This window comes from Cydia pomonella, chromosome 8, assembly GCF_033807575.1.
Source record: "Cydia pomonella isolate Wapato2018A chromosome 8, ilCydPomo1, whole genome shotgun sequence".
NCBI lineage: Eukaryota > Metazoa > Arthropoda > Insecta > Lepidoptera > Tortricidae > Cydia > Cydia pomonella.
This window is the reverse complement of record NC_084710.1, coordinates 9,923,019-10,448,447: the sequence shown is the minus strand read 5'-3', so window position 1 is coordinate 10,448,447 and position 525,429 is coordinate 9,923,019. Positions and strand designations below refer to the sequence as shown.

General features: G+C 37.1%; 19 protein-coding genes and 2 long non-coding RNA genes across 25 annotated transcripts; 10 read left to right on the top strand and 11 right to left on the bottom strand.

Moving 5' to 3' along the window:
• Positions 1 to 29,173: 29,173 nt before the first annotated feature.
• Positions 29,174 to 37,829, top strand: LOC133520540 (uncharacterized). Its single transcript, XM_061855019.1, has 3 exons — positions 29,174 to 31,848; positions 32,513 to 32,691; positions 34,090 to 37,829. Exons 1-3 carry the CDS (start codon positions 31,716 to 31,718, stop codon positions 34,348 to 34,350), a joined length of 573 nt encoding a protein of 190 aa, XP_061711003.1. The 5' UTR covers positions 29,174 to 31,715; the 3' UTR covers positions 34,351 to 37,829.
• A 3,813-nt stretch (positions 37,830 to 41,642) lies between these two features.
• Positions 41,643 to 42,934, bottom strand: LOC133520541 (peptidyl-prolyl cis-trans isomerase-like). The gene is made up of 2 exons (XM_061855020.1): positions 42,762 to 42,934; positions 41,643 to 42,296 (listed from the first exon to the last, which is right to left on the bottom strand). The coding sequence occupies exons 1-2, from the start codon at positions 42,828 to 42,830 to the stop codon at positions 41,868 to 41,870; spliced, it is 498 nt and encodes a 165-aa protein (XP_061711004.1). The 5' UTR covers positions 42,831 to 42,934; the 3' UTR covers positions 41,643 to 41,867.
• A 590-nt stretch (positions 42,935 to 43,524) lies between these two features.
• Positions 43,525 to 49,349, top strand: LOC133520539 (methylthioribose-1-phosphate isomerase). 4 transcript variants are annotated; one of them, XM_061855018.1, is made up of 8 exons: positions 43,525 to 43,633; positions 43,923 to 44,073; positions 44,558 to 44,656; positions 45,320 to 45,456; positions 46,716 to 46,924; positions 47,512 to 47,675; positions 48,034 to 48,235; positions 48,941 to 49,349. In XM_061855018.1, exons 2-8 carry the CDS (start codon positions 43,942 to 43,944, stop codon positions 49,048 to 49,050), a joined length of 1,053 nt encoding a protein of 350 aa, XP_061711002.1. In that variant the 5' UTR covers positions 43,525 to 43,633; positions 43,923 to 43,941; the 3' UTR covers positions 49,051 to 49,349. The 4 variants fall into 4 exon arrangements, with proteins under 4 accessions (XP_061711002.1, XP_061710999.1, XP_061711000.1 ...); XM_061855015.1 differs by having other exon boundaries at positions 43,531 to 43,763; XM_061855016.1 differs by having other exon boundaries at positions 43,539 to 43,646.
• A 2,038-nt stretch (positions 49,350 to 51,387) lies between these two features.
• On the top strand, positions 51,388 to 134,128 carry LOC133520533 (disintegrin and metalloproteinase domain-containing protein 10). The gene is made up of 16 exons (XM_061855005.1): positions 51,388 to 51,924; positions 92,713 to 92,912; positions 93,403 to 93,469; positions 104,334 to 104,528; positions 114,956 to 115,136; positions 115,976 to 116,135; positions 117,135 to 117,299; positions 119,788 to 119,956; positions 121,825 to 122,036; positions 123,956 to 124,190; positions 124,751 to 124,868; positions 125,247 to 125,416; positions 125,867 to 126,129; positions 127,599 to 127,831; positions 128,178 to 128,344; positions 130,935 to 134,128. The coding sequence occupies exons 1-16, from the start codon at positions 51,864 to 51,866 to the stop codon at positions 131,030 to 131,032; spliced, it is 2,694 nt and encodes an 897-aa protein (XP_061710989.1). The 5' UTR covers positions 51,388 to 51,863; the 3' UTR covers positions 131,033 to 134,128.
• Positions 134,129 to 134,183: 55 nt separating this feature from the next.
• Positions 134,184 to 144,219, bottom strand: LOC133520532 (membrane-associated protein Hem). Its single transcript, XM_061855004.1, has 2 exons — positions 144,066 to 144,219; positions 134,184 to 140,729 (listed from the first exon to the last, which is right to left on the bottom strand). Exon 2 carries the CDS (start codon positions 140,722 to 140,724, stop codon positions 137,347 to 137,349), a length of 3,378 nt encoding a protein of 1,125 aa, XP_061710988.1. The 5' UTR covers positions 140,725 to 140,729; positions 144,066 to 144,219; the 3' UTR covers positions 134,184 to 137,346.
• An 856-nt stretch (positions 144,220 to 145,075) lies between these two features.
• On the top strand, positions 145,076 to 157,804 carry LOC133520543 (uncharacterized). Its single transcript, XM_061855022.1, has 10 exons — positions 145,076 to 145,295; positions 145,601 to 145,791; positions 145,892 to 146,053; positions 146,374 to 146,634; positions 149,457 to 149,628; positions 150,208 to 150,355; positions 150,824 to 150,980; positions 152,802 to 153,015; positions 153,631 to 154,326; positions 156,101 to 157,804. The coding sequence occupies exons 1-10, from the start codon at positions 145,265 to 145,267 to the stop codon at positions 157,663 to 157,665; spliced, it is 3,597 nt and encodes a 1,198-aa protein (XP_061711006.1). The 5' UTR covers positions 145,076 to 145,264; the 3' UTR covers positions 157,666 to 157,804.
• Positions 157,805 to 160,343: 2,539 nt separating this feature from the next.
• On the bottom strand, positions 160,344 to 162,052 carry LOC133520536 (ATP synthase subunit beta, mitochondrial-like). The gene has a single exon (XM_061855010.1). It carries the CDS (start codon positions 161,955 to 161,957, stop codon positions 160,407 to 160,409), a length of 1,551 nt encoding a protein of 516 aa, XP_061710994.1. The 5' UTR covers positions 161,958 to 162,052; the 3' UTR covers positions 160,344 to 160,406.
• Positions 162,053 to 162,347: 295 nt separating this feature from the next.
• Positions 162,348 to 164,870, top strand: LOC133520526 (ubiquinol-cytochrome-c reductase complex assembly factor 1). Its single transcript, XM_061854997.1, has 5 exons — positions 162,348 to 162,480; positions 162,562 to 162,729; positions 162,855 to 163,133; positions 163,825 to 164,019; positions 164,712 to 164,870. The coding sequence occupies exons 1-5, from the start codon at positions 162,454 to 162,456 to the stop codon at positions 164,790 to 164,792; spliced, it is 750 nt and encodes a 249-aa protein (XP_061710981.1). The 5' UTR covers positions 162,348 to 162,453; the 3' UTR covers positions 164,793 to 164,870.
• Positions 164,871 to 166,209: 1,339 nt separating this feature from the next.
• Positions 166,210 to 180,514, bottom strand: LOC133520535 (sphingomyelin phosphodiesterase 1-like). The gene is made up of 11 exons (XM_061855009.1): positions 180,005 to 180,514; positions 179,458 to 179,603; positions 177,761 to 177,922; positions 175,069 to 175,227; positions 174,263 to 174,501; positions 173,895 to 174,036; positions 172,056 to 172,231; positions 171,545 to 171,739; positions 170,832 to 171,002; positions 167,206 to 167,380; positions 166,210 to 166,585 (listed from the first exon to the last, which is right to left on the bottom strand). The coding sequence occupies exons 1-11, from the start codon at positions 180,072 to 180,074 to the stop codon at positions 166,253 to 166,255; spliced, it is 1,968 nt and encodes a 655-aa protein (XP_061710993.1). The 5' UTR covers positions 180,075 to 180,514; the 3' UTR covers positions 166,210 to 166,252.
• A 48-nt stretch (positions 180,515 to 180,562) lies between these two features.
• Positions 180,563 to 191,352, bottom strand: LOC133520534 (sphingomyelin phosphodiesterase 1-like). 2 transcript variants are annotated; one of them, XM_061855006.1, is made up of 10 exons: positions 191,046 to 191,352; positions 190,634 to 190,779; positions 189,402 to 189,563; positions 188,744 to 188,908; positions 186,024 to 186,395; positions 185,478 to 185,653; positions 184,627 to 184,821; positions 184,171 to 184,341; positions 181,225 to 181,399; positions 180,563 to 180,926 (listed from the first exon to the last, which is right to left on the bottom strand). In XM_061855006.1, the coding sequence occupies exons 1-10, from the start codon at positions 191,143 to 191,145 to the stop codon at positions 180,591 to 180,593; spliced, it is 1,998 nt and encodes a 665-aa protein (XP_061710990.1). In that variant the 5' UTR covers positions 191,146 to 191,352; the 3' UTR covers positions 180,563 to 180,590. The 2 variants fall into 2 exon arrangements, with proteins under 2 accessions (XP_061710990.1, XP_061710991.1); XM_061855007.1 differs by having other exon boundaries at positions 191,143 to 191,249.
• Positions 191,353 to 191,906: 554 nt separating this feature from the next.
• Positions 191,907 to 203,386, bottom strand: LOC133520538 (60S ribosomal export protein NMD3). The gene is made up of 9 exons (XM_061855013.1): positions 203,195 to 203,386; positions 202,903 to 203,037; positions 202,388 to 202,538; positions 201,514 to 201,757; positions 200,350 to 200,643; positions 199,919 to 200,028; positions 199,503 to 199,660; positions 193,228 to 193,410; positions 191,907 to 192,558 (listed from the first exon to the last, which is right to left on the bottom strand). Exons 1-9 carry the CDS (start codon positions 203,242 to 203,244, stop codon positions 192,375 to 192,377), a joined length of 1,509 nt encoding a protein of 502 aa, XP_061710997.1. The 5' UTR covers positions 203,245 to 203,386; the 3' UTR covers positions 191,907 to 192,374.
• Positions 203,387 to 203,709: 323 nt separating this feature from the next.
• LOC133520537 (ATP synthase subunit beta, mitochondrial) lies at positions 203,710 to 205,639 on the top strand. The gene has a single exon (XM_061855011.1). It carries the CDS (start codon positions 203,827 to 203,829, stop codon positions 205,369 to 205,371), a length of 1,545 nt encoding a protein of 514 aa, XP_061710995.1. The 5' UTR covers positions 203,710 to 203,826; the 3' UTR covers positions 205,372 to 205,639.
• Positions 205,640 to 208,120: 2,481 nt separating this feature from the next.
• Positions 208,121 to 211,959, bottom strand: LOC133520542 (large ribosomal subunit protein eL24). Its single transcript, XM_061855021.1, has 5 exons — positions 211,886 to 211,959; positions 211,685 to 211,760; positions 211,311 to 211,396; positions 209,857 to 210,018; positions 208,121 to 208,287 (listed from the first exon to the last, which is right to left on the bottom strand). The coding sequence occupies exons 1-5, from the start codon at positions 211,888 to 211,890 to the stop codon at positions 208,149 to 208,151; spliced, it is 468 nt and encodes a 155-aa protein (XP_061711005.1). The 5' UTR covers positions 211,891 to 211,959; the 3' UTR covers positions 208,121 to 208,148.
• Positions 211,960 to 214,721: 2,762 nt separating this feature from the next.
• Positions 214,722 to 216,902, top strand: LOC133520531 (protein MIX23). Its single transcript, XM_061855003.1, has 3 exons — positions 214,722 to 214,882; positions 215,147 to 215,419; positions 216,729 to 216,902. The coding sequence occupies exons 1-3, from the start codon at positions 214,853 to 214,855 to the stop codon at positions 216,834 to 216,836; spliced, it is 411 nt and encodes a 136-aa protein (XP_061710987.1). The 5' UTR covers positions 214,722 to 214,852; the 3' UTR covers positions 216,837 to 216,902.
• Positions 216,655 to 217,795, bottom strand: LOC133520530 (UPF0389 protein CG9231). Its single transcript, XM_061855002.1, has 2 exons — positions 217,425 to 217,795; positions 216,655 to 217,190 (listed from the first exon to the last, which is right to left on the bottom strand). Exons 1-2 carry the CDS (start codon positions 217,625 to 217,627, stop codon positions 216,980 to 216,982), a joined length of 414 nt encoding a protein of 137 aa, XP_061710986.1. The 5' UTR covers positions 217,628 to 217,795; the 3' UTR covers positions 216,655 to 216,979.
• Positions 217,796 to 218,087: 292 nt separating this feature from the next.
• On the top strand, positions 218,088 to 238,952 carry LOC133520529 (importin subunit alpha-7). The gene is made up of 11 exons (XM_061855001.1): positions 218,088 to 218,295; positions 227,365 to 227,538; positions 228,366 to 228,578; positions 229,302 to 229,525; positions 229,858 to 229,967; positions 230,411 to 230,564; positions 234,084 to 234,288; positions 235,682 to 235,809; positions 236,136 to 236,302; positions 237,045 to 237,280; positions 238,574 to 238,952. The coding sequence occupies exons 2-10, from the start codon at positions 227,365 to 227,367 to the stop codon at positions 237,230 to 237,232; spliced, it is 1,563 nt and encodes a 520-aa protein (XP_061710985.1). The 5' UTR covers positions 218,088 to 218,295; the 3' UTR covers positions 237,233 to 237,280; positions 238,574 to 238,952.
• A 2,792-nt stretch (positions 238,953 to 241,744) lies between these two features.
• On the bottom strand, positions 241,745 to 246,321 carry LOC133520528 (juvenile hormone esterase-like). Its single transcript, XM_061854999.1, has 4 exons — positions 245,836 to 246,321; positions 245,283 to 245,457; positions 243,478 to 244,775; positions 241,745 to 242,032 (listed from the first exon to the last, which is right to left on the bottom strand). Exons 2-4 carry the CDS (start codon positions 245,445 to 245,447, stop codon positions 241,819 to 241,821), a joined length of 1,677 nt encoding a protein of 558 aa, XP_061710983.1. The 5' UTR covers positions 245,448 to 245,457; positions 245,836 to 246,321; the 3' UTR covers positions 241,745 to 241,818.
• Positions 246,322 to 253,060: 6,739 nt separating this feature from the next.
• LOC133520527 (uncharacterized) lies at positions 253,061 to 262,315 on the bottom strand. The gene is made up of 3 exons (XM_061854998.1): positions 261,366 to 262,315; positions 258,776 to 258,868; positions 253,061 to 253,352 (listed from the first exon to the last, which is right to left on the bottom strand). The coding sequence occupies exons 1-3, from the start codon at positions 261,461 to 261,463 to the stop codon at positions 253,094 to 253,096; spliced, it is 450 nt and encodes a 149-aa protein (XP_061710982.1). The 5' UTR covers positions 261,464 to 262,315; the 3' UTR covers positions 253,061 to 253,093.
• A 3,182-nt stretch (positions 262,316 to 265,497) lies between these two features.
• Positions 265,498 to 311,875, top strand: LOC133520525 (uncharacterized). The gene is made up of 2 exons (XR_009799771.1): positions 265,498 to 265,974; positions 308,769 to 311,875. It is a non-coding gene; the product is annotated as an uncharacterized LOC133520525 (long non-coding RNA).
• Positions 301,121 to 311,875, top strand: LOC133520524 (toll-like receptor 13). The gene is made up of 2 exons (XM_061854996.1): positions 301,121 to 305,443; positions 306,178 to 311,875. Exon 1 carries the CDS (start codon positions 302,863 to 302,865, stop codon positions 305,380 to 305,382), a length of 2,520 nt encoding a protein of 839 aa, XP_061710980.1. The 5' UTR covers positions 301,121 to 302,862; the 3' UTR covers positions 305,383 to 305,443; positions 306,178 to 311,875.
• An 82,815-nt stretch (positions 311,876 to 394,690) lies between these two features.
• LOC133520523 (uncharacterized) lies at positions 394,691 to 397,049 on the bottom strand. The gene is made up of 2 exons (XR_009799770.1): positions 395,414 to 397,049; positions 394,691 to 395,323 (listed from the first exon to the last, which is right to left on the bottom strand). It is a non-coding gene; the product is annotated as an uncharacterized LOC133520523 (long non-coding RNA).
• Positions 397,050 to 525,429: the final 128,380 nt, after the last annotated feature.

The following is a 525,429-nucleotide window of genomic DNA, read 5'->3' as shown; positions in this document are numbered from 1 at the left end:
GGTAGATCCTTGTTAGACTGTCCCCAAAATATATATTTTTTATTTTTTACCATACGCAGATTGATTTATTACGATCTGAGAATATGATCAGATGAGTCTAATGCCCAAAGCTGAGAGCTGTAGAGAGTAGCAATGATGTCTTAAGAACGTGGTAAGTTGCAAATATCGTGCTTAATACCTGCTTGCGTGAAGAGCAATTCAAATACAAATACAAAATTTCTTTATTAACAAGGTAGAGTTGATTAGAAGCAGGGTTGACAAAAGTAGGTAATTATAAATAGTATATACATTGCGGTTAGATTTAAAGTAGCCCTCACACTAGGTCAAGCCTGTGTCATGAGGACTTTGGTGAGACAGTAACAGCAAAACGAATTAACAACTAGGTGGTACTATATAATACATGAGAAATTAAAAAAATACTGTTTGTACGTGTGTGTATGTGCGCGCGCGCGGTGTGTGTGTGTGTGTGTGTGTGTGAGTGTGTGTGTGTGTGTGTGTGTGTGTGTGTGTGTGTGTGTGTGTGTGTGTGTGTGTGTGTGTGTGTGTGTGTGTGTTTGTTTGCGTGTGTGTGTTTGTGCGTGCGTGCATGCGTGCGTGCATGCAACTGCGTGCAACTTGATTGCCACAATCGATATTGAAAAAAATATACAATGTATCTACAAAGTATTCAATGTAACTGATAATACTTAACTAAAGACCATTAAACGACGATAACGTGCCCCAAAACTGAATCACATGCGTAAAGTACAAACATCGATCGATAAAGTCAGGCGTATCTCGCCCATAAATCTCATTCCAGTCAAACGTGACATTACAATGTAGAGGGCGTTTAATGAGTTCATATTAGAAATACTTGGGCTCTTCCAACGTTCGTCATTACACTTGGCTGGCGTCGTAATAATAGTCTCCGGCGGCCCTTCTGTACCAAGAGTATATCTGTCTTAAAGATATTTTTACTTTTTTCAAGCAATTTAAACAAGTAATTGTTTTATCATCTGATCCGTTCTATAAAGTTAACCCAGTATACAAACGTCTAAGTATTGATTTATTAAACTATTTTGCTTGTGTAGCTAGCAAAAAAAATTACACAAGTATTTTTAATATCATATATTATACACCTTTGTCCAAATTAAGCATGACATAAAAGGCGAAAATCCAATTCATTCCTCTTTTTGCCAAATTTCCGATTACGTATGATCATCATGTATAAGTTATTATTCTTCGGGTCATATATACTTTTTAACCGACTTCGAATTCCAAAAGCAGGAGATTCTCAATTTTTTTTTTTTACTTATAGATTTATAGTGATTTTTTACTTTCATCACAAATCAAGCATTTATATTAATAAAAAATACATTTGAAGAACTGGAACTGCTGATGAACACCAGGACGGAACTCCTCAAGGACACGGATTTTACGTTTGGTGATTTGTCTTCTTCGTTGTTTATTCAGCGTTAGGTTAGTCTCAAGAGCCTGGTAAGGATTTTACAGCAAAATGTAAAATTTAAATTGTACACCTTTTGTTACGTAATATCTAAATAACAAGTATTGGTTTCTATTAGCACGTCTTCTCATCTTGTCTTAAAATTTTTGTCAGGGCTGAGTTCTGATTATGGGTTCTATTATTTTTTTATATAAGCACCAATGATTTGCATATACACTTACGCCCCGGCCACGACTTAGCGCGGCGGCGGCAGCAGCAAGCGGCGGCCATAAGTGGGAACGAAAGGCCGAATCGCTGTCTCGCTTTCACCAATGGCCGCCGCTCGCCGCTGCCGCCGCCGCGCGGTGTCGTGGCCGGGGCGTTATAGTCCTATTTGGTGAAATAATAAAATACCAGCGAATAGTATTAATTATATTTACAACGACACTAATTGATTTACCGTATTTTATTTTATTATGCAATAGGCCCCTGAATGTAGGGTTGCCATCCGTCCGGATTTCCCCGGATTTGTCCCAGTTTAGAGGGCGTCCGGGGAGCGTCCGGGGGTTGCTTCATTTGTGCCTGGGTTTAAAAATTTAAAGTCTTAGGCCGCCCGCGACACACGCACAATCTGTTTAAAAAAACCTGTTCTGGACTCTAAAATCCGGGGTTTTCACGCGTCTTGTCCTGGTTCCCAAATTTTAAATATGGCAGCCCTACCTGAATGGAACTCTTCCGCGATAAGTATTTTAAGTCTTGGGGCTAATTGTAATTGTTTTGAGATGCACTATGGCGTGGATAATTTTAACCACATTTCAAACTGTTTTGTGAAGTCGTTTTTTATTAAAGATTATTAAGTTTTGTTTATTTTTAACGCTAGCTTCCTATAATAAGCTTTGACATAAGTACATACAGAAACGACTACGTGCCACCTCGTAATAATTCAATTTTTCCTTTCCACCGAGCGAAGTGCCTGGGGCGATATCAATTCCATATTTCAAGCGTAATATTAGTTAGGCAAAGTGCAAAACCCTGATATTAGAGAGGGTTTCAGTTAGTTCACTTTAACGAGCAGTTGCAATATAGCTTCATTCATACTTTGAACTTTTTATTTTATCGGTGTTGCGTTTCCAGTAGGTATCGATATGGTAAGGCATAAATTTACGTGATATTATGATGAGTGGGTTAAAAATTAAGTAAATGTTTTCCGGCCAATCATTGTCTATGGGAATGTACTTTTTAAAAGTATATGTGATAGGCCACCTCTTTGTTTCATATTTGTCTATTGCAAAACTTATCTAGTGACCTATTTTGAAAACGTTTTGATGGAATGGAAAATGTTAACATCCACAGAGGAAAATGAGGACAACATTTGTATGAAAAGGCGAATTCGCGTAGGTCCTCCACTTTCGAGTTAATAGTTACAAACGGTAGGTAGAAAAAAGTCAGGGAAATGCTTTGGGTAGTCAGGCGAGGTGCAATCACCTGGCGCCTATACGCACACTCGTAACGTTTTCTGGTTTATTGTCCAAACATTCAAACCGCTACAAACAACAGTTTAATTTAAGAATGTCGGTCGAGTTGAAGAAACTCGCAGTGTGTGATAAAACAAGCGTGGGAACACTAAAACGTCTACCTATTTTCTGTTCTAGTTTAGTACCCATTACGAGTAGTAGGAATTCCTTGATGTATTTAACATTACAAAAAAAAACTGCATTCGACTACTAACTCCTCCTCCTCCGCTCCGCCTCCAAAACAAGAGCATTCAACTACACGATAACAAATTGCACTCAAATTTAGATTTTTATCTATACGGATTGGAACCTAGTTATAATTTTATAGAGTTAAATTAAACCAAAATTCTATCAACTTTCGTTTAAAATGTATAGGTTTACTAAGCACATCGTGTATACAATTTTCAGGTTGTATTTATTCAAGCAAATGCAATAAACGCGAATTATCAATACGTTTTACATTATATCACAAAATGGCGTTCGTTTGGGCGAACCTTTATTAAATCTTTACTCTCATAACATAATTAATATCAGCACATACTTAATTATATAATTTACGACTCGTTAAATTTGCCAGACTTGTTTCAAAGGATATTCACTCTACCTGTTGTTGCACTGACAGGATACTTTTGGTTTCTACGTCAAAGGAAACAGATGCATCATTGGTATTCGGCAACGACAGGAACAAAACTCTATTTCAAGTGAATACCTAAGGACCCTTTTAGACTCGCTCCGGCAAACGTGATCCCATGCTGTTACTATAGTTTTCCAATCGCACTTATAGCGCAATCGGAATAGAACATACTTCGAAATCTCTGGGACAGTTCTGAAATTCGGTATGTATGTAAATTAAAGGCCCCTTTTTTATGACTACACCATTTGACATTTGGCGACCTCGAGGAATCCCAGCCATCTTGGAAAATGTGTACCATTCCGGAGAAATTCACGTTATATGCTATATCTACGTTATCTCGGAAAATATGGTGTTAGACAACATTAAAGCTTATTAAATTCTACACGAAAAAGTTCTCGATATCTTTGCGGAAAAAATACATCTTGTTATAGAAAATACTTGCTGAATCTAGGTTTAGCGCTTAAACACTTCCGGGGACATTCTCTTAATAGGAAACTCGGAGGAATAGGTATTCCACTTTTACATGATCTACCCAAAACGGAAGCTTATTAAATTCCACACAAAAATTCAGGTCCTAACAGGGTATCATGTACCTACTAAGACTAAAATATAAGATCTTTATGTACTAATGAACATAATAAAACAATGGATTCAATGAATATGAATATGAATATGAATACCTCGAGTGGCTAACGGGCTGTGGCTGAGAATTAACGCGTGTTAGCAGCACATATTAAACACCACAAGTACGCCACGAGCACTATTAATTAGCATCATAAGTAACAGACCAAGAGTACATATTAAAACATTATTTTCAGCGAGTCTATCATGAATACTATTATCTTTTTTTTTTCAATGTTTCGACGCAGGTTACACTTGTCTTGTTCGCGGATAACTGATGTCAAGACTTTCTTAATATGCGTTCAATGCGCGAAAATTACTATATTTAAAAGAATCTATATCAGAAGTGGGCCAAAATAACCATGGTATGGGTGCCGCAATACTGGCGAGGATCGGGTAAGCCCAGACGGAGATGGCGGGACGACCTGGACGCATATCACAACGACTGGCCGGAGATTGCTCAAAAACAAGACGTGTGGAAATCGAGGGGGGAGGGCTTTGCCCAGCAGTGGGACACCGTATAGGCTTATGTAAAGACCATTCTGAATAAGGCCTACAATTACCAGCTGTGTCGACGCTGTTAAGACACGGTATGGACAATTTTTTTAATTTCAGTACCATTTCGTACCTTTTCACAGTGACAATAGTATGAGGTCCTAGCGACTTTCTTACTGATTGTCACTGTGACAAGGTTCGAAATGGTACTGAAGTTAAATTATCAATTCTGTATTGCAAAAGTAATATCACAACTTTATAAAGGAAGTAAAATGTTTTAGTCAACATTTCAGATTACCGCCTCCACTGAAAAGTGTTATTAAAGTCGCTTAACTTATCAACCTCCAGGATTACCTGAATTTCAGATAGAGAGCCTTTAATTTAAACTCCTTGTAATAAGTAAGATTAATTACGGAGTGTGAACTATAGGGCGTACAAGATTGTAGCTTTGCCTAAATGTAATTAACCAGCGAATAACGTGTAGGCACTCGTACTTGTACGTGGACAAATGTACGCGATTTGTGTAATTTTTAACTAATTTGTTCTTATTAATTGATTATTATTTTAGTGTATCATACGAATGGTGGGCTAAAGGACGATTAGCATATTTTTAGAGTTCCGTACCTCAAAAGGAAAAAACAGAGCCCTTATATGATCACTTTGTTGTCCGTCTGTGCGTCCATCTGCCTGTCAAGGCGTGGAGGTATAGAGTGGAAATTAAAACCATACTCAGGTCTACAGTCCCTTGAAGCTATGAAAAAATCAAACTTCTAAGTTAACGGAAGAAAATATATAAGCAATAAACGTATATTTCGACACCCTCAAGGGAATCAAAATTTATAGGGTAATTCCCATTGACCTTGGACTATGAAATTTGGCATGAATGAAATATCGTGTTAAAAATAATTTTATTTTTTAAATTGGACGGTTTTTACTAGTAGTTTCTTTACATATTCGTTTTCCTACCACGTAAATTTGTAATACTCTTTGAAACTGACAGATGATATGAATACATCAGCTACCTATAATACTCAAAAATTCACGAGAGGCTTCCCAACAGTGATCCCCGTATATGTAACTGAAACACTCGCGCATTTGCAAAGCGCCATTTGGTAAAATGGATTAAAGATGGATTAAAATGGATACACATTTGGCATTTCAACTTTTGTAAAATCAGTCGTTTTTTTTTGTTAAAGCTTGGTTTTTGAAATTTAAAAGATTCCGACGAAATAAGAACCTCGTTCTTTTATTGAAGACGGTTTAAAACTTTTCACTGATGTGTAGATATATTAATGACAGTGACCAACAATTAAGCAAGGATAGGTTCAACATCAAGGATTCATTTAATTAGATAGAAGGCTGTTTTCGCTCGTCTGGTTTAATCAACATGCCTCCCATAGGGGTCGTAGCTTCGTAGCGGCCTACGAACTTGCTAGTCGTAGCCGGCGGCTACGGAATACGGTCGAAGACTGAACTGTAGGCGATTTCCATTTTTTATACGCTGTTGTTTGAAAATAATCTTAGTTCATCTTTAGAATATATAAATGCGAGTGAGATATACAAGTATTATGTTATGACTGAAGTGATCATGCTAACGTTCATATAAATAAAGTACTCCGAGTCACACTGAAAAAAAATCGTGTGTAAAATCTAATATAATGTAAAAGTTATGTAACTTCGTGATTAGGGTTTCGTAGCCAAAATGGCAAAAACGGAACCCTTATAGTTTCGTCATGTCTGTTCAATACAATACAATACAAATAACTTTATTTTGCATGAAATATGCTACAAAAGATGGTCAGACAATATTATATAACACATATTCCACCAGCCCGTTCCGGTTCCGTCCGTTCATCTGTCTGTCTGTCTGTTTGTGCGTCCGTCTGTCTGTCAGTGTGTCTTAGCCATTTATCTCAAAAACTATAAGGTATATACACATTTGAGTGATATTAGGTTTATTTTAAAATTATGAAATATATTTTTTAAAGACGGAACTCCATACATCTATTTAAAAGAGGAATAAAATCAGTAAATAACAACTTAAGACACGTTATTTAAAAGGTATTTAAAAATAAGGATAAGGTTGCTAAAAGTTTTTTGATCAAGTGAAAAACCTTTTCATTTTAAAAGTCCAGAACCCTCCACACATTAGACCTGGACCGGGGAATGACCCACGCTAGACCGGGCCGGGGCCGGGCCGGAACCACCGGCGGTTCGTTTTCTATGGTAAGCGCCACGTGATCACCAATCAGCCGTCATAGAAAATGATGTGTTCTACGTCCTCGCACAAGTGAGGTTCTAAATCAAGCACTTTATACGGTCACATTTTGACTGTTTCTTGAGGTCATTTTATTATTATACCGCATAAGTGTCCCATAAAAATCCTCATGTATTCTGCACAGTTTTTCTAATCGTGAAAATATACACAGTTTCATAAATAATTGTTTAATGAAAGTCCGAACAGAAACAAAACATCAGATTACGGAATGTTTGCGGCGCGCTTAGCCACCAGCCGGTGTAATTTAATTAGGACGGGAAAGTGTATTAACCAATTTAAAGGATTGAGCGGTATTCGCTGGAGATTTTAGCTGTTAGTCTAGTCGACTGTTAAAATTTAGTTTGGTACCGAAATAATTTAAAAAAAAGTTAAAAGGAAGGAGAGACAGAAAGTTACGAACTTCTATAAAAAGAGGCACGATAAAATATTAAAGCGTAGAATTACATTTTTCCTTTTTTATTTACTTGAACCCGACAGATACACTGCGATCTGTGCGTGTTTACTGCCATTGAAAAGTATGTGAATATTATGGTGTCCTGTCGTTTGGCCAAAAGATGTTTAGCAAATTGACACTTGGCAACCAACTACTGGCAAAATTATATTTTAGCAAATCATTTTTTTACAACAATATTTTACACAAATAATTCTTATTACCAAATAATTAACTAATAAAATTTCATTTCATAACAGATCTTTTTGACAAATGATTATTTAACAACAAAGTTAACAAATAAATCTATCATTGGTCAAAAAATGTTTGCTATAATGTATTATTTGACATTTCTGTACTAATAAACTGTAAGCGAGCCAGACCTGTCGGGGCAATCCGACTCGGATAGGTTAGGTTAGAAGCCTAAGGCGGGAGCTTTGCTCCCGCCTTAGGCTTCGAGGTTATTTTTTTTTTAACAACGCGAAAAATGTAAGCAACGATTGCTTGCTTGTCTTGCAACTAAGTAACTTACCTCAAAATAATCTGGCCCAAATGAAAATTGCAACCATGCAGAATTATTCCCTCAAAGTTTGGTGAATGTATAAATTTGCTAAACATATTACTAGGTGACATGAAAAATATAAAATTGATACTTTGTATTTTGACATATTGTAATAATGTATTATTTACTAAATGATTATTTGTCAAGTGACTTTTTGTAAAATGATACATTTGCGGAATAACATATTTGCCAAATAATACTTTGGTGAAACGTTTTTTGTAAAATGAAAATTTGCCAACATTGTTTTGGTTAAACATTAGTGAACCGAATATTATATTCCTTACTAACATACTAATTTTAAATTTGAATTAATGACACGCGTTTTTTAAGCACTGAAATGTATTCATATTGCCTGTCCAACTACTTCCGCCCCTATTAAAAAGACAAAAAAATCTATTTTTTTCATACCACGCCGGGAGCAAACAAGTATACGACCTGCTTAATGGTAAGCAGTCACTGTTGCACATAGACGCCTACAACTCCAGGGGCATACGCGTGGCCGACCCTCTAATATAAATTGGTGATGTTTTTGATGCGCGCGGTTGTTTTATGCCATAAACGCTTGTTTTAAGCACATCATGTTACATCAGATAATCTAATTACCAAACATTGTTTTACGTGGTGAACAATGCAGCGTGCGATACAATGCGTCAAAGGCACATAAAAAAACATATCTTCATAGTATGTGTACGGAATACCCTTGTTTATTTTCTGAAACATTCGATGCAAGCGACTAGGGCCTCGCAACACCTATCGACGCAGAGTCGGCAATAGCCGATAGAAAAATATTTCTGTCGGCCTTTGCTGATTCCGCGTCGATAGGTGTGGGGAGGCCCTATATCGCGGTACAGACGCAGCATTGTACGCATAAAACAACGTTGTCCTATGTTGTTCTAACCTTCTAACGTTGTAAAAATTAACCCTTTACCAGGCCCCGAAGAACCAGCGTGTCTTAATACGTACTTTATATGCTGTTGCAACCGTATTGAACGCCTTGTAAAAAATGTATTTATGAAAGTCGGAGATCTTCCTTTAAACCAGAAATAAAAATGTGGGTTACGGTTATCCCATCGCCTGTCTAAGTAATGAACTGTCATACTAGATTTTGTCTTATTATATTCTTGATCAGGCCAAGGGATATATTCCACCCACATCTTATATCGGTTATAATAGTCAAGGTTTAACTCCAAATCTCCTACGAAACATTATATCAATCACTACTTACTTACGTGAGTTTTTATGACATACATACATACATATAATCACGCCTATTTCCCGAAGGGGTAGGCAGAGACCACGGATTTCCACTTGCTACGATCCTGACATACCTCTTTCGCTTCCTTCACTTTCATGACATTCCTCATACATGCTCGTCGGTTTAGGGTGCTCTTGACCTGGCCTTTTTTCAGGATTTCCCCGATTTGATCAGAGAAAGTCCGCCGAGGTCTACCCCTTCCAGCTCCCTCTTCTACTTCTCCCTTATACACTTTTATGACATGACAAGACAATTTACCGGGCCATGGGAAAAATAGCTCCCACACAGTTAAACTCTAATAAGGCCATGGGATAATGTCAACCCACATCCTAATTCTGGTCATACACAATAATGCATGAATATTTAGCAATGTTTACGATTACATTAGCTTTCAACACTCAAAATCTACAAAATATCAAAAAATTGTTCGACCTATGTACTTCTGTTTCATAGAAATTATGGAAAGTGTTCGAATTTCTCCGTAGTTTACTGAAATTAGCGTTCAAGTGAATTTAAACGGCTGCCGAAGATATATTACGCAATTTAGAAGCGTGTTCTGAATGAAGATCATAAAATAATATTTTCAGGGATTGACAAAATATTTTGTAGGTGGTTTGGAGTTAAAACCTGACTACGGTAAACGATATAAGATGTGGGTGGAATATATCCCTTGGCCTGGTAAAGGGTTAAAATGTGCTTGCCGCGGCTTTAACGTAGGCGTTTGCCGCAAAAAACAAAAATATGTTTTCAGGACGCAGACGCGGCAAAAGCATTCCGTTGATCGCATGCGTGTCACGCTGATAAAGTAAATAGCCACAATATAAATAGATATTGCAAGGCAAGATGTTACCGTTAACACGATCGGTGATATGATTATCGTTAACTGCAAAGCCTTCGGCAAAATCCTGCTGGTCGCACCAGGCGCAGTATATCTAAGATTAAATTAACACCCTCTTGGTCAACATACAGTTGTTTATTATAGTAGATATATGTATTTGTTACTTTCATAATTGGGCAGCCCTTTGGATCGAGCTGTAAGTAGAGAAAGCTTAGTATTATTTAATTATTAATATTCATAATATATATTTCTAAAAGCCAGTTTATGACTTAATAGAGTGATTAATTAAATTGACACAAATCAAAATCTAAAATAATTTGAATATATTAATGTATTGTGAATATATTTTTCCACAGTCTCCAATGGCAACAGGCCCAATAGAAGGCCAGCCACAATGACCCCGCATTGACCTTATTATAAATTCATCAAACGTGATATAATTCATTAAAATAGTTTTATTTCATGAGTAAATCAAGGTAATCAAAGAAAATATTAAATATTAAATGAAATTAAAAAATAAGGAGCTAGGCGTACAAGACGATCCCAAACTCACAAGCTGCATTGAGCCTTTAAGTCTAAGGAGAGACTTTGCCTCCTGTGTGTTCTGCCGCTTGTACACTTGGCTGTGCTCTAAAGAATTATTTGACATGATGCCAACGGCCACTTTCTATCACCCACCGCTCGCCGTCGGTAGGGTGCATCCTCACACCCTAGCCTAGAGCCTAAATGGCCGCGCACTTTGCGGTTTCATGATGAGCCATGAGTTTAAGAAACTATCAAAGTAATCAAAGACAATATAACACACACACACACATACATACATTGATAGATAAGTTCTTTTGGCTTTGCCCTAGTTAGTTAGGTAAAACTATATCCATTTTAATTGATTTGCTTTCCAGCGCACACTCTCCATACAAAATAACCCTCGTTGCAATTGAGTTCCTAAACGAAGAATGCGCACGAAGCACAATGGATTGGTTCTCGATTGGTCAGTAATTCTCTTGCACTCACCAAATGCCGCTGCCAATCGAAGCTAGGTTATTCAATGATATTGCGGTGCCGGTCGATGGGCGAACTCTTGCTTTGATTTTGTTACCGTAGGAGCCATAGCTAAAGCAGCTGTCGTAAAGTCTAAGAAAAGAAAAACCTTGCTTTGGATTTGACACATACACTAGATGTCACTATACGACCCTGTACATTATGCGGTAACTCGGGTTGTCAAAAGTTGACCACCAGATACTTAACACAGCACATGGCGTCGTATATCGATTTCTTCTTAGACTATACAACTCTTCTACAAGCAATAATAAATATTATAGTATTTTTCACACAGCTTGGGTGCGGTGACAGCAATCCGTAGAGGAAGCACAGCTATGTGTAGAATTTAATAAGCTTTAATGTTGTCTTACAGTATATTTTCCTATATAACGTATATTTTGAGTAACCCGCAAATTTCTCCAGGATGGTACACATTTTCCAAGATGGTTGCGATTCCTAGAGGTCCCCAAATGTCAAATGGTATGGACATGAATAAGGGGCCATTAATTTACATACATACCAAATTTCAAGACTGTCCAAGAAATTTCGAGGTTTGTTCTATTCCGATTATGCTAATTTACAACCTTTAAACGAATAAATTGTACTGAGATGCCAGCTGTCACCGGGCCTACGCTAAATATTATAGCTATTCCATAGTAGTAAATAATGATAAAATAATTTTGCACAAGAGATGCCATACAAGCTATGTCTAAGAGCGTACTTTTTTGGTTTTACCTGACATAAAATCATAAACTAAAATAAATAAAGGGCTTGGTTACTTTTTGTTTAGTATAGTTAATAATTTCTATATTGAACCTAGTGTGACTCCTTGAAAAACACAATTAAAAATATTTAATAAAAATCATTTGATTTGTTCCCTAGTTGACATAAAATCGTTAGCAATTCTGAAAATATTCTATTTCAAATTATCACGTTTTACTGACGAGCCTGATTGAATCACGCGGGGACTCGCAATTTTCAGGATCGAAGGGGCTAACGATTGCGAGTAAGAATTTTCCGAAAGAGAATTTATGAACTCACAATTGTACAACTAGCTATAATAATTATTATAATATAGTAATATAATTATTGACTAATTTGAATTTATTATATTATCGTTGTAATTTAATCGTGATTATTGTATTAATTTTAAATTAAATATTTATAGTTAAGAGAATGTTATCTTATTGGTAAAGTTTCCATATTAGTTTGTATTATCATTTTTGCATGTCGTTCACCGACTGAATACTTTATCACCTACTGTGCCTTAACAGCCTGTACTATAGTATAGTACCTGTACTATAGTACTTAAAAACAACATTGATATATGTTGTTTTTAAGTATTCTGGCAAATAAAATAATTCTGATTCTGAGAAAGTTTCCTGTACATAGATAATTGAAATTACTAACCTTTTATGGACGGGTATTTATAGATAAGTCGAGATTAAATTATAGATTAGAGAGATAAAATCGAGATAGATTAATTTTTAGATGCCCTTTTAGCCTAGTTGTTATAGTGGCCCTGCCTACAGAACCGGAGTTCGAATCCTGGTAAAGGCATTTATTTGTGTGTCTATTGTCTATCTATTTATATATCATATATATCGTTGTCTAATACCCAGAACACAATCCTTATTGACCTTACTGTATTATTTATATATTTCCATGAATATTAATACCGTTTTAACTAATGGAAATATGCTCGCTGTCGTAATAGTACATTACGATACAAGTGCGAAAAATAGGAAATTAGAAACGAGTGGCGATAAATTAAAACACGACCGAAGGGAGTGTTTTAAATCGACACGAGTTGCGAATTACCTATTCGCACATGTATCGTACAACGTTTTACAGTACATATGACCCTTTAAATGTTCGACACAGTAACGTAATACGCTAATTTTCGCACTAGTGCGGTAAAGTGGCACCATATGTACTGTAAACATACATATAACACGTAAATCAAATTATTGGTCATTGAATCAAAACCTGAAATTGTTAAGTTAAAACCAAAAACTGGTTAAGTTAACAAATCAAAAGTAAAAATTCATTGTAAATGAGACAACGGGGTTTTTTGCATAATATTGGAAGACGATCAAAACGTAACCTGTATACACTGAATCATTGAAAGAAATCGATCGACATAAAATCTAGTAGTTTCCACGCTACGGTCCTACGGTAGAACACACTCAAGAAGTAAATAAACATGCATCCAGCGGGAGCAGCATGGTTGCGTTTTTATCGCCTGTCACTATACCTGTCCCTTTCGCACTTACATACTTGTTAGACTGTGACAGGCATGGTGATACGCGATAAAAATGCGACCGTGTTATCCCCGCAGGGTGATGATAATACGCCGAGGACTGCTAGAACAGTTCACAAACTGTGTATAGTTGAAGAAATATTATTTTCACCTCAGCAGCTCGAACAAAAGTCTACTTTCGTCACTCCAGGGAGTGAGGAAAGTGCGACTTTCGTTACTCCAGGGAGTGAGACAAATTAGCTAATTAATTTAGTGAAAGCCATGAAATACAGGAATATTTCTAGAAGCTTTCGTCATAATGATGATGCCTTTCATTCACAAATGTAAATAAATGTGGTTATCTTTACTTGATGTTCATTATTTTTTAACCTTTAATATGTTCTCACTACTAAGGTGAAAAGTTGTATGTGTCAAAAGAGAGCAAAGTTATTTTACATCTCGTGTTTTTGAGTCCCTCGCTACGCTCAAGATTCTAACTTAGAATCTTTCGCTTACTCGGGACTCAAAATCAACACTCGCAAGAAAAACCACCTTTTCTCTCTTGTTGCACAAATTAGTATTGCATCGATGAATGTTATCGCTAATGGCTCTTACAACAGGGTAATAAAATCATTAACGCCCTGTTTTGCTTAAAGTATACCTGAGCTAAGCAATCTTGATCCCGCTTTCGTTTTCTACATATGATTTTTTCCTGTTTTATCTACTTTTCCATTAACATTCTGTTAAATTAAATTATTTATTTAATCTGAAGACTCATGCGTCAGAATAATCCAGAATGAATGGTTGAAGAAAAGTTTTATTTGCATAATAACATATCTACAGCTACAAACACACAACAAGTAATTTTTTTATGCATGTTCTATAAGACTGAAACAATTGTAAATGTAAAACATTGTACTATTATTACCTCAGTATCGTTATTTACAATTATTTGTGTATCGTATATTTAAATTGTATAAAAACAATATCGAATGATGCCTTTGGAAACTTTTACAGTAAGAAAAAACGCCTCTTCTTTGACAAGCGTTACGGCAGCGATTCCATTCCATTTAGACAACTTATTAAGAACGATTTTTCAATATTCAATATTAAAAAATAAACTTGTTATACTTATAATGATGAAGAGGTAAGTAATAAAATATGTATATTTTTATTATTCTTACATGAACAGTAGGTTTTTATGTTCATTACGACTTTTAAAGGAAACTAATATTAACACTCATCAATAAGTAGTCATGAATTGGAACAAGTATAAATTTAAAAAAATTGGAAAAGTGAAAAGCACTAGTTCGCGAAAACCAACTTTCCGCACGCTAAACAGCTACGTAAAGTAGCACTTTTTGAGCAACTGTATAAAAAGTGACAATAACTATATATACTTTGCCGCTCTTTTGTCACTATGTAAAGATAAAGTTTTATGACTAATCGGTGCAAATTATATTTCGTCAACCATATCCTCATGTGTATTTGTACGTTTTTCAGAAATTTTCAAGGTATTGATCTAAAAATTTCATTTTCTCCCTTGAAACCTTATTCTGAAGATTCCCTAATTCATTACTTATATATAATATTTTTACTTATAGAGGTTTGTATTTTCATAAGAAACCCTGCCTTCAAGTTCGTCTGAAAAGTTTTTAAGAGCCATAAAAGTCCATTACGAATTGATCAGTAAATGTTATTCAGATTGATATTTGAACACGCAAAATCAATCAGTTTATCTCAATTGATCTGTTGCCTCAATGAATTGACGCTCGCTCCATTTTATACAATATCGGAAATGCGATCTAATATTGTACCTCCAATTGTGAATTGAGTTAATCTCATTAAATGTTGTTATAGAATAATTTAAATCTAAAAGTACATTAAGCGAATAAACGGTGAGATTACAAAAATATTTATTAAGTGCATTTTCTACTATTTTATAGATTTCCTGCACTTGAATAAAAAACTAGAAATTAATGAATTAATTCATATGTTAAGAACCACTAAAAGAATTGTACCATTGCTTGTGTGTGAGTAATTTTTTAAAGAAAATTTTATGGTACTTACTTCTAAGATCATGTTTTGGTATGTACCACCGTTTACGAGTTATTTATATATTATGAAAAGGGACCTTTAAACCATACTTATAATTACTCAAACACATAATTGAAAGTTATGTCACAATTTAAGTTATTATAACACATGAAAAATGATTCCATATTAATTACATATTGAAGGTACCCATTAGTAACACGCACGAAGGCAATAAGTTTTATTTTGTGTCCACTGCAAGTCCACTGTAATGGTTGTTCTTTGTAACCCGTCTCCCTAGTATACCGTTCATGAAATCCCAAAAACTAGTTACAAAGTAAGATATATCAAGCGCAAATTATGGTACCAAATGCAATTACATTGGAAGGTTAGGAGTCTCAGTGTTTGATGGCAGCGTTTGTCCTTCTCAGGCCCGCTATTACCATCGCTGACAAGCGCATGCTAGTCCAACGTTTAACTCAACCAGTATGACTATGATCTCGTAAACCGTTACCATCATATCTAGTCAAAAAAGGACTCGGAGAAATCGATTTTCCTTAGCGATTACCTCTGTAAACGTATATAATAACAGACCCCAGCCCTCCACAACGTCCCGTAACGACGTTTGCTTCGGCTCGCCACTGATTGCCTATTAGTCTGCCTAGAATGACAAATCAGAGTGGCTTTTTGCTTCTTAAAGTAAAAGAAATCATCATGAGACCTATATTTCAAGACTGACTCTATAACTTTGTACTAAACCAACAAACTATGTTTTTAAAAGAAAAAATATCATCATTAATTAAACAGAACAGATATTTCATATAAATTTTACTGGGTTCCTATAAAAAATATATCGTTCCAATGTATGTGTGAGGAAGGTTTCTGGGGTTAAGATAACTTTTATCAGTGTGTATTTTGATGGAGTTTTCTATTCTCGGCTAATAGGTACTATATCCTCGACCCTTTTACTTAGTCGGGATTCTTACGGGTCATTACGTTATCTGGAATACCATATCAAGTTCAGTTTTGTCTCTAAAAGTGTAATAAAGAGATACAATATCTCCGAAGGTATAAAATTATACAGGCTTGGTTTTACACTAATAAGAATTCGGTTTAAGTAATATCGAGGTTATTTGACCTCGGCCATCAAGCAATAACAATGTTTGCCCGGGGGCCCGGGTTGGCCGTTGATTTTCTATATTGGGTTGCGAGAAATGCCGATGTGCCCTTTAGTATTTTTAATATTAGTTCTTACAAGTTATGGAGCAAGTTTAATTTATGGCAGGGGTGAAAGTTTGTTAAGTGTAAGGAATGGATCGTCTTAACAAATTTTCCGTGTTTTTCTTGATTTTCTTCTTAGACTATAACTTGAATTTTGAATATTCTTGTAATAAGAAAAACCCTAAAAACACCAATTACAATGCTTAGGTACTAGTTAATGATTTGAAAGTGTTTTTCTAGCTTCCGCACTTGTGTGGAAAACAAATCGGGTCCCTCTTAAACGTGTCATGTTAACAAGTCGATAAATTTCCATTTTACGTAGGATGGGCATGTTTTGGGTTTATACCGAGAAATGTTGATGTAAGCGTCTGAAAAATATTGCACGCTTAAGAGGGAAGAATAGCTTTTCGAATCTAACGAAATAACGGCATTTTTTCTATGAAATTCCATTTCGGGAGAAAACGGTTTCCACCAACTAAATCTTAACAAATCACTTTGATTATGATATCGATCGCTTCAGCATAATATATTCTAGGTTTATAGGTTCGCTTTGAAAAAAAGGAAAACCTATAAACCTAGTATTTCATAGTGTCAATAAAATAATAAAAAATCATGGAGCATGGAAAATATTTAGAAGTGGTAAAACGTTTTCTTTTTTTGTATAAACAATAACGTGGTAATACATCCCTCTTAAAATCGTATGAAAAATTGTAGAACATGTTGTGGTATTCTTGCAGCTGCTCGTGCACCTAAGATGACTGCTATAGTTATTAATCCCTCCATAGTAATTTGGCCGCTCTTCTTAACAAATAAAAAATACAAGGCTATAGAAGTCTTATTGTTAAGAGTGGCCCATTACTACAGAGTGGCCAATAACTACCTATGGCAGTCACCCCACAATGTTATTCGTACCACTCGTTGGAAATAGCTTACATTCTTGTACCACATACAAATAACTATTGTGGTAATATTCATTTAATTCATTCTAAGTAAATAGGTGTACCAAGTTAAATCTAAATACAAAACATTATCTGGCCTGGGTGCTTATACAGGATGTCAATCGCTTACGCTCCGTAGCGAAACGCAACTGTCTCTGTCACACTAATATGGAAATGTGAATCGGAGCGTGAGCATTTGGCATCTTGTCTACACACCTCGTATATAGTAAACGGTAATCGATACTTACATAATGTATGGAAATGATGAAGTGACTTTTCGTTTACATCTGTCATCCCCATACATTTTTGTTTACGAATGGCTTTTGCCGATATACGAGTACGATAGTTATCTTGGATCTGCTTACTTTTAGGGTTCTTTAGGGTTCCGTTAGTTTTGCCATGTCCGTCTGTCTGTCTATCCGTCCGCAGCTTTACTCTGTGATCGTTAATTAATAATTTATATTGTTATTATATTATATTATTATAATTATATTATAATAAAATAAAATAAAAACTAAGTAATAGCGTCGTATTTCTACTTAATCTTAGTTTTTAATGACGGCCTATTATGTATAAGCTTATCACAGAGTAGACCATATTTTTTTTTGCTTTGTGATCAAGATACTGAATAGTAGATTGTTAACCAAGGGACGAAAGGCACTCATTTTTGTCGGGTTTACTACTAGAGTGCGACATACGCTCGTGCGAAGTATTGTTAGTGCGAAGTATAATTAGGCGATGTACGATTGTACGACATGTCATTCGTGGGAAATATTGCTCGTGCGAAACTTTTTTAAACGGTGCACGATTATACACGAGAGCTCAACGAGGGGGGTAAGGGCTTAGGGTCGGCAACGCGCATGTAACTCATCTGAAGTTGCAGGCGTACATAGGCTACGGAGACTGCTTACCATCAGGCGGGCCGTATGCTTGTTTGCCACCGACGTAGTATAAAAAAAATACAACGTGCCATTCGTGCGAACCATCACTAGAACAAAGTATTGACTATTTGACGACCGGTCTGGCCTAGTGGGTAGTGACCCTGCCTACGAAGCCGATGGTCCCGGGTTCAAATCCTGGTAAGGGCATTTATTCGTGTGATGAGCATGGATATTTGTTCCTGAGTCATGGGTGTTTTCTATGTATTTAAGTATTTATAAATATTTATATATTATATATATCGTTGTCTAAGTACCCTCAACACAAGCCTTATTGAGCTTACCGTGGGACTTAGTCAATTTGTGTCATAATGTCCTATAATATTTATTTATAATATTTATTTAAGTATTATTAGTGCGGTACACGACTATACGATATGCCATTTTAGCGAACCATTGCTCGTACGAAATATTATTAGGCGATGCACGACTATACGATGTGCCGTTTGGCGCTCGAACGCAGTAAAAGCGCCAATTAGTCCGAGAATGAAATGATGCCCTTCACCCGAGTAAAACACTCTACTTTTTATTTCGAATACCAGGAAAGTAAAATACATGTGCATTAAAAAAGCCGTAGCCTTAGCCGTGCTAAGTATAAACTTCAGTGGTATTTTTTGAGGGTACTTTTAATTAACAATTTAAGTAAAAATGTCGTTATTTATGGAATGGGGAGTTAATTATCCGAATGGAAATAGTATAATAAATCCATTAAAACCAAAATTTGAATTCTTTATCTTTAAAAAAAAGGAAAAAACGTACGTAGAAAGTACAGTTCTCTAGAGCAGAAACGTATCACATTTTTGCATACTTTGTACTTTTTAGAACAACAACGACCCACTTTCAGGGCATGAGAAATGAAAAAAGACTACCCATACTTTTTGTCATCGTCCTACAATGTATCCATTACAAGTCAGACTCATGTTTCCTATGTTTGATTTGATAATGTAAATAACGTTTTACCTACCTCACGCCTACATAACAACATAATTATGGTACTACGGCCTAGTGCTTAAACGATTAATGCTTATAATTAAAAGCTAACACACAACATGATCACTGCCACTAACACAATGAATACTATAAATTAATCTGTTTGCGTAAACTCTAAATTAAGATAAATAATGCATCAGCCTCTAATCGTCAATTATAAGCAGGACGTATATTTATTGTAACCGTATAACGCTAAGATATTTCTTGTGAAAAGGCACACAAAATAACCCCGTTTTAATAAACCGATCTTGAAGAGAATCGACGAGAAATTATGCGTTTACAAATCTTATTTAGGTTGACAATATAAGCATTTATCATACGCTTTTGTCGTAAATAAGGTAAAGGGAGGCCGTTGCTCAAAAGGAATCAAAGAAAATAAAGAAAATGTGCAGACAATATAGCGAATTGGATTCCCCGGAGCGTAGGTAATGGCACGATTGTGAGGGACCAAATCTAGTTACCGAACGGTTGGCGATGTACGTGCGGCGCCGAAGATCGTCTCTGCGACTTGTGATACCTAAACAAATCTAGTACGTAGGAACTATGACGTGATATAATACAATTGTCATCATTTTACTTAAAAGTATCTCATTTCACATCATTATATCTACCAAATAACGTATGACCATTCAGACCCTCAACAACATACATAATTAGTATTGCCTCTAGCCGCCGCTTAATATTCTCCGTAACTTCTTCACTAGATCGTCGGTTTATTAGTAGGAGGCCTCAGTGGCGGATTAACCGAACAGCAGAAAAAGCATATGCTAAGGGCCCCGCGCCTAGGGGGGGCCCCGCGCACCGACCCTGACCATGCGATTTCGGCATGCGAAACCGACCAAGTGCATGTCGAACTCGCGCTCCGAGGATCCTGTACCATCACAATTTTTTTAGAATGTAATTTTTCGTAAGTCAGTGGCAATTTTGACAAAATTTTCTTTATTACGATACCAAGTTTGTAAGGTTGAGGAATGCACTGAGTTTTAAGGCTTATGCAAAGACCGGGAGCAGAGTTTCACATCCGAAGGTGCAGAGTGTCTCAAAGCTTTTGTGCATGGCTAAGCTGCAGGAAAGAGCAGAGCTCGGAGACGAGCAAAAGAAGTTGTGTTAAAAACAAACTGGTGGAAAGCAAGGAAGGATGATGGCCAGCTTTGCTGCAGTAAGAAGCCAAAGGGCGCGTTCCTCCGGCCGGCTGGGAGCCCAAAATATGCGGAGTTGCTGCAAAGCCGTGATCGTGATCGAACCAAGCTAATTGTCAAAGTGTTAAAAAAAGAAAACAGCGGGGCTCCGCGTAGGCCGAATGTTAAGCCCTACATCCGCCGGGCCGGAATCCCATCCCATCCCATCAGGGCCGGAAAACCAAATGATCCCATGAGTCGTACTTTCGAGCAAGAATGAAGGCCGAGCAGCAGACGAGCCGAGTTCACATTGGTTCCATTCCAAACTCTGTTCTAGAACGCTTCGGGCTTCCGTCTTTATACGGAGCTCGGCCTATAGACTCGCTCACACTAGTGCATCGCTTTTATTCTTGCAGCTTTGCTATCAGTTTCACACGGGAACGTGGCGAAATAGGTGAGACTCAGCTTTTGGGCTCGTTTTTTTGACTCACTTGGCAATTGGTTTCCAGTTCCCACTGCGTGCGTCCCTGATACATCCTACATTCCTACCCAATTCACGTTTCACCTATTTATACAAGCTTTTATTTAACTTATTATTGTTGAATGCTGTTAAACAGTATCCCAACATGCTTGCATTTAACTTGCGGTTTTCGTGAGTTTTAATATTTTGCAAATTATTTTTTTGACCATTTGTCAACATATTTTGTTGTTAAAATTTCGCGTACTAGAGAAAAATCGGTGACAATGCAATGTTATGTTGAGATCGACCCTTCAAGGATCGACCTGATCTGATGATGAAAACCGAAGGTAGTAGTATATATTTTATAAGAAGAAAGTATATATGTTAACGGCACCAATCATGGGGCTTTTAAGAGAAAATTTTGAGTATTTTGATATTTCACCGACACCTGTAAAATTTCTACCGCTTTACGCTTTAAAAGTTGTATGTCCAATTTGGCCTTTATGTTTTCTATGTATTTAATGAATGAATGAATGAATGAATGAAATTTAATCCAAAAAATTGTTTCTATATACATTATACATCATACAATAACATTACATAAAAAATAAAATAAAATTAAATTAAATAGCATCCTAAAATTAAAGCTACTGCAATTATTAAATGAAAGCTACTGCAATTGGTTTCAATATTATTAACCCAAAATTGGTTTTTTGCTTCAGTCATGGATGGGATGTAGGCGCCATTCATTTTCGAACTAATAAATATCAATGAAAAATTAAACTCGGCAGCTCTTTAGCTCTTGCTTAAGGTAAAATGTTGCCAGCGATTAAAAACTAATGGTAAATACTTGTTTTACAGGATTTGTCTATACCATCCCATTACTGGTGCCTGTTCCATTATAGGGGTGAGGAAAGGTACTCTGATAAAATAACGCAACCTCACTAAGATTAGGCTCTTTTAAAGTGCCTAAATGTAAATGAAAAATAGTACAATATTCGGAATTCATTAAAATAAATAAATATGGAAAATATCCCGATTTTAAAAGACGATATACAGATGTTTCGTTTCAAAAAAACTACAATTTTATTTTATATTTATTATTTGTTACAGCTGCAATAGAAATACACACTTGGTGTAAATTTCGACCGTCTACCTGGTATGGGTCATACGACAGAGCACACTGAACGACAGATTTAATGAACACGATTTTTGTATAGAGTACCGGTATTAGAACAAAAACCAAATAATTACGATTTTCATATAGGTAGTAGGTATAACGACAATAGAGATATAAATTTCAAGGTACGAGGCCGCCCCGACCGTCGACTGCCAATCGATTACCAGCGGAGACCCTGCTTGGACTTGGGCGATCAGTTGAGAAGTAGCCTCTCACGATCTTCTGCGAGCCCTATGTCCCTGAGGGATAACAGGATTACATCATCGTTTCGTATTTATCATTTATAACGGTTGAGCTTACTTATGTTTTTTTTGTATATCTACATATTACGGTTATAAAATACACACCTCAAACTTGGTGTGATAATAAAGAAAAATACACTGCATAATTAACATGATAAAAACTAGTTCCAGCACAAGTCGAAAAAAAATTAAACATTGTAAAAATGTTGTGATGGTACTGAATCCTCGGGGTGCGAGCCCGACTCGCAGTTAGCCGTTTCTTTTTTAACCAGGGGGGCCCCGCAAGTGATTGTGCTAAGGACCCCGCGCCTTCTTAATCCGCCCCTGGGAGGCCTACCCTGACCGCTCTTTCAATCACTATAAAACCACTGCGGAAGTTTGTCCAATGATCATCCGTTCTAATAGCGGTGTACCCTAGCTTGTGCTACTCGAGATTGGTTATAGTTCAAGTAATGTCGCACCTTGGTTCTGCTGCAGATTACTTTATTTCATTTGAACATGTGATTAATTTAACGGTTAATAAGTGGACTGCCGAAAAACTGCTTGCCTTAATAAATAGTTAATTGCCTTGAATATGTTTTAATGGTGCGGTGTTAATATCATGTTAAGTACAGAAACAACAGAATCCTCCTGACTGGGTTTTTACATCTAGGCAGTCGTAAAACCCTATGTAAATATGATTTACTCGCAGTATATGAGTGAAAGCATTGGCTAAAGGATTTGGCCCGTGCCGCGTAGAGCGTAACCGGCGGTCTTATTTTCGCCTTTCTTGCCGCTACATGAACATATTTTTCTTCGTTCTTGTCTACATTTTATATCGTTGTTCTTTTGAGCAAAAACTGTCTTGGGATGTACTGCAAAAGGCCGGAAGCATTGCCGAAACCGTATCAAATAAATAGACTCTAGGCGTGATTGTGTTACCATACTCGTTCAGTTTCGGGTCTGATAGAGTATGGACTATTTTCAATAAATTATTAGGTGTATTGTAGACATGTGTAAGTAATGCGCGTAACATCACAAATGAGATATCACTCAAACGCGTAATGTTGCATTACGCATCACTCCGAGAAACCAAGCATTACTTCAAACATCACTCGAGCATATGACTGGCCGAAGCGCGCGTAAACTCGTAAAGCATCAATATAGATTGACGCGCCGGTAGTCGGTACGAAAGGTCCGTTCAAGTAGAATCCGCGTAATGTATAATGAGCAATGAGACGTGATGGTGTGATGTGTGATGTTTGTTTGCCATGCTATCATTACTTTGCTATCCCGCTCGCACCCGCACTCACTGCTCGCTCGCTCTCATTCCGCAATGCTTTCGGAACACTTCGGATCGGTCCGCTCGGCCGGTCGGTAGCAGTCGCATTTGAGTTATTGCAAATTTCATTAAATTGATACGATAACGGATTTTTGCACCTGCAATCGATTTAAAACTGTAATGCGTTACCATAGAGCTTACAATGTTTTTAGTATTTTACCTATAAGGATGCGGCAAAATGATAATTCGCTTGCGAGTTTGAATTTGACGAACAAAAACGTATTTACTGTTTATTATTGTTGTGAAATGTTTGGTTTGGTTGACTTTCGCGGCAAACTAAATTAAGCACGAGTGAAGTTACTTATTTATCTTTAATTTAATAGTGAGCTAGTGTTTACAGTACATTCTCGTATCAGTATCATATCATAATTTTATTGATATACCCAAATAAAAATACTACCTAGTGACTCTCGATGGCGTAATCTCATTAATTAACAGATATTTTCTTTTATTTTTTCTATGATGCATATTTTACGACTATAAAAATAAAAACATTACAAAAACGATCTATCACATGGCGGTGACAAAACGCAATGCGTAATAGATCGACGCGCCGATATGATACGCTCTAGAGTCCTAACTCGCTGCGTAATGTAGTTGGTACTGTGATGAGTGTGACGTTGCCATCACGCGCGCGCCCGCGCGCTGTATTCGTTCGGGTAATGTTTCGTTTCGAGTGATAAGTGATGTGATATCTCAGTGTAACATTACGTTTTCGAAAAAGTGATGTGATATAGCATTACTTTTTGAAGCACTGTTTCGCGCATGTCTAGTGTATTGCTTTGATGTATGCAGAACATCAAGACACAAATTTGAGAAGCGTATCAAGTTTTTTTAACCTTCTGAACCATACTGTAATATGCCTAAGTCAAGAGTCACAAGTAATTACTATTTGTTATAAACTCTCATCATCTTCTGCCTGTACATTAAGCTGTTTATTTTTTAGGTAAATACAGGCAACACACAGCCCAGCCTGCCTGATGACCCTGGCCCTGGGTTCAAATCCCAGTATGGGCATTTATTTGTTGTTGTTGAACACAGATATTTGTTCCAGACATATGGGTGTTTTCTATGCATTTAAGTATAATAAATAAGAAAGATATTGATATGATATGATATGATATTCAATACCTGAGGGACTAACAACTGGGTAGAAAGTATTTACCTTAACGACTTCTACGGAAACGAAATCATAGTTGGAGACTATTCGTGTTATAATACTATTACTTAGTATGTGCTAGTATTATATAAAGAAAAACAGTTATATGTTAAAATAAAAACCGGCCAAGAGCATGTCAGGCCATGCTCAGTGTATGGTTCCGTAGTTACTCTTCCGTCACCATAAGCTAAACTGGAGCCTAAAGTATAATAACTTTAACAACCCATTTTATGTCGTAATAACGTTTAACTGAGTATGTCTCTTTACTATGAAGGGGAAACTTTTAGCAATAACTCAAAAACAGCTAAACTGTGTCCGCTATAGTTTTCATTTAATGTCTTTGTTAAGCTCTACTCCCACGATTATTTTCATATTTTTTGGACCTATGGTTCAGGGAGGGGGAGGGACACATTTTTAGGGTTCCGTAGCCAAATGGCAAAAAACGGAACCCTTATAGATTCGTCATGTCCGTGTGTCTGTCTGATTATGTCACAGCCACTTTTTTCCGAAACTATAAGAGCTATACTGTTCAAACTTGGTAAGTAGATGTATTCTATGAACCGCATTAGGATTTTTACACAAAAATAGAAAAAAAAAACAATACATTTTGGGGGTTCCCCATACTTAGAACTGAAACTCAAAAAATCTTTTTTCATCAAACCCATACGTGTGGGGTATCTATGGATAGGTCTTTAAAAATGATATTGAGGTTTCTAATATCATTTTTTTCTAAACTGAATAGTTTGCGCGAGAGACACTTCCAAAGTGGTAAAATGTGTGTGTCCCCCTCCCCGTAACTTCTAAACTAACAGAATGAAAAATCTAAAAAAAATATATCTATAACTATAACTTCCACCGAAAATTGGTTTGAACGAGATCTAGTAAGTAGTTTTTTTTTAATACGTCATAAAATTTAAAAAAAAATATTCATCAAACCCACACGTGAGGGGTATCTATGAATAGGTCTTCAAAAATGATATTTAGGTTTATAATATCACTTTTTTTCTAAACTGAATAGTTTGCGCGAGAGACACTTCCATAGTGAAAAAAATTGTGTCCCCCCCCCCCCCCCTGTAACTTCTAAAATAACAGAATGATAAATCTAAAAAAAATATATGATATACATTACCATGCAACCTTCCACCGAAAATTGGTTTGAACCAGATCTAGTAAGTAGTTTTTTTCAATACGTCATAAATGGTACGGAACCCTTCATGGGCGAGTCCGACTCGCACTTTGCCGCTTTTTTTTCTTTTGGAGCGATTATCTCCGAATATATTCACTTTTACAAAAAACGATACCCCACACTGTAGGGTTAAATCAAAAAAAAATCACTCCCACATTACGTGTAAATTTTTAGATTTTATTGTACGACTTTGTCGGCTTTATTGATGTCCATGCCAAATTTCATCTTTCTAGCACTAACGACCACGGAGCAACGCCTCGGACAGACAGACAGACGGACATGGCGAAACTATAAGGGTTCCTAGTTGACGACAGAGCCCTAAAAAGATTTGATGTTACGCTAAATACGCTAATGGTATCCCTTATATCTTAATCGTTTCATTTGTCAATTAACGTTTGCTGTCGTAATTAAGTAGATGAATATTTAAACTTTACTAATTATTGGTAAGAGTTCTAAATGCGTCAAATTTAATCAGAAATCGTAAAGTTTGTTCGTTAAGGGTAACTTAAAGCTAGTCCCGGCGACTTATAATCGTCTAGATCAATTAAGTTTGCCCAACTCTCTGGTAATCGAATCTCACGAGTTGTAAGAATTTGTTATCCGCGCATTCGGCAAGCAAGGACGGAATGGCGAAACATAATTCAATTTCTTCCAAATTTTCGCCGACGACCGAGCTGAGATTACGAGCGCTTAAACAATTTGAATTCGGTTATTACAGTTTGTATCGGTTTTAATTGAAACAAAATATTTACTTGCCAGGGGATTGTGGGGTTCTTTTGTTCGCATTGTCTAGCGGCCGTGGATTGTTCTCGGAAAGAACTGGACCGGAGCTCATGTAATTTGAGAAAGCGGTTTAATTGTGCAAGATGCAAACTTCCCCGAGCTTTATTTGCGCTGGTAATAAAGTAGAAAGCAAGCATAAAAAGTAAGTTAGGCACACGCTAGCGAACATGTCAGTGGCAAGCTCGTGGTAAGCGTACAGATGTTTATTGTGTATTATTACTACTTACCTATCAGTGCAGCGCGTCAAATATAATCGTAGGGCAAGCCGGGGCTATTACAGCTTATTATCTTTGAGATATTATCTAGTAGGAAAACAATGTACTCATTGAGTTTCTTATCTTAGGCAAGCTAAATGTAATCGAGTTCTATGAAAGCCCCGCCAATGTCACCTATTTCATCCAAAAATGGAATTCAAAGATTTCAAAGATTGGAAATAAAAAAAATATTAGAATAAAACCTATGTCATGAGTCACATGAGACTGTCATGACACATTAATAAAATATGGAATATTACTAACAGTAATGGGGATCATTTTAACCTGTGTTACTATTTAATAATTGTGAACACATCTACAAAATTCTGACAATTTATATAAGAATTAATACAGCGGTATGACAAAACTAATAGAAATCACAGACTACTGGCTTACTAACGTTGTCCAACTTTCTGACTTCCACGCCTTGTTATAGACGAGTGTGAAGTAAGTTATGGTAACGGCACCAATCACGAGACAGAAAATTGGAGTATTGTTGATATTTCACTGATACCTCCTCTAACATTTCTACCGCTTTGCGCCTTTTTTTTCTCCAGTCATAGGCAGTATGGCTTATTAAATATATGTGATTCTTTTTATGATAAAATGTTGCCAGTATTTAAAAAATTGTGATAAATACCTATTTTACAGGATTTATGTTATACAACCATTACTGGTGCCACGTCCATCAGAGGGATGTTTTGTTCACTATAACAGCTACAAGCGTTTCCTTCAATTTTGTGTTCTCAAATAAACACCCGCCTATATCTCCAGGATCCTGTGTAAACACACGACCTTTCACATCACCTTCCCGTATTTACTAACTTCACGGAATTAACGTAAATGACTTGACCGTTTAATGGATCTAAGGTAAGGTGTAAACATCTACCGAATAACCCGTACGGGGTCCGTACTTTTAATGGAAATTGTACAAACACAGGCAATAACAAATACGAGTAAGTGTCCTTTTTTATACATTATTGTATTGCTGACTGTATCTACCTACTACCAAATCCTCCTCGCGACATTTCTATAGAGTATAGAGCTTAAAACGGTTAAACGTGAACGGTTAATGTGTTTTTTTTGACATCAATAATACAGAAGTATGCCTATGTTTTCTTCAATCAGACGCCAGGTAATACTACAAACTATCTGAAATCAACATAAAAACACTATAAAAATATACGGAGTAGGTACTATGTTACTTACTCCTCTGGTGCAGCGACCCAAAGTGTGTTTTGGCTTCCAATACGACTGATGGCCTCTGATCCCGGTCCTGTGCAGTTTCTTGCCAGTCTTCAACCTGGAGCTCGCACAGATCTGTATCCACCACATCCATCGATATCGATACCTTGGTCGACCGGCCGGGCTCCGTGCTGTCGGTTTTCCCTCAAACGCTCTTATCACGTTCGACCGTTCGAACTTTCTTTTCTGGAGCTATATTAAAGTGTGTTAAAATGTAAGTTTTTGAAATGTACGACGAGACTACTTGTAATACAGGTAGTAGGATAGATACGTGGATATAAGCACTTCATTAAGACACATACTACAATAGTGTGAGACATATGTGCGAACCCACAAAAATGAGTCAGTAGGTAAATATCGTGTTCGTGTTCCGCTATAGCTGTAGGAGGCATATTTTCAATTGACATGAGTGTTTAGTTATTTTTACTCTAAGAGGTGCCAAACCAATGAAATTTATGACTGCAAAACAAAAACTTGTATGAGTTGACAGTTGAATAAATACAGACCGCTAAATGCCATCGCGAAATAAATACCTAAAAACTTGCTTAAGGTTAGGTGAGGTAAGAGAAACTATGGGACAAGAGAAACACTTGTAGGGAAAATAAACAGTTATAGCTAATTGGCTACTTGACAGTTTTTTGTAAATAATGTCAATCGATCTTGATTTACCTGAGGATCAAATGTCTACTCATGTGGACTCATGGCATGTAAGCCAACACAAAGGTCAGAAATTTAAAGTCTGACGCTCGTACTCGACGCTTGAAATGCCTCTAACAAAATGATAATGAAATGTGACGTCACATTACGTAAGTCTGTCCTAAATGTATGGAAGATCAAGGAAACTGCCATTTTGACCCTAAAATATTACGTTTATGTGTATAGTTGTCATACAATTTATTTTTCAATAAAATGTAAGGAATCTAATTTTCTTTTCTGTTTTTGAAAGCCAAAAATATATATTTTTTAACACTTTGGAGCCTTGTATTTTTTTTATAATCTCAATATATGTTTTTAAATAAAAAATCCACTTTTTTATAATGGATGGCTAATTTTTTATGCATTTAACTCAATTTTGTTATAATATTCAACATGTGTCAAGTACCTACCCAATTAAACATTTTAAAAATTAAATTAAATGATAATGCTATAAATAAAGCTAATGCATACATAAAATTAACTTGAAATACTTACATAGAAGGAGTTTTCTCATACGGTTTCTCTGGCAAGGAGAAAAATAAAGTAAGTATATTTCTTTTACCCCACCTGACCTTAATGTTGTTTGTATTTATAGCACTACATTTGGGTCTACAATTTGCAATTTGTTGAGCGATAACTAGTGTCGGAGCAATCTGTTGAAATACGTCGGATAGATCTATTAGACCGGGCGCCGGGCCAGGAGCATATATCGTCAGTAATCGCCTACCGGCTGATACCAATTTTTTTTTTATGTGTTTCGGTGGCTGCCTTTTCTCAACCCAATAACGGAGCGGCAGCTGACGTCCACGAGGGTTCATGATAGGTACCAAATTCATAGCCGTTAACCACTATACGAGTTATCGCCCGAGAAGCGATTAGTCATGGAAATCTGTTCCTGGCTCGTGGTATATATTATTTTCTGGTTTCAACTGTTAAGTTTAGTCTATCGGTTGTATACTCGTAAAGAAGACATATTGTGTGTAATATAACTAATATATTTAGTTTTTTTTTTCTTTTATATTATTCTTATTTTTTTTATTGTTTTTTTTTTCCACTAACATAGTTATTAAGATACTCTGTAACTAACAAGCTATGGATCAACTTGGTCTGAAATAAATGATTTATTTATTTATATTGAAATATCTCTACAATAGTTACAACTTTAGAGAAAAGTTTATTTGACCTAGGTAACCTGCTACCAGTCTGCTACATATTTCCTTACACGCTAAAACCGAGTAGTAGGTACCTCTACCGTTGATTTTTAATTCTGATGTTAAATATAAAATTACAACTGGGAGCGAATTCAATTTTCTTCCGTGCCAAGGGAAATAAATTGGGTTTTAGAATAGGTATTATATCTGAAGAAAAACTAAAACCAGCTTCTGCACTTTTAGGAAAATAAGTTTTAGATACCTAGAGAGAAAAAATAGAGATTTCCGGCTAAGTACGAGTAGTTATGTTATAGGTGGATTAAAGAGGCCATGACACTTCGCATCCTATTATGACAGTTAATTATGACGAACATAACGACAATATTTCCCCGTCGTATCTACTGTACTATATGCTGTAAAGGAGTAAGTAAGTAAGTAAATATTCTTTATTGCACCAACAATTATACATGTAAAACTACAAATGAATTTTAAAGGAAAATAGAACCAGGTAACAACAGGCGGTCTTATCGCTAAAAAGCGATCTCTTCCAGACAACCTTTGACCTTAGGAGATGGCTCTAATGAATCTAAATTTGTTTAGAATTCATGTTCTGTCCACCTTCACCTCTATTATCAATTCATATACTCCATGATAATGTTTCACTTCCGTCCAACATTATAACGAGCCTATTGTGTCCCACTGCTGGGCAAAGGCCTCCCCCCTCTTCTTCCACTCATCCCGATTTTGAGCTACGACCGGCCAGTCCCTCATACATACTGCTCTATATATATTATTAATGTACCTTACCTATGAATTATAAAAAAATAAAGCGATCACCAACTGATGAGGCTAGTCTAGAATCGAACCCGCGCAACCTCTAGCCAACTTACCGCCCATCGAGACGAATTTTACCTTATTTTGTCAGCTTTGAACTTGGGCTACCCAAAAGTCCCACAGCCCGATTGGACGTTAGCAAAATAAGATCTAAAATACTAATAAAAACACTATCTTCGTCCTCCCATAGTCCCGGCATTTTGCCACGGCTCATGGGAGCCTGGGGTCCGCTTGACAACTAATCCCAAGATTTGGTGTAGGCACAAGTTTTTACGAAAGCAACTGCCATTTGACCTTCCAACCCAGAGCCACTTTGTATACTTTTGAAACTTGTCATCGAATTAGTCGAAAGAAAGTCAATATTATTTAATGACACTCTTTAGAATATTCAGGCACTCAAAGCTTATTTTTTTAATTTACAAAGCTCCCCACGTGCCAGTACTTGTAAAGTTAAACATAAGCTTACAAGAGAATAACTTGTTAACTGCTATTTAAAGTACGCACAACATTCAACCTACTCATCTTAACGCATATTAAGACGTTGAAACTTTTTAATTTCCCGAAGAATGCCGAAAGTTTAGATTGTTTTCCCTGATCAAAGTGTTTCGGCCAACCTTGCGAGGGTGGCAGGGGGAATGGGCGGGGCCAGCCGGGATCAGCAACAGGTCCAGCGAGATCGATATCTGCGGGAAGCTGGCGCATGCGCGCCGCGCACTGCATACACCATGCGCTCTCTGGTGATGCTCTGGCTGTCATTACTAACCCCAGGTATGTCAAAACGAATATTTCATACGATAACCTATCCAAATTACCCAATTAGCCCTCCTAACAAGACAGTAACTTTGATTATTAGGTACGTTATAGTGTTCCCTTTAATCACGGATAAAAACAACCTTAGAGACGAACTGTCAAAATGACTTGTCTATGGGTTCTTTGTTGATTTTCAGAAAAATTCGTAAAGTAAGCAAGATGTAGACTTTGGTTGTTGTATTAACGTCGTTAACACATGTTGTCTAATTTTCATAAGAAGATGAATCATAAATGTATTCGCATTATCGCACGTTTTGAAAATAAAATTCCAAAATGAACATTACTCATATTCATGTAGCACTTGGTATTAGGGTGATAATTTTTAATGAAAATAAATGTAAAGATATTTAGCTGCAAGCTGTCTTTTACCCTAGAGACTAACGTATCTTTATTACAGTTGAAGTTTTATAAATTATACTTATTTTTTAATTTAGTTTATTTATGTAACCTGTATTACAGTCAGTTTTGTCAAGTTACCTATATAACTCATGTACATGCATTTCCTTTTCTTCGAATATCAGTTATACCACAAAATGCATACGAAGAAGGAGTCACCGTCGCGTCGTCAACTCAATGAGGCGTGATTGAAATAAAAATAATAAAAAGATGAATGCTTTTCCAGAAGGTGAATGCGACCTCCTCCGTGACAGCGTCCACGTGACATCGGCCGCCGCGAGGCCCAACAACGACCTGTGGTGCTATAAGTGCCTGGCGGAGGTGCCCGAGGACAAGTGCGCCGACCTGCGCCACAACAACTCGGCGCTCATCAGCAAGTGCCACAACGACCGGCCCATGTGCATGGTAATAAAAATTATGGTCACGTAGGATCAGAGACATTTTTATCACAACATGGTTAAGCCAAGCAATAAGGTATAGAGTGAAATGCTTAGAACACAATTTTTGACTTAGTAACTTTTTTGAGCATTCGTTGCCTGACCTAGGTTGCGAAAAGATTTTCTCTAGTGACTTCATAACATAGGTTTAAAACGCACTTTAAAAATTTGTAACAATTTATGCACAAAAGCTGAAAATGAAAATTGCTTCTAAAAATGCGCAATATCAGTTTACATGGTTCCTTTTTTTTCATTATAGTACTAAACTAAAAAAAAACATGATATCAAGCTTCGTTCAGTGAGAGTTAGAGAAGAACGGGGCCGGGGCCTTAAGGAACAGAGGTCCTACCGCGAAACACGTCCGACGTGTTGCCTCTCTATCGTGCTTGTAAATTCGTACGTAAGTGTGACAGGAAGGCAACACGTCGACCGTGGTTCGCGGTAGGCCCTTAGTTGCTATGATCTTTGTAAGGAATGCTCCCGATACTGATTTAGTATAGCGAGAACACGGATACTATTTATGTATAAAAAAAAATGATGATCAATGATGCTACAAATGATTGGTTAACTTACCCGAGGACAAATGCGCCGACACAGCCCGGCGCTCACCGGCAAGTGTCACAACCACTGCCCAATATGTTATCCATCAGTTGCTGACGCTGAATTCCTGAAAAGGCAAAAACACTTGAGAAACTGGGAAAGCCTATTGCGAACTTTGAAAATCTAAATTTATGTAATTACATATTACCGTGTAACTTCGAATGCTTCCTTGATGGATTGGCAAGTAAATATTTGAAGTTACTATCTAGTTACTTGATTAATTAGCTTTTAACTTCCACCTTCCGTCATTTTTCCTCCTCTGTATTTAAAAGTCATCAGGTACTTTATCGAAAAGTTATGCTGACAAGATTTCACATTTTGCTGCTACCATGTCATGTTACGAGAGAAACATTCAAAGCAACGTCATAAAGCACAAATATTCAACAATTTCCAAACAACTAGCACGTGTGCACGCGATTCATTTCAGTTCCACGTAAACACTATTAAGCTTATCCATTCACAGTTCGTGGTAGTACGTAGGTGCCTACCTCATTCGTCACAAGTCTGTGTACGTTAACAGACTTCTTCGAAACACAACCTTATCAGGATGAAATTAATATAAAGGTGAGAGTGAAAAGGATGCTAGGTAGCCCATAGCTAATAAAGTATAAAGTCCACAGTAAACCGATTGTGAATATTTACACATACCCCAAACATCGAGATTGAAAGAAAGTCTGGTTCCATCTAAATTTCTCTTGCTTTAAGATTACCTATAAGTTGTACTGATGTTTTCGTTCTATAAATTAGTAATAAATTTTGCCGGCAGGTCAAGCGCTTCTCCTATACAACATCTAATGAAAACTCCACGACAGATCTCAAGATGTGGGCGCTCGAGCGGAACTGCACCAAGCACTGCGAACCTGGCTGCATCATCATCGGAGAACGAACGAAACTATACGCCTGCACGTCATGCTGCTCTACTTCTCTATGCAACTACGGGTCCAGTGCCAGCAGAGGAACTCTACAACTGAAGCTGCTGTCCGTAACTCTACTCGTCATCGCGGCCATCACCAGACTAACATTATGATCACTCCTTATCTAAATAATTGTTGATGTCATCTGGCAAGCCAACCAAGTCAGTAAGGAATTATGGGATCAAAAGTGTAACTGTGGTAGGTAATATTTTGTTTATTAGTGAGGGAGGCATCATATTTATAAAATATGTACATTAATATGACTTACGTGTTAGCTCACTGCATCGGAGATTGAGACCAAAATATTCACAATCACTTGCTAATAAACAACTATGTACTTACACACAACACGTTATCAACCATCAACCTATCTATACACAATAACGCTTCAATGTTGGGCACTGGTCTATTACCGCGAAAATAGAAATTCGAAAATTGCTGGCATCTTTCTTTTTTACTCCAATTAAGACGTAATTAGAGTGACAGAGAAAGATGCCCGCACTTTGCGAACTTCGGTTTTCGCGGCAGGCCCCCTGGACAGTCCTCCTCTCATAGCCGAGAGGGGTTGGGCGTTAGGTCATGGTTGATGGTTGAACGATAGTCCCCAAGTTCGTCCAGTCCAGGGAGGGAATTGCATTAACACGCTGTGCAAGACAAACTTAATCCGATAGTTTGTTCTATAGAAATGCAGGTGCACGACGATGTGAAAGACAGAACTGTCTATTTCACATTGCCAATTTATTTTCCAAGCACACACAGAAAAGTTCACGGCAAATACTTATGTTATTTATTTTACTTAGTCCCAAAATCAACATGGTATGGCTAGTCTTTGATAAAAATTACTTATATCTAAGTAATCTAAGTATCGCAAAAAAATCTTTTCAAGCACCCATTGACGTGACACTTGACACTGAAAGCAAAACAAACTACAGTAATTTTTACCTTCGAATTTTTTCTTTTGTTTTTTGACATTTTTAATTTTATTTTCGTGACGTCTCTCTCAGTATATCCCATGAATATCATATAACATAACTATAACTTATAGGTAACTAAACTTATCTGAGCAATGCTGCAATGGGTGGGAAGTAGTAGTTCAATGGGAGTAGCAGAGAACGCGTTATTATTGTTTGTCCTTGTCACAGCCTCACATTTTGTTATTCCCCGCTAGTGATTATATGCTCTTTGTTCCCCGCCATGAATTTAGCTAGGTAACAATGAACCCGACCAACTTACGTAGGTTATAAAACGTGTTTTTAATTTCGTCGCATTGCGCGTATGTTATTCCCTCACGGGCTGTGCTCATGCGATCATGGGCGCACGCGTATTGCATATCTCTAGAAAATATACTAAATCAATGGTAGGTATATCCAGCTTTTCCTTGGTTTGCCACGCCTCATACAGTCTTCTAGATCTGGAGCGTCGCGAAACGTCAACGAAATTTCTAACTACCTATATGTATGCCCCACCCCCTTCCCTTGGCCATCGACCACTTATGAACATTATAATAAAAATACTACTTTGCTAATCCGTGAAAAGGTAACAACCTAGTCAATCAGTGCCAACCCGTTATACTTACTTGCGTATTTTTTACATGCAATTAATGACAAACCACCACCAAAAATACAAAACTCAACACGTGTTTCGCCTCTCTACGAGGCTCTCTCGAATGTTGATGGTATGACATGACGTCCACCAATAGTCGGCCATATTTATACCTTGGCCACTATCCCTCGTTATAGGGAGCGTGCATGAACTATAGGAGGCAGCACAGGAGCCGTCAGATTTTTGGCGCGAGGCGTAAATGTGATGTTTATTATTCCAATGTAGCCCACAAGATGGCAGAACCTACTATGCACAAGAAAACACATGACGTGTAAATTTACATGTTTTTTTTTTTTTTTTTTTTTATGGCATCGCGCTCCTGGCGCATTCAGCCAAACGAGTAAAACGGGGAAACGGAATTAAAGGATTACATTATAACGGATATGTCGGAATTTGGACAAGGATCAGGGAATGTTTACATGTTTATTGTTCCGATTCAGGCCAAAAGATGACAGACCCTCCAACGCGCACGGTCCCTATACCTGTAATATATTTGTTTTAATTAGTACGGATTTCCGCAAAGTAACGTCTGATTTTATTTATTATTTAAACGTCGATTTTTAGGGTTCCGTAGCCAAATGGCAAAAAACGGAACCCTTATAGATTCGTCATGTCCGTCTGTCTGTCCGATTCTGTCACAGCCACTTTTCTCCGAAACTATAAGAGCTGTACTGTTCAAACTTAGTAAGTGGATGTATTCTATGAACCGCATTAAGATTTTCACACAAAAATAGAAAAAAAACAGTAAATTTTGGGGGTTCCCCATACTTAGAACTGAAACTCAAAAAATCTTTTTTCATCAAACCCATACGTGTGGGGTATTTATGGATAGGTCTTCAAAAATGATATTGAGGTTTCTAATATCATTTTTTTCTAAAATGAATAGTTTGCGCGAGAGACACTTCCAAAGTGGTAAAATGTGTGTCCCCCCCCCCCCCCCCGTAACTTCTAAAATAACAGAATGAAAAATCTAAAAAAAATATATGATATACATTGCTATGTAAACTTCCACCGAAAATTGGTTTGAACGAGATCTAGTAAGTAGTTTTTTTTTAATACGTCATGAAATTAAAAAAAAAATTTTTTTCATCATACCCATACGTGTGGGGTATCTATGGATAGGTCTTCAAAAATGATATTAAGGTTTCTAATATCATTTTTTTCTAAACTGAATAGTTTGCGCGAGAGAACCTTCCAAAGTGAAAAAAAGTGTGTCCCCCCCCCTGTAACTTCTAAAATAACAGAATGAAAAATCTAAAAAAAATATATGATATACATTACCATGCAAACTTCCACCGAAAATTGGTTTGAACGAGATCTAGTGAGTAGTTTTTTAGGGTTCCGTAGCCAAATGGCAAAAAACGGAACCCTTATAGATTCGTCATGTCCGTCTGTCTGTCCGATTCTGTCACAGCCACTTTTCTCCGAAACTATAAGAGCTGTACTGTTCAAACTTAGTAAGTGGATGTATTCTATGAACCGCATTAAGATTTTCACACAAAAATAGAAAAAAAACAGTAATATTTGGGGGTTCCCCATACTTAGAACTGAAACTCAAAAAATCTTTTTTCATCAAACCCATACGTGTGGGGTATTTATGGATAGGTCTTCAAAAATGATATTGAGGTTTCTAATATCATTTTTTTCTAAAATGAATAGTTTGCGCGAGAGACACTTCCAAAGTGGTAAAATGTGTGTCCCCCCCCCCCCCCGTAACTTCTAAAATAACAGAATGAAAAATCTAAAAAAAATATATGATATACATTGCTATGTAAACTTCCACCGAAAATTGGTTTGAACGAGATCTAGTAAGTAGTTTTTTTTTAATACGTCATGAAATTAAAAAAAAAAAATTTTTTTCATCATACCCATACGTGTGGGGTATCTATGGATAGGTCTTCAAAAATGATATTAAGGTTTCTAATATCATTTTTTTCTAAACTGAATAGTTTGCGCGAGAGAACCTTCCAAAGTGAAAAAAAGTGTGTCCCCCCCCCCTGTAACTTCTAAAATAACAGAATGAAAAATCTAAAAAAAATATATGATATACATTACCATGCAAACTTCCACCGAAAATTGGTTTGAACGAGATCTAGTGAGTAGTTTTTTTTTTTAATACGTCATAAAATTTTAAAAAAAAATTTTTCATCAAACATATACGTGTGGGGTATCTATGGATAGGTCTTCAAAAATGATATTTAGGTTCCTAATATCATTTTTTTCTAAACTGAATAGTTTGCGCGAGAGACACTTCCAAAGTGGTAAAATGTGTGGCCAAAGTGGTAAAATGTTGAACAAGATCTAGTAAGAAGATTTTTTTTTAATACGTCTTAAATTGTACGGAACCCTTCATGCGCGAGTCCGACTCGCACTTGGCCGCTTTTTTTTTTAATACGTCATAAAATTTTAAAAAAAAAAATTTCATCAAACATATACGTGTGGGGTATCTATGGATAGGTCTTCAAAAATGATATTTAGGTTCCTAATATCATTTTTTTCTAAACTGAATAGTTTGCGCGAGAGACACTTCCAAAGTGGTAAAATGTGTGTCCAAAGTGGTAAAATGTTGAACAAGATCTAGTAAGAAGATTTTTTTTTAATACGTCTTAAATTGTACGGAACCCTTCATGCGCGAGTCCGACTCGCACTTGGCCGCTTTTTTTTTATATGGTGACCTTGTTCACAGAAAAAAGGAATACTTAGTACATTGATGCTTTTTCCAGGCTCTACATCGGCAATTTATTATTCGCGCCACGTTAGGCGTGAATTATACACAGACGGCATAAGGTGAAGGCGCGGCACAGGCACAGCACGATGCCGCTTCAAAACGTTTTCATACAAAATGTACGAAGGCGACAAGTGGCGCGGTGCAGGCACTGGCGAGAGTGGCGAGTACCTATAATTCACGACACATCGTTTCCTACATTTTGTATGAAAACGTTTTGAAGCGGTATAATGCCTGCGCTGCGCCCCGCCTGCGGCGCGCCTTCACCTTACATACTGTGTATAATTCACAATTTCACACCTTAGGTACTGACACGATTGGCTAGCCAGCAGATTATTGTATTTAAATTTTATATTTCATTATTGTAGTTACGTTTATTGATCTTGAAAATAATATCGTTAATTCGCTTGTAAATAGTGCTACGAATTTAAAAGGAACCAATATTAGAAGTAGGTACCTATAGTTAACCTAATCAATTTCTAATACCTACTTAATGCCAACTTTTGATGTATAATACGAGCAAGTATGTAGGCTACCTTCATGATTATTACTCATACTTGCTTATTAGCTATTGTGAAATCAGTATCCCAGTTTTTTGGGTTGTTGATTTCACTATCAGGTTTTCCTGATAGTTAGAAATACTATGAACTGCTTAGCTAAGTACTAACTTATTATTATTAGGTTAAGTATTTAGCATATTTGTTCTGGACACCTTACCTACTCTTCGCGTACTAAGTAAATAAGGAAAACGAGTGTATCTAAGGTTGTTTCCCGGTTTCGCATAGTTCTTATCATGGATCCCGAGGCAATGATATTATAACTCCAGATAGGTTATTGGCGTTCCAAATTTGATGAGCTAAAATTGTTCGACAACGCGTGTAACTAAGATGGCATGCGAAAATTAATCAACAAAAACAGATTCATTCGTAGGTAATGAAATAAATATATGGAAATATTTTTTATAACCTAACTATAGTTATAAAATATCATTGTCCCGAGCCCGAGCTCAATTTATTTATACTAGTTCTTCTCAGTCGCGCGCTCCAGAAGCCTCGGCACACTCCGCGATTAGTGTCGATCGATTGATTACACATCGAACAGTATAATAAATTATAGAAAGCTTTCTCCTTTAAGGCCTGGCCTGTGCGTACCGAGGGGCCTACCGCAAACACCGAAAATATAAATTTTGTTATTTGGTTCTCTATCTCTCTTGTAGTGATAGAGATGCAGATAGGCGAACAAACGAAAGAAGTTGTTCGCGGTATGTAGGCCCTCGGGTGCTTATGCGTAGATAGAGTCCATTACGTACGAATATACAAGTGCGACAGAGAGGCAACACGTCGAACGTGATTCGCGGTAGGCCCTCAGAGCGGTTTATTCCAAAAGAGTTAAGCATGTTAAGTCTACTTCACCAGACTGTAACTTTTAGTCGTTGAATTCATCCTTTTCTTCTATAGTTTTTCAATCAATGCGACTACCCCAAATGTTTTGAACTATCTATAAGTAGAACACCCTATTCCTATTTAGAACCTTAAGACTATTCAGATTAGGTATTTATCAAAATGTTAATGGCAATGGCCAACAAACTTCAGTACATAGGTTTGGTTATTGCCAGTTTAGGTACCTATCAAGTAATAAATCAACTAAGTAGTTAGAATAAATTAAATTACTACTTAGGTACGATAATTTTTAGCATTATTTACCTACATCCCGAATTTAGGAAAACCTTATTCAGAACATGTGAAATATGATACCAATTAAATATATCTCAATGTGGGTGCGTCCCACTCGCCTTCTTCACACATTTATATTGAAATTAAAATTGGTAGTAGGTACACTAGGTCCCTTATTTTACGTTTCTAAATAAGCCTCTGATAAATATGGCCATGGTGTATGTTCCTAAGTATTAAGCAGTACACTTGCTGCATCACTACGCAAGGCGATTTTGTAGAAATGGAAAAGGTAAGTGACAACCATCCATGCTAACGTCGCGTTTAGTCATGTTTCTTCATAGCCGCTGAACGGTACAGTATTTAACCATATATATCATATAATTTATATACTCACAAGGACTTGAATCCTTTGATGAAAACGCATGAGGCCAGATGACCATATGGTACTACTATGTTTACTACCTAATTCAATTCAGCCGTGACCATTGAAAATAAAATCACGGTGCCTGAGTTAAATCGTGGGGCAATGTTTATCACACGCAAGTTAAGGTATCCGATTAATAAGCAAATGGATATGATATGATATAGCCTTGACCTTGACTTATAGACGCCATCTGTCATTGCCTAACCGTTTTTTAGCTTATTTTGCTAAAATTACCTACATGAATTCCGGTTTGGAACAACTCTCAACGTAAGGAAAAATACTTTAAGTATTTGTTCTGTTATGGAAGTGTCAAAATGCCGTGAGCTATTTTCAGTACTGCAGTATCCAGCTGAAAATAGGGTGTTGACCCGCCGATGATGTGGGCAAGTTGAATTGCGTCCAGTTCTATTACAGGCTTCATTCCGATGCATTTATACCTACTGATGGCCACGCGGTGCTGTCATACATATATTATGCAGCCGTATGTGTAGAGCCACGCCCTTCCTCGCAGTGGAATATTTCACTAGAGGCTGAGGTGAGATAAGAATTGTTTATCGTGGTTATATGCTGTAATGTTCAGTTGAAGAGTGACGTAATGCGATGATTGAAGCTATAGCTGATCTGGGTGGGTAGACGTGACAGTTGTTAACGCTCCGTAGCAAATACTGTCGTGCTAATATGGAATAGTGATAACAGATGACTACGCTACGCTACGGAGCGTTAGCTATTTGCACGTTGACTAAGCACTGTTACTTCAGCTGACAAATATACAGTTACGGTCATTAAAATCGGTCATTTTTGCTATATGGGAAAAGGTGATGTATATATACAATAGTCATGTTTGTAAACATAACTGTACCTAAAACAAAGAATAGATACAAAGAGCACATGTTGAAAGGATAGAAAGTTAAGGAGATATCAGATTTCAGCCTGTTGGCAAACAATAGTCTCATTTACCTGTGTTTAACGAAACAAAACAAGTTTTTATGTATAAGTTAATTTATTATGAATAGACAATGCACAGAAATAAAGTCGTTGCGACCTAAACACAGCTATAAATTCTTAACGTAATTGGAATGACCCATTAGTTAACTTTATTTCATATTTCTCTTTATGACTGGGAAGGTTTTTATATTTGGGAGGACATTATGTTAAAACTTAAGATATCATATTAAATTTTAATACATAATTGTCTGAGGAGTAAAGTTAGGACAGTTGCCCACAGTCGGAGATGGTGACCTTCTTGGAGGGCTTCCCGGACTGGGAGCCCAGGGCTTCAACTTGCTTGACAACATCCATGCCCTCAACCACGTTTCCAAAGACGACGTGTCTACCGTCCAACCAGGAAGTCTTCACCGTGGTGATGAAAAATTGGGATCCATTAGTGTTGGGACCAGCATTGGCCATGGACATGACACCAGGTCCGGTGTGCTTCAGGACGAAGTTTTCATCAGCGAATTTCTCACCGTAGATGGACTTTCCGCCAGTGCCATTGTGGTTTGTAAAATCGCCTCCTTGCAACATGAAGTTGGGGATGACGCGATGGAAGGTGGAGCCCTTGTAACCGAAGCCCCTCTCGCCGGTGCAAAGGGCTCGGAAGTTTTCACAAGTCTTGGGGGTGACATCTGTCCTCAACTGCAACAATTTAAACAACATTATAATTCGGTTACACTGTAAAATACACAAGTTCTAAAAATATTTAGGTAAACATTAACGAAGCCAAAACTTTCCTATCAAAAATGCCGCATCATTCTCAAACGACCAACATCTATCGAAAGTCTTAATGGAAATCTCAACTTGGAAGGTATCTAACAAAAACGGTATATATGACCTTCACACGATAGAGGTAATGGTCGACAAGGAATTAATTATGATGACTACATACCTATTATGGAGTGCTAAGTAGGTGTAAAAAATGTAACTAATACAATCATGTACTGGTATCAAAGTTTTCATGAATAGATTTCATTAAATAACAAGACAATGTAAGACATGTAACATAGTTTTATAAATTGACACTAAGCTGTAAGCTAAACGGCTTCCAGCTTCCAGAAAAAGCGTGGCCGGTCACGCCGGCCGGAAAAAAAATATTTAACTTACTTCGATAACAATACGTCCCATTGAACTGCCGTCGGCAGCAACATCCAAGAAAACTCGCGGTAGAGACATTTTCTTGTAGTTTAACGCAAACTACCTTAATTTCTCTCTTGGTATAACCACAATGGCGCACGGTACGACTGCGTCCCTCGTCAATGCCGGGCGGAAAAGGAATGCAGCATAGACAAAGTGAAGTGCTTAGCGCAAACGCTCTACACGCTTGTTCCACATATTAGGCTTAAGCTACACTTTCTGCTTTGTTATAAATAAAACAAATGTCTAATAGTTATAAGTTTAGTTACAACAAATCGTGAAAATGCAATGTATTATGCCATTTACTTTGGTTGAGCTTTTTCTTTTTTAAATAAATATTTATAAGTAATATAACTAGAATTTAAATGAAGCGTGGCATGTTAAAAATGAATATACATATACATATATATATATGTATATATATATATATATATATATATATATTTTATTAATCGTGTTTATGTTTTAAAATAATAAAAACCTATGAAAAAAATATGAAACCTGATACTGTACAATTCAAAAATTTTATATGTTGATTTTACCTTTCGTATGCCTTATCCCTTATACGTCTCACATGATTTGAACTTTAAATTACGATTTCAATATTATTCAAATAGCAAAATTTTAACATGGGCATACGAAGAGTTAAGTTTCACCATTAACCAATAAATATGGCCCTGGGCGTAAAAAGAGGTTGTTTCCGGTTTCCTCCATCCTATAACTATCCTATTAAAAAAAAACTACTACTCGGGGCGCGAAACGTGTTTGTATTGCAGTTGATATGCGTCAACCCATGTCAACCTGTCGCTGTGCCTGTCAGGCTGTCACTGTCACATAAGCAAGTAGTTGAACATTGTAAATTTTGTTTATTTTTTGCAATTTAAGCTTAACTCCTGTGCACATTTATAATACATATAATCAATGGTTGTATACATATATTTTAGGCCCTAGTCTTGCCAAGTATTATATCAAGTTAGTATAATTTGTTCTCGATAATTCGAAATCTTAAAAAGGTTATCTTTTTCGTCCTTATCATAATTTGTATGAGATGAATCTCTTATCAGCTTTGTGCCTTAATTGTCACGAGAATCATCGTTCTTGTACTGTAATAGTATTCGTATTTCGTTTCAGATATTATTTTTTTCATAAAATGAGTTTGGAATCTGTTAAATATGAAAGAGGAAAGCTGGAAATTTTGGACCAACTACTATTGCCCCTGCAGGCGAGATATATAAAAGTACAAGGTGTGGAAGATGGATGGAGGGTCATTAATAAAATGCAGGTAATTTGGCTAGAATATTAAACATGGTTGAAATACTAATATTATGTAATATGTATATTAAAATAGTAAAGCAACATTTAAAAAAACTTTGTTGATGTCTTACCTGGATTAACAGATTACATATGTTCTTTTATAGTCTACACATTGATATTACACAGGTCAGTGTTGATCAAATGTTAATTAGATTTGAAAATATTCCAATTTATTATTAATATTTTCAATTTTAATTAATGTTCAGCCAACACTGACACAGATGCTATATTTTATATTAGTCAAAATTTTCTACTAAGGAAATAAAAAAGTGTTATCATTGTTCCACTTGTAAATTCCACTAGGCATGTGATCTTTCAAATTTCGAGATAAGAAAACCTTATAGAGAATTTTCAGGGTTTCATATCCACTTTGTCAAATCCAGCACATGTCAAAATTAACAATTTCAGAGATGTTATGTGGAAGTAGTTAGTTAAAATATTTTAATTTACAGGTGCGTGGTGCACCTGCTATAGCAATTGTGGGTTGTCTATCATTAGCAGTTGAATTATTAAAAGACAACAGTTTGGACAAAAAGATAATGCGACAAGAGGTAATTTAATTTGTTTGTAAGATAGTCATTTATTATCCAAGTCCCATCTATTGAATATTAAACTTCATAGGTACATCAAGTCCTTGTTGTGTGCTCTTTTTTAGAGTTCCGACTGTTCATCTGTCACCATATCTCATGAACCGTGATAGTAAGACAGTTGAAATTTTCACAGATGATTTATTGCTGTTGCCGCTATAACAACAAATACTAAAAAGTACGGAACTCTCAGTAGACGACTCTGACTCGCACTTGTCCGTTTTTTTAACACATTCACTGCCGGGAACCCACCAGGTGGGCGCTCGTGAACTTTGTTCAGATGCCAGACAACCCGCTGGGCGGGTTGTTTTGTACGCAGCTATAGACCACTGGTTTCTGGGGTAGTGCGCCGTTTTTTGTCTGGCAGTGAATGTGTTAACTTTAATATACTTTGATGGAGTCTAATATTTATAGTCAATATTTTGTAGAAGGCAATTGTGACTTATGTGAGATTTTGACTGTATGTACATTCATAGCTGGATTAGTATCTCGTTAAAATAATAAATATAAAAGTACTATTTATAAACCAGCACTTACAGGACTCAACTTTCAGTTACATTTGACAAATTGCCATGTGTACCGGAGATCGTAATTAGTATTTGAAGTTGGCACCATTTCTACTTGCAGATTGAAGGTAAACTGAACTACCTGGTGTCCGCACGACCAACAGCTGTTAATATTAAACTGGCAGCCGATGAGCTTATAAATTTAGCTAATAGTCTGAGTGCCAATGAAGATGTTTCGCCTGAGGAATTTAAAGAGAAGTTGGTATACAAATTAAGTATTATAAAAATGAGTGAAGCTCTTATATTCTTTAATTATTTCTTTGACCACCAAAGACGTCGACTGACGCGCGTGGTTCCAGCCAAATATCAACCTCTATGCATACCGACAAAGTTCACGATGAGGCGCTGCACACGAGAGGCGTGACATTCAGAGGGTGTTTTGTCTAAACATGTTATATAATTGACACGGTAAAATCTCAGTAATCTGGCACTTCGATAGTTCGGTACACCCAGTAATCCAGCACTAAAATAGGGGTACAAGTGACCAAATTAACTGTGTGTGTTCATATTATCACTCTTGAATATATTTATAAATGCCTATAATTCAGATAACAGTATAATTTTCTTTGAATTTAAGACATTAGTTTATTGCTTCAAAATATTAAAAAACACATTCCTATAATAAGATTTACTCAACTACCAGTAATCCGAATTTTTCAGTAATCCGGCTTTCTTGTGTCAGCATTAGTGCTGGAATTGTGAGATTGTACTGTAGTTTCCCTAGTATTTATAAAAAAAAAGTATATTTATTTCAAGAATTTGGCATTACAGGAGAAGAGTACAATGATCCCAATATATGAACATGTTTAATATTTGAACAACTTTATATCAACAAGAAACTTGTCTAATTTTACATGTCGTCGTGATGTGAATTTTTTGTCTTTGAAATGTCATAAAATTTTACAACTTACATTGATCCAATATAGAGGTGATTTTTTATTTCACTCAAATTGTAATATTTTTTACAGTACATAATATGGTGCTACTTTCTGGCACGCGTGAGCAATTTCCGTGCATATGGCGAAACTTTAATGAGCCATATGTCAATTGTAAAACGTTGTATGATTCAGGTCGTGTTTTAATTTATCACCAGTCGTTGCGAATGTTCTATTTTCTGCACTTGTATCGTAAATAACTATTTAAATAATACCAATTTAAATAATTGTTTAAATTGTCTATACGACTTTTTATTTTTTATTATTATTAAAAGTTTTAAACCTTCACATTAATATTTATATGCCCAAGTAGTATTAAGTATCAATATCGCTTATCCCGACATTACTTCACTGTAGGTAATATCACCACACCACACGCTGACTTTGAACAGCAGAGCTCGTAAAGCAATTGTTAAACAATAGATCTACTTTATGTTGTCTTTGTGCCGTTTCAAGTGGAATCCCGCCATGGTATATGAAATGGGCCGTACAATATGCTTAGTATTTTGGTTTAATTTACAGATTCATCTGCAGCATAGAAAGTATGCTTAGCAAAGATATAGAGGACAACAAAGCCATAGGCAAATATGGCTCTGAGGCTATTTTGAAGAATATCGAAGGCGAGGGTTCCGTGCGAGTGCTCACGCATTGCAACACGGGCTCGCTCGCCACGGCGGGGTACGGCACGGCGCTGGGCGTCATACGGTCGCTTCATAAATCCAAAAGATTAGGTGAGGTATAATACAATCCACAGTACATTACTGAATTTACTACAGAGGCCGGATAATTCGTGGACCTAACACCTAACGGAGTTAATGTCGCTAACACAAGACTGTAACTCCAAAACACGCCGATTTATCTCGTATTTACGTGCTCGCGTACACATTCACAATTCAAAGTCCGACCGGTTATTCAAGTAATTATGTGTGCGTGCGAAGTTACAGCTCCGACTTAGCGACATGGTGTTCTTGTACTCTACGTTCACGGCCTCCACGGGGAAATTAAGGATTGGTTGTCAGAATTTGATTTGAGATATGGGGTATATTAATACGCAAAATAAATCCCATAGGTAAATAGTTATGACCCAAATACCAATAACGTAAAATTTTATGCACTCGTTTGGGAGCTACTGGGATGGATCTGCTCAGCGACGATGTCCTACTTGTCCTAGGTGTTGTATTATACAAATAATAGAAAGGTACATACTGGTAGGTTTTTTTAATAGGTACATACTTTTTAGTAATCATGCTCAAAAGTTACTCAGGTCTTTGTTTTTCATCAATTTTCTTAAATAAGTCGACTGAAATATAATTTTCAGAGCGCGTGTACTGCACTGAAACCCGGCCGTACAACCAAGGCGCCCGGCTCACGGCCTACGAGCTGGTGCACGAGAAGATCCCGTCCACCCTCATCGTGGACAGCATGGTGGCCGCGCTGATGCGCTCCAGGAAAATCAATGCGGTCGTTGTTGGGGCTGACAGGGTATGTACCTACACTGTTAACTGAGCATTAGTTCAAAAATGAAACTTCTCTCAAATGTGCAATTTTATGTGATTTATAAATTGTTTCTACTTAGTATAACGAGCTGTTTCGATCATAAAAAATGTCCCAAGTTGCTATTGTGCTACTATATTTCCTTAACTTAGAAATTTCGAATTTATACGAATTTATTTTTCTGTTGGGATGGATTTTATATACCAGCCTCTAAACCACCAAGACCCGGCCGCACCACCAAGGAGCTCAGCTCAGGATCTACATGAGGTTCACCCAAGTCAAGTTTCACTTCCACTTAGCTGATAACAAATTTGATCTACTTTACATTATTTGTTTTTTTTTTCAGGTCGCTGCCAACGGGGACACCGTAAACAAAATCGGCACGTACCAAATAGCGATCCTGGCGAAACACCACGACGTGCCGTTCTACGTCGCGGCGCCGTTCACCTCCGTGGACCTGGCGCTGGCGTCCGGCGAGCGGATCAAGATCGAGGAGCGCCCGGACAGGGAAATGACACATATTGGAGAACATCGGATTGCTGCGCCAGGTTACTATATTTTTATGATATTCTTTATCATAACGAGAAAATGGGCAACTGTTTATCGTGTGGCGTACTAATCATTTTTTGCCATGCTGTCGCAGACTTCTTGCGATACGCGTTCTAATCCTCTCCATAAAATTTGAAAGATAATTTAATTAATGTTCACTAAAACAGTTTTGATGGGTGTATTCATAAACATTATATCTCTATGAACCCATAGTTGCCTGAAAATAAAGATTTTTCATTTCATTTTCATCTCATTTCATATCAATTTCAATGCTTTATTCGTTCATCACAGGTACATAAATAGGTGGTAACTCAGTATTATAAGGAACAGCTATGATATGCCTTTTGGCATAAGAAATAACTTCTTATTATCTAACTATATACATATACAATATTTTATTTATATTATTTACATGGGTAATGAGCTAATGAGATTGGCATATGCAAAAATAATTTAATAAGTCAATTCATATATATATATATTTAATTTATTTAGGAAACAAACAGTCTCCTATTAATATATTTAAGCTTAAGTGATAACACTGATAACAAACAGACCTTTAGTTCCATTGAAAATAAAAGAATACATAGTAAATTACAGATCGAAACAGGGAAGGTGTTAGGCATGTGTCGTTCATTATTTAGGTTTAGGTATTTTTATCTACAATATCTACATCACATTATAACCAACTTGCCTTTTTGCAGGAATCAACTGTTGGAACCCCTCCTTCGACCTCACACCGGCTAACCTTATTACGGGAATTATCACAGAAAAGGGAGTGTTTCCGCCTGACAGAATAAAGGAGTATAAATAAACCGAAATCAGATCCCTAATTCAGTGCCTTCAATTTACCAATTAAGGAAAGTAATTTATACAACATTTATACATAATTATTATATATGTATAACCTTTGTAGCTATTGTGTATTTTACTAGCCATCAGCTGAAGCATGCTATCAATCAACAAATTACATGCTTTTTATGAATAATCTAAAAATATTGTCGTTATAATCAAGCCTATTATTGCTCAAAATATCCAATAATATATTAAAATATTAAGAAACTACTACAGGCGACATTGTTTGATCACTATTTAATAAAGCAATCGTAATTACTGGATTTTCTAATTTGACATCCTTATCCATTCCATGCCATATATGTTCTATACGGCTTTGTTTACCATGTGATGTAATGGTGCTCCCACATCGGCTGTTATAAAATGTTATTGTAACATTATGTGACAGGGACAACATCCACAACATGATAGTACTGATCATACGTACGCCTATCAGTAACAGCTTTTACTACTAAATTAAGTAAGGTTTTGTGAAGCATTTTACAGAAGAGAAAAAACTATATCCATCCCTTTTAAGGGGCGATAATACTAGCACAGCGAAAAAACAGTAAGATTCTCTCTGACTATACACCAATGAGAAAGGATCCTGGCCAAACTATATATTCCATGTTATCCTAATATCCCACAAACATATAACTCATGGTCACCCATATTAGAAAGGGATGCAACGGCCCACTTTGACTTCTCACGTGGATACACTTTTTTTTTTTGGCCAGTGTACACTATCCGGATTATTTTCTGGATCCGTGGTATTGATAGTGTTTGTAAAACGTAGTGATTATATGTTCTTTGAGTGTTTGATTATGCTGTCCTTGTCACACAATGTTGTTTAACATTTTATACCAGAGCACCATAAATATTGTTAAGGGGGATAGTGAACCATCAAACGTTTAAAAGAAAATATGCATTGTGTTGTACCTCCTCCTCTTGGCCCGGTTTTAGCTCCATAAAATAGCACATAGCAACGAATCGTAGTTAGACTTTTAATTAATGATGTACTTTATCGCTGTGTTGCTAAATTCGAGCAAAGGGGCATAGCTATGCTAAATATAAAATAAATGTGTATAAAGGAAGAGGAAATCTATAATCCGAATCTGGCTGTGATTGACATCGGCCTAAATCTTACTCGGCGTAGTTTTCAGGTTTGCAAAGATTGTTTCTTAGGTGTCTAAGAACATTCAACAAGAAAACTCAATACAATAAGTATAAGAATCTGTATTTTCCAGTCATTCCCATCCATCATCCATGTGTCATTAACTCATTATCCGGGAAGAAAAAATTGGACTAATACTTTGTACAGATTAATCGTTGGTCACTATCCTCATAAGAAAAGCGACATCATACGGCTCATTTTTTCATGGAGGTATTTCGATACCTTAATCCGCCCTGTATATATTATTATTATTAAGATTTATTTTATTACATACAAATTTGGTTCCATAGAAGTAGGTACAAATAAAGTTTGGTCACACACTGTTAAGTGTGATATTTTATATTCCTTATGTATTTCGCTCTGTTGATCACTGATAACGTAAACATTTAAGATTTGTTACAAATTGACTTAAAATCATGTTTACCTAAATACGTTTTATCAATTTTTAATAGGTATTAATTAACAAATCGTAAATATTCACTTTAATACTAATTACTTTCTTAAAATGTACTATAAAGGCCTATTTAATCTGAATTTATACAAAATATAACCTGTCAAATAACTTCGTCAGTGGAAAAAGGCGTGAAATTCAAATTTTTTCTAAGATGATAACCCTTCGCGCCTACATTTTTTTAAATTTGGCGCTTTTTTCCTATGACGGAAATGGCTTAGACAAGGGCGGCTACCGGGAAAATCGAAATTCGTCAATTGCGGGCATTTTTCTCTGTCACTCTAATTACGTCTTAGTGAGAGTAAAAGAGAAAGATCCCCGCAATTTGCGAATTTCGGTTATGTTACTAAATTCAGAAAGGTGTAATGTAACAACAACAAGCTTTCAAAGGAAACATACAGTTTCGATTTAAAGCTAAAACTTGCTTTGTGGAGTTTGTTCTTGCCTTGCGTCACTTTCATTTTGCTTGCTATATTGAGACAATCGAATCAAGTAGACCCGCGAACTAATTTCATTTTTGCGTCCACGCCACGCAATTTAATTATATTGTGCGAAAAATTGTTCCGTCTGGATTGGCCATTAAAGAATTCAAGAACATGGATACCAATATAACAGTACGAATGTCTATGACCATCATCCATTCATTCACTCACTTTTATGTCACCGTTCATTCATTCGTCATCGGACTTGACAGTATGAAAAAAAATCAGTGTGTAATCAATCAATTCCGCAGTCAAGCACTGGGATTGGAATTTTATTGTTAACTTTTATAATGTATTATATTGTAGGGCATTGTGTAAGGGTTAAAAAGTGGTAGTTTTAAAATGGAACGATGAAAATAAAAACGTGAAATGTATAATTTGTTGTGCTATAAGTGGTATAACTGTTAAATGTTGGTGGTTTTGGGCTGGTCCGTTTACAGAAACGGAAACAATCTATGTTTCCACTCGCTTTTAGAACCGTTCTGTAAAATATTTAGGTGACAACAGTTTAGTTTCTTGTATAAATTGTACAGAATTTATATTATTGTAATGTAAATAAAAAATATTCTTTGCTGGCGCATGCGTCGGGGCGAGAAACAGACAAAGGTTTTGTGGAGTTTGAAAATCAGCTGTATTATTTTAATGTGCGATGAGTTAGTGTCCGTGGAGTGTTTGAAGAAGTGACAATGATTAGTGAAATTGGATACACAGTGTTTGTGCTCCTGGCCCTGCCTTACATTGAAAGTGGTAAGTCGCTGCTTCTGTCTCGTCGCGTTCATTGTCAGTAATATAAACATAGCTATTTAACTACATCATCCTACTTGTAATAATATTGATATGAACTGGCCACCACAGGCAAACTTCCTTTGAAATCACCATGTGTAGGGGCTAATAGGGAGCCCTTATTGTCTTTCATTTATGTTTGGAGGGCCTTGGCTACAAAATATTGAAAATTGTTACGAAAAAAGTAATGTTCTGCTAAAGAAGATGATAAATTTGTGTGGTGTACTTAATTGCAATGATCATAATTGTACAATTCTGCTTTATTACACTCAATCCTTTATGCTTGTTTGTTTTGTACTGACTAAATAAGAATAATAATTATCTTGATTATATTAAAATCAAAATGCTGATGAAGTATAACCACAATATTTTTTTTTTTTTTACACATATTACTTGAACATCTTTGTTTGACAAACAAAACCTTTGAGACTTGACCTTGGCATCCATCTAGTATTAATTATGGTTCAAGGTTATACAGATCTGACTGCTTGTTATCAACACAGATGTCAGAGATGCAAGGCAAACTGTTAATCAACACGGTGATTGTTTTCTGCAGTTACTGCAAATCATTTTCTTTTATTTGTGCAAATACACACACACCAATTGATTCAAATCTGGTCATCCATGAATCCCTATATTTTATTATCAAAAATTGGTTTATGTTCTCAAATAATCTTGAAATTTCACCAATAACTTTGTTTAAGAAGGAAGGAAATATAAACATGGAATATAGGCACTACTGGTCAAGTCCCACCCAGTAAATTTTTCCACTTTTAATTAGTTTCTAAACTGAATATGTACTTTTGAATAACTTCCTTTTAATATTTTCCTGTTAATTTCAAATTGAATTATCCTGTTTGTATCATAAACAGGAAAATATTCATAGAAACGTATTAAATGCTCGGACTGATTTTGATAACTGTTGATTAGAGAAATGTGAAATAAATATTTTAGGAGTGTAAAATGAAGAATTTGAACATTCTCCTAAAAAAACAGTACTGATAATAAGACAAGAATAGAGAGTAGCCATTCACGCCTGTTGCTAACATTATGTGTATAGGACCTAACTACTACACTACAGTAAACTGCCCATAATTCATTTATTTAGTGCTTTTGTGGGTTTACAATAGGTCTTATAAATAAAACAGTATGTTGACCACAAACCCTGTCAGGGTACTGCACTGTGGATAACTTGCAAACTAAAGTCAACTAAGTAGAACCTTTTAGCAAACATTAATGTTTGTTCATGCATACATATGATACACATGTTTATGTATCATAGATGAGGTATTATATTGTAGGCAGCCAATCATAAAATCTGGCAGATAATTAAATTCCTAGGCATATCGTGAAACCTGAAAATCATTGTCTCATTCCCTAAATTGACAGACGGGGCTCCTATTTCTGAACAATTTGGCATTCGGGCCTCTGAAGCAATCTAACAAACCTATCCTGCCGATTGGTTTAATACATTACACAGGAACTTTATGATCATACTGAACTACACAACAATGAGTTAAGGAACTCAGGAATAAACATCCATGCTCATAACACAAAAAAAACTTAACATATTTTCTATTTTTCTTATTTTTTACAAATTTATAGTATTCCGATTTTTCCCTATACTTGTAATATAAGACGATATTAATTGCCAAATTTTATAGTTTTAGATCAAATGGAAGTGCCCTATACATTTTGAGTCCCTTGAGAGTGTCGAAATATACGTTTTTTTTTTTCAGCAAAAACCGTAGTATCATATTTTTACATAAACTTAAAAGTTCTATTTTTGTTCACAGCTTCAAGGGACTATACACCTAAGCATATAGTATTAATTTCAAATCGATACCTCCACGCATTCCCGAAATAAAGGGTCTTGACAGACAGATGGATGGACGAATGGACAACAAAGTGATCCTATAAGGGTTCCGTTTTTTCCTTTTGAGGTACAGAACCCTAAAAATACCCATATTGGGATTTGAACCCAGGACCACCTGCTTCATAGCCAGTCACTACCATGTCTGTGGTCGAAAGTAGATGCCACCCTCTGACCGGCTATAGCTAGGCGTAAAACTACTACACTGATTGACAGAAAATATATCTATCACAAGTTTCAGCTGGCATAGATTGGTTACATATAGTTCTAAATATATACCTACAGTCAAATAAAAGTGACTAGCTTTATTTAATAATAATAATATAAGCCTTTTATTCAGACAATTTTTACATTTTCAAGTTTAAATTGTACATTTCTTATCGTGTATGTAGTTTGACATAAAATTTACTATTTCAGACAACATCAGTTTGGTCTGTATGCCATTTGGCAAAGGCCTCTGCCTTCCCTTTCCATTTTTTTCTATCTCTCGCCAGTCTGGTCCAGTGCCTCCCTGCGAATTTTACGATTTCGTCTTCCCATCTCATTTTTGGTGGTCCATGTTTTATTTTTCCATCTTTTAGAAACTACCATATAATAGGGTTGTTTCCATCTACAAATCTTAGGGCAAAATTGTATCCCAATAAATTCTTTTGGATTATAAGAACATGTTAAACTACTTTTAGGGAACCTGTAATGACCATATTTTTGTAAATATTGAATTTAAAATATCTTTTGGCACACGTCACGTGACCAAACTCGAAACGTCTTTGAAGATTCTGATGACGTCACAACTCACGGATTGACACTGTTGACAGTTAGGCGATAAACAACATATGACAAATGTCAGTTGACAGTTCATATCTTCTACGTGTGTATGTAGTTATGTGTCAAACAGTAAACTGTGACGTCACACAATTTTCAAAGAGCGTTTAGGGCGCGAAAGCATCTGTCAAAATATATTTTGTTAATTTAACATATTTAAAGTCGTTTTTAGTATAAAAGTTGAATTTTAGGGCAAATTTTAGTTAATATAGAACGTAATACAAGCGTTTCAAAAAATTGGAAACAACCCTATTCTCTTACTCCATTTCTCTTTGCCCCTGATCATATGTCCTGTCCACCTCCATTTGCTTTATTTAATGTTCATTAATATATTAATATATATTTGTGTAATAATGTCCTATAATAATATTTATTTATTTATACCGTAAGATATCAACAGATACCTTAGTATAGCTAAGCACCACACACGCCAACAATACCAAAATATATATTGCTGTCTGTCTAGCACCTACTTTGTGAAAGAGACGAAACATACCAAAATATATCTTATTGTAAGATGCCTTGCTATAAGATATCTTTTGGTATATTAACGCTCTGTCTGTGATGGGGTTTACTGCATTGTAATATGCCTACTTGGAAAATAAACTCTCTTTTCATCACACTTGCTTGAAAAAGATCTTCCCTCGCTCCCTAGGGAGTTATAGTTTTTATTTGATTATGTCACTTATTCATACAAACTAAGTAGCATAAATGAATTTTACTTTTAAATTACTGACGTTTATAATTTAATATTTTTGGGTATGTTAAAAATTATTTAATTTGATTAATTTAACAGCCGTTTATTATTTTTTTACATAATTCTCAATCGCGGCTGAGTACCAAATAGGTCTGTGCCTTCGATGCCTAACCTTTCAAAAAATTATAAAATGGCGGACAAATCTTTGATATGTCACCGTATTTAAGAATTATTACGCTTAAAATTTGGTTTTTCTTCGCAAGTATGATGAAAAACATTGTGTGTAACTCCGGGAGTAAAAATATTGTAAACTCGGGTCTTTAATTCCAATTACCACCCCCGTCTCCGAAATTTCACTTACCCCCCTCGTTGCACAATGTACTATTAACTTTATTGGAACCTTATTACATCCTTATTTCTACAATAGGCGGGTCCACACAGAGCGAGCGAGCGAGCACGTACGTGCGAGGCAATTTCCTCATGCGTTTTCCTCGCCCGAGCGCGCCGCCTCAGCCGAGTCTACACTGGCCGGTTTGTGCGTGAGGAAATTGCCTCGCGCGTATGCTCGCTCTGTGTGGACCCGGCTATTGGTAACAAAGGTGTCTTAGGACATATTTGGCCACTTCGCCATCATTACCTATTTTTGTTTGGTACCTACCTACCTATGGTATCTAACCTTTCCTAAATATGTTAATGTATCAGTCTGTGCTAAACAACCTCACAGTTCAGGTTGTTCAAGTATAGACAAACAACCAACAAGCCCTTTAATCCTGGACATTAACCCCCTTATTCATTAAACTTTACGAGCCTGATTTAGTTAAATTATGTTTTATCCCTTTCTTACAAATACACAAGTCAAAAAGACAAACGATTCATAGCTAATTTGGGCCAGTAACGCGTTTATGAATAACGCCATAAACATTTAAATGTGACAGGCAATAGGTAGGTTACCTATTAGGTTACATGTTATTGTATCTTTTTATGTTTATAAAATATCTCTTGCATAGTCAATTGTCTTCTATCTCCATAATAAAAAATATTATAGGACATCTTTTATACAAATTGACTAAGCACCACAGTAAGCTCAAGGAGGCTTAAGTTAAGGGTACTCAGACAACGATATATATAATATAGTATAAATATTTAAATATATTGAAAACACCCATGACTCAGAAACCAATATCTGTGTTCATCAAATAGATCTGAGATTATCTCATTTACTCCGATACAAATAGACAGTGTGCGCGCTTTAGGTATTGACAGCCTCTTAATAGTTAAGTGAACTAATCGTAAACGCATCCGTTTTGGTCTACTTTCATCTCCCAGTGCGGCAACGTTCGAGTTTCCGGCGCAAAAACCAGTTACGAAAATTCTGAATCATACCCACACTAGGAACCAGTATTACCCCACTTATTGCTCGCCGAGTAGGTAAGAGAGACTTATATTCGATTGTATACATATAATGGACATACGACGTTTTTAATTAGCCGGAACTGTAGGTATGTGTTGAAGACTACACTTCATTGATCTGTCTCTGACTCCACCGGGTTTTACCGTTATCCTAGCCCGATGGTTTTCGCACTGAATAATAATAAAATACTTTATTGTGCACTACAAAGAAAAATACATGTTACAAACAAAGAAAGGGCATAAGTGAGTAGGTAACAACAGGCGGACTTATCGCTAAAAAGCGATCTCTTCCAGACAACCTTCAGATAGCGATTCAGTGGCTAGAAATAAAGTAAAGTAAAAAACCACATAAGTGTAAAGTTTATAAAATAAGTAAATAGAAACTACAGACAATGAGAAATAAACTACATATATTATATAGGAATCAATAATACACTACACAAAATGACAAAAATAAAGACCAGGTAAGAAAAATATAAAGACCAGGTAAGAAAAATATATGAGTGAAAGGACCAAGACTAAGAGAGAGATAAATAGTGTTCTTGGGATTGAGCACATCTTATGTGGGCAAAGCATTCCACATCCTTACAGACTGGAAAGTGAAGGATTTGACGTAGAATTTAGTAGACGACCGAGGAGGAGCAACAAGGAGATTCTGAGAACACCTACCTGTGAATACCTATTTATAAACAGTTTTCTGCTCGTATCCTGGGAACCTGGTATCCTTCGATTCGTAATAAATAACCATGTATAATCTGTGGTCTGTGTTAAGCGGTCGGTATGTTTTGGGAATATTCTCTTTGACTAGTTGGCTAGTTGCTTTGCTTGGATTATACTAACCATGCTAAGTCAGATAACTGCCATTCATCAGTCCAATAGTTGTAGGAATGTGCTAAATCAACAAAATATAAGCAGTGGGTCGCATTTGTTTGATACAATTGAGTGAAAATAAATCTACCTACTCTATTCTCAGTACACATAATTATTATAGCAGTGTTATCATTTCTACCAACTATTGCAGTAAAATATCTATTGGCATGAACCTGGTTAGATGTTTAGTTTCTTGAAACTGCCTCGTTAAACATCTACAAATTACTTCACTTATTAAGTTTGCTCATTTTATTATATATTTAGGATTTTTTTAATGAATCGCCGAAAAAGTTTTTTTACAATAACAACAACAACACATAGTTTTTTTAGCAATCTTGACTTGTCCTTTTTATTGAAAATTATTGATTAACGCGTTTTGATAATTCATTTATATTACGTTGAAAGCAAAATAATGAAAATAATCGTATATGATTTATAATTGTTACAAATTTGCTGTGACTTATTTTGCAAAGGTATTTTTTAATAAAAATACACGTCAAGATAGCTTACTTTAAATTAAACTAATTCTACGGTTTACACTCACGTGTTTTTAGTCACTCGCGTGACATGTTTTGTCGAGTTAGTTTAATGTTAGTATGTCTCACGACAGTTTAAATTCGATTATCGCTTACCTTCTTCCTAATGCTAAAAAAACAAACTATATGTTTTTTCTGGTAAAAACAAGCAAACGGCCTAGAAACGTAGAATAGTTATCGTCGATCAAACAAGGGAACAGTAATCCTCTCATTTACCTCCGAGTCGCTCGGTCAAAGATTCGCAGATATCTGCAAAAAGGTACCTACATCCTCTTAGATACAATCGACAAATGCGATCCAGGAACTAGGACTACGCTACGTTTTAAACAGAAAGAAACTATGGACACTCATTCTTCTACGCTCATACGCCGTTTTATTTCCAGAGTTAACGCTGAAAGGGTCACTAGCAATACGTTAACGAGCAGTGGGGAGGAAATGCCCACTTTGAAATCTATTTGCATCCTTTTTGGGCTACGCTTCCATCTGTCAGCGAGCTATCTAGACTTTTAGCATTACATTGCCGACGCTGCAGTTCGCAATGGGAAGTGGGCTAGATTAGGTAACGGTATTTCGTTATTGGCGCAAATCAGAATTGGTGACGATATTTGAGTGGGAAGGCTACGTGGGAACAGGCAACACGGACTTCACCTCAATTGTCAATATATACTAGCTAGTTACACATTTGCAAAATAGTTCTTATCAGCTGTGGTGGTAATAAAAATTCGTACCGTCATCTTCTTGCTTTCTACAGATATCTTCTTAAATAGGACGCGTGTAAATAAGCGTCATTTTAATGGTAATTTGTGAGAAATATTGAGGAAGAACTTGTTATCTAAAAACATTCAATTAAGATGCCCCAAATTCTCAGTTTCAAATTGCCATAAAAATACTGCTCGTCGCTCTCGCTATACATCGTTTGAACGTGATGATGCAAAAATCGTCAAAGAGCCATCTCATTCCCGCATCCAAATAGTAGCTTTTTATTTGATTGAGAGGTAAGGACTAGACTATTATAACGCCTAATATTGCCTCTAACCTAAGAGTAACGGCAATCATTCTTTATTAGCACAAATCTATGTGGAAACGGGAACTACGTCCCTTCCATTATCTGAAAGAACGTGACCCGTTCGAGTCGTGACCTTTTTTACTGTTCACAAAATCCCCTTTACTGATAATCGAGACTTTGACAAGGGTAACACTGTCAAAAATACAGGACGCGCCGTCGCCTTAATGCGTAGCGTCAGTCGCGAGTGGATATCGCCAGGTGATTTTGATTTATTCCTGCCCTAGTTAGGGGTAAAAACTAGGCTGAAGGCACCGGACTTTGTCATTCGTTCGTAAACAAGAGAGGAATGACCAACTGACTGGGGAGTGACACCGGTGATAATAATGGCGGACAAAAGATCGCTAGAGTCGGCGATGCGAAAAAGCTACCTGTATTTACTAGTATGAATTATGGTTACCTTATTCACGACAGGGTCTTTATAATCGTTCTGTTCTTGTACATCTTGGGTCGAGGTTCGTAACAATGGTAACTGTAGTTGAATATAGGGTTTCCCAGAATCTTACTGTTTATTTGAACTATTTTGGTGTCTTCGAAATAACGAAAGCGAACACTACCAGCTATTAATATGTAAGTTTAATTGGGCAGTTATGGAAATGCAATAAAGTAATTGTAATGATTAATAAGGACAAGCAGCTAATTGTGTTTGTATTGCAATGCCATTGTTCTTGGGCATTGCGTAAATCCGCCGTTTGTTTCTTTTGGTTTTATACTAGACAAGGTGTTTAGATGCGCTAGTATAGTTAGCAAGTAAACGATAATATATGTAGGTAATGCTAACTGCAAAAATCTTGTGTCTTATCCTGCTAATGTCTTGCTAACAATATCCTGATTTCCAGTTGTTAGTCTCAATGCCTAATTTTACGCCCTTGTCCTCAATTCTTGGTTGCTTTCATCAAGCTTTTGCTAACAACCTTGGATAGATCGCTGCTTAACATTGTCTTTATAGGGCTCTCCCATCGGTTCGCTCTTGTCACTGTGGCTTGCTACTCCTATAGACCATGTTGCATGTCGGTAACTCATGTCATGTCACTTGCAATAGCATCGCATTGTCATGCGTGTAACTTGTAGGAGTAGGCAATTTCGTCCATATTTGTTTAGTTCTGTATATATTTGGTTTGCCGCAACTTTAAGCACAAACGGTACAGCCTGGCGCAGCATTTAAAGAATTCATAGTCAACTCGCCTTTCTAATTACCAGAATTCAATGGCACCACAATGAACCTTTATTTCTGACGTGCCAGCTCTAATGAAGGACGTTTTTGCAGATCCAATTTAGATTCAGTCTGACGCTTATGAGTCAGACTTTCGTTTGACACAATGTGAAAACGTATCAACACCTACCACTCTTAATATAGTTTTATTACCTTTTACTTTTCTACAACATGATTTTAAAACTACAAGCGTTTAAGTTCATTGCTCAGTTGTTAACGTACTTGCAAGTTTATTGTAATAAGCAGAAATTGAAAATCAATATTGACAGAGTCGTTTTCATTTCTTTGAGACGAATGTCGTGCGCACACATATTGTTTTAAGTCCTGGGATTAGGAATACCTATTTTTAGAAATTTGAGACATGAGAACTATCCATTCATCCATTGTAAAATTAATACGTACAGTAGGGTTCAAAAATGCATGGACAAGTTATGAATGAAATCATTCATAAATTGTCCATGCAAATTTGAACCTGAGGGTTCCCTACCTCAAAAGGATAAGTACTTTCTGTTGACCTAGAACTATTGAATTTGGCAAGTAATATCGTCTTATACTACAAATACAGGGAAGTAGGAAGTGCAATCTGAAAAATACATTTGTAATTAATTATAATTGTTTGGATCACTCAATCTTTTTGTAGATTTTTTAATACTTTTTATAATAATTATGTACCTACCTACAAATTTGTACGGAACCCTCGGTGGGCGAGTCCGTTTCGCACTTGCCCGATTTCATTTTCGGTCACTGTTGATGATCATTTGATCAACAGCTGGGCTGGACTATGACATCGAAATCAAAAACCACTAAGCGTAATCTGGCTTATTCCAACTTCCAACTCACCTGAGCCGTCTCTAAGCACTTGCAATATAGGAGCCGAGCTGAGCTGACGCATCGCTGTGACTGTGACGGTGACGGTGTCGTTGAACCGGCGAGGTCACGACCAGAGTGACGCGTGCGCTTAACGCGAACGCACTCACTGTTAACTTACTGGCCACTGATGGCGAGGCGACTAATGAGATCCTTAACTTTATTGTTTAACGGCAAATCTAAAACTTAAAAACGATATCGAAGATTCTGTGGACCTGTAGCTTTAGTAACTATTTTGTTATAGTTTATAGTCGGAGTCGGAATAAATTATGAATACTATTTTGACGGTTTCGAACTAACCCTTACACATAGGGAGCTAATTTACATCTCAAAAAACAATTCTTATGTTACTCTCATTATTTATATCTAAATGCCTACTTATTTCAACTTTCAACACACTCTTTCATAGCCACGCTGGTGAGATTCTAAGCTACTACTATTTTTGAACAGTGAATCTAATACGTAATATACACAAATATTGAAAATTTATTACGTATATGGTACATGGTAACAGCTGGGCGGCAGCAGTAGTTTTGTGTGTAGCGCGTCGAATACGGGAATTTGTGGTGGTTACTGGTTAGTCGAATTACTCGCGACATGTAGTTTATAAGGCACATTATAAGCTACATATAAAAAGAAGCATGTGAGTGGGTGTATCAAGATGATCGTACACGCTGATGCAAAAAAAGGTATTTGGGCCAAGTGGCAATATCCTTGTTTGAATGATTGCGTTTTATTTCAAAGTGCTAAATATATACGAGCGATATTTTTATACTCAATATATGCAGTCGAAATTTTATTCTTCATCTTTGACTTTATGTTGTCCGGATACATGATTACCCACATACTCAATATGATATCATTGCAATATCAATAGTGTACCTATTGTATGCGAATGGGTGCGTCTGCGTAACTAATCGGAAAGCAAATGTGCAAGTAAAGCAGGTCCACTGTGATTCAATCTAACGAGCCGTGTTGCGAGGTTCTGCCGTGATGTAATAACAATAACTATTTATATTTATACTCTTTCACTGGGCGTTAATCTTCATTATGATTAACGTTACGCTAGTGAAATAGAAACTTAATTAATTAAATAAGAAACAAACGAGTTGGTATACATTAATTTTCAGTTACCTTTTTTTATTAACTTTCAATATAATAATAAGAACAAGCTATTTTTATGCATCGAACCAAACAGGAAACAATGGTTTCCCAGTGTAGCCCAGCATCTCAAACGCATTTACGAATAACAAATATCCAACATGTAAACATACTAATTGCATTATTTAAAATATTTTTAATGTATTTGTACGTCATGGCGTAGTTCATACAATATTACCGTTACTTTTTATGTAAACTGTATGAGACAGTTTTAGAATAACTATATAGATAATATTAGCTTAACACCGAATGCATGCGTTTTTAACTTTTTATTAGCAAAATGAAGTACAGTACTATTCACAGTGTCATTGTCTGACGCTTACATCATATTTGTAAACAATGTACCTAAATTAACGTGTTCACACACAGTGTGTTGACTGCTAACTATGTTACCTGCATGTTTTGATTAAGGTTTCCCTTTATGTTTTATACACTTTTATTATCAAGGTTTATCATTTGTATCATATTTATATTCTAGATTACCGTATTTTGTAAAATTGAGCTCAATCCATAGTTTGTTGGTTTCATTAAGACAAGATTATAATAAAATTTTCCCTCATGCGGATAAAATGGTAGCTGATTAGGTAGGCTTACATTTTGTATTCAAATTACATCTGCCAACCGCCATTCGTATACCATGCGTACCATGGAACGAAATAACAGTATTCGTGTATTATAAATATGAGCTATTGTACCATGATTAAAACATGATAAAGCTCATTTCTTTCATATGAATTAGTTAGTTTAACTTTCAGGTTTACTTTTCTAAAATACATCAAAGCTCACATTATCCATACATATGAATGTAAAGTTGAATAGCCTTTTATAGCAGACTCACCCAACAATGAGTTAGATTCGTCCGTTCAATTTCGCACAGCAACAGTAAATTACACAGATTTCTCTGAGTAAACTGTAGGTACGTATAATACGTATATTCACTATTCATACAACTACGGGTACTACTTTGCTCTAGTCTACATAGAGATAGTCTTATTTGAATATTGGACTGTTGGAACGGCCAGTAAAGGCGACACAACACTATGTAGAGCCGTTACCGGAATCTTTGTCACTGCAACACCGGATCAAATATCAATAGGGTTACCAGATACAAACTACATGTCCTGACGAATCGCCTAACTTAATAAAATCCTAACATTTTTAATTTTTTACTGCCACGATATGAGAGACAAAGATGAGGCCAACTGACCACCATCCTTATCAGGTTATCATAAGGAATTTGGCTTCTAATGAACACTTGCGTGTCTCTGTTAAGGGGTCATCCATTAATTACATCGCACGTTTATGGGGGAGGGAGGGAGGGGATTAGTAATTGCTGTGTAGTTAAATAATAGGTTTTTGTTTTGATAAATCGTTTTTATTCATGAATTTTAATCGGTTTCAAGGCATAAAATTAATAATATTGCTTTGATAAAAAACAAAAATAATAATAAAAACCGAATTGCTGATTTTGTTATAAACTATATCGTCAAATATGTGACGTCACATTAGGGGAGGGGGGTTGCCAAATGTGACCATCATTCATCATCATAATTAATGATTAGTTAAAATAGTCCGGTTATTTGACGACCGGGATAATTAATGATTAGTTAAAATAGTCCGGGTATTTGACGACCGGTCTGGTCTAGTGGGTTAGTGACCCTGCCTATGAAGCTGATGTTCCCGGGTTCAAATACTGGTAAGGGCATTTACTTCTGTGATGAGCACGGATATTTTTTCCTGAGTCATGGGTGTTTTCTATGTATTTAAGTATTTATAAATATTTATATATTATATATATATCGTTGTCTAAGCACCCACAACACAAGCCTTATTGAGCTTACTGTGGGACTTAGTCAATTTGTGTAATAATGTGCTATAATATTTATTTTTCATTTATTTATTATTCATAGTTAATCACCAACTCATTATCGTAGGATAAATCTCAATGTCCGCTAACCCTAGTGTAATATCTCCGCCAGAACCCCCAGAACCCCCGAAACGGGCACGAATCTCGCCGTTTACAGCCCCGCCCGCGCCACATCGCCGCCAGTAATCCCTGAATAGGTAATGCAGGGAGACGGTGCAATGACATTCCCTCTGCACGTGTTGTTGTTTTGTTGCCCATCCCAACCCTCCCGTTATGCTTGTATTAAAACGCTCGCTCATAGACGACCTCCCATAGTTATCACATTCATGCACCTTTTCCTGGGACGTCGTTTGCACTCGTTAATCGCACTCTCATGGTGCGGCCATTATAAAACATTTAAATAACGGTATTAATATATTTTAATGTAGCCAAAACGCGAAAGTTTAAAATGTTATAATCGACACCCATTTTTATTTTTCACATGGACTGAATTACTTGATGAAATTTACCCTATGAATATGTACATATTTTGAAGTGAAAACTTCTTTAGCGGCGGTGTGCATTTTTTGTGATGGGGAAAAAATGTTAAACTCGTGACAGGTCACGTGACTGACAGATTCGTCAGATTGAAAATTCGCAAGAAGGACACGTGACCTGATCGAAAAACTCCATGATGGTTCTAGTAAGTAGGAAGTTGATTTTTCTGAGAGATAAACTTTTTAATGTTAAATAATTGTAATAGTTCTGAAGTGTTAAATTTTTAATGTAATATAAATTGTCATGTTTGTGTACGATAGCGCAATAAATGAATGTTGTATTTTACCACATAAATGATAGTACTGTTATACTGATAATTAAAGCAATTCGTGCAAAATTATTCCCTAAGCATTCCAAAATATCAAAAATGCACAACGTTAATATTCAAGTTTTCACTTCTGCCGCTTTTTTTATAAATGTTGTTTATCACGCAAAACAGTAGAACAGCTTTTGATGACATTTGGCATCTTATAACCTGTATTAGGTATCATATAGGTTACTTTATATCCCGGAGATCAATCATGGAAATCCAATGCGCCTGAAATTGGTAGTAAAATTTTGTAAAGGAGCGTTAACTGGGTCAGTTTTCCGAATTTTGATCGGCTAGTTCTTTTCCTACTGAATGGTTGTTGCCACCTATGCTTGGTAAGCGTAAGTTGTCATATTATACACTCTGTCTAGTAGGTAAGTGGTCTGTGCCCTTACCCTACGGACAATTAAACGTATCTTGTGTTTAGCCGACCCTCTGCCTACAATATAAATGCAATTAACTATTCAAACTTCTTCCCTACTTTCTGGCCCTATGAGATGTACACTTAAGAATAAACTATTAAAGCATAATTACATAGTATTTGAGATATTATAAAATGTTATAGTTATTTTGAACATCATTCTGGATGGGGGTTTGCAGCTAATATAAGAGAATTATTACATTATACTAAACTGATTTCTACAGAATAATACTTACCATTACCACACATCGGTTTTACCGGCTTTGTGTTTTCAAGGTTTGTTAGCTCAGACACTGGTGAAAAGGCTTATTAGTTATTAGGATTTTTAACATGATCATACTAAAAATAAATAAATTCAAAATGGCGGCCATTTTTTACAACATTGACTACGAATTCATATTAAAGTACTTTCGGATCCTCGGATATAAATTTTCATCATGATTAGAACAAATTTTCCGTCGGACGCACCGTTTACGATCTACAAGCAAAAAACTGAAGAAGAGCAAACATTTATGCACAATCTCCTGGGATTGCGCACACTCAGATTTCAGACACTTAAGACCAAAAAAGGTATTAAAACGATTTCCAGATTACTAGGAATTATTTTTCAAAAAAAAACTTATTTTATTGGCATATATCCTAATAATCTCTAAATTCATAGAGAACGGACAACGAACCTGCCCTACTCCAACATATCGAGCTATTTTATTAGCAGTTAGTTAATCATTTAGGGGAGAAAAACTGCTCTATCACAACAAGTAAGTGCACAAACATCGCCCTAATCCACCCTCTCATAAGCGCACCCTCTTAATTACTACAAAAAGGTACAAAATTATTATTTAACTGATATTGGTTCTTTTTAACATTATTAAAAAAATGTAATTTCGGCTAAATTGGCCTTATTATCGCATTTATTAACTTTCACAAAAGAAAAGTTGCTACGAAAGCGACACGCTTTAAGATTTGAGATTTATCCATGCTTATGAGAATAATATCTATTATTACATAAAAAATACAATACACGTGTTGTATAAAGTTGGCACTGGTAAACTGCGTCGATCATTAGTGCAAGATAATGAGCGGTGTGTATAACTAGTTATTATGAAAATTAATAGCCCAGCGCAAGAAGTAAACCATTTTCCTTTTCAATCAACACGGTGAGTCACTACGATGGATGTGAATAAAAAAAATCGCGGCACAGGGTTGTTATTCCCATTCCTTGCAGAGTTCAGGAGAAGCGGTATAAGCTCGCTTTCTGATTACGTTGGTTGCTAAGGATCTGGAAGTACTTTTATAAATTGGTTTGCATGAGTAGTGTGTCTGAGAGCAATCTGAATATACCGCCAGGAGCTCAGCCGGCGGCAAGCCTCTAAATCGTGTTACAGCCTTGGAGGCCGGCCACGCTCGGCCAAGCATGACGTGGCGGTCCAACGCCAATATCTTTAATCTATTGTACCTACGATCCTATCTCGGCAACGCTAGTAACATGTACCTTCTGAAATACACTTTTTCTCTATCCTTGTTAACGCTACGTCGGAAAATTGTGTCCGACAGGGTGTCTGGGGCTTTGTTAGTCGATGTTTTGTGGCTGTCTGGAGATTATAGGAGTCGTGTGCCTTTCGAACGCAGGCGAATTAAACACTCAAGTGAAAACCAGTGTATCAGTTGCCCCGATATCCTTTAAAAGCTCCGCGTAATCAGAAAACACTTATACTGGCCCGACTGCACGTTAGACTCACCTGTACTCGATAATTAATTAGAATAACACTCCTAAAGTTCCTGTAGGGTCCACTACGGCAGTAACTTTAATCTAGTACACCTATCGTCCGATCTCGGTATCGCACACTCCTCTTGTACTCGTAAATAAACTTTTCCTCGTAAAACCCTGTTTATCGTGACGGGAGATTTTCGATCGGATTTTCCTTGCTTAAAATGTACCTATTGTGGTTTAGCTAGTTGATGTTGATGCCAAAACATAAATAGGTAACGTACCTGAAACAATTTTCCTCGAATCTACGACACCTGCGTTACAGAATCTCGAGTTATTTGAGTATTTCCATAGATAAATAAGAGTACCATCGATAAGTAGTCTTAATAGTGCTCATTCCATATACGTGCTTTCCGATATAAAATTCTTATACACCGTATTTTTATTGAATTCCGTTAACTTCGGGGTATGGTAAGTACGTTTAAGGACACTAAATGGCATAGTTAATTTAAAAAAAAAATATGTTGTATTATTTTTTACAGTTTATTTTTATAAAAAGTAATTAAATGTTGCGTATAGCGTTATTGTAACACGGGCATTAATTTAATTCAACCAAACAATTGAAAACTGTGACATACGAGTATCAATGTCATTTCGAACATCAATCGCCCGAGATAGCACTTACGTTTAGTAGCAAATGTATACACTCGTACTAAACACGAATCAATATCTATACAGGCCCTAAGGCAAGTACATCTCGGTTGACATATTTAATAATTATACGCGATCCAACTTTAAGCGCAAAGTGAGCTTGCTCCTATAATGTTAATTTAATTTTAATTACCTGTATTGTAGCTTAATCTCTTTTGTATTGTTTATTGCTGTGATTTAAGCCGAACTCGATAATCCTATTTTTGTGTTTATGTACATACTAGTAGGATATGATAAATATTGTAATAGTTTAGTATTAATATAAGTAAGGATGTCTGTTTTAAGTTCCGATTACAACGCTGTCGTAAAATTATTGTCGAAACTCCTAGTGGGAATTGTGTTAGGATGTAGACTAAATTTATTATTTGAGAATCTTATCCGTATATATTACTGGCCTGTATCTGTTTTTTTCCCCAATAAAGAAAAAAAAAAAGTATATACGCTCGTAAGGGCCTTATAAGATAAAAATAAATTATTGATTATCTCCGAAATGGAGTTAATTAGAATACCGGTGTTCTTGAGAAAGTTGCTTAATTTAAGCTCAGGAATGCACCCTTGAAATTAACGGATATAAAAAAAACACAGTGTAGAATCGAAATCATCCAATCTGAAACTATACTACTGCGTTTTAACCCGAATTACCACATATTTAATCAGTCTAGCTTTATGTTTACATGCAGTATAGATAGTATAGTATAAGTATAAATGAATAATTATCTAGGGACAATATTATACAAATCAGCCTAGCCCCAAGCCCCATACTAATAAGCAAAGCTTGTACTATGAATAGGTACTAGGCGACGATATACATACTTATATAGACAAATACATACTTAGATATGTGGGAACATACATAAATAAATATACATCGACTGACATCGTGTGTTGTCAAGAAACAAGAACATACAGATACTTAAAAAACATCCATAACTCAGGAACAAATATTCGTGATAAACACACAAATAAATGCCCTGACCCGCATTCGAACCCGGGACCTCCTGCTTCATAATAGGCAGGATCACTACGGACTGGTATCATATGTAAGTAGTTTCCCTGCCCTCATTTTCTTGCTTAAACATACAGAACAAATTCTCTCATAAGTTCATAACACGTTTCAACACGTGTCTCGAATGTGTTGCAGTCGTATTTTTAGATCTGTAGCCTTAGAACTACGACTCGCTAGCGCTACTTCGTTTGGAGTAGAAAAGAAATGACGCTAATTAGGAGAAGTTACACGGAAAACTTTTCTTTATATCTTTACGTCTGCAACAGGCAAACTTCTGAGGAGGGTTGTAGTACTTTAGGCGATCCATATTACTGATACCACGATCTGCCACGGTAAGTGTATTTAAATCGTTCCGCGCACCGAGACGTATCACTAGGACAAGGAATTTTGAAAATCAGTATTTATTATTGATATGTTAACAATCTGTAAGCATACATTGCTAAATCTATCGCTCCGCTCATTGAAGTAGATTATATTGTAACTGTGTGTATCACCTTAGATCCATCGCACACGACGACCCTACTATATTCGCGAAACTTTTGTGTCGATACAGTTGCGATGCAGCTTAGAAAAATCCACGGGGGTATAACGCGAAATCCGTTTTCAGAACATTCAAATTCCAAATGTTTAAACTGCAAAACGTAGTTTGCTGTTTTAGTTATCGCTCCGGCCATCCTCAGTAACTTGTCAATTTAAAGACCAAATTGTATGATGGTATTACGAGAATGACATGATGCAGCATGTGACCAATTGTGTGTAATACCTTCCAAACCACATAGCAGGCATAGCCCTCCATCTACTCTTTCTCTACTTGTTATTATCGCCCGTAACAGCCGCTCGTTTGCATCTGTAGGCTTAGCACAGGAGTCGTGCGATATTATCTCGTCTCTCCTGTGCTAGCCCTGCTGTTGTCTTCAAATCCCTCCGGCCCACGTAGAAGTGCCGACATACATATAAGTACCGAAAAAGAGTGCCTTTGACAAATGTAACACATTTTACATACATCGATTCAGTAGCTCTTTCTCGAAACGCGCAGCTGTATTGTCGCAAAAACTCGCCGTTTGCGATGGCTATTATACTGACAATCCGATATCTGTATTACGCACGTGTGGTGCACTGCTAACAATACAAGAGTCAATTGTCTGTAAGTGGCGCTTGATACTTGCTTGGTTTTTGTTACAGCCGCAGGCAAAAATGGACATGGGCTTTGAAAATTGTGGTTTAGATTCTTATTTTCAAATTGGTTGACTGGTGATTACAAAATGTTTAAATCCGAACTCTGAGTTGTAAATCTTAAATGGCAGGTTGCGATCGGTGACATCCTTATAGAAACGTGCGTTACTCCACAGTAAATAAATGAATTGTATCGAATTCCCTCGACAACTTGTTTCTTTGTTCGAGCCTTAATGGAACCGTCGCAAATTAGCCGCATTGAGTCTCATGAAGAGACGTGTGATTCAACGGAAGTCGGTCAGCAATATCCTTTAATAAGACTGGGTAGCCGATCTGGTACAGACGTGTAATTTTATAAGGTAATAATTACGGGTGATTAGCGTTAATTCGCATATAGGTATATTATGATGTCTTTATCTGAAGTCCAGTAAGGAATATGAATGATTTTTCTCCTTTTGTTGACCTAATCTTCATATGCACTATTTATGACTGTCCTAATCCTAACATCGTATTATTTTTTGTACTAATGTATTATTGCTGTAATTACTTAATAAATAAATAAAATAAATAAATATTATAGGACATTATTACACAAATTGAATAAGTCCCACAGTAAGTTCAATAAGGCTTGTATTGAGGGTACTTAGACAACGATATATATAATATAGAAATATTTATAAATACTTAAATACATAGAAAACACCCATGACTCAGGAACAAATATCCATGCTCATCACACGAATAAATGCCCTTACCAGGATTTGAACCTGGGACCATCAGCTTCGTAGGCAGGGTCACTACCCACTAGGCCAAACCGGTCGGTACTTCATTTAATTAATGTTATTCCCTAACACCAACTTGTCATAAAGATCATTTGTCCTAATATCCATTTGTGTTACCCTGTACCCCGTAACGTAATTTAAGTTTCTGGCAACAGTTCGGTTTCGTGTGGACGCAGTTCTAACCTACTAGTAACTTAACCCACTCTTCTGGCAACAGTATGTTTTCGTCCAATATGTATTCTAATTCTAACCTTACCTAACTCATTTTCTGGAATCAATTAGTTTTTGCGGATATGCCTGCGCAGTTTTGCCTGTACAATTCAACTGCACAGGTAAAGCTGTATAGGAAACTGCACAGTCAAATACCACACACGCTCCGTTTTACCTGTGCAGTTGATAAAACTGCGCAGGCATACACTAGTAGTTTAACCCACTTTTCTGACAATAGTTTCTTTTTGTGGGGGTCACAGGTCTTGCTTAAGGCAAGTTAAAATAGAATGTATATGGCAGTTATAAAAAAATGGTTTTCTGGCAAATTAAATTAGGATTACTAATAGTAATGTCGAAATCGTTTAGGACTAATAAGATTTATGATAATCTTTACTACTGAGCACTATGGCAAGTGATTTTGGGACAAAAGTTATTAGGAATTTCGAATTTGTTTTTTTTGTTGTTGTAATTATAAGAAGAGAATATTAGATCTATTAGCATAGTTAGTGCTGGTAAAATATTCATGTGCTTCTTAGTTACTAAGTCCATCTTGTATACCATATTTTATGCAAAATAAAAGATATTTGATTTGAAGCAAACCCACTAATATTGACCAGTATTGCTTATACTAAGTTTCTTACTTTAATATGAAGACTTTCCTATGCAGATGACGGCATTTAAAGTATCCTCAATTTTATAAGAAATACATTTTCGAGTACTTTGTTTCATTCAATTTTCATTTACTTGTATCATTCAATTTTCATTTACTTGTACCAAGCAGGTGTGCTTTCCCACCAACTTTTAATTGTCAAATAAATATATCGTTGTCCAAGTACCTACAACACAAGCCTTATTAAGCTCACCGTGGGACTTAGTAAAGTGTAATAATGTCCTGTAATATTTACTTACAAGATAGGTCCTTATTCTACTCAATACAGTAAATATAAATCGATTAAATCATTAATATCTTGTTTATATATTTTAGATAGTGTTCCTTAGTCGATTAATGGTGACAATACTTTAATTTACTTATCCATAAATCTACTTCCAAATATTTTTGTCACATTACGTATAGCCTCACTTCCTACCTTGCCAGGACTCATTTCAATTCAGATGTGTAAAATCTAACAGTGTAGAGGTCATCGACCCCGCCTAAGCGAGTAACCGTCCCGCTCCCGGGCGAGCTATTAGGCGCCCAGAACGTAAACAAACTTTTGCATGGATAGATCGCTGACGAATACGGAGCTTTGCTTTGCATTCCGGAGTTGCCCTGAGCTACATAACACTAATCTATTCATACACCGCTTTGTACTTAAATAAATAAATAAATATTATAGGACATTATTACACAAATTGACTAAGTCCCACAGTAAGCTCGATAAGGCTTGTGTTGAGGGTACTTAGACAACGATATATATATATATAATATATAAATATTTATAAATACTTAAATACATAGAAAACACCCATGACTCAGGAACAAATATCCATGCTCATCACACAAATACATGCCCTTGACTTTGAACTTTGACATCCTAGACTGACTGAACTCTAAATTCTTAAGTACCTAACTGTACCTAACTACACAACAATAATGTATTAGTAAAATATATTAATCGCGGATCAGTGGGGCAAAAATGAAACGAAAGAACTGATACAGATTGTCTTGTTCAAAAATATACACCTTGTTTTTTCCGTTACTTTCAATGGTGCATTTCCTGATCTTAAATTAAGTAACTTTCTCAAAGTATTCTAATTAAATCCATTTCGGAGATAATCATTTTTTTATAAGGCCCTTACGAGCATGTACACTTGCCTTAGGGCTTGTTAATGTAATCATTCGTATTTAGTACGAGTTTATACATTTGCAACTAAAGTTAAGTAATATCTCGGACGCTCGATGTTCGAAATGACATTGATATGTCACAGTTTTCAATTGTTTGGTTGAATTAATTGCTATATGCAACATTTAATTACTTTTTATAAAATAAAATATTTTTTTTTATAATAAAGTTTAGTTTCCTTAAACGTACTCACCTATACCCCGGAGTTAACGAAATTCAATAAAAACACGGTGATTACATACATAACATTTTTATTATTGTTTTGTTTTGTCTGTTTTATGTAAAACTGTTTATGTGCATTAAAGTGACATCCATACATTATTTTTAAGCTTACACTGGCAGAGAAGTATTATGATGTAAATACCACTCTGATCTTTAGAAAAAAAATCGAGTGAGGCGATAATGATAAGACATGAATATACAAAACAGATCAAAGATTGTAAGAGATATTGTAAAGTCTATATTGTACGGCAGGGGTCGCCAAATGGCGGACCGCGGTCCGCATCCGGACCGCCGACCCATTTTGTGCGGACCGCGAGAACACAGCAACTTTTGCACTACAGAGTACGTAATTTAAAATAAAAATATATCCCCCGCATTATCTTTGTTGACGTCAATTTAAAAACGGCCGGGCGAAGTCACTAGCTTAGATAGTCCAGATAGTCCGCAACAAAAAATGTCATTTTTCTCATTGATATGTAAAAAAATACCTTTGTTATTTCTGTAATTACATTTGTTTAATAAATATTTTTTCTATAAAATGTCGTGCGGACCGCGATGGTCATTTCATTTCTTAAAACAGACCCCGAGCGAAACTAATTGGTGACCCCTGTTGTACGGTATAACGCAAATTCAACAGTTGCTTCTGTTGCGGAATTTATTTAACATCGTAAATAATGTTGTCTCTATAATTTATAAGGAAACGCTGCTGGTAGCTGGAAACAGCTTCTTATGGATATATTGTATATGCCAATGTGAAGGCGCTAACCGTTCATGCAAGGAGACTCATACGTCATAAAGTACTAGAATAACAATAGAGTAAATAATTTCTAACCTCCTTATTCATAAAAATTAAAAGTCTCAAGTCAACAAGCCAAGTTGCCGGTCAAAAATTAACAACTACTTAAGTCCGAATGATAGACCATTTTTGCCTACAGTCACCGAGGAAGATAGTCGTATAGAAAAAAAAAACAACGGGTTGCACTCCGGGAGTGCCGGTAGAAGTGAAAATTTGAATATTAACCTTGTGCATTTTTGATATTTTGGAATGGTTAGGGAATAATTTTGCACGAATTGCTTTAATTATCAATATAAAAGTACTATCATTTATGAGGTAAAATACAATATTCAAGTTTTCACTTCTGCCGGCACTCCCGGAGTGCAACTCGTTGTACCCGGCGCAGCGTAGGAGAGGAAGTATCCCCCTCTCTTTCTACCGCGGGGCGGTCTACTGGCTTCAATGACATTGTAACAGTTTTTCGATCAGGTCACGTGTCCGTTTTACGAATTTTCAATCTGACGAATCTGTCGGTCGAGTTTTATAAGAATTTCTGCTAGAAAGTAAATAAGCCGGTTTTCATTTAAGTAAAGTTTACAGTTAATATTGAATGAATGTTAATTAATGCAAAAGAATAATGGATGATTGATTTAAAGTTATGGTTTTCCCATAATTCACAATTATATTTCAGTTTTACACGGCGGTACATATAATAAACAAGACTGGAACTGTTTTTTAATCAAAATTACTTTCATAGAGCGACTGAAAACTATTTAGTAAAAGTAATGTCACGAGTTTAATTACAGTTAGTAAGAGCACGAAAACAATTTGGTCCGACTAGATCGCACGGCGCACTCGCCGCCCGACGACGGCAATTAGCGACATGTGACGCCGACTTCTTATGAGAGCGGTCTCCGATTATTAAAAGGGGTCGTAAAGCCAGGAAATTAGAAGGAAACAAAAGATATGGCGAGCTGCGCGAAAGTTGCGGTGGAAGATATGACCGTCGCGCTGGTTTTTTTTACCTTTTATTTCAATTACTTTGAATAAAAAATTACTCTAATCAAGATTCTGCTCGTACGATCTCTCGATTATTTTAACGTAACGATATACAACTGAAATAAATATGATAATTAGACATGTTTTCGTGATTTTATTTTATCGAGTAAAGTTTTACCTTTCAAGGTTTTGGTAGAAGTCTGCCCTTGCAATTAGTCTAGTATCTTAGGAATTATTTTCATGGCATTTGTCATTGGTTAAAAAAAACGTGTAAAGTTCAATATAAAATAGTAAATTACGATACAAGTGCGAAAAATAGGAAATTCGAAACGAGTGGCGATAAATTAAAACACGGCCGAAGGGAGTGTTTTAAATCGACACGAGTTGCGAATTACCTATTCGCACATGTATCGTACAACGTTTTACAGTACATATGGCCCTTTAAATGTTCGACACAGTAACGTAATATGCTACTTCTCGCACTAGTGCTATAAAGTAGGCCCATATGTACTGTAAACTACAATTTTGCGTTAGCCTCCTCTTAAGACCCCGTGTGTTTGGGTTCTGCCCGGGATCGCGGATATTATTTATTATCGTTTTTGAATTGTTATTTTTAGTCAGTTTTAACAAATAAAAAAATCGATGACTTCGATCACAAATACAATTGCGCATTTTTAGAAACAATTTTCATATTTTTAGCTTTAATGCATTAATTGTTAAAAAAAATTAAAGTTGCGTTTTAGACCTATTCTCGTGCATTTTTTCTATTGCCTGAAAGTCAATCGATGACTTCGATCACAAATAAAATTGCGCATTTTTAGAAACAATTTTCATATTTTTAGCTTTAATGCATAAATTGTTTAAAAAAATTAAAGTTGCGTTTCAGACCTATTCTCGTGCATTTTTTCTATCGCCTGAAAGTCAAGAAATCATGTTTTCGGCACCCGTATCATGATCAAAAAAAGGGCTCCGATTTTTCAAAATCTCTGCTGGCTGAACCTGCTGCATCTGAAGGCTTTATCACAATGGCGATTTAGGGCGAGTTGCAGGAGCGGTTGCGGAGCTGATCGCTGAACGTGATCGAAGCTAGCTCACCGTGGTTGCACAGTGAGCTTGCCCCGATACCACAAGTACCACAACGCAATTAAAGACCTATTTAAATAGTGCGAAAACTTGGGGTTCCTTGCAATGCGATATTTGATCGATCGGTTGAATTGGTTGTACCTCAGTAGTGAGCAATGTAACATGCATGCAAGTTCTCACACCGTTTGGCGCTTGATGCTGTATAACTGTGTACAGTATCGAGTTCTTATTTCTATAGAATGTTGCCGTATCCCATACAATGTGACACTGTACTCAGCCTTGCCAATGCCAACACATGCCGCTTTTTAAAATAAGTAAGCTAAAATAAATATAACCTTTGCGCAGAACATTTGTAAACCATATCGCCTTAGCATGCTAAATTAGGCTAGCGTCTCTATTGTAACGTGTTGCTCAAAAATTGTTCTACGCGAGACTAAACTATAATTATGAGTTAAATTTGACAATCGTGTACAGTCGAGTTCATAAATATATATACATTTCTTCACCTTAATCCATTGCAATAAGATGAAAAAATTTAAACACATTTATCTACTATTCCCAAATACACAACGAGGGATCACCTGCTCCATGTGTGAGCAGTTATTTGTAACAGTCATCCTATATATAGAAAATAGAACATGTAATAAATTCACTATGAGTATATAGCTATATACTGCTAGCTGTAGAGCTCTACAGCTGCACATAAATATAGAGGACAAGATGGAGGTGGGATCGTAACCAGTTTAATTGGCGCGGCTAGTTGCTACGGTTCAAATTGACCGCGTACAATTTATCAATTTCGCCATTTCGTAATTGTATTGCATCGCAAACAGCCTAGGAATTTAAAGTCCATCAATGTTTGTAGAGATCGAGTTCTCCTGATAGATTATAAAACAAGTCTACGCTTTTATTTTTGTAACAAGGCAACAATCCTTATGAATGTCTTGAAAAATATTGGAACCATAATGTTAATAGCCTCGAGCCGCAACTTTGTTTACGTAGAATAATGATTTCCGTGATAAACACTATCCTAAGTCCACTCTCGAAACTCAAACCATCTCGAACTCCATACCAAATTTCGTAAAATCGGTTCAGCGGTTTAAGCGTGAAGAGGTGACCGACAGAGAGAGGTTAATGTTAGGGATTGCTTTTAATACTTCCAATAAATGTAGATCTAAACTTGGTGTATGCAGCCAAGGTTTCAGCCTTTTTACTTCGTTTCCTCTCCAAAAAATCAGGCGTCTTTTTAGGGTTCCGTAGCCAAATGGCAAAAAACGATACCCTTATGGATTCGTCATGTCTGTCTGTCTGTCTGTCTGTCCGTATGTCACAGCCACTTTATTCTGAAACTATAAGAACTATACTGTTGAAACTTGGTAAGGAGATGTATTCTGTGAACCGCATTAAGATTTTCAAACAAAAATAGAAAAAAGAAAAGAATAAATTTTGGGGGTTCCCCATACTTAGAACTGAAACTCAAAAAAAAAAATTTAATCAAACCCATACGTGTGGGATATCTATATACACCGTGTTTTTATTGAATTGCGTTAACTCCGGGGTTTCGGTAAGTACGTTTAAGGAAACTAAATGGCATAGTTAGTTTTCAAAAAAAAAAAATTTTTTTGTTTTTTTTTTACTATTTTTATTTTTATAAAAGTAACTAAATGTTGCATATAGCGTTGTTGTAACACGGGCATTACATTTAACTCAACCAAACAATTGAAAACTGTGACATATCAATGTCATTTCGAACGTCGATCGTCCGAGATAGTACTTACGTTTAGTAGCAAATGTATGAACTCGCACTAAACACTAATCAATAAGTAAACAGGCCCTAAGGCAAGTGTACACGCTCGTAAGGGTCTTATAAGATAAAAATTAATGATTGATTATCTCCGAAAGGGAGTTCGTTAGAATATCGGTATCTTTGAGAAAGTTACTTTATTTAAGCTCAGGAATGCACCCTCGAAATTAACGCAAATCAAAAAAAACACGGTGTATAGGTCTTCAAAAATGATATTGAGGTTTTTAATATTTTTAATTTATTTATTTATTTATAATGACGGTAGCAAAGAACCGAACCATTCCCTTCGAACGCGTTTAAATGTGTGGCGATTTAGTAGTATAGGTTCGCACACCAGAACGCGTGGAAAGCGTGTATCGACATAACTGGTCGCTAAGTAATTGCTCCCTCGTCCCTGGGGTACCTACTCGCTCTAGCTCGTTTAGTGCTGTTGGCGAGCACTTTCTGTTCGCTGCTAACTAATAAGATTTCTTTATCCACTTTCCTATCCACTACTTGTTTGTTCTTCGTCTCCAAATCAGTTTCATTCAGCTAATTTATCCTTTCAGAAAGTGGAATAATGGTTAGTTAGTTAGTGCTTCTGGGCATTTTCCGCAAGTCGACAACCATTGTGCCTATTTTGCGTGAAACGACGTAGCACTACTGTAACCACCCCAGCTCCAACACGAAGCCTAGCAATGTTTTCAGGTTGCTAACTGCCTCTTTTAGTGTGCACGGAGTCCCTAGGTATTTGCTCCTGTATACCTGTTTGCAATCTAGGAAAATGTGTTTTGTTGTTTCCTCTTCTTCCATGCATGCTCTGCACATGGGGCACATGGAATAGTGGTCTCCCGGGTTATAAATATCTGCAATTTGCAAGCATTGCTGCATGCGTGAGCATCGCTGGGATGAAATCAGATGTCATTTTTAAAGTAGGTTGCACTCCAAACAGTAATTCCAGTTCTTTTCAGAGTTACGAAAATCAGTCCCTATAGTTGTGGTTGCTGCAAATCGACCAAAAACTCCTCATTCGAAGTGAAATATGTATCAGAGGAACTAACAAGGAGACGGTACGGTACACCTCACACTTCGATTTATAAATTTATTGACACCCATTGACAGCAAACGATGTTTGTCATAATCATAAGACATGGCTTCAGCTATGTTATCAATCAACAGCAACTGTCTGTGACGCTCAATATGTTCCTAATTGGATATCCGTTTACAAGAACGATAACAGTCGTCACAATAAGACCCTGTCTCGAATAAAAGGTGTCTTATATCCCTTCGTTGGCACCACGACGTTGGGACTTATCGAATGAATGGACAAACTCGTTAGCCCCGATACATAAATTGTAATGTTAAGCTCGCAAGCCAAATAATACTAGATACCGACCTGTAATAAACTACTTAGACTAATAAATTCTAATATAATTCATGCACTACCAGAGCAGATTTATTAACCTAGGCTAGAATATTATTAATGACTCCGTCTGCGTTCCCCGTTGGCGGTTAATGGCACAAAAAATAAATTGTGTTTATTTCGTGACTCTACGCTTAATTAATTTTAAATATCTGGTCTACTTGAATGCCAAGCATGTTTTGTAATTAATTAACTATATCAAGTGTAGACGCACCTATATTTCTTTTTTTATATACTCGTGACCCAAGCCTAGAAATAAAGCTATTAACTTGAGAAATTATACTTGGACCATGAAGTAGAAGTAACGCGTCTAAACAACTTGACGCTCCATGTTTTAATGTGATTCACATAAGGTCCGTTTTGCAAACAACTACACAGACTAGGGCTTATCGTCTTTAAAGCAAGATCGAAGTGTGTTTTCTACAACATCCATTACTAGTTCTCACCTTACTGCATTCCTGCAACAAATGAAATCTATTATCACTGAAACTTCCACACCACAGGTTCTTTACCTGTCGTAACAATCGCGAACTCCGTCAAGGAAAGTTATAGTGTTATCTCAGACTTGAATAGGGAAACTTGTTCATTTAACAATGAGTTCGTCGGTGGTGGCGCAAGAATTAGTTCAGTTTCGAACAGTGCCTCATGCAAGACATTAATTTAACAATTACATGGATTTATCTATCTTGTTCTTGAAAATAATGAGTATAGTTTTGACGACCGGTCTGGCCTAGTGGGGGGTAGTGACCCTGCCTATGACACCGATGGTCCTGGGTTCGAATCCCGGTAAGGGTATTTATTTGTGGGATGAGCACAAATATTTGTTCCTGAGTCATGGATGTTTTTTATGTATTTAAGCATTTGTATATTATATATATCGTTGTCTGAGTACCCACAACACAAGTCTTCTTGACTTACCGTGTGACTTAGTCAATTTGTGTAAGAATGTCCCTATACTATTATTTATTTATTTATAGTTTCAAAGTGTAGCCCAGGAAGATAATCTTGCTGATTTTAAGAATTTAGTGACAGCAGTCTGTTCCTGGTATCGTTAAGTAGGTAGAGGGTCATATTATGTCGTTCTAACCGTTATTGATAACCCATTAAGAAACGTTAACAATGTAAGTACTAGAGGAACGTATCTTTCATTACAATAATAGAATTTATTTAGAATTGCAATTTTATTACTTACTTTGTATATAATTAATTTTATCCATTTTTGTGGTGGCCTAATAATGTACAAATTAGAAGCATGTTTATTGCTTAAGTATATTAAGACCAAGGTGTTCGCGTGCGTATAAAGCACCTATTTATAAACATTAAATTCAAGGGTTACGCTGAACTAAGTATCGATTCAACCAATCTTTGGTTAATCTTAGGCTTAATTTCGGCTCGCACAGGCTCGGGATTAAAATAATATCGTTAACTCAAGCTATAAGTCCAGAGGGTAAACTAAATATACAATTACGTAGGTATTTTCTGCGACATTAGGTACACACACCACACATCTCACACATTTCACATTATCTTTGTTTCTTTATAAATATTGATATTTGTAGGCAATTGACAGACATGGTATCATCTGACCATTAAAACAATCGGATTTTTTAAATATTTAAGCAAACAAACCAATCTTAAGAAATTAATCTTGTCAATATGATGAATATCTATTCGCGCAGTGTACTTATTAACTAATAACCATTGACCGTGCTAATAGTAGCCTGGCTTTGTGATTCTATCCCGAGCTCCTGTCCCACTGACCCAGTGACACGCCGCTGGCAAAAACTGCCTGTTCTGTGCTAGGTACTGAACAAATAAACGCGAAAGGTTTAAATATTACAACCACGAATACAACTTGATGCCGTAAAACATGAAGCATCATGTTTTGTGATACAATATGGTCTTGTTTGTAATACGAGTAAGTAAGATACTCTTAGAATATCCGGATAACCGATAACTCTGAAAATCTATATTCAAACACCTATTTCACTCAACGACAAGGATATTATTGTCGCGTCACTCATAGATTGCGTGAAACCCACATTTAAAATTTATTGTTTACAAAATGTACTTTCCGGAATAACCGTATTTATGAAATGACATCCATGCACATAAGTCTTTTAAATGCTGAATACTAAAATATCAAATTGCGGGTAATACCGTTATTGCTATGCCAAATCGTTTTACGTGTAAATGATGTACTAGCTTTAAGTACTAGCAGTTAAATCCAAAATCTATACGGCAATTTTTCCTCTATAATTTCTGTAGAACGACGAGAGCTTTGCATCAGAGGTAAAAAACACCTATACTTTTCTGATACCAGTTTATAGTAATTAAAATGTATTTCTGTTTTGGAAACCGGTTTTGATTTATCGACAAGAGTAAAACCGTTATATTATTCTTTTTTATACCGGTTTCAAACAATGCTTGCAATGTTGAAGTGTTTTATGAATACCATTACCATTTATTACACATATTGTAGCTTAATGGTCTGCTATATGTTAATGATCCGCGCAATAGTGAACATTTTAATGCATAAGCAACTATTTTGAGATGGTCTATGTTTTTAATAACAAAGCATCATGCCGGCAGTATGTGGTTAAATTCGAATGTTCTGGTTAAACTACGAAAGATATAATTTGTACAGCGGCCTTGACACAATTGATTATGATGCAACATTACATGGCACAGATTCAGTGATCTAAATTTTTCTGCAATATTGTTTACCTACGCTTTGTTTTCCGGTACGCGGCACGAGTGTGCTTTAATTAGGTACGAAAGGTCAAATATAAGTAGCACTGAGCCTTGCTGTTAGTATAAATAAATCATAAAGGGTGTTAATTGCGGTCGGTATTTCCTGCTGAACTACTTCTACGAGGGTTGCTACTTATATATCCGGAAACAAAAAAACAAACAAACGTACACGGCTGAAAATGGTTTTATTGTTTTTCAAAGTATTCCCCTTGATGATCTATGCATTTTTGCATTCGTGTGAACCAATTTTTGAAGCACTTCTGCCACTCCGCCTGAGGTACCGCCATAACGTGTTGTTTGAATGCGTCGACAGCATCTTCAGCGGTCGAAAATCGTTGACCGCGTAATTAATTTTTTATATTGGGAAATAAATAAAAATCATTGGGTGCCAAGTCAGGGCTGTACGGCGGTTGACCCGTTAATTCCACATTTTGACCTTCCAAAAATAGAGTTGTTTCGCGTGACGTATGACAGCTGGCATTGTCATGATGAAGAATGATTCTTCGTCGCTGGTTAGTTTTAGTTAGTGGTTAGTTTGTTCAAATTCTTCCGGTAAGCAAATGGTCGTGTACCAATCTAATTAACCGTTTTACGGTGTTCTAGTGGCACTGTAGCTACATGGCCATTAACACCGAAGAAGCAGGCCGCCATTTGTTTCAATGTACTTTTTGCACGAGTAACTTTCGTAGGGTTCGGCTCATTTTGAAACACCCATACCGTTGATTGTTGCTTCGTTTCGGGATCGTATGCATAGATCCAGGATTCGTCACCTGTATAGATGTTATAAACGGCCTTTGAGTCACCACGGTTATATTTTTTTAACATTTTATTGCACCATTCGACGCGAACATCTTTTTGCTCCTTAGTTAAGTTGTGCGGTATCCATCGCGAACAATTTTTTTTTTACAGCTAAATGATCATGTAATATGCTATTAATGCTAGTCATAGAAATACCCAGAGTCGCCTCTATCTCGCGGTACGTAACATGTCGGTCGTCCATTATAAGTTTTCGCACAGCCTCAATATTTTGTGGTACAACGACCGATTTCGGGCGACCTGCCTTAACTTCGTCCGTAAGCATACTACGTCCACGATTGAACTCACTAAACCAGTGATACACAGTAGTTTTAGATGGAGCTTCATCACCAAAAGTTGAAGTTAGTTGATCTATAAAATCATAATAAATCATAGCACGAATATTTTCACGAGTGAGTTCCATTCTTGCAGCGAGATGACATTTAAAACCCATCAAAAACAAAACACTAGCGTTAATAAGAAAGAAAAAATATACCGGCCAGTACTCAAAAAAGTTCATATTTTGGAGGTCAAATATACTATTTAAGAAGATTGTAATCCCGGTTTCCGGATATATAAATAGCAGCCCTCGTACATAGTACAGTCGCCATCAGATATATCGGAGCGGCCAAGTTGCTCGCAAATATCTGAACACGCCTTTATTGTCAAGGCGTTAGAGTGCGCGTTCAGATATTTTAGTGCACCACGGCCGCTCCGATATATCTGATGTCGACTGAAGGTACAGTAATAAATGTAACTAAGATTAACATTTAGAGATACTTAAAGACATTAAAAACAAAATTAAATGATAATTACTAAAACTAAAACATAAATAAAATTAACTTGAAAATAGTTACGTAGAAGGACTTTCCACATACGGAGTTTCTTTTCCCCAAGCAAACTTTACTTGTTAGAATTATTAAATAAACATTTATCAGGTAGTTTAGGTAGCATATAGCTGTCGATAACTTTTGAGCAAAATTTATATAATAAATCATACTACTTATGCTTAATGTTACCAGAAGAAATTCTCCTAATAACACATTTTATACAAAATTGCACAAATACAACGAGGGAGTACTAACAGTCCCTCGAATTCGGAAGCTGAAAATTATACCATCTAACCGTCAAACCTGCTGACACAATAGCCGGACAGTCTGGTAACGCTAGTCGTACTGAAATACTTTTACTATAGGCACAGTCTAGCATATCACACTGATTTAATATTTCACTATTTGTACACATTATTAAATTACCGGTATTGTATCCCGCCACATATTGTTACCTACGTTTTGGATTTGTATTTCAGCTCAGCGAAAGTGCAAAATAACTAGCAAACAAAGCAATTTCCTCAAACAGTATCCTTTAAGAAAACGCCACGCTGGCGTCGCTAGGGTAACATGTTGCGCATTTTATTTGCGTGCCGGCGATAGGGAATCAATTCCAAATGGGACGTTAAATAAATCCACCGTCTCATGCTGCTGCCTCCGGATTGCATTCTGCAGCTGCGCGTAAATAATGTCGCAGCCTGGACTACCATGCATAGAGCCCGCGTTTTGAAGCGTTTTCAAAGACTGTAAAATCGTCAGAATCAGCTTCAAAAGTTTAAAACAGGACAAGTGCGAGTCGGACTCGCCCACCGAGGGTTCCGTACTTTTTAGTATTTATTGTTATAGCGGCAACAGAAATACATCATCTGTGAAAATTTCAACTGTCTAGCTATCACGGTTCATGTGATACAGCCTGGTGACAGACGGACGGACGGACAGCGGAGAATAGGGTCCCGTTTTACCCTTTGGGTACGGAACCCTAAAAATCAGACTACGCATCAAAAGCATCTACACACATCTAATCGCTTAACAAAAAGAGATATGCTTCTAAATGTAGAACAATTAGACTGTAACAGGTACTTTTGAACGTGAATTGGATGAGTATTCCAAGGCGGCAGATACGTTGTTTCATCCGCTACTATTGATGCAGACTGTACAGCGAGCTGGATAATTAAGATAAAAAAACTTTTGCGGCTGGATGTACATAACACCGATGGATGGATGGATGGATGGATGGATGGATGGATGTCTAACGCCGCGTTGCATCGACTTGATAGCGCAACTACTGATATAAACGTCATATATTATCTTCTTAAACATGTTACGTCAATGGTAGCGCTTCTACTCTATCGCTTGTCAAGTCGGGTATAGAGTTTACTTAGATGGATTCTAGTCACTCTACTTGTAAAGTACTACGCCGCACCATTGATTTCTGACCTAAACTATCGTCACGAGACTCTTGAGACAATGTCCACGTGTTAAATTTACGGTTGCTCTCTCCTCATATTAAAGTGCGCTTATAAGCGACGAAATAGAATTATTTATTATGGTTCGTCTAGTAGTCGAGTGATCTGTGTCGCAGCCACCTCAAGCACCCGCTCCGTCTTAACTGCGAGGTCTACTTAAATCTTTGTCTCGCAGATTGTCAGGGTGTCAGGGGTGTGAACGTTGTGCTACATTTAACCTTAACTTAACCCACGTTTCCTGAGCACATTAATATATTCTCTAAACACTACGTTTCTATCAGCTACTACCTACTATACTTCGTTTTTTAAGATAAAGGTAGTTTAATTTTCTACACGTCGACTGTCAATGGTTTAATTAAGATTTCGTATACCAAACTAAAATTGCGTACTTTTCATGTATGGGCTTCCAACTCAACTATAATATTTATTTCGATACGCTGTAGTCATCTATAAGGAATTTGACCAATCACCTGCCACCGTGCTCCCATAGAAAAGCTATAAACGAGCAACTTTCAGCAAGATATTCATTCAACGCATGTTTATGTCTTTTGTACTACATTTTAGTCTACTGAGATACTTATCAATTTTCATTATTAATGTAGGTTTTATAGCAAAAAGTATTATTTTAGATGACTCGTAGAAAAAGTATTGTATACAATAGTGATATAAATCAGCAAGCTTCTTTGCCTAAATACGGTACTCAACTAAAAAGCTCTCTTTTACATCACGATTTTAGAAAATACTATTTTCAAGTAGGCATATTACAATGCGCTTATGAACGTCAATTAAAGCTACCAGCTAAAGAAATCCATAGAAGTAAGCGTGCATAGTTTTTAGTAGTAGTAGTAAACATTTTATTTCACAAAACAAGTACATAACACATAAGAGAATACAGTAAATGTGTACAAGTTTTTATCAGGTTTTTATCTCTTTAATTGTTAAGAATACTTATAATTTACTTCTAAATTTTACCACAAAAAAAAAATACAAAATTATTTATTTGTCCAACATACGTGTAGATAAGATGTTATAGATCAGTCAGTTTCACTATGTGGTGCCTTACGGCATATAAAAAGTGCCTGATTTAGAACCACAAGCTTACTTTTGCAAAGTTTCTTCTAAAAAAACGAAGTACCTATAAATTTAAAATTCATAAAAATTACTAGATCCCATATTGTCCATGTCCATTGCCTTAAACTTTTGTAAACCTTGAGATGTTTTTTGACAAGAATGGTCTAATAACGTAAATATATACTGAATGAGACAAATAAATATCATCAACTCAGCGTACTACACCCACTACGCATTTAGGTAAGGTTATATTAGAACAAATTAAATTATTTTCAGAAAATAATTTAATTCGTTTTTATTTCAAGTAGAAACACTGCTATATAAATTATAAACCGAAAGGCTTACGGCGCCCCCTAGCCATCCCTTAGAAATCAGTAAGAAATGCATATACTTGGGAAAATTCGACCAAAGCCGCCGTGACCCCGGTGGCAAACTGGCTCACTGGGGGCCTGGGCACTGGACGCCTTTTTCTTAGTATATGATATTTATTTCAGTTTATAGAGATGATAATAACATTTTAAACGCGACCGGCTTCACACGAAATTAACCGACTTTACTTGAAGAGAAAATGTAGTCAAAACGTTGTCAGGCTAAAGCCGTTTAAGTGACGTCTCTAACGTGTCTATTCACTATCTTTTATATAACATTATTAACATGCATTCGCAAAGCGAGTCTAGACTAAATATCCATCTGCAGGACTGTATATATCTATGCCTCATGTTATCCCTTAGATTAATCAATATTCACGGGTGTTACTCCTCTTGAAGTTTTCCAGGAAGGCTCCGAGTTCGGGATGCAATTGGCGTTCGCTTCTATGACACTTCGTTGGACCCTTTGGGAATAATAATTTCCCTTCGAGTTACGTCGAGTCGAGGCTAGTTGAGGCTTAAGCGTTGGCGTGTGACGAATATTCCACGCTTATTATTGTATTATTTTAACGCTCTAAAGCCTTCTTGTATCGAAATAATGGACTTTTTAATTGTAGGTATAGTGAAGCAAATCTAAATTACTTATTATTATTAGTACTGTACTAATAACCGTCATATCAACAATCTTTACCGATATTCGGCACTGTTACGTTGATCGGCACTGGATTGCAGTCACACATGCACACACCTAGTATTTATTCATCATCTTTAGGCCTTGTACATCTTTACAGATGATTTAAGCAGCATCTATGATCTAGCGACAGCGGCGCTCGTAGCTATATAAACCGATTGTTGAAGGGCATAATCGTCCACATTTATGGCAAATAAACTGAGGGTCCGCACCGACGCGACCCCCATCGCGCATCTGTTTTAATGCCTGTTTCCGGGCCAAGTCTTCAAACCAGGACCTATCATGGGTTTCGCGACCTCGTAAAAAAGGCTGTTCCTCCACTCAACGCGGTTTGTTGCGAGGTCTTCCCATGAGTCGCAATTGATATTAAACGCAACCATGTCGCGCTTTACGCAGTCCCTAAAGCGGAATAATGGGCGTCCCACGTTGCGTTTGCCGAAAGCAATTTGGCTCAGCATGGTCTGTCTGGGCAAACGAGCACTGTCCATGCGCTGCACATGCCCTAGCCACCGCAAGCGTCTCTGTTTAAGTAGCGCGGTAATGCTAGGAAGCTGAGCAACCCTCAGTACAGTTTCGTTAGTAACCCTGTCTTTCCATGTTATGTTTAGTATACTCCGAAGACAGCGCATGTGGAAGGTGTTAAGTCTGCGTTCCTGATTAGTGTACGACGTCCAGGTTTCGGCCCCGTACAAGAGTATGCTCAAAACACAAGTTTGGTAGACAGTTATCTTGGTCTTTGTCGTAAGGTGTTTGTTATTCACATCACACATATTAGTATCACGATGCCTTGTATTTGGGTCAGCTAAAACTTTTGTCCGTCTCTCCTACTATCCTGACTGCAAACCCTACACTCCAGTCCTATCTACTGGGTGCTCCGGTGTCTCGGGCAGGCTGCGGCTGCCTACGGCGGGTGGCAGGGGTTGTGCGTAATGAGCCGATGTGCGAGCGTTCTTTTTTGACTTTGGGTTTGAGGCCTAGCCAGTGTGATGTGACGCTGACATAATCCACTGACTCACTGCCTCTAGGTTGAGTGAGCAGACTCGTGCGAGCTCACAGTGCTATTTTGTATCAACATCGCCTCCCCCTTGTAGTCCAAATTTGTTTTTCGCTCCTAATTCTTATAATAATTTAAAAAATCAAATAAAGTCAAACTAAGGGTCATAATATATCTACGGTTAATATTCAATCAATTGTGAAAAAATATTTTCCAAAATGCCAATTTTGCCAATATCCAGGGAGGAAAATGGGGACTACTTTTGTATAAAGATGCGGTCGTCTACGATCGTCTTAACATTTCCAACAAAAACAAGTAAATCTAATTGTTAAATTTCCCGTTTCGGAGTTAGTTTCCCATTTCAAGGGCCACGTCGCCCACGTATATGTCGTCTATTGTCTTAGCGGGTGTCATTGAAGTTTCTCCAAAAATGTATTTGAGGAAATAACAACATAACGGAAAAAATCCAGTCAGCTAAATCGAACGGTGCTCAATTGTCGTTTAATCAAACTGCAAGTTGGACAGTTGGACACGCCGGGGTTAAGCGAGTTGCACAGTACCAACTTGATACTTCAAGTCGTAAGTCTCAGTAATTAACATGCACATATGACGTTGTTTGCTAACGCCACGTACGCTACACAAACATTTAAATAGGTCGTAAGTGCTTTGAATATTGCTATAAACATAAGACCCTTGAGTTAGACTGCCCGGGATGTTCGCCCTATTCTTATTCCTACCGCTTACCGAGGCAAGCTTACTTAGACTATAAGTGTAATTCCCGATGTAAATCTCGAGTTCGTTCCTATACTAGTTCGCTCTGAAAGCATTGAGAATATCATTCCACGGCGATAAGCGGCATCTTGCTACTGCGCTGCACCTAAACTCCTTAACTGTATTTAGTCGACGTGCCAAGCCACTGCGTCTGTTTGTCCTCGCTTGCCGAATTTGCAATTCGTCGTCTGACTCAAATTACATTAACGGCGATAAATATTTGGATATCTATTTACGCGTTCAATTCTAACTTCTACAATACCGAACAAATAGGAAATCGGTATTCTTGCTCAGAGGAAATAACAACAAATTGTCTTGTCGCATTATGCTAAGCTAAATAATAATTTGGTTTAATTTTAACCCTCGACGCAAAAGGGGGGCGTTATATGTTTGATGCCAAGGTCTGTCTGTCTGTGCCATCGTAGCTCTCCAACGGATGGACCGATTTCGATGCGGTTTTTTTTTACGTGAAAACGAGTTTCCTTGCAGTGGTTCTTAGACATGCTCTTTTCCAAAATAATGTGAGGCATTTTTGGCAGAATGCGTAGGGGGTTTTAGTTTATTTAATTTCATAAGTTATTCTTAACAAGTGTCTGTTTGTGTGATAGCTACCCGTGTCTGTTGACAATATCTATATTCGTATTACATTATTTATTCATTTGGCAGAAAACAAATGACATAGAGTGCCATATTTGATCAATTATAATGCCTAATGAAATGAAGTACGTACGTAAGTGAAGTAGTGGTGGCCAGGCTTCAAATATCTACGACGCTTTGTTCGCTCGCTTTGCTAAACCCTGAAAGCGACTTTTTAAACGTAATTTTGTAATACACTCTTTAATACTTAATTGCTGACTATAAGTAAAATAGCAATTATTTTACTTATAGTCAGCAAAAAAGTTTGATAACTATCCTTGCATTAGAAATACTTAAGGTCTGAAGAAAATTACTGTATATTGTTTATTATCTGTAATTGTGGCATAAATAATCACATAATTTTCAGAGGGCTTTCGTTACGCTTTCAACTTACAAAATCGGTACCTAACGAAATCGTTATTAGGCAATCTGAGTGGAATGTGAAGCGGGCGGCTCGAATTTAGATTTAGTGGTGCTCAATTGACCCACTTAAATAAAAAAGCGGCCAAGTGCGAGTCGGACTCGCGCATGAAGGGTTCCGTATCATTTAAGACGTATTAAAAAAAAAATCTACTTACTAGATTTTGTTCAACATTTTACCACTTTGGAAGTGTTTCTCGCGCAAACTATTCAGTTTAGAAAAAAATGATATTAGGAACCTAAATATCATTTTTGAAGACCTATCCATAAATACCCCACACGTATGGGTTTGATGAAAAAAAATTTTTTTAATTATATGACGTTTAAAAAAAAAACTACTCACTAGATCTCGTTCAAACCAATTTTCGTTGGAAGTTTGCATGGTAATGTATATCATATATTTTTTTTAGATTTTTCATTCTGTTATTTTAGAAGTTACGGGGGGGGGGGGGGGGGGGACACATTTTTTCACTTTGGAAGTGTCTCTCGCGCAAACTATTCAGTTTAGAAAAAAACGATATTATAAACCTAAATATCATTTTTGAAGACCTATCCATAGATACCCCACACGTATGGGTTTGATGAAAAAAATTTTTTTTTTTAAATTTTATGACGTATTAAAAAAAAACTACTCACTAGATCTCGTTCAAACCAATTTTCGCTGGAAGTTTGCATGGTAATGCATATATTTTTTTTAGATTTTTCATTCTGTTATTTTAGAAGTTACGGGGGCGGGGGGGGCACACATTTTTTCACTTTGGAAGTGTCTCTCGCGCAAACTATTCAGTTTAGAAAAAAATTATATTAGAAACCTAAATATCATTTTTGAAGACCTATCCATAGATACCCCACACGTATGGGTTTGATGAAAAAAATTTTTTTTTTAAATTTTATGACTTATTAAAAAAAAAAACTACTTACTAGATCTCGTTCAAACCAATTTTCGGTGGAAGTTTGCATGACAATGTATATCATATATTTTTTTTAGTTTTTTCATTCTGTTATTTTAGAATTTACGGGGGGGGGGGGCACACATTTTACCACTTCGGAAGTGTCTCTCGCGCAAACTATTCACTTTAGAAAAAAATTATATTAGAAACCTCAATATCATTTTTGAAGACCTATCCATAGATACCCCACACGTATGGGTTTGACGAAAAAAGATTTTTTGAGTTTCAGTTCTAAGTATGGGGAACCCCCAAAATTTATTGTTTTTTTTTCTATTTTTGTGTGAACATCTTAATGCGGTTCATAGAATACATCCACTTACTAAGTTTGAACAGTATAGCTCTTATAGTTTCGGAAAAAAGTGGCTGTGACAGAATCGGACAGACAGACGGACATGACGAATCTATAAGGGTTCCGTTTTTTGCCATTTGGCTACGGAACCCTAAAAATGCGTTCAATATTCAAATCCAGGACTATTTATTGTTCATCTAAATTTAATTGAAACTCGTGTTTTCCCCCAGTATACAACTATGTAACTGAGTCTGAAACTTTTTAAAATCTACTTTGTCTGTGGCATACCTTTTGTTCTACTTCACCCGCCGTACTTTCATTCTTAATTTAGGAAAAGAAAAAAATCTAGTTAAGATTAAAAGCATTCGCGTAGATTTTATCCGCGGGTGGTTTTTGTTTGCTATTATCGTACCTGTTGTTGTCTTACAAATTAAAAACGTGAGCAATGCCTTCCTCGCGTGCTTGCTGAATGTCAACGAAGTCGGTGTTCCAGTTCAGATTGTTTTGCCTCAAGCCTTTCAACTGGGCCTCGTGGACTGCCAGTGACACTTTGCAAGCGAGTTTAGCTTTAGTTTTGCTATTCAAGGGGGATATGTTATTGGAAGTTTGAGTATGCATGTGTGCAAACGAATGGAGGCTCGAAAAAGAAAGACCCTATTGTTAAGTTTATTTCGATGTGTTTTTGCTTTCTCATTATATTTGAAATACGAATCTGAAGGGATCCCTATGTGCCTAATGAACATTAATGACGTTATTTCATCTTTCTATCACAGGCGCTGTAATATTGACGTAACTTTCGTTATAACATTACAAGCAAATATTATTAAAAATTAAAATGGTTTCGCCGTAAAATATTACGAGTATACTCCGTTCTTATATTTATTCTCCCGTCAGTTTCCTCTTTGGGTTATTTAGCAACATTAATCTAGCTAAGCTTGTTTGTTAGTGATATTTAAAGTCACTTACCTAATTCTGATTAAGTAAACTTAAATTAAGTGAAAAAAAATGTACGAACTACAAATAAGAAATACAAATAATAGATATCTCACATTTAATAACAGGATATTTAAAGCTGATATTAATTTAATAATTGAATCTACAAAGTCTACGTAAGTACATAAAGAAAACGACATTCAAATATGCCGTTCAACGTAGATAATAATCAGTTAATCATAAACTAAGATGAGGTGCGAGGTGCTTAAAAATATCTGCAAACAGCTGCATTATTATTAAGAGATGAGAGCGTTGCTGCTACATACACATTTTACGAAGTCATCAAGGCGTCTCGAATTCCTGAAATAGTGGAAGATTAACAAAAACTTTTTATTAATGTTTTTCTCTTTTGTTGCAGCAACCCGTCGCGAACTAAGCGAATACATCACATACTACGAGCCGCTCGACTACGACGCGAACGACTTGCACGAGCAACACACGCGCGCGCGTCGCTCCACAGACGCGCCCGCCGACCTGCGGCTCAAGTTCCGCGCGCACGGCCGGCGGTTCCACCTACGGCTCAGACGCGACCTGTCCGCCTTCCACGAGGACCTGCAGGTTAGTACTTACATCGCATACCACGAGCGATCTGCGCAAGCAGCACGCGCGCACGGCAGGGGGCTGTCGACTTTCCACGAGGACCTACCTGACCGATAGATTAGTTTCAACAATGTAGCACATAAACATCTCATCCGCCGAAAGACGTCCACTACGAAAAACGATTACGACGATTATTGACGTTAATACGATTATATTATAGCATAAGTGCGCTTTGTAGATGATCAATCCACTCACGATTTATTTAATCTAGATTAGCTTTTAGGCCATCGTACGCGACAACTCGTCCTAACGTTTCACCGATTTGCATTTCTTTACAGCTGATACTCTTCAGGAATGTAGATAATGTTATGCTTTACCTACAGGATGTAGGACAGAACAGACCTGGAATACTAAATTGAAAATAGTTTTGGAAATTGTTCCTCCACACGATATAGCGGTCGCTTGGCTGCTACCGTAAATAATTTTAATGAATTTTCCGTTGTTTCAGGTGGAGGGCTCACAGGGGCAAATACACAATGTCGACACGTCGCACATATATCATGGGGAATTGGCTGGTAAGCATAAAATATTCTGTTATAAAGCAATAAAACAAGCAACGTCCTTGGTGAGAGAGAGATTATGTGGAAGGACGCAAATTGATAACTTCACTAGGTACGATATACACCGTGTTTTTATTGAATTCTGTTAACTTCGGTAAGTACGTTTAAAGAAAAACTATTTTTATTTTTATTAAAAGTAATTAAATGTTGCATATAGCGTTGCTGTAACACGGGCATTACATTTAACTCAAGCAAACAATTGAAAACTGTGACATATCAATGTCATTTCGAACATCGATCGTCCGAGATAGTACTAAAGTTAGTAGTTTAGTAGCAAATGTATGAACTCGCACTAAACACTAATCAATATGTAAACAGGCCTTAAGGCAAGTGCACACGCTCGTAAGGGCCTTATAAGATAAAAATGAATGAAAATAATATATTTAGCCGTCCTAACATGTAACCTATCCACAACTCGTATCACCGTAAACTTTATGCGGGAACTATTGTCTCGAAGTACATACAACGCGTATACCCCACTCGTGACAATGAGTACAATTAAAATAACTCGTGCAGTATACCCAGTGCAGATCGTAAGTCTCCGACAAGGAGTCGAAGTTAGTAGGTGGCGTGCGGTGGTCGGGCGCAGCATCCATTGTGAGGAGAACACTGCGAACACCGACGTTATCTAAAGCTCAGATATAACGCCATTGTTTGACTCACCCCCAGAGAAAATTTAATAAGTCCCGCTTGGAGCACGTCGCTCGCGATTGTGTTTCTCTTTAATCAAACTAGGAGTCAAACACCGCTCGCATCGCATCTGCCCGTCCCGTGTATAATTGAGCGGGCCGATCTCTCGTTTTGAACATTAATAATAGCTGGAGAGCACTAAAACATATTTCTTTTTGCAATTACTGTCGGGATGGCGTCAAAGTCCTAGCTAATTGGGAGCTTTCCGAGCTTTCGGCGGCCACTCGACTTTTAATGTCAGCGAACGGATGGACGGAGCCGCGCGGCACAGCTCTCGCTCCACAAGTTTTACTCTGCTACCTACAAACGCTATGTAAATAATTACTTTGTCGGAAAATTTTCCTAACATTGTCATAATTCCGAAACGTAAATCAAATTCTTTAGAGAAATTTAAAACATTTCAAATTTCTGAACGATATTGAAGGTAACGTTTACCGTGTAGGTATCAAATATCTTTTAGAATTATGTACCTAAATATTAACGGTTACACTCGTCCTGTGCAAGGTATGCGAGCCCTACTCGTATAATTAGATATTGATTTGGGCCCCCATCGTGCCAGCGATTGCTGAATGCTCGTCGATAACTTGATAACCGTTGACTGTTGTCACGGTCTCATGGACGTATAATACGTATAGGGGTGATTTGTTTTGTGTGTGCTTGTGTTGTTCATTCGAGCGAAGACGACAACCAAGCGAAATCATAATTTGGTTATCATTTCCCTTGAGTTTGTTTCGTGTAAAGTATAGCTGCGGCATCGCACCGGTGTGGTTATGATCGCGAAAGTTTGAAACAGTGCGAATGGATAAACTTGTGCGGAGGGCGTAGCGGCATCGATCGCAGTTCGTCGCCCTACTTACACCGGCTCTATGCACTTTGCTACCGAGTCGCGATTATGCATACGGGCCCTACGACCAGTCGTTGTTGCTGTAAACGCACATGTGTTCGAATGCTTCCGTTATCAAAGCTACTTGAACGTTTCGGGGCGAGCACAATCTCACATATATTATGTCTACCGACGACGAAGCCGCGAGTCGCAACTCGCAAGCGCAACCCATTAATTATTCCTTTTAACAGGAGCATCTGTTTTGTAGTAACATTTTGAATTATCTGAAGAGATTTTCTTTTATCGTCAATATAGTGCTAGCCAAAAAGCAAAACAAATAACTTACCATTCGATTCCCAATATATACTATTAGATTTAATAGCTATAAAGCAAATGCCTAAATAAAATATGAGGAGACGATTGCTTGCTTCCCGATAAATAATACCTGTTTCTGTTGCTGGGGCCTGAACTCATATTTGGACATTATTGATCGCCTAAGCAGTTTTCAATCAATCAATCAATCTTTACTTGCTAGTCACATTCTGTGACAGTTTTTATAACCCTTGATTGACATAAAATGCATTTAGGATGAAAGGCTGTTTGTTTGTTAGAGTGTTTGGCACAACATTGAATGTTCCCAAATATCTCCAAAACGGTTCGCAGTAAAGACTACGTGACAGCAATGTTTCTTAGATATATGTTACTAACTCACTACATGGCGCTGGCTTATAAAATAAGTCGGGGGTTTTATGGTGTATATTAAATTAGGAGTTATGCTAACCGAAAAAATTGTACTTGGGCCAGTAAATATTTTCAGTAAAACTACAAATTTGTTTTCAGCACGAACAAATAATCTTGACTTTAATTTAAATATACGTCGAATTAAGTTCCTATCGAATATATACGCCTCCATTGATCCATTGAAAAGTATGCACTTTCAACAAATTATTTTAATATCCTCATGGATTAATGGAAGATTATTTTCCAGCAAGTAATAATAAAATACGCCCGCCCTGCAATGTACGGGAATTTTTCTGCCACCACAGCTCTTAAATTCTACTGAAAACATTTTCAGTGCCCTGCGGTTTACGAAAGCATTTCGCATCTCCTCCCTATTTACTTTTCGAGGCTTTGTAATTTTTTCGTGGTTTCAGGCACGCAGGATTTCCAAAACCTATGTTTTTGTTTGTAAAAGGTTTACGAGTTGATACTTTAACACATACATGTGTGACACGAGCCTAAAGCGCTAAACCATAATTTGAGCTGGAGCGAGGCCAGAAGGGTCGCTGAAGATAGGAAGGCGTAGTGCGAGTTTGTGAAGGCCCTTTGCACCTCTGGTATCATGAAGTAAAATTGACAAGACAAGATTTTCTGTTTTTGGTTGATCTGTTTGATGCGAATGCATGCAGTCAAACTAATCATATTGTCAGAGCAAAACAAATGCACCTAGCCACAATGAGCTGCATTGGTTTAGTTGCGTGACTAGGTTCCGCTATGGGGAGAATATTTCACACGGTAACCCTCTGCTCTGGCGTTGATAAACTGGACGCACCACACTGCAATTTCATTCAAGCGCACAAAAACAAAACTGCTTTATCTATCTATTGGGTGGTCAAGGTGGAAAGCTTTTCTCGAAGTATGTCTGAAGATTACCAAATAACATTGACGCTTCGATCTAAGAATTCTATACAAATTTGTCAGGAAATATACCCTTCACCGCTGTTCGAACTTATCAGGATTAGAAAAACTATATAGTACCTAATGTCACTTGATGTCCATTTCCGGATTATTAGATGCTGCGACCGCTGGATTTTTCTATGATTTTTCCAAATAAGTACTGTCAATTAGCCACTACAAAAAAATCAACAATAATCGGTGCTATAACACCTGGTAGGAGAATGTGGGTTAAAGCCACGTAGGTTCGTGTTCTTCTCTCACTCTCATTGAGCATAAACGTGAGCGAACGCTTGGGGCCGCGGATTATCATATTGTTTTATTTTAATTGGTTGTAAGTTTTAACAAAAATAAATTTATCGTTGCGGACCCTGAAACATAAAATTACACATTTTTAGAAGCGATCCTGTGTGCATAAATTTGCGTTTTAGACCTATGTTCGTGATTTTTTTCTCTGGAGCGAAAGTAAAAAAAAAAACAGGATTCGAATCGATGAGAAAATAGCTTTTTGGCAGCCGTATTGCGATCTCCAAAAGCGGTACAAATTTAAACGGCTTTTAAAAACTCCGTTCTTTGAACCTACGGCACCTTAAACTAACATATAATATAGACGCTATCATACCACCACCGTCATATGGAAACTTTTATAGATGTATTAAAATTGCGGAATAAAATATCATAAATGAAAAAAAAAACAACGGGTTGCACTCCGGGAGTGCAGAAGTGAAAATTTGAATATTAACGTTGTGCATTTTTGATATTTTGGAGAAATTGAGTAGCAGTTTTATAAAAAGAGATATTTCTCTATTATACATACGTAAATAAATTTGAGTGTGGAAGATATTTTGAAATGCGAATTTTAATGTTTAGTACATTACTATAGAGGCCGGGAAACGTAGGGTTGCAGGCCAAGTAGATATAGAGTAGGATAGACACACGCGGCCGGCAACTACGTTTCTCGCCGAGATTTGTATAGTGCTTTTCTCAAACTTGCAATTAAAACAAAAAAATTAGTCAATTTGTGTTGTGGCGAACTACTCGGCTCGCCACTCTACTAGCGGTGCCTTACGCGCGTAAGTCTGCGCGCCTGCGCGATGCGTAACCGCCGTTGCTTAGCAACGAATATGCACAACAGATCACCGTACTGTACCGCGTACCTATATTTATTGATGGTTGAATGTCAAGACGTTGTGTCACAATTTGACGTTAAAAAACAATAGAAAGTTGCTTTACAGTCCTAGGTGTGTAAGGCAGTATGAAATTGCTTTACATATCATCTTCACTCATCGCACCTGATATGTAGTATTTCCGGACCTAATTTGACGTAAGTCATGTCATCATTTCATAGCAAGTTTGAGAAAAATATATAACATATACAGAGTAATTCATGAGACGTGAGCAGGACTATAGCCTACACCAGGGGTTCCCAATCTTTTTCAACATGCGGCGCAGTTACAAGTTTAGTATTTTGCAACGGCGCCCTTGTAAATTTAAAATCACGGTCGAAAAAGAGTGACACGGCGCTATATTATTTACCGATGCGAGCGCTCAAATAGGTACCCGCGAATATTTGTGGTTTCGGATAATGATAGAACTCACGGCGCCCCTCTTTACTTTCTACGGCGCTCCAGGGCGCCGCGGCGCACACTTCGGGAACCCCTGGCCTACACAATCAGTAAATGTTAATGGATCGTTCACCATCCTATTAAGTACAACAATCACACTTCTTTTCTGTTATTTAACTTTTTGGTAAGGAAAAATTTGAGTATCCACAATCATGGACACCCAACGACACAAATATACAATACAACACAATTAACAAAGATTAAACCTCTTATGTTATGACAGCACTTTGATTATGGAGAAAATAAAATGTCACTTGATTGAGATAAGATTTTTCAAAAGTAACCAGGCTTCGATGACATTACATTCAATTTGCACGTCACCATGATGTCACGTGTCCGTCTTACGAATTTTCAATCTGACGGTCACGTGACCTGACACTAGTTTAACATTTTTTCCCCATCACAAAAAGTGCACAGCGCCGCTAAAGAAGTTTTCACTTCAAAAAACCGCACATCTTCAAATATACCGATACCCAGCCGTTTCGTCGCGTCGCCTTTATCGGGCGATACACGCAACCATCACCGGCACCGCAGCTACAAAGACAAATGACATCCGTCGCACCTCAACTAGTAACTTTATCTACTTTAGTTACTGAATCTAGTTTACGAGCGCTATCATGTTACGGTGCAATTATAAAACTAGTTACATGAGTAGCGCGGTGAGTCATTTCATTGCATTAGTGACGATAGGGCATGGGCTTGACACGCGTAGGTAGGTACACGTGGACCGTACGCGATTAGGCGTAACGTATAACATATGCGCAGAGTTTGTACCGTACCATTGCCATTACTATTACCATGGCAGGTGGCATAGCTAATTTTTATTTAACGGTACAAACTGGCCGTTGTTTATTTGTTTAACTATTGGTACTGTTACACGTGTAAAAAGTGGTTAACTGGTATATTTACTAGGGCAAGTTTGATGTATTTTCAACGATAGTTGGCTAAATACATTTCAAATTGCGTTTTCCCCTATATTTTCTTAAAAATAAAAATTAAATATAGCAGGCAACTTGTCCTTCCTTGTGTAACAAAAACTTCGCGAAAGGTGACCATAAATGCCTAAGGATAACATGATTTACAATTAAGTTATAATATTATTATAACTTAATTGTTGTGTTGTACTTTGTTATTCTGATTGGTATCATTAATAAGCTTAATGTGGGCCTGTAATGCCTAGATAATTTTTTGTAAGATTGTCCTGTAATATTTATTTATCATTGATGGCGAAAGGGTTACCAGATACAATTTTTTATTACCTGACAATCATTATTAATTTCTAACATCATATTCATTAATGACATCATTAAAATTCCTGCCATGGCCGCACTCCTGACAAACGCCAAAATTCCTGACGTTTGGCAACCCTAATGGCGATTCGAACCTATCTTGTTAAAAACATATGGATGTCAATGTTGACAGCTGACAGATCATATTCATAACCGTTTTATAACAAGATTATAAAGTTCGAATTGCTCACATTGGCTTAACTCTGACATGACAGCACCGGCTTGGCACCCGGCGCAACATGATCTTTTTTCTATAGGTTTCTATTATTATTATAATATGTAGAGTTGTAGACTTATTTCTATTCCATCTATTATTGCTTCTTGCTCAAACTATTAGTTGATTAAGTATGGATTAAGTACTATATCTGAATATGATCGTTAGAAATTAGATTCAGTCATTCAAACGATTTTGTTTTGGCATGCTTCGACTAGGGAATGCAATAACCGGGCGTTTTTCATTACCGGTAATTTACCGACGCGAGGTCCCACTAACCGGTTAACCGGTAAATTACCGGTTATACGTTTATGAAATAAAAAACATTGATTTTGCATTATTATTGATTGTGTCCTTATTTTCGTCAGTAACCTTTAAAAGTAATCAACAGCACTTTATAGAAACATCGACAAACAAAAAATATTGAAAATAAACTATAAACATTAAACAAGATATATTTACTAATCATATTGAATAAAAAATCAAACATGTATCATTTCAAAGCGAAATGAACTTGTACATTAAATAAGCAACATTAAAAAAATTAATTCTTTAAAAATCGCAGTAATCAAAGGGTAACAAAAAAGTGACAGTCGTCATTTAAAATTGCACTTTAAGAGGCCGTTATCGATTTTAGTCGCAAAAACGTCTAACTATTAAAAATAACAAGTACTGGTTTCTATTAGCACGTCTTGTTATCTTTCATTATAATATTTTTTTTTTAAACAGACTCACTTAATTAGTAATGATTTTTTTTTCTGATGGACGTTTAGGTAAACGCGCGAAAAGCAGTGATTTTGTCGATCTAATTTGTAAATTTCGTTAAGTTTGGACTGCTAAAAATGGTAATTTTGTATTACACATATCCTGTACTTCAACTTTAATAAACTACATTTTTGTTACTATAAATTTGAAGTAGTGTAAATGAAAGTTAGACGAAATCAATTTTCTCCAGAAATTACTTCAAAACAAGTGACAATTTCTCTGAAAATTGACTTAATTTCAACGTAATTTTGATACTTAAACAATCTACAACATTTGCTGAAACTGTTCTTATACATCATTTTGTATAATTTACTACCATAATTTATATGAATTTTTAAAAACTATCTCTTCTCGTCACCTATTACCGGGGACGCACGCTTGCGACCTCATTATTAAAAGGCAAGATGAAAAAACGTGCTAATAGAAACCAATACTTGTTATTTAGATATTACGTAACAAAAGGTGTACAATTCCAACGACTAAATCTTTCAATTTAAAATGTTTGCTCTAAAATCGTTACCGGGCTCTTAAGATAGGAGTTGGAATCAAGAACATGTCATCATCAAATCATTCTGTTAATTATATATAAAATATAGAACGTTGCTTAGACATTCGTGAACGATATCTTGAACACAAGTAACCAGCGGTAGAAAATGTTCTTTCGCATTCCACACTTGTCTGACACTACAGACTAAAACAAAGGACACTGAACATAGTAAGGCGGATCGGGTAGGGGTGGCGAGAAGGGAAAGGGCGAGGGATTAGCGACCACTCATTTGTCACAAAACATTGCTTCCTAGTTCCTATTCCGACGAGATCATAAGATGCAGAAAAGTAAGTATTTTAGGTGTCTCTTCGTAATCGTAAACCGTAGTAATTGTTTTTTTTTGTAAGTACGAAGACATAGATGGGCTAATTCAACAGGTTGTTACATTTTTATTTGCCTATACAACGTTCGGTAAATTCCCGGTTACGGCTGGAAATTACCGGTATTTTACCGACTGTAATATTGGTCAAATTACCGGGTAACCGGTTAACCGGTTAGCATTCCCTAGCTTCGACCCCATGGATCTATTTAACGACACTGATTTATTGCTACGTTTGCGAGCATTGCCTAATAGCGCTCGTCTGTGCTTAGCGAAAGTCAACGAACCCGGAGTGACCCCACGATTCCAAGTAAGATTCATAATGACCAATGACAGTATGCGGATAAGGGGTGATTCCTGACAATTTGGCAGTGCATTTTATTGAAACGCCGTTATTTACTGACGTCAGACAATGGAAGTTACATAAATCGACGGGTTAGCGTTACATGTGACGTAGGAATTCGAACTTTTAACACCTCGTAGCAACATATGAAACTGCATAAGATTACAGTACCTACAGATCGATTCACCAGATGCAGAATTGACGGAAATGGAATGAGACATCTATCATAGTCTGACTGATGTTCGCCGTATAAATGTGGGTATTATTTTGACGCACACACGTCTTTTTTTTCCATCGCTTCGATTTTACGCCAGATTTAGTAAATCGACTTCACATTTTACAATGACCTTTTTGAAACCGGCCCCACTTATGATTTTCATTGCTTACAAGAGTGCATTTGGTTACAAGAGTGCTCTATGCACACTCGATGCTGCTAAGATTGCAAATTTCTCAGAGCCCGGCCGTCCAGCCTCGCAACTTGCCCACTAAGGGTCTCCTAAGTTGTCTGGCTATACTTATACGTGTGCTTGTGGTGTTCTTGCGGAAAAGTAGCCTATAACCTACTTAGCTACGTCATTATAAGTAGAATAATATGGCCGACTTATACAAAATACACCAAATCGGAGGAATACCTTATGCAATATTTAATATGCAGAACTATATACACAACTGTATTATTGGATTTGTTGGAATAGAACTTTACATTCCAAACTCTGTTGGGATATTGTGAAAACAGGTATTGCTTCGCTTTTTTATCCGTAATTATAATTATACTGCGAGGGAATCCTTGATGATTAAAATTAAAAGGCTTATAATTGCTTAGATCGTTGATACTCGAAGACAATACAAAATGCAATACGCACCTATTCGTAGGTAGCTTGTTCCCGTCCGGTTAAAAAAGAACATTGCTAAGATAAATTAAAGACAACTGGAATTTATTTAGCGCATATTAATAAAATAAAATACATAACATAATTAATACATACAACAATATAAGGTTCTAACAAATAAAATTAGTTACCAAATATCAATATTTTCACAGCTGATAGTTCTCGGCTTCTGGAGTATGTTTAGTAAGTATGAAACATAAGTTTCATGATGTTTTATTGGAGAAAATTGGAAGACAAATTTGCTACGTAAACTCTCATTAATAGCCTGTTGATGAGATAATTAAATGAGACCTCATTGAACAGTTTCTAGAACATCTTTTACCTAACACTTAACTGGCCACTTCACATTGATAAATTAACATTTTCGACGCCGTGTCAATCACAAAAGCTGTCACTCAGACGCCACGTCACCGAAGTGTCAAAACTGGAATTGAACTTTATGCATAATGCACGCAGGTCTATGTTGCTTTGTGGTATGTGACGGATTAATCCGTCGTTGGCGTTAGACCTGCGGTTCTGATATATCTAGGGTGACCAGATGACTAGTATTTTACGGGTTGTCCCATATTTCAGGCACGAATTTTTCATTGTCCCGTAATTTGGCGAAACCAATACGGGACAGTACATTGTCCCGTAATTTTATGATTCAGTGGTATTTAATGATAAAAATGCCTATTTGAATTATTTCACATGTTACTTTTACACTGTAATATATAAAAAAATTGTTTTGCCATATTTATTATTGTGTTTTAGCTTTTCATTAAGAAATTTAGCAATTGTATAGGAGTTTTAATTGATTATGCCAAATTTTAGTAACAAACTTTATGTTGATATTTAATAAAAAACGGCCTGTCCAGTATTTTAACCTCGTATCCTGTATTTTCGAAGCTGTTGTCCCGTAAACCCAGAATTCAGATCTGGTCACCCTAGATATATCCGTTGTCAAAAGGTTAAATGACACGTTAATTATGACATTTTAAGACAAACAATTGTTGATGACATGACAGAAAGTGATAAACATCTGGTCAATTAAATGCACATGCTGATTATTTTTAGATAAATTAATAATTTATTTTAATGTTCGGTAAATGGAAACAAAAAAATACATGAGAAGTTCTCTTGATTTCTATTTAAAGTTAATAGTTCTAATGTAAAGTACCATCTCTTAAAATATCGTTAGCAAATTTGTTGGCAAGACCGCCTGTTGTTACCTGGTTCTATTTTCCTTTAAAATTTATTTGTAGTTTTACATGTATGTAAAATGTATAATTGTTGGTGCAATAAAGAATATTTACTTACTTACTTAGCACCTTATGTATATATGACACGACCTTTATGTTTGGATTTTTTAATGGTCAATTAAATCTGCAACGGGAAGATAATTAAAATTGACGTACTCGTATGACCTGTGTAAAACGATATTATAATATCGGACATATCGGAGACAATCCGGTCAATGAGTTACGCTAGGTCCTATCGCATAACGTTTAATTTTTCCACAATTTTTATTAAGGTTTTTTCATAATAAATATTATAGGACACTATTACACAAATATATAGTTTAGGCTGTCACTTAGTATTTCTTCCTTCCCGATTATAAACCTAGATTACGTCGTTAACCGTTCACTTTTTCTCAACAGATGATCCCCAATCGACGGTATTCGGTTCGGTGACGGACGGCGTGTTCGAAGGCAAAATCGTCGCCAGCGATGGCGCGTACTACGTCGAGCACGCGCGGCGGTACTTCCCGCCGAACGGCACCCGCTCGCGGGGGCCCCACTCCGTCATCTACCGCGAGGGCGATGTGGTCGACCCGTACGCGCACAGGAGACATGGTCAGTAACGCACTTACACTTTTGGACGAAGAATACAAAGACACCAATTCGCCAAGTAACACGCCGATTTCGCACGCACACATACTGACTTATCTAATTTCCGACAATGACCGCTGTTTTGGTCCTTATAATACTAGAAAAACCGACGTGTTATGGAATCAGTCTTGTCTTAGCGACGTGTAGTCCCTATTATTTTCCTTGGTGGCCTTGTCTTGGGAACACGAGGCGGTACTTCGAGACGAACTGGACAAAGTAACGCGGACCCTAAGTAATGTTAACATGGTGCGATATGGGTATGTCCACTGCATTGGGCTCTCCTTACTCTTTATCCTTTCCCAGTTCCCCCGTCATAGATCTCAAAAATCTTCTGAAGGTAAAGCACAAAAGGTGACCCATTAAAATGTTGACAAATAATCTAGTTAGTTGGTACCCAATTAGGTATCTCCTGCTGGTATTGCACCGTTTTACACATCCATTATTTGCGCTAATTTGTCATTGGTAATTAAGAAATATTTCGTTTTAATACGACGTGTCTGATTCTAATTCCCAAACGTAAATTAGTTATGCACGACTAACGGGGTTGAGTTTAGTATCCTCTGCCATAACTCAATTTAACGTCAAATACTGCCACTGGCCGTTCATAATGAATGGGCCATTGGACGCGGGTATCGCACCAGTTCCGTTTCGCAACATTAGATATGTAGTGCAACTGGATTAGTTGACGCAAGGTCATTTAACAAAGTTAAATCTCATTTGCCCGTGGCGCTGTCGTCGGCTAATTGCGACCGGTGACCTACCGCTGGGGAGTTTTAGAACGTTACCGAACATGAGCGACTTATCCGTTAAATGGCCGTTGTAAACATCTGAAATTCTGATCTGAATGTGTATGAATAATTCAGTTTGGTATATGATCATAGAAGTCTGCCAGATAAAATTACACTGATTTTTAAGAGCTGATAATATGAATTTAAAGATCTAAGATCGGAATTGTTCAGTACTCTGGTAATCAGATCTTAATCTGGCATGATGCAAGTAGAGTGTTATATGTGATTCTTTCAAAATTCTTATTACCTCCCAGCCTCCCACTTTTGTACTGAGAATTTTAGTTGATATAACAACGGTTAAAGCTTCAACTAAACTGTATATTAACAATATCTGTTATGCCTAAGCGTTCGGCTACGCCTCGGTAAATTATTGGAATGATGTCTGTATCGGAAAAGCTACCTGCCCCTCCTGTGCCAGATAAATGTTTACCACTACGCTACGTGAAACTAGCAAACCTAAGACATAATCACCTATGTTGTTATATGAAACCCTGATGGAACCTTACTTAAGTAGTAATATATTTAGGTAGGAATAGGTTCAAGTTCAAGTTGTGATGTAATTTTTTTACAGTGGCCCGTGTGTGTGTGTTTTTCTTAGACAGTATCACGACCATTCACGAGTATCTAGAAGTGCATTGATGGAAGTCGGTTGGTAAATATTATTGTGATTGGACTGCACCTTATAATATCTGCATACACATCTCAAGACATTGTAATGAATGAGAGAGAACCAAATAATTAATTAAATCCTGGCGGGTGTAGATTATTAACAGTTTATTCGCTTACTAACTTTTCCGCTAACTATACCTAGTCGTGGCTACGTCACAGAATAGTGTTCAGCGCAGTTAGGTCGCGTTTAATTACCAGTTGGCACAGCAGCAGAAAAATACACGGGGACTAAATAAACGAAGCCTGACATTGTTTTATACCGGCTATACCGCTGAAAACTAATTCAAATTCGTGTTAAATATTTATCCGGCCGTAGGCTTCCAGAATGGTAATTTCGTGTCAACAGTATTTGCCCCTGCATTTTTGCCGTTTCAATTTTAGCTGTTGCAAATCCATCGCTGCGGCTGCTACCAAGCCAAATGTGCGACTCTTGTGGAATGCAATGCACAAACCTGCTAAGCACCAATTTAAACGTTCCGGAATGAAAGGGATTTTGTTACCAAAATGAAAAATTCACATTTACGAAAATATGACGTTGGTTACCGTGCCGTAAGTGACGCAACACAGTCCCGCAATTCGCTTAATATTACTCGAATTCAGTGCAGGAGTAATGAGTTCGTGAAAGTGGATTTTCACAAAGTTAGTAAATAACATTGTAGGTAGCTGAATTACTGGTAACCCGCGAAAACAAATTGCTATTTGGTAAACAGGAAGGTTCCGTTTTCAGTTACATTTATTTTCATTACGAGTTATTGACTGTTACACCCGATTTTTCCGATATTTTATTTACTTTTCTGATTCGTTTTCGGGTATAACGTCATAAAAGGTATTCAAGATCTACAAGCAGTATGCTTACCGATATTGAAATACATTCATGTTTTCTTAACGCACATTCTATTAGTATTCAATAGCAGTATAACAATTTCCGCCAGTTGACTTAAGTAGGTACCTATGCACACAGGAAAAATCCTGCACTTTTTTAACATAATATACATTCATTCATCAATTACACTTTGGGATGAGCAAAATATATGTCATTACGAGATAACTTTTGCAATCTTGTTAGCTCGACACTTATCCTTTTTATATCGTGTAGGAAACGTTAAACAAAAATCTGTGATGCACACGCACGCGTAGAAAAGACACAACACAAGAACACGTACCAAAATAATTACGGTTTTGACATTGGCAACGCGTGCATTTATGAAACCTGCGGTGCATAAATTTGGTACACCCGGTTGGTATTAAGAGTGCGGAGGAGTGTCGGATTGTGTCGTATGGTCCAATAATTTTAGTAATTCGGTGTCTCATTTACATTTGTATCGCTAAAGCCCAAGTTGGTACAATCCTACATTGGATATAGGTACAATACAAATGTGGCAGAGATTACCTATGGGTAGGGAAATGTCTGTTCTAACAATTCGTGTAAAACATCACCTTTTTCTATAAGACGGTGGAAGATACTATAACATCACCTTTTTCTAAAAGATGGAAACCTCTGAAATACTCATATTTTTATAAATATTGGACATTCTTACACAAATTGACTAAGCTCGACAGTAAGCTCATGAAGGCTTGTGTTGTGGTTACTCAGACAACGATATAGATAATATATGTATAAATACTTATACTGTATATAGAACACACCCATGACTCAGGAACAAATATCTTTCGAATTTTACGGGTTTCGAATCCAGAACCATCGGCTTTATAGGCAGGGTCACTACCCACTAAGTCAGACCCGTCGTCGAACGTAGATTTTCTTTCTTGTCGGTAAGTAAATAAATATTATACAAGAATATTTTTTAATAATTATACAAACAAATTGGAAATGAAAAATTATTTGCTTACATCAAATAATAAACTAGTAACCTATTTACTCGCTCTGGTAATCAACATACCTAATAATCTACGTCGAAGAATAATGTGTGGCTTCATATATATGGATAAAATACGACGCCGCGATTATTGGCTTTGTGCTGCGAAGACAATTACTGAACGCAAAGGCAATCTACTTGATTGCTTTTCATTAATAAAGTAAAGAAATACTATCTCAAAATACTGTGAATCATAAATATAAAATGTACGATTTCTAGATGAAGTTTAGCCCAGCAAAATGATCCAAAAAATGTATGAAAAAACTAATTTTACTGACTTTTACATATAACTAATAAGGATTATTCTTTCATGAATATGTTGTTGTACTTGGATAATTCTCATTTTGTTAGATTTCTTACGAGTCCGAAGATATTTTTTTTTAACTCTTTGGTACGAGCCAGGAATCAAACTACACTGTCATAAAAAATCTAAATGATACTACATATTTATTGAGGATGCCTCCCGGCTAAATTCTATAAATCAAGGTAGCGACAAAATTGATCGCAAATTATGCGAAGGACGGCAGGATACAATCAAATCATGTATTGATCGAAAGGATATTTTCGCGGGTCTTGTGACAAGAAACGTGCTTACATCGCTGATTACCAAAGCCAGTACAGCCTTAAGAAAACATGCCATTTTTACATGACAAATGTGGCTATTGAACTAAGTAAATATTCTACGTTCTTATAAACGGGGACATATTTAACTAAGTTCATAATGACCTGCTCTAACTATTTTTTCTTATATAAACATAGTTCGATAACATTTATTTTATAAATATCCTTAAAAAAATTAGGATTAGCTACTACTAACTCTAGTTTAACTAATACATATATTAGATTAGCCATGACAAAACATGTGGACGAGTCTCTTGCTACCCAATTTTGAACTATTCTGAGGGTGTGTGTCTACTGTATCTAGAATTAGATATGAGAATAGCCGATAAACCACACAGTAACAATATGCTGTCATGGAGGTAATATAAAATGGCATTGTTAGCGGTAGTTTGTTCGACAAGAGTCCCGCTGCGGGACTCGTCCGATAATGCCAGTGTGCTCAGCAAACAAGCACGTAAGTTACTGTCTGGAGTCTGTTCCTATATTGCTATTGCCTACAAAGTCCAACGCTGTGATGTACCAGTTTATCTGACCACGTATGCGTAAATGAGAATGCTCTTATACTGGTTCAAATGAACCAGTGACTTATCTGCGCCTGGTTAGTTATTGGAATAAGCGTGTCATGTATTCCGTTTATTTGCGCGGGCGCGTACGTATCTAGTTTTAAAGGGAACCTGCGTAACATGCCCTCGACATCTTGTAATGGTTCTTCTATGCGTTCGACTCGATAAGATGTTCGAATATCACTCCTGGAGTGTAGACACTCGCCTTCTGGCTTCAGCGCAGCAACGTCGGAAATAAGTATTGGCGTTCTTAACGGCCCGGACTGGTCCATTTCAGTTGTCTTCGATGAAATGTTGTTTTACACGTTTTGTCTGTTTGCAGTGGCATGAATGTGCCTACTGGCTTAAGATGTACTAAAAATCACATTGTAAATAAATACATAGTTTAATCGTACTCCTTACAAAACGACTAAAGCACGTATTTTAAATTTACTTAATTAATAATTTACTCACGACATGCAGGTATCGTAAACACATGAAAATGGTCGACATAATCACGCTAGCAACAGTTCTGAGAACAAATATGGAATGAAACGTATATGTTATATTAACAAATATTGGCGGTTGTTACATAATTTCCTGCCTACTCGAAGATTTCTTGGTGTATTCCCAGTATGCCTTCACCGCAAGATTGAATGATTCCTGGAATATTTCTAAAAGGAATATTTCTCGTGTGTGGTATTAAAAGTTCTACACGGTGCTCACGAGGAACCCGAAAATTTTTGACAGTCCTGATCATATTTAAAGACTAAAATGTCCTTTAAACTTTTATGGAATTCGCCTAGTTTCAGAGTTAATCCAATAAAAACAAAAAAACATCTTTTGATTGTTACTAAAAACGCCTTTTTGATTTCGATGTAGCCACTTCGGGACGTAGTCTAAATATCCTTATTGATAGATATCAAAAAGTGACAACTGACACTTTGCAAAAACTAGGTTTTACGAAAAAAAATGAACATTCACTTTAAGTAACAGTTACCTGCAATTAGTAGTATTTTTTTTTGTACAAATACATTCAAAAAATCTAAAAAAAAAAACAAAACAATTTTTTTGGCGAAATCGACCTAAACTAAACTTTTTCCTTCTTTTGATTTTGACCTCAAAAATGCGTGGTTAAAATCATTCGGTTCATCATAAGCATCGTGTACCTATATGGTTGTATGTGGTCTTACTAGTTTTGGAAGAGGGCTCTTTTTGCATAAAATCTATAAAAATCAGTCTAGTTTCTTTCTTGATTTTTAGGGTTCCATAGCCAAATGGCAAAAAACGGAACCCTTATAGATTCGTCATGTCCGTCTGTCTGTCCGATTCTGTCACAGCCACTTTTTTCCGAAACTATAAAAGCTATACTGTTCAAACTTGGTAAGTAGATGTATTCTATGAACCGCATTATGATGTTTACAATAATAAGTTTACAAAATAGAAAAAAAAACAATAAATTTTGAGGGTTCCCCATACTTAGAACTGAAACTCAAAAAATCTTTTTTCATCAAACCCATACGTGTGGGATATCTATGGATAGGTCTTTAAAAATGATATTGAGGTTTCTAATATAATTTTTTTCTAAACTGAATAGTTTGCGCGAAAGACACTTCCAAAGTGAAAAAATGTGTGTCCCCCCCCCCCCCCCTGTAACTTCTAAAATAACAGAATGAAAAATCTAAAAAAAATATATGATATACATTACCATGCAAACTTCCACCGAAAATTGGTTTGAACCAGATCTAGTAAGTAGTTTTTTTTTAATACGTCATAAATGGTACGGAACCCTTCATGGGCGAGTCCGACTCGCACTTGGCCGCTTTTTTATTTTAGCACATCGTTACTGGTCAATTTCCAATATGACTTGGACCTCCGGTAGCCGTCTAAGAAGTGTAACGTTCTTACGGTAGATGTCGCTAGGGTCCCCTAGACCCATAGGGTGGAAAAATTTGCTGCCTTTGGATGAGGTCTTGGTGGCTCAGATGGCAGATCGCTGGAGTATCGATCTAGAGGCCGTGAGTTCAAGTCTCACCCAAGACAGTAATTTTTCCACTTTTAAATTTATTCTAAGCTATTAAACCGTTCGCAGACGTTTCTGCTTGTTAAAAATTAATTTAATACAGGTATTGTTCCATTTCAATAGTAAGTACTTTTAAACTTGAAGATAATATGTGGGTAATTTAATATTGATCAATTAAAATGAAAAAAAAAAACACGTAAATTAACTTAGGTACTATAAAAAGCCAAGTCATAAGTTTTCCTGACAAGTATATCCAAACATTTTCTCTAGAACTATTCTAACGATTTTATGAACGAGAAATGGTACAGTCCTTCCGAAAATCAAAAGCAAAGTTATTCAAGGTACTAACAAGTTGATAATTAAAGCAATATTTCATAAAGCCCTTGTTAAAACTTGTCGTTCATCGCCCTTTCGTTATGATGTTCACAAATTCATGTTCAGTTAACCCTTCATTTATATCTGGAACTCTGTAATATCTGAAATGATTCATAGTAAATTTAATTGCACATTTACAACTCGTATAGGTACTCATTGTACAGGTACATCCTTATAAAATGGGTTTTTCGCGTTAAAACGTATTTTATGATGATTGGGAAAGGTCTCGAATGGCAATCAAATTGGTTTCGTGTTGCCCTTTCTGTAATCAAGGTATTAACTCCAATAAGGTTTTAATCACCTGAACATTGTATGGATAAAATTATAGAGCTTGCCTGTATAATTCTGTATAAGTATTTATAGTAAGCGGCGGAACAAGTTTTAGGTTACTTTTCATTCATGTTATATAATATGATATTAATACATTCAGTACAATGTCCTTCGCACAAATATACTCGTCTGAGATGACAAGCGCGAAAATGGTCGAGGTAAACTTTTTTTTTTCTTTTAAACATAGCATGTGGGGTACCAAATGAAAGGGCTTTGTGAGATCACAAATATATAACAAACTGTAACATCAATACCAAATATACCCATATCTGAGACGAGATAAGCAAAAATCAATTTCTAGAAGACTTTTCGAGAAAAGGCCAGGCCACTACTATTTACGAGTGTTAATGCGATCCTCAATTTCTTCCTTAAGTATTCAATATCCGCTTAATATTTTGCGGATTAGAAATTTAAGAAAATACCTACTATATTTTTGAATATACTTACTTTTTTTTTTACCACTGAATATATACATATTCTTACTTTCTTTAGATATGAATATTATGTTAATTGGCACTATACTACCTGTGTTTTTGTTGTAATCTGATAAATAAGTATAAACAATTATTACTTCAATACATTATTTACGTTTTCAATACATTATAAGATGAACACTATGTGGTATCTTTCAATGCTCTGCTTTTTAACAAAGTTTTGAAGAATTTACTATTCGATTCTCTAATAAGCTAAGAGTTAGTCAACTAACTTAGAACTCAAACAAAATGTGGTCCTTATGTGGCGGATCATTCAAAGAACTCGATTCCCACCGGCTTGTCTAATTTAAGCCCTTGAGTACTTTCACGATCGGTTCATTGAGAAAAGCAAAGCAAAATTAGCTCCGGGTTCCCTGCGAATATTTGTGACACGCCGCCACTGGTCCTTAAATCAATAGAAACATTGATACCAACGATAACGCTTCTGCGAATGGCCAAAATTTAATGTCCATTGTAGTTGGAGACATTAATGGCTGGGAACTGACGGCAGATCCTCAGATACCCTCAAATATGGGATCTGAATGAAGCGGAGGCATTAGCGTGGCTAGAGATTCGGAAACCAAGATACAATGCCAATGCCATATCAATTCAATATCAATTTCAGTGCATCGCACTTGCACACAAGTAAAGGCCGTAAAGCTCTCAGGAGTAAGCGACAACTCGTTTTGATATCATTTTGATACGTCAAATGCACATTCCAGAATAAGTTCTGAGATGTACGCTCGGTAATTTCCGCCATCCCGCCAGCCTGAAATCATATTCCAATCACTTAGGTAACTCAGGCTATCCAGTATAACCATACTTTCCGATTACGCGTACTTGTTACAGATCCCTAGATCACAGTCACACTGGTTTATCTGAGAATTGGACGAGTTAAGCAATGGGAGTTCACGGCCTGCAGGCTTCGTTAAAATGCAACGCGCCGGATGTAAACGCCAATGCGCGCTTACACGACACACCGACTGAAAAATACCTCCACTACATACCTATTCAACATTTTTAATTTCAAAATCTTGCCAGCCGTTTCGTATTGTGCTTTTTCGTGCCGCCACGAGTCAGTTTTTTTTATACTACGTTGGTGGCAAACAAGCATACGTCCCGCCTGATGGTAAGCAGTCTCCGTAGCATATGGACGCCCACTCCAGAGGAGTTTTATGCGCGTTGCCGACCCCAACACTCCGCACCCTCGTTGAGCTCTGGCAACCTTACTCACTTATTTTTCTGATTTGTTCTAAAAGGACTAGAACTACTTTGAGCTATTTTTTTTCTTAACTGATGAAGATACTTAAGGTTTTTCGTAATCATTTGGAGTTCAAAATCCTAACTACACTTCCTTCCTAGCGTTGTCATAGCTTTTTGCCACGATTCATGGGGTCCGCGTTGGCAACTAATACCAAGTATTGGCATAGGCACGAGTTTTGACGAAAACGATTGCAGTAAATAAAAAAATACGTACGTACGTAACGTGACAGATGAATAATTGAATATTTGAGAATTTAGCGAAAAGTAAACAAGGTGCGATACATGAACAGTAAAGTTTCAGCCATTATAATTTCGAGCGGAAACTTATTTAATAAATCCGAGAAATTTCTCGTATCCGTACAAAAGACTTCCATGTCAGTGTCCCGCTACTTATTTCGCTACGACGCGGTATCCTCTTTATTTTTCTTTCCTCCTAGCTGTGTAACTTTGCCCGCTAACTTGAAATTTGTTATGAATAATTTAAAATCGTCTCGTATAAGATTCGAACCTTGGCCCTATTGGAAATATGTCTTTTAAAAGTTCGACGTATATTTATTACATTTCGAAGTTGTTTACTTATTCAAGAGGTATTAGATATGTAGATTTATGAACCTCGAAGTTTATCCTATACTAATCCACAGGGCTTGAAATATTATTATTCTATGTGTGTACTGTGTATAATGACATTATTCTGACATTCTTTTGCTTTTCGCTATTGATTTAAACGATACAGTATCGAATCCATGAACTTTCAACTAAAACATTACCAAGACCCTCATCAACTGCATGTTTCTTCGTTGCTTTCATTCTAATCTGAATTGAATCGTGAATCCTTTTCATCCATCCATTTGGTCGTGTTCCTCATTAACTGATCACGAATATTCATCTAGTGCCGAACCCGACGGTAACACAGGATGCCATAAGGGTACGCCAGTACGAGTATATCGAGTTCCCAACTACGAGTATATCGCTTCATTGTGTCGCGATCACATACGTGACTGCGTTTATTTGCTATTGTTTAAACCTACACTAAAGAGCACAATGACACTCGGGTATTAATTAACAAGCTTTTGTCAACAACGGCGCACGGCGCATATAAATTTCGATCATTTTATTCATAACTCTTTATAAATACTCAGTTCAATGCGGATTGGTAAAACTACGTCTAGCATGCACAATTCTTTTTTGTTATGAAAATATTTTAATCAGAGTAGAAAAAGTGAGAACTTATTTGTATTCATAACCAAAACTTCAGTTTAATGTTGTCATTATTATGTAGATCTACCTATTTATTCTATGTATAGTATCTAGACTAGGCCCATTGAACAACTATTCAAACGAAGTCTCTTGCTTGGTCTTGGAAGCTTTAATCTCAGAATTTACCGGTTTACTACTTGTACCAGTCATTTATGTTCTGTTATATCGTACAGGTCACGTGGGCGGCTGCGGAATCACAGACGAGGTGGTGCAGTGGATGGAGCGCATCCAAAACTCTGGCGTAGAGGACGATGTCTCACCGTCGCCGCCTGCGCCGTCAGCCAACCCCTATCCGCACCATATACCGTCTTCGCCCCCGCCACATCCTAACAGCTTGAGGGATGATAACCCTAGGTAATGCAAGCCTGGTAATATCAGCAACACGAAACTAATCATTAGTAGACATTTTAGATTATACTCACAAAAGTTTACAATATCGACTTGCTTCGACGTGATGTTTCACAACCTGCGTATAATGCAAAGCCAAACCCGTCAAATCAGAGTAAATAAGCAGAGAAATTTGGTTTACTCCCGTTAAAGCCTACATTAACTGACAGATAGCAGAGCTCAATTCGCCAAGCTCATTTACTTACTAATTATTCATAATTTGCTAATTAGACCGGGAACTAGCTACCCTCGTAGCAACATATTAGTCATCAGGAGGATTATGCTAAACGCAATGAGTTAATTTTATACATCGTTGACTTCGTGTGTAGTCAAGATAAATTCTGTCACACACGCTCTGTAGTGTCTATCATCCACTGAAATTTCACAATAACTGAAGAAGTTCTTTTTGGCTTTTTCTAAGAAGTTAGATACAACTGATTTTAACTATCCAAACTATTGATTAGAAGATTATCTCTATCGACAGTATCGACCTCTCATACAATCCGAATAACCATTTAAAGCGTCTCAAAAAATATGCAAACTACAGAATTACATACACCCGGCTCGAAAACTTAATTTTTATTTTCTGGTTGTGAATATTTTTTAAATTTGCTGACTTGAAAACGCTTCGGACGTCCGATTTGGACTGTGACATTGTCCTCTCACAATAGACAAGTATCGCATTGAATAGTTTGTACTAATAACAACACTCGTTGATGTACTTTGTCTTTGCACTCTTTGCAATATAGTTTATTCTTTATTTCATTGTAGTCATTAATTGCCATTCAACTGATATCCATGTTCAGGTTCTGGGACATGCAGTACCACGACAAGTACTCGCGGGCGGCGAACAGCGGTCACTCGCGGTCGCGGCGGGCGGCCAAGGAGGCGAACCGGACCAGCTGCTCGCTCTATATACAGACGGATCCGCTCATATGGCGGCACGTCAGGGAAGGATTTCCTGATGTAAGTACTGTTATCAATAATTATAGGAATAGGTAAATAAACGACGCTTACACAAAGATTTTCATACATTAATCCGCCTGTTGTTATCTTTATTGCACGTGCCTTAATATATTGTTGTCACGCTGGCAAGTGGCATTGATAGCCGGCATCATGCGCGGGACAGCAATATAATTATGCGCGTGCAATAGAGATAGCAACAGGCGAGTGTACGTTCTCGCGCGAGAACATTCCCCATAGTAAATGGAGAACGTTCTCGAGAACGGCACAACTATAGTGGTAGGTAAGTGTCTTTTCTTTCATGCAATCGATGTTGCACGTTTAGCCAGACAAACCTCTATAAACGGGTGGATCGACTATTTGTTGTTTGTTGTTGTTGTTTGATCTCGTCAGCCAAAGGGCAACAATAGCCCAGTCAGAAGAAATGTTGACATTTGAATCTACTAACATGCTCAGTAGATGGCATATTACGGGAGCAATGTAGGCTAATGCTTTAGACTAGGGTTTCAAAGAGTTGTCAAGTATGAAAAACAATGGAAAACAAATTGGTAACATTGTGACGAGATTTCAAAAATTGCATTTAACCTGTGAAATGTTCAGCAACGGGAAAATATGTGTCTGGGAAAAATGCATTCAAAGTCCAAATATGCGCTTTAATGATTATTTTATTTTTATGTTAAATAAAGCGGAAACCACTGATATGGTATCTTACCTACTGTATGCTTACTGCACAAATTCAAGAAGAATCGTTTTAAACAAACCGTAGTTATCGGATGGTACAAGTCTTTTAATTGCCTTGTCCAGTGTTTTGCACTGAAATCGACGACCGCAAGTGTAAACAAGTAATTTTGCGTAATTTTCCTGTAAATATTTATGTCATGCAGCGATGTCCTGCTCGCACACCAAAGCATATCCGCATCCAATATCATATCCGCCTAATTTCAAGTGCATTTCGCAAGTCGTCATACATTGTTAACATGTAAATTTTCCTTTATTTTATAGCACCGAGACCCCAGCAAGAAAGCTGAAGTGGACATGAAGACGCGCGAGGAGCTGCTCTCGCTGATCGCGCACCACGTGACCGCCGTCAACTACATCTACAAGAGCACGCGCTTCGACGGACATATGGAACACAGGAACATACAGTTTGAAGTGCAGCGAATAAAGGTATATTTTTTTATCCTTTTACGTTTTCCTGTTCTTTATTCCATGCAGCGGTGGATTTAGGGGGTGGCCGGGACAGTCTCCTGAAACGACCTCGCACAACAACTCGCGCAGATTTTTTTTTTCTTGGTAAATAAATAATAATAAAATTAAATTATTTACGGACCAACATAATCCTTAGATGTGTTAGTAGAATGTATCTTAATAACCTAAGGGTCAGTGTACACAAAGAAAAACAATGTAAAAAAAAAGAAAAAATCAAAAAACTAGAATTAAAGACAATAAACAAAAGAACATTAATATACTTACAAAATAATCCGACTTTTAGGGCTACTTGTCCCTCCCTATCGTAAGAGCAACCCAATATTTAATTAGCGGGCTGTCAAGACGCTCGGCCAAACACCTCAGCATGCTGTTGCCACTGCCGCGCACTCGTTTCAGCAATGAGGCTATTCTTTTTCGCCTAATGGCATAAAAGTCGTCCGCCCTAGCATCGGCACACGAGCCAGATGCACTGCAGTGCTTCTGCAGTGCAGTGCTGTAAAAATACAAGGGCCTCGCTAAGATCTGCCACCAGTCTCGCTACAGTTAAGGGCGTCGTAGATTCTATGCAGATCTGCTAATGGCAGTGTTAGACTGATGTTTTGGGAACACGTCAAGATAGTGACGGCACTACTTCATTTACTTCATGTCGTTACTTCATCATCTTCATTTACCCGTGTATCGCAGTGTCCTGTCAGTGAATTTCTCGACATTCAGTAAATGTGGCGTCGGCTATTTTGCTTTTGGCACGCTATTCCTTATAATATTATAAACGCGAATCACGAATGTAGCTCTTGTCCACCTGTTACCTCTTCACACATAAATTGGCATGGAGGTATAATTTATATTCCCTAAAAAGTACACAATTTTTATCACGAAATCCATTACGCATATGAAGTCGGGAGTGGTAGCGAATATGCTACATTTTGGGACAGAATATGAATATGATGCGTTAACGTATTTAAAAGAATCGTTATCTATTTATATTAATGTTAATATGTGATCTTTCGTGTGTGATACGGCTGCCAAAGTTGTCATGTGCTTCCACAAACCAGTAGATATAACATACGAGGAAATTAACATTTAATGCGTAATACTAATATATATAGTCCTCCACATCGATTTCGATGACGGCGACCTCAGCAATCAAGGGTTTTTCCTCTCATGAGCTCTTATGTGGCTGGCCAGGCCAAACTTGCTCTTAAACACCCTTTCACATTCACAACAGTATAGTTGACCGGCCGCGTTGTATGTATACACATAGGAGGGCTTAGGTATATCCTTGCGTAGTTGGCGTTTTACGTCTAATGTAGCGAGGCGGTTTTCCTCAAACGACTTGGTAGATTCGAAGATGGTAGATCGCCAAGATGACCGTTTCGCAGCGAGCTCCTCCCAACGTGCATTATCGATCGCACACGCCTTTAGGTGGCGCTTTAGCACGTCCTTATATCGAAGGTGTTGACCGCCGTGCTTCCGCTTTCCCTCTGCTAATTCTGAGTAGAATATAGCTTTAGGCAAGCGGCGATCGTCCATTCGGAAAACATGCCCACACCATCTGAGCTGACGCTGCATCAATAGCGCCTCCATGCCGTACATCCCGGAGCGACGCAGAACTTCAGAGTTTGGTATACGGTCCTAATACCTAAAGCAATTAAAACTATCCCTCTACATACGAGTATACAATATCCGATGCAGAATACGAATTTTAATTATATTCCACATTTACCGGTAACAACGCGCTGTTCTAAAAAAACTAAACGTTACCCCACTTTAACTCTTCAACTTCTATTACATTAACTAATCTCCCCAATCACTTAAACTTTTATTACTACTATAGTACCGCTTCTACCCTCACGCTATATTTCGACTATATTGCCAATCTCGGTCTTATAATCTAGTGGAGTAAAGTGCACGTATTACAAGAGTCGCCGGGTGACACGGTTCAGTATTACGACTTACAACCCATTCTCGCGTGAGAAATGGTCGTGCATCGCGCTCCCCGTTTAGTTTAATGCCTTATTTAAGATTGTACTCGCTTTTGTAATTGTATTTGTCTTTTTCTGTAATAACGGTAAATGAGATGGACCAAAATATTTCACCCGAATTCAATTTAGTAAAGTGCTCCAATTTACCATTATTAAAGTGGACGAACTTGATCCCTCTGTCAGTTACAAGTATTTTAGTATTATGCAAAGATTTGTAAAATGTCCGTGCTTTTGTTGAGTCAACCTAATAAGTCGATGCTTTGATCTATGAGAATATTGAAATTATATTTTGAGACTTTGTGGCTGGTAAAGAGGATTGGATAAAGAAAGAAGACCGATCCCTGGCCATTTGAGTACTTTTTATCACCATTTGTATATTTTTAGTATCATTCTGTTTACTATTACTGTCTTGACATTCTAAATTTAATTACCAGTCCGTGTGAGAAAAAACTGTTCTTGTACAGATCGATGACTCCGAATGCAACCACCACTACGGCACCAGCGAGACGAACCAATTCTGCCTCGAGAACATCGACGTGTCCAACTTCCTGAACCTGCACTCGCTCGCCAACCACGAGGACTTCTGCCTCGCCTACGTGTTCACCTACCGGGACTTCACCGGAGGCACTCTAGGTAATCACGTGTTACTGAACACTCCACCATAGCAGTGAATCTAATTAGTTCTGCTTCAACAAAATTGACGTATTCAACTTCCAGTCCTATAGATAAGGCGGTTAAATTATTTTTTAAATGGTCTAGTTGTTTCTGAGTCAGAAAGGAAGCCAGACGGCTCGGTTCGGCAGCCAACCGCACTGCTTAAAAGTGAGAACGGCTTTTTTTAACAGATTAAGGTTTAAGCTCGAAAAGTCACCTCAGTTTATCCCTACTATAAAGTACCTATATTTGAAGTTCGGCCAAACACAAATATGAAACTCGAACATGAAATAATTGTCATAGATATGACCATATACAATACGGTACTGTTCATCATCATCTTCCTCGCTAAATTAAACGTCTTTAGTAAATTTTCTTTTGTAAGATATCGACTGCTGTCATTGAGCATTATGAATATCACTTTCAAAGAAAGCACCATTACCAGGCGGAAAGATTATGCACCTATGTAGCTGCGACATTATTATATTCAAGAATGAATCATGTTACTCAGAACTCCAGACACAAACAACGCATCATTGTTTCTGTTTCCAATTATCTTGTTAAATTGACCTTCATGACTCAAACTGCAAGATAATTTCACCTTTTAGCAATCGACAGGCCTCTAGTAAAACATGTGTGGAAAAAATTAAGCAAAAACCTAAAGCAGTTTTTGTTTCCTTTATTTACTATTTTTTCCTTAAGAGTCAAGGTCGTTTGCGTTAGTGAGTAGATACCTACATGTCTTGTGTCACGAAGAGTGTAATATAAAAAAATAGTCCGTAGTGTACTTGGAACAACGTATCACCAGTTTTGTTTTAAATATCAACGAAACATTTAGCCACGTCTGGGTACTTGCCTTTTATCAGGACAAACCCGTCCGCCCACGAACGTTTATTCGCAAGCTTCGTATGTTCGCAATTTTGTCGCCCTTGTCTGATTTATTTACTTTAAGTATAAGGATTTACGGCTCGTTTTCGCCAGATAAATATTTTTATTCGAATCTCAAAAGAATTCCCTCAGACGCCTGAGTTATATTTCAACGAGGCAATCTGCAGACAACGGCATCTCGAGCGAGTCTCTTTATACGACCGATTAACTTTAGGTGTCAAATCTATCTTAAATCTTCTTTGAATCGAAATTTTCGGTGTCCTCTGCCGACTTTCAAATTCGACTGACAGCTGAGTTAGTTAAACTTTTAATTTTATAAGTTTGTTCATTATGTCCTTGTTACTTTGTTTAATAAATACTTTTTATGAATACGTTTTGTATAAATAATCTATGTACACAGCTTCAGAAATAGTTAAGCCCGTTATAATAATGGGCTGTTTGCGTTTTTCTTAGTAGATACGTGTTTTAAAAAAGTAAAAAAACAATACAGTAATTACTTCCCGTCCGCTAAAACACGACAGTAATGGTTTGATTTTTTTTTAATTTGAATTTTACCATAATGAAGAACTTCTCGGACTATTTTTGCTACAATAATGTGAAGATTTCGAAGCATATTGGCGAAAAAGTAGTTTAGGTGTTATTGAAGAACAAAATCAAATAAATTGCACAGCAGTTTAAATATCAGATAGCGTTTCCACTAACTCATACTTATTACTCATCATATCTAAATATTCTAAATCAGATACCTACATACTTAACTCAAACATACTTTAAATACAATATTTTAAGTTTAAAATACCATACACATTACCATATACAGACAGTTGTATATGGTGTTACGATCTTTTATTAAAAACAGGTCTGATAGGGCAGCTACCACAACCCTAAAATCTGCCGATCAAAATATTGTCTTTCGTAACATTTATTATATATATTATTTATTTTTAACATTGTCACAGGCCTTGCATGGGTCGCAAGCGCGAGCGGCGCGTCGGGTGGAATCTGCGAGAAATACAAGACCTACACGGAGACTATAGGCGGCATGTACCAGAGCACCAAGCGCTCGCTGAACACGGGCATCATCACGTTCGTCAACTACAACAGCCGCGTGCCGCCTAAGGTCAGCCAGCTGACATTGGCTCACGAGATCGGACATAATTTCGGCTCGCCGGTAAGTTTCACAAATACAAATAACCTTTATTTAAATCAAGTTTTGGAGTAATTATCAACCTATTCGTTAACTATATGAGATCCTAAAATTGGAAATGGTCTTTTTAATACAGTTGCTCAAAAAGTGCTACTTTACGTAGCTATTTAGCGTTCGCAATTTATTTCTGACCGTAATCCATACGACACTAAAAAGAGTTTGGATGTCCAAAAACTTTATATATCTATATGTTTTTATTTCGTCATTACACGTTTATTACGTCCAAAAATATTATTACACGATATAAATTAAATATTTATTTGTATTTTGTATAAATAAAATGTTATATATTTCGATATTTCCCTAAAATATTTTTTAATATTGGCTGAATGTAATATACTCAATTCATTCACTATCATTGCCACGTTGGCTGTCGGTAACAGAAAAAACAAAAAATTAAAAAGTAAAACCGGCGCCCGTTATTTTCAGTATTTTCACTTAATATTTAGTCGTATCAAAATAATTCAACTTAAATTGCAACTGTGTTTTTGTATGAAATGAGTTTTTGTGATTCATTTCTGCAACGTAAACCGCTGAACGTGTATAGTGCTGAATTAACAATATCACTCAAGTTCAAGGGAAAATTCGTAGCGGTAAGGTCTGTAAGTGTAATTACTCACGTAACCAATATTTGTTTTATTGTGATTTATTAAAAAAGCGGCCAAGTGCGAGTCGGACTCGCCCATGAAGGGTTCCGTACCATTTATGACGTATTAAAAAAACTACTTACTAGATCTGGTTCAAACCAATTTTCGTTGGAAGTTTGCATGGTAATGTATATCATATATTTTTTTTTGATTTTTCATTCCGTTATTTTAGAAGTTACAGGGGGGGGACACACTTTTTTTCACTTTGGAAGTGTCTCTCGCGCAAACTATTCAGTTTAGAAAAAAATGATATTAGAAACCTAAATATCATTTTTGAAGACCTATCCCCCACACGTATGGGTTTGATGAAAAAACATTTTTTTTTTTTAATTTTTACGACGTATTAAAAAAAAACTACTCACTAGATCTCGTTCGAACTAATTTTCGGTGGAAGTTTGCATGGCAATGTATATCATATATTTTTATTAGATTTTTCATTCTGTTATTTTAGAAGTTACGGGGGGGGGGACACACTTTTTACCACTTTGGAAGTGTCTCTCGCGCAAACTATTCAGTTTAGAAAAAAAATGATACTAGAAACCTCAATATCATTTTTAAAGACCTATCCATAGATACCCCACACGTATGGGTTTGATGAAAAAAGGTTTTTTGAGTTTCAGTTCTAAGTATGGGGAACCGAGAAAGGTATTACGAATGAATGTGGAGGGATGGAACGGCAGAGGAAAACCTAGGAAACGGTGGATGGATTGTGTGAGAGATGACATGAAACGAACGCGAGTGAACGATGAGATGACGGGTGACAGAAAGATATGGAAGGAAAAGACATGCTGCGCCGACCCCAAATGAATGGGATAAGGGCAAGCGAATGATGAGTTCTAAGTATGGGGAACCCCCAAAATTTTTTGTTTTTTTTCTATTTTTGTGTAAACATCATAATGCGGTTCATAGAATACATCTACTTACCAAGTTTGAACAGTATAGCTTTTATAGTTTCGGAAAAAAGTGGCTGTGACAGAATCGGACAGACAGACGGACATGACGAATCTATAAGGGTTCCGTTTTTTGCCATTTGGCTACGGAACCCTAAAAACGTCTCAAATGTATTACAAACATCGTTCAATGTACGTGTGCAAGTGACATTATCTACTTGTCCCGTCTCTTTTAGACTTAGAAGACATCTCGGGACTCGTAAATAATGACACTCTTTGCACACTTACATTGAAATGTACTATTGTATGTTGAGAGTTGAATATAAATATTTATTATTTATTTCAGCACGACTATCCGTCGGAGTGCCGACCAGGCGGCCAGCAGGGCAACTTCATAATGTTCGCGTCGGCCACCAGCGGTGACCGGCCCAACAACAGCAAGTTCTCTGCCTGCTCCAAGGGGAACATCAGCCAAGTGCTCGACGCAGTGCGGGATGGAAGGAAGAGGAACTGCCTCTCGGCCAGCCAGGGATCGTTCTGCGGCAACAAGATTGTGGAGTTAGGAGAGCAATGCGACTGTGGTAAGTTTATGAAAATATGTCCATCCCCAGAGCATGTGACGAAGCATATTTACTAGCGGTCAAAGAGGTGCAAGTTCGCCGCCTGCCCCGAGGACAACATCAGTTAAGTGCTCGTCGCAGTATGGGATGGGAGGAAGAGAAACTGCTTCTCTGCTATTCAGGGATCATTCTGCGGGACCAAGATTGTAGAGTTAGAAGAGAAATGCGATTGTGGTAAGTTTATGGAAGAACAGATCGCTACCTCAGAGGGCCTCACGAAGCATCTGCTATATTTACTCAAAGGTCAAAGAGCTACAAGTTCTCCGACTGCTTTAAGAAAAATATAAATCAAATGCTCGACGCAGTATGGAATGGATGGAAGAGAACCTGCCTCTCGGCTAGCCAAGGGTCGTATTGCGGGAACAAGACAGCAATATGACTGTGTAAGATTATGAAATAATAGGAATATGAGCTCTCTGAGCGCTTTACGAAGCATCAGCTTTACAGTTCAACAAGAGCTTTCTAAGAAGCACGTCTCCTGCTAATCATCAACGGTCTCGTAATAAAACTGTGTGTTCCAGGTTACGACGAGCTCGAGTGCAAAGACCGCTGCTGCTACCCGCGCGTCATCAACGACACGGAGCGCAGCCTCAACATGAGCGCGCGCGGCTGCACCCGGAGGGCCATGACGCAATGCAGGCAAGCAACCAATAAACACAATACTTTCGAAACTTTACTGCGTTTTGGGGGTTTTAATATCAAAAAGATTGCAAACTCTTTTAGTAAAAAATATAAACATCCTTAAAAATTTATCTCTGGGCTATTGTTACATCAATTATTGTACAATAATATAAGAGTGCCTGAATGAGATGATCTGTAGTCTTCATGAGCGCTTTGCAATGGAAAATCTAAGGATAGAGGCGAAAATAGAGGTAGAAATAGTCTAGAACCGCTGAATTTTCGTTCTTCTATTACATTTATGGACGGATTTCTATCTCGTAAACTACCTGTAAATGGTTGTAGGTTGTGAATGTTCTTTTACTCCTTATCAAACTTATACATTTCGTGTTCTTACAGTCCATCACAAGGCCCGTGCTGCAACGCACAAACTTGCATGTTCGTGACGGCGAGCGCCAACCAGACTTGTCGCGAGGCAACCGAATGCAGCCACGCGTCGTTCTGTTCGGGTCGTTCTGCGATGTGCCCAGAGCCGAGAGCTATGGACAACGGCACTCTATGCAATAACGGTAAAGTACACCAGTACACAACAGTGTCAAATCAAACCCCTTGCATGTACATGACGGTAACACAACCAGACGTATCGCGTAGCAACCGAATAGTCCGAAGGCAGTCACGCGTCGTTCTGTTCGGGCCGCTTTGCTGTGTCCCCAGAGCGGTGATATCAGTAGATATGCATGATCTAAAATAATAAGATGTCATTTGTTATCTATGCACCGGTGACACTTACTGTGCAAATTGGCAGGGAGTAAAAGCCAGAAGAAGAAAAAAAAATCTAGGTCGTGAATGAGCTTTATTAAGGCGTCAGTCGCGTTCCGCATCTGACTACGTAGCACGCCAGCAATGAGCGACAGCGAGCTTTCGCCGTAAAACACATTCGCCGCACGCGAGTCTTGACGTAGTCGAAAGTTCATCTCAAATAATGTTATGTTCAATATTTACGAGTCATAAAATTGCAGGCACCCAACTGTGCAAGTCCGGCGAGTGCAGCGACAGCATCTGCAAGCTGTGGAACATGACGGAGTGCTTCCTGTCGTCGGCGCCCACGGCGCGCGGCGACGGCGTGACGGCCACGGCCGACCGCCGCATGCTGTGCCAGCTGGCCTGCCAGACCGGGCCCGAGCCCGACTCCTGCCAGAGCACCGCCCGCTTCGCCAAGCGCTACAACCTGCCCGCCGAGGGCATCAGCCTCCGCCCCGGCTCGCCTTGCGATAACTTCCAGGTGTGTACACCTCGGCGGACCTCGAACCTCGCGATTTAGGAAGCCGTAATCGAACAGCAGCGGCAGGGAAGCAGAGAATCAACGGCTTTGTGAATGAACAGGTAGATATCCCTGCTCGCCGAAAGTGGCCGCTTAATTTCGGTCCTCAACGCACATAGGGGCATGGCACACTGCGTTCCATAGATGCGGTGTCATGCCGGCCCCCGTCGGCCGCTCGATGATATATGAGGCAAACGAGCATACGGCCCGCCTGATGGTAAGCAGTCACCGTAGCCTACGGACGTCTGCAACACCAGAGACATTACAATTTACTCTTAAAATATCCAGGAGCAGAAGGCTCAAACAAAATATAAAATAGGGTACAGAGTATTCTAAGGCATCTACGGCGACGCATAGAGCCAATTAAGCCTGCGACGGTAAAAAGAAATACGACCGTATTTACGCAGGCCAAAGATAAATTGTACGCCATTGTTGAGAAGACATTCTAGTTTATTAATTAATTTAATTTAGTATCTTAGTAAGTTTACTCACATAGACCATCGTGTCTCTCTAACCTTCTGTTCATTAAAAAAAAAGTTTTTCTCTTACCCTTAAATAATGCCACCACAGCGGCCATTACTTCGCTCTCATGACTCTCATCCAAAAATTTGTGGTTCTCTTCAGCCGTGGAAAAGAACACAAGACGCTGGGAGCTAGATCCGTCGAATATGGGGGGTTTTTCTGGCAATTTTGAACCCTGCATGACCTATGGCTGTCACTGCAATATCAGCTTTGGAGGGTGGTCTTTTCTTTAGTTTGGCCGCGAACATTCTAGGCATTCAACACTTTTTTTTTTAAACAGAAATACTTAGTAACGGCGCTCTATTCTGTATTGTCACACACGAACAACACTCACGAATAAATGAGATAATCACTAACAGATCTATATTATGTATTTTTTTTTATTTACTCGCCAGGAACCGCTTTATAAATATTAAATATATAATAATATAAAAGTATCTAATTATCATTACTTTTGGATGACCCCTCGTAATATGTATCCAATTAAGTCAATTATATTATATTATCACAAGAGAGGTATGGGCATTGTGAATGTCATCACGCTCTGTGTGGTAGGGCACAGCACAGCGGATGTCATTCCAGATCTAGAGCAGAGCCCAACTGGGGAAGTACCTCCACCTTACAGAAAATCGCAGCCAAATAACACTAGACCCTACTCATAGTGTTGTGTTCCTGCCGGTGAGTAAGGTTGCCAGAGCTCAACGAGGGTGGGAGGGGGTTAGGGTCGGCAACGCGCATGTAACTCCTCTGGAGTTGCAGGCGTACATAGGCTACGGATACTGCTTACCATCAGGCAGGCCGTATGCTTGTTTGCCACCGATGTAGTATAAAAAAAAAAAAAAATCTATGTTATTATGAAATCTTCATTAATTTAAAACTATATTCTAAATTCTAACGTTTCGTTTCAGGGTTACTGTGATGTGTTCCTAAAATGCCGCGCCGTAGACGCAGAAGGCCCGCTGGCGCGTCTCAAGAATTTGCTCCTGAACCGAGCCACGCTACAGACAGTCCAGGCCTGGGTCATCGAGCAGTGGTGGGCCGTGCTGATCGGCGGGGTACTGCTCATCGTGTGTATGGGCGCCTTCGTCAAATGCTGCGCCGTGCACACGCCCTCATCCAACCCCAAGCGGGCACCTGCCAGGTATGTTATCACACGAACCTTCTCCTGAACCCAGAGACCATGCAGGCGGTGCAGGCCTGGGTCACCGAGCAGTGGTGGCCTGGTGGGCCGGGCTGCTCGGCGGACTACTGCTCATCGTGTGTATGGGCGCCTTCGTCAAGTGCTGAAGTGTTTTGGAATCTTGTAAAGCCGCAAATTCCGTGTTCAGTTATCTAAGAACACTCAAGTGTTTATCTTCTAGGTAGCTCGAGGAGCCTTGAACTTGCGGCTTGCAAATCGCGGTTTGCCGACCGCGGAGAAACCGAGGAGAACATGGCAACGAGTAAAATTAATCGAAGTTATGCACAACGCTTTTGTAATGTTACAGACGGCTGTCGGAAACGCTGCGGCGGCCGATGAACACGCTGCGGCGCATGCGCCACGCGCACGGCGCGCACCCCGCGCGCCACGAGCCCCGCGCGCCCCGCCCCGGCCACCGCCGCGCGCGGCACAAGTACACCCCGCCCGCCGCCTACACCCGCCCCACTGCTCCAGGTGAGTCACTGCCGACCTACCGCCCCGGCCACCGCCGCGCGCGGCACAAGTACACCCCGCCCGCCGCCTACACCCGCCCCACTGCTCCAGGTGAGTCACTGCCGACCTACCGCCCCGGCCACCGCCGCGCGCGGCACAAGTACACCCCGCCCGCCGCCTACACCCGCCCCACTGCTCCAGGTGAGTCACTGCCGACCTACCGCCCCGGCCACCGCCGCGCGCGGCACAAGTACACCCCGCCCGCCGCCTACACCCGCCCCACAGCTCCAGGTGAGTCACTGCCGACCTACCGCCCCGGCCACCGCCGCGCGCGGCACAAGTACACCCCGCCCGCCGCCTACACCCGCCCCACTGCTCCAGGTGAGTCACTGCCGACCTACCGCCCCGGCCACCGCCGCGCGCGGCACAAGTACACCCCGCCCGCCGCCTACACCCGCCCCACTGCTCCAGGTGAGTCACTGCCGACCTACCGCCCCGGCCACCGCCGCGCGCGGCACAAGTACACCCCGCCCGCCGCCTACACCCGCCCCACTGCTCCAGGTGAGTCACTGCCGACCTACCGCCCCGGCCACCGCCGCGCGCGGCACAAGTACACCCCGCCCGCCGCCTACACCCGCCCCACTGCTCCAGGTGAGTCACTGCCGACCTACCGCCCCGGCCACCGCCGCGCGCGGCACAAGTACACCCCGCCCGCCGCCTACACCCGCCCCACTGCTCCAGGTGAGTCACTGCCGACCTACCGCCCCGGCCACCGCCGCGCGCGGCACAAGTACACCCCGCCCGCCGCCTACACCCGCCCCACTGCTCCAGGTGAGTCACTGCCGACCTGCCGCCCCGGCCACCGCCGCGCGCGGCACAAGTACACCCCGCCCGCCGCCTACACCCGCCCCACTGCTCCAGGTGAGTCACTGCCGACCTACCGCCCCGGCCACCGCCGCGCGCGGCACAAGTACACCCCGCCCGCCGCCTACACCCGCCCCACTGCTCCAGGTGAGTCACTGCCGACCTACCGCCCCGGCCACCGCCGCGCGCGGCACAAGTACACCCCGCCCGCCGCCTACACCCGCCCCACTGCTCCAGGTGAGTCACTGCCGACCTACCGCCCCGGCCACCGCCGCGCGCGGCACAAGTACACCCCGCCCGCCGCCTACACCCGCCCCACTGCTCCAGGTGAGTCACTGCCGACCTACCGCCCCGGCCACCGCCGCGCGCGGCACAAGTACACCCCGCCCGCCGCCTACACCCGCCCCACTGCTCCAGGTGAGTCACTGCCGACCTACCGCCCCGGCCACCGCCGCGCGCGGCACAAGTACACCCCGCCCGCCGCCTACACCCGCCCCACTGCTCCAGGTGAGTCACTGCCGACCTACCGCCCCGGCCACCGCCGCGCGCGGCACAAGTACACCCCGCCCGCCGCCTACACCCGCCCCACTGCTCCAGGTGAGTCACTGCCGACCTGCCGCCCCGGCCACCGCCGCGCGCGGCACAAGTACACCCCGCCCGCCGCCTACACCCGCCCCACTGCTCCAGGTGAGTCACTGCCGACCTACCGCCCCGGCCACCGCCGCGCGCGGCACAAGTACACCCTGCTCGATATTTAAATAAATAATTGCTAAAGCTCTGTTTTTGTACGGTGTCGTCATATAGCGACCGTTTCCATACTAAATAATACGGTTAAATGTGAACGGTTAGTATTTTGCTCTAGGAAACTAGAGCTTTACGAATCCCACACCAATATATGACACCGTTCTATTTTGTAGTAATTATTGAAGCGCGCTATGAAGGTTTTTCGTCAGACGATGACCACAGAATCTGTTTGGTACTTATTATAAATGATTCTGTTGCGCTATCAAGATTTTATAGGATAATTACACCACCCCAGACTACTAAGGCTTTTATTTAATATATGAATCGCACACATGATGGAACTTTTTTGTGTGGGGTATCCCGTGCCCGACCAGCGGATCCGCTTATATTGTTTGACGCAAGTACAGGGTGGCCAAATAAGAAGTATACATTTTGTTTTTAAATTTTAACTGTATTAAGTTCAAAAATTATTAAGTATTGTTTTAAAAATATATTCTTCAGGGTTGGCAAATTCATGCGAAACATAATGTCTGACATATGTTCACCTCTAACAGCAGGCAAATGTAAGCCCTTATCATCCCAATTTTCAGCATCTATTCGCACATTTTTGGCATTATCTTAGTACATTTATGTCGAATAGTCGGTTTTAACTGTTTAAATTTCATCAGCTCGTTAGCATAGACACGTAATTTTAAATAGCCCCACAGAAATAAGTCAAGAGCTGCAAAATTTGGGGAATTTGGTTGCCAATCACTGTCACTTTTTTTCAAAATTAATCGAGCAAACAACGTGTTTTAAACAACAGAAACATTTGAGATAAAATTGCTTGCTGCTAGTGGTAGACATTTGGCAGAAATTATCTTCCGTATACAATTGCCAACCCTGAATAATATAAGTATGAAAAAATATTTAATAAAATTTCCGCTGAAGGTAATTAAAATTTAAAAACAAAGTGTATCATTCTTATTTGTCCACCCTGTATAACGAGACGTCTGTTTGACAGCACCGGCGCCGGCGCCGGCGGGCCCGTCGGGGCGGCGCGCGGAGCCGTACGCGAACGCCTACCCGGCGGCGTACGAGATGCGGTCGCAGAAGGTCTGACACTACGAGTACCCCGGCGCGGGCGACGGCGGGCTGGAGCTGGTGGCGCTGGCGCCCGGCGTGCCGCTGCTGCTGGGCTACGTGCTGCGCGCGCCCTCCCCGCCCGCCGCCACCGCCGCCACCGCCACCGTCGCCTCGCAGACCACCATCACCCTGCACTCGCCCGACACGCTCGCCGTCACCAACCCGCAGCGGCAGGCCGATATCTGAACACTGCTCCTTCTGCCGATTCACCGGTTATTGGATCCAGGTTCCACGTTCGATCGGACGATTGTCTTTTGCCGGTCGGCTGGCGTACGGTTTGCCTCGTGATTTTAACGTTGCTCGTCGACGGAACGTGGCGACTACGCACATTATTAATAATTAAAATAATTTTCATGAGATTACGTAAAAGTAGCGTTAAATTCTTGGGACTTCTAGTAAACATGTTTCGTCGACGTGGAGGCGCCGCCGTATTTGACCTACCTACTATGATATGTTTAGTGAGTGAAAGAAAAAACAGCTCTATACTTAACTAAACCACCGCATGTAATGTTTCATTAGTATAGATGTGGACATTGAATAACCCCCTAATGTGATAGGGGAGGTTAGTCTTTCTCGACTTAGCGGTGGAAGCAGGAAGCCCCAACACTATTGTATCCGGACGTCCAGGTCGCAACAACCGTAGACCACTATCGGTAGTATCTCCGCTCGCGTCTACACTACATTTTAACTTATAACTTACCTTGTATTACTCTCATTCCAATCCTATATTTTAGCGCTGGTAAAATCCATTTGGTTCAGACACTTTGTTGTGTTGTGAATTGAGGATATATATCTGCGATAGTCGAAGGTCATATTATAAATGTGTTCTCTCAAACTATTCCTTTCCATTAGAATAGAAGACAAAAAAGGCAATATTGGTTTTAATTGGTAAGAACTATGTTTGCTCAATCAAAAATATATATTATACTCTATTCTATGTATACTGCGAGCTCAAAGTGTGTCGATCGACTGCTTCATTTACGTATTATGTTGGTGTTTAAGAATGAGATTATCTTTGAATTCACTAAGCCCCTAAGCCCGGGTTTTATAAAGATCCGTTACTAAATATCTCTAATGGTAATTACGAGTATATCGGCAACTCCACGTTTGTCAAAAAAGTGGATTTTACTCATGTATTTTTATAGATCCCAGACTAAAAGGCGTATCTTAACGAGCCGGTGATACTTTAACTACGCGATAATAATGGATTGTTAGAGTTGCTTTTACAACAGGCATTTATGTATATTTTTGTATATAAATGAAGTAAAGAGTAAATAAAAAGCTATTATGTAAAAATATCAAACAATTGTAACTGAATACCAATACTAGTTAGTGTATAACGCATTGTTTTACTGGAATCTCCGTAATCGTAATTTTATAATCTATTTTTATTGTATTTTAATGTAAGGAGACGCGGAGGTGCCATTATACCAATTTTGTATTCCCATTTGTTGACTTATTGTTCTTATTTGTTGTCAGCAAACTTTTATTGAACAACTTTACGCCCATTTTAGTTGTGTCTCAAACATTCGGACAAACCACCTGTAGTAATCATCACAACATTGTTATTACTATTAAAATAATGCCATATTCACGTAAACACTGCCAAGCGCTTTTTCTACTTATGCGCTGTGTGATAAGTAACATACATAGATGAAGTTAGCGAAGTGTAAATGTTTAGTTAGACCTTACCGCGGTTAGATTAGTGTGTTCAACTGCCCTTATTTCCGAATACCAGATATCTTGAGTGACAAAGATCAAAATTCTCTTTAAACACCAAATCTAAGCACCAGAATTTCCAACATAATGGAAGTTCCCTATCATCTAAGTATTAAGAAATTTGGTATTTCGGAAATGCTTTAAATTGGGTGTTTAGTAAATCGGATTTTTTTAGGTTCGAGGGCCAAGAGCCGCAACTGAAATAAGGGCAGCCAACGAGTGTTGTGATAACTAGCGGGTGGAATATTTTTGCCTATAGGTAACTCTTCGTTATCTTAAATTCATTGGGCTCACATTGCATTACATTAATGGTAATTTAACGCATTCACTGCCAGCAACCCGCCAAGCGGGCGCGCAGTCCGTAGTCGCTTTTCGCTACATGCGGGTTTTCACGTTATCGATTACGCTCGTAGTACCCTCTGGCACTGAATGTGTTAACTGTCTCACGGAGAGTAACTTGGTACTTTTGGTTATCTGCATAAAACATAACTAAATATTCACACCCGCTGAAGATAATACGTTCTAACAATGTCCTGAAATTATTGAAGTCACTGGAAGCTTCATGGGCTCAAATGTTTCCAAATTCTGCATTTAGTCTTCCTAAGGACTTGTACTTTTTTGTATTCGTTTAATGTTATTTTTAAGTAGATTGTAAATTATTAAAAAAACAACAGTATTGCCAAATGATCAAATAATTAAATTAGACTGAAAATCTTACAATGTTGTTATGGTGTTCGCGACTATGCGTTCTCTTAGTTACCTCGGGCGGGCGTCGCGCGCCGTGGTTGGTTTTCTTCGTGTTACTGGCAAACACAAACTTGCATATCACATTATAACGTTTACTCTACATGATATACCTGTAATATACGATTACGATTGTTTGGTCGGTCGTTTCAGTTGATCTCTTTGATAGACGATGTACGTTAATGGTCATACATACTACGCGTAGAGTTAACTTTCCGTCGTGCAAGCCAAAGAGCATGATGTATTTTTTATGTTTTCTATACATTTAATGTTAAGGGTCAATCTTATAAGTATACCATAGTAATGCCATTTTATTAGTGAATATCGAAACAATACGCGAATTCTCATAACTGTACTATAACATTGTATATTTGTATGTAAACCGAGAGGGTAATGTTTCCGATGTAGAGCGACTTGACCAATTGTGTAAAGATGGATCACGTAACCATCGCCGTAGTACTCAATGGCATTATTTCTCCTAAGTGTAAGCTAGATTACCGTAATAGATTATTTAAAAGACAATGTGAATATTTTTAATTAATGAGATGAATGTTACAACATGTGATTTCAAAATAATAATAAAAAAAAAACAATAAATTTTACATTAAATGTGGCATTTTTATTGTAGTAAATATATTAGATCATTGAAATGAAACAAATGATATTATTTCATATTTGTTTTTAATAATATGTAAGTATAATGTATTTACACGCTGGGTATAAAACTGTATAGTGTGTATGGATTTACACTAAACCTAACATACATTGCGGATTCTAGGACGCAGTCCGAACATCATTTTACTTATACATAGAACCGAGCCAAGCACTCGAATAAATACAGTATTTAAATTACATAAGTAATACAGTATTCAAGTCACAGGCATGACATGATTATGTTTTAATGATTTTCTTTTAAGATTGTACTATCAGTCGCTACGTATTTTGTAGATAAATAAACACTTAAAGACTCCTCGTTACTTGCGGAAAAGAGTAAAGGTGCGTTTACACTACTAGCTTAAGAAAATTAACCCGAATATGGACAATCAGGGGAAATAATTCGTGTAGTTTTGAAAATTGGTATACTTATACCTTGTGGTCTCCAGATAAACATACTAAAAGTCCTCGAGGGTGGGGGTTGTGCTGAGGGTGTAAGTTACCCTATACATGAGAATAACATCGCCCTCTTGACAATGATCATATATTTCTGGTCGGGCTTTACTTAAAACATTTTCGGAAATAATCGCTCTGAAAGAAAAAATAAAATATGTTTTATCAGCAGTTCCACTTCATCAAATGTCACTTTTTTAAATGTAAATGCTTGATTTGTTACAGAAAATACAAAAATCACTATATGTATGCCTTTCACATTTGAAGAGTTCCCTCGATTCCTCATGGATTCCATCATCAGAACTGAGTTTTGACAAAAACGGGACCAATCTTTATATATATATATATATATATATATAAATTCAAACAAAAAAGTAATTTTCAAAATCGGTTCAGAAATGACGGAGTTATGAAGTAACAAACAAAAAAAAAACAACCGAATTGATAACCTCCTCTTTTGAAATCTTGAAGTCGGTTAAAAATTGGGTTATGATGAACAAACGAAAAAACGACGTTTTCTTAATTCGTCTTTTTTGTCTCTTTGTTAACTTAAACAGCCTGTATTGATCGTAGAATAAAAAAAAAAAACAAATTTGTTGGAAATTTTATATTAAAACTTTTGTCCGAAGTAATTATAATTATAATGCTATTTGTACAGATAGATATTCAAGATATGAGCAAAAATCTGAAAAAAAAGTACCTTCAACCCCCCCTTACACCCTCAGCACAAACCCCACCCTTAAGGACTTTTGGTATGTTTATCTGGAGACCACAAGGTATAACTATACCAATTTCCACATATAAACGAATTATTTCTCCTGAATTTATTAATTTTCTTGAGCTGTCAATTGCCACTTTCGACCGGTACCTAAAAATGCAATGGGCAGAATAGGCTAATGGGTAATACAAAAAAAAATAACAAGACTTCTATTGTATTCCTGGAAGGTAAGGATACTGGACTGCATACTATTTTTGATTGCCATTTATATTAGCCAACAAAGGATTCATAGTAGTTTTGTTCAGCGGCGGTATCACGGTCGTATTTTTATCACTTGTCATGTCATGCGTCACTTTCGCACTTATATATTTGTTAGAACGAGACAGGCATGATGATTGATGACAGATGATAATAAACCGACCATCTTAGCCCTAGTATACCAAGATTGTTTTACCAACGTTCTAAACTGGCGGCGACAGACGACCTAGCACAAACGCACCCGAGTAAATAAGTTAGCTTAAAAAGATATAAATATAAAAGCTTTTGAAAAATGCTTCATTGACACTTTTATCAGTAAAAATATTCAATTCCATGGCAGAGGCCATCCCGAATCTATTTTCATCTAATTCATTACTTAGTATGACATTTGAAGTTGTTCATACTTTTCGTACGACGACCAAGGCGGGCAGTTTATTCAACTTAAATAAGCATAGCAAATAACATAATAAATTGAATCTCTTACTTTATATCTAACAGCTTAAATAATAAAGTATTTCTTATTTATAATTACAAACACGACAGGAATATTTAAACCAGTCTTTATAACAGAATGTAGGTATTGTGGAATAAGTAGTACCTAACGTTTATTATCGCATCTGATGACGAATACATCATTTAATTGTGACGTCACATTTAACAAAGAATGCAGTTAGAATTCAGTGGCTATAGCCTTATATAGAAGAGTTGTACATAACCAATCATTCAAGGATCTCTTTCATATGACAATCAAATGCAAAATCTCTACCGAAGCAAATAAATGCATAGCCTTATAGGTCTAAAATGGAGAAACTGAAAAAACTCCGCAAAATTTTATAAGTGCAACAAATAGTCCATGGAATTGGTACATTTTACCTAACATCAAATGTGGTATTTCTGTTTTTTTAATATGTTGGTAGTCATGAAATGGTAATAACAAATCCAAGTTTTCTTCCTCGAGAGCCCTTGGGATCATTGTAAAGTACATAAAAATCCATTAAAATTTAGGACTTTTTCAGTTTTTGTACAAAAAAAAAAACACCGAGAACCGGGTTACGGCAAAAGTCACTGCACACTTTCAAGAAGATGATATTTGCAATTAATTGACAATATAGTCTTAATAGTCTTAGTGACCCAAATAGTTTCTACGGTTTCTCAAAGGTATAATCATAAATATTGAACTAACTGTAACTGCAAAAAAGGTTGTACGAGCAGTTGTGGTTGCAGGGAAGCAGGACTCAAATGCTCAGCCGTTTGCAACTACAGCAATGTGTGCCGACATTGAAAAACCATTCATTGATGATCCACCATCAAATGACGATTTCGACCTGCCTGATCAGGTTGACGAAGAAATGCTACCACATACGCTGGGTGCAAAAAAAGGGCTGTGGATTCAGAGGACAAGCGTAATCCATCAAAGATGTACAAGAAATGCGAGTTATAACAAGTTCCCTCACTGTACTGTATATTATACACACAATGATCCGAAGGGCTTTCGAGGTGGAAAACTTGGATTTGTCATCACTAATAACATATATAAAAAACAGAACTACCTCATTTGATGTAAGGCAACACCTCTTTTTTGGTAAGATTTCCATGCATTAAAAGGCGGGATTTCATAAATTATATTAATAATAATGTTAAAATTTGTCTACAACAATAAAGTATAAAAAATTTACGCATTTTATTAAATCGAATGCTCAATTTACAAAATGTCTTTAATATGTTTATTGCCTCACAAATATTTTTACGAATGCAAAAGCACTTGTTCTTGCTTGTAAACCTCATGATAAGCATTACGTATCAGCACATATGGGAAGCAAGACTCCAACAAATCCATAGTCAGGAATGGTGACTCCTGTACTATGAGATCGAGCAGCAAGTAAACGGATTCACGATTTTTGATGGCTTCTTTGTCTGTTTCCTGCCCGAGACGTAATAGGGACGAAGATGCAAGAGCTAGAAATTCCTTCATGCGATCCTCAATATCGCCTTGGCCACATATGGTAAACAATGCTCCAAATATGTGATTGATCGCGGGTGCCATGCAGTGAATGTTGTTCGCGTGGCCTTCGAGAGATGGTCTATAGAAGGATCCCTCACTGCGCGCAAGTCTCGGAAGCGACACGGCCACGAACACCATCAGCAGACACACCACTAGGTGTTCCTCCTCTTCCTGCTCGGCTTTGTTCTGCCGCAGCGCAGACGCTAGAGTAGGGTCCACTTTGCAGGACAACCCCGCGGCGGAACACATCTCCGATATCACCCTCATAGGGTCGCCACTAGGCAGCTGTTGCTGGAAGTCTTTAATAGAACTTATCAGGAAGGGAATTCGCCGTTCCAATACATCAAGCAACGATTCTTGTGCCACCTGGCGGAAGCTCAAAATTACGCCAATTATTGTCATCCTTTGCAAAACATTGTCCACATGTTGCAGCCTTCTGAACTGTTCTCTCATTATTTCCGGTTTATCAAAGTTTGTTCTAAGCATCTGAAGTACTTCTTTGTTCTGGACTACAAGTTTCTTCAGCTCCTGAACTTGGCTCGCTATGTGCCACATCAAGGTTTCGCTCAGTAACTTCATGCCGTACGGCCCGATGAGTTCAGCCAGGGCTCTCAGTTCATTAATATCGGAATATTCTTCAGCATTGAAGGGAATGGCCCCTTCTGCGGTCAGGCTGACAAACGCCTTCTGGTTCATCGAAAAACAGATGCTCCCGGCACTTACTCTTCTTAGTAAGATTTCAGAATACCACTGCGTATATAACGAAGCAATCGTCTTCTCCCCGTGGCTATCCATATTTTGTGTCTGTTGCAGCAGGCAGTTGTTGAACACTCTTGTAATATCGATGTGCACGTAATTCTCGACGCTTTGTAATACGTTCATGTATGCCTTGACGCTAACTAGTAGCTCTGACGGCTTCGCAATTTCACTGGTGTCTTGGTTGAACATGACCATTCCAACCAACGCCTTCGAGAATCTGTTCTCTAAATGCTGGTGAAGGTACTCCCGGGGAGCGAATGTGTATTCCCAAACATTAACCGTAGTGCAGTAGTTGATAGCAAAGCAAAGTTCTGTTAGCGCCATGTGCAGCTTGTCCATGGTAGTCAATTCCTCTCTAGTCTTCCTATAACTCTCTGCTCCAGGTTTAACAATTTCAATCGTGTTTTTCTTATTTTTGTCTTTCTTTTTTCTGTTTGCCAAATGGGCAATTGTTTGTGCGCAGTGTTTTGGAAGCAACTTGTCGCTCATTGTGCATTGCTCGTCACAGATCGTTGTAATAATGTTTTTTGCCTCCTTTGCCATCTCATCTAGGTATATATTTACCACCGATAAACTGCGTTCTCGAATATGATGTCTTTCTTCAGGGCATAACTCATGCGTGCAGTTCTGGAAGTGACTACAAATCAAGGGGAATGCAATAATATACCTGTTCTGGGCAGGGAATTCGAGGCACATGTGGAATTGGCTCTCGAATATCTTACTGTAAAAACAGAACAGGGATAAATCAGATGTTTCGACCATTATTTCATCCAGATTGTCAACCATTTTAGTATGGAAAACCATTTTGTCTATGAATTGCGCTAGTTCTCTATGATCAACCAGATTTAAAGGAGTTTTAGCAATCGAAGTGTAAGCCTGCAATCTGAACCAATCTAATCGGAAAGCTCGGAAATCAAAGAGTTCGTTATCTTCAACCTGCTTTACATTCATATTGGCAGCAGTATTGCACAGAGATGACAGTATAATACTTTCATCTTCTGGACACACTTGGAGATTTTGTATCATTAGATTCAAAGCCACAGCATCAAATCCAGACAGATACTGGACATAGTATCGCTGCATAACTTGGCTGTATTTTCGAACCAACGCTCTTAACTCTTCCATGTGGAATAGTAGCTCTGGGAGCTGACGGTCTACCAAGTCTTCGGCAGCCTTGCCTTTCACTTTTTGCGGTGGATTGTCGTTGTGGCGCAACAGCCAGAACACTTCGTCTCGAGCATAGCACAGTCCAATAAATATTAACAGGGCTTTCGGACCCAACAGACCAGGCTGATCAGTCAAGATGAGACCTAATTCCTTTAGAGCTGTCCGTAAGAACTTTCGCCTTTCTCTGTGCTTATATCCTGCTTTCTGCACGGCATGGTGATAGCAATCTTTCACTTCAGATACCCTTTTCCCATAGCTTTTTATGCCATCAAAAAAACTTTGAATGTAACTGTGAATGTAGATCACTTCATCACGAAATAATGCTAGAACCCAACCAGACTCCAAGGCACTTACCCACATCTTATTGGCATGATCTTGCGACAGCATTTGATGACAGAGCGCAAAACCGAATATGACCCATCTCTCCAAGGATTCCAATGATACATACTCACAAGACATCGTGTTCGTTTCCGACGGTTTAAGGAGCTGCGCCGGATTGCTAACTAAACTCAACTTCTGCTCCGATCTCCAGTGTTCTGCAGTCATATTTCTCGCTGGATACACATGCCACAAAGAGTTTAAGGCACTGGCTAATATCTTTTGATGGGGGGCAAATTCCTCAGACAACTTTTTTAATGGAGCGTCATAGTCAACAATCAGTTGTCCTAAACGAGGGAAACTGGCATCTATTTGGTTATGGACCATTTCATGCGCGGCATTGAAAAGACCCAAAACTGCTTTGCGGTCTTCTACGCGAGAGAGCAAGATCATCAAGGATACGTAAGTCGTGACTAAGTCAAGGTAATTCTTTGTCAGCTCGAAGTTGAGAGTCAAGTCAAGCGTAACTTGACACGCCGCCATTATATTGAGTAGATCACTAACATTATCTTTAAAATCTAAAAGATCTACAAAGGTGTAATAGTACAATGAGAGAGACTTGATTATGTCATTCCTAATGTGGGAAATGGCTTGAAGGCCCTTCACGTCAATATTGGGGAATCTTCGGACAATGTGTTTGATTGATGATTCAAGAGTTTTATCTGACAGGAATGCTGGTTTGGATTTAGCATCTCCACAGGCTTTCTTAATGTTGTAGATCCGTGTGAGCATACCAATGCCGCGGTCGTTGAGGATTATGAGCTTCTCCGCCAGCTTCTGCTGGCTGATGTGGACTGACCTTGACATTGTAGACATGTTTACTGAAAAAGAAGAAAACATTTTTGAAATACTAGCCACTTCCCCAAACTTAGCATAAATCTCAGTATTTACAGTAAATAGCAGTAGCGGCGCGTGAAAATTCTGGCTAGGCAACTCGGAACAAAAAAACACCTTAACATTATGTCCTTTTTTTTATGATAAAAGTGAAGCGTGCGCTAGGTGTGTCCTTGGGCACGACCTTTTGCAGTTAGTGTATAACCACCTTTGCCATACCCATACTATTATACACACAACATACAAAATATCACTGGTTTAGTAACTTTATATATAAATTTGTGCACACAAGTAAGTAAAATCACATAAAAACATTTAAAACTCTAATAATAACAACAAGCCTTGGTAACAGCCGGGACGGGAGTCTTCACAAACACACAAATTCTAACCTATTACTACAAACCTACAAACAGTACTTTTTTTGAAGAAACGTTCTTTATCAAATTATTAATCTTGAGACTACATAAGATTCTTGGATTTTTCTATTAAAATTCATCATTTTTTTAAAGGTTTTTACAAAAATTGTTATCAATGATAGCAAAATACTGTACAATTTTACCCATTTATTCAATTCAATGTTTTTGTATGGCAATATTAAGCATTCGCGCGGCAAACGCCACTCGATTCAAAATTGTGAACCATTACACTCCAATATAAATCTTACCTGTTTGTATTTAAGGTTTAAATTCAAATGAAGCAGCATGTTAATAATAACTCACGTTATCGCGACTGTGTACAGAGGGCCTACCGCGTACCCCGAAGTTCGCAAATTGCGAGCATCTTTCTCTGTCACCCTAATTACGCCATTGGAGTAAAAGAGAAAGTAGCCCGCAATTTGCGTACTACGGCGTTCGCGGTAGGCCCCTCAGTGCTCGCGGACTTTATGAATATGTGCGTGCATTTTTCCAATATAAACCTTATGCTATTACGTTTAAGGTTTTTATTCAAATGAATAACCCGATATAAGACCGAGTTGCTTTTAAGCTCATTCGCGTGGACTCTCTATAGCAAACTTTATGAGCGTGTGCGTGAGTTTTCGTATCTGTGTAGTGGCGCATGAATGAATAGTCAAGCTTAGCTTCACTTCGCGCGCCTGCTATGATTAGTGCTTTAGTAAATCGTGTTATCAATTCCAAAGTAATGTAATACGTAGTGTTTTCATTATGGATATATTTTTAATTTTAATGATGATATATAAGTTTGGTTTATGTAGCAATAAATTTTAGGCAAGCCGGTGGGAATCGAGTTGTATGGACCCGCCGCCCCTGGTAAATAGACATCAGTAGTGTCATTTAGCTTAGATTTTCTTCAAATTGCAAGAAAATCAGAGGTTTAAACTGTATTATAACAGGTAAGCATGAATCAACTTCTGTATGCGCCAAATCGAGTTATATGAATATCTTTCCACTGTAAAATATATATTAAATCGCTTTTGGGCATTGAAAATAAAGCTAATTACTAATTAGCATAATAACAAATTAACAAATTCAATGCATAGTCTTTAATCATACATCCTGATAAACCATGCTACATATATATTTCCCTCATTGAGATGAGATATCTCCAGAAGCATATATAAATAACACAAATGCACCTATATTATTGATATCCTGTCTGTGAACATTTTTAGCCTAATGTCAGTTTTTAGTTTACTTTTTGATAAACATGCCATTTAATAATTCAATATTTGAACAGTAGCTTGTATCTTACAACTAATCAATGTCTCACAGGCCACATCACACGGATAACTTAGCAAACAGTAACAAATGTTTTTAATTTTAGGTAATAACAAAATATGTAAGTAACTGTAATAAGTATAAAACATATCACTTAAAAATAACAAAGTTAAAAAGGAACATTCTAAAACTTTAAAAAGCTTTGTAATTTTTGTTGAATTAAAATTTACTGAGGGAAATATTTGTTTCATTCAATTGAAAACACATTTTTTGTATTAGACAACAAATGACAACAAAAAAATAATAAATGCACCATTTTTTTTAAGTCTGTTAATTTCAAGGGTGCATAAAATAAATTAAGTTACTTTCCCAAAGACACTCTCACCTCTAATTAACACCATTTTGGAGATAATCAATAATTTATATTTATCAGTTAAGACCCCTACGAGTGTGTACAGATGCGTAAGTACTGTCTCAGTCAATTGATGTTTGAAATGACATTGATATGTTATAGTTTTCAATTATTTGGTTGAGTTAAATAAAATGCCCATGTTACAACAAAGCTATATGCAACATTAACGTTATAACAAAAATACAAATTTTTGTTAATTAACTATGCCATTTAGGTAATGTACTGTCATGAGGAAGCCCTCATGACAGTACATTACGTAAAATTAATATCATTTAAAAAAAACAGGATGTATATTTCGACATTTTCTCAGCAACAAAGTGGTCAAAGCGTGGAACAAACTACCAGAAGATGTGGTCTCAGCACTGAATGTCAACCACTTTAAGAACAAACTAGACAAATAATTAAGCAGCGCAAAGAATACATTTTAAGTGAAGATCACTCAGATACAGGCAACTATCAGTTGTTTCAACTGCCTGCCTGATTAATAAATAATAATAATAGTATTTACTGCCGAAATGAAATAATAAAGATACCCTTCCTAAATTTCCTATCATGCTTGCCTATTGCCACACTGGCCGGAGATGGAGAACTGTTGAACAATTCAAGATCGGAATATAAATTGTTTTGGCCATGAGATCTCCACAATGTTTCTTAACCTTTTAATGGGCATAAGGGTGTCACAAATTATGCAAAAAAAAAACCCTATCACATTGAAATAAAGTACATTGTGGGGAATATATCCCCTCTGCCATATATAAAGGCTTAACCCCTTGAGCGCAAAACACTTAAATATGATTGTTATCTGCAAGTGACAGTGTGAGAAAGAAAAATAAACAAATTGCAGCTTAACTTCATATACTAATAATAACAATTACAACTATGCATGCATTTACCATAAAAAATTACGAATACAATAGAAAATTGGATTAGAATGTGTGATATGAAATAATAAAGTATAGAATATGCGTGTCTGAGGTCACCGTCTCACTAGGCTTGTTGATTGATGAAACAAATCACTTGCAACCGTATTACTAATGGCACATTAGTGTGAATAAGTGATAATCAAAATAGTTCACTATGAGATTCAATAAAATATTATAAATTTAATAAAAGATCTAATATTAACACAATGTTAGTTTACTTGGGTCCCGGAAGGCTGAAATCAACACCGCTCGGCGGATATTGAGTTCGATAAACATTCCTGGAAACCACAGTCAGAGGTATTTACAACTTACTTGGACAAGCAACGCGACACGTCAAATACTAGCGATAGTTGATCATGTTCCACCGTTGTCAAAAATCACTCGATTGTGCACATAATTTACCAGAAAAAATGAATTTAATCAAAAATAAGGAACAGGGAGTGTCTTCTCTGCACTGGTTGACAAATTGATTTGACAGTTGTTACGGGGTTGCTGGTGTGATGAAGGACGCCAAAGCAGTATTATTGTATTATTATAACATTGCAACATCGAGATAGGTAAATTATATAACGGCGCAGTTACACATTCGCGCGACAGGCGACTGTTGCTAGCAGTTGCGAGGCAAAATCGCCAATATCTAAAATCGTTATTGGCCTCTCTATCGCTCTTGCATATTGCGAGCGATAAAGAAGTTAGCCTATGGTTAGTCAGCTTTGTATGAAAGCACAATAGTAAAAATATGTCATTGAACGCTTACACTTAACCGAGGTCGGTCACGGCAACGACACGATTTATCATCAAATAAATAAATCGTCACAATTGGTCTTATCATATAATCAGTCTTATTTAATGAATGTTCAGCATGTCATCAAAGTGCAGTAAAACCACGTAAAAACAGTGCGCTCGCTAAACAACGGGACAATTACATCTATCCTTTCGTAGGACACTTTCGGCTATCTTTCTGCTAGAGAGATAAGGTCCCCTGTCCCTTTCAGCGGAAAGTGTCCTGAAAAATGCCGCATATTAATGAACCCCAGCCCAGCCATGCCATGTTCATCCGTGCCCCGTGCAGGACCAGTGTTGCCACATAAATCAAATAACCATTTTAGTAAAATAAAATTTTGAATATTAAATTTTTATTATTATATTGATTAAAAATTATAATAATTTTCTTCTAAAAATACTGTACATTTTGGTTTGTTAAACCCTTTGTAAATCATAAAAATATATTTATGCGAAAAACAAATGTTACGTTCTATAACTGAATAGATGGCATTACGTTCTATGAGTATGGTATTCATTTGTTGAAAATGGAGACGTGAAGGAAGGCTTTTTGTCGGAAAACTCGGATTTCATGTTAGCGGTTGTGGGGGTATCCATGTGAGTAGAAGGATTTTGATATATCCATAGTCTTCGGCGACTCATAAAACGTAAGACTTCTTTGTTAAAATACCATTCAAACTTGTGTTAGCTTAGAAATTCAAGGGAGAGACTATCGGTAGGTATAGTTCATGGTTTTACCATGCTCGATACAAGTATCAGGTATGTCGTAGTTTTACAAGTAATTATATCATATCGAATGTATTGTTCCAAATGACTTAGTTAAAATCTAAATGTGTATCTAAATAAATAACATGCCATGCCTATTGGCTATGTCAGTACCTACCGCTACATGTCATGTTCGTTGGTCGGTATTATTCGCTAATACTACCAAGAATGTTTTCAAAAAATATTTTTTTTTAAATATAAAAGTGCACTTTCAAATACATTTTCGCGAATATAGGACCTATTTGAATCACAATTAACGGTGTTACTTATAATACTTATTATTTTGATTTGTTTAATAGATTTCAATATGGCTGGGACTAAAATAAACACGAAGGCACGAAAAGATGATAGGAGCAAAGGAAATAAGACTTTAAATACTAATTCTGAAGACACTGAAGATCACGACTTTTCTTTGCTAAGAAAACCTGTATCAACCAGTATCACAGGATTTGCTCAAGCAAGGAAAATATTTGATTTTGCCACAGAGGAAGTGAGTATAATGTTGATATTATTATTTTACCTGAATTCGTGAGTCATAGTTATTTATATTTTGTCATTGATCTACTTAAATCTTTATGTGCATTTTTCAGCTAAAGAGTCTTCTAGCCAATGAATGTGATTTACTATATGAGTGCAAAGTATGTCGCAATATATTCCGAAGTTTGGCGAATTTCATATCTCACAAACGTGTTTACTGTAAAGAGAAATTTAACTCATCAGTTCACAGTCATTTTGTCAAAAATAATTCAGCTGTAAGTAACTCAAATTATTGTTTTGATCAAGGTTACTTTTTAGTGCACAATCATCTTTAAAAAAAAACATGTATATTCCAGAAAGCAACAAAGTTTATCATGCCTGTAATAAGATCTCCCATTTCTATGACTGCTTTATATTAGGATATAACTACTCTAACAACACACTCCAACACTAACACACGAAACTTCAATTATGTTTTAAAGCATGTTCAACTCCACAAAACATTACATAGATCTGAATACTCATGCACAACACTAGATCAAGTCAAAACTCTCATTAATTTACCTAGGTAATGTAGCATGTTGTTATTTTTTAGGTGAATGAAATATTAAAAATAAAGCAGATGGAAGAAGCTTATCAAGATTCCTTGAAAGTTACCAACTTTGTGTCCGATGAGAATGAAGACCGGATTCCAATTACAAAAGACTTGACCGGAATAATGGAAAAACTTACTAAAGTCAAGGGCAGATATAATTTTGACGAACAGCAAGTAACACTACAGAAAATACCTAACAGCTCTGTAGCAGTCTTTCAGAGTCATTGCGAAGAGAACAAATATGACAATATGCTTGCTCAAGTATGTATAATATTGTTAATATATTTTACAACTTTAGGAGAGAACTTTGTGAAACTGGGTTGTAATAGTACATTAAAATACAAGTGTGAATCACCTTTTCGCACGTGTATTGTACAACGTTACATTATTATTAGAGCTTTGTTATTCCACAGAGAATTTTATCGTTTGATATATATATTTTTTAGTTAAAATGTTATTTTTCTGCTGTAGATCCCTTCTAGGTAAAAGCCTCCTCCAGCTGTCTCCATCTGTTTTTGTCTTTTGCTACGCTTTGCCATTCTTTGCCTGCAGTAGCAACAATTTCGTCCTGCCATCTGGCTAGTGGATGTCCTCTCTAGAGCCCTTTAAATTTTCGACATATGCATGTATAGTGCTAGTTAGCACACTTGGGTGGTAAAGTAGCATATGTACTGTAATAGTTATTTGTATTACAAGGGGGCAGAATCGTTGTTTAACCGCTTGTGTTAGTATTGATACCCGAGCAAGCAAAAGATTCCAAAATTGAAAGTGAAGTGGAATCTTGAGTGTTGGGAGCAAACTTTGCCTCCGAGTTAAATACATAAATTTTCACCACACCAACACGAGGAAAATACTAACTATGAAATACAAAAAAAAAAAACAACCAAATCATATCCAAATGAACGTAATAAAAAAAAATCATTTAAATGTCAATTCTACCAGCTAACATAAGGAAACAATTCAAAATTTGCATTTGATTATTTTGCCGCACATGTGGATAAAATGCAACTTTCTCATTAGTTTTTGAACAATCAAGAGGGCCTTTACTAGTTGGAAAACTATATATATATATATATATATAAGGTCACTGTGGGCAAGACCGTCTACAAGGCAAGTCCGTCAACACATTATAACTCTTGAATTAGAAAGCGTTTGCCGCTTTGGCGTCGAGTTTATAAGTCAGTTTTTCCGCGCTAGTTCCCTCACTCTAAAACAGATGGCGCTGTGACAACGAACTTCAGAGCAATCCGCGTAAACAAGTCATTACGTGTATGGAACTCGAAGTGATAGTGCGACAGTCTTTGCAAATAAAATTGTTAAAAATAGTTTGTGATCAGATTTTGCACCAGAACTCGACTACGTAAGTAATATAAGACCCGGCAATCTTTATTATGTGTTTAAATTATAAGATATTGGCTTAGTTTTGTAATTATACGTTCCATCATTCATCACATTAAAATTTTGCTAAGTTGGAAAGTCCGTCTACTATGCACAAGGCAAGTCCGTCATATGCCGGACTTTCCTTGAATCAGAGGTTACCAACTGTTAAATGGCTTCAATATTATTTATTGCGATTTTATAAGGTTACTACAGATACGCATTTTTACGACATTGCGTATGATGTTTGTGTTTTGTATTTATTAACAATTTTAATCTCGAAACTAGTAAAGAAATGTGTTCTTTATCCTCAGCACTATGTAACCGAAAATACAAATAAGAAAATACCTATTAAGTAAATAAATGAATAAATATTGGCCGCAAGCTAAGCATAGCTTAGCTTTTACTATTGATGCTAGGCGACGACATATAGAAACTCATATAGATAAATATATAAAAAACAAACATGACTGAAGGAACAAATATCTGTGTAGATTATACAAGCAAATGCCCCTACCGGGATTCGGGCCTTCATATGTTATATTATTATACCTATGACACATATTATTACCCTTTTTACTCCTCTTGAATTTTAGAATACGGTTGTACAGTCATATTTTCTTGATAGTTTTGAAGATTAAAATCACTGCAGCCATACGAGTCCATACGTATTTTTTATTTCGGAACATTTATTGTACTTATCGTGATTTAGGCGATTTGCCTACACCGTGATACAAGGTTACGCGCCACGCCAACGCTGTACCGCGTGTGCCACGCCGCTATGTGACGTGGGTTCTTCGCCTTACTTATCCTGAAAATTTACGTATGTAGGGTACCTACTTGTGTTATGGAATTTGATTTGCCAATCACTATTTGATTTAAACTTGCTACTCCTATGAGCTTATTTATGTAACCCTCTTTGATCTCCGTAAATTTAAAACAACGAGTAAATTTAAAATGACTATTGGTATTTTATTTGAGAAGAAAAAAAATAAGTACGTATAATTATTTTCCAAAAAAGGTTTACCACCCCATTTACGTAGTATATGCCGGACTTACCTTTTAATAAGAAAAATTGTGTTTATTTCGAATCTAAACCCTATATTAACAAGTTTAGAGTACACTTTTCATTGTCTGGTTTCATTCTTTGTAAGGATTCTAATACGAACACATAAGCACCCATAGTATGGCTGATAACGTTACTAGACGGACTTACCTTAAACTACACGGGAAGTCCGTCTACTCGCCGAATTTTTAAAAATACTATTGTTTTTGCTTAATTAATGATTAAAATGATCTGCCACTATAGCTTAATTATTATATATGAAATTCTTCATCGTATGTGATTACAAGCGGTCACGTAAGTGAATAATTAACGGAGCTAGAATACTCCAATGTAAAAAATAAATAAAGTATGCCGGTCTTGCCCACAGTCACCTTATACTACTCTGGGACTCTTAGGGTATTTGTCAAATTTGATTTAAATCTAATCTAGGGTCTTAAGGATGAAGAGGACAGACTGTCTGCAAAATATATTTTTAATTAGCTATTATAACTGTAGCTACTGTTCCAATACTTCCAATATTGTAAAGTGGTATAGAAGTATAAAGACCCAACTTTATATTGTATAGGTACTTAACTTTAATTTTCTTCATATCAAGCACCATTAATTAACCTATATCTTAACAAATTAAATGCTATTTTAGGTACAGGAACTAGACAACATGATATCACAAGACAATGCAGTCCTACAACGTGACGGGTCTTTCAATGTGCAAAGTTCACTGAATGCTGACAAGACCGAAGACTCTGACAATGTCATACAAATTAGTGATGACGAGGACAGCGACGAGGATGGCGTGCCGAAATGCAAGATATGTATGTTTCAATATCAGTTATATAGATATTACCTGCATTACTAAATGTGCTGTTATGATCTTTATGATTATGACATAATATAGGTATACTTATTGGTTATACTATACCTAAATAAATCCTTTGAAATATTTAAATAATTAAGTTCATACCCCTTGGTCAAAGAGAGGTAATATGACAGAGGGGACATAAAATTGGTAATATTTGTTGTTGATTACACAAGGCAGTAGGTCGTTCTTTTAATGAAGGCCAAGCTAGAGCTAAATTTACTAAAAAGATTTACTTATAGCGGAATTTAAAGTTGCAAACAAAGAATAAAACCTAGTAATCACATACCTTAATACTTAATGTATAGGGTAAAGCTACCTGTTATTAATACTCTTCACTTCAAGGCAAATAAATATAAATATAGTAGTAAAAAATACCATTAAAACAGTTTCTTGGGTGCTGTGTACTTACGTTCATATAATAACATAAGTACGCATACCTATTACCTAGGTACTGTCTTATGTCTAATTTAAAAAAAAGAAAACATTGTAGGATTCTTAGTATAAGTACTAAATATGATTGTGGTTTATACAGGCGACATGCAGTTCTCTACGCAGAAGACCTTGAAGTTCCACATGAAGTACAAGCACCTGGAGAGCCGGCTGGTGTTCCCGTGTCCTGATTGTTTTGAGATATTCTCCACCTCCTGGAGTGTTTACCGACATCTTTTCAAAGTACACAGGTAATTTTGCAGATAGAACATAATAAATTACCCTATATACATCCTACTGCTGGGCACACAGGCCTCCTCTTATGCAAAAGAGTGGGCTACAGTTGCCACGCTTATCGAAAGCGAGTTGGGGACTTCACATACACATTTGAATTTCTTCTGCTGGGGCCACACTAACGGGAAACGTTAATTATCGCAATAACCCTGGCATTCGTGGATGTACTCTTAATTTAAAATGGAGAGTTGCATGATAATTACAACGGCGCCATCTAATGAGTTCGCAATATAGTTTCGTAACCATAACATAGTGATTTTTTTGTGGCATGTTGCAAATAACAGCACAACTGATATTTGAACCCATGATTTTTGACCACCAAACACATATTATGAAAGGTAAAAAATGTACACATTAGTGTACATGGTGTACAGTTGGACTGGACTTAAATATGAGCATATATTCAATCAACCTTTATTTTTTAGGAAATCGGCAGCACAAATCAGAAGGCTGAGAGATGCCATACAGGCGAAAGCTTTTAGGATGAACAACCCTCCAGCTTTTTATGAGAAAAAGAAGAATTCCAAACCGATTACACCGCAAAAGATCTCTGAAGAAGAGAGATTGGACCAGGAGAATCAGGTAAACAAATGTTGTAATAAAAATCATAAGCAATAGTTATTTGTTTTACAAGGGGGCAAAGCAAGAGAAATATTCCAAAATTGAACTCCGAGCGCTGCATGTGGTTCAAAAAGTGAAATCTTGAGCGTGCGAGGGTTTTAAGGAACAAGGGTTAAAATAAAATTGCTACAGAGTAAAACACAACATTTTTCACCACACCAAAGCGAGGAAAACACTAAACTATAAAACATTATAAAGTAAATCCCAATGAGCACTATTAAATATTTATCATTCAAAATCATCCCTTAAATGCCACCAGCCAAGATGAGGAAACAAACAACCCAAAATTTGTATCTAATTGCCTTGCCACTCTTGTGGATAAAATGCAATTTTCTCATCATCCTCAGTATTTGAAGTATCAAGAGAGCTTTTACCTGCTGGTGTGGTGAAATAGTACTTATTGTTTTACAAGGAGGCAAAGTTGTTGTTAAACCGCTCGTGCTAATATTAATATCCGAGCAAGCGAAAGACTCCAAAATTGAATCACGTGCGTAACGATTGGTTCGAGAAGTGGAATCTTGAGCGTTGCTAGGGTTAAACAAACTTTGCCTCCGAGTGAAACAAAATTTTCCACCACACCAATGAAATATCAAAAAATCTAAACAAATTAAATTAAAGGAATAAAAAAATTACCATTAATAATCACTATTAATCAGCATGTAAAAGTCAATTCTACCAGCTAACATAAGGTACCAACTCAAAATTTGTATTAAATTACTTCCACACAACAATCAAATATAAATAAATCAAAAGAGCCTTTACGAGCTGGTGTGATGAAAACAATATTACTCTTCCTTATTAGACCGCCGTCTGATCGGCAGCGAGTAGCATTTCATGCCCGGCGAATATTTTAGCGTTTCTGTGTCCTTTCGAAAGTATTTTACTTTCCCTGTAGCCGAAAGTGGGAGAAAGTTCTAATCAGCCTCACTAATATGCCAAAACACCCTCGAACTATGTATTGGTGCTATGCACGCGCTGTGCAATAAATGCATTCGGGCGCAATGGGTCACTCTGAACTAAACCCTCGGCTAGATAACAAGCCATTATTACCTAGTGTCTGACCGAAGTTTGGGTTTCGGCAGATTTCGGAAGAAGACATGATTTTCTGAGTTATTTGAACTTAACAGATTAACTGTCAGGATGGCGGGTGTACTGTTTTTTGATGATAACTTTGTGTACCGTGAGGTACATTTTTTTTTAACGGAGGTACTAAATAGTAAAAATTAGGTACAAAAATATGGTATGCTTTTCATTTATTTTTATTTAGGTACACCCGCCATTCTGACCCTCACGTACTAATTAGCATCAGAGCGCGACCTAGTCCAACGCTCAAAAAACCAGTGTACGTGCGCTTTCCGATAACGCGCCTTTGTTCCGCATATCGAGGACACATTTTAGACTGGTTTGGTAGCGTTCGACTCGCCGGCACTCAGTAACCGTAGAGGGACCACACAAGCATTCGCAAATAATTTTTCCATTTGTTCATTTTGAATCTTATTTCAATAACCATAGGAGTTGTAATTCAATAACCGGTTAAAGTGACCGGACCATTTTTATGCAGGTAGGGGCACGCGCGGATTTAGTTAACAAAAGACAATGGATAAGCCATTGGGGGCCAGCTACAAAGCTAACAACTATACCTATCTACTTCCGACTTGTCTCTTTTGCACGCCGCGCGATGCCTAACATAACGGCGGGTTTGCGGTTACCCTATTAATCCTGTCTCATTGTAAAGGAACACTGAGAGCATTGTGTCTAATAAATCCAATATTTTGATAAAAGGCATGGATGGACAACATGGAGGGCGACGGCGAGCTGCCGCGCTGCGGCGGCTGCGGGCGCACGTTCGAGCGGCGCGCCGCGCTCGCCGCGCACACGCACACCTGCCAGCCGCGCTCCAGGGCGCTGGCGCGCCGCCCCGACGCCAAGCGCATCGAGATACAGATCCGCAAGGACTACCACAAGGGGCCCACCGGCAACCCGCTCAAGGACACAGGTACACACGCACACCTGCCAGCCGCGCTCCAGGGCGCTGGCGCGCCGCCCCGACGCCAAGCGCATCGAGATACAGATCCGCAAGGACTACCACAAGGGGCCCACCGGCAACCCGCTCAAGGACACAGGTACACACGCACACCTGCCAGCCGCGCTCCAGGGCGCTGGCGCGCCGCCCCGACGCCAAGCGCATCGAGATACAGATCCGCAAGGACTACCACAAGGGGCCCACCGGCAACCCGCTCAAGGACACGGGTGAGTCGAGCGGAACCCGACTGTAAATGGGGAGCGGTTAATCTCTCGTTCGGACACCGCGCTGCTCTCGTTACGCACGCGGTGTCTGAATGATTAGTATGGAAATTTAATAAGAATTTAAATGTAATAACGCACTATGATAACTTACGATACTAGTACCTAACGATGTGGTCGATGTTAGTGGCATGGTCTTGTTTTCGGAAGCGGGGGTTTTCGCTTTGTCGATAATATTATTATGTATATTTACTTTCAGAAAACAAACAAACCAACGAGGAAAATCAAAATTTGGCTAAAGCTCCGGAGAAAGACGCGGAACCTGCTGAGAAAACTCCTGTTCTGGTTGAAAAGAATGTTGAAACAGAGGAAAAAGTCATTGACCCGATTCCCGACCCGATTGTGAAAGACAGTGAACCTGAAATTATACCTACACAAAAGAAGCCAGAAGCCCGCGAAAATGTACTGGAAGAAGCCACTATGGATATAATCGATGACAGATCTAGTGACAGCGTAGATTCCCCAGAAAAAATAGTCAAACCACAAACGGAAAAGAAAACCAAGCTCAGACTTCCATTCGCGCATCAAGCTGAGAAAAGTAACCTAGCCGCTTTCAAGCAAAGATTGCGAGGGGATGTGGATATGGAAAAGCTACTCTGTAAGAAATGTGACGCAAAGCACACGCGAGTACAAGAATTACACGAGCACATGGCTGGGCACTACAAATGGATGCGCTACGCTTGCAAACTATGTAACTTCAAGAACTATGACTTCGAAAAACTGCCCGAGCATGTCAAAGTTGTTCATAAACTGAAAGGCGATTCAGATTTCTACTTCAGTACGGTGAAAGCGCTCGATGGCCCGGAAGCTACAGAGCTGGCGGAGCCGGTCGAAGAAAGTGATGTGAATGAAGAGAGTTCCGAGTCGCGACGGCCGAGCCGGTGCTCGAGCGACTCCAGTCGGCTGTCGGACGACAGCTCCTCCAGCAGCACGCGCGAGGTGGGCTCCAGGAAACGGAAGATGTACCAGAATAGGAGTGGCGGCAAGAAGAAGAAGGAGAATGGTATGTTCATAGATTTAACTTTTACATATTGTAAGTATAAGGCCTCGGACTTGAGGCAGGCGGCCACCGCCGCTGTCTATACTATGTCTTTAGTCGAGTCGCGTGAACCACCGCTCGCAGGAGATTAAAAGGGGATGAAAGTTTGTATGGGGTTCAAGTTTTATTTTAAGCTACGAACTTGATACTTTGTAAAAAGGTATTTTATTTAAATAGAAGAAAACTAATTTCAGCGTTTTTGAAAATTCATCCCCTAAGGTGGTGAAAAAGAGGTTGAAAGATTGTATGGAGATCAAATTTTTTTTTGAGTGCGGGATTTGAAATCTTGTACGTAGGTATATTATTAAAACAAAAGAAAAGTAATTTCAGCTTTTTTAAAAATTCATCCCCTAAAGGGATTAAAAAGGGGTTGAAAGTTTGAATCCATTACCAATGCTTTGAAACTTCTTATAAAGGCATAATAGCCGATTACAAATAAAATTTATTTTAACGTTTTTGAAAATTCAATCCCTAAGGGGGGTTAAAAAGAGGATGAAGGTTTGTATGGGGTTTAAAATTTATTTCGAGCTAAAGGTTAAAAAGGGGATAGAAGTTTATATGTGGTACGAGTTCTCTTTTAAGCTAGGAACTTGAAACTTGGTAAACGAGCATTACCTCTATACTCAAATAGACCAAAACTGATACATATCGCCTTTTTTGAAAATTAATTCCCTAAGTTAGTGAAAAAAGGGTTGTAAGTTTGCATTGGGAACGAAATTTTTTGTAAATTGTGATCTTGAAATGTAAAAAGACAGAATAATAGAAAACAAGAAAAGTGATTTCAGCGTTTTTAGAAATTAATTCCCCAAGGGAGTTAAAATGGCGTTCATTGAAAGTTTGTATTAATCCCCTAAATTGGTGAAAAAAGGGTTTAAAGTTTGCATTCGATTGGAATAGTGAACTTGAAAATCTTTTTATTGGAATTTTGGGGGCTTGAGAGGTATTATATCGAGAACAATTTTTGAATGAAACTTCGTAGATTGTGTCAGACAAATCTCATGCGTTGTATAATTATTAACAAGTGATTAACCGTCCCAACTGCTACCTTTTGCTGTAATGTTCTATGCTCATGTATATAACCACCAACATACAAATCCACGCGTACAAAGTCGCGGGCAACAGTTAGTGGAGCTAGAAGGCCCAAAAGCTAGTTGTGAGGGGTCTTGCTATTTTGGTCATCTTGTTTATAAGAAAGTATGGTCGAGTTTGGTATCAAATGAAAGTGCTCGGATTAAACATTTTTAATATTAGGTTTTAAAATTGAACATAATCTGCCAGATAAAAATAAAATAAACATAATAAGTATATTAGGTATTTGATATTTAAGAAGAAAGAATACGGCTTACCACAGACAACAGCTACAGATTCTAATCTCTATGGTGACTTAAATCTATCAGTTAAGGGTTCTGCAGACTAGTGTTGGCGGAACGTTAGTTGCAAATTGATACCAGTTGCATATTGAACCCTAACGGATGGTTACAGTTTACGGTTCAATTTGTAATGGTCAATTACATTAACGTTTCAGCAAACACTGCCGCAGACCTTTCAAAAATCGCACAAACTAAATCGTGCGACAAATTAAATCGATTTATCTTTTTGACGAACCGCGAGTTTCCAGTTCGGGGCGAACTACTAGTAGAACTCAGATAAACATCCGAAAATTACTTAATCTTATTACTGTTTCTGTTCCTACATCAGTATTGTGACATAAATTTTAATATCCTAATTTTGTTTTCAGATGAACCGGACAACATTAAGGAGGACGCTACAGACGGTACAAATAACATCGAGGATAGTGAATCATCATCAAATGTTAAAGCGTTTGAAGAGAATTCATCTGACATAGACGACCTTGAAGATAAACTCGCAAAGCAGGCCACCAAAGGACAAACTTCTTCCTATGTATCGCGGAGACCTGTTCGTAAGAAGACTAAACCAAAGAATGAAGACTTTGAATACGATTTATCAAACCTCTTGAAAATGGAAGCACAAGGTTACAGGGACTCTCAGATTGTCACACCAGTAAAGCCTATACAAACCAAGAAAAAGCTATTACAAGAACTACAAAGTAACTACGATAATATAAATAAAGAACATGTTGGTGCTTTAACGTTACTCTCAAAGAAAGCAGTTGATAGAGCTGCAGCTGAATTGAAAACTACTAACTTCGGTCTTCCAATGTTCAATGTCCAAAAGGAGCTTAGAGTCTCCAATGTATTTGTCAGGCCCATGACACCGAAAGGGTCAAGAGGAGACAAAATGTCGCCGAGAAAAGACATAACTGAAGACACAGTGAAAGATGGTCCAAGCTCAAATAAAATGCCGAAAATACAGGACAGTTTCTCTATTAAAGATTTAAAAAGTAACAAGATAGTTGAAGAGTTGACAAATAACAGCAAAGCAGATGCTAAATCATCCATAAGCATACCTAACGACAAAGCTTGTATTAATAATGAACAACCCGTTAACTCTGAACAAAATGAAACCGTAAAAGCAGTCAATATTTCCGCAGTAAACATTCCTATAAAATTTCGCCGACAAAGTTTGGAAGTCATGAAGAATCCTATTATAACCAAAAACATTTCAGACTTCTCCAAAGCGGGAAAGAAAACTAAAATTCTCCTCATAAAACCTATAAATAGGAACAAAGATGGAGTTTCTGTAAATACTCCGCTGACGTTTCAAACGATAAAATTAAAGGAGCCAAATAAGGGTACAACTTCCAATGAAGAAAATTCTAATGACCAAATAGTTGTGGTAAAGGTTCCCAAAGTTGAACGAAGTATTTCACGGAATGTACCTGATAACAACGTGAACAATAACAAAAGAATAGTCCAAGCTGTTAGGCCAGAATCTGTGAATGATGCGGAAGCTAAAATAGTCCCGGACGCAGCAAGCTGCCCTGCAGGCTCGAGTGAGAATACCACCAAGAAACCTGAAATAAGCAGCGCTGAAACTAATTCTAGTTGTAACACTAATAGAGTGGATCAAATTAGTTCTAACAATAACATTGACATAGATAGCAGTATTCCTCATATTGCAAAGTCTTTCTCAAACGGAGCAAACATTTTAGAAAATACTAAAAATCTTGAAAAAGATGGTTGTGTTAATCAAGTAAGTAGCATTATGTCTGAGCCCACGGATATCCAGGAGATAGATAATATTACTCCTAATGCTGTTGTGGAATCAGATAATGTTAAAAGTTATTCAAAATTCACTTGTAGTTTTCAAGAATCGCCAGTAATTCAGAAACCCGATACTGAATTGGTAGGTTTAAGTCATGGATCGCGTACCTCGTTATAATGCCATAAATCTTCAGGAATCTGTAAGTACAGATTTTACACTGTCAAATGATACTTTATCCTAATAATGATTGTGATTCATTAATTTTAACGTAGCGATAGGGCAACTAAAATGAGTTTAGTTCAAGGAAATTGAAATTTTAGTTTTACATTATGTATGTAGTTGATAATTACAGTTAGTAAGACCTAAATCTGCATTTTTTTTAAAGTACCATCATTCCAGCCACTCCTTGAAGTACAGTCGCCATCAAATATATCGGAGCTGCCAAGGTGCTCAAAAATATCTTAACGTGAACTACAAAAATCTTAATAATAGAGACTTTTCAGTTATTTGTGATCACCTTGGCCACTCCGATATATCTGATGGCGACTGTACTAACAGCAACACACTTAATTGACCATTTGTGGAACTTAATATCTATGCAATAAAGTTCACAAATAGTTAACAGTGCGGACAACGCTAATTATTACCTATAAGTACTAAGTACTCCTATTTAGTTTTCTAGGGAGCCAATACTAGGTAAGTATTTAATTTTACTGAACTTCTGGCTAATTGACTATGCCCTGTCCCTGATGGTAAGTCGATCCTAATAAAGCGTGGCACGACCGTATTCGGAAATTACGACGGAATGTAGGTACTTGCAGTGAGACATCTTGAGATCCACAAGATCATATAGGACAGCTGGTAAATAATAATAATTGTAGTAAAGCAGACAAGCATTTGAAATAACTGATCATGCTTTGGATTCAGCAGTGGCAGCATGGTTCCATTTTTATCACTTGTCACTGTACCTGTCACTTTCGCACTTGTTAGAACGTGACAGGCATGGTGAGAAATGATAAAGAGCCGACCATCTTAGCCTTACTGGTTCCTCAAAGCAAAGTTAGCAAAATGATCGCTGTTGAGTAGAATTGTGTTTGTGGATTGTTTTAAAATCCATTGCCACTGCTGCAGCAGCAGAGCTGCTTCTGTTACAAGTTTCCAATGTTGTTTAAGCTGAACATCGGGCCGAAAAACTAGACAGCATCGTGTGTATCACGACTGTATATTTTTTTAGTTAAATGTTTTTACGTACCTACCTTATAAATGACGCTACCGTTATACAAAAGTTTATGGAAAATGGTAACGGTAAAATAAATTGATACAATTTTCCGGTATATTTTCATATAAATTAACCGGTATTCAATTACCTAACCTACGCGAAAGATTGAACCACGAGCGTAGCGAGTGGTACAAAAAGTGGAATCTTGAGCGTTGTGAGGGTTTCATTTCGAGGCAACAGGGTAAACAAACTTTGCTCCCGAGTGGAATTAGTTATTTACGATACAAGTGCAGAAAATAGGAAATTCGCAACGAGTGGTGGTAAATTAAAACACGACCGAAGGGAGTGTTTTAAATCGACATGAGTTGCGGATTACCTATTCGCACGTGTATCGTACAACGTTTTACACATATGGCCTTTAATTATTTTGATATATGCACGGAAAGTGCTCATTTCCGCACGGGTGCGGGAAAGTACCACCATATGTATTGTAAAATAAGTATATGTAACAAATAATTGAACTTGCATATTTTTAATGTATGACGGTGACAGGTGTCATCTCCATATAATTTATAAACTAAAAACGCCAGATCTCGCAAAATTACACCTGTCAGCGTACCCTTCCAGTTTGAAAAACATATAAGAAATAGTATCATTTTGCGTTTTTCAATAAAAAAAGCCTCAAGATTGTTTACAGTTTTTATAATGCTAAAAAAAACCGAGGTGAACAGGACAGGAATAACACCTACAATGAAATTAACCTGATTTTTTAAAACTCCTACACGAATTTTGAGGGTTATTTTTAAGAAATTGTTAGGTAAATCTCATTCCAGGTTTTATCCCTATTCAGCACCCCGATCATCCCCGGGTGACGAAAGAAATGTCGTGCTGCTATAGGACTTTATAGCCACCCACGGCCATGCCCAGCCCCATAAACCCACAAGCGCCGCAACAAGCATCTACAACAAATGGTGTGGCCAATGATGATGATCGGGCAGGGTTACTTTCATTACATTAAGTATCATACTGACACAATAGGCATGCGAGTTTAATGAACTTCATGTTGCTTGTTACATTGTTGTCTCCAAAGTAGGGCACTCCTTATTATTTGAAACATTTCTTCTTATATTTGTAAATTAAATCCAGGGACTGGGCTAAGTGAACGCAACGAGCGATCGACATCCCGCCCGATTCCGGCCGGGCGTCCCTGCACTACATTTACAAGTTAAATTACGGGAGCAGGGATTTTGTTTCAAGTTATAAATATAGTGTGTATTTTTGATATAACCGCAAACGTAAACTAGATATAGGTTTAGTGCTAAAGTATTATAAAAGGATTCTGAAAGGTTTTTTAATAGTCTACATCATAGGCACTTGTGCCGTGGCGTCATTAAATGAGACGTTTTGAGTTAAAGCAATGTATCACTATGGTATGGTATGGTGTGGTATGGTATAGTGATACATTGCTTGCTGAATTATTTTATATAGAAAAATAAAAGTTGCCTGTTTTTAATAAAACCAATGAAAGTGTGTTGAAGCCTACACTGAATTGGTTATGCGGTCGTATCAAAATAAAACTGTCAATTTATAACGGGTATAAGGAATAGGAGGAATGTGGTTATAAAAAAAATATATGTAGGTAATCACTAGGTTTAATAAGAAATACATTACTTCATCATCCATTCACATCAATAACAGTTTAGGTGCTCTTGGCGAGGGTCTCAGCCTTGGCTACAACTTCTTCGATGGGCCCGACCATGTAGAAGGCGACCTCGGGCAGGTGGTCGTACTCGCCCTGCAGGATCTTAGAGAAGCCTTTGATGGTCTCCTCGAGCGGCACCAGCTTGCCGGCGTGGCCAGTGAACACCTCCGCCACTTGGAAGGGCTGCGACAGGAATCTCTGGATCTTGCGCGCGCGCGCCACCGTCAGCTTGTCCTCCTCGGACAACTCGTCCATACCCAGGATGGCGATGATGTCCTGGAGTGACTTGTAGTCCTGCAGGATCTTCTGCACGTCACGGGCGACGTTGTAGTGCTCCGCGCCGATGATGTTGGGGTCCATGATACGCGAGGTGGAGTCGAGAGGGTCCACGGCGGGGTAGATGCCCAGCTCAGCAATGGCACGTGACAACACAGTAGTGGCGTCCAAGTGAGCGAAAGTGGTGGCCGGGGCGGGATCAGTCAAGTCATCAGCAGGCACATAGATAGCCTGCACAGAGGTAATGGAACCCTTTTTGGTGGTGGTGATTCTCTCCTGCATAGTACCCATGTCAGTGGCCAAGGTCGGCTGGTAACCGACGGCAGATGGGATACGACCCAGCAGGGCAGACACTTCAGAACCAGCCTGAGTGAAACGGAAGATGTTGTCAATGAAGAGCAGCACATCCTGACCCTCCTGGTCACGGAAGTACTCAGCTACAGTGAGACCGGTGAGGGCGACACGGGCACGGGCGCCTGGGGGCTCGTTCATCTGGCCGTACACCAGCGACACCTTGGAGGTCTTGTCCTTGAGGGAGATGACACCGGACTCAATCATTTCCTGGTACAAATCGTTACCCTCACGTGTGCGCTCGCCCACGCCGGCGAACACGGAGTAACCACCGTGAGCCTTGGCCACGTTGTTAATAAGCTCCATGATGAGTACGGTCTTGCCGACACCAGCACCGCCGAACAGGCCAATCTTTCCACCCTTGGCGTATGGCGCTAGCAGGTCCACGACCTTGATGCCGGTGACCAGAATCTCTTGCTCCACGCTCATGTCCACGAACTCGGGTGCCTCGGCGTGGATGGCCGCCGTCTTGTCGGTGGGGATGGGGCCGCGCTCGTCGATGGGCTCGCCGATCACGTTCATGATGCGCCCAAGCGTCTCCACGCCCACGGGGATGCGGATGGGTGAACCGGAGTCGTGCACGGCCTGTCCGCGCACCAAACCCTCGGTACCGTCCATGGCGATGGTGCGCACCGTGTTCTCTCCCAAGTGCTGCGCCACCTCCAGCACGAGCCGGGGCTGCCTGTTCTGCACTTCCAGGGCATTGAGAATGGGAGGTAGGTTGTCTTCGAACTGTACGTCTACAACGGCACCGATGACCGCAACCACCTTACCTTGCCCCTTGCCTGCGGCTTTGGCAGCATAATCCCTCTTGTTGACGGCCGAGACAGCAGCAATTTTGCCGCATTCTGTGACGGCCTTTTCTGCAACAGACTTGGCTGCTAAGAAACCGCTTCCAACCCTACTTACTGCTCCCAACATTTTCGATTATCCGGAGCACTTGGGTGAGGAATAATCGGCGGCCGGAATTATGTAACGTGAACACGACCGATGGCAGAAAATTTCGGTCATAGACAAAAATATAAATCGTTATCTAATACCACCCACTTCCGTCATACTATGACAAAATGATATAAGCCATCCTTTCACTGTAAAAGTTTTGATAATCCAGTATATTGACAATAAGTTTTGTTCATATTTCTATTGACAAGAACTTTAAGTTCATGAATATTCGATTTTACATAAATCTACATGAGATCTTTGCCTCAATCATTGCAAGAAATATAATTTTCTTGTGAACGTAACTTATAGACAATGAGTAACGTTTTTTTTCGGAATTGTCACTGTCAGCTGGGTACTTTTCTATCAAAATTGTCACTTTTAGTCAATGTCAAATTTGATTCACATTGGATTTCTTTTGATCAGAATAATGTGTTTTTAATTCTAATATTTTTAACACAGCGCCTAAACATACAATATGTTTAGAAGTCGTATTTTATCCCGAGTTAGTAGAGCTTTTTCCTTTGGATAAATGTATGCTACACCGTAATATTAGACATATAAATGTGGTTTTATGTCTTTACAGGTTCTATGGCAACAGCGTTTTCATATAAAAGATTATGCAAAGCCAGGGCCTGTTATTAGTGTTGTCCCTGGGATTTTTCCAGTGAGGGAACAGAATACAGTAGCAGTGGAAGATAGCTATGTAAAGAAATTCATGAAAGCTGTCGGTTGGATGGACCAGTCAAGGACAGTAAGTGTTATGAATTTGAATTCGAAATCCTTTTTTTTGTTTAATAATAGAGATACTTAATATAAAAGAAATGGGAGTTCATATTTTGTTTCGTAGTACAAAAATAATGTTTTTTGTTCTTGCAGCGTTTAAAACTCACAGGTTATTTTCTCTATGAAAGTGTGCCAGACAAAGTAGCATACATGGAATGGTTTGAAAATCTCAATCTGCCCGATACCTTTGCTACATGGTTCACAATAACAGAGCTGCATGTGTGGCTGCTGCTGGTCCGTTACATGGCGGAAGATGTTGTGCCCAGTAAAGAAGAGAAGAAGAAATATATCAAAGGGGATGGATCTTTTGTAAGAAACTGTATAATCGAGGCACTGTGGGCTGATGTTGGAAATAGAATCAAGTTGTTGGAGGTAATTATAGTTTAAAATATTTAATTGATATTCCTTGAGATGAAGCAAGTATTCCTTGTACAAAGAATTAGTACTGTAATACAGCAAAAACAATGCTGCCAGCATCTATACCACCATGCCACAGGGGGATAATTTTTAGTAGGTTATTTTAAGATTAGTTTTTATTATTTTTAGATTTAGGTTTTATTTTAGTTATTTAATTCATTTTGTTATTTCCGTTTCTTTATATTAAAGTTATAAAAACCTAAGAAACCTAAATTAATATCCAATCCACACTTCTATATTAGTCAATTCAATTGATATTTATGTAGGATATAGTTTCTTTTTTAAACTGAAATATTGTTTTCTGCTTATATTTTATATTATATTTATTAAACACAAATTTTAATAAATATAATATAAATTTTTTAATTTGGTTTTTAAGTGGTTTAATTCTGCTGGCATCTGAAATATTGATTAGGTGGGTCCACATAGAGCAAGCATACACGCGAGGCAATTTCCTCGCGCACAAACCAGCCTGCACTCGGGCGAGAAAAACACGTGCGCCATCTCGGCCGAGGCACGTCTACACTGGCCTGACCTGATCTGCCTATTGACTTTATCTTTAAAATTATTTTCCCAAATTTGAGACTTAAATCTTGGTCTGTTCCTATTTTTTGTGATAAAATCTATTCAATAATTCATATTCCAGGGAGCAAACCCAGCTATAGCTAGAAAACAGGTGTCAGAGCTGTCTGAGCAGTTCCAAGCTGCCCTTGTGGGCTACGATGAAGGCCTCTCTGATGACCGTCTGTTAGCCGCCGCTGTGTGGAGGAGGTTCTATTCCATGTCTGATGACACGCAAGTTGAACATGTTGAGAGGATTGTCCATTTTATTAGACATCAGGTAAATACTATAACATGTTTTTGCTGTTTTTTTTTTATAATAATAAATCTCTCTCGATTCAGCAGAGATAATAGCCAGATAAAAGTGTATGTAAAGAATATTTTTGGACAATAACTTTACTGTCAAAAATATAAAAAAATATTTTTAGCAGTCAACTACCTTTCATTTAAACTGAATATGTTTGTGTTTTTCCATTGAGAAGTTACTTTCGACTGCATTATCAGATCAGCTCCATGTTAGAGTATTATTTGCATTGTGATCGAAATTGCCAAATTTCAATTCACTCAGACAACGAGTGGTTCAAGTTTAAGTTACAAACATAAGGAGTGAAGCAAAATGTGTATAAACAAATAACATTGTTGATTTGCTCACTTTATAATGCAATATGTTTTCCATACTTGACTTGGGACCTATTGATAACTCAGGTTACTTCATGTCATATATTTTGCCTGAGTTACTGTGAAAGGTAACATACTTATTACTTGTGTCACTGTTCCCATATTTTTCCACAGCACGTACTAGACACCATAAATAAAGGTTTTGTTTTTGATTATTTTTTTCGGTTTAATGTCTACTGTTACCGATTTAGAACAACCCAGAGCTTTGAATTCATTTTGAACCCCCTTTCAATACAGCAAGTTTACACTGGCAGTTCTGCATAAAACTAACAAGACATTTTCTTTTCATTTCAGTTAAAAGTACTCGACAAAATACCGAGTGAAGACCTGAAGTGGAAACCCGAAATTACCTGGTTAAGTATACTTAAACATTAGTATATAACTTATTGATTTGTTTATAGTCTGTAAAATATGTAGTTATGTAAAAATAAAATGAAAGGATTGTTATCTACAGTTTATTTGTAAACATTTTTTCTAGGCTCATTTTGTATAGCCCTTAGATTATCACATTTTTGCTTTTTCCACAAGGCCATGATATGGCATATAACATCATGGCAATTTATAGGGTTGCTAGAGAAAACACTGAGTGAAAACTGTACTTATACCCCATTTATTTTTTTAATGATTAGAATTTTTCTAACTTCATAAGTAGTGGTAATTAACTTTTTGCGAAATGCTAGGGTTGTATGATATCTAATATTTGAGACACAATAATAAAAAAAAATGTCTAAATGATATTTATATTTTAAGATTTTTATTACTGTATGTGTGTTAGTCTGTAAGGTATGTATATATGGGCCATAGTTGCCTGAAAATAAATGATATTTAATTTAATTTAATAATATGTAAACGACACTGTAATTCAGTGCAGTTCCTCAGATTTAATTTTGGAGGAAAATACTTATCACTGCTTTTGAGGTTGTAAAATTTCTAATCTTTTATTTTTTATTTATACCAACCATACAAGCAAGGGTGGCAAACAAGCATACGGCCCGCCTGATGGCAAGCAGTCACCGTAGCCTATGGACGCCTGCAACACCAAAGATATTACATGCGCGTTGCTGACCCTTTAAAAACCTGTATACTCCTTTTTTGAAGAACCCTATACTGTAGCCCCTCGGGAAAACTTCGGCAGAAATCTAAAAAAAACGGGGTATAGCAGCCAGTAGTGTAACACCTTTAACCTTTCGTATATGTGTGGTGGTCTAAAATCGTGGGTTCAAATCTCAGTCGTGCCGGATAAAAAACGTTCTCGAAAAAAATTCCATAAGAAATTGGTCACGATCCTTATATATCCTTATATCTAAGTGGTTAACACCTCGCATTTTAATATTCCAACAGCGGCAGCGCGGTGAACATACCCGTTATTCCTGTTAAGCAAAAAGATTTCATTTGGGAATTTTTACCCGACTGCCAAAGGGAGGAGGGTAATGTTTTTCGAGTGTATGTATGTCTGTTTCTTTGTGGCCTCCTGTAGCCTAAACGGCTTGATGGATTTCGATGAATGAGGTATCGTTAGATTCGTCTTGATCACGGGATAGTCATAGGATTTCCCTCTGTTGGTCCCCGCCTGCGATACTTACCATCAACAACAATATTCTTGTGGGGCTTGTTTTCCTCTTTTTAGTGTGCAGTCGGGTTTTTTGTTTTTTAATAATAATTTTAAGTAACACTTTCTAGCTAGCCATGGACGCCAGCACGATGTTAAACAACACTTGATAGACTGATTTTATGCTGGCGTCCATGGCTAGCTAGAAAGTGTTACTTAACTTTGAAAAAAAAAAAAACAAAGTTGAGAGAATACAACAAGCAAATTGTTATTAAAAACTATTTAATCAAATATAGTACAGCGCCCGCAACTCATCGCATTTCTGCCTTTCCCACAGTACTGTGATAACCGTTCTACACAGATAGTCCAATTTGCAATCCGTATTACACCACGGCCATCTGTTGTCGCTGAGTTTAGAAAAGAAGGCCGCGTATAAGTCCAGGAGCTGTTTGTTGTCTGTGACCATCCTCGTAACGAGGTTATCCATGGCTGCCGGTGATAGGTCGGCGAGTTGGAACCGTTGCTTGAGGTCGTAGAGCTGGAACCAGTGAGGTCGTCGGTTTGGCGTCAAGTTCGCTTCGGTTAGGTTGTAGACGTAGTTCACGATGTTGGTTGGTTCCTGAAGTGGGAGATTTGTTAATATTAGCAAACCATTTAATGTATATTATTACGTTTTGTTGGCCAAATTATAGGGTAAGGAAACTGATCAGTTGCCGCCCGTCTTATTTAGAGTCAAAGAAAAAAAAGCCATTAAAATGGTACTAAAATGCGAGAGTTTCATTAAGAGGCCGTCAATATAAATCTATCTATTTAAATTACTATATTCATATCTTTTTCAGTAAGTAAATATAACCCTGTATCTTTAGGTATTTAAATAAAAGTAAATAAACAAGTTGTACATTTTCGGGTAGTTATAACATTTATTGGTTAACCAACCAAATACAAAACCGCTTGGATCTGTCACTGGACCTGACTTTAACCTATTATTTTTGATCATGTACCTAATGTTTTCATCCACACTCAACTGGCTTAAGGAGCCAATTGAGGGTAGATTTTGTTTACTTTTATTTAAATACCTAAAGATACACAGTATATGTAGGCAACTACCTACTTGCTTTAGGTATAGGTACCTATACAGAATATGTCACATGGAGTCGCAAAGCAGAAAAGAGGGAGACGAGTTTAGTAGTACTCGAGATTCGCAGAAACCTTAATGACTGCATAAAGGTAGGTACTTACATAGGTGATAGGATCGAACGTCGCTATTTTGTAATTGAGGTTATAATGGGAGTAGGTGGTGGCGCTGCCGGCGCCCCACGACACGCGCACAGCCTGACCCTCCGGGTTGTAGAATATCTTGAACTCGTCAGAGTGCGTGTGGCCGTTGAATTCAGCGGTTATTGTTGAGGCGAACCTACAAAAACAATAGCTTAATGCTAGAGACTCTAAACCGGTATTCGGCCTTTTCGCCGAAAATTGTAATGCCGAATTTCACTTGCCAACCAAATTATTCGCAGACGTTTTAGTTGGCATAATAACTTTTACCAAATAATTATTTCGCAACCGTTTCATTTCCCAACCCCATAGTTGGGAAATGAAAATTGCGTACTAGGTTGGGTTAGGTTAGGTTGGATTATGTAAAGTTGGGACCCCCCGCGGGTTCCCCCCGAGGGTTGCCCACCTTGTCGTGGTGGAGGGGCCTAGTAGCCGTGGCTTGGTCTATCACGGTGAAGCGAAGAGGCAACCAGGGCCGGCCTGTTTGAGGTGCTGGCTGGCCCGAGGAGGACGCTCCAAGTGGGCTTGATAAGCCCGCTTGTGACGCGTTGGAGGTGGACCGTCGAGGAAGAGGAGTGTCGATATTGCGGTTAGCCGTTCTCCCTATCCTCGACGGCCGAGGTGGGATCGCAGGGGAAGAGGCGTGATGGTATCACGATGCGCCACTCTCCCTATCCCCTGCGACCTTGGCGGGGCCGTTCCGCTGTAGCGGCGTTGGTGGGGCTGCAGAGGAAGAGGAGTGCCGGTGTTACGGTGTGCCGTTCTCCCTGTCCTCTGCAGCCGAGTTGTGGTTTGCGGCAGAACCATGGGCCAGACCACCTCATCTGCCGCCGGGCGCTGGGGAGTTTCTGGCGCCCGTGGCCTCCTTATGGCGGGCTCGGGGGGTCCGCTACACTGCAGGACGGAGGCCGAGGAGGAAGGCGCGTCGAACCATCTGGCGCGCCTCGCGTGAAGTGCCTTCGGCCGTTTGCGAAGTAGCCGCTCGCGGGCGGCTGCCGCCGGTGGGGTCGCGGATGAGTACGCAAGCGTTCCTGTAACCCCACCAATGTCCTAAGAGAGATAATGATAAGAAGTCTCAGACAGGTACTGGGATGGTGCAGAGATAGAGGACTGGATCTCAATCCGTCGAAAACAAAGCTTGTGCTGTTCACGAACAGAAAGATAAAAGAGATAACACCTATAAAGATACAAGATATAGAACTAGAAATGGTGGATGAGATAAAATATCTGGGCGTTACTCTGAATAGAACGCTCAGATACAGAACTCACATCAAGGAGCAGTCGGCAAAAGCCATAAGAACACTGTATCAATGTAAAAGGGCAGTGGGGAAGAATTGGGGGTTGAAGCCGGGAATGATCTACTGGATCTACAAGGCGGTCATACTACCCAGGGTGCTATATGGGGCCGTGGTATGGTGGCACAGGGCCCATATCAAAGAATACCAAAGAGACCTAACCAAAGTACAGAGATTAGCGTGCCTAATGATGACGGGGGCCATGAGAACGACCCCGACACACGCAATGGAGGTAATGTTAGGTTTGAAGCCACTCTGGATTGAGGTAGAGAAAAGAGCCACAGAACAGTGGTACAGAATGAAAGCATGTAAAGAATGGAGAGGAAGCTGCGTAGACAAGAGACACGCGCTGATACAAAGAGAGGCACTATCAAGATTTGAGATGTTGATGGCCAACAACGACCTTATAAAAAGGCAGGAGATATTTGACAAGAAGTACAGGGTACATATAGGAGACAGAGACAACTGGAAAGTGGAAGTCAAACACCCAACGACAATCTGCTTCACGGATGGCTCGAGAAGAAGCTCAACGAAACTAGCAGGAGCGGGCATTGTGATACCTAAACTGGGAGAAACAGTATCAATATCACTGGGTAGATATGCTAGCGTGTTCCAAGCTGAGGTATGTGCAATAGCGCACTGTGCACGTATAATCAAAGAGAGTGTGAGACAAGAGGGTGCTGTTGTAATATATACCGACAGCCAGGCAGCACTGAAGGCACTGAAGAAAATATCAGTCACCTCCGCTCTCGTGAGAGAATGTAGAGAGGAGCTAAATTCGATAGGCAAACAAAGAAGTGTTACGGTGGCATGGGTGCCGGGGCACCAGGGAGTAACAGGAAACGAGAGAGCAGACGAGCTGGCGAGGATAGGGGCAGAGACGGAGTACATGGGTCCGGAACCGGCTCTGCCTATGTCAGCGGATGTCACGAAGGGAGTCATAGAAAAGGTAAAAGAACTGGAAGCACAGAGAGAATGGGAAGAAGAGACCAGCTGCAGACAGTCTAAGATGATGGTCAAGGGCATTGATCACAAAAGAACCAGGTATCTTCTGAAACTAGGTAAGAGCAATCTGAGAATATTGACAGGTATCATTACTGGTCACAATACTCTCAACAGACATCTCAAGGTAATGAAAATAAATAGAGACGCCTCCTGTCCACACTGTGGTAAGGAGGAAACTAGCTTCCATCTACTAGCAGAATGTATCATGTATGCGGCTCTGCGATATAATACATTCGGTAGAGACTCACTAATAGAAAACGAACTAAAGGACGTCGAACTTAAAGATGTCCTTCTGTTCTGCAGGAAAACAAGAAGATTTGAGGAGATTGGTATGGGAATGCCGCCGGGACAGTAACCTGCAGCTCCAACTTCAGGGAATTGGGCTGAATGAACGCAACACGCGATCGACAGCCCGCCTGCTTCCGGCCGGGCGTCCCTACACTACATCTACATCTACAACCCCACCAATAAGGCGGCGAGGTGGCATATGGGGGGTTTTTAGTGGGTATACCGTCGGCCTCATTAGCCTAGATGGGAGTCCCACATAACCACTCGGGTCACCCCCCGCACTCGGGTGGTATGCGGAATGCATTTTCCCCCCTAGAAAAAAAAAATGTAAAGTTGAGAAATGAAATTTCGGCGAAAAGTTGGTTGGCAAGTGAAATTCGGCAGTATAATTTTCGGCGAAAAGGCAGAGGATTACGGCTAGGGTCTAGCCACTTTGCCGCCAGATTAGAGGGCTTGCGGGCCGTAGTTTGAAGTACCCTAACGTAATGGCACTCTCGTAATTAAACATATAAAAAAGTTAAAAGAACAGTGTACGAAATTGTTGAATATATTTTGCCAACGTGGGACCCAAGCCTTTTCTGGTCGGTGTTGTACTGTGTGTTTTCTACCTGCGAAGCATTACACTAATAGACAAGTGACAATCTACATTACGGCGTAAAACCCATCTCAAGGTGTAAGATCTTTTACAAGTGGCTTCATCATTTTACAAACGAGAAACGTTATGTAAATTGCCGAAGGTCGCTATAGTCGCCTCAATAGTGTCAACCTAATGTGATGGTTGTTTGGCCACCAAAATCTCAAGGTCACCCAAAGCCGAATCAGAGCTCCCCACTATCCACGTGGTCTTGCCTGTCCCCCCCCCCCCCCCCCAGAGCAGACATGTGTATTAAGTTACCTATATTATATATACAACAGGATTATTACTGTTGTATTCTCTAGTACAAGTGTGTGTGAGATCGAACACGCCGGGCGGGATATGCGTCTCTTTATTCGTTGGGATACCTATTCACGATCCTGTTGTACTCGCGAGTCCATGTGTGTGTGAGGTCGGATACGCCGGGCGGGATATGTGTTAATATGTGCACCTTCTCGCCGGCCAACTCCGCCTTGTGAAGCTCGTCCACTAGCCAATCCAAGTGCTTTTTCGCATCGAGAGGGTTATAAACTAGCCACCTGAAAATTAGAAAATTGTATTTTGTTGCATTCTATATCAATTACCGGAAAATATAAATATTGCAATGGTCAAATAAATTCGACATTCAGTAGGTAGGTAAAAGGCCGACCTCCGCGAGGGCCGAAGGTCCAATGCGTCACCTGAGAAGCGTGCTGGCGGGGAAGTTGTAGCTTAAAAACGCCCCAATAGTAAGTGTCTTGAACAGCTCAAGGCTGTCTCAAGTGTCCAATCTATTAAACAATCTGTCCAACCAAAATGTCTTTTTAGTATATTTCAAGACAGATTTGGTAGTACTTACCTACCTACTTAGGTAGAGATCAAATTTTAGTGTCTGGGATATGAAAATGTAGTTTAGTTATACTATTAAGTCTATGATATTAGCCGAATGACGTTTCCCGTTGGACGAAGGTCTCTCTTATAAGATAATACTATAAATCGTCCACTGCCGTCATTTAGCGGTTTACGCAATCTTCTGGTCCAAATGTTTTAGAGGCCTTTGCAGGTTGAGTTCGATGGTCACATAAATTGGGTATCACCTCACCAATTATACTTATAAGCCACGTTGTTATTGAGCGAAATGGCCCTCAGCCCCGGCCTAACAAGCACGGAGTACTCGCCGCGTTCTAACAGCGTGTCCCTGGCGCCGTCGGGCAAGTAGAACTCCCACTTGTCGGCTAGAGCCTCGTACAGCCAGGTCGTGTTGATTTTATCGCCCGTCACGCTTGACGGAGCAAACCTGAAGAGTGATAATTTGTTGATTTTCTCGTTGATTTTACCAAGGACAAAGACGAAAGACCATTCTATTATTAAGTGTTTTGACATAAGTATCAGTGTAAGTTAAAGTTATGGATTAAAACACGTTGAATAGTCGATGCCCTAACACTTTTCTATACAGCTGGCATGGTGACTTAAGTTGGGGCTCTTACTGTACTCGTACAGTCAGCTTCAAAAGTTGATTACGTGCGAGGGAGTCAAAAATGATTTGCTCAGTAGGAACTCCATTAACAGTAAAGTTTTACCCTTTGTTGGTAGGTACCTAATTATACACTTACTGGTTAGTAGGCTGTGACTCGTGGTTGCCAATAGTAGGCACGACTAGCACATGATCGCCGAAGCTGCTCCTGATTTTGTCGACCACGTGTTTGTTCATTTCGTTTATTTGCTCGTACGTGGTCTCCCATACGAAGTGGTCGATGCTGTCTCCGATGTAGTACAGTACGTCGACGTTCTGAAATGGTTTTGTATGAGTCAGGTATTTTAGGATCACGGTTTTCGGAGACCTATCCTTTTCAAGTTTTCAATCAAGCATCGTTTATCGATAAAGATAAAAGACATTTAATCGTGACAGTTACAAACATGTACAGGGAACAAAAACAGAACAATAAGTGCGTATCACGCATAACTCAGCATAATAGCCAAAAATAAAGCCAGCTCCTGGTCTTCCGTAGGGCCCATTCGGTGATGCCACGACTAAAACATTAGAAAGAACCATATCCAAGGAAAAAATAATAATAATACAGGATCAGCCAAAAAAACATGAAGAAAACAAACACAAAACTAATCGCATTAAAAAAATATAAGAAATTTGGTTTTCTATGAACGCGACCATATCATCTGTCAACGCTTTCTTGCTGCAGCTAGTGCCAGCAGCAACTCGTAAAACTAAAGCTAAAACAGCAAGCAAAGCACTTATTGATATGGTCACTAAACAAACTTGGTTATATATTGAGAACTAATTATATTTTTACATACAGATTGTTTATACTTCAACGTAAGGGATCTCTAGAGTCATTTTACATGGCGCAGTCGGTAGGATCCATCGAGCCATATCATTACAGATCTGGGGAGCCTAGCCAAGATGACAATCGTACATCGAAAAATGCCAAACGAATAGAAAAGATACCGGGATAGCAGATGCTACGAAAAGTCACGTGACTTTTTAATACACTTTAAGTTTCGTTCGACTGGCGTTTTCTGTCAACGATTGTCCTCTTGGCTAGGCCCCTTGAACGATCTTCGTCAAATTCCAGATATGTTTTGTTGTTTTATGTTTGCTCACAAACCGAGATAAGCGGATTAGAGTTCTCAGGCAAGGAAAGGGTGAGCTTGCTTCATACTTCCTAGCCATGTATGAAGCAAGCTGTGGACGTAGATGTTCCGTTCTTACGTTACAGTTACTGTCGGCTATGGTGACGGCCTAAGTTACCAAATACATCGCAACACATCCTTATTTATATGGTAACGTATATCGTAATATACTGGGTGGGCCCTGTAACAGGAGCAATAAATTGAACTGTAGGCTGTACTTCTCAAACAGACCAACATTTATTCTAAGACGCAATTTATTGCGATTTTTTTTATGTTTACAGCGTGACAAGTACGGAAGGTGGAGATAAGGAATGGAATCTCCATCAAAAAACCTTAAATAGGTGGCGCTACAATACCTAGAATACTTGAAAAGAAAATCAAATCATAGACAGCGCACTTCACTCCGTCAATAACGCCTAGGTTCTTAGCTACTCTAGCGCTACTCTGGAGAGATTTGGAACTATTATTTATAGCTGACCACTGGACACTTTTGCATAAGTTCTGCCTATGGAGATTGCGTTCCTTAACTCTACCTTCCATAGTGACAAGCAACGTGTAACGTCAATTAAATGATAAGCGTTACAAATTGAAGATAATAATTAATTTGTATGAAAAATAGGAAGTCTAAAGACTTCACATTTTTAAATGTTGTTAAACAAAAAAAATATTTTCGGGCTACAGGGCCCACCATCGGGTGGAAATATACCGATATTTGGTGACTTACGCCGTCATTTTATAGGTATTTGATGCTGACTGTACACAGTACAGTGATACCTATGGAATTATGGATCTAACAAACGAACCTGGTGTGTTTCGGAAATCCTGTCAATGACGTCATCGTAGGCCCAAATCGGCGTGTCGCAGTTCCTATAGTCTCCCCAGTAACCGGCAGGGGCATGATTTCTTCTGGGCATGAATCTCGTTTGTGTTGATCCACGCGTTTCCCTATTAAGGCAATTTAATAAATGTTTTGCTTTAATGTAAGGAAGGGAACAGCGAAAATTTACTTAGACGGCTTAGTAAAGAAGTTTTTAAGCGTTAAAAGTTTAAAAGCACGTTCTGCCCGAAAGTTGTCATAACTAGTATAAGTACGTAAAATTTATATCATATCATTTTCTTTGTGTTAGGCTTTTCGGCTGTATTCAATATTTAGGTAAAATACGGTACTTACCGTATTTTCTGAGATACACTCAAATCCAAAACAATTTTGTCGTCTTCTCTGATGTAAGTTTGTTCGTAAATCGAAGTGTCCATGCTGGAATGGTACTCGAAGGCTTGGGAGGTGGTCTGCCCCTTGCGGCAGCAGGTGGGCTGGCCGCAGTACGCGGCGCCGAAAGGCTCGTAGAGAGGGTCGAGGTGGGCATCAGTGATAAGAGCCACGGTGAGAGGTCCGGTATCCGTTGCTGGAGTCTGAAAAAACAAGTTTTATCAACATATTCTTGTTACACAGAAATAAAAATAGTTCTCGAGCCAAGTAAATACTCTTATGTCAAGACATTTGGTGTTTCCTATATAAGGAAACAATAAAATTCTTGCGTCAAGATATAAAATATTTCAAAGTTTATTATTTAAGCTAAAAAATTCAATTCTCTATCCGAGCTATAAGAAGTATTTTTTAAAAAGCTCATTATTCTCACCAAGAGCGTTTGCGTTTTGTTTTAAGTACCTATTGTATTTTTTTAATTGAACCTAAGTGTCTTAGTGCAATACTTAAAGAACTTGTGCCAAGAAACTTTGTTTCTTGGGGTTAGATAGTCATAATTGAATTGAGAATTATATTTTATAAAACTGAACCTTCGGTTTCGGTAATAAATCCGGTTTTGGTCAGACACTATAAATTAGTTTGCCATTATATACTGAAATGTTTAAAACCTTGAATATTTCTGAAGTTGCACGGGCCCATAACTAAGTATGATAGGATAGAAGGGACGAACCCTTGTGTATCAAAGTCTTTTCTATAACTTTCTTCTAACTTACCGCTTCTACGGTGACAGGATCAGGCAGATCAACCTGCCATTCAAACCTCGGGTCGGTGTAGACACAGACGTTAGGGTCGCCCGCAGCTTGCAGGAGCAGACCGCAAAATGTCCTCGGCGTAGCTTCGGGGGTGTTCTTTATTATATATGTTAGAATTGGCTGGAAATAAATTTCGGTGTTAGATCTCTTTAAGTAGCGTCCAAAAATGTTTGGCTACTATTTAGCGGTAACAGCACTGAATATACTCGTACCTAGTATTACCTACTTATGATTTACAACCCTTTCTTCATGTCGTTATCTACAATGCTCGGATTGCTCAGGGCCGTGGGTTTCGTCATTTTTTTTTGCCAATGCTGTTTTTTTCTTGGCGTGGGGCCTTGTATAGTTTGGTTCAGATGCCCGCATCTGATCAATCAGATGTCATAATTGGAAATGAGGTGTTGATGAAAAATGCTGTGTTTTAAATGGTCGCGTTTGCGAGTTAATTCTACTAGTCGCATTCGAACTTTACAAATGGATCTCAACTCGATCTCTTTTTACATCAACCTCAAGCTCATTTCGATTGCCACAAATATTTCTGTGCCAGTGAAATGCATTGTCTGTTCGATCTAATTTTCACATCGCTTATTTATACAGTCGACGCCAAAGATATGTTTACACTTTTTCACCTTACACAGAAAAAAAATTGTTCTCCAGCCAAGTAAATACTCTTGTGTCAAGACATTTTGTGTTTCCTATATAAGGAAACAATAAAATTCTTGCATCAAGATATAAAATATTTCAAAGTTTATTATTTAAGCTAAAAAATTAAATTCTCTATCCGAGCTATAAAAAGTTTTTTTTTAAAAAGCTCATTATTTTCACCAAGAGCGTTTACGTTTTGTTTTAAGTATTGTATTTTTTAAATTGATACTAACTGTCTTAGTGCAATACTTAAAGAACTTCTGCCAAGAAACTTTGTTTCTTGGGGTTAGATACTCATAATTGAATTGAGAATTATATTTCTCCATAAAAACAAGAAAAAGTATTGGTTCAAGAGTGCGTTACTCAATGTGAAATATGATATTATTTATATCTAGAGCTGAAATCTCTTAGCGCCAAGTTTAGTATGTCTTGAATAAAGAATGAATTTTCTTAAACCAGCATGGTTTTCGTCATTCGTTGAAATCTTTGTAGTTTTCAATAATCCTCTTTATCTTCTTCTTCTTCCTCGCGTTGTCCCTGCATTTTGCCACGGCTCATGGGAGCCTGGGGTCCGCTTGGAAACTTATCCCGAGAATTGGCGTAGGCACTAGTTAAACTAGAGGCCTTATTGGGATTAGCCCGGTTACCTCACGATGTTTTTCTTCTTCACCGAAAAGCGACTGGTGAATATCAAATGTTCGTACAGAAGTTCCGAAAAACTCATAATGTACGAGCCGGGGTTTAAACCCGCGACCTCCGGATTGCAAGTCATACACTCTTACCGCTAGGCCACTAGCGCTCTTGTCCCCTTCATCAAATTTATTGATACTATTTTATGTAAAAGTCTCAAACCAAAGTTTTGGTGCTTTTTCTTTTAAATAACTTTGGCTCTTGACTGTATATTGACAACATCAAACCAAGAATTAATCGCTCTTGCGTAAAAACTTAAGTCTCAAAGCAACATTTTGGTGCTTTTTCTTTGAAATAGCCTTTGAAAGTCTCAAAGGAAAAATTTGGTGGTTCTTCTTTGGAATTTGGTAATATTTTTGGTTTGAGGTAGAGTTACTCAAGATAAAACCGTTTTTTAAGAGCGTGCTATATCTCTTTCTAAGACTTTTTTTTCTTGCGGCGAATAATTAATATCTTAACTCAAATCACTACCATTCGCTTTAAAAATGTGTAAAGATAAAACTAAATAATTTTTATTCTCCTTTTAAAAATTATGTTGTTTTTAACTCAAGACATATTTATTGGACTAAGCAATTTATTATTTTATTTAAGCAACCGTGCGCAAGAGAGTTTTGCGTTTTGTTTGAATTAAGATATCTTTTTATCTGTGTACTACTTTATACCAAGGCGAAAAATGTAAACATATTTTTGATGTAGGTTGTACGTATCAACAGTAAGTGAATAATATAATATAATATAATACTGGGACTTTTTTGTAAGTATCATAAGGATTAACATAGCTCGGCGTAGCATTAGGTATATTTTTCGCTATGTAGCGAAAATGGTTCGTAGGCGTATGACAGTTTGTGAGTATTATTCAAATTCATAAGAAAATGTTTCCTGCTTTTCTCTGTGGAAATCAATTGGCATCACATTTAACGTTTTAAAATATGCGTCTTCGTTATGCTCACTGAAAGTGGAATCTAGAAAAAAACATATGGGCCTAGTGAGAACTGTTAAAAGTGAAATCAATTTAGTGATTATTACAGGTTGATGCTTATTATAATCAAAATCACGCATTTTAATGCCTAAAATCTATGATTATCTACATTAATCTACGGTTGATTACTAATATCAGAACGAATAGCCCGTTTTTTTCGGAACATTGATTTCTCTACCTCTCTACCACAGTTTGTATTTAACTATAAAAAGCTTAGGTTTGGGTAAGGCTATCAGTCGGATCATTTACTGGTCGATATGAATCTGTCAACAAGTTATAATTTAATACTTAAAAAACTGTATACTATAGACGATTTTGCCTTAACTAAATGAATCTTACCATATTTAATCCAATTGCGCCTTTACACACATCGTGGCTCTCGATGCCTATTGACGTGCAAAGAACCGTGATAGACTCGGTCAGTTCCTCGTCGCTCTTTCCCTCCTCCACGCCGGAGACAAGCGCCGCCAAGGCGGACCGGCAGACTAGGCAGTCCAGGGTCTATAACAAATGTAGGTAGTGTAGGTAGGCACCTACTTACAGTGCTGTACTTTTGTCGTGGTCGCTCGCACCAACTGCATTAAATACCCCGCATAACCAGGCACTTTGGATATAACCAATAATATTTTCAACGCAGTTTTGATTGTTGAATATTAGTTTTCTGGACATTGGACTTTGAGTGACAAAATAAATAAACATCTCATAGAGGTACCTACACGTAACAATTATATAGATACTCGCAAACCCTTTTCATTCCTCATACTCGTACTCTGAAAGAGGATCAGTGTTGTTCTAAAAACTGTATAGAAAGTGTTTTACTTTACAAATACATACGACATTTTTTCATTTTTTTTACGATAATCAATATGGATTTCCATTCTGATATTTAACTCCCAATTCCATAAATAACGATACGTTTACCTAAATGGTTAATTGGAAGAACCCCCAAGAAATGCTATAATGGTACATTGTGATACAAGTGTGCTAGGTTGGTCATTACACACGAGGCTATATTGTGCGCGAGAGCTGCAAGCGAGCGCGCAATATAGGAAAGCCGTTGTATGTAATGACCATAGAACACGCGTTTCATACGACGTTTTTCAACATACTTGCGAGGAAAAAATAAACTTTCATAGTAATCAAATTTTAATTGTTAAATCTGTTAGTATGCATGGTATGTTGCATCTGTCATACTGCCTGCCGTCCCTCGCCCCGCCGCCGGCAGGTACCTTCTTAACTTTCTTTTTTTTTTTTTTAAAGCACGAGTGTTATAATATACTGAAAAAGCACGCGTGTTTAATATCTAGGATTATGAGCCTAAAATAGGTGGAATAAAAACGCCGTTTTGAGCAAGTGTGTTGAAAACAATTATAAATACTTAGTGGTGTTTTAAAAAACCTAATTCGAAATGAAAAGTAAGAGTGTTTAACTCTGGTGAAAGGTATCATTTCAGCCTCGGACTATTATTATATTATTATTCTCACTGCCTTCGAGCGTCAAAGTACCTCGGCAGAAATGCGTGCCTTTCATCCCTTAGTTATAATTAGTTAGTTAGTTTTATTAGTTTTTTTTTATAACTATCTACTATTTAAAGGCTAATGCACTTTGTACAGAAGTGATGTTTGAAATTATCTGTTGGTACTGATAGTATATATCGAATGCAAGTACCAGTGCAAATATTATTTGTTGGCAAAACACACTTACATTTATCAATGTATGTTTCTATTAATGGCCCTTTTTATAATTCATCTGAGTATGTACAGTATATCTCGAGTATTCTAATGAGTTCATTGTAAATCTATATTGTCAGTAGTTCAGAGGAAACGTTTCCAAACAGGGCGCGTGACTGGAAGTCTTTCAAGGAAGGGTATTATATTATTTATTAGCCCCGAAAAATGGTCACCAGCGTCAAAAGTGACAGCGTCAGCGTCGTGACGGCGTCATCGTCAGGGTAAAAAAAACGCGAGTTACTTAAAAGAATAAGCAAACACTCATGACTATTCAGAATGAATGCTCCCGTCACCAGAATCACTTACCATTCTAGCATTTCCTGTGTTCTCAAGCGACCTCGTAGTCACATATACAGGCATACGCAGGATTTCGAACACGTCGTTCAGCGTCTTGGTTTCTTCCTCAGTCAACCGCTGAGTCACGAACTTTGTGAACAAGTCTTCCACCTCATCTATAAGTGAATAGAGGGGATACCATTTTTATTTGTATGAATTGATGAGCTATCTCTTATACGATGTTTCGGACTGCAGGGATTCGTGGGGCATCATCATTTTAAATATCGAAACTTTCGGTTAACTTTAGGGCTATTATAGAGATAATTTACTTTGACACTGCAGACATCGTATCGTTTTTTGATTAAGTAAAAGTGGCCCCGTAAATATATCAACTGGGAATATAGTATCTCGCTCCCAGACGGCCCAAATGTATCTACAGGACCCAAGACCGGGCTCCTTATTTTGCCACAAGAGGTTGGAGGATGGAGGTAAGGTAAGATGGCTAGCTGCCGGCCGTCCCCCTTAGACATTATCTACGCCTTCGACATAGCATAGTTAGCAAAATTGAAAAACTTACCATGGGATACAAGATTGGCAGTACTCGTTGCCACTATCATTAAAATCACAAGTACATTTAACGCCGCCATAGTAACGAATAGTTATTACGTTGACATGGATGGCGCCCGACTTTTATAGGCTATCACCTAGTCACTGAACTACTAAAATTCTTCAAATACCTACTTCGCGCGACATGCGGGCGTTGCCACTGATTATAGTACCTATAATAACTTGTCGTTACATTTTAGTTTATCAGTTAGCTAATCCATCAGAAATTATCAATACCCCTTACTGCCAATCTAATTAATTGTTAATTACTTTGTTTTGTTATTATGTATGTACTTCGGTAACGTGATTTCCTTGTTGTTAAGTAAATACACAAAATACCCTAGTTAGTAATGAAAAGGTTAATTCAATTTAACTAGTTAACACTTATACACCGTTTAATCATGTCACATTCATTGTTTGTTACCATAGGATTATTCCCACTAGTCACCACCAAGCTACCAGTGGTGACCACACCCACAGAGAATTTTTTTCTCACTTCTGCCCAATGTTAAATAAAGAAAGAAGAAACTTACACGATAGTTATTAGGTTATATACTTTATTTAAAACCATAATATAACTCCTTTAGATCATCACATTTCTGTCTTTCCCACAAAACTGTGACAACGGTCCGACAGAGTTCCTCCAGTTTGCAGTCGATATCGCACCTCGGTCGCGCATCGCTCATCTTGTAGAAGTAATCCGAATATAGGTCTAAGAGTTGTTTATTATTTGTGACCATTCCGGTAACCAGTTCGTTCATTGAGGCAGGTGACAAGTCAGGCAGTCGGAACTTTCGCTTGAAGTCGTAGAGTCTGAACCAGTGAGGTCTACGTTTTGGCGTGAGGTTGGCGTTAGTCAGATTGTAGATGTAGTTTTCGATGTTCGTGGGTTCCTGGTGGATTAAGAGATTCGTTCAAGGATCATTCCTAATATTCCTATGCAGTTAACTTAAACCTTAGGTGCCTCAGGCAACTGGGGCCTTAAGGGAACTATTCAATAGATGCAATATCTGCATCTGAGGCCCCACCGGAAATTATCTACGAAAATCAGAATTTGTGCATCGTGATAGATGATCTTTGAATTTTCGGTTGTGGTAGACAGAGAAGAGGACTTGTATACATAAAAACATCAAAAGGGAAGTACCTCTTCAATCGTACCCTTTACTTATCTGGTACTTTGACTTTACTTACATATGTGAAAGGATGGAACTTGACTATTTTATAATTCGGGTTGAAGTTCGAGAAGGTAGTGATACCGCCCGCGTTCCACGCCACTCGCACGGCTTGACCCGACGGACTGTAGAACACTCTGAACTCGTCTGCATGCGTATGCCCGTTGAATTCCGCGGCAATCGTAGAAGCGAACCTTAGGATAGGTATTTCAAGGCATTTTAGATAAGTATGGCAACATAGGAGCCAAGGTCAGTAACGTACAGCCCCGAGCCAGGAGACATTTGGGAATCCACTCTACATGCGTATAACAAACGTATAATATTTATTTGGATACCATGTGGTCTTATCTAATTCATTTTATTTCTCTAGACCCCTTTGATAAATTAATACCACATTGTATCAGATTATTTAAACGCCTTACGTGGGGCGAAGAGAAACTTGTGGGGAAAATAAACAGTTAGAAATACTTAAAGATATTAAAAACTAAATAAAAATATAATACTAAAAATAACACTAATGCATAAAGTAACATGCCATCCGCCAGCATCCTTGGTACAATGCCTCAAGGGCAATATTAGATTTACGCATGTTATTAATTTAGTATTTGTACAGTTACTGTACGGTACCTCTGTATAGGTATATTTATTTATTTAATCTTTATTGCACAAAAGAAAACCTTATCTTTTAAAAGTCGGACTTAATGCCATGAGGCATTCTCTACTAAATAAATTATTTATGTTATGAAATAAAATTATAAAATACGTAAGTCGAAGGACTTTTCCTCATACGGTTTGTCTTGCGCCGAACTAAGTTTATCTTACCCCGTGTGGCCTATCCCACAAAACTTACAATTAAGTACAATTTTACAAGTGTTAAGTTACAAGTGTGCATACCTGTAATGTTTGGGAGCGAATGATACGACCGGCTTGCTTCAGAACTGGTTTATTACAACCACAAAATACACAAGTAATAAATTCGTAGCGGAAAATTATTCTTCGCGAAAATTATTATTCAGTCGCTTTTCGGTGAAGGAAAACATTGTGAGGAAACCGGACTAATCCTAACAAGGCCTTGGAAGGTCAGATGGCAGTCGCTTTCGTAAAAACTAGTGCCTACGCCATTCTATCTTGGGATTAGTTGTCAAGCGGACCCCAGGCTTCCATGAGCCGTGGCAAAATGCTGGGACAACGCGAGAAAGAAGAAGGTGCTGCTAATTACGAATCTCGATCGTTTTTAGGGTTCCGTAGCCAAATGGCAAAAAACGGAACCCTTATAGATTCGTCATGTCGGTCTGTCTGTCCGATTATGTCACAGCCACTTTTTTCCGAAACTATAAGAGCTATATTGTTCAAACTTAGTAAGTGGATGTATTCTATGAACCGCATTAAGATGTTCACACAAAAAATAGAAAAAAAACAATAAATTTTGGGGATTCTCCATACTTAGAACTGAAACTCAAAAAATCTTTTTTCATCAAACCCATACGTGTGGGGTATTTATGGATAGGTCTTCAAAAATGATATTGAGGTTTCTAATATCATTTTTTTCTAAAATGAATAGTTTGCGCGAGAGACACTTCCAAAGTGGTAAAATGTGTCCCCCCCCCCCCGTAACTTCTAAAATAACAGAATGAAAAAACTAAAAAATATATATTATATACATTGTCATGCAAACTTCCACCGAAAATTGGTTTGAACGAGATCTAGTAAGTAGTTTTTTTTAATACGTCATAAAATTAAAAAAAAATTTTTTTTTTCATCAAACCCATACGTGTGGGATATATATGGATAGGTCTTCAAAAATGATATTTAGGTTCCTAACATAATTTTTTTTTAAACTGAATAGTTTGCGCGAGAGACACTTCTAAAGTGAAAAAATGTGTGTCCCCCCCCCTGTAACTTCTAAAATAACAGAATGAAAAATCTAAAAAAAATATATGATATACATTACCATGCAAACTTCCATCGGAAATTGGTTTGAACGAGATCTAGTCAGTAGTTTTTTTTAATACGTCATAAATGCTACGGAACCCTTCATGGGCGAGTCCGACTCGCACTTGGCCCCTTTTTTGAAAACAGACACATAATTAGTAAAGATTTTTTTTCTGATGGACGTGGATGGTACGTGTGGGGTATCTACGGATAGGTCTTCAAAAATGATATTGAGGTTTCTAATATCATTTTTTTCTAAACTGAATAGGTTGCGCGAGAGACACTTCCAAATTTGTAAAAAGTGTGTCCAAATCCAAAGTGGTAAAATGTTGAACAAGATCTAGTAAGTAGATTTTTTTTAATACGTCATAAATGGTACGGAACCCTTCATGCGCGAGTCCGACTCGCACTCGGCCGCTTTTTTATGTGTAATTTTTTTTTTGAGTAAACTTAATTATGAAATAGTGTCAATAATGACTCATTTCATCAAATACGGAGACTGGACGTACGGGGGAATTGGACATTCGAGGCCAGAATGATCAAAAGTAGTAATTTCAGATATGAAAAATAAATGTGCTTTTACATATAAACTTATTTATCATTTATACATTGGAAATAGCAGAAGGAGCAGAATAATTAGTCCCGGGTACATTTATGATAGATTTTAAAGCCATTGTATCTTTTATGCGACCTGTCGGCTCTTGTGTTAATTTAAGGCACTCAAAAAAGCAACAATGTTGTTTAAAAAGTAACTGGATCGTGATAGTATTAAGGTTCAAATCTTTTTAAAAGCTCATAAGATAACATGTTTTGGTAATATAGGACGATCGACTACCTCAATGTAGGTGCGCGCTCATATTATGACATAGATTTGAACTTTATAATACTAACACGATAGTAGCTTTTTAAAGGTCATTGTTGCTTTGCTACGTGGCTACTATAGGAGCTAACTGCTAGCATAAAGGAACAATGGCTTTTGTTTAACAGTTTATGGTCTGAGGCCTAAAAGTCATTTGAAAAAATTCATACCTACCTGTTTACAATTCTATTATACTCCCTGGTCCATGTGTAAGTGAGGTCTGCTTCGCCAGGTGGGATGTGGGTTAGTATGTGCACCTTCTCGCCCGCCAGCTCCGCCTTGTACAGTTCATTTACCAACCAATCCAAATGTTTTTTGGCATCGAGAGGATCGTATACTTGCCACCTAAAATAGGCATAGGTAGGTAAGTGTATTTTTTATAGCTACGCATGGTTTCTTCAACATTGATTTAAACTTTCACGATTTTTGCATCGTAATATGTTTTACTGAAACAGGGCTCTGTCGTATAATAATTAAGTTTGAAAATTGGCTCCGATGTTTCGAACTGCCATTGTTTTCGTGCTCCCGAGGAAACACTGTCTAGATTTGTTCGTAGAGTTTTTCGAGCTACCCGCACTTAATACGCGATTAAGGCTCGTTCTGGTAAATAACAATGCATCGGTTACTCACCAGTTATATTTATAAGCCACATTGTTGTTCAATACTAGGGCCCTGAGCCCCGGCCTGACAAGCATGGAGTACTCTCCACGTTTCAAAAACGTGGCTTTGGCGTTTTTGGGCAAATAGTACTTCCACTTTTTGGCGAGCGACTTGTAGAGCCACGTCGTATTCAGCTTGTCCCCCGAAACGGATGCTGGGGCGAATCTATCGGATACGACATAACGTTATTTATGTTCTCCGGTTTTTTTTACATAATATCAGTGGTAGTTCTAGTCCAGTGGTTCTCGTAGGTACGCAATATTATGCGTTGATGTGTGGTTCAAGTCGCATCAGCGAAACCTTTTTATGTTGTGTTGACCAAAAGATCCTACCTATAGACCAAAAGTTGGTGGTGATGGGGGACCTAGATCCCACAAGAGTGACTCAAGCTCACACGAGGTCTCTTTTATAAGTCAAGTGGGCGAAGGGATGCTTTGCTTACGTCGCTAGCATGTAGAAATTAACCCGTCGAATGAACACCATCCAACAAAGTGATGCAAAGCAATTTGACCCATATTGATCTGTAGTTCTGTAGTAACACACGTCTGATACTGTGTGCCTACGAGCCAAATTTAGTGAGTATCGCACATGTGTTACTAGGGCGTTCCACAGGTTAATTTAACCACAAGGTTTTGCTTACGATGGGTCTTGTATTAAAGTCTACACTGTAACTTATTGTATTAAAGTCTACACTGTAACTTGTTTGTTTATTCAATAAATTAAAATATATATATGCTGATGTTCGTCGTTCCCACAACAAACAGAATGAGAGTCCATGAAGCAGTGCATGTGTCTACACAATTTAGTATTATATAACTTACTGGTTAATAGGTTGCGATTCATGATTGCCTATGACAGGTACGACCATCACATTGTCGCCAAAGCTCCGCCTGATTTTTTTGACCATGTAACTATTCATAGCGTCGTTCTGCTCGTATGTGGCCTCCCAAACGTGATGGTCGATGGTGTCACCTATGTAGTACACCACGTCAACGCTCTGAAATAGTTTTTGTATCTACACATGTATATCCAAAATTGTTTGTTTTTATTTTTATTTTTTTTATTTTTTTGTTATTATTACATGAAATAAACTTATAATCTAATACAGTTTCCTGCAAAACTGTTGGCACAGTTTGACTGCAGGCGCGAGTCTCTGTTATAAGTACTTACATACATAATCACCGTAACATATTATTAATTAAAACTAAAACCATAAATATAACTTACTTCACTTGAGTGACATTTGCAGGCACAGGCATACAATTGTCACCCCAAGTGTTTTCATTAGGTGCAGCTTTGTTTTGTTTACCCATACATTTCGTAACTTAACGTAATAACCTGCATATACTCGTATATTACTAAAGTACCTTGTGTGTATCAGAAATCCTGTCGATCACGTCATCGAAAGTCCAAAGCGGCGTGTCGCAGTTTTTATAGTCGCCCCAATAACCAGCAGGGGCAGCTTTCTTACGCTTAATTCTCCGATGAGATCGCATCTTTCTAATTTCCGCAGCCACTTTTAAATCCAATAATATTTCATCGTCGTATTTGATAAAACATTTTTCATAAATCGACTCATTAATGTAGGAGTTAGAGGAGACTTGGGCAGTTTGGTCACCCCGGCAACAAGCAGGTTCAGGGCAGTCGGCCACTCCATATGGTGTGTATAGAGGGTCGATGTGCGCGTCTGTGATTAAAGCGACTTTTAGAGGCTTGTTTCTGTAGCTGGATATCAGGCGCTGAAAGAAATAATTTCCTTGCTTACCGTTAAAGCAAGATTTTTAGACTTCCATAGTCAAATGTATGTCATCAGTCTATCCAACGCTGTATAATTTGGCATGGAAATAAATATTAACAACGCCTACAAAGTGGTAAATAATAATTTTGAAACAAACAGGATAGATACTCGTACTTTACCTCCACGTAAAGTGGGGACAATTACCATTTATAAATTACCATTTTTAACAGTCCAAACTTTACGAAATTTACAAATAAGATCGTCAAGATCAGTGCTTTAGGCGCGTTTACCTAAACGTCCATCAGAAAAAAAATCATTACAAATTATGTGTCTGTTTTCAAAAAAGCGGCCAAGTGCGAGTCGGACTCGCCCATGAAGGGTTCCGTACCATTTATGACGTATTAAAAAAAAATCTCACTAGATCTCGTTCAAACCAATTTTCGGTGGAAGTTTGCATGGTAATGTATATCATATATTTTTTTAGATTTTTCATTCTGTTATTTTAGAAGGAGGGGGGGGGGGGGACATACATTTTACCAGTTTGGAAGTGTCTCTCGCATAAACTAATCAGTTTAGAAAACAATGTTATTAGAAACCTAAATATGATTTTTGAAGACCTATCCATAGATACCCCACACGTATGGGTTTGATGAAATTTTTTTTTTTAAATTTAATGACGTATTAAAAAAACTACTTACTAGATCTCGTTCAAACCAATTTTCGGTGGAAGTTTGCATGGTAATGTACATCATATATTTTTTTTAGGTTTATCATTCTCTTATTTTAGAAGTTACAAGGGGGGGGGGGGGGACACATTTTACCACTTTGGAAGTGCCTCTCGCGCAAACTATTCAGTTTAGAAAAAAAATATATTAGAAACCTCAATATAGATTTTTTGAGTTTCAGTTCTAAGTATGGGGAACCCCAAAATTTATTGTTTTTTTTCTATTTTTGTCTGAAAATCTTAATGCGGTTCATAGAATACATCTACTTACCAAGTTTGTACAGTATAGCTCTTATAGTTTCGGAAAAAAGTGGCTGTGACATAATCGGACAGACAGACGGATATGACGAATCTAGGTATAAGGGTTCCGTTTTTTGCCATTTGGCTACGGAACCTAAACTGAATAGTTTGCGCGAGAGACACTTCCAAAGTGGTAAAATGTGTCCCCCCCCCCCCGTAACTTCTAAAATAACAGAATGAAAAATCTAAAAAAAAAATATGATATACATTACCATGCAAACTTCCACCGAAAATTGGTTTGAACGAGATCTAGTAAGTAGTTTTTTTTAATACGTCATAAATGGTACGGAACCCTTCATGGGCGAGTCCGACTCGCACTTGGCCGCTTTTTTATATGTGAAATTAGTTTTATAGATATTATGAATAAAAAAAAAATACGTTTTTAAAATTACCTCTAAGTCAGAATAGGTATAGGGAACAAAACACGAAACGACGATCTCATGCGAAAAATTACAGTGTTGGATTAAAAACCATCGTGGAAGGAATGCTGAAGAAACGTTAAATTGAATTAAATAAACAGTTAGATAGACGTAGAGTAGCATGTACTGGGAATAGGAAAGGGAAAAGGAAGGAACTTGCATTTGAAAGAAAAGATTGGATGAAACTGTACAGACAAAAGATTCCCTCTTTGATTAGAAATATTAGAATAGAATAAGTTTATTATAGTTTGCCATATATAAGTATATCACTTTACGTCAGTAATTATTACTAATATGGATAAGTCTGTGTTGTTAAAAATAAGCCCGTATTCTTAAAAACTCACTGAATTTATCTGTTATAGTAAATTATTATATTTCATTCTATGTTTGATATTGTCAATTGATTCCTTTTAACATTGAGGATCTATTTATATGTACTTTATACATCAGCAGATTGTAAACTTAATGTCATATTTCATCGTTTTTATTCAAGGTTCTAACAAATTCGTAGTAAAATAATAATTTGTTTATAAAAAACCTGCATAATATTCAAATAATTTGTGTACGAAATTTTAATAAAATCATATTCATGTAATACTTCCGTTGAAAAATTGCTACCGGCCGCCGATCATTGATAATCAGAGTAAACTAAAGATCATCATATAGTAAAATTCATTTACACATTTATGAGCCTAACTAAATAGTCTGTAGAGTAACGCCGATTTAATTCTGTTCAGTTCAGTTGTCTTCGAAAACCATTAAGAAAAAGTTAATCTCGAGTCCTATCAGGTTATTCAGTTATGAGTTATGAGGCACTGAGAGGTCCTCGGACAGGTCTTAAGCGGCGTCCAACTATAATTGGAGCCCCAAATCGACCAAATTAGGTAATTTGATATTTATGTATACTTTCGTGTCCATATCTGGGACAGGATCCGGGAGTTCCACATGCCAGTCGAATCTGGGATCATCGTAGGCGCAGACATCAGGGTCGTCCGCCACTTGCAGGGCTAATCCGCAAAACGTGCTTGGCTCGGCTTTAGGGGTGTTCTTTATTATGTAGGCCAGTATAGGCTAGAATCAGAGAAAGAAACGGAAGTAGATATTTGTAGTATTCATGCTGCAGATAAAGCGAAGAGTGTAGAGTAGGTACGTGTCCCCTAAAAAAAATGGTATGTACAGTCGGGCAAGAGCTATGGACGACATTTTCACATCCTGCTGCTCTTAATAGATCGCCTAAAGAAAAAAACACAGACAATAATGTTAATATAGGTACCTACTTAATGTTACTTCTAAAAAGACAACGTTTGAGTCGATGGTATGACGTCGTGTCGTAATTTTTTCACGATATAGTGTACCATCACGCTCCGCGATTGTTGAGCCATTTAGGGTTCTAGCTAAATTAGTTGTTTAATATTTACGCTATGGTATAGTATAACCTTAAATGGGTCAACAATCACGGAACGTGACTGTACGTCATAGTTTTCTTCGATATGATATCGCATTGTGACACGATGTGATATCACCAATTCTTGAACCTATCGTGTAATTGGTGTTCTGGCCCTACCACATGCAGTTCCATGGCACCTTTGCACACGCCGTAAGTCCCAATGCCCAGTACTGTGCAGAGCAGCGTCATTTTCAAACAAAGAACGTCATCTGGGAGTCCTATCGCTACGCCGTCAAAAAAAGCCGCTCCTACTACTTGGCAGCCAAAGCAAAGAAGACTCTGAAATAAAATGTTTGTTATCGCGATGGTGGCTAATAACGCAAGAGTTAGGTGGCGAAGACGGCTGAACTAAAAAGTGTTGTCCACATAGTGACAGCTCTTGCAACTTTGGGGAAAATACAGGCATAGTTCTGCAGATAGAACCGCGAATACATCTTTACGATGGTAATCGACTAGTTTCTTCTATATGGATAGATTAAATTTCGATATCAGCATCTCTACCAGTGGATAATTTATTTTAACGATGTATCCAGAGTTATAGTATTATCGTCAAAGGCAGATGAAGTACCTACTTGAAGTAACTATCTATATCCATTAATTTGACCAGAATCCACTCATAGTCCAAGATCCCAGAGCCGCCAGACCTTACTTATTTTCTCATGAATAAAATGTATGGGATAATATAGTGTTAGTATGTACTTTTAATGTCTATTATATTTTATATAAGCAAGTATGCATTGCTATATTGGCCCGATACCGACGGCCATTTATCCGGTACAAGGTGCTAAAGTTAGGCAAAAATAATACTTACCTTTTCTTAAATTCTCATGGCTGATTTTTATGTATGTTATGTCAATATTGTTAAAAAATTGTAATCAACATTGCCAGACCATTTCCGCCGGCGGTAACTATTACCAGACGCTTTAAAGCTGATAAAAAATTTGTAACTTTACTTACATTCTCACTCTTGATTTTTATATATTACTCAGGGAACTATTTACTATTACATTTTGTAAGTAGCCACACCAATTGAACCAACCATCCCCCAGACACACAAGGTTTATATGTGTAGGTATTTGTGTGAAACTTTATGTAGGTCTTGGGCCTAGGGGATGGTTGGGCCCCTGCAATTGGTCTTGCAAATAAGTAAGGTCTGGCTGCTCTGGGATCTTGGATTATTATGAAGTGACATCCTTTTATGGTTATGTCAAATAGTTGATGGTCAGATGATGAAATGGCCAGTTCAAAATCGACCACCGAGGCGCTAATAAGTATCAGGTACTGTAAATATGAGGTACCTACGAGTATATAACGAAATTACCTAACTCAAAATGTTAATATCTACTCACCATTTGAGGTTTAGAAACTTTATTGTGTGAATGTTCAGATATATATTGGGGCATTCTGAGTATTTCAAACACGTCATTAAGCGTCTTGCCTTCATTTTCAGATAAGCGCTGCTCCATAAACTTTACGAACAAGTCTTCAACTTCATCTTAAAGGGAAATTAAGAAAGTTAGAAGTAACAGAATTATGTACACTCTTTTCGCTAGGATCAATATTTAAAAATATATTAAAGCTTCTTCATCTTCCTCGTGTCATCCCGGCATTTTGCCACGGCTCATGGGAGCCTGGGGTCCGCTTGGCAACTAATCCCGAGTATTGGCGTCGGTACTAGTTTAACAAAAACAATATTAAAGCGGAAAAGTTAATATAAATCAATTTTATGGTCCATTTTTCTCAGGGTGTTTATTTAGTCACCTGCAATCATTTCTGGGGTGAATATATAGTCATAACTCATAGGTGCAAATGGAGGAGAGCTTTCGATGACACACAACACAGAACTGACAGAACTCACCATAAGATATAAATTTCGCGGCAGCAGTTGCTACCATAATTAAAACTAATAGCCAATTCATCCTTTCCTGTCGTTATACCTAAGTAATAACTATGCGATAATGCACACGCGTTACTAACAAAAATTAAACAAGTAGGTATGTATAATTAATTTTAAATAGTTATGGTACAATCATCAACAGGTAATGCGCCTTGACGACACGAGCACTCACACTAGGTAGTTTTAATTTAAGCATATAATAGCATTAGTAAAATCGAATACTTATAAATCGTTTGTAATATCCCTACCTATCAACGTAATTGCAAAGAGAATTCGAAATGAGGCGCCACAACCTTTAGCAGATGCCCGATAAGGTGGCGCCATCTTTTTGATATTTAACAAAATTATTATTGACAGAATAAGGATCAAAGTCGAATGGCGTTCTAAAAGTTTAATCTTTTGTGTCGAAAGATGGCGGCAAATTTACTGTGGCTACTGTTTTCTTTGACAATCCACCTCTATTTCAAATTCTCTTGGTAATTGTAATATAATGCCATGCATACAGAGCATTTCCAACGTATGGTTTCCATAAGTTCAGTTCTATCAAATAGATTTTAATTATTTTTTTCAAATTAGAATTTCACACCATATAAAAGGGTAATATGAATGTAAACTTGTTAACTAGTCAAATTATGTTAAAACGACAAGGAGGGGAAATACCTATCTACTAGGAAGCATCTCCTGGAAGTGGGACGCACGGTAGAACGAATAGAAAACACTTAAAATGTATGAGCATACGATTTATTCATATGAAATATAAACATCCGGTTTCAGTAGTATTTGACGAAGTTTCAACTTTCAAGGATAAGAATACTTGTATTTTTTATCAAAAAACTAATGACGCGGTACGTACTCTAACTATATTTAACCTTTTCTGTAATTTACCATGCTTTAATGCGACATAGTAACTTAAGACGTCATTGTAAATAGCAACCTCATGAAATACAATAAAGTTGAATATCGCATGTTATATTTTAAGTCTGTAAGTCTGCGTTTCCAACAGAGATGTGCGAGGATGCGTAGCAATAGAATCACTTCATTTGCTTTCCTCGCTCAGCGTGTAGTGATTCCATTGGTTCTTAACAAACACATCTCTTGCGACGCATCCTCACACATCTCTGGTGGAAACAGAGCCAAATAGACAAAGCAACGAAATTATCGACCAATTATAGTCCAGATTGCAAAGTTGTTTATCAAACTTCGCTCATCTCGACGTCTTCGATGTTGAGATCGTCGAGCATCTCGGCGAGCGTGATGCGCGGCAGCGACGGGTCCATCTCGTCCGTGTCCACGGCCACGTCGCCGCGCTTGAAGATGTTGATGTTCTGCCGGAAGGCCGGGTCTTCCTCCAGGTCGTCCAGGAACTCGTTGTAGTCGCTGTTAAACAATGAGCAATGATTTAAAAAAATTGCCAACTCACTAAATGGTTATGTCGCAGTCATTTGGTTAAATTAACCAGTTCATTAGACAATGATGCCTAGGCCGATAGTTAATAAAACTAGAATCAATCAACTTTTAACAACTTGGCGTATTGAAAATAAGGCCTTTAAAAATGACTGAAGAAATGAAACAAGTAAATAATAGACTTATAATAAATAAATACAATAAACTAACCTAACCTAACCAAACATCATAAATTCATCACTAAATTACTACACGACGTTCAGCCATTTAAACGTTGCATTCAATGACGTAGCTGATTGTCCTTCAGCCATTTAATTAGATGCCGGCGATTAAACTCAATGGGAAACGTATCCTTATTTATGGTCTCCGCCGAACGCGCCGCTGGAGCTCGCCACTGAGGCCGACCACAAAGGGCCATTTCTCGCAGCGGAGAGAATAAAATTTACCTTACGTTTTAACGATGACAGACGGTTTGGTGCAACCGACCCTTTAACCCTTTGAACGCAACGCCTGCACGTCGGGCACGGCGGAACGATAACTTTTCTAGGTTCTACCGCGAACGTCTTCGATCGTTCGTCAGTTTGCCTCTCTAGACGAACGAACGTCTAAAGTAGGGCCCTGTGTTTTTAGATGATAACTTACTCGTTTGTGGAGCTGGCACCGTCATGAAGTTCTTCAGCCATGTGCTTGAGCTTCCAGTTGCGTGCGCGGCGGCGCGCGGCGCGCTCGCCGTAGTGCTTCTTGACTAGGAACACGTCGGGGACCACGGCGCGGTCGAGCTTGTCTAGGTTAGAGTCGTTCACGTTGGAGTCACCGAGGTTGTAGCTGGAAAATGTAAAGCGTTTGTAAATTGCGCATTCAAGCTGCATGCTTGTTTTTTGTAAGCTAGTGGAAAAAGTAGGCCCCAAAAGAGTGGTCCTCGATAAGATGGAGCATATTCTTAAGACAGCTGACGTATGATTGAAACGCTTGCGCGTTCAATATGATTTTTGAAGAAAAAACGCTTGGTTATGAGGTTCGCAGCAGTGTAGGAAATTAAGTACCTGTAGCACATTAACAGCTATAGTAGATGGTATGGTATGGTACTTTACTGCTCCGTACATTATGCGGTAGCTGAAGCTAGGTAGTCGAGCGCTATCGTTTAATTATGGCGCCATATAGCGTCTTCTACTTCAGTTTCAGCAAAAATTCGGACTACTTTACGCGTCTTATTTTACCACTGTACCACTGTGTAAATAGTAAATGTAATAGAATAAGATTAACAACGTTCACTGTCCGTGCCCCGTATAAGGGTCACGGCAAGCCTCTTTTACAAAGTCGTAAGGTTCAGAAGTCAAGATTGTTCAGATTGGGACATTGAACGTGTTAAAAACTCACGCAAATATTTTTTTGTACGTTCTCTATATAACTTCAGACATTTGGAGACATTGCCAAGCATTGAGATGTTTGTTATGTTCTTGTATTATATTAGAAGAGATAAATAGCGAAGCCTAGAAAAAGGAGGAACATAAAGCACATGTTCTATCTCATGTTAAAATTTGTGCGGCGCGTCATCGTGAACCTCGTCGGCACGAAGGTTGATATTGGACTATTGGCAAGGTGCGAAGTCGTTAAGAGAGAGAATTGGCTTTGATTGTCACAAACACACGTAATCTTATGGACAGCGGCAACCGTTGGAATTAATTTAATCCATAAGATTCAATGTAGAAAAGCCGACAAAATGAGGGCAGCACCTAGCGAATAGCCGCGCATCAGTTGACGTCTTTAGCAGTCAAAGGGTTAAGAGCCCTTAATCCTTGGAGCGTTCTCCGATTTCACGAAATAACGCTCCATAGATGGCGTTGGCGCTCGATACGCGAGCGCCGGCAACGCGACGCGCGTTTCAATGCAGACTAGAATAATCTTGATAGTTTTCAATATAATTTCAAGCAACATTAATTTTAGTGTCATATGATATCATATGGGCACTCTTTATTTTATTGTATATGCACAGTAGTTTTTTTTTTTTATGTACACTACTACTAAGTGTACAGACTACAGAGTGTACTATAACCCTTGCTCTTTATTCTGTCTCTTTCACACCAATGGAAAATGAAGAAGTTAGTAAATGACTGCAGGTATAAATAAAGTATATTAGTGCGATAGAGAGACAGATAGTGTTTCGTTGTCGTATCGTAAACGATTGGCATGTTGGCCACACACTTGCTTAGTGCCTAGCCAAACTACCAATCGTTTGCGTATATTAGTGCGATAGAGAGAGAGTAGTGTTTCGTTGTCGTATCGTAAACGATTGGCATGTTGGCTACGCACCCATGATACCTAGGCAAGAAGCCAATCGATTGCGCATATTAGTGCGATAGAGAGACAGATAGTGTTTCCTTGTCGTATCGTAAACGTTTGGCATGTTGGCTACGCACCCATGCTGCCCAGCCAAGATGCCAATCTTTTGTGCATATTAGTACGAGAGAGAGACAGATAGTGTTTCGTTGTCGTATCGATTGGCATGGTGGCTACGCACCCATGCTGCCTAGTCAAGATGCCAATCGTTTTGCTCACATTAGTGCTATAGAGTTTCAGTGTTATTTGAAATCACGTTAGGGTTTGTATTATTATTTTTGACTCGAATGAAGTCCATCCAGGTTCTTATGATGGAGTCAGGAGTTGGTCACCAGAACTCCTAATCTACTCATTATAATGCCATCGTGCTTGGGCTCAAAAGATTTGCCCTGACGAACACCATCGATCTAGATGAGGTCCAGGGTCTCATGACGGAGTCAGGAGTTGGTCACCAGAACTCCCCAGAACTCCTAATTTACTCATCATAACTCCATCGAGTTTGGGATCAATAGATTTACCCTGATGAGCACCATCAATCTAGATGAAGTCCAGGGTCTCATGATGGAGTCAGGAGTAGGTCACTAGAACTCCTAATCTACTCATTATAATTCCATCGTATTTGAGCTCAATAGATTTGCCCTGACGAGTACCATCGATCTAAATGAAGTCCAGGGTCTCATGATGGAGTCAGGAGTTGGTCATCAGAACTCCTAATCTACTCATTATAATTCCATCGTGTTTGGGCTCAAAAGATTTGCCCTGACGAGTACCATCGATCTAGATGAAGTCCAGGGTCTCATGATGGAGTCAGGAGTTGGTCACCATAATTCCTAATCTACTCATCATAACTCCATCGTGTTTGGGCTCAATAGATTTGCCCTCACGAGCACCATCAATCTAGATGATGTTCAGGGTCTCATGATGGAGTCAGGAATTGGTCACTAGAACTCCTAATCTACTCATTATAATTCCATCGTGTTTGGGCTCAAAAGATTTGCCCTGACGAGTACCATCGATCTAGATGAAGTCCAGGGTCTCATGATGGAGTCAGGAGTTGGTCACCAGAACTCCTAACCTACTCATTATAATTCCATCGTGTTTGGGCTCAAAAGATTTGGCCTGACGAGTATCATCGATCTAGATGAAGTCCAGGGTCTCATGATGGAGTCAGGAGTTGGTCACCATAATTCCTAATCTACTCATCATAACTCCATCGTGTTTGGGCTCAATAGATTTGCCCTCACGAGCACCATCAATCTAGATGATGTTCAGGGTCTCATGATGGAGTCAGGAGTTGGTCACTAGAACTCCTAATCTACTCATTATAATTCCATCGTGTTTGGGCTCAAAAGATTTGCCCTGACGAGTACCATCGATCTAGATGAAGTCCAGGGTCTCATGATGGAGTCAGGAGTTGGTCACCATAATTCCTAATCTACTCATCATAACTCCATCGTGTTTGGGCTCAATAGATTTGCCCTCACGAGCACCATCAATCTAGATGATGTTCAGGGTCTCATGATGGAGTCAGGAGTTGGTCACTAGAACTCCTAATCTACTCATTATAATTCCATCGTGTTTGGGCTCAATAGATTTCCCCTGACGAGTACCATCGATCTAGATGAAGTCCAGGGTCTCATGATGGAGTCAGGAGTTGGTCACCAGAACTCGTAATCTATTTATCATAACTCCATCGTGTTTGGGCTCAATAGATTTACTCCGACAAGCACCATCAAATTACCATTATAATCATGAGACCCTGGACCTCATCTAGATCGATGGTGCTCGTCAGGGCAAATCTTTTGAGCCCAAACACGTTGGAATTATAATGAGTAGATTAGGAGTTCTAGTGACCAACTCCTGACTCCATCATGAGACCCTGGACTTTATCTAGATTGATGATGCTCGTCAGGGCAAATCTATTGAGCCCAAACACGATGAGGTTATGATGAGTAGTTTAGGAGTTCTGGTGACCAACTCCTGACTCCATCATGAGACCCTGGACCTCATCTAGATCGATGGTGTTCATCAGGGCAAAACTATTGAGCCCAAACACGATGGAGTTATGATGAGTAGATTAGGAGTTCTGGTGACCAACTCCTGACTCCATCATGAGACCCTGGACCTCATCTAGATCGATGGTGCTCATCAGGGCAAATCTTTTGAGCCGAAACACGTTGGAATTATAATGAGTAGATTAGGAGTTCTAGTGACCAACTCCTGACTCCATCATGAGACCCTGGACTTTATCTAGATTGATGATGCTCGTCAGGGCAAATCTATTGAGCCCGAACACGATGAGGTTATTATGAGTAGATTAGGAGTTCTGGTGACCAACTCCTGACTCCATCATGAAACCCTGGGCCTCATCTAGATCGATGGTGTTCATCAGGGCAAATCTATTGAGCCCAAACACGATGGAGTTATGATGAGTAGATTAGGAGTTCTGGTGACCAGCTCCTGACTCCATCATGAGACCCTGGACCTCATCTAGATTGATGGTGCTCGTCAGGGCAACTCTATTGAACCCAAACACGATGGAGTTATGATGAGTAGATTAGGAGTTCTGGTGACCAGCTCCTGACTCCATCATGAGACCCTGGACCTCATCTAGATTGAAGGTGCTCGTCAGGGCAACTCTATTGAGCCCAAACACGATGGAGTTATGATGAGTAGAGTAGGAGTTCTGGTGACCAACTCCTGACTCCATCATGCGATCCTGGACCTCATCTAGTTCGATGGTGCTCATCAGGGCAAATCTTTTGAGCCGAAACACGTTGGAATTATAATGAGTAGATTAGGAGTTCTAGTGACCAACTCCTGACTCCATCATGAGACCCTGGACTTTATCTAGATTGATGATGCTCGTCAGGGCAAATCTATTGAGCCCGAACACGATGAGGTTATGATGAGTAGTTTAGGAGTTCTGGTGACCAACTCCTGACTCCATCATGAGACCCTGGGCCTCATCTAGATCGATGGTGTTCATCAGGGCAAATCTATTGAGCCCAAACACGATGGAGTTATGATGAGTAGATTAGGAGTTCTGGTGACCAGCTCCTGACTCCATCATGAGACCCTGGACCTCATCTAGATTGAAGGTGCTCGTCAGGCAACTCTGTTGAGCCCAAACACGATGGAATTATAATGAGTAGATTAGGAGTTCTAGTGACCAACTCCTGACTCCATCATGAGACCCTGGGCCTCATCTAGATCGATGGTGTTCATCAGGGCAAATCTATTGAACCCAAACACGATGGAGTTATGATGAGTAGATTAGGAGTTCTGGTGACCAGCTCCTGACTCCATCATGAGACCCTGGACCTCATCTAGATTGAAGGTGCTCGTCAGGGCAACTCTGTTGAGCCCAAACACGATGGAATTATAATGAGTAGATTAGGAGTTCTAGTGACCAACTCCTGACTCCATCATGAGACCCTGGACCTCATCTAGATCGATGGTGTTCGTCAGGGCAAATCTTTTGAGCCCAAACACGATGGGATTATAATTAGTAGATTAGGAGTTCTGGTGACCAACTCCTGACTCCATCATGAGAACTTGGACTTCATCCGGGTCAAAAATAATAATGCAAACCCTAACGTAATTTCAAGTGAAAATGCGTTTTTCAGAAAATCGCAGCCAAATAACACTAGACCTTACTCATAGTGTTGTGTTCCTGCCGGTGAGTAAGGTTGCCAGAGCTCAACGAGGGGCGGGAGGGGGTTAGGGTCGGCAACGCGCATGTAACTCCTCTGGAGTTGCAGGCGTACATATGCGGGCCGTATGCTTGTTTGCCACCGACTTAGTATAAAAAAAAAGTAACACTGAAAATCCATCAATAAGCGAGTCTGTTATGCATACTGTAAAAAATGAACTTTTATTAAGATTTTCTAATCGCAGTATATAGCACTTCTCGGAACTCCGTAGCTGATTACGATCGCAACGAATGCCTGACAATCGAGCACAGGTCCGTCGTCTAAGCGCGCTCCGCGCGGACTGAGAGCGGGGCGTCGCTGCTGCGTGATTTATACGTGTTTTAAAAAAATATAAATTTACGGCAATATAGGTCCCATAGTTACGATTTTTTTTTTATAGGTTAACATAAAGTTACAGTTTGCTATAATATTATTTTTAAAGCAAAATATGCGTACAATTTGCGGAAATAAAATATAATAAAACCCTGTTTTCGCCAAAAAAATTAAGAAAACTCGGAAGGTATTTTATCAGTTTTTTCAAATGAATCTTCGATTGTTAATCATTCCAGCCCCTCGTACGAGATATGTTGAATCAAATTGTAGTCATTCATGTACCAAATGATTCTTGTTTATAGCAAAATTGAGAACCGAAACGCCACATCTCACTGCAAAATTTGGAAAAGACTCCCAAAAAACCTCATTAAAAAAGAGGTTTAAAAGAGAAAATGAAAATTTGAACTGTTGGAGCCCCTAGTTTAGGAAACGATTATTTAAGTACGTTATCAGTTTTTGAATAAATACTAATAGTTACGTCGTAATCTTGAATGAAAAAGGAAGCATTTTACAAAATACGCTCGTCTGTAGGAATAAGGCCTCTTAACTTACCCCATAACAGTGTCCCCAGGTTTGAGTACATGTCCAAGGTGTGTCTTAGTGTGGATGGGGCTCACGTCGAGTCCCAGCTCGCTGGCTTTCACCACCCACACGTCGGCCACCACGTGCTTGTTGGACAACATGCCTTGGCCGGGGAATGACTTCTTTTCCTGAAGACAAATGTAGTACAGTCAGCACCAATAGTAGCGGATGAAACAACGCGCCAAAAGTATCTGACACCCCAGATAACTTTTCCAAATACAGATAGATTTCTAAAATTCACGTTCCAAAGTATATCTTTTGCAGTCTTCGTTGTTCTATATTAAAGACAGCACTTTTTGTTAAGCTGTTACTGAATGTTAGATACTTATGAAGCGTTATTTGATCCGCTACTTTTTGTTTTTAAACTTTTTTTAAAGGATACTTACATGTTCCTTCAAAATATCAATATCCATTACAATATATTCCACCAGCTGCTTTGGATTGCAAATAGGATTGAATGGGTTCCTCCAGTACACGGTAGCTGAGACATCACACACTAAAAACAAATTAAGGTTATGATTAATTTCAGTTACATGAGGGATCTGGAACATGGTACAAATTAAATATAATAAAGAAAACTAGACTAAAATAAAGAATAATGTGAGAAACTTCCAGTCATATAGTTCGTGTCATCCACGATGACGCGCAGTTTAGTCAAACCTAACCTTTAATAACAAGACAATATGAGTGAAGGCATGTGTCTTCGTGCATGACACAATCTATAAAGGGTCATATTTATCTAGCCTCTAAATTAATAATTTTGGACATATATTATCCGCCTAACACTACCATCTAAAATTTATTAGGACCAACTTACCCTGCCCAGTATTTGCATCTATTAAATGTATAGTGCTAGTAACTCTGTGCACCAAACAGATAGGAGAAATGCCTCCAAGCTGCTGACACAACTTCTTCGGAAGGCACACCACGCTGTCTTTAGACAGCGGCACAATCTCTATACTGAATGTGAACTTGTAGTTGTAGACGTTGCTGTGTATATCGTGCGATATTAACTTCTTGGAATGCTGGCATTTTATGGGAAGCATGGATTGTATGAAATCTACCATCTTGCGGGCATGGCTTTCAGTTGTGTAGAAGAAGTCTAATCCATCTGAAAGTCATCATATTAAATTTGTAAGTTGGTCATCTGATAAATTAATAACACCTACGTAGGTACTATAGCCAAAAGGTTACAATAGCCTAACTGAGTCTTAGAGGATTTAACAACTGGAGTGGCCTTTAAGATCTTACCCCTCTGTCAAAAACCTCGAGCAATGGTTATATGTATTGTATGGACTGACCAATATCAGAATTTGTTTTGTATAGAAAATTACAGACAAAGCGTCTCCAGTTGTTAAATCCTCCATAACTGAGCAGAAAAATCGGCATTTTAGGCAGTTGCCTAACCGGCGACGCGAAATCGGCCTGCGATAGATTATATTTTTGCGCAGGAAACGTACGCGTAAATATAAATTTTCACGTAGGTTTTTGATGCCATGTGAATAAAGGTATGCAGTAATTGTTGGTTGATCTTACACAACCAGTAGGCGGGTCCACACAGAGCGAGCATATGCGCGAGGCAATGTTTTCGCGCACAAACCGATCAGTGTAGACGTGCCTAGGCCGAGGCAGCGCGCTCAGGTGAGGAAAACGCGCGCGCCGCCTCCGCCGAGGCACGTCTATACTGGCCGTTTTGTGCGCGAGGAAATTGCCTTGCACATACGTGCTCGCTCGCTCGCTCTGTGTGAACCCGCCTAGTGAATAATTTTGTCAAGAGAAAATACTCGCCCATAATTAAAAAAAACTCGCTCTTTGCTGAAGCAAGTACCCGCTATTTTCCACTAGTCAGGCATCTGCTTTTAATTTGTGAGTATGACCAAAATCTTGTAAGTTAGGATCTCTTCCTTGTATTGCATATGGGATATGAAAACAATCTTGCTTGCAACAATCATGTTACAAAAATTATAAATCAATTACTAACCATGTTTAGGCTTAATCCCAAGTGTATTCTCATGCGCCTTATGCTTCAATATCAGCTGCTCAAGATAGTAGAATGTCTTCCTATTATTCGCGCGTTGTCTCACTTGCACAAGCGCGCGCCAGTAATCTTGCGCTTCAGAGCGGTGGCAGGCATCGCACATCTGGTGCTGGATGCTGAACTCAACGATGAAAGTTTGCTGGAGAACTGCACCTCCCATTACTTCACCTTGTACTGTTAGTTTCACCTGTTGGGTAATAGAAGGATAAGAAACAATTTTATGGTTGACAATTTGTAACATTTTTTATAGGTTCTAACAATTTTTATAGATCTATAGGGTGACATCTCTGGTGTTCTCAATCTTTCTCTATGGTTGTGACACATGTCTAAATTTGATCAAGCCAAGCGTATCAACGCATTTGAGATGTGGTGTGGGCGCCGGCTTTTATGGATACCTTGGACAGCTATGTGTACTAATAAGTCCATATTGGAAGAGCTACAAATAAAACACCGGTTTTCAACAATATGCCAGCTCCTAACTCTCATATACTTCAGACATATCTCACGCTGCTCCCCGGATAGCCTAGAGAGAGTTATTAAGATGGGCAAAGTTGAAGGCACCAGACCTCAGGGCCCCCCCCTACTACACCGCTCAAATCACTGCACCTATGCAATTAAAACTGCACAAGGCCATGCGCTAGGCGAGGAATAGAAGCCTATGGAGGAATCTGGTCTTCAACAGAAGGACACTATGTCACGATCCTCAGCATTGAGGGATCGACCGAAGAAGAAGGGTGACATACCTATAAAAAATTATCATAATTCTCATATAAAATCCACTTAAAACTAAAAGTTATAAGTTCAATATGTATTTTACTTTGATCCTTTTGGAATGGGGCTCAGTCCAGGCAAACCCTGCGTCTATCAGCTTGACCCTGTTTAGGCCTTTCAGCCGCTTGAGACAGAGGGCAAGCAGCTCACGAGACTCAAGTGCAGCCACCACCCACTCTGCAGGTGGTTGAAGATATCTGAAAATCATTATCACAATTTTGTTCATAAGGCAGGTCCACACAGAGCGAGCATATGCACAAGGCAATTTCCTCGCACACAAAACGGCCAGTGTAGACGTGTCTCGGCCGAGGCGGTTTTGTAAACGAAGAAATTGCTCGCTCTGTGTGGTCCCACCTATCAACATTTTTTTAACTTACTTATTTGTAGAAATTGTTAGCAGTGATCAAGAAAAGGCTCTAGCATCAAGTGTCTGAAAATATAGCCGTGGTTAGCAGAGCCCTGTACACGTGTATTGTAATGTAACTTTTGATAAAATGTAATACGCAAGAACATGAGGTTAAATGTGATAATAGAAGAAAATAAAATAATAATATATACTACCTTTCACATCCCCTGCAGAAGAAGAGTGTAGCCTGTTTAGGGACACCCTCAGAAATGTCAACATGAGCCCTCAAACATGCTACACACATATTTGAGGGATTTGCTTCTATCGGCACTGCACATTGACAACATAGTCTGCAAAGAAGAACCACTCGATTATAACAAAGTAATAAGACCGCAGACGTATAAGAAGGTTAATAAAGCAGTATCATTGAGCATTGAGCGAGGATTTATTAAGATAAGTATTATAATTCAGGACTTTAACATTAACCTATAAATAAACAAGACTTACATTCGCGTGCTGTTGGACGCCGTAACACTTTCAGGAGATATATACTCCATTTTTCAGTTAATTTAGTTATTATATGTTGTCGGTATTCAATATGAACCACAATTTTATTGAAAAATCTTCAACCAAAATCACACGAAACAAGCGTGATTTTCGCGTTTTTTTTTACTGACAGTGAGTGACAGATGACGTAGTATCACATGTGACACAAAGAGCATATAATCACTGTGACATTTTAGTTTAGTTTTTGTACCGTTCCAGATTTACAATAAATCGTTTAAAACTTTAGTCCATAAAGTCAAGACTGTCCGTCGCAATGAAAAGAGAAAAGTAATAAATAATGGATGGTAATAACCTAATAATAGCACAAGGGTATGTAATATTGCAATAACTTGTTTTAATAATAACAAATAAATTGAGAGCTTCATAAATAATTGCTTAAAAATTACGTAAAAAGTATTTTATGCAATTTGATCACATCTTTATCTACTCTGTAACATCATCTTGCCCCCGCCCTGCCGCAACCTTCCCCTCTCCTCTCATCGTCTCGCACTTGCTGCCGCTTACGTAAATTTTTCAGAGTGAGCGTGACCCTTTTGAATTTTTTTTTCCTATTCGATCGATCAAATACGAAAATGTTCTCTACCGCCTGTAGAGCCGGCCGTTTGGCCGCGAAGTCGGTAGTGGACAAATCTGTAGCCGACAAGACACCCTTTGTCGCTGGAGCTCTGGTCAACAAACGTGATTATGCAGCCAAGGCCGCAGGCAAGGGACAAGGTAAAGTAGTCGCTGTCATCGGTGCCGTTGTAGATGTACAGTTCGAAGACAACCTGCCTCCCATCCTCAATGCCCTGGAAGTGCAGAACAGGCAGCCCCGGCTCGTGCTGGAGGTGGCGCAGCACTTGGGAGAGAACACGGTGCGCACCATCGCCATGGACGGTACCGAGGGTTTGGTGCGCGGACAGGCCGTACACGACTCCGGTTCACCCATCCGCATCCCCGTGGGCGTGGAGACGCTTGGGCGCATCATGAACGTGATCGGCGAGCCCATCGACGAGCGCGGCCCCATCCCCACCGACAAGACGGCGGCCATCCATGCCGAGGCGCCCGAGTTCGTGGATATGAGCGTGGAGCAAGAGATCCTGGTCACCGGCATCAAGGTCGTGGACCTGCTGGCGCCATATGCCAAAGGAGGAAAGATTGGCCTGTTCGGCGGTGCTGGTGTCGGCAAGACCGTACTCATCATGGAGCTTATTAACAACGTGGCCAAGGCTCACGGTGGTTACTCCGTGTTTGCCGGCGTGGGCGAGCGCACACGTGAGGGTAATGATTTGTACCAGGAAATGATTGAGTCCGGTGTCATTTCCCTCAAGGACAAGACCTCCAAAGTGTCACTGGTGTATGGCCAGATGAATGAGCCCCCAGGCGCCCGTGCCCGTGTCGCCCTAACTGGTCTTACTGTGGCTGAGTACTTCCGTGATCAGGAGGGTCAGGATGTGCTGCTCTTCATTGACAACATCTTCCGTTTCACTCAGGCTGGTTCGGAAGTGTCTGCCCTTCTGGGTCGTATCCCATCTGCTGTGGGTTATCAGCCGACCTTGGCCACTGACATGGGTACTATGCAGGAGAGAATCACCACCACCAAGAAGGGTTCCATCACCTCTGTGCAGGCTATCTATGTGCCTGCTGATGACTTGACTGATCCCGCCCCGGCCACCACTTTTGCTCACTTGGACGCCACTACTGTGTTGTCACGTGCCATTGCTGAGCTGGGCATCTACCCCGCTGTGGACCCTCTCGACTCCACCTCACGTATCATGGACCCCAACATCATCGGCGCCGAGCACTACAACGTCGCCCGTGATGTGCAGAAGATCCTGCAGGACTACAAGTCGCTCCAGGACATCATCGCCATCCTGGGTATGGACGAGTTGTCTGAGGAGGACAAGCTGACGGTGGCGCGCGCGCGCAAGATCCAAAGGTTCCTGTCGCAGCCCTTCCAGGTCGCCGAGGTGTTCACTGGCCACGCCGGCAAGCTGGTGCCGCTCGAGGAGACCATCAAGGGCTTCTCGAAGATCCTGCAGGGCGAGTACGACCACCTGCCCGAGGTCGCCTTCTACATGGTCGGGCCCATCGAGGAAGTTGTCGCCAAGGCCGAGACTCTAGCCAAGAGCACCTAAATATATGTATCAATCAAGTAGTGTAAGGAATAATAGTCTATTTATTGGAAAGAGTAACCAACGGAAAGGACTAAGGTTTATGTTTTGTTCAGTAGTAGTTTCCATTGCTATAACATTTTAAATAATGTAATCCAATATAGTAATTATGGAAGTAGGAGCCGATATTGTAAATATTTGAAGAAAAATCAAAGTGAATCATGTAACGTCAGGTCTGAACTGAACACATATTGCGGTGCATTTGGTCGCAAAATAAAATTGTAAAAAAATATTTTCCTTTCTTTTATTCATCTTTCACTGCTACATTATATTAGACCAAGGGTTTCCAAACTACTAGTTACGATTTTCAGGGTTCCGTACTACAAAGGGAAAAAGCAAAACCTTAGAAGATCACCTGTGCGTCTGTCTGTCACAGCGTTATTTCTCCGAAACTACTCTACCAATTAAGTTGAATTTAAAAAAGCGGCCAAGTGCGAGTCGGACTCGCCCATGAAGGGTTCCGTACCATTTATGACGTATTAAAAAAAACTACTTACTAGATCTGGTTCAAACCAATTTTCGGTGGAAGTTTGCATGGTAATGTATATCATATATTTTTTTCAGATTTTTCATTCTGTTATTTTAGAAGTTACAGGGGGGGGGACACACATTTTTTTCATTTTGAAGTGTCTCTCGCGCAAACTATTCAGTTTAGAAAAAAATGATATTAGAAACCTAAATATCATTTTTGAAGACCTATCCCTAGATACCCCACACGTTTGGGTTTGATGAAAAAAAATTTTTTTTTTAATTTTTATGACGTATTAAAAAAAAACTACTTACTAGATCTCGTTTGAACCAATTTTCGGTGGAAGTTTGCATGGCAATGTATATCATATATTTTTTTTAGATTTTTCATTCTGTTATTTTAGAAGTTACGGGGGGGGGGGGACACACTTTTTACCACTTTAGAAGTGTCTCTCGCGCAAACTATTCAGTTTAGAAAAAAATGATATTAGAAACCTCAATATAATTTTTAAAGACCTATCCATAGATACCCCACACGTATGGGTCTGATGAAAAAAGTTTTTTTGAGTTTCAGTTCTAAGTATGGGGAACCCCCAAAATTTATTGTTTTTTTTCTATTTTTATGTAAACATCATAATGCGGTTCATAGAATACATCTACTTACCAAGTTTGAACAGTATAGCTTTTATAGTTTCGGAAAAAAGTGGCTGTGACAGAATCGGACAGACAGACGGACATGACGAATCTATAAGGGTTCCGTTTTTTGCCATTTGGCTACGGAACCCTAAAAAGACAGACATGTACAGTAAACAAATGAATTTTAAACATAGTGTTTGAGCATTACATTCATGCAGTTCTGTCCATAGATTAGTAGTACCTGGGCGACCGAGCTTTGCTCGGTTATAACTATTTATTGTAATATGGTGGTCTATAGTTGATAATCTTAACTACATTTTTTTACTAAATTAAACTTGTTTAAAACAATAAAAATTTAAAAATTATATATAAACTTGAACATATAAGTCTAAGTCGCTCCAGGCAGGACTCTAGTCTAAAAGATTAGTCTTATGTTTGGGAAAACGCGTGTTTTCCAGTTTTCATGCGTTTTTCTTTCGCCGCAGAATATGGTCGCTAATTTCGTGTTGCCGGCCACTGTCCGTCTGGTCCAGCGGGTTAAGACGCGGACTGCTAAATGAGTGTTACGGGTTCGAATCTCGCCCGGTGACTAACTTTTGTTTTTTTTTATATGTCCAAGTTTATATATATTTTTTTAGACAAGTTTAATTTAGTAAAAAAATGTAGTTAAGATTATCACCTATAGACCACCATATTACAATAAATAGTTATAACCGAGCAAAGCTCGGTCGCCCAGGTACTTATTATTTTATTTGATACACTACCAGCTCTTGGAGCTGCTGCTGATGCTGGATGGATGCTGGAGCACTTTTTAATGCTAAATAAACACATACATTTTTTTAGATTGTGTCACAAGGGAGCAAAATGACATGTTTACGGCGAGGGCGTATATTGAATCCTGAACGAAGCAAAGAATCCTAAAAGAGAATCCCGAGCGTAGTGAGGGATCAAGTGTTAACGCTCAAGGTGGAAATAATTTTGCTACTGCTCGCCTATGAGGAAATTTTTGTACAAAAATATTATTTTAGCTGAAAAAATAGTGACGTACAATGGAAAAGTGGCACTGATCTCTCCTAGCAGGTAAGAAAAAGCCTTTTTTGCAAAAGGTGATGTGAAAATACAGCTAAGCAAATAAGCTTTCAAGATTTGATTGCAAACGCTCCATAATAATATCCAACTGCTCACGTGCATTTTGTAGCACGGTTTGCATTAAGCGATTGGTTCGCGAACTGGTCTTTCGTCAAAAACTGGCTACACCTTTAAGCTTAATGCACACACAGGCGGGTACGGGGACCGGGTCGCGTCGGCGGCGCGGTGTGAATTCGCGGTGGCGTGGCGGGTCCTAAGTCCTAAGAGTTGGTCCATTTTAGTTGTATAAGCGCATGCTCGCCGTCGTAAAGCTACCGCCCGGAACAAAAAACAAGCTAAAGAGACGCGCCGCAGGGCCCGCTTGGTCACGCACCCGCCCGTGTGTGTCCGTCAAGCTTTAGCTTTAGGGGTTGGGTTGTCCTAATACAAAGCGACTTCGATTATCGCGCCAATGTCAGGTAGTGGTATGGTTCTTGGTGTCGGTGAAGGAACTAATTGGTCACAGAAAAAAAGAACAATGTTAACTTAGATGTTTAATTACAAAGGAATTATCGCTTTCCACCAACGCGAGGCGCGGACTTCTGGCTCACTTTAGCGGCCTTAGCCTTGGGGGCAGCCTTCGCCTTTGTGGGGGGAGCGGTAGCCTTCTTGGCAGCCTTGGTGGACTTCTTCTGTTCCTTGGCAGCCCTGGGAAAGTTAAGATGTTGATTAATAAAAGAAAAAACAAGCACAAGATGGAGGCCATGGAGGCCAATACCCGCTTAATATTTTTTAATGGACACTTCATAGATTTTGTTCCTTTTTTTACACTCCATAACATTATGTCACAATTTGACATTTAAAAACAAAAGAAGGTTGCTTTACAGGGCTAGGAGTGTAAGACTATATGAAATACCTTTGCATTAAGATTCATATACAAGCCGTGTCTTATCCAACCTCGACATTGGCAGAATCATCATCACCTTGATGGAGCCATAACACGAAAAATTGATTGATTGACATATCTTTGCCATCGCCACAGATACATAGTATTTGCGGTAGGGTTGCCATACGTCCCGGTACGCCGGGACATGACCCGGTTTGAAGCATGGTGTCCCGGCGTCCCGGCCGATAAGAAAATTGTCCCGGTTTAAAAATCATAGTTATTTAATAGAGGGCTGGACTCGGTAAACAGTAATATACCTACAATAAACGCGACTCACTAGCTAGGCTAATCTTACGTGGATAGAACGACGTAAGCTGACACTTGTCCGTTCACGTTTCACGAATTTACGTCAACAGTGTCAACACATTTCGGGATTTTCTTTAAATGTCCCGGTCAGAGTCCCCATACTTATGGCAACCCTAATTTGCGTACCTAATTTGAAGTAAGTCAAGTCAAATCTCTTACAGCAGAGCTCTACAACATTTGAAAAATTATTTGTTAAATTTCAACATCCTACCTTCAATCGTTTGTGGGTCAGTAACCAACAGAACTATTTTGTAAATATAAACAAAAAAAAATAATACAACTTATAGAAGATGGAACTCATCAACTCACTCTAGTCCCAAGGATACAGGACAGAGAAGCAGAATTGTTAATCAACCCATAAAATAAAAACAACCACTTTCCACTCTAGTTGGAAGGTTAGATGACAGGTGCTTTCATAAAAACTAGTGCCGGTACCAAAGGTTAGGTTAGGTTACCAAAGCAAACATCACACTCCTTTAGCATGCAATTGAGAAAATGTTATGATGAGGAGAACAATTTGTTTTAAAAGGTGGCAAGGTTTTAGTTTAATAGCTGGGTCCACACAGAGCAAGCATACGCGCGAGGCAATTTCCTCTGCGTGGACCCGGGTAATTCCACACAGAGCAAGCATACGCGCGAGGCAATTTCCTCTGTGTGGACCCGGCTAATTCCTCATGTTAATTATTATTATAGCTTTACTGATACCTAAGCAAACAAAAGATTCCACAATTGAACCATGAACATAGTCAGTTCCAAAATTGGAATCTTGGGCTTTGCAAGGGTTTCAAGGCATGAAGTTCTTCACCACACAAACGTGAGGAAAATAGTAAACAAGACAAATCGAATCCAAATACATGCTTTTTAATATTTATAATTTTTTTTAAATGATCACATAAGTGACCATGAACCAACATAAGGAAACAACTCAAAATTTGCATCAAATTACTTTGCTCCTCTAGTGGATGAAAAGCAACTTTTTTGTCAGTTTTTGAAGAATAAGAGTCTTTTTAAGCAACTATACTCACTTGATGGCTTGGTCTCTCTGAGCCTTGCGCACCTCAGGCTTCATGTTCCTCTTGGCCATAATGTCACTGAGGGAGGCACCAACAATTGCTCTCTGGTATTTCTGAGTCCTGCGGGTGCGCTTCTTGGTCTGCTCTTCTTCTTGACCCTTCTTGAACTTGCGCCTAAAGACATTTACATTCTTAGAAAAAAAAACACTGATGATAGGGAATCTAAGTGCCACCAGTTTCATTTTGATTCATTTCTTTTGAATTATGATATGAAAGTTCCCTATAGATTGCTTAATTTATTATTATTATTTAATAAGCAGACAAGCAGTTTGACAACTGATATGACCTGTATCCAGTATTCATAAAGATAGTTATCATGAACGAGTAGTAGATATAATATGCTTGTCTAATTTATTTTTAAACTGGTTCACATTTTGTGCTAAAACCACATCTTCTAAATTTACATAAACCATGAGAGGAATTTGGTTGAGCCTACATGTTAAATTTATAAAACCTTAAACCATCACTTTTCACTGATTCAGCATTGCATTGACTGACAGCTGGTAAATTTGATACACAGTGGGAAGTTGATAACTCGAGATATCTAGGTATAAATAGCAATATTAACATGTTTTCTGTAATTATTTTATTTGACATTGTGTAATGTATTTCCCAATATTTTGCTATTGATATTTGATGATTTTTCTTGACATTGTATATAATAAATATTTGACAATCATAATGTAAATTCATATAGATTAGCTTTAAATAATTTATATTGTAAGTTAATAGTATGAAAGAAATAAGTCTAAATCTATAAAATTTAGGAAATTTGAGCTTAAAATAGAATTACATAAGGTTCAAATTTCTTCAATTTTATATCTCGAGTTATCAACCGAACCGAATTAGACCCCTGAAAGTTGAGGGCTTATTGTGATAATAGGTTTGTCTCTTTCACATACATGCAAATATCAAGGTAACAATAAGGATGAAGAATTGTAGGACCAAAAAAAGCTAAGTTTCCAACCAGGGAGCAAATTAAATTATTTTATGAATTTGAGACAAGTACTGCCATGGCCGGGTGGTCTCGAAGTCAGGATTTTAGCCACATAAGTTGAAGATACGGGTTCAATTCTTGCCTCGGCCACCAATGGCGTTGGTCAGTTTTTCTCAGGTGTTTAATATCTATTTCAGTGTATAATGCTTAATTTAAACAACACACCTCTCATCAGAGTCACATGTAGTAAAACATGGAAATAAGGATAAGATATTTTTTTTGTCAATGTCAGTGTACTTACTTAATTATGTCTGTGTCATAAGTATCCATTACTATAGCAGAAATATAATTCAAATTCACTTCAATGTACAAGGGTAGCAGATTACAAGGTAAGATAGAAATCAATATTATAAACTCACATTTTCACTAGATTAGGTTAGAGCTAAATAACAAAATATTTTTATATTACCTGTAAAGCACAGTCCATGTCACTTTACGAGGATTCCTCCTCATCAAGTGGGCGGCCTCACATTTGGAGTTCAAGAATGTGAAGGTCTGAAACACAAGCACGAAAATGTGAATTAATGGAGTTTGACGACGATATCAGAGAATACTCCAAGGCATTTACATGAAGAGACAGTAACTATGCTAATTATTCTTCAATTAATGCTATACCCGAATAATCTGAAACTCAAGTAAACTTGGTTCATACTCCAAGAGGTTATATTAGGACCAATAATGTAAACATGATTATTATATTCATTTGCTTAAGGAACATTAAATTAAATTGCTCGGCTTTGAACTACAATTTAGATTAGGGTTTAAACGTAATAAAATATTTACCTTGCCATCCACTTTGACCATAGTTTTCCCATGGCCGGGATAGATCTTGTATCCACTATACGCGCACAGACCGATCCTGAAAATAATTCAAACATAGTAAGACGGACACACGGTTTTTGATAATTTCTTTAATTGAATGAGAAAAGGTTTCAAGATTACACAAATACATTGAGATATAAATCAGAATTTGCGAAAACGTACTTCATTTTGAATTGTCAAACGCGAAAGAACTGTCAAACATTCGAAGTTGTCACAACTAAACCACAGAACCAGAAAAAGTTACTAATGAATTATAGTTATCCATATTATATTAACGCCAAGTTCAACAACATGAGGAAGCAACGGAACACCTTCACGAGTTTTAAAATAATAGTATTAGACGCAAGTAATCTTCTGTGTTTGAAGCAATGTACATCAACGGTTAACAAAATTATAAAAAATAATTATTTAAGGTGTGGTATTCACCTGTCCTGGTCGGTTTGTCATTATGAAATCTATTTCATTCCTGGTGTTTTGGTCAGGTGATTTCCAGGTCCATCTTCTGTTCATATCACTAATTTCGAAGTCCTGAATAAGGTACTATTTCCATCAGACCACCGACTTCTGAGAGCAACATTTAACTTGAAACTTCCAAAAAGAGTCGAAAAAACTTCCATTCCTCGTTTAAAAGCCTAAATACAGAAAAGGAAATACATAGTTACTTATATTAGATGCTTAGAGACAAAACTAGGAAACAAAACAGAAGATACAAGTGTTCAAGATTACTACAATAAGATAGAAAAGTCAATAATAGACAGCGTAACACAGAAGACTAAGACTGACGGACCACACAAAAATAAACAATATCTTTAGCGACAATACAAAACAACTAATAAACCAACGCACAGAACTAATGTTTAAGAAAGACAAAAATCAAACCATGAAGAAAGAACTTACCCGGCTGTTTAAGGAAACAAAGAAATCTATAAGAATATTAGACTACAGGAATCACAGGAAGGAAGTAATAACAAGGAACCTAAAGAAACACAGAGGTACAAAGAGAGCTTTAAAAGAACTTAATCTAAACAAATCTTGGATACAAAAACTTGGACAAGATAAAGAACAAACAAAAACAAGGAAAGACGTAATAAATCATGCTACAAACTTTTATGAAGTACTCTATAGAAAGAAAGACTACAACCAAATACAAGAGGAGACACCGACACCTATTGCGAATAACGTAAACTTGTCAGTAAAGCAGATCGAAGAAAAATAAGTGTATGAGCACATAAAACAGCTGAAAACCGAAAAAAGCCCAGGTCCAGATGGAATAACAAACGAAGCTCTAAAACATGGTGCACCGATTCTGCTTCAATATCTAACACATCTATTCAATATGGTACTTAATTCCGTAACTATACCAGAGCAATGGTGTACATCCGATATAATATTGCTGTACAAGAAAGGCAATCCCTTAGACATCGGTAACTATAGACCAATCAGCTTACTGGCGAGCATCTACAAATTTTTCTCCTCAATAATGTTAAGGCGAATATCCAAAACAATTGACGACTCCCAACCAAGAGAGCAGGCTGGCTTCAGGGCAGGTTTCAGCACTACAGACCATATACAAGCACTAGAACAGATAATAGAGAAGTATAAAGAGTTCAATAGAGACCTATATCTCGCCTTTATAGATTATAGCAAGGCATTTGATAGCATCAATCACAGCGCAATCTGGAATGCATTGGAACAGCTTAGTGTGGACCCAAAATACATTAATACCTATTACATTAATACCTACAAAATATATACGCGAAAAGCAACATAGAAAGCAGCTGTCTTTCACAAAAACAAACAACGAAGAAGAAGTAGAAAGGAGAGCTAACATAACCTGGAGGAAACTCTGGTCACTGCAAGAAATCCTAAAAGGCAAATACAGCTTAAACCTAAAAAAGATAGTGGCAGATATATGCCTTCTACCGAGCCTGAGAAAGATAAGAACCACCCAAAGAGCCATGGAAAGGAACAAGCTCAACATAAAAAAGATACAAAAAATAAAGATTTATTTTCGTTTATGTCACAGCCACTTTTATCGGAAACTATAAGAACTATACTGTTCAAACTTGGTACTGCTATGAACCGCATTAAGATTTTTACACAAAAATAGAAAAAAAAACAATAAATTTTGGGGGTTCCCCATACTTAGAACTGAAACTCAAAAATTATTTTTTCATCAAACCCATACGTGTGAGGTCTTCAAAAATGATATTAAGGTTTCTAATATATTTTTTTTTAAACTGAATAGTTTGCGCGAGAGACACTACCAAAGTCGTAAAATGTATCCCCCCCCCCCCCTGTAACTTCTAAAATAACAGAATATATATAAACCTAAAAAAAAATATGATGTACATTACCATGCAAACTTCCACCGAAAATTGGTTTGAACGAGATCTAGTATTTTTTTTAATACGTCATAAATTTTTTTTTATCAAACTCATACGTGTGGTGTATCTATGGATAGGTCTTCAAAAAAGATATTGAGGTTTCTAATATCATTTTTTTCTAAACTGAATAGTTTGCGCGAGAGACACATTCAAAGTGGTAAAATGTGCCCCCCCCCCCCCCCCCCCCCCCCCCCCCTGTAACTTCTAAAATAACAGAATGATAAAACTAAAAAAAAAATATGATATACATTACCATGCAAACTTCCACTGAAAATTGGTTTGAATGAGATCTAGTAAGTAGTTTTTTTTTAATATGTCATAAATGGTACGGAACCCTTCATGGGCGAATCCGACACGCACTTGGCCGCTTTTTTTAACCTAGTGGTACCAGAAAATCGTTCAAATTCTTTAATACTTGATTTTTTTCTTGATGTATAAAATCAATAATGATAAAACGAATATCAAGCGATCAAATTACGTGATATACAATTGCTTACTACTAATACTGGAAACATTTCAGTGCATTATTTACATCTTAGACTATAAAATATTAATTCATAACATATGCCATATTATAGATTTATACTATTACTAGTTTGTTTCAAAACGTTCTAACTAACCTAAAATATTGCAGTCGAATCGAAAATGAATCAAAGTTGTGTTATCTAATTAGTTTAAATAAACATTGTGAGTTGAAAAAATACTAAATCCTTTACAAATTTCTATTCGTTGAAGCGTTGCAATGTTTTGTCCCGATTTTTCTGAGTTTCAGGTAACGTAAATACATAGACATACAATATAACCGTAAATATGATTCCTTATCAGAATCGTACAATAATATGTTTTGATATTTTGCCACAAAGGTGAAATGAAACTTACTAATCAGAATCTTATAGGCATTCATGATTACTTGTTCCTAATGCTAATAATAAAAGCGTATGACTTTTTATTATTACACATGAAACAACAAAACATCTAATGTATTAATAACAAAGCGAATAATAGATTCAAACCTTGCTTAATTTTATTGTTTTAGGATGTCCTGAAGAAGATGCGTGTTTTAGATGACAAGATAGTGTATGCACTCAATACATCCATTCCCACAGAGTCTTTCAGAAAAAAAGTAGATGCAACCTCTGCATGTGCAGACTTGTACTCGCAGATTCAGAAGGGACATACCGACCGGGAAGCCGTAATTAAAAATTGCATAGTGTCTACGGCTGATACTGTAAAAAAATTAAGGGCAGCTAAGGAAGAGAGGCCTGATGATTATGATGTTTTGAAATCTTTAAAGGCAGAACAACGAAAGGTAATTCAATTTTATTGCATATCATGAAATTGAATAACTTTTACTATTCATTTTTTGAATAACTTTTATTGAATATCATGATATAAACTTAAGACTTGTTCTGATCACTCAAATAATCAGCTTCCAGTGTAGCTTGTTGTTTTCCTATATAGTATAATGTAGGCTCATGTCAAAAATATGCTTAACCCTTGGAGTGGTAGGCCGTTGACTCCCGACCGATTATGTAGTTTAAATTTGTGAGAGTCAAAATGTAATTTGTACTATTTATTACCTCAAATAACTCAGAAAATCATGTCTTAGAAAAGAGCAGGCGCAATTTCAAAGAAATCTTCCTAAGAAAAATCATGCACGTAAATGTTTGTTTTTCATTGATTGTTGGCGGCGATGAATCAATGAAAAACAAACATTTACGTGCATGATTTTTCTTAGGAAGATTTCTGTATGATATAAATTAGCAACATAGCGTAATAAAGTACACCCGCCATTCTGACTGCCAGGATGGCGGGTGACCTGTTTTTTGATGACAACTTTATGTACCGTGAGGTACAATTTTTTTTAAAGGAGGTACTAAATAAGTAGTACAAATTAGGTACAAAAATATGGTATGCTTTGTTTTTCATTTGATTTTATTTAGGTACACCCACCATTCTGACTCTTACTTAAATTTCAAATTTGATGAATTGAAATCAAATCAAAATTCCAACAACTCAAAAACTACATATGCCACTTGAAGAGTTAAGGGTACATTTAGAAACAGATAATATAGTAGGACTATTATTGTGTATTTATGTATTAAAACCATAAGGTTGTTTCATAAACACCTGCAACCCTCTTAAGTCTCTTTGTAACACATGAACTTGAAAAGACAATTATGCATGTCTTAGACTTAGGTAGCTCAATCTATTCCTACAGATGAAATGTTGTGGCTAATTAAATGTCTTTGCAGCCATTGGTTGGTTCTTGTAATTCCAATATTTTTCCTGTAGATAAAACACATTGTATAGAACATTGGCCAGACATGCGAGGAATTTTATATTTAGATGCCCAAGTGCTTGTTTATTTTTAGTCGGCCAACTCTCATTTAATTTGCACATTGCCAATAATGCTATATGCTCCACTTCAATGCTAAGGTTCATATCAATATAGTTTTTCTAGCAGCTAGCAGAAATCCTAATAAATCCTAATAAAACCCACATAGGAACTAAGTCAACTAAGGGTTTCTCAATAGTAATTGATTTTAAAATATATACATTTATTAAGTATTAAAATACATTATTCTTATTTCTTATAAATATCGGTTTCTTCACAGCTTCGCCTTCTGCAAACTGAACTGAGCGTGGAAGAGGTGATCCGTGAAAAAACAACAAAGCTGTTTACAGAGAAGTGTAGAAGCTATTACAAGCCTGACAACTTATGAAGACTGAGAATTGAAAAAATTGTTTTTGATCCTTTAGTGTATATATTATAAATAGATTTGAGTTAACAGTGGTTTTATTGTATTCAATACTTAATCTAATAATATCTAAAGCACACAACACTTATGGCATGACTTCTCATGTTCTACTTAGCAGCAGCAGCTGCTTCCTTTTCGGCCTGCTCGGCTCTATATTGTTTGTGGAAGTCCATGTTCATCTGATGGACAGATTCTCCTCTTTTTGCAGCTGCTTTTCCTGCCATAATGGCGCCAAAACTTGCGAGCGCAGTCAGGAGCATTAGCACATTTGAGATTTTTATGCGAGCTTCACTGCGGGACCTTTCAATAATTTCTGCTCTGAAATAATACAAAGTAGATTAGTCAATTGTAAGCAAACTGTAGGTATTGCAGCTTATCTGTTGCAGTTAATACACGGTTGTTAATGTCTACGCTCACAATGGGACACAACACCATTGACCTTCAGATTTTTCTATATTCACACTACAATAAGACGATAAAACAACATTGCATAACATCATAATTTCCCAGAATAAAACTAATCGTTGAGTTTGAACTAATTAATGTACTTACGAGACAAATGTCGGGATTTCCTCCTTGCTTTTATACTTCTTGGTCCAAACAAGGATAAACTTCTGGAAATTAGTTGGTCGGTATCTTGCGGACATAGAACCAGAAGACGAGCTTGAAGCCGGTGTCGGAGGCGGGGTGGCTGGCGTACACATCCTTCTCACAAAACATAACGCAGTTGTTCTCGGAAAAAAGGGTTTAAACATTTTTTATATGCGCACAGTGGTACTTTGCTCAACGAATTAAAAACAATGACAAAGTGTAGTTTGCCTCCTTCCCTCTTGCTCATCATTTGACAGTCGAGTTGATAAAGTATATTGCACACGAGATGCAACTTCGTGTGCAAATCGGAAAATCCGTCACGTTGATGTAAGGGCCTACCGCGAACACTGAAGTTCGCAAAAATTGAGGTCATCTACGCGGTAGCGTCTAGGCCCTCTGCGTTCAATTTTACAAAGCTTATAATCTTGAAAAAATTATCTAACTCTTTGCGTAATTTTCGACTTTCACTTTCACTCAAAATTTTCGATATGTACCCTGACTTAAAGGTCTCTTCTTCTTGCAACGTGTATCCTGCTGTCACAGACTGATAATTTTAGTGCATAAAATTTGGTGTTGATTATTAATCTGTAGTGTTGGTGAACGCAGCGTTAAGAAAAAAGCAAAGTATTGTGACTGTGACGTCTGTCTGCAAAAAAGTGTAATGCACAATCGAATTAAATCACGAATGTGGTGACTTTGAGTTAGTGAATTCATGTAATCACGTTTAGTTAAATTTGTCAGTGGTTAATGTTTCATCAGTTTCATGTGGCACTGATTGATTTTAATACAGCAGTAAAATTTCTTCATCAACAGTTCGTCGTCATCTATCGATGTAAGTTTGATTGCGAGCTTACCACTTTTCTCGATATGGATGCACGAAATTGAGAGTTTGAGTATGTTATTTGGCGGTATGTCCTTGCTGCAATGATTGATTTGAATGAGCTGTAGTGTTTCCACTGGTGTAGGTTGTAAGTTAAACAATCTTAAGTATTAGTGAGATGTTCAGTTTTCAATTGACGTTGCAGTGATCCAACGTATTGTTTAGAATTAGTAGCCACTCTGTTTCGCTTGTTATGATACGGATGAGCTCATATGGTCATCATACTCATCAGATGTGGTTTTGCTAAGTTTGTTGTATCAATTATGGAGGGAATTAGTCAGCAGCCTGCCTAGTCTGTTGAACGCGAATTACAACTACTATTAGTAAATAACAAGCTTTTCATCTGTTTTTTAGGTCATGCATTATTTCCTCCTTTCTAAAGTAATACAAATAATTGATTGTTGTTGTATTGGATAAATTGTATTCATTACTTTATAATGAACTACAGTAAAGGACAATCTTTTTTCTTGTTATTCATTGTTTGTCTTTATTGTTATCCATTATAAACATTATCTAAAAAAAAGAACAAAAAAAAAAACACTTTTTTCCAGTAATGTTACTGTAGTAACATAAATTACAATTGCTAAAAGCCAGGTTGTTTAAATTATTTTAATAAATATCTTTAAAAAATTATTGTAGTTACATTGAAGGTGACTAATGCAATTATATTTCTTAAATGAACTTGATTTTCAAGGGTGTATGATTCTGTGTATACTGAACAATTATAATAAATTCTAAGCTTACTTAAATACCTGCAGAGTTAAGTACTACAATTATATACGCCATACACTATTGTGCCATTAACTATATAGGTATATATTTGATACAGGTATTATATTTAATTATATAAAATAAATACCTATTTTTTTTTCACAAACAAATGCTTTCTTTAAAGATACTATATTACAATGAAAAACATCAATATTAGAAAGATTTACGCATTCATTATAAAGTGTACAAGCACGCCTTATAAACATATTTCGTGCATATCAAGTTCTGCTAAATGGGACAGCAAATAATTCCTTTTTGCAACATTTTCGCTGACACGCATGAGGGACTTTAATATTTATTTTTTGAAGTAGTGATGGAATCTCCAATTTAGAATTTAAGATTTTATAAAGTAAAACCGAGTCTACGCAGTCGCGGCAGTCTTTAAGAGATTGAATTTTATGGTATTGCAATGAGGAGTGGTAATCAACATAGTTTTGTCCACTCCTAAAATCTAACGTTTTTACAAACTTCTTTTGGAGCCTTTCGGAGTATACACAGAATCATATACTGTATATAGAGTTGACGGTTTTTGTTAATTAATAAATAATTAGTCTGTTAAATCAAATCAAATCAAATCAAATCAAAATATTCTTTATTCAAATAGGCCTAGCAACAAGCACTTTTAAATCGTCAAATTTTACAAATATCATCTTAATCTAAATATCAGAGCAATTTATTGATGCAGTTATTATTGTTCTAAAAAAAAACATTGAACTATTATAGATATGGTAAACTTAATAATAAGAATTTCATAAAAAGATCGTCATACATCAAAATTGTATAAAAATACTAGTCTAGAACCTTTCTAGAATAAAATCTAAATGTCAAAAAATACGGTATATATATACATTGAATTAATTTCATCATTTCAATTCATTAATAACATAACAATAAATAATTCATTCTTTACAATCACACTTAATCCCACGGTGTTTCATCATTCATGTAGTCTTGTGTGCTATAATAGGCTTTAGAGATAAGCTTACGTTTTACATAATTTTTAAATTTACTAACAGACAATTCAGTTATAATATTAGGAAGTTTATTGTAAAATCTTACACAATTACCCATGAATGATTTCTTAATTTTATGGAGCCTAGTGAAGGGCACTGCGAGCTTATGCTTATTTCTAGTATTAATATTATGTATTTCACAGTTTTTCTTAAAACTGGCAATGTTTTTATGTACATACAGAATATTCTCATAAATATATTGACAGTGTACTGTCATTATGTTAATGTCCTTAAACTTATCTCTAAGTGTGTCTCTATGGTACATTTTATATATTGCACGAATAGCCCTCTTCTGCAGAACAAAAATGGTATTTATCTCTGAAGCACTACCCCATAGTAAAATACCATATGACATAATGCTATGAAAGTAACTAAAGTAAACTAATCGAGCTGTTTTCACGTCTGTTAACTGACGGATCTTGCTCACTGCAAAAGCTGCAGAACTCAGTCTATTCGAGAGATTAGCAATATGGGGACCCCATTGTAGTTTAGAATCTAAAGTTATACCAAGAAAAACTGTGCTATCTACTAGTTCCAATTCCTCATCCTTGACAATGACACCTGTTTGCTCATTCCTTATGTGACTTGTAACAAACTTAATGCACTTAGTCTTTTTCTCATTTAACAATAAATTATTAACATTAAACCAATTTACTACTTTAGAAATAGCATTGTTTACATCACTGCAAGCTTGTTGCTGTCGTTTGATCTTGAAAATAAGTGAAGTATCGTCTGCAAACAATACTATGTCATGGTGGGTCTTTACTAGGTAAGGCAGGTCATTAATGTAGATAAGGAACAGGAACGGCCCCAATATTGATCCCTGCGGTACACCCATAGAGACCAATGACCCCGGTGATCGCTGTCCACTCACATCAACCCTTTGTATTCGGTATCGGTTCCATCGGTATTTTGGTTTCGGTTCGGTTCGTATCAGGAAACTGCACTATTATGGAGTAAGAGGCTCGGCACTGAATTTAATAAAGTCTTACTTACACGGTAGTGTAACTTCATAATAGTGCAGTTTCCTGATCAATGTTTCATGACAGACGCAATCGAAGGCCTTAGATAAGTCACAGAAGATACCTAAAGCATCCTGTGACTCCTCCCAGGCATCGAAGATCTGTTTAATTAGCTCAACACCAGCGTCGGTTGTTGAGCGACCCCGTGTAAAACCAAATTGTTTGTTGTGCATTAGATTATTAATGTTAAAATGTTTCAATAACTGACTCAAAACTATTTTTTCAAAAATTTTGCTTATGACGACCGGTCTGGCCTAGTGGGTAGTGACCCTGCCTACGAAGCCGATGGTCCCGGGTTCAAATCCTGGTAAGGGCATTTATTCGTGTGATGAGCATGGATATTTGTTCCTGAGTCATGGGTGTTTTCTATGTATTTAAGTATTTATAAATATTTATATATTATATATATCGTTGTCTAAGTACCCTCAACACAAGCCTTATTGAGCTTACTGTGGGACTTAGTCAATTTGTGTAATAATGTCCTATAATATTTATTTATTTATTTATTATTAAAAAATGTTGGTAACACTGATATCGGTCTAAAGTTAGTGGGGTCGGATGTGCTACCTGATTTAAATAAAGGAGTGACTTTACTATGTTTCATTAGATCAGGAAACTCACCGCAGTCAACACTGTTATTAAATATAACTACCAGGTCAGGCGCTACAACTTCTATTAAGGATTTGACAGTATGAACGGAGACTCCCCAAAGGTCACTAGTTTTTTTTACATTAATTGATTTAAACGCCTTTAATATATCTGAGGCACTCACATGTTCAAAATTAAGGTTTCTAGTACATTCTGGGACATTCTCTTCTAACAGTGTAACGGCAGACGAGGGTGATGAATTTAAGTTCTTAGTTGTGGAAGCTGGTACCTCGGTGAAGAATTTTTCAAATTCTGTTGCTACATCTAAACTGGAATCTACGATTTTGTCATCAATTTTTAGTTTAAGATCTTTCATCCTTTGCTTTGATCTACCAGTCTCCACATTAATTACTTTCCACGTTGTTTTAATTATATCAGAGCTAGTTTTTATTGTTTGACTTATATAATTACGCTTAGCGATATGGCAATCTATTTTAAACTTCTTCGAATATTGTTTAACATATTCCTTAAATTCATCACTCGTATTGAACCGCCGTTCCTCATACAAGGCATACAATGCACGTCTTCGTTGATGTAACTCTGCAGTAGCCCACTCACTAAAAACTGATGCATCACTAACCACGACCGATTTTGTAGTAAATATCGCATTATAATTTTCCATAAAAGTGTGAAAGAATGAATTATACATATCATTAGGACTCATGTTGGAAGACAGAAAGGGTAGCGCCTGAATTAAACTTTGTTTCATTCGTTCCACGCGGTCAGAGGTTACTGGTACAAAAGTTATTTGTTTTCGCAAGGTATTTTTCCTTACAGCCTCAAACACCATTAATTGGCCTAAGTGGTCTGATTCTAACTTGCTGATTACATTTTTAGCGGTAGGAAAAATATCAGTGAAAATATTATCTATACAGGTGGCACTAGTGGCAGTCACTCTAGTAGGCTCCATAAACATGTGGTTGAGATTACATGATTTGAAAAGATTCAACAATCTACAATTTTCCAAAATATTTACATTATAGTCGCCGCATATAAGTAATTTCTTACTAGAAGGTGATATTTTAAGTAGGACGGATTCCATTATGCTTTCAAATATTTCAAAATTACTTAAAGGCGGCCTATACGCACAGACAACAATAAATTGCTCCAATTCTACTGCACTTAGTTCTATAGTCCGCTCAACAGACATGGATACAATGTCCTTACGTTCCTTAAATTTTAACTGACTATTTAATATAATTAATGACCCACCATGTATGGAACTAAGTCTGGTGAACGAACTGCCCACCTGGTGATTATTAAATTGAGGCATTAATTCATTATTATTCAACCAATGTTCAGTAATACATAAAATATCAATATTATAATCATTCAAAAAAAGTTCAATCTGTAAATCTTTTCCTCTAATACATTGAATGTTTTGATGCACCAGGTGGATGTACATTCCATGTTTGCAGTATTTTTCATCAGATTTACTAAAAGCTAAATTGCCAGAGACAGATTCTTTTGTCTTAAGAGCTAATTTAAATTATTGGTTATGACTGGAACCAAAACCAAGTTCATACCGGTCTGCTCAATAGAAGCAGGATAAACTGCCAAATTTTTGGCAGAAATGTCAAACAAATATGATAGCGACAAAGCTATTTGTCTTTTATAATAATTTGAAAGGTATAACTTACCTTTAGTCCAAAAAACCATAGGCATATGGTATTTGCTAACAAATTTGTTAGTGTCAATTATACTAAACTTATCACTATATGTACAAAGATTATATAAAAATATATTTAACTTACACCTAGTGTTATTTTCTGCCTCTGACATTTGATCACAATAGGGGAATGTGAAAATAATAATTTCATTCACTATAAGTGTCTTTAATTTTTCAAAGAGTTTTATTAAATTATTTTTATTCACATTACCCCTATTCCCCATAAGAATAAGCAGTGTTGTCTTTGAATTAATAGTACTATCATTTAAAATTCGTTTTGAGAGATTTTCAAGGCTACTATGAGGCAGACAATTGTTGATTGTACTAAGTCCCTTTAAGTAATAGTTTAAAAATGTGCTCATATTGCTTCCAATTTCATCACAGTACATAATGACATTAGGTTCAGGTGTGCTTTGTTGTGTAGTGTGGAAGGAGCTATTATCATTTTGTTGTGATGGAGTCAAACTGTCACACAGGTTCGGCTCGAGTGCTCCACTCGACGAATGACCATTCATTTGCATACAAGCACATGACTGGCCATTGGTCAGAGACTCAACCCGCTCTGAATTTTGCCTAATTTGGGATATTAAATCATCCATGGCTAAAGAATATTCATTGATAACTTTTTTTGAACTCTCATTTATTGCATCTAAGGATTTAATTGAATCCTCCAAACTCTGAACTTTTAATTTTAATGTCTGTGTGTCAGTTTCATATTGTAATTTACTATGTTCTAACTGAGCAGAGTATAAATCTAACTTATCCACTAAGCTTACATTAACTTTACAAAATCTCAATTTTTTAAAAAACAATTTATTTATTTTTGACAACTTTTGTTTTTTTTTAATAAGTCTATTTAATTTAATATATTTCTTTAGTTTGTTTCCGCTGCAACTTACTAACCTTGGTGTGGTGGTATCATTGGCTAAATCTGTAGTGGCCACAGGGTTTTCAATTGGTGCGGTAACCAACTGAGAGTCGGGCCGAACCAGTTCTTCGAATAAGGTCTGAGTGTGTGCTGCTGCTACATTGTTTTGGGCCTCCTGTAGCTCGTAGATTTGTTCGTGGGCGTCGTGCAGTGCTCTCTCCAATGAGTTGATGTCCTTCAGGGCCTGCTCATAGGCAGCACTACACTCAGTGAACCTGTCAACCGTCTCCTGAAGCTGGGCCCGCTCTGAATTTACATTATTATAGTCAGTTTCTAAAGAACACAGTTGCTTTTTCAGCTTATCATTGCTATTAAGTACTAATAATAGTTCCTTCTCACTGTCTTCTCTTTCACTAAGCAATTGAGCACAAGATTCCTTGGATTTTTTCAATTCCAGCAAGGTAAGTTGGAGTTTATCAGTCTCCTGCTGGCGAGCCGCTGCGGCTGCTCTGCGGGTTAGCATTGTAGATGTTTTTTTTTATTATATTAAACCCAAAAAAAACAAGGATTCGCTTACTCAAGCCAAGTGATATTTAGGTACGTACTTACATGAAATAGTGACGATTGACTATGTCTACACTGTGTTCTAACCCTGTGCAATGATTTACGCTTTATTATACGCACACTTAGTAATTACTAGTGATAAAAACAACCAGAAAGGATTTTAAGGCGAACACAGATTTCAAATGTATAACCTATAACGGCTACAAATTTGAGATATTACAAGACACGTAAACGTCACTAAAGCACTTCACTTATTATGTATACATAAAACTTAATGTTAAAACTATTTAATACACACTTAAACAGCTTAATATTACATGAAATATCATTAAAATTAAAATAATTACAAGGGACCTAGCAAAATCAGCTGCTTATCGTTTGACAGCCAGGGTTGCCATCATCATGTTTTGCTGACATTCCAGACAAAACAAATGAATTGGTTTTATTATAACAGTTGGGTAAATCAACTTTTTCTTGCCACTCATTGCTATGGTGAAGTTCTCATGGGTCACTCTTTAAATCATGGTTTTATGGCATTCATATGAATCAGAAATGCATTTTTGTGATAGTTTTAAGCCCTTTCTGAACTAGGTCACCTACCTGCTACATACTACCTAGCATATCAGTAAACCATGGTATAACAGTTGTTCTAATATAGTGTGTCACTATTTTGTTTTTTTATAGCTGGAGGTTTTTTTATCCAGATGGAAACAGCTGGAGGAGGCTTTTACCCGGTCTACAGTATAAAAATAAATTGAAATATATGCATCAAACTATAAAATTCTCAATAGAATAACTAAGCTCTAATAAAATAAAAAAACTCCTGGCTGACGGGACAACATAACAACAAATTTCAGATAGAAACAAACGAGTAACCGCAAGCAGAAAATGTGAATTAACAAAATCGATTTGAAAAGTAAAATGGTTATGAGCGCTGGTGAGTTGTAGGTGATCTCACCCAAGGACAATATGTTGAACATTATGAGTAGTACCCAGATAAATATTGAATTCCCATTTTCAATATCCAATATCCATATTCAAGAAATGAATATAAATAAATATATATTATAGGACATTACACAAATTGACTAAGTCCTACAGTAAGCTCGATATACAAGGTGCCTGTGAGCATTGTGAGAGATTTTAACGGTGCATTCCTGGTAATATTTAGAAACTAAAATGTCATAAAATTTTGTGGATTAGGCCTAGTTTCAGATTACAATTAAATGTTTTTCAAAATCATTCTTTCGCCATAAGTACAAAACACATTTTTGACTGCGGTATTGCCACTTAGAGGTCTAGTCTGGACACACCTATTGATTGACATTGAAAAATTAAAAAAATGTATTTGACAGGCTACATCCAAATAAAAAAAAACTTTATAGTTAATTTTAGGTTATGTGCTTATCAATAAAAATTACGTTTTGTGTACAGGAGTGTTCAAAAAAAGAAAAAAAAAAACCAAAAACTTTTTTTTTTGTTGAATTTCACATAAAGTCATATAACATTTTTTGCTTCTGTTGCCATCAGGAATGCACCGTTAAAATCTCTTGCAATGCTCACGGGCACCTCAAAAAAAAAATATCCATGTTTATCACACAAATATATGCTCTTACCAGGATTTGAACCTGGGACCATCAGCTTAATAGGCAGGGTCACTACCCACTAGGCCAGACCAGTCGTATTTTTCTACCTGGTTGTAACCACTCTATAATATGTCTTTTTGCAAAGAATACGTATTTTATTACCTAATTCCGATTACTGCAAATCAGTACCAGGAACTAATAATAGTGCAGGAAAAGTTTTGAAGTGATTGTGTTAATTATTAATTAATAGTAGTGTTCAACTATCCAACGATTTTCAGCTGGAGCCATGACCAAAAATTAGGTGTTCATTTTAACTGCTATTTTCAATATAGATATATACATATAATTTTTTTAAGTTATGTATACATGTTTGCCGGGCCCATCTGGCCCAAGACCGAAATATGTTGCAAAACTTGCAGAGGGCCTTTACCCAAGAGGGGATCCCAAAATAAAAAACTTAAGATAAACTCTAGTTACAATTTATTTATATATTTTTTTAAAATATTTGGAGACAATCTTACACAGATCAAGCTAGCCCCAAACTAAGCAAAGGGTATGGGTACTAGGCCATGATATACATACGTATATTGATAAATACATAATTATATACATAGAAAACACCCATGATTCGGACACAAATATCTGTATTCATCACACAAATAAATGCCCTTACCGGCATTCGAACCCAGGGATATGGGCTTCATAGGCATGGTACTACGCTAAGTGGATTCTCTAGGCTGGGAATCACCAAATGTGTACTGTAAATATTCACACACGCACATGCGGGTTGTAATGTAAATTCACATACATATAAGACATGTCACATGTCACAACACAGTGTGATGATTTGTATTTTAAAGTTTTATTTATTTTTGTTTAGATGTCTGGCGGTCACAAGCATCGGTACAAGAACGTTGGGCTCAGCGCTGATGAGCTGAGACGTCGACGGGAGGAGGAGGGGGTCCAGCTCAGGAAACAGAAAAGGGAGCAGCAGTTGTTCAAGCGACGGAATGTTACTCTGCCGGCGGCGAATGCTCCTGATATTGCCTTACAGGTTTGTTGCGATGTAGCCCACCGCTGTGGCAACTTTTGATCACAAGATTTCTAACTAAATTAAGGTGCTGTGGTTTCAGCCAGCAAGAGTTTTTGAAAATCATAGCGCTTTTTTAGATCATAATATTATAAACATATGTTTGCCAAAAAAATATGAAGAGCAATCTTTCTCAATAAATTTCATCGATTCTCAAGCCTGATTAAACAACTTTCTTTCGCTCGATAGAAGAAAATATCGAACATAGGTTTATAATTATAACGCACCCACATGAAAATAGCCTTTAAAAATACGTAATGTTATTTATGTTATGACCGAACTTCTCGATTACTTTCTTTTTAAAATAAAAAATTAAATTAACAATGATATCCGCGGGATACCGGGTACCGTTTTTTGTTGGGAATGAAATTATTGGCGCGCACAGATAAGAAGGGAGAATTCTCATCTGTCCCCAACTGCCCAGCTCCCGTAGTCTAAGCGGGGACAGACGGTAATAGACGGGGATAGGTTACATCTTCGTTATGGCCTTATGAGTTCATAGTTCGCATACAACTAGCATTGGTGCGAAAAGTGCATCGAAATGGGTCACTGTGTGCTAATCTTGAGGAACCAGATACAGGAAGTTACATTATTCTGTGTCAGTTATGAAAAAAAACATTTGTAAGTAGTTTAGTGTTTTGACGCTTTTCATAGTTTATATTTTAAATAAATTTTCAATTTTATAAACCTTACTTTAAAATGATTTGCAGCCGCAAATGTGTAGCTGTGGCACCATTAAATGTGCAATAAAAGCAATGAACTAGGCACATATTGAATGCATTATCTTTCAGGATGACATCAACATCTCCCCATCGGACGACATATCCCCCGCGATGGTGGCGGCCCTTTACAGCGACAACCCGCAGGAGCAAGTGATGGCCACACAGAAGTTCCGCAAACTGCTGAGTCGCGAGCCAAACCCGCCTATAGACGAAGTTATACGGACCGGCATCGTTCCTAAATTTGTGGAGTTTCTCTCTTGTAGTAATAACCCTACTTTGCAGGTAAGAACTAATGATAAATTATTTTAACATAATACATAATAATGAAATTAATACTTTGTTTTTCAACAAAATTATTTTGGATGTGAAACATAGACGTGATAGATTAATTTCGAGTGTTTTGAATTTTAATGTTATATGGAGGTTTGCAATGAAGTGATCTTTAGTACGTATTTTAGCATTAGAAAGAAGGGAAGCGATTTCGAAATGTCTTTTTATTGAAAATCCTTTTGAAAAAGAATTCACGGCAAATATGTAACAATTATAAATCATTTACATTCTTTTGCTTTCAAATCATAAGTATTTTTTTTTCAAATTAATAAAGTTTTTCAATAAAAAAACATCAAGATTGTTTACCTTTTTTTTAATGCTAAAAAAAGAACCTTTTTAGTCTAGTACTATTACTAGGAAAAGCGGTATTAATTGGTTCATTGGTAACAAGTTAGAGACATTTTAATTTCGATAAGTTGATAAGTAATCTTAATATGAGCTCTATTACGTGAGTTATGATTCTGTTTAATGAGGTAACAAAAACGAAATAACAAATAATACCACGCTTAGTACTATCTGCTTCAACAACAGTTGATTGTGGCACATTCAAATTCTTAGTGTCACTTCAAATTAGGTATACTATGTAGTTATGTAGCAGACCCCAATACCATGATTAGGCTAGAAAGAGGATGAAGATAATATATTGAATAACGTGAGTAACCTCCGTTTGTGCAGTTTGAAGCGGCATGGGCGCTGACGAACATCGCGTCCGGGTCCGCGGAGCAGACGCGCATAGTGGTGGAGAGCGGCGCGGTGGGCGTGCTCGTGGGGCTGGTGGGGTCGGGCGCCGGCGACGACGTGCGCGAGCAGGCCGTGTGGGCGCTCGGCAACGTGGCCGGCGACTCGCCGCGCTGCCGCGACACCGTGCTGGCGGCCGGCGTGCTGCCGCCGCTCGTGGAGTCAGTTCACTTTGCGTTCACATCCGACGAACACTTAAGGCTAACTGAATAAAACTCTGACAGAAGAATTGGCATGAGGGTGTCAAAAATTACGCTAAATTGAACCCTATGAGTTTCAAACAAAGTTCAAAATCATTGTGGGAAATACATCCCCTCTGCTTTATAAACGTTCAAACGTTTGATCTTAGTGGCTTCAATATCTTCAGCTCTTTTTGATTATGCATATTCGGATTGAAGATTTAAACTTGTCTACCGGCGCGAAGTTCGATAAATCGAGTGAAAAAACATCGCTTCATAGATACAGCATATCAACGCATATATTCTTGTTTCAGAATTTTGAATAAATATACGAGACTATCAATGACTAGGAATGCTGTTTGGACACTGTCAAACCTCTGTAGAGGAAAGAATCCCCCGACCAACTTCGAAGCTGTTGCACCAGGTGTGTTTCTAGAATTTATTTGTTCTGCCGTTCTTGTCATTTTCATTGATTTCGGTACTTTACTATAAGATATTCTTGAGCCGGACTTTTGATTGGTGTATGTCAATGTTCAATTTTTATCTTTTAGCAGTCAATGTATGTACTTATGTAATGTTTGTTACGTAAAGAGGTTTTATTCGGAAAAAAAACTGGGCGGGATCCGTGTGCGCCTTAGTCTCAGCAAGGAAGAGGATGGTAGCTGGACGTTTCGACTGCCCTATATTGTAACGGGGAGTGCAAATTAAGTGGGAAATAGAGTGTTATATTTTAATTTATAGTTTTAATTTTGTTATAACTACTAACATTACATTTATAGGATTCCGATATTAAGTGAGATTTAACAAGATATGGATTTTATGAGTCTGAAATATATATTTTTTTACATTTTGGATGTTACATGGCAGGTATTCCAGTGCTAGCGCGGTTGCTTCACCACACAGACGCGGACGTTTTGAGCGATGCATGCTGGGCGCTCTCGTACCTCTCCGACGGACCCAACGAGAAGATACAGGCCGTCATAGACGCCGGTGTGTGTCGGCGACTCGTCGAGTTACTCCAGTGAGTTCTAGTGTAAATGTCGGCGGTCGATCGTAATATCCGCCAGATCATTAAATTCCTAGGCATATCGTGAAACATGAAAACTGTCTCGTTCCCTGAGTCGATGGAGTCCCGTAGCGAGGCTCCGATTTCTAAACGGTTTGTCCTTCTGGCATCTGAAGCAACCTAACGAACCTAACCTACTTATCTATTACGATCGCCGACATAAATACTGTCCGGAACTAGCAAATGTTTCATCTCTGACGGACCCACACCAACCAATTTACGGCCGTCATAGACATAGTACAAAGAGTGAGGAAGTAGGTTATCTTCATACAAACGCATCGCGTGTGGTGCGTTTGTATGAAGATAACCTACTTCCCCACTCTTTGTACTGTCATGTCATTGACGCAGACATGTGTCAGACTCGTGGAATTGCTTAGTAAATTACGTGGTACAGTCAGCATCAAAAGTAGCGGATGAAACAACGCGCCAAAAGTATCTGATATTCCAGATAACTTTTCCAAATATAGATAAATCTCTAATATTCGCGCTCAAAAGTATATCTTTTACAGTCTTAGTTGTTCTATATTAAAGTTGTTCTATATTAAAGACATCACTTTTTGTTACACCGTTACAGAATGGTAGATACTTATGAAACGTTCTTTGATCCGCTACTTTTGATGCTGACTGTACAGACCTTTGGGCCTCGTCTCAAGCAGGATGTCGTCTGGTAACGTCGGGCTGTCTCTTTCTGCAGTGCGATTCTCTTGATAGTAAGCTCAACAGCTTTCATGGGAATAGAACTTTCCAGCTACTTTCAAGAGAATCACCTGCAGGAAAAGTTGGCAATTCCAACGTGACGTCATGCAAGGTCAGTCCGCGCCTCAACAATTTGACGTATGGGATATCGATCAAGGGAGAGGTTGTTGGTGCAGACATGGCGGATTGCCTCTTTAGGATGTCACTACTTTTCTTCGCTCTGAGTGGCCCTACTAAAGCAGTCTTGTGATACTTATGATGTTGCTTTTATTTCTAGAGGAAAACATTGATATGAATAGAATATTACCGACAATGTAGAATCATATAGAAGCACATTCAGGCACTTTATACCTAGGTACATAGGTTGAAAACGTACAGAAGTCGAAGAATCATTGAAAACTGGTTTTCGATAACCTCTTAACTTCACTGTTTGCACTTCAATTAAGTTACTATTAAATGCCGAGTTTATCTTAAGTAATTGCCGATTGCGTAATATGTACAAAACAATTGCGAAGTAAGTATGTGCATGTTTCTTTGTGATGTTCACATGCCGTACTCGTATCGGTTACGAATATAGGTAATATTTAAAGGTAAATAACAAAACAAGTTTATAGCACGTCCGGCGATTTAATAGTAAAGAGCCATAAAAACATAAAAATAAGCTAATTAGTTATGTATTGTAAAAAGAGTCGATACTTCAAAGAGTCGATACTTCAAAGTGCCAGAAAAATTGGTGAAAATGATTATTGTCGCTACCAAAGTCAGCAAGATGAGGGTAAGAGCTTGCGGAGAACTGACGGCTGAATTTGAAGTTGTCACAGGCCTGAAACAGGGAGACGCCCTTTCGCCAATGCTATTCAACTTGGCACTCGAATACGTCGTCCGAAAATTACTTATGCATGATGGGGGTATAGAGTTGAACGGCAGGCATAAGATCATTGGGTATGCTGATGACCTGGGGCTATTGGCGCAAAACAAAAGGGACCTGGAGGCCATGGCTAGAATTGTGGAGCAGGAAGGGGAGAAGATAGGTCTCAGAATCAACCACCAGAAAACAGAATATATCCAAATGAAAAGGTACAAGAACACCAGAGCTGATAGAGAAGACCTAGTAGTGGGAGCAACCACCTACAAAGGTGTGGATCATTTTAGGTATCTTGGTTGCACAGTAACTGATACCAACCGAAGGGAGGAAGAGATAGATCTACGAATCCAAAACGCTTTAAGATGCTCGGCAGCGCTCCATCGAGTTTTAGTGTCAAAGCTGATCAGTAGACCAACCAAGATTCGTGTCTACAAGACTGTAATTAGGCCAATTTTGATGTATGGGTGTGAAGCTTGGACTCTGACTCAGAAAGCAAGCTCTTAGTGGCGGAGAGGAAAATCTGGCGGAAGATTCTGGGACCTGTCAGAGATGAAGATGGAACTTGGAGGCGTAGAAAGAATAGGGAGCTAGAGGAGCTGGTTGCGATGCCCAATATAATTGGCGAAATCAAGGCCACACGACTCCGCTGGCTCGGTCACCTAGAGAGGATGGGAGAGGATCGTGCCGTGAGAAGAGCGTATGTGGGGCACCCGGGTGGAAAACGTCCGTCTGGGCGTCCCAGATACCGCTGGAGCGACGAAGTCCTAAAAGACCTGTTCGCCCTCGGAATACCCAACTGGCGTGAAGTGGCGCAGGATAGGGCAGAGTGGCGCTCTCTTGTATCAGAGGCCAAGATCCTGTTTGGGTCACTGAGCCAGTGAAGAAGAAGAAGATTGTAAAAAGAGTGTAAATGATTTTTTATACATATATAAAAAGCTAATGTAATAATACGTAGTAAGTTTCAATGTCAAATGACATCACTTAGAATTGCAAACGTAATAAAAATGTTGGGGGTAGGGTTGCAACAATCGGGGATTTCCAACTAGGATTCCGCTGAAATTGATTTATACTGTCCGCAAACCAAACTGAGGACCGAGGTCATATCACTATCTCTCTCACTCTTGCCATGACCACGCAAGCTTGAATGAGAAGTTTTATGACTCCAGTCGACGGTCGTCAGTTTGTTTAAGGACAGCAGTGATTATGAGTAAACTATACTCACTTATTACAGTTTTGACAACCCTATACAAGTGTGAAGATATGTTTTGTTTAAGAAACATAACAATCATTTTAAGCTTTAAGTAATAAAAACTGTGTTTAGGTTTCGAAATAAAAATGCTATTGTAACAAGTTTTATTTCTGTTTGCTATAAGGAAGGCGGATAAACTATACGTGTCTGTTCTTAACTACGGTTACTGAGTCTTTTTGCCGTCAGACTCATATTTTTGATGTCGATTCTCGCCATTTATAAATTGATCATAAAACGACTACATTTTTACACCATAAGTAGTGAAAAATCAAACCAAACGGGTTTAACCCTTTGGACGTCACGCCTATCGTGTGCGGCGCGTCATCGTGAACCTTATCGGAATGCACGATAGTTGATATTGGGCTGAAGCCCAAGACATCAGTTTGATCAGTTGACGTCTTTGGCGATAAAGGGTTAAGCCTCATTCCGTTTTCATTCAGTCATAGTTCAGCTCGAAACCTGACTTTCTTTAGGTAGGTTTAACTTGTTACTCGGTATCTCGACTACTAAATATTAACGTCGGTTCAAAAAGTAAAATAAGGGTGTATTCAGGTGATAACGAAAAAAAACTACATGTTCTTCGGGATTTTCCGATTTCCGTAATTACCCCAATACACCGTATTATCAAAGGATTTTTTACAATATTTAAAAAGATAAATTTCAGGCACAACAAATCAACTGTGGTCTCGGCGGCCCTCCGCGCAGTCGGCAACATAGTGACCGGCGACGACTCCCAAACGCAAACAGTCCTGAACTGCAACCCTCTCGGCTCCCTACACGCGCTCCTCCGGTCCGGGGCCGAGGCGCTCCGCAAGGAGGCCTGCTGGACCCTGTCTAACATCACTGCGGGCAACGCGGCGCAGATACAGGTGAGTGACATACATAGTGAACTGCGACCCTTCCGGTACACGCGCTCCTACGGTCGGGGCGAACCCGCAAGGAGGCCTGCTGGACCAGGGTCCACATCACTGCAGTTAACGCGGCGTTGATACAGTTGTGTTATATCACACAGTGAACTGCCACACTCTCGTTACATGCGCTCCTACGGTCGGGTGCCAAAGCCGCAAGGAGGCCTGCTGAACCCTTTCTAACATCACTGCGGGCAACGCGGCGCAGATATAGGTGTGTGACATACACAGTGAATTGCGACCCTTTCGGTACACGCGCTCCTACGGCCGGGTGCCGAGGCCGCAAGGAGGCCTGCTGAACCCTTTCTAACATCACTGCGGGCAACGCGGCGCAGATACAGGTGTGTGACATACACAGTGAATTGCGACCCTTTCGGTACACGCGCTCCTACGGCCGGGTGCCGAGGCCGCAAGGAGGCCTGCTGAACCCTTTCTAACATCACTGCGGGCAACGCGGGGCAGATACAGGTGTGTGACATACACAGTGAACTGCGACCCTTTCGGTACACGCGCTCCTATGGTCGGGGCGAACCCGCAAGGAGGCCTGCTGGACCAGGGTCCACATCACTGCAGTTATCGCGGCGCTGAAACAGGTGTGTGACATACACACATAATTGCGACCCTCTCGGTACACGCGCTCCTATAGTCGGGGGCAAAACCCGCAAGGGGGCCTCCTGCGAACCCTGCCTCACATCACTACGATTAACGCGTCGTAGATACAGGGGTGATGTGTAATGAAATTTAATTGAAAGAGATGCAAAGAGCAGTGTTTTCAACATTTTTCCTTGACGTGAGAAAAGAAATTCGCGACGCCCTCAGCTGCTGGTAACCTGTTTTTTATCTTTTAATTTTCTTGTTTGTAATGTTGCTTTTCGAGCTTCCGATACCTCCTACCATAGAGCATGTAGGTACTTATTTATTTTATATCAATGAAATAAAGTCTACCGTCCGAAATGTTGCTGTTAATGCAAATTATTTATAATCACTTTATAATTTTGTAGAATAGTAATGGAAATTATCACACAACTGCAGCTACTAACTTGAATTTACTACCATTTATTTATAAGTTTAAGTACAGTTATCTTTTAATTGCCTATTTTGAGAGTTAGATAATACACTTACACATGTTCTAAAAACTTAATATTATAAATACAACATATAAATAAAGTACGAAAAATACAAAGTTATACAAACACAAAAACACAAAAATCTTAACCTAAACTGAACTAAATCCTAAATCTAACCGACCGATTTATAAGTTATAAAAAATATATAAAAATGTCTGCTAATAACAGAAACTCGAATAAACTGAAACTACCTAAGCTCAATTGTAATAGCATATTTTATATTTCAGGCTGTTATAGACGCAAATATCTTCCCAACACTAATAGAAATTTTAAGACAAGCCGAGTTCAAAACTAGGAAAGAAGCGGCGTGGGCGATAACAAACGCTACCAGCGGCGGTAGTCACGCCCAGATCAGGTTGGTACCAGGATTTGATCTATATGTGGCTTTCCATTTTCCATTCCATAATCTACATGGGACGTTTCCATCAGAGAAGGGTCCTTATGCACATGGACCCTTTTCTAATGAAAGGGTTCCTTAGGATGGTATCCCATCTCGGCTCCGTTCGGTGATCTCAATGGCATCACCAAACAACAAGAATAAATGGAATTGATAGTTCTGCAATAAAAAGAAAGATTTTCCATCGTGTATGTGACTTTGCGTTTTTATTATCTATCAAGATCAACAGCACAGTACAATACTTAGCGTATTTTTTTTTTACTAATTTGCGATTTTACTTCCAGGTATTTAGTAGAACAAGGCTGCATACCACCACTATGTGATTTATTAACATTAGCGGACCCGAAGACAGTGCAAGTAGCACTCAATGGCATTGACAATATACTGAAGGCCGGCCAGCAGTCTGACCACCAAGACAATCCGTATGCGGTGCTTATTGAAGAATGCTTCGGTAAGAAATACTATCTGTTTTTACAAGCTTTTATTTAACTTGCCCTGTTAGTATGTATGGGACAAATCTTGCAAGTTAAATTTTAACCACTTCCCGGTTTCTGATGAAGCTGAAAATTTGCATACATATGTAAGTCGAGTGAGAAATATTATGGTACCGTCAAGCTGATCTGTTGATGGAGACAGGAGGTAGCTATAGGAACTCTGTGATAAAACAACGCAACCTAATTGTTTTTGGGGTTTTTAGAATTGTCTCAATGAGAATTAGTTGCCTGTGGAACAAAAGTACAGTCAGCGATAAAAGCTTGTACCAAAAATATTTTTTTTTGCTAGAACTTATTTACAATGATAACATCACTGACATTTCGGATATAGAAATGTTAGGTTCCAAAGACCAGAAAGTGAAGTTTGCAACAATACATTTCTGAAGCGTTAATACAGATTATAATCTGTTTTTAAATTGGTCTTACTGTCAAGACAAGTAGATTAGAATTGTATATACGTAATTATTATTTTTCGCTTTTACAGTGGCTTTATTTTATTTTGTTTGCAGATAATCACGTGCATTGGAAATCGATATTGCATTTCTATCTAAACAAAATAGTCATTATGTAAACAAAAGTGTCTGTCTAAACTATTAGGGTTGGATAACCCTTTCTCTTCGGTTTCTATAAAATTTAACTTTTATAAAACTGAAGTTTCATACATTATTGCATGTTCAAAAGTGAAGCTCTCTTTTCCAGGCCTCGACAAAATCGAGTTCCTGCAATCGCACGAAAACCTCGAGATCTACAAGAAGTCGTTCGAAATAATCGAGAACTACTTCGGGTCGGAGGAGGAGGACGGGCGGCTGGCGCCGGCCGTGTCGTCCAGCACGGACTCGTACCAGTTCGGCGCCGGGGGCCTGCCCGCCGCCGGCTTCCACTTCTAACCGGCCCGAGCCGCTGCCGATGCCGCCGCTATACACGCTTATTGTGCAGTTAGTATTCCTTTCTATTTCACGGAGAGAGATATCTTTTAGTCCTTTTTATTTCAGGAATACCTTAATACACGAAATTAGCAACACTTTTAATTAGCCCTTGTCTTTGAAACGAGATTGATTGTCAGTTAACACATTTATTGCTAGACACAAAATTAAACAGTACTTCTAAAACCATGCAAAATCCATAAGCGCCCGGTAGGCGGGTTGGCGAGGCCACATAACGATCAACACAGAAGTATACGCCGCGCGGCCACTGTCTAGCTTGTCAAGTTTCATAATCAACCGTCCTATTACTTTTATTTTGTTTGTTCTTAGTCTCGCCCTTACCTGACGCATTTAAAAAGCAAATTTAATGTAATAATTTTTTTTTTTTAACTTTTTAGATTATAATAAGATTTCTAGTCATCCATGGTTATGAACGGTAAAACATACATACACAATCCCGAATGGATTTCGTTATTTACGAAAATTTAAAATATTTGATGCATGTCTAAATAATATGATACTTAAAACTTCTTTGCTGGTGTCAACCCTGCTAACCGTGGCGATGTGCGCTCGCTAGGTGTACTCTTTGGCATTTGGCATAACCTGTTGTTATCTACGGCTACCTATAGTAATAACCCGCCTAGTGGGTTGTCTGGCATCTGTGCAAAAGTTGCGAGCGCCCACCACGCGGGTTTCTGGCAGTGAATGTGTTATTGTAGTGTTTGTGTATAGTGTGGATGATGGTTTATTTTAAACTTGTTGTCGGCTATTGCCGACTGTGGCGTTCAAAGGCTTGATATGTGCCGTCTCAATCCTTGTGGCTTTTATTTAGGATTTGCTTTTAAATCCGTAAAAACTCGAGTTACATCACAAGGCATAAACAACATTTTTTGGAGGAGATAAACAACATTTTTTGTAATAGAAAAAAGAAATGAAGTAACGAACAAAATCGATATAAAAACAGTTGCCTTTTTTTAATGAATCAAACTGTCTTCTGATATCTTTGTCTAAGTCTGCTCTCCTTTTCTGCTTTCTTAATTGTTCTCTATCCTTAGCTATTATTGATGATAATATGTCACGTCATCCAATTTGATGCACTAAAATATTGAAATATAGGAATCACAAATCAAGCTTTTATTTTAAAATGTTGACAATAAATTGTTGTATATATATTTTGAAAGCATAATAACTTGTTGTAACATGTTCAATACGTTCATGCACATGTAGTACGGTCTGAATGCTCGAAAATTTTATTGGACTAGTCATCATATTATTTTTTTACTAATCTGCTTATTTCTATTGCAGATGTATCAAAATAAAACTAGTGATAACATATTAATGAAGTATGAAGCGAAACAAGGGAATATCTATGCAGTCCTAAGTGTGGTTTGCTGACCAAATCAACACCAGAGTGAAATTATATTTTGCACCAATGTAGGTACTACATGTGATTTAATTAATTTATATGTATGATAATTGTTAACAATAAACGCGCTTCTTTATTGTTTGCTGTGTAGATAATTGCATATCTAGATCATATATTTTTTAGAAAAATAAATATATTTTGTTGGCAACAATAGTGGCTGATATTTGTTAATATTAAATATACATACCTGTATATTGTTATGTGGAAAGTAACGTTTTAATTGACTATGTATGTATTATAACAAAATTGGTAACACCTTATTTTTTTTTTTTTATTCCTTAGCCTTATTAGATCTATTTATCGTATATATTATTTTGTAGTTCTTAGTACGAGGGGGGGGGGGGTAAGTTCTTAGTACATTGTGCAACGAGGGGGGGTAAGGGAATTTTGGATACGAGGGTGGTAATTCGCGACAGCCGCAGGCCCGAGTTTGCATTTTCATCACACTTGCGAAGAAAAAACTAAATTTTAAGCGAAATAATTCTTAAATACGGTGACATATCAAATATTCTTCCATCATTTTGTAATTTCTTGACTGGTTAGGCATCGAAGGGAGTTATAGCTTTCTTTTTCATAATCCATAACTCCCCCGGGAACAATATAGGCCTTATACTAAGGCAAGTGTGATGCAAATAATAATACGCACTTAGTGGTGAAAAATATAGTAGGCGTAGTCTATTTGCCGAGTTTGCACGCTTGGCGATCCAAGGCAAACCTCCAGAACTACGTTATGCGTTAGATCGAGATGTACATACGTATCTCATTTGAACGTATCTTGATATCTGAACTAAATGGCGGTCTAAGGCCCAATGCATTTAATAATAGTTTATATGCTACATACATAATAATAAAAGGCATTAAAATAAGTGAGTGATTGAAACGAGCTGAAAATGAGTTTCACAAAAACATCACCCGAGTGGTGTAAGTGCCTCCGTTGTTTTGCGCTCGGAGCGGGTGAACGAAAAATAGTATGACATAACGGGCGCGGACGCGTGCCACGGATTTTACCCGCGATGGTACCGCGGATGCAGTGTTGTCACATACAATTTTGCCGAAGTGGTAGAACAGGGTGCAAAAATAGGTAGAAATGGGTGGTTTTAAAATGAAAAACAGGTAGATGTATGTACCACTCAATAGCAAGTACGTTTTTATGATTAAAAATGTGTATAGAAATTTTCAAATTATGAGTAAGTATTTAATATTGTGATGTTAGTACACGTGTTTATTAAAGAAATCGAAACAAAAATGAGGATTTCCATTGCTTGTAGGTAATGAATCTGCTAGTATAATCTGTTTCTTTGGCCAGTTTTCATTACATCGAATCTAAATTGGGTAGAAATTAAGTAATGTTCCGTCACATGTATTGAGAATTACTGTACCATTTTGAATAATAGGTAGATTTCAGGCCGAGGGAGGTAGATAGGTAGAACGCAGGCAAAATAGGTAGATCTACGCAAGACAGCGGAGGCACTAATGCCTAATTGGTGTACCTAATGATTCTCCGACAATCAATTCGCCGAACAACGTTTCGCAGAGTGATTCATTTGTAGATATAACTTTTGGTCTACTAACGTTACGCAGACTCTTGGCCCACATAAAGTTCAGTTCGCTTCTGTGTAAATTAGTAGAACTATTATTGGACGATTTTCATTTGGCAGAGTAATCTTTTCGTTTACGGAAAGTTTAGTCGAATAACGTTTCACATTTTATACATCGTTCGTTATTTTCGAAATTAAAGTCTTTACAAAAAAACTGTCTTAAGAAAGAAATAAATAAAATATTATCCTTTTTGAAGTATATGCGTTAAGCATGTGTGTAAAAAAAATGTTAGTATTATTTTTCTCATGTTTTTGTACTATCTATGAATGTACCTAAAGGTAGTCTGAAAGATTATACTGATCTAAATAATTGATTACTTGTAGTTTGTTACTTTTTTTTTCGGTATCCGGCTGAACACTATGCCACTAATCGGTATTCGGCCGAATAGTGAGATTGTGGCCGAATATTCGTTGCATCTTTAATTATTACGTTAGTCGTCACGTTCCACGGAATAGGTATGGGTCGGCGCTTACGTTGTCATTACAGACGCAATGCGGTGCTACGTGACGTAAGCGCCAACCACCATAAGGTACCTTTATCCGTAGAACTAATTTTCACAAATTAGATTTTTTTCGTAATAAAAGAGTTAATCTGTATCCTGGCCGTAATTTGCAGTTTTTGAATGCATCACAGAGGGTTTATGATATGTGTGTAGATACATTAATGCCGTACATAAATTATATGCTGGAAAAGTCACTATGTCCGTAGAAAAAGGCGGCACATTTAAGAAATGTAGGCGCGAAGCTTTGATCTCATATAAAAACATTGAATTTTGTGCCTTTATCTACTGACTAGTTGAGTGTGTTTGACTATAGATTTCCTGTTACCGCTAAACGTATGGCGCCATACAACGCCATCTAGTTTAGCTAGTAAAAACACCCATGTTGTGTTGATCTGGTTGGTGCGTCTTATAATTTGTTGTAGGTATATGAGTAGATGTTGATAGGATCGCGATAGGATTGACATAATGCCGAGCGAACATGCGCACCAACGAATAGGTATGTGCACAAATAAATGTAAATTGAACATTGACAATTGACATATATCTAAGGACGGGCCTTACGGGCAATAAGAAAGGGGTCAGTACAGCGGTGTTACGCACACGAATTCGAGCCAATCGTACAGTCTAACGCGATTGGTTGATGATGATGATGAATTCGCATCAAGCGCGCGATTGGTCGCAACTAGTTGCGTTAGACTGCAGGATTGGCTCGAATTCGTGAGTGACCACTGAACTAGGAACTAGCAAGGCGTGTCCTTAGATATATGTCAATGAAAATGAATGAATATGTGTAAAAATATATCACCGTAAAATTGTAAACACTCGTTAGTTTACAATCTCGCTAGTTAAATTATAAATTGACGGTACACAAATCTTACGGGATTGTCATATCGAAACTTGGACAAGGTCAAATCATGAAATAATGACACAGTAGAACTGTAGAACTCGCTTGTACGGTCACGTTTTTGTCATACATTTATTCATGGTGAGAATTTTCTAAGCGGGTGTTACTGTATATTCATATCAGCAAGCCATTCCAAAATCCTGGAAAAAACTCAGTATTTTCAGGAACTTATGTTGGTGGAGCAGATCGTCCCAGAACGCCATTCTCTCCCTGAACGGATTCCTTCCTTTGGTAAGTTCAGATCCGATATTTAAATAATTCAACTTATTAGCATTTTCGACTGGGTCCCATTTAATCTGTAGAAGCGGATCATTTTCGTCGGGTGTTGGGTTTCTGGAAAAAAAAGAAAAGGATGACGTTAAGAAACAATGAGGTGATTGAGGTTTTGGTTGCTGATTATAATGTTTCTCACTGGAATCCTAGAAAAGTCTAGTGTATAGCGAAGCTTAGACTAGCAAGAACTTTTATGCAATTTACGTTGGTTGCCGACTAATAAGGTAAACTTGATCAGATACTGCAATGTAATGAAAATTGCATGCAAGTTCTTGCTAGTCTAAACCTCGCTTATGACAACCAACGTGCTATAGAGCCGCTATTAGCGAGACTACTCTCAATCAACCTAGGCGTGCATGGTAGATACTCTAGACAACAGCAATATCCTAAGAAGATTTCACAACAATAACAAAGTAATCAGCCAAGCAACGATCAGCAAATACATTCATAGAGTAGTCGCGAGAAAAGATAGTCATAGACTGAGTAAATATCTTGTATTAATGTTTAGTACGAGGTAAGCAAAGATGATTCGTAATTCCAAGATGGAGAACGTGGTAAAAGTGTGCGTGGAAAAGCCTCAAAATTGTTGTTGCACCCTCAAAGTTATGGGTCTCATAAGTGAAAGTCTTATAATTACATGATCTTTAGAGTAGTGACTGTGTTTTTTCCAAAAATCCCCCGAAAATTACAGTAACTCCTTGAAGAAAAGTCACTAACGAAAACTATGAAAGGACACCGATTGATGCTGACTCCGAGCCTGACGAGAACGAGGGACTAGTGATTGAACTATCCACGTGAAAATTACAACCACCTATTCTACAAACTTCAGAGCAACTAACGCAGCTCGCAGTCACCATCCCTTCGTATAAATTTACACTTCCTTAGACTGGGCACGATGCTGGTATTCGGTTTGGTTCTTCTACTTCCGTCAACTCCTATCCTCGACTGCACCAGCCCCACACTCCCCACATGTATTATTAGCTCACCGCTGTCGCGGGCAGGAGGGTCAGTTGAGCATACTGGGGCGGCAGTAATGGAAGGTACACAAGTAGGCTCAGATATAGGCCCTGACTCGGAACGGATTTGTCTAGACAGAGGTTGTTAGCATACCGTAGTATACGCCTCCGACCAACGCCCTGGATCGTACCAGCACCTGCATCTGAGCAAGCTCGACGAGGCTCTCCGTCCCTCCCTCTCTTGTGTAACCAACGCTTCTGCATCCTTCCAACAGTACTGCTGGCTGGCTCAGCCACTATACGGATACGGATCTCCGAAATGGAGTTAATTAAAATACCGGTGTCTTTGAGAAAGTTATTCAAACTGCACTCTTGAAATTAACGGTAATAAAAAATAACAAGGTGTGTAAGTCAATGGCTTAAAATAACATTTGCAGTCTATGCTATCAAGATCGCTGCTAACTTAGCTTGGTTTAACTCTAATCCCTTAAAAATATTCCTTCGTCAATCGTAGATACTATTACGTCAATAAAATCACGAATTACATACCCATATTTGGCAAAGTTTGTCCACATTTTGATAACTCTGCTTCTAGTTGTAACAGAGTCGCGACTGCCCTTGCACGGTGGCGATCCCGGGATTGCAATACGGAATATAAAAGGTATCTCTGCATGATGTCCAGCACAGTTAAATAGTTCCAAATCCTTTGGCAATTTCCATTCCCCTGCATGGGTTAAGATATAATAGTATATTGGACATTCTGGCGCAACGGTTGTGTGCAGCTGGACAGTTTTGGTTACATGGTATATAAAAAAGAAGTCACTGATAAGTTGTATATACTGGTCTTTACTATCCTCATTCATTAAATCTTCACCACCTGAATAAAACTTCAAAATCTTTTGCCCTATCACCTGGTCCAAGTTGTCTTCTACTGCTATTGGTTTTGGAACCATAAGTCTCACATTTTCATTTATCTTTTTGTAGTCATAATAATTGATACCAATAAAACGTACCAACTCGCCTTCTTTATTATTGCTTCCAATTATAAATGGCACTTTATTGAAATTTCCAGATTTAACAATTAATGTTGGGCTTCTTGTAAGAAATGCGGGTTGGCCCTCAAACTCTTGTTCAATGCAGGGCTTAAAGACTGAATCCACTAAATTACCAAATCGCGCTATTTGTTCTTGGAACATGTTCAACCAAGCAGATGTGATATCATCTTTTGAGCAATTTTTTATTTTTTCTATGGTTGTAACCATGCAGCATGTTTGTATGCCCAACTTCATGGCCAGTTCAGTTACTACAGCGGTTGGGTTCCTATCTATAGACCAATTATTTAATGCGGTGGCGCTTTGAATAATAGCTTTGTGGAATAACCCAGTAGCCATTGGTGAAAGCATCATAAAATGCACCATAGAGCCACCTGAACTTGAACCAAATATAGTGACATTCTTTGGATCTCCCCCAAAGGTATGTATATTTCTCTGAACCCATTTCAAACCTAATACTAAGTCTTTCAGTCCATTGTTACCCGGTGCAGATATGTCATTAATAGACAAGAAGCCAAATGGCCCCAACCTTCCATTGCAAATCACATAGACAACATCCTGATTGGCTATTAAAGATGCATCATAAATCTCTTCTAGACGAAATCCAAATCCATAACTAGGCATGAAAAACATAACAGGCATGGGCTTGTTAGGTTTGATGTTGGGACTGATGACCTCGAGATATAGACAGTCCTCTGTACCAATAATTTTTCGTTCCCGGCTAACACATAACGGCATAGGTGAATTCATGGTGCAGTCTAGTTCTTCAGCCCATGGAGCAATGGGTAGAGGTGGCTAAAATTAATGAAATATAAGAACAACTTCAAATTGGCAAACATAAATTATAAAATAAACAATCTGTCTTTAACTTTGCAACAGATACTGGTAGAGAACAGCACAGAATAGGAAGGAGGGGAAAAAATTGGGGGAGGCCTTTACTGCATATGCAACATGCAAATAAATATATAATATTACAATGAAATGTACTAAAAAGAAAAGCATGAAATAAAGGCTATTACTATCTTTAACTTCATCTTGAAGGTAATTTAATACTAGACAAGACAAGACAAGACAAAGCATTTATTGCAATCATATTAAGTACACAAAATTACATAATATGTACCCTGCAAGGGCGCAGCAGTCTTATAACTAAATAACAATCTAGTACAAAGATAAGATGATGTGTACCTATATTGTTTTAAACATTTCACATAAGCTCTTATACCTTTATGACTGGGTAAATGTAGTTCGTGAATATCAATTAAAAATAAAGTGATGAATATTTATGAAATATGTACATACCATAAATCTTAATGGGCCAATAGGAGGCTTAGCAAAAGGTATGCTCTTGAACTTGTAGTAAGTTCCCTCATCATTTCTTTCAATATAACCGCGTATAGGCCCCTCTATTGTTTGTACTACACAGGTGGACTGTTCGGATTGTGTGTCTTCTGAGGCAGGATGCATGATTCCAAATCTATAGAATGGTGCAATCAATAATTGGCTGTTGCGATCATACAATAGTCGCCTAGGATTTTAAAGATAATATTAAGTAACAATACATGTAAAATATCTATATTTTGGCGGCCGATCATAAGATCAGGCATATCGTGAAATTCCTAGGCATATTGTGAAAATCTTTGCCTAGTTTACTTCGGGGCTCCTATTTCTGGATACATCTGTAGCAACCTACATGACCTATCTATTATTTTAAATTATCGTAAAAACATTGGAAGACAGGAACATTACGATCTGCCTGATCTTACAATAGGCTGCCGACATGTAGATGTTCCATCATAAAATGTGTTTTTCTCGTCGTTTCTGTTTCCAAGGTTAGTGTATTATATTTTCTTACCTTATTATTTAATTTTACGATATGTACGAATTCTCCGACAGTAATTAAATGTCCGTAGTTCAATTTTTTCCACCGAATAGTTGAGGGTATATCAAAATTAGTTCATCATTTTTATCATATTTAATCTCAAATCCGGTTTTACTAAAGCTCAGATGTTTACAAGCATGAGGACGTGGTACCTATCTGTCAGTTAATTAAAGAATAATTAACTATAACTCGACACAATCTCATATGAATTATGATTGTTGATATCGGGCACTAACTTAACTGTCAAATCTGTCAATATCAATGCTGATAGCTAATGGATGTTCTAAAATTGTTCACAGGCGCATTGAAACCATTTAGGTATAGTACATTGAAACCGCTTTACATTCGCGGCTCGTCTTGGACAAATAGTAATAGACTAGGTGTTGTAAAGCCTGACCAGGAATGTATGATCGAGTCGAGGTATGATCATGCGCCATGTTGCGGAATTTCATTGGAACTAATTTCTTACACTGGCAATAATTTTAATGATAGGTTGTCGCTGTTGTCAGTGTCATTGTAGCTGTTTACTTAAGTCACAGTATGGAGTGTGGAATTAAGAGGAGTGACATCTGTTATAGGGACCGTGCACGTTGGAGGGTCTGCCATCTTGTGGCCTGAATCGGAACCATAAACATCACATATACGCCTCGCGCCAAAAATCTGACGGCTCCTGTGCTGACTCCTATAGTTCATGCACGCTCCCTATGGTAGAACTATTGCAAAAGTGTCCAGCTGTCAGCTATAAATAATAGTTCCAAATTTCTCCAAAGTAGCGTTATAGTAGCTAAGCTTTTAAATTTTCCGCCACTGTAGTCTCTGGTTTCATTAGCCAGAATATGATGCCGAAATTAATAGGTATCTATTTCGAGTTTGATCGACCTTGTGTACTATTGTCATGCTCTAGCTGTAACAAGTACTGTGCGTGCGGTGGGGGCTATGCCGAGGCCATATTATAGTCTGGCAAGCCAACATTGTTAGTGGCAATTTGAAAAATGGATGCACGAAAGTTTGATCTTTGGCTTTCTCTAATGATGATTTTGCCAGACAGTCGCGGCACAGCTTCTGCAAAGTCTCTCTCAGCAGAAAGTGGCCGGCGACCAGATTGATTTCGGCTGCGTTTTTACTGCGCTAATTGCGTGGGTTACTAGCGTGGGACTTGGTACTTGCTCCAGTCACTGAACCCGTTTATTTCGGGGTCAACGGCGCACCAAGGGGGCGCGAGATGACAAGCCACAAGGGCTAGAGCGGCCGCGGGTACCCCTCTCAACTTACTTAACTTAATAAACAAGGAGAACACAAACAAGATGATACACGTAGTGAGTCAGAAAGATTTTATTGATACCTATCTATGTAAGTATAGTTATGAATCTTATCGTTCTAGGATTGAAGTTCATCTTTGAGCAATAGTGACACTGACGGCAAAGCCATCGTTACTTCTGTGAGATGTCAAATTTATCTTGATCGACCCCGAGAATTGGCCCACACATTCAAATTCCGGCGATATTAAGAGAGATAGAGCTTGCGTTAGGGATTAGCTCCCAAAAGCAATATATTTGAGGGTTTTACAAACGGGTGTGAAGGTAACGGTCCTACATTGAGGTCGGTACATTTGCGGCTTCCCCTTCATTTGTTTGCGCATATGGCGGTGTGTGGGCGAGGCGAACCTTACTGCGGAATCATACAGACCATTATTTTACCTCACATATCAATAAAATGGGCACGCGTAAAAATCGGTTAACCGAATTAGCTGTTTGACATATTTTTTACTTAGCTTAATGATTGACGATAATAGTTATTTGTTTCACAAGGGAGCAAAGTTGTTGTTTAACCGCTCGTGCTAATATTGACATCAAAAATATTTTAAAGTAAACTGTTGCCATGACGAAACCATAAGGCACGCACTGTCAAAAAGTTATCAGGTCTCATGTAGAGCCAAGCTTCTAACTCTACAAGCCTTAACTTCGCAAACTCTACACGTTAGTCAAAATATTTGGCTTTTTCAGACCTCTCGCATCAAAGTCCACTATTGACATCATATCCCGAGAATTAAGAAACCCAAGTTATGAGGGTTCAAAAAACGACGAAGCGCTTCGAGAAAAGGTAGGTAGTGCCCTTCCGCTTCACTTTGCTCGCCTTAGCGGGGGCACTACTGTGCCACTAGATATCCGAGCAAGCGAATGATTCCAAAACTGAACTACGGGCGTAGCGAGTGGTTCAAAAAGTGGAATCTTGAGCGTTGCGAGGGTTTCAAGGCACGAAGGTTAAACTAATGTTCCCAACGAGTGAAACAAAATTTTTGACCACACCAACGAGAGGAAAATACTAACTGTAAAATATTAAACAAAATGAACCCAAATCAAATCCAAATGAACGTTATATAATAACGTTATATATTGGAGGGTATATTTAATAATCAAAATCATCATTTAAAACTTAAAAGTCAACTGCCTGCCAACATAAGGATACAAGTCAAAATTTGCATCAGATTACTTTGCCTCACAACACATGTGGATAAAATGCAATTTCCTCATTAGTTGTACGATACACGTGCAAATAAGTAATTCGCAAATCGTGTCGATTTAAAACACTCCCTTCGGTGGTATTTTAATTTATCACCACTCGTTGCGAATTTCCTATTTTCTGCACTTGTATCGTAAATAACTATTGCAGTGTTCAGTCACCATCAGATATATCGGAGCGACCAAGGTGTTCACAAATATCTGGTTAAAACGTCTATTATCGATGTTAAAGTGCATGTTATATTTTTGAGCTTTTTTATGACTGGCTGGAGAACCTTAAGCAGAAAAGTCTTCACCACCTCCTGCGGACTCGCGATTTATGTGTGATCGATGTGGGAAGAAATGCCGCGCTGCCATAGGACTTTATAGCCATCAACGGCGATGGGGTCCCATAAACCCACTAGCGCCGCAACAAACATCTACAACAGATGATGTTGCTAATGATGAATTTGAATATGACGATATTTTACCTTGTCAGCTTCGATTTACGCGATGGTTGCCGCCCAATTAAGTGTTGGGCTGAGGATTTTTAAAACTGATCTTTTTCCTTTAGTACTAAATGTAAAACGAAATTAATTTATCTTATTTAGGAATAACTCAGTCTTACTTATTTTCATTTACTTGAGCTATAATTACAATACAAACCATGGAGTGCCCTTCACTAAAATCGATAATACGATCGATTCATCTTCATGACGCGTGTGATTGCACTTTTAACCGACTTTGAATGAGGAGGAGGTTTATACTTACAAACAAATATGTTGTCGGCTTAAATGTTTACTTAAATCCACTTGCTAAGTTTCATTCTGCAATGGCCAATTCCAAGTCTGTAGGTACCGTACTAAGTTCCCACTTGAATCGTATGTAGGTACCGATACCTAAAGTAAATTAGTTGTTCACTTAGTGTATGAAGATCCTTGAGACCCATTTAGACTATGAAGGTCGCTGAGGTCCTTTGTAATAAGATTATAAATAAGACGCAAAGGCCTGATTCTACGTCGGTCCCGGTACCGTAATGGTTAATAAGGATAATCTGCATGGAACAAGTGAGACCTCTCCCAGATCTCGCCTTGCTTTGGCAAGTTTTGTATAACTGTTGCAAAACTCAGTAATGATGTCATACGAGTACAATACAGTTAGATTAACTATAACTACGTGGTCGATTTGTAGGAAATGCTATTAGGCAGCCATTTGTAGGTACATTTTTCTATGATGTGGGGTAGACTTTATATTTACTTATAAGTATTGACATTGGCAATGCGCTTGTGTCACCTTCGGAATTAGGTGGACACACCATATTGCGGATTTTTTTAGATTAAGACCAAGATTACTTTGCAGTGATTTTTATAGCACAGACGTGGAAGTATTATTTAAAGTATTCATAATTTCATAGAAGTTTAACTTCAAAAATAACACTTGCACGTCTATAGCACAGACACAGACACAGTTAAGTGTCGATCGCTGCAGAGTTATCTTGGTCTGACTTTATATGCTTTTGCGTGCATATCAACATATTTTGACGTATTCAGAGATTTAAGGAGTTGTAAAACGCAAATCACCACGTAGGTACACGGGAAGCCAAGTGCCAACTTACCGTATTAATAGAATTGTATTTCCTGAAATTAACAACATCTATTTCATTGTACAGTCAGCAGCAGAAGTTGTTAAGCGACAGCGACAGAGGCGTATAAAATGACCTTAAAACAGCTTTCATACTCTAGTTTTTATTAAGTTGTGTGATGTGAAGGTCATTTTGATCACCTCTCCCGCTTAGTTACTTCTGTTCCTGACTGTACATACATCGGCAACGCTGGTTCGCCATTTTAAACATTTCGTCATCCCGTTGTTAAGAGATATGCGGCCCGATTCGAAGAATGAAATACGATAACGACAAGTTTTGGTTTAGATAAGTTCTCATTTAGATATCGTTTGTATGTCGTATAATTGATAGTAGCAGCTTGATTCGGGCAACCAATGTCAATTTTGACATGTCGTTTAGTTATCGATCTTTTAAAGATCCTTCCAAGATCTTAAACGTGTCTTAATCATTCTTCGAATCGGGCTGATGGTCATCTAGTCCATCTGCCGCCCCTGAGTGAAGTAATTAAATTCGTGGTGGGGAGGAGCGTGCTCATTCTACAGTGTGTAAATTCAATACAATTATTATAATTAATTTCTTGATTAACCTTATCTTTGGCTGTATGTTACCGGAGTAACTAGCTTCTTTATATAACTACTTTTTTCAAATTGAATCTGGCTGCCACGTGACAGGCATAGCCTAGTGTGGGGCCGCAGGATATCTTATAAATGTGAATAAGGTTTTTTCTTTTAAATAAACAATTATTATTCTTATTCTTAATACGGGGTGATACAGGCGAATATTTTAACGGTGGTTAACATAGGAACTACTTATGAAGTATATATATATATATATATATATATATTTAATTTATTTAGGTAAACAAACAGTCATTACAAGAAAGGCTTAAATATAAAGTATTTTAAACACTGTTTGACCACTCACCAACCACCAACCAAAACACGATTAGTTAGATTATTCGGAGCATTTTTTTTACAAGTTTTACAACACTGCATGGGAGGCATTGACATTGATATATTGCTTAGAAATACATACAATGAAATATTAACCATACAAAATAATTCGGCCCACAGTGTAAAGCAACACGGCAGTTACTAGCACTACTAGTTTGCAGTAAATTGCTGTTCGGAAAATTTCCAAAAAATAATAGGGAATATTACGGAAATATTATAAGCTCTGCGTAGGGGGGCGCCATTACCACAATCCATCACAATCTGGGGGTCTACCGCGAAATAAGAAAATCGAAATTTCATTATCCTCTCCATCACTCTTGCATATTCGAGCGATAAAGAGGCAGATAACAAAATTTCGATTTTCGCGTTTTCCGGTAGGTCCTTTGTAAACAAACCGCCTTGATGCATCAATGACATATTTTATTATCTTTGAAAACTTGACAATAACAGTTTAAGGCACAACATGTATGGCTTACTATAGGTGCTAGTGCTGCACTCTGGCGGCAGAACATTGCAGTAATACCCCTTATACAGGGTCATAATTAACAAGGAAAGGTACCCAACTGTCCGGTTCCGATTTGATTTATATTTATATATGTTATAGAGTAGTCTAAAATTATATATATAATATCACGTATTTTTTTTTAGCTGCCCAAACTCAATCTATTAAATAGCACTATTTCCCCAAAGGATGATACCGTACTTGAGCCAAGAATAGGCATATGCATTTTAGGCTATTTTTGCCTAGTGTAGACTAGTCGATTTTTTTAATTCTCGCAGGGCATAGATGAATTTGAGCATTTTATTCTTGATTTTCTGAACATGTGCTTTCCAGTTTACGCCTGTGTCGATATAAAAGCCTAATAGGGTGAAGGTATCTACACAGTCCAGTTTGTAACCGTTAAACGAATAATCAATTTCTAAAGCGCGCTTTTGTGCTGGTTTAAATTGCATGATTTTTGTTTTGTTTAGATTTATTTCCAGGTTGTGGTCATTGAGCCAATTTACTACTTTATTCATTGTGTCATTAAGGCGTGTCCAGAGTGTCGTTATTTGAACATGATGTCAGGATTGAAACGTCATCCACAAATAACACGCATGATTTGTCTATGACTTTGGGGAGTTCGTTTATGTAAATTATAAATAACTAACAGCTAATTACACTTCCCTGTGGTATAGAGTGGTTGATGGTTTGCTCGTCTGATTTAACATTTGTTATTAAGCCCATGTTATGATCGTGGTATTGGACTTCAACGTATTGCTTACGATTTGTTAGGTAGGAAGAAAACCATTTACGAGTATGTGTTATTCCTCTCACTCCTATGTCGTATAATTTATCTAATTGTAAGTTACATTGTACGCGGTCGTATGCTTTAGTCATGTCTAGAAGGATTCCAACTGCATATTTTTTTTGTTATTTAGGGTATTTAGCACCTCCTGTATAAATTTGTAAGTAGCAAGGACAGTGGATCGGTTCTTACGAAAGCCGTTCTGACAGTCGTCAAAAACATCGTGTTTTTCGCAGAATGAGTAAAGATATTTGAAACATTGCCGTTTCAAACACCTTTGAGGACGCGGGCAAAAGAGAAATAGGTCGATAATTGCTAGGGATTGATTGGGCGTCTTTTTTATATATCGGTTTTATGACGGAAATTTTTAATCTGTCGGGAAATATTCCTTCTAAAAAGACTGATTAATTAGTATAAAATATGGTTAAGTCAGTTCATCAGCGCATAACCTAATCAAAGCATCATTATGCGAAAGAAAGGGATCCGAAATTATATATCTGGTTTAACTTATCGCCCGTATTGGATTTACACACTGTATATGAATAGTTATTTACGATACAAGTGCAGAACATAGGAAATTCGCAACGAGTGGTGATAAATTAAAACACAATCGAAGGGAGTGTTTTAAATCGACACGAGTTGCGAATTACCTATGCGCACGTGTATCGTACAACGTTTTACAGTACATATGGCTCTAAGTTTCGACATAATATGCACGGAAAGTGCCAATTCCCGCACGGGTGCGGAAAAGTAGCACCATATGTAGTGTAAATATAATTATTAATCTGTGTCTTTGGAGTTGCAAGCATTGATAGGCTAAGGTATAAAAATACGGAGTCAATTATATCACTTTACTTTATTTAAACATATTTAGATCATAGAAGTTTCGTACGCTCTGTCCAACATGTCATCTAGTAGATGTTCGTCCATCACGATAACATCACAGGCCTTAAGTTTCCTAATATAGTTTTCCTTCAATTTCACGAGGTCTTTGTCCATCATATGATGAAATTCAGGCGTGCCTATCAGATTAGCAAAAAATCGACGGTTGCTTGTGAATTTTGGAGCATAACCCACTGTAGTTTTCGCCGGGTAAAACAGGTAACTTTGTAGGTCATCTATTATGAAACTGTAAGAAATAATAAAATTTGGAAAGTGGTTACTAAACGCTACCTACCTCGACCCAATTATAGGAGCTGGACATGGACAGTATAGTTTGAATTGGATACGGGCCCGCCAAAACGGTATGGGCATTCTCACATCAAAATGATGTTAAGGCGCTACGCGCCGATTTTGTCGAAAAACTCAAAAGAGAGGCTATTTCTTCGAAATAGGGCAACAAAAAATTATATATGAATGCTCGTTTTATATACAATAATCGCAAAATTTGACTTTTTTCCTATAATTTATAGTTTCACCGTAAAAAATAATAATACGACAGGCCATTTTGCGGCTAACTGGAATTCCTAGTTGAGATTTTTCCTAATAAACGCTCTCGACTGTTTCCTCCCTGGATTTTTAACCTAGAGCAATGATTTTTTCAAATAAGATCAATATCATCAATATCTGTGCCGCTATGTTTTTCTTTTTTCGATTATATTATTTTGAAGAAACTTACAGCGCCTCGAAAATCGCAAAAACGGCTCAATTAAATTGGCTGCAAAAAAGGCGCAGTATAGAAATATGACAAAAAATATCCAAAAAATCAAAACATAGATTATTTCTTCTTTTTGCAGTTTCAAAAATGTCATAATAATTGGTTGCGTTTTGGAGGAGGAAACAGTTGAGGGCGAAACCTCGATTTTTGAGATTTTTGCGTCGGAACTTTAGTCCGAGCTGCAGTTGTCTTTATCGCACGCCCGCACTCCCGCACACCGCAGCGCGACAGTAACATAGCTTCAAAAATTTGAGATTTGAAAAGTTGCTCACTAGGAATTGCTCATTAAAATTATTTTTAAACTATAAAAAATATTTTAACAGGTTCAACAAATAAAACATAGCTTTTGTTAATCAAAAATTCCGCTCGGATCCTCAGATATCGATTTTCATCTTGACCAGAGCACAAATGCAGACATCCAAGATGGCGGGCATTTTTAATTTTTGACCTCAGATTCCTTATAAAGGTCCTCTTGGTTTCTCAGATATCGATTTTCATCTTGGTTTCTCAGATATCGATTTTCGATTTGCAGAAATTCGTATTTGACACGTTGTCAATGTAACAGTTTGTATGGAAAAATAACTTTATTGTTTTTATCTCTATTTTCCTTGCAATTTTAACAATTTAATAATTGTACACATAAAAGAAGCGCCAACTACAAAGACGATTAGTATTAACTATTACTACCACACATTTAACTAACCAATACAATTACTTGAACAAAAAAATGATTTTTTTAAATATCATTGATTGCTTAAAAAATTGCAGAACATCATCCCCATATAAAACCTGTATTAATCAAGAGTAATCAGAATAATATGATCCTAGCTAAATTATATGTGAAAGGCAATTCCATTTTTTTTCCAACGTTTGTTGGAACGAATAGCACATCATTTAAGAGCCCATCAACGTGCTCACTAGCGCCACTGGAAAATAATTTTGATTGTTTAAATTTAGCGATAGATATTTAGAATATACCGGCCAAGAGCATGTCGGGCCATGCTCAGAGTAGGGTTCCGTAGTTACTTTTCCGTCACAATAAGCTAAAATGGAGCTTAAAGTATAGTAGATTGTTAACCAAGGGATGAACTGTGGATGTACGTCTTTTTACTGTGAAGCGTAAACTTTTGTTCCATCAAGAAGTTTCAGTTCATAATGTTCATATCTTCCGGCTCCATCATCAGATCAGTTCGACAGAACCATATTATTGTATTGGCATCAGAACTACATACAGCTTTTTTTTCATGACGCTACGATCCTTGGAAGATGGTTAAATTAGTTACCTTAGATTCCACTACATAGTTATAGTTACATACAGATCGACCTGATAAAAGCGTGTTAATGTGCCTTATTGTGCGGTTAAGAGCCCATTAACGTGCCCACTAGTGCCACTGCTAAATAATTGTGTTTATTTAAATTTAATGATAGATATTTAAAAAAAGGGGGCCGCTACGTACTGTATTTTGTATTTAAGTACCTTTTAAATACATCATAACAGTTTTTACGTTGCTGGATTCGTCAATCTAGGCGGCCAAAGTTAAAACGGCCGTTTTTGTTTTGAGTTCATAGATCGACACCCCCCCCCTTCCTTTTTAGGGTTCTGTAGTCAACTAGGAACCCTTATAGTTTCGCCATGTGCGTCTGTCTGTTTGTCTGTCTGTCCGAAGCATTGCTCCGTGGCCGTTAGTGCTAGAAAGCTGAAATTTAGCATGGATATATAAATCAATAAAGCCGACAAAGTCGTACAATAAAATCTAAAAAAATATTTTTAATTTAGGGTACCTCCCCTTTACGTAAAGTGGGGGGTTTTTTTTTTTGCTTCAACACTACAGTTTTTGTTAAAGATATAATTAGAATATTTCTTGCTACGACTGTGACAACGGCCGCCATTTGCGAATTAAACAGCTCCGCGGCAAAATATGAGTGGGGTAATTTTGTGGAGCGAGTTCGTCATCTATGTTTATTATCAATCTCTGGAAGGTATGGAGGAGAAAAACTTATTCAAGAAATTAGAAAGAAATAAGATGCAAAAGTTTATGAGAAAGATAGAGTCATACCAAGATAAGTTGGCAGCGATTTGAACAGCCTAGACAATGAAGATGTTATTTTAAACGTCATACTTCTATGAAATTATGACGTTTACTTAACACTTGCACAGGCTGGGCTATCAAAATCGTTGCCAACATAGCTTTGTTTGACTCTAGATCCTCTCATATTCTGAAATTGAAAGCAAGTTTAAAACTTAAGCTCCTAGGAGCAGAATACTTTCACAAAGCTTATACCATAGATTACTATATACTTATATTCGTACTGTAAGCTTATACTATGCTTTATTCAATTATAATATTTAATTTGTTCTAATACTTTTAATAATCACAGGAAGTAATCTAAGTATGTGCTACAATTCCGTGTAAGTTCAAGGAAAAATTTCGTATAACCATATACTATCTGTTTCAACAAACTTTAATATTTAATTTACGAAATCTAATAATAAATAAAATAATCTTAAAACTAATAATTAAAAACTATCCTTCTGAAGCACGGTGCCGTAGATGCTGGCAGCATTTCCTCGCTGTATCGCAATACTTATTCTCTGTGCGAGGAAGCTGCCAGCTCTACGATCAACGGTGACGTCTGCTATTCAAATAAATTGGAAGTAGAAAAATAATTATATATGAATAAAGTAAAAAAAACACTTTGTTTTGTTAACTTAATCATTCTTTAACAGGAAAAAGTAGGGCATAGTAAATGGGCTAGTCCAATTGTAGTTGCACAAAGACCTAACAAGAAAATACGTGTTCGTATTGATTATAAAGTGACATTAAAGGACTACTAGTACTGGACTCGTCAGTGAACACAATATCCTCTTCCAATACCCGAGGACATTTTTACTGAGTTGTCTGGGGGTAGTGTTTTCTGTGTTTTAGACTTATCGGGTGCATATCAACAGTTATTAGAAGAGATCTCTCGTGAATCAACACTCAATTAGGCTTATTTCGACCAACCAGGTTGCAATTTGCAATCTTAGGCTTCAAGTGGACCCTCCGTACTTCAGTGTGATATGGACAAAATTTTAGAGGGATTAGGGAATGTCAAGTGTTTTATTTTGATGATATTGTGGTAAAAGGCAAGGGTCTTTTGAATTGTGATCAGAATTTGGAAACGTGTTGAAACGCTTACTATTCTACAATGTAAGAATAAATATAAAGTTAGTTTTAGTTCTAGGCCATATTATATTAGCAAAGCTGGGATGAAATCTTTACCAAAGTAAGTGGAGGCTATCTTGAACAGAGGCGGCGTTAGGCGTGGGCGACGTGGGCCCCCCCGCCTCCGGCCTCGCAGTACAGTAGTACCTATATCTGGGTAAGGTAAAAATGCCAGTGCCACCAGAGGGCCTCGCAAAATGTACCTTCCCCACATAAAATTTTGGTCTTGCCCCGCCACTGATCTTGAAAGCACCAGAACTCAAAACAAACAATCTAAAATGTTTATGAAAGAATTCTGTTAGTGGACAAACTTCTGGAAGTTTTACTTATGCATGATCACTAGGTTCCTGGAACCCTACAGAGAGTAATTTTGAAAGGGTTCATATTGATTATTTTATGTAAAATGACTATATATCTATTGATTGTGGATTCTAGATCAAAATGGTTAGATGTACATTTTATGCAGGTTACCACAGCCATTCCAACCATTATTGAAAAATTATGTAAGAAATTTGCTTTTATACCAGCCCAATTAGTTAGTGATATTAGTCCACCTTTTAACTCTTGGCAATTTGTACGTTTTTAAAAGCTAATGGATGTGAAGCACTCAAGATTCCTCCGTAAAATCTAAAAGATTAGTGGAACGGAGCGTTTATACTGTTAAAACATTCTTAGCTAGATTAGAACTTACCTTACCTTACCCCTAATCCTTACCTAGTGCACACATACACACACACATATACATATGTATTCTATATTTAGTAGTAGTAGTAGTTGTAGTACTTGTAGTAGGACTTACCTTAATCCTAAATACGTACTATTAGTAAATCTAGATACGTACATTTGCAGGATTTCCGTTTTACTTACTCTGAACTCACCTAATGCAAATGGAATGTCACCTAATGAAATTTTATTCAAACAAAAACCTAAAACCAGTCATTTCTAGAAAAACTCATAAAGAAAATAGGGATCTAGTATTAAATAACTTTAACGGAAGGACGGTAAGGAGTTGAGTAAAGGAACGGGTTGGGTTAAAATAATTGTTTTAAACCAATTGAGATCTGTGAGGTATGTGGTTCATGTTGAGGGTATTCATAAGTATTACTATGCGTCCTCCTTGAGGCTTTGTTCTAGCCCTAACGTAGAATACGAATCAGACATACATGTTGAAAATGAAACTAAACCTAAAACCTTGAGTGAGGAGCCACCAGTTCAGCCTTTTATCGAAGAGAATTTTAAAAATAGAGAGATCCTAAAAAAAAAGATTGCGAAAAGATTTTGAGATTGGAGAAGAGATTTTAAAAATAGACCTCTAGATTTCGAATCCAATGGCGAAAACGTTAGAAGTGAGTGTAGTCCAGCTGCTAGAAAAGAGGAAGAGGGAAAGGACTTGAATGTGGAGGAAACAGCTAGCCCAACTTCAAGGAGGTCGGCTAGACCGCGAAGAGCGCCGGATAGGTTAAATTTGTCGCCAAACACTAATCAACAGGCCCTAAGGCAAGTGTATACGTTCGGAGGGGCCTTATAAGATGAAAATAACTTATTGATCATCTCCGAAATGGAGATAATTAGAATACCCGTGTCTTTGAGTAAGTTACTTAATTTGAGCTCAGGAATGCACCCTTGAAATTAACGGAAATAAAAATAAAAAACACGGTGTAGAAACCCAAAAACTAGAAAGTTACTTACTTTTGATTAGCCATTGTCGACTCCATACACGCCTGGAATAGCTCGAAAAAATCCGAGAGTACGTCCTTTGCAATAACATACGCTTCATTAAATCTGAAAAATTACATAGGTACATCGTACTTTTTTAACCTGTACTTAGTCAGGTCATAGGTTCTGTCACAAAGTTTAACTGATAAAATGTGTCATGATTTGATCAATAATATTTAGCAAAATTAATTAAAATTGGTGATTAATGACAGGTTTTAGGGTAAATATTCATTATTGTATGGCAACACTATAAAAAAAAACTCGAGTCGAGTAATCTGTCGATACCCCCCGTCAGGGGGGTATGAGGGGCCGCTACCGCACAATGGCTGCGGCGGCTGTCGCGGGTCGCTTCCCCACCGACTGGTGGGGTGGTCGAGTGGCCGTCATTTTGGGGACGGTGTGGGTTGCTGGTGTGGGCCAGCTCTTCGCTACCGATCGTTTATCCAACCCCACGGCCCCTAACCTGGTGATTAGGGGCCGTGGGGTTGGATAAAAAAAACTCGATTGGCGAGGAAGGGGTAAGCGAAACCTGGAAGGGAGATTAGCTGCGAGATCACTTTGGATCGGGACGAGCGAATGGATGGACTTGGGAGGCAACAGAGGGTCAACCTCCCGGAAGGGGTTATAATAAATGTAATACAAAGCTTTTAATAAAAAATTGAAAAAACCCTGATTTGAAAGCTTGTTTTATTGTAATGAAAACGTAATATAATTAGTTTAAATTTATTTACTACTTGTTTACTTTGGATTGTCGTTAGATGCAAATACGTGGCTGGATTGTAAGAAAAATACTTTACATGAGGTAGTGAAAATCAGTGTCAAATTAATAAAAAGAAAATAGGTATAATTGTTTATTTGTATCAACCGACTGTTAGAACGTTATTTTATCACCAGCATTTAATTATCCGATAGGTCTGTACTTCAGCTAACTAAGCCCTTCAAACTTAGGGTACTTTTCAGCTACCACGCTTATTATTGACTACCCTCCAACGAGTAGGTTTGGTAAAACATGTACAGTCAATACAGATGCAGTCCAATATGCATGAATAATATATTTTTAGAAAGATAAAAGATCCAGATTTTGTTTTATGTAAGATTCAACCATGTAAAAAAGAAAAAGAAATAAATAGGGATCAAAATCACCTTAAAGAGATCGCGTATTTTTTGTATGTTTTTTATAACTTTTTTGCGAATATTACATAGAATTATGCAAAACTAAGACCGCAAATTATGTTGAATTATATTATAAGTAATAAGCTTTCAACCTATATATATATATATGAGTAATACGGGATCTGTTCCTATAACTTTTTTATCTTTGTGACAGAATTTATGACCTGACTAAGTATACTTACATTGTGTGTGATAGATGAATGATGGAACGGCCCGTTTTACTGTATGAAAAAGCGGGGGACCTAAATGTGTTAAAATGATATGCAGTCGCTTTAAAATTATCTTTTGTCTACTCGTCGACTGTAATGGTTGAATCAACATTTCGTATACCAAACTATAATTGCGTACTTTTTATGTATGGGCTCCCACTCAATCCCATTTATCCCATTAGTATGTTAATTATGTCACATACTAGTGGGATAAAAAATGTCCCGTAGATTTTTGCCTATTCTGTTACCGTTTCCCCATATATTTTGTATGGCGGTAACAAAAAGGAAAGTTTGAAAAATGTATGGAATTTTTGGGACACTTTTTATCCTATACGGATGAAAAGGGCCCGCGATATGACTAGAAATTAGAGATGCAAAGGATAGTTGTTTGGCCGCATAGCGGATATTCGGCCTGACTATCCGACTGGGTTTGACCTGTTTCAATAGGAATGATCGCGCCGATTTATTTCTAGGTTCAAAACGAGTTTTAATATATCATTACGAACACGAAGCAACTTAATTTATAGTACTTTACAGCGAGGGACTCTTTTAAGAGGTAGGGTTATACGAAAATAAGAAGAATCGTTTGTTAGTTGTTGCCGAAAAACTCTGAAATAATACGTGCAAAAATTATTAAATTTCTTTTGTACGTCCATGGCACAATACATTATATAATATGTTGTTTTAAGCTAATATAAACGAGTATTATGGTTACCGTGACCGTTTTTAGATTCAATTTGTTTACCTCAGAATAAAATTACTTCTTGTATATTTTTACTGAGGCGTGCCAATAAAGAGTATTCTATCTATCTATCTACTATCTGGTATCCGACCGGATATTAAAATAAGGGCCAGATAGGCCGGATACCGGATAGTAACCGAATATTCGGTGCATCTCTACTAAAAATAACACTAGAGTGGCAAAAAAGTCACAAAAAAAATTGCAAAAAAAGAAACGCTCATATTCACATTCGCTATTCGCCTCGCGAGTCATAGCATAGCGTCACCACTTTGAAAAATGTTGTATCTTTCCGTCCGTCCGTCCTTTCGTTCCGTCAGCGTAAAGAAAAATGTTTCAACTTTGAGCAGCAGTGAGATACGAGATTTATTCAAAGTAGTGATGACATGTGAATGCGGCATTTTAACTACGGATAGAAAAAAAATGTGTATCAAAATAATACTTCTCGGTTGCGTTCTCAATCTCCGCCATCATTGAACCAGGGAAGAAATTTAACATAGTAAATATACAAAAAGTATACTTCAAACGTGTAGCCGTCATTATTTGCGTTTTGACAAAGGAAAGGAACTAACAAAACTTGTTATCCAACGTATGGATGTTAACGCGCGCATTTTATAGCTTGGTGGCTGAATTAGGTTTACGCAAACATGTGTAGGTACCTACTAACATAATACCTGATAATAAAATAGGCTATCGTTTTGAACTTGCTGCTTTGAGTGTTTTTATGGTTCCGTACATTAAATATACCTTTTTTCAAATAAAAGAACAATCTTTGAAATTGGTTCACATGATAGAGAATTATCCTCGAAAAACCAACATACGTGCACATCGCGCAAATTAGGCAATTTGCCGATAGATGGCGCTGTACACAATTATACTTAGTATAGGTATCTACTTCTGATCAAAAGTCTTTAGCCTATAAAGTTATACGAGATAATTCAAAGTTTCTACGGAACCCTCGGTGCGCGAGTAAAACGAACTCGCACTTAACCGGATATTTTTTCATGTTATACACGGTTTTTTTTCAATTCCGTTAATTTTAAGGGTGCATTCTTGAGCTTAAATTAAGTAACTTGCTCAAATAAACCGGTATTATAATTAACTTTATTTTGGAGATAATCAATGATTTATTTTTATCTGACAAGACCCCTACAAACGTAGCACTTGCTTTAGGGCCTATTTACATATTGCTTAGTTTTTAGTAGGAGCTTATACATTTGCACACACACTTGCATACACGCAATATACTAGTACTACTTAGTTATTATACGTACTATTTCGGACGATCAAAATTCGAAATGTCATTGATATGTCGTAGTTGTAAATTGTTTGATGGATTTAAATATAATGTCCGTTTTACAACAATACTTTCCTTAAATGTACTTAGTCATACCCCAAAGATAACGGACTTTAAAAAATGTCAGAGGAAGGAATGTGGATTATGTACTTGGTTGTTGGTGAAATATTAATTTTACTTACTGGCTAGGTAAATAATAATTAAAAAACTTAATACTAAGTTTCACTTGCCCTGTGATTGAGTGCAATAAGTTTTTTCTCAATAACAAAACACTATTAACATTGACGTATATCTAAGGACGGGCAGTTCATATGGCTGATGGCCAAGGGGAGGGGGAAGGGCATACATTTAGTTAGATTTTTTTTTCTCTGCCCCCTACCCCCCCACCCTTGGCGACGCCCATGAAAAGAGAGGCATGGGCATTGGGAATGTCATCTCGCTTTGTGTGGTAGGGCACAGCACAGTGGATATCATTCCAGATCTAGAGCAGAGCCCAACTGGGGAAGCACCTCCACCTTACAGAAAACCGCAGCTAAATAACACACTAGTGTTTAGGGTTTAGATCCTAGGGTTGTGTCCCTGCCGGTGAGTAAGGTTACCAGAACTCAACGAGGGTGCGGCGGATAAGGATGGGCACCGCGCATGTAAGTCCTCTGGAGTTCGTCGCGTGGTCTTCTGACACTCCCCCTTTCTAGAGGTGTGGGGGGCCATATCAGGGCGAGGCCCTTTTTGGCTGCATATGTCGCGTGCCGTAACGACGGCATGGTCTATGTTTCCAGCAATAAGCTGCTGGCGTTCTTCTCCTTCTTGCTTGCCCCTTCGGATTTGGTTGGCCGTCATGGCTTGGTCGTCATGGTGGCCAACCTGCGCTTTGAGGGCTTCGGGGCTATTCACGGGGTACGAGCTCACGTGGTTGGGCTTGTGACCAGCGAACATCTGGGGGGCGGGCGTGAAGGTCCTCTGGAGTTGCATGCGTACATATCTGCTTAACCGGCTGCTTAATAGGCTACGGAATCTGCTTAACCATCAGGCGGGCCTTATGCTTGTTTGCCCCCGACGTAGTGTAAAAAAAGGTAATTACTTACTTAAATAGGTGTGAGGTTGTTACTCACGACATTTTAAAACCGCAAATACCTAAAACGCATATATGTATTACGACATGATGTGATACGACAAAATTTAATTTTATCTTCTATATATATAAATGCACGTGTCCTGACTGACTCATTAACGCAGAGCCCAAACTACAAATGCTAGAAAGTTGAAATTTACACACTAGGTTGCATTTATAAAGTGTACAAGAGCTAAGAAGCGATTTTGAGAAATTCAACCATTAAGGGGGTTAAAAAGAGGAAGAAAGTTTGTATGGGGTTCAAATTTTATTTTAAGCTAGGAATTTGATACTTTGTAAAAAGTTATTTTATTTAAATACAAGAAAACTAACGTTTTTGAAAATTCATTCCCTAAGGTGATGAAAATGGGGATGAAATATTGTATGGAGATCAAATATTATTTGAATGCGGGATATAAAACTTTGTACGTAGGCATATTATTAAAACACAAGAAAAGTAAATTCAGCGTTTTTAAAAATTCATCTAAAGGGGTTAAAAAGAGGATGAAGGTTTGTATGGGGTTCAAGCTTTATTTTGAGCTAGGAAATTAAAACTTTGTAAAAAGGTATTTTATTAAAATAGAAGAAAACTAATTTCAGCGTTTTTGAAAATTCATCCCTACAGGCGAAGAAAAAGGGGTTGAAAGTTTGTATGGAGATCAAACTTTTTTTTGAGGGCGGGATTCGAAACTTTGCAAGTAAGCATATTATTAAAACGCAAGAAAACTAATTTCAGAGTTTTTTTAATTCATCCCCTAAAGGGGTTAAATAGGGGTTAAATGTTTTTATGGGATTCAAAATTTATTTTGAAAATTCATCCTACAAGATGGTGAAAAAGGGGTTGAAAGTTTGTACGGAGATCAAACATTTTTGTGAGTTCGGGACTTCAATCGTTGTACCACGGCATATTATTAGAATGCAAGAAAAGTTATTTCACCGTTTTTAAAAATGTATCCCCAAAATGGGTTAAAAAGGGATTGATAATTTGTATGAGGTTTAAAATTTAACTTAAGCTAGGAACTAGAAACTTCGTAAATTGGTACTTCATAAAAAGAGAAGAAAACAATTTTAAGCGTTTTTGAAAATTCATCCCCCAAGGCTGTGAAAAAGGGGTTGAAAGTTTGTATGGAGGTTAAACATTATTTTGAGTGCGGGACTTGAAACTTTGTATATGGACATATTATTAGAATAAAACAAAAAATATTTCAGCGTTTTTAATAATTCTTCTCTTAAAAGGGTTAAATTATAGGGGTTGAAATTATGAATCCATTACAAATGATAAACATTACATTATTTAAAAAAAAGGTTATTTTAACGTTTTTGATAATTCAACCCCTAGAAAAAGGGGATAGAAGTTTATATGAAGTACGAGTTTTCTTTTAAGCTAGGAACTTGAAACTTGGTAAATGGGCATTACCTCTATATTCCTATAGACGAAAACTGATACACAACACACACAAATTCACAGACAAATTCATTCCCTAAGTGAAAAAAGGGTTGTAAGTTTGCACCGGGAACGAAAATTTTGTAAATAGGGATCTTGAAATATCGTATAAAACACAATAATAGGAAACAAGAAAAGTGATTTCAGCGTTTTTAGAAATTAATTCCAAGAGAGTAAAAATGGCGTTCATTGGAAGTTTGTATTAATCCCCTAAATTGGTGAAAAAAGGGTTTAAAGTTTGCATTCAATTGGAATAGTGGACTTGAAAATCTTCGGGATTGAGAGGGATTATATCTAGAACAATTTTATCACTTAGGGGCTTGAAACTTCGTAGGTTGTGTCAGACAAATCTCATGTGTTGTATAATTATTTTAACAAGTGATTAACCGTCCCTACTGCTACCTTTTGCTGCATAATGTTCTATGCTCATGTATATAAACACCAACATACAAATCCACGCGTACGAAGTCGCGGGCAACAGCTAGTAGTATATATATATCCTTTATAGCTATATCCGCTAGATATATCGTTTTCACGAATAACATAAGTGGTCTCACCTGACCACTTCTAGATGCTCTGATTCAGAGATGTGACTTATTTGGAATACTTTTATTTAAAATACAAATACAAAATATCTATTTTGTATTTAAATACCTTTTTAAGAAAACCATTTTTAATGTGATCAGTATCGTCGCACATGACCACGAGCGTAGCGAGTTGTTAAAAAAACCGGCCAAGAGCATGTCGGGCCACGCTCAGTGTAGGGTTCCGTAGTTACTCTTCCGTCACAATAAGCTAAACTGGAGCTTAAAGTGTAGTAAATGGTACCTTTCACCCGAGTTAAACAAATAGGCAAATTTGCATAATCAGTACGTAATTAAAGTAAGTCTTTTTACTATGAAGGGAAAACTTTTTGCGATAACTCAAAAACAGCTAAACTGATCATGTCCGCTATAGTTTTCATTTAATGTCTTTCTTAAGCTCTACTTCCACGATTTTTTTCATATTTTTTGGACCTATGGTTCAAAAGTTAGAGGGGGGGGGGACACATTTTTTTTCTTTCGGAGCGATTATGTCCGAATATATTCACTTTATCAAAAAATGTTTCTTGAAAACCCCTATTAGTTTTGAAAGACCTTTCCAACGATACCCCACACTTTAGGGTTGAAGCGAAAAAAAAAATCAGCCCCACTTTACGTGTAGGGGAGGTACCCTAAAAAAAATTAAATTTTTAGATTTTATTGTACGACTTTGTCGGCTTTATTGATTTATATATCCATGCCAAATTTCAGCTTTCTAGCACTAACGACCACGGAGCAAAGCCTCGGACAGACAGACAGACGGACATGGCGAAACTATAAGGGTTCCGTTTTATGCCATTTGGCTACGGAACCCTAAAAAGTGGAATATTTTATTTAAATAGAAAATTTACAACTATTTTATATTTTCCATTTCCAAACTCTTTGATTTCCAATAGTATGTAAAGGAAGTATTTGTATTTTGTATTTAAATACTTTTTATAAACTATTTTTACATTTGCATATCTGCTGATAGTAAATCTTTTGAATATAGTCCCAAAAGGGTCGCAACAGTGTTAAATACTTACAGCAAATACATTTTATAATAGGCGTAGTTTACTATGTATATTGCTATAATTCTTTGTAGAAATTGAACATTTGCTTGTCGGGTGAATATAAATTACCTATAAGGGTGGGTTATTTCGATACGAACGAATATTGAAACGATGGTTAGCATATACGAATTACGAACTAATTAGTATATTGAGATAAATTTTGCTTAAAAATACAATGCAAATATTGACTGTTATACAAAATAACTCGGCCTGTAATATAAAGCACCACATAAGTTACGAGATACGAGCTTTTTGAAGTAAGTAACTGTCAACACTTGTTGTTGGTTGGTTATGTACGAGTATTAAAAAGCTCGTAATCTCGTAATGTCATGTCATGTTATGTTTCGTAATGTTTGCAGTACAATACTGCTGGATTTTTTTTTTTAAAATAATTACGGTGTCATAATTAAGCATAACTCAAAAAAACTTCTTAATGATTATACGGATAAATTCTATATCTGGCTTAATTTATCACCTATAGGATTTACACACTGTACAGGTGAGATTATTGGTAGGCTGTCTTACTTATGGAACATACAATGAAGCGTGTGGCATCGTCGACTGTCGTTGTGTAATTCTGCTGTTAAAACTCGTAGACACTAGGTTTCTAGACTTCACCCTCTTCTACAATCTCTCTTTGGTAGTGATAAATCAAAACGACGTACCTGAGTACTTACCTAAAATTCACAGAGTCCATTTTTCAAATGACTTTCAATTCCGGTCCTCCACGAGCGGCATATCCTATTTGAATGGCCGGGACTGATCTGTGATACTTTCCTCTTTTGAAACCGTTCGTCAGTGCTTAGTACTGTCCAAATAGAAAGATATGTTTAAAAACGATTTTCTAAAGGAACTCAATCTAAATGTCATGTTTTTTTTAACCGACTTCATGATTTATAAAGGAGGATTTTAATGTTTGTTACTTCATAACTCTGTCACTTCTGAACCGGTTTTTTTTTTGTTTGAATTTATATATATACAGATTGGTTCCGTTTTTATCAATTAAATAGTTAACTTCGTTAACCGCTAATCCATTAAAAAAAAGCTAATTTCGTTGAACGTTAATCCGTTACATTTGGGAAGATTTAGTGAAAGTTAACGGTTAATCATTATCCTTAAACCGTAACAAAAAATTGCTATTTTTATACTGATACTTCCGATAATGATCGACTTATATAAATTGTTAGTTTGGGTTCTGGAAGTTAACAGGTTAGAAACAAAAAACCGGCCAATAGCGTGTCGGACCATACTCAGTGTAGGGTTCTGTAGTTGCTGATTTGGTTTCCGTCACAACCTGCCTTAAACGGGGGCTAATAGAGGGGGATATTATTCAAAGACCCTATGATGTTGAAGCGAAACCCACACCTCGCACCATGTGGTTAAAGCGAAAAATTTAATCCCCACTTGTCGTGTCCCTTCCCTACACCTCAGGTACCCAACACATAACGAACAAATAACGAAATTTAGATTTTCTCGGTAGGGCTGACCCTACCGACTAGACCATGATGACTATGATGTAAATATTCCCCAACATGAATATTATATTTCTTGATCTGGATAAAAAATTAATACCTAATTACCTAGTCCCTCAAATACAGCCATGGATTTTCGTCCATACCTATAGCGATATTGGAATGTAATTATGGTTTTAATTTGCACAGTACACATCTAGATAAGTTTTGCAATAGACAAATATGAAACAAAGAGGTGGCCTATCACGTATACTTTTAAAAACTATATTCCCATAAACAACGATTTGCCGGAAAACATTTACTTAATTTTTAAATGAACTTATAAAAAAATAGATTTAAACTTTGAAAACGTCGGCGCGGGCTAAGGACGATTTTCGCGTATTTTATACAACATTTTTATTTCATACAAAGTTTAGATCATTTCAAGAGTAAATTTAAAAATTATGTAAATGTTTTCCGGCCAATCATTGTCTATGGAAATATAGTCTTAAAAAGTGTATGTGATAGGCCACCTCTTTGTTACATATTTGGCTATTACAAAACTTATCTAGTAACCTATGTACTTTGTCACTATTGCACTCTTATGTATAAATAAATACACACACTGCATAGGCGCAAACTATCACGAAAAGTACACAAAATCCAAATAGTACGAGTACTTCTTCTTCTTCTTCATATTTAAGAGCTGTGCTCTTGTCGGTGGAGCAATCTCCAACTCGTCCGACTCGTGCGTGTACGTTCCCAGTATTTATAATTTGTATACTTAAGAAAAACAGTCGTCTCTCGCCCCTAGGCCACTCAAAACTGCTCAAAAAATTAGATTGCTGTGGAGTCAGAGGTCAAGCAAATTATTGGCTTAGATCTTATTTAACGAGCAGACTACAATGTCCAGAAATCTCAAAATTATTATTATTTTCTTTTAATGTTTACTACTCAAATTTTGTATACATATATGTAATTAATTTCTCTAGTTGTCAAATTGTCCATTGTTATGTATTATTTAATGTTAAATTAAGGTAAATTAAGAATGTGCTTATTTAATAATATTAACTCCACAATGTATTTGCATGCTGTTTGAATACAGCTGGGAAAGGTGAAACTATTGTATTTACACTAAGACATGTACACTTTTCTGCAAATAAACTTTTTATTATAGGCCGGCGCTGAGTAATGAAACAATCTAACGATCATATGAATCAAATTTCTTCGCAGTTTTCCCACTAACACGCGCCGGCAAGACATACATCTATATAATTTCGTTTCACTCACGGCACACACCACACGCCGGACTTGTCGACCGGCCCGAACGTACTTGTCGTACTTCATTAACTAGTTTGGCGCGTCGCGGCGCGGTGCGATTAACGGACTTAGAGAAATTTAATGGAAGGTAACGAGTTCGTTAACACTTTTTGAAGTTAACTTAAATATTAACCATAATTAATTACGATTAACGGATTAACAAGTTAATGCCCAGCTATGAATTAGCTATAAACCATTTCCGTGTTACGTGTAACGTTCGCTTACTTACTTAAGTATAACCACTTATTTAAGTTTATGCAGATGGTGAATAAATAAGATCCTACTCAATGGATTAACCAGAAAATATAATAAGAAGAAAATCATGATTTCGGTTTGATGACACAAAAATGAGAAATGGCGCGACTTAGTCGCACGGGGTCGTAAAATGGGGTAGAATTCTGAAAAATCATCATCGGTTAGGTTCAGATGTTATCGCCACGGCGCGGCGATATAAAAGGTGAGAAGCGAGGAAGCGGGGTCGCAGGGAGGAAATTGTCATTTTTCCCGCGGCCCGCGCTAGATGGAGGTTTGCATTTTGAAATGACGTTTGAAATAAATTTCCGCTGCCGATGCCGCCTGCGTCGCCGGGGCGTTCGATTGGAAAATTGGCCCGATAATAATTAATTCCTTCAAACCGCATCCTCTTTCCGAGGCGTTACCCAGCTAGGTGCTAGCTCTGTTTATTTCCGTTCGTTATGTTCTGATATTTTACATCGTGCGGTGACAATTTACAGCATTTGCAGATAATATCCGGTGGAGTACGCCATCACGTGATTTAGGGCTGAATGCGATTGTAACAACAAATAAATAGTATTTGCTACTTTTTATTTAGATACATGCCATAAGTTTAGGCGTTTTGTATTGTAGTTTAAGGATTACAATTACTAATTAAACATCAGACATTTTTTTTGGATGAATGTTTGCTTAAAAATAAAAAATAAACTAGTCAAGTGCTAGTTCGTTTTACTCGCGCACCGAGGGTTCCGTAAAAAACTTTGAATTATCTCGTGTAGCTATAAAGGCGAAATACTTTTTGATCAGTACCCCTAGTGTAAATTTGATCGACATCATAACGTGACGAACGCGTTTGCGTTAAGTCTCATTTTGTATAGGATTTTGAGTTTCCAAAACGTCCCGCTTGGCGCGCTCTTTCTAAATCCAATACAAAATCAGACTAAACGCAAACGCGTATGTCACGTTTCGGAATCGAATAATCTACCTATACCTATACTAAGTATAATTGTGTACAGCGCCATCTATCGGCAAATTGTCTAAGTAATTAGTGCGATTTAATGCACGCGCACGCATGTTGGTTTTTCGAGGAAAACTCTCTATCAAATGAACCGATTTCTAAAATTGTTCTTTTATTTGAAAAGAGGTGTCTTTAATGATATCTTTTAGAAAGTTTACGTAAAGTTGGTTATATTGCAAACTAAATTCGGAAAAGTTTTTTGTTAATTAAAAATATTTACAAAGATCTAGAGGTCTGGTTATGTTTTTTCTATAAAATTAATTTAAGGCAAGATTTTTTTTTCAATTTTAATCTATTCTAAGCTTAGTAGCATTGATCGCAGACGTTTATGCTTATTAAAAATTTGAAAGATACATTGAAAGTATTTTTTATTTAATTTTTTTAATTATTGCCCCGCTTAATATGGAGCATTCCATAGTTAATAAAAAATAACCGGCCAAGAGCATGTCGGGCCACGCTCAGTGTAGGATTCCGTAGTTACTCTTCCGTCACAATAAGCTAAACTGGAGCTTAAAGTATAGTAAATTGTTAACCAAGGGATGAAACGGTACCTTTCACCCGAGCTATTTAAACAAATAGGCAAATTTGCATAATCAGTACCTAATTAAAGTAAGTCTTTTTACTATGAAGGGAAAACTTTTTGCGATAACTCAAAAACAGCTAAACTGATCATGTTCGCTATAGTTTTCATTTAATGTCTTTCTTAAGCTCTACTTCCACGATTTTTTTCATATTTTTGGACCTATGGTTCAAAAGTTAGAGGGGGGGACACATTTTTTTTTCTTTCGGAGCGATTATCTCCGAATATATTCACTTTATCAAAAAATGTTTCTTGAAAACCCCTATTAGTTTTGAAACACCTTTCCAACGATACCCCACGCTCTAGGGTTGAAGCGAAAAAAAAATTTCACCCCCACTTTAGGTGTTAATTTAATTTTTTTTAGGGTACCTCCCCTGTACCCTAAAAAAAATTAAATTTTTAGATTTTATTATACGACTTTGTCGGCTTTATTGATTTATATATCCATTCCAAATTTCAGCTTTCTAGCACTAACGACCACGGAGCAAAGCCTCGGACAGACAGACAGACAGACGGACATGGCGAAACTATAAGGGTTCCTAGTTGACTACGGAACCCTAAAAAGATCAATGTAAATTTTTATAAGCAGAAACGTCTGCGAACGATGCTATTAAGCTGAGAATAAATTAAGGTGGTTCGACTAGGTTACCCAAAGCTTAAACCTCACTAGATGGCGCCACAATTGCAAATTTTGAGTTTTAATTTTTTTGTGGAGTAGTCTTGGTATTTCTATACTGTAAATTATGTTTAGCGCACTCTTTAAATAAATATTGAACTATTAAAATAAACATTGAACACTTCATTGTACAAAAACTACCCCTTAATGTCGACACAATGTTTCTTGACTCTATTTCTAGGTATCACTCACACATTCAAACAGTCGTACTGGGATCCTTGTAGTAGACAATTTGGCACAGCGTGAGTAGGCTTCAATAGCGTTGCAGTATGTACGTGGAAATACATGCAAGAGGATGTGGGTTCGAGACTCATTAATTTTTTTTTGTTATCAGTATTATCAAGTACCTATTATTAATAAATTATTTTATGAGAAATGTGAGCGTTTTTCCATAAAAATATTAAAAATCTGATTCTCACACATCATGATATTTTTGGGTTCTTCCAAGTCAAAATCACTAGCATAATCAATCCTCGTGCTATAAAAACCCGAAAATTTGTATTGAAATTTTAGTTTTACACTGAAATTTCTTTCACACTAAAATGTGACGTAATGGTATGGATATTTTAGGATATCTTTTTTTAATGCTAGAGTGGAGAAGATTCTAAGTAGAATGAATTAAAACATTTTTTTACGATACATTTAATTAAATTACAGTGAGTTACAAAATTGCATGGCCTTCTATTTATAACCATTATAAAAAAAAATGAGATATTTAAGTACCATGTTTGTTTATATTATTGATTTCCCGATATTTTGACACAACTAGAAGTTTCACACAATGCCTAGAGATAGAAAATTATTTATTTATTTTATTTATTGTCAATTTCATTCAACGGATCACATCATATCCAATTTATGTGTTTATGTATTGCATTGTCTTCTACCTAGTTGGTTATTAAATTCTGTTACTGCAATAATCTTTATCTACATAAAATATACCAACGAAAGTTTAATAAAGTATTCTGATGACGTCACAACTCTCGGATTGACACTGTTGACAGTTAGGCGATTAACAACAAATGACAAATATCAGTTGACAGTTCGTATCTTCTACGTGTGTATGTAGTTATGTGTCAAACCATAAACTGTGAAGTCACACAATTTTCAACGAGTGTTTTGGGCGCGAAAGCATCTGTCAAAATATATTTTGTTAATTTAACATATTTAAAACCGTTTTTAGTATAAAAGCTGAATTTTAAGGCAACTTTTAGTTAATATAGAAAGTAATACAAGCGTTTCATAAAATTGGAATACGATTCTCTTTTAGGCCCCAATTCATTATAGATACGACGAGATAAGCGTTATGTGTGGTATATAATTATAGGTCACAAATCCACCACATTATGTCATTTTTTATTTTTTCGGTAGCATTTGTTTTAACGGAAATAAAGAGGTTGCAAATCGAGTAACAGAACTTCAGAACAGATATCATTTGATATTTATCAGTCGCTTTTCGGTGAAGGAAAACATCGTGAGGAAACTGGACTAATCCCAACAAGGCTTAGTTTTACCCTCTGGGTTGGAAGGTCAGATGGCAGTGGCTTTCGTAAAAACTAGTGCCTACGCCAAATCTTGGGATTAGTTGTCAAAGCGGACCCCAGGCTCCATTGAGCCGTGGCAATATGCTGGGACAACGCTAGGAAGAAAGAAAGAAATCGAGTAACAGAACTTAGTAACCAACTAGGTATAATAGTTATGATGTAAATGTCCATATCATGTTGGAGTCATATTTTAGCCAACTAATTATTCAAGATCAATACACTTAGCTCCCTTAGGTATTCGCCTAAGTACAATCTCGAGCAAAATTGAGTTTTATAAAAGTGAACTAGTTTCTAGGTCATATTTTCTATGAATTGGTCATTTTTGTAGACTCCAAATTACAGTTACACTTTTCCTGGTTTTTCGCGGACCAGAATATCGATGATTTTTGTAACTTGATTTAGACGTTGCTATCATTTTCAATCCAAAAACACATAAAATCACAATTCAGAACATGCGGCAGCGTTGTTTTCTATCAAGTACCTCAAGCACCACGGCGGCTACCGGGAAAATCGAAATTCGTCAATTTCGGGCATTTTTCTCTGTCACTCTAATTACGTCTTAGTGAGAGTAAAAGAGAAAGATCCCCGCAATTTGCGAATTTAGGTTTTCGCGGTAGGCCCCCGGTCCTGTCAAGTTTCAGCAGTGTTGCCAGGTGAGCGGAAGAGAATTATCGTACTTGAGTGTCAATATTATTGTACCGTTGAAAAAAATATCGTACGCCAATCAAAAAGGCAGCCCCTAAAAATGTCTAGCAAAATAAGCTTAAATTTCCAATTAATAATAAAAAAAAGACAATTTTCGTCTAAATTGCGCAAAAAATCTGTTTATGTTTGTGTGTTTTTGGGATAGACTCAAACGGTATGCAGGAAATTGAGACACTTTAAACTTTAAACTTACACCAAGGTGCCGAACACCCAAAAGATACTAATTTTAGCCTATTTCTGAGAGAAAGTGTCATATTTTGCTTCAAATTACTAGACCTTTAAGGTGGCATCATCCAAGGCCTGAAATTATAGTACTTTAGTGTACGATAATGCTCTTTGGAACATTACGTCATACCGGGGCCCAAATTATCGTACATGTACGACAATTATCGTACGCCTGGTCACACTGAGTGTCAGTGTCGACAGAGTCAGCTAAAAACGCGTCAAACATCGCAACGTCGCGCCGATGGCCGTCCGAAGCATGGAGTGGCAACGCCGCAATGTATTTGTACACGACATTTGTCACACACACATGAGTAAAATTTATAAAAATATAACGTTGATTATTGCATGATTTCTGTATGAAACAAAGTTTTTCTATTAATTTAGCGCAAATGAATATTCGAAAGTAGATAGATGCGCAACTATTTATGTAATAATATTGTGTAATTAATTAATAAATAGCGATTGTTTTTTGTATGAAAATCGAACCACCTTAAACAGTGAAAAAAAATACTAACTTGGGTGACACTTGAACTAATGGCCTCTGGATCCAGAGGCCGTGAGTTCAAGTCTCACCCAAGGCAGTATTTTTTCCACTTTTAAATTTATTCTACTTTCAAACTTTCAATGTGTCTGGGTTAGCGTTGTTCATATCGTAACTATTCCAAATTTCAAATCGATAGCTTAAGTGTTCCTTTTGTACCTTTTTGTTACGCAACCCTAAAATGTTCGCATATTTGATCAAAATCGTTACATTTTTCCAAGCAAAAGCCGATATCCTTACGCAATACCTCTCTGTTTTTCCAGTCCTGCATATGGGCATCTTGTACATTTTCAAACCGGGCAAGAGAGACTGCGACTAATTACCGGTCGAGGACGAGCCGCGTGCGATTGGCAGCTAGAGCCATGCGTGCGCGACAGCCAGCTTCGCTAATTAATATTGACCGCACGCGACAAAAGATGGAAGCAACACTTACGAAGAAAACGTAACACTTTATTAATTGATTAATGGTATTCACAAAATAAGGATAATGAGTAATGAGAATGATTTTCTAAGACAGTCCCTAGGACCCATTTTTAGGACGGTTTTAGACTAATAATTGCATTAGTTCATTCAAATCAAAAGTAATTTTTGACAACACGCAAGTAATATTATTAGAATGTAGTTTCGGAAATGACCGAGTTAAAAAACACCCGGTGTCCTACTGTAATCTTATAACTGTTATTACCTTCGATAGCACTGAATATTACATCGTGTACATATATGTAATCATGTACCTATACTGCCTATGTATACGTAATTAGGTGTGTATGTGTATACGTTCGACAGGCCACGTGCAAGTTAGGTAATAAGTGAAGCCCTGCCCCAGATTGGGCCGGACGTGCGGTCACTATAATCCTATAAGCCCCAGTTGTCGATCAGTTTTGGCTTAACTTTAGTGTAGTTAATTGGTAACTAAACATAAAAGCGTATGATTACAAATAAAAAAAACGCAAAAATTTATGAGTATGTATATATATGTGAATAGTAAAAATGTGTGTGTATGTAGTTTTAGTACGAACTAAACTCTTTTGAGTCTAAATTTTAAGATCTCGACTCATTTTTACGAAGCTCAGCGCTTAAAATACTTCCGAGTCTTTTAAGTCCAGAGTCGAGTCCTTTGTTGTCTTTTTTAAGCGCAACTTAGATTTGAGCCTCTGATGAAGATTTATCTTGCTTTTATGTACCTAAATAAAAATAGTTGTAGCATTCGTAGTTGTCTGAAAAGGACTCAAGTCTCTACAAAAAACTCGGGACTCAAAGAAGTTACACACACTTTTCAAAGTGACATGTTTTTGCACCGCCTACACTGTTATCTGCTTTGCCTAAAGGTTTTAAGTTCGCCTTTTGTAAAATGTGTTTTCCTATGTACAATAAATATTAAATAAATAAAAAGGACGCGAGCTTCGCCTTCATTACTTTATTAGGTATAAGAGTCTAAAAGCTGAGGACTTAAAGGATTCAAGCCTTGACCAACACTAATATATGAATATAAATATTCGATAATTCAGTTAAAACGTGGTTTGCTTGATACGTAGGTTTAGATTTTGGTTACGAATTCGAAGCCGGATCCTGAACCCGGACCTCGTTTATATGAGGAAATGTAGAGTGTATTACACGGTAGCAAAATCGTTTCTAGCTTAAGATTCCACGGTACCGACGATATATTTAATTGCATTGCAATCCACCAACTATTATCAGATTCGCTAAATAAATCTTCCCTTATTGAACTCATTATCCTACAAAGTAAGTATATAGACGTTTAGAAAGATAAAACGACTATATTTAACAATTTGTCTTATATAAGTAGATATTATAAGTAGAATATAATAAAAACCTTTAAATCAACGGTGATTTCTACTCTAGTGATTTAGTCGCGCCTACATGATTAATAGGGTTTATCTAACTACGTGCACCACTGTACTAATTAAAATTTATAGGTAATAAATTACAGGTTCGATATTCATCTCGACGAAGCTTCTATTTCAGCTCCCTTATGACCCTTTTGGAAAGTAATTCATACAGTTTTTTCATCGAGAAAATCTAAATGTGGACGTGGGCGGGCACGGGCAGGCTAAATGGTTTTTTTAACTTTTGTATTTCATGTTCGTAATTATTTCACCGTTAGTAAAATATAAAACAGTTCTGCTGGTATACCGGGACTCCGATTATGGAAACTCGTTTATTTGCGACATTGACATAGCACTTCCATACGACTGAATTGTCTTTTAGAACTAACAGTAAGTATATTATTAGAACTAACGGAAAATAATATTATTTCCAATAAGCTAAATTAGTCGGTAACTGTTATAGTAACAGTGACGACGTTTCTAAGCACTACACAAGTCGCTCCGTGAATAATTTAAATGGACATCTATGCGAAAAAAATATAGTCAGCGTTTTTTCGCAGAAATAAATTGAATTTCCCAAACCTCTGTCGTGAAACAGAATTACGACACACAAAAGTTGTTTGGCACGGAATAAAATATTTCCCAATAAAATAGATTTCGCAAATACCTACTTACGTTCGATGATGAAAGGAGTTCTAGATACAGAAGTAAGCTTTTACGGATGTTTATATCTAGTTTATATAAGACCAGGAAAATTGTTTAATAAAGATGATGTTATCTGTTTATAGCGGTTTACCAATATGAGTAAGACAGAGTTCCTGAAGGTACGAGTACAGGTACCTACTTACCATATCTCGGGACCATGGGGCCTGGACCTTTGGCAGGTGTGCATGAGTCCGAAGCCCACATCGCAGAGACCCTTTAAGACCAGTTTGAAGTCATGTAGAACGCCTGCTGGAACCCATTCACGAGTACAGCAATAGGCCCTAGTAATAAAAATACAAGTCGCTTTTCGAATAACTAGTTAAATTTTATGTCCAAACGGAATAACAAATTTAATAGACCCGCTTCATAATGTACCTAGTATAGGTTTACATCATTAAATTAATATTGACAGCAAATAATTGTCCAATAGCACGTTAATTATCCGTGACAGAATATTGGGGCATGATTGGCATTTGAGGCCTTATTATGGGTTAGGGTCCGGACGGAATGCTTGGCGAAGAGGGTCCAGCGGCACGTCATATTGAATTCTTAGCTTTTATGATCTTAGAATAACTATAATGCTTGAATAGGGTCCTTTGGACCTTTAAAATGCAATATACAAACTCAACTCTGAAGTGGGTAACTTAAGTAACTTCCAAAACGTGGTAATGTCGAAAATCTAGCATTTTATGTACCTAAGTTGTCTTGGTAAGCGTCGAATCATCGAAACATAGATTTGGGCGTGTCACGCTAGGAAGATGCACTGGTATTGTACACTTCTGAAAAAGCAATCAATGGGAATCAGCGTTAATGAGAAGCACCAATCAGCGTTAGCGTTCTCATCGGGCATCTCACGCACACCAATTCGCGTAAGCGGATAAGCAAAAACTCAAGGTCGTATCAAAATAAGATGAACACCATTTCAAATCATTAAAACGGAATCAGCCCCGAGGCGTTTCTCCGCAAGCCCGTTAGCGCTTCAATCGTTCCAACATTATTAGGTATTATTACAATTAAATACCGCGCCTAAAACTCTCCTAGCACTTCCATCAACATTATAGCGTATAAAAGCCCGCCATTGACACGGAACTGGGTACTAGCATTAATTAATTCCCTTAAATCAAAACAACGACGCTCCAAGTCGCGGCCGCTCACTTTAAATTTAATTGTGGAGGGACGGGGAATGGAAACAAATTGTGCGAGTTTAAGTATAAATTCAGCAAGACATTTACCAAATGAATGAAGATAAGGAACTCGTGTTGTTTAGTAATCGACGTGAGCGAAATTATCAATCGAAATAATGTTGATAGTTAACTGTAGGTATAGACGAACGAGCGAGCGAAGCGAAATGAAGTTCTTACATTCAAACACACGGCTGGCTAGGGGCACGTCCCGGCATTTCGATGTTTTTAAGCTGAACTATCACAGGATAGTTTGATGGACGATATCTTATGTAAGTTTGTTCTAATTTAAATGAAAGTGGGTAAACGTGGGTAATAGTTGAGGGCATTATATTTTAGTCATTAAATTATGATCGATGGAGAAAATATTGAGCTAGAGGATTCTAGAAGCTGGTCATCTTCTTTGCAAGAAAGTACTACCTATGATGAGTTTGGTACCAAATGAAAGTGCTGGGCTTACAAATTTATGATATTGTTTTTAAATTTACGATTCAAAATAATTATCAAGCAAAAAAGGAAATAAAATAAACATAATATAGGTAATCGACATTTGACAAGAAAGATTACGGCTTACCACAGATACAGTTTATTTTAATATCTATGGTGACCTACATCTATCAGTTAAGGGTTTCACAGACATTGCAATAAATCGCACGTGATTTTTGGTCCTTTGTTGACTAAGTAGGTGTGTTCAATTGATCTATCTTTTTGGCGAACCGCGAGTTCCCAGTTCGGGGCGAACTACTAGTTTAGTTTTAGGGGACTATATATATAGTATTGTTTTATGGGGTTAACTTTCCTAAGGAAGGCATAAATTGGGTAGCTACTTCGCTTTACCTAATCTGCTATGGAGCATTAGGGTTAATATCTATTAAGAGAAAACAGTTAGGGCAAGCTACTTAAGGTAAAAAATTCATATGCATTAAAAATTTACTTCTTGACATGTTTGTCTAAAGCAGTACGATGATTGATCCGCTATGTCCGAATGATTTTGTTTCTAATATATGTATAGAAATAAAATCATTTTTGAAACTGTAAGGTATATTTTGGATAAAAATCCAAAAAAATATTTAGCATTTTTAGTCCAAGTAAAGCTTCTGGCGAAAAATCTGTTGATTACATAGCAAATATAAGTGTGAGAAAAAATCGGCCAAGAGCATATCGGGCCATGCTCAGAGTAGGGTTCCGTAGTTACTCTTCCGTCACAATAAGCTAAACTGGAGCTTAAAGTATAGTAGATTATTAACCAAGGGATGAACTGTGGATAGTACGTCTTTTTACTACGAAGGGGAAACTTTTTGCGATAACTCAAAAACAGGTAAACTGATCATGTCCGCTATAGTTTTCATTTAATGTCTTTTTTAAGCTTTACTTCCACGATTTTTTTTCATACTTTTTTGACCTATGATTCAAAAGTTAGAGGGGGGGGGGGGGGGGGGGGGGGGGGCACACATTTTTTTTCTTTCGGAGCGATTATCTCCGAATATATTCACTTTATCAAAAAATGTTTGTTGAAGACCCCTATTGGTTTTGAAATACAAACGATATCCCACATTGTAGGGTTGAAGCAAAAAAAAAAAAAATTCGCTTCCCACTTTACGTGTAGGGGAGGTACCCTAAAAAAAAATTTTATTTTATTCTACGATTTTGTTGGCTTTATTGATTTATATTATCATGTCAAATTTCAGCTTTCTACCACTAACGACCACGGAGCAAAGCCTCGGACAGACAGACGGACATGGCGAAACTATAAGGGTTCCTAGTTAACTACGGAACCCTAAAAATTGGATAACACAAATTTAATGTGCAGTTAGAAATGATTTGTTGGAAAAGAATTTTGGCTAAAAAAATATTTTGGTAAAACAGCAGGATCCCTCGCTTATACAAGTCAAATAGGCCCCGCCGGGTCTATGATGACCGCGGTTATCGGTGTGTGTTGTATAACGCAGCGTCATACGTATGCGAACAACACGAAGCGAAGCGATGCGGCGAGGGTGAATCAATTCAGAGGACACTTCGATAGGTATCAAAATACCTATCGAAGTGTCCTACGTGGCGCGGTTTACATGCGAACATCGAGCAGCGCGGCGCGGCGAGACGCGGCGCGGAAAAAGCAAATCGTTGTTGCATATATGGAAGTGTCCTAGGTGAGCCATCTTGACGGGATTATCCGTTTGATTTCTAGAGTTTTTGCAATACCTAGTCTTTTTGATTAATTGTTTTGTTTCCGCTACCCAAAGGTTGTCTGGAAGAGATTGCTCTTTAGCGATAAGACCGCCTGTTGTCTGCCTCTATTATTAATCAATTGTTTTTCTTTAAGCTGTATCTTTTACTGAGGTGTGCTAATAAAGAGCATTCTATCTATCTATTATTAAATAAGATTTCTTTCTAGCGTCAAACCAGCGCACGTGTCTTACAGACGCGCCCACGTCAGGCAAGGACATCGCATCGCGCGGCGCGCCGCATCGCTTCGCGTTGGCACCGAGAACGCTCACAGGCACTTGCATACGTAACAACGATTTGTTTCTCCCTCGCCGTCTCGCGCCGCTTCGCATTCGCGGTAAATTAGCTTAGCGTGGGCCGCCGCCCCGCGCCGCTTCTCTTCGCATTCGCAAGTTGCTCACTTACGTAAGACGCTGCGTAAGATAGAGCAAATTATACTTACTTGTTGCCATCGGCACCGATTGGAAGTTGAGTAAGATTTCCTTAAAGTTGACAAAGAAAACAACATACATTTTAATCGATAGGTTTTTAAAAACAAATATATTAGTTTTGATTAGGTGAATATCGATTTTTGAAAATAATCGCCTCGAAAGTCCAGGAACATGTCCCCCCCCTCTCTAACTTTGAACCAAATATATAAAAAAAATTTAAACGTACAAAAGATCAAGAAAATATGGCGTAATAAATACTTTCCGCGAAAATTATTTTGAGCCATTACCGATTTTTTTCCTGAAAAACTCCCATTTTTATAATAAGGAAGTAAGGGCCGCGAAGGTAGGTATCCCCTTTTGATTGTAACGATTGTATGGCTTTTCCATATTGTATAAAGGTACGGAACCCTCCATTATGCGTAGCCCAACACGCACTTCACCTTTATTTTTGAAATCAAAAAAATGACAACAAAAAAAAAAAAAAATCTCCTTTATCCAAAGGAATGTCGAGACACGAGAACAAATGTCGAGTTTTTAACGTTCGAAAACCTATCTATTGCTGATCATCAATAACGTCCAGTGGTTTTAGAAACTACATATGTCGATCTTATCCAGCCACCATTCCAACTTTACGCAGTCTTTTTTGTTGAAAACTGAGCTCAACGACGGGAGGGAGGGGTGTTAGGGTCGGCAACGCGCATGTAACTCCTCTGGAGTTGCAGGCGTACATAAGCTACGGAGACTGCTTACCATCAGGCGGGCCGTATGCTTGTTTGCCACCGACGTAATATAAAAAAATATTTTAATAAGGTTTTTTACTCATTGGTATTGTATTACATAATGTACAATTTTTCAACAGGAACCCTTGTATTTTGCAACTTTGTTCATTTTATCATTAATACATTCCATCTTACTCTAACCCATCGTATCTTATAATAATTATAATATTTGCAAAACATTAAATACATAATTACATTGCGTAACATAACTTAATCTTTATTGACAGAGGTACGTACTCAAATATACTAACATATGAAAAACTTGTTCGCGTTATGATTAAATACTGGAGTTTATTATGAAATCAGTTAATTAATACCTCTCAAGGGAATGGGTAAGCAATGCCGTAACTTATACGAAATTATTAGCTTTACGAACTTACTTCATTATTTTGATTTTAAACTTCTTATTGTAAGGGGCGAGTTTGGAAAATAGCAAGTGTTATTAGCTTTTACCCTATCTTACTATAATTTACTATAGTATAAGGGGACGTAATACGATATGATCTTTTGAAATAACTATTATAAAACTTCTTTAAATTTCATAAATAAAATGTAAAATAAGATGACTACGAAATGAAATACTTTTAGAGTATTTTTGTTAAACTAAAAAAAACACGTAATAAATTTAAGTTTAGATTGTTTTATGGATATAAACAACTTAAGCTTAATGTCATTTACTGCGTTTATTCTCTCATTAAGTAAATTTTTATTTAAAACTGCACGATAAAAATGGAGGTATAATAATAATACCTATGAACATAATTAATTTATGTTAGCCTGTTAGGTACAGTCGCAATGAGATATATCAAGGCAGCCAACAATTATCTGAACACACCTCTAGTGTACAAACAGGTAGAAGTATACAGGAGCAAATACCTAGGGACTCCGTGCACACTAAAAGAGGCAGTTAGCAACTTGAAAACATTGCTAGGCTTCGTGTTGGAGCTGGGGTGGTTACAGTAGTGCTACGTCGTTTCACGCAAAATAGGCACAATGGTTGTCGACTTGCGGAAAATGCCCAGAAGCACTAACAAACTAACACCTCTACTGTCAAGGCATTTTTTGAGGCACTGTACTGTATGGCGACTGTTGGTAGGTACTTAATAATTTTTATTATCAAAAGAATTTAAATTGACTATTAAAACGATATGTGTGTGTCTAAATTCAAATTATACTTATGCATTAATCGTAATTTATAAGTCTAACCTTCCTATACCAATGCTAAAACTATTCTATATAAATCGTCTGGCAACTCAATTTTAGTCATGAGGGGTCGATATCCCGAATTCGCGCCTTTTTCTACTGACAATTTACTTTGCCTATAAATTTTGTCGTGGTAAAGAGAAGCCCAGCTCAAAATATTTTTTTACAATATAGCGGTACGTTGAGCGGTGGCTTGCGTTCCGGCATAGAAGTATTTGATCCGTGAATACCGCCGCGTTCCATTTACTTTCCCATTTCGCAGCAGAAATGGTCGCAAAACTCTTTGTCAACATATCTATATGCGGATTGTTTGTTTCAATGCACGTTACAAATATAATGAAGGCTACATCCAACGACAACAAAATTGAATTTGAATTCTATTTAAATTAAATCTGATTACGGATTGGTATCATATTGATTCGTTCGCTAAAAGTGTAACCCAGGGCTATCGCGACGCATGGATTTGATACGAATTTAAGCACATTGAATTGGATTTTGATGTTTACGTAGACAATATATAGTAAAGTTTAAGATTAGCATTTTATCATAGCAGAATTCAATGTCGAAATATTAATAACTTGATCTTAACATCTATAACCCAAGTCCCAATCTTAATGCGGAAATATAATATACTAACACTTGACCCTACTCATAGTGTTGTGTTCCTGCCGGTGAGTAAGGTTGCCAGAGCTCAACGAGGGGGGTGGGGTTAGGGTCGGCAACGCGCACGTAACTCCTCTGGAGTTGCAGGTGTACATAGGCTACGGAGACTGCTTACCATCAGGCAGGCCGTATGCTTGTTTGCCATCGACGTAGTATAAAAAAAAAAAACTACAATTAATATTGGAAGGAAAAATTGATGGCAAGAGGGGAAGGGGAAGAAAAAGAATTTTCAATTAATAAATATAAGAACCATGTAAAGCGTAAACTTATTTTTAAAGCTTATTATAGCACACAAGACTACATGAATGATAAAACAACGTGGGATTAATTGTGATTCGAAATTATTAATTATTTATTATATTTGAATAATGATAATGAAATGGATATTCCAATGTATGTATATATTTCTTCCTTTGTTGTTTTTTTTATTTGTTTATTCTAGAAATATTCTAGATTAGTATTTCTAATAAAATTGTTTTATTTTTATTTTATGTTTGACGATATTTTGTGAAATTCTTAGTATTAAATTTGATCTGTATAATAATTCAATAGTATTATGGAATAATATTTACATCAATAAATTGCTCTGATAATTAGCTTAAGATAATTATATGTAATACTGTCTTACTATTGATAAGTGCTTGTTGCTAGGCCTACATGAATAAAGTATAAATCTACTTTGAACTTTGAAGGATTGACTGGCTTGAAAACATTAAAAAATGCAGTCATATTGGCAAAAATAGCTTAGAGCAGGAGAGAGATGTCAAAGATGGTCGCTGACGTCCGTTACGGCATGGCAAATGAAGAAGAATAGTGAAATACACCCTGAGTTAAAGTTTTGTAACGATGTGGCCGCTCCTATAAAATATTTGGGTGCGCATGTGTTAAGTACATCGTTGAAATAAACCTAGGATTCGGTTCAAAGGTTTGTTATAGTTAATCGTAACCCAAATGCATGGATTAGCTCTCACTGGATTCTGTATTTATGAAGTGTGTATGATGACACGCAAACCACTCATCAGCAGCACAACGTACTTCGCACGTTTTATTTGCGTCCACGACGTTTATCACCAAGCGCTAAAAAAAAACAATAAAAACCGGTCAAGTGCGAGTTCGACTCAATAAGGTCGTGTATAGGATATTGTTGATACTTTTTCCTACTCCTCTACTGTTATCTGTCATTTATGCATTCATTAACACGAATATAAGAACATACATAAAAGATTTCAAGAAAAGTCTATATTGTCTATTCCTCATAAAAGCTCTTGTGCTTTTATAAGCTATAATGTTACTGCGATTAATGGCTACCAACCTAACAAAACCAAAACGAATACAGTTTTAAACTAAGTGTATTGCTGCCAACGTACAAAATATTCATTTGGTTGCATAGTAAAAATAATTACTTCGTAAGTCAGAAACACGCATGTGACACCCGTAATATAGCAACACCCATAGACTACGAAGACCGCTTAGCGTTGCTTGTTAGTCTCCGTAGGCTACGGTGGCCAAAATTGAGAAAAAACTGTCCAAAAAATTAATTTAGCAAGTAGCAAGTACCAGGGCCTCATGAGTTACGAGGAGGTGTCGCCGACCGGCCGGCCGCGGCCCGGGGCGGGTCGGGCGCGTAACAAGGTATGCTCGCGCGTCTTGGCTATATACTTTTGCTGTAATTTGTTTACCTAAATTAAGATTTATTTTTGTTGACTCGTAGGAAAAATATGGTATGCAACGTTGTATAAGTAGGTCAAAAAATTCTCGTGGCGTATTCCTTTACAATGTTCGCCTACGCCTTCGGCTCCGGCTCACATTGTAACTCACGCCACTCGCCTTTTTTGACCCTTCTTATACCACTGTTGCATAAAATACTATTTCCGTATCGATATTTTTACTGATATTATTTTATAATGTTTTTATCGCTATTTGTACCATCACAGCACTATTTTTATTATAATTATAAATTATAACGTTTCACTTAGGACTGACTATCGTTATAAATAAATAAATACTTGTGGACAATCTTACACAGATCGTTCTAGTCCCAAACTAAGCAAACCTTGTACAATGGGTACTAGGCGACGATACACATACTTAAATAGATTAATACATATTTAACGATATACACAGAAAACACCCATAACTCACGAATAAATATCCGTACTTATCACACAATCGACTGCCCTTCCTGGGATTCGAACACGATTATATTTTTAAATCACCGCGTTTATGTAATATAATATTTTATATTATATTTACCTCTTTAGAGAGACATAAACTGTGAAGTCTAAAAGACGCCGCAAAAAACATGTGTTATGGGATCGAGGATTTCTTTAATAATGTTTAATTTTTATTTATTTATTTATTTGTAATAACAAATAGCTGGATTAACAAAACACAACTATATCAGATGCGAATTCAGATTCAGTTTTAGATTATTTGTTGGCGATAAGCAGGTGTATAATGTGTACATACATGCGCATGAAAATACACGTACCTAATTTCCAATATATACATTCATTGGTCTAATGTATGAAGTTCATCTATTTTATTAGAACGAAGTTCCTTATCGGACGGCACGGACTTGGCAGATGGAGGCTATGCGAAAAGAAGTGTAAGATTTTTCCGTCATAACCCAGACGATTGAGAAAGAATGACGATGAGGAAGACGAACACGGACACGGATACGTGTCTGTATGAACACGAACACGAAAAACAGCATGAGCATGAGCATGAACATGAAAATTATGTCCTCTAAATAATGTGTAAAGCACTTCCTTTCACTTATTGTCCTATGTCCCCTAGATGGGGCAGAGGGCGTCCACAGTGCGCCGCCATCTGGATCGGTCTTGAGCTTCTTGCTTGAGTTCGCTCCAAGTCTTCCCAATAGCCTTCGCCTCTGCAATTATAGTCCGGCGCCAGGTCTGCTTTGGACGGCAACGTTTCTTTTTTCCTTGGGGATTCCAGTCTAGGGCTTGCCTCGGTATGTGTTTAGGATCCCTTCGGAGTGTATGCCCAATCCAACTCCATTTCCGGCGCTTGATCTGCTGGTCGATCGGGGTCTCATTGCAGCATCTCCAGAGGCTGGCATTAGAGATTTTCTCGGACCAGTATACACCGAGAATGCGGCGGAGGCAGCGGTTAACACAGAGTTGTAGCTGGCGCGAGATGTCTTATGTAACCTTCCACGTCTCGCATCCATACAGAAATACGGTTTTTACGTTTGATCGGAATATTCTGAGCTTGACTCTCCGAGTCAGTTTACTTGATTGCCATACGGGTCGGAGCAGTGCGAAGGTTGCTCTTGCTTTGGCTATTCTCGAAGCGATGTCTTCTTCGGTCCCTCCAGTTTCTGACACGACGCTCCCGAGGTAAGTAAATTTGTGGACTTGCTCCACAGCCTCTGTGCCAATAAGGAGCGGCACGGTACTTGCCGCCCTGCACCTCATCTCCTGGGTCTTCCGGATGTTAACTTTGAGTCCCGTCTTCATTGCCTCACTTCGAAGGTCGTCCAGCTTGGCTTGCATATCAGCGCGTGTGTGGCTCAGCAGGCATAGGTAATCGGCATAGTCCAGATCTTCTAAGACGTTGGAGAGTCCCCACTCTATGCCGCGGCGCTTATTGTTGATCGTGTGATGCATGATGCCATCGAGAACAACAAGGAAGAGGAGAGGAGAAAGAAGACACCCTTGTCGCACACCCGCATTCACTGGAATATCCTCCGAGACGAGACCATTGTGCGTCACTCACAAGAGTAATTCTTGTAGATAGCCTTACTGAGGTTGGTGATTGTGTAAAGCAGTAAGTGTCAAATGCTAGCAAAGTTATTTCCACCTTTGGCGTTAACACTTGAATTGTGCTTGAATTCCGTCACGACCCTTTCTTATATTCGTTTCAACTTTCAACCAAGTGTTCCACGAAACTCACGCATTTTTTGTTATATAGAAACATTATTCTGTGAATGTTTTAATTGTCTACCTATTGGTTTATGAGCGCCCTGAAGGGCAAAGACGGACGGCGGAGGCTTAGGAATAGGGCGTCGTTGGCAGCCATCGGGTGTGATACCCTAATTATGAGATCTAAGGACAGGCTAAGGGTGTGAGATGGAATTAAACCGTAAGCCTCGTGGTGCATTTATCTTATACCAAAACCCTAATTTGGTATAAGTAAGATAATATAAGATTTCTTTATTGTCAAAGCTTAGTATTATTTTGTATATAGGTCTTATAAATATCACAAAAGTCATCAGCTAATCTAATACATGCAAACGTAAAACAATAACATTGAAATATATTAAAAAAATTAAGAGGGTGTGCCACGTGCATGCATCTTACATGCTGCATCTAATGGCGTAGTGATTTGCGAGTTAATCGTAACCCAAAACATAGCCGGGAAATATTTATAGGGCCTGCCAATTACGAATTCGTACGACAGCTGCGCTCTAATGGAGTATTTCGTAGTCGCTCTAGCTTCAAATGAACGGGCGTCGCAGATGTGCGACGTAGGCGAGGCAGTGGCGCAATAGGCTATAGTTCCTAACCAGTCAAATCGCCTACTCTTAATAAAACGTCTACACTATTTGCTACTGTGAAGTTAGTAGGCAAATGCAACTTGTTACAATGAATCCATCTTTAACTTTTTATTGTTTGGTGGTTGTGATTTTAGGACCATGACTTGGTCGCGTTTTTATTCCCTTTTAAGAACTGCGTCACTTTTGCACTTGCCCACTTCTTAGAACGTGACAGGTATGGTGACAAACGATAAAACGGCGACCATCTTAGTCCTACCCGCATGCCCGCGTAGCCAACATGCCAATCGTTAACGCTCCGTAGCGAATGAAACGCAACTGTCACTGTTGTACAAGGGTGATTGACAGTGATGATTTCGCTACGCTATGGAGCGTTAAGGCATGTCGGCTACGCGGGCTGGGCATTTCCTCGGGGTTCTTTGATCTCTTAAACAGTTTACCGAGTTTGATTGAGAATAATTTATAGCCGGTCAAACATGGTTTGTCATAAGAAAAAAGCGCGAATTTTAATATTCATATGGGATGATAACCTTTCGCGCTTTTTTAATTTGCCGCTTTTTTCTACTGATGGAAATGGCTTGACAGACTATAACATATTCATTTCTACCAATATAAATATCATATGCAAAAGAAAGAGATGCCTCTTGTATTAAGATCTTCATCATCTTGTATTAGATTCGAACCCGCATTTTTAGGGTTCCGTACCCAAAGGGCCTGTCACCAGGCTTTATCTCATGAACCGTGATAGTTAGCCAGTTGAAATTTCTAATGTATTTCTGTTGCCGCTATAACAACAAATACTAAAAACAATAAAATAAATATTTCTCTCCAATCTTGAGGTTCTCATCCAATCACCGAAGTTAAGCAACGTCGTCGGGCGGGGTCAGTACTTGGATGGGTGACCGATTTTTATAGATAATGGTACGGAACCCTTCCTGTGCGAGTCCGACTCGCACTTGGCCGGTTTTGTTAGATTTTACGGCTGACGCCATAACCCTTAGGCCACTAGGCCACACTGGTACTCATTGTAATTTTATAAATACCTACTGAGCAGGCACCTACCAGGTATCGCTCGAAGCATATGGCTTACGCCGCATTCAAAAGTGGCGGAACTTCGTCTCGTCTGCGAACGTTTTCTTGCATGTAATTTTAATTTTATTCGAAGAAATCAAATTTAGACGAATCTGAAGCCCGGATTATTTGTAATAAAGGGGTGCCATTTAATATACCTCTTGAATTTTAAATGTTAATGCAGCTACATGCTTAACGAACTATGAAACAGAATAGCTAAATAGGCACCCTGAAGTTTTTTTTCTGCGCAGTGTAACGTTTATATATTACCATAAAAACTCGTTTTAGTGAAAACGCGTTTCCCTAGTTTAAATTAGTTTTCTGCAAGGCCTAGGCGAAAATAGTTTTAGCCGGGATTTTCTAGTCAAATCTAGTTTTCGCAAAGTGCCTTGGATAAAACTAGTTTTGACTTACTGTTCTAATATTTATTTCAGTGAAAACTAGTTCTGAGTAGACGATACACATAACACAAAAAAAGTTTATTTTTATTTTTTATGTTGACATAATATAAAATATTAATTAGTATAAAGTTGGTCCTGGCGCTTGCTGGCTGCTGGCTGCTACAGCGGCATGCTCGCTTAGCTCGCTCGGTTTCGTGGTTTGGTCATGATTAACCTAACACCGCATCTATTTTTTGACTCTATGAAGCCGATGGTCCTGGGTTCGAATCTCGGTAAGGGCATTTATTTTTATGATGAGCACAGATATTTGTTCCTGAGTCATTTCTACGTGTTTAAGTATATATATATTATATATACATATCGTTGTCTGAGTACCCACAACACAAGCCTCCTTGAGCTCACCGTGGGACTTAGACAATCTGTGTAAATATTTATTTATTTGTTAATTATTTATATTGAGCAATTTTCGATGTATAAACGTGAGTGACCCGTTTTAAAACATTTATCATATTTTAGTAGCGACGCTATCGTTTTGAATTAGTTAAATGGTTACGGTATAGGGGAGAGTGTGGAAAATTGGGAGCGGCAGGTAATTAGAGAGAGTGGGATAGGTATATCTAATGGCACAAAAAACCATGAGTATGTTTAACATAAACATAAAGAGGCCTTCGCGTGCCTAAGCAACTGTAAGATTCGGAAGCTATGCACATGTGGTCACAATTAATCGAAAGAAATATTTTCAACTTATATAATAATTTTTATGATACATTATCATAGATGTAAGCATGGATTTTTTTTAGTTGAAGATTTCAACTATTGTTATTAAATATCTTGTATATGGTATCTGCTATTAAACCCCAGGTGGTTTCAAGTTCAAATCATGAGTGATGCTCATTTTGATTGCTATTAATTACTTGGTGTAGTTAGCAATTTAGGAATTAAGAACGTTCCCATTCGAACGATTCATTAACATTTACTGATTGTGTAGGCTTGGTCCTGCTCACGTCTCATGAATCATCCTGTATATTTTGATCTATGGTCTTATGGTCTATGGTTTATATGTCAGCAGCAGCATGGTTGCATTTTATCACCTGTCACTATGAACTGCGTGGCGGTGGCGCCGCGCCGCCGACCGGGCCTGTTACAGCGCGTGCCACGCTCGACACGCTCCTACCGCGCGCGCAATATCTTTACTGCACTTAATGCTCATTCAGTACGAGGAGGCTGACATGTTTGCCGGAAAATTTGCCCAATTATGTTCGACAGTTCCTAAATAATTTGAATGAATCATGATTTGTTTTATTAGTTTTTCTTTATTTAACTTTATTTAGTATTTTTTTTTGTGAACGATAAATAATTGTAAATTCTTATTTGACTATTTCTCTCTCTGACATATTTTCTCTTTATGTATAATTAATAATTTAGCGTGTAAGTGCTTTGGTGTGATGACATACTGTAAACTTACATTGTATTTAAGTGAATAAATGAATGAAATGCGTGTTTGCATCTATACACGCGCGCGTCACCTGTGCGTCTTTTTACGGTGCATAAGGGCCAATTACATAAAATCGCGGCGCGACTTCGCGGAGCGAACAAACCGCGACGTTGACGTAGACTCCACACTCGCACAACTTCACGGCGATTTCGCAGTTTGGTTCGCGGCAAGATGGCGCCGAAGCGTCAGCTGATCGGATTTAGTTTGCGGCAAGGCACTGATTCAAACTGGGAACTGTCCGATTGATTTTTGGTTGATCAAATTTGCACCCAATATAACCAAGTAGCCGCCATAGAAGGTTAACAGTTTAACCGACTTGTGAGCGAACCCTTAAGACTTCCCCATATCGGGCCAGAAGTCAAGTGCCAATTACAGCCACACTTCCCGATATCGGGGCCGAAATCAGTTCCGAAGTCGGGCATGATAAGCGTTTTCCGTTTCACGGAATATCAGCATATCGTTAACAATGTTTGAGATGTAAAAAAATGTCAGTGTTCAATCTACCAGGCGGCAGCACGACATCGTTGGCTATTTCTGTAAATGGCACTGCTTTATACCAATTAAGTAGCACCGGTTTCCTAGGGTTTGAAATTCGAAAAGACACCTGTCTATAAAGGGACCATCGTAAAGACTCAGCGGAAGAATCGGCAGCGCGTGCTTTGTATTGGGACGAGTAGTTGGTGTCGGATGAGTTCGCGCGATCGTGCTATTTTGCCACGGTGGTGCACTCGCTGATCCAGTACGGTGCGGAGCTATGGAGACGCTGTGCCGAGTGGGAAAGGATATTCCGCGCGGTTAGAATAATCACCCGCGTTCAGCACAATAGAACACTTCTGCCCGACCCTATTAAAAAAAAAAACAGGGGATTATGACTTTACCAGCAATAGTCATCTTGCAGGTGGCTGAGTATGTGAAGTCAAACCTAATAGCCTACAAAACGCATCGCATGGTACACAAGTACAATACACGTAACGCCCACAAGCTCGTCGGCGTAGGCTGTAAAATGGCCAAGTTCGCCAAGCTCACCCACATCATGGATCCACCGTGTACAATAACCAGCCCGACAGCATCACCAGCGCCCAGAGCTTGGGCAGTTTTAAATGTCGCCTCAAACGCTGGCTTGTTGAGCACCCGTTTTATGATTATGACAAGTACCTAAATTTTCCCAAAAACGATGTCAAGTAATTCTTATTTTTATATTATTAGAAATAATGTGATGTTATATTTATGTCAAATTGATTTTGTTTATATGTGAACAAATGACTTATGACTTTTCAAACATTGATAATTTTTGGCAATTATAGAGACAAAGTACTTTTTACATGTCAAATATTGTAAAAGATGTGCTGATATTTGGTGAAACGGAAAAAATCTCTTGGTCGGGCCCGACGTCTGACATTGGGCGATAGCGAGTGTGGATGTAATTGGCCCTATGTCCACAAGCTGCATCTGACTCGCGTGTGTATCGTTACAAAGGCGCGTCGACGGCGCGTTAAAAACACGCGGTGTGCATGAGCCCTAAGGCATTTTTAAATGTTTGTTCTGTTCTCTAACATCGTTTCTCTTTTTGTCCTACAATATTTATTTTATTAACTCTTTGCGCCGTTCTTTTTACCCTTATATTTTTCATGCTCTCGTTCCTAAGTTTTCATCGGCAGTTTTATGAGCGGTTTCATGTTTTTCTTTGTAAATTCCTGCGCATAAAGTATAAGGAAATTCGTTAATATGGCCGTAAAACGGTTGAGTATGAATTGGTATTTTTATAGGCGAACACAAAATTTTCATTTTCCATGTAACAAATATATTAAGTGGGTGCATTAGGGTAACTTCGGAAACAGGGTAACTTCCAGAATTGCAAGCAAGTACATATCTTTAAAGTATAAGCCACTTTTAAACGGCGTGTCCTTCCAAGGCACCTAACCTAAGCTCACTTGTAAAGACTTAATAATAAAATAATAATAATTCAGCCTATACACGTCCCACTGCTGGGCACAGGCCTCCTCTCATGTGCGAGAGGGCTCGGGCTATAGTCCCCACGCTAGCCCAATGCGGATTAGGGACTTCACATACACCTTTGAATTTCTTCGCAGATGTATACAGGTTTCCTCACGATGTTTTCCTTCACCGAAAAGCTAGTGGTAAATATCAAATGATATTTCGTACATAAGTTCCGAAAAACTCATTGGTACGAGCCAGGATTTGAACCCGCGACCTCCGGATTGCAAGTCGGACATCATATCCAATCGGCCACCACCGCGTAAAAAAGACTTAATGCATACAAATAGAACATGGAATATGCTTCTAGTTTAGTAGATATTGACATTTTTCTAAATTATCTCTTCACCGAAGTTACCCCAATGCACCTTAACATTGTTTTTAAATTGACTTACCTGATCGTAGCAGTCCGTGGTCGGCCATTGAATATGTATTAATGATGTGAGCCAATATTTTTTATTATCTGATATCGGATCCCTTAGCCCGAGAATTGGGTTGTTATGATAATGTTATTGCCCTACTTATGCTGGTCTCCTAATACCGACAGATATACCTAGCTCACGGCCGATCTAACGGTCTCAGACAAATGGCAGCACAAATCAAGGCTGTTAATTTTTGATAAATTACTCTGTTTTTTTCTGTTTTTTATCTTCCTCTCTGAGTTGAAATGAGCTAATATTTTTACGGAGGTGCGTTTCTATCCTTCATATAAATTGGGTATTATATTTGAAATATTATTTGGAATTACTTAACATTTATTATTTCTATTGTCGTAGTGCTAGGTACTACGCCCGCGGTTTCGTACGCGTAGAAGCCGTTAAAAACTTTCAACCTCAGTTTAAAAAAATATCTTTGTGATTCTCAACAATGATTATAACGGCAACATTAAAGTATATTTTTGAATTTTAAGATCCTACCTTCAACGGTTTCTGCGGTGCGGGGTCTGTCAGTATTTACGTAACGGAACAATTCTTAGGGTTCCGTAGTAAAAATGACAAAAACGGACCCCATATAGTTTCGTCATGTCCGTCCGTCTGTCTCTCCGTATGTCACAGCCATTTCCATCGGAAACTATAGGGTATATGTGTCAAAGTCTAGTCAAATGTCCCACATTGTCTCTTACCATAAGGACGAGATTTGCTTGTATCTTTATACGAATAACCTGTCAAGGCGTCCTTATAGCAAGCGACAAAGTGGGACGTTTTACCGGCCGCGGACACATATTTTCATGTTTCTTTTATATAGTTGTAATATTAAATTTTACAAAGCATAATTATAACATTAAATCAAAATATTTTTTTAAGTATTTATCTCCAACCTCTTCGTAATAAGTCGATGTAGGTAAACTGGTAATTTGATTTTCCAAAAGTTTCTAGATCTGAAAACTACGGGCTATCTGAAAAAGGTTTTCGAATATATTTAAGCATATTTGATATCAGTGACCGTACTTTGCTGAAACAAGTTTGTTGTTATATCGGTATAAAATAAGATTTTTTAGCGTCATTCGTTTGAAGAGGAAATTTTGTAGGCAAAGTAGACATCGTTAGGAGAAATTGTGTAGCGGCAAGCAGAAACCTTAGCTTTATAAACCTGCGGTAAACTTTTCCCAAGTAAGAAAACATTAATTAATTCAACAAAGTTGCAATTGCGGTATTAGTTGGGCTATTAATTCAACAAAAAATCGCAAATTGGGTTGGATTGAATTGGTACCTAATAAATGGATTAATATATAGACTTTTAAAGAATAGTTATTAGTATGACAAGAGAGTAAATGGAGTAAAAGGACGGGAGCTCCGTCCGCGGTGCTTGTCACCAAATGTAGTGAGCGACGTTTTCTCTATGGAAGGTAGAGTTAAGGAATAGAATTTCCATATACCAAAAAGTGTGTGACAAAAAACCATAAATAGGTGGCGCTACCTAGAATACTTCAGAAAAAAATCTAATCATAGACAGCGCACTTCACTCCATCAATCACGCCTAGGTTCTTAGTTACTCTAGCGCTACTCTGGAGAGATTTGGAACTATTATGTATAGCTGACAGCTGGATACTTTTGCAACTTGCCTCTACCTTCCATAGTTTTCTCCGTTGCTTTGCTTTGAGCTTTTTGCTGTAAGTACGAGTAGGCACGGTCTGCAAAAGTAACGGACCAGAACCCCTAGTGTAAATTTATTATACTAGGGGTACACGCTACGCGTCACAAGTGTGTCTACATTTTCTAACATCTTAACAAAAAGAATTGCCTCTGTATTTATGTAGAATAATTAGACTGGAACAAATACACTGTATATATTTATCTCTATGTGGAAAAGTATTCCAGTATGACAGATAGTTTTGGCGCGTTGTTTTGACGACCGGTCTGGCCTTGTGGGTAGTGACCCTGCCTATGAAGCCGATGGTCCCGGGTTCAAATCCTGGTAAGGGCATTAATTCGTGTGATACATATTTGTTCCAGAGTCATCGGTGTTTTCTATGTATTTAAGTATTTATAAATATGTATATATTTATATTATATATATAGTTACCTAAGTACCCTCAACACAAGCCTTATTGAGCTTACTGTAATATAGACTGGAGTCGCCTTTAAAAGCTTACCCCTCTGTCGAAAACCTCGGCCAATTGCCATATTTATTGTATGGACAGACTTTTATCTGCATACATACATTTCATGTGCCCCTTCCTCGCAAAAATCAGCAGAACATTACAGACAAGGCGTCTCCAAAGGAGGCTATATGCATATTATGCATGGCTACTGCTTAGAACTATATTTACAATCCCCTAATAACCGTGAATTTATGCTGTAAGGTATACGCACCTAGAACGTCGCTGTACCAAATAAACCAATATCAATGAAAGTAAAAAAATATTATATTCAAATGGGTAAAACTTTTCTATATTAATTTATGACCCACTAAATTATTATGTAAGTTAGTCATTTGGCGGAATCTGCGTTTTTACGCCCAGTATCCCTGTTGGTAGGTACAAGTTTTTTGGCGTCCTAGTTCTTTGTTCAGGCGAAGGGATTTAAACGGCAGTCGCGATAGTCCCGGTTTTCGCCCCATTAGTTGCTCAGCGTATCCTTATCTTAATTCGTTAAATGTGCTTGCAAAGGTTTTACATATAAGCTTTGCATAGAAAGATCTCTTTTTATAGCACTCAGTTTTTTGGTCATTTTTAGGGTTCCGTACCCAAAGGGTCAAACGGGACTCTATTACTGAGACTTCGCTGTCCGTTCGTCCGTCCGTCCGTCTGTCTGTATGTCTGTGTGTATGTGTGTAGACAGACAGACAGGCAGGCAGGCAGACAGGCAGGCAGGCAGACAGGCAGGCAGGCAGGCAGGCAGGCAGGCAGGAAGGCAGGCAGGCAGGCAGGCAGGCAGGCAGGCAGGCAGGCAGGCAGGCAGGCAGGCAGGCAGGCAGGCAGGCAGGCAGGCAGGCAGGCAGGCAGGCAGGCAGGCGGACAGACGGACGGACGGACGGACGGCTGATGCAGCTATTAATACCGCAGCAGTAATGTCGCAACAGTATTGCAGCTGGAGTAGGCACCCGAATGTCTCCTTAAGGCTCGACTTTATACGGATCAAATAGGTACCTACGTCGCGTGATATGAAACGTTCACGTTTCTATCGGATTTCAGTTCAATCTAATCTCATAAAGGGACGCGGCATCCGCGCCGAGACACAATATTTCACTTTTTATGATGTAGGTGGTATCCAGAGCCGTAAAAAATATAGAAAAAGAAAGTGCTGTGGCGTTTTTACGGCGCCTTTAATAGTGCTCTTAATAATGAAAAGCTTTGAAGAGATGTCACGTGCATTTTTACTACATGGCCCCAGCGTGTGTTTTCCCGCAACGCTCGGTAAATTGAGTTAGCCGTTGAGAGGTTTAAAAGTGATTAAATTATATAACGGGCCGGGTACGGAAAATGTTTTATGTAATACGTTTGACACAGTGTAATCTATGCGGATTACTTTGTTTGTCAATAGGTGCATACTTTGTTGTTTTATTGTCGTTAAACTACTTCACCGCATTAATTTAGCTTACCTGTCCAGCAAGGTCGTTCTGTCTGCATATTATAATTAGTCCAAGTTATTCATTTAAATTTAATACACACTTTCACTTTGATCAATTATGGTTAACTTTGGTTACAAAAGACATTAAAACTTTGCGAACCGCTGGTAATTTAACTTGACGTATAATATTGCCCTTGTGATCTATTTGCAGTCTCATATATTTTTAATTTTTATCTTCTGTATTACCTATAGTACCTGACTATAAATAACATAGGATAATTACAAAAGTATCAGTATTACAATGAATTGAAGTCATTGCGCTAAAAAGTTACCAACATAACATGGCTCGCATTTTTATCTCACAGCACACACAATACATGATTTACAGTCTGGTGAAACCAAAAATTTACAAACAAAGCTTTTTTATAGAATTTTCTCCCCTGCACGAAAGGAATACCGATGCCCGTCTGAAAAAGGTCCGCAGAATAATGTTTGCGCAGTGCTAGTTGGAGACGAGCCTCGCAATCTGTCGGGCAATAAGTCATGACTGTCAATACAACGACAGAATATAAAACATTAGTTCCCTTGGGCGAGCTCTCATATTTCAAGACGGACCTACCGTGCATTTTGAGCCGCAGTAGTGAGATTGATTAAAGTGTCGACCTTGGAATTCTAGTGACCGCCTGTTGGGTTGAGTTGGGCTTGTTTCTATCCCAAACGTCGGTTTGTGGTCGGGGTAGCTCCAAACAATGATTACTACTGTTATGTTGCTGTCTAAACTTGTACAGAGCGCTCTATTATTACAATGGTTATTTTAGTGGTGGTAGTTAGGTAATTTTGTATTTACAAAACTCGACAAAAACAAAATATTTTAACACTTTAACTTTAACACACTAAACAGAACACACAAATACACAAATGTTTCATTTTATTAATAAATAATTAACAATAGTTCAGAAAATAATCATGTTAAAGTTTTATTTCTCAGTTATTGACTATTTATTTAATGATTTTATTTATAAGAACATCTAACCTACCCAAATGAAACAACAATACCTAAGCCAAGAACAAAGAATAATAATTATTGCCAATGTTCAGCATCAAAGCACCAAAGCACAGGCCAGCCAAACAGGTAGGACATAATGCGGAAAGGCACACGTTACGTAGTAACTGCGGACGTACGGCACACATTAAATCCGTATGCTCAACCCAGCGCGTTATTCCAGGCAATAGTACGGCAATAATGTGCCGCTGTTATTATTTACGAGAGAAAAAGTGTAACCAGCAACGTTGATACAAAGCGAGGCGGCGAGGTTAATGAGAATGGCCGTCATTTCGCATCCGCCTCATGGGCCGAGGTGGAGCGTGTAATAAAGTTTTACGCCACGACCCTTATTACGGCTCGCAGTTCCCACGGCTCACCCGTTAGTCTCCGCCGGACAGAACGATTAACAATGGCTAAACAGATTTACTTGCACACAGATTCGCAACAGCTAATTAACTTTGCATCCCTCTATTTACCTGTAGCATTTTAGTTTTAGTTAATAATGTTATTTTTAAATGGAACATCTGTAAAATTATAATATTGGTCAATACATTATGTGTGTTCGCTAAGAACTCCATCTAGCTCGAACGTAAAGTATTTTTCCATTTAAGTACCGTCCTACAGAGAGGAAAGCAAGTTTTTGTTGAAAACTTACAAACAAAATCAGTTTCAAATTCATGACCAAACTTCGGGTGACCATATAAAGTTAAGTCGGTCCAGAAAAATAAAGCTGGGAGCGTAATAAGCTCGAGTAACCTCTTACCTCAAGGACGGTTGAAATGACTTCTAATTGCTCGCAAGGCGAGCCGGCGAATGCAATTCATTTGTACCGGTCAAACAATTAGCTTTTAATTCTAGTAAAAAAGGTAACAAGGCAATAGCAATCAATGGCAGTCCAAGGCAGGCAGGCTGCCAAGAGGATGCCGGTTCATTAGGTCTTGCAACTAAAGAGTTGCTCGGACCCAGGCTGACGCAGCGGCCTGGCTCGTTACCCTAATGACAGCGATTTCGTTCCCCCGTAGCCTTACTTTTAGTTCCCGGAACAGTTTACTGTACCCGTCGCTAATGGCCTAATGCTTCGGTTTGTGCCGCGTTTATTTTGTTACTTAATCGCTTTTATCTAGCGATAGTAATGGACCGTTTAACTCTGCCTCGCGGCGAGTGCCTCTACTGGCGCCTCGACAGGAAGATTGTTTTATAAACTTATTCTATGATACTTGTATACTGAAGTATACATTTTTGTTCCCGTATTGATTCAACATTATAAAAAAATTAATGTAAAATTAAAATGTTTTACTTATTATAATAACATTAATAAGTTAATAAATAAGGTATTATCTGTTTTTTATTATTATTATTATTATTTTTTAATACTACGTCGGTGGCAAACAAGCATACGGCCCGCCTGATGGTAAGCAGTCTCCGTAGCCTATGTACGCCTGCAACTCCAGAGGAGTTACATGCGCGTTGCCGACCCTATACCCCCCCCCCCCCCCCTCGTTGAGCTCTGTTTACAACAAAAGAGAGGATAAGTTTATAATGTAAACTCGTCCGTTGGAGTGTATATTAAAACTAACCAATTGACGATCACTAATACCTACAGTAAGTGATTGTTAATCTGACTGTACTTTCATGGTAGCATCGGTACAAACATTTTCAAATAAGGTATGTAAACCTTGTCAATGTGTTTACTTAAACTCAACTGAATACGCCGCCACGCAAATGCTCCCGAGTAACGACCACTAGCAATTGTGGCAGTTGAAGTAAGAGAGTCCACACAAATACGTAGGTAGTATGCATGAATCCTTCTTAGTCTTTATCCTGAAACAAACATATGGCCAACGGATAGTTGAGCCAGGTAATTGCCTCAGGCAAGGCTTCCTTTTCCTAGGTAATGAACGCGCTCGACTCCGAGAACAATTTCCTTACTTTTATATGCTGCCTGCCGTATCTTGAGGTCATTCATGGTTTGTCCGAGATCTTTCGTTATTTTAGTACACGTCGTTACTCCTGCAAAGCCTCGGGTTTACCTTTTCTGTCCGGTTGCGCGCCTATGAGAAAACCCGCTATTTCCTCACTATGATTTATCTCTCGGTCTCTAAGCTCTGGGTCACTTTTATAAATGTATTCGCTCAATGGAGGCGCACTTTGCTGCTTACTACTTAGTCTAAAATCTACATTTATTTGTCTTGGTAATATGTAATCGGAAAATAAGAAACTATAGACATAAACTGAACATATTAAGGGCATTATACATTACAAAATAGTGATCACGTATCTTAATCTTTAAAAGCAACTATATAAGAGTTGGTACGTACTGTCGGCCCGATTCGAAGAATGATTAAGACACGTTTAAGATTTGAAAGATCTTTAAAAGATCGATAACTAAACGACAAAATTGACGTTTATTTCGATTCCGCTGTGACCCCAATAAGATCTATCTTCGATATTTCTAACGTCAAAGTGACATTGGTTGCCCGAATCGAGCTGCTTCAGTCAATAATACGACATACAAACGATATCTAAATGAGAACTTATCTATACCAGAACTTATCGTTATCGTATCTCATTCTGGAAATCGGGCAGTGTATCTATGTTGAATTTTGTGCCAGTTTTCAACAATAAATAGCTTAATTTCCGGGGAAAGTTTCAGTATGTCATTTATAAATGAGTTGTTTGAGCGAGTGCATCCGCGTAAACCGCGCCAAGCGGCGTTCGTTGTCACACTGCGAAATAAGCATTAAATTAATGTTTAACTTTGAAATAAAATCATAATTTTATTCTACTTTGTGTGCAATGGAAATAATTGATTACCGCCTAAAAATGTAGATATTTCAAGAGTGCGCTACATAGTCACTTTACCTACTTGGGAAATTACTAAAATGGTAAAACGTATGAACAATTTATTTAGTGTATTAGTAAATTGACAAGGAATAGTTAGTTACAGGTTGTAACATTTGGTTACTTAATTTTTAGGGTTCTGTACCAAAGGTATTAAAGCCTCTTCTAGTATTTTTACTCCCTAAGGTATGGAGACGGTATTGTATAGACTTTTAGTGTGAGAAGCTGTTTTTTTGACGTTTAGATAGAATTGTTAACAGATTGCGCTTTCATCATTTTGTTTAAACTTAAAGTTATATGTATACACTATATTTTATAATACGCGTATACGCGCGCCAGACAAAAATCCAAAAATTTTGAAACATAAACCGTAAACGTATTGTACCTAAATTCAAAAAGCCGCAAAAGCGGCAATGTTATTGATATTTTATAAGCTTTGAACTTGCATAAAACAATGCGGCATCTTACCACAAAAAAGCTAAATAGCTCATTTTGCTGTTCAAAATAGCAAGAAGTTAAACAACCCTGCGGTATTAATGGTGATGGAATCTACACTGTCGGACGTATTAGGTTACACAGCCAACGCTGGCCGCCTGAAAAACGATGCGCCCTCAAAACATTCAGGAGAGGACAAGAAAAGTTCAAATAACCCAAATTAAGGAGCGCAATAAAGAGACCCTTCAGAGAGCCTTGTGGGAGCAATTCATGAAAATGCCAGTCGAACGTTCCAGTAAAGATGTTCGAAGCAGCATAAAGGGTTGAATAAACAGGTAGGCTTCGTCGCGCCTTTCTTTTACTTTGCACTCGGAGACTTTTTGCAAGTTAAAGAGAACATCCACAATAAAGGTATTACGGCTTTGTACTGCCACCAACCTCGGTTTAATCGGTTTTCCTTCTCGTGCAAATAAAGAAAACTGCTATCCATTTGCTGCGAGGAAATAAAACAGTGGCTTTGTTGCGATGTACAAAAAAAAAACACTATTTCTAATCTTATTTTACTGTGGAATAAGTTACATAAGAGACATATATTTTACTAGTTAGGAAGGTAATTATGTAAACTAAAAAAAATATGCATTTAAATAGACTGATATCGTGGAAATGTATATTTTAAATGGAAACTTGGTATGTGGCTCTGAATAAAAGTTGCCATAAACTTTAGCCGTAATAAATATCTGTCTAAATCATGTTCTCCTCTGAGACAGCCCAACTGGGACCAATCTCAGTTAGAACGACCGAAAAATATAACGTACATTTACAAATACTTGGCCCCTAAAAATAACGTATTAGGGAGCGCCGAGTATGACATAAATAGTGGCGGTGTGGAAGTCAGTCGACTATATAAAAATGAGGTTGTGAGGGATATTACGGCGGCGGCAGGGCGCCGGCGCCGGGGCTCTCGCCCTTGCTCTCGCAGTTCGCAGGCAGACCCGTCGGCGCCCGCTGTGTCGCTGGCCGTCCGCTCCGTCTCGCGACACGACAACACTCGCCCGCGACGCTTCCCGCGAGCACTCGCCTCTCGCGCGACTCACGTCTAAGTTCCTTGCTCCGCTAGGTGAGCGCGAGCATGACTGACAGCTTCCGAGCACCTAACGCGCCTACTTGAAGTGTCTGTGCCGGAGTGAAAACAACATGTTCCAAACAAGTAGAACACATGACATCAGTGCTGTTGTGAACTACGATTGTATATCTCCGCTAACTCAACCGATCCTGGTTCTTAATCCAGCATAGACTCAGGAAAGCATAAAACAATGACTCTAACACCAATAAAATATTTGCTTTTTGTATTTTTATCATTTTGGCAAGTTAGCAATCTAGCATCGACATGTCCAGGAAAATGTACGTGCCATAACAATTTAACATTATCTCTAAATTGCTCCTACAACGTAACGTTGAAAGAAAATCAGATTGCGCATCACGTGTCGGTGTGTTGTGACGACGAAGAGCAAACATGGAGGCAGAAGTTCGCAAACAAAACGCTATCAGAAGTGATGGTCCGTTATTGCAGCGCGTGTGGCAGCGTCGACCTCGCCTCGCCGGCCCTCGACACCTACTCGCTAGCCATCACAAATAACAACCTTTCCAAAATTGCAATCAACGTTAACAACCGAAACTTACGACATATAGACTTATCTGATAATAGACTGAAATCCATCACAAAAGGGCTATTCAATAATTTTTCTTCTCTTCAAAAACTAATTTTAAGTAGAAATGAAATAATAAGCATATTTCCGGGAAGTTTTAATGGACTTTCAAAACTAGAATTGCTGGATTTATCAGAAAACAACCTTACTATTTTAGCGAACGTTTTTACGCCGCTTAAAAACCTTCAACATCTTAATCTAAGTAGAAATAACATCGAGTTTATCCATGAGAACTACTTTAATAATTGGTTGTTGCAACACTTGGATGTATCGCATAACAATTTGAAGAAAATGGAGCCTGGCGCGCTGCAGTTGTTGCCGAACCTTGCACGGCTGCTACTGACTGACAATCCTCATTTAGGAATCACGCAACTAGATCGGCAGCTGCTGGTGGGCACGGGGCGCCGGCTGCAGCAGATAGATGCGTCGCGTACCGGCCTCTACCAGGTGCCCGAGGCCTTCACCCACTCTGTACGCTTCCTGTCGCTCGTCGGCAACCAGATCTCATCCGTCAGATGTGGCGATCTCGACAGCTACCCGTTATTGCAGTCTCTCGACTTCTCTGACAACAAAATTGTTTCCGTCGAGGATGATTCTTTGGGTAGATTGGAAATGCTCTTATTACTAAATATCAATAAGAATATTTTAACAACCATACCTAAATCTCTACCTGATGAGTTGAAATATTTATCCGTTAATAGTAATGTTGTGAAGAACTTATCCCGACACGACTTCAAAAACTTACCCAATTTGCGAATTTTGCTATTAAAAAACAATCAAATACGGTACATTGAAGACCATGTTTTTGACGATTTACTGTCTCTCGAAATGTTGGATTTGTCGAATAATCCGATTCAAGTTCTATCGTCGAATACCTTTGACGGACCTCTGTCCCTTCGTGACTTAAGACTGTGCTACCTGAACGTGTCGGTGCCGGCGCAGGACGGCTCGTTCCCCGTTCCGTCCCCGGAGACCGTGCAGATGCTGCACCTGCAGGCCAGCCCGGGCCTCGCGCGCCAGCTGCTCGCCGACTCCGCTGCGCTGGCTGCCTTCTCACATCTGCAATATCTCGACTTAAGGATGAACAATCTATCAGAAATAAGAAACGACTTACTTTTCTATCTCAGTCAGTTAAAAACCTTGAGATTACACGGCAATAGCCTTAATTGTAGTGCCAAAATGTGGCTAAAAGATTGGATGAATTGGAACCAGTCCGCATCAAACGGCGAAAGCTGTTATTACTCTACTTCAGAAGCCAAAGAGGATATAATCAAATACAACTGCACTTTTCCAGAAACGTTCACCATAAGCGAAAGCTTACCGCCGGTGAATTTATATAGCACAGAAATGATAAATAAATTGTTGAGGTACTATGGGTATCTCAATAATAAAACAGAGAAAAGTTCCGACTATGCAAAACGTGACAAGATTAAACATAACTCTGTTAGCTACGATTACGAGTCGAAATTAAACAGGACCATTGCCAAATATACGAAATATGCTAATAGTTCAATCCCTGGTGAAAAGAAAGATGCGCTAAAGATGAAAAATACGTTAAAGTTCCCATATTATGACTACTTGAACGAAACTATGGCCATGAAATCACGAGAGTCCTCAAAAATATTAGAGCAAAACAAACTTTTACACGATCAATTAAATATAGATCAAAGGTTTTTAGATACAGAACCTAATTTATCTCCATCATGGCGGGACTCGAAAAAAGGGAATGAAGATGACATTCCAGAAATTCGGCAAAATAATAAATCTGGTAAGCGCTTGAATACACCAGTGGAAGCTAAAAAACTTTTACAAATGAACTTAGTAAAAAATGAATCTCACCCAGCGACCCTTTTAAATGTAACTCATAATGAAATAGGGCTCGCCGTCGCGGGCGGCAATCAGACTGCGGATGAGAACGAAAAATCACAGTTTTCGCCGTATCAGTCGCCTCACACAAACTACGCGCAATACATAGGCACAGTTGCCGTGTCCCTACTGATAGTAATGTCTTTGATCCTTTGGATCAGTTTTCGTCTGAGATATAGGAGAAGGCGGGTGCCATTCGTAGAGGTGGAAACTGAGGACCAAATAGAGGTGTCGAATATATCCGGTGGAGTGCTGTGGTGACACCTGCGCGCAGCCGACCCCACGCCCTTCGAATACGACTCGCTTCTGACGTAGCACCAGTGTGAGTATCTACATCTACATGTTCATTCCACTTACCCTTTGACGGCCACATGCGGCTCGGTTTTACTGTGCATTTATGCGGCTGGGCAGTTGGTAGTTGCATCGGTATTTGTTTACAAAGAGTGTTTGATTGCAAAAATATGCTGCCGCTTGTGGCGATTTAACAGTCTTGTAAAACTATTTTTCAAAAATAATTTAACTCAAGATTTAAGGTGTAGGTGTAACCATAATAGTGGGGATCCGTTTTAGGGCATCTTTGTTAAGTTTTTTCTAGCTGTAGCCGTAATACGAGTACATTACGGACAACTGAAGTCGCGTCAGTAAATGTTACGATTTGAGTAAAAAAAGTAATGATACATTGCGTACTTAAATATTTTAAAAGAAAAATTAAAAGTCAAACATTTTATAATAAAACATATAAGTTCATTCATTAGGACATTTAGGACCTGTACCTATGGACTGCCCTAGGAATATGTGGTAGTATCAAAAATACACGCTAAATAAATTTATTCGATAGCTAAAGATATACCTACTGTTTTATTTACATAATGTTTTTCATTTTCTTTGTAAACTATATTTGATTTTATGAATACGTATATATAACTGGATAATTAAGCCTTAATTTCGGCAAACAGAAATGCAAATTGGAACAATAGGTTGTTGTTTCAGCATTACGTTTAACGTAGGGAGTGACGCGACGCGAGGGCTTATAGATAACGGCGTTCTTTGTTGCAGTGCGGAGCGGTCGGCTGCACGCTGTACGGGAGCTGTTATGTGATATAATTGGACGTACATATTTTTCTATGGAATAAGTACAAAGTTGGATGGGCAGCGATGCTTATACTTGTTTGTGTCTAAAGTGTAAATAACCTTTGTTAACTAACTTAGGACATAGAGATACGTATTTTTGTGTAAAGTCGTAGCATTATTGTGATCATTAAGGTTTGTTTGAGTATAGGTAAGTGTACCTATGACCTATATTTTTTAAGAAATACGTATTATTAATAATAAATGTTGCTATAAAACATTTACATAGAGCAGATCTCGTCTTCCTTGTTAACCCTTTCATCGTAATAAATAACATAAGCTATCTTGTAAACGATCTTACCGCGGTCAGCTGTGGCAGCATGGTTGCATTTTTATTACTTGTCACTATGCCTGTCACTTTCGCAGTTACCTACTTGTTAGAACGAGACAGGCGTGTGTGATAGGTGATAAACATGCGACCATGGTACAGCCGCAGGTCATGTAGTGCCAAAACGTTTGAAATCGTACATTTATGGTCCCTGTACTTATACAAAAATTGTTGTCGAGATATTTATTTTAGCAAAAGTAAATTAAGAAGAGTACTAGCAATCTCGTATGCCAATGTAAAATGTAATTAAGCACGTTTTCGTTTTCCTGATTTGTGCTTTAATTAATTGCGTACTCTTTGATTAGGTATAAAGTAACGCGCTTCGGCAATCTTGGTCTCTCGCAAACATTTGAGGTTACCTACGTCTCTTTCTTTGGCACAGATAATTTTATATGTGAGTATAGTTATAGTTAGACGAAGATTGCGGAAGCTTAAATCGTAGTCATACAATTATGAGGCAACGGGAGTGGTCATTTCTCCATACAAACGTACTCGACTGTTTCCTCCGTGGTTCTTGAAGCTAGAGCAATGATTTTTTCAAAACAGATTATTATTTTTAATATCTGTGTTAGACTGTTTTGCTTTTTTGATATTTTTGTTTCTTAAGGCGCTAGTGCACTTCGAATATTCGCAAAAACGGCCTAATTTCCTAGGCCGCAAAGAGAAGCATGGTTCAATTAGCCTAAAAAGCAAAAAAGTCCGACTTAGGTAATTTACCATTTAAATCTCAAAATTCCGTTACATTTGGTTAAGTTTTGGAGGAGGAAACAGTCGAGTACGAAACACCGTTTTTTGAGATTTTCACGAAGGATTTTCCGCCTAACCTGACGTTGTTCTTATCGCACTAATTTTAAAAGCCGCTTTGATTTGCGAGACGGATATATTCACCTATTTTTTTTAATCTCAGCTCCCGTATCCTCTTAAGGCTAATTTTTGTGTGCGACCTTCTAAATACCCAAAAAATCTAACCCATGTACCTATATGTATGTAGAGGGCGGTAAAACATTTTACAGTACCTATTATGGTGCTACTTTACATTACTCTAGTAGTGCTTTACATGCCTATGTCGAAAATTTAAAGGGCCATATGTACTGTAAAACGTTGTACGACACACGAACCCATTGTACTAAAACAGTGCGCGGTTTTTGTCGATATTTTCTAGTTACTCGTATTTGTCATTGGGTGCTGAAAAATATGTACGTAATTTACGACCTGAGTACTCGACTGTACGTAAATTTCTAATCCTGGAATCTATGATTTGTAAGTTTATGTACGTTTTCCCATTCTCAAAATTCATATATGTATACAGGTCCACATATAAAAATATCCATCGCTCCATGAAAACCAGATGTCATTTTTAGATGTTTACATCACCTGACCTTTGCATACTGTTAAAAGAAAAACCCAGATTGTCAAATTTCTCATAATTTGATATGATAACTCTTATTTGTAAGCTATACCTATTTATTAAGAAAGTATGAACACTTCAATCTTCTTTGTGCTTGGTCCAAGAATGAATCAACACTTTTCAGTTTTCTTAGTGCTCTGTATATATGCAATGTTTTGCAGGGTACTGAGTTGACAAACAAAGAAAACAACAATTTCTAACCACTAGTTCTAACTACAAATAGTAAAACTAGAAGCAGAGTTTTCATCCATTAACACGGTTGAAAAAAAAAAACAAAAAAAAAACCGGCCAAGAGCATGTCGGGCCACGCTCAGTGTAGGGTTCCGTAGTTACTCTTCCGTCACAATAAGCTAAACTGGAGCTTAAAGTATAGTAAATTGTTAACCAAGGGATGAAACGGTACCTTTCACCCGTGTTAAACAAATAGGCTAATTTGTATAATCAGTACCTAATTAAAGTAAGTCTTTTTACTATGAAGGGAAAACTTTTTGCGATAACTCAAAAACAGCTAAACTGATCATGTCCGCAATAGTTTTCATTTAATGTCTTTCTTAAGCTCTACTTCCACGATTTTATTCATATTTTTTGGACCTATGGTTCAAAAGTTAGAGGGGGGGACACATTTTTATTTCTTTCGGAGCGATTATCTCCGAATATATTCACTTTATCAAAAAATGTTTCCTGAAAACCCCTATTACTTTTAAAAGACCTTTCCAACGATACCCCACACTCTAGGGTTGAAGCGAAAAAAAAAAATTCACCCCCACTTTACGTGTAGGGGAGGTACCCTAAAAAAAATTAAATTTCTAGATTTTATTGTACGACTTTGTCGGCTTTATTGATTTATATATCCATGCCAAATTTCAGCTTTCTAGCACTAACAACCACGGAGCGAAGCCTCGGACGGACAGACAGACAGACAGACAGACAGACGGACATGGCGAAACTATAAGGGTTCCTAGTTGACTACGGAACCCTAAAAATGAAAAACCTGAACGTAGTTTGATGGTAAAAAGGCCCAAGAGCATTGCCATCATTTCTTATAGTTCCGAAAATCCCCAGCAGCTGCAAATGCAACAGTATATTTAATTATGAATAATTCACCTGTTAAAGTTTACATTGCCAGATTTCTGCAGCGTGTGTAATATTGGGTACTCGACTCTAATTTACATTTTTATATAGTTTAATAGCTTTTACGGGAACAATAGGATGCGAGCAGTTGTGTCAGTGCCGTTTAACTAGATTTATCCTAACTTTTATATTCCCTATTTTTTTATGCAATATAAAAACTTAATTATTTTTATCTGATGTCAGATAAAAATAAGTAATATACATAGGTACAGTCAATAACCATCAGATTTCCAGTACTTACTTAATCAATAAAAATGCCATTTTACTGAAAGCTCTCGTTGGTATGTTTAGTTAAGACAAAATATGATGTATTTTCTGCAGACAGTGCCATATTTCATGTACGTTGTCTTACATCTGACGACTTCATTTAGCTTTTATATTATGTGAGCGTAAATATGAATATTTCAAACTTATTACGTTTTTCAAATATAGCTATGAATGGTAATATAACCCTTTTCTATTTTTTCTAGGCATGGTACGAGTTATCGACCACCACACGCTAATAGAATTTCAAATTTAGCATTTAAATTGCACTTTCGCGAAATGAATAATCAAAGATATATATTTGGATTTTTTGGGAAAACTTTCTACATTTGTGCAGTACTTACCTATATAGAAAAGGGTTACAGTTTACCGTCTCGATGAAATAATTACAACCACTGGAAAATTTGACAGTGTTACAAACGAGGATAAAAGTTTTATTTAGCATAACACATATGTAAATGATATATCTGAAGTAAAACTACTTTTAAATAGCCTCACGATGTTTGATGTCAACATGTCATCTATATTAACAGAACGCAGACTTCTGGATGAGACTAGCCCAGGACCGGGATAAGCCGCGTACACGAAGAGAGGCCTATGCTCAACAGTGGGCGACCGGAGGCTATAATGACGATGAGTTATATAAATACGTTCAGTTAATATGGAGAACATATACCTAATACAGTAATGATAGGCGTTTTTAGTGAACTACATTTAACGATATGTAATCTGCAGTGCACTACATGCAGCTACCATCTTGGATCTTCTTCTAAATGAATGCCCTAATAATTGAGAAAATAAGGCGATACAAAGTTGTTCTTCATTAACATGCATTTTACATATTAAGATGAATTTATTTCAGAAGTACTGATTTATTAAAAATATAGGATTTGTTTTAGCAATTGTTTTGTTATGAAATGTTTACTTCAAAGTTCCAAGCTCCGTGGTTTCAAATAGCACTACCCAACACTACCAAGTATCTTGATCTCTGACAGTAACTATTCCAAATGCGAAATCATAAAAGTTGGCGAGATCGCAAGGTGACTAAAATGTGACTAACATAAATTATGTCCCTACCTAGTTTGTTACTATATTTTCATAAACGGGACTTAATTAGTGAATTACGAGTATTTAATTTATGTAGATATACTTTTTGAACATACTGACGTTCAAGATCACAGAAAGACTGATAAGCGCGCGTTTTAACATCTTTGACACTAAGGGCCACTTGCACCATCACCAGTGTTACCAGTACAATTTGACACTGAGTTAGCGGTTTAACCAGTTACACCTGGAGTTACCAGTGTTACCAGTACAATTTAACACTCAGTTAACGGTTTAACCGGTTAAACCTGGAGTTACCAGTGTTACCAGTACAATTTGACACTAAGTTAACGGTTTAACCGGTTAAACCTGGAGTTACCAGTGTTACCAGTACAATTTGACACTAAGTTAACGGTTTAACCGGTTAAACCTGGAGTTACCAGAATTACCAGTACAATTTGACACTGGGTTAACAGTTTAATGTGATGCACGCTGCCTCAGACAAATGTGCAGGCAACCATATTAAATGTATGGAACCGATTGCCACTCTGATGCGTCATGACACAACACAACATGACATGTCAGACAAATGTGTAACCGGCTTACGCCTCCGGATCAAGTGCGGATAGTCCGAAGAACGCGCAGGTAGAATAGCTACGTAACCGTTTTGTCAGTCAGTCTTTCTGCAACAAAGAACAAAGCAAAGTTTAAAACATCAGTATGATTAAATAATTCTAAGTTTACGTGATTAAGTCCCGTATAGGTACAAATTAGAACCCGGCGACGTGTAGAGACCGTAGACGACAACTACGTACAGACTTCGTGTGGCGGCCTGTCGTAATATGATCATGGACATATCGCTGTGTTAATTTCGAATCTGACTGCTTACCGCAGCGCCGTATTTAGTTGGTTCCAATTGTTTCGTGACGTCAGCGGCACCACTGGGGGCCTACGGCGAAAACAGAAATTCGCCAATTGCGGGGATCTTACCATTTCGACCATAGCCCAGGACTATAATCGCAAAAATCGAGGTTCATCAATTGCGGGCATTTTTCTCTGTCACTCTAATTACGTCTTAGTGAGAGTAAAAGAGAAAGATCCCAATTTGCGAATTCTGATTTTCGCGGTAGGCCGGTGGTCTGCGCTCGGGCTCGGCGACGTGTAGCTGACTTCGTCTCGTTGATCGTGGTTTGCAGTCGCCTTACGTCGCCGGGTTCCAACTTGTACCTTAATGCGTAGTCCCGTCACACCATCGTTCATATAGACTAAATTTAATGCAATAGTTCATCAGCATCACTTACCACTCTGGAACTAAGGTTGTAACTCTATATTTAAAGTTTGAAGGCAATCATGTGTAGATATAGATACTTATATGTTTTTACGTAAAGTTGTAGTTTATGATGTACAAACAGATAGCTAAAGATTTACGAAATAAATAGAATCGCATTTAACAGTGTTTCGTTATTTGTGACTGCGGCCGGCAAAACGTCCTACTTTGTCGCTTACTATAAGGACGAGATTTACTTGTATCTTTATAAAAATAACCTGTCAAGGCGCCCTTATGGCAAGTGACAAAGTTGGGCGTTTTGTTGGCCTACAATTTTATGCCCTAAAGTGGTATTCGACTTAGCAGCTCGCGACATTGCTTATGTGGTGCTATACTGATATAACAAAAAAAAAACGGCCAAGTGCGAGTCAGACTCCCGCACGAAGGGTTCCGTACCATTATCTAAAAATCACTTTTTTGTATGGGAGCCCCCTTAAATATATATTTTATTCTGTTTTTAGTATTTGTTGTTATGATGATGTCCACCCAGACGTATCCGTCGACGGCGACATCATGACAAGTTATTTTTATTTTTATTAATATTGTTTTTAAATATTATTTATTAACTATTACGCGCATGGGCGCGAGCGTGACTTGCAAATCCAAATTTAGTTTTGAAAGTTCGGCGGCACGGAGCACAGTAGAGCTGTCCAGATGAGTTGTATGTATAGTTGTAGGAGGGCTTGGGCCGAGTTTTTCGGAGCTGACGTTTGGCGTCAAGCCGGGTGCGTTCAAAGTTGTCAAGACCCGTACTGACAGCAGCTCGCCAGTCCGATCTCCGAGTCGCAAGCTCCTCCCACGACTCGCAAGATATGCCGGTGGCCAACAGATGGCGTTTTACGACATCCTTGTAGCGTAGGTATTGCCCGCCAGCCTTACGTTTACCTGAGGCTAGCTCAGAGTAAAATACTTTTTTTGGCAGTCTTGATGGCGCCATACGCACAAGGTGCCCACACCAACGCAATTGACCTTTTATGAGCAGACACTCCATACCCGGTATGCCTGTTCGACGTAGAACCTCCGAGTTTGGAACACGATCCTGCCACTTCAACCGTAATATTGCCCGGAGACGTAGATGAAATGTGTCTAGATGTTTAATGTCCCCTTTGTACAAACACCATGTCTCCGAGGCATAGAGCAGCACAGGCATGATAATTGCTCTATAGGCGGCGGCGGCTTTTTTTCGGCACTGGACGAAGTGGGTACATTCCGATACCTAGGGACTCTGTTGCGGAGTGACAATCGTCTCGAGTCCGAAGTCTCCTCTAGGATTTCCAAAGCTGCTGCGGCCTTTGGTGGACTGAACCAGCGATTTTGGAAATCGCACGATCTTATTTGTTGTTATAGCGGCAACAGAAATACATAATCTCTAGAAATTTCAACTGGCTAACTATCACGGTTCATGACATGAGATACAGCCTGGTGACAGACAGACGGACGGACGGACGAATGGACAGCGGAGTCTCAGTAATAGGGTCCCGTTTTACCCTTTGGGTACGGAACCCTAATAACGTAGGTATTTTGAATAGCAAATTGTAGCGTTTTACCGATAATATTGTAATTTTTGCAAGGTCGATGTTACGAACTGATAAAAAATTAAGTCGAATACTGCCTTTGAAACCTGTCCGTAGAAGTTGTGTTATATGTATACATATATAATTATATTACAGTTTTATCTACTGAAATCTCATAAAAAGCCAGACATGTCCTCCTACTTACGGGCCAATTCGAACGCATACTGATATCAGAATGGCATCTAAATGATGTCAATCATTTCGCTCGTACATGTCCGTACAGATGTATATTGACGCGAGCGAGTCGCGCGATAACTAGCTAACATCATTCAAATATCATTCTGATAGTGTACGTTCGAATTGTCTTGTGTGTTTGATTTGAATCGGATGTGTACCTTCAAATGGGTGACATTATTTTTCTGCAAACCATATGACCAAACAGATAAAGATATCATGAACATATTATAAAGCGCCATACATTTATTACGAAGACGATTTTTGCCTGTTTTTGACCCCCTTCCTCCCCTATGTAAGTATGGGGGGGGGAGGTACCCCCCCGTGTTACATAAAAAATCTAAAGGAAAAGCTAATTTACAATTTAAAAAACGCGTTTGGTTGTTTCTGTGTATAGAGTGGATTTTAAACGTCATCAATTCATAGAAATTTGAAAAGTTTCGCATCTATGTATGTGATCTTACGTAAAAACTACCCCTCCCAACCCCTTATAAAAAAATAAGACATGGTCGACCCTAAGAAACAAATGCGTCCGAACTATAAAATGTCAATGGAAGTAGTGAAGTGAAGCCTTAACACTCTTGTCATGTACAAACAGATACACAGACCATACCAGGCTGACGCAACTAGGAACAAAAGTTTTGTATGGAACTTGTTTCGCAAATCTTTGCCAACGAAGAAAAATAAAACGTCAGTGCTATTTATTCTGTCAAGTTTACATCAAGTCAACTGTCAGCCTAATTGTTTTGTTTGTTATGAAGGCTTCAATGTTTTGTTCGGGTATTTCGTGCAATATCTTTATTATTTAGTGAAAATATCGAAAATAGTGAACCGTGATCAGAATAAACAACGAGTTTGTTACAATGCCACCGAGAAAACGGTTTACTAAGTGTGAAATATGTGGCAAGTGAGCCACTCGAGAAAATCACGAAAAAAGGGATTTTATGGCAAAATTTCCCTTGGATAAAGACCGGTACGTATTGCTTTAGATACTTTTGACCTTATTTTGGTGCAGCAGGCTTAAAACACATCGAAAATATGATATTTTATATTATTCTTAGTTGTGAACTAGGGATGTACTAAAACTATCGATAATTGTATGTTTATTTGTATATCAGTGTAAGTAATTAAATAAAATATGTGAAATTTCCTGAGAACTTGCATGCAATATGACACAAAATTAATTCGTCGAAGATTTTCAGTGGAAAATTATCTATCATCTATGCATTAATGGTCATTATTTAACATATTTGATTTGATTTATAGATGCATATTAGCGCTAAATAATCAGTTGATCATCTCATTAGCAAACACTTGGAATATAAACTGTACATAACCAAGGCTGTATGTTTTCAGATGCAGGCAGTGGGTTAAATTTGTTGGGAACGAAGACTTGATACATCTTCCCATAAAAAAGTTACATTTATTGAAACATGTATCTGCAGCTATTTTCAAAATGATGAAAATAGTGCTTTTGATAAAAAAAAAATTAAGAAAAAAAATAGTGAAGGATTTTATAATTACAATCTGAGTGTAACGAGGTATTCTAAAATAGAATGCTAGCGTAGTGAGGGATTCAAGTGTTAACGCCTATGGGTGGTATTCCACCTATGCAATTTTTGTCCAATGTGTATTGCGTCTCACATTTTGATTAATGACAGAGAGAGACGCAATGACATTGGACCAAGAAATTGGATAGGTGGAATACCACCCTAAGGTGGAAATATTTTTGCTACCACGTGATAAATTTACATACTGCTTTTCACATCACCTATGAGGAAATTATTATGGTACAAATAAATAAATAAATTTAATTAATGGTAATTAAATTAAATAATTTAACCTAAGAAGTATGCAAAAAGAGGAAAAAAGTGATCCCTCCTAGTAGGGAAAAAAAGTGCTACTTTGATCCTTCCTAGTGGTGAAGAACAACAAGGTGTTCTAAAAAAATCGAGTCCACATTAAGCTCGACCACGTATTAGTCTATTCATAGAACTATCCACTATATAACATAAAACTTAAATGTGGACTCGATCCTAACTTGATTTCGAGTACAAAATTTGTAGACAAGAGTCTATATTTCAACCCTCCCCATTTTATCGATATCGATAAGAAACGCAAGCGTGTAGCGTACTACACTATTTAAATTGCTTATGTTGGTACTATGGTTCTTTGACAGTTCTTTGTCGTACATTTTGGTAATGATTTGCGAAACAAAGGGATTCCACTCGCTAGTATGGAAGTCCCGTCTCTTAAAACGTAGTGATTATATGCTCTTTGGACCATACCACCATAATGACAAGACAGATCTTGTCTTGTTATTATGGTTTTGTTTCCAATTGTGTCACTTCCACGTCCCGAACGAATGACGAGGGAACCAAATAGAAATACTTTCCCTGAGAATTTATAAAGAGAGAAGAAAAGAAGTGAGCGTACGTAATGATTTTTCAATATTTGTATTGACAGAGAAAATAAGGGGCCGCGTGCGCTCTTCGTGCCTCCGGGTGCTTCAATAGATTTCAAACACACATTTTTTACAACACAACGCGCGCAGTCAGGCGAAATGTGATTATTACACTTCCTGGCGGTTTCGGCGCGCTTTAAATAAATTTGACAAATATATGTTCTGATTACTGTTCCTGGAATATATCGGAAACAGGTAGACGAATGTGTTGTAAGGTATAAGATTTTCAAGTTTTACTCTTGGTGATGTACTCGTATAGATAAACGTAAAATATGATGATACCAATCTGATTTGCAATGAGAACTGAAGTTATTGTTTTTTACCATTCTGTCACTGTGTATGATTTATGTATCCATGCCAAATTGCAGCTTTCTAGCACTAACGATCACGGAGCAAAGCCGAGGACAGACGGCCATGGCCTAAATATAAGGGTTTCTAGGTGGCTACGAAACCCTAATAACAAAAGACAAGTAGGTAAAATTCCAATCTTTAATTATGGCTAAGATAATTTAATATGAAAAAACATGTCGTCAACTAACAAGTCAAATAAGAAAAATGCATTCAAGTTAAATTTAAAATTCATGATTTTGTATCATATTAGTAGCAGCATTAGAAGTTAATAAAACCATCCCTTTGTTCGTTATTTAATATTATTAAAATAACAAGAAATACCTACTTAAGACACTTTTTAGTAAATTTATGCTAAAAACTCTATTTGCTACAGTTAATATCAAGGATAACATATCATAAAATTTAATGGACATTGGACAATGGCCTCTTTACTACGACATACACTATTAAATAGGAAATAGTACATTATTGCAGAGGCCGGGAAATGGCAATTCGTGGATGAGTTTCGATTTCGAAGAAGACTAATCTACGAATTGCTTTTCCTGCCGAGGCCTATATAGTGCTTTTCTCCAAACATGCGAGGAAATCAGGTAAAATAATCATAATTTAAACATGAACCATCACTCAAATCACATCAAAAACGACAAAATAAATTTCCCTCTTTAATTATTTTTTAAAAGTTAAAGGCACAACTATTGCCATTCAGTACCATTAAATATTCGCTCATTCAATATAATTGTGCAATATGAGCTGCATTTGCACGTATGAGATCCTTAAAAAAATATAAAAAATATTTAGTCTTTGATTTTACTAAGCAGTATTCACACGATGATACAAGTCGGTCTTACACGACTCTATCCTATGGCTTGAAATGATGCTGACCGGGTCGTGTAGACGCGGCCCGCAGCTATATTAATTGGCTGTTTGCGTTTTTCTTAGTGAATACATGTTTTTTAAAAGTAAAAAACAATACAGTAATAACTTTCCCGTCCGCTAAAACACGACAATAATGGTTTGAATTTTTTTAATTTGTGTTTGACCATAACGAAGAACTTCCCGTACTATGTTTGCTACAATAAGGTGAACATTTCCGAGTATATTGGAGTAAAGTATGTTACTATCGCTCAGTTGAATTTTAAATCGTACATAGCAACTGTCAACGATATTATACTCTCTGAAATACAATTTTAATTAAATGCTTTTATCGAACCTTAGGATTAAGCTGGGTTGGTAATTAAACCCGGCCAGGATTAATGACCTTTGTCTGCAGGTATACTCTTTGATTTATTAAGTCCCGAGTTTTGTTGCTTAATACTTATTAATAGACACTACATTTTAATTAAATTACTGGTGTATTTTACTGTACAATTGTTATTACAAAGAAGTGTTATTTGGAGTATAAATTCGGAGGAGGCTTTGTTTAACGTTTACCTAACAAGGCACTATTTACCGGCGCGTGCTTGAGCAAATATTGACACGCCTCAGCGGCACCACGCGCACGCGCCTATTTATTCCTTTAATTTAATCCCAGTCCCGCTTACTATTTTTCTCGATTACTAATCACAAACACAATAGTCCAATTAGGAAACCGAAGGGTCGGTAGCTACAAGTGGATATGGCTCGTTGAATTAACAAATAAATTTAGTCGAAATCGGTAGGGTAGGTAGAGGTATCACTGTCGGGGCCCAATATCAATATTTAAGCGGGGCACAGTCTCGCGCTCCTCGGCTGTTTGTCTTGTGCACCGCGACTCATAATGGCTGAAGGGCTGTTTACATTCCACTATGGAATAGGAATAACCTTGTTAACATTGTCGTGCCCCCGCCGCCGCCTCGCGATCACCTGCTTTACGTGCCGGAGCCGCCCCGAGCGACGGTTATACAAATGGATAACTTACTGGAATGATTTTCTTTGTCAATCTGTTTAAACAGACGTTTTCGGATTTTTCGAAATTAATAATTAAGCTGGAATTTACAGAAAGCAAACATGTACTTATTCACACAGTACATCTTTAGGGCACATAAATATTTAACTTTTAAATTATGTTTCAGAATAATTAGTCTATACAGGCTTATTTATGTTGGAATAAGTTACTATTATTTATTTATTATTGGGGGGTTGCGGGCCTTTGAGTGCCACGTCGATCAAGCAGTGATCTATTGTGACGGCCCTTTAAAGTTAATTACTAATGCCCGTGATCTTATTTAAGTTAATACCAAGTAAAACTAGGTATACCTAATTACTATTCTAAGAAAATGAAACGGTATTAGTTTCAGTAAATATCCTTTATTTGCTATAAATTTTAAGCTGATATCCTTACTAACTAAGTAGAACCCTAAAAATAAGAGACAGCTGCCGGAAAATCATTTTGAGGAGCTGTCTCGGCGCGGGTAATCGATCTCAGCACCTCGTCAGCGGCGGATTACACACAAGCGTACTCTGATCTGCATGAATATCAATCGCACTTAAGGTGACCCTTTCAGGCCGCTATATTTGGAACATTCACTAAATCCTACGCTCGTCAACGTCGCGAATATTTTAATATTAGTTATTTTTAGACTGTTAAATATTAGTGTTGCTTGTTTTGAAACAATTGAACACAATATCTTATGTCTCTGAAAAAAGGTAATCAAATGAACTCAGGTTTGGTTGCCAGGAGGAGGTCCTTGTGCCCGAGGTCCACTCTTTGTAAAGTGTATCGAATGTAGCGCAATTAAGCGGTGTTTATGTAAGCCACTGCCATCTGACTGAGCTCTGAGGGAAACTAGGTGTTTTTAGGATCTTCTCTTGATACTTCCTTAGGATGTATTTTTTTTTTCACCAAAGAGCTGGTAAATATCAAGTGGTATCTAAAATTAATTCACAGTTAACATTCTAAGCCACCAGCGGTCGTAACATTACGGTATTCACAGTATTATATTATAATTATTTATCACGTACAACGTGGATAAATAATTATAATATAATACTGTACCTAATAATAAATTGACATGTAATATGAATGATATTATAAATAAATAAATATGAAATATGAAATATAATATGAAATATGAAATATTCAAAACCTAGAAACTACTTCCAAAAGAAGATCACTCGATATATTTTATACTTTATTATGAAAATCTTCAACTATATTCCCCAGCTCCATATTTCAAGAAACATGTTGAAAACTCCTTAACTGAAAAACTTTAGCATCTTATTTTTATAGTTAGATCACAAACTACAGGTGAGCCCAAAACTTGGGCTCATTATACAGTCAGCAGCAAACTTGCTAGAAGCAGGCTTGGCCGTGACAGGCAGAGCTAGAATGAATTATTCAGCCGAGGCCGGCCTCTGCATTACGGTCACAAAACCGCACCTACGACTACAATGCACTAAACTTAATAGCTTACAAGGACGGTCCGGAAGAATGTTTATTGTTCGTTACGGTTACTTCATTCTGGGGACAAGGAGGAGGGGCTTGTTCCAAGGAAGTCACAAATGATGACTTGAATATCGCTTGTTTTGTGTCTTATCACCTCCTAACAGTAAAATTTTGTAATAAATATGTTGCCTAAAAGTCTATTTGCGTTAAACAATGATAATTCAGCCGTGCTGTCCGTAACGATAGGGTAGCGATGTCATCTTCTATCATTTTCTGAATTCAAATTCTCTGTTTTTGTAGTTATCCGTGCTTTCATGTGTACCTATTAACACTGATCTGAGGGAGGAAATACTTAGGAAATGGAATGTTTTTTGAGTGAATATAATTTCACGCGCTTTCTCTATAGTCTATTTTTGTCTCAGCCGTGGGAGTGGCATACTCTCATTCACCAATATTTATTTCTTCAAATTTCTTAAAATAATGCAAATATTCTATAATGAATCCAATTTTAACCAAATTAAATGTGCAACCGCAAACAACAGCTACCAAAAACTAAAATCCTGTCAATAAGTATTTATATAGGTTTCAAAAGTTGACAGAACGTACTCAGTAAACATTCACAAAAACCGAATGAATCGCAACTATATTTAAGGACGATGAATAATTCAGAGGGAGAAGGGCCAACCGCCGAACAACTTTTATGTTGTGTCAGATTTATATCAGCAACTGACCTACACTGTTTTAAGAGTAAACTAAGCACAGAGACCTTTATAGGCCAGCTCGTCCGTTTTATTTTATGCGGGGTTGCAGAAATACAACCGGTCGTCTGCCTTGCAAACCTGAAGTTAGTACTGGCACTGCGTTTGAGAGTGAGTTCTTTTCTCGAATCTTGCTTACGACAAGACCTTAAAAAAAGCTTATATAAAGCTTGTAGTTAATATATAAACTTATAATGACTGCATGCATTAGTAGTTATTGTGGCTCAAAATCTGCATTATTTTACCCTGCGAAAAGCCACAAATAAATGCATATAATGAATTTTGTAGATAGCCCGACACTTCGCCAGTGAAGGAACTTCTAAGTATTATCACTGGTAAGTAAGTTACCTATTGTAGCGGACTAGCGGTGTATGTCCAGCAGATGGCCTCCTGTGAACATGCAAAAATGAAATTAGGTACTCTTGCATAGTCGTGGGATAGTAGGTCGCATAAAAACTGTGCCATTTGAACATTTCTTTTATCCTTTACCGTTTTCTTTCAAACCGATTTTCTAATATCACTTACTGTTGTTATGCGTGATGAGACAGAGGTACGACCCGAGGTGTTGTCACGATGATTCTTCAAGTACACCGTTCCGCAGCCATCAATCCATCCAAGCAATCCTTTCTAGTGAGTACGTAAGTCCAAACAGGACAAAGGCTGCTGTTAGTTAAGCTTTGAAGTTGATGGACGATGCGTACATATGTGTATCTATCCGTTGCTGAAAGTTATAAAATGTCCTTGAGGTCATTGGTTTTTATGGTTCCGTACCAAAAAAGTACTAAAGAAACTCTTTATTTACATAAATACAGTCTTGCTAAGAGTTAACGATTGTAACGATTAGTATTACTTATTATTTATTACTACTTATTTATTTATTTATTTTACATGGAGAACCAACAGCTATAACTATGCTAATAACAACATAAATAGTGACACAGAGCCAATTATAGGATCTCACATATAGCAACATCTTAATATTTCACATTAAGTTAAATAACACGCACTATTATACATATTAGGCACATGCAATCATATGTTAACAACGTTATGTACAGGGACGTTCACTGTATTTAAAATAAGTTATTTCACACCATGTTTCAAATGAAATAAAGCACCAGAATATTACTAGGAAAACGTAGACAGAAGTTATTTTCAGACACAATTTCTATTTTATAAATTGTATAATAAATTAATACCTAACAATCTATTTTATACATATTGAGTAGCAAACAGCAACTGCAGTTATTATGATCAATGAAATATCTTATAATAAGTATATTGGACTATAAAAATTAGAACTTAGGTATTATCTAGAAAATATACCTACTCCGGGCACGGGCATACATACCAACTACCCGACAGTCTACTTAGTCTAAAGTTTATAGACTAATTGACAAAGACAAAGGTTAATTGATAGAATATTGAATCAAAATACCACAAATACATAAAACTTAAGGCATAGAAAGTTTACGAGGTTCTTAAAAAGGTTATTTATTTCAGAGTCATTTCTCATTATATCAACCTCCTCCCCAACGCTTACCTACTTAAATCTCCATTTTAATATGAACATTGCAAATCTTCGAAGTGTCGTCTCGTGTTTTTAATTGAACGACGTGAAGGTAGCAGGGGTACAAGAGCACTCGGTAAATAATTCCATTGAGCAGATTCATGAGTGATGAGACTTGAAAAATTGCACATCCATTACCTACTTATGAAAAAAAAATTACCATCCATTTGCCACTTTCTTAGAAAGCTGTTTCTAGACTATTCGTACGGATTTTGTACTTGTAAATAGAATGCTTGTTATAAGAATTATTAATAATTTGAGTTTATCCTTTTGAGTTGATTAAATTTTGAAATACAAAAGATACTTAATATAAATCCGTTTGGGCGCTATAAAGTCAAGGACAAAATTATTCGCCTAGAGATTTTTTTTCAACTAAATGTATGCCCCTCCCCCTCTCTTGCCCTTCGGCCATATCAAATGTCCTATCTAATTCGGCCATATCTATACAACAGCAAACTTTAACGGACAAACTTTAAAACGTTGTATAGTTCGTGTCATCCACAATGACGCGCAGATTTATCAAATCCAACCTTTAATAACGTGATATTAGGAGTCAAGGCACGCGCCTTCGTGAATGACACGATTCATAACTTTTTTATTTTGATGGCTACTTTTTCCTTTTTTACCCAGAAAGTGGAATCATGTGGTTTACAGGTCATGTAAAAAGGAAAACGTAGTCTTCATCATAAATAAAGTTCATTTCAATTATTCATTCATTCATTTTAAGTTCTCCTGTTAAGTTTGCAATTGTGTAGATACGCAGTATTTAACAGTGATAGTTACGCGGATTTGCACTATCCCGACGATAGCAACCCGCCTGAAGACCCTGACGATGCTTTGTGCTTTGGCGACAGAGCATGTTTATTGGTAGTTTGAAGTTAGTAGATTAATAATAAATAAATAAAATAAATATTATAGGACATTATTACACAAATTGACTAAGTCCCACAGTAAGCTCAATAAGGCTTGTGTTGAGGGCACTTAAACAGTGATATATGTAAATATTTATAAATACTTAAATACATAGAAAACACCCATGGGTGTTTTCTATGTATACATTTTTACATTTATTTATTGACTCAGGAACAAATATCCATGCTCATCACACGAATAAATGCCCTTACCAAGATTTGAACCCGGGACCATCAGCTTCGTAGGCAGGGTCACTACCCACTAGGCCAAACCGTCAAAAGTCCATAAGAATATATTGATAAGAAAATATCACCAAAAAATCTTGGACGCATCAAATTGCAAGAGTGAACAGACATTACAGTGGCTAATTAAAATTTACCCCTAATAATTTATGCAAAATGAAAGAACGAAGAAAACTTTAAAGCTGGTAAAATAAGCGAAGGCGTCAAGGCCGTCAAAGATATTAAGATGAAGGAATTAATGATTGCGGTCGGTTGAGGGTTTTATTTTTTAAGAGCCCTATTACGGGCGCCATGGAAATCCCGCAGTTTCAGGGCTGGCAGAATTGCTCGTCATAAAATCAGGGGTAGGTATTTTGCTGTGTGATTTAGCTGTTTGATCCGCACTTAATTTTGACTCCAAACTCATGCCTCAGCCAAAATTGACACTTCAAAATTTATAGCTCTGGGAAAAGCGTGATACATGTTTTTGCTGTCGAAGTAAATCATAGGATCTGAGAGTTAGGTACCTAAATATATACGGGTTGGTAATAGTTAGGTTAAGCCAAACAAAAATAATACGTGTAGGTGTGTCTTGTTTTGAAATGGTTTTTTTTAAACCTCTAATTTTTTTTCCACATTTTAACACGGTTCGATGAACAGAAGGTTGTTTAAAATGTTTAAAAAAGGATGATATAAAACGTTCCAAATTTTACAATTAAACCCTTTTGCAAATTAATTGACACAAAGGAAAACAGAGGTCATTAGCAATATAACCCTACTAAACGTACTCGTAAGATACCGGTGGGGAGTGCGAGGCAAAGGAAGCTCGCATCTGCTCTGCACAATTAAACTGCGCGTGTAACTGGAATGCCGAAACTAGAATACTGGTAATTTCCAAGTCATTTATAAGTACCTCCAAAATATGTAGAGTCGCCTGGTTCTTGTGACGCTTTTAGACATTCTTAGTTTTATGTAACGTTCTATTTTAACGTTATTCGACAACGTTTTCTTTCGTAAAAAATCCTTTTAAAATGAGGTCCATGTCACTTATGCCATTAACACGCATAGATTGACACGTGATATAGCATAATCGGCTCTATAACGTTACTATTCATGTCGTGTTTGTGTCAAGTCACAAACATAAATACCGGTAAACTGGGGTTACGTCTGTATCGCGCGAAACATTGATTACTGATTTTCAAACCGTAAGGATTTGGTTTCTGAACGCTTTCATGTACCTATTTTTGTTAAAGTTGCCAACCACATCATAAGATTTTAAATCTTGTATTCAGAAATCAACTCCTTATTTTTCAAAAATCGATGATCAATGTTTCCTCGCAATTCAAGGTAACCCCAGTTTACAGTACTGTTATCAAAACTCTTACAGTCTCTTCTTCTTCTTCAACCTAGCGTTTTCCCGGCCTAGCGCCAGTTTCCGCTAATAGCATAACAGGATAGCTAAAACTTCCGAATAATTGTGTAAACGATAATCGCTATTGGGTGTCTTAATATAGAACAACGCATTTATTATAGTTACTTAACGTATAATTTATCTCGTTAGTGCTTGTTACGTTTTAGCTGTATTCTAGATATTAACGTTACTTAACAGCCATTTGAATGTACTTTAGAAATAAACAGATCGGTTAGAAATACGTGCATCGCACGGGAAATCGCGTCGAACGTAACGAGGGTCCAGCTCGAATTTAACGAAGCTTGCATTTCCTCTTTGCTACAGTTAAACAATGCGTTTAAATTGGAATATTGCAGCCGAAAGGTAAAATAGTTTGTGGTTTGATAGATGTATCTACCTACTACTACTTCTACTTTGTATGTTACAAATAAAATGTGTCAACTACAGTTTACGCAAAAAAAAACTGAGGAATCATAGTAGACCGCGGACCAGGAGCAGGAGCATAAATATATCGCCAGTCATCGCCTCCCGGCTGATACTTTGTCAGATAATAGTTAAGATGCTCTCATAAATTAAAAAAAATAGTCAGCCGGTTGTATCGCGGTGGAAAGACCGTCAGTTGATGACATGAACATGTATAAAAAATATGTTTTTAATCATCGCTTCCCGATGAATATAGTGCTTAAATAAAAAAAATCGTCAGCCCTTTGTATCACGGTGGAAAGACTGTCAGCTGGTCACATGAACATGTAAAAAAATACGCGCCTTACCACTTATGTCCGCAAATTGATTTTTGTGGTTATTATTTAAGTCCAATTGTATTTGTATTACACCTGTTGGCAAACCTTAATAAATAAGATAAAAATAAAAATAAAGTATGCATAATGCGTAATCCATTTATTGAAATGCCTGAGTGCTTCATGCAAAGTTTCATGATTTTGTTATTACCATCATAAAAAGGTACAGCGCTTATTTTTTACATGTTCATGCGACCAGCTGATGTTCTTTCCACAGCGATACAGCCGGCTGACGTTTTTTTAAATTCACAATAGCATCTACTATTACTAACTAGTAACTACGACTATTTTTTTTGCCTGTTTCGGTGGCGGCCATTGCTCAACCCACCAATGGAGCGGCAGCTGACGTCCACGAGAGTTCATCATATATAGCCGTTAATTACTATTCGAGTTTTCGCTCGGGAGGCGATTGGTCATGGAAATCTGTTCCTGGCTCGCGGTCTATAGAGCAGCCAAATTTTGCTGCTCACGACCCAGCGATCAGTACATTGTGCGTTATACTCCAGTTTTCTCAGGTAGAAATTTCTCAGACCTCCTCCGCGAACTGTAGGTATTGTCCGGTCGCTATCAGATATATCGGATTTGCCAAGTTACTGGTCTCAATAGTGAACACGTCTTGAATATACAGGCTTTAGATTGCATTTTCTGTTACCTTGAACACTGATTAGTCTGATGGTTACTAACCAAAGCTGGAAGAACTTAAGAACTTTCTATCATAGTTTACCTCGGCATCTTATAATTGCGCTTAAGAATATATAATTTTTAGATCTGATTTTATTTCAAAGTACAATAGTTTCGCCTCTACTTTACTAGTTTCGAATAAACATAGGTACATTGTACATGACGGTCTGTAGCTTATTGCAGCTTTTTTTAATACCATGTCGGTGGCAAACAAGCATACGGCCCGCCTGATGGTAAGCAATCACCGTAGCCTATGGACGCCTGCAACTCCTTATTATTAAGTTGTCGTCACTCTTATGTATATATCATTTACTTTTTAGGAACAACCAAATTTACAAATATATATTTATGTAAAGTTTAGTTACAAGTTTTGTAAAAGGGTAATGATAAGTATAGCAACATCTATCAACATACGTTAAAAAGTCATCCTTTTTATCTATTATATTAATTTATCTCTTACTATAGTTTTTTCAGGTACTTTTTAATATTTTAACAACGCTTGCGGCCTTTAAAAACTTTCGTAGGTAATAGATGAGTTGGGTTCTGCATTGTGTCTATTTAAAATAATTAAATCACAATTAAAAATGATTACCAATGTGTCACACCCTTGTACATTTGGTTTTGCTCAAAAGGTTGCCTTGCTTTTAAACCGCAATAACAGTATTTAATACCACATTAAAATTATTAAATATAATAAAAAGGGTCACTCAAGTATTTTAAGTCGGGTCAAATACATAAATGACGCATCCGGTAAACTTCTAACTCAGGATGGCGATATTCGGGATAGATGGTTACAGTACTACCAAGACCTTTTAAATATATCGCATCCGAGAAACTCAAACACGTCTCAAACAAATCCAATTTATGGCCCGGTTCCATCGGTAACACCCATGGAACTTAAGAAAGCTTTATGTCAAACGAAAAATAACAAAGCGACAGGACCAGATGAAATCCCGTCAGAAGTCTGGAAGCACTTAGGCGAAGAAGGTATGCTCTGGCTATATGAAATGCTTAACAAACTTATAGGTCAACCAATATCTGAAACCTGGAGAAACAGTCTTCTTATACCAGTTTACAAAGGGAAGGGAGATGTGAGAGACTGTAGTAACTACCGCGCTATCAAATTTATGTCCCTCTCTCTAAAAATCTGGGAAAGAGTTGTGAGTAACAGATTAATCCAACTAATATCATTAACTCCAAGTCAATGTGACTTTGTAGTTGAAAAAGTAACCTCGGATGCTGTACAAACTATACGCATAGTACTAGAAAAGACAAGAACCAACTAAAAGAACTTACATATGGTCTTCATTGATTTGGAAAAAGCCTTCGATCATGTCCCTCGTGACCTTATCTGGGAAGCTTTTAGAAGCCAGCTAGTGCTGGAAAGCGGCATCTCGCTCATAAAAGATAATGTATACTGATGTCAAGACGCGAGTTGTGAGCCCAGCAGGTAAAAGTGATAGTTTCTCCTTAACAGCCGGTGTCCACCAGGGCTCTACACTCAGCCCGTTACTTTTCGATGTAACAATGGACTACCTCACGAAAAGTTGCCAAAAACCCGTATCTTGGAACATTCTTTACGCGGACAATGTTGCATGCTGGGCAACATGTAAACAACACATAAATAAAATGCATGTTACAGAAATGTGCATGTTGCATTGGTCGGGAGGAGACACACTGTTGGATAAAATCCGTAACGAATATATAAAAGGTAGTTTCAAGGTCGCACCTATATCTGAGAAACGTGGTACGGGCATATTCTTCGTCGCCCAGAAGATCATATGGTCAAGTTAGCCTTAAATATGCCGACACAAAAGCTATTGGAATTAATTAAAAATTGGAGTACCTATTCTGCAAAAATGCTAATATTTTACTTATAAATATGTACAGCCAGCAAAACTATTAGCGTACCACCCCTGCATACAAATGTTTATGCGGGGTTGCTAAATTAATAATCAGGCATCGGAGTTTTTATCGCACGGTAAGACGAATAGTGAGCTATGGAGTCGAAATTAGCAATAATATTCAACTCATATTCATACTCATACTCATTCATCTATTTAATCAGTGATTTTAATTTTACAAGGACAAGGATGTTTGTAAACGATCCTTTAATTTTGACTTTCAGGACATAAAGTCAAAAGTCAAGTCAAAAGTCAAAATATTCTTTATTCAAATAGGCCTAGCAACAAGCACTTTTAAATCGTCAAATTTTACAAATATCATCTTAATCTAAATATCAGAGCAATTTATTGATGCAGTTATTATTGTTCTAAAAAAAACATTGAACTATTATAGATATGGTAAACTTAATAATAAGAATTTCACAAAAAGATCGTCAAACATCAAAATTGTATAAAAATACTAGTCTAGAACCTTTCTAGAATAAAATCTAAATGTCAAAAAATACGGTATATATATATACATTGAATTATCAATTTCATCATTAATAACATAACAATAAATAATTAATTCTTTACAATCACACTTAATCCCACGGTGTTTCATCATTCATGTAGTCTTGTGTGCTATAATAGGCTTTAGAGATAATAAATATTTACTAACAGACAATTCAGTTATAATATTAGGAAGTTTATTGTAAAATCTTACACAATTACCCATGAATGATTTCTTAATTTTATGGAGCCTAGTGAAGGGCACTGCGAGCTTATGCTTATTTCTAGTATTAATATTATGTATTTCACAGTTTTTCTTAAAACTGGCAATGTTTTTATGTACATACAGAATATTCTCATAAATATATTGACAGTGCACTGTCATTATGTTAATGTCCTTAAACTTATCTCTAAGTGTGTCTCTATGGTACATTTTATATATTGCACGAATAGCCCTCTTCTGCAGAACAAAAATGGTATTTATCTCTGAAGCACTACCCCATAGTAAAATAATACAAATAAGTAAAAAGTAAAAATACATAGTAAAGTAAATATTACAAATAAGAGTAATGACAATTTTTTGTATTGATTAATTTTTATTCATATAATTTTTACCTCTTTTAATATACATATCGTTTTTTTTTATTAAATTTCGTAATATAATCAATACAAAAAAGGGTAATTATACTTATTTGTAATATTTATATGTTCAAAGACAAAATTAAAGGATAGTATGTAACTCATCTACGTTCTAGTACTTGATTATAAAAATTTAAAATCTCTTATTAAATAGATGAATGAGTATGAGTATGAATATGAGTTGAATTTTTTTGCTAATGTCTAACTCCATAGCTCGCTATTAGTCTTACCGTGCAATAAAAACTCCGATGCCTGTTAATAACTTTGCTGACTGTTCCTACAGAAAGTATAGTAAATAATTTAAGTAATACTAAATTAACATAAGACCCATACTTACAAACTTAGGAGACTTAGGGTCCATGTTGTGACAATTTAATTAAGATAACATCTGTATATACCATGGAATGCAATAAATAATTGAAATGAAATGAAACATAATAAAAGATAGGGTTCCCAATCAATGCCTACTGGTAGGGTTTCCAGGCTAGTAGCGCTGGGTTGGACAAATACTATCGCTTGTATTATATACCTCTTGTAGTACAGGGTGTTGTTTTTAAATCCGGTTACTTCGGCGTCCATTCTAGACAAATAAATGGCCTAGTTAGTTTTCATAAAATTCAGATATTTTAATTTTTCATACAAATTACCTAATTCAGCGGGAATAATAGCTTTGCGATCCTAGCGAAATAACGGTACCTACTTTTTCTATGAAATTCCATTTCGGGAGAATACGTTTCCCATTAACTAAATTTTAACAAACCGCTTTGATTTTGATGTCGTTCGCTTCAGCATACCATAATATATGCTAGGTTTATAGGTATCGCTTATTACAATTTATTACAGATAAAAAAAATCATTGTATTAATAACATACTAAAAAATCATGGAAATGGAAAATATTTAGAAGTGAAAAAACGTTTTTTTTGTATGGACTTGGTATACTTGGGTTGGTATACTTCCTTCTTAAATGCTCCATTTACCTAGTCTACCTACCTCTAACTATTGTAAAACAGGCATTACAATTCATATAACCCAACAATTGAATATAATGTCATGCGGTCACCTATAATCCGAGATCTGAGACTTTTTTGTAATGTGCACCCTGTTGACGATATTTGTAAATTCCGTCAGTACATTTGTCTTAGTATTGAAGCGTCAATTATGGTGACCACAGTAGGTAATATTATATGGTCAATCTAGTCGATAAGTAATCTATTACTGAGATACAGGATAGGTACTCATTTATTATCCGCTTACCCCGATGAAGTGGAAGCTCATATCCTCTTCGGAAAACCTTATTTATTTTCTTTGCCAATTCTCATCCCATCGTTATCTAATTTTATTGACTATTGTTCGTCTTATTTATGATTCGGTGAATTGTGTTTTGATCAGACAATGGTAAGGGCCCGCCCTATCGTACTTAATTGTGTTAATAAATCAGATTTCTTTTGTTACACAATGTTATTTACTGTTAAATTAATTATCTGTTGATTCATCTGACTGTCAATTATTTTTGTTTTGCTGAGAAGTCGTCAAACTTAAAGGTCTCAGGGAGAGCGATTGGAATACAATAATGTTTCTAAGAACACACACTTGACGACAACATGGAAGGCGTTTAGGGCAAGGCCTTGGAGACTCGTTACTTTCTATGACATCATTACCCGTTCTAAGATAACGCTTGATAATACTACTTACGTACTTTTCTAAGCTTGAAGATGATTCTTGTTGTTAGATGATGTGCAATGTGACCTGAAATAGTTTGAATTCTTAAGGAATATTAAAATTTCCAAAGGCGATGAAAATGAAACAAGAAGGTAGATTTAGGACAAGTAAGTCTATGGTTGTTTTTGTTTCCCTCCTTCCGGGATTTAACATAAAAATGAGATCAACCGTGGTAATTGCAATAGCTTTGCCAATCCGCGATAAAATAACGTACTAGTCAATGAGTGCTAACCAGGATGCCAAGCCAAGATGCCAATAATTTGCGCCGTAGGGAACGAAACGGTAACCCGTCTCTATCGTTCTTGCATATTAGTGCTACAGAGACATTAGCGTTTCGTTCGCTACGGGGCTAACCGATTGGCATCTTGGATAGGCACCCCGTTATACCCCGTTATACACTAGCGTATCTTTTTATGCAATTAATACGGGTAACGGGTTAGCAATCGACTATTTTTTTTTATACTACGTCGGTGGCAAACAAGCATACGGCCCGCCTGATGGTAAGCAGTCTCCGTAGCCTATGTATACCTGCAACTCCAGAGGAGTTACATGCGCGTTGCCGACCCTAAACCCGCCCACCCTCGTTGAGCTCTGGCAACCTTACTCACCGGCAGGAACACAACACTATGAGTAGGGTCTAGTGTAATTTGGCTGCTGTTTTCTGTAAGGTGGAGGTGCTTCCCCAGTTGGGCTCTGCTCTAGATCTGGAATGACATCCACTGGCTGTGCCCTTCCACACAAAGCGAGATGATATTCACAATGCCCATACCTCTCTTTTGGACGTAGTTTAAGGACGTACCCGGGTCAAAGAATAGCACGTTAATCGTATCGCGCATTGGCAAAGCAATATTATTTATTTAATTTACATGGCTTTCCGCTTTCCGGATATTAACGCTTATTTTATAAATTATTTGAGGCAGTCATGGGAAAAATGCGCTTTCATAGAATTAGAAACAAAATGGTAGCTAAGTCAGGTAAGTGTAAAGGTAGTTTGTTGGTTTGGCCAACTTTTGACAGTAGGGTGGGCTAAATTTGATCTAGTTTGTGGTGAAATTTCATTCATCCATCGTCTTGAAATTGTAGTAAAAGCGTATTTACCCTATGAGTGACATTCTCCTTGGACACTTTAGTCTTAGTACCCAAGGGTCATTTTAATCATAAATAAATAAATAAAAAGCGGCCAAGTGCGAGTCGGACTCGCCCATGAAGGGTTCCTTTATCACGTATTAAAAAAAACTACTTACTAGATCTCGTTCAACATTTTACCACTTTGGACACACATTTTACCACTTTGGTAGTGTCTCTCGCGCAAACTATTCAGTTAAGAAAAAAATGATATTAGAAACCTAAATATCATTTTTGAAGACCTATCCATAGATACCCCACACGTATGGTATTGATGAAAAAAAAAATATATTTTTATTTTATGACTTATTAAAAAACTACTTACTAGATCTCGTTCAAATCAATTTTCGGTGGAAGTTTGCATCGTAATGTAAATTATATTTTTTTTTAGATTTTTCATTCTATTATTTTAGAAGTTACAGGGGGGGACACACATTTTTTCACTTTGGAAGTGTCTCTCGCGCAAACTATTCACTTTAGAAAAAAATTATATTAGGAACCTAAATATCATTTTTGAAGACCTATCCATAGATACCCCACAAGTATGGGTTTGACGAAAAAAAAATTTTTTTTAATTTTATGACGTATTAAAAAAAAACTACTCACTAGATCTCGTTCAAACCAATTTTCGGTGGAAGTTTGCATCGTAATGTATATCATATATTTTTTTTAGATTTTTCATTCTGTTATTTTAGAAGTTACAGGGGGGGGGGGACACACTTTTTTTCACTTTGGAAGGTTCTCTCGCTCAAACTATTCAGTTTAGAAAAAAATGATATTAGAAACCTTAATATCATTTTTGAAGACCTATCCCATAGATACCCCACATGTATGGGTATGATGAAAAAAAAAAAAAAAATTTAAATTTCATGACGCATTAAAAAAAAACTACTTACTAGATCTCGTTCAAACCAATTTTCGGTGGAAGTTTACATAGCAATGTATATCATATATTTTTTTTAGATTTTTCATTCTGTTATTTTAGAAGTTACGGGGGGGGGGGGGGGGGGGGACACATTTTACCACTTTGGAAGTGTCTCTCGCGCAAAATATTCATTTTAGAAAAAAATGATATTAGAAACCTCAATATCATTTTTGAAGACCTATCCATAGATACCCCACACGTATGGGTTTGATGAAAAATAATTTTTTGAGTTTCAGTTCTAAGTATGGGGAACCCCCAAAATTTATTGTTTTTTTTCTATTTTTGTGTGAAAATCTTAATGCGGTTCATAGAATACATCCACTTACTAAGTTGGAACAGTACAGCTCTTATAGTTTCGGAAAAAAGTGGCTGTGACAGAATCGGACAGACAGACGGACATGACGAATCTATAAGGGTTCCGTTTTTTGCCATTTGGCTACGGAACCCTAAAAACCGGCCAAGAGCATGTCGGGCCACGCTCGTGTAGGGTTCCGTAGTTACTCTTCCGTCACAATAAGCTAAACTGGAGCTTAAAGTATAGTAAATTGTTAACCAAGGGATGAAACGGTACCTTTCACCCGAGTTAAACAAATAGGCAAATTTGCATAATCAGTACCTAATTAAAGTAAGTCTTTTTACTATGAAGGGAAAACTTTTTGCGATAACTCAAAAACAGCTAAACTGATCATGTCTGCTATAGTTTTCATTTAATGTCTTTCTTAAGCTCTACTTCCACGATTTTTTTCATATTTTTTACACATTTTTTTTCTGTCGGAGCGGTTATCTCCAAATATATTCACTTTATCAAAAAATGTTTCTTGAAAACCCCTATTAGTTTTGAAAGACCTTTCCAACGATACCCCACACTCTAGGGTTGAAGCGAAAAAAAATTTCACCCCCACTTTACGTGTAGGGGAGGTACCCTAAAAAAAATTAAATTTTTAGATTTTAATTTTCACAGATGATGTATTTCTGTTGCCGCTATAACAACAAATACTAAAAATTTAATAAAATAAATATTTAAGGGGGGCTCCCATACAACAAACATATTTTTTTTGCCGTTTTTATAAATAATGGTACGGAACCCTTCGCGCGCGAATCCGACTCGCACTTGCCCGGTTTTTATTCTCTCAGTCATACTGTCTCAGTACATCTATGTGTATCTATACATCGAAGTAGCGTTGGTATATGTACTTATTGGTAAAATAAGTGTCCACTTAGATAAAATTATTATGGGTGCCATATAATGTGTTATATCATGTTCACGATTTTGTTTTGCCGTAAAGTATCAAAATGCTGTACCTACTTTAATTAAACGATTTACTATCATGCTAAAACTCTCACTACTCACGCGCTAAACGTTAAAATACAAATTTACTCTCATTGTGTCCGTCGCCAATAAGGAAAATATTTCTCTACGAAAGGGTCAGTCCAAAAACACTTTGCATTATTCAGACACTCAATATTCATTCACACAGAAAGCTTTTATTTTCTATACAATATGCTATAAGTAAATAAGTAGGTACTTATATACGTAATGTCCTCCAATTCTTGTAAATAACAGGTACTTACATTTATGTATATTCATAAATACATACATATAATCCACTCTCCATAATCATGTAAGCCCAATGATTATAATGCTGCAGATAATTCTCTAAAGCATATCATTGAATATTAATTGTGAATCACGCACAATGCAAAAAGGCAAAATTGTCACGAATCGTTGTATAATCTCCAACCCAACATGTTTATCAGCAAAAAATAATCAACATGAACCTGTCAATGGGAAATGAAAACTCTTTGATCCGGGTTACAATAAAGTAAATATGTATTGGTCTAAAAATCGACAAATATGAAAGGGGTATATAAGTTCGTCAGTCCCTTTGATGTGCACAAGCAGAGATAAAACGTCGTTATTATAGGAATCAAAGGGCGAAAGTTGCAAGATTAGCCGCTCCTCTCTTCCTGTTAAAGCTCAGCATTCACAGGCGATCCGTTTGCCGGATTTATCGCTGGAGAAAAATACGCGGACAAGGGGTCGCCGTATACCTAACCTAAAGTCATTTTTTCCGATTAATCCTGAACCTACACGTTTTTACCGAAACGGAAAATTTTGTGGCTGGCATGGAGTGAGTCGTCCAGCGGCCACTCCAGACAGGTCGGTAAAAACCATGTTTGTTTATGCGGTGACCTATTGCGGTTAGCAGCACACAGGCACGTCTTTTACCGACAAGTGTCCCTTTTTATTTCCAAACAGTATTGCTTGCTGATTTTTTTAATACACACAATTTTGAAGTAGGTATGAGTCGCTCGTGCATTTCTGCTGCTGAAGCAGCGTTAGGACTCAATATCGCAACTTTGTTGGGTTTTGCGCGTAATTTTAGGAGTGGCAGTTGTACGTAGTATGTTTTTAAGTGGATGTGTCGTCTCGGAGTGAGGCTAGCGGCTACCTACAGTGAATGCGCCGCTTTAGGCTTATTTCGTGTCATTGCCAATGCTAAGAAAAAAAAGTTAAAACGGAAACTTTTATCTACTTGACGGCGGGATCTGAGGTAATTGCTTTTGATGCCAGAAATAAAAGATCCCAAATTTCTATTGAGAACGAACATAAGTGCCGCGACGTTTAGGATGGGCCGAATTTTTACTGCCAAAACTTGAGAGTGTTTTATGTACATATGGAAGATTAAGTTTGAAGTGCAGCTTATTTTACGTCATTATTTGTCTACCACAACGGTGTTTTATTCTGTAACTAACAACCAGCTAATAACAATGTTACCAAAAATTATCATATTTTATTCTTAGCTCAGATATATTTATAGGTCTGTCGCCTAAGTCAAGCCAGTATCAATACAACAATGTTGTCTATAGACTAAATAATCAAAACTCAAATATTTACATACAATCAATAAATATAAATCATCAACAAAAAAATATAATTGCAAATATTTATTCAATGAAGTATAGTTCTTATTAGAAGTGTAAATGTATATGAGAGTGTCAGAACTAAAAATAAATTTAGTATAGGTATTACATTATCCTTAGACATGTATAAGTCCTGTATAATTAAAATATTCATCAAAAAAGAAACAATCATCAAGTAAACAAACAAGAACCGAATGAGGTATCTCACGTCAATTCCACTCACATAACGACCTCCACAAACAGCACCCGTTCACGAGTATGACGCGTATCTCAGCCTAATCACAACTTGTAGCTTCATAAAACAGTGTCCCGAAAACTAAAACAGGGTTTACATGAAATTGGCTCAAAAATAATCTCACAAATTAGCGTAATGAATGTCATGTAAGTAGGTCGGTCGGGGTTGGCTCGTTATCTGGTCCGTTATTAGCGAGTGGTGAGTTTACGACGAGCATTACTGCCCTCGTAATTTTACGTCCCTTTAACTCAACGACAGAACTTGTTGATGTCTTTTGTCCAACTCCGGAACTTCCCAGATAAGGGAGGCGCTTGAATATTCTTTTTGACGTATGAATAGATTTTTGTCGGCAAATTGTTTTATGCGTTACGGGATTGGGGATCGGGAGGGCTTCTAGTAAATATCAATTTGTAAAGGAGGTTTTTTAGGTTCGTTTTATGTTTTCACGAAATGAAATATTTATCTATTATTAGTAATTTAATTTTTATGCTACGACTCAATGGCATAATTATTGTCACCAATAAGTATTAACGAGATGCCTAATGACACGTCCTTCTTTACATCCTCCATGCACCAATCAGTGTTAACGATCTTCAAGGTCTTATCAAAACTAGATCAGAATCGTAACAAATAGTTAAATCAGGATTGGACTCCATACGCTTGCATCGTCGCATTATGCTCGATAAATGATATTTAAACAAGTCAAAAGTTCTAAAACTGTAGTCTTTTTGGAAGTAAGTAAAAAGACACCTGCTTCAACGAAATCGACTCAACAGTTTTAATGCATCATATTAAAAATAACCGCGCTACATACTTTGCATTATTGCTACTAAAATCATAACTCACCCTGTTGGCTTTGTCGTATTTGAGTAACTAACTAAATGTGTGAAAAACATAATATACCTAAAATGATTCACAGTCACTTTAATCCCACACTATTGTATCCTATAAATGTCCCGAAACATGTCTAGATAACACCAAAAACAACTAATTTGGTTCCAACAGCTGTTTACTCAGTTAATCGGCACTAGAAGTTCCCGCAACTACAAAAAGGCCTCGTTTCAAAAAGTGTTGGCGTTGGCGATAACGAGTGTTAAATTAAATCTTTACGATATTAGCTAAAGCTTCGTTTACCCGAGTTTCTGTACAAGCTGACCATTTTATAAGACCAAAAATGTTAACCGTAAATTTTACGTAAAATAAAATAGGAATTAAAATAGAGTTATAATACATTGGCAAATTTGATTTGATGAATTTGAGATAATCACCAACAAAACACAAAAGTAGCGATATGATAGCCAAAATTATTGGACCTATTTCACCTGCCATTTTCGCGAGTCAAAGGGCGGCCAATGTTATTGATAGATCGGCAACTCTTTTTAAAATTTAATCCTGTATCATTGACAAATACTGATTGACGATGACGATAGGCTTAACCACACCATTTGTTTTCACTCATTCTAATAAATTGCAGCTTTAATCTCGACTGGCTGGCCGTGTAATGGGGCTTATTACCACTACTTCCTCTAGCAAGGTTTGCTTTCATTGCGATGGTTCCGAGTAGAGCTCGAGTTTATTGAGATTATTATCGTGCTCGGTCATGGAACACACACTAACTAAAATAAGCGGACTTACAGTTTTTTTAAGTTTTGTTAAATGCTAAGTAAGAGTGACTTTATGAAACAGAGAGAGAGAGAGAGAGAGAGAGAGAGAAAGAGATAATGCGAGCAATTTTTACGATTTTAAAACCACAACATTCTTATGCTTTTGCCTTATTTATGGGACGATTGAAGGAATATAGTTTTTGGATCTTGGCTGTAAATATTTACATCTTGTTTATATAAATTTTCTATGCAACAAAATATTGAAAATGAATGTTCAAGGTAAAATGAAAACAATGGCTATTGCGTAGTAATAATTTTATTTAGTTTTTTTCGTATCTAAATAGAGTATCTGTTAATATCTGGTATGTAGTCTGTGTCTCGTCGACCAGACAATGTAGTTAAGTCCACTTGTCGGTTGCTCTCCGAGGCTAGATGCCATAAAAACGAGGTTAAGTCGTCCGACGACAGCGAACACTTACTTGACATTTCAATATTTATCTAATGGCTGCTTTTAAAGTAGATTTAAATCAAACTTATGTAAATGTTATCTTTGTAATACTGTGTATGTGGATATGCAGCGGATTTGCAGTTGTAAAGTCTACCAGTCTCTTAAAATAAACAGACAGTCATTGCTCGATCTTTTCGTTTAATTGAAGTGTTCCCTATACTTTTAGTAGTAGTAGTAAAACTCTTTATTGTACAAAACCGGTCAAGTGCGAGTTCGTTTACCTCGCGCACCGAGGGTTCCGTACAAACTTTCAATTTTCTCATGAAAGACTTGAGCAGAAGTATACTATTAGTATAATTGTGTACAGCGCCACCTATGGGCGAATTGGTTAACTAATTTGTGCGATCTGTATGTATGTTGGTTTTTCAGGGATAATTCTTTATCATGTGAACCGATTTCAAGAATTTTTATTTTATTTGAAAGATGGTGCCTTTAGTGTAATCTCATAGGTATTTCAACTATAATAAACACCCGCAAACGGGATTATATTGCAAATTAAATTACAAAATGTTTTTTGTTAATTAAAAAAAAAAAGTTATCACGATAGAGGTCTGATTTTATTTTTCCTGTAATCTTTATGACAAAGTTATTATTATGTAAAAATTTCATAATTTTTCATTCGTAAACTTCGGAGATAAGGGGGGAATGGGGGGTTATGGTATTTTTTTTCACATTTTCCTTCATAAGTCTTTTTTTTGCACTATGAAAAAAAAATTGTTTTGTAATGTTCAATTTGAGCTCTTTCAAATGATACCCCACTCGACCTAGTAACTAGACTTTGAAATTTTGCCCCCTCTTTATGTTGGGAATTTTCCATAATTAATACAAATAAAATAACAAAATGACACATCCACTATGTTTGGGTTAGCGTTATTCATTACTATTCCAAATTTCAAATCGATAGCTTAAGTACTTCTCGAGATATTTAGCAATGTGACGGACGGACGGACGGGAAATAAAACACTCATCATTACTACGAAGGCGAACTTATCCCTTTAAGGGATCTTTTCCAGTTAACCTTTGAGCAATTGAGGGAGAATTGGAGTCTTGGAGAATTGGAATTGGACTTTTATATGGCGCAGTTGGTAGGATCCATGTAAAAGTATAGATAACACTTCAATCAAACGAGAAGATTGAGCAATGACTGTCTGTTTATTTTTAGAGACCAGTATATATCTTACAAATGCAAATCCCCACATACATAATATGTCAATCTTGCTTGTAGGGCACTAAAATGGTAAACTTGCCATTAATATATAAATAAAAACTGATATGATGATTTCTGCAAAATGTACAGAATACCAAACAAATCCTTTAATGTCTTTTTTCCATAAATGGCTTTTATTCTTTGCTAAGGTAGATTCTGCCAATGTCGAGGTGACCGTTGGACTTGTGAGGCGAGAACGTTCGATTTTGATTTTTATGGAAGGATAAGCTTGGAACCTGCAAACAAATATTATTTATTTATTAGTGATAAAGAGTAGAAAGCGGATGATATTGTGATTGTTAAGGCTAGCAACATAGCGGATGCAATGGATAGAAATATAGTAAGACAAGAAGTAAGGTTAGAAGTTCTATATTATGTACTCATAAATATAAATATATATATATATATATATAAGATAAGAATAATAGTAAAGGGAGAGTCCGTAAGAGAAAGAATTATGTAGAAATTAACAGACCGAGGAATATTAATGGCTAAATGGTAATACATCGTACAAAGAGTAAATAAATCTCGGATAAGAGAAGAAAATGTGATCTATGGTATTTTCGTCGAACCCACATCCGCACAGTGAAGTCTTCTTCTTCTTTTCCTTTGCCTTTATTCCATTATCACAGTGTTTGGGGTCGTTAGTCTCCTGGAGGGCCAGCGCCTTTTTCAGGACATGGTCATCGTCGCATCTCATAATTAGTATGTCCATACCACCTCAGCCTCTGTTCGGTGAGTTCCTCAACGATGGGCGTTATTTTAAAACTTCCTCTGATGTGTTCATTACGCACTTTATCAAGTCTAGTTATAACTTTCTGTTCGTGCCCATTTTTGAGCGCCCAGCACTCAGCACCATATTTTAAGGCAGGTCTTCTGCCGTTTTATACACCTTGTCTTCGGTTTTTGAATGCGGAATCTGAAAAACCGTGGCTTTTGGTTAATCTTCAGTTGAATGTGGCTATAATGCTTTCCTACCTCCAATCTGGATGAATTCCAGCGGTTGTGCCACGTGTTGATATCTTCAGTTCGAATGAAATTTAATTTCGCTGACTAATTGATATTAAATATTTAAAAAAACCAGATTTTTTGCTAGGGCAAAAAATAAAAAAATAAGCTCTCTACTTCACATTTCTTCGAAGCAGGTTCAAATTCCTGAAATGCCTGAATAGTTTCTTTTCTAAAGGTATATAAAGTTTCAAGAGCAAGATTTTAGTAGAATTAATCAAAGAAACGAAGGAATCTTATTCAATTAATATGGACTCAAAGCTAGAACTTACATTGCTTAAAATATATAAATAAAAAATAAAAAAACAATTACGTATACGAAGGTCGTCTGAATAATTCCTGACGTCACAATCTAACTAACTTAGCGCTAACCTAGCGCTTGTAACTTTTTTTTAAAACCTTAGTGTCGAGCTGTGATTAAGTATTTGTATTTGAAAAACAATACGCCAACCTAAATTAAAAATGAGATGGATTTTCGGCGAGCCAGCTCCATCATTTTCTAGCGTAAAATTTTGGGTAGCTGAATTTCAACGCGGTCGTACTAGCTTGAATGACGAAGAACGCCCGGGATGGCCAAAAACTGCAACCAACCACGATATAGTTAGTCGAAAAAGTGCACCGATTGGTGCTCGACGATCGCAGAATCAAGGATAGAGAGTTAGCAGAAACCGTAGGCATTTCAAAAGAACGAGTTTGCTGTATTGACTGAAAAATTGAACATGAGTAAGCTATCCGCACGTTGGGTGCGGCGTCTGTTAAACTCGGATCATAAACAAGTTCGAAAGAACATTTCTGAAGATCTCTTGAAACGATTTAAGCAAAATAAGTCCGATTTTGCGAACTGTCGATAAAACGTGGATTCATCACTTCACGCCTGAGACAAAATCACAGTCCAAAGTGGACCGCAAAGAATGAACCTGCTCCGAAGAAGACAAAGACAGTTTCATCGACCGGAAAAGTGATGGCCACCGTGATTTGGGATAGCCGCGGTGTAATGTGTAATATTCTCCAGATTTGGCTCCCAGCGACTTTTTCCTATTTCCTAGACTCAAAACTTGTCTCGGTGGACAAAGATTTTCAAGTAACGAAGAGGTCATTGCTACTATTGCTAGCGTAAACGCCTGTTTAATTATGAAGAGCAAGAGGGCAACTACTACTTAGACGGGTTAAAATCATGGGAGCATCGTTGGGACAAGTGTATAGCTTTAATATGGAAGAGTGATAGAGAGAGATGACTAAGTTACAGAGCGTTAATGATTGGCATGTCGTTTACGCGACCTGGTGTGGAGAAATTATTTTGTTCTGTTGTGCTTTTGTGAAAGCTGCTTGCAAAAGCAGGAATGCGTGTGATTGACACGTCTATGTAGTGTGTTTACGAGTATACACTAACGAATTAATTATATGCTTGTGAAAAATGTAATGGCCAGGTAATGGCTGTTTTGTATACTTGGTTTGACATTCATCAGATTTTCAAAACTTCTGAAAAGGAGGCATTTGTTTGTTTTAGATCGAAAAGATCTATTAATTTTTAGCGGTGCCTAATTCTGTCTTCATCATCACTCATCGGAGAACTAATTCTACTACATTTTATTAGGTATCCCTATTGGATGTTAGCAGTATACTTATTTGCTTCCCTACTCCAATTGTCTTAATATATGCGGTACAAGATAAACTATTTGGCCATAATTCAAGGGGAAAGAATCCAGAAGTCCTGTAGGAAAGTTTTGCAAACTAATCCAATTAGGAGAGGGCATTGCGGACCTGATGCTTATAGGGCTGTCACAAATAGTTGTCTGAAGCGAAGTCGCGTCCGTCAGCGTTGATTACAAGGCTCCTTTAATACTCACTTTGTTTTTAACAGGTACGATTGCAAACGATTTGGTACAATTTTATCGATTACGAGCGGGTACTACATACCATGGCGTTGGCGACAAACTAGTATGTATCAGTGTCGTAGCTAGGTGACCAAGAGCACGGGGCAAAAAAAAATGAGGCCCCTATTTTTTTATGTTTTAGACAAATATGTGTCGTTTCCAAGAAAAAGGTCCCACTTTGTCGCATGCCATAAGAACGCTTTGACGGGTTATTCGTATATAGATACAAGCAATTAAATCTCGTCCTTATGGTACGCGACAAGGGACTTTTCATTAGACTTTGACACATATAAGTATGGTAGCCCCCCAAAGTTGGGGGCCCCGGGGCAGTGCCCCGCCTTGCCTTTTAGTAGCTACGCCACTGGTGCTTAATCCAACTTCAATGATGCCCCACATATGATGACGACGCTTTACAGAGATAATTTCAGTTTTAGTTTAGTTTTAAGAAATCATCATCTAAATGAGCTCCACTAGTTTCAGTCGACCCAATATTCAAACCAATAGGCGTAGGGTAAAGGCACCTATTACCGTGGTAGTTAAGGAACTTTTCAAAAGAGATCCAAAAATTAAGGGTATCAATGCTGTCTAACAGCCAGGAATATTTTTTTTTCATCAGAGCATTTAATGAACTTTCCGTTTCACACGTTTTTGGATTCATTTTGGGTTATTATATGTATTAAAATATTTTTTGAAGCCAAAATGACCAAATCTTCTATTACCGTGGCAAGGGACAGGCTGTGATTCTATTATCGCGAATTGAGCTTTCATTACCGAGGGTACAATTGGCATGATTTTTCTGCACTCGTTAATAGAAACCAAACTCAAAATTTGAAACCTAATACCGAGGGTTAAAACAATAATGGCCTGCCTGTTATTAAATAAAGTAATTTTTAAATGCTATAAAGATTGATAAGAATTTGTCTTACTGACATAATTAGCTGCACAAAAAAAACAAGTAAGTAACATTTTCTCATAAGGCACAGCGTAAATTATAGTCGAAATTTTATAAGTTGGACGTTTACCACCTGAGTGAAAGTTTACCACAGTGAAATGGTAAACGTCCACCTTATAAAATTTCGCCTATATATAGAAACATGAAAATTTTTAATTCTAATATTTTTGATAAGGTAATTAAGTTAAATAACGTCTCTCACATATTATGTGTTATAATTTACCCGTTTATAATGAACAAATCACAGTACTTTTCTTATTGCTGATTCTTATAGCTAAAAAAAATCATGTCTGAGATTTTGGACTACTGTATAAATAAAATTATATAAAAATCTAATCGGCAGTTGGGTACCCTTCCTTGTCAGAGTAATAACTGAATCAGAAAACAGAAGAATTTAAATCTGATAATGATAACTGAAGTCTAAATTTTATCAACGAAATCTGTACTTGCGGTACCCTAAATGCGATATTTCAATACAATACCAAATAGTCACTCGGTAATAAATAACTCTTTAAGAGCCTATTACCGACCCATTCGATATTTCTCTGGGTCGGTAATAGATTTCTATACATTCTATTACCGAGGGTAATCTGATCATACCATCGGTAATAGGCTTAATTTGGAGTTTAATTAAACCTAATTCCGACCCATAAAAAGAATAAAACACAAATGGTTTTTCAAATCAAATCAAACACGTATATTACAAGCTTCTTGTAAAGACAAAATCACATAACTGGCAAGTAAATTTTAGGTTTTAACTCAAAATAAAAAAAAGTTGACAGATTAAGGGTTCCCATAGAAACAAGGAAATCGGTGCTGAAGTTTTTGTTAAAAATTAAGGGTTAGTTGAATACTTTCCATACCACGGAAATAGCTCTTTAATAGCGTGAATAGATCAAGATTGGAATAAATAAAAGAAATTATAAAATTGATAATTTGTACCAAAACTAAAGAGTAAATAACAAAACTACCACTTTTTCTATTACCGTGGCATACCACGGAATTACTTACCACAGAAGTAATTGGCGCCTATCACCGCTGTATTTTATTTTCAATTTTAAACGTATTTCCCGGTCAAAAACTAAGTTAAAAGTAATTAAAAATCGTGTAGAAAACAATACACAACCTCTTAAAAGGCATTGCACTAGTTTATTTGCCATAACTATTACGTAAAACACTAAGTAAGATTGGAGTGCACTTACCTGTGGTGTCACGCGTCTGTATGGAACAACCGGTTCTTGCGCCGCCGTCGCACAAACTGACGAATCGCGAGTTTTTTGTTACACTCACACAAATGCACACTAATGGGCACGATAGACCAATGAATGAGCTTGTTTTGTGTATGCTTTATTTCTTAGGGAATAGATCTGTTTGCTTGCAAAATGCGTATTTGTAAACACCGCGGCGTTAGACGTCGATTTTGATACCCGCGTTAATATAAGGCTCAATCCAATCAATGTGGTAACCCTGACCTTTACTTATTCAGCTGGGACGATTCCGGTTGCTTGATACCTTTTAAATATGATTTCTTAAAAGTGATATTAGTTTTTATATTTAAAAAAATATACATAATAAATAAAATAAGAAAATCGTATATCACATTGATGCGCGTACTTCGTTATTATTCGAAGTTCAAAAGTTGATATTAAAATTTAGAAACCTGTCTGAAATCGAGAAGGAAAAGGTTAGCCAGATGTTCAGCTGGCACGGAGTCCACTGCTTGGTAAATTTATTGGATTTTGGACTTGATTGTTGTTGTTGACTGTTATCAGCGCAAACTGGTTGAACACACGAACATTGACAATATCAGTTGAACTTCGTATCTGTCAATCGTTCTTCCGTGACGTCAACTTCGATTACCACCCCTTGTAATAATATTTGTTTGACCGGAAGCATCGATTAACCCAATGCTTTATTTTCCTTAACAAAGATTTTCTGCAAAATATATTCTGATAAAAACCGAACTCATAGCATCAAAGGAGTCGAAACGTTCAATTTTTCCCCAAACAATCGCGCCCGCCGTTATCTCTGTCTAATCGATTGTCAATAACAACAAAGCCGGAGATGAATCCACGGGCCTCTGGTAAGCCCGCGTTAATTAGATTAGTTCGCAAGTTGCTGATACCTGACCGAGATGTTCAGTTGTGTAACTTTGTCAAACTGCCGTCCTATCACAATAACTTTGGTACATGCCGTTTCTATGCACAGTTTACCACGTAGGAATCATTGATAGAACACCTTTTGTTTATTCATAGTATCAAACTCTCCTTTGAAGGTGTGGGTAAAATTGTGTGAATCTTAAAAGACTGACAATCGGTATGTTTTTTAAAACAATAAACAAAATTTGAGAAACCTTAACACAGGCTAAGCTGAAACACCACAACAAGTAAACCGCTTTCATTATCACCTTTAACATAATTGACGCCCACACAAACATAATTACTCGTGGCTTACCTAATTGAATGATGTACAAAAGTTCTCACGTACAAAGTTGAGCGGTTGTTAGCAGTTACCGCACAGTTCATACTGGCCGCTGCCGACCTGAAGTTGCCTCCTCAGGGACAACAAAACAAAAGCTGTATTTGTGTTACAAAGATTAAACTCCATGTCTTTTTGGGTACGTATCGCAAATAATTTACGTTAATGAAAGCCAAGGTTTAATTAATTGAGGTGAGCGCAAAGGGAAAAACAGGTAGGTAAACAAGAGAATTTTAATCGATTAGGTACTTACGGCAATACCCGCGAGTGCACTCCAGACGCTTACAAAGGATTTAAAATAAAATGATTACGGAGTTGCTTTATTTGTTGCTCATATTATTTGTCTTTCACAATATTTAGTGTATACCAAGCAATGCGGTACGGTTATTTGCGTAATTATAAAGTGCGTAAATAATGCCCATGCAATGCATGTACCTCAGAATATATACATAGCTGAAAATCTGGGTACTTACCCAATCATCATATTACTTTTTGATGAAGCTTACGCAAAAACGAAACATAATTACGTATTTATTCACCAAACAGAAATTGAAAATTCATTTGCATAATAGATTTGGGTTACTCGCCCGAATTAGAGGCAAAGATGTAATTTCAGACAAGAGGTCGACGAAAGTAAGTATTTGAAAAGTTCGGGTGTTGTTGTCTGCTCGGAGTGGAGGTGTCAAGCGGCGGGCTGCCGAGACGCCGGCAACTTCGCCAAGTTTGCTTGCCTGCCCTTACGCAGCCGAGGAATTTTAAGCAGGTGCCAGGTGAACGAGTTTATTCCGACCCACTCAAATATTTAACAAATAACTCGCAAAGATTTCTTATTACAAAGTTTTATAATCACAATTTACTCGTAATCTCTTTCTTATCCCGACAGTATATTGTCCGGATTAAGCTGAGCGGAGTCCCAGCTGCTAAAGGTGGTAAAAATAATATGTATTGTGAAACATTTCGTGCTAAACGCGGCCCGGCTCATTATTATTTTAATTTATCGAATATTTTAAAAGTAGAAGCAAAACGAAGCGGCAAAAGCGATGGAAATATTCGTTTCATGTCGATATCCAAAGTAAGGGTCCGTGTGGCATGGTTCAGAATAGGAACTGAATCGAAGATTATAGTAAATATGTAAAATTCGTAATTAAACAAGATAAACGCGTAAAAGTATTCTTTGCCTGCCCGGCAAAAGGTTACGATTGTTTTTGTTTTGCCTGCAGAGAAGTTAATTTGCGAATGAGGCAGGTACAGGCCTCAATTTACGGGAAAATAAATGCAAAAAGGGTTGTTTGTTTGTCGCAGGACGCAAGCCAAACAGCGGCGTTAAATAACGTGGTATCTGTAGGGAAATACGTCGAGATAGCATCGAAGCGCGTTGCCAAATTACACCCTAGCTGCGTTTTACAATAACCACGGGGTCGCGGCGGCGGCGGCGGCGGCCGCGGCCCGCTCCGCTTGTCGCGACGGGAATATCTACCAACGCCTTTAAATTACCTACTTCTGTTAATCACTTTTATGTGCCTTCAATTAGACTTCCAAAATATCCACTTGAGTCCACAGACATTAAAAACCCAACTAGTTTAATTACCCAGCCGGTCACCATTTGAAAGAGCTGTAAGTAGTAACATAATATTTTTTCAAACCTTAAAACCAAAATAGAGAAAATATAAATGAATATGAATAGAACCTTGAAAATCGGTATATCTAAATTAAGTTGATAAAACATTATGTAAGGTTATACCATCGTTTACTTTTATTAGTATGAATAATATTTTTTCACCTTTTTTATAAATAAATTACCAAAAGTATTTTTTTTTCAACTCATTATTCCTACGCCTTTTAGACATGATTAAGTGGCAGCTAATTTGGAGTTTTCTTGGTAACAAATTGCTTGCAAACTTGCCGGCTCATAAAAATAGCAAGCACAACAAAAGCGCGTGTAAGCTGCGGCTGCTGGCAGCAATAAAGATAAGATAGTTTATATAAATCTTCATTATATTAAACCCCAGCCGTTCTCATATTTTCAGACGGGACGTTTTAACGCTCTCACCGCTTGCGGTAAGCGGGTGCAACAAATTTCCCGAATAATAGTGTGAAGGAAAAAATGTGGGAAGCAAAAAAGTACGTACCAAATATCGGAGGAGGAAAAGGGGTGAGATATATGGAGTCGTAAAACATATTTCCTACTGGAAATATTAAATGTTTAATTTATATCGTGTTTACCGCATTTCGAGAGACGTCAAGATGGTCTGGCCAATTTTCTTAGTTGGCAGGCACTTTCAGGATATGACTGTTAGCCATTTTTTATATTCATTTTACTTAGTTCAGCGGTAAAATATGACAGTAATATATTAATCTAGAGTACGTACATTTTTGGATGCCTTTATTTAATTTGTTATATTAGATATTTTTCAGTATAATCTAAGTTGAATTTTATTCATGTACGTTTGATCTTATGTAAATTTTCTTGCGTTGGTGCGTGAACAAACTTGAACAGTTAAAGTTACTCGTAATAAAGTGAAGTTGTAAAAATAGCAATTAAGTTGATAAAGGGTTGGAGCGGAATGTCGTATATCAAGGACGGGGTTCCTGACGTCTGCTGGATGAGATTGTTTTAATTCGGGCAACTCCGCCGCTTCTGCGGGCTATCCTTTTAACTTGCTAATCAGCTTATCCCGCCGCATGGATTTGTGTACGGAACGGAAATTTAAATCTTCCCTCCGTGACACTCTCCTAATTAATACGCGGCAATGGAACTTCTGGCATTGTAGCAGTACCGGGCATGAATACTCTGTCGTCGAGCTTTTGTTAAAGCCAAAGTACACCTAGTATTACAGTATTTACTCTATAAGAAGTTAGCCTATAAGTACTAGTGTATGATAAGGTCCTAGAGCAGGATAAGGTCAAAGGAACGAGACCGCGAGGTAAATCACTAATAAGGTGGATAGAGAAAAGCTGTCGTCGGTCTTCTGCATGAATGCATAAGGTTAAGGAATTTGTGCAGAGTGGCGTTTGTGAAACAGAACTCGACATGACGGCTGCGATCACCAGTAGGTCAAGAGCTGAAGAATAAGAGTAGAGGAGCATCTGTTAGCAAGAGAACATAAATAATATATACTATTGCGTCATTCATGGTTGTTTCCATTTTAACTTGTACTTTTAAGCATTAAAGTTGCCAAGTGTTGGTTAATGTGAAAATTTGGATCACGATTTGGATGAGATTGCGTAAACTTTTCACAAAAATTTCAAGATTATAGTTAAGGAATAGCCGGTATAGGTACTAAGCACACTTACTCGTATGATAGGTAGGCATTTGCATACAAGTAGGCATGTTACACGAGTAGCACATTTAACGTACAACTGCACGCCACTCAGCTCTGAATGGAGTCGCGTTATTGAGCCGCAAAGTGTTTCTGCAACGCGTTTGAAAGGCGTAGGCGTGAACTAAAATATCAAGTTTCTATAAACACAAAACACAGCTTTTTAGTTTTTATACAGAATTGTAAGCAAGCAATTAAGTTGCGGGTGAAAAGAGGATACGATAGAATAGTGTTACAGTTCCGGCGGATCTTCCGATTGGTTGTACGTCGATTCGGATCAATTTGCCTTTGAAAAACGTTTTTGCGATAGCTGCCTATATTTGTTTTATTTTTAAAGCCTAAAATTGTATCGTTAAGGTTGTTTCATATGTGCGATCAGAGTTAAATACTTCGGTTATGTAACTACCTACTTCGATTTTATTAATGTTTCATTCTAAAATTGCCTTGAATGTGTCTTGTTAATTTATTCCTGAATATAATATGAAGTAAGTATGTACATGAAGTTGATTTTATCTGTTTAGTTTATTTCCGTTGTTGTATGACTATTTCAAGCTAAGCTACCTACTTTAAAAATTCCTGAACCTCTGTGATTTTTAAATCGAATGAGCCTTTAGTGTCAGGCGATGAATGTAAATCAAGGGAATGAATGAACTAAATTGGACAGGATAACCATTCAATGCAGTTGGTGCATGGTAAGCACAATGCTTCCACTGAATTCATCCACTATTGAATCAGTATTCGATTGTCCCCGTAGTTCAACTTTTTTAACATAAATTTTGGGATTCCTGTAGTTATTTTACATGTTTTTACAATGAAAAATGTACAAATTTAAGTTGAACAAATTATTTCTCATCACTCCAGCTCGTAAAGGCTCTCTTTGTACTTCAAACACGGTTAAGAAAAATTGCATTTTATCCACATATGGCAAATTAATCTGATGCAAAGTTTGAGTTGTTTGCTCACGTTAGCTGATATTAAGTGATTATTTTGAATGAATATTTAATAAGTAACATTCATTTGAATTCGATTTGTAATGATTTACAGCTAGTATTATCCTCGCGTTGGCGTGGTGAAAAATTTTGTGTTTCACTCGAGAGCACATTTTGGTTAATCCTCGTGCACTACAATATTAGCACGAGAGGTTAAACGACAACTTTGCCCCCTTGTAAAACAAATATGTACCTAACTATTTATTGTCACGTTTACATTTATACTTTGGAATTGTGTTGTTCATTATAAACATTTTTTTTAGTATAAACGGCCGCCCGACTGACAGGTTTGATACAGGATCATGTCATCCACATGACAAATGTGACGAGTGAAAGGGGTCAGACTAGGGTGGGTCAAAATCGTATCAATTTAAGTAGGTACCTACATAAAGCTCCTGTGCATATGTGACCATTGTTAGCGGCAAATAGAGAAAACCCATTAGAATTCATATCTCAAAGCGTGCTGAAAGGAGCAGTCATAAAACCTACCTCTTTATATTCACGGGAGGCACAGGATAAGCGGCACATAGTCTAAATGAGCCGGTAGCTTTAGCAATCTCATTTTACTGTTTAACTTTAGTTGTAAAAACCACCTTCATTCAAACGAAGACAGTTGAATTTTAATTTGGCCGTAAAGGATCTTGAAAGCTGGTGGGACGGTAGGAATGAAATTGTACAGTGGTCCGCTGACGGGCGTCGCAGTTATGCTAACAATATCTATGCGACGTGAAACTACGTTTAGCCTCAGCTGACGACAGCTGCCACGTTTCGCTTAAACCTAGTGGCCGCCACATTTGTAACTGGTTTTAACTAAATTCAAATGTTTGAATTTGTAACGTGCAAGTTATGGAATGAGTTACCTTCTAAGGTGTTTCCCTTGGGCTATGACATGGGGTTGGGGTTCTTCAAGAAACAGGTATTTAGGGTTCTCAAAGGTTGGTAACGCATAAGTGGCTCCTTCTATGTTGCTTATGTCCATGGGCGGCAATGATTGCTTCTCATTGCAATACATGGTGTTTGAGCCTACCGGCTATCGAATACATAAGGTACCTCCCATCAATTTGAATGGTAGTCCTCTAGAAAGGGTAATGTCTTTTAAATACTTAGGCCATGTTGTCACCTCAGATTTAAAAGATAACATGGATATCGAGCGCGAACGGAGGGCCCTGTCGGTAAGGGCAAACATGATTGCGCGTAAGTTTGCGCGCTGTACTAGGGAGGTGAAATTAACTCTTTTTAGAGCATATTGCACCTCCCTGTATACGTGCAGCTTATGGACGTACTACACTCAGCGGGCCTACGGGGCCCTTCGGGTTTAATACAACAACGAGTTCCGGGTATTGGTGGGGCTGCCCCGCTTCTGTAGCGCATCAGGGATGTTTGCTGAAGCGCGCGTCGATTGCTTTTATACAACTATGCGCAAACGATGCACATCCCTGGTGCGCCGGGTGCGGGCCAGCCCCAACCCAATCCTGCGCTCGATTGCCAAGAGATTTGACTGCCTATATTTGAGGCATTGTGATGACATGCATGTTTCTAGAAGTATCTATTATGTCTAACCACTAAGTAGGTGCTTCTAGAAACATAACTGTCTTAGTAATTATTTAGTGATAAGTTTGTACATATTAACATAGCTGTAAGTGCATACTAACATACTTATGAGTCTAAAGTTACTTGAAATAAATGATTAAATAAAATAAAAAATTGCGTCTGCTCGTTTGCTGCCTATTACATAAAAAAACAGACAGGTAGTAATGTTTAAAGCCAGTTTTTATTAAAATTGGTTTTATTTCCTCGCGTTGTCCCGGATTTTTTTACCATGGCTCATGGGAGCCTGGGGTCCACTTGAGAACTAATCCCAAAATGTACCCTGTGGTGAACTATTGGGATTATTTCAGTTTCCTTACGATGATTCCTTAATCGAAAAGCGACTGTTATATTTTGTATATGAGTTCCGAAAAACATTGGTATGAGCAGGGGTGTGAACTGTGAACTCGTGACGATTGTAATTCGCACGTCGCATACTAATATTTACGCGAATAAACGTTATTTAACAACATTGGCATGTGGTCGGGCTATACCTACACAGAACTTGTTTATCCAGACTTCACCATACAAGATCCAATCACAAACCGGAAACGTTCAACATTGATTAGATATTCTGTTTAGGTTCAGTCTTAAGCTCTTCTTTAGAATGTTCAGTGTGACGAAATTAATTCCAAAATCAGGTATCTACTTATATTGTGTTCTAATGAAATTTCAGAGATAAATGCTAAAGCACCTGCATATTTATTAGGTAAGTAAAAATTCTTCATCTGAGCCCCTAGTGTAAATTTATTCGATAGCGCAAACGCGTATGGGATTTTGAGTTTCCAATACGTCCCGCTTGGCGCGCTGTTTCTAAATCCCATACAAAATGAGACTTCACGCAAACGCGTACGTCACGTTTCGCTATCGAATAAATTTACACTAGGGTTACTGTATTAAGTATGTTTTCACTTAGAGCCTATCTAGTTGAATTCATGAAACTGCACAACTAGGTATAAGTGAAATAATTTTAATAAATATCTTTGTTTTAATAAATAAATAATAATTAATAAATATTATAGGACATTATTACACAAATTGACTAAGTCCCACAGTAAGCGCAATAAGGCTTGTGTTGAGGGTACTTAGACAACGATATATATAATATATAAATATCTATAAATACTTAAATACATAGGAAACACCCATAACTCAGGAAAAAATATGCATGATCATCTCACGAATAAATGCCCTTACCAGGATTTGAACCCGGGACCATCAGCTTCATAGGCAGGGTTACTACCCACTAGGCCAAACCGGTCGTCAATGTGTTTTGTATTTTTAAGTTATATATGTACATTATAAACCAAAAAAGATGTCATATATCTACTAAAAAAAACCGGCCAAGAGCATGTCGGGCCACGCTCAGTGTAGGGTTCCGTAGTTACTCTTCCGTCACAATAAGCTAAACTGGAGCTTAACGTATAGTAAATTGTTAACCAAGGGATGAAACGCGAGTTAAACAAATAGGCAAATTTGCATAATCAGTACCTAATTAAAGTCTTTTTACTATGAAGGGGAAACTTTTTGCGATAACTCAAAAACAGCTAAAGTGATCATGTCCGCTATAGTTTTCATTTAAAGTCTTTCTTAAGCTCTACTTCCATGATTTTTTTCATATTTTTTGGACCTATGGTTCAAAAGTTAGAGGGGGGGGGGCACATTTTTTTTTTTCTTTCGGAGCGATTATCTCCGAATATATTCACATAATCAAAAAATGTTTGTTGAAGACCCCTATTAGTTTTGAAAGCCCTTTCCAACGATACCCCACACTGTAGGGTTGAAGCAGAAAAAAAAAATCACCCCCACTTTACGTGTAGGGGAGGTACCCTCAAAAAAATTAAATTTTTAGATTTTATTGTACGACTTTGTCGGCTTTATTGATTTATATATCCATGTCGAATTTCAGCTTTCTAGCACTAACGACCACGGAGCAAAGCCTCGGACAGACAGACAGACAGACGGACATGGCGAAACTGTAAGGGTTCCTAGTTGACTACGGAACCCTAAAAACTGACCAAACCCTAGTTCGATTCCGGCCTCGACCATCGAAGGACTCGGTCACTTTTTTTAGTACATGACATCTATTTCAGTTTATAATTGCACATTCTAAAATTCTGCTGTTATCTCTATTCACCAACATCTTACTTAATAATAATAATAGAAAATATGATACGGACATTATTATTATTACTCAATGTTGTACCTAATAACAGTATTTCAACTCCTATTATGCATCATCCTATCCCATCAAGTGGCGGCAACAAAGGAAAATCCTTTGGTTGTTCTGTACTGAGCCCATTGGAAATGGGTCGGATGATAATGGTGGGTAAATCCCCGTAATGCGCTTGACCCTGCCGTAATGTCTTTACGCGTCAAAATTCCGACGAATAGGTGGCAATAACTTTCGTTATATTAAAATCACTGTGTCGCAATATTGTATAATTCACATTTGTTTGTTAACGCTCTGTCGATAAACTTAATGGCTATTTCAGTTTGTCTTCATTTATAGGTACCAATCTAATTTAGAAATCTGAGCGCCATGCTCGCATTCGCGGCCATACTAAGAGAAATATGAGTAAAAATTTAAATGAAGAGAAACATAATGATCACTCCCGCTTAAATGTGAAAAATAATTTGAATTTCAGTACCTATAGGATATCTTTTGGTACAGTCAGCATCAAAAGTTAGACGACCGGTTTGGCCTAGTGGGTAGTGACCCTGCCTACGAAGCTGATGGTCCCGGGTTCAAATCCTGGTAAGGGCATTTATTCGTGTGATGAGCATGGATATTTGTTCTTGAGTCATGGGTGTTTTCTATGTATTTAAGTATTTATAAGTATTTATATATTATATATATCGTTGTCTAAGTACCCTCACTAAGTATCTACACTTATGAAACATTATTTGATCCGCTACTTTTGATGCTGAGTGTACAATCGGATAAACTGATTTGTGACCCACCATTTAACGTTTTCACAGAAAGTGTCATAACAATTTTACTTTTTAAATCAATGTACCAAATGCCAATTACGCAGTAAATTTGGAAACGTTTCATAGTGGGCCAGGATTATCAGGAATTAAGTTGAGTACATTGACATGGTTATTATACCTACACATAATGTATTGCCTAATACCTACGATCTGAATGTGTATATTAGTTACCATTTTTTGTCAATTTCGTTTTTGTAATTGTGTCTATTCTTTAGTTATTCATACATTTTGAATGACCAACTTAATACCTACGCTCGTGATTCTGAGAAGTAGGAATAATCAAATAAGATTTTGGCAAATATTTGATTTTTGGTACAAGCTTTTATCGCTGACTGTACTTTTCTTTCCACAGGCAACTAATACTCATCGAGCCAATTCTAAAAACCCCAAACACAATTAGGTTGCGTTGTTTTATCATAGAGTTCCTATGTTCTTGTCTCCATCATCAGATCAGCTCGATGGTACCATAATATTGCATTGTCACCCGACTTACAATACATATGTTCACAAATTTTCAGCTTAATCGGAAACCGGGAAGTGGATCAAATTTTTCTTGCAAGATTTGATTACAGACCTACTGACAACGGGACAGGTCAAACTAAATAAAAGCTTGTAAAAAGTAACAACGTCTTTGCAAAACCCCGGCATTATTCACCTATTAGAATAAATAAAATTATGTCTTGTTCTTACATTTGTGGTGGTACTTTATCATTGTGATAACTTTTAAGCTATGTACCTAACCACGGTTTGTGGTTTGATTACATTCAGAAAGTTTGTTGTGACACTTGTGACTGTCAGCTATGGTCAGTAAATGCCTAGACATTTTAGGCAAGCTGTTACAAACACTGTTGTGAATCTAAAACGTTCCATGTTTATGATAGTCTATTTAAATCTTCAGGTTACTTGAATTTGACAAAGCTTAGTGTATTGGTCGATTTTTTTCTATGTAACTGTTGTATAACTGTACTTATACTGAAATAAATGATATTCTATCATATTATATTCTAATTGATGCTTGAAATTAGACGTGAGTTTGTATTTCAAATAAACGTTTTGACTAATGAGACGTATTAAAAGTTACTGCAGCGATGACTGAAATATTTTTTATTTGGATAATCCCGTAAAGCTGGGAAATATACAACCATGAAGTTATGGAGCCGTTTTGTAAATGTCAAGACATCGCAAAAGTCGGCAGCGGTGGCGGCGCGGCACCGATTGCGCGCAATTCATATTATAGTTGCAATCAGATTTTCTTCTGCACACGACATTTTATTCGGAAAGCATCTACTTGATTTGGAACCTTGCTAAAAATACATAAAGTTGTCTTTCCCGAGTTTTGTATGACGGAATCTAACCTTAAATCACAACGAATTGAGTGGCTGAAAATGTTATCTGCATATTCCTTGACCTAATTCACTTGGGATCTAAGCAGTCTCAAGAACTAATCTAGAACACTCGTTATCTTCGTTTAGTACTTGCTAAGAAGTTTTAAATGGAGGCGATAATAATTTTATATTCAAAATCAAACAATATATACCTACATGTATTATTATATCTAGGACTTGGACGTGGATAATTATTGGTAATTAGTGTGTCTGCTCTTCAATATCAAAAACCAACCCCAAAATAATAAATGAGTTTTCTTTTGTTTTATTTTCCTTCCTTTCTGGCAGTGCTTGGAGCGATTCAGCATTGGTTTGGTTGGTGGTTAGGGTATGAGTATATTCATTATAATTTTCTATATGTGATATGTTGAGTTTTTTTGTATTGCAGAGTACCGATATATAAAGATTTTTAAAACTAAATTCTGCAGTCCAGTTTCAGTTTGAACACATCAATTATTAACAAAGTCGTAACCCACGGACGAACGTGACGAAGATGCGAGGCGCTGAGGTCGTAAATGTTTTTTTGCAGCGAAGCGGTGCAGCTCAGGTTGTAATTCGTAGCTCCGTCGGGTGTCCGTTACATGGCCGCTCCCGACGGACGGCTACGGAATATTAAGTCGGAATGGGATAAAAATGGCGGCAGCCCTGGCTCAGGTGACAGTAGAATTTGACGTCGGTAATTTGACGCCTTTATCCGGGTCAGCTTCCCAACAAATAGCGGATAGGAGCCGAATGAGCGTCAAGGGGAGAATTGACATGTTTTGCATAAGGTGGCCAATGTTCTGGAATAAATTGGCGTATTACATCTAAGTTCCTGGAATTACTGTCCTAGTTTCCGACTTGCTCTCGTTCCGTATTACTTCTTGATGTCTACTGTTCTATTTTTGTGATCCTATTCACAGCTTATTTCATGAAGTATACTTAGCATATTTACATACAAAACAAATATCTTAATGGAGACGAAAAATATGAGTAAGTTATTTTAACATTTCAAAATTATCTAAAGGTCCTCCATTTCCGGTTGTGCTCAATTACCCATCTTAAAATTTAATTAGTCGCTGAACTCCGTGAACATCAATAAAAATATTTTCCACTGGCTATAAATTCATAAGAAGACAGCGATTTTATGAATGAACGAGGAAAGGAAGCAATAAAAGTAATTACGGAGGAACGAGTGAAACTTGGCCGCAGTCTCGCATTAGGCGGACTTAGTGCCTGCTGCGCGGAAAACTTGTGCCAATTAATGTAAGGGAGTGTATCGGAGGGGACGCTGAGGAACCACGACCATGACATAACTTCTGGATGTGACATTCGGTTTCTAGCGAAAATGCTCCCATTGTTAAATTATAGAAACGGTACTTAATCGCGTATTTCTATAATTTAATAATGTGTAAAAATCCTGGAAGTTTAAATCAGTAAATGTTATTTGTATTTTGATTTAATATAAAAATTTATATATTTCAAAGGCATCCGATTAAATTAAAAATAGTGTTTCGCTTTTTCTCATTTGGTGAAAAAAAATGCGAGTGAAAGACTACATTTTCAATTTTCACTTTAGTAGCTTGAACAAAATTTGATTGTGGGTGTATTGGGCGAATGGGTGTTTGGATGAATGGGTGTTTGGGTGAATGGGTTTTTGGGTGAATGGGTGTGTAAGTGAAAGAGTTTTTGGACGTATGGGTAAATGGTCCTTTGGGTGAATGGGTTAATGTTTTACCTTACCCTATTTACAGCTGGGGTGAAAAATATCTGCCACACGAGAACTAAGTTTTTTTTACTTAATGCTTTAGAGTAACTCGCTATACTCAAGTCTTTGTTATATAATCTTTGGCTTCCTTTGGACTCAATCAGTACTCACAGAAAAAAACTAATGTGAGAGTAAAGCTGTTGCAAAAAAAAATTACGCATTCCATTTCAGTATTAACCATATGGGAAACGATTTTCACCGATATACTTATGAGTAACTGAGTGAATCAAACTTCTACTTACCTACATACCCCAGAATTCAGAAAACTTGACAAAGGAAGAACAAGCCTTTGCGTCCGCATTAAACGTTGCTGTGTTCGGTCATACGAGTTTCATACACATTTTTCTACACTGTGAATAAATAATATTTTCCATTGATTTGATTTCATACCTTATGGTCTCGTTGCTTGTCATCTTGACGACCAAAAGGATTGTACGAGAAAGAGAGAAGTATTTGTCGTTTTTAGTAGTTGAAATTTATTGTATTTATTTTATTTAATGATTTTCTGCGTCTGTTGAAGTAGGCAATGTTGAATTTGTTGTATAGACGTTGATTGGGTTTCAGATCACTTTTATATTCAAAGTTAATTATAACAAAAAATGTATAAATTAGAAAAAATGAACCCGTCTTTTATAAATTACATTTTGATATTCCGACTGCGAAATAAAACTTCGAATATTCTTTGAATGTTTCGAGCCTTTTAGGTTTTCATTTTAAGACAACTCATGCATAATGAATTCAAATATTTGGAATCCCATTCATTTGAATTTACGTACCTAATCAAGTTTTATATAGTCTGGATTGGCCGTTCGACCCATAAGTTAGACACATTGAAGGCAAAGCCCAGAAAGTAATTTACCCTTTTATTAACTCCGATATTTAAGCGTCTATATCTAGCTAACTATAAAAAGAAGAGTAGTGCCTTATACACTATTTTTTATTATTAGAAACCCCTCCTTACACAATAATACCATAAAAATGTAGAAAAACATACCTCTTCAAAAATTTACCCAATAATGCGTTTGGACGAATATTCTGATGATAAAAAGTTTTATAAGTACCATCTCGTAGAAAAAGCAAGGATTGTTTTGTCAAAACATGACAATTGGCAAGACTTGGCTCCAGCCCAAGGCGATATCTGTGCATCATTCGAGCCGGCTTCGACCGAGTAGAGAAAGCACTTCACAAGGAAACTTCTACCGGTAAATTGCATTCGCTAAGTAACGACTTTCCGTAAATGAAAACCCGTAAAGACCTTATAATTATGGTTTCTAGTCTAGATATATCTCGTATGTACGGACGGACTCAAATAAACATCTTATTTTAATTATTTTTTGAGGCATTAGGCTACTCGGCTTAGCGTGCAGTTTATAAAAGAGTACGAGTATAATTTCATCGTATTCTACGAAATAGACACTCCTTTGTTTATATCGTAAATTTAACTTTTCAAATAAAATACATTCCACCTGTCCAAGTTTTTCCGGAAAATTTCGTTTTCATTAAGTACTACACGAGAGACCTTCATCGTTTCGGATCAGCGATAATCCCATTACATTTCCAGTTTCGGCAATTTGAGTGCCTCGCTCTATGGTAATAAAAAGTTATTATTGAAACGCAGGTGAGTGCCGAGTTCCCCCGAGCCTTAACTTACCGTCAATCTTTATGGGCGACGAGGAGTTTGTGTACCTGCATAATCTTAGCGTCTTACCGGGAAACGTTCTGCTGCGCTCAAGTTTTTTATGGCAGATCAACGGTCCTTGCAAGATGTTACCCGTTAGGCGAATATAATATAGGATATATTAATAAAAGTTCAACTCACGCATTGTTATTGATAGTCACTTTATGCGCGACACTTTTTAACTCGTAGCTTTCAATAATGTTAAAGTACGTAACTCACAATAATATAAACTCTTAATTTTTGAACTTTGATACATGATATGTTGGTTATTCATGAGTTTCATGACCGTACATTGTGACAATACGATTGATTACTCAATATTAAGCAATGCCTCTAATCTTGATGAATACTGCAATTCAACATTTAGTAGTCAGACCGAGACAAACACGGCCTTGTTGCTCATAAAAGCCTTCTCTTGTCGCCATATCACGGGACATCGCGAACATTAAATTATAGGTATGTATAATACGACTGTTCGTCGATTAGGATTTAACTTAGAATACCTACGTAACTCCAATACAATTTCACACAATAGGCCGACCTCTATAGGATAAAAATACGTGAGAATAATATTACTGTAATACAGCCAGATTCCTTGAAAACCTCTATTATATACAAAGTTCTGTATAGGGGTGCTTACCGCGGTTTCTGGTTGACTGCACGTTTCGACCAAATTCTCGTTAACAATAAGTTTTATTTCCCCCTGCTTGCTCTTACAATAAACATCGATTTGAAGTCAACAGTCAACAAGCGACATTCGGCCTGCTGTGAAGTTACAGATCTTGGCAGATAAGTACCGTCCGTGTCCACCCACTGCTTGATTTATAGAATTTGTCCTGATATTAGCTTGCCAACAAAAAAAGCAACAGAGAATATTCCCTATAATATATTTTGGGATTTGAGAAATAGTTCGAAGGAAGTTCTTACGAAGATTGAGATCTAGATTAGATAGCGTTGCGTATACTATATCTTTCGTATTTCGCATCGTCGATGGCAAGTCGACTGTTTTCTAAGGTTACGTGCTTTGCAACCGTGGATACTTACACCATGTTAAGTAGTTAAGAGCGAATTATACATGATCATCCATACAAACAGAGAAAACGTTTTTCTAAATAATTTCCATTCTCCATGATTTTTTAGTTATGTTAATAATGACTAGGTTTATAGATTACTATGTTTATAGAATATTCTTTTTTTTCAAAATTTAGAATACTTACCAAATATTTTTTGCTAAAGCAAAACCTATAAACCTAGAATATATTATGCTGAAGCGATTGACATCAAAATCAAAGTAATTTGTTAAGATTTAGTTAGTGGAAAACGTTTTCTCCCGAAATGGAATTTCATAGAAAAAGTACCGTTATTTCACTAGGATCGTAAACATATTCTTGCCTCTTAAGTAAAATACATAAACAACTAAAATTCTTAGGAAATATTCTTAAGGAATAAATAGTTGTGCCTATTACCTATATAAGTGACCTTTCCGGGACTCGAACCCAGGACTATCAGCTACGGGAGTTTATAACATTTCAACTCTTATTGGACTATATTTAAAATAAATTATTTCAGACCATGCATGAAAGCACCAGATAATTATCAGACAAACTAAATAGGATAGAAATATAAAACATGACGAATCTATAAGGGTTCCGTTTTTTGCCATTTGGCTACGGAACCCTAAAAAGTAGGTGAGTTGACCGTGACGTCATTGTGTAATGTTTCATATAATCGTTAATATAAATCGTTTTGACAGTTCTAAAAAAGAAACTGATTTGATAGTAGGAGAATACCCTATTATGACCCTATTTGGGAACTTCGGTGTTCGTGGTTATAGCCCGCCAAGAAATTGTAGAAAATAAACTTAACAAACACAGCGAAGAGGACAAATCGCCAAACGTGAACTATGCGTCGTTGTATAGTTTCATTCTGATCATCATCAGCAGTTCCTCTTCATCAAATGTCACTTTTTTAAATGTAGGTAAATGCTTGATTTGTTAGAGAAAATACAAAAATCACTATAAGTATGTAAGCCTTTAACATTTGAGAAGTTTCCTCGATTCCTCATAGATTCGATTCAGATCTCGAGCTTGACAAAAATGTGTCTTGGAAACCTAATTTAGACAAGCTAAGGGGCATAAATAACTGTGCTAAATTTCATGTGTGTATGTTAAATAGGTTTCATATTGTGAAGGGGTCAAAAGTAGCTCGAAATGTTTCGTGTATTATTACACACGGTTGCGTCGCCAGCTCCTTTTTCTTTCCTCACGCTACCTCGTGTCTAAGATTTGCCTAACAAACATAACGAAGACGACAAATCGCCAAGCGGGAACTATGCGTCGTTGAAGAGTTCCATTTTGATCAGCATCAGCAGTTCCACTTCATCAAATGCCACTTTTTAAAATGTAAATGCTTGATTTGTTGATGTAAATACAAAAATCACTATATGTATGCCTTTCACATTTGAAGAGTTCCCTCGATTCGTCATGGGATCCATCATCAGAACTGAATTTTGACAAAAATGGGACCAATCTGTACATATACATTCAATCAAAAAAATAGTTTTCAAAATCAGTTAAAAAATGACGGAATTATGAAGTAACAAACATTAAAAAAAAACAAAAAAAAAAACCGAATTGAGAACCTCCTCCTTTTGAAATCTTGAAGTCGGTTAAAAATAGCTAAATAGCTATTCAATATTAATAATAATATAATTAATAATAATAATAATATTATAGCAAAGTCAGAAGTTTAAAAATTGCCATAGCTTAACTTATTAAGAAATGCGTTTTGTCATTGAAAGCGGTACAACGCCAACGATTTACCCGAGTACGGCTTTCAATGTTCAACTGGCATTATCACATGTGCTTTGCTATTGCAATTTCAACCTTGTGACTCAGAGAAGATGGTACAAGGTAGCTATTTGAACGCATTTTTGTTACTTGCTATTATTAGCGGTAGTCTTAAGCAAAAGATAACAATGTCATTGTTCATAAGATCCGCTCTCAAGTGGTAAACGGTCAGTTTATAAAATTTCAACAATACCGACTTGGCAGAACATGTCTTAACCCATACAGCACTAATCACGATACGTTGTCGTTTGGCCTCTACGAAGCATTTCCGCTACATACCAGGAAATCCATGTTATCGGCTACGACAAAGCGCTACGACCGTAGCTCAGCGGTGAATGTGTTAATTAGTGATTCGACCCGATTCGAACTTTAAGATACATCAAACATTTCTTAAAGATACGATATGAATCGGATATGCCAGTGTCAATGAGACGTTTTTGTTTGAAGAAACGTCACTTTTGACACTGACATATCGAATCCACGTCGTATCTTTAGTTTGAATCGGGCCGAACGTTATGAAAAGGGCAAACTTTAAAAACTATAAGTAGTTAAGTGTGTTGCGCTACACCGTAGCGTATTTCGTAGTACGAGTATTAATGTTCAACCGTAGCCCGTAGCATGTTAAATAAGGTACGAGTATGTAAGAAGTATCGCGAATGATTGGTATGTAAACCTATACCACATTAGAGTGTGAAAGTCTATGTAATTTTAATACAATTGTTTATCTACCTAATTCGCATCTCAGATAGTAAAGATGTAAATGAATAGTAAGCTAAATGAATTAATAAACACGGTTAAAGTGAGCCGACGCAATCTGAGCTTACTTACTCAATATTTTCATAAGGAAAATATTCTCAGCGACGAAAAACTTCATCGCAACTTTTTCTTTCTTCCCCTATTAGCTTTCCGCTCTTTACTAAGACTACTCTTTTTCCATTTAATTTCGCTCTATAATTCATTTTCGGTACAGCGGAATTCCCCTGTTTAAATATCCAGGACTTAGCTTTTAAGTTCCAGGCAAAACTACTTTTCCGAGTGGGTTAGAGTGAGTACGCTCGACGTGGGTAATTAAGGGAAATTATAGCGAGTTTTGCAAATTATAAGACGAAGTAAATTGTTCACTGGAGCGAAGAGAATTACGAATAATATACACAGTTAGGTTTGAAGGGTGCTCAGCGCGTATCTGTAAACAAAGTTGATGGAAACTTGTATGTCACCAAGGAGAAATTAAATGTGGATTGAAAACTCACTTGTACCACCCTGCAACCTCAAGGGGAGAGAAGTTTGATAACATTGTAATGTAAGCTGAGCCAGCAGAATATTACGGCACTGTTAATCAACTGTTATTCTAACTTTGTTGGTTCTTTTAGGCTGTTGTTTCTCTGTTGGCGCGAGATAACAATCAATTTTCAATATATGAAGCGTGGTACGTAACCTATTCTTTGACATATACTGTTAAATTAAAAAGCACTTATTTGTGTATAGTGTGATTTTGTTATATCTGACCATCATGAGGGGGTCATACCTTTTTATATGTAGGTCATACTCAGCAACTTTTACCTACTATGGATCAAGCTCCGAAAACGTGAAGAAATAAAGCGCTGTTCCATAGAAAACATTATATGTATATTGCTATTATTTTATATGTGTAAGTGTATGAATAAAATATTGTTATATTGTTTAGAATAACTTGATTTGTGTTTCGTATTTCCTCTCGTTGTCTACAATCCTGCACTAACTACAAGTTTCTGTTTGACCCAATGGTTGACTGGTAGGGAATGCCTTAAGAGGCTGTCAACACCCAATGTCCTTAAAATTGATGTTACTTAAACAGTTTTTTAAGAAAGTCTATTTGTTTTAGTCAAGTAAGAAAACTATATGTTCATATTAATTATATTTCAAAGACCGTGGTTGTACTCGATACATGATTGAACGAAATCGGCTCGATAGAAAATAATTGCAAAGATTGGTCTTAAAATCACAATTAAACGGTTTTATGTCTTTATTGTTTTGACTTATGGGTCTGCAATTAAAATCACAATTTCAAAACATTTATATCTAAACCGCTGTTGAGTAAAATATTACACTAATAAATAAATAAATAAAAAACATTTATTTCAGACAGAGCCCATACAATCTTGTTAGTTAATCTTAAAAACTAATTATTAATGGCTGTTCTTAACTAACTAAAAAGTAAAATAAAATAAAATAAATAAATAAACATAATAAGCACAACATAGGGTCAGCAGTGTTTGACAACATGCATGGACGTCCACCGGGCTAACATAGGATTGTCCCAGCGGTTAGCAAACATGCTCAAGATGTGATTGGGACTGCCGCGCAGACGGGACATGAGCGAGGCACACCTTTTCCTCATGACGGCCGCAAAGCCATCTGTCCTGGCTTCGGCAAACATGCCAGACGCGCTACAGTGTCGCGGCAGCCCCATCAGCACCCGGAACGCGTTATTGTATTGAACGCGAAGATCGCTGTACGCTCTTTGCGTATAATTGACCCACAGGCTACATGAGTAGAAAGATACACAGAAGGCTTTAAAAAGAGTAATCTTGACTTTTTCTGTGCATCGCGCAAACCTGCGGGCCAACATATTGCATCGCACGGCCAGCGACCTTCGCTCCCGTTCAACGTCCAAGTTGTCTTTTAAGTCTTCGGTAACCCAGTGACCCAAATATTTAAATTGGCTAACTTGCTTTAAAGGCACACCTGTTAAAGAAATTGCTGGTAGCGTGTAGGTTTTAGTACCTGCCTTAAAAACCATTAGTTTACTTTTGTTAGCATTATATTTGAGTCCATGGGCCACCGCATACCTTTCACAGATCGCCAGAAGGCGCTTGAGGGCCCCAATCGAAGGACTCAGCAGTACCATGTCATCAGCATAGCTAATGTTATTGACACAAACACCGTCAATATGACATCCGACTTTGGTACTGCTGAGCTCCTCGATTAACCCGTTCATATACAGGTTAAAGAGCCGAGGTGAGGTTAACCCGCCCTGCCTCACCCCGCACTCCAACCCATACTCTTCCGACAGAGACCCTGCCCACCTGACACTGTTCTTTTGATGGTTATACCAATAACTCATAAGAGATGTAATTTCATAGGGTAAGGTCGTCTCATTACTTATCTTGTCCCAGAGTACGTCGTAGGACACAAGGTCGAAAGCTTTCGACAAATCAAGGTAGCATGCAAAGACCGGTGTTCTGCCTTTAGTATAATATTGGACAGTCTGTTTGAGGCACAGGATGGCACTTTCCGTCGACAGCCCCGGCCTAAAACCAAACTGTGCATCATTAAGACGGAAGTGCTGTTCCAGGTGACCATCCAACACACTGTCCAATACCTTGGCCACAATAGTAGCCAACGATATTGGCCTGTAATTTGAAACCTCCGTAGCATCACCGGTTTTATTTTTAATAACTGGAACAACAGTGGTGCGCATGAGGTCACCCGGTAGGTACGAGTGTTTGAGACATAGTGTATAAAATAATGCAAGAACCCTAGGTAAATGCGCACCCGCATGCTGCAGATGTTCAATGCTGAGGCCATCGTGTCCCGTTGACTTACCTCTAACCATATTTTTAATTACAACTGCTATTTGACTAGCCGTTATGGTAAGGGTTTTCTCCGGCACACCGGTATCAGCATTGAACACCCGCGTTGGAGGCCCTAACGGCGATTGTACTCTGAAATGACGCTGAAAAAGGTTAGCAATATCTCGAGGGTCATGAGCTCCGGCAACGCTCACAGGAAGGCCAAACTTGTGGTTATGTTTATTCACAGCTTTCCAAAACTGTCCGAAGTTTTTATTTGAGTGGTGTTCAGCAATAATGTCACATTTTATTTGCTGCTCATTGTTTTGACACCACTTCAATTTTGCCTTGAAAGCCTTTCGGGAATCGCGCATTTGCTCATAAATATGCCCAGATGACGGTTTTCCGTGCAGAACCCAATTTTGAAAAAACAGTCTAGCCTTACCGTGCGCTTCACGGACATGACGGTTCCAACCCGTAATCTGTCTCTTTCTAGTGGACTTCTTGATACAACTAGATCCTTTTGCAGCATCAGAGCACAGATAATATCGGAGTACATTTTCTTTAACAGCTCCATATGATATTTGTTACCACAAATTCCATTGCTACAGTTGCAGAATTCAGCCTGAAAGTCAATATTTTTCAGCTTTGTGTTACATAGATTTTTATATAAGTCTATTTGTGCATGATCACGGTCACCCCAAATGACTGCTCGATTATTAATTTCCAAAGATGTTACAATTTTAGGCTTAATCAGCTGCATATTACATTCTACTAATATGGGGTGATGATCCGACCAATACGTGTCATACACCACTGACATATTAACCACCGTTTGTCGAGCCGCAGCGGTAACAACACAGTGGTCAAGCCAGCGCCGGGATCCGTGCGCCTCGCTTACAAAAGTATATGAGTCCGCAGGCAGCAAATCTAGATCAACACACGACCACGATTGCTCGATACAAAACTGCTTAAGTTCAGCTGCAAAAGGTGTACCAGGATGTGCATTGAAATCGCCTAATAAGAATACAGTTTCAATATCTTGGCTCTCAATGACAGCTCCAATTTCCGCAAGACAGTCTGTGAATTCAACCAAGTTTTCACTACAGTCAGTTGGCATATAAATAGAAAATATTATCACTGCGCGATCTTGCATGTTTACCTTTATCGCGGTCAAACGAACACTATTGCACGGAATCACTGTTACGGTGGTAAATATGTCCTTTCTCCATAACAACGCAACGCCGCCATGTGGACGCCCTCGAACTACTCCCGCCGAAGTGTCGATAGCGGAGGTTCCAGTGAAGGCAAAGCGGTCATCAATTGTTCCCAAAAAACCCAAATCTGCTTCGAAAATCCAGGTTTCCTGTAGAGCCACGATTTCAGCCACGCGACACAATTTCCTTACACAGTCAACAGACCTCATAATATTTTTACAGTTAAAGGATATAAACTTTGCCGTCTGACTCATAAGTTATTTATTTGTCTGACTCATAAGTTACTAATAATCCACTTTTTTTTATTTAAATATTTTTCTTATTATTCCCTTGCCCAGGCCCAGTAACATGCGACAGTGCTATCTCATTTACTCCAATACAAATAGACAGTGTGCGCGCTTTAGGTATTGACAGCCTCTTAAGGCATTAAGTCCGCCTTTGTACATTTTTATATCGTGCAGTAAAGTTTAAATAAATAAAACGCTGACATATGATATGATTCGCCGAAATGTATGAAACAGCCGATTTTTGTTGCCTTTTCTGGGTTGGCCCTATAGTCAAATTTGTTAAGACAAAGCAGTGTGCGTTATTACTAAAACGTCTTCGCCATAGCCCAAAGAATACTGTCTACGCGTGTTGGCGCAGCGCTGCCGGACTCGCCTTTGTTTGTGCGCTGGGTGGGTACGGCTGCATGCGCCGCCGCGCCGCTCGCCTCACCGCACCGCTTTTAATTTGTGTTTATTTTCATTTTCGTTTGTTGTTATTGATATCACTAAAATAGATTTATAAGTTTTGCTGTGCTATATTCTAACACTAATATGGATTGTATTATTTGAAATAAAAATATTGAATTGAATTGAATAGGAAAACTTCTATACTGATTTAATTATTGGTAAATGTAGCTTTATAAGTTGTAGACTAAACTCCCTTAGGTCAAAGGTATCCTGTACAGAATAGACATGGACAAGAAGAGCTTGACCTATATAAAGCGCCATTTTCAAGTCACACTGGAGATAACGAGCCGTCGCGTCGGCACGATGCGCCGTAATATTTATTTTTATAGGTCTTGTTAGGACGGTACTTCATTTTGTTAGTGTATATATGTATGTATAGCGAAGTAAACGGATTTGATATTACCTACTGAAAATTAAATATAAAACATCATTTAGTTGCTTTGTTATACAAGGTGGGCCATGCGGCTAATAAATATGTACTTAACTCAAAAAAATTACCTCATATTCCTGATATTACGAGTAAAACACGTAGTTTGGTCCAATTTAGCATTTTAATTGGATGGCGGAGAGCGTTTTGTTTGTGTAAGGTTTTAGGTTTAATGTTTAGTTGTATTTTTTACTGTTATTTTCTTACAAAATAAAGTAATATTATATAACTATATCGCATTTTAATTATAAATATTACACATTTGTTATAACAAAAATGTTATTTACAAAATAATTACATTTTAAACCGACTTTTTTGTGACTTCAGCTGCAGAGAAAAGGTACCCCCTACCCCCTCTGCATAGAAGTTTGTATGCAAAGGTGCTAAGCTAATAGTATTGCTGTCAGTTTTACATATAATAAACATCTGACAACGAGCTGGGATCCAGATTACTTTCCCTGGAAGTTTTTGGCACTTAGAATATATATATAGGAATAAGAACTTCACATAAACAGATTGCATTTTGCGTATGCGTTAAATATATTTTTTACTCCAATTAGTTAGGCAAACCTACAAATTACTACTAAATATAGTTGGCAGAGTTATCCGGGAACCCCTCTGTATGATTGTACATACGTGTACAATCAGTAACTCCTATTATACTCACTATTAGTAGCACCTTTTATAGATGTGATGTTCTATTAGGCAAGAGTTCTAATTATATCCTTATTGACAAACGTCATATTATACGAATACATAATTATATCATAAAGTAGGACTGGTAAAGAAAGATAAGTTAATTCCAGCTCCTATCCCTAAATGCTGATGAAATAAAAATTGATCAGCTTAACCGATACAGATCATCGTGTTAAGAAAAAGGAAATGGCGTTTCGTTTCATGAATCCTTTGATCTTCCAAGTCTTTAATATCGGATTATGATTTTTGTATCAATCATCTTAGAGCACAATCTCTGAAAATATTTCAGTGCAAACATGATGGATTTTGCAGAGATCAGCGAAGAGGCTTAGCATAATGGGAGCCGTCTAGATTTAAATGGGGCACTAATTCCTTTGAGCGCCGATCCTCGACGAGTTGATCATTCGATCCGCTGTACAAAGATTATTCGCCAAATGCGGGTATTCACTACACTATCTGAGTAGTTAGTGTATAGCTGAACGCTTAATCTACCATACAAACTATGCCTAGACTATTCCTGTAGACCATTAATATCAAAAAGAAGTACCTACTTAGAGCGGCACGTATTGCAACCCTACGAGGTACAGAACATTACGGCCCAAAAAATCTGGAATTTCCTGGATTCGGTTTAAAGAATCTTTATTGATATTATATCTATATTGATTCAACGGGCATTAGTAATGAACTTTAAAGGGCCGTCACAATTGATCACTGCTTGGGCGACGTGGCACTTAAAGGCCCACAACACCGCAATAATAATGCCTAGACTTTTCCCCCTTATGCATTTTTCACAGAATTCAAGAGGTTTCCTAAGTTTTCTTAGGAAACCTCTTGAATTCTGTCGGTCTATATAGCAAATATACAAAAATACAAATGTCAAACGGTTATCTACGGCTAGTTAGATTTGACAGACGTAAATAAATAACCCCATTAACTATTTCCGAGAGTATTCAATATTTACTCTGTAGAATTATAATGACACTAAGACTACCAAATACCTAAAATAATGAACGCTATAACGGTTAGTAAGTAATTAGTTGCTTAAGTTGCATGCACTTCGACGAAAGATAAGAAGGCAACGAGCTCAAGCGCAGATGAGCAAACACGTAATTAAACGACCCAAACGCTAATTAATGTATCAAGAGAAGGGGCACTGAAATGAGAATTTTACAGAACGCTTCCCGTTACAGTCTACTTACTGCCTCTCGCGGTAGAAAGTTCAAATAAAACGGAATGAAATTGCATCCGCGTTGCCGCCCCGCCGTAACTGCGTACTTCATGCAGTAGTATTACCACAGTTACTGGCAATGAGGGCAATACTTGTCTCTGGTTGCAGTTTATTATAAATGAGATCACATACTGGGCGAAATTAGATGCAAAAAGTCTTACGGACGTCGCCAGCAGTTTCGTTTAGTATCTAGACTATTCACTTAAAATAGCATTGCAAACTGGTTTAAACTGATATAGAAATGCTACTATGTTACTTATATTGCGTATTTTGCTGGTAACACGTTAAAATGACATTTTATAGGTGTCTATTAACATTTTATAAGAAAAATTAATGAAAAATAAACTGCTTACAGAAATATACTGGGTAACGTTATTTTTACAACTAATTTTTTTTAGCAATATTTCTTTATGGAAAAGTCCTGAAGCCTGTAGAGCGTTCAAACGAAATATAAATTCATAATGTCACCTAAGTAAATACACTAGAAAAACATTTTTTTTAAATATATAGACTTAGATACACGTGTACATAGTTTTCATCGCGTAACGATCATGAGTGCTTAGTGGCCTTAATGAAATTCGAAATAAAATAATCTGTCTGTTGCGTTACCTAGTCAAGTTAAATAGGAGCGACACTTTTAAATAAGCAAGAGACCTAGTCTCATGTTCAAGTATACATGTGTGAAAAATGAAGTGATTACCTTATAGTCAATTCGTAAAAAATATCTTATAAAACGACAGTAAGAAAGAAGATTAGTATGTTATTGACACAATGAAATAGGTTTTCCTTTTTTTTCTGTACAGTCAATTTGCAATGCAGTTGTTTTGAAACCTAGAATTATCTATTTTAGTTGATGATCGATATCCATACATTCGCAGTAAATGACAGCCTAAGAAGATACCTAAAATACTCGTTCCGAATTAAAAAAAAGTTCATTGCTGTTTTTCACATGAGTGTTTCCATTTTGCTTGCTTTAAATTCTTACTGACATACGGTTACTAGCATAACGGTTGGCCAGACTATAACTACTTAATCAAATTAGACTGAATTATACTATAAACCCAACTTGACACAACCTTGTCAATGGATTTAATCCATATAAGAGCCGAGCTCAAGAGCACTCTGAATACTAAACTTCCAACTTCGACGTTTAAGAGTTAAGCTTTTGTATGTGTTTAGTTTCGAAGATGGAGGAGTGGTGGAGCCGTTCGTTTGTAATTAAACGTCATTACGAGTATATTCAGTTAGAGAATACTCAGCGTGTTTGCCAAGAATGTCGTAGGTATACGTATTAAAACATTAAATACCTATGTAAAAACTGCTTTTGACTAGACGCGACAGATGAGCGGATCTATTAAATGCAGTTGTGCGGTGTGTGAAAATGCTCGCTCGTCGTCCTCCTTTATTATCTAATTTACTGCACCATGAGTTCATGACTTTACGGGTATTAATCGCTCTCTCAGCACCGGATGGGTTAACACAATGGTATGATGAGAGTACGTATAATGTTACATGACGTGTTGGTAATTCTATAGCGCTTGAATAATACATTTAAGTGTAGATACATAACATACCAATAAATGAGAAAAAAATACCATTGACATATAAACTAATATAGATACAGAACACTTTCCAAAGATCATATAAAGTTATTATATCAAAAACTACTGTTGGTCTTTTTGAATAGTGTCCTTTCAGTGTATTTTAAACCCTCTATCTTTTGATGTTTGCTTTACTGTAAATCTTTTAGTGAACATAGTTTCAACTTCACCTTCAACTTCAGTGGTGCGAGTAACGAAGTTGCGAAACTTTGAATTGGCTGGGCTCATAATCCCGTTCGCATCCGATTTGTGTGGGCTAGTGAGCCCGGGCCCTTCCTACTAACGATATTCGGTGTATAATGACAGATTATTCTGTCAGTATAAGCTCAAATAATACGTAATGGAAATTAAGGTCTTGGCTAAATTTGGAAGTTAGATTTGAAAAAATATTTATCAGATCTTTTAATGCGTCTATGGAAAATCAAAAATGGCAGAGAAGAGTTGAGTTATGACACCGTGGCAAAAGTTACGGGAGTGGAAAAAAGGCACAAAAGGGTTCCTGTTCGTCTATATACCTACCCACGTATTGCTGTGTCGTGTAGCTTTTTGCTTTTTTTGTGATTATATAACAAGTATTAAATGTACTCATAGTGTTGTGTTCCTGTCGGTGAGTAAGGTTGCCAGAGCTCAACGAGGGGGGGCGGGGTTACGGTCGGCAACGCGCATGTAACTCCTCTGGAGTTGCAGGCGTACATAGGCTACGGAGACTGCTTACCATCAGGCGGGCCGTATGCTTGTTTGCCACCGACGTATTATAAAAGAAAAAAAAGAGTAGATAACAACTTGTATTACTTACGTATCTCATTGTTTATTAATTTTATAAAAAATTTAATAACTACAATTAAATATTCGTTTTTGTTGATATGTTACATCTGGCCCGAAACGTAGTTTTAAAATTTAGGTAAGGTTTTCATTTCTAAAAACCGATGACATCTAAATATAAATTTAATTTGATGGAACGCCAATCACCCAGCCCAATTCACTAATAAATCGAAAGAAAAATCTGAAACAATGGCGCCTCAGTCCCCCTCGCTACTAACTTACGTTCAGTAAATTGTCCTGTTCCTTCATATTTACGGAGTTATTGCATTACAGGGTCTTGATCAGATATTAAATTGCCCACTCGAAATTCCGGCCCTCCTCGGAAGATTTACGTATACCTACGTGAATATGTAAAGATTGTTATCAATGAATAGCGTGATCGGGAACAATGTTATCTGCTAACAATTTGGTAACAATGAAGCTGTCGGAAATTTAGGAGCTTTATTATTAAAATGTAATCTCCACGACGTAATATTATAATATCGGTGAAGTGTTAAACTTTTGGGTGTCAGAAGGCAATATCTACAACGAATATTGTCAAGAAATTGTTTATTACATTGGTTTGAAAATAATTATTTACCTCTACAAGAACTTTCGTGGAAAAATGCTTGACAAATTCTACCTAAACATTGTCATTTGAAACGGAATGATAAAACAATAAAATCATGATTGTAAAATTAAAAGAAAATTGTTTGCATTTGTAACTGTGAAATTGTCACTAGGAATTCATACCTAATATGATGTGTATATGTTTTTCTCCAGGACATTAAACTATGCAGGTACTTAGATCGGTATAAAAAATATCAAAGATAATGCTTCAAAATGTAAACTCAGCGTTTAGGTAGTTATCGCTGGAGCTGATTGAAATTTCAGTGTCGCGTGAACAAGCGGGTCCAGGGGTAAGATAATCCAGCTGGGCTTGCGGGTCTGGGCGGACAGGTGCCTGATAAGGCGTTCAAAACACTAAGTAGGTTATTGTTACAGATCTGCAGTTCAATGGGACAGGTAGGTACCTCAAGCCGTGTATATGAACTTCACAAATTTAATAATGAATTGACATTACTCGCAGTGTTTCATGCTCGCACAAATGTACGCGAGCACTGCACCGCATATATGTATAAAATTAATCTTAGTCATGTGGCTCCTAGTCCGTAATGTCGAGCTTACATATATCTGCCGAATAAGTTATGTCAGATTTCGGTATACGTAATAGGTTCTACTGTAGGTATAATGTGAATCAATTGATTAGTGGAATAATTTAACTTTATGCGTGGTACCTACTGGCTGAGGTTACATTTTTATTGAACGATTGATTCAAATTTGCAAGTTCAAATACCGCTTTTAAACTTCGCAATAAAAATCTGCATTTAAACGAATTTTAAAAAACCCTCCCGGTAAGGTCTCCACCATCAAATATGCTGATTAAGATCACGGTCCGACCGTCAAACTGTCGAATCGTTTTCAGAATATTTCTGCTTTTGAAAACCACAAATAACTGGCGTCTGTCCTTAATTGTATTAAACAGCGAATTCCGCCATCTAAGCATTACCCAGGTACCTGCATTACATAAAATACTTTTTAATAGAATAAGGTACGAATAAAATAAATGACTAGTCATTTGACAGAGTCAAGATAGGTGCGACAAGGAGTGAAGCGAGGAGGAGCGTGTTAGGTTAACTGCGACCAAACAGTGCAGCAGTGCCAGAACACACTTTTATTTCATTGTATGATTAAGTTTAGGTACTTACAACATTAAAGTTTTTGTGTTAAATGACTAGTCATTTATTTTAGTCGTAAAACTTGTTTTCTATCAAACAATAATTAGCCAGTTGAATGATTTGGCAAATGAAATGTATTCCATATCTAATTGTATGTACTAATAATATTCTACTTAACAATGAACATTAGGTAATTCGTTCATTAGCAGTGCCGGATCAACCATTAAGCAAAATAAGCACTTGCTTAGGGCACCACGTCTAGGGGGGCACCAAAATCGTTGGCAAAAAAACGGGTAGTTTGTACATGAACCTTTGTGCGTCGTGTACAGGGCACGTAAGCGCGTCTCCAACGCAGGCCTTTGCCCCTACGAGGAGGCCCATTCCATCAAGCTTGCAATATGCTGATTTTTTCCTCATACTTTACCCATTGGTTCGTGGTTGATTTTTGATTTCCAGAATTCTGTAAATCTGTCAGCCTTTGGGCCAAAGGGCCTTACAGCTTAGGACACCCAAAGTAGAGCTCAATTTTAGAAAGCTATTTGGCTTCAACCCTACGTGGAGCTTGTTCGTCAGCCTTCTCGGAGTGTCGAATTTAATAGTAGATCTACACTTTTGTCTTAATTTATAATTATGTCCTGTCCGAATTTCGCTCTCTTGCAACTCGGCCTTCGGCTTCGCACCGAAGTCTTAACAGGTTTTCGAGGATCGGAATTTGTCACTCATGCTGCCCGAGCTCTTGCACACCAAATTGGTTTGCGACGTATTGCACAAGGCCAAGCTGCAGAGCCGCGATCGTGCGAACTAATTGTCAAAGTTGTATGATAAAAAAACTGATGACGGAATCAAAGGCTAAAGTGCCGGTTCGGGGCCCCACGAAGGTCGAAAACCAAAAGCATACGGTTTTATTTGAACCAAAGGTTTCCTTTAGCAGAATTAATCTTTGTTTTCCTAAGATGTAATTTTTGATTCAGGTTTATTTCAGCTTCGGCGAAGTGGGTCAGTCGGAGGTCAATAACTGTTTAAGTTTAGGTTCTAAGTTACGTATAAACTTCCACCCTCCTTTACACATCCTTAGCGATGATTTTTTTAGATTAAACTCTCCTATGTCCTTTCTGGGGACTAAACTAATTATCTCTATACCAAATTTCAACTAAATTGGTTCAGCGGTTGAAGCGTGAAGGGGAATATTAAAAAATCAATGAAAATTTTACATGTTTCCACTTCGAAATGGTGTCAATGTGATACCATACTCGTAAATGAGTTCGGCATTCCCGATTTATACGAAAACGATACCAAACATAGCCTACTAGATTAACTCATGTAGATATCAAGATAAAGTTGAGAGCCCACCCCTCTCCTCTAAAGATGTACACTACAAAACTTGGTGGCTTCACTTCTTAACTAAATCAACCCTTGGGTCCTAACTCCTAGGGGCGAATCCTGCCTAAGGAAATCCTCGGTTCGAAACGCCTATTTAATCGGCTGCAACTAACTCTAATCAAGTGCCCGTTTGAGCGAGACCAAATGCCGAGCAGCAGGAGAGTCATGATCACATTGGTTCGATTTCCTTAGGTCTTATTCATACTCGGCTTTTTACTTTATGCAAAAGTTGGCTTTAAGCCTCACATAAACTTGGTCATTTGTCCAAATCCAGGCTTTCGTCTCTCGCGGCTGGGCATTATGCCTTGTTTACAATTCGCCATTGGTTTTTTTTGTTTTTTGTTTTTTTTTTTTTATAGCGCGCCGCCATCAGACTCTCCAGGCGTCTAACCTTATGAAGACCTCAGCCTTCGGCCTCATTCACACAATTTGTCAATTCCAAGTTCTGCTTTCTTGCAGCGTGGCCTTTCGCCTCATACATAAAAGCGCAGATCCGACCGCACTTTCAGCCTTATGAAGAGCTCGGCTTTCGACTTAGTTTTTTAAGACACTTGGCCATAGATTCTTGCCAGAGCTCGGCCCTGCTGAAGCTCGACCTTTGGCCTCACATGAATGCGCTTCTCAAAAAACCTCTCTTTGCAACCCTGTGTGGAGCTCGGCCTTAGTCCTCGCTTACACTGGGTATTTTTTTCAGTCAGTTACAAAACCCAGCTCTCTCGAACTCCGCCTTTAGGTCTTGCTTGGAAGCGCCAAGTGGACACTCCGGATCTTCAACCTTATGAAGAGCATGGCCGTTGGAATCGTTTTTTGACTATTGCCACCATTGGTTTAATTCCAAGCACTGCTATCCTGCAGTTCTGCAAGATTGCCCGCCACGGTAGAAACAACTGAAGGTCAACCGCGAACCACTTTCAACGTGTTGTCTCCCCGTCGCACGTACGAATTTACAATTGCCTCTGGGCCTTAGTCCTTATGTAACTTTCGGGTTACTTTTAGTCATGTTACTTCTAGGGTTTAATTGTGAAGTGAACCAAAGCAGGTTTTAATCACATAGTTAGCCGGAAAGGCAAGTACACAATCATAGATATAGGTAATTTCAGTCATTAAGTTCACGCATGCTTTGATAAAGGTGACATTAGGATGGCGACTGCACCAGCATTACTGTTGCAACGTTACTGCTGCAGCACTGTCAATTTCCTTGATAAAATAAGTAATGGATTGAAAATACAAATTGCAGCAGTAATTCGACCATGAACGTCATTTAATTTACCAAAAAAAAATCAATGTTGTCAATGTAATCTGGATGAGCCTAGGCAGACGGGGCACCAAGATCTAGAAATGCTTAGGGCATCAAAATTTCTTAATCCGGCACTGTTCATTAGGTGTTTGTGAGCTTAGTTTAATTGATCATTGGGTATTTAAAGAAATAGGTGAAACGAGCCTCAGTGACTTAACATTAGATAAATTGATATTCGGTATTGGAATAGAATATAATAGATTTTTTTTCGTAAACACACTTACAGTCAATAGACATACATACAAGAGAACAGAGTAAGAATAAAGTATTATGATATGTAACCAGCAATTTAAATCACTGTTGTGGAATATTTTCCAGCAATTACCCGTGCAATAATGAGGACGTAAGTAAAGGCTGGCGGACGATTCGGTTCAGAATATTGGCTAATTAGTAAAGTTTCGCTTTGACGTCGCAGTCGCACTGCTACTTTACTAACGCAATGGGAACGCGCTCTTCATAATAATTATCGTCGCGTCGTTAGCGAGCTCGGGACGATCCCGAATGTGTGCATCTACAAAGTGGAAATATTGACTGAGCAAACTTTACATCGTTGACTTTCGCACACAAACATACTGGTGTTGGAACTAACGCACGATGAAAATGAAATCTTTGGTTGTTATTATTTTTTAAATATTTTTTTCCTATGTATGCAGATTCGGTACAAAATTGAAATACATTTTAAAACACAACACAAACTACAATTCATTTACAATTTAAATAAATTCGCGATAGACCGTGTTTTAAATATGTTTTAAAATGTGTTGAAAACGCGAATTTGTTAAATATTAAAATCAGAATAGCAAAGGTGAAAAAGTTATGTCTATTGTTTGAAATCTGTGCGCAAAAGAAATGGTGAAAAAACTTACAGCAGTGGGTTAGAATAATCGTATGACGTCAATATTAAATTTATGAATCATCTGTATAATTTCAATCAGATCTGTTTGTTGAATAATAATGTCCCTTTGTTGAATAATATTATCCGCTAATTATCCTTTTGTGATTTGTCAACCCAGCTAAATATTTGAAGATGCAACAAACATAACACTCAGTTTCTATCACTAATAATTGAATAATTCAACCGATTTAGTAAAACGGCATAAATTACAGAACATGTTTGGTCGTTTTCATTTGCCAATTGGTTAAACTGAAATGTAAAATTAAATTGTTATGTACAAATTTTATACATGAAGGTATCGCATGAGTTTTCACAAATTATTTTTACGTCTCAAACCCTAATCTGTTAAACAAACGCTTTTGTTTCTTTTGTGCAGCGCCCAATGCTACCGCTACTGACTGAACGGGAACAAACTCATTTAAAAATAAAAAAAAACCGTGATATTTATATGGTTTAAAGTCATGTAACAGCTCATTCTATTATCACACAGGCGACCGATCGTCCTACATTACCCGAACTCCTTATCTCAGAATCAGCTATTACATACATTTGCACAATAATACTATCACGATAAATGCTCCTTAATGACATGGTTGCTTTGGCATGCGCCTAACGCAGCTTTTGTGTAACAGATTAGGATTTGAGGCATCATTTTAGAAAATTCATATTATACCCTCTAGCCGCACACCACACGAGAAAAAATGGCAGTAAAATTAGATATATGGTATTAAAAATAGAATTTAATATAATTTGTTTTAAAATAGAACATAATAGAACAAAAGCGACTCGGTTCCATTTAATAATGATTCATTGTATAGGTAGGTACATTAATTTGTACTAGTTAATGAACCTCAAGAGGATACCCTCAAGAGGATACTTCTCTTTTACATTCGATACGCGTTATTGGTGTTACAATCGAGCTTGTGATCATTAACATTCAATTTCAATTCGTCGTTAATGTAACGCATGCCACAATGCCTTACGCATGGCTTACGTGAGCGAATAACTCGCGATGCGATGCGATGCGATGCGACGCGGCGCGGCGCGGCGCGGCGGCCCAACGGCACAACGAGATCGTCCACGTAGGACACTTCCATAGGTGTCAAAGGTTTGAATTCACCGAGCCGCGCCGCGCCGCTTCGCGTTCGCGAGTTATTCGCTCACGTAAACCGACACCTACTTCAGTAGCCACATCGTGCGTAGAACTAGAGGAATTTATATTATCGGAATGCCAATCGTACTTTCAGTATTAGTCATCCAATTTTGGCATTCTCGGATTCGTACGGCCACTGTGCGTATAGCCGATAAAGTAAACCTATCTCTATAAAATCAACGGTGTACCCTGCAGCAATAAACTAAGCTAGTGGAAGGTTTAATTTATTAGTCTCATGGCAGAATGCAGGCGTACGGTACGGCACTCTCATCGAAGTGCGGGCTGCGGCGGGCGGACCATAATCTGTCTTGATGTCGCCGGGGACCAAATTTGGACCAGATTGCCAACTGCGTCGGTTTTGTAGTAGCTTTCTACTAATAAAGGTACCAATCAAATAAATTAAAGAGGTTATTTAAGTTATGATAATAGGTAAATGAGATTTTGACTAATCTAAGCTAAGCTTAGTTTAGCAAAATTAGCAAAATAGCCGCAAAGCTTAGTTTATTTGCTTTTTTGAGAGATAGAAGGCGTTTTAATGTATATTTTAGTTCAATTTGATACTTGAAAATAATGAGTTAGTACTCATTATTAGCTTATTAATGCGCATAATATACGGTTTATATTTTTCTTTGTATAGGGCCCAACTTGAATATTGAATACTAGACAAAGACATTGAAGAGGCTGTAAAAGTTAGTAGGCATCCTAAATTACGTCCAAAGTAATTCAGAGTATCTTCTTTATATTAACTAAAATTAACTTTACATTATACTTATAAACTTACTTAAAACTTAAAACTTTAAGATAAGAATCGAGATAACATTACGAATTTAACTTTTATGTAATAATATATAGGTATATATTTATTCAAGCCAGCTGTATACATTAGTAAAATTATTTGATAATTTGACTGACACGGAAGCGAACTCACCGAGAAGACGTTTTTACGACTATATGTACTCCAATATCTAAATTCATGGAGTCCTGGCAGCAGATGCATAGGTAATCTATTTCAGTTTCGTTCGCTCCATCTGTAAGAAAGTGATTTACATAAAATACCAAAATTATACAGCCTTTATTCAGTCTGGCACACAGCGGGTGCATTTGACATGGGATTTATGATTTTAATAAAACTCCGCAGTCGGGAGTAACGCTTACAAGCATTGTATTATAATATTTCTCCACGGCGACTTGTAATTACTTAAAACTCAAATGAGCAAACTCATTGCGTATAATTAAAATCACGTTAAATATAAGTCAACAAAGCGGCAGTGTCTATTTAAATTGTGTTAAAAGTGCTTTTCGCGATTCTTAGGTACTGTCTTGGGCGCGGAGAATGGCACATTAAGAGAGTAAGGTGTTGTTTATCCGCGCGGTTAATGTAGTAAGAGAACAGGATATCCTTTTAATCCTTTTAGCAATAAACATGAGGCGGTCGCAGGAGTTATTTAAGTTGGTAGATTTCAAGTCCAGATCACTAACACAATAGATAAAACATGAATGTGACATTGCATATCGTTAACCACGCATTAACGCACCTAAAGATACTAATTTAGTATCTATTGGCTTTGTGAGCTGTAGACCTCGTAAGTCTGTCTAGATAGTTGAAAATTTAATAACTGTATGGCTTCGCCATTCAGAAAAAATGGAACCCCTTTGCACCAGAAACGATTCGGAGTGGGGATCCTATTACATAAATGGAATCAAGAGTACTAATTGTCATAACATGTCAATAGAATAGAATATAATTGAATTATCAGTGAAAAGTAAATTAAGTAAAAATTATTTTCATAAAATAACCTCATTTAAATAATCGTTAACCGTACCTATAGTGGCATTTTGATATTAATATTTTTTTTCTCCAATATGCTCGGAAATATTCACATTATTGTAGCAAAAATAGTAAGGGAAGTTCTTCATTATGGTCAAACCTAAATTAAAAAAAAATCAAACCATTATTGTCGTGTTTTAGCGGACGGGAAATTATTGCTGTATTGTTTTTTACTTTTTGAAAACATGTATCCACTAAGACAAACGCAAATAGCCAATTAATATAGCCGCGGGCTGCGTCTACACGACCCGGTCAGCGTCATTTCAAGCTATAGGATAGAGTCATGTCGTGTAAGACCGTCGTGCAAGATCGTGCGAATATTGCTTAGTATAAATAAAGACTATATCATTTTTATATATTTTTTAAGGATTCCATGCGTGCAAATACAGCTTATATTGCAAAATTATATTGAATGAGCGAATATTGAATGGTACTGTAGGGCTAATATGGTTGGCTCTTTATCATTTGTCACCATGCCTGTCACGTTCTAACAAGTATGTAAGCGTGAAAGTGACGGGCATATTGACAAGTGATAAAAATGGAACCATGCTGCTACCGCTGAATGGCAGGATAGTTGTGTCTTTAATTTTTTTTAATAATTAAAGAGGAAAATTGTTTTTGACGTTTTTCATGTGAAGGTTCGATTTGAGTGCTGGTTGATGTTTAAATTATGATTATTTTACCTGATTTCCTCGCATGTTTGGAGAAAAGCACTATATATGCCTCGATAGGAACTGCAATTCGTGAATTCGTCTTCTTTGAATCGAAAAATCAAAACTCATCCACGAACTGCCCTTTCCCGGTATTTGCAATAATTTACTATTTTTAATTGGTTTATTTGTTTGTCTCTACATTTTCGTCCTTGATTTAGTTTGGCAACTTATTATACATTTTGCTAGCCATTATGACAAAGGTAGGGTAAAGGCACCAGTGCTCAGCCATGCACCAGTGGTCAGCCTTTCTTGCTTATTTTTGCTTGTAAATATTAAAGTTTTTCAGATTTTCATGCCAAAAGTAGGTGATATTATAGATTGATAAAGTATGAATTGAAAAGTAACTTAATTTTTAAAAGAATTGTCTGGCATGAACCACAACACTACTTCAAAAAAGTGCTGTCTACTGACCTGAAGGGATATGCGATATGCGCCATTTTTTTTTTGAAGCGTCACATGGTATTTTGATCAGACGTTAGCAGCCGAAATGTGATATTTTTTTAATAGAATGTGCACTGCTTCACAAAATTAATACTTAATTTATCTGGAAAAAGTAAAAAAATAATATAAATCCATATTAAAATAACATTTTTAAGGGAGCTGCCTATTGGGAACTACTTTTTTGTACAAAATCCAATAGTCAGCCACCCCTGGCCGACTACTGGGTTTAGGGCAGTAATTTTAAAAAGGTCGTTAACCCAGAAGTCAGCCGAGGGAGGCTGACCATAGGTTTCAAGATTTTTTTCATTTTCAAATGCAATGGAAGACGTTAATTCAAGCACCTTTAAATATTTACATTTTTATGATTTTATTTGATTGAAATACATCTAATACCCAGTAGTCATCCTGTGGCTGACCACTGGACACTGACATCACGGAACTCGGAACCCAATAGTCAGCCGTTAAAATGGGATGGCTGGACACTGGGTACTTAAAGGCTGTGTATTGGTAGACAGGGGATGATTACTGGCAAAAATGCCCTCTCATTATGTTTAATGAAATATTTCCAAAAGCTTAATTAAGTTACGTTTTATTCTTTATAAGAAATAAACTTTATTAAATTATTGAAGAGTAAAAACATTCTAAATTCTTATTGGTCAATTAGTGGCATAATGAGACGTTCTTGAACATATAAATTTTGTAAAAAGGCTGACTACTGGTGCCTTTACCCTACGGTTAGCGTGCATTGTTAGTCTAGAGGATTATCTATTATAACTAGACTATTTTCAAAATTTGCGATTTGTAAAAGAACGACAATCATTTTATTTGCGTTCACGACTTGTGGGTACATACGCATTTATGCGCATAGTGAATATTTCAACTAACTGATCCGAATGCATGGAGTGTTGTAGAATAAAAAGGTATCGAATGAACCGAGTTGTGTGGCTCGGCGTAGTCTACTCTTCGTATTTGGTTCATTAACGGAGTCCTTACAGGTTATTCTATGTTCACGTTCTGTATTCACGTTACATAATCTCATGCCAGCTCGTATCACGGAGGCTTAAAGTTCACACTAATTTTCGTATTCTGGAGCAAAGTGAGTTGGGAAAGGACTCGCGCTAAGCTCCGAGCTCTAGTTTATTTTGATTCTTATCCAACCCTGCCCTGACTCTAATACGATCAGGAGACTGTCTCTCTAGTTACCTTTGTTAGGTAATTGCGACGCGAAATTCTATTGCGTACGGGTAAGAAAAGGGATTTCTTGTAAGAATGTTTTAGGCTGATATTCGCATTCGTTTTAAAATATGGAAAGTCACTTTGTAAAATAAAATCGAATTGTTTCCGTGTCGTAACTGCAGTAACCTATGACATAGTAGGTACCTAACGTAGAAGAGTATCATAAACAAAATTTAATGTGTTTTCGATAGATCTTAGAATTGAAAGAAAACTCGAAAAGTCCGAGAAGGCAATGAATTGGTGTATAACAAGAGCTGCCTATATCTACTTGTAATACCTATTCGAGCCGTTAGGCATTCGGTATGAACCCAATGAATCTATTATCGTGCGATAAGCAACCATAATAGGTTCAGTGGATTCTTTATACATATTGCACTTCGTACCTACCGAAACTATACACCGTGGACTTCAGTTATAAGCACTATTTTGCTATTTTCACCTGGAAGAAGAATAACCACTGATTCTTTTTACACACACACTTTAGGTCGGCGAGCAGAGCAGCACAGCTCACCCTCTTGATTAGGTATAGCTGCTAATTATCTGTGGATTACAAAGTAACATTTCATAATTTGTAAGTCTGAGCGATCTCATTTTACACAAAGTTCGCCGTTTCCAGGGTAAAATGTTTTAGCTGTTAAATAAGTAATTTTTGAAGCGCTCCCGACTCAGCCACTGTTGATATTTCATTACCTCGTATTGTTCGACTTGAAGGAGAAAATTACATTAAATATAGGCCTCTTTATTGAAAAAAGATGTGTACTGAATGAGCCTTAATTCTTTCTCATTTCCGATGCATGGGAATTAAATGTTTACAAGCATTGTAACAATTAAAGGATGACTCACGCTACAAAGGGCCCAGGCCGGGGCGCCCGACCCTTCAGTTTTATATAGAAAGGATCACGTAATCACTGATCATCTGTCATAGGGAAATATGTGTCGGGCGCCCCGGCCCGGGGCCGGGCCGTTCTAGCGTGATTCATCCTTTCCTCCATAGTCTGCATAGTCAGCACCAATATTTAAGCATAGAGCAATGATTCAAAAGTATCTGCCATCCTCTAATAATTTAACAATTAGCGATTTATCTGCATACTTTGCTGTATATTAAAATATATATATAGAAAATTAAAATATTTTGAGATACCTGCAGGTATTATTTAAAATAATATAAATATTATAGGGACATTCTTACACCATTTACTAAGTCCCACGGTAAGCTCAAGCAGGCTTGTGTTGTGGGTACTGAGACAACTATATATATATATATATATATATATATATATATATATACATAATATACAAATGTATAATATAAAAACACTTAGGAATAAATATCTGTGCTCATCACACAAATACATGCCCTCGCCGGGACTCTAATCCAGAACCATTGGCTTCATTTATTTCTGTGAAGCTAATTATTCGATAACTCAAGAGTTTCAAGGCACGAGGGTTAAACAAACATGTAAAGTAGTTGTGGTTGAGGTCTTTATTTGCGTTTTTCTTTTGGCGCTGGCCGGTTATTACGTTGTTGAGTTATTAATTGGCTCGCATGTTATTAGTTAAGTACAGAAATGTACGTTATTTAAACTCTTACATTACAGTTTACGTTTATTTAAAGGTTTTTTAACGTTTTATTTTACGTACCTAATACTTTTGATTTAAGTTAAGAGTATATCTAACTATGTGAAACTCTAGGTCCATGGGGTCCCAGCGCGCACAAGTTTTTTGGAGAAATCGCGAAACGTCTGGTTGACGTAACTGGTGACTGAAGAGCTGGCGGCTTCCTCGCACAACGTATCAGTATTGCGATACAACGAGGAAATGCCGCCAGCATCCTTGGTACAATGCCTCGAGGGCCTATTTTAGATATAAGCTAGTTATAGTAATCATCTGTGTATATCGATTATGTATATTGTTATTCTAAATAAAGTTTTTATTAGTAAAAAAAAAAACTTTGAACACATTACAAACTTCAGTCCTTATTTACAGACTGTAACTAATATTCCTTTGTGTGTTCGACATCTATACAAAGGTTATTCAAAAGTTATCACTAACAGAACTTGTTCTAAAGCCTTCCCCTTCATTTCAGTGTGTTTACACGTTCTTACAGGTAAAGTACCTACGTGTTCTCGGAAAATGATCTTATTCCAAGTTTGAACCAGTTTGTATCTAGCGTAGGTTTAGGACGAGTTGCAAGCACAGCATCTTAAGCATACATATTCTATGCATTACAAACATAGACTACCTTACATAGACACCGCACATTAAAGGGGAATAGTAAAAAATATACGTAAAGTCGCAAGAGCGTCTATGCACGGTGAGCGAGTCATTTTATATGCTCCATCTAGGGTGTAAATACATGAACCTAAGTTTGTGTAAGCAACTAAGCACTTATGCAATTTATGCATGTTATTTAAACGTATCAAAACAGCCTCGCTAGTTGTGCGGTAAAGTTACTTATTTCGGACAATAAAGACAAGTTTTAAAAATGTACTTGTAATATACGGAGATAATAAGTCATTCTTAATTTTATGTACCTTAAGTACATATGTATAAATACCCTTTGCTTCTCTACCTTTTTCTTCAGCTCTACCGCTTTGCCTTACCTAGGCTGTCAAATATGGATCTTTAATCAGTCAATCGAAAATAAAATACATGCCACCCAAAGAACATTGGAAAGAAATTACCTAGGCATCAGACTGTATCATGAGACTTTAAACTTCCAAGCCATATTACTGAATTATCAATTAATGAATTTAAGAATCATGTAAAGCGTAAACTTATTTCTAAAGCTTATTATACCACACAAGATTACATGAATGATAAATCAACGTGGGATTAATTGTGATTCGAAATGATTATATATTTATTATATTTGAATAATGATGATGAAATAGATATTCCAAATTCCAATGTATGTACTTCTTTTGTTTTTTTTTTATTCGTTTGACATTTGGAATTTATTCTAGAAACACTCTAGACGAGTATTTTTTAAACAATTTTTTTTTATGTTTGACGATATTTTGTGAAATTCTTAGTATGAAATTTGATCTGTATTATAATTCATTAGTATTATGGAATCATATTTACATCAATAAATTGCTCTGATAATTAGTTTAAGATAATTATATGTAAAACTCTCTTACTATTCATAAGTGCTTGTTGCTAGGCCTACATGAATAAAGTTTATTTCATTTGAAATTTGAACTGAAAGAAGAAGAACAAGATAAAATGGAGAAGGGCTGGTCATGTGGCAAGGCTTAACAACGAGAGGTGGACAATAAAGTGGTGACCGAGTGGAAAGGCCCCAAGGCCCTAGAAACTGAGGACAACCACTAGCCAGGTGGCAGGATGAAATTGTTGCTACTGCAGGCAAAGAATGGCAAAGCGTAGCACTAGATAAAGTCAGATGGACACAGCTGGACGAAGTTTTTACCCAGAAAGGTGTAGGTACAGAAGAAAAATTAATGAACCTTAAACTTAACGTTTCAAAACAATTCCCTGTACAGTAAAAAAACTTAAAAAAAATTAACTATAAAATATAAATACAAGAGTTTTCTGATGGCATTTAAATAGGAGTTGTATGATCTAGTTATGATACAAAAAAATATAGCTTGACGTTTCTGAAATATAATGAATAGTTAAAATTACCTTATATTTTTCCCAGGCAATACTTTCAACAAATAATAAAATTGTCAACTCATCTCATCTCTGTATTTTTTGTCTAACTTAATTACTTAGCATAAAACATTCGAAGATTTCAAAGCAACGTTTAGATAAAATGAAAGTAAAAATGTAACACTCGCAACATAAAGGAGATATAACAGCAAGCTAAAAGAAGTTATAGAGAGCGTTGAAGTACTAGCTTTCTACTAGAACAAGAAATACCGCTTTTCTAAATCGTGCATTGTCCCGTGGACGAGGCCCAGCGGCGTACATTAGGGTATTGGAGCTATTTGCAACTAAGCCGGATCACAAAGTAGTAAGTAACTGGAGGCACGAATTTTCAGTTACTCGTAGGGTTGTCAAATTGTAAAGGCCTGACGTGTTACTAACAACAATAGAAGAAAAATCATTTACTTCTTTATCGTATGGATTCTTACGTCACTGGATCATTGATAGATCTTAGATCGTTGCAGTAAGGAAGAACTTCATATACCTAATCTATTTGTGGTATGTTTTAAATAAAAGTGTTAGAAAAAACATTCAATATATATGAATGTTTTTTCTAACACTGACATTCGCTTTTGGTGGGCCTGCTCATCTCATCAAATTACGACGTGGCCACCACATTAAACACAGAAAAAACCTGGTGTTTGGTAACCCTACTCCCCCGGAAATGTTTCCACTAAAGCACAATAACGTACTTGCGAGAAGCTGTAAGCGGATTATAAGAGGTTCCGAAGTAGGCTGCTTTGAAACTCGCAAGAAAAGCAATATCCATTATCTTGGCGGGCTTTGTGGTCGCCGTTGCATTGTTGCCCGCTTGCAACGCCAGATATTGTTTGACTTAAGGGGAATCGGACCGCTACACGCTCAAATTAAGCCCAGTCTCATAACGCATTGTTAGTCCAAGGCCACGGGGGATGCAAAAAAGTCCTCTTTTATTAAAAAACCAATTCTGAATAAATGCTGGGCAAATAAATGACTATTGACTATTTTGATATTTCGGGAGACTGATTTCACCATTTTTCACATTAGGATTTTTATTTTTATTTTCAACCGAATACAAGTTAATTTTATGTACATCTTCTTATTACTTAGCTGTTTGAAACTCTTACGAGTATTACTTAGCTGTTTTACCCACAAGGGGTAATTAAATTGTCTAGAGCTTTCAGAATCAATTATTTGGATGGAAATATTAGTGCTCGCTTGGTGGTTATGGAATACATTTTTTTTTACCGATACACGCATGATTACATGCTTAACAACTCGAATGCGAGCTTGGCTTTTTCTTCACACTTCGCACAAATACCTACAGTTAATATTATTATTATTTTGACTTCACCCTGTTGTCAAACGAGTATATAAACCCGTATAGGCCAATTCGAACGATGATTTACATCAAAAGGATGTTATTCAGTAATAGTGCATTTCACTCGTACTTGTTCGTACATGTATTGGCGTGAACGAGACGCTCGATAACTAAATTACATCATTCAGATATCATTCTGATGTTAATGTACGTTCGAATGGGCCTGTGATTGTGAGATGTAAACAATAGTGTAGTACAATAGTGTGTTGTGTCAAGACACCGCAAGCCTATTGCCTGTGTTTATCCTAGCTTCCAACTCGGGCATTAGTTAGCAACGTTAGAAATAAACAGTGATATATGTATATCCATAGTATTTTATGTAAATGTAAATATTGTATCAACTTATGCATTGTTCCTAAACTTTAGGGCGTCATTTTTGAATAATTATAATAATTAAATCGTCGTAGAAAATTAGAAATATGGTTGCTTATAATAATGTAGGTGCATTCATATACGTTACAAGAGCAAATTCAGTATTATTCTAACACCTAAATATTCCCATTAAAGTTACTAATTCTACAAGGTAAATACTTATGAACGGTTAATTGGAATCTTTAGCCACCATAGAACCATAATAGACAGAAATCCCTTACAAGCTTAAGTAAAAGTCACTCAGTATGAGTAGTATGACCTGAGCGTTTCTTCTTGTATTTGCCACTTTTTTGCCACTGTTGTGTTATTTCTAGTCAAAATCGCAAGCCTTTGTCGTTCTTATAGGAGAAAAAAAGTGTCCCAAAATTTTTGTTACCACTGAAAAAACTCTGACACATTTTTTCATCCCATTAGGATCGAAAGAGCTCGTGATTCTGAGTAGAAAAAACACTAGATTTGTGAAATATCACAAAATAATGAAAGTGTCATTTTTTTAAAGAAAAACTTGTCTAATTCACCTCGTAGAAAAAGTATGTCAGAAGTTGAAAAAACGCTTTTTATGTACAAATGCAACTGATATTCAAATTATTTTGGTATTAAATTTTAATGCCGGAATATTTCCCCAGAGTACATGCCACGGAAAATAGCACGGGAACTAGACCGCAAAAAGCTTTATCGCCCCTGTCTCAGATAAATTCGTGTAATTGGTCTGTGCTTTTACGAAGCAAGCGGCAAGGTTTGTGTTCTAAATGTCTAAATAACACATACGTGCTTGCGCCAACTTTATGTTGGTATGCAGTATGTACGTATTGCTCGAAATAGTATATTAAACTCGCAAGCTTCTTAATATTTACTAAACATACCTACTTCAAACTTTAAATAAAATAGTATTTTGATTGTAGTCTTTACTTAAGGTTGACTGCATACAGATGTGAAGAGTTTTAACAGTTTTTCAGTAGATGATATTTTTGAAATCATATTTAAAGTTACCGTCAAATGCAATCAATGTTATAGGGAGCTTTCCACGGACCAGAAATTAAAATCTGTATCGGGCTCTCGGTCTTAGTACAAACTGAATAATATAAAGTAGGTACCGTGTAATAATCGCCAGTTAGGCGTGTATTTGTAACAGACTGACATCTACATTTATTTATTTACCCTCTTAGAAATTACTGAATTTATTTGGAGTGAATTTCGCTCGTAATATTCGCACTTGTAATGTGACAGTGGCATCCGGCGACATACATCTGGCTATGAATGAGTGAACTAGTAGGTAGTTTACTCATAATAATATTACATACTAGAATATTTGTTTATAATATATTTTTCAATATAAATTTTCAATGAATGTTTATTGGATAATCGATTAAACACAATAAACTACTTCGTAAGCTTTTAATTTATTTATGTTATCTTTAGAGATGCTATCTGTTGTAAGGCAGATCAATCTAAATACGCGGGAATGAAAGTGACCAATCACAGACGAGGGTAGTAAATATTATCCAATCAAAACTCTGAATTCTGGTTGGGCCTAGGAAGAATGGGATTAACATGGCGGTTGAGGGGTTCTCATGAGGGAACGACGTTATTTAAGCAACTGCAAAGTGGATTCGTGATCTTTTGCCTTCAGCAGAGCGTCGAGTTAAGAAGGAATCCTGTGAGTGTTAGGTTGTAAGGAAAACCATGTGCCTAAGCTTGTTTGCAGATACGTTTATTAGCGGCCGTCTTCAGGAGATATGAAAAAGAACAGCGACTGCAATGGGCGACACGCGGGTCGTATTGACCTGAACCATGGGTGTGAAGAACTGCGTGAGCCTACCACGGGCAGCTGCCGAAAGGACTACATTTCCCGAGCATCGGGTCTTAAAGGACATACTGTGAGTGGCAAATCATAAGAAAATCGTGTGTTAGAACTTGTTCGCAGATACGAGTATGAGCTGCCACCTTCGTTGGAAGCTTAGCGTGTGGATACGGCCAACATGGGCGGGACGCTGTAGGAGCTTCATTCGAACCATGGGCGTGTTGAAAAACACAAAACCATCATGGGTCAGCTGCCAAACAACTACTACGTGTTACGGTGCGTTAATTTCATATAGGTACCTACTTAATTATTATTTTTTATGTTGCATATCATTTTATATGTTGAGAAACCTAAAATACATATTTCGTTCATTCTTAGGTTCCAATGATTGCGTAATATCAGTAGGATTGTTTGATACCGACGAGTTACCTATAAATAGAATCATTATTTATATACATTAATAGCGGGTAGGTTGCACAGATCGCGTTAGGTACCCTTTATTGCGCAAGGAGATTACATATTGCTGTTTGTATCCACAATATTCACCCTTTCACCATATACCTACTCAGCGTCGGTGCGGGTAACCGTCCTAAGCATGTGTTTAGTAACCAATGCAACTTCAGGGGTGTAAAATGCGAGTCCCTGACCTTCTAAAAACGTAAAAGTGGGTCAAAATTATTTTCGTTGTCTTGTTTCTGACCACTTTGTAATGCTTGTATTGGTGGCTTCTATCAAATAAATAAAAAAGACGAGTGCTTTTGCTGTAGATTATGTTTATCTCGAGAAAAATTAAAACACTAAAAATCATACAAAAAGCTACACTCCGTCACATTTTTTGAGGACAAAAAACAAGATAACGAAATGAATTTGGACCCCAGTAAACTGTATTTTATTACAAGTATTTTTTGAAGAACCTCATTAGTAGAGCTAGAGAGTAAATTCCTCTCAAACCGCACACACTCTGCATTATGCCAGTCACACGCAAATACAAACGCCGGCCTTCGACTAAGGCATATTATATTGTACGAGCGTAGCCGAGATAACTGTGAGATTCAGGACTATTAACATCGTTTTGTGGATGACCGAGGACAGTAATTGCCGCGCGCGATTTATGTCTCTGCCCATAATTGAGTCGCCTCACTAGAGTCACTAGTTACTGTCAAACTAACTAGTTACTAGGTACTGTGTGTCTTTGTACAAGAAGATGAATATGTCCAAGACTAAAGTTATGACGAACATCTCTAGTGAATCGATTCCAACTATTATGGTTGGGAACGAAGTACTGGAGGTGGTCGAGCAATACGTGTATTTTGGACATATTCTATCTTTTGACAAAACACACCAACGGAAGGAGATCTCCAGGAGGATCCAGCTGGGTTGGGCGGCATTCAATAAACTGGCGGACATCCTCAAACCCGTTAACATTCCGCAATGCCTGAAAACTCGCCTCTTTAACCAATGTGTCCTGCCCACCATGACCTACGGTGCCGAGACATGGACGCTCACTAAGGAGACTGTGCATAAAATTCGAGTGGCACAGAGAGCCATGGAGCGCGCCATGCTCGGCATCAAACTTCAAGACCGAGTGAGGAATGTCGAGATCCGACGTCGCACCAAGGTGCAAGACGTCGGACACGTCATTACCAAATTAAAATGGAGCTGGGCGGGACATGTTGCCAGGCAGAGTGATGGCAGGTGGGCCAAAATGCTAACGGAATGGTGGCCGCTTTCAGACGAAAGGAGTGCCTGGCGTCCGTTGGCTCGTTGGGTGGACGACATTCGGAAGACTGCGGGTCACTTCTGGATGAGACTGGCTCGGGACCGGGATAACTGGCGTACTAGAAGAGAGGCCTATGCTCAGCAGTGGGCGATAAAAGGCTGATATGATGATGATGATGTCTTTGTACAAATGATGTATTTTCTGTCCCGTTTTATGTTTCTTTCAGTACAATAAAGTGTTTTACTACTACTACTGTCACTGCGGTACTGCAAGCGCTTAGCCATTGTCACTTCATTGTGTGGAACATTTAAATTCCATGCTTTCCATGTTTAGGAAGATTTTGGTTTATGTTGTTATATGACTTTTCTGTAGGTTTCTGAAAGTTAAGAACATTGATGAAATACATGCCTACAATTTCGATACCTACAGGTAAAAACAGCATATTAAGCGAGTTTAGCAAATGTAAGTAAGAACCAGAAAAGCATTCAGTATCCTTAACTTTCGGCATCAAACGAGACAACTTTTGTTTTCTTCTGTTTGCGTCCCGTTCATTTAGTTGGACAGCTTTAAGAAAATAATGTTCTCTTCTTCTCAGCTTTGTGCTTATGATAGTACTTTTTTAATATATCATTGTGATTTCAAACGAGATATTTAGCGATGTGACAGAAGGATGGACAGATTCACACTAAGGATTCCTTTTACGTTTTTGGTACGGTACCTTAAAAAACGTTTCACACTATAATGCGTATCGATTGGTAAAGATCCCACCATCAATATGAATAAATTTAACTGCAAGAAACAATAAACACCTGCCAATCATAATCACAGCAAGCGATCCTATAGCCGAATGCGCCCCAAAAGTGGCGTGTAATAACTAGGTTAGAGTCCCCGAGTCCAGAGAATGTTCACATTCGGCGAGGGTAAGTCTCATTCGTTTCATCTCGGGAGACGTGATCCACAGGCCTTATTCTGAAGCGAAAATTTAATGCCATTGTAATGTTAATTTCGTTGGATACAGGAAGTCACGTTTGGTTTTCACTCTCTAGTTCTATTTATTACGAGCTCTTTTATTAAAACAAGATAGTTTTTCTTCATATATTCATTTCCATGAATACAATAGTCTAAGCTAATGATGGAAAATCTTTTTTTTTATCTTAGCATTACAATTAGTGAACGTTCTGCTAGTGAACATGTTAATTAACTAGAATTAGCTAGAAAAAGTGCACATGACCGGATAACTTTTCACTCAAATTCATATACACCGTGTATTTATTGAATAACTCCGGGGTGTGGGTAAGTACGTTTAAGGAAACTAAATGGCATAGTTAATTTTCAAAATCATTTTTTTATAATTGTTTATTATTTTTTATTTTTATAAAAAGTAATTAAATGTTGTATATAACGTTGTAACACGGGAATCAAATTTAATTCAAGCAAACAATTGACAAGTATGACATATCAATGTCATTTCGAACATCAATCGTCCGAGATAGTATTTACGTTTAATAGCAAATGTATACACTCTTACTAATCACTAATCAATATATAAACAGGCCCTAAGGCAAGTGTATACGCTCGTGAGGGCCTTATAAGATAAAAATAAATTATTGATTATCTCCGAAATGGAGTTAATTAGAGTATCGGTGTCTTTGAGAAAGTTACTTAATTTCAGCTCAAGAATGCACCCTTGAAATTAATGGAAATGAAAAAAAAAACACGGTGCATATGTATTGCATTTCAATTTTGATTAGTAATATAATAATTATGGCGTTCAAAATGTTCTCGATGAACGCCGCGGCGCCGTAATTTTGCATAGGTACTAAAATGTATAGGCCGCGCGACAGCCAAAGGCTTAATTCAATATTTCGTACAACCTCTTAACGTTTTATCGAGCTGAGTGTGGTTCCCTGCGACATTTCTGCGACAAATCAATAAATACAGGATGGCCCAAAACGTTGACAAAAATATTACTGCTGCATATTGTTGATTATTTTCACGTTTGTATATCAAAACTAAAGTAGAATATTTTGAAGAGAATTCGTTTTTATTTAGTTAAATGATTTTAAGGTAGTTTGAATTTTAAGGTGTCATTAAGTACAAGACGTTTAAGTAAGGAAAAATAATCTTTATCAACATATTTTTGGGCCTTTCTGTACTTATGCCAATGGAATCGATCTCATTTTCAGTTGAAACTACAGAAAAACGCGACCGCATTATGTATCAGCTCATTAAGTAATATATAGATATTTTACAGAAGGTGACAATGGGCAATAAAAACATAATATAGAAAATGTAATTTGTAACAAAGACTTATTTCATATTATTTTAGTCCTTGGAATGCACATTGGAGAATAAGGCCCTCAGCGAACGGCGCATCATTGCCGCAATACGCCCTTATTTATCCGACAATGTTATGATATCCCGGTCCCGTGGCTGTGATAATTTTCCGTGACCTACAAGCCTAGTTTGATACTCCGTGTGACGAACACCCTTATTTTTGGTCAAGTATGTAATATACGAGAAAATCTGATAGTCCAGACCAACTTGATTTTCTCTTAGTAACGTTCGAAAAAATTGAATAAATAATATATATACATTTATCCAAAAAAGCGGCCAAGTGCGAGTCGGACTCGCCCATGAAGGATTCCGTACCATTTATGACGTATTAAAAAAAAACTACTTACTAGATCTCGTTCAAACCAATTTTCGTTGAAAGTTTGCATGGTAATGTACATCATATATTTTTTTAGGTTTATCATTCTCTTATTTTAGAAGTTACAGGGGGGGGGGGGGGACACATTTTACCACTTTGGAAGTGTCTCTCGCGCAAACTATTCAGTTTAGAAAAAAAATATATTAGAAACCTCAATATCATTTTTGAAGATCTATCCATAGACACCCCACACGTATGGGTTTGATGAATTTTTTTTTGAGATTCAGTTCTAAGTATGATTCAGTTCTAAAATTATTATTTTTTCTATTTTTGTGAAAAAATCTTAATGCGGTTCATAGAATACATCTACTTACCAAGTTTGAACAGTATACTTCTTATAGTTTAGGAAAAAAGTCCCTATATTAGGTTAAGATTCCGCATAATAAGTGACATAAACGGACAGACAGACATGATGAATCTGTAAGGGTTCCGTTTTTAGCCATTTGGCTACGGAACTCTAAAAAGAAATAAATAAATAATATATTTACATTTAGCCAGATATGCAGAAATATTCGTTTGATCTACGATAACTAGGTATGGCAGATAAAGGAAATAAATTGTGTTGAACAAATACCTTGGCAAAGATTGTGAGATTTACTACTGGTATGAATTTGGTTCGATTCGAGCGAAATGATATTTTGCTGTGCCTCGTCTCTCGAAAAACTGTCTTTACCATATATATAATATTCCTAAAGAGGGAGTATAAGCCAGCTGGATCACTGTAGCTTCACACACACATATCCACATTTTTATGTACGATTATCAAAGCGGAACCAGGTGCTGTGGCCATGTCGATAAAGACATATTGATAAACTATCGTTATTTTTTACAATTTTAATTTTACTGGCGGCTTCCTCGCACAACGTATCAGTATTGCGATACAACGAGGAAATGCCGCCAGCATCCTTGGTACAATGCCTCAAGGGCCTATTTTAGATATAAGCTAGTTATAGTAATCATCTGTATATATCCATTATGTATATTGTTATTGTCAATAAATCAATCGTTTATTTTACTTAAAAGGATTTAAACTACCTAAAATGACTAGATAATCATTATAACACAACTTTATAAATTTTATAATATATTACTGTTTGTGTGTGTGTGTTAACTAGTATGTTTTTGTGAGTTCGATATTACAATAATCAACGACGGAAGTACCTATATATAAGTTACATTAACACCAACTAATATATTTACCCGTATTGACCTTAACTCGATAATTAAATAAAGGAAATACTGCTATCCGACCCCTGAACCGTCTAAAATCGCCATTCAAGGGTTACATTTTTTGCCTTATTACAAGTTGATCTCAGCAAAAGTTTGACCCGTAACTTAAACTGTAGCTACTAAATGAATCTGTTTTTTTCTAACCATACAAGCTGTACAACTTTTATACGATACCTAGTCGTAAAAGTTTTATTTGTTCATAACATGTGACGTCTTCTAAATAAATGTGTAATGTATTTTGAACCATCGAATCAGATTATATCTGAAAAAGTTTGTTCAGTAACTTGTGTCACAAGAATTTATCTCATGTCTAAATGGTAGGACGTACACATTGTATATAGGTACCTATAGATTGTGCAAGCTGCATTTTCGATTTCAAAGTTCTTAAGGCCGCGTTTCAACCAGAGATGAACGAGGATGCGTAGCGAGGGATGTGTTTCGTAAGAACCAATGGAACTCACTACAAGCTGAGCGAGGAAAACAAATGAAGTGATTCCATTGGTTTCTAAAAAAACACATCCCTTGCTACGCATCATCGCAAAACTCTGGCGGAATCTTAACCTAATAGTTAATTAAATAAATAATTTATTTCATAAAACAAGAGAACACATTTATTCATTAAATTCGTATTGGGTAAAATAGGAGCATTTAATTAATTACAAAAAAAAAACTTAAAACTGAACTCTATAATACTCATTATCTTAAAGTTTAAGCTAACTATGTCCTATGAAGTTACAATCAAGAAAAGCGCTCCGCCGGTCGGAAAGGCCATAAATTTATAAATGGACATTCTCTTACAAAGTAGTGGGCTCGGAAAATAAGTAAAGTGACAGTGTTCCAGGCAAAGTTGAGAACTTTTACCAGCTGGCTATCTCGTGTCTTATCTACTCGGGACGCGTCCGTGCTCAGGCACGTATCGCTTTATCCCCATTTAACGGAAATAGGTCATATAATGAGGTATGTATAATAATAGAAAATGTAGGTTAAAAACTTAAGAAATACCCTTGGTCTATGTAGTTGTGTACAGAAGTGATAATTAATCGAAGTAAAATTAATTGAAATAGGTATTACCCGCGCTATTAGACAAGCTAAGGGGTTTAAATAACTGTGCCAAATTTCATGTGTGTAGGTTAAATAGGTTTCAAGTTGTGAAGGGGTCAAAAGTAGCTCGAAATGGTTCGTGTAATATTACACACGGTTGCGGCGCCAGTTCCTTTTTCATTGAACTTGGCTGGACACGCTACCGCGTGTCTGGATTGATGGCTGGACATGCTACCGCGTGTCTGGATTGATATCTCTAAGAAATCATGCATGTATATGTAGCAAATTTTTGTACCTACCGGAGACCTCTGATGGGCATCAATGTTTGGTTTACTTGTTAGCAGTAGCAACTAGGTCAAGCAAATACGTTCACTTGTTCAGTGTTCAACGTCCGTGGCATTTCGACGATATATACAATAAATAAATAAATATTTGGGGACAAACTGACACAAACCGACCTAGCCCCAAACTAAAAAAAGCTTGTGCTATGGGTACTAGGCATATAGATAAATACATACCTATATATGTGCATAGAAAACACCCATGACTGAGGAACAAATATCTGTGTTCATCACAGGATATTTATTTCTCTTACCGGGATTCGAACCGGGATCATCGGCTTCATAGGCAGAGTTACTACCCACTAGGCCAGACCGGTCGTAAATTAGTACCTATTTACGTTTAAGGCGGAATTATAAATCCGTTATAAGGGACACAATAGACAGGGATATGAGACATAATTCTATGTAAGTTAAAAGATATTGTTATTTTTAAGTAATAAATTGTCGTCTAACCTTTATTTAATTCGTATGATAAAATTATACTTGTTTCACATTATTATGAAGCAATATTCACCCATCGCCCCTTAAGGCAGGTCACCTGTTTTATTCAGCATTCCTTACCTATATGTGCCTACACTCGAGTTGACGCCACCATTTCCTTTCTGGTCTGTTTGGGATAAATTATTTATTTTTATAAGTTGTTTAGATAAAAATTCCGTAAAGTTAATGTTGTTTACCTTTGAAAAACAGGTGCATTCTAAATGAATTTATGCGATATGCTAAATATTTAATGCAAAATAACAAAAGCCAAATCTTAGCACGTTTTCTGCGCTGAACAAAAGAAATGTTGAGGTTCAATATAAGAATCTATTAGGCACCCTTCATAGTCACGACGCGAAGTACTAAGACGTTTGTAGGTATCATTGTATATCTCAAATACCAGTTATAATTATATGGGTAGTGTTTAAATGGAATTGGGATTGGCGCTTTGACATGCGACACCTTTGAACTGCCCTGCACAATGCGCGTTGCTATTCGCCCCATCTTAATTATAATACTGGCCACTCAATTATACGCGCAATAGTAACTACACATAGGTTATTGACCGAAGCGTAGCGTAGGTCTACGTTTTGACTCGCGCAATCTGCTTTCGTATGTCCGGATGTTCTCCTCTACAGGTCGCAATTCTCAACCGATTCGCGTGAAATTTTGCGACCATATTCTATGACCAAATAGAATTTTTTTGTCGATCCAGTTTTTGGAATTTTTTCAAAATGGCGGAGTCATGGTACGTCGCGCCTAAACAAATAGCCGTATCGATATCATAAGAGTTTCCTCCTTGTGAGACATGGTTACAGAGTGATTTGCGAAAAATTCAGATATTTTAGAACGCTGGTTTAGGGGGTATTTAGATATTTAGGTTTTACTCGAGAATAAGTAGCCTAATTTCACCGTGTCACATATATCTATTCGTGGCTCAATTGGAATACACTAGCTTTACAATCATGAGGTTCCGGGCTCAAATCCCGAACAATGTAATCTTTTTTGTTTTTTTTTGCACTTTAATTTCCTATTTTTTACTGACTAAGCTTTGTAACAGGGAGAGAGAAGAGGACCCTGGATCTATTCCCTGAATATTAACATTTTGTATTTTATTTAGTATTTAAATTTCGTAATGTTGATCAAGCGAGCACGAAGCGCGAGCAAAGCGTATTCGTTTCAGTTTTATTGTCTGAACTTTTTTTACAGCCGTTAAAGTTCAAGGATACGGACAGTTGCGCAGGCGAAAACGGGTTCATGTTTAAAAAAATCTGAGCAGTTTTTGCATTTAGATTAATTTATCAACTTTGGCTTTGCTATAGAGACGTAGTGTAGATTGGAATATTGATATTATATTAGGAATAGAAGTTTAAACGTAAATGTATGTTATATTGCTTTAATAAATAAAAAATATATATCATAGCTAAAAGAGGGAAACGGTTTTCTAACATATTTTCTGCGTGCAGTCGCCGCAGAAAGTTTCGGTACGGTGCGTGGCATTCTTTTAGAAAATTTTGGTGCATATAGATTACTAAGAGCCAGCGATGCTTGCTAAGATCTTGTCTACAAAAATTCAGACCACAAATTTGCAGGAACACAATGTTCCGAAGATTTATTACATATCTTCTGTTGATATTTTAGTCAAGGTATTCGATGTAGCAAAATGATGTTTTAGCGGATTAAATTGCCAAATCCTATAGAGATAAAACACTACAGAGTGAAGCTCTGATGGCCCTTCTTCTGCCGACGAAGATGGAGGTGGTTCTACTTTTACCATTCAGGGGATGACCGACTAACTGTGGGAGTTTGGAAACGGGAAAGGGAGTATTTTCTCTTTCCTTCCCATTTTGTAGGCGTTGGCAAAGAAAATTTGAAATGGAGGTGGACTGTCAAACAAAATTTTGTTGCTACAGTAAAATTGCTGCTATATCTTTCGACACATGATAAAAATTGTAGAACGCCATTTGACTTTCCTTTCCTTGATGATCTTTTTGATCCTTATTCGTTTACTAATATATGTTAAAATTGTTAAAGACCTAAAAGTGGCGCCATCTAATAGATAAAAGGCCAAATGTTTGACAGCATCGTTTCGAGCGATGGCACCATAACGTTCCAAAAGTTTTAATCATATGTCCAAAGATGGCAGTAAATTTACGTGTCTACAAAGTTTTCTTAGTTAATAATTAATGAAAATTCCTTTTCCGTGCAGGCTTTTTAAATTCTGATATACGAAAAAGTATCTATAAAAAATTAAGAGCAATTAACATTATTTAGAGGTCGCTATGAATGAAACAATACTGCTATACAAAATAGTATGAAAAGAAATTGACCCATCAATAAATCTGCTTTGGAAATGTCTTTAAGGGCTCTTTATTCATTTTATTTATTATTTATAAGTATGCTTAAAAAGATGGCGATCGTTATTTTTTTTTTGTTTTAGGTAATATTGCATTTTTTTATTTGTATGAGGATATTGCAAATCACAAAATCATAGCGACCACCTAATCATTCGCAAATGAGTTCAAAGGCACATAGATTACTGTTCTATAAAGGGAGCCATGTGAAGATAAAATCCTTTCAACTTTTTTCTACATACAAAGTTGGACCATCCTATTCGATAATTATGTTTTTTGTCAATTTAGTTTTTATAAATTCTTCTAAACAGCGGAGCCATAGGTACATTTATTCAGTTTTAAGGGCTCCTCTACACGATGGCCCAGCGTAGGCCAATCTAAGGGACGCAGCTATGCGGTGAAATGAGATAGCAATATCACTTGCTCCCTCTAACGCAGTGGTTCCTAACCTTGTCAGTTCTGCCACCCCTATGACTAACTAGGGAATCAATATTCTTTCTTACAGGTCTAATTTCTGTTATATTTAATTGAGCTTATTACCTCCGTAAAATACCAGATTTACCACTACGGGGGTAATTACCCCCAAGTTAGGAACCGCTGCTCTAACGCATAAATGCGCCCCTAGGACTTGCCTACGCTGGGCCATCGTGTAGAGGAGCCATAAGCTATGCTCGCGAGGTCTACAGCTCACAGAGCTACTAGTCATAGTAACCGATCATTACAAGCTTGTGAAATTCTTGTTGTGCATATAATAATTATCTTGACGCCACTGTTCGGAAATATGGCAATAGATGGTCTAAAACCAAGTTGTTTTTACTTTTGTAGGCTGTTTGTGTTTTTTTAGCAAAAACGCTTCTAAGTTTAGAGTCGGTTTGAAGCAAACAACAGAAAAAAAGCCTCTTAAAAGTACAAAATAAAATAAAATAGGCGGGATCGGAAAATACTTATTTAATTGGATAGGGTAAATTGTGTTTGACTAAAAATACAAGAAACACGTATCTACGCTATAAAAATGAGTTCTTACAGTGTAGAAAATATAAATGTTCCTGGCAAAAATACATCGCTTTCTTTCAACAATTGTCCTCACGCCAATATAAATATTAATTTCTATTAACTTGTACCTATAGTTATGCCAATGTTTTTTTATTTCCTCGCAATAGTCGTGAAAAGCACTATGTATAGGTAATGCCTCGGCCGGAAACGCTAAAGATGGACTCGTATTATTGACGTGGAATCAAACTCACTCGTCCATCGTTGAGCGGTCTTCCGGCCTCTCCTGCAATGTAGTATTTTCTACTTCAGCACTTCTATTTGTCAATCAAAAGACTGCCAGTGATATCTAAATCAACTTCACTGGAAGTGGGGCGAGCCGGCGCTTGTCTATAGGATCATATAATAATATATATAATAATTTAGCCTATATACGTCCCACTGCTGGACACAGGCCTCCTCCGATGCGCGAGATGGTTTGAGCTATAATCCTCACACTGGCCCAATGCGGGTTGGGGACTTCACATATATCTTTGAATTTCTTCGCGGATGTATGCAGGTTTCCTTACGATGTTTTTTTTTTCACCTAAAAGCTAGTGGTGAATATAAAATGATAGTCCGTACATAAGTTCCGAAAAACTCATTGGTACGAGCCAGGATTTGAACCCGCGACCTTCGGATTGAAATTCGGACGTCATCATACCCACCGCTTCTCATCATCAGGATACAACAGTGTTATTTAATAATATTTCTTTCTTGTTTCTATACTTTTGCCCTGGGGTCTAGTTACCTACATCCATCAACCGATAGCCGAATCGAATATATACAAAGTTAATGTATATAATACTGTATGATCCCTTAATATCGAAAAGAAGAGTTACGCGCACAAACTTCATATTAACATTAAGTTAGGAGTTTTGGTTCCGTATACGACAAACAAGAATGCGTAAACGGCGTGTTGAGTAATGGCGCAGACGCTCGAACCATTCACAGTTGATTAAGCGAGCCTTTGAAGTTACACCAGTGACAAGATGATTAATTACTGCTTATGACAACTAACTGAACGTGAAATTCCGGATGATACAAATTATTTCTACTTGCAAACAACGCGAAATGTATTTCGGATTCCTTCCTAAATACAGAAACGTTTAAAATTTGCTTCCTTCCGCGAACTCATCGTCCCGATGAACTTGTAAAGTCCAATGATGGATTACTTTTAGGATTCCGCTAAATACCAGTTAGGACTGGAGATAGACGAGGTTGTGTAGGGATCTCGAGATGGACCATTTATCAAGATAACCACGAGTCTACGTTAGATCCGGTCAGCTAAATTCTGACACATTCATGTTCATGAATTCATTCATTCGAAATGTGTAATTTTTAACAGATGTCACCAAGTAGCAAGTCACAGCAAACGCATAAAAGCCGCATAATTGTGAATATTTGTACAAGAAATCCTATTAAAAATAGGGATAAACAATAGGGCACTGTCGCAAACTGATTGTAACTATTAAACTTTATCCTCTTTAACGCAATTTTCGCGTTCGAATGTTACGTCATATTGTCGCCGCATTAGGGAGAAGGCACGTCGAGTACAATGAAGGACGAACATAGTTATAACATGTATATATTTCGTTCAATAACGGGCTCGAGTTTGAAACCGTCGGGTTACGATGCCGATCACGTGCGTATTATTGGCAGCTAGGAATCAGGGAGGCTCGCGTCAACTCGACTATAGCCACCGGCTTAGAATACGCACCTGCTTGCTGTACATATGAGGCTTTCCAAGTCTCCAACTTACTCCACTCAATTTGAATAGGGTCTCAAATGACCGTAAGTAAATGTATTGTACTTACGGGACGGTGATGAAAGGTCTGAAATTGAATAGCGGGTCTTGGCGTGAATATTGAGAGGCGAGAATGAATCCATGTCTGCGTATACCTGTACTATCAAAGTTCACGAGAGTATGTTTTGTACGAGTACCTATGAAGAACCAGTAGTTTTTAAAGCGGGTTGTTCCGAGCACGTTGACACTAATTACTTGTTAGAAAAATAATACTACCATAAAGTCCGGCTGGGTACTTAAATATCATTTACCTACAAATATTTACTAGGTCAAATACTACATAAAACGTTTCCCGAGCTTTAGCCCATTTACTATATTCGAAAAAGAAAATCTAGCAAGACATTAAATTCAAAATCTCCTCAAAATACTTCCCTTTTGGGATTACTCGCTGGTCCGTGTCTCGCTAACTTTAATTCTTCGTCTCTTCACAAAGACACGGTACATCATTACCGGCCCTGTACGAGGATTATAGTTTTAGGTAGCTGTTCCAGCACCAACGACTAGCGAGAGAAGCTAGCGACGTGTGACTGTTTTCTCTTAGAAAAAGTTCTCGCCGGCAGTGTCAACAGTCAGTAATCAACAATTAACATTATCCTCATACGATCTTTCCTCAGTAACTCAGTATACATATACGAGTATGGTTCTTGCAAAATAAATAAATCTTTATTGTTCAAAAAAGACAGACATTCAGTTGGAGCCTTGGAACTGCGTTAGTTTTCACTGGGGTGTAGTCCCCAAACATTGCCCTTATACTTACATAATCATCAGTTATATGTAGTAACGAACAATTTGACTTAATTTGGAAGACATTCATAGATAGATACTGCAAAATAACAAATTTATTTGAAAGAGTAAAGCTTGTAGTTTTTTCGCCCGTAGTCAAACAACACAACCTACATTGTACATTTCAGATAGTTATGGACGTTTTAGTCCTCTGTATACAGCTGTAGTTACTTGCGCATAGCAACAGGCTAAATTGGCAAAATTTAATTTAATTAAGCTCTTGGTTCGTTTCATATTAGGTTTGTATTAGGCGCAGTCGAAATCACATGTGTTTAAATTTTTGCACCTTATTTCTAACGCATAAAGGCACAAATTGTATTAATATTTGTGATATTGATTGTGCCCAACTTATATTTTGATCGCAGTAAGGAATACCTCTTCTAATTATTAAAATAAAGCTGATCGTTAATATAGTAACAGGGAATAAAAAAATATATATCAAGAAAATTTACGTTTTTATAAATGGAAAATGCTACGTAGTCAAAAACTGGCTTAATAGCGGCTTAAAAAACAGTTACCTCTACAGGTCTTTGTTTGAAAGTTAAATTAAATGCTAAGTCTTTACCGACTGAGTTTCTTGTACAACATTAAGCTAATTACCGTTAACTAGAGATTTGGGTTTCAGAGAGTTTAAAGCTCGATGTTTATTAACTAACATAAAATATTTTTAACCCAAAATCCAATCCAACCAATCTGTATTTTAACTTCTACAATTTATCTATTTGTTGTCAATTTTTTTTCGTCAAATATCCATAAAATTTGGTAAGTTTGAAGAGCTCATTCTCAAAATAAACGAACAGACAGACGGACATGACGAATCTATAAGGGTTCCGTTTTTAGCCATTTGGCTACGGAACCCTAAAAAGGATGTAAAAATCGGATAGTAATCGGGGATCGATCAGGGATCGGAGTAGTAGGAAATATGGTAAAATTGCGCTTATATTGTACAGAGTATAGAACTCTCTCTATCCACTGAATATCATTAAAATCTGACGAGAAAGGAAAATCGAGAACAAATCATTTATAAACCCGGCCAAGAACATGTCCGGCCATGCTCAGTGTAGGGTTCCGTAGTTACCCTGCCCGCCTGTCACAATAAGCTACCTTGAACGAGGGTTATTAGGTGGTATCCTGTCTATAACAAGCAAAGGGAGCACCTTTTACTAAGAAGGGAAGACTTCCTAAATAAACTCAAAAACGGCTCTTGACTATAGTTTTCATTTAAAGTATTTACTGAGCTTTACTTGCATGCTTTTTTCATAATTTTGGACCTATGGTTCAAAAGTTATAAGCGGGAAACAATTTTTCTTTCAGAGCGAATATTTCCGAAAATATTATCTTTGTCAAAAATGATTTTTAAATGGTTGTCTATAGGTCTTTCAATAAAGACGCCCAACTCATAGGGTTAAAGTGAAAATAATAATAAATGTTTGTAGAGGAGGTGGATACCTAAAGAAACATTTTTTTTTTTTTGAATTTTTATTTTATTATTTTGTTTTGTATCCATGCTAGCAGCTTTCTAACACAACCTATCGCGGAGCAATGCCGCAGACGGACAAGCAGACGTACAAGGCGAAACTTTAAGGGTTCCTAGTTGACTACGGAACTCTAAAAAATGGCCTAGTTAGCACACAATGAAGATGTTTAAGTAAATAGCTACCTGACTAAAGGTGACTTAAGTATTTTGTTTCATCGATCATCTATCTACTCAGAAAAATAAAGAATCAACGGATAACAATGTAAAACAAATAATTTTCAGGCATATGTATATATATTAAATATCAATACTTCCTAATATATTAACTACAATGACTCTTTATATTAGGTTGATAGGTACTTCAGTTTGACCCACTTATTACTAAACATTAAACTGGGACCTAACAGTGTTTGTGCAGTTAACATGGACGACTGATTCCGTTTAAAGTTTTGGTAAATGCTACGTTCTTCGCCTGGCATTTTGTGATGCTTAAGATAAACTTTACGGGAGTCTGTTTTAGTAAGATTGTATATCTACTGTTCTTCATTGTCATAGTACAGTCAGCATCGGAAGTAACGGATCAAATAACGCTTCATAAGTCTTTAATATAGAACAAGTAAGACTGTACAAGATAAACTTTTGAGTGTGAATTTTAGAAATTTATCTATATTTGGAAAAGTCATCCGGAATGTCAGATACTTTTGGCGCGTTGTTTCATCCGTTACTATTGATGCTGACCGTACTAACGGCCTAATTCGAACAATGCTTATATGATGTCACAGCGTCAAAAGTGACGTGTCTTCAACCAAAAACGTCACGTATCGTATCGGTGTCACATCTTATAAGCATTGTTCGAATTGGGCCGTAAATGTCGTTGAAGCAGTTTCCTTGTCTTCCAGGTCTGTCCTCTGTGTTCTTCTTGACTGCCATCCTAATACTCGTACTGATCTGATTACTTTTTCATTTAGGTTAGAATAGAAAACACTGAAAGTTCTTAGAAAAGGGCACTTCCAGATCAAAAAAATGCATATAATTTATGGAAAAATAAATCTATATATTTTTTAAGTTATATGTTATTCGGTTTTCATTTGTATTTCAAGAGTACAGGTAATTTGTGATGCGGATTGTACTTCTCGTACGACTGTTTGCACTGAGTTTCAAATTTAATCGCTTTTGTAGTTCTTTGACAGATGATCAATGATCATAGAGAAGCATGTCATTAAATGGCAACGTCAGAAGTTTACATCGCAGTGGTGTAATAAAAAAGCGGCCAAGTGCGAGTCGGACTCGCGCATGAAGAGTTCCGTACCATTTAAGACGTATTAAAAAAAAATCTACTTGCTAGATCTTGTTCAACATTTTACCACTTTGGACACACATTTTACCACTTTGGAACTGTCTCTCGCGCAAACTATTCAGTTTAGAAAAAAATGATGTTAGGAACCTAAATATCATTTTTGAAGACCTATCCATAGATACCCCACACGTATGGGTTTGATGAAAAATTTTTTTTTTTAATTTATTGACGTATTAAAAAAAAACTATTCACTAGATCTCGTTCAAACCAATTTTCGGTGGAAGTTTGCATGGTAATGTATATGATATATTTTTTTTAGATTTTTCATTCTGTTATTTTAGAAGTTACAGGGGGGGGGACACACATTTTTTCACTTTGGAAGTGTCTCTCGCGCAAACTATTCAGTTTAGAAAAAAATGATATTAGAAACCTAAATATCATTTTTGAAGACCTATCCATAGATACCCCACACGTATGGGTTTGATGAATAAAATTTTTTTTTTAAATTTTTATGACGTATTAAAAAAAAAACTACTTACTAGATCTCGTTCGAACCAATTTTCGGTGGAAGTTTGCATGGCAATGTATATCATATATTTTTTTTAGATTTTTCATTCTGTTATTTTAGAAGTTACAGGGGGGGGGACACACATTTTTTCACTTTGGTAGTGTCTCTCGCGCAAACTATTCAGTTTAGAAAAAAATGATATTAGAAACCTAAATATCATTTTTGAAGACCTATCCATAGATACCCCACACGTATGGGTTTGATGAAAAATTTTTTTTTTTTAATTTTTATGACGTATTAAAAAAAAAACTACTTACTAGATCTCGTTCGAACCAATTTTCGGTGGAAGTTTGCATGGCAATGTATATCATATATTTTTTTTAGATTTTTCATTCTGTTATTTTAGAAGTTACGGGGGGGGGGGACACACTTTTTACCACTTTGGAAGTGTCTCTCGCGCAAACTTTTCAGTTTAGAAAAAAATGATATTAGAAACCTCAATATCATTTTTAAAGACCTATCCATAGATACCCCACACGTATGAGTTTGATGAAAAAAGATTTTTTGAGTTTCAGTTCTAAGTATGGGGAACCCCCAAAATTTATTGTTTTTTTTCTATTTTTGTGTGAACATCATAATGCGGTTCATAGAATACATCTACTTACCAAGTTTGAACAGTATAGCTTTTATAGTTTCGGAAAAAAGTGGCTGTGACAGAATCGGACAGACAGACGGACATGACGAATCTATAAGGGTTCCGTTTTTTGCCATTTGGCTACGGAACCCTGAAAAGACTGACATAAAAGTTGCATATTAGCAGATTTTGACGCCTCTCAGTATACCTACGATAGTAATAAAAAGATCTTGCGTAAATAATTATTTATGCGTAAAAAACTTTAATAAAGATGGGTACCTCACAAATTCCATATAAAACCATTTAGGACCCAAAATCGCCTTATAAAAAGGGATTTAGGAGAAAGCTTTGGAATTTAGGGTGATCCAATTATAATGAAAATTTATACGCTTAATCAGAAAGAGTTTACAAACGCATTAAAATAAGTGACAGCCTAATTACTACAGTTTTCTCTAGTATAAAAAAAATAGTTTGCTCCTCGTATTTGTTCCATGTACATACAGTCAGCAAAACTTATTATACTCTTATGCCTTGAGTTCCCTACCTTTTTTTTATATATTCTAAGTGTTTGTTTGAAGTTCTTATATAATGTTCTGAATAAATTTGTAGTGTCACAGTAGGTATCTTTGCCCCTCTTGTACGAGCAATAATATTGATTTTGCACTTGTTAGGTAAGTTTCAATTCATTGAAGAAGTCCTTAAGAGAGTGCCGTTTGTGATTATTTATGCCAATTATACAACTTTTTTAATAAATATATCAGCGAATCATTTTGAAAACAAGCCATTAAATTCTAGAAACTAGTGACCTAATTATTGCAAAAAGCAAACAAGAGGTGTTTATTCAACTAAATATGGCAACAAATTAAACTTCGCGTTTCCAGTCTGACGGTCCCGGCTTCAGAATGTCTAGAACAAAATGGCGCTAATTTTAACTGTACAACTGACTTCATCTGCCGTGGTTCATTGTTCCAGGCTACCGTGTTTAAAACATTTAAATAATTTCTCATTCCTCGATATTTTAAATAATTTAGGGAATTTACTGACCTAATAAACTTTGGTACTGTGTTTAGGTTACGTACCTACCTACCTAAGGTATTCTTTGTGTAAGGGTGCGGCCGGCGGTGATGGCGTCTCTCGCTATCCAAGGGAAATGAAAGACCATCACGAATAGGTATTCGCCGAATCTCGATCATACTAAAATGTGATGACTTGCGAGATCTATTTATGAATGTGTGAATTTTCTTTGATTTATTTATATGTAAAATAACATACGTACAATAAATATTAAATATGTCTGCAATAAATTAATTGTCTGTAATAATTGACTGTCGTAGTTCCATCATTAGTATATATATATATATATATATATATACTCGTATATATATACGTACCTACTCGTAGATATTATAAATGTACAGCACATTACCAAAATGTACAATATTGGAGGTCGATTCTGAATGAAAAATTTCTTAAGGTTTTCTTGACAATCATTCACGCTGATTTGTTTCGGCGTGATTCATTTGCGTGTGAGATCAAAGAATCAAAATAATATCAAAATGTTAAATTTGAATCGGTCTAATGGTTTATTCACCAAAGTTTTGAAATATGATAACAGTTGCGTTGATACGAGTACGAATTGACACCTATAAGCGGCAGCACTTTAATGACAATAATTAATTTTATCAATGTTTGCTGCCGCAATTGTATCTGAGTTTATGAATTAAGAACAAGGGTAGTAATCGTGTTATCAATTCTATCCAGTGGTGTTATTCGAATCGGCTTCCGAGCGTAGGTGATCGAACACCAATATCAGCGCGCATATCGATTACGCATTACAGGGAGTCGACAGCCAATATCGAAATTCGAAGATCATCTGTCATCTCTATCGCTCATGCTAAATTAGGGTGACATGGAGATCCAGAATTTCGATTGTAGTGGAGTTGGAGAGGTTTGCCTGAACGCTTGCCGCGCCTCGTTAAGTGATTGGAATATACGACCAAGGCCCGACTATGCTTTCCGCCTTCGCAGCTAAATCGACTTTTGATTGTGAGCCCACAACTGCCAATTATAGATTCTGGTTCGGTATTGTTCAAAGCAATCAACTGGAATTACTGCCATGTTCTTTATAATTATAGATCAAAAGCCTAAGAAGTGCCTTTAATCTATGTAGGCGTAATTTGTCTCCGTACCTATTTAGGCACAAGTTGTCGTTAAGCTATATTTGCCATTTTTGTTTCTATGTAAGTTTTCTATCAATTCTATACACAAGTCGTAGTCGTGGGGCACTCTTTGCCTTTTTCTTTTGGCTTTTTCCACTGCGATAGAGCTGGCTGGCTACCGCGCATGAGGGGCAGAGAGTCAGAAACGCTTTGTGTCCCCCCCCCCCCCCCTCGAGTAAGGCCATGCAGTGTGGCCTTTACCCACTGGCCCTACTGGGGAAGTTGGCGCGCAACAGCTGTATATTGCGCTCTCCTTCTTCCGCTTCTTCTGCGCCGAAGCAGATGCGCGTTTACGAGTTCCTCGCGCAGTCCGCTGCTTAATTTTGTAACATCAACTTTTCACAAAAAGCCTCAATCGCCTTCCGTGACCTGTTGCTGTGCAACATGCCCAAAACAACGTTGAGCAGAACTCCGCTTACTTGTAAAAATATCTTTATGTATATACAATAATTATACATGCATTCTAAAGGTGACATTCGGATGGCAACTGCTGCTATATTAGTGTTGCGGCATTAGGGCCGATACAGACGGACTGCAACCCGACTGCAATTTGTATGGGAACTACACGCCGACGTTGCAGTTAACGTGCAGTCGGTACCTATAATAGGTTCCGCACCTCAATGAAGTGCCAGCACTTCATTGCGTTTAGTACGTCTCCGACTACTGGCGAGATGCCACGCAATATAACGAAAATTAAAAATAATAATACAATTTAAAAATGGCTTTGCGCGTTATGTAAATGTATTCTAATAATATCAAGAAACATAATAAAAGCAATACAATAACAATTCACTGCAAAAAGATCTTGTTTTAAGGTCATTTAGATTATTTTTAAACGTCACTTTAAACACGTAGGTAGTACGGTGCAGGTGGTACGCCATTTTCTTTGGCGCATAAATTACATTTCGCAGAACGTAGGTTCTAATAATTACCTACCTTATTGTTTGCAGAATATATATACAATAATGATATATTACCCTTAACCCGTAATTTCTTGGAGTGGTTTTATTATATTTAAAGAGTAAAGAGTATAGCACGATTTGATCAAAATTGCTACGAGTACGAAAGTTAAATAGAAAGAGTTTTATGACTATTTTTATAAATTTTAATATCGTCAGTGTCACATAGATTCTTTACGATGCGTATCGGTCCGATTCGAAGAATGAGATACGATAACGATAAGTTCTGGTTTAGATAAGTTCTTATTTAGATATCGTTTACTCGTATATGTCATATAATTGACAGAAACAGCTCAATTCAGGCAACCAATGTGACTTTGACGTTAGAAATATCGTAGATAGATCTTATTGGGATCACAGCGGAATCGAAATAAACGTCAATTTTGACATGTCGTTTAGTTATCGATCTTTTAAAGATCTTTCCAAGAACTTAAACGTGTCTTAATCATTCTTCGAATCGGGCAGTATGTAGGCAGAAAATGAACAGTTGTCATAACAGTTTCGCCTCTGGCTAGCTACACTCATTCTTTTGCTTAGTGACAGACGTCAAACGTCGAAAATGGTGGACACAATTTGTTCTTGATAGCCTGTCTACTACATATATGTTAGTGATGTAATTAATAAATTATTGCGTAATTAATATATATTTTGAATGTCGTAATTTATTTAATGACAGATTGTATTTATTACGTACCTACATGATAGTTCATGTCAACTATGTTACTTTAATATAATAAAACGTGAATGCACACATTAATAAATGTTCTTATAGTTTTGATATTATTAGCGTAATGTTGCAGCAGTAACGCTGTGTGTGCTGAAGGACAAAGGCCTATTTTGTTCCCGCGGGAGTTATGGATTGTGAAAAAAAAGCTATAACTCCAACTTATTCATATAAATCAAGTAGCATAAATGAGTTTTACTTTTAAAATACTGACGTTTATAATTTAATATTTTGTTTAAGCATAAAATTATTTAATTTGATTCATTTAACAGCCGTTTAAAATAATTTTACATAATTTTCAATCGTGGCTGAATGCCGACTAGGTCTGTGCCTTCTATGCCTCACCTGCCAAGTAATTACAAAATGGCGGACTAATGTTTGATATATCACCGTATTTAAGAATTATCTATTTCTCTTAAAATTTAGTTTTTTCTTTGCAAGTGTGATGAAAAAACATTGTGTGTAACTCCGGGGGTAAGAATATTGCAAACTTGGGTCTTTAATTGCCTCCAGCCTGCGGCTGTCGGGCCGCCGGATTACCACCCTCGTACCCAAAAAATCACTTACCCCCCTCGTTGCACAATGTACTACTGTGATCACCTTGTCCACATAGCTACATCGATATTAGGTACTGTTACTCCAAAGTTAGTTATTATAGTTCGTCTAATCTACGATGACGCGCAAATTGTCAAATCTAACCTTTAATAACATTACAATACGAGTTAAGGCACGAGTCTTTGTGAATGACACAATTTATACACAGTTAAAACCAAAGGTACAAATAACTTACTATACAAACAGCATTAGAAATGGATACGAGTTTACCATTTTATTACACAGTGAGCCAACTTTTGTTAATAAATTTAATGTATTATTGGTAATGTTCCAAGTACAATTAAGCAGCAGCGGAGTACAAGGATAAACAGGGATAACTCATGCAAACAAGTCAAGATAAGAACTTGGGAACAACGTCCATTGCCAGCCCTTGGAACAATAGTTGATTCCTATCTAATAAATTCGCTTTGTTCATTTAATTAACTTCGCGAATTGTTCTTCTTTCACTGTTCTTCCGACGTTTACAATTTGAGCTTATCCAAGCAATGACTGATCACTACGAAGTGCGTCAGCGTGTGAAATCGGTATGGCTAAGGTGCTTTTTAAACAGATATCTTCAGATACCTTCCGTCCCTGAGATAATTCACATAGAAGTTGTTCTTTTGACCCCACTTTCACTCCTTTAGGGGAGGAATCTCAAAAATTCTTTTATTAGCGCAACTATACAACACGTGAAGAATATTATGTTTTTCAAATTTCAAAGTCCTAACTTTAACGGTTTAAGCTATGCGTTGTCTGTAAATTGTAATTATTTCAGTTGATTTATTCACATGTAAGTTTTTAGCATACGCCAACACATTTACATGTAACTTAAATACCTAGAAACCACTTAACTGTCGAACACAGTGGAATCAATTAAGTAGCTTAAGGCCAATCCTTAACTGTGTATTTTTTTAATAATATGTGTAAGATACAATAATAATAATACTTATAACATAATATTATTATTCTAGAAAATAATAAAATGATGTAACTTAGCCAATTTTTGAAGTGAAAACTTCTTTAGCGGCGCTGTGCACTTTTTGTGATGGGGGGAAAATTTTAAACTCGCGGCAGGTCACGTGACCGACAGATTCGTCAGATTGAAAATTCGTAAGCAATTTGTGCAAAATTATTCCCTAACCATTCCATAATATCAAAAATAATACATAACGTATAACGTTAATATTCAAGTTTTCGCTTCAGCCGGCACTCCCGGAGTGCAACCCGTTTATTTATTTAATTAAAATAAGAAACGAAGGGTATATAATTATTATCAACGAAAATTAAATCGTTTTACTCGTTATAATGCTCTCATTTACAATGTTCTAAGTTACCTTATAGGGACGCTGTGTGAACCACTAAGCTCTACGAGGGAAATGATTGAACAAGCTTAATTAAAAGGATATAATCCTAGCCTGCGAGTGAACCCAGTAAAATTAGATGTATGAATAATTGAAAACAAGAGGTAAAAGGTACAAGTAGGGTCGTTATCGCTGGCCCTCCGGGAAATGAAGCCGCGGCAGATTTTTGGTCTCGCAAACTTTTTCCCGTTCGCTTGACAACTTGGAGAATAAATTATTTTATTGATTTACTGTTATTCTTTTGTGGATTGAAAATGGTAAAGGTACGGCACATTTTAATAATTTGACGACTTGCGAGAGCTTATCTGTGATCGTTACCACGTCTCTGCGGCTTTACGATACCTACACGTTACATTTTACTTCACGTTACGGGCGTAATGAGTGGTTGTAAATGAAACCAATCTTAACCGTGCGCGGTATCACGTGCTGAGGATAATCTTACTGACATTCCTCTTCGTTTCTCTAGCATTTTATTATTTCATAACGATATTGACTTAAATATTGTTCCTGAAATGCTTGAGTACTATAATACTTGTAGAGTCAGAGTGCTATCAAAGCCGTTGCAGACTTATCTTGGTCTAAAATGGCGTTATTCATAAACGTCTGTCCAATCTAACAAACCGTTGATAATAGTTTTTTTTTCTGCCCTCCGGGCGGAAAGCGTCAACTTTGCTTCCGCTGCGCTAAACGAAGTTGCCGCTTTCCGCCTCCGTGGAGCAGAAAAATAGTATGCGCACCACGGGAGGAATCGTAGGACATTCCATCTCCCGTGTTTGTCACTGATAATTTTACATGTGGCACGCAATGTCCTACTTTTCCTCCCTTGGGACACAAATAACTAACCCTATCTGTAATTTTGACATTTCTATTTTTTTCCCCGTCGGTGTTACACAAGCATCACCCTGATGGTAAGCAATCATCGTAGCCTATGGACGCCTGCAGTACCAGAGATATTTCATGAGCGTTATCGACCCTTTAAAAACCTATAAGTACACTCTTTTTGATGAACCCAATACTGTAGCCCCTCAAAAAAGAAAGAATGAAAAAAAATTAAAAATAATAAAGGTTGCTAACTTTTATGAATAAGGGGTTAAAACCACCACCGACCGCGAAAGGTAGAAATAAAAGAAACAAAAAGCAAGCTTGAGACCTTCCCTGGCCTATATTGAATGGCGTAAAGTTACAAGCTTTTTTTATGTTATTAAATGAATTTAATTTATTTATATTATTGGTAATATTGAAACGTATACTTTTGCAAATTGGCTAAAAATATTTCACGAAGATACTTTTATGGGATTTTCTTATTCTTTTAATTTACTAAGCAATAGGTAAGGCTAGGTAATAGTCAATCAATAAGTAACATTTCTCAATTTTTCGCTCCAAACCCAGTCCTAAATAAGATGTCGAAGAAGAAAAAAAAACTACCGATTTATCCACTATTTTAGCGACTTTTACATCATAATTTGTTAATATTCCAATTGGTTTACAATAAATAAAGAAAAACGCCAATCATAGTAATGTATGGAAATAGTCGCATGACTTTTCGTAGCATCCGTCATCCCGATATATTTTCATATCAGAAAAAAATATCTTATCTTCCAACAAAGTATTTTCAGACACAATTTATGCCATCCTGCGTCCAAATTGTTTCTTAAATATATTCAACAACCGTATTTACTCCTTATATTTACGTCACGCTAAAACATTTTCCGAGTAAAATTAAGAACGTAATATTTATAAAAAATAAGCCTTCATTTTAGGGAAATTGAGAGTAATTCGTAAAAAAGGTTCTTTCAGCTTTATGAAGAAAACAATACAAGCTCATACCTCATTAATCAATGTCACATCCTAACACGACGGAATGACCGATTCCCTCCAAACAAGAATGTTTTCTTTCTCGTGGATATTGTATTTTGAGTTTTTGGATTAAATAGGCAGCGCCAAGCAGCTAACCCCCCTACCCTACCCCCCCCCCCCCCCTACCCTAAGTATATCATTATTAGTACACTGCACTGTCTTTGAATCTGAAAATAGTTATTTCTTACCTAAGGGTTTGCCGGCCGAGTGTAAAATAGCCAAGTGAGCGTAGGCTTCTAATATAAACAGAGCTACACAAGTAAAGTCACCTAACTCTGTACAGTCATGCGTCGTAATTACTAAAGAGACAATCACAATTAAGGCTGTGTCCATATTGCCAGTTTTAATTCCCGTAAAAGGCAGTTTAAAAAGCGGATAATAACCTCCAAGAGAGCACAACGGGTGCGGTCAGAACGGTGTAAAATGTGCTCTTTTATTGCTCTGTTTTAATTAAATTCTTCGCGCTCGCACTGATTCCTTTACTTTTTCATCTCTTTCTGGTTTAATCGTCATTTTAAAATTTCCGTTTTCATGCAGTTTAATAATTTTTGTGTTTTAATGATGAAGGTACTAATTAACTTGCAAGGGAAAAACTTGTAATTGAATGAATAAATTACATCTGAAGCATCTCATATGTAGAGGAATAATACTCGACTACTCGTATCTATCACTGGGAAACTACCTCTATAAAAACAATCTTTTTATATATTTTTTATGATACAGGAGGCAAACGAGCAGACGGATCTCCTGATGGTAAGCGATTACCGCCGCCCATGGACACCCGCAACACCAGAGGGGTTGTAAGTGCGTTGCCGGCTTATATTTCACATTATTTTTATATTAGTTCGAAGTTTTCTAATTTTTATTGAACGAACCCTGAAAGTCTAGTATCAGATCTAAGCCTTATTGGAATCAGACGTCATATTGTGATATACATCATTCATTCACAAATGAATTCAGTATAAACAAAAACCGTGTCTGATCGGTAACTCGTTTAGCAATTAGGTAATGGTACCCTTCCTCGTAAATAAATAAATTACAAACTTTTCCTTACTTATCCCGTCTTCAGAAACACAAATATTGACATAATTAATAACAACAGAGCACGTTCCTTCACTACTTGTACTGAATTATAACTACGAAAATACCTTGCCTATTCCTTAACGCCTGTCTCTTACGATAAAAGAAAACTTACGATTAGATGAGTCAAAGAAGTTTCTTTTGCTTAAAATAACAATACTGTTTAGTACCAGAAAATATTTTTGAAGTAAACATTGTTTGACGCAGAATTAATAATAAAAAAAAAATGATAATTAAATAAAAGTACATTTTAAGCACATGTGAAACGATGGAGATATAAGTTTTTTTTTTAAATTTTATTATATTATACACGCGGTAGCGTGTCCAGCCAAGTTCAAAGAAAAAGGAACTGGCGACGCAACCGTGTGTAATATTACACGAACCATTTCGAGCTACTTTTGACCCCTTCACAACTTGGAACCTATTTAACCTACATACATGAAATTTGGCACAGTTATTCATATTTAATTTCATAAAAGTAGCTCAAACAGTTATTGATAAATTAATCTTTAAAAACCGGCATTTTTGTAACTGACTGACTTATAGATCAAAAACCTAACCCACTTCTAGATGACCTAGAAACTTGATATTTGGCAAAAACGTGGGCTATTAGGTGTACATAAGGGAAAAAATCTGAACACAGAAAATGATTGAAAACTCGATTGAAAAAAAAAACATATTTTGCTATAGATCCAAAACCTAACCCACTTCCAGATGACCTAGAAACTTGATATTTGGCAACAACGTAGGCTAGGCTATAAAGGAAAAAATCTGAAACCAGAAAATTATTAAAAAATTCGATTAAAAAAAACATATATTTTGAATTCATATAGTGTTGTTTAGCGATCTACTCCAACTGCCTCCAGTGAGACAACTGTCGCCATTTGAGGCAAAAAAACGCTAACTTTTCGGCGAAATGTTGGATCGAGTAAGAATGGGTGTAATAACAAATAAATTTAAGATTAAATATATATTTCCTATTAAGCAGCAAACATTGTGGTCAGGGATCGGAAACCGGTATTTTTTGTATGGGAACGAAAACGGTATTTTTTCGTTCTTTGTTAATTATTTTATTTCTAATTGGGCAATCTAATAATACGAAGTCGTTATCTAAAAACACAACCGAGTCCTATATTTGGAGTATAAAATAAACCGAAATATATGTTTATTTCAAAGTTTTTCCAAAAAACCGGTTCCGATCCCTGATTGTGGTAATATCAAGAAACAAGCAATTGTTATATAAATTCATTTTAGAACATTGCATATTCTTGTAACTAAAATTCAGGATTTTAAACAGGACTTGGCATCCATATAGATCTCAATTATTTTGTAGGCGAAGACAACAACGACGCCTTATCTTAATTTTATATTGAACTTGGCTCTCATTTCACAACTAAGTCCCACAGTAAGCTCAATAAGGTTTGTGTTGTGGGTACTGAGACAACGATACATATAATATATAAATATTTATAAATACTTAAATACATATAAAACTCCCATGACTCAGGAACCAATATCAGTGCTCATCACACGAATAAATGCCCTTACCAGGATTTGAACCCGGGACTTCATAGGCTAAACCTACCCACTAGGCCAAACCGGTCGTCAATATGTACATTTCTAAGAATATTTATTTTATCACATCTACGGTGCTGCCCTTATAAGTTTTTTGCTAAGATCTTAAAGATCCAGACATTCTGCTTTTGACTTAAAATTTTAAGCATCCACTGTACCCGAGAGCACTTATACCTTCTACAACTAAAGCGACGACGTAAAACGGCGAAAAATCATCAAAGTGTGTTACTAAAAGGGAAAGACGTGGCTTTAACCGATAGAAAAAAATGTATCTCGGTTCTTGTGTAAGTAACGACTTTCGATTTACTGAATACGGAAGCTCGAGAAGGGTTGCCGAGGGGAGGTATCACTCCGCATCGACTCGAGTGTATTCGTCCTCCAAATAAGGCGTAACTTACTCCGCGCCCAAATTTACGGCGTATGAAAATGAAAATCAGGTCCCGCCACTTTATATTTGTGTAAAATTTCAATTTCACACTGCAATGCCCCGTGTCCTGAGTCGTAAATCAGCCCGTGAGCCGCTCCATTCGCTTTTGAATATACGATTACGAGTTTTGAAAATATCATCTCGATTTCACGATGCCCTCAATCGCTGCTTCGACAAACAAATATTTCTAGTAACCTGCATATATATTGATTACATTTTATCCTTAGACTTGCTTACTTATTTGTATTCGTAACAGTACCAAGCACCTTTAGAAAAAATAAAATTTTAAGCGTGTTTAAATTATTGTATATTTAATATGCTTGTGAATATGTAATATAATATTGAAGGCGCTAGAATGTAAGTTCATAATTTAGGTAGAATACCAGAGATCTTTCGCTATTTAACACATGAGTGCTCCATTATACCCTATCTTGGTTTATTATTATTACTCTCCGGGAAATTACTTTCGATATAAAGTTTTCATAAATTGAATACCTGCATAAACCGATATTATCTTTTTATGAGCTCTAGAGAAATCAAGAAGAATGTACTAGTTGCGATCTCAACACACGTACACAAAATATGTATGTACCTACTCAATATAACAGAGTAGGTAGGTAGTTAGTATATACCCTTACTACGAGTCACTGACAGAGTCAACATTGACATATACGCTGACGTCTATGTAACTTACTTTGTATGCATTTCGCTGGTACTGACATATTAGTTAGAGCGAGATGTATAGATAATAAGTTACGTAGACGATAGCGTATATGTCAGTGCGTATTGACATTGTCAGTGACTCGTGGTACGGGGTAGGTCACAAAAAAATTGTCTTTATATCTAGAGTAGGTATGTTAATAATACAGAAGCTTTTACAAACATTATGGCAGCGTCCCATGACAAGTTAAACCTTTTAACTTTTCTCAAGTATAATACAAAAATATCCTCTTCGTAAACATACTTAATGCTTGGTATATCTTTCGTCAATAGGATATATCGATAATACGAGTACCTAGTAGGCATGAACCTGTAAATAGGTTGCAGTGCTTTCAGCAGTATAGAGATGGCGTGTGTCCAAATTCGTAATAAAATATGACAGGTTTCCATTCTATTAAGGAATTTCTACGATGAGTAACCTATCCTTAAATTTAAATTCGGCATAAAATTATTTCAAGTTCTGTGACGAATAGAAAAGAGATAACGAGACTACCGCCTCTCGTGATCATCGCCACGAATTATGTGATTCGAGGTCTGAATATAAAACGAACTGTGGAATATCGTGACGCGAATTTGGCCAAAATTACGGTTATCGACCAAATTGGCTTCCCGATGGACCCCAACTGGGTGCTTTTATTACTAAATGCAAAATTTTCAATAAGGTGATTTCCATTCCTCAAATTAGAAGACTATTAAAAAAACAAGAACATAAATCTAATAGTGAAGGAACGCCTAATGATGTAAGACGACCTTATTTTTGTCATGATCTTATGTTGAGTTATATTTAGCAAGCACTTTTAGGGTTCCGAAGACAGCTCTTACGAGATTCATTTTTTAAATAAGGGCTTATCAAAAAATCTCTCCGGCCTACTACCTTTAACTTCTAAAGTGTGGGTTGAAAAACAAAAAATGAAACTTTTTTAAGTTGTAGTTGTACTAGATGTAGGTATTACCAATGTTGGGTTTTACTTTTTTCTATCGGTAGTATCAAGTAGGTATTTGTCTTTTTCACATGGCCTTTTTTACCTTTGGCTCAATTAAGAAATACCACCGCTCATGTTGCTCACCTGCATTTGAAGGCCAGATATTTTATGCTTATAACTATTTAAAGGAAAGGATGTTTTAATATGCGTTTTTACGACAATAAAACCTTATTGGCAACCGACAGCAAACGGTAATGTTAGGTAGGTATTATTTTCTAAGACTTATTGAACTGAATACTGGACAAAGATGACAAAGCCGTGTGGAAAGGACCCATTGGTTGAGGGCAACACATGGCCACCCGTTGCCCTTTACACTAGTGAATATTGTTCGGCTAATATTGTGATAAAAATGAAACAAGTAGGTATATATTTATACTGGAGGAGGCCTTCACCCAAAGCCCTCTTTGCTCCCTGTCTTTACGTATAAACTTTATTCATAAGTAAATTTCACATTTATTTTAAATACCGACTGTAATATCGTAGAGCATCCATAAAGGTTTTTTATTTATCTTATATACACACATATATATGGATGATGTGCCTGCCAGTTAAGTTTGAATTTAGCCTAGTCAGTAGTGACCCTGCCTATTACCCTCATTATTGCCATCATCCATATTTTGTTTCGAGGCTTATTAGACGACGCAACGAAGAAACTGCTTTAGTGGTAACATAGACTACCTCCCACAAATCTCACATAACGAAGCGTTGGACATCTTCTTATTTCTAGTAGTCTCATCTTACGACACAATAAGCTGAATCACTTTATATACAATTATTATAAGTAACAACGGTTAATGTCTACCCATTTTTTGTTGATATTTGTAATTTACACGACTAAGTGGACCCCATTTAACTAAAATTGTAACGTTTTCAAACAAGTGGAACCCTTTTTTCAACAAAAGTAACTCATTGACTGCTAAACAGCAGCCGGGCTCAGCGCTACTACGTAGCTGATAATATCGGTTTATTGTTAGAAAATGCTTCGTAGACACGAAACGAAAACATGTTGTGATTAGCGTCGAATGGGAGAGACAGCTAATATTACAAGTTACAAGCGTCTGTGAAAATGCCCCGGGCAGAAAATGTGGACGCGACTAAAACGACCGGTTGCACTCATTAAAAATTGTATGGGCTCATCACTATGTGGTAACCGCGCTTACCGCAAAATATTCCAAGCCTTTATGCTTTATCTAGTAGGCGAGTGATCTATCAGTGATAAACATCATACGACATAGGGCTATGAGTCGTACGATTAATAACCGTCAGCTTCCAAGCGATTTACAGAATGTGATAAACGACTGCACCTCACCCGCAGACGTTAAATGAGCTGACAACAATTTTTCAGCTCCGCTTACATCGGTACCAAGATGACGCAAGAGTCGCAAGATATTTACTTGTACTTGTGTAGAGTGCATTAAGTGATTTATGTGTCTATCAGGGATTGTTTATACGCTTTATAAAGTTTGCTGTTACAAAAAATACAGAGAATTAAAAAAAAACCTATAGATAATACGGGAAAATGCTTTATACCTCACCAATTCACCACAATCATGTTACAGATGCTAATATTTGATGCGTATTTTTTCGCCAGTCTGTACTCTGTGTCTCACGCTAAAGGCTTTTCACACGAGTCTGTTCACTAGTTGTGTTTCTACTTGTTGGGGCATCCAGATCGTCCCACCATCTATAGGTCTGTGACTAAACTCATTTACCTACCTGGACGCATGTGGTAAAATTCACTGATGAAAATGACACCTTATTTGTACATCATGTTTAGGAACTAAAAACTAAAAAACAACAAACTCACGGTCCCGTAATAACTTGAGATCAAATCGGCTAAATATGCAATCAACAGACAATATTTTTAATTAGTCATAGTCGTTCAGCTTCAGCACATATTCAGCGTGTCGAATAAAGACCTTATTTTCGTTTTATTAGACCAACCGTGTGCGCGTTAACCAGTTAGGAAGTATTGAGAAACCAGTTAGGAAGCATTATGAGAAATTCTTGTGCAAAGATAACCCGCTGGTCTCACTTGATGCGAGCGTGTGCATCTGAAAATCGCAGCTTTAACTAAAATAGGTGGGAAATTCCTGTGTATTCTGCTGCGTATTAGTTTATGTTAAACGCTGTTTGCGTTAATGTTATTCAATGGAAAACTTGAGCGCTTCCTCCGAGACTCGTTAGTTATATTTAATTTTACCGTGGCTTCTATTTTATTACTTTAAACCTTCTGTAGATGTTCATAAATTAAATTGTTTACTTCTTTGAGAATTCATAAAAAGTGTTATTCATAAATACTGTCCTCAGTTCGCCTAGCATAACTTGCGTTGTCCGCTTGTCCATGCTTGTCGGGCTTGACTTATGGAGACATTCGAGACGCGTGCGACAACGCAAGTACATGACTTAAGCAGTCAGCTTCCACTAACAATACGCATTCTCAATAGGTTCCTTTTATCTCGTAAAAAGAATATAAGCCCATATAATGTTCATAAAGCTAAAAAGCCAATTTCGCATAAAAAAGTTCCAGCAGCTCATAATTCTATCAGATGACAAGGACAATACCCCTGGTCTCCTGTAAATATTGTTAGGTCGGGCTCGCGGAGACGCGCGTAATCCCGGGGGTCCGGGCCCAGACTCCCGGAATCCCGGACGGGATTAGTCGCTCCCGGAACCGGCAGATAGTGCCGGGCTTAATGCGATATTAGCGAGTTAGCTACACCCTCACTATTACAATCTCGGGCAATCATTATCATCCATTTCGCAAGCTTTGTTTTCTGACAATCGAGTGATTTGAGCGTGCTCGAGATTAGGTACGCCCAATGTGTTTTGTATTCATCTGGAGTGTGAAGGTTATTTGTATTGCAGTTTGTGAGACATAACTCACATGATAGTGTTGATATTAGCTCTGTATAAGTAGATAGGTAAGTATAATTAGGAAGTAAAGTAGCCCGAAGCATTTATTTTTTGAATTTTAATACTATCTATTTTATATAATTGAACTCGTTGAAAATTAAAAGTTTTAGACACTGTTACTTATTTATTTATTCCATAATACAGATATTACAATTCACAGCCGAACACTTTAAAGAGAACAAACACAAATCAAACTTAAAACTAACTGCAACTAATTATAAATCCAAACCAGCAATAACTAGATACAATTAAATTAATAAAATATAAACCAAAAATAAACTAAATATGTATTTAAAAAAAACGTCCTCAAAATCACCCGCCTCCGGAAAAACTCCCCAAAATCTAGCGACATTCCCGCTCTGAATAGCCGAGCCTAGCCTCTGGGCAAAGAATGAGGTCGCTCTAGGGTCGCCCAAGATCGAACCGACACTAGACACTTATGAGTTATTAGGCGACGATATACATACGTACTTAAAATACATACTTATATACATAGAAAAACACCCATGGAACAAATATCTATGTTCATCACACGAATAAATGCCCTAACCGGGATTCGAACACTTCACTACCCATTAGGCCAGACCGCTTGATATTAACATAAAAATATTGATTAAAATAAAGAAGTATTTCAACTGACCATATTTTTGAATGGAAAGATAAAAATACGAACTTGAGTGCGTAATATGATTGATAAGTATTTATGTACACAATCCAATCACCTTTAAATATCGTATTGACATTAATAGACGGTGAATTCTATCCGTTTTCAAAGTAAAAGCTTCTAGAAACGTAAATATTTTATTTTATTCGCGTTTCAGGAGAATTCTTCGATGGCAGGATTTAGTTAGTTTTATATTATGTTATCCAAGCTAAATTCTATTTTAAAATGGTCACCAAGCAGAATTTCGTCTTTAAACCACCGACATTAAGATCCTTACATACCCTTTTGAACATTAATCTCCATTAATGGGATTAAAGAAGAACCTAAACATATTTTCTTATGGTAAAATTATTCTAGTACCTATCCAATTGAATGTAGGTATTTTGACTTCATTTTAAAGTCAAATAATTAAATTCACCTCTAGCAACATTCTGATGCTTAGCAGGAATAATATTTTTTTATCATTGAGGATCGTGGTTCTGCAGGGAGATGGGTATAATTCAATTTAGTTTTTGCAAGAGGGTGCAGCGGTGCGTCCGTTATCAGCCGCTCCATCGCGCCGGGTGGATTGAAGGGGTCCATTCAGGACTCCATCAGCTAGATACATCAGCAACTCCCTAAACTAATATCAAACGTTTTTCCTTACTAAATGAGTTTCTGATTAAATAGCCGACTCGATAGGATGCATTGATTTCGTACATCAAATAAAAGAGGGTGTAGAGACACAGCTGTCTCTACGAGTGATAGAAGATTTGGCGAAACATCCATACTTACTTAAACATGTCAACTTCATAAGATTTAGTGTCAAGCAATACCAAAGACATCGATCAAATTTAAGGTTTCTAGGTAATCCAAGCTGAGAACAAAAAGCATCTATACTTGATTGATGAAGCATTTAATGGACTTAGTTTAGACTTGTTTTATGAAGTCGAGAAAGAGACTATTTCCAGCTTTGTATCGAAATGTCTTTTAAATCGAAATGTATATAAATTGTAGACGGGGACAGAACACATCGCACTGCTGCACGTTCAAAGACAAATATGGCGCTACATATTAGCCGTCGAACAGAGTTTATAGCCGGGAGTAAAATAGTGGATAGTGGTTTTAGCTTGAAAGTCCTCGTCTATTTGATACGCGCGTAAAAACGAAAGGCACGATAAGTATAGTATATTCTAATATTTTTGGGTAAGTACGTGTCAAAAAGAACTAATAATATATAACAACAAAATGTAGGTATGTACTATTTAGTACCTATACACTACGTAGAATTCGCCTTAATATACATATAACGCGTTTTGTTATATCGTAATGTTTTTTCATGTAATTGATATTGAATTTATCTAGTATTTCACTTTAGATATCTCATTTGTTCTATGAAATAAAATATCTACTTAACAATCTACCTAATTCCAAAAGACACAGTAAAATAGATTTCATGAAAGATTTAAAAAAAAAATATGTTATGTCTTTGATAACCCAATTACAATCATTCAGTTTCCCGATTAAATGATTTATAAAAGGGGACAGATCTCGATTATACCTACGCAAACTCTAATATCCTACGCGTCCATTAGGCCCGTGTCCACGTTTTTTCGGGCTTTTATTTCACTTTACTGATTCCACACTTCACAGTCAGGGGAAAACATGTCACTTCGATCTGACAGTGAAAAACAACCCGCGTGTCATTTGTCAACGTCAGCCACTCAACGCGGGGCAAAACACAATTTCATAAAGACATCCGTGTTCTTGTTATGCCGTTCTTAGGCGTTTTTTACTGTGTCGCCGTCATCGAGCCTCGTCTCCGAGACGTCGAGAAATGAGCTTACAATTACAATGTTCAAATATCAAATTGTATTTACACAGCGCAAGGAGAGAAAATTGTATGAGAGACTGTGACAACTAGAACCGGAAGCTTGAAGTTAAAATAACGTAAGTATGGATAGAAAAGATAACAAAATACTTTTTGATACCTATAAATTTTAAAAATACGGATGTAACTCCTATGTTAAACCGAGATGATTTAAATCATTTTGGTTAATTCGAAAATAAGAGTAAAATCGAATCGAACGTATGTAGAAAAACTGAAATAATTAAAGCTGATTTTAATTCAATATCCGTATTAGCCGTCCCATCAGTTATATACGAGTATTGAGACTAAATCAAATTTCGCAACAAAGAGTTGTAATTTCAGAGGTAGACCGACCGGTACTAATGGAGAACGGCTTAAAATTCGATATGTGCTTTGCATTTTTCGCTGACTAAGTACTCGAGCTCAGGGGACAGGGACAGACATATTGGGTTTATATTGTAATCATTTAATCGGTTTGTATAAACGACGATTTTTATTAATGAACATTTAACAAACTTATTGCGTGACTTAAAAGGGAAACATGGCATTTTAGGAGAAATTGAAGTCAAATTCGTATTATTTGTAAAGCTTAATTAATCTGAATCTTTTAAATGTTTTAGGCATTAGGGACTAAGTGTTATGACTTCCAAGGTACTAATGTATGCGTATGATTAAAGGGATAAATAACATGGTTTTAGCGATATATAGGTACAGGGCGTCCCACGACTATGCCATATGGAGGGAAAGTACCTTGAATATTGGAGATGGAACATTTTACTGAAAGAAGACATTATATTAATTTAAACAACAATTTAAACTGCATTCATAGATTTTTAAATAATTACATGGTTGATCCGATAATCAAACCCGCTACACGACAAAAAAATTAAACAAAATGCTCAAAATGAGTCCCATACTGTTAAAAACAAAGGCGCACTCTTTTGATTATTTCACTCCCTGACGATTTACCTATTTATTTATTTGTTGCAAACAACCAGGTACCTACTAATAGGGTTGTTTCCATCTACAAATCTCAGGGCAGAATTGTATCCCAATAAATTCTTTTGGATTTATTGGATTATAAGAATATGTTAAACTACTTTTAGGGGACCTGTAATGACCATATTTTTGTAAATATTGAATTTACAATATCTTTTGGCACACGTCACGTGACCAAACTCGAAACGTCATTGAAGATTCTGGTGACGTCACAACTCTCGGATTGACACTGTTGACAGTTAGGCGATAAACAACAAATGACAAATGTCAGTTGACAGTTCGTATCTTCTACGTGTGTATGTAGTTACCTATGTGTCAAACCGTAAACTGTGACGTCACACAATTTTCAAAGAGCGTTTTGGGCGCGAAAGCATCTGTCAAAATATATTTTGTTAATTTAACATATTTTTTAGTTAATATAGAACGTAATACAAGCGTTTCGAAAAATTGGAAACAACCCTACATATCTCCCTATCATTTTATCATGCACTTAAATTATAATAGGGAAATGATGCGTACTTCTCAAGTGGGTACATTTATTAGTAATAGGTACTTATGAAAATGTCAGTTGTATGTCCTTACGGCAATGTCAGCTCTTCATTTTTCTGAACAAAATTTCACATCAAATGTTAAAATTCATGATCTTCCTTTTATTTCTGACACTATACAAAAAATAATCCTTATGATGAAGCCTTTCGATCGGTATGATAAAGCTACAGGGTATTTTTTTTGTCTCGGTAGCGGGTTCGATTCCCGGTTCAACCATGTAATTATTTAAAAGTCTATTAATGCAGTTTAAATTGTTTTTTAAATTAAAATAATGTCTTATTTCAGTAAAATGTTCCATCTACAATATTCAAGGTACTTTCCCTCCATGTGGCATAGTCGTGGGACGCCCTGTATATTACTATTTATTTCCCAATTTAAAACTAGTTTTCCGTATCGCCTCAGTGACAACGCGTTATCACTAGTTTTGCCGTAAGGCGTCGATGAAAACTAGTTTTTACTGTTTTTATTCAGGCATAACTAGTTTTTGCAACGTGCCTTGGTGAAAACTAGATTTGAATAATTGTGCAAAAAATATTTCATTAAAACTAGTTGTTACTAGACGATGCACATAAAAGAAAATAAGTATCCATTTTCCAATTTAAGTTAAAAAAAATTAAAGTCGGTTCTAGCTGGTTCTGGCTGGCTGGCGCTATTTGGTTACGGTTAACCTAACACGCTCCTCCTTGCTTTGCTCGTCGTCGCACCTATCTTTTGACTCTGGCCAAATGCCGTGAAATTTGGTTTTAACTATAGCATTAGCAACGCGTTTTCCCTAGTCAAAACTAGTTTTAACTAAAATGTATTAATGAAAACTAGTTTTCACCACCAAGGAACTTAGCGAAAAGTAGTTTTAACTAGTGAAAACGCGTTTTTACCGATCCGATAAAGAAAACTAATTTTAACTAATGAAATCGCGTTTTCACTAAAAACAGGTTTTCATGGTAAGATATCTGCCTTAAAGTACTAGAAGCAGTAACTACTATGCTGACGTGTCAGAATCATATTAATTGCTAGTGATTGATAGTCTGTCTCGATGACGAATGAGCCAAGGGGGAGCACTAACGCAAAACTAAGCATAGCAACGCAGAAATACTATCGTAACCAGCAAACATTTCAAACGCATTACATGGATACTAAAATATTTATTTGTTAGTTGTGAGGATTCCTAAGAATCCGCCCGTAATATATTGTTTTGAAAGTTACAAAAAGGGAATTGATAAATAATTCAAACGCTGCAATGTGGTCCCCAAGGAATTCACGAAGAATATGCTTCCGTGAACCAGGTAGAGGTTACTAAAGCACGTAGTGAGAAGTAATAGTTCTCATGAGACCTTCCTAATGACGCTATCCATCTAGTAAAACACTTCGTATGACACAGCAAACAGAGAATATTTTAGTCCTTAAGTAACCCATTTTATCTCGGCTTTAGGAGCTTTTTCTATGAATTTGTAAAATCATACGTACGCCTACATAAGAGTGAGAGGCGGGCTAGGTGTTCACAAGTATCTGAACACGCCTCTTTTGTCCAGGCGTTAGAGTACGTGTTTAGATATTTTTGAGGACCTCGGCTGCTCCGATATATCTTATGGTGACTGTACTAAGAATATAGTACGTCAAAAGAGATATCAACTCTTTTTGGCATTTTCTTTTCATTTCATTTGTTAGTCTTCCCAGTCCATAAAAATATTATCCAGTTCTCAAGTTTAACTTTGTTCAGAAAGCACGCAGATACTTGTAAGTAAGCTACTTCTGGATGAGATTGGCTCGGGACCGGGATAAGTGGCGTACTAGAAGAGAGGCCTATGCTCAGCAGTGGGCGATAAAAGGCTGATGATGATGATGATGATGATGAAGCTACTTTAAAATTATTGTCTGTAAATCCTAGCTATAAGACCGACCATTTAGAATTTTATTTATAATCGTATTTCCAAACTCTGGAATGGGAACGCAGCAGAAATATGCCAATACAGTCAAATAATCATTAGATGTATACATTGTACATATATTTTGCTAATTATATGATGTTACTACCTCTTGACACATTGTAACGTATTCGGTGAGTTTAACATTAATTACCGAGTCACGCTATTATCATAAGCTACATTATAATGGCGAGGAACTTGTGTAATGGAATTTGGAGGCTATACGCTGACAAAAAGTTAAGTAATTAGTGTTTCGGAAGCAAAAAGTTACGGAAACGTGATATAAAGGGCAAAACTGCTGTTATGATAATTTCTATTAGCTTGTGATATGAGATACCTACTTAACTTTTACTTCAAAAATATTAAATATATTAAACCTTAATTTAAGAATATTTGGAAGTTTCTCAAAAAACCGCGAAGAGTGGCGCCGAATGGAGAAGGCATATGTCAAAGATAGCCTGACAAAAGAAAGACACAGAAAAAAGAGTAAAAACATGATAAATAAATGTATGAGTATAAAAAAATATGTGTCCGGAATAAAGGCTATTTCAATTCAATTCAATAATATTTGGTGTTTTATTTGTGCAAAGTTTTTCGAGAAAAGTAGACATCATTCATTATACCTATAGAGTGGCCAGTTTCTTTTTCACATCAAGCCACGTCACCCGAAAGTCGAGTTTTAGTTTGACACTTATGCCTTATGAATGATGATCATTATCATGAATGATGATCATTAATAAAAGATAAATATTCTACATTGCCTAGGCCTCAAATTATCAGTATACCAAAATTCATCTAAATCGGCTCAGCGGTTTAAGCATGAAGAGGTAATAGGCAGATAAATATATTACATATTAAATAGGTACTACCTTCTGCCCGCGACGTCGTCTGCGTGGGATGATGATGATAATGATTGATAAAACCATTCCTCAAATTATCTTGATACCAAATTTCAACAAAATCGGTTCAGCTGTTTAAGCGTGAAAAGCCCGCGTAGACAATATGCCAATGCCAATCGTTAATGCTCCGTAGCGTAGTGTAGTCATCTCTCTCTATCACTTTCCATATTAGTGCGACAGTGACAGTTGCGTTTCGTTTGGCATATATGTTGGTTACGCGGGCAGGTAAGAGACAGACAGAGCTACTTTCGCATTCATAATATTAATATGGATTGTATTAATATGGATGTACTTAAAAATAAAAGAATACTCTAATGGAATGGTCTAGATATGTACCTTTTGTTTTAATTTAATAACCATAATAATGTTTTACTCGTAATAAAATGAAGAGGGCTCTTGAAAGATTCTAACGGGCAGCTAGTTGTCTGTTAGTCTGCGGTTTATCATTTCCGCTAGCTGTAATTTGTTAACGTCATAAACAAGAAAATGCAGCGCCACCTGCGTTAGCCTTTACCCATTTCACTACCCACTTAATGTTGGCTGATAACGTAGACTTAACCCCCTAAATCAATTTAATTCTCGTAGTTATCTCCTTACCATAATTATTTATGAAGTATAGATTAATGGTGTTGTTAATAAAGCAACCCAAAAAGGCTATCTCTTCATTGAATATTTGAGTGGGGGAGCGTCTTATCAGTATTCCAGTCAGCTGCTAGTTCGGTTAGGGTGCTTGCTGGAGTCTCAGAGGCGATTCCCTAAACAGGTTACCTAACCGCATTTATATCGTCAGTGGAACACAAATATTAGCATAATTAGTTCGAGGCGCACGCTCCTTAAATATAAATACATCTCCCTGTATGTAATCAATTGTATAAGCAAGTCTTCGCCCGGAGGCCTTCATTATGTGGGCCCGGCATTTGCTGCTATTCAGGACCAGGCACATTGGAATTCAGACCTTACAGTCTAGGGGTATGGCCGATACAATCTTTAAGAAATTCGTGAGCACTTTTGCATAGCTTTTTGCTGAAAGGAATGAAGTCAATCGTAAAAGAGATTTCACCAAATGTGTGATTTTTTAGGCTGGGAAATACGAATGGAATTTATGATTTGGCAATTCTGAAAAAGGTCATCATTTGTGTTATTTCACGTATTTTTTGGGGTTTCGACTCCTAAGTGTAAAACCCGGTACCGGTTCGATACGAACCGAGGACCCCAAAAGTTTGTAATAAGGTCAAAGGTTTAGATTTGACTTGAAATGGCACACGCTTCAGTACTTTATTATTCAATTTTACTAGTGGCTCTGTGAGCTGTAGACCTCGCGTTAAGCTTAGAAAAAGTAAAAGTGAAAAATACTTAGTTCGTCGAGTCGTTATCACTGTGTACTCACAGTAGTCTTAAGCACCATAGACGCTACTGGCTTTTAAGGCTTATATGCATTTCTGCATTTGGTAAATATTCCAAAAACTAGTATCCCTACTAAAATTATAAATGAGAAAGTAACTCTTTTTGTCCGTTACCTCTTCACGCTTAAACTGCTGAACCGATTAAGGCCACCCCACACTATTAGCGTCTTTTGAAGCACACACACTATTAGCGTCGGCGTCTAGTCAGCGCTATGGAAAATAGCGTCGCTGATCAGTTGTGCCAACGTTACGTGAAGCAGCAGCCATATAGTTGACTAGATGCCGACGCTCGGGAGACGCTATTAGAGTGTGGCCCTTAAGATGAATTTTATTGTGGAAATAGTATGGGACCTTGGATAGTTTCTATCAGTCATAATTCCACGCGGTCGCGGACAGAAACTAGTATGTATAAGTATAAAGTAGAAATGACAGACTTAATGCTTAAAGTCATTCTCTACCAGTCAGCCACTCGTGTCAAACAGAAACAATAACTGTGCAAAAGTTTAACAAAAAAACAACAGCATACCTAACATTATTTTGTGAAACATGTTAGTATTTTAATGGAGCTAACCCGAGCTGACTTAGTTATCTCAGCTGCCTAAGCATAATAAAATTGAAATTAAATTAATTTTACAGAGGCCAGAGGCTGTAATTTTAGAGAGAATCGAAAACTAAGTAGTAACTATTGTTTATTCAGTGCTTCCAATCACAAGTAATAAAGGCTTAGCTACCGATTATTCCATTTCTAGAAAGATTTCTGATTCCAATTACAAATATTCTATTTAAACATTGACCAAACCATTTAGTCCAAACCAAGACTAAATCTCAGACTTTTAATTATTTCCATTTGATTTATCAAGCCAAAAAAACTTTGTGGGTTTTCTAGTCCAGTATTTTAATATTAAATAATACGAAACATGAAAGGCTCAGGTTTAATTTAAAGTTTTAACTCTAATTTCACTTAGTGTTTGTAGTGGGGAGTTAGGTTATGAAGAAAATTCCAATTCAAATTAGCTCTTAACTAAGCTAAAGTTTGATCTTTAAACCTTGTCTTAGTCAAGATATAACGAATGCCAGTTCAATCAAGTGGAGTTAAATTACTCTTTCAGAAATGGGATGACTTTGCAAAAATACAGACCCGTTAATAATTATTTACGATACAATTGAGTTAATTAAGGAAATCTGAAACCAGTGGCGATAAATTAAAACACGACCGTAAGGAATCTGTTAAATCGAGACGAGTTGAGAATTACCTATTCGCACGTGTATCGTACAACGTTTTATAGCACATAAAATGGCCCTTTAAACTTTCGACATAGGCACGGAAAGAGCTCATTCCTGCACTAGTGCGAGAAAATAGCACCAAATGTACTGTAAAGATATTTTTTAATATCACGTTGTTGGAAACCAAGCATGTAGCAACCTATGTCATGGTGCCCTGGGTACGGTAGCTCAGCGATCAGCGAAATATGGCCCGCGAAAAGGAAGCGGAGCCTGGCTGTGGCCCTTGGGTCAAGAAGTAAGTATGTAGACCTTGCGTAGCTTTTTTATTGTCGACTCTTCAAGAACTAGTACTCTCCCAGTAACTACCTCATATTGTTGTCCCTTTGGACGAGACTTTTCTGTGGACATCATAAAATAACCGGACTTAAAAGACAAATTCTCGTACCCTTTCCTTATCGGCATGTTAAATCTATGTAAATATCTACTTTTTTAAATGATAAGTCTTAGAAAAATGTATCTTAATCGTTCTTTTGTAATGTCCACAGAAAAGATGCCATTTTTGACCCGTTTGTAATATGAACTAAATAAGCAAAATGGAAGTGATCAATTTTATAAAAGCTTACTGTGATTTAAGCAGGCTTTAGTCGGTACATAGCGCGGTCACCGACGCGGTGCCGGCCATGGTTCAGATAGCAGAGCATTTTCATTTAAATACTAATTTAAAATGAACATTTCTGTTGCAACTCCCCGGTAATTTTGCTTCACATTGCGTAATCTGCCCTATGAGCGTATTACTAGTATTTAATACGATTACTGGCTAGGGATATGAGAAACTTCCAAAAAACAAAACAATCAAGTAAAGATCTCCCGGTTTAAAAACCGATGGCAGTTGCTTATCATAGGCGATTCGTCTGCTCGTTTTCGTCCTGTATGATAAAGAATAGTACATTTCGATGCTAGTGCGGAAAGTATGTCATTACTTCACGAGTACCGAGATATCTTGCCACGAGCTGTAGGCGAGAGGAAAGACTCGGGACGAGTGAAGAATGACATTTCTGCTACGTGTATCGAACGACATTTATTAATACAGTTGTGAAAAAATAAGAAAAACAACAAATACTTTTTTATAAGACAGAAACAATTGTAAATATAAAATATTATACCTAAGTATCGTTATTTACGATTATTTGTGTATCGTATATTTAAATTGTATGAAAACAATATCGAAAGTAACCTTTGGAAACTTAAAACATTCTCGAGTAAGAAAAAACGCCTCTGCTTTGACAGGCGTTTCGGCAGCTATTCCGTTCCATTCAGACAACTTATTAAGAGTGGTTTTTCAATATTCAATATTAAAAAATAAACGTGTTATAATGATGAATTATGAAGTAATAATATTTTTACGTCAGCAGCTGGAACAAGGGTAATTTGCTGCTTCAAAACAGTGAGCAAAATCGCATTTTGCTCACTGAGTGAGACAAATTAACATTCAAGTGACCTTCATATTCGAATGTCATTTCAACGTGCGGGGCCTAATACAAGTTCGAAGTATTTGGATTCTATTCTCTTTGTCCCTTTCACGTCATTAGCAAAAAGAAAGAGACAAAAAGTGCATACGTAATTCAACGATATATTGACGGTTTATAATAGACCCCCGAAATAAGTCAGACCGCATCGTTCCAAAACACCCTACGAGTCTTCATTCGTAATAAATAATTAATTAATGAAATAAAAGTTTTAAATTTAATAAAAATACCCATATTTTACGTATTTTATTATACAATCAAAACAATATACTTATACAAATTTACGCAATTGTTACGCAGAAAATAATTCTACTTAACGATTTTTAACGATCTCTACTATAGTTGACAAATAGTAGTATCCGCAATTCGGACCGTATCTTACAAAGTTTTTTTTAACAAAAAAAAGTTGACGATTGAACTGTCAATTGATGTTCGTTAATTCATTATTTTCGTATCATTTTATTGAAATTTCTTTCCTTTTGTTTTATTGCGGTAATTAAAGTTAATTGTTAGAATACCTTCAGAAAACATGTGTGAAATAGTGATGAAGACGGATTACATTTTTTCGGGTTGTATTTTTTGATGGCTGACTGACGTGAAAAATTTTGTGTACTACACGAGATCAACGTTATTTACATCTCGTGCGCTTATGAGTCCCTTACTGCGCTCAAGATTCTAAATTAGATTCACGAGCGTAGCGAGTGAATCTATTATAGAATCTTTCGCTTGCACGGGACTCAAAACAAGCACTCGAAGAAATATCAAACTTTGCTCTCTTGTTGTACAAATAACTATTGAAATATGCTTATATTTATTATTTTTACATTAACAGTAGGTTTTTATGTTGATTACGACTTTTAAAGGAAACTAACATTAAGAGCAATTCCTAGCTGAGCAACTTTTCAAATCTCGAATTTTTGAAGCTATGTTTCTGTCGCGCTGTGGTGGGCGGGAGCGGGAGCTATCTAAGTGTGAGTGCGCGCACACAGATGCGAGACGCGAGCATCAGGCATAGGGTGTATGTCTTGTCTACACACGTACTTCCATAGATGCACTCTATCTCGTCTTACTTCGAGAATCGAATTGCACAAACCTTTCAGAGTTTCATGGGACATGTTTGTCGTAAACAAAATTAAAATAATCATCGCTTGTTTTCATCTGATGATGATGATAGTATTTTCTTCTTATCTTCGAAAATATATAAACCTCTCTGCATTGTCTTGGACACTGTAAAATTTTTAAACCTCCGGGTTTTGTAACGTTGGAACTATTGGGATTATAATTTCCCTATTTGAATATGACTTGTGTTTAATGCTTGCTCTGACTTTACTATGCTCTGCACTTTAAAATTAATAGAGGAATAATAAGTTCATATCAATCATATCTGTTTTTTTTTTGACAGTAAACAACAGTTGCTAGGTAACATCATTATGAATAAAGATAAGTCTTGCTCTTGACATTCGAGGTATATGCAACCTTCTTAATGTTGTATTCATGACTTTAAATTTTATCAATCTTATAGTGATATCTGGTGATGTAGTTTGCATAATCGGAAGTCAGCTTTACGCAAAAGTATGTTATCGGATCCCATTAATAGAAGCCACCGCCATCTTTACTAATGTTAACTACATTTCTAAGTGTCGCCCCCCTGATCGTATGTTACTATTACTTAATTCCTTTTTGAAAGTTGAAAAAAAAAAATTTAAACTTTGAAACTTTTAGGTCCTGTATTTTTAATCATTTCCATATAGTATTTAAATATTCATTTTATTGCGAAAAATTGCGTATTTGCTTCTTACTTCTATTTTTTGTCTTGCTTTTTTTGTTATAAAATTCAACATGTATAATCAACCCTATATAATACAAATACTCTTTATTACACACCTCAGTAAAAGAAAACAATACAAAAGAAAACAGAAACATAAGCACAGGTAAACAAAATGCGGTCTAATCGCTAAAAAGCAATCTCCAGGCAACCTTTGGGTAGCGGAAATTAAAAAAATTACATTGTCGGTAAGTAGGTGTACATACACATACATACAAAATAGACTGCCAAAATCTTTTCCTTTTGATTTACCGTCGCGTTGGTACTGGATAATAATAACGGTACGAAAGTGTGATCAAGAAAACAATAAATGTGATAATTAAGTAGGTAAGTAGGTAAATTGAAGAAAATTGAAAGTTTGACAATCGCTGCTGTTTTTTAAATGGGTAAAGATCGTATTGTTTCTTTCCGATCTTTACATGGAAGGGTCAAAATCGGATATCGGTCTACAGCAATCCTAGGTCTGTTTTTGATTGGATTGTTTTTTAAATAAACATCTAAAACGAAATTATACATTAACACATTTACAAAAACAAACACATTTTCATCACAATACACAAAATAAATTACAGGGCGAAGATCGGATACACGAAATTTACCTTGCTCTTTGTGATTGCGCATAGCACAAGCTCGACATCCCTGAGCAGCGCGGGGACACTGGCAGTCGAGGCAATGAAATGCCATCTTACACAATTAATTAAAAAATAAAGCCAATTTTGGGAAAAATAAATTTAATACGTTCTTCACCCACATCCGGTATTAACCCAACATTTGATATCGGCTAGCCGTAATGTAAATTTGCTATTTAGTGGTTTACTTGTGACGCACAAGTGTGAGCAATGCAAGACAATCAAATCGTTAATGGGTATTTATGATGTTTTAATCAAAATAAGCAGGTTGTACCTATTATCCTACTTAGCGTTATTTACAGGCCTTTAATAGTAAACATTACTAAACATAAGCACTACCTACATGACCTACAATGTAAAAAAATACAAAAAAAACGGTTTGAAGTGACAGGCCATTACGGGCACATTTTAGAATAGAATAGAATATAAATCTTTATTGCGAAACCATGGTACATAATAGTTGTTACATTAAAGAGTGTGAAAACACATGGCACCCTTTTCTTAGAACTACGTGGTATTTTGGTTATATTACGGCGATGGACTGTTGGTTATTGGTGTATTTTTTCTCATTTTAACCATTAACATGTTATGCCCTCTCACTCACTCACTATTCCTTCTGTGTACGTATATTTAGAAACTGTCTCCGCCTCCAATTCGTGCGATAAGGACAACTGCAGCTCGGACTGAAATTCACACGCAAAAAACTCGAAAATCGAGGTTTCGCTCTCGACTGTTTCCTCCTCCAAAACGCAATCAATCTTTATGAAATTTTGGAAACTGCAAGAGGAAGAAATAATCTATGCCGCTATGTTTTGATTTTTTGGATATTTTTTGTCATATTTGTATACTGTGCCTTTTTTTACAGCCAATTCAATTGAGCCGTTTTTGCGATTTACGTGTCGCTGTATCTTTTTTCAAAATAACCTAATCCAAAAAAGCAAAACATAGCGGCACAGATATTGATGATATTGATCTTATTTGAAAAAATCACTGCTCTAGGTTAAAAATCCAGGGAGGAATCAGTCGAGAGCGTTTGTATGGAAAAATCGCTACTAGGAATTCCTCTTAACACTCATCAATAAGTAGTCATGAATTGGAACAAGTGGAAAAGTAAAAAGCACTAGTTCGCGAAATTCAACTTTCCGCACGCTAAACAGCTACGTAAAGTAGCACTTTATGAACAACTTATGTATCGTACAACATTTTACAGTACATATGGCCCTTTAAATGTTCGACACAGTAACGTAAAATGCAAATTTTCGCACTAGTGCGGTAAAGTAGCACCATATGTACTGTAAAAACTATTTTTTATTTAAATTCTAATACGACGCTTTAACTGCTGGCCTGGTTTTCACCACTGTCCTTTTAATCATCCGTGTATCTTGTTGGAGAGCCTTTCTCTAGCAACCTTCACAAAGGTGGAGTTTTGGCCGAAGGGTGTCAAGTTTCAGCGGTTCCTCGGCCGGCTCCCTGACACAGCGGGGTTGCGAAATGCATCGCAGCCATACAATACAATACAATTTTAAGGTAATCTATGGGCCCATAGTTGCCTGAAAATAAAGATTTTTCATTTCATTTTCTTTACGATGAACAGTCGCCTCTTACAAACGTTCTGTTGCAATATTGCAAAGATTAACTGAAATATATTTAGGTTATTTGGTGACCTTTTCGTGACATAAACACAGTGATATCGCCATTCTAGACCGTAACGGTCCACTAAGTCTCGCACTTCTTCTTCTTGATTATCTAATATCTAACTATTATAACGGTTATTTAACGAAAAATATTGGCTACACGCTAAATTCCGATCCATTCTCAGATGATACACAACTATTTACTGGATTGACTGTCCTTTTCGCTACCTTTCACATCTTTAGTTGCGAAGAGCACGTTTTTTTTTATATTTTATGCCTGAATCATGGTAGTTAGGTGAATAGACTTCCAACCCTGAAAATGGGGCTAGGGACGGGCGGCACGGCTGGTCGTGGTCGCCGCTGTGCATCGCGATACGATGCAACGCGCGCTAATGACCCGCCGCCTCGGATAAAACCTAATTTATGACTCCACACAGCACTGTTCGCTATACGTGCCGATAATTATAATGAAGCTGCTCATACCATTTTATTTATGATCTATATGCTCGACACACAGACTATAATGATTTGCTTAACAACGTGCTTTCGTCGACAGAAAAGTTTCTCCGTGCTCGTTTATAAAATTCTTCATACATTTTTCTGCGTGTGACCCTGCCACGCCAGTTCGTTGTCTGCGAAAAGGATAAATTAGAAAAAAAAATGCGTATCTAGAGGTAATGGTAATCTTAATATATATATATAAAATGCTAATGTGCGTAAGTAAAGACACGGTTTTCTCTATCACCACTATTTCCAATCAACTTCCTGTTGGGGTGGTAAATACCCCTTGGTCTCCCGGTGGGAGTAAGGGAGTTTGGTCGCGGTGGGTGGAAGTGGGTGGTTGTGGGTGGCTAAAATGTGAAAAAATATATATCTGTCCTTTTCTAACTCATGGGAACTTTTGGAAAGTTCTAAAAATTTCTGGAATTTCTGGAATAATCTAGAAAACTCCAGAATGTGTACAACTGTAACAATCGATCTAGAATGTTCCAGAAAGTTCTAGAAATTTCTGGAATGATCTAGAAAGTTCCAAAATTGTGTGCGACTGCTAAAATCGACCTAGAATGTTCCAGAAAGTTCTAAAAATTTCTAGAATGATCTAGAAAGTTCCCAAATTGTGTGTGACTGTAACAATCGATCTAGAATGTTCCAGAAAGTTCTAAAAATTTCTAGAATGATCTAAAAAGTTCCAAAATTGTGTGTGACTGCTAAAATCGATCTAGAATGTTCCAGAAAGTTCTAAAAATTTCTAGAATGATCTAGAAAGTTCCCAAATTGTGTGTGACTGCTAAAATCGATCTAGAATGTTCCAAAAAGTTCTAAAAATTTCTAGAATGATCTAAAAAGTTCCAAAATTATGTGTGACTGCTAAAATCGATCTAGAATGTTCCAGAAAGTTCTAAAAATTTCTAGAATGATCTAAAAAGTTCCAAAATTGTGTGTGACTGCTAAAATCGATCTAGAATGTTCCAGAAAGTTCTAAAAATTTCTGGAATGATCTAAAAAGTTCCAAAATTGTGTGTGACTGCTAGAATCGATCTAGAATGTTCCAGAAAGTTCTAAAAATTTCTGGAATGATCTAGAAAGTTCTAGAAATGTTTGGAAAGATCTAGAAAGATTCAAAATTGTTTGCAAGTGTAAAAATCGATATGGAATGCTCTAGATAGTTCTAGAAATGACTAGAATAATCTAGAAGCTTCTAGAAAGTTCCGAAATGTGTGCAACTATTGAAATTAATCCTGACGATCCAGATCGTAATTAAGTACCTCGGAATGTTCTAGAGTTTTCTCATACTAGAAATTTCGATTTCCAACGGTATATAAACCGAAAATCAGTGACTTTTTGTCAGTTGAACCGTGTTTACAGTCGCGAAAAGATCAATTGAAGCCAAGAGTGAACAGTGATTACATAAATTGAAGTGATTTGAACAAATGAAAAAGTAAAAACTATTTGACTATTCTAGAGTGTTCTGATACTAGAAATTTCGATTTCCAACGGTATATAAACCGAAAATCAGTGACTTTTTGTCAGTTGAACCGTGTTTACAGTCGCGAAAAGATCAATTGAAGCCAAGAGTGAACAGTGATTACATAAATTGAAGTGATTTGAACAAATGAAAAAGTAAAAACTATTTGACTATTCTAGAGTGTTCTGATACTAGAAATTTCGATTTTCAACGGTATATAAACCGAAAGTGAGTAACTTTTCGTTAGTTTTATCATTGTAACAACCAAGATATTCGTTTTGATTAATTTTATTACTTTTTTTATATTTACAATGCCAAGGCGAAAAAAAGTATTTACAAAACCCAAAGTGGTTTCAAAAAGAAGAAAAATAGCACGTCAAAATGAAACAGAAGAACAAAAAGAAAAACGTGTTTTAAACATTCGTAAAGGAGTAAAAAGAATTAGAGAAAATTTAACCGAAGAGGAAAGAGCACGTATTAATGAAGAAACCAGATGTCGAGTAAGATCACTCAGAAATCGTCAATCTGCTGATCAACGTGAACTGGAAAATACCAAAAAAAAAGAAAGAATGGCTACTTTACGCCAACGACGAGCTGCTTCATGTAAAGTTGGAAGTTTAGAACTTCAGGCTTTCCATTATGATTGCAAAAAACAATACAGTGAACATCCAAATATTGTCATCGGAAAAATGGATACGATATGCGAGTATTGTCATGCCCGGAAATTTAAAGGCGAAACTGCTGGTATATGCTGCTCGAGTGGTAAAGTCAATTTACCAGCACTAGATGTACCACCACCTCAATTACTCGCATATATGACTGGAGAAACACCAGATTCCAATCATTTTCTACAAAATATACGTCGATACAACTGTTGTTTTCAAATGACTTCATTTGGAGCTTCATTAATATGTCAGGAAGAAAATTTCAGCCCGGTTTTTAAGGTTCAAGGCCAAATTTATCACCGATTAGGCTCTCTTTTGCCGATGTCTAATGAATCTCCAAAATTTCTTCAAATATACTTTGTTGGTAACGATGAACTTGAAACAGACCAACGTTGCTCTAACTTTCAGGGACTGCAACGAGATATTATTCAAAAATTACAACGTCTACTTCATAATCATAATCAACTAATCAATGTGTTCAAGACTTCTCTAGACCAAATGGCTGCAGATAATTATAAGATCGTCATTCGAGCAGATAAAAGACCAGCCGGTCAACACGAACGAAGGTTTAATGCACCTCAAACGAACGAAGTTGCCGTAGTCATTGTTGATAACGAATGTAGTCGTCGTGATATTATTATTCAACGTCGAAGTAATAAATTGCAACGTATTGCTGAAACACATCGTAGTTATGATGCGCTACAATATCCGCTAATTTTTTGGCAAGGTGAGGATGGTTATCATTTCAATATTCAACAAATCAATCCAGCTACAGGTGTCGAAACTAACAAAAAAGTATCAGCTATGCAATTCTATGCTTATCGAATTATGACTAGAAATGGTGAATATAACCATATTTTAAACTGTCGGCAGCTATTTCAGCAGTTTATTGTAGACATGTATGCTAAAATTGAAACGGAAAGATTAGATTTTATTCGCCATAATCAACGAAAGTTGCGTTCGGATGAATACATCCATTTGAAAGATGCAATGATAAATGATGGAAACGTCGATAACATGGGAAAATTGGTCATCTTGCCATCGACATTCACTGGAAGTCCACGTCACATGCATGAATATGCTCAAGATGCAATAACTTATGTTAGGAAACACGGCAGACCAGATTTATTTATAACATTCACATGTAATTCTTCATGGATGGAAATCAAAGAAGAATTACAATATGGTCAGACGGCCAGCGATCGACATGATATTGTTGCCCGAGTTTTCCGTCAAAAACAAATAAAATTTATAGACGCCATTGTGAAAAATCAAATATTTGGTGTTGTTATCTGCTGGATGTTTTCAATTGAATGGCAGAAACGAGGATTGCCACATTCACACAACTTAATTTGGCTCCAAAATAAAATTCAACCGAATCAAATAGATGATATCATCAAAGCTGAATTTCCAAACCCGGAAGAAGATTCTGATCTTTATAGTATAATCGTAAAAAACATGGTTCATGGCCCGTGTGGTGAGCTAAATAGAAATTCTCCGTGTATGAAAGATGGAAAATGTACGAAACGTTATCCAAAGCCATTTTTGAACGAAACAGTTACAGGCGAAGACGGATATCCTAAATATAGACGTCGATCACCAGAACAAGGCGGATTTACAGCTAAAATTAAAATACGAGGTAATGCAGAAATTCAAGTTAATAATCAATGGGTAGTACCATATAATCCACTTTTATCTAAAATGTTCAATGCCCATATCAATGTTGAATACTGCAGTTCTGTTAAATCTATAAAATATGTATGCAAATATATTAACAAAGGCAGTGATATGGCTGTTTTTACGTTAACCAATGAAAACCAGCATGATGAAATAGTACAGTATCAAATGGGTCGTTACATTAATACCAACGAAGCAATTTGGCGAATTTTAAGTTTTCCAATACACGATCGAGATCCACCGGTTCAACATTTATCCGTCCACCTAGAAAATGGACAACGTGTGTTTTTTACAACAGAAACAGCACAAAAAGTTGCGACGGAACCACCAACTCGAACAACTTTAACAGCATTTTTTGAATTATGCCAGAAAGACCAATTTGCTAAGACTTTACTTTACTCAGAAGTACCCAGCTATTATACATGGGATACAACAAGTAAACAATTTAATCCTCGAAAACGTGGAATGCAAGTAGAAGGACATGATGGAGTGTTCAAGAGTAACACAATAGGACGAGTCTACACAGTGCATCCAAAAAACGCTGAATGTTTCTATCTACGCTTATTACTTCACACTATTCGTGGTCCAACGTGTTTTGAAGACCTAAAAACTGTCAATGGTTACATTTGTGAGACATATCGTGAAGCATGTCAAAGATTGGGTCTACTAGAAAACGATAATCATTGGGAGTTAGCTATGAATGAAGCAGCCCAAACGGCAACAGCAAGTCAAATTCGTGAGCTATTTGCAATCATATTAACTACATGTAATCCTTCTAATCCAAATCGACTATGGCTTAAATATCGAGAATATATGAGCGATGACATCTTGGCTGATTTACGACAGCAAAATCCGGACTTAGAAATTAATTTTAATGAAGAAATTTTTAACAAAGCTTTGATATTGATAGAAGATAAATGTTTAGCAATTTCTAACCAAACGTTAATACAACTAGGTGTTCAATCTCCTAAACGAAATCATTTGGATGTTATGAACAGTGAATTTTTAAGAGAAACAAATTATAATATCGACGAATTGAGGCTTTACATCCAACACAACAAACCCTTATTAATTGAGAGTGAAAAACAAGCTTACGACATAATAATGGATTATTATAAAAATCAGCGAAGTGGTATAATATTTTTAGACGCACCTGGTGGCACCGGGAAAACATTTTTGATAAATTTAATTCTAGCTGAAATCCGTGCAAATAAAGAAATCGTTCTCGCCCTAGCATCATCTGGAATAGCGGCAACACTTATGGATGGTGGACGAACGGCACATTCTGGTTTAAAATTACCATTAGATGTAGCTAACTACGAATTCCCGGTATGTGACATCACAAAATCATCGGCACGTGGACAAATATTAAAACAGTGCAAAGCCATTATATGGGATGAAAGCACAATGGCTCATAGAAAATCCCTAGAAGCACTAAACAGAACACTTCAAGATTTACGCGACAACACGAATATAATGGGAGGTGTATTGTTAATACTATCAGGCGATTTCCGTCAAACGCTACCTGTCATTCCGAAATCAACGCCGGCAGATGAAATTAACGCTTGCCTGAAGAAGTCGTTCATATGGGAACAGGTAAAAATAATTAAATTAACAACAAATATGAGAGCACAGATTTCAGGAGATGAAAAGGCCCAAGAATTTGCTGAAAAACTTTTACAAATAGGAGAGGGCACTTATCCAATAGACGAAAATACTGGCCAAATCACACTAACTAATGAGTTATGTAATGCTGTTGAAACACCGGAACAACTTATAAATGAAGTGTATCCAAGTATTGCTGAAAATTATACTAATTCAGAATGGTTACGGGAGCGCATTATTCTAGCCACGAAAAACGACATTGTCAATAGCATCAACAACATCATCCAGGAAATGATTCCGGGAGAAGAGAAAATCTACAACTCAATCGATACAATGACTGATGAACAAGAAAGCGTAAATTTTCCTTCTGAATTTTTGAATTCACTAAATGTTCCAGGAATGCCATTGCACTGCCTTAAATTGAAAGTTGGTTCACCAATTATTCTATTACGAAATCTGAACTCGCCAAAATTGTGTAATGGTACGAGACTCTGTATTAAACAGCTACAAAATAACATCATCGAAGCCAGTATAATGACTGGTAAAGAAAAAGGACAAATAGTATTTATACCACGAATACCTTTAATATCAAATGGATTGCCCTTTACGTTTAAACGTTTACAATTCCCGGTGAAGTTGGCTTACAGTATGACCATCAACAAAGCACAGGGCCAAACATTCAAATACTGTGGCGTTGACTTAAAGGAACCATGCTTTGCACATGGTCAATTATACGTTGCATGCTCACGAGCAGGATCACCTCGAAATTTGTTCATCTACAGCCCGGGCAATAAAACAATAAATGTAGTCTATAAGCAAGTATTATAGAAAAATTAAACAAAATGTAAATGTATAATATAACGTGTAATATGTTAATGTATTTATCATATATGTAGTATGTAGAATATCATATGTAAATAATTGTGTGAATAAAACATAAATTTTCCATTTACTAAGGTGTTTTTTATTCTAACTTATGATTATTTCAATTAGTTAATTAGTTAATTAATTAAATATACTTTCTATACACCGCATATTTAATGGTCGACTAAGTCTTTCAATATCTAAGATAGAAATCTATATTATCTACGTTAAAAAATGCATCCTCAAATATTTTTTATACCATTAAACATGCGATTTATTTTAACCCGAGCAACGCCGGGTTTTGCAGCTAGTATTTCTATATTACCATTACCTTGTGTAATGTGTGAATTGAATAATATGACTAATAGGTAAATTATTTGAATATATACTAAATTTGTACATGTTTTTGTATTCTGTTTCGGTAAATGGTTGTTATTTACTGTATTACAGGCGCTTATTATTTAGCATCGGCATAAAATTCTTATTAGGCATAATAGGCACTTATATTTTACAACCAGTGATATTACAGGCTCTATCGGAAAAACATTAACAGGCAGAATAGGTAAGTCATTCAACTCGTACCTTATGGTTCGATATTGCGAGGATTTATTTAAGTTTTCAATTACATTTACATTACCACAGTTTTGAATTATGGATCCATGTTGCAAAAGTGTTCACCAGAATAATTATGTGTTTTGGGGCGTAGGTAACTTTTCTCGAAGTCACGAAGTATTTTAATTCGCAAAAATAAGTTACTTAAGTGCATTTACTCTCTGACATTGTCTAGTTAAGCTTCTAATGAACATTTCTTAGAAAACTGTGACAATGTTGTTGTTCCAAACTAACATATTACAAGACACGACCATCTTCGGTTGTTATTAATTCGTCACCACACAGTTTTAGTAGATATATGTAGGTTATCCCACACCGCAGTGGGTAAAGTTATAAGCTGAAAACCCAAGCGAGTCGTTCATTGTAGAGAAATTTCGCGGTAACCGTACCATAAATTTCATGCTCACAGCAAAGTTAGCGAATAATTTTCCGTGTCTCTGTTTATTTTAAGCTTTCGAAGTTAGCAGTTACTCGTTGCGTAATCGAGTTCACAAATGTGAATCTTGGTTCAGCTATTGAGGAAACAACTTCGCACTATGCGAGGTTAGTTCGGCCCGATACTATTAAAAGTACGAATGAACACTCCGCGCGTTCTTTCTCTCATGTGAATTTTCTCATACTAAATTTTGTTCCCAGTGCACTTAAACCAAGTTTAGCTTTCGTTGAAAAGAAGATAAAATAAAATACATATAACGGATGTTGAGCTCAGTAATTGAGAGCGGTATCAAATCCTTTGCCGACAGCTCCTTGTAACGGAGTTTGAAGCCAGCTGTAAAACTTCTTTTATTCTCTTTTTTGTTTCACAAAGTTATTACAATTTGCAAAGTTGGCGAGTGTTATAATTCTGTACTCAGCAGTGACAAAATGAGAGGAAAATTAGTGTCTTTTTAGAGTGAACTCGTTCCGAACTCACTTGGACAAAGTAATGAAAATAATGAAGATTAGGGTCCGTTTAATTGTGCTTCAAACAATTGTTAAAACGCGGTTGTATTAAAATCGTTAGGTCAAGTTGTTACTACACTTGTTTTTAGAGTTCCGTAGCCAAAATGACAAAAAAGGAACCTTTATAGTTTCGTCATGTACGTCCGCCCGTTTATCTGTCTATCTGTATGTCACAGCCATTTTTCTCAAAAACTAGAAGATTTGAATGAAACACATAAGTGTATTTTGTAAGCCGCTAATTACTTTACATTTAAATTAAAAAATATTCCATCTCACTCACTCCATGTAACTAAAAGAGAAAAAAATTAATACATTAAAGATTTATAAATAATTGTATGAATGTTATTTTTCATATAATTGATCGAGTCCTTATTGAATCTTTCCAAAACATATCTCTTCTAATTAAAAATACCGTGCCGTGAAGATACGTTTGCCCTTTTGTTTGTATGGCTTGTTTTGCTTGTAAGGTACGGAACCCTCCATTATGTTCATTGTTTTATTGTCTATATATTGATATATTATTATAAAATATATTATCACAATAAAAATAACTTTAAATGCCCCTGTAAGTTAACTGAATTACTGCGATATGTTAAAAAAAAATCAAATACTTTTTGAAGTGAGTTTTATCTTACATAATAAAAAAATAACAATAACTTAAATAATTATAATATACTCCGAATATACAATAACCCCTGAATAAACCCTGGGGTTTTTAATACCCTTTGTGTTAAATATATATCATAATCCAATGTTTAGGCCCTTTCTCTTCAAATATAATTTAATTATTTTACTGGACAACCATTTAGGTGTCGTAAATAATTTTAAATATTAAAGCTCGACAATAGCTCAACCAAACACTCGTAGAGGGAATCCTATAAGACTTCCACTTTAATAAATCTTCTATGTAGCAGGTTCCCACGAACAGAGTATCCACTCGAATCAAGATTTGAGTAGGTATATATATAGTTAGGAAAGGACGGGTCCTTTCGCTAACTGTATATATATTTTTTTTTTTTTTTTTTTTTTTTATTCATGTAGGCCTAGCAACAAGCACTTATGAATAGTAAGACAGTATTACATATAATTATCTTAATCTAATTATCAGAGCAATTTATTGATGTTGTAAATATTATTCCATATATAATACTAATGAATATAATTCATAGATCAAATTTAATACTAAAAGTTTCACAAAATACAGTCATACAAAAAAAAAATGTATAAAAAATACTAGTCTAGATTGTTTCTAGAATAAATTCTAAATGTCAAACAAATATAATAAAAACAACAAAGGAAATACATGCATTGGAATATCCATTTCATCATCATTATTCAAATATAATAAATAATTAATAATTTCGAATCACAATTAATCCCACGTTGTTTTATCATTCATGTAGTCTTGTGTGGTATAATAAGCTTTAGAAATAAGTTTACGCTTTACATGATTCTTAAATTTATTAATTGGTAACTCAGTAATACGGTTTGGAAGTTTATTATAAAATCTCACACAATTACCCATGAATGATTTTTTAATTTTATGGAGCCGAGTGAAGGGCACGGCGAGCTTATGTTTATTTCTAGTATTAATATTATGAATGTCACAATTTTTCTTAAAATCGGCAATATTTTTATGCACATACAGAATATTCTCATAAATGTATTGACAGTGCACTGTCATGATGTCAATTTCCTTAAATTTACCTCTCAGTGAGTCTCTATGGTTCATTTTATATATTGCTCGAATAGCCCTCTTCTGCAGAACAAAAATGGTATTTATCTCTGAAGCACCACCCCACAGTAAAATACCATATGACATAATGCTATGGAAGTAACTAAAATATACTAATCGAGCTGTTTTGACATCAGTTAACTGACGGATTTTGCTTACTGCAAAAGCTGCAGAACTCAGTCTATTCGAAAGAGTAGCAATATGGGGACCCCACTGGAGTTTAGAATCTAAAGTTATACCAAGAAAAACTGTACTATCAACTAATTCCAATTCCTCATCCTTCACAATGACACTTGTTTGTACATGCCTTACATTACTAGTGACAAACTTAATACATTTAGTCTTATTCTCATTTAACAATAAATTATTAACATTGAACCAATTTACTACTTTAGAAATAGCATCGTTTACATCATTGTAAGCTTGTTGCTGTCGTTTGACTTTGAAAATAAGTGAAGTGTCGTCTGCAAACAATACTATACCTACGTTGTTATCCTCATATACGTATCTTCTTAACCTTTTTAAACGTAAGATTTACATCGGGTTGAACGAAACACTTGAGAAACAGTACAGGTACATTGACACCTGGGTCAAAATTCTTTTCGTTTTCTTGTCTCTGACCACTCTGACACGCTTGATTTTGGTCTTTAATCAAATAAATAAAAAAGCCAAGTGCTATTGCATGTAGCTGTAGATTATAATGAACATAAGAAAAATTTTAAATTTAAATTTCATCCCATACAAAAAGCTTCACTTCGTAACAGTTTTTGGGGACAAAAAAGATGACAACTAAAAGAACTTTGACTATTCTGTGTGTTTCAGAGGGCCTGTGTGATCTAAGTAAATTAAAATAAATATAATTCTAGCAGAACCAAAACACCACGCTGCATCGCTCAAAGGGAGGTTGAAGAAGCTGTGGTTATCTGACTGCTGAATAACTTTCCTTTCCTAAGTGTTCCTAGTGTATAATACCTTTTTTTTTGCGTAATTTCCTTATTACTTTTTTTGTGTATTTATATCCTCTGCTTACTGATATCTTGTTGTACATGTTGCACCCTCTTCTCACTCTCTCCTCTCATTTACTCAAAGGTTAACTTGAAGAGATCCCTTAGCTTGTCCTAATTGAAATTTAATTACTTTAGTTATGTGTTTCTAAATGTGTCTAAATTTACTTTAGTTATGTGTTTTTGTACTACTACGAAATGTTTTTTGAGTTTACATTTACTCTAATTACTAGACGCAACGAAGAAGAATTCCATATTCCTCTAGTTGAAATTCAGATGTTCAATGGCTGTATTACTTGATTTTCTGCTATTGGAGTTCGTCGAGAAACGTCTATTCGGATTATAAAGACCAATGCTTTGTAAACGCAAGGAGACATAAATAAACGTAAGCTACGAGCGCGAGCGCTTCGTTGAAATACCAATCGCCTGCTTGCAAGTCTTGTTAAAAACCTCAGGAAAGTTTTACATCGCGCTGTGAATCTCAGCAACACAACGGAAAGGAAACCCGACGTCTAATTCCGCAGTAGGGAGGCTCACGCTTAATAATTCCGTAGTTAATTTACGTCTCGTCATTCTGTACGTTGTTTCATGAATAATGTGCTCACTAGTCTCCGCTCCGTTTCGGGTAACGAGTGGTCGCGTCGCCCGCAACATAGGTTCTCATTTGCGTTACGACCGGTGAAACTAGTTTTTGTGCGTATTTAAGGAATCTTGTTTTCTTGCTGCTCTTCGTTAACAGTCTGCAAATTTGTTTCAGGATGATGTACCATCCAATAAAGGAAATAAAAGGAAATGGGAGTATTTAAGTAACAAATGAGTGACAAGTTACTCCCAAGTATGAGCTAGCATGTCTAGCTCTATATAGCACTGCATACATTTTGTTATTCAAAACTTGATAGAGCTATCGCTACTTTCCTTTAATCGTCACAAATGAGCTTTATTTATTCGTGATAGTTTCTTATAACCCCGTTATAACACCAATACCATTGCAAATGAATCTCTGATATAATAACATACTTCTTGAGGCCGATTCTGATTTAACATTTGGTTATAGTTTTGATTTTGTTATGATACTACCTTGACAGCTATTCCTGTGCATTAAAATGTGAGTAATCGTAAAGTATAATATGTAAGGAAAGGACGCTAATAATTTAACAACCGTTCTGACCTAGGGACCCTGCCTATGAAGCCGATGGTCCGACCTGGGTTCGAATTTCGGTAATTTATATACGATACTTGTTCCAGTCATGGGTGTTTTCTATGTATATAAGTATGTATTTATCTATATTAGTATATGTATGTATATCATCACCTAGTACCCATAATACAAGCTTTGCTTAGTTTGGGGCTAGATTTATCTGTGTAAGATATCCCCTAAAAAAGAAGGAAAAAAAATATTTTTAAGATTTTTTTATTGTTAGCGAGGCTAATAGGTACGTATACCTATTACGACTGTTTTGTATGTTAAGGACAATGTTTTTATTATGACTGATTAAGTCATTAATATAAAGAAGAACAAGACCAGCGCGTAGTGATTGAATCAAGTCCTAGAAAACTACAATAGCTACGTATATGATGCAATATTCAAGCCACGCGGTTAGCCATCTTTGAATCCTGGACCAATAGGGCTCAAGCGCGCGAGCGACGCGCGGCCGTGTTGAGAAGCTCTGGTAACTGTGCTCGCATGAAATGAATACCCATGCATTTTGCCTTTTTCAACATGTCTATGGAGTTTGTATAGTGTACGTACGATTATGACTATGTTAAACGATAGGTAATCGTAGGTAAAGGGATATTGATATCTCTCAAAAGAGTTAAGCAAACACTTTAGTCCGAAGATAATTATCTCTTTGATCAAAATCGTTATATCGTGTTAGCCATGAAAACATTGCAAGCAAATTGGAATAAAATTCGCATGTTTAATATGTCTGAAAGTATTAAAAACAATATCTACTATATTTTTTTTATCGTTTTATAATGCTGCTATTGCAATGCGCTATTTTTTTTAAATTGCCATCATTTTCTAGTGTCTACTTTCATTAGTCCTAATCTAAAATAGGTACGTTTTTTTAAGTGTGGAGGATTTCTAAGATAAGTAGCGGACAGGCAGAAAGACAAGTAGAGGGACGACACTTAAGGGTCAACTTAAAAATACAGTACCTAATATTTCATGGATTCGCATAAGTATATCTACAATCAAGCTTTATAGCCTTAAACTTTGCTATAACTACAAAAGCAAGAGAGATTAGGTAACCCGATATTAGCCAAAGCAAACGTTATTGCCTATATCGTTGGCTAGTGGTATTAAGCAAATCCATGTGCCATAGTAAATTTACTGCAACCAATCCTATAAGACCCCAACGTTGTAAATTTAGTGGCATTCTAGCACTATCTAGGAACGGCAAGTGTTCGATCATGCTTTTTATCGTACGAGTATATGTTTGTTTCAATGTATATTTAGTGAGGTGTAGGTACGTATAGAGGTAGTAATAATAAGATTTAGGGTAAAGAAGCATCCCATCAAAAACATTTTCATGTAACCAAAACGAAACCACCGTCGTGCGCCCTCATCCAGCGATTAATATATATCTTAATCATTTGATCTTGTCCGTTAACTTATTGGGGGCCTTCCCAGGCTGTGGAATATAAACTGACCTGCGGCTGTAGTACGGTGGCATTTTTATCACTTGTCACTATGCCTGTCACTTTGACACATAAGTACTTGTTAGAACGTGACATGCATAGTGACAAAGTGATAAAAATGCCACCGTGCTACAGCCGCTGAAAAGATATTTGTAGGTTTAGACTGTGCGGAAAGAAAAGAGTTATGGAATGTATGGGAACTAATATATTATATGACTCTTCTCTTTCCGCACAGACTATATTTGAATTATATTTCAGATTATTTACATTGTTTTATTAGTAAACTAATTCTACGAATTTCACTCACATGTTTTTAGTCACTCACGCAACATGTTTTGGAGAGCAGCGTTAACGACTCGTGAGTGAAATCCGTAGAATAGGGTTGTTTCCATCTACAAATCTTAGGGCAGAATTGTATCCTAATAAATTCTTTTGGATTATAAGAACATGTTAAACTACTTTTATGGGACCTGTAATGACCATATTTTTGTAAATATTGAATTTAAAATATCTTTTGGCACACGTCACGTGACCAAACAAGAAACGTCATTGAAGATTCTGATGACGTCACAACTCTCGGATTGACACTGTTGACAGTTAGGCGATAAACAACAAATGACAAATGTCAGTTGATAGTTCGTATCTTCTACGTGTGTATGTAGTTATGTGTCAAACCGTAAACTGTGACGTCACACAATTTTCAAAGAGCGTTTTGGGCGCGAAAGCATCTGACAAAATATATTTTGTTAATTTAACATATTTAAAGCCGTTTTAGTGTAAAAGTTGAATTTTAGGGCAACTTTTAGTTAATATAGAACGTAATACAAGCGTTTCAAAAAATTTCAAACAACCCTATTAGTTTAATGTAAGTATATCTGACTACAGTTTCAATTCGATTGTTTTATGAACACGCTTTTATTAGGTCGACCTGTACGAGTATGTAACTAACTATATAACCTAAGGTAACTAATTTAGCCATCTTCATCAATTCAGTCATGAAAATTGGCAGCTGTATGTAGTTCTGATGACAATACAATAATATGGTACGTCAAACTGATCTGATGATGGAGCCGGAAGACATGAATTTCATGATGGAACATCGTATCATAGCTGTGTTTGGATTTGTTAGAAAAGTCTTGTAATGAACTTTGACCACGATTAGGGTCTGATGATGAAGCCGGAAGATAGGCACTGGGATGCCATGACGGAATATCGTATCATAAGCGTGTTTTTTAAACTATTTATTTATTATCCTTTAACTAACAAGAAACAATAGGTAGTTCGTAAGAAAGAAACTATCCCAGGGGAATTATAATATTTATCTAGAGAAAAATTGTATTTAAGTTACAAAACGACTATGATATTAAGTAAAATTTTCGCCACATAAGAAAATACTTATAAAATTAATCTTATAGAGTAAATAAATAGGTTACAATAGGCAATTATAAAAAAAAGTTTTTTTTTTTCAATTAAAAGCTAATATAATTTGATACTTTCAAGAATCATCGTTTAATGATTCCCATAATTCAGCTATAAATGCGACATGAATACCAACTCCGCGATTATTTTTCTGTTGAACGTTCGAATGTTTTCTACAAAGTCAAGGAAATAGCAAGATAAATTTTAAAAAGTTGCATTGTTAGGATACTTCAGCGCCTCCAAATGTAACTTTTCTTGCACTCTTTCTTCGTCGTAATAAACTGTGTCACAAAGTAAATTATTTATGCACTTCTTTCAACAGAAGTTTTGCGCAGATGATGCATGAATTATTATTTAATTGCATCCAACATTTTAATTTAATTTTATAAATAAAATGTAAATAAAAGAAAATAAAAATTATTTATTCTCAGACAATTAATACAGTCCATATTTGTTAGTATCAACTTACAACCTATGTTATGTTACCTTCCGCACAATAAATTACATAAATTAAATTAGGTAACTTTAGATTGCTGATTATCTTGGCCGATTTACCGAACTGCACGTTTGTGAACATGCAATTCGATAAATCGTCCCAAAATACCAGAATCTAACCGCTCGGCTATCATTTTCAGGATCCCGTTGGTGCTCCCGCGTATACGGTGTACCACTGATGCATTCTTTTTTCGCATAATAGCATAAAAATCATCTACATGTGCGTCCGCAAACATGCCAGAAGCACTACAGTATCGCGGAAGCCTCAATAGGGCCCTGAAAACGTTGTTATACTGGACCCTCAGAGAGTCAAAGGATTTCTGCTTAAAATTAGCCCACAGGCCACTAGTATAAAAACATTGGCAATACGCACGGAATAAAGTAATTTTGACCTCCATGCTACACTTAGCGAACCTGTGCGCCAACATACCGCCACGGACGGATAATGCCCTCCTCTCCCTCTCCATGTCCATGTCATCTTTTAAATCCTCTGTCACTACGTGACCTAGGTATTTGAAATGGGTAACACGGTTTAAAGCAGTTCCATTTAACATAATAGGAGGCACATTCGCCGGACCCTTATTTCTAACTTTAATTACCATAAACTCGCTTTTCTTTTCATTATACTTTAAACCATGTTGTACCGCATATTCTTGGCACACTTCCAATAATTTACGTAAACCAGCCACCGACGGGCTCAACAACGCCATGTCATCAGCGTAACTGATATTATTAACACTTATGTTATCTATTCTACATCCGACATGCATGCTGCTGAGCCTGCCGATCAGCTGGTCTACATATAAATTAAAAAGTCTAGGCGAGGTTAACCCCCCTTGTCTTACACCACAATTAAGTATATACGGATCAGAAAAGGCATTGGCCCACTTAATTACATTAATTTGAGTTTGATACCAATGTGACAATATACCTATTAGTTCATGCGGAATACCTATCTCTTTCAACTTAGCCCAAAGTATATCATAAGACACCAAATCAAATGCCTTAGACTAGATAAACTAGGCATAAATGTTTGTTAATGACACATGTACTAAATGGCCTTGTCGCCGAAATTTGTAGAAACGGGTCAAAACTCACATGTTTAAATTTTTTGCCATTTATTTCTTTAACATTGCTTACGAAATAAGTTTTTGATAAAAATTTCATATTTGATACAAGCTTTCATCACTGACTGTATTTTTCTTTCCATAAGCAATTAATACTAAAACAAACACAGTTAGGTTGCGTTGTTTTATCACAGAACTCCTATGGCCACCTCTTGCCTAAATCATCAGATCAGCTCGAGGGTACCATAATATTGAATTGTTATCCAACTTACATACCTATGTATGCAAATTTTCAGCTTCACTGGAAGACGGGAAGTGGGTCAAATTTAAATTGCAAGATTTGACCGGTTCAAACATGGTTACATAGGTACATTGCAAGTTAAATAAGAGCTGGTAAATATAATTAAAAAATACTCAAATAATTCCTCGGATATTACTATAAATTTCCATTTAGAGTAACTGGTCATCACTAACTTGTAACGTAAACAAGCGTTGGGTACTTATTTAAAACCCGAACCAAATACGTAGATAGCTTTGCGGAGAATGTCGCACTTAACAAAAGCGCTCTTAACATAAGTCGAGAGCACTCAGCATTAAAAGTTAACGGGACTTGCTTTTACGCCAGTGGCTCTTATTTTTAAAGAGGCAATTTAACATATAATATAAATAACTTCATTATTGTCAACATTCTTTGTCATTCACAAATACGCAGAGTAAATGGAGAGCAGTTTGTAATAGTAGATTGCTAACCAAGAGATGAAAGGTACTCATTTCTGTCGAGGTAGTTTGGCGCTTGAAGGCAGTGGGAGCACCAATAATCCGAGCCTGAAATAGTGCCTTTCACCCGATTTAAACACTCTCATTTCGAATACAAAGAAAGTAAAATACTTGTGCATTAAAAAGGCATGGCTATAAAGTTATAATTTCAGTAGTATTTCTTGAGGGTATTTTCAATTAACGATGTAGGTAAAAATATAGTTATTTATGGAATGGAGAGTTAATTATCAGAATGGAAATTGTACAATAAATCCATTTAAAACCAAAATTTTAATTGCTTATCGTAAAAGAAAAAGAAAAAATGTAAATACTTAAAAAATACAGCGCTCTAGTGCAGAAACGTATCATTTTCTGCACACTTTTTAGAATAACAATGACCCACTTTCAGAGCATGACAGAAGAAAACATATTTTCCTATCCCAGCCTTTTTTGTTAGAGCCGGTAAGTAGAACCATAACAATCAAAATACTTTGTATATGAAATATATGTCCTGACCTACCTGTACGGCTAAGATTGTCAGCTCTTTATCATTTGTCACCATGCCTGTCGCGTTCTAACAAGTATGTAAGCGCAAAAGTGACGATCATAGTGACAAATGATAAAAATGAAACCATGCTGCCACCGCTGGAGTAGGTAAAAATATTAAATAACAACTATAATTTCCTGGCAAACAAAGGTTGTTGGTAAGTGCCTTGGCTAAAATAACATCCGCAGTTGGAAACCGCGTATCTGACTGTGCCAGACAGTCTACCAACACGAAGAGATGGCGGGAGATCGTGTGAAGAGCTGTGTCCGCCTCTACGATGCGTGTGGGCGCCTCAGCGGGACCACGACCGCTCTGGCAAGAGCAAAACGATATAGAAGAAAAATATATAGTTAACTGTTGCTTTAGTCAAAATGGAAGCTTAGTACTCGTGTATGGCAAAACAGACTCCTGACTACTAGTACCAAGATGCTGTTCTTTCAGGCTTCTGTGTTGGGCATACTCTTGTACGGAGCTGAGACCTGGACCACGTATGCCAAAGTCGAACGCCGCGTCAACTCCTTTTATATGCGCTGCCTACGAAAGATCTTGGGCATATTATGGCAGGACAGGGTAACAAACCAAAGGGTTCTAGAAATCGCACAGCTGCCCAGCCTGACAGCTCTCTCTCGACTGCTACGCCGTGTTCTTCTGGGTGCAGTAGCGAATGCGAAAGGAGATGTTGGAAGGCCATTGCTTCGCTTTAAGGACTGCGTCAAAAGGGATATTGCAGCCTTTAAGATCGACCACCGAAACTGGCAGAAGCTTGCGGGGAAGCGAACGGAGTGGCGCAAGTACGTTGGAGATGGTCGCAAGTTCTGCGACGAGGCCTCGTTTGCGGCACTGGCAGACAAAAGGGAAAAAAGGCGCCGTAGCCAAACGTCGCAATCCGTCGCGAACTTCCCTTGTCAGCTCTGTGGCAAAGTATGCCGCTCTCGCATCGGTCTATTCAGCCACCAAAAAAGATGTGTTTTGGACATTGCACCATAGATCGTCTGAAATAGATGCTGAGGCCATTAGTAGTAGTAGTAGTCAAAATGGGTATACGTTTCATATAAGTACCGTGAGAGCCCTTTTCATTAGAGCTAAAATGATTTGCTGAAAGATCTTATCAGAATAAAATTAATACAATATTCTATTTAAAACAAAAAGGGTTTCAAAATCGGAACATTGTCCTTTTCGGTAGTCGGTTCAAAAACGGAAATTAGAACGAATCGTCACGCTTCAAACTAAGTAGGTACTGACATTGTGTGAAAATCGTCTGCAATAGCGATAAAAGAGTAGGTATTCATTCCTAATTGGTGTGGAAGTCATGTGACGCCGGTTTCAAATAGTCACGTTCCTTAAAAAGCATACGTATTTGGAACTTATGTGCAGGGATTACGATTCAGAGTTGATTTTAGAGTGGACTGAACCGCTACTCATCTTCCCAAGGGTATCGTAAAAGGCGACAAAGCGAGGTTTGAAATGTGCTCAGTGTAACGAGTACTTAGACCTTATTACCACAATACTGCGGTACCTATGTTAATATCCAGTACTAGGTATGCCTATGTTGTTGTTGTACAATCATGATGACACCGAGACATGAATATAAAATAAAAAATAAAAATAGTTTATTCCGGACATAAAACTCCATCGGGGTTAGCATAATTATTACTATGTAAGAATACTTAAAATAGTCGGGTCTGTGGCTGCAGGCATTACCCTCTCCAAATATTGGCACTTTTTGGATGACACTACCTTCCGCCTGGCAGCTAGCTTACGTTTAGGGGCATCAACTAACCAACCACATTGCTGTCAATGCGGCGCCATGGTGGACATCCTAGGCCACCATGGCCTCTCGTGCGTTCGAAGCGCTGGAAGAATCCCCGCCACGCCAGTATCAATGATGTCATCCGTCGGGCCCTTGTTAGTGCCAGAGTGCCGGCATTATTTGAGCCCATTGGTCTAGCCAGGGACGATGGCAAGTGACCCGACGGAATGACACTGGTGCCTTGGAGCATGGGTCGGCCGCTAGTTTGGGACGCTACATGCGTTGATATCCTGGCACCGTCCCATGTCCCGAGCACCAAAGTTACCGCTGGCGCTGCGGCATCCTCGGCCGAAAGCCTCAAGCGCCGCAAATATGCAGCACTAGGAAGCAGCTACATGTTTGCGGCGTTTGGCTTTGAAAACTTGGGGCCATGGGGGCCAAGTGCGCGTCGGCTTTTTAAAGATTTGTCGGCGCGCCTAATAGAGGCCTCGGGCGACCAGAGGGCTGGCCACTATGTCGCACAGCGTATAAGTATCGCCATACAGCGGGGAAATACGGCCAGCCTTCTAGGCACCTTGCCCATTGACGGCGATTTGGGCCAATTTTTTTATCTTTAGTTTAAGTTGTTAGTAAGTTTTATTATGTATGTTTATTTCTTTGTTTTTGGATATTAAAATTATAGTGTAAACTTAAAATTATTAAAACTATGTAATACGGTATCTAATAAGTAATGTAAAAAGCGTCTTGCTCGACTGAATATGACACTGATTTTTTACTTTTACGATTTTTAAACAGTTTATTCACGAAAACGTTCCAATAGTAGTAGTAGTTGCAAAATGTTCAAGTTGATAAACATGAGCATAGTGCGAGTAGTTCGAAAAACTCGCGCAGCTAGAAGATGTAAATATCAGTCAGTCTTACCTACCGTATATTTACAATATATGTACACTTTATACTTTAAAAGTACGCAAAATTAAAAAAGTGTAAAATTATTGTTAATTCAACAGGTTGCGCGACACCAAGTAACTTTTCCTCACTAACGCGCAGCGAGAAGAGCAGCGCAGGTTTTCAGACTAGCGTATTTTTCTGCACGTATACGGTCATTTCGCTGGTACGAGCTTACGCGCGCGTTTCTTTTCCCTATATTTAGTCTATACGACCTTCCACGCGCGTACGCGTACGATCGTATAAAACGCTAGTTTCAAACCGCCCTAACAAGGTCAAGAATAAATATACAATGTGAACCAAGGAATGGAAAGAGGTACATTTGTCAGTCTTTTAATTTTCAGTTCAATAATAGTCATATTAGTTCTATATCTAAATAAATAGGACAGCATTAACTACAATACAATTCCGAGAATCAGACAGCACTGCGCCGTCCACATTCACCGGCCTCAGTAAGCGGGCAAATTGACAAATATGCCAATCAGTCTTGCACTAACGCGCGCCGGCATTATGTACTATCAGTATTTGCGCAGCACTGTTATGTCACCTGTGTACCATGTAACATCCTGTAGTGTTATTTGACTTGTACCCTTATGAGATATGCACGTATAATTTATGTTAATGGCAGTAACACGTGGAAATTATACTCAAAATGTATTTGGCTATTTACGTTTCCTAATTCACATTACCTATTCGTGGCCATCTTTATAAAGACTGTTAATTTAATATATTTTAGGATAAGCCACGAAAATAACTTGAGCGTAGGCGGTCGGTGGGATTTACTTCATCACGGAGAATCTGTACTGCAAACAAAAGACGCCCAAAGCTACGCAAGTCAAACATAATTAAGTTTATAATCCTAGAACCCAGTAATAAAGCAACAGGGTCACACCAGCGTTTTTAGAGCGCTCAAAACACTATTAGGTACTTATTATTCACGCAACACACGTACACGGCGCGGCAAACGGAAAAATCCAATTAACTTGCCTTCGTACGGAGTTCCTACTGAAGTCGTGCGTCGTGCCTCGAGCTGCGCCCAGCCACGGCCTCCGTGCGAGCTTGCACCACTCACACTTAGAGCTTTATCAGACTGTCCTACATGATACGATTATCGGACATGACTCCAGGTGAATAAAACATAAAAACTAAACTTTATGTTTGCATAAGTTTATTCGTTGTATTGTATTGCTAAGTTGAAATCTCCTTTAATTCAGTACCAATATCTGGTTTAATCACAGCCGATATCGGGAACGTTACTCTGATATCGATGGAGACAGATAAAAGCCATTAAGGTAGCTAAGAATCCCATGACATCAAGTCGGTTTTGTGGGTTAAGTACCCAGTTTTATTTTGAACAATAAACGTAGGTAGGTAATAATATCTTAGATAAGTCAGTATGATACATTTTATATGTTTCGGTGTCGGGTCCGATAGCCAATATTGTGTAGGATAATATAAAGGGGCTCTTACAACATAGTTTTCAATAACACTAATGGAATAACGATCACGTTCGTTCAAACTACGAGAGGTTGATCGGGGCTTCGTGTGTTTCAAAATGGATTAGTTTCTAGAGCAAACATTTTAATCTATTCGGCAAAACTCTCAGCTTTGAATAAACAGCTTACCACTTACCAGTCTCATTTATTTATCACTCAAGAGATGGGCGCTTTTCTATTCAGAAAGCGAAATAAAAATAAATGAAGTACTTACTTTTACGGGGACGTTCAAAAGAGAAAATCTCACGTTTTTATAGAATACAAAGGAGGTTTAAAATACAAATAAGGCGGTATTGTGACGCGAAATAGTTCGCATGGGAGACTACGGGCGGCTACATGAGAAACTTAGAATGGGAAATAAAATGCACCGGAGATCCGTGCGGAGTTCACGAGAATGTCTGCTTATTGTTATAAAACTTGTAAGAATTTTATACACTCATGAATCAGCGTATTAAGGTTGGTTTTATTTTTATATTGTTAGCTCTGGAAAAAGGAAAGTTGTTATGGGTATAAATATATAACTCTTTTGCCGGTTAATAAAGATGTATAATTATTTTGTCAATCCAAGGGTCATGATATAACTGCATTTATAGATAATAAGTTATTTCGCTTGATGCTCATAAAAGGTACATAATGTGAACCCACGTCGAATAACTTAATATAAGATCAGAAATATTATTTTTACACGATTTATAAACGGAATGCGTTTTGTGCGTTACAAAACAATTATAACTTTTGATAAACATATTAATTTTGCAGGTATTAGTAGGTACCCAATAAAATGGTGTCACACCATTTAACGCAAATGTTACACACGATATGGAAATAATGACCACACCTAATAGCATTACGATTTAAGTAATTGTTTATTAATCACTCGACATATAATAGGTATATATAAGTAGGTAAACATGCTCGGACCACTAAGCAATTTGCTTGTAATTTAGTGACAATAGGCTAATCATAACGGACAATGGTCATTAACACAGGAATGATATGATTTACTGAGCTTACGTACAGAACAGGTGTATTCTCAATGCTTGGCCGAATTCTTGGACAAACCAGTAACGTGATCTCGAGAATCGTACCAACTGTTCAATTGCGCAGAGCGTTTTATAACCAGTAAGTTGATCCCAGAGATCAACGCATGCTCGTTAGGCGACTGAAATAACAACCCAGGTCCTGTATGTATTCCCAGCTGAGCCACTTAATAGATCATCATAACTAGATACTAAATATGCTTACCATTTAGTAATACAAATCAACTATCATATAAATACATTATTAACAAACCCGATAACATTTTGCCGATAATCTTGTTGTTGCGGTTTATCATAACACATGAAAATGCATTCTGAATACAAATAAATCAGCTTCCAATACTAATGGAATTTTAATATCAGATGTTTGCGTCAATTGCGTTACGCTTTTGTTCGATTTCTGCTCACAAACCCACTGAATAGAACACAAATGAACGCGCGGAACTTTTCTCGTTTACACGAAAGACGAATTCTATAAATCTTATAAATCCCGCGAACTGTTTCAATTCAATATTTGATTCGATTCATTTAGCTTGAATCATTGCCAAATAGAAGTATCGGGGTAGAATGTTATATTGATATGGTGAATATACGTACAGATGTGACAGACGTTCCTAGAATTCTGCTTTACCCCTTTACCAATACCAGTACCTAAGTAATACTTCGCTTCGATTGAACATAGCCTGTTGATTCGTATCAGGGGATTGACTTTACGAAACACCCGTTCGTGTGAATGTAATATTAATGATCGGCCATAACTACTTCAACCCACCTCCACAACGATGCAAATTATATGAGGCGTGGGTAATCAAACAGCACGGCACACTCCGCACGCTCCCGATAGGGTCACGCGACCTGTCATTTGCAACGGGGATTTACACCCCTTTAACATTTCACCCGTCAAATTATCACCATCGACGACCCTTCCTAAACTTAACAAATAGACTATAATTTTTCAGGCTTTAGGTAGGTTTGTACATTTAAATTAACATGAAACAAATCTGGCAAAATGTCGCAAGAAATTCTACATGAGTTAAGGAAATGTGGTTCTAAGGTATTAAATCCGGCTGATTTATTTATGTAAAGATTTACGCCTTTCTGTTTGCCCACGTCTTTAGCAGGCCGAATAACGGCAGAACATGTAATTCTGTATTCAGCAGATATTCAAAATAAATCTCACGCGAACGAAAAGATTCCCGTTTGATACGCAAAAAAGTCGCAACGTTTCCCATAAAAAGCGATTTTCAGAACAAACTTATTCCGCATGTTCCAAATAGTGGGTATGAATATCGAGACATTTAGGCTTGGACTTATCTAGAAACTTCCGGTCACTGAAGCGAAATGGAAGGTTACGAGAAAATAGACGGAATTTACACTGTCATTACCAACGTTATAGGTATGTAAGGAATCTTTAGAACCCCATTGGTTGTGTGTGTCGTTTTAGGGTTGAATGCATTCTTCTTTATCAATAGGCAAAGTCCAGTCGTATTAATAACGGCCGGAGCTAAGGCAAGGTGAAATGGTTGGAATAACGGTTGATGGCGACACAAAAGGGGCAGCGATTGGAGCGATTAGTGAGCATGTGTCTCCGCTCAGCGGCCCTCGAGCCTTTTATCTCCGGCCCCAGCTTGTGCCTGCCAAATATTAGGTATTATACTCAATAATCAATTAATTTTCATAACATTATAATATGCAACTAAAATTACGGAAAAAATGGCAGTGGTCTCTAAATCTTAACACACTTAACCTTACGTAAAACTAAATAAAAATTTCGACATTGAGACTTATAAAATGTTTATCTACTTTTATAAAGTGTCAATTTACGATGGAAGGGAATCGTGGCTTACGATGTTTTATTAAAATATAACGCTTGTTTTATGGTAATGAAATAGACGCTCAGTATCGCAGATAAAATTTCTTAATGCACTTGGCGGCCGCAGATAGAATGGTTGACAGCCATTATTGCTTCTCCCCCGAGATATTACTTACTGGATGGAGTTTTGTATCTTTGCGACTGCTGTTATTAAAGTAAAATACCTATGCGGATAAAGTTATGCGGGCTATGACGCGGTTTAGCTTTGCTTTATTATTGTTTATGGTTGTTTTGTAATGGGGCAAAACTTTTTGTAGATACAAAACACTTTTAGTCTCAGATTGTTTTATTAGAAATACTAGTTTGATCGATAGTTATAATAATCTTTTTTCATATTTTCATATGGGAACTTGAATATGCTTGATACGAATTAAAATAAAAGATTAAAACTGAATAATCCGGAAAACATATCCCTTTTTTAAAGATTGTGAGTGTAAAACCTCTAAAAATAAGTACCTACATAGAAAGAAAGTACGAAAAAATTGGAAATAGCTCAGATATTTCGGTAGGTACAGTAAATGAAGGTCATAGTAGTCAACGAGGTTGAACCAATTCTGAGGGTAAATATTGAATGGCACGAAGCCGGTCAAGTGGGAGTCGGACACGCGCCGCTTACAATTTCGCGATTGATTAGTAAATCAAACTAACCTTGGTTTGGGCTGTAGGTAAACTCTGATTTAACTTCTGAATAGATCCAATTATCTATCTATTGAATACTATTTATTCTACTAAGTAGATACGGTAAATATCACATATTTGATTCTTATGGTTATGTGTACGACTATGGCGCCTGCCTGGTTGCTATGATGCACATTCATTATTGAACAGTTGACCTACACAAATAGAATGAAAATGACGCAAGATGTATTCAATCTCGTATCACTTCTTAAATAGCGAATAGTAAATAAGTATTACCTTAGTTTAGGCCTAGGTTGAATTAAAATATTAGTTTAGGTTGTATACGAGTAAAGTTTTGTACTAATAAATATTAGTTTGGTACCTATTTTAATTTATATACAATAAATAAATAATAAATAAATATTATAGGACATTATTACACAAATTGACTAAGTCCCACAGTAAGCTCAATAAGGCTTGTGTTGTAGATACCTAGACAACGATATATATAATATATAATTATAAATACTTAAATACATAGAAAACACCCATGACTCAGGTACAAATATCCATGCTCATCACACGAATATTTGCCCTTACCAGGATTTGAACCCGGGACCATTAGCTTCGTAGGCAGGGTCACTACCCACTAGGCCAAACCGGTCGTCAATATACAAACACAAATATTTTAAATAATCTCAACTTACATATATTGTAGCAGGTGTGTCTAAAATGAATAAATAAAAGCAAAAAACGAACAGGAACGGGATTGATACGTATTAGGTACCTACAACATCTCAGTTCTCCAGGTTCTCCTTTTCCTAAAGTGCCCAATCCAAAAGTCCGAAATATTTTCTTTAGTGCGTGATTGGTTTATCAACTAGTAAGGCGTTACTTAGCTAAGAGCAGTACATATAACTGGGGAAGAAATATTATCGCTACATGAAAATCCACTTACGGTTTTTCTGCATTAACAGTGCCCTTAATATTTTTTGACGTAAGTATTACTTAGAGCAAGCGTACTTAAATTGAGCTAAGAAAGGTCAAACATTGAATTTAGTGAGTAAGGTTGTCAGAGCACCGGGGATATTAACGGTGAAAAAATTGACTTATTGTTTCAAATATGTACGTACGTATTGCAATATATGGGTAATTAATCCTCTTATAATATTAATAATAACTAATATAAATGAACTAAATTAAACCTACAAAAATAAGAAACGTAAAAGAGAATTTAAAAAAAAACCCTATGAAAAGTCCCCCAGGTCTTACCCCTGCGGAAGGGTACCTTACCCCTGGGGAAGGCTGGCTACGTTCCCTCGTTGAATGGCGAAGCCTATCCTTTGGCTTACGAGTAAGTCAGCCGTCGTCTCAAGCAGTTTTTTTATTAATTCTGCTAATGGATATGGGCATCGTTGCTCCACAGCCCTAAGGTCTCTACTGCAGACGCGGCAAATATGTGGTTGTTAGAGGAGACCAGCATATTTGCGACGCTTGAGAGGTTCAGCCGCTGCTGCCGCCTCGCCAGCCCTAAGTGACGTGGCGGCTAGATGGGACGGTGCTAGGGTGTCCATTCTAAATATATTCAATTTTGTATAATATTCAGTCAACTTATCCATACCATTTTGAAAGACATATCTCGATGTAAATGGAAAGTAATAAAAAATCTAAATGAGAAAGAAAGCGAGTTTAAATCTTTCCTCAAAGATACGAGATAAGCAAAGTCGCCTTCATAAAACAGTAGGATATGAATCTGCAAGTCATAAAGAATATCGTAAAAGCATTTGGCCTCAACTTGTGGACGAGTTTCAATTTGTGAGACAAGTGGCGGAACGTTATGGCTTTACTTGGTTCTGACAACTGTTTTCGTACCTAAGTGTATCAGAAATACGCACGTAGCATAAAAAGTAAAGTAACCTCTTTATTTGTAATATATTCACGTAGATATCCAGTAACAACAATACAGCGCCAAAGAATTTCAGGTACCTGAAATATCTAATAAAAAGCTATGCCGGCTAAACGCAAACAGTACTAAAAATACAGTTTCCCTTCAGAGAAATTACCCGTATTATTTTCAGCATATTGACTCTAGACCCTTAAGTGCCTATAAAAATATAATTTGATGAAGGCGCCAATTTCACCGCGTGTGGTTATCCGACACTTTTCTTGAATACCTGCCTCTGTCTGTAATTTATTATTCATAAAATTCATTTTCACATTCGCTAGTAGCATCCGGCGAGTGGATTGATTAATGACGGTACGCGTTTGTTTTCGCCCTCGCTTCTAATGAAAAGAGAGAAAAATCTCTGGAACGGGAGGACAAAGCCTAATACACAAAACAAACACAGTTTTGTTATAGTGTGAATATATTTCAGTTCTAAATCTTACACAGATATCATAACAGATAGTTATGTATGAGTGCCACTGACAGACTGGGTATTCGGGTTTCCGAACAAACTTTTACTGTTCTTTTACCATTTTTCATAGATAATTATTCAGGATAAACTATCCTATGTCAGTCAAGGTAAAACACTCAGTGATGAATTTCGATTTATTAATCTGTTTGGTAACGTTTGAGAATAAAAGAGAAATTAATATCCACCCATAGATTCATACAATTTTGCGTTTATGAGTTTAATGACATTAGTATAATGACGAACTATATTCCTCAGTTGCACTATAAATTTATAAAACAACCCGTACTTTGAGCAACTCGTATAAAGTTGTTCAGAGTTGAAAGCGGTCTCAAAGAGCATGCGATCGTTTCAATAAACTTTATCGACGTTTAACTTCCACTAATTATTAAACTTAGCTATTATAACCCGGCTAGTTTTAAATGAGCAAACATTATCCACGTTTGATATCTACGTATCCAAATAAGCTTGTCCTCGGAGTCCCCGCTGGTTCCGCACATTCAGATTTGCATGTAATTAAAACTTGCACAATTAAACACAGTCGAGAAGGAAAACACAGGAAAATTGAGATAAGATTAATTTTCTGACTAGTTTCTCCGAGGAGTTTGCGAGCTAACTTTGAGAGATAGCCGCTGCGAACGTTACGCCCACCGCGAATATTACTTTCGGTATTGTTCAGCCATTGTTTGAACAGGGCTTAACGGGCTACATACGGGCTGATATGAGGGCTATTAGCTTTGGTATTATAACCATAAATTCAAATTGTGAAACATCTTCGGGATCTTAAAAGAAAGAAAACAACTTATACATAAATATTATAGCTTCTTTTAGTTAACCATTTATCTCACACGTACTGAAAAGCTAGTTAAAGACGCTTTGTACTCCATCGACGAATTTTTTTTGTAAAAATGAATACAATGAAATGTTAAATAAATACAATAAATTGTAAAGGTATAAATACGTACTGTACATGTATAAATATATAAATAGTAATTGGAAATGTAGCGTAAATTATAAACTGGAAAAGTAAATAAGCCCATGCTCAGTACAGGGCTGGATACGGAACGCCCCAGTTGCGGCAAAATTATAAATTCTATTATATACATATAATCTGTAAATATACAGTGATGTATAAGATGTAAATTTTATGAATAAAAAATTGACTAGAACTGAATTGAATTTTACTCACAGGTAAGTTACCTCTGACGGTTCGGCTGCATACCTACACACACTCAAAAAACTTTCCTTTCTTGTTTGATGGGTAAAAATACCTAAATTTGGTTTAACAGTTTTGGAGCTGTATTGCCACAGACAGATTTCTAACATCCCTGGGATTATCGAGAGTTGAAATACATTATGTAACTTAGCTAAGGGAAAAATAAAATAAAATAACTGAAAATCATTGTAACGACTTAAAATTGTCATTTTTCCGATTCGAAGAAAAGCTTAAAGAAAAAAATAATGTTATCAACTCTCCTCTAAGACCTTAGTGTGTCTTCGTGTCCTTTAATGCAGGTTATTACTAGATCATAATTGATTGTCGGTAATTAATGGGCACTCGCTGTGGAAATAAGAGCTACCATCTCACAATCCTCGTTAATCTTCACGAGACCGAAGGGTCCTCGCTGCCTATACGCACGTTTACTACTTATATATATATATATATATATATATATATATATATATATATATATACCGGATGATATGGAACACGGGACTGATAACATAAGGTAGGTACTTATGTACCAATCAAACGTTTTCTGAAGTGATTTCATAATAAATAATCCCGTCAAAAACATTATCATGTAAAATGTAGCCAAGACGAGAACATAAGGCTCGCACTGTCAAAAAGATATCAGATCTCTCGTAGAGCCAAGCTTCTAACTCTACAAGCCCTAACTTCATAAACTCTACTCCTTGAACCAACATGGACTAGCAAAATATGGAGCAATTGTAATAGCCTAATAGGTAAGTGCATTGATTTTCTAATAGAACGTATTTTGCTGAGTTTTGAGACTAAAACTACTAGTTTATAAATTAAATTTTTACTTACTTAACATAATAAAAATCAGCTTCTAGAGCCAAGCCTTGAACCAATCCCTCTCTGACCATAATACCAACTGCTTCAGTTAAACAGTAGATTTATAAAATATAGGTACAAGTATAACATCTTACTATAACGCTTACAAAGGTCTTCAAAACAACAAATAAAAAAAACCGATACTTCGTATAAGTATTAAAAATAAAAGTAGTCTTACAGGTTAGTGTATCATTTATATATAAATTCTCGCTCAGTTTCTTTGTGTACAATATTTCTCTATTGTTTAAATGTTAGATTAAACGCACAGCCTACAAAAAATATATTTTTATTCTTATTTGAGACTAAGTAACAAATGGAGCCTGTAAATAATTTTAAAGAAATTGGAGGCACGTTTTTAGCTTTATCATCATATTTTATGCATAAAAAATAATGCTCATTTGTGTACCCATTTTTCTCTACACTGGTATGAGAAACTGTTTTCAATCCAATAAACACGCTGGCATATATCTCACGTAGTTAATGTTATTATCACATTAATTCAATAATAGCCTCTGACAGGATTAACGTAGTTAGTTTTATGTTTTTCTCAAATAATGGTTAACATTTATTTCGCTAGTAATCATTGGAAACGGTAAATTTGACACGCTCTGGCAGCTTTCAATTAGTGAAGAGTTAAAATGTTCATTCAATTAAAATTTCCTCTTCATTTTGTAACTGACATTATTACACAAATTGACTAAGTCCTACAGTAAGCTCATACGTGTTGTGTTCCCGCCGGTGAATAAGTAAGTAAGTAAATATTCTTTATTGCACCAACAATTATACATTTTACATACATGTAAAAGTACAAATGAATTTTAAAGGAAAATAGAACCAGGTGACAACAGGCAGTCTTATCGCTAAAAAGCGATCTCTTCCAGACAACCTTAATAAAATAATAATAATTGAATAAGGTTGCCAGAGCTCAATGAGGGTGCGGAGAGTTAGGGTCGGCAACGCGCATGTAACTCCTCTGGATCTATAGGGTACGGAGACTGCTTCTTACCATCAGGCGGGCCGTGTGCTTGTTTGCCACCGACAATATAAAAAATAAAATACAAAATAAAGCTTGTGTTGTGGGTATTCAGACAACGATAATATCTTTAAATATAATATATAAATATTTATAAATACTTAAACGCATAGAAAACATCTATAACTCGGGAATAAATATTCGTGCTCATCACACGAATAGATACCCTTACCACGATTTGAATCCAGGACCATCGGCTTCATAGGCAGGGTCACTACACTATCCACTTTGCCAGATAGGTCGTTAACTTATCGTTAAAGATTATTTATGAATAGGTCCACTTAGTGACAAAAACTATGTAGGATCAGGTGGGGTAAAAATAAGACAAAGATTTTAAGAACCCGGTAACGATTTTAGAGGAAAAATGTAAAATTGATAGATTCAATCCTTGAAATTATACACCTTTTGTTACGTAATATCTAAATAACAAGTATTGGTTTCTATTAGCACATCTTCTCATATTGCCTTGTAATTATGAGGTCGCAGGCGTGCGTCCCCGGTAATAGGTGACGAGAAAGTTACAGTTTTTAAAAATTCATCAAAAAATAATGATGGTAAATTATACAAAATTATGTTTAAGAACAGTTTCAGCAAATGTTGTAGATTGTTTTAGTATCCAAATTGTTGAAATTATATCAATTTTCAGAGAAATTGTCGCTTGTTTTAAAGTAATTTCTGGAGAAAATCGATTTCGTGGAACTTTCATTTACACTACTTCAAATTTATATTAATAAAAATGTAGTCTATTAAAGTTGAACTACAAGATATGTGTAATACAAAATAGTACATTACGATACAAGTGCACTAGTGCGAGAAGTAGCATATTACGTTACTGTGTCGAACATTTAAAGGGCCATATGTACTGTAAAACGTTGTACGATACATGTGCGAATAGGTAATTCGCAACTCGTGTCGATTTAAAACACTCCCTTCGGTCGTGTTTTAATTTATCGCCACTCGTTTCGAATTTCCTATTTCCACCTAAGTGCGAAAAATAGGAAATTCGAAACGAGTGGCGATAAATTAAAACACGACCGAAGGGAGTGTTTTAAATCGACACGAGTTGCGAATTACCTATTCGCACATGTATCGTACAACGTTTTACAGTACATATGGCCCTTTAAATGTTCGACACAGTAACGTAATATGCTACTTCTCGCACTAGTGCTATAAAGTAGCCCCATATGTACTGTAATAACCATTTTTAGCAGTCCAAACTTTACGAAATTTACAAATAATGAGCTTTAAAAATCAGTGCTTTACGTGCGTTTACCTAAACGCCTATCAGAAATAAAATCATTACTAATTAAGTGAGTACGTTTTCAATTTTTTTTTTTAATTAAAATGAAAGATAAAAAGACGTGTTAAAAGAAACCAGTACATATTCTTTCTAATAATAATAATATATGTTAATGAAAGGAGTACAATTTCATCGACTAAATCAATTTGACATTTTTGCGACTAAAATCGATAACGGCCTCTTAACACTCAACAACTTTTTCTATTTCATTTCTATTCTAGAATAAGATTTTGAGTGTCTTGAGTGACTTTGTCTTATTTTTACCCGTGTCTTATATTTACCCTACTTCCCCATAAGGAAAGTATGAAATCAATTAAATATTGTTGCCCAGTTTCCTTCCTGTAGGGGCTTTAACGTGAACATTTATTAATAGGAGTTTCTCTTTACTCGAGTGCTTTGACCTAAAATGATGTTGTTTCAATGATTCGTAATTCTCTCCGCTATGAATTGAAAACTTTGTGCAAACGGTGGTGTTTTTTAAGTGACGGCTTTTTCCAAAACTTGATAGCTGATGATCCGATTGAGTTAAAAAACAGTTTATTGAAAAAAAAACATAAACTTCAAATATTCGTTTGTACATAGAGCGAGATGTTCAAATTGATCTGCACACACTTCTTCTTTTCTTCTTATTTTTCTTCGAATAATAATAAATAAAGAAAGGAATAAATTTATTATCAGATAATTTTGTTCACGACGTCTGCTGGATATGTCTGCTGCTGGCTGTATGTTATTTATGATTATTTTATTAGCTGAAAATAGTTTAGATTATTTCATTCAAAACAATTCAACAAATAGGGATGGCTTTCGGTCGCTTTTTCAATCCAATAAACACGCTGACATTTATCTCACGTAGTTAATGCTATTATCATATGATTTATTCAAAAGACTAATTCGATTTCAAATATTATAAATTTTGAAACATGGAAAGCCGCATGTCATCAAAAATCATATTAATTCAGTAATAGCCTCTGACAGGATTAACGTAGGTAGTTTTCTTTTTCTCAAATAATGGTTAACATTTATTTCGCTAGTAAGGGGTGCACCGAAAAATACTGTAAACTTCAAATGAAAAAAAAAAAACTGATGCGATTGATAAGGTTTTTAGAATAACTATAATAAAAAGCCACTTTTAATTTAGATGTTTGTCAGTTTTTGTATTTATTATTTTTTCTGTAGGAGTGCTAGGCAGCTTCTTCCTAGCGCATTCAGTGGCAGCTTTTTACGGACCCGTTTTTCATATTTGCCTAGATTGCCCGTCACCTGTTGGAATTGTTAATGGTTTTTGGCTGTTTCATTCTTCTCTTTTAATACACTGTTGATTTGATCCCAATAATCGTTGAGAGAACGGCACTGCAGGACGTTTGGAGCTCTTACTCTGTTCTATGTCAACTACCAAATGAGATTTTTGTACAAATGAAATTGTATGATTTTCGACTTTGCCTAGAATTAAGTAACATACATTTTCTGTAACTTTAGCTATCCTAACCTTCGTACGAAGAACTGAACTAACTGACTTTCATCGTAGTTCGTTGCACTTTAACCGCATATTTACCCCATGTTATACGATAATTATGACAGGTATGCTTGGTTTTCGCAAATTCTGTTAGCAATCTTTGTGATGGGCCAATTGTTCCTAGAGATCTACCGCCTCGAGGCCACTGTTCGAGAGACAACATACTAAACTAGTTATTTATTATGAAATGCAAAAAAGTTCTAAGATCAATAAAAAAGGTAATTTTAAGTGTTTCGAAATCAGGCATGTAAGATGTTACTTTTCTTGCTATTTGAAAAATACCAATTTTCAGTGATGTCCTCTATTTACCAGTGTAAAGTCGAACAGCGCACCGAATTATTTATATTACAATATATAATATATAATAAGACTTTTTATCGCGGTATGAATGCCATCGCCATCCCGACTAGAAACAAAATTACAGCGTCTTGAAATTTACAGTTTTTTTTTTCGGTCAGGCCTTAATCATTGGAAACAGTAAGTTTGACTCGCTTTGGCAGCTTTCAATTAGCGGAGAGTTTGTAATGTTCATTTAATTAAAATTTCCTCTTCATTTTGAAACTGCTGATATGATTAATTTACAAATTAACCTTTTTTCAGGAGCGCAAAGTATGTCTGTTAATAACATATTACCTGTAGCATAAGTATATATGTATAGTACTGTGCCGCACGTATATATCAATACATGTACCTAGAATAAACCTGCCTGACCGCAGCACATCGTTTCCAACCCTCTAAACAAACCACATTCCAAATGACTCCATCAGCATCTCCATAAATAGATGCAATGGAAATCTAAACTCTATCGATCTTCAACCCGTGCGGCCGAGCTCGTCAACCTACTTGTTTATTTATTACTTTATTACCCCACTCAACTCCGAGAGGAAAGAGCCACAATGCGAGTATGCGACCCCACTCTGATTGAATTTTAAACGTGCCCTAGCCAACACCATTACTTAAATACGGGATAAAATCGGAAACGTGATTGAAAATGACAAGAAGTGATGAGAAGTTAAAAGGAAAACTCAATTCAGTTGACTTTAAAGTTTCTAGCTGCCTATTAGCCAGCTATTATTAACACATTCACTGCCATCGTTTTCCCAGCGCTACGCTCGTAGCCGATCCCAGGTTTTTCCCGCATTGTAAAGGATAACGACTATGAACAGAGAACCCACAGAGTTGGTTCCCGGCACTCAATGTATTGATAGAAAACAATGTTGGTGTATATCAACCCACTTGCAGAGTACATACATTCCACTGCGTATAGCATACCATGCCTATATACTACACATATTTACACACACACATAGCTATTCAATAACTATGAGTTAAATTAGGTCGGTGCTCCAACTTAAGAGGCCGTTATCGATTTTAGTCGCAAAAATTTCAAATTGATAGATTTAGCGCATGAAAAAGGTATACACTTTTGTTAACTATTAGAAATAACAAGTACTGGTTTATATTAGCACGTATTGTTATCTTTCATTTTAATATTCAAGTTTTTGAAAACACACTCACTTAATTAGTAGGTAATGATAATGATTTTTTTTCTGATGGACGTTTAGGTAAACGCGCGTAAAGCAGTGCAGCAGCGCAGCTTATTTGTAAAGTTTGGACTGCTAAAAATGGTAATTTTGTGTTAGAAATATCCTGTACTTTAACTTCAATAAACTACATTTTTGTTATTATAAATTTGAAGTAGTGTGAATGAAAGATAGACGAAATCAATTTTCTCCAGAAATTAATTCAAAACAAGTGTCAATTTCTCTGAAAATCGACTTTATTTCAACGTAATTTTGATACTTAAACAATCTACAACATTTGCTGAAACTGTTCTTATACATCATTTTGTATAATTTACTACCATATTTTTGATGAATTAAAAAAAACTGTCAATTCTCTTCACATATTACCGGGGACGCACGCTTGAGACCTCATTATTAAAAGGCAAGATGAAAAAATGTGCTAATAGAAACCAATATTCGTTATTTAGGAATTACGTAACAAAAAGTGTACAATTTCAACGACTAAATGTATCAATTTTACATTTTTGCTCTAAAATCGTTGTAACTAAGTGGACCTATTCATAAATGAGCCCTTTAGCAACTCAAATTCGTTACCAAGTAGCAAGTAGCAATACAAGTTGTATAGAAAAGTGGATACTTATGTTAGGGAACCGACTGTACATTACAATACCAGTGCGAAAAGTAGGAAAGTCGCACGTGTGTCGTTTCGCTTCACAGTACCTCTATAACCCTTGAAATTTTCGATATAGCCACGTATAATGCTAATTACCGCGGTAAAGTAGCACCGTCATTATAATGTAAATTTAATTAATGGTTTAAGGATGACTCACGCTAGATCGGGCCGGGGCCGAGATGGAGCTTCTGGTACTACGTTTTCTATGGAAAACACCAGGTGATCACCGATCAGCCCTCATAGAAAATGACGGCCCTGTCTAGCGCTCATCAATTCTTAAAGCGTAAAATTTACTACCGACAGTAATTACAAATCCTGGAAAACGGAAACATGGTCGCCCTAAATTTACTTGGCGCCGTTCCGTGGGGCAAGAGTTGGGTGTATTGGGGATGAGGTGGGAGGAGGTTACCGAAGCTGCCCAGGACCGGAGTCAGTGGAAGAAAATGGTTCGAGCCCTACACCTCAGCAGGGGATAACAGGATGAAAAGAAGAAGAAGACCTCTAGGTACATTTAGATTCCTAACGACGAAAACGGGAAAACGTTGGGCGTCGGCTAAAGTCGCAAACCTCGTTACTTTAGTATTACAAATAAATAGCAATCAATTATAAAGCCAAGATTTTTCCTAAAAAATACTCGTATACGTATTACGCGTTTTTAAGAAATGTTCACAAAGATACGAACAAGGTGTTTAAGGATCTACGTTGTACACGAGGCCCGCAGAAGACAAAGGTGTAGAGTCGTAACCTCGCGCGAAATGGCTCGTAACTCTTGAAGCAAGTACCCTCACTGAAATAAAAATATAATGAACGCCCAAAAGCTGTGGTCCCATAAAATACCTGACCCATGTTTACGTCTACCTACTAGTTTTTTTTTTTTTAAGTAACCCATCATTACTAAAACTTATTTTGGATTAGAATCAAAGGAATATTAAATTTCATCAAAGTTTATGATCGAATAAATTTACAAAATGATTTTCTCCTTTGAACAATTTTGATAGGTACAGTTTTAGTATGTATTTATTCATTCGTTTTTGTTAGGAAGTCCAACTCAGATTCAACAATTTGTTATGGGTTTGAACTGGTTTTGATACCACCTTGAAGATCGCTCACTCTGATTGGTGCACGTGAACTGACGTAAAAGTCGTGCGTGAAATGCGCGACAATCATCAAGACGATCGTCAAAGTTGTATCAAAGCCAGTTCAAACCAATAACAAAATTGTAACCATAATCGGGCTCACGATTAATTTTTTTATCGGTCAATTATCGATTGGTTTAAGCGTGAAGAGGAGTTAAAAAAAGTTATTTATTAAGTTTATTTTACGTCGGAATAGTGTCAATGTGATACCATAAATGAATTCGGCACCCGATTTATATAAAATGATACTAAACACGGCCTAGAAACTTCACTTATGTAAATATCTAGATAAAATTGAGAGCCCTAAATAAACTTTAAAGAGCGGATATCTCTAAACGAATACTAGATATCGAAAAACTTGACAAATAAAACTAGTAAAAAATTAAATTCACTTTCATCCATTGCCATATATCTAAGGACCAGCCTTACGGGCAATAAGAATGGGGCCAGTGCAGCGGTGTCACGCACACGAATTCGAGCCAACGCGATTGGTTGATGAGTTCGCATCACACGCGCGATTGGTCGCAACTATAGTTGCGTTAGACTGCACGATTGGCTCGAATTCGTGACTGACACCGCGGAACTAGCACCATTCTTAGTACCCGTAAGGCCCGTCCTTAGATATATATGTCAATGCTTTCATCTTCTATATAATTATATAAAAGTAAAAGTCCTGACTGACTGACTCACTTAAATCAACGCCCAGCCCAAACCGTTGGACCTAGAGAGCTGAATTTGTGACAGTAGGTAGTTTTTATAACGTTAGTATCCACTAAGAAGGGGCTTTTCAAAATTCATCCCCTAAGGGGATGAAATGAGGGTTCTAAGTTTGTATAGGGTGCAAGTTTTATTTTAAGCTAGCAATTCGAAACTTCGTAAAACGATAAATTATTAAAATACAAGAAAACATATTTCAGCGTTTTTGCAAATTCATCCCCTAAGGTGATGAAAAAGTGGTTGAAAGTTTGTATAGAGATCAAAAATTTTTTTGAGTGAGGGACTTGAAACTGTATAATATGGGCATATTATTAAACACACAAAAAAGAGATTACAGCGTTTTTAAAAATTCATCGCCTTAAAAAGGGGTTGAAAGTTGGTATACATTACAAATTCTTTGAAACTTCTTATAAAGGCATAATAGCCGATTACAAATAAAAGTTATTTCGACGTTTTTGGAAATTCAACAAGGAGGTTAAAATGGGGATGAAAGTTTGTCTTGGGGTTCATATCTTATACTAAGTTAGGGACTTGAAACTTCATAAAAAGGTATTATAATAAAAGGGAAAAACTTATTTCAGCGTTTTTTGTTTTAAATTCATCCCCTAAAAGGGTTAAAATGGGGGTGAAAGTTTGCATTGCAGTCAAATTTTATTTTAAGCGAGGAACTTGAAACGTCGTACAAAGGTATTTTATTAAATGAGAAGAAAACTAATTTCAGCGTTTTTGAAAATTCATCTCTCAAGGTGGTGAAAAAGGGGTTGAAAGTTTGTATGGAGATCAAAATGTTTTTTGAGTGCGGAACTTGAAACTTTGTATATTTGCATATTTTTAGAATACAAGAAAAGTAATTTCAGTGTGTTTAAAAATTCACCCCCTAATTTGGTAAAAAGGGGTTGAAAGTTTGAATCCATTACAAAAGGAGATGAAAGTTTGAATGGGGTTCACGTTTTATTTAAAGCTGGGGATTTAAAACTTCGTTAAAAAGATATATTATTAAAATACAAAAAAAACTAATTTCAGTGTTTATGAAAATTAATCCCCTAATGTGGTTAAAAAGGGGTTAAAAATTAGTATACAGATAAAAAAAAAACAAATGCGGAACTTAAAACTTTGTATATGCGCATATTTCAGCGTTTATACTCGTAAGGAGTAATGAGTAGATTTTTTTAAGTAACACAAAGCGGGAGCTACTATGACCAGAAACTTAAAGTTAGCACATCAGTTACATTTAAGACGTGTACCTACAAGAAAAAATAACTGGTCAAATGTGAGTCGGACTTGCGCACGAAGGGTTCCGTACCACGTCACATAACGTTTGTTGTATGGGAGCCCCACTTAAATATTCATTTTATTTTGTTCTTAGTATTTGTTATTATAGCAGTAACAGACATACATTTTCTGTAAAAATTTCAACTGTGACAGACAGACAGACGGACGGACAGATGAATAGTGGAGTTTTAGTAATACGGTTCCGTTTTTGGGTACCAAACCCTAACAAGTTTTCAGAATGTATCCCCTTAATTACTTAAGAATGCGTTGAAAGTTTGAATCAATGCAAAGCCGCTACTAAGATTATAAAATTAGTATTGTAATAAATATTTTGCACCTACTAAAGATGTAAAATGTTCAACATAAGATTCCACGCGGACAAAGTCGCGGGCAACAGCTAGTTTTGTATAAGTGGCCATATCGTTAAGACGCATAATTTCCGAGATATAATCGAATAACCGAAAAATAGGACCTTCTTACCCCCCTCTCTTTCCCCCCTCTCTTTCCCCAAGGCTCAAGGACTACGGGGACTTTTGATATGTTCACATCATAACTAGCCCAAACAAAGTTATGAAGTCAAAAATTGTGTTCCAAGCATTTCCCTCTTTAACATTTTTTGAGCATTCGTTCCCTGGCCGAACTGTTAATCAGGTTCGTTTGTTTTAATTTCTCCGGAATTCACTTTTGTAGCTACCTAGCTACTGAACTTTTATCCAATCTGAGCTCCTAGCACACTGCGCCAGCTCGTCTGAATCAAGTAAAAGTTTCGAGTTGATACTGCAGTTATTTACTATGCAACCTCATTGTTACACATTAATTAATTAATATGTGAAGTTCGTACTTGTGCATGAAGTGCTTTATTTGTACTTGTTCAGATTTTGTAATAACAGATTATTAGAAAAATGCAATTATAATAAATCAAATCATACAAATAAACTACAATTTACTAAACTAAAGCTACTATAAAACTAAAACGAAGAAGAAGAAGTGAAGTGCTTGAACGAACATATTAATTTAACATTAAAAATTCGATTATTTCGTTGTACCTCTTGACAAAATGTATGTCCCACATTAGTTTCACATTTATTACAAATGTGCAAATGACCAACTCTACTCCTGCTGTAAATCCAATGCAATCTCGAGACATAATAAAACATATTCAACGTCTTACCACCATATACCACTATAATTGAAATATTGATTCTATTCTGATTAAAATATTGAATGACTGATTCAGGAGAGGTGAACAGGATGAACCCTAAGCACATAGTAAATGTTAATGGATCGGTCACCATTGTATTTAAGTGAATCGACCAATACTCCGTTTTTTTTTTAAAGATGTATGTATGTATTCTTACCACTTTTTATAGTTATCTTTATTGATGAATGTTGCAACCATAGGGTATATTCGTAAGGCGTATAAACACTTTATGAATATACTAATGCACAGCTAGCATTAATATTCGCTGTCTTTTCTATAAAATAATCTCATTGAACCAATCTTCAATTAGACTGAGCTGTTGAATAAGGAGGAATCGGAAGCGAAGGAAGCGAGACCCAAACGTCGCGGCTCCTAATCAGAGTAACGAGCGAACGCGGCAGACGCCGAGATTTCACTGTTGGCGTATTGGAGAACTGTGGGTAAGTTAATTGGGGATACAACACAGTTGAATCTAATAAACTTAAATACGGCTAAAATCTCAAATAATAATACTTAAAAGCCTGGAGTCTGCCATTTATTTATTAGATAGCAGACCGATAATGCTGTCTAAAAATGATAAGAAATTAGAAAATGTTGTAATGTTGCAACTTACCTTGTTTTACGATTGAATAGCGATTTCTATACATCTACAATGATAATCGATTTTACGAAGTATTTTGTTTAGTCGTTTTTACTGGTGTCCCAGCTGACAGAGAGGCCGAATCTATAACGGCATGTTTTCAATACCTAGCCTGGAATGGTGTCATGACTGAGACTATAATCCCATTAGGTAACACAAAGCGCAAGTTTCGTCTCAGCAACTTCAATAACAGCATAGCAATGAACGTGAGCCAAATCAAAGCCCAGAATGCTCTAAATTGCAAACGCTTCCACATTGGTACGTACAATTAATTGTTTATCAATTATTAATTAAAGCAAAAACCTCAATTGTTTGGTAAATTATTAAATAGAAAAGTAATGACAGTGCGTCTACGCTAAGTTTGCACCGATTTGGCACTTTTTGGGGGCGAGTTAGTGTTCAGGTATTCTCGTCCGAGGGACATATAATTGGTAATTTCTAAATATTAATCATTTCGATGATGATCTATCTAAATTCCTATATAAAATACCCCGTTATATACCTATACTGACAGACCACGCGCAGCCTAAACCGTTAAAGATAGTACCATCATGAAACACATATACATATTATACAAATATTGTAAAGCTCTACGAAGAAATATTTTTGTAAATTGGGCTACTTATAAGTTTTTAATGACTTTTACGCGGATAAAGCCGCGAGCGGAGGTTAGTATTTAATAATAAACCTAGACTTTAATAATAAAGCCATCAAATTCAAGCGTCGTTTATTTTAATAAAGTGTAGCCCAAGTATCATTTTGTCTTCAACACAGAATAAATATGAATTTAATTACTGCAAAGTTAGTTCCAAGTTGTGCGGTGGAAAGAAAGATTTTGATACTTAATTGAATAACTGCTCACGTTCGCAGTAAAGTTGTTGGCGCAATTCCATCCGTGCTGCTTCAAATTGATAATTACATTTTGAATACAAAAATATGTATTAAAGTAATAGAACCATGTTCATCTTGAGCTGGTATGCGTTCTTATAAGGTCTGTATGAAATAAATTCTCGTGGATAACTAAGGCCGTGGATAATTGAGCCCTAAAATTACAATCTGTACCTTAGGCACTAGTAGATTCAAGAAAAAAAAAAATTAGTAGTCGTTGGGACGGTGCTTAAATTTGACTGCAAGGGTTTTTTTTAAATTACGCATTTTTAACACTTATAACTAACCTTGCAAATTGAAATTATATATTTGTGTCAGATTCAACACCAATCGGATAAATAGTATGATGAGCCTGATATTTTTATTACAAGTTTCAAATGGGAACCGTTAAAAAGTTACGTAATTGACGATTACTAGGTATATTGCCATCCTTTGAGTGCGGAACTGTGAAAATGGTTTGTACCATTAACTGGTGGAATAAGTTGCTGACCGACAATTGACAACATTTCATATTTCTGACCCTGAAATTTTATTGCTTGTCTACATTTTAATTAAAACGAGGAATATGCTGATAGCTTATTTTGTTTCAATAGGACTTGTATTTAATTTATTATTAATTATTTAATGTGTACTTATTCTTAAATGGCGTAACTCCAGTTCTACGCTAGAAGTTAGTCTTGTGTCGAACGAAAAAAAAACTCATTGACAAGACGTTGTCATTGTCAGTGTTTTAAACTGCTCCGTTGTTGTTTTAAAACAATTTTAATAAAATATCAGATTTCTACGACGATTTGTGATATACTCGTAATAACGGATATTGATACGTGAATACGACACCTGGCTTTTAATACGAACACAACGGACCGACGATAAACACTAAAGAATGTACCTAATGTAATTAAATATTTGTCCGATATCTTCGACGAATTATTTTTGCAGTAGGTAACGGACGAGACAATATTTGGTAGGTATGCTTTGGAGGAGTGTATATGAGTACCTCATCGATTCTTACGCGGCGTTGTCCATTTTAACGATTTGTGGATAGTAACTTAATTATATAAATAAATTTCTCTTTGTTTTGAATTTAAATCAATACGTCGCAATTCATTGACATGTCAAATCCAATATTATGACAGTTATTTTTTTCTTGTGGCGAAAGCATTTCACCTATTGTGCCGTAGAATTAGTAAAATTACAACTTTATTTTTATTATTTTGTATTTCTTGTAATAAGCAATATTAAATTTATATAAATATATTGCAGTGTTCAGGAAAAAAAATTCATCGAAATCATATGTAATATTTCAAGTGTTATAAAAATGAAATGTTGTCAAATAACTTTGCAACAAATAGAATTTGTATGTTGATATTTTGTACATATTTTGTAAATTGTACTTAATCTTTCTGTTGTTACCCATTGCTTGACTGGTAGATAATGCCTTAACCCTTTCTGTACGGGTGACAACCAGAGTTGCCAATTAGGCATCATCACTGTAGTACGGGTGTCAACTATAGTTGATCGAAACAAGGTCGAAGTTTGATTTTTTTTTTCAACAAACTTAGACCTTATATGTTGGTAATAACGATGATATTTAGTAGTAGCATTAGTATAGATTCAAAGAAAAAAATGGCAAAACATTCTGGTAGATGGCGTTAAAACAAAAATTTATTTAAAAATCCCGCATTTTTTCTGTCAACTGGGGTTGACACCCGTACTCCACGAGTGCAGAAAAAGTAACTCAATATGGCGGCAAATAGTGTTGTTTTATATTTCATCGAGTTTTAGTAGTTAGGCTAGTTGCAAGTGTTATAGTTGTAAATTTCGTGATTTATAGAATAATTATAAAAAAAGTTATAAAATTGGATTATATTACAGTGTATGGTAATAAATAATAATAATATGTTCTTAAGATTAAAATAGTAATGATCTCTGCTACACTTTTTTATTTTTACCCTTGAGCAGTACAGATAAATATCGACAACTGTATCGATAGGTGCACATCACTATTTTATTCAAATGGCAGTCGTGTTTTTATGTTGCGTTAAAACGGTTGATATTTTTGCATTTTGTTAATAATTATTATCATTTCAAGGCTTTGTTCTATTCAAAATATTATAAACTAATATTTACAAAACTAACAATAGTTAAAATAGCTTGTAGTAACTTACATTTATACTTTTTTTAGTGTGAGATATTACGTGCGAAATATAAAGTAGGTACTAGTGATTATAAGTGCAATAAGTGAGTAGTTATCAAAAGTGCATAATGTTTTTAATGTGTGTACAAAATTTCAACCGCACAGCTGTTATATTTCAGAAAATACACGTAAGTGAAAATATGTCTAACCGCCGACTCTCGCAAAGACATGCCCGTATTGAGGCGGTGCTAGGCGTTCCAAGTCCCCGTACAGAAAGGGTTAAGGCATTAAGTCCACCATTTGTACCTTCATGTATTGTGCAATAAAGATTAAATAAATAAATAAATAATAAATGGCTCATTCTCCAGTTTTGTGCCTGCGTCTAAACTCCGTCAAATCATACTAAATGTATGAAAAGTTTGACGTAGTTGAGTCTGACCGCAATCATATATTTGCAAATAACTCTAGTACTTTAAAATGTTAAATGTGTGCAGTCAGCACCAAATAGATAGTGACAGCTAAAGTAGCTAAATATCTTGGAACACATTCTTATTTCTATGGTACCTATAGTCGTAAGATTTGTAAGGGAGCAAGAGTTGGGTGTATTGGGGAAGGGAGGAGGTTACCAAAGCTGCCCAGGTCCGGAGTCAGTGGAAGAAAATGGTTCGAGCCCTACACCCCAGCAGGGGGTAACAGCATGAAAAGAAGTAGAAGACCTCTAGGTACATTTAGATTCCTAACGACGAAAACGGGAAAACGTTGGGCGTCGGCTAAAGTCGCAAACCTCGTTACTCCTTCGGAGTAGTTACGAGGTTTTCAACTTTAGGTATTATTGAATAAAGTAGCAAATCCCTAATGTCCTGTAATGGAGTTACGAGGTTTGAGACTTTTGCCGACGAGGGTTAAAGGTCGCCTGTTTTAATGTTAAACCAATATATTATATTTCAGCGATCTCGGTATTTTCTGAAGACGCACTTGGCCTCCCACACGCGCTGTCACACCAGTCAATTACGTGCCCTTACACACGATCCCATAAGTGATGAATTTGCTTTTGAGTAGGCACTCCATCTATTTATACAGACACCTTACCACATCTCTCAAAATGTATGCGTGAATTTAATGTTCGTCAGTAACATTTTTAACTTATCGCTTAAAGTAACGCATGCGGCGACACACAGGTTACATATTAGAATACCTAAAATAGATTCACCGCATATTAAATATCTATATACCCGACACAGTGCGACCCATTAATATCTAAGCTTATATTTATTGAAACTGGTTTCGGGATTAAGTACTTCAGCAATAAAAAGCCAAAGCCAAAGGCATGAAGGGAAAACTTTTTGTGATAACTCAAAATCGGCTTAATTGATCATGTTCGCTATAGTTTTCATTGAATGTCTTTATTAAGCTCTATTAAGAATTTATTTATTAAGCTAGCGATCGGGTTGAAGCGAAAAAAAATCCATCCCCTCTTTACGTGAAGGGAGGTACCCTTACAAAATGTTTTTTTTTTTTTCGATTTTATTTACCACTTTATTGATTGATTTAAAGTAGGTACGGTCAAGGAATTTAATTTCAGTACCCTTTCGTACCTTGTCACAGGGACAAACAACATGAAACTCGCTAGAGACCTCATACTATTGTCACTGTGACAAGGTACGAAATGGGTCACAAATTAAATTCTTTGATTGTACATCCATGCCAAATTGCAGCTTTCTAGCATAAACTATCACAGAGCAAAGCCTCGGACAGACAGACAGACGGACATAGCGAAACTATAAGGGTTAGTAGACTACGGAACCCTAGAAAAAGTATAATGAAATGATAGAGTCTGTTCAGAAAGAGAAGAGTCGTGGAATGTATTTGGCCCCATACATTCCACGACTCTTCTCTTTCCGCACAGACTCTGCACGTTATTCAATAACTGCACTACGAGTAAGTATTAAGTAAGTCAACTCTGACTTTTTTTTTACCTGGAAAAACACTATGACGAAAATAAAATCGAAAAACGGTGATTAAAAAAGTTTTAATATATACTATTATGTTTTCAATGAATAGACAATATCTACAGAACATCCTTTGAAAATATATTAAAGAACGTGATAGTCGCCGAGATTTTACAAACTCACTTTCCCAACTTTAATTTGAAACTTCAGCAGAAAGAAAAGTTACAAAAGGAAAGGTTTGCGGGATTAAGAAAGGTTGTAAGGTTACGGCATGGGGGAATAATGGGAATGAAAGTTCTAACCGGCTCGGCTTACTTAGATTGTGTGGCTTTCAGGAATCTAAGATGTGGATTAAGCAAGACACGTTCGAACCACGACATAAATTTGCTCTCAACGCTTGGTATTTCTGACGTACGTAGTATTTAAAGACCAGTAAAATATTAAGACTAATACGCGTCATATCTGCACGAAGTCGTATTATTCACCATTGCTGTAGGCATCTCATTAGTCTGATCTCGATTAAGCTGTGTAATTATTGTATATATAAGACACCTGCACCACTGTTTGATGCCTTAACGTCATTATAATGTCGTCATTGCATTTGATCTGTACTTTACACGCTAACTCCATCTACGAGTAGGAGGTGTTAGGCTGTTAAGTACAGATCAAATCACTATCTATACAAAATTGATATCGACGTTTTAATGATTGTTAGTAGGTACAATCAGCATCAAAAGTAGCGGATCAAACAACGCTTCATAAGTATCTACCATTATGTAACAGCTTAACAAAAAGTTATGTCTTTAATATAGAACAACTAAGACTAAATATATACTTTTAAACGTGAATTTTAGAAATGTATCTATATTTGGAAAAGTTATCTGGTATGTCACATACTTTTGGCGCGTTGTTTCATCCGCTCCTCTAGTCCTCTATTATAGTGGACGCAAAAACTGACGACCGGGGTCCTAAAACTTCTCATTCACATTAGCATGGTATTAGGTAGGGTGAGAGAGATAGTGATATGACCCCGGTCGTCAGTTTTTTTTTTTGCATCTGCTATAGTATATAAACCTAAACAAGGTTTATGAATTTCAGCAGTATCTTTGTGCTGTCGAAGTGTCGATACACGCACACCTAGAGGCGTATTCTGATTGTAATAACCGGTTATGAATTTGTTATGGATATGATCTGTCAGTATCAAGAGACACGTTTCTGGTTGAAGAAATGTAGGTAACTTAAATATGTTACCAATAGCTATAAAGATAAATACTTAAGCTAATATTACAATCAGAATACGCCTCCTGATGAAAAAGTGATCTTAGATTCCTTCTTATCGCGAGAGTGATCGCAATACATAAAAGCGGACACATATTATGAGATTTATGAGCAACCGTATGTATTTTATCATTTTTTTGCTCAACCCTTCATGAACATAAACACCTTTGACCAAATAACTTCCTTGTCGATAGATACATAGTTTTGTTATAATACCTGTCCCTTACAGACTAAACTACTCATTTTTGTAGGTAACAAAACAACAGCTGATTTATTTTCAGATTTCACCGGGATTGATTCCCAGCTGGGGGTAGATTTTTGAATTTCGAGTGCTCGATTTCGTGTAATTCCCTTCAATTTATCTCCACTACTAGGCATTTAATTCTACTAATATAATTGAAAACGAGTGGTCAATACCACTAGATTCCCAATTTCTATTGCTCGTATTTCTAAAATCCACAAATTCGCCGTTTTCCACAGATTTTCGAGTACTCGAAATTCAAAAATCAGCCCCCTGGTCTTTGTTTCACCATGCTTCCATCAGATGGTACAATTATCAATATTAGGTTGTATGCTTGTTTGCCGCCAGCATTGTAAGATTTGTAACTTACTAATTAAAGTACTCATCAAATACGTATGTTTCTCTTTGTCTCTCTTTAAAAATACTTAATGTGTAAAAGTGCCAAAATGAAACACCGCGCCGAAAGAAACTAACAGGCGTATTCTGATTATAATTATAGGTTAAGGCGCGGTGTATAGTAAAATGCGCTATTTTTAAATCGATATTTACAGGCTTGTACAAGGATTTCATCGATTATTTTCTAGTATGTATAACTTCAGTCTTTGAACTAGCCGTATGCTTGTCAGAAACACGATGGCTCATCTTTTTCTCGATAGATTTTTGCTTTGAAAGTATGCTTAAAACTGTATTTATTTCGATATTTTAGAAGTACTATGATGAATATCAATGTGAAATTTACTTCATTCAATAGCTTTTAAGTAACTCTAACATTTTGCTTGTCAGTTTATCGATGCGTTAAATTTTTCATTCATAATTATGAATTCAACATTTTGTCTACTAAACGTTACCCTGCGCGGCAATACCGTCAGTACGCCAGTACGCCCGTGACCACTGTCAGCGTCGGACCTGTGCTAGTTTAGCGGACGTTACATAAAATGGATAATCACACTATTAATACACAAATATGTTATACACACAATGTTTTCATCACTCTTACGAAGAAAAAACTAATTTTTAAGCTAATTGATTCTTAAATACGGTGACATTTCAGACATCCATCCTACATATTATCTTTTTTGACAAGTTTTACACACGCACCTGTCCGGCATACAGCCACGATTAACCAAATGATGAAATGGTGCCTTGCACCCGAGTTGAACACTCTACTTTTCATTTTTAATACGAGGAAGGTAAAATACATGTACATTTTAAAAAACACTGCTAAGTATAAAATTCAGTAGTACTTATGTCGTGAGGGGTACCTACTTTTAATTATCAATTTAGGTAAAATAATATTTTAAATGGCTATTACAGTAATAATCAAATTGAATACCTATTTTTAAACGTAAACAAATAAAATTAATCCGCTTGTTTAATTTATATAAGTCATTATATTGGAACAGCTTCATTTTTAACACATACAGGATGCAGGAGATATACTGGATTTAAATATGTGGGATTTAAATAGTGCTTAGTGAAAGGTACCATTTCACGTTTTTGTGGAAGTGCTCAAATGGCTGTAATAGTTTATGTTATAAGTGTTGAATTTGTTTGGTATTTCTGGTTTATTAACTTTCATATGGTATACACTTAAGACTTTATTTACAACATTTATCAACTATTTTATTTTGTATGGTGAGCAGGAGTGATATTTACCCTTCAAATTCCATTCAAAATTTTGCAAGTACTCGGTTCGGAAGTTCGTATATATTTGTACCTCTCGCCAATATTTTTATTTCACTGGTTAATTATTCTGTAAATTCAAGAATGTAACTAAATTCCATTTTTGATAATGTTAAACATAAAGTCCTTTGTAAAAGTTTGGTATAATACTATTATACCATGCTATTTCTGTTTTGTATGAAATGAAAACTGGTGACATTTTATTTCTTTTTTCAAGTATAAATTTCGATGACACTCTGCCGTCAATTTCAGGTCTCAGCCAATTTTACCTTCTTCTTTAAAACCTTGGACCTTGTTATGTCTTTGTGATATGCTTTTACTATTTTTCCTGCCAATACAAAATATAAGTGGAAAAATCGATCGAAAGTTTCGCAAAATATATTTTCTTCATTTTTGCATTAGGGTGCTTATGTGTAATATGTATATATTAAAATAGTTTATTTTGAAATGAATCACTAGTCAAGGCCTATAGTATATCCCTTCAAGTGGCAGAAGCCAAAACGTAAAAAGTAGTCACGTGGCGGGGCCCCGTCGGGTGTTCAGCGCGGATTTAGAGAATATTATATTACAAATTCAACTATTTAAGCTTATCTATGTATAAAAGTATATATTGAAGCATATATCGTTAGAATAAGCACTAAATACGCTATTCGAATAGAACAATTAAATTATTGTCTTCTTCTTGGTCCCTCAATGCTGAGGATCGTGACATCATGTCCTTCTGTTGAAGTTGTCCTTGTTGTTGTTAAATTATTGTTATGTTTATGCATTTCGCCACATGCACCTAACTAATCAAACCTAGCAACAGTGACAGTTTTCCAGTTTCCTTATTAAAAATGACTACCACCTACACAAAACAAAGTTATGATTGGAGGTAATTGTTAATTAATTTTCTACGTAGGGCTTAAAATTCAAAGGTTAAGTCATAAAAAGTGCCCGTGAGGAAACGGAATTTTTTTAACCACGTATTCCTGAGGTCATAAGAAGAATTTCATGTACAAGTTTAAGTCAATTCCGCAAAAATAAATTGTTTTTTTTTTTTTTTTACTTTTTGTATGTTTTTAAACATATTAAGTTCATGTTCTTGGAAAATTTATGGATTAATATAAATTGGTACATTTTTTTTTCTTAAAAATTAGTCTATCAAATGGTACCTTGTGACTTTGATATCTGTCAAGAAGGTAGTCTAGACTAGGTCCCAAAGTGGCGACTGGCGACATAGCCATCAAAAAGGCGTTATGCACTAAAACACAACGAAAAAAATTTTTTTAAATTGGTATTAACTCTGAAACTAGGCGAATTAAAAAAGTTTATATGACATTTTTGCCTCTAAATACGATCCGGAATATACTGTTAAAATCTTTCCGTTTCCTCGAGGGTACCGTGTATTTACAAAATAACCTCTTTAAAAATCAAGACAGAACTCGACCTAGGCGTTCGATCTCGGATGAATGGTCCTTAGCAACCAAGCGTTAACAAGCGTGTGTATGTATGTTTTCCTTGTCTAACTTGCTAGCTACTTTTGGGCGCTAGAAGAGCGTAAATATACTTCAAAGCCTTTAATTTTGCCATTAAATATGGCAACACCTCACTAACCACCCTCTGTTGGCCGACAGCTTTCTGGCTATCGCATCGACCCGTGAGTGGTGGGCCACCACTTGATGGGATAAATAACATAGTTGACGATAAAATAATTTTGTTCATCGGAAAGTTTTGTATGTTAATTAACTTTACGGAACAGGTCTTAACTGTACTTCTTTCCAAAGGAAAATAATACTCATTGAGACAATTCTAACAACCTCAAACAAACGCAATTTGGTTGCGATATTTTGACACAGAGTTACTATGGCCACCTCCTCTCTCATGCATCAGATCAGCTCGATGGTACCATAATATTTCATTGTCACCCTACTTACATATGTATGCAGATTTTCAACTTCATCTGAAACCTCAGTGGGTCAAATATACTTGTAATATTTGATTACAGACAGAGTAGACAGACAACAGACTGATTCTTTATTAGACATTAATTAAAGTCAGTCAATTATACTCATTACTATATAACTTCGAAGTAGTAGTAGAAGTATAAGTGCATTTTTGCCATTATAAACTTTAAATAATAAATAATAATAGCAGTTTTCTCGACTTTTGCATTTAAAATTTATAATCGTCTTCATTGTCGTCAATTCAAAAAATTATATAGAAATAGTCGTTACAGTTAGAGTCATGGTTCTTTTTTGAGAAGATAGCATAATTTATCTACTTTTTGGAGCTACATATGCTTGTGCATACCTTATGCTTATGTTTTCAGTTATCTCAATACCAGCAAAAACATGCTACCTTTTTACGTTCACTTCCACAAATTACTTAGCTTTGCTAGTATTCTTCCTTTTTTCACTACTTGCCCGAAATTGACTTCTATTGCATTTTTAAGGTCAGCTAAGTTTTGAATAGGTATCTATATATGATTTAAAGCAGACAGTTGTAACTTTTGTCTGAATTAGTAAGTAATATTATTTCGACACAAAACGATTTGGTATCATTTTACTAGGTTCTCAATTTGCCGCGGTATACTCTAGTATTATATATAATTATCAAATTTTTAATTTCATTAAGTTTAAATCATAATCAATATAAATTTCCGGAAAAGATCCCAGAACTAACAAACCAGAATACGGATGGCGTCAGAATAAGGACGTAGGCTTGCTGCGAGCGCGGCGCGCGGGGCGCCCGCCTGCCTGCTTTACCACTTCGTCTGCTTCACCCCCTCAAAAACCTAAAATCTGTCTATAAGAGCGCCTTAAGGTTTAGATCTGATCTAATTCTTAACCTACTATTAAAATCAGAATACGCCTGTATGTAATAAACTAATCGCTGAACTACAATTAAGTCGACGTTCATTGTATTATCTTATCAGTATTTTTTTTCTTTACGCTAGACATATTGCTAAAGTTGTTAACAAGGGAAAGGAGTTGAACAGTTACTGGAATTATTGTCTAGACCTTATAAACTTTTCAATGAGATTCTGAGCCTGAAGAGAACATGAGTAAAGCTTCGACATCTGAATGGTCTGAAAACATCACTAAACTTAGGTACAATTAGGCGTTGAGGTAAAATATAGTAAATTATATATTACATAATTAGAGAAAAGCGAGCAATATTGTTGACGAGAACCACATACAAAGCCAAGCCGAAGGTTTTGTTCCTCAAGTTATATTTATTTCCAAGGTTAACTTAAATAATATTCAAATATTTAGGAATTTCGAATAATACCGAGCGAAGATGCCTAAGTAACGAAGTAAAATGATATTTTACCGTAATAAGTAGCAATGCTTTTAAAAAAAATAGCAATTGGTGTCGGTTTCGGAACAAATTGTACATTCAGAGCTTCGCTAATGAGTTCGTCGAGGGGGGGGGGGGGGGAGTTGTGGCGAGGGGGAGGCAGGAAGGAGGACCAAAAGGGGGCTCTCAAAGCTATATTTTACGTTTAATTGACGCGCAGCTGTCACTTAATGAGACGTAGATTTTTATAATTTTACTTTATTTGATTTTTTTAAATACTAATTAACCGGCTGCAGATAAAACTGAAATTCGACCGAACGCAAAAAAGTTAAATTATGTGTCTTCTTATAGAGTACCTATGTGTTCTGTTATAAGTACATGTTTTAGTGAGAACTGTTAAGAAAATAAGTGAATGTCCTTTGTGTATTTGAAACCTTATCTCCTGCTGACTTATTTATGATTGCTTTCCAAATAAATTAAATAAAATAAAATGGTCAACATTGAGGGTGGTTAGACTAGGAAAAACATTGGCTATTTTTTAATGGGGCGATGGGATCAAATCTTCAGACTTGATGCAACTGTAGACTGTTTTGACATACTTACACAAGTATAGGTACTAGGGTGATCCAACCTTGTATGAAGAAAAAAAGTGGAATAGATTTTGTTTTCACAAGGCTCCCTTTATTATATTATGGAATAGTAATCTACGTGCCGAATTTGAACTCATTTTCTAATGATTTAGTGGTCGCTATGATTTTGTGATTTGCAATATCCTCATACAAAAAAAAAAATTCAATGTAACCTGAAACACTTCTAACTAGGTATTAGATAAAACGTATAAAGAGCCCTTATAGACATTTCCAAAGCAAAATGATTGGTGGATCAATTTATTTTCATACATTTTCTGTGGCAGAATTGTTTCATTTATAGCGACCTCTAAATGATGTTTTAATTGCTCTAAATTTTGCTGTGGATACTTTTTACGTATATTGGAATAAAAAACCCATGTGGAAAAGGAATTTTCACAACTTTATATTTTTGGACCACCTTAACATAGATTTATGTTTTGCCCCTCCAAATAAATGGTATTTCTTTGCTACATGTGTGGTTGAATCTTGTATACTGTTTATTCTATATTTTATTATCTACAACATGCAATATTCACATATACTTTGCTAGGGCATGCAGTCAGCATGAGCTAGGGTATTCAAAGAGAAACCAGAAAGTATAACACAACGCATTGCAGAATTCAACTTTCCCCGAATTCTTGTTTATATAAGCTTCCCGCAAAGGGTCCTATTGGAATGTCATTTATCTCCGCATGTGGTCCATTCTGCCCACAACGCATAACAATCGTATGTGACAATCGAAAACTTTAAAGATTTTGTACTTTATTGCACGATAATAAGGTAGACAATTGAACTAGTTTATGAATCACATAGCTGTTTTAAGTGGTGCAGTATTCGCCGCCTCAGCAATGTCCTCTTAACGCTCCTGTACTTTATCTTGGAGCTTCTTATACGAATCATGTAATTAATGGCAATCATAAACTTGCACGGTACCAGTATTGTCACAGATTACTTAATACTTTAGTCTGTGGCAATGTTACTCTCGTATAAGTCATCTTTTGTACTGTTTAATGACGTCAAAGAAGAAATATATGTGTTCTATACTGCCGTCAGTAGGAAAAAGGGCGCAACTAACGAGTTTGAATAACTGACGGCCCGATTCGAACTTTGAGAAACGTCAAATATAAGGTATAGATACGATATTGCTTGAAAGATCGGAATCGCAATAAACTGTTGTTCGGCAGTTTGGCTCTGCGATGAACGTTTGTTCAAAAAATCAGTTTTGAGAGAAAATGTTGTTTGATGGAACAATTTACCATCTCTTGTAAATAAAATAATATAAAATTTCACGTAAAATTGAGCCTTTTCGTACAAGTGTTTTATTATTTATTTGAGAAATATTGCCCAGTTAGAGAAACGCGTGTAGAAGGTAAGCTGATCAAACATTTACGCGGCGGCCAGAGAGATATTATAACATTCAAACTTTAATGCAACTTTACCATCACAGGCAACAAAGCACAAGATCTTGTTTACAAAGTTCAAATTAATATTACAAGGTGGAAATAGTGAGCCCGAGGTTAACTTAAATCATTGAGATGGCTAAAATTAATTATGCTTCTAGGAAACATCAGTATATTCATTTATAACAACTTATTACTTTACGCAAAGTTAAGTCCAGGAAAACAAAGAGGTATGAGTACAATTTTTGTGAGCGTTCCCCACCTAAGTACTCATTTGTCGTTTGTTTCTTTAATACCTACGCACTCCGCATATTGCCAACGTTATATTGAACAGGACCAGCAGATTATACACAATCATGGATCACGGAGCTACTAACTAAACAGATTTAAGCTAATCGCCCTCCGGGGCCCATATTTTTCCATTCTGTATTTCACGTTCACGAGTACGCCCTAAATATTGGCCACCGGCCGCTTCGAGTCTCATTGTCGACGCACTAAAAGTAAGATTTGTGTAAAGCAGCACTTACCCAGTTTCATGATTACATAAAACTGGATTGTGAAAATATGAAAGAAAATGCCTAAATCAAGAGCGCATAAAAACGTAATTTGTGTTTATACCGTAGACGACATCCTAAAGACTCCGTATTAAGTAACATAGGTATTGAAATAAAAAACCGGTCGATATCTGAAAATATGAAATATCGTGGGCTATAATTTTCATACTATTTAACTGACAAATTTATTGTCTCCCAAAGCCACTAGACAAGTGCAACTGTAACATGTACAAAGGTACAAAGACTTGCGATTAGCATGCATAGGCACTTTAATACTCTTAAGTACTACGCTGTGACTTTATTTTATACATTGATAACCTATATACCTACCCATTAAAGTAGTTTTTTTTTTATTGTTGTTTTTTTAATTGAATGTGCGGGCCTGCTCAAAAAGTATGACAACGGCATACGCCTTTGTCACACTCGTTTTAAATGTACCATCTATGAGCAAGTAATCTATGAATAACACAAGCCAGTATGGATCGATGCTCAATCCCCACCTGGCGCCTCGAGCACAATGACACTCATTTTCTTAAAAGACAATTTCCAACTTTTCTGTTCAGATTAATACCTATTCGTGACGTTTAATATTTTTCAATTATTTCTTTTATTGTCACTTTTCGGGCGTCTATTATTGCAATGGAGTGTTTTATACTACACAAAGAAGCGCCTTGTACGTATCTGGGGTTATTTTTTCAAATTAAAAATTTGATTTAAGGAAATCATAAGATCTTTTTCTACTCGTCGACTGTAATGGTTGAATTAAGATTTCGTACACCAAACTACATATAATTGCGTACTTTTCAGGTATAAACTCCCACGCAACTATAAAATTCATTTAGATACGCTGTAACTATAACAAAAGTGACCAATCACGTGCCGCCGCGCTCCCATGGAATAGTAGTTTAAGTGACTGCTACATAATAATAGGCATTAAAATATACGAGTGTGGGTTTAAGAAACGAACGAAGTGAGTTTCTTAAAAAGATCACACGAGTGTTTAATGCCTAATTATGTACAGTTACATACACTATCTTATCTACACACATATTATAAAATTTCTATGATATATTCACTAACCCAAATTACAGACAACGTTGAGCATCTTTGCTCTCTTGGCGGAACTCGCGGATATGTGGTGGCGTCACCGAAATATTTTTATCGCTCATTTTACACGCACCTTTTGCAGTGTTACTTTAAAAACAACAAAACATATTCATTTTATACTTAAAACGAATTAAAAGATAACTGTACGTCAAATGGCGGTGAATGAAAACTTTTTTTCACGCATGTCACGCATTCGTAGTTTTTTTTATTTATTAAAGTATTGTATACAATAATGATATAATCATGCTTTTCAATCTCGTACGTTACTTTAACACGGTACTCGACTGAAAAGCTCTCTATTATATTACGATTGTATAAAATACTATTTTATCACACTTGCTCGTAAACGGTGTTATAGTATACCGGCATACTGAGAATTCTCAATTCTGAGATTTTTCAATTTAATTATGTCCAAATTGGGCAAAATATTTTTTTTCAAAGTAGGTTTTACTTTTAAAATACTGACATTTATTATAATTTTTGTGTATGTTTATAAATATTTAATTTGATAATTTTAATAGCCGTTTAAAATAATTTTACCCAATTTTCAACCATGGCGGAATGCCGGAAGGGTCTGTGCCTTCGATGGCTAACATGTCAAAAAATTACAATTAATTCGTTTAAAATTTCATTGAGCGCAAGTGTTAGAATATTGCACACTCGGGCCTCTAATTCCTATAACTCTTGTTTAAAATATCTCACTTACCCTCCTCGTTGCACAACGTACTATAATACAAAGTCAATAGAGTTAAATAGAGGTGATACTAAGTCCCTACCCTACCCATACCCTATGCCATATAATTTGTAGTACTTGGGTTAATACATAGATTTCTTAACATAAGTTGACACTTATGTAGACAACAGGTGTGTATTAATATTACCTAAGGTTATTACGCCACACAATATTAATAGTGGGTACTGAGGGCCAATTCTAATAATGTACAATGAAATTCGCTTTTGTTCACTATTTTTTATTATTCATTTGTCTTCGTTAGGGATTGAATAAAAAGCAGTTTATTGAATTGTATACCGCGTTTTCCATCTTTTTATGAATAGGACTCAAAAAGTGCTTCGAAAAATAATAATCTAATTTTGCCTTTAAGAGACCTAGGGTTCATTGATTTTTTAAATTTAATTTGGCTCACAATAGGCTAGTCCGTAAGAATCTAGTTATATCCACTGGCATGTCTCTAGATGCCCACAGCAATTCGTTTTCATAAATTAAATAGAGAGAGGGCGGCGACAGTCACTTTGCAACTTCGACGTTTGCGAGCATATGAAGCGGACGGTTTGGATCACTCGCTTTCTAGATAGTGTAACTAGTACCTCCATTTCAAAGACTAAGAAATATTCTACTTTAGCCAACAATACATAAAGTTGCAAACTTCTTAACTCCTTTCGGAGGTGATAGAAGAGAAAAGAAATGAAAAAGAACTGTCCGAACAGGTTTGCTTTTAAAAAATCCTTAAGTAAGCACTTTGCTGGCAGTACTGGAAAATCTTAATGTTTCTGCTTTGTAAGTTCATGTATCAATATTATTTATATATATGTGTTTATGTTTGTGTATTTCTTATGAATGTATTGTGTTCGTACTTGTACCTACTTGTATCACCTATACCCCATGTTTTGGCACCGCCTACAACCTACAACTTATCTGCTTTGCCTCAAGGTTGACTGGTAGAGAATGCCTTACGGCATTAAGTTCGCCTATTGTCCAGTGTGTTTTCTTATGTGCAATAAAGATTAAATAAAGAAAAGAAAAGATAAGACAATAAAAAAAAAGAAACGAAAAGAAAAGAAATAACAATAAGAATAACTCTGGCTCAACATATTATAAGTCTTCTCAATAAAGTATGACGGTGCAACTGTCTTTCTTACATTGACGTTTACGACCTGTGCACGTGTAATATTGCAATTACCTGTTAACAAACAGTCAGTTCTCGCGAAAACATGAGTTGTTATACTTTAAAATGGTGTGCGATGCATTACAGTACTGAATAGTGAGGGTTGCGGTGTGAATGTTTTAAGATTCAAATTAATTGGATGAAAATGGAGAACATCTGTAATTCCTTTATACTCATTTTTATTACACATCAAAACGGCTGACTGCAAGTCGTCGTGAGTACTTCATAATGTAGAGTCTATAGATTGTAGTCTAGAAACGACCATTCAAGGAGTAAAAAGTTCCAAACGTTCACGTTTTCCAATTTTTTTAATTCATTTGGTCGTTGGCGCAGCGTTCGGTTCGGAATATTTACTCCGTCCGGTAAAATTTAATGGAAACTCATTCAAGCTAAATTAAACTAAAGTATTGAGAAACAGATATTATAAAACTTCGACCTCAATCAGTGTGGTGTATTATTATATTTTTGCTATATATTCCTATTAGTAGGTTTTTTATAACCGTGGTAAACAAGCATGCTCTGCGGCAATACAAGCGGGAGAATTACTGTGCAAGTGTATAATTACTTGGTACAATTTTGACGGACGATTTTAAAACGTACAACAGCAACACAATTAAGTAACTGACCATTTATAAACTATATCACCTTGTAACAAGGTTTATGTTGTGAGTCAACTGTTTTGACGTTGATACATTTGATTTTAATTAACATGAATGTGTTAATTACTATTACTACCTATTAACCATTATATCTTCTTCTATAAAGATTCCTTTTAAAGAGTTTTTACATAGTTTACATAGGTAGTAAATAAAATATATTGAAGATGTCAAATGGTATAACAACAATAATTTCAGAAACCCATATTCATACGAAAAAGTACTCTTAGTAATTCCCTGATACTTTGAGAGGTAATAAGTTTTCTTTTTGCTTTGTTGTACAGTTGGTTATATTATTCAAAGAGGAAGTCTGAGGAGGTTGCCAAGTAATTTGGCAGGGCGGTGCGACGCTCCGGAGATACAACGTTGTTTACTGCGCCGATTGGGGCTGGGTGTGTCGTAACTTCTGCTTAAATACCACGTTACATAGCGTTACGCGTATGTTTTAGATTACTTACTGACGAAACAATTTAAAAAAATCAAGCACCTAAAGTACCAAGCCAAATAGAAATCAATGCTGGATTTTTATAGATCGTATCTGGCGTTCGGCACATTATTGATACCAGTTTTCTAGTGTTCAAACTGGTTACATTCGTTAGTCAAGAACTTATCGAATGACATAGTCAAAAAATATATTTTCTCGATTTGGCAGGCTTCGGACATAGGTCGTTGCTTACAGCGGCCATTGGGGCTGGGTCTGTCGTAACTTCTCCTGAAATGCCGCTCATTACGCGTAACTTTAAAGATCATTGACATTTTGCTAAATAAACAATTATAAGACTCCTGTAAGACTCAAACATCTTGGAATTATTTATTATAATTATTATTCATGCACGTCACGCACTCGATTAGTACCTAAAGACAGTAAAGTTGGTGCTCCAGCCGCGCGAAGATCGTCAAAAACGGATCGAAACAAGTCGAAAGTTTTTTCGAGTTAACGTGACATGAGTAACCCGTTTAAGTTATGAATACAAGAATTGTCTATAAAACTTGCTAGTTAGAATTAATATGCATTTTTTACGCAATAAAATGATAAAAGACTCGTTTTATATTAAAAATTAGCGAAGAAAGCAAATTGAGAGGATGCGGGCAGTGCGATGCTTCGGAGATATAGCGTTGTTGCGGCGATTTGGGCTGGGTGCATCGTACCTTCTGCTTAAATACGGCGTTACAGAGCGTTGCGCGGTACTTTCAGACTATTAACATTTCAACGAAAACAAATTGTTAATTATATTCATTGAATTTCTTATTTATGTAAAAGAGTATTATTGAAGCCTATAAAATAGGACTGTTACACCGTACTTACACAATAAATATAATTGAACTATATAACTCAAAAACAGAACTGTCATTTTATAATTTCCAAAGCGCTTAATTATACATATTTAAATTCACAAATGACACCTTATACATGACTGTTTAATTTTTCATTGCCCTCGTGATTGGAAACAAGCGTATTGTCCATTTTATTGTACGGAGAAATGATATTGTTATGTCCCTAAATAGAAACTCGTAATTTGTTGTCAACAATAGGCCCCCGCACGTATATTTTATTCAGTTTGACATCCAATTCTTTCCTCCATTGTTGTCCGCCATTGTCGGTGCCTTCGATATAGTTCCATGCGGATCAAATCTAACGTTATTTATTTAAGAAGTTTTAATTGAATCCTTACGCAGTGCATGTTTGTACTCTTTAATTTTTAGAGTAAATTATAGGAAAGAATAAAAAAAGAATGTAAGAACAAAATTAAAAATATATGTAATAAAAAAAAACTATTCAGAAGATCATATTTTTTCGACTTTTATGCACAGTTTTCTGGAAATTATTCAAACAGGGCGCGAGACATAGTATTTATTACTTAAATGTTGTCAATAAAAGTTCTTTTTAAGGTGCCAGATGTTCAGCGAGCGAAGTTTTTGAAAATCGTACTGCTTTTATAGATCACAATATGGTTGGCAAAGATTTTCTCTAGTGACTACTTCGTCAATTCGAATCCAGATATTTTTCACTTTCGCTCGATATATTCATAGAGAAAAATCACGAACATAGGTCATAAACGCACTTTAAAAATTTGTTATCATTTATGCACAAAAGCTAAAAAGATGAAAATTACTTGTAAAACTCAATACAATCAAAAGAATACTGAGTAAAGAATGGGTTTGCCGCATATTAGAAAAGCGATATGTCCGGCGTGGGTCACATTCCCTCCGCGTCAATCATTTCTCAGCGGCGAAACGTTGTGAGTTCTGAGCAATATTTTTTGTTTTATAGCCATATTCAGAAACATATGAAATAAAAACATTAATTCAATATAATATATTCGAAAGGGTAAGGGCATATTACGCTGCTAGGCTTGTAACTAGTTTATATGGTGGCCGATCAGACGAGGGGGCTATAGGCAGCTCATATTACTCATACGAGTAGAACCTTGTAGCTATTCGGGCTGATACAGACGGACTGCAACCCGACTGCAATTTGTATGGGAACTGCACGCCGACTGCACGCCAACTCCAATGTAGGCGTGCAGTTCCCATACAAGTCGCAGTCCGGCCCTTAGGTATAATCACGATCTGGCAAAGATTGCGGTGTATGTTCTTATGTAAGCACGCAGTAAGTGACCTAGAATTGTGGCAATTATAATTAAGGTTTCGTGTTCTCTCGGGCCATGTTTCTCAACCAGATTTGTTGCTAAGACCATTTCCCTGTTTCATGTTACACTACGCTGTTCCTGCAGTCGGGATCCGACAGAAATTTGTTAATGTTTTGATTTTGTATGATACGAACCTGCAGTGCATCTCACCAATAAGTGCGAGCAAGACGCCTAATCACACCACTGGGAGTGCATTTTATGCACACCAATCCCGTGAGAGATCGTATCATATTGCCTAATATCAAAACTTTAACTGAATTTAAAATCACAATATCGCACCTGACGATGATTATGATGATCAATACGACGCACCTACTCGCTCATACTTGCCTATTAGGTAGTGATCAAGTGCAAGCAAAGAATTCTGATTTCCTTTAATTTTGATACGTCAAAAACATTTGAGAATAAAGACCCTGGCTACAATATCGGTTACGGCATTTAAAACCGTTCTACTGAAAGAATGTGAAAAATATATACGGTTATAAAATAAAAGTTGACGTTTTATTTACGTACAAAGCACCTAGCCGAATTTTTTTTTTGTAAACATGATAGATGTTGAAATCGTTTTTTTACCGTTTTGATTTATGGTGCGAAAAATATTGTATAAATATGTAAAAGTAGCAATAGCTTATAGATTTGTCAAAAAAGTAACAAAAGGTTTTTTGTGTTTGGTGACACTCGGATTGAGACCGCAGCAGCCTACAGCATTGCAGCAGCAGTAATCGGGCGAGGTTGCTGTCATTATATTAATAGCTATGAAAAAGCTTGAATTTCCTTCTCCTTACGCAGTTTCAAATCCTCTAGAAGTTACTGTCAAAAAGAAATTGTGAGACACACATTTATTGCTGACTGTATTTATTTTAATTTGCTTGTCTAGACCTCTCGAGACATTTCTAATGAGCCTAAACTCGATGTGTTTGTGTTTTTCCATCGAGGAGTTCCTTTGGTAGATCAGCTCCTTAGCCTGTTAGCATTTGTTGCATTCTCATCGGAATTATAAAAGTATTCCAAAAAATCTAATCTGCGAGGGTATATTCGCAGTGAAGCTAAATAAAAGTGCGTAAAAACAGCTGGCAACATTGCTGCCTTACTACAACTGTCACTCACTTCGCTTCCCACGTCCGTAGCGAAAACGTAACGACAATATTCACACTATTCACTAGGCAATATAATATTCACTAGATATATTTTCTTTTCACACTGCACGCACCTTAGCAAATTTCTGTTTGGCCCAGTGGTTGACTGGTAGAGAATGCCTCAAATCATTAAGTGCACCTATTGTATACGTGTATTTGTGCAATAACGTTTAAAATAATAATAAGAAGGATGATAATCTTGGACACGGCGCGAATCGTACGTCGGTTCCTCTCTCTGCGGCCCTGACCACTTTCAGCTTGGGCCCTGCCCCGCTGCTCGCGGCACCCTAGATTAGGTTTTTTTTATAATATGCTATTCCAAATTTAAAAATTCACAGTTTTTTGGCTTGGTATTAACATTATTGTCAATATTATCGTGTTAAAAGTAGTAATAACGAGTGAAGAAAAATATGTTTAGTTAAATTATGTAAAAGTGATAAATGTATTTAATAACCGGCCAAGAGCATGTCGGGCCACGCTCAGTGTAGGGTGCCGTAGTTACTCTTCCGTCACAATAAGCTAAACTGGAGCTTAAAGTATAGTAAATTGTTAACCAAGGGATGAAACGGTACCTTTCACCCGAGTTAAACAAATAGGCAAATTTGCATAATCAGTACCTAATTAAAGTAAGTCTTTTTAATATGAAGGGAAAACTTTTTGCGATAACTCAAAAACAGCTCAACTGATCATGTCCGCTATAGTTTTCATTTAATGTCTTTCTTAAGTTCTACTTCCACGATTTTTTTCGTATTTTTTGGACCTATGGTTCAAAAGTTAGAGGGGGGGGACACATTTTTTTTTTCTTTCGGAGCGATTATCTCCGAATATATTCACTTTATCAAAAAATGTTTCTTGAAAACCCCTATTAGTTTTGTAAGACCTTTCCAACGATAGCCCACACTCTAGGGTTGAGCGAAAAAAAAAATTCACCCCCACTTTACGTGTAGGGGAGGTACCCTAAAAAAAATTAAATTTTTAGATTTTATTGTACGACTTTGTCGGTTTTATTGATTTATATATCCATGCCAAATTTCAGCTTTCTAGCACTAACGACCACGGAGCAAAGCCTCGGACAGACAGACAGACAGACAGACGGACATGGCGAAACTATAAGGGTTCCGTTTTATGCCATTTGGCTACGGAACCCTAAAAAGTAGAATAAGCATAACTTAAAGGTTGACTCACGCTACACAGGGGCAGGGCCGGGCCGGAGCTTCCGGCGCTTCGTTTTCTATGGAAAGCATTACGTCATCACCGGAGCTCTGTAGTGGCCCGGTGCGGGCTCGGACCGGAGACTAGCCGGTCATGCTATGAGCAAAAATCGGACTTCCCGGAGCCTCCGGGCCACCCGGTGACTCAATTCTTCCTTTCGGGTGATATTCCACTAGTCTAAGATCTTTGTCCAATGTGCATTGCGTCTCACTCTCTCATTAAGCAAAATGTCAGACGCAAATACACATTGGACCAAGATGAAAAACCAGAATACCACCCTTCGCAATGTGCATGCTCGGATGTGTCGGTATATATTTGCCAAAATAAGAAGGTTACAAAACGTCATAAATTTGTTTGTTAAATATGGATGGTATAGCCAATACATCACTTGGTCGGGTTATATTTTACTCGGCGCAGAGAGAAGTTAATTAACAATGACTGCCAATCTCTATATGAAACCAAATTTCTGTAAATAAAGCTACACAATTCTACATATTGCCGGTTTTGTGGAAAGCAATAAAAAAATAGTACTTATATTTATTTTAGTCACGCTGGCTCCACATTTTACTTGAGATAGTTGATAGCGCCAGACAAGTTGCCTAAGAATTTGTTACCAATTTTAATAGTAAATGAAGTGGAATAAAAAAATGTTCAGAAGAAGCAGAGCTTTAAGAACTAAATACTGCCGTTTCGTACATATTGTCGGATTATCATATTATTGACAATGAAATAAATTATATAACAAAAGAATAACGTACTATAAGTATATAGAAGTCGTTACGTAGCCGCCTGTTGTCTGCCTCTACATTTAATCAATTGTTTGTTTTTTATTTTCTTTTGTATCTTTTTACTGAGGTGTTCCAATAAAGAGTATTCTATTTATACATCTATCTATCTATCTATCTATCTACGCAAGGTTTATTACAAGCGACTTAGTTAAGTATTTATTTGACCTATATATATTTCCCGAACAACGCGGTATCCGTGAAGATTCAGTCTTTATTATTTACTTTTCCATGTTAGGTGTTACTACATGAAAGTCGCAACGGTCGCAACACGGGCGACTCGGATATATACGTCAAAATTATATAAGTTGCATAATGTCTTGATTTATTTTGTGAAATACGGAGGTGTTGCGGAAATGTAATTTAGTCGGATTATATTAAATGAGATATCTAGTAATGTTACTGCTTGTAAAAATTATTCATTAATGAGCATGTAGGTTATAAATTAATATAAATATATTAATTTTTTCTCATATTCCCACGTATTACTTTTCATTTCGTACGAAGTTATATATAATGAAATATCTCGTTAATAAGTTTGTAGATTACGGGAAACTATTTCTTTTACTTAATTTAGAGTCCAACTGATCTTCTGTAAATCTGCCTGCAGAGAGTACGAACATCATATTTCAGTGCAGTTATTGAATTCTCATAAAGGTGCCTATATTTCATTTGCAATCTGTCGTTGGCGATATTATTGCTAACTGCTCGCGTACGATGCATTCTCCTGAAATAGATAGGCCATACATTTTTTCAGGCTGTAGAGAGCAGCACTAGCATGTATTATAAACCTGAGAGTAACTTATGCATACTATGCCTTAAACAGTTTTTTGACAAGTTTTCACTATGGCATTGATGCATCAAGGCGTTTTGGTTACAGATGGTCTAACGCGAAACGAAATTTCGTTACCTATCTGCCTCTCTGTCTATCGAATATGCAAGAATGATGGAGGCAGAAACCACAATTTAGATTTTCCATTTCGCGGTAGGCCCCGTGTGCGTTAGTAACGCCCTCTACGCAGAGTTTTGCGTAATATTCCCTATTTTATGCCTATTATTACTGTAACTACTGAAATAATACAATAATACTCTTCGTATGTTTTATTGTTCTTAAATTAATGATTAAGACGTGGAACGCATAATTTCATCAGGGGGAAGGGGAAGCCTATGTGCCTCTCTTTCGCACAAAGAAAGATCGCGCAGTGATAGAGAGGCGAATAGATGAACTAATGAAGTGGTTCGCGGTTATAGCCCTTACTGTATTGTAGTATCGTAAGTGTCAGGATGTCAGGACCATGATAGCTATTTATAACGATATAAATAGCTATCATGGTCCTGACATCCTGACGCTTACTCCCAGTTTTAGTACCTTTTTTGTATTATTTGGTACATGACATCAAAAAAATTTTACCTCGCTAAAAATCGAGAAATATTGAAAATAATGTGGTCAAAAAAGTTACAGTTAGAATAAACTTTGTATGTGCACAGTGGTGCAGCCACTCATTGTGAACCGGGCCTTCAATATAGTTCAACAGTTATTATTTTTGGCTAACACAGTTATGTATTTTAGAGAAGTGTAAATCTTGAGCGTTTCGGGGGTTTGAAGACACGAGGGTTAAACAATTTTTTCTAACGACTGAAACACAACATTTTTTATAGTACATATGGTACTACTTTACCGCACTAGGGCGTTAATTAGCACTTTACGCGCCTATGTCGAAAATTTAAAGTGCCATATGTACTGTAAAACGTTGTATATGTGCGAATAGATAATTGGCAACTCGTTTCGATTTAAAACACTCCTTTCGATCGTGTTTTAATTTACTGCCACTGGTTGTGAATAATTGAACTCGTTATGAATTAATGTATAATTACCACACCAACGCCAAAAAATATTTAAACTTCAAAATCATCACAAGTCCTCGTCGTCGTTAATTTTACATTCCTAGGTGATAAAATATTTCAAAATTTGAATGATTAAATTACTTTGCATTTCTTGTGAATAAAATGTAAGTAACTTTCCCATCCGTTTTTAAAGAATAACGGCAATACATGCGAAAGACCGACTATGACTGTTAACCACCGAATCCCAGCGCTCAAAATGATATTCCACTGATGTCATGCTTAAAACAATCCAACATTTTGAGAAAAATATGGTTAGTTATAATTTTTTACCCCTCTCATTTCTTGAAAATATAAGTAATTATGTTGAAACTCAGTAAGAGTTGCTGGAGAGATGCTATCTAGCAACCCTTACTGGACTTGTACTCCCTAACTATAGAGCTATTTTTTAATAAGTAAAAAGAAATGCAAAAAAGCAGTTACTTCTTTTACAGTCAAATATCCATTAACTTTATAACTTTTTAATATTTTGTTTTCTACGTTGTATCGATATATGTGTACCCGAAGTCGATAAATGAGAACTCTCTATGACAGTTCAAGAATGCCACAATAATTCCGGTCTCTGTTAATAATAGTTTGCCACCTTATTGACGTACATTTTTACATATCAAACAAACAATAAATAAAAAATATTGAATGTGGATACATTCATCCTCCTTAGACGTGGCTGCTACAGTCTTCACGATTTTATTTGCCGTGTGATCATCGCTTTCCAGTTGCAGCTTGGTGCCATCGAGGAATGTCCATAGTATATGAAAAAAGAAAAATGTTTATAATACCATTCATTGTATCACAATATCGACTAAGTACTACTAGAGGGCACCTTTAACCTTATTTTGGCAATGTTAAATATCCTTACAATTGTCTATTAATGATAGTTTTCAGTAAGTAGCTCATAATTGGGTAGTTTCTCCCCTACACCCTAAATTCATCCAACGAAATAAAATGTTCCGTAGGGTATACATGGTGGCCTATTTAGATCGTTCAGTATGGGAAAGTTTGAAACTATAACACATACGAAGATCTGTTCCTAGGAATCATGCCATCGATTTTCTATATATAAAGACGGGCCAATAACACCTGCTTTGTATCTACTGTTTTATTTTTGAAGATTCTATACCTATGTTATAATTATCACCTATTAAGTTTTTGAAATTAACAAAACTAAAGCTATTTTAGTCTAACAAGCATATTGTTATACTTTCTCTTTCACATATGTAAACTATTGAATGAAAAACAATAGCCCATAGGTAAGCCCATATAATATACCTAAGCCCTAACTCGTAAAATACTTGTCAAGGAGAAGTTATATTCTAATCTTCATGAACACGTTTCACCAAATAGCACTGTTTAAATGCAAATATAAAAATATACTATATGTAAAATATTTGAAGAGTTTCATCCATTATTCCTGGGATCCATTATCAGAAATAGATCTTGACTAAAATGAAGCTTAAAAAATAACTTGCAGAACAATCTCAACGAAGAAGATATCGCCAAACGTGAAATACGCGTAGTTGAGGTGTTCCGTCTGGTCTTCATCAGCAGTTCCACTTAATTAAATGTCACTCACTTTTTTAATGTAAATGCTTGATTTGTTGATACAACAACAAATATATACAGGGTGTTTATTTAGTCACCTGCAAATAATTTACGAGGTGAATAATAGGTCATACATTCCTTTGTACATCTCTACAAATCTTATGATATGAGCTCTGTTCATGGGTTCTGCTCGTTTGCCTCCTATATTTAAAAAAAATACTTCTACTTAACATAACGCCATTCCTTTGTACATCTCTATAAATCTTCTGATACGAGCTCTGTTCATGGGCTCTGCTCGATTGCCTCCTGTATTTAAAAAAATACTTCTACTTAACATAGCGCCATTTCTATGTACATATCTACAAATCTTATGATACGACCTCTGTTCATGGGCTCTGCTCGTTTGCCTCCTGTATTTAAAAAAATACTTCTACTTAACATAGCGCCATTTCTATGTACATATCTACAAATCTTATGATACGACCTCTGTTCATGGGCTCTGCTCGTTTGCCTCCTGTATTTAAAAAAATACTTCTACTTAACATAACGCCATTCCTTTGTACATCTCTACAAATCTTATGATATGAGCTCTGTTCATGGGTTCTGCTCGTTTGCCTCCTATATAAAAAAAAATACTTCTACTTAACATAACGCCATTCTTTTGTACATCTCTATAAATCTTCTGATACGAGCTCTGTTCGTGGGCTCTGCTCGTTTGCCTCCTATATTAAAAAAAAATTCTACTTAACATAGTGCCATTTCTTTGTACATATCTACTTATCCTATGATACAACCTCTGTTCATGGGCTCTGCTCATTTGCCTCCTATATTTAAAAAAATACTTCTACTTAACATAGCGCCATTTCTATGTACATATCTACAAATCTTAAGATACGACCTCTGTTCATGGGCTCTGCTCGATTGCCTCCTGTATTTAAAAAAATACTTCTACTTAACATAACGCCATTCCTTTGTACATCTCTATAAATCTTCTGATACGAGCTCTGTTCGTGGGCTCTGCTCGTTTGCCTCCTATATTAAAAAAAAAAAAAAATCTACTTAACATAGTGCCATTTCTTTGTACATATCTACTTATCCTATGATACAACCTCTGTTCATGGGCTCTGCTCATTTGCCTCCTATATTTAAAAAAATACTTCTACTTAACATAGCGCCATTTCTATGTACATATCTACAAATCTTAAGATACGACCTCTGTTCATGGGCTCTGCTCGTTTGCCTCCTGTATTTAAAAAAATACTTCTACTTAACATAACGCCATTCCTTTGTACATCTCTACAAATCTTATGATATGAGCTCTGTTCATGGGTTCTGCTCGTTTGCCTCCTATATTTAAAAAAAAATACTTCTACTTAACATAACGCCATTCCTTTGTACATCTCTATAAATCTTCTGATACGAGCTCTGTTTGTGGGCACTGCTCGTTTGCATCATATATTAAAAAAAAAAAACTACTTAACATAGTGCCATTTCTTTGTACATATCTACTTATCCTATGATACAACCTCTGTTCATGGGCTCTGCTCATTTGCCTCCTATATTTAAAAAAATACTTCTACTTAACATAGCGCCATTTCTATGTACATATCTACAAATCTTAAGATACGACCTCTGTTCATGGGCTCTGCTCGTTTGCCTCCTGTATTTAAAAAAATACTTCTACTTAACATAACGCCATTCCTTTGTACATCTCTACAAATCTTATGATATGAGCTCTGTTCATGGGTTCTGCTCGTTTGCCTCCTATATTTAAAAAAAAATACTTCTACTTAACATAACGCCATTCCTTTGTACATCACTATAAATCTTCTGATACGAGCTCTGTTCGTGGGCACTGCTCGTTTGCCTCATATATTAAAAAAAAAAATCTACTTAACATAGTGCCATTTCTTTGTACATATCTACTTATCCTATGATACAACCTCTGTTCATGGGCTCTGCTCATTTGCCTCCTATATTTAAAAAAATACTTCTACTTAACATAGCGCCATTTCTATGTACATATCTACAAATCTTATGATACGAACTCTGTTCATGAGTTCTGCTCGTTTAGCTCCTACTTTAAAAAAATCGATTCTACTTAACATAGCGCTGTTTCTTTGTACATATCTACCAATTCTATGATAAGAGTATGACCTCTGTTCATGGGCTCTGCTCGTTTGCCTACTATATAAAAAAATCTACTTAACATACCGCTGTTTCTTTGTACATATATATCTACTTATCCTATGATAGGTACGACCTCTGTTCATGGGCTTTCCTCATTTGCCTCCTATATTTAAATAATACCAGACAAATGCGAGCCGGACTCGCCCATCTAGGGTACCGTAGTTTTTAGTATTTGTTGTTATTGCGGCAACTGTGAAAATATCAACTATCACGGTTTACGAGATACAGCCTGGTGACAGACGGATAGACGTACTGACAGCGGAGTCTTAGTAATAGGCTCCCGTTTTACCCTTTGGGTACTGAACCCTAAAAAGGAACTTTTACTTATCATAGCGCTCTTTTTGGATATACTGTATAGTAATATTGAATTTACTGCTCTTCTGACCTATTTCGGTACCTTTTATGTACTTAGTACTTACCTACATACATATTAAGGTTATACAACTATTATTTCTAGAATCAAAAAATCAATACAAACAAACCTACGTAATATACACGTATTTTAAAAACATAATCCTCGAAACTCGAAAGCTCCTCTTTTTGTAAATGCAATGCAAATAAAACGCATTAAACTTAATCATGACGTCACGATCAAGTATCATTTAATAAGGGGCGTTTCGTGCGTAGATAACAATTGTCAGATTTGACTCTCATTTCTAACTTTTGTATTGCTTCAATGTTATGGGTCCCATAAAGACATGTTTCTTTTATAAAAACTTATTATCTAGCCGATCAACGCAGTTGATTGAGGAAGCTGCCATACAAGACAAAAGCATTTTCAAAGCGACTTTCTCTTAGAACACCCCATCTATCCGTCTATCTATCATAATTTATTTCAGGCAACTAGCGGCCCATAGATAAATACCTTAAGATTAGCATACACATTATAAAAATATATTTTAAAATTAAATACTACAAATCACATTATTTTACTGCGGCATGAAACTATTTATCATAAGACATACCCTTTGAGACTGTCTACCCATTGTTTTTGTATATGACAGCTACACATCCTTTCAGCAATGGCTTTTAGGAACTGCAAACTAATAATCTATGGCCCGCTGATTTTACCAGTGCAATCAGTCAACTTCGGGCAGCTTGTGGCATGCAGTTGGGGAGTAACGATCTCACGTACCCGAGTGTTCCTAGGGAGTTCTGTCATTCGAAGGAGGGTGGGTGGGACAGGATTATCTGCTTCTGGGTTGCCTTGGCCGGCCGGCCAGGGTGGAGTCGTTAGAGCTATAAGTTCCAAGGGAGGAAGTGCAAGACGCGAGTTGGCACAGTGGCTGTTACAGCCACTGGGTTGAAAGCGGTGCACGCCTCTCGATACCCCTGAGCCGCTCACACCAGTGTTACTCTTGAGCCATCCCAGATGTCGCTTTTTGTGTCGTCTGCCGGAAATAAAATTGTATACCGTTTTATTAGGCAGGCGTCTGGTTTTTTATCCCATAGCTCAGTGTTTAGCCCATCGCTTTCACACAATAACCTAGTTTATTTTAGATTCCAACAACTCTCAATAGTCCTTACACCCTGTCGGGCCTGCCTCTGCGTGCGTCCTATGACATGGGCAAGGGCAGCATCAGCTCGGTGTACATCTTACATTTCATGAACGTGTCAAAAGGGCCTCTACGTTAGGTTAGGGCTCGGCGCACGCTTCTCAAAGGTCCGGAATACCATTGTTCCGTGATGGGAAAGACATACAAATTAAAATAATAATAATCGTTAATGCAATGCAGTGCTCTATTTGTCAAAGAAAATAAAATTGTTTCACACTCACAAAACATTCATTCTTATTTTTGCTTATTTTTTCATACATTAAGTATCTTTCTGTAAATAAGATCACAATTTTCTCTCTTGTCAGATTTATTTTACTATTTGAATAACATGACAGCGTCAAATGTCGTAAAAAGTATACAAGTAAAAAGGTTTAAGAAAAGAGTCCGCAACATATTATTTATTAGACCTATTAGCAAAGAATATCCTATTAGTACGGTCGCGGAAATTGATTCTTTAGCAACTTGCGGTTCAAGTAAATTTGGCTGTACATACTTATGGTAAGAGCTGTCCATTGTAACGTGACACGTTAACTGCTAAAGAATCAATTTCCTCGACTGTACTTACAAGCTAAGCTTAAAGTGCCATGGCAATTAATGCAAGCTTACGAATAAATACAAAAACCGGACAAGGGCGAGTCGGACTCGCCCAACGTGATTCCGTAATTTTTTTAGTATTTGGTTTTTTATATACTACGTTGGTGGCAAACAAGCATACGGCCCACCTGATGGTAAGCAGTCTCCATAGCCTATGTACGCCTGCAACTCCAGAGGAATTATATGCGCGTTGCCGAGCCTAACAACCCTCCTTCCCCTCGTTGAGCTCTGGCAACCTTACTCACCGGCAGGAACACAATATAAATTTAAGAATCATGTAAAGCGTAAACTTATTTCTAAAGCTTATTATACCACACAAGACTACATGAATGATAAAACAACGTGGGATTAATTGTGATTCGAAATGATTAATTATTTATTATATTTGAATAATGATGATGAAATGGATATTCCAATGCATGTATTTCCTTTGTTGTTTTTATTATATTTGTTTGACATTTAGAATTTATTCTAGAAACAATCTAGACAAGTATTTTTTATACATTTTTTTTTGTATGACTGTATTTTGTGAAAGTTTTAGTATTAAATTTGATCTATGAATTATATTCATTAGTATTATATATGGAATAATATTTACAACATCAATAAATTGCTCTGATAATTAGATTAAGATAATTATATGTAATACTGTCTTACTATTCATAAGTGCTTGTTGCTAGGCCTACATGAATAAAGTATATTTGAATTGAATTGAATTGAATACTATGTTGTTATAGTGGCAACAGAAATACGTCATCTTTGAAAATTTCAACTGTCTATCACGGTTCATGAGATACAGCCTGGTGACAGACGAACGGACGGACGGACAGCGGAGTCTTAGTAATAGGGTCCCGTTTGGGTACGGAACCCTAAAGATGAAAACTGCTGCCATGTTACTATACATTTAAGAAACACAGAAAATCTGGAATTGACATATTGAAAAAATTATATTGTTATCTTCTTCTGCACGACTTTTTAGTATGAGGAAGCTACTTAGGTACGTAAGGCTACCCCCGATTCATTTGTTATGAGGGGGCCCTCGGCCTTAGAGCACGCATAGCACAAGGGCTACGCCCGACTTTCTCAATATGAGGCCGCCGCTGTAGCCCGACGTCAGAGCGTTCATAGGTATCATTTCGGGCTAGCATGACGGGCTACGCAAGACTCCTTTGCCATCTCACTTACTTAAAAAAAAATCTTAAATTTAATACTCTTTTACTTGAATAACCTTTTCACTTTTAGTTACATGTATGGCGTGCCTAAAAATTATATTTTTATACATTTGAACTTCTAAACTAAGTAGTAGCTTACCATCAGGCCGGCCACCAACGTAGTATAAAAAATACCTACTTTCCACTTTTCTCTTTTGGTTATCTTATAGTTTTTGAGTAAAATAGCTGTGACATACGGAAAGACAGATAGACAGACAGATGGACATGACGAAACTGTAAGGGTTTTTGCCATTTTGGCTACGGAACCATAAAATGCACACTGTAAATTTCAACTACCTAACCCACTCGTATTATAGATCAAAAATTCATTTTCCGCAAGAAGTAAGTAAGCCAGTAAGTAGTTTATTTTTTGTACTTGTTAGACAATTCTATCTTAGTGTACCGAACTTAACAGTTATTTTTTTTACTTTGAGAGCGCACCACCGACATTCTTAGTGGTATACGCGTATTTCTCTATAGCTAAATGTTTGTAGATGATTATCTTATATCGATACTTTAAAATGTTGTGGTATTCCTACAGCCATTTTAAATATCTTCTCTTTTAAACTTAAGTTTTTCATGCATTCCTGAAACGGAACAAGTCTATGATAGGATTGATGGGAGAAAATAATGCAAAAACGCGGCATTAAGCAAAATGATCATTTGTGATTCAGGGTTAATATCTATCGGGTATCACTGAACCCCAACGGATAATATATTATATTTTTGCAATACAACACAAATGCACACCTCAATAGAAGAAAATAATACTGAAAAACAATAGGCCTGTCTACTCGCTAAGAAGCACTTAGGGCAGCTTGTGATGAGTCAATCTCTAAGTAATCTGCCTAGTTACCTACCTCAAAACGAGACCGCTTTTCCATACAAACGTAGTCCCCATTACGGATAATATTTTTACAGTACATATGTTGCTACTTTACCGCACTAGTGCGAAAATTAGCATATTACGTTACTGTGTCGAACATTTAAAGAGCCATGTACTGTAAAACGTTGTACGATACATGTGCGAATAAGTAATTCGCAACTCGTGTCGATTTAAAACACTCCCTTCGGTCGTGTTTTAATTTATCGCCACTTGTTTCGAATTTCCTATTTTTCGCACTTGTATCGTAATGTACTATTACAAAATTGGATGTAGAACGAAGGGAATATCAATATCCAGAGAGGAAAATGGGGACTATGTTTGTATGGAGAACCGGTCATCCCTTTTCCTTTTAATAGTTTAATATGCTTCGGGACATGATTATTTGAGACAATATACACGCATTGTATTTCCATTACCTTAAGCAGAGAACACGGTGGCTTCGAAAGAGTCTCGGGTCATGTGGAAATAAAGCTCTTCACATAATGTTGTGTAATTCTCCTTTTTCCGAAAGTGTCCGCGAAATGTCCAAATGCACAATTGCCCAGAGTATGCAGTATTCTCTTCATCAGCTATTATGGCAGCCAGGGCCAATATTTTGATTTTATTATTTATTTCTATATCGACTTGCTTCCCATCGAACCAATTTTTTCAATATGATTGACATTTGTGACATTTGTCATGAACAGTCCGTTATTTGGACGGCTCGGTGAGCTCGGACAGCCCGGCCCGGCCTGTCTCGCGCTCGGAGACTCAACGATAGTGTCAACGCATAGAGATACTATAATATAGAGATGATGGCCCGGTCGCCCCGGCCCCGGAACGGTCCGGCGACGGTGGCGCTCCTGAAAGTCCGTGTGACGGCTCGCTCCGGTCCGCCCCGGCCCGGTCCTGGCACTGTGTAGCGTGAGTCATCCTTTAATCATAGGTAATCATGACTTTTAGTTCTTTACCGTGCTGTAGACCTGTCAAAAAAGGCCTGTCTAACCGCGACAGTAATGCAATTTATCAAGGAAATTGACAGTGAAACCGCCCATTTCCCGTTCCGCTCGGTCTCATGCCGATAATGATATAAAATAGAGTGTTTAATCAAAAAGTGAGGTAAAATCAGAAACTATACGACCTTTGACGACCAGTTTGGCCTAGTGGATAGTGACCCTGCCTACGAAGCCGATGGTCCCGTTTCAAATCCTGGTAAGGGCATTTATTCGTGTGATGAGCATGGATGTTAGTTCCTGAGTCATGGGTGTTTTCTATGTATTTAAGTATTTATAAATTATATATATCGTTGTCTAAGTACCCTCAATACAAGCCTTCTTGAGCTTACTGTGGGACTTAGTCAATTTGTGTAATAATGTCCTATAATATTTATTTATTAATTTATTATATACGACATAGGTAAAGGAGGATAGCCAGATCTGTATATACACTGGCCCATGAACCAACAAGAACAAGTGACATACCATCGGAAAGGTTTTTATATACTCATTTTTTTATATCAATACTTGTCAAATCATTCATTCATTCATTTATTCCTTTATAAAACATAGTTTTACATGTCAATACAAATTCTCTCTGTTAAAAAAAAAATATATGACACAAAAAAACATGAGAAAGCGTATAAAAAACTAAAATATGACAAAAAATCATCGAAAATAACAAAACCTTCATGATATGCGACACAGGAACTTGGTATCGAAAAAAACTATATAGAGACTGTTCGGAAAGACAAGAGTCGTGAAATGTATTGAGCCCCATACATTCCACGACTCTTCTCTTTCTCACAGACTCTATATAGTGTTTTCAGGTTTGTTTTTTTTTGTGTTATAGTCACGTTTCATTCAACTCACACTACTTTTTGCGGCGATATTTTTTTTCACACAAGATTTGGGACTACCTGCCATAGTAAAAGTTTACAACTTAGAATAACCTATCCGGTGACATACCGCTTGCACTTATTGGTCAAATAGGCTAATTAGCTCACCCTCCTTTCTTCTTAGGAACCAAAAAGACTAAATTTAATAACGACAATACCTATATTTAAAAACAAAAATAAACTAAAAATTAAAACTATGAAGTTTCATAAATACCTTTACGTATAAGATTTTTTTGTATGTGAACGAACCGTCAGCTGCAGAGAAAAGTGCCCAACATAGAACTTTGTATGCAAAGGTGCTAAGCGAATAATATAAGTTTATCAAAAACGCCAAGAAAAAGTACTCTATCCATCGTATCGTACATATCGTGCTCAGAAAAAGTTTCCTAGAAATTTATCTTCCAAATAGCTTATACGAGTACGAGAGCTCACGGAGACAGATGGTTGAACCGACATTACGAGTTTATAAGGGTTATTCGGTTTTACGACTGATCCCTAAAAGGGTTGACAATGCCCTTCTACCAACGTCATTTCATTACGTATAAATCAATCAAAAGATGATGAAAGTATGTAGGTATGTAGGTACACGTTTGACGAAGTTTAAGCGGAGCGCGTGAAATAAAATTTGTTTAGAATGACATAGACATATACATATTCAGGTAGATTACGACAATTCACGTACTTTGCATGCCAATGATCAAGCTCCATGTTGTCGACGTCAAACGTTCGATTTATAGTATTTACATTTTAAGATTTAATTGTTCGCTTAGAACTCAATCTAATGATTCTTGAATTTTAAGACCTATATATTTGATTTGTTGAAGATATTAGGTACCGTAAGTGCCCCAACTTAAGTACCCATGGGCCATGTCAAGTGGATACTTATGTAAAGACACTGATTGTACACAAATTAAACCGTTTTAAGATCATTGAGGTATAGTCTAGAGTCGGCATCTCTAACAAAATGTTTCCGCACCTCAATGAAGACTAAAAGTCTCCGACTAAAATGCCTTTGTGCGTTATGTAAATGTATTCTAATAATATCAAGAAACAATAAAAGCGACATAGTAACAATCCATAGGGTAAAAACTCTTGTTTTAAGCTGATTTAGATTATTTTAAGACGTCAATTAAAACCTACCATTTTCTTTGGCGCATAGATTATATTTCGCAGATGTAACACGTAGGTACTAATGATTACCTACCTTATTGTTTGCAGAATATATACAGAGTAATGATATATAACTCTATATCTCGTATTTTTTTGTAATGTTTTTCTTATATTTAAAGAGTATATTATGCTATAAGCGCAATTTCACCAAAATTTCTACGCGTACGGCAGTCAAATAGAAAGAGTTTTATGACTATTTTTATGAATTTTCATGTCGTCAGTGTCAGTCACATACATATGTAAAAAAAAAACAATACACTTGTGAGGAAATAAATATATTTTATCTAGATTCATTACAATGCGTATGTAGGCAGAAAATGAACAGTTGCCATAAAAGTTGCGCCTCTGACTAGCTACGTTTATTCTTTAGCTTAGTGACAGACGTCAAACGCCAAAAATGGTGGACACAATTTGTTCTCGATAGCCTGTCTAGTACGTAGTACATTATATGTCAGTGTATAATATCGACACAAACTGAAGTTATTATTGTAAAAAACGTGCTTTTAATTTTATCACTAAATTACGTTAATCATAGTATCGTGACACAGAATGAGAACTAGTTTCCACGCAAACTGTGTTTAGCAAATATAATAGAGACGTCTGTTTAGATATGTGTCTGTAGAAAGAGAGGAAAAAAGATAGATATCGATAGCTTAATATCCTTTACTTCAAGTACCAGTGAAATGCATGCACAACCGTACACGACTCAATATAAGGTTCACATTTCAAAACGGCGCAAGAGCGAGATAAGTATACAGTACAAGTATACAGTCGATATTGCATTTTCTTTATCCTACCAATGTAATGAGATTTACTGACATGCGTACGTTTATGGAGTTAGATCCCTCGCTCGAGCAAAGTATAAGATTTGCTTATTCTCTGATCATGCAAATAATATTATATTCTATTCCTATAGGGGTAGGGGAATAACTACCGTTTTGCTGATGATCAGTTGTTTGTTATGTTACAAATATTGGTATTTATTCAGAGGGATGAGATCTTGTTGATGCCTTGATGCTAAAAAGCGGAATAATTGGAATAGGAGTAAAATAAACATCAGTTATATTGTTTACAAATGATTCGTAAAATTACATTTCATTAAAAAAATTAAAATGAATGAATTAGATAAATTGAGTAAGGCAAACTAAATAAGCAACAAATGAATCCTCTCCGTGAATATACTATCTTGTCTGACCTATAGGAACAGCGACTGATAACTAGTCTCTCTAAGTGTAAAATATTTGTTTCTACTCATCGGCCATCATGGTTGAATTAAGATTTCGTATACCAAACTATAATTGCGTACTTTTCAGGAATGGGCTCCCAACTCAACTATAAGATTCATTTCAATACGCTGTAGTCAACTATAAAAAAAATTGACCAAACACGTGACGGGACGCGGGGTCGCGCGGAGTCGCGCGTTTATGTATTTTGTAAATACTATATTTTTGTCTACTGAGATACTTACAGATTTTAATTATTTAGATTTTATAGTAAAAATAGTATTGTTTTAGATGACTCGTAGAAAAAATATTGTTAGGAACAAAATAAAGAAAAACGGAAATAGGCTCGAAAAATAAGAAGAGATTTGGACAATACCTTGTCAGTGAGATAATATTACTTTAGTTTCCCTCGTGGAGCGGGCCCGCTGTATTTTTTCTGATCTTTTTGTCTTCTTTCTCACTAATTAAAGTCAGTCAGTGTCCAGTCACAAGAAAATAAAGTGCATACGGCCCGAAGTCGGAAGGGATTGATGTTTTAACCTTGAAATAAATTTAAGTGCAAAAATTTAAGGCACGTTGTATCGCACATGATTGGTTCTTGTCAAGTCATACTTCTTTCAATCTAAAAAAATACTGAATGCAGTTTCAAATGGTGGATATCCGGTATAATGACAACACGTTAATTTGACGTATAATGTTGCTAGATGAAATAATATATTCCTAAACAAGTATTGTTTACAATTGATATAATCAAGCTTTTCAATCTTGTACCTTGCTCAGGCAACTCAGCAAGCTTCGTTACCTAAACACGGTACTTGACTGAAACGCTCTCTATTAGTTATATCACGATTGTATTAAATACTATTAAATATTATATAAATAATCGTACCTAAGTAAACACTTAAAAGGGTTTCTTTTTGACACACAAACAGCTAAATCACCCACATGCTTGCCCTGTCCTAAAAGGAGTGACCTCGACAGTTTTATCACTGACAATGTTTGTTCAGGTAGGTAATTTGTTGATAGAAGTAATACCTGCCGCCCTGACGAGGGCACGGACACCTCATATGTAACGGTAAACACGCCTGCTATTACAGCGAACTAGGGAGACAATCGGCATTCTTTCAATCTGTGTAAATAAACTAAAATATTGTTAGGAAATATCCAGCACGCGTATGAAGGAAAGCGTCATCCGGGTCACTTACTAAATAAAGTACGTTTGATAGATACGGTAATTTGCATGCTGCCACGTAAGCAAATCCTAGCATCAGAACCATACTGATGATATATTAAAAAGTTGACAAAAAGGGGGTCAAAACTTGTTTGCACATTGTCTTTTGGCAGGTTCTTAAATCTATCCAATAAATGTTGTTTTCTGACGACACAATAAAATTACTTAGATGGAACGGAAAAGACAAACATTGCTGTCAGCTTATGTTTACGTTAATACATGCCACTTCTAAGGACAATTTCAATTCACTTTGTGTTAAAAACACAAAATAAAACGAAATTACAGTTCCAACTGTTGACTTTTTAGCGTATGATAACAATAGTTAGTTACAACGGCTTGAAACCAGGCGGATAAGGTTTAAGCTTTTCTTCCGACAAACTAATAAAATAACTAGCGTGCAGAACACAGAATTAAAACAGTATGTTTTCCTTTAAAACCATTTATATGTATTTTGTCTAAAATCGAAATCAGGCGATATGTATATTGAGGACACGTCTGCCGATCGGTCGGCTACATTGGATATAGTACAGACTCCGCAAGGTATCCGGCGCACAGACAGACCAAAAAAGAGACGGCGCGCGGCGTTACGAGTGTTACGACCTCGACGCATTTTCTAGCGACCGGCCGGATTATGCTCCGTGACAAGTGGCAGAAGAAAGGCGAGGCCTTTACCCGGCAGGCCAGCAGTGGGGCACAAAATAGGCTCTAGATTTAAAAAATCTATTTAGAATTTTTAACTTTGAATCAAAAGGCTACATAACACTGCCTTTCTTATTTAACGGAAACCGGCTTGAGCGGAGCATTCGTGACTCGAGGGAATCATTACTTACTGTCACTTTGCCTGTTCACGTTCGTTGGTCAATTACAAGTAAGTATCTAGTCATCGTGATGCCGGCAGAAGTTAATGCTGAACGACTGCAGTGCAAACGCAGCGATTTTTGACTTGACTAGGGTGGCTGGCGAAAGTAATGTTAACTACCTACGGACAGTTCGGTACAGTTGTGGGGTAGATAAGCGAAGATGATCAAACGACTAAGCGCAGTGGTCACATTTTATGAGAATCGGGTTTCTAAGGGACTCCACTAGCTGGCGGGGGTGCACGGAGCGGACAGACGCACGCGGGTGCCATTGTAGGTAAAATCCGTCGCACGCATCCTCGCCAGTTAGCGTGGCTCATACTATTTTTCGTTAACCCACTCTTCTAGGGACAATTGCATTGCAATTATAAAATGGCTTCTTATCTAAAAGCATCGTATGAAATGGTCATACATATTGTATTGTAGGTATGCTTAGCTCGTTCGCGTCTTTCTTGTAGACATCACAAAGTTAAGAGAATCAAAAGCTATTTTTGGGCTGCACCTTTAGGCGGGATACATTTTATAAGTAAGTACTTGAGACTCAAATAAGAACTCAAATACCTAAGAGTGTTACATAACCCGGGTCCCGGGTTGTGAACTTTTGATATTTTGATCCGAAAGAAAGAATTGTTTCACAATTAAACCTGGAGAAAACTATTTAACTTACCTAACATTATTTCAATAAATATCTAGTTATGTTGGCGTGCGTTTATTGTAGCGCATACTTTTAATTAATTGTAAAAATTATGTGCACAACTGCACATAGCACGGCGAAACCCCAAAACTTTAATTGAAAAGACTATTTTGAACAAACTTTCTTATTGTAAATAACATATCTAAACGAAGTTAGTTGCAAAGAAAATATACTCTCTACTATAGAGGAGATATTATATATAGATATAGGTATGGTTTTGAACTTTTATACGGAGATGTGACATATGCCGTATCTTACACTGAACCTAATATTTACTTAGGCCTTTTATTTAGGTTCTTAGACGATGGCTATGCGCAGAAATTTGCTACTAAGCAAGTCTGCTACCACGTCTTCGCCGAGACATAAGTTGTAAAATACTCGTGTTTTAACATTTATGTTCTGCATACTGTGTTACTGGAACAATGCTTGTGTTATGAATACATAACGAGACATTAGCTCGCGTATGTTGCGAACGTTTATTAGCTACACAAATACATCCCTTGTGGTGCAGACATGTTTATAATAAAGACTTAATCTCGGTACAAAGTTGCGTGCCATGTTATTGTTGTAGATAACGCCACGAGAGAGGTTGAGGCTTCAAAATTATAGGCATTATGTAGACGTTTGATGCCATCGTAACCCTTAAGGGACTTAAGAGGGAAGTATTCCACGTGATACTAAAAGAGAAAACGTTTTTCCACTTCTAAATATTTTCCATTCTCCATCATTTTTTAGTATGTTGACACAATGAAAAACTAATAGGTTTTCTTTTTTTTTTTCAAAATTTGCAAAACAAACAAAATCCAAGAAAACAAAACCTATAAACCTAGAATATATTATGCTGAAGCGATTGACATCAAAATTAAAGTAATTTGTTAAAATTTAGTTAGTGGAAACCGTTTTCTCCCGAAATGGAAATTTATAGAAAAACTTCCGTTAGTTTGTTAGATTCAAGAAGCTATTCTTCCCTCTTAAACGTCTGTCAATGCTACTATACTAGGTCCGGCGACTATGTGAATGAATCGCAATTTTTTTATCTCGCTCCGACGGCTCTCTAGATAGCATTACACTGTTATTTCTAGATCTGAGACTTCTCTAAGTGGTACATTTACAACAATGGTAATCGTGTTTGTCATTTTTTACAGGACAATACCAGAGTGCGTAGCCAAGTTGACAATCATTCGCGCATAGAAAAAGAACCTATTTGTGTAACGTGTACATTTTAGTCAAAACTAGTTTTCACCAAGGCACTTTGTAAAAACCAGTTCTGAAAATTCCTATTCAAAACTAGTTTTCCGACGGGAAAACGCATTTTTACTAAACGGGTTTTTACGGTAACATACACTTCTTTAGCAACAGAGTGGTCAAATCTTGGAACAAACTCCCAGAGGATAAATATAGTATCGGTCCCCAAGTGTCAATGAGTTTAAGAATAAATTAGATAAGCACAATGCAAAGTCTACTTAACACTAAAAACTTAATTGATAACTTTGGATACAGTCATTACAAATAATATATAATATACAAGCAAATGGTAGCCAATAGGCGGTGTTATCGCTTAAATGTGATAGGTATATACTACGCATTAAAAAGTCTATATTATCTACCTGTCTCCGGTTACACAAATATATCCCGCGTGGTAAGCGTCTACGGGGAGCCTTCTTGACTAATCGCGCCGTTAAACTGATCACCATGAACCAAACACTTAGAGCCATTAACTTGCCTTTACCTTAATGTATGGGTTCGCGCGAATCGCGCGTTTAGTGTTCAATTGCATAAACGTGCTTAATTACTACGCAAGGTGTGTTATTTCGTATTGGAAATTTAAAATTTTACTAAGAGAAATTATTGATAAGTAAATTGCGACAGTGTTTTTTTTGCAGTTTGGGTAATTAAATGTAACAATTTAGGTAGTCTGTTATGTCGGATACATACGATTGCAAAAAAATGGCATCAATCTTCTTCTTCCTTGCGTTGTCCCGGCATTTTGCCACGGCTCATGGAAGCTTGGAGAATTGATGTAGGCACTAGTATTTACGAAAGCGACTGTCATCAGACCTTCCAACCCAGAGGATAAACTAGGCCTTATCCCAATAAGTCCGATTTCCTCACGATGTTTTCCTTCACCGAAATGCGACTGGTAAATATCAAATGATATTTCGTACGTATAAGTCCAAAAAAACTCATTGGTACGAGCCGAAGTTTGAACCCGCGACCTCCGGATTACAAGTCGCATGCTCTTACCGCTAGGCCAGCAGCGCTCTTAGTTAATTAGGCATCAATGCTTAGTTCATTTTATTTACAACGTTATAGGTACGAATAAACCGAAAATAAAGTGATGTTGCCAATAAACATTACGTAAAGTTTAATTATTTCAATTAAATATCTCCAAAAACAGGCACCTATCAAAACAAACGTTTAACATCTATGTGGCTAGTCCAAGCATGAAAATGTTGTATTAGACCGGAAAAAAATCTTAGCCGGTTTTAGTAGAATATTTGAAAGCCGCGACAAGTAGGTACTCGTACATATTTTTCGCGCCAGCGAGTTGTGATTCTTACGAAGTGGGATGCAGCTTTGTTTGCCGGTTCATGAATAACAAGTGTACGACAAAGAGGAAAAAAATCACAGATTTTTGTTTGAAATCTGTCGATCTTTTAAGTATTTTATCTATTTAACTACTCGTAAAATGTTAAAACAAAATATTTTTTCTGATTAATTAACGAGAGCAAAGATATATTATGGAACGTTACCGGTTACAAGTATTGATGTTAATAATATCATGTATAACGTTCCAACATCATGTGTAACGTTGTACCGTGGGGACTATAGCCCGAGCCCTCTCGCGCATGAGAGGAGGCCTGTGCCCAGCAGTGGGACGTATATAGGCTGAATTATTATATAACGTTCCAAAACGTCCATAGAGCTCGATATTGTATTAAGATCATCATGTATCCTACATACTAAAAACTCGATTTTTTGCCCGCGAAAACCCCCATGTCAAAAAAATCTCATCGAAATCGTTAGAGCCGTTTCCGAGATCATAACAAGCATAAAAAAGACAAATACTTAAGCATAAAAAGGGCAAACACTTATATTTAGGGCATTTAACTGTTTCAACGTTGAGTGTGATATACTCGTGTGGGTACGCCTTTAATGCATGATCCGCTCTAGGACTTGAGGTCTGTCTCGCTCTCCTCCTATTTGATATATTACTAGAAAAATATATAGTACGTTTTCTAAGTGATTTATTTGCTCATAATGTAATGTTTAACGGACAGTCACGGTACACACGTAAGTTTTTCGTTTTAAACATAATCGAATTATCCCAGTTTAAATAAATATGGCACACATGGTAATTCAAATAAGTATGAATAAGTTTCCCTTTGTAAACAGTTGAGTTGCCCTCAGATGTCACGTTTCCAATTACGCCGTGTGCATGCTCCAGGCCCTGTTCCCGTAGCTTACAGGAACATGTGAGTATTCGTCTGAGGTCAGTATATCGTTAGTTGTAGTTGTCTGGGAAAGGGTTTAGCAGACTAACAACTTGCTTAGCATCTATGGAAGCCGTCTGGCTTCCCAATCCCCAGGGGTCGTCGCCATGGCCTTGTTCGTAGGAGCACCGTCTTGCAAATGAAGTTGACTTGGGCCAAATGATAGTAGCAGGACCTCACCTATAACCAACTTTGACATTTATTTCAGCGTTTCTCAGCGTTCAACCATAATGACGACAAGAAAAAAATAACGGTTGTACAAAAAAAACATCCACAAATATTTATTTGTAAACTGTAAACCTCTCTTATTACCGCCCCCTTCCCCCTCCCGTGTAGCTTGCGAGCGGTTTGAAGACCCCAGAGCATTGACAATAGCAGAGCAGCACGGGTGGCTGCGCGCGCCAATTTGTGACGCATTGTCCCGCGTACGCCCGGCTTAATACGCGAGTAGGCGTCATTGATACGCTTGTGGGGCTAATTTCGTTACAAACAGGATGTCACCTCCGATTTTGTAATGTATGTTGGAGATAGATTGATCAATCAGCCGATAGACAAAACGACAAATTGGTACCCAATTGTTTTAAGTTCGGCCAATACATATGCAGTAATATCGCACCATAGAAATGTTATATGAAGACGGAAGATGGTCATTGATATTCTGAAATTTTATAACTAAACACCGCCATCACCATGCCGCTCATTATGGGCAGTAGGGCTAAGATGGTCGGCTCTTTATCATTTGTCACCATACCTGTCACGTTCTAACAAGTATGTAAGCGTGAAAGTGACGGGAATAGTGACAAGCGATAAAAATGGAACCATGCTGCCACTGCTGCAGTGGCAAAGAGCCGACCATCTTAGCCTTACAGGATATAAAAAAAAACTGTCATGTCACATAAAAAATATGTTTTAAAACTGTCATTGTGAGTACCGACTTGTTGACGGTCCACAAAAAAGTACTAATACCCAAGTAGCCACGAAAAATATTTTGACAGAATATTATGCATTGTAATAATTAGCAAAAAACGTTGACTACTTATTAAATTATTACAATTAGGTTACTGTTTTGTTGTCGGTTTCGGAATGAGCGTTTACAACGACGTGTGTACAGCGCCGTGAGGGTGTATGAAGGCAATTTGTGCACCATTGTCCCGCGTATGTACGAGTATGCTGTATTCTTAGTACATCTCGAGCTAACGCCTCACTAGAGCTAGCTCAACCACACTCATTGTACGAGTACGTCGACGAACCCTCCTCATCATTGAGGGTTGTTTTTATTTTTAACCGACTTCATGATTTCAAAAGGAGGAGGTTATCAATTCGGTTGTGTTTTTTTATGTTTGTTACTTCATAACTCAGAAATTTCTGCACCGATTTTAAAAAATATTTTTTTGATTTAATTTTTATATATACAGATTGGTCCCGTTTTTGTCAGAACTCAGTTTTGATGATGGGATCCATGAGGAATCGAGGGAACTCTTCAAATATGAAACATACACGTAGTGATTTTTGTATTTTCATCAACAAATCAAGCATTTACATTTAAAAAAAGTGACATTTGATGAAGTGGAACTGCTGATGCTGATCAGAATGGAACTTTTCAATGATGCATAATTCCCGCTTGGCGATTTGTCGTCTTCGTTATGTTTGTTAGGGAAATTAGGTTTTCAAGAATTTTTATTGTAAAGCTCGAGATCTGATGATAATGTATGAGGAATGGAGGAAACTCCTCAAATGTTAAGGGCATACATATAGTGATTTTTGTATGTTCATCAACTAATCAAGCATTTACATTTAAACAAGTGACATTTGATGCAGTGGAACTGCAGATAATGATCAGAATGGAACGCATAGTTGACGTTTGGCGTTTTGTCCTCTTCGCTGTGTTTGTTAAGGAAATTAAATTTTCTAGACAAATTTTTGTCAAGTTCGAGTTCTGATGATGGGGTTCATGAGGAATCGAGGTAACTCCTCAAGTGTTAAAGGCATGTACGAGTATATAGTGATCTTAGTATTTTC

What these genes read in the sequence shown, in the direction of transcription:
- LOC133520540 (XM_061855019.1), top strand. Translation starts at nt 31,716, where the DNA reads ATGGGCGGGGCCAGCCGGGATCAGCAACAGGTCCAGCGAGATCGATAT. An exon ending in GCTGTCATTACTAACCCCAG is followed by an intron (nt 31,849 to 32,512) that starts GTATGTCAAAAC and finishes ATGCTTTTCCAG; the next exon opens with AAGGTGAATGCGACCTCCTC. An exon ending in ACGACCGGCCCATGTGCATG is followed by an intron (nt 32,692 to 34,089) that starts GTAATAAAAATT and finishes TTTTGCCGGCAG; the next exon opens with GTCAAGCGCTTCTCCTATAC.
- LOC133520541 (XM_061855020.1), bottom strand. Translation starts at nt 42,830, where the DNA reads ATGTCTCTACCGCGAGTTTTCTTGGATGTTGCTGCCGACGGCAGTTCA. An exon ending in TGGGACGTATTGTTATCGAA is followed by an intron (nt 42,297 to 42,761) that starts GTAAGTTAAATA and finishes AAATTGTTGCAG; the next exon opens with TTGAGGACAGATGTCACCCC.
- LOC133520539 (XM_061855018.1), top strand. Translation starts at nt 43,942, where the DNA reads ATGAGTTTGGAATCTGTTAAATATGAAAGAGGAAAGCTGGAAATTTTG. An exon ending in TCATAAATCCAAAAGATTAG is followed by an intron (nt 46,925 to 47,511) that starts GTGAGGTATAAT and finishes TATAATTTTCAG; the next exon opens with AGCGCGTGTACTGCACTGAA. An exon ending in TCGTTGTTGGGGCTGACAGG is followed by an intron (nt 47,676 to 48,033) that starts GTATGTACCTAC and finishes TTTTTTTTTCAG; the next exon opens with GTCGCTGCCAACGGGGACAC.
- LOC133520533 (XM_061855005.1), top strand. Translation starts at nt 51,864, where the DNA reads ATGATTAGTGAAATTGGATACACAGTGTTTGTGCTCCTGGCCCTGCCT. An exon ending in CCTTCCACGAGGACCTGCAG is followed by an intron (nt 92,913 to 93,402) that starts GTTAGTACTTAC and finishes CCGTTGTTTCAG; the next exon opens with GTGGAGGGCTCACAGGGGCA. An exon ending in GACATAATTTCGGCTCGCCG is followed by an intron (nt 122,037 to 123,955) that starts GTAAGTTTCACA and finishes TATTTATTTCAG; the next exon opens with CACGACTATCCGTCGGAGTG.
- LOC133520532 (XM_061855004.1), bottom strand. Translation starts at nt 140,724, where the DNA reads ATGTCTACAATGTCAAGGTCAGTCCACATCAGCCAGCAGAAGCTGGCG.
- LOC133520543 (XM_061855022.1), top strand. Translation starts at nt 145,265, where the DNA reads ATGGTTTTACCATGCTCGATACAAGTATCAG. An exon ending in GATTGGACCAGGAGAATCAG is followed by an intron (nt 150,981 to 152,801) that starts GTAAACAAATGT and finishes TTTTGATAAAAG; the next exon opens with GCATGGATGGACAACATGGA. An exon ending in CAACCCGCTCAAGGACACAG is followed by an intron (nt 153,016 to 153,630) that starts GTACACACGCAC and finishes ATGTTGAAACAG; the next exon opens with AGGAAAAAGTCATTGACCCG.
- LOC133520536 (XM_061855010.1), bottom strand. Translation starts at nt 161,957, where the DNA reads ATGTTGGGAGCAGTAAGTAGGGTTGGAAGCGGTTTCTTAGCAGCCAAG.
- LOC133520526 (XM_061854997.1), top strand. Translation starts at nt 162,454, where the DNA reads ATGTTTAGAAGTCGTATTTTATCCCGA. An exon ending in GAAGTCGTATTTTATCCCGA is followed by an intron (nt 162,481 to 162,561) that starts GTTAGTAGAGCT and finishes ATGTCTTTACAG; the next exon opens with GTTCTATGGCAACAGCGTTT. An exon ending in ATAGAATCAAGTTGTTGGAG is followed by an intron (nt 163,134 to 163,824) that starts GTAATTATAGTT and finishes TTCATATTCCAG; the next exon opens with GGAGCAAACCCAGCTATAGC.
- LOC133520535 (XM_061855009.1), bottom strand. Translation starts at nt 180,074, where the DNA reads ATGGCGGCGTTAAATGTACTTGTGATTTTAATGATAGTGGCAACGAGT. An exon ending in ATCCTGTCACCGTAGAAGCG is followed by an intron (nt 174,502 to 175,068) that starts GTAAGTTAGAAG and finishes TTGTTTTTTCAG; the next exon opens with ACTCCAGCAACGGATACCGG. An exon ending in CGTTCGATCCTATCACCTAT is followed by an intron (nt 166,586 to 167,205) that starts GTAAGTACCTAC and finishes CTCCCACTTCAG; the next exon opens with GAACCAACCAACATCGTGAA.
- LOC133520534 (XM_061855006.1), bottom strand. Translation starts at nt 191,145, where the DNA reads ATGGTGAGTTCTGTCAGTTCTGTGTTGTGTGTCATCGAAAGCTCTCCT. An exon ending in AAGTTTCTAAACCTCAAATG is followed by an intron (nt 189,564 to 190,633) that starts GTGAGTAGATAT and finishes ATTTTATTTCAG; the next exon opens with AGTCTTCTTTGCTTTGGCTG. An exon ending in TATAATAGAATTGTAAACAG is followed by an intron (nt 181,400 to 184,170) that starts GTAGGTATGAAT and finishes ACCTATCCTAAG; the next exon opens with GTTCGCTTCTACGATTGCCG.
- LOC133520538 (XM_061855013.1), bottom strand. Translation starts at nt 203,244, where the DNA reads ATGGAGTATATATCTCCTGAAAGTGTTACGGCGTCCAACAGCACGCGA. An exon ending in AGATGCAAATACTGGGCAGG is followed by an intron (nt 200,029 to 200,349) that starts GTAAGTTGGTCC and finishes ATTTGTTTTTAG; the next exon opens with TGTGTGATGTCTCAGCTACC. An exon ending in TTGATATTTTGAAGGAACAT is followed by an intron (nt 199,661 to 199,918) that starts GTAAGTATCCTT and finishes ATTTGTCTTCAG; the next exon opens with GAAAAGAAGTCATTCCCCGG.
- LOC133520537 (XM_061855011.1), top strand. Translation starts at nt 203,827, where the DNA reads ATGTTCTCTACCGCCTGTAGAGCCGGCCGTTTGGCCGCGAAGTCGGTA.
- LOC133520542 (XM_061855021.1), bottom strand. An exon ending in ACATGGACTGTGCTTTACAG is followed by an intron (nt 210,019 to 211,310) that starts GTAATATAAAAA and finishes AAATGTCTTTAG; the next exon opens with GCGCAAGTTCAAGAAGGGTC. An exon ending in CAGAGAGACCAAGCCATCAA is followed by an intron (nt 208,288 to 209,856) that starts GTGAGTATAGTT and finishes TAACTTTCCCAG; the next exon opens with GGCTGCCAAGGAACAGAAGA.
- LOC133520531 (XM_061855003.1), top strand. Translation starts at nt 214,853, where the DNA reads ATGTTTTGTCCCGATTTTTCTGAGTTTCAG. An exon ending in CCGATTTTTCTGAGTTTCAG is followed by an intron (nt 214,883 to 215,146) that starts GTAACGTAAATA and finishes TTATTGTTTTAG; the next exon opens with GATGTCCTGAAGAAGATGCG. An exon ending in TAAAGGCAGAACAACGAAAG is followed by an intron (nt 215,420 to 216,728) that starts GTAATTCAATTT and finishes GTTTCTTCACAG; the next exon opens with CTTCGCCTTCTGCAAACTGA.
- LOC133520530 (XM_061855002.1), bottom strand. Translation starts at nt 217,627, where the DNA reads ATGTTTAAACCCTTTTTTCCGAGAACAACTGCGTTATGTTTTGTGAGA. An exon ending in GAAATCCCGACATTTGTCTC is followed by an intron (nt 217,191 to 217,424) that starts GTAAGTACATTA and finishes GTATTATTTCAG; the next exon opens with AGCAGAAATTATTGAAAGGT.
- LOC133520529 (XM_061855001.1), top strand. Translation starts at nt 227,365, where the DNA reads ATGTCTGGCGGTCACAAGCATCGGTACAAGAACGTTGGGCTCAGCGCT. An exon ending in CTCCTGATATTGCCTTACAG is followed by an intron (nt 227,539 to 228,365) that starts GTTTGTTGCGAT and finishes ATTATCTTTCAG; the next exon opens with GATGACATCAACATCTCCCC. An exon ending in GCTTATTGAAGAATGCTTCG is followed by an intron (nt 236,303 to 237,044) that starts GTAAGAAATACT and finishes TCTCTTTTCCAG; the next exon opens with GCCTCGACAAAATCGAGTTC.
- LOC133520528 (XM_061854999.1), bottom strand. Translation starts at nt 245,447, where the DNA reads ATGCATCCTGCCTCAGAAGACACACAATCCGAACAGTCCACCTGTGTA. An exon ending in TTGGCCCATTAAGATTTATG is followed by an intron (nt 244,776 to 245,282) that starts GTATGTACATAT and finishes CATTAATTTTAG; the next exon opens with CCACCTCTACCCATTGCTCC. An exon ending in ACAAACTTTGCCAAATATGG is followed by an intron (nt 242,033 to 243,477) that starts GTATGTAATTCG and finishes TTTTTTTTCCAG; the next exon opens with AAACCCAACACCCGACGAAA.
- LOC133520527 (XM_061854998.1), bottom strand. Translation starts at nt 261,463, where the DNA reads ATGACGGCTACACGTTTGAAGTATACTTTTTGTATATTTACTATGTTA. An exon ending in ATTGAGAACGCAACCGAGAA is followed by an intron (nt 258,869 to 261,365) that starts GTATTATTTTGA and finishes GTAATTTTTCAG; the next exon opens with ATTTAATGAAGCGTATGTTA. An exon ending in TCGACAATGGCTAATCAAAA is followed by an intron (nt 253,353 to 258,775) that starts GTAAGTAACTTT and finishes TATTTCTTACAG; the next exon opens with TTTCATAATAGATGACCTAC.
- LOC133520524 (XM_061854996.1), top strand. Translation starts at nt 302,863, where the DNA reads ATGACTCTAACACCAATAAAATATTTGCTTTTTGTATTTTTATCATTT.